Here is a 563405-nt window from a genome sequence, read left to right on the forward strand (position 1 = left end):
ACAGAGCAGGCAGGTCCGGGGACGGAGCCAAGGCGGTGCTGTACCCCAAGTTGTCAAGAAGGTTTTAGGAAAGTGGAAGGAAAGAGAATGGAACAGTTGACGGAAGCGGACTCCCGGTGGTAGTAGGGAGGAAGGGCGGTCTGCATACCCTACATCCAAGGAGGCGTCGAAAAAAATGTCATGGGCCGGATTAGCAGGCATGGAAGACAGATAACGACTCAGAAGGACTGCGCGCCGATTGGACAGCGGAGGTTCAGCAGTCTCAGCATAAAGGCTTTCCACAGGGCTGGTGTAAAAAGCTCCAGACACTATACGTAATCCACGGTGGTGGATAGAGTCAGGACGCCGAAGAATAGACGGCCGAGCAGAGGAGTAAACTATGCTTCCATAGTCCAATTTCGAGCGCACTAAGGCGCGATAGAGGCGGAGAAGGACCACTCGGTCCGCTCCCCAGGAGGTACCATTCAGGACACGGAGGGTGTTGAGGGATCGCAGACAGCGAGCCGAAAGATAGGAAACCTGGGAGGACCAGCACAGTTTTCTGTCAAACATAAGACCCAAGAATTTAGCGACGTCCGAAAACGGAAGATTGACAGGTCATAGATGCAAGGAAGGTGGAAGAAAATCCTTACGACGCCAAAAATTAACACAAACGGCCTTACCGGGAGAAAAGCGGAAGCCGGTTTCGATGCTCCAAGAGTGGAGGCGATCGAGACATCCTTGAAGACGTCGTTCAAGAAGGCTGGTCCGTTGAGAGCTGTAGTAGATAGCATAATCGTCCACAAAGAAGGAGCCTGAGACATCGGGAAGGAGACAGTTCATAATGGGATTTATGGCAATGGCAAACAGTACAACACTTGGCACGGAGCCCTGGGGTACCCCGTTTTCTTGGGAGAAAGTACGGGAGAGAGTAGTGTTCACCCGCACTCTAAATGTGCGCTCTACCATAAATTCGCGAAGAAAAAGGGGCAGCCGACCTCGAAAGCCCCAAGAGAACAGTGTGCGGAGGATGCCTGTTCACCAACAGGTATCGTATGCTCTCTCCAGATCAAAAAATATTGCGACTGTTTGGCGTTTCCGGAGAAAATTGTTCATAATATAAGTGGAGAGAGCAACAAGATGGTCAACTGCAGAACGATGCTTTCGGAAACCGCATTGGGCGGGTGTTAGAAGACTGCTGGACTCCAGCCACCAAGCTAAACGGCAATTCACCATACGCTCCAAAACCTTACATACACTACTCGTGAGAGAAATGGGGCGATAGCTAGAGGGGAGATGTTTGTCCTTTCCAGGTTTCGGAACAGGAACGACGATAGCTTCCCGCCATCGTCTGGGAAAAGTACTGTCGGTCAAAATTCGATTTTAAAGGCGAAGGAGGTAACGCAGACTATGGGTTGATAAATGCAGCAACATTTGGATGTGGATACCATCCGGTCCTGGGGCGGAGATCGAGAAGAAGAGAGTGCATGGAGTTCCCGCATGGAGAAAACAGTATTGTAGCTTTCGCGATTTTGAGAGGAGAAAGCAAGAGGTTGCACTTCCGCTGCACGTTTCTTCGGGAGAAACGCTGGCGGGTAATGTGAAGAGCTCGAAATCTCAGCAAAGTGTTGACCCAATGAGTTAGAAATTGCGACGGGGTCCACTAACGTATCAGGCGCGACAGTGAGCCCAGAGACTGGGGAGGAACTAGGCGCGCCAGATAACCGTCGAATCCGACTCCAAACTTCCGAGGAGGGAGTGAAGGTGTTAAATGAGCTAGTAAAGAAGTTCCAGCTTGCCTTCTTGCTATTGCGGATGACGCGTCGGCATCGCGCACGTAACTGCTTATAGCGGATACAGTTGGCCAAAGTAGGATGGTGGCGGAAAACGCGAAGAGCACGTCACCGGTCACGTATTGCGTCACGGCATGCCTCGTTCCACCAAGGAACTGGGGGGCGCCGGGGCAATTCGGAGGTGCGTGGTATTGAACGTTCCGCAGCTGTAAGAATAACGGCTGTAATATGTGTGACCTCATCGTCGACGCTAGGAAAGTGACGGTCATCGGATGTCGCTGGAGACGAAAAAAGTGTCCAATCGGCTTGGACAAACTTCCAGCGTCGCGGGCGCATATATGGCAGTTGAGGCTGCAGTCTAAGGACACATGGAAAGTGGTCACTCCAGTGTGTATCATCAAGGGCGAACCATTCGAAGCGCCGAGCTAGCGGAACAGTACCGACCGAAGGGTCCAAATGAGAGAAATTTGTCGTGGAGGCAGACAAAACTGTAGGGTCCCCAGTGTTGAGGCAAACAAGATCCGCTTGGTGGAAGATGTCTAGCAATAGTGAGCCTCGCGGACAAGGATGAGGAGATCCCCAAAGCGGGTGGTGGGCATTGAAGTCCCCAACCAGCAAATAGGAGGGTGGAAGCTGACCAAGAAGTTGAAGAAGATCAGATCGTGCCATTGGTGTGTACGATGGAATGTATACAGTACAAAGAGAGAAGGTGTATCCAGAAAGGGAAAGACAGACAGCGACAGCTTGGAAGGAAGTGTTTAAGGGGATTGGGTGATAATGGAGAGTATCATGGAGAATAATCATGAGTCCCCCATGTGCTGGAGTGCCTTCAACAGAGGGGAGATCAAATCGAACAGACTGAAAATGGGGTAGAACAAAGCGGTCGTGGGAACGCAGCTTTGTTTCCTGAAGCAGGAGATGACCGGCGAGTAGGATTGTAAGAGGATCGGCAATTCATCCCGATTGGCTCGAATGTCGCGGATATTCCAGTGGATAATGGACATAGGGTGAACAGAAAATGGAGGAATGTGACCAAGGTTGCCGTCAACTCAACGACTGCTCAGAGCTTGCGACCGACAGCATGGAACGGCATTCAGCCAAAGGCAGAAGATCCTGATCCATAGGTTGTTCAGGAGCAGCTCCTGCCACCAGCGATCGGCCGGTTGATCCGCCGCCAGCAGTGCGCCTCGGCGACACAGAAGACGGCCGAGGGCGGTTACCGCCAGGTGGTGCTGCAGATGAGACACGCCTTGGCGGAGAAGGAGAGGAGCTGGGTTTCTTATTAGCCTTCTTGGAAACATGATGTTTAGATGAAGGAGGAACCGATGGTAGTGAAGTTTGGGTACGTAAAAAATCTTCACGAGTATGCTCTTTTTTCGAAGTCTTGGTGTCTGACTTTTGGTGAAGGGTGAGCCATAGAGTGAGCAGGCGAAAGTTGGCAGGTTGAACGGGCGATCTTTGCGCTGGCCGATCTGACGACTGTGGCACTAAAGGTGAGATCACAAGTCTGCATGGCCGCCTCCTTTGTTGGCCGAGGAGAGGCAAGGACAGTGCTGTATTTTCCTGTCTGAGGCACAGTGGGCTTTCGACTGGCGAATAATTTTCGAGCAGCAAAGGTCGACACCTTTTCCTTCACTTTGATTTCCTGAATGAGCTTTTCGTCTTTAAAAATGGGGCAATCTCTAGAGGAAGCAGCGTGGTCACACATACAGTTGATGCAACGAGGGGATGGAGGTGAGCAAGCGCCCTCATGGGCATCCTTGCCACATGTAACACATTTGGCCGGATTGGAACAGGACTGGCTGGTGTGATTGAACCGCTGACACCGATAGCAACGCATAGGGTTTGGGATGTAAGGGCGAACGTCAATTATCTCATAGCCAGCTTTGATTTTCGATGGGAGTTGAACTTTGTCAAATGTCAAGAAGACAGTACGGGTTGGAATGATGTTCGTGTCAACCCTTTTTATGACTCTATGAACAGCCGTTACGCCCTGGTCAGACAGGTAGTGTTGAATTTCCTCGTCGGACAATCCGTCGAGGGAGCGTGTATAAACGACCCCACGTGATGAATTTAAAGTGCGGTGCGCTCCACCCGGACAGGGAAGGTGTGTAACAGTGAAGTACGCAGCAATTTTTGTGCCGGGAGGGCACTGACTGTTTCTAACAACAAGGTGCCATTTCGTAATCTGGAACAAGACTTTACAGGACCTGCAATTGCGTCTACACCTTTCTGAATAATGAAAGGGTTGACCGTGGAGAAGTCGTGACCTTCGTCAGACCGAGAAACAACAAGGAACTGTGGCAACGATGGAAGGACTGTCTGTGGCTGAGACTCAGTGAATTTACGCTTGTGAGCAGACATAGTAGAAGATGAGGAAACCATTGCGAAAGTATCCCCCATGATTACCGACGTCTCCGATGGCGCGCTCCTTCCTTGTGGGGGCCCTCTCTGAGGATGATGATGATGATGTTTGGTTTGTGGGGCGCTCAACTGCGTGGTTATCAGCGCCCGTACAATTTCCCAACCTTTGCTCAGTCCAATTTCGCCACTTTCCTGGATGATGATGAAATGATGAGGACAACACAGACACCCAGTCATCTCGAGGCAGGTGAAAATCCCTGACCCCGCCGGGAATCGAACCCGTGACCCCGTGCTCGGGAAGCGAGAACGCTACCGCGAGACCACGAGCGGCGGACCCTCTCTGAGGACACTCCCGCCTTAGGTGATTGTTCACACCTCAGGCCACACCTCCCAAGAAATGGACGGAGGGACCAATCGGCACTTTCGGGCCTGGCCGTTACCAGGGGGTATGTACGTGTCCACCTGTCTACCCGGGGTGGGAAATTACGCGTTATCCCGTCACCGGCTACGCATGGAAATGCGTGGGTCGGCCTTCAGACACGCACAGGGAGGAAAAAAGAGAAAGGGAAAAAACAAAAGGAAAGGAAAGAAGAGAGGTCTCAAACGCCGCAGCGGAGAAAAGGGCAAGGAGAAGAGGTAAGAAAAAGAGAAGGACAAAGACCTGCAAGCAGAGAAAGCAAAGAATGTGTTACATTTTCGAGCGTCCATCTCTGGACGTAGGCACAAAACATACTCCCAGAGGGGGGAAAGGGAAGGAAAGAGGTGGAGGTGAGAAGGGGAGGGCGAAGATGGGGGATGAGGAAGGATGCAGAAAGGGAAGGTATGCAGCCCGGAAAGGAAGGAAGGCCACATTAGTTCGGGGTCCCATGCTCGCTGTGCACATATCCACAAAACAGTTGTGGCCCCCCTGGGGGGAATCACGAACTTGTGGTCTAATATCTGAAAGATGTTCAGGCTCACATGTGGTTCCTCTTCATCCAAATGTCTTGGCTCAAACTCGTCTATGGGTTGAACTGCACGTGTCGCATTACACGCCCTAAATTAAACACTTGTGACCCTTTGGTTAAATTGTCTTTTTGATGGCAAATTTGCGAGAGTGAATGAACCATACACCGTTAATATAACACACATCAACAGTAATAATAATATCGGCAGCTAAATTAACGACCCATAAATTATGTAGGCCACACAGTTGCGAATTGGTTAGAGTAGTGTTTATTCAGAAAGCAAACTAATGGCGAAAGTGGTCGTATGTAGAGTTACTGTTACACCAGAGCGCATATCCGTTTGACACACTTCGATCATTCACAATCTCGTGAAACACAAATCCGATACTCCACCTCATCATTCAAGCGGAAAGTTACCAGGCGCGCGGCTGCTAACCGCTCAGAGACTAAGTCCCGCAATACCACACAACGCGAAATTTTCTAAGTCGTTTCACTTCCTAGCTGGCTAAAGGCCGGCTGTCCGCTTTCACGTCTCAATCCGAACTGTCCACTTTGTTGTCCCCAGCCGAACTGTCCCTCTCCCCTTCCCCGGCCGCCTTTCCCACGCAACGAATATCCTCGCTCAACTGACTAGGGCAGTTCCCTTTCCTGAAGCCGTCCATCTGATTGGCTACAATTTACTATGCATTATTTTACATTTTAACAAATTTAAAAAATCAAAGCTTGACCGCTTTCACTTTCTAAATAAAGTAACAATAATATCCATTGTTAAATTCTTTTGCATAAAACCAATACAATTTCTTTCTTAACTTTGAATGTCACGGCCAGTAGCCTTGCACCAATCTGTGGTCTGATAAATAAATGAAGAAGAAAAGTAAGTATTATGCACTAAACTTTACAACAAATATTCTATTACCTAATGATTCAATAACGTGTGATGCTATCATCGTTCAATGTGTTTTGTGTGGAAAAAATAATGATCTGATGCTTAACTGAAAATACAGACAATTTAAATTTACTATATCTTTTAAGCAAATAAAGTTACAGAGTTCATATTTACAACATTTGTCATTATAATGATGCGCTTCTATATGAAATGACGATGATTATGGTCGATCAAAGCTTTCAGGTTTTAGCATTCAGGTCTTTGTTACAATTTCAGAATTTCACTTTAACAGTAAATCCTAAACTATTACAGATACGATCAATATTCAAGTTTTATTCGTATCACAATGAAAATTTACGGAGGATGGCAGATTAAAATTACTGTGGCTTGATTCCCTGCCTTACTACAGAATCAAATAGTTTTCATAAATGTTTCCGTTCATGGCCGATCTTAGGTCCGCCGTATTTAACACTGCTAGGTCTCCTCGGCCACAAAAGCCTTCTACTGGGTTTCCCTATTACGTAGGTTCTCGTCTGTTTCACTCGCACATTACAGCCACAATAGACAATAGACGCCTGTGAGTTTCCCCATCCCGTGGTGACTCTGCGCCCTTTGTGGCACACGGTCCTGGACGACAGGGTTCGTTTCACAACTCATGAAGGCTGACTCTTTCGGCCATATACTTAAATAAGAGCGAAATGCTCGCTAACTCACAAACTTTACCGTAAAAGCTGCCTTCAGCAGGAATGTTGATCAGTATTAAGTCATACTGCAGTCAGCAGAATCTCTTCATAAATTCTTTGCAAGCCTTTACACCTTAGAAAGTAAGTAGTGCAGCAAATAATGAGGTGATCGTGTTCCATTGTTCACCGGGAGACCCCATCCGGGGAAGTTCGGTCGCCCAGTTCGGGTCTTATTGCAGTCAACGCCACATTGGGCGACTTGCGTGCCGGCGATGAGTATGAAATGCTGATGAGGACAAGACGACACGACAGCCAGTCCACGAGTAGAGAAAATCTCCAACGCGGCCGGAAATCGAATACGGGCCCGCTTTCATAGTAGGCGAGCACCTAACCACTCAGCTGAGCAGGCGGCCAGTAGCGCGGAATAGACTTCGAGACTACTTGTTGTTTACCAGATCACGCTGGAAGTGATTATAACAAATGGTTCAAATGGCTCTGAGCACTATGGGACTCAACTTCTGAGATCATCAGTCCCCTAGAACTTAGAACTACTTAAACGTAACTAACCTAAGGACAGCGCACAAATCCATGCCCGAGGCACGATTCAAACCTGGGAACCGTAGCGGTCGCGCGGTTCCGGACTGTAGCGCCTCGAACCGCTCGGCCGTGATTATAACATTTCGTGTTCTTGTGTGAGAGGGTGTTAGGCTGACAAATTGAAGCTCACGTCCTCATATCACTAATCTACCTTCAAGGAAGATCAATTATACGTTCATGTAATCAAGTTATGAAACTTTGTAACCTCCCCACAAAAATTTTAAATAAATAATAATATGAGTATGAGTCTAATTTAGTGTAACCTCCCCATAAAATTCTCTCTCATTTGACCTCCCACACAAAATCCTTTCTGATTTAATCTGCGCTCAAAATTCATTCACACTTAGTGTAACCTCACAACAGAAAAATTCCTAAACCTCTCAACAGTAAAAATTATAATTATGTCGTTCACATTCAGTGTAACGTCCCAATAAAAAAATAAATTGAGTAACCTAGTAAGAAAACAATGTAACTAACCTCTCAAATTGTCGCTCACTTATGACTTTTCAATAATTCACTGTGAATTTAACCTGCTAAATTTCGGACGACAGCAGTGCTGCGTCATGGGCCTGAAAGATCATTCTGAATAAAAAAAAGGAAAAATTCTTACCTCAATAAAGTCGCCGGATATATTTGCTCTTACAATAAATTTTTCCGGCACAGCTCTGTGCAATGCTGGCCGATATATCTCTCATTTATGAAAGAAAGCAACTGATTTTTCTATTGCAATAATCGGGATGATCATGGATGGGAGAAATTAGTAAATCCTTTAAATTGAAATGAATGGTCGTTAAAAGTTACTTTTTGTAAGGGAAATTATTATTACGAGAGTTTTAAAACATTTACATGCGACTTGAGATAACATTACTAGATGTGCGCGATGCTGCTTTTTTACCTTATACAATAATACTCAGGCTCCGGCATCGCTGCACCACGACCGGGCCAGCCAACACGATACACCAGACCAGACCAGAGCAGACTCCAGACTAGCAACAACTTACTGCTACGGCTACACAGTTGCTACTGCAGTCAACACTGCTCTCTGGTCAGAGATTCTCTTATACCTTGCCTACTGGAGGCAGCGCATGAGCAATACATCGAAATTACATCTGCTCGGACCTCTTACAACTTCCTGTACTAATATTGTGCTCTCAAATTCATTCAGATTGTCATACATTTCTTTCCTTGTTAAAAATCATTCAAAAGCCAAGAATGCACACAATGTTTGTTTTCTTTTTTTTTCAAGAAAACCGGTTCAACAGTCTTTGCTGTCCTCTTCAGGCCTTAAACATTTTTTGTAGTAAAACATGTTCATTTTACGCTGAACCTCATGCACAAGATGTCACGCGGATAAAACTCAGCGCATTATAAACGTTTGTCAAAGCTAATTTATTTAAAGACACACAGCACCTTCTCCAAAAGGCCATGTACATTTAAATATTACTCACAGATGCTTGTTACATAATATGAATACGGTACACAATACCACATCTACTTACATATACTGGACACGTAGTAAACAGTGCAACTCCAATATAAATTGCGTACAAGGTACAATTGAGAGGTTCTCTTGAATAAAAAATATTTTGTGCGATCTTAGCTTCTGATGGTTTTTAACAATTAAACAAATCACACTTCAATATTCTCATAATATTTCTTTCCGTTGCGCAACGTGAATGTCTTCTGCATTGTATCTTTTGCTAATCTGTGGTCTAGTAGCGTTATAAATTCCTTCTTGGGTCAAAATTTTGTATAAAAGAAGCACAAGGTCAATTTTACTGAAGTCATATGTTGTCGTATACTTAGTTCAGTTACAAAAACGAGTGGGAAGCTTACGAAAGTCACTACGCCGTGGGAACTTTATCCGTCGTCAGTACAGTACCGGTCACAATAGTTTCGCAAAGACGTGCTCACTGAGTGAAGTGGTGAAGTGTTCGCTGTAGGAGGGCTAAAAAGGAGTCGCAGGCCGACAAGGGCGGTCATTAAAGAGGCGTGCGGATGCGTAAAGTAAATCAGAAACCAAATCGGAAACGAAGATGGAGCCGTAGTTGTCTCAACCCAAAACCCGCAGTGGACAGACGTCGGACGTCGCGTTAGAGCTGTATGCTTCACCCAGGCTACTGCTGACAGGTGTTGGCGAGCCGCGCCCCAGTGTTTGTCGGCTGTTTGTGAGAGGGCGTGGCAGGCGAGCTCGGCTGCCGTGACTCGTGCGCAAGAGGTTGAAAGACGTCAACTATGATACCGTTAATGTCTCATAGATCTGATGTCAACAATTACCGTCCAATCTCCCTTTTAACAGCTTTATCCAAAATTTTTGAGAAAGTAATGTATTCAAGAGTAGCTTCACATATCAGTAACAATGAAGTACTAACAAAATGTCAGTTTGTTTTCCAGAAAGGTTTTTCAACAGAAAATGCCATATATGCTTTCACCAATCAAATTTTGAATGATCTTAATAACCGAACACCACCCATTGGGATTTTTTGTGATCTCTCAAAGGCTTTTGATTGTGTAAATCATGAAATACTGCTAGACAAGCTCAAGTATTGTGGCATGAGTGGGACAGTGCACAAATGGTTTAATTCGTACCTAACTGGAAGAGTGCATTAAGTTGAAATAAGTAGTTCTCATAATATGCAAAGATCAGCGCATTCCTCAAACTGGGGAACTATCAAGAATGGGGTTCCACAAGGGTCAGTCTTGGGTCCTTTGTTGTTCTTAATATATATTAATGACTTGCCATTCTATATTCATGAAGAGGCAAAGTTAGTTCTCTTTGCTGATGACACAAGTATAGTAATCACACCTGACAAACAAGAATTAACTGATGAAATTGTCAATACTGTCTTTCAGAAAATTACTACGTGGTTCCTTGTAAACGGACTCTCATTGAATTTTGATAAGACACAGTACATACAGTTCTGTACAGCGAATGGTATGACGCCATTAATAAATATCGACCTTAATCAGAAGCATATAGCTAAGGTAGAATATTCCAAACTTTTAGGTGTGTCCATTGATGAGAGATTAAATTGGAAGAAAACACATTGATGATCTGTTGAAACGTTTGAGTTCAGCTACTTATGCAATAAGGGTCATTGCAAATTTTGGTGATAAACATCTTAGTAAATTAGCTTACTACGCCTATTTTCACTCGTTGCTTTCATATGGCATCATATTTTGGGGTAATTCATCACTGAGGAATAAAGTACAGGGTTATTACAAATGATTGAAGCGATTTCACAGCTCTACAATAACTTTATTATTTGAGATATTTTCACAATGCTTTGCACACACATACAAAAACTCAAAAAGTTTTTTTAGGCATTCATAAATGTTCGATATGTGCCCATTTAGTGATTCGGCAGACACCAAGCCAATAATCAAGTTCCTCCCACACTCGGCGCAGCATGTCCCCTTCAATGAGTTCGAAAGCATCGTTGATGCGAGCTTGCAGTTCTGGCACGTTTCTTGGTAGAGGTGGTTTAAACACTGAATCTTTCACATAACCCCACAGAAAGAAATCGCATGGGGTTAAGTCGGGAGAGCGTGGAGGCCATGACATGAATTGCTGATCATGATCTCCACCACGACCGATTCATCGGTTTTCCAATCTCCTATTTAAGAAATGCTGAACATCATGATGGAAGTGCGGTGGAGCACCATCCTGTTGAAAGATGAAGTCGGCGCTGTCGGTCTCCAGTTGTGGCATGAGCCAATTTTCCAGCATGTCCAGATACACGTGTCCTGTAACGTTTTTTTCGCAGAAGAAAAAGGGGCCGTAAACTTTAAACGGTGAGATTGCACAAAACACGTTAACTTTTGGTGAATTTCGAATTGCTGGAGTTAGGATTTTTTGGATCTTTGTTGAACTTCTTCCTGAAGTGTCGTTGCACTATTATGACTGACTGATGTGAGTGCATTTCAAGCACGACATACGCTTTCTCGGCTTTTCTACGTATCTGTAGTGTGTCGTGACCATATTTCAATGAATGGAGCTACAGTAAATTTATGAAATCGCTTCAATCATTTGTAATAGCCCTGTATTAATTGCACAAAAGCGTGTAATCAGAATAATAGCTGGAGTCCACCCAAGATCGTCCTGCAGACATTTATTTAAGGATCTAGGGATATTCACAGTAGCTTCTCAGTATATATACTCTCTTATGAAATTTGTTATTAACAACCAAACCCAATTCAAAAGTAATAGCAGTGTGCATAACTACAATACTAGGAGAAAGGATGATCTTCACTATTCAAGATTAAATCTAACTTTGGCACAGAAAGGGGTGAATTATACTGGCACTAAAGTCTTTGGTCGCTTACCAAATAGTATCAAAAGTCTGACAGATAACCAACAAGTATTTAAGAAGAAATTAAAAGAATTTCTGAATGACAACTCCTTCTACTCCATAGAGGAATTTTTAGATATAAATTAAAATAAAAATATTTAAAAAATTAAAAATAAAAATAAAAAACACAAAAAATCAAAAAGTTGTTATATTAACTTAAGTATGTTGCTAAATTAACTTAATTATGTCATGTATTGGAAAATTTGACTCGTTCCACATCATTACGAAATATCGTATTCATGATCCATGGAACTAGTATTAATCTAATCTAATCTAATCTAATCTAATCTCTGCCTTCTCATCGGCGTCGGCTTCCGAGTCACACAGTACTAAATTTTCTCTCTCCGGCATGGCAGTCCTATCTAATTCAGTTACTCATAAGGGTATATGTACACTATTTGTTTCCAGTTAGTTACACTTCCCATCACGGTAATTTTGCCAATAAATGTACAGCAGTACAGAAGTAAATGCAGCTCGCTTACCTTACACGATCGAAAGAACATATCAAGCCAACTGGAATTGCCAGCCGGGGTGGCCGAGCGGTTCTAGGCGCTACAGTCTGGAACCTAACGACCGCTTCGGTCGCAGGTTCGAATCCTGCCTCGGGTATGGATGTGTGTGATGTCCTCAGGTTAGTTAGGTTTTAAGTAGTTCTAAATTCTAGGGTACTGATGACCTTAGAAGTAAAGTCCTATAGTGCTCAGACCCATTTTGAACCAACTGGAATTACGTGGATACCCAATTATAATTTATTAACACGCAGATTCCGCTCTTTGTAAGTCTCTGTTGTGACTGGATTGATAATTCGAGATTAATTTGTACATAGTTAATGCGGAGCAATTATTTTACAGCAAGCGTATCATCATGGACGCTAGCACTCAATATTTGCGGCTATTGAAGCTCCGCTGTTAGAACCATGCTCCATTTATCAGTCACATGTCTCGTTGAAAGTCCTTCTGCGCTGATTTTCGGTTATTTTACTCCAAGCTGTTAAACACACAAATTTCTTGCCAGAGCGTATCAGAAAATTTTGAAGAATCCACAAATTCTTTTGGTAAGTGAACAAGTCAAAGTGATTCATTTCCAATGCGTGAACCTGAAGTATATTTTTCATTTTAATGATAAAATGGCAGGGGTATTCCAGGGTATAATTGCTTCAAAGGGAAGGATAACAAATATCTAAATTTGACTTAATGTACATACTGATAACAGTGTAAGAGTTCTTGATTAAATCGGAAAGCGATGTAGTGGTTCAGAGGACGCAAACTTTAATTCGCAGAACTGTCACATTCGGCCGCAACATTGGCTCTAGTGCGGTTGGGAACCGACTCTAAATGAACGTTAATGATCGTTGCAAGTGGGTCCTTGCATGCTGCTTCAGCTACACACCGAAGTTCATGAACTGTAGTGACTGGTGAGAGGGGACGTGCCAGTCTATCACGAACCCACGACTAAATGTTTTCAATGGGTGAGATATCAGTGAAAAGTGCTGGGCACAGCTACAGTCGAAACTACTCTGCGTCGAGGTAGTTCAGGACGCTACGGTCCACAGGATAACATTAACAGCATTTGTAGATTTAGGGAAAGCTTTTGACAAAATTGATTAGAATACACACACTGAAACTCTGAAGATAGTACAGATAAATTATAGGGAGCTAGTAGTAACCTACAACTTGTAGATAAACCAGATTGCAATTGTAAGAGTAGGAGGGCATGAAATGGAATCAGTAGTTGAGACCAGAGTCATAAAGGTTATAGCTTCTCCCCAATGTTACTGACTCTATATATTAAACAAACAGTAAAAAAACTAAAACTAATATTTTGATATTAATATATATGCACTGATCTGTATATGCACTCATTTGTTGAATCTCCAATTTTATTGCGTAAAATATCGTTTATGTTCTTAATGTATGTCTCGTGACAAACTATAGACCTGTACTCTGTTTTTATATGTGTAAAATCCGCCCCCCCCCCCCCCCCCCCCGCCCATGAACCATGGACCTAGCCGTTGGTGGGGAGGCTTGCTTGCCTCAGCGATACAGATAGCCATACCGTAGGTGCAACCACAACGCAGGGGTATCTGTTGAGAGGCCAGACAAACGTGTGGTTCCTGAAGAGGGGCAGCAGCCTTTTCAGTAGTTGCAGGGGCAACAGTCTGGATGATTGATTGATCTGGCCTTGTAACACTAACCAAAACGGCGTTGCTGTGCTGGTACTGGGAACGGCTGAAAACAAACTACAGCCGTAATTTTTCCCGGCGGCATGCAGTTTTACTGTATGGTTAAATGATGATGGCGTCCTCTTGGATAAAATATTCCGGAGGTGAAATAGTCCCCCATTCGGATCTCCGGGCGGGGACTACTCAAGAGAACGTCGTTATCAGGAGAAAGAAAACTGGCGTTCTACAGATCAGCGTGGAATGTCAGATCTCTTAATCGGGCAGGTAGGTTAGAAAATTTAAAAAGGGAAATGGATAGGTTAAAGTTAGATATAGTGGGAATTAGTGAAGTTCGGTGGCAGGAGGAAGAAGACTTTTGGTCAGGTTATAAATACAAAATCAAATAGGGCAAATGCAGGAGTAGGTTTAATAATGAATGCAGGTAAGCTACTACAAACAGCATAGTGAACGCATTGTTCTGGCCAAGATAGACACGAAGCCCACGCCTACTATAGTGGTACAAGTTTATAGGCCAACTAGCTCTGCAGATGGCGAAGAAATGGAAGAAATTTATGATGAGATAAAAGAAATTATTCAGATAGTGAAGGGAGACGAAAATTTAATAGTCATGGGTGACTGGAATTCGGTAGTAGGAAAAGGGAGAAAAGGAAACGTAGTAGGTGAATATGGATTGGGGCTAAGAAATGAAAGAGGAAGCCACCTGGTAGAATTTTGCACAGAGCATAACTTAATCATAGCTAACACTTGGTTCAAGAATCATGAAAGAAGGTTATATATATGGAAGAAGCCTGGAGATACTGATAGGTTTCAGATAGACTATATAATGGCAAGACAGAGATTTAGGAACCAGGTTTTAAATTGTAAGACATTTCCAGGGGCAGATGTGGACTCTGGCCACAGTCTATTGGTTATGAACTCTAGATTAAAACTGAAGAAACTGCAAAAAGGTCGAAATTTAAAGAGATTGGACCAGGATAAACTGACTAAACTAGAGGTTGTACAGAGTTTCAGGGAGAGCATATGGGAACAATTGACAGGAACGGGGAAAAGAAATACAGTTGTAGAAGAATGGGTAACTGTGAGGGATGAAGTAGTGAAGGCATCAGAAGATCAAGTAGGTAAAAAAACGAGGGCTAGTAGAAATCCTTGGGTAACAGAAGAAATATTGAATTTAACTGATGAAAGCAGAAAATACAAAAATGCAGTAAATGAAGCAGGCAAAAAGGAATATAAACGTCTCAAAAATGAGATTGTCAGTAAGTGCAAAATGGCTAAGCAGGGATGGCTAGAGGACAGATGTAAGGATGTAGAGGATTCTCTCACTAGGGGTAAGATAGATACTGCCTACAGGAAAATTAAAGCTACCTTTGGAGAAAAGAGAACCACTTGTACGAATATCAAGAGCTCAGAGGGAAACCCAGTTCAAAGCAAAAAAGGGAAAGCAAAAAAAAAAGGTGGAAGGAGTATATAGAGTACAAGGGCGATGTACTTGAGAGCAATATTATGGAAATGGAAGAGGATGTAGATGAGGATGAAATGGGAGATATGATACTGCGTGAAGAGTTTGACAGAGCACTGAAAGACCTGAATCGAAACAAGGCCCCGGGTGTAGACAACATTCCATTAGAAGTACTGACAGCCTTGGGAGAGCCAGTCCTGAAAAAACTCTACCGTCTGGTGAGCAAGATGTATGAGACAGGCGAAATACCCTCAGAAGAATATAATAATTCCAATACCAAAGAAAGCAGGTCTTGACAAATGCGAAAATTATCTCACTATCAGTTTGATAAGTCACGACTGCAAAATACTAACGCGAATTCTTTACAGACGAATGGAAAAACTAGTAGAGACCGATCTCGGGGAAGATCAATTAGGATTCCGTAGACATATTGGAACACGTGAGGAAATACTGACCCTACGACTTATCTTACAAGCTAGATTAAGGAAAGGCAAGCCTACGTTTCTAGCATTTGTAGACTTAGAGAAAGCTTTTGACAACCTACATCTACATCCATACTCCGCAAGCCACCTGACGGTGTGTGGCGGTGTGTGTGATGACGGTGTTGACTGGAATACTCTCTTTCAAATTCTAAAGGTGGCAGGGGTAAAATACAGTTTGTACAGAAACCAGATGGCAGTTATAAGAGCCAAGGGACACGAAAGGGAAGCAGTGGTTGGGAAGGGAGTGAAGCAGGGCTGTAGCCTCTCCCCGGTGTTATTCAATGTATATTGAGCAAGCAGTAAAGGAAACAAAAGAAAAATTTGGAGTAGGAATTAAAATCCATGGAGAAGAAATAAAAACTTTGAGGTTCGCCGAGGATAATGGAATGTAGTCGAATTAAATCGAGTGACGCTGAGGGAATTAGATTAGGAAATGAGACACTTAAAGTAGTAAATGAGTTCTGCTATTTGGGGAGCAAAATAACTGATGGTGGTCGACGTAGAGAGGATATAAAATGTAGACTGGCAGTGGCAAGGAAAGCGTTTCTAAAGAAGAGAAATTTGTTAACATCGAATGTAGATTTAAGTGTCAGGAAGTCGTTTCTGAAAGTTTTTGTATGGAGTGTAGCCATGTATGGAAGTGAAACATGGACGATAAATATTTTGGACAAGAAGAGAATAGAAGCTTTTGAAATGTGATGCTACAGAAGAATGCTGAAGATTAGATGGGTAGATCACATAACTAATGAGGAGGTATTGGATAGGATTGTGGAGAAGACAAATTTGTGGCGCAACTTGACTGGAAGAAGGGATCGGTTGGTAGGACATGTTCTGACGCATCAAGGGATAACCAATTTAGTATTGGAGGGCAGCGTGGAGGGTAAAAATCGTAGAGGGAGACCAAGAGATGAATACACTAAGCAGATTCAGAAGGATGTAGGTTGCAGTAGTTACTGGGAGATGAAGAAGCTTGTACAGGATAGAGTAACATGGAGAGCTGCATCAAACCAGTCTCAAGACTGAAGACCAGAACAACATGTGTAAAATATTGTCTAGGCTGAGATTATAATATGATCTGAAAAAATTATTGTGTATGTAAGGTAACGTAATGACCCAGTTGAAGATATATTTTACCTTCGTGAAATGTTGTCAAGATCGTGGAATTTTGTTGTTGACACAAGAGAATGTGATTAGCCGTGTCACAGGAGAATGCGCGAGTGTATACAGACACCCTGTGAGGATATTGTAATTTAATTGTAAGACATTTTAGTCAAGGATTTGAGCTAGGACTGTAGGCAGATTCGGAAGTGGTTCCGGAGAGACCTTTTGTTTGTATTTGGCTAAGTGAAGGGGTTGTAGAGGCTGTACAATACCAAATTTAGTGTATAAATGGGGGTTAATGCTGTGTTAAGCCTTAATAATATTAACAGATGGTGCCCTTATATTTGAACAGCGTGGGCGGTGAAAGTTTAATTGGATGGAATTGCGGATAAGAAATGGGAACTGTGTTAATTAGATGCTGAGGTCTATAGAGTTATATGTTCCTCAGGACTATATTAAAGACGGACTAACAAGGGGAGGCCGCGACCTTTGGAACGCCGATTTACTGTAAACTTCGTACACTCGTAGTACTCCACGAGGATAACAAAATGTGTAAGCGGTAGCGCGTACTTCTCAAGCGTTACTGAGAAAATCGCAAGATAATTTCGGTCGTCAAATATATACTTATGCGTGGCCATTTTTACCATTAACCGCCGGCAGCCGAGTGGTTTGCCGGCACGGTAGCTCAGCGTGTTCGGTCAGAGCGAACGGATCAACGAACAAACTGAATGTGTGTCATCGGACGTCCGCTACGAACAAATTCAACGAACAATATAGAAGAAGATTTAAAAAAAAAAAGTAGTTGGCGTTCAAGCCTCTGGATCGCTGGATCTAGATCCGTTCGTCAGTTCCTTTTCTTTTTTTTTTTTTTTTCAACACAGACTTTTTTTTCTATTTATATTACAATTGATATAATGGGAAAAATACGTGTAATCGGATGAACTTTTATTAAATTGACAGTGTTATTTGGCAGTCTACTAATTTTTATTATCACAATATAATATTCATAACTATCGACTAGTGAACGACCAAACGCATAAAGTGATTCTGGAAATATATGCTTGTCCGCGTCTTCAAAACTGCTCCTATTTAATCGAAAGAGGACGAGAAATTGCTTCTCGGAAGACGCCATTAAAATAGACTCGATGCTGCATAATCAATTACCAGCGCCGATTTTTAAGGAAATATTGCGTTATGCATAGTTTGCTTCAAATTATCGTCTGAAAGAGAGGTTTTTGAAAATGTTAACGATGTTTGTTTTTCCACGGAAAACGTCAAAAGACTTTGCGTATGCGGAAACAGAGCATTTATTCAATGCAGCTAGTGCCGTTTAACTTTATATTTTCCATGTTTTTAGGAAAAATACCATCCTGCAATTTGCACTCGTAAGGTCGAAAGCGACGATTAATTGTACATCTTTCGAAAGCTGTCTGTGCCGGTCAAAACTTGGAGGTAACAAGTCGTTTCGGGCTCCTTTCAGGTATAAGGGATTTCTCAAATCACGGACAAGCATACATTTTCAGTATCTTTTTATGCGTTTGGTCGTTTACTAGTCAATAGTAAATTAGTAGACTGCCAAAAAACATTGTAAATTTCATAAAAGTTCATCCGATTACACGTATTTTCCCCATTATATCAACTGTAATATAAATAGTAAAGAAAAAGAGTGTGTTGAAGAAGAAAAAAACACAGAGGAACGGGACTCGATCCAGTGACTCAGTGATGACAGGGCTTGAACGCCAACCACTTTTTTTTTTAATCTCATTTTGCTCTATATTGGTTGAAGAATTTGTACGTCACTGACGTCCGATGACAGCCGTTCAGGTTTCCTGTTGATCCGTTCACTCACTTTGAGAGGTGGCATGAGCACCCTCTCATATTTCTCTCTTACAATTTTCCTCTCTAATTGCATGCGATGAAAAGTTGCTATTCCTTCCACGCGGACTTCCCACGCAGTGTCTCTCGTCACCCCGGTGGTCCGGTGACAGGCGGGCTCTGCTGATTTTGAAAGGGTAGGCCGACGGGTGTGAGGGAGTCGAGTGAATGCTTTCCAGACGCCGACATTGTACAATAGCGGCAGCCACGCTCGCGGGGGCCTGAAGTAGCGGCTGGGCTAGAGGTTCCGTTACTTCGCAGAAACTTAGCAATGGCTTACCTCGCGCTTACATTAATCTGTGATTTGGTATGTTATCTCTTAAATATGTTGCCTAGACAAATGTATCCCCAAACTGGAATAAGCTACATTGCTCATGTTTTGGTGTCGCGATTTCTTTTCGTCGGTGTAAAACATTATTGACAAAACCTAAAAGTTTTTGTTTCTTCTTTCCGAACTTTAATGGCGTTTTCATATTTCTCTTTGGTCTTAAAACTCTAATATTTCATTGCCGTCTCCAAATGTACTTGCTATACTATCTAGTTTTGTGAAGTGAAACATACTTCAGCTAACCTGTTCATAAATAAAATGAATCGTACAGGAAAGTATATTAGCAACTTTCAGAAACGTCGCCGTCCCTACACTAAGCAGATTTTCTGCTAAAATGCTGAATTCAGCTCGTGTCTGTCAGTGGCAAGCTTAGTTTGCACATACACAACACATGCACTCTCTGTCAATCGCAATACAGAATAACTTATTCAATAAACATGCCACAGTTTTAACGTAAAAGCTACCGTAACTAAAGAATAATAATGTAAGTTCAGATACAAGTCTAGAGAAAATAGCATTAGAGACGGTGCTGCAAAAAATTGACTAAATTAAGTTAGATAAGCAACTACAAATATACACCCCTGGAAATGGAAAAAAGAACACATTGACACCGGTGTGTCAGACCCACCATAGTTGCTCCGGACACTGCGAGAGGGCTGTACAAGCAATGATCACACGCACGGCACAGCGGACACACCAGGAACCGCGGTGTTGGCCGTCGAATGGCGCTAGCTGCGCAGCATTTGTGCACCGCCGCCGTCAGTGTCAGCCAGTTTGCCGTGGCATACGGAGCTCCATCGCAGTCTTTAACACTGGTAGCATGCCGCGACAGCGTGGACGTGAACCGTATGTGCAGTTGACGGACTTTGAGCGAGGGCGTATAGTGGGCATGCGGGAGGCCGGGTGGACGTACCGCCGAATTGCTCAACACGTGAGGCGTGAGGTCTCCACAGTACATCGATGTTGTCGCCAGTGGTCGGCGGAAGGTGCACGTGCCCGTCGACCTGGGACCGGACCGCAGCGACGCACGGATGCACGCCAAGACCGTAGGATCCTACGCAGTGCCGTAGGGGACCGCACCGCCACTTCCCAGCAAATTAGGGACACTGTTGCTCCTGGGGTATCGGCGAGGACCATTCGCAACCGTCTCCATGAAGCTGGGCTACGGTCCCGCACACCGTTAGGCCGTCTTCCGCTCACGCCCCAACATCGTGCAGCCCGCCTCCAGTGGTGTCGCGACAGGCGTGAATGGAGGGACGAATGGAGACGTGTCGTCTTCAGCGATGAGAGTCGCTTCTGCCTTGGTGCCAATGATGGTCGTATGCGTGTTTGGCGCCGTACAGGTGAGCGCCACAATCAGGACTGATACGACCGAGGCACACAGGGCCAACACCCGGCATCATGGTGTGGGGAGCCATCTCTTACACTGGCCGTACACCACTGGTGATCGTCGAGGGGACACTGAATAGTGCACGGTACATCCAAACCGTCATCGAACCCATCGTTCTACGATTCCTAGACCGGCAAGGGAACTTATCGCTCCAACAGGACAATGCACGTCCGCATGTATCCCGTGCCACCCAACGTGCTCTAGAAGGTGTAAGTCAACTACCCTGGCCAGCAAGATCTCCGGATCTGTCCCCCATTGAGCATGTTTGGGACTGGATGAAGCGTCGTCTCACGCGGTCTGCACGTCCAGCACGAACGCTGGTCCAACTGAGGCGCCAGGTGGAAATGGCATGGCAAGCCGTTCCACAGGACTACATCCAGCATCTCTACGATCGTCTCCAGGGGGAGAATAGCAGCCTGCATTGCTGCGAAAGGTGGATATAAACTGTACTAGTGCCGACATTGTGCACGCTCTGTTGCCTGTGTCTATGTGCCTGTGGTTCTGTCAGTGTGATCATGTGATGTATCTGACCCCAGGAATGTGTCAATAAAGTTTCCCCTTCCTGGGACAATGAATTTACGGTGTTCTTATTTCAATTTCCAGGAGTGTAGATACACGCCTACTACATCTCCTCCTTGGCGTTGTGTTTTCTTTCCTCTTCAGTGTAATTCTGTCAGTGTCTGCAAAGGACTTGGTAGAGTAGCTGAACTGAATGGATAAAGACTTGAAAAGACGAATGTGAGGAACACCAATAAAAGTAAAGCGACGGTAATGGAATGTAGACGAATTAATTAAGTTAAAAGTAAAACATGGGTTTTGTTATTTTGGCAGCAAAATAACTGACTATGGGTGAATCAGAGAGAGTATAAAATTCAAACTGACAGTAGCAGGAAAATCGTTTCGGAAAAAGATATATTTATTAATTATATGGTCCTACTCAAGACTGGATTTATCGTTAAGGAGGAGTGGGAGGGCTAGACCAAGTTCCGGGCGATCGAGCAATAAAGGCTCCGACGAGAGATAGCGAGGTACGCGCATCAGAATAGGAAACCCTCTCAACCCAAATACGCGCCCAAGGTACGGGATACAGGATCACGGTTGGGTGTTGAACATCGGAAACCAATGTCGGCCCTGCAATGATTATAAATACAGACGTTTCTTGTCTTCTCAAACCTTAAGTCGGAAGAATGTATATAAAAGGATATACCAAAATTATGGTCACTACACAATCAAAGCAACAACCGGGCCGCAATTCTCAATAATGATAGGTTAATTCTCAGACCTGTTGCGACCAAACATATATAAGGCGTGTTTTTTAGGTAAGTACCGTTTTGAAATTAAAAAAAGACGTGCTAAGATATCTCAATAGTTTTATTGAAACGTCCCCTTTGAACATTTATACAAGACTGTGCTTAAACTGACACACAATATTTTTTAGCGCAACGCAATCTGACTTTCAGAAATCCCTACAAAGGAATGGCTCTGACTAAAATTAACCTGTACCTTTCACAAATCACTTACCTCATCAAAAATCTTCGTTACTCGAACTACTGCAATACAGCGAGCGCCACTACTGCCAGCTAAATAAAAGATTCAAACTACTGAAGGCACTAACTACTGATAGTCATAGTTAGCAAGTGAAAGATTTTAATAGAGAACAAACAATGTATTTACCTTAATAATCATAATATATATGCCATCCAGTCTTACAAATTTCAAGTCTCCGGCATTTCTCTCCCCACATCCACCACTGCTGGCGGCTCACCTCCAACTGCGCAACGCTACGCGCTGTTCACATCCAGCTGCCGCTGCCCAACACTACAATGGCAGACAACAATGCAAACTAGCCACAGACTGCACACAGCACAGCCAGTGATTTTCATACCGAGCGCTATGTAACGTTGCCGATAAGAAAACATAAACAGCCTACTTACATAGCCCCCATGCTCCCCACAAAAAAAATTTACAAATTGTTTTGGGCAGTGGCCAATAATGATTTGATAAAATTTTTCATAATTACAATTACAAAGAAATCAAATGCACACACTTATTGATACAATGTTGGTCAAAAGCTAAAATTTTCTCACAGTCCATAAAGATAGTCCTGATCATTCATCATAACAGTAATTACAGTTTTTTTTCACAAAGTCTCATTAGTAAAAGAAATTGCACACAGAAGTAGTGGTTTCCATGCAGTCTTGAAGAAGTAGTGTTGTCCTTCCAACGGAAAGACAGTGCTGACTCTTGACATGCAGACAGGTAATGGGCCACAACAGAGCAAACCCACAGCAGAGTCATTCGACGTTTTGAAGAATATTGGTAGGTAGGTCATCACAGAGCAGACCCACTGTAGTCCTGGTAGAGAGTATGGTATTGGTGGGCCACCAGAGGTGCAGACCCACTGCAGTCCATGTAGAAATAATGGTATTGGTGGGCCATCAAAGATGCAGACCCACTGTAGTCCATGTAGAAATAATGGTATTGGTGGGTCATCAAAGATGCAGACCCACTGTAGTCCTTGTAGAGATGGCCAGCAGCCATCTGCTGCGACTGTGCAGGTGCACAATCATCATCGAAGAGTCTTGCAGAGAAGATAGCAAGTCCATAAACCACCACTTGTGCACGCACAAAGTTTTTGGAATTGGCCTTAGAAGTCTTGCAGACAATATAGCAAGTCCATACACCACCACTTGTACACTCACGAAGTTTTTGGAATTGTCCTTAGAACCAGCAATGCTGTTATGTTATCCAGTCCCTTGCTGAATTAGTAACACACGTGCAAACACTAACAGTCCCAACTTCTCAGATATTGTCCATATACTATGACCAACAGAAACGTGTGCAGTGAAATGTAACTTACAAGTTACTAATATGATGAACTAGTGTCAATTACGATTTTATAACATGAGAATACAATTACAAAGGTACAAAATACATCATTAAAGAACATAATAATACAGATAACATTTGTAGTACAAGCTTTACAAAAGAATCGAAATAACATAGACATCAGTGTTACAGGAATTATGACATGAGTACATACATAAAAGATCAGAATAACTTTCGAAACATCAACTTCACACATAAGCATTAAAACAAAACAGAATAAATAATGTCTAAACATCTTTACAAAGAAAATAACATATTATCAGAAAAATTCTACAACATAGCTCTCATCAGCTAAACACATAAAGACAGGAACAAGACAAATAAACAAGGGTACATAAACACATAGTGGGATAACACAAGGAAAGGACAGGTTTTGTTTTATTGCAGTATTTTGCAAACAAAACTTTCTTTGCTTCTTGGAGATCTCCCTTTATTCATCATTATTCCCAAAAAGTCCTATCTATACCTCCTTCCTGTATTCTATTCATATTTCTTTCAAAATAATTATTTCTGATTGTACAATACTCATTTTGGCCCAAATCTTTTTCATATAACTTCACAATGCATTCTTTACCTATTCTCCATAGTCAGTTTCTTATATAGTCTACCCCTCTTAAGCTAACATAAATCTACTGAGCTCAGATGCTAAACTAAGGGATGAGGCAATGCAGCAGCACAAAACAATTAATACAAACAGCAATGACAAAAAATTTAAGTAGGCAAAGCAAGCAGCATTATAGAAATTAGCAAAGCAATTGCAATATTACAACTAATATAAGGCAATGTGCAGCAAACAATAAAAATAAATCAGTAGTAAAACTGGCTTAACAAAGTAATACAAAGTCAAATTCAGTAGCACTTTGCCTGGCAAACAGCAACAGCAAATGCAATAACTTATACCAAAATATGACAAAGCTCAAGCAGAAAAAATATCACAGTAAAAATGGCCATGTTTAATACCTATGTCACATCTTAACACTAGAGTGATGCATCACAAAAACTTACTCTACCCAAAAAATAACCAAGTAGTTGAAAAGAAAATTATGTATGCAGTTCCTGTGAAGGGAAATGTCTTTACAAAATTAGTATTTGCTGGATCTGTAGACAGAAAATATTTATGTTAGTACATCTATAAAATTCTATTTTAACCAATACTGCAGTGCAGCTAGAAACTAGATATAAAAAAAAATGAAAATATGTACAAGGGAAGGCATGAAACATCATTCATTAGCCATATGGCATTTCATAAGGTAGTAAAAAATCTCTCAACTATAAAGACAGTAGTCATAATCAGGTGTATAGACATAAAATATTTCTCGTCATTTCATTAGGCATTTCAGTAAATCATAAATTAAGAGCTCCACAGTGTAATCATATGTTTTCAAGTTTGAGCGTGTCGTATTTGGCATGCTTTCTACAAAGGAATGTCAATAGCGAGGATAAGGGCCTCCCTTTTTTTTTTTCTACCTGTGCCTCTGAAAACGCACACACTAATGGATTTTCTCCAGGCATCTGATGCAGCTGGGTACCCACGACGCATTACGTGCAGGTGGTCACTTAACTTTCTTACGGAAATATTTACGACATTTTTCCGCTACAGTGACAGTCTCATATACAAAATTTCACGGGTCGAGAATTTGCGTTGAAAATGTGTAGAAACAAAATATTATGAATATAACAGTGTCCAAAAAATTTTCGCTGGCATTGTGATACATTCACGCATTTACACACATTTCATAACTCTTAAAGTACGATTCTTGGTTTCCAACATCCTTTATCACAAGTCAGAGCCCCTAACCACTACTCATTATTCCTTACCTTATTACACATATACATATTCGTCGACACTTCTTCAATATTTCATCATAATAAATACGTAGCATAATCAAATTCCTCATATAACATCGGCTTATTGATCATAAACATACCTCAACAGCATAATACACATCGTCGTCGTAATAATATCATAACATCTCAGTCAATTCTCAAAATCGTCTTAGCTTCCTCCAATAATTAAAAAAAATTCTCCGCTCATTTCAGTAGTGTCATCTACCTCAAACATACTCTAAAAATCATGATCTCATACCAAATACATCATTCAAAGCTCTCAAAATAACACAATGGTTCTGAAAAAATATGAACAGTTCACACAGTACAGACAAAATAAAATTTCATAAGTGTGAAGTTATCCAACTGTGTAATTGTGTAAACATGTGTCACTGACATAGTAAAAAGGTTTATCTCTCAATTTAATGATCAGATAGCTATGTAATTTATGTGTTAGAGGAATATGGTACCGATGTGTAAAGTTGTATAAGCAAATACCATATTAGCTAGGGCTCCTTGTGCTTGCCAAACACATGATACACAAAGTAAGCGTGTACCCCCCTGAGGATTAATGTAAGTATACCCTCAGGTGTTACAGATTACAGCAATGGAATGAAATGTATCACGGAAAACTTTCTTTGTAATTCAAAAATCTTTAAAAATAAATGTTTTAAGTACAAAATTAATCACTGAAATGTGTGTCCTGTAGCGCTAAATGTGCATCTTGTAAGATAATCTCTGTGGAAGTGTCGTAGATATTTTCCTCCGAAAGCTAAGTTCTGCAGAAGCCAATGTACTTACCTCATGATAAACAAAAGTGAAATGCTTTGCGTATAGATATCTGAGTTATTACGCTTATTGTTGTGATGATGAAAGTACTGTGCTGTAACGTATTGTTGTGCTACGGAAAAGGCTGTCTCCTTGTAGCTCTGCCACAAAAGTTACTACTAAAACATGTTTTACTTTACAGAAGAATTTAGAAAAACTGTGCAGATATAAAACAGATACACCGCAAAAGCAACATTGTAAATTGTCACTCATTAGTAACGTCGTGATATAATCGTGTAGCTGTCACATAAACTAACCACTGTGTCATCTGGTATCTCTCAGAAAGTACTTTAATTCAGAATGTATTTTCAAGTAAACCAAAATGTTGCATTAAAATCTCAATAGCAGTACTGGTAAATGTTCTAAGTATGTGAGCCTTATAGTCGTTACGTAATCGTGCAACTAACAAGCAAGAATGCACACACACTATAACACTGTGTCGTCTGTTCACAATAACAATGCATTCGTAATTTCTGTTTAAATAAGTTCCCTTGGTTCTTGACTGGATATTTAACTTCAAACATTGTTGCATGGTAACAGTTTCTAAAGCATACTAGTAACGTGAAGTGAAACGTTTTATGGCAAAGACAAACTTAAAAAGCAGATTATCTTTCAATAAACGGTTTTACATGTGAAATGCGGTGTAAACCTTTACTCTTCCTAGTACACAGAGTTTCAACTTCAACGCAATTATCATGTGGTATACGTCGGATTCTGTAAGGTCCATTGTAAACTAGAAAGAATTTGTGACTCAAGTGTTTCTTCTTATGTTACAATGAATGAGCTTTAATGAGAACTTTCTGACCAATATATAATTTCTTTGCATTTGCTTTACCGTGTAGTTTTCTCCTTTTGTCTGCTGCAGATTTTATATTTTTAAGAGCCAAGTCAATTATGTCTGTGTGTCGAAGTTTACATGTATTCGGGAAAGGTACAAGCTCTCTGATTCTGTTCGGTGGTTCTTCATTCTTCAGTACAAGAGTAGGTGGTAAAGCAGTGGAGTCATGAGGCATTTCATTCAGCACGTTTTGAAATAAGTGTAAATATCTGTCCCAATGCTGATGCTTTCTGTGAAAATAAAGTCTGCAAAGCTTATTGATTTCTTTCATAATCTTTTCAGACGGGTTACAATGTGGTGAGTACAATGAAATAAAAACAGGTTTGATTTTATGGTTCCGAAGCATGCGTGACCAAACAGCAGATCTGAATTGCGGTCCGTTACCTGAAATGACTTTAGCAATGTGGCCAACTTCACGTAAGAAATTTTTAACAAAGGCGTTGGATACTGACCGTCCAGTGGCTTTACGTAATGGAGTGAAGGAAACAAATTTTGAAGTAAGTTCAACAGTGACTAGAACGTACGAAAATCCATTCGATGTTCTGACAAGGGGTCCCAAGAGATCAACAGCAGCAAATTCTTTTAATTTAGAAGGAATAATAGGAAACAACGGAGCACGATGTGAGATAGTAGATGGTTTCGCCTTTTGACAAAGTTTACAAATAGACAAGACTCTTCCAATTCGGTTTTCCATATTGTTAAAATAACAAGTCATTCGAAGAATATGATAACATTTTCTTGGGCCAAAATGTGCATAGCTGAAATGAATGTACCAAATGAGCTTATTAACAAAATCGTCTGGAATGCAAAGTACCCATAGCTTGTCATCAACAGTGCAGCGTTTGAACAGTATGTTGTTTCTAACGAGGTAATAATGCCGAATCTGAGTGTGTGTCTTTTCATGCCATTTACTTTTGATGTCTTTCCAAATCGGATCTTTATCTTGTTCATGAGCAATGTCCTTTAAAGATGTGGTGATGAAGTTTTCAAAGGCGACTTTCTGAATGTAAAGAATACTGAAATTTTTCTCAATGTTGCCTTCTGTGTTACTTTTCTCAAGCCCAGCCGGTGCGCGTGACAGCGCGTCCGCAACAATGTTCTCCTTGCCGGGAATGTAGACTTGTGAAGCGGAATTCTTGCAGAAACAATGCCCAACGTTTTAACCTGTCATGATTTAATTTTGAAGACATAAGAAATTGTAATGCACGATGATCACTGTATACTTTTACGTGCTTGCCAGAAAGAAAGAAACGGAATTTGTTAAATGCCCAAACGATAGCTAAAGCTTCTAATTCAGTAACAGAATAATTTTTTTCAGATTTTGTTAGCACTCGGCTAGCAAAAGCAATGGTTTTCTGAATGGTAGTGTCATTTTCTATGGCTTCTTGAAATAAATGGGCATCAAGACCGACTTTAGAAGAATCCGTGCTAAGGCAGAAATCTTGTGACAGATCTGGATGAGCTAGTATTGGCGCGTTAAGTAGCGATTCTTTCAAAGAACTGAATTCCAACTGTGCTTGTTCGTCCCAGTTCCAAATAGTATTTTTTCCAGTGAGAGAACAAAGTTTTGGGGTAACAAGAATTTGCATATTCAGAAAACGACGGTAAAAATTTACGAGACCTAGAAAACTGCGGACTTGTTTTTTTGTGGATGGAACTGGAATGGCTCTGATTGCTTCTAACTTTTCAGGATGCGGCTGAATGCCTTCAGAAGAAATAATATGTCCCAAAAACCTCACCTTTGACCTACCGAATTCAGACTTTTCCAAGTTAACTGTAATTCTAGATTCTGCAAAAATACGTAACAAACAGTTGAGGATGCGGTTATGTTGTTCCCATGAAGCTTCTGCTATTAGAATATCGTCCACATATAAGGTGATGTGACGTTTTAAGAACTCAGGTAATATGGAATTTGGCCCGTGAATGAATGCTGCCGAAGAAATGTTCAAACCAAAAGGAAGTTTCCGAAACTGATAACAAACGCCGAAACAAAGGAAAGCTGTGTATTTTCTACATTCTGGATGAAGTTAGATCTGATAAAAGCTGGATCTGAGATCAATGGAAGACAACACTTTTACACCATTAAAATTTTGAAGAAGTTCTTCCATCGTCTGCGGCCTGTCTGTTTCAGGAATAATGATAGTATTGATTTGTCTCGAATCTAAGACAAGCCTGATCGATCTATTTTTCTTCTCAACAACATGTAACGGATTGTTGTATGAGCTTACTGCAGGCTCAATAATGCCCTCATCAAGCATAGATTGTATTTCTGTTCTAACATGGTCCCTATAATGTGCTGGAATTACGTATGGTCTAACACAAAATTTAGTATGCTCACGAACACGAAATTGGTATTGAAATCCCTTGATTGTTCCTGTTTTGTGAGTAAAAACTGTGGAATGTGCTTGTAAAATCTCAAAAAGGTCCTGCCTATCAGTGTCATTACAATTCTCAATTGTTTGAATTTTATTCTGAATTAACTCATTAGTTTCAATATGCTGCCGATATCATCCCTGTCAGTACTTGCAGAGTGATTGTTAGTGTCTAGTTCCGTAGAAAATTCCGAACTGTTGTCTAACAGAAGGTAAAGCCGATTAATTTCCTCATCATGGTTTGAGAGCCAGTCTTCAAATTTCAAAGCTATTGACTTACTTTCTTTCTCTAAACTTATTTCAGCATCGTGAAAGCTTAAGATTGCTTTGTATTCATTCAAAAAGTCTACTCCCAGTATAATTTCCGTCGACAATAATGGAACAATAAGAAAGTTCATAGAGAAGCTGTGGCTTTGGCAAAAGAATTCTAAATTGGTTTGTTGGCGTACATCTACACTTAGTCCAAAGATTGCACCTTGTAATTTAATCTTATGTAACGGAAGTGTGGGGCAATCATTCAATTTGTTGCATTTGCTAAAAGCTGTTTCACTAATTACTGAAATGGGACTGCCAGAGTCAAGTACTGCTGTAAGTTTTACGTCATTTACAGTAATGTGAATCACAGGATATACAATGTTGTTATGTTTTACGTCGTGTTCCTGGAGTAAGATGTCCCTAATGTCTTCCATTTTTACGTAATTACTAGCTACGGCAGCTGCGTCGTCAGTTTCATAAGTACGTTTTGTGGCTGCCAGCGGTGTGAGTCATTGCCTATTGTCTCTTTGTTGGTGCGCGTCGTTATTGGGATTTGGAGACCTAACTTCTACAAATTCACCTTGTCGAGAGGGCTCTGCTTTGTTTGAATCCCGCCAGTTCTGATGAAATTCAGGTCTGTCGTTACGATCATATCGCCTGTCGTCATTTCGGTAGATTCCATAGTTTCTTTCTTGTCGGTCACGTGGTGGAGAATTTTCCCTGAATTGTAACTGCGCGCTGGACCGTTGCATCTGAAGTTATTCTGTCTCCCTTGATAATAATTATTTTGGTTCCCATATTGTCTGTTTCTCTGATTGTCTCTGTGATAGTCATTACCGCGGAGAGGTGGTCTTTCCCTGTAATCATTACTACTCTGCCAACGGTTGTCATACGGGTGGTGTCTGTTTTGGTCACGATTTACATTATAAGAATAGCCTTGTCGTGTATTATTTCTGTCATCGCGGAATTGTGACAGATGTGACCTGTAATTGTTTTGCTCATGTTTTCGCGTTCCGCGATTGTCAGTATCAATTTCCAGTTCTTGTAACAGTCCCTGAAAAGCTTCAATGTCGTCTTTGCAACGTCCTGCTAAAATAATATGTCGTAAATGTTCAGGCAGTTTGATTAAGCAAATGCGAATGAGTTCTGAGGGGCTGTATGGGTTTGAAAGATACTGATTCTTATGCAACATGTCTTCAAAATATTTCATAAGACTGGAAAATTCAGATTGTTCGAAACGTTTCATCATTATGATGCTATGTTTTACTCGGTCTTGTGTAGCTTGAGACCAATACGCTGAGAGGAAGGCATGATAAAATTCTCCTTCATTGTGACAATAGTGAATGACCGATCGCATTCTTACAGCTGGTTCATTCTCCAAGTAGCCACACATAAATTCTAATCTGTGTTCTAATGACCAGTTGGGAGGAAAACAATGAGAGAATTGATGGAGCCACGCTTGTGGATGAATGTCGTTGGCAGAATTCTTAAATGTTTTGAATTTATGTGTAGTAATAAACAGCTTATAGTCAAAATCATCATGTTGGCAAGTCGCATATCGGTCATTGTTACTTCGTTTCGGCGGTTCCATCTCAAAATTCGGTGTACCTTGCCAATTTCTTTCATAATTTCCGAAGTGCCCTGAGTTATTATTTTGTGGCTGTTCCATATTTCTATGTCCCTCTTCCCGTATTGGAGCGCGAGTGGCCTCTGAAATACGTAATTCTTGTATTACCTGTGTCAGCTGATCTTGTACTTCCCGGATTTCTCTTTGGTGTTGCGTATCAATTTGATTCTGATTTTGTTTGAATTTTCTAATTTGTTCGCACTCTTCTGTGTCAGTGATGGCTACAGGTCTTGTGTCATTCAGGTCATCATCTACCTTTGCAGATAAGTTAGTGAACTGATCCGAAAGTTCGGCTACTTTCTCCGATAGTGTACTTATTTCCTCAGTGTGTTTTTCTGAACCAAGTTTGAGAGTGTCCGTTTGTGTTGAAATCGTATCTACTGTGTCCTTTAAGTTTTCTTGAGTTTTTGCAAGTTGCGTAACCGAATCGGCAGATGCAACTGAGTCAATTTTAGCTTGCAAGGTGTCGTGATTTTCATGAACAATAGTTTGGAGTTCTTTTATGGCTGCTTCGTGATTCTGTAATGCATTTTCATGCCGCGAAAAAATAGGTTGAAAATGCTCACAAATTTGTGTTTTTACGTCATTACAGACTTTTTGACATCTCGATTCAATGTTATGTAACTCAGTAGTTAAATCTTCATGTGTTTGTTCAAGCTTATGGTCCACTGAGTCTAACTTTTGAAGCTTATGGTCCACTGAGTCTAACTTTTGAAGCTTTTGTTCCATTGTGTCTAACTTTTGAAGATTTTGTTCCATTGTGTCTAACTTTTGAAGATTTTGTTCCATTGTGTCTAACTGTTGCTGTGTTTGTCTCTGATTTTGTTCCATTGTGTCTAACTTTTGAAGATTTTGTTCCATTGTGTCTAACTTTTGAAGCTTTTGTCCCATTTGTTGCATTAATTGTAATAACAATGCACTGGTGTCTGAAACATGTTCCTCAGTGCTTTTCGGCAGTGAATTTGCACCTGCAACATTCACATTTTGACAAGCGGAAAATGTGTCTTGACTCATTTGAGAAAACGGTGAGAACCAAAAACCTGAGTCTACAGTATTTGCAATATTGTGTTCTGTCATTCCCGATTCCTGAGGCGAGCTGTTGCCGACCGATCGATCGATAATGCTTCCCTGTTTACTACCTGTTTCACTGTCTACACCATTATTTGACGCCCGCTCCATTTCCCTATGCACAGTTACCAAATTACTACTTTGAATATTAGTTAATTCATTACATGGTGGCGTTAACACACTGCTTTCGTCTTCACTGTCATTTCTCAGTTTACTTTGGAGCCTAGTGTTACGTTTTTCACACGCCATTATTGTCACAATATTTCACACGACAACACAGAAAAACACAATTTGAAGAGCAAAAATAGGGGAACACATTAACATAGCACTGAAAATAATACCTAGTTAATTGCAAGCGCAGCTGCGAAATACTTTGTGCAAATCTACATGCGTGCCACAACTGTTTTACTGTACAACAATGAAAGACTGCAACTACAAAGGAGATTCTCTCTACAATTACGCAATAGCAATAAACAAAATCTACACTAATTACACAAACTACAAGAAAAAATCAGAAGATTCATAATTCCGTCAATATTGAGGCACTTTTCATAACGTTGTACCAGTTTTAGAACGTCCTCCACATAGAAATCTTCCGCCTGACTTGTCAACCACTGCATCACCACTGTTTTGACTTCGTCATCGCCCTGAATACGCCGACCGCCCAGGTGTTTCTTCAAGTGCAGGAACAGATGGCAGTCAATGGGCGCAAGGAAAGTGCAATCTTACCACAAGAAGCCGGGAACTCGAGTACACAAACGGCAGAACATCACGCCTCCAGCGCCTCCAGGCGCATCGCCCCACCGCCCTTCTGGATGAGTCGCAACACGAACCGCGACGAGGCGTGGCTTCCCACCTGAAAACAGCTCACCGTACCATACAATCCCGCTCGCGAGACGCCGCCATCCACATGGGCCAACTGCCCGTACGCTAGTACGTCCTCTCTCTCCGAAAGTCACCAGCAATCGCACGCTAACCACCGTGACCCCCCCTGGCGATGCGCCAGTGTAAGGAGAGCGCGGCTCAGTTATCTCTGAATATATATTAAAAGCGTCCGAAAGTCTTTTCCTAGCCTTGTACAAAAGTTAGCCAAGGACAATAAACATCATATACGAGAAGAGATTGGAAGATTTCGAAATTTATTGCTACCGAGAAATGTTGAAGATTAGATAGGTGGATGAGAAGGTACTGACCTGAATGGGGAAGAAAAGAACTGTAACGCCGCAAATGCATATCCTCCTATTTCCATCTATTGTACTATAATTTTTTTCCTTGTTTTGTTACCTCAAGATATGACATTTCTGTGTCTTCATATATTGTAATTGTTTTACTGTTTGTATATATATGCATTTATGTCGATGTATAATTGGTTTGTTTTGTAAATATTATTTGTATTTTTACGCTGGGTCTTGCCTAGGGAAAACTATGCTATCGAACGACTACATCGATAGGTCGTGTGGAGAACCAAAGTGTTTAGGATCTTTGGTAGTGTGAACTCTGCTGCGTGCAGCGCGGGCAGAGCAGAGGGAGTCTGGCTGGAGTAGTGCAGTGTGACGCTCCCGCGAGTTGCCGCGCTTTCGGGGTTTGGCAGCATGTAATTACGCTAGAATTGCTGTGATAGTTTCTGACACGGTGTCGCGGACGGGAAGCATTAGCTGGCGCACACCAAGAGCCCGTTTCGCCTGGTGACCGTGTCGAGAAGAAGGCGCGCCAACATCCAGCTTCTGCAACAGCGACGGCCGACAATGAGTGACTGTCGCCACCTCCTCGACAGACGACTGCAAACCTTCAATCAACCAACGAGGAAGACTGGAAGCACGTAAAGTTTTAGAACTGTAAGGCAGTCCTCAGCATTTCAAACTGCTGCATCAAAATTACAGCAACTTAGCATGAACCTTTGTTGCTCATTGTCCCAATTGCATTACCAAGCAGGGTCCCTTCATTTTCCGGAATGAACCCGAGTGTCGTTCAAATTCAGACGCCAGCATTAAAGTAATATAATTCCATTTCACTGCTTTAATTTCAAAGTTCAGTTAAGGTATTCATAGCTGGCTACAATATTTAGATTACACAAGCACAAGTTAAGAGTGCGAGTTTTCTTAGCATATTTTGGCTTACCTGTGACTGCAGCTCAGCTTGGTACGCACTAAATATTACTATTGTTAATTGTTCAGAATCATTTAATTCAGGTTCAAAGTTAAATCTCTTATTTCTAAATTGTGTAGATTCAAGTAGCTTTTTAAATGATTGTTGAGGTAGCCCAAGACTAACCTTATTTTATTGGATTTCGTAGTGCTTCAGAAACAAAGTTCACTATTAATTTCAGTCACTAAATTAACTTTCAATTTTCCGGTTTTATTAATTCTTTTGCTAAATTAAGTCAGAGTGTAGCGAAATTTATTACTTCTGACAAACTTTCAGTTTTCACACTACACGTGTCAACCTTCAGTTGCCACGCTTTTAGTGCTAATTATATGTGCAATAACCTTTCTTTTTCAATTATTATAGTAGTTGCCCATAGGACTGGCAGCCGGCCGCGGTGGTCTAGCGGTTCTGGCGCTGCAGTCCGGAACCGCGGGACTGCTACGGTCGCAGGTTCGAATCCTGCCTCGGGCATGGGTGTGTGTGATGTCCTTAGGTTAGTTAGGTTTAAGTAGTTCTAAGTTCTAGGGGACTTATGACCTAAGATGTTGAGTCCCATGTGCTCAGAGCCATTTTTTGAACCATACGACTGGCGACCGTAATTTTCCCCAAATCTCAAATATCTAATAACCGCTAGTTAATTGTTAACGTAACGACCGCACATTTACTTTCTTTATTAATTTTACCCTTTTCTCAAAATTAATTTCCACCAATTTCATTTGCATTTTTCCTTTCATTTAGATGTAACCCTTTCCTCCGTCTTTACCGACAGATTGACATCGGTGACGATTGCTTTTCCCAAATTCCCATTAGGTACACGCGGTTTAATTTTTCACTGTCATTAAGGTCGATAAGTGAGGGGGAGGTTACAACACCATGACCCACATGGCCAGCCATGCGGTCTAACGCCTTCCTGAGGGGGAAGGCGTGCCGGTCCCCGGCACGAATCTGCCTGGCGGATTAGTGTCAAGGTCTGGTGTGCCGGACAGCCTGTGGATGGTTTTTAAGGCGGTTTTCTATGTGCCTTGGCGAATGCGGGCTGGTTCCCCTTATCCAGCCTCAGTTACACTATGTCTGCAATTGCTGCACAAACACTGTCTCCACGTAGGCGTACACCATAACTACCACGCAAACATGGGGGTTACACTCGTCTGGAATGAGACCTTCCGGGGGGTGGGGGGGGGGGGGATTCCACTGGGGCCCAACCTCAAAATAACCCTAGGTTCGTTCAGTATGGGGCGGCGGTGGTGTGGGTGGACTGCTGTAGCCTGTTGTGGGGTTGTGTACCGCTGAGGGCTACGGTGGGACGAAGCCTCTCCATCGTATCTAGCTCCCAAGTTCAATAGATACATACATTGGTAGGACACTTGCAGAGGCACGAAAAAACTGTCGGTTCGGTAATAATAGGAAGTGTGGGGACGATAAAAATTGTAGCCATAGATCAAATTTTCACTGTGGTAAGCAGGTTAAAATGCTTGTGTTATGTATAGTTGAAGAGACTTTCACAGTAATACCTCAGTCGTGTTGTCGTGTTTGCACTTTTATTATGATGAGGACGTAGTTTCTTACTGAATTTTCCAATGTGGTATTTTCCAGCTTTGGTGCTGTTTACAAGACAAAATATATTTGTTGAAGTGCCGACCAAGATTAACCCCTTCACATTAGGAATATATTTGGAGGGATTTAAGAAATAAATAGAAAATTGTGTCCTTCACATTTGACTTCTTCAGGTTGCACAATGATTCCCAACAAATTTCCATCTATGGGGGAAGTAGTGAGGAAGTAGTAGCTGGTACAAACAGTGGAGTATTGTGGAAAGAAGCCAGCCCAGTAGATGTAAGGTCCTGGTGTGGGAGGTATCCTGCAGGGTTGCTGCATGATCATTCTCAGTAGTGGGTAAAGTGGGTTCTGCACAACTTTTGATATCTAATTGATGTTCTAACTAATTAAATTGATCAATTAAAACACCCCAACCTTCTCTCCTTCCCCTTAACCTATTGTTATGCTAACTAATTTATAACCCCTAGGGGTTGATTTAGGACCCCCTGAGGATAATTTATCCTCCTAAGAAACCACTCACCTCTCCCCCTCCCCCTCCCCCTCATCCTTCCCCACTCCTCTGGGAAAAGGGACTTCTGTTTGTTGTTCCTCTCCAGTTCACTTCTGATCCACTTTTCCCCTTCCCTCCACCGCTTCCCCCCCCCCCCCCACACACACTCCCCTCACCCATCTGGAAACTGGCAGGAAAAAGACTTAACCTGCAATGAGATGCTGGAGAGGAAGGGTCTCATGGAATTCATATCAACATCAATTGGCAAAATAATTGTTCAATCCAATTTGCATGTACTTTATTCAGTCAGCTTGTGGGAGACAGAGCTTCCCTCCCTCGACTTGGGAAGAATTCGAATCTGTATCCCTGCCCCCCACCCCCAACCACTACTTTTCATGACATAATAATTTTAAGCATCCAGAAATGGAATGAAATGCGATATATTAGCTGCCATTTTGTGTTGATCATGTGCGTATCAGCCAGCCGGGCACTGGCTGCACTGTTGTCCACATCTGCCAGTCAGACTGCAGAGCGCCACGTGCACACATCTGCACAGTGTGCATGTTGGGACACTACTGGGGCTCTAGTAGTTTCACATGCCACTGGCAAGCAGCAGCAGCATTCCAACTGGCACCCATCAGTAAATCACTCAGTCTCTGTTCAGCTGTCAGACGGGAAGGATCTCATTATGGAGCATTCATGTGATGTGATAATAAAAAAGTGAGATGTTTTAGAACAGTATGCATTTTGCTGGATTATTTAGTTTAGTTCAGAAGTTTGTTATTTCAGTGTCTCAGTAAGCAATGATCCCTGAGGAGGTACTGTCATAATGTGTTCAATTGACAAGATGCTGGGAGAGGATCTGATATTACACGTAAACATCCTTTTCAGAGACGATTGCCAACAATTCCTTCTATTCCACTACCCCAGAGGTGCTCACCTTGGTGTATAGGGCTTGACTGAGGATGCTTGGAACGGATTTTGCTCCACTTGGAACCAATAGGAATGTAACACTCCTCGCTCCCCCTTTTGAAAATTGGCAGGATACAATAAGAACGCTGTATCTGGTCACTTGATCATGATGTCGGGGGTATAAGGTAAGTGCAGCAGCTTACTGGCCTCAGTCAAAGTCAATCAGTGGAATAACCATGAAGTACCAGCAGCAACCGAGATTGTCACCCACCTCCACCTTGCAGAAGATGTGTAAAAGTAGGTTGGGTTGTTTTGGGGGAGGAGACCAGACAACGAGGTCATCAGTCCTATCAGATTAGGAAAGGAAGTCGGCCATGCCCTTTCGAAGGAACCATCCCGGCATTTGCCTGGAGCGATTTAGGGAAATCACAGGAAACCTAAATAAGGATGGCCGGACGTGGGTTTGAACCATCGTCCTTCCAAACACGAGTCCAGTGTGAAAGTAGGTCCAAGTAGTTTAGTTCCATGTCTTTTTTCAACTCTATTTGTCTTTTGGAATGCTTGCTGTTTCTTCTTCTTATTTTTTCAACGATCTCCAGCATGTCTGGGCCAGCAGCAGGCACTGTCGACTCTTTGGAGCCTGCAGTGGTCTCCAGCCCACCAGTACCAGCAGTGGCAGCAGCAACATGGGATCCTGTAGCACACCTGACCAGCATTTTGGAGCAGAACAACGAGCTGCTGTTATCCATCCCACTCATCAGTTTGCATAATGAAGACACACGGCCAGTCCCTGACTCTCAGTGCAGATCCGTATTGGTCTTTGACATATGCACCATCCCAGAACATTCTGGTGTTACTGCAAGGACAGAGTGTTGACGTGGTGGATGAGAAGCTGCCAATTCCCCCCAGTGCTCTACTTCTTTTCGCTTCAAAGTGCAATTTAACAGCTAGCAGTTCAAAGCTAGTTACTGGTATAGAAGGAATAGTGGACAGTGACTGCTGTGTTGTGTTAGAGGTTGAAAATGCATCGATAAGTGTTAAAATGTGGTTTATGAATTTGGAATAGGATGAACTGTGTTTTTCCAGAATCCTACATCAATCAACAGAAGACATCGAGAACTGTCCATCTCACCCACTCCCGGACATTTATTGTGTTAGCCTAATACTACCTACAACATCATTGTATGTGGTGTGGCACTCATGGTGAGATCTGGAGGTCGATCAATTTATCCACTGTTACCAACTTTTTTGGCCTATGGATGGTGCTATCCCTTGTGTTGGAAAGACTGAACTCTTGGCTTCTGTGTGTTCAAACTTTGTATAAAGACATTATGAATATCTCCATATGTATAGAGTGCATGCAGATGATTTATAACACTGGATTAATATGATGTCAAAACAAGAAGCTAAAGGAACACACATCAGTTTGAGAGAAATATACGCTGAATTCTACGCATACAAGAAAGTTTTATTTGCTAAATTCTGTACAGTTGTGAAGATAAAGAAAGAACCAGGTAATTTTTTTATGTAGTGCATCCAGTATATGGCTGTTGCTTAGAAATATGTATGTACCCACAAACTGTGTTTTATTTTGTTCATTCCTGTCATAATACACTACTGGCCATTAAAATTGCTACACCACAAAGATGACATGCTACAGACACGAAATTTAAAAAATTTAAAAATGTGTGAGAAATCTTAACTGACTTAACTGCTAAGGTCATCACTCCCTAAGCTTATACACTACTTAACATAAATTATCCTAAGGACAAACACACACACCCATGCCCGAGGGAGGACCTGAACCTCCGCCGGGAGCCGCGAAATTTAACCGACAGGAAGAAGATGCTGTCATATGCAAATTATAAGCTTTTCAGAGCATTCACACAAGGTTGGCGCCGGTGGCGACACCTACAACGTGCTGACATGAGGAAAGTTTCCAACCGATTTCTCATACACAAACAGCAGTTTACCGGCGTTGCCTGGTGAAACGTTGTTGTGATGCCTCGTATAGGGAGGAGGAATGTGTACCATCGCGTTCCGGACTTTGATAAAGGTCGGACTGTAGCCTATCACGATTGCAGTTTATCGTATCTTGACATTGCTGCTCGCGTTGGTCGAGATCCAATGACTGTAAGCAGAATATGGAATCGGTGGGCTCAGGAGGGTAATATGGAACGCCGTGCTGAATCCTAATGGCCTCGTATCACTAGCAGTCGAGATGACAGGCATCTTATCCACATGGCTATGACAGATTGTGCAGCCACGTCTCGATCCCTGAGCCAACAGATGGGGACGTTTGCAAGATAACAACCATCTGCACAAACAGTTTGACGACGTTTGCAGCAGCATGGGCTATCAGCTCAGAGACCGTGGCTGTGGTTACCCTTGACGCTGCATCACAGACAGGAGCGCCAGCGACTGTGTACTCAACGACGAACCTGGGTGCACGAATGGCAAGACATCATTTTTTCAGATGAATCCACGTTCTGTTTACAGCATCATGATATTCGCATCCGTGTTTGTCGTCATCACGGCGAACACACATTCGAAGCGTGTATTTGTCATCGCCATACTGGCATATCACCTGGCACGATGGTATGGGGTGCCATTGGTTACACGTCTCGGTCACCTCTTGCTCCCATTGACGACACTTTGAACAGTGGACGTTACATTTCAGATGTGTGACGACCCGTGGCTCTACCTTTCATTCGATCCCTACGAAACACTACATTTCAGCAGGATAATGCACAACCGCATGTTGCAGGTCCTGTACGGGCCTTTCTGGATACAGAAAATGTTCTTCTGCTGCCCTGGCCAGCACATTCTCCAGATCTCTCACCAGTTGAAACCGTCTGGTCAATGGTGGCCGAGCAAATGGCTCACCACAATACGCCAGTCACTACTCTTGATGAACTGTGGTATCGTGTTGAAGCTGCATGGATAGCTGTACCTGTACACCCCATCCAAGCTCTGTTTGACTCAATGCCCAGGTGTATCAAGGCAGTTATTCCGACCAGAGGTGGTTTTTCTGGTTACTGATTTCTCATGGTCTATGCACCCAAATTGTGTGAATATGTAATGACATGTCAGTTCTAGTATAATATATTTGTCCAATGAATACCCATTTATCATCTGCATTTCTTATTGGTGTAACAATTTTGATGTCCAGTAGTGTAATGTTACTGCTATCAGTATCTTCACTGGAATGTCTAGAATACTACAGTGGCACCAGTTTGCCTCAATTAACTCATCACCACAGTCAATGTCTTCAGTCATTGGTAAGCTGAATGACAGACCATATATTCATGTGCACATATACCCTGTGAGCATTGCAGCTCAGTTGGTGACATAGATATTTCTATATAAACCCATAGCACAACAAAGTCCTGATGTTTCACCCACTCAAGCATGATACCAGCTATTTCCGGTATGTGTAACTAGATCCTTAGTAGCAACCTAGCATTCACATCATGTAGATGCACTCCACGTCCCAGCCAGGAAACGTGGTTGACAGAGGACCTGCTGCCTGGCTTACTGACACGCCTGAAAACAACCCAAAATGGCGGCTAGTGTATCGCACTTCACTCCATTCCTAGGTGCTTACAATTATTACATCATGGAAAGTGATGTTGGGATGCAAATGTGGTCTCTATCCAAGTGTCAGAGGGGAGGGGAGGGGAGGAGCCCTTCTCCTAAAAATTTATTAAGTGAAGTATATCAAGTTGAATTCAACAATAATTTTGTCAATTAACATTGATATGAATTTGATGTCATGAGTTCATTCCTCTCCAGCAGTTTAGCATTGACTGAGTCTTTTCCCACCAATTTCCAGATGATGTGGTGAAGGGGGGAGTGGGGTAGAGGAGGAGGGGGCTGAGGGAGTTCCCAGCAGGGGAAAACTGGCTCGGAACTGAACTGTGGAGGAGTGACAAAAAAAGGCAACCCTTTTCCCAGAGGGCTGGGGGATGAGGAGGGGGAGGGGGAAGGTTGGAGGGTTTTTCAGAAGAATGGATTGTCCCCATGTGGTCATATATTAGTCCTAAGGGGGCCATAAATCAATTAGCGTAACAATATGTTAAGAGGGAGGGGTGGGGTGGTTTAATTGTTCAATTTAATGAATTAGCAAATCAATTTGATAACAAAAGTGGTGCAGAATCTGCTTTGCCCCACTACTGTGCTGAACTTCACGTCTGCAATGATGGTCAAAGGAGTGTTCCTAACACCCAGACATATGGTGATGAGTGGCTACAACAAAACACTCAGCTTTTCAGAGTTACTTTTCGTCTATACCTCATGATTTATAATACCCACTCACAACGAGCGGCTTTGGTGGGTGAATTTTTCAAAGATCATGCTATCTAGTTTCTAGGCAGGTCAGGGGGGGGGGGTCTGCCGTTCTGAAACAGATTATTATCTGCGACACATGGAGCAGACGAATTACTGTTCGTCAACTGATACCTCCACTCTTTCTCAGGAGTGGAATCTACTGCCAACAGAGTTCGTAAACCAACTAATAAGACCAATATCACGTTGCTGCTAACCATGAATGGCAAACAGTGGTAACGATACCGCATATTATCTGTTGTGTTGTTGCTGAAGACATGTTCCGGTCTTATTACTTTTTTTACATGGATGTTTTAGATTTCACGTATTGTAAACTCTGCTGTACTTCAAATGTCTTTCTATTAAGCTTGTGTAACTTCCCAACATACTGTATAGGAAGTATGTTCTCATCCTTTTCACCAGCGACATGCTGAAATTTTGCCCAGAAGTGTAGAGAAGAGAAGAGAAAATATTTTGTACAGTGACTGATTTTGTAGGCCCAGTAATGCGTGTCTGATGGACAGTTAGAATGGGAAAAGAAGGCCTGGAATTTTATGTAGTTCACAACTTCTCCGAGTTATTTTTAGAGTTTTTAATATACACTCATAATAAAAGGAGATCCCTTCGACTGTAAAGGAAGAGGTAATGAAAAATTATTCGTAACAATCTGTTCTGATCCAGGTGAGACTTCAACAGTCTCCTGACCCATTTTTTCAAAACATAAAAGCGTCCACTTATCCGAAGTGAAATGTCTCTAAAGTCTGATGTCTCCGTTCCAAGGTTCTAGCGCGCACGGAGAGAGATATTTAATTGTGCTTACACGCCCAGAACACTGTTACGCCAGACGTCAAAGCTCTGTACATGAGTATTGATCCGTCGGTGGCCCGTGTACGTAAATTTAGTCGTAGATTGCGCTCGGCTATTTGCGCAACAAGGGACCGCTAATGACATTAGTGGTACCCATTCGGATAAGCGATTTCGGCTCTATAGGGTTAAATTAAAATGAGTTAACTCACTGGAAATGTGGCAAAATTGCGTGCTCTGATTGTTCTCTAAATGCCACGTCACTTCATTGTGTCATTCACTTCACAGTTGTTATTAGAGGAAGAGTTCGGTACAAAAAAAAATTAGAGATTTTTTTTCGCTATTCTTTTTCCACCAATTCGGTATTCTGTACCAGTAATTCATTTAAACTCTTCTATGTTCAGCAGCATGTCATAACAGCTTCGTAAAACTTTATTGCTCGAAACATCAGCATGAAACAGTCTAATACACGTCATGTAAAGGTGAAGGTAGGAAGGAATGGAGGAAGGTAATGAAGCTTATCTTTCGTGGCTTCTATTCGCCAAGGATAGCTGATGAAAAATTCACAGTCTTATTCTGATTTCCGTAAAAAACCTAACACGCAATATAAAACATACGTGGCAGAAACTAACTTCTGATGTCGTTGTACTACGAAATGAGTCATACTTCCTGTGGCTTAAGATTTAATGAATATGCTGTGAATCAATGAGACAAGCATCATCAGTCGGACATCCTAGCCAAGACTCGTGCTTACAATTGGATTCAATTAGACACACTCTTGTTTTTGTAGGCACTTAGTGGGGAGATCCTCGAAGATGTGCAACAAATGTACGAAGCACTTATTTAAAATTATGTGAAATGCTAAAGTTTCTTTCACAAACGCTGGGCGAAAAGCTACTTAGGCATGTGTAAAGAAAAGCTAAGATATGTAAATTTAGATGTCAATTAAAAAGTTTGCCACAAACATGCATGTGTTGAAACGTTTCTGTATAATGAGAATTCCAGTTTTATTCGGAATGTTTGGCATTAAGTGCGACTTTGGATACCTTGATCCATGAGTGATATGCTTGTCTTTGACTACCACAAGTTGTGTTAAGAGCAAATGACATCAATGTCATTCTGCTGCGAGACCCTGAGTGGTCATGAGTGAGTAGCTTTGATCGCAGACATGGCGAACAGTTGATGATTTTTCTTTGACATACTCCTCTGTATAACGAAGGATAGAGGACAGTTTTTAAGATGCTTTCGTGGAGTGACTGCACATTTCGAAGAGGTAACATGAACAGAGTTTTTATTTGCATTGAGTGCGTATTGTATATTTAACTTCCGCGTAGTGTGTAATGTAAAGCTGTGATTCCAAGTCGGCCAGAGTGGCCGAGCGGTTCTAGGCGCTACAGTCTGGAACAGCGCGACCGCTACGGTCGCAGGTTCGAATCCTGCCTCGGGCATGGATGTGTGTGATGTCCTTAGGTTGGTTAGGTTTAAGTAGTGCTAAGATCTAGGGGACTGACGACCACAGATGTTAAGGGGCTCCGGAAAGGCTCAAAATCATGAAAAGTTCAAATTTTACTTTTTTGCGTTTTCTGAATCTGCAAACTATTACCTTTTAATAGATATATAATTTATTCAATTCCGAAGACTACAACTATTTTTAAATTTTTTTTTAAATGTGTTCTCCATGGGCGTGACCCACTGTGGCGCTGTTAAACTGCTGTCAAATGGTATTATTATTAACGTCCGTGTTCATCAGGTACATAATGGAGGTGATAAAACCTATTTTCAGACACTTAGCAGCACCTGAACTGTTGAAAAAGTGTATTCACGGAAAAACTCAAAACCCCAGTGAAAGTGTAAATAGTGTTACATGGTCGAGAATCCCCAAGACTGTATTTGTTGGAATAGAAACACTTCACTTTGGTGTGTATGATGCTGTTGCGACTTTCAATGATGGCAACATTGTAAGGTGCAAGGTATTTAGAAATATGGGAATGAAGATAGGTTCTAACATGGTACGAGCGATGCTTGCTTTAGACAAGGAACGCCTTCGGGCTGCAGACAGGGCTGTAAAGAGTCTAGAAATACAAGCAAGAGTAAACAGGAGGAGGAACAAGAGGAAGCTGGAGGAGGAGTTTGCAGAGGATGAAGATAATCCATCCTATGGACCTGGAATGCACTATAAAGTTAATCCAATCTTTGTCGCTCGATTCACAAAACTTTTATTTTCTCATACTAATTACATGTTTTCTAAGGATCTTCCAAACATATTTGTTTCAAACTTTCAGTAAATGTTACACAGTACCTTCTGCATAATTTAACACAGCCTTTTTCCAAAAAATTATATATTTTTGAATATATAAATAAAAAATTGCAAAAAAATGTTGTGAATTTTCATTACAATTGAAAAAAAATCATCTTTAATAACTGAACTAAAATTTTGTAAAATCCCTGTGTTAAGTTGTAGCCCATATTCCAATAAATAATCTGTAAAAAGTTCAACTTCCTACCTCAAATACTTTGTGAGGAAAGATGTAATTTATAAGCGTTATTTTAACATTGCAAGTATAGGGCGTTCCGGAGCCCCTTAAGTCCCATAGTGCTCAGAGTCATTTGAACCATTTTTGTGATTCCAATCAACAGTAACTATATTTTGGTATCTATTGCAAGTTTAGAGTTTCGATAACTACTTTTCACCCTCCTAGCAGTTTTTGGGGATATTGACCTCTTCGTAGTACGTCGCGACAATGTGGTCGTCACACAACGCATTTCCCATCATGCCTCTGATTACAGTGCCAACAGGACTGCAGTACAGGATGTGCTGTTATACTCATTGTGCAAATGCAGAATTCGCGCCTCGACATACAGACATCACCAGCCTAACCACGCCTCAAAAATGGCGGCCAACAACGAATCTGATCTTGGACATTTAGAACAATGCTAGTAAAGACAGTACTCTAAGTCAGCAAAGATACCAACATACTCGTAATAGCACATTTGCGACTTCCGCGCCCCCCACGCCGCAAAACGGATATGAGTGACTGCTTACTGCGTTGTCGCAGCCAGTGGTTGTCATAAACAAATGGCAGCCATGTTGCCTATCATACTGAGCAATGCTACATTTATTTCTTCAGCTTCACCTCTATGGTTCAGCCTCACCTCAAACCATCACGATTTGACCCTGCTCACCTCGTTTTCTGGTTCACGATGGTGGACTGCATTGTCGAAGCAACCGGCATTTTAGACACTGATTCAAAATACGTGAACCTGCTGTGTCATCTGGTGGGACAGGCTGATCTGATCGGCGACATTATTCTGTCTCAGCCGCTTGCAAACACGTGCAGCACAGCAAGTTTGTTATCTTGCAGAGACGTTCTTGAACCCCAGAACAACAGCTGCAGGAGGCTATCTACAAATAGTGATTCCATGACGATACACCCTCATAACTTTGGCTTCGTCTCCGCAAAACTATTCATCGTGCGCTCATGCTAGATACCACCTTATGGTCGCTAGGGATCGTCAAATTACCGACCGAGTTGCAACTGACGACGATTGCACGCCATTCTGAACCTCTAGAAAAATAATTCGCATTAACAGATCGCATGTCCTCAGTGATACGACATCGACGGATATTAAACAAACTAACGTCACCAGAATGAGATTTTCACTCTGCAGCGGAGTGTGCGCTGATATGAAATTTCCTGGCAGATTAAAACTGTGTGCCCGACCGAGACTCGAACTCTGGACCTTTGCCTTTCGCGGGCAAGTGCTCTACCATCTGAGCTACCGAAGCACGACTCACGCCCGGTACTCACAGCTTTACTTCTGCCAGTACCTCGTCTCCTACCTTCCAAACTTTACAGAAGCTCTCCTGCGAACCAGTCTTATCAGTTGCTACATCCGCTTGGGGCTTAGCGAGGCAGCAGCATCTCATTCGACTCGAGGCAGCCGCACGTTGCACACAGCCATGCCTTACAGGAGGAGAAAAGCATATCGTCGTTACAGAATGCCTGTTTACAAGACTGTTAGCAGTTTTGATCTAACACCTAACGACGTTCCTCAACAAGAATTACTTACTGGTCCATTTACTTTTGCAGGATGTAAGATTAATTTTTCTTGCACTACAAATGAGGTTGTAACTGGTAATTCATGGATGACCTTGACTGTGGTGAGAGGTAATGAGAAGCCACTTGCTGGTCTTGAATCATATTACGACAGAGACATTATTGCCTACAGGACATTTGCTATTGGAGTTGTTGGTAATAGGGATTACGGAACATGTGTTGTTACAACAGATAAGCCGTTTTCGTTGTACACCAGGCACAGAAGAAAAATTAACGCAAATGAGAGGTTCGCAGGAGAGCTTCTGTAAAGTTTGGAAGGTAGGAGACGAGGTACTGGCAGAAGTAAAGCTGTGAGTACCGGGCGTGAGTCGTGCTTCGGTAGCTCAGATGGTAGAGCACTTGCCCGCGAAAGGCAAAGGTCCCGAGTTCGAGTCTCGGTCGGGCACACAGTTTTAATCTGCCAGGAAGTTTCAAACTAACGTCACTCCACAAGGCACTTGGCCAACAACATCTTCTAGACTGGTCGACAATGGACGAGCTACTTCAACACAGCACGATGTTGACGTCAAGCCACTTCAACAGCCGGCGGCGCGTCATAACACCACCACCCTACCTGCACTGCGTGGCAACGATGAACCTGTCGTCACGGCTGGCCCACGGCCATTGGTCTGCTGGCTTCACAATCAATTCGGACACGCCGTTAACAAATGTCGCGCTCCCTGCAAGTACCCAAACGACGTCAGCAGAACGGATTAGGCGCTTCGGCACGCCACTATGAACAAAGTCAACCATGTATAGCGTAAACTCACGTCGCCTTGGCGATGCCTGCACAAGGATGCATCTTCGTGCCTGATCTCACTACACAACAGTACAGGGTGATTCAAAAAGAATACCACAACTTTAAAAATGTGTATTTAATGAAAGAAACGTAATATAACCTTCTGTTATACATCATTACAAAGAGTATTTAAAAAGGTTTTTTTCACTCAAAAACAAGTTCAGAGATGTTCAATATGGCCCCCTCCAGACACTCGAGCAATATCAACCCGATACTCCAACTCGTTCCACACTCTCTGTAGCATATCAGGCGTAACAGTTTGGATAGCTGCTGTTATTTCTCGTTTCAAATCATCAATGGTGGCTGGGAGAGGTGGCCGAAACACCATATCCTTAACATACCCCCATAAGAAAAAATCGCAGGGGGTAAGATCAGGGCTTCTTGGAGGCCAGTGATGAAGTGCTCTGTCACGGGCTGCCTGGCGGCCGATCCGTCGCCTCGGGTAGTTGACGTTCAGGTAGTTACGGACAGATAAGTGCCAATGTGGTGGCGCTCCATCCTGCTGAAATATGAATTGTTGTGCTTCTTGTTCGAGCTGAGGGAACAGCCAATTCTCTAACATCTCCAGATACTGTAGTCCAGTTACAGTAGCACCTTCGAAGAAAAAGGGACCAAAAACTTTATTGGCTGAAATGGCACAGAAAACGTTCACCTTAGGCGAGTCACGTTCATACTGAGTTGTTTCCCGCGGATTCTCAGTGCCCCATATACAGCCATTGTGACGGTTGACTTTCCCGTTAGTGTGGAAAGTTGCTTCATCACTAAACACAAGCTTTAAAACGAAAGATTCATCTGTTTCCATTTGAGCAAGGATAAAATCACAGAAATCGATTATTTTAATCTTATCAGCTGCAGACAGTGCTTGAACCAATTTCAGACGATAAGGTTTCATAACTAACCTTTTCCGTAGGACTCTCCATACAGTTGATTGTGGAATTTGCAGCTCTCTGCTAGCTCTGCGAGTCGATTTTCCTGGGCTGCGAACAAATGCTTGCTGAATGCGTGCTGCATTTTCATCACTCGTTCTCGGCCGTCCATAACTTTTCCCTTTGCACAAACACCCATTCTCTGTAAACTGTTTATACCAACGTTTAATACACCACCTATCAGGAGGTTTAACACCACACTTCGTTCGAAATGCACGCTGAACAACTGTCGTCGATTCACTTCTGCCGTACTCAATAACACAAAAAGCTTTCTGATGAGCGGTCGCCATCTTAGCATCAACTGACGCTGACGCCTAGTCAACGGCGCCTCAAGCGAACAAATGTACAAGTAAATGAAACTTTATTGCTCCCTTAATTCGCCGACAGATAGTGCTTAGCTCTGCCTTTTGTCGTTGCAGAGTTTTAAATTCTTAAAGTTGTGGTATTCTTTTTGAATCACCCTGTACTTCTAAGTGGACATGGGTTCTGACATCACCTCCTTACCACATAGCAGTATGTAAACCTTCAAACCAAAGCACCTGCTTCACTCAGTGAATAACTCGGAGGCACCACTACTCGTATCATTCACCTGTCGATGAAACTTCAGCGCTCCCGAACCTTCTGTGTAACAGACGTCAATGAACGCATCGTGGTATGGAGTTTTTACTGTTTTTTCATCTCCCTATGTAGTACAAGTGGCGCTAATGCACCATCCTACCGAGATTCGAATCAAGTACCTTTTCATTATGACCATGCCTACTGGCCCCTGTTCTTCTGAACGTCTGTTGTCAATGACTCCTAATCTGAAACACTTCGTGAATGCACCGTACTGACAGACGATACTTTTGCTACTCACCACTGATGCCTTGACTGCAATGCACGATCACAGTCACTAAGCTTCGAAAGCACAGACCGCCAGTGTTACATCAGGGAGACAGAGGCAGAAACCGCATCAGCACATCAACACCTACATGTCACAAGATATGGGGCACCGTCTTCGACCATGCCCGCTCTGCCCAGTTACATCTGAACCACAACAGTCACCTCGCTGCAGCGCACACAAACATTGGTTTGCAACAACTTCCAGAAGGTCAGTACACAGCAATACACAGTGCAACATTGAAACAGGCCCTCATTCGCTCAAGCAGAGGCAAGTGCATGTGCAATGCGAGATGGAACTATGTATCGAACAGTGACCAGTGACAGTTCTCCCATTCGCCACAAACCCTGCTGTTTAGATTAGATTAGATTAGATTAATACTAGTTCCATGGATCATGAATACGATATTTCGTAATGATGTGGAACGAGTCAAATTTTCCAATACATGACATAATTAAGTTAATTTAACAACATACTTAAGTTAATATAACAACTTTTTCATTTTTGTGTTGTTTTTATTTTTATTTTTATTTTTTTATTTTTTATTTTTTTTATTTTTTTTTTATTTTTTTTTATTTTTTTATTTTTTTTAAATTTATATCTAAAAATTCCTCTATGGAGTAGAAGGAGTTGTCATTCAGAAATTCTTTTAATTTCTTCTTAAATACTTGTTGGTTATCTGTCAGACTTTTGATACTATTTGGTAAGTGACCAAAGACTTTAGTGCTAGTATAATTCACCCCTTTCTGTGCCAAAGTTAGATTTAATCTTGAATAGTGAAGATCATGCTTTCTCCTAGTATTGTAGTTATGCACACTGGTATTACTTTTGAATTGGGTTTGGTTGTTAATAACAAATTTCATAAGAGAGTATATATACTGAGAAGCTACTGTGAATATCCCTAGATCCTTAAATAAATGTCTGCAGGATGATCTTGGGTGGACTCCAGCTATTATTCTGATTACACGCTTTTGTGCAATAAATACTTTATTCCTCAGTGATGAATTACCCCAAAATATGATGCCATATGAAAGCAGCGAGTAAAAATAGGCGTAGTAAGCTAATTTACTAAGATGTTTATCACCAAAATTTGCAATGACCCTTATTGCATAAGTAGCTGAACTCAAACGTTTCAGCAGATCATCAATGTGTTTCTTCCAATTTAATCTCTCATCAATGGACACACATAAAAATTTCGAATATTCTACCTTAGCTATATGCTTCTGATTAAGGTCTATATTTATTAATGGCGTCATACCATTCACTGTACAGAACTGTATGTACTGTGTCTTATCAAAATTCAGCGAGAGTCCGTTTACAAGGAACCACTTAGTAATTTTCTGAAAGACAGTATTGACAATTTCATCAGTTAATTCTTGTTTGTCAGGTGTGATTACTATACTTGTATCATCAGCAAAGAGAACTAACTTTGCCTCTTCATGAATATAGAATGGCAAGTCATTAATATATATTAAGAACAACAAAGGACCCAAGACTGACCCTTGTGGAACCCCATTCTTGATAGTTCCCCAGTTTGAGGAATGTGCTGATCTTTGCATAGTATGAGAACTACTTATTTCAACTTTCTGCACTCTTCCAGTTAGGTACCAATTAAACCATTTGTGCACTGTCCCACTCATGCCACAATACTTGAGCTTGTCTAGCAGAATTTCATGATTTACACAATCAAAAGCCTTTGAGAGATCACAAAAAAACCCAATGGGTGGTGTTCGGTTATTCAGATCATTCAAAATTTGATTGGTGAAAGCATATGTGGCATTTTCTGTTGAAAAACCTTTCTGGAAACCAAACTGACATTTTGTTAGTACTTCATTGTTACAGATATGTGAAGCGACTCCTGAATACATTACTTTCTCAAAAATTTTGCATAAAGCTGTTAGAAGGGAGATTGGACGGTAATTGTTGACATTAGATCTATCCCTCTGCTGTTTGTGTCCTGCAGACCTACAGACTGCTAAATATGTGGTCCATTAACCTTTGCAAGGAGGTATTGTCCTACCCTTGGGCAGATCATGGGCTACCCGCATTAAGCTTGTTCCTAAGAAAGACACTTTAATCAGACTTTGTGGAGACTATAGGGTCTCAACTCCAGAACCATTCATGGTAACTACCCTATACTCAACATCTAGGACTCTATGCATGTGCATTCCAGCACACTGGTATTCGGTGCAATCGATTGTAAGAGAGTGTATTCACAAATCCCAATATACATTCCATGAGGTGAAGAACTGTCTAGCACAAGCTGTTACTTTGACACTCTAATCCCAAATCACAGATCACCCTAATGGCTGATATGAACAACATTGCATGGTGGTCGTGCTCCAGCAGCTGGTGTGCCCAACTGCTTCATTTCTTCATGAAGAAACTACTCGCCCACAGTCGAAGTGGTCAGCTTTCAACTGTGGGCGCCTCACAGCATACATCTTAGTCAAGTACTTTTACGAGGATATTGAAAGCCATCTAGTGACCGTGTACACAGATCACAAACCTCTAGTGGATGTTATCAAGAACCCTTCTCAGGATGCCAGTATGTGATGATTCAGACATTTAGACCTTATAGCACACCACTGACATAGATCACGTCCATGGAATGGACAATGTCATTGCTGACTGCCTTCAAGAATCAACTCAGTTTCTCTCCAACACGACCATGAGCATGTGGCTGTCAAACAAATGAATGAAGGTCAACAACTTTTGCAGTCTCTTCCCCTGTCTCACACAACTCTGCTCTGCGACATTCTGCTGAACTGACCACAACCATTAGCGCCTCTTACAATGTGCCATGAAATATTCGAGAAGCTACACAACCTAGCGTCAAGGCTATAGTCTGCCTAGTGACAAATAGAGTCGTATGGGTGAATGTCAAACGAGACTATTACCACTGGCCACAGAGCTGTTTCAGGTGCCATTGAAGTAAGACAGGTCGTCAACCCAGCCTCAACTCAGATGCTTTCCCATCCCAAAAACTCGGTCCTGGCACATCCACTTTGACATTATTGGGCTTTTACCTGTCAGAATGATTTCGATACCTCGTACCTGTGACTGACAGGACATCACGATGGGTAGAAGCCATATTCATGCGTGACAAACGACCAAAACAACCGCGCAGACATTCGGCGGAATGTGGATCGCCTGCTTCTGCGCTCGTGGACTGGTTATCACCGATCACGGCTGCCGATTTGAATGGTCCTCTTCAATACACTCTTCTGTAGGATCACCCATATGTGAACTATCATCTATCACCCACAGAGCAATGGTCTGATAGACGGGTGGCACAGGACCGCGAAAGCAGTCCTGATGTTCCATGGCGGTTCCAAGAATGAAGCGCTTTCATGGGTGCTGCTTGTCATCTGCTCAGTGCACAAGGTCGACCCACAGGCATATCTGGCACAGTTGGTCTGTGGTGAGCCGCTTGTCCTGCCTGCAGACTTCACTCTGCCTACGGTCAATATAAAATAGGCGGACTTACCTGTATTAGTGTATCATGTTCAGTAACATATCCAGAACATGCTAGCCGCGTGGAGTGGTCGCGCGGTCTGGGGCACCATGTCACGGATTGCGCGGCCAGATGTTAGAGTCCTCCCTCGGGCATGGGTGTGTGTGTGTGTGTGTGTGTGTGTGTGTGTGTGTTGTTCTTAGCGTAAGTTAGTTTAAGTAGCGTGTAAGTCTAGGGACCGATGAACTCAGTAGTTTGGTCTCTTAGGAACTAACACACATTTGAACATTTTTAGAACATGCACATTCTTCCCTGTAGTGGACTGACCCGACAGCCAATCCACTAGGACGGGTAGCCGAAAGGCACGCGTTTAAGCTCACGCAGGCAGGCGTGAGGTCTGGAAAATGACAATGTAATTAATATAGCCAATAAGGTACGTTGCTGCTGGAATACTTAACTTTAATTCATAATTGGTGAACATCGCTCTTGTTGATACATTATATGATCTCAATATAAACTGGTCATGGCGCCTTGCTAGGTCGTAGCAAATGACGTAGCTGAAGGCTATGCTAACTATCGTCTCGGCAAATGAGAGCGTATTTGTCAGTGTAGCTTCGCTAGCAAAGTCGTCTGTACAACTGGGTCGAGTGCTAGGGCGTCTCTGTAGACCTGCCGTGTGGCGGCGCTCGGTCTGCAATCACTGACAGTGGCGACACGCGGGTCCGACGTATACTAGCGGACCGCGGCCGATTTAAAGGCTACCACCTAGCAAGTGTGGTGTCTGGCGGTGACACCACATTCCCTTCTCAACTCATTCAACTCCCAAAGCTTTTATACACACGGACACTGCTTCTTTCGACTTTGTCATGCTGCAAGACGATGCTCTATGATCAGCTCTGCAGTCCCCTTATTCAGGATGCTTAAATGCGATCCACAGACATTTGACATTCTAGTATTAAGAAAACCAATGACCATCTCATTCACTAGATCTAAACCTGCATGGATGCTCTAGGATGACTCCGTTCCAACACACCTGCATAGCAGCGAAACACTGGACACCCATGGAGACGATCAGCACGGAATGCCTTATACCCCCCCCCCCCCCCGGTAGATTCGAAGCAGAACTTCGACATGCTTCAGCTGTAACCTCTTCCATCTGTCACACCATCTGAGTCGTGATAGGGCCGTGTCAAATACCCTCTGTAACATCTGCACAGTACCACATGCATAGCATCAGCACGTCACACAGCACAGCGAGATACGGCCCAACCGTGCCTCACGTAGCAATAGCCACAACACGACCGGTCACGCACATCTGCGCCTGCCAATGTCCGCCAACCACCCAACCATCACATCCCACAGTACTCCGTACTACCAGCGGGGGGAAGGGGACCCTCTGTGTGGATGTCGACCACTATCTGAAACCAAATGTCTCTGGCCAGCGACAGTTCAAATGGTTCAAATGGCTCTGAGCACCATGGGACTTAACATCTGCCGTCATCAGTCCCCTAGAACTTAGAACTACTTAAACCTAACTAACCTAAGGACATCACACACATCCATGCCCGAGGCAGGATTGGAACCTGCGACCGTAGCGGTCACGCGGTTCCAGACTGAAGCGCCTAGAACCGCACGGCCACATCGGTCGGCCCAGCGAGAGTGAATGACCTTTGAAGAGAGGAAGAAGAACGACAATACATTCTCGAGCAGCATTCTATGTACACCTGTAGCATAGTTACTTTTCCGAATAAAGTGTGCTACATTAACCATGTTGCATATCACTCGGAGCTGTTCCTGATGCATCGCGGCCTTTGTCGCTACAAGTTAAAAGTATTTCATAAGAAAAGCAAAGAGTAAATTTCGTCATTTAAGTACTGTTTTCTGACTTAGTGTTTATTTTTTTACAATGTCAAAGGAGCAGCATAGTTTTCAAGTTGATGTGATCCAGTTCTGTGATATTAAAAAATCGTTATACAGTTGCAATTTAAAGCAACCTCTACATTCATTTACCCAAAATTTCACTAAGTTTCTCCACATAATTTGTATGCAAATCTTAACAAACTGTGCTGACATCCCTTGCACTACTGCATGATCAGCTGCCGGTATTCAGTATTGAGGAGCTCTGAACTGACTTAACTATCACTAGCAACGGCTTGATTTATTTCATGCAATTGCAGTACTCTCAAATTTTTTAGCAGAACAGAACAGAGCTTAGATGTCCATTGCGCAGGTAAGAATCAGTCGTAGTGCCAAAACGAACTTTGTGAGGTGGAGTTAGAAAACCGTATTAATTTATAACAAGATACATATTCAGTACGTGAAGTCAGTCATTGTGTTGCTTTGTTTCATGAGAAAGTCATTGTGTGTATTTATTGAAAGGCATTGCTTGTATTGAGTTTCATTTACAGATACATTCAGTTCAGAGTCATTTTTATCACACACATTGAAAGTACGAGAACTTACCAAGTGAGTGTTCGTGGTTAAAAGTAGTTTAAATATAGCCATTATCGATCATAATACATTGGCGAAAGGCCGGCCGAAGTGGCCGTGCGGTTCTAGGCGCTGCAGTCTGGAACCGCGAGACCGATACGGTCGCAGGTTCGAATCCTGCCTCGGGCGTGGATGTGTGTGATGTCCTTAGGTTAGTTAGGGGACTGATGACCTCAGAATTTGAGTCCCATAGTGCTCAGAGCCATTTGAACCATTTGAACATTGGCGAAACGCTAATCAGAATTTAAGAGTACCTGATTTCACACTGTTAATAATACGCAATAATACACACCAACGGATGTGTGAGATCAGCTGCCTTCGGAATGAATTTTATGTATTAGTTCACTGTCCCCAGAGAAAATTGTGATTCCATTCGGTTTTTCATGGCCAGCAGCTTCTCGACTGCATCAATGCGCTCTGACTTCGGCGTGATCCCTTTGCTGCTTAGCATCTGTCGTAAATACCGCTCCTAAATACTGCACAGAGAGTGCAAAAACTTCAATTTGCCCAGGTTACAACGGAGCCCATTCTCCAGCAGCCGCTGAAATGGTGTTTGTAAGATTCGCACGTGCTCTTCCCTAGTAGCACCCGTCTCCTAAATGTCAACCATATAGTTGACGCGCTTTCGTGTAAGACGAGTTAGTTGCTCTGCGTGCCTTTGCAAAATTCCTAATGCTGAGGAGACCCCACAAGGCAACTGCTTGCATTGACACATGCCAAAATGCATATTTAGTACCTGCGTCCAGAGGTAACTGCATTTATGCATTCTTCAAACCAGTCTCTGAAAGCACAGCCGTGCTGCTAATTGCTGAAAGTTCCTCAGGCCAAAGGATTGGGTCTCACTTTATGCGTTAATCGTGGCCTTGAAAACATCGCAGATTCTGATGGACTCGTTTGCTTTCTTCACGTCGACCATGAGAGTTCAAAATGGCTCTGAGCACTATGGGACTTAACATCTGAGGTCATCATTCCCCTAGAACCTAGAAGCACTTAAACCGAACTAACCTAAGGACATCAGATACATCCAAGCCCGTGGCAGGATTCGAACCTGCGACCGTAGTGGTCGCGCGGTTCCAGACTGAAGCGCCTAGAATCGCTCGGCGACAAGGCCAGCACCGTGAGAGTTCCCCACTGATGAGCTGAGATTAGACCAATGAACCCTAATTCCTGCAACCTGTCAATTTCGGCATTTACTGCAACACACATTGTGAGCGGAACTGGCCGTGCACGACAAAGCCGGCCGGTGTGGACGAGCGGTTCTAGGCGCTTCAGTCTGGAACCGCGCGAACGCTACTGTCACAGGTTCGAATCCCTGCCTCGGGCATGGATGTGTATGATGTCCTTAGGTTAGGTAGATTTAAGAACTTTTAAGTTCTAGGGGACTGATGACCTCAGATGTTAAGTCCCATAGTGCTCAGAGCCATTTGAACCATTTTTTTGCACGACAAAATGTGTGAACAGCGGACTGCTTGAATGAAACACGTGCTTTAAACTCTTTGATCCGACATAACGTTGTAACAACTGCTTGTAATACTCTAACAACGACTATAAATCCTGGAACATACTGAGATGGACAGCATATTTACCTCATCCAAGCGATCTTTTGCAGGCTATGTGAAATAACCTGCCACTGCGGCAGCTGCAGACGGGGGAGCCCAAACGGTGATAAGATTGATGGTTAATCAGAAAAAACTACAGCCCCAGTATCCAACTGGAATTGGTTCGTAATACCACTGATACCCAACTCAAACAGAAGTTTACTAGGCGCTTGGCCCGCTTCTGCCGAGAGTGGAGTTAAAGCGGACACCGACGCTCGGTCAAGTTCTGTCGCCCACAGTGTATTGACGAACGCCGGCACATCGGCCCGCAGTGCTGATTTCCTGCCCAGGCACAACAAGTTTCGAAAAATTGGGGGGACACTGACGACTCTCGTGGCACGTCCAACAGCCCGAACAAATCTTTAGCATCAGTGGGGGTGCACCAGAAGCTGAGGGGAAACTTTTCCTAGTGTGTGAAGAATGCGACCTACGTCGAGACGCTTGGCTAGGTTGCATCTGTTTTCTAAGTCCATTGAAATTTACTTGGGAGCAAGAAACGTTTCCTTGCGCAGGACTCTCAATCTGAGAGGCACCCGGGGGACTAACCTGCCAGGGTGCCACAGATAGGTTTGCTATTTGCCAAATATCTGAAAACGCATTCTGAGCTGCTGCCGAAGCCTCAGATGTTTTGCCAATCTACATCTACATCTACATCCATACTCCGCAAGCCACCTGACGGTGTGTGGCGGAGGGTACCTTCAGTACCTCTATCGCTTCTCCCTTCTATTCCAGTCTCGTATTGTTCGTGGAAAGAAGGATTGTCGGTATGCCTCTGTGTGGGCTCTAATCTCTCTGATTTTATCCTCATGGTCTCTTCGCGAGATATACGTAGGAGGGAGCAATATACTGCTTGACTTTTCGGTGAAGGTATGTTCTCGAAACTGACAAAGGCCCGTACCGAGCTACTGAGCGTCTCTCCTGCAGAGTCTTCCACTGGAGTTTATCTATCACCTCCGTAACGCTTTCGCGATTACTAAATGATCCTGTAACGAAGCGCGCTGCTCTCCGTTGGATCTTCTCTATGTCTTGTATCAACCCTATCTGGTACGGATCCCACACTGCTGAGCAGTATTCAAGCAGTGGGCGAACAAGCGTACTGTAACCAATTTTGCGATTGTGCTCAATTCAGGGTCTGACGGTTCCGAAGCTGTAGTCTGGACCTCCTTTCCCGGTGTTAACCTGACAACTATTTCCCTGATTAAAAAATCGGCGTACGAGACCCCACAATTCGCATCTCCAAACTTGCATTTATGGGCGAGGCCTTGCAAATCCACTATCCAGGATACTTAAGATTGATCACTACGCTTCCCGTATTGGTTTGATTGCAATCGCGCTGGCACAGTACTAGTTCGATGGCAGAAGTCCTCATTCAGCAGATTGCACAGTTTAGTAAATTCCAATGGTTGAAAGTCTGTCCGTGAGGGCAGGTTTTGCGTGATTTCGTGAAGGCTACCACTACCACTCAGTAACAGAGCGCTCTGAATTACGGGATCTGGTATGTTTCGTAACATGGAATACAGCACAAATCTGCGCAGCTAGTTTTCCCACCTCTCTACAATGTTATGGGGGCCTGGGCGGAGATCACAACAGAGATGATCCACCCGCATAGGCTCCAAGCCCACGCTTCGGATGACCTCCGCATTCTGTGTTCCTGCATCTGCTCCAGCTGTGCTTATTGTTGCAGCCACAACTGTTCCTTGTGTTGCTCCTGCAGCTTAATATTACTCCGCCTAAGCTCCACCGTCTATTGGTCCATCGTTGTGAGCTATTTCACACGCTAGAGACAGCCTCGACTTCGCTTTTGTAACGCTCTATGCAAACGGGGAAGTGACACTACCCGATTTCTCTGGAAAATGTTACGTGGCCGAAAAATACCGAGTGGACGACGGTTAGCCATACACAAATCTGAAAGGACACACCGAGAGGAAAAACAAATAAGCAGACAAAACAATCGTCAATAGCGTGAGAACAAAATCTAAATGATAAACCAAGAGAATGATCTAGAACAAGCTTGTCGCTGTGTGCGCAACAGTAACTAGAGGTCTGCAACTTCGGTGTTTTGCTCCCTCATACCCGCTTGGGCGCACCGAACGGGGGAAATGACGTCCGAGAATATGAACATTAGAGGAAGCTGAATGTGATTAGTAGGAAAAGGAAGAAACGGAAAAATATTAGGCGGATATAGGCTGGGGGAAAGGAACGAAAGAGTAAGTCACTTAGCTGAATTTTGCACAGAGCACAGTTTAATCATTGCTAACACTTGCTTTAAGAATCATGAAAAAAGGTTGTATGCATGGAAGGAATATGGAGACGCCGAAACGTTTCAGATTGATTATACAGGGTGATTAAAAAGAATACCACAACTTTAGGAATTTAAAACTCTGCAACGACAAAAGGCAGAGCTAAGCACTATCTGTCGGCGAATTAAGGGAGCTATAAAGTTTCATTTACTTGTACATTTGTTCGCTTGAGGCGCCGTTGACTAGACGTCAGCGTCAGTTGATGCTAAGATGGCGACCGCTCAACAGAAAGCTTTTTGTGTTATTGAGCACGGCAGAAGTGAATCGACGACAGTTGTTCAGCGTGCATTTCGAACGAAGTATGGTGTTAAACCTCCTGATAGGTGGTGTATTAAACGTTGGTATAAACAGTTTACAGAGAATGGGTGTTTGTGCAAAGGGAAAAGTTCTGGACGGCCGAGAACGAGTGATGAAAATGTAGCACGCATCCAGCAAGCATTTGTTCGCAGCCCAGGAAAATCGACTCGCAGAGCTAGCAGAGAGCTGCAAATTCCACAAACAACTGTATGGACAGTCCTACTAAAGAGGTTAGTTATGAAACCTTATCGTCTGAAATTGGTTCAAGCACTGTCTGCAGCTGATAAGATTAAAAGAATCGATTTCTGTCATTTTATCCTTGCTCAAATGGAAACAGATGAATCTTTCGTTTCAAAGATTGTGTTTAGTGATGAAGCAACTTTCCACACTAACGGGAAAGTCAACCATCACAATGTCTGTATATGGGGCACTGAGAATCCGCGGGAAACAACTCAGTATGAACGTGACTCGCCTAAGGTGAACGTTTTCTGTGCCATTTCAGCCAATAAAGTTTTTGGTCCCTTTTTCTTCGAAGGTGCTACTGTAACTGGACTACAGTATCTGGAGATGTTAGAGAATTGGCTGTTCCCTCAGCTCGAACAAGAAGCACAACAATTCATATTTCAGCAGGATGGAGCGCCACCACATTGGCACTTATCTGTCCGTAGCTACCTGAACGTCAACTACCCGAGGCGATGGATCGGGCGCCAGGCAGCCCGTGACAGAGCACTTCATCACTGGCCTCCAAGAAGCCCTGATCTTACCCCCTGCGATTTTTTCTTATGGGGGTGTGTTAAGGATATGGTATTTCAGCCACCTCTCCCAGACACCATTGATGATTTGAAACGAGAAATAACAGCAGCTATCCAAACTGTTACGCCTGATATGCTACAGAGAGTGTGGAACGAGTTGGAGTATCGGGTTGATATTGCTCGAGTGTCTGGAGGGGGCCATATTGAACATCTCTGAACTTGTTTTTGAGTGAAAAAAAAACCTTTTTAAATACAATTTGTAATGATGTATAACAGAAGGTTGTATTATCTTTCTTTCATTAAGTACACATTTTTAAAGTTGTGGTATTCTTTTTGAATCACCCTGTATAACGGTAAGGCAAAGATTTTTGAATAGATTTTAAACTTAAGTAAGTTCGAGGGTCAGATATGCACTCTGATCACACTTTATTGCTTCTGAACTGTAGATACAATTGAAGAAATTGCAAAAATGTTGGAAAAGACAGAGGATCTGGATAAGTTGAAAGATCCTGAGGTCGCTGAGAATTTCGTAGGGACCGCTAGGTAACGGTTTACTGAAAGAAGAAAGGAATATGGTGGATGACCAATGGGTAGCTTTCAGAAATGAAATAGTGATGACAGCAGAGAATCAAATAGGTAAAACGATAAAGCCTAGTAAAAATCCTCAGATATCACGGGAGATGTTGAACGTAATTGAGGAAATGAGAAGATATAAAAATGCAGCAAATGAAGCAGGTGAAAGGGAATACAAACGTGCTAAAAAATTATAATGTCAGGAAGTGTAAATTGGCTACGCAGGAATGGCTAGAGGACAAATGTAAGGGTATAGAGGGATATACAGCTAGGGGCAAATAGATACAGCGTATAGGAAAAATAAAGAGACCTTTGGAGAAAAGGGCAGAAAGTTTATGAATATCAAGAGCTCAGATGGAAAACCAGTAAGGTTTACTTAACTTAGTAGGTTAGGGACTGTAACAGTCCTGAAAAGTGATGGGAAAGGCCACAAACTGGTATACGTATTCCTCAATTTATTCTCCACCTGTAGGCAACTTACAATTAAACTGTTGTAACATACTAAAGCCAGTGTTTCACATAAACGTTAACACTGCAGAAACAGAAACAGAAATACAAAAAAAGTGTTCCTCATTTCTTACCACATAAAAATCCTCAAAAGTTCAATTATTTTATATGTATTTTGGATTCTAACATTGCCAAACACTTTCGCTATTTTAAGAAGACAAGAAGGCCATGAACGAACAATGTTTTCAAGTTATTTTCAACCTTATAAATATCAATCAGATATGGATTCGTGTGTTTGTGTAGATGAAGCGCATGTTTCACGATAAGAAATAAGTAAAACCAAGCATTTCGTGCAATGAATCAATTTCTCTCCGATTTCTCTTTTCCATATGAATACAATAAAATAATCTTTTTTAAATAGAAAATAAAATCAATTTGTAATAACAGTTCCACAATTCGTCCCCAGGACGAGAACTGGAATTGCAAGAAGAACGAATCCGAACGCACCCAGGTTATTAGAACACCCCTTACGGATACATATGCCAGTACCTTGACTACAGCGAAAGCCCGCAAGGAACTGTAACTCACGACTGAAATAAAGCCCTATCAGTGCTCACACTAGGAACAGCAGGCTATTCCTTTGACTCCTGCACTAAGTGACCTGAGGCGAATTGCCTCGTATATGGAAGCTACAAGCGCTGTGCACAACATACTCAATCAACAGGATAATGAACTGTGGTCATGTGCGAGAGGGCAGCTAAACATTTATTCCCAACTCTGGAAATCGTAAATTCGTAGGGGTACTAAATTACGAGCAGGGACGATGCTAGATGTTAGAAAAAATGTTCAAATGTGTGTGAATTCCTAAGGGACCAAACTGCCAAGGTCATCGGTCCCTAGACTTACACACTACTTAAACTAACTTAGGCTAAGAACAACACACACAGACATGCCTTCGACGGGAGGGGTTTCTCAGGCCATGGGATGGCGCCTCACAACGCGCGGAAACGATGTTAGAACCCCTTACCTGACTAATTAAGGAATGGAAAGCTGAAATGTGGAAGGAGTACGTTGAGGGCCAATAAACAGTAAATTACCTTGAAGGCAATATTATAGAAAGGTAAGAGGACGCAGATGAAGATGAGATAGAGGATATTACATTGCAAGAAGAATTTGACAGAGCACTGAAAGACCTGAGTCCGAAAAAGGCCCTTCGAACAGACGACATCCCCTCACAACTACTGTTAGCCTTGGGACAGCCAGCCATGACAAAATTATTCCATCTGGTGCGCAGGTTGTATGAGGCAGGAGAAATACCTTCAGACTTCAAGAAGAATGTAATAATTCTAGTTCCAAAGAAAGCGGGTGCTGACAGGAGTGAATATTAACAAACCATCAATGTAATAAGTCACAGCTGAAAATAGTAACACGATTTAGTTACAGAAGAGTGGAAAAACTGGTAGAAGCCGATATCGTGGAAGATGAGTTTGGATTTCGGACGAATGTAGGAAGATGTTAGGCAATACTGAATCTATGACGTATCTTTAGAAGAAGAACTTACGTTTTTAGCTTTTGTAGGTTTTGAGAAAGCTTTTGACAACGTCGACTGGAATAAACTCTTCGAAATTCTGAAGATTGCAGTGGTTAAACACAGGGAACGAAAGATTATATACAACTTTTACAGAAACCAGAAGTCAGTTATAACAGTCGAGGGGTACGAAAGGAAAGTAGTGGTTGAGAGGGTAGTGAGTCAGGGTTGTAGCCTATCCCCGATGTTATTCAATCTGCACATTGAGTAAGTAGTAAGGAAAAACAAAGAAAAATTTTGAGAAGAAATTAAAGCTCAGGGAGAAGAAATAAAAACTTTGAGATATGCTGATAACACTGTAATTCAGTGAGAGACAGCGAAGGGTTTGGAGGAGTTGAACGGAATGGAGGATATAAGATGCATATTAACAAACGCAAAACGAGGGTAGTGGAATGTTGTAGAGTGAAATCAGGTGGCGCGAGAGAGTTGCGTTAGTACACGTGAAACTTAAAGTAATAGATGATTTTGCTATAAATGAATTGATGACATCCGAAATAGAGGAAATATAAAAAGTAATAGCAAGAAAAGCGTTTCTGAAGAAGAGAAATTTGTTAACATCGAATATAGACGTGTTAGGAAATGCTTTTCTTAATATATTTGTCTGGAATATAGTCTTGTCTGGAAGTCAAGCGTGAACCACAAACAGTTCAGACAGGAAGAGAACAGAAGCTATTGAAATATGATGCTACAGAAGAATGCTGAAGATTGGATGGGTGGCTCATGTAACCAATGAGGAAGTACTGATTAGAGTTGAGGGCAAAATAAATTTGTAGCATAACTGGATTGAAGTAAAGGCTTGGTTGATGTGACACATTCTGAGACTTAAGGGTATCACCAATTTAGTATTGAAGGGAATAGTGTGAGTGTGTGTGTGTGTGTGTGTGTGTGTGTGTGTGTGTGTGTGTTTGACGGGTAGGGGGGGGGGGGGGGTGATGTAGAGGAGACCAAAAGATAATACACTAACCAGGCTCAAAAGGATGTAGGCTACCTTAATGATACGGAAATGAAGAAGCTTTTATTCAGACTGAAGCCGCAACAAAAACGGGAAAAAACTGTGTCCAAAGTATTCTCTGTTAGCCCTGTAATTAGAATGGATTTTCATGATATCATCAACACGTTTCAGATCTAGTCTGCTTCGTCTGTCCGCGATAAGGGTTCAAATTTCGCTACCCGCATTTGAGGCTGTAACACAAAACATTCCTCTCTCTGAATTAGGTAGCTCGGACAAGAGACTACTAGTACTCTTCCACCTCTCAAGAGAATAGTCGTCGACACCACTATCCGTTCAGGATTTATACAACCCATCCTCATCGGTAGATTAAGTATGCCCTGGTCCACAGTCTAGTCACTGTAAACACAGAAACTTCATTTTTTCGTTTGTTTGGCATTCTCTCGGTGACTCTAAATAAATACTTACAGTTATCACAAAATCATGTAATAATTTTCTTCTAGACTACACACACACTTTATTACAAATTTAATGCGCAGTGTTTAACCTACCATTTCTGTCGGAAACAGCCATCGTTTGTAATAATCGGAAAAGCGGCAACACAAATGTCACTGTTCTGTCCAACTTCCTAATTTAGACTTCCTCCTCTGAGACGGAGACAGCGCTCTTTCAATGCTCATATACCTTACAGTCAATGGACGATGATACGGAATTGTACCGTACTGCCAGAATACCAATGACACAGAAGCTCTGTCGTTTTGCAACTAAGTATCGTTTTCATTTGCAGGTCAGGCTATGTGTATTAAACAAGAAACCCGGTTCTACGGTAATTTAAACGAATCTCTGTACCTTCGGGCTCTGCGTTGTAATGATTTTCCGCTACACGTACCCATAACAAAAAAAATTTAATTCTAGAACGCTTCTCGCCTTGAAGCTTTTTTTTGCATTTTTATATGGCTCTAAAAATCTCACGAGTTATTTTGCAGCTTTGCTATTGTAACGAGTAAGTTCTTGCTTCAAGGTTGTCTGTACAGAATTCAAGTATGAATTTTTGTTCACGTAACGGAAGGTATCTTTAGCAGCAGTAGTCGTGGACTGCAGCCTCGTTTTACAACTAATCGTCACCGAAAATATGTTTCAAGTCTGTGTTCAAAACATGTGTAATGCTGAAAGAATACTAATGCCTTGCACATATTAACCCCTTTGAACAAATGAAATCTTATTAAAATGGTGGAGATTTACTCCTAAAAGTTAAATAATGCTTCCTCTTTGTAGTTCTTAGTAAATTCCCTAGATTTTTCTCTCCCCAGAAAAGTGTGTTGTCATCAACACCGTATTTCACAGTGCCTGAACTTGATAAACAAAGTGCGCAGTAAGACATAGGTAACATCTGTCCGATATGTATTGGTCCACATATCCGCTGCACATGCACATGTAATCATGCCTATGGTCTGGACAATGTTGGGCATCGCACTCGCCTATATTTCATCGGTTTGCCTTTCAATGTCACGTGATACTGTCGTAGCATCAGGCAAAATGTTGGAGACGTCCACATGTGCCAATTCTGAACATACTACAATATAACATAATTTGTTTATGGTTCATTAAAATTTTTATAATTTTTTTGCCTTAAAATTTTCCCATATTGGTAGTATATTTTCTGTTAATGTAAAGTAAAGTGTGCTATACTGGAGTTTGAAGTTCTTTGCACTGTATGTGAATAAGGTATGTAAAATACTATGTAAATTGTTTATTACGTTACATAATTTTCTGATGACATTTTGTATTTAAAAATATTTGTTTGTATAAATTGTTCATGTTGATGTAAATTTGACAATTTAAGAAATGGTCACGCTTAGGAATAATGAAAGAAATAGGTGTTATGTAAAAGCCAGTGTGCCTTTCTTTGAAACGTAAGTGGCTCTGGGGAGTGGAAAAGGTAGCAAGGGCGAATTGGCGCGCTACCTAGAGCAAGCGCGGGAAGTAAGTCACACACACAGTCTGTGGGCAGCGGTGACTGAGGCAACGCCTTTGTGGAGCAGGAGAAGCTCTGCCTGCAAATTTGCACAAAAATGCCTCGGATGAAGGCTACAAACGGCTTACTGCATTCCTGCGAGTCGTTGGGCTACTGTATGCAAAACTGAACGACGCCAAGAAGAGAAATTGAGCGCATACAGCAAGATACTTGCGTGCCGTACTGTGGGTAGTATAGCCGTCATGATTGTTCGTCACACCAGCCACCACATAAGATTTTTTTTGTATTTTTACTTTTGTACAGCGTGAACCATTAATTTAAACTGTGTTTTCATAATCATTCTTAAACTTTAAAGAAACTGGTTCACCCTGTCATTTCATTCTAATCCTAAACCTATATAGGGTTCCTTCCTGGTGTTTGATTAATCCGAGTATCCTGTTTTACAGACTTATGAAGTGCCAAGTTAATACACTACTGGCCATTAAAATTGCTACACCACGAAGATGACGTGCTACAGAGGCTAAATTTAACCGACAGGAAGAAGACGCTGTCATATGCAAATGATTAGCTTTTCAGAGCATTCACACAAGATTGGCGCCGTTGGCGATACCTACAACTTGCTGACATGAGGAAAGTTTCCAACCGATTTCTCATACACAAACAGCAGTTGACCGGCGTTGCCTGGTGAAACGTTGTTGTGATGCCTCGTGTAAGGAGAAGAAATGCGTACCATCACGTTTCCGAGTTTGATAAAGGTCGGATTGTAGCATATCGCGATTGCGGTTTATCGTATCGCAATATTGCTGCTCGCATTGGTCGAGATCCAATGACTGTAAGCAGAATATGGAATCGGTGGGTTCAGGAGGGTAATACGGAACGCCGTGCTGGATCCCAACGGCCTCGTATCACTAGCAGTCGAGGTGACAGGCATCTTATCCGCATGGCTGTAACGGATTGTGCAGCCACGTCTCGATCCCTGAGTCAACAGATGGGGACGTTTGCAAGACAACAACCATCTGCACGAACAGTTCGACGACGTTTTCAGCAGCATGAACTGTGGTATCGTGTTGAAGCTGCATGGGCAGCTGTACCTGTACACGCCATCCAAGCTCTGTTTGACTGAATGTACAGGCGTATCAAGGCCGTTATTACGGCCAGAGGTGGTTGTTCTGGGTACTGATTTCTCAGGATCTATGCACCCAAACTGCGTGAAAATGTAATCACATGTCAGTTCTAGTATAATAAATTGGCCAGTGAACACCCGTTTATCATCTGCATTTCTTCTTGGTGTAGCAATTTTAATGGCCAGAAGTGTATAAAGAGGCACCATTTAAATCGTTTTTGTGTTTTCTAAACCACTGCAAAGTGTTCTAGTAGAAGTTTAAAATTCATTCAGAGTGTAGCCAAGTTATTAGAATCTGTTAAATGACTATACAGAATTAATTGAAAGAGTGGAGGCTTTTGAAAGTAAATTCTAGTAAGAAAGAGGTTTTCTTAAAGTGAAATGTTCAGTGTAAAATGAGTGTGCTTGGTATCTAAGTATTTTAGTATTTAAGTTTTTTTGGTAATAGAAAGTGCTTTTCTAAAGGTCCCCCCTGGCCAAATTTTTTTAGCTGCCTTGAAGTTATCTACCGGGCTTTTTCTCTTTTAAAAACGTAGTGCATAAGGGTGTATTAGCCAAAAAGAAATTCCAGTGGAGTAATATTAATCTGAAGAACCAAATTAAACAGTAGGAAGAAAGTTGGCAAAAACAGCTTTTCCAATACTTCTGTTTCATTGCCTGGATAGACTGGCGACCATTATTACATGTTTTAAACCACTAAATGAACTTGGAACTGAGTTGTCCTAGCTTCAATATAATATTATTCATACTGCGTTTCTATCTAACCGCTGTGTAAGATCTTAGGAAAAGAAGTGAATAGTCTGATCTACTTATCCATTAGACACAACACACGGTCAAATCCTACTGATTAGCCTTTCCTATTAACAGGACTATCCTCCCATAGTGCACTTTATTTGGAAACTAAACTAAATTTTAGTAAGAGTGTTATACGTGGCTTTTCCCGTGACAGGTCTATTTGTTCTGCTGGGGTACAGTATATGTGGCGACATACAGACGGAGTTTTCTCTTATTTAGGTAAAAGCATACTAAATTACAATAGTAGTGGTAGGCTTATAATACCTTAACAAACGCCAGACATAAAATTTTTCATGTGATACTAGTGTAAATCTCTGGCACACATATCTATGCACTTTTTAGCTACATTAACTTTCACTGAAACTAGTAGTGTTTCAGAACTTGCACTTTGTCGTGTTCCGTAGACACGTGCCTTCAGATGTGTGGTGACGGATCTGTAAGACAGGAGAGGATCACCTGCCCAGTACACATAGCTGACATGATCTCTTTCTTCATCAGACCACTAGTGAAAATCTCTCCCAAACACTGCTATGAATATCAGTTCTCGAACTCAGGATATATTTTTCGAGTCCCTTTCACATGCTCCTTCATCTCACATTCATGCGTCACGATTCTGCAGCGGACGACTGAACGGCGACCGGGTAAGTAGAGCAGATGTGTGAAGTTCCTCCTGTTTCGGAAGATATTTTAGTTTCTAAATTCTATGTCTATTATAAGTCAGCAGACACCAGAAGTAATTCGCTGCCTAAAGCAGTGCTGCAGAATATGATGGCAGTATATAGGAAGCTGGTTCCCACAAAGGAAGGGGTGACTAGTGGACCATATGGTGCAGCAGTGAATCATGGGAGTTGGAGAAGCAAGCGAGCCTTTAGAGAGAGTCTTGCTGGGCAGTCAATACGTAGGGGAACCACAAGTGTTTCGCTGTGAAACTCAGAATTTTCTTTATTAAATATTAGTTATTTAAGTCTATTTTTGACACAGAAAATACTAAGATGAGTCTACGGGTCGTCTGGGCTTTAAGGGGCTCCGGAACGCCCTATACTTGCAATGTTAAAATAACGCTTATAAATTACATCTTTCCTCACAAAGTATTTGAGGTAGGAAGTTGAACTTTTTACAGATTGTTTATTGGAATATGGGCTACAACTTAACACAGGGATTTTACAAAATTTTAGTTCAGTTATTAAAGATGATTTTTTTTCAATTGTAATGAAAATTCACAACATTTTTTTTGCAATTTTTTATTTATATATTCAAAAAGATACAGTTTTTTGGAAAAAGGCTGTGTTAAATTATGCAGAAGGTACTGTGTAACATTTACTGAAAGTTTGAAACAAATATGTTTGGAAGATCCTTAGAAAACATGTAATTAGTATGAGAAAATAAAAGTTTTGGGAATCGAGCGACAAAGATTGGATTAACTTTTTAGTGCATTCCAGGTCCATAGGATGGATTATCTTCATCCTCTGCAAACTCCTCCTCCAGCTTCCTCTTGTTCCTCCTCCTGTTTACTCTTGCTTGTATTTCTAGACTCTTTACAGCCCTGTCTGCAGCCCGAAGGCGTTCCTTGTCTAAAGCAAGCATCGCTCGTACCATGTTAGAACCTATCTTCATTCCCATATTTCTAAATACCTTGCACCTTACAATGTTGCCATCATTGAAAGTCGCAACAGCATCATACACACCAAAGTGAAGTGTTTCTATTCCAACAAATACAGTCTTGGGGATTCTCGACCATATAACACTATTTACACTTTCATTGGGGTTTTGAGTTTTTCCGTGAATACACTTTTTCAACAGTTCAGGTGTTGCTAAGTCTCTGGAAATAGGTTTTATCACCTCCATTATTGCATGAGGCAGACTATGCTTACGAGTGTACACTTCACCAGTTAGCAATCCTTTGTTATATTTACACCAACTGTCTTCTTCTTTGGGACACAAGCTATGTTGGGGATTTTCATCGGTTGAAGAAGTATGAAAAAAAAGAGCCCAAACAGCCTTCTTCATTTCGCCGACACTTTGTGTATTTTGCCTAATAGCCATTCCATAATAGTTCTGTATTTTGTCAATTACACTGTCAGTTAACCTTCCCTTCCCATCCAACCCTTTACCATCACTGAGTTTTTGTTTTTTGTGCGAAGCTTTCAGTCGCGATATATATTGAACCATCACAGGTTAGCCACAACACATACTTTATCTCACATCACTGAAATGTACCTGATGAACACGGACATTAATAATAACACCATTTGACAGCAGTTTAACAGCGCCACAGTGGGTCACGCCCATGTAGAACACATTTCAAAAAAAATTAAAAATAGTTGTAGTCTTCGGAATTGAATAAATTATATATCTATTAAAAGGTAATAGTCTGCAGAGTTAGAAAACTCAAAAAAGTAAAATTTGAACTTTTCATGATTTTGAGCCTTTCCGGAGCCCCTTAATACCGTAATATCGCTGTGCAGTGAACCAGTATATTCAGTAGACAAATCATTATTGTTAAATCACCGAAGATGTAAGAAAAGCTACGAAGTTTGACGATGTAAGCAAGAGATTTCGGCTGTGTAGCAGTCTCGCCAGTTGGCAACAGAATGTACTCGGAGCACACACTCATGTGAGAGGTGGCTTCACCGTACTCTCGGAATTTATTAACTTTTCGAGATGAATCGTTTGAGACCATTAAATTGTTATTGTTTTGCTATGTTTGCTAATAAACGGATTGTAATGGCATCCTGGAACTTATTTTAAGCAAATTAGCTATCAACATGTCCACTTATAAATACAGGTATCCTGCGTGCGTCTTGCGCAGAATCCAATGCGCTACAAGAACTGCTTCGAAGAACAACATCTCAGAGATACACAGGAAACAGGAAGGAAAAAAAATCCTACGCACCGATTCATTAAGATAATCCACGAAAGGATTATATTAACTAGTGTGCTCTCGAGTGAGAAAGCATGACCAGTTATACTGCACATCATCTATACCACTGTGGGAGTGGCCAGCAGAACATCCGTAGGCGCATAGTGAAGGATAGCATTATTCTGTGGCGGCGCGCACAAGGGACAGATTGTTTATTCTTTGATTACATATAATAGTTCTGTTGTTATTGATTCATTGTTAATATGAGCTTTTCGTTGCAATAAAAAATAAAATATTAAAGCCTAACTACTTCGTGAGTTTTTCTGAAGATTGTAATAAGTAGTACGTGGCTAAAGTGGTGACCCCGCATAAAGAATTTCGTTGTAGACCAACAAATGCAGCCCAGTTCAATTTCGTCTACCAGGAGATCGGAGAGTCCGCGCGGCAGAGTGTTACGGATCGGCGCAATGTTTTGCTAAAGAACACTGAGGAATTACGAAGCGATATTGAAGAACAAGAAAACGCTGTGTTGAATTTTTCTGCGCCATCAGGTATCGACAGAGAACAGTAGCAAGATGAAATTACGCCCACCGCAGTTCATACCTGATAAACCTGAACTTTGGCTTGCAATGCTTGATCTGACTTTCCAGCATCATGGCATTGTAAGCGAGGAGACAAAATTTATGATCGCCGTTAGTGCTCTTGACAATAAAACCGTAACGATCAGCGCAGATACAATACTTCAGCCGCCCGCAACGCAAAAGTATACGCGTTTTAAGCAGTTACTCATTGAGCGACTACGTCGGCCGGTGGAACAACGTATCCAGCAAGTATTGCACGGTGAAAAGAGAGGAGATAAGTCACATTCGGAATTTTTGCGGCACCTGCGAAGTTTAGTCAACGACACCGAGTTGCCAGATACGACACTGCAACATGTATGGCGTGTGCAGTTGCCAGAGGCAGTTACGAGGTGCATTCAAGTTCTAAGGCCTCCGATTTTTTAATGATTAATTACTCACCCGAAATCGATGAAACTGGCGTTACTTCTCGACGTAATCGCCCTGCAGACGTACACATTTTTCACAACGCTGACGCCATTGTTCCATGGCAGCGGCGAAGGCTTCTTTAGGAGTCTGTTTTGACCACTGGAAAATCGCTGAGGCAATAGCAGCACGGCTGGTGAATGTGCGGCCACGGAGAGTGTCTTTCATTGTTGGAAAAAGCCAAAAGTCACTAGGAGCCAGGTCAGGTGAGTAGGGAGCATGAGGAATCACTTCAAAGTTGTTATCACGAAGAAACTGTTGCGTGACGTTAGCTCGATGTGCGGGTGCGTTGTCCTGGTGAAACAGCACACGCGCAGCCCCTCCCGGACGTTTTTGTTGCAGTGCAGGAAGGAATTTGTTCTTCAAAACATTTTCGTAGGATGCACCTGTTACCGTAGTGCCCTTTGGAACGCAATGGGTAAGGATTACGCCCTCGCTGTCCCAGAACATGGACACCATCATTTTTTCAGCACTGGCAGTTACCCGAAATTTTTTTGGTGGCTGTGAATCTGTGTACTTCCATTGAGCTGACTGGCGCTTTGTTTCTGGATTGAAAAATGGCATCCACGTCTCATCCATTGTTACAACCGACGAAAAGAAAGTCCCATTCATGCTGCCATTGCGCGTCAACATCGCTCGGCAACATGCCACACGGGCAGCCGTGTGGTCGTCCGTCAGCATTCGAGGCACCCACCTGGATGACACTTTTCTCATTTTCAGGTCATCGTGCAGGATTGTGTGCACAGAACCCACAGAAATGCCAAATCTGGAGGCGATCTGTTCACCAGTCATTCGGCGATCCCCCAAAACAATTCTGTCCACTTTCTCTATCATGTCGTCAGACTGGCTTGTGCGAGCCCGAGGTTGTTTCGGTTTGTTGTCACACGATGTTCTGCCTTCATTAAACTGTTGCACCCATCAACGCACTTTCGACACATCCATAACTCCATCACCACATGTCTCCTCCAACTGTCGATGAATTTCAATTGGTTTCACACCAAGCAAATGCGGAAAACGAATGATTGCACGCTGTTCAAGTAAGGAAAACGTCGCCATTTTAAGTATTTAAAACAGTTCTCAATCTCGCCACTGGCGGTAAAATTCCATCTGCCGTAGGGTGCTGCCATCTCTGGGACGTATTGACAATGAACGCGGCCTCATTTTTAAACAATGCGCATGTTTCTATCTCTTTCCAGTCCGGAGAAAAAAAATCGGAGGCCTTAGAACTTGAATGCACCTCATAGAACGGCTGTGGCTCTCAGATGCACAAGATATCTCGTCGTCGATCTCATTAGCCGACAAGGTCTACACCTCGTTAGACGCAGCGCATACGTCGACGGTGCTGCTCGGGCACAACAGTACAGACTCACAGGAAACGGCGGCGATACAACGACGCCAACAGCCGGGCGTTTCTCAACAACTGGATGACCTACAAAAACAAGTTGACGGATTGAAGCAGCAGATGTCTACGTTGCTCGGAGGCAAGACAGGCACAAACAAGAAGAGCAAGGAAGATGACATTGTGTCTAAGGAGCGTATCTGCTGGTACCATCGACGATTCGGAAGCGAGGCTACACGCTGCGCATCACCCTGCAACCACCCAAATGGCGACAGCTGCCGGCGTTAGGCGCCACCGGTCGCGAGTTCGAGCACCAGCGCCTACTGTTACGAGTCGAGATCGACGAGGTGCAGCTACAGGTGAGTAACCTTTCTTCTTTACCTTCACTGTTCCATCGTCTGTTTGTTACAGACGTTAAGTCCGGCCGTGCTTATCTAGTCGACTCAGGTTCGGACGTTACTGCATTGCCTGTTAGAAACTGTGATGTGAAGCTCCCTCCATCTCACTCGAAACTCACAGCAGCAAACCAGACGTCGATAGCGACTTATAGAAAACGTCAGATAGAGGTAGACATCGGGTTCCATGAAAGTTTACCATGGACTTTCGTAACAGCCGATGTGTCAGACGCAATATTGGGTGCCGATTTCTTGTTTCATTATGCACTTGAGGTATCTATTGGCTCAGTGAGCATTCGACGAGGGACACAGTGCATTAGAGTCACCCTAGGACGAAGCCCTATGTCTACGTCTGATTGCAGACAAGTAGCAAACTGTCCATTATAATTACCCGGGCTGCTATGCCGTGGTCGGTTGATGAATTCTGTGGTGATTCCCAACGTTTAGAAACAGTTCTTTTAGCGATTTCGATTGCCTCCCTGTAGAGCCTTTCGTAATATCCGCTCGTGGCCGCTAGTACTTGCGTCTCCTCGAAACGAATATTGTGGTTCCCTGGCTGGAAAGCATGCTCCGCAACAGCTGATCGTTCCGTTTCTCCTCTTCTACAATTTCCCTTGTGCTCTTCCAAACGTTTAGAAACAGTTCTTTTAGTGGTACCCACATAAACATCACCACAGCTGCATGGGATCCTATACACTCCAGCTTTTTCCAATGGTTTGCGAGCGTCCTTGGCAGGCTTAAGGTATTCCTGTTTCTTCCTGGTGGGGCTTGTAAATTACGGTATTATTCCGCTTCGCCAAGATCCTCCCTATTCTTTCCGTTACATTTTTAACAAACTGCAGGAAAACCATAGATTTTGCAGTAGCCTGTACGTCAGTATGATATCTGCGTGGCTGCCTCAACGCACGTTTTATTTCGGCGGACGAATTTCCGTTCTTCATTAGTGCATTGTAGAGATGTTCCATCTCAGCGTCGAGCAACTCAGGTTCACAAAGAAAAGCTCTGTCCGCTAACGTCTTGATAACACCCCGCTTCTGTTGTGGGTGGTGGTTCGAATAATTTCAACCGAAAGGAGGAGGGCGTGAAATTAAACGGTATATGGATGCCAATGTTAAAGAAGATGTGTACCACCCGTCCACTACTGGGTGATGGCAACGGCGATCGACGGCGACGGACAGCGGCCAATTGCACTGACGTTTTGAAAACACGTGACGTCACGCCGCGGCGCGGGAGCGCGCGGACACGGAATTTAGCGGCAATCAGTAGCGAGCCAGTGGGTGTGTGTTGGACCTTCCATCGAGCTACGGACCCCCTTGAAGATGTCTCCCGCAGTCGGAGACGAAACGTTGGGAATCACCACAGAATTCATCAACCGACCACGGCATAACAGCACGGATAATTATAATGGACATGATATTTCCAGCCGTGAAAGTCTACATTTTAATATAAGTAGCAAACTGCGAATCCATGTCTGGTGGGCAGACAATAGAGCACAGTACGGTACATCACGTCAGGACTACACCCGGTCAACCAGTGTCTCAACGCCCACGCCGGTTAGCTCCGGATCGTTTTGCTGCAGCGAAGGCAGAGTTCGAAGAATTATCACGCTCGGGAATCGTGCGTAGATCCGACAGTCCGTGGTCATCGCCACTTCACCTCGTAAAGAAGAAAGACGGGACTTTGAGACCATGCGGAGATTACAGGGCACTAAATACTCGTACCATCCCCGATCGTTATCCGATACCACATGTCAGGGATTTTACGCACCCACTTGCAGGCGCGACTATTTTTAGTGTCACTGATTGCAAAAAAGCGTATCACCAGATACTGGTCGTCCCTGCTGATATACCAAAGGCGGCTGCCACGACACCATTCGGTTTATTCGAATACCTCCGTATGCCATTCGGGTTAAAAAATGCGGCACAAACTTGGCAGCGTTTCATTGGCGAATTCCTCAAAGGTTTACCATATTGCTTCGACGACATCTTGGTTTTTTCTTTGTCTGAGGAATTGCTCGAACTACATCTAAGGACTGTTTACCAACGCATTGAGGCATATGGCATTTCGGTCAATGAATCAAAGTGTTTACTTCGACGACGTCAGGTGCCATTCTTGGGCTGCTCAGTGACAGCAGCTGGTATCAGCCCACTGCAAGACAAACTCGACCTTATCGAAGAGATGACGCGCCCCATCGACTATCGCCAACTACGCCAGTTTCTTGGAGCAGTTAACTTCTACAGACAACATCTGCCTAATGCGGTGGCCATTCAAGCACCTTTGACGTCAGCACTAGTCCGCAAGGATGCAGTAGGCAAACGACCTTTACAGTGGACATCAGAGATGCAGACGGCATTCGACAAGATCAAAACCTGTCTACGTCAGGCAACAATGTTGGCACATCCGGTTCCTCAAGCTCGACTGGCAATTGTTGTGGATGCCAGCCAGCAGTCAATAGGTGCAGCTCTACACCAGAAGGTGGGAAACAATTGGCAGGCCCTAGGTTTCTTCTCCCGCAAGCTTACACCATCACAAGTGAAATGGAGTGCCTATGATAGGGAGCTACTGGCAATTTATGAAGCCATCAGACATTTCCGACCGCAAGTAGAAGGCAAACCATTCACTGTTTTCACAGACCACAAGCGAATTACCTTCGCCTTCAGTAAGAACAAGAATGGTTGCTCACCACGACAATTTAGACAACTCGAGTTTATCGCCCAGTTTACGACAGATCTGCAGCACATAAAAGGAGCTGAGAACGTCGTGGCAGATTTCCTGTCTAGGTTGGAAACAATCTCTCAAACTATTGACTACAAGGAAATAGCTGCAGCACAGAAAACAGACCAGCAACTTGCTAAATTCTCTCGTGATTGTACGTCCAGCGTTACGATTGCAACAAATACAACCTACGGGTGAACACTTCCGAGTTTGGTGTGACGTATCGCAAGGAAAACCGAGACCGTTCGTACCTGAGAGATTGCGATGACAATTATTTGATAGCATCCATGAGCTGGCTCGTCCGGGAATAAACGCCAGCGTCAAACCAATGGCAGACAGATTCGTGTGGCCCGGTATAAATAGACACTGCCATAATTGGTCTAAAACGTGCCTGGACTGTCAGAGGGCCAACGTGGGACGATACGTGCACAAAGCGATAGGAAACTTCCCACTTACCACACAACGTTTCACACGTGTGCACCTGGACATCGTGGGACCACTTTTGCCGTCGGAAGGATACCGTTATCTCCTCACTGCGCTGGACCGCTTCACGAGATGGGCAGAGGCGATTCCGTTATCGGACATTTCAGCAGAAACGGTGGCACGCGTATTTCCTTCATCTTGGATCGCACGTTTCGGCTGCCCTTTACATGTCACCACAGACCAGGGGCGTCAGTTTGAATCGACGTTGTTCTCAGAATTGGCCAGCCTCTGCGGGTTCCAACATCCTCGCAGCACAGCGTACCACCCAGCAAGCAGTGGGATGGTGGAACGCCGGCATAGAACACTAAGAGCTGCATTAATGTGCCGTGCACAATCTCGGTCGTCAGCGTTACCACTAGTTTTGTTGGGCCTACGCACATCATTGAAAACGGATTTAGGGGCATCCACCGCAGAACTGGTTTATGGTGAACCCTTACGACTGCCTGCAGAATTCTTCACCGATAAAGAAGGGGCACGACAGACTGAATTGACGTTTACATTGCAAATGGTACGCGAGCATATGGCCAGACTTCGCCCATCTCCTGTCTCGAGACATGGAGCGGTAAATACGTTCGTGCACAAAGATGTACGCTTATGTACACATGTAATGCTACGGACGGACGCTGTCAAGTCACCGCTGCAGCCTCCATATTCTGAACCTTACAGAGTGCTCTCACAGGATGCACATACCATGCAGATAGATCTAAATGGAAAGACTCGAGTGGTGTCATTGGGACGGCTCAAACCTGCACATGTGTTACCGACTGAAGAGGACGCAGAGGTCAGGCGCCGAGCTCCACCTTCCACACCACTGGACCAGGACGACACCACCTCACCACCACAAGAGGAGGCGGTACCGTCACTACCAGCAACAGAAGCTGAAGAAGTTCAACCAACGCCTTCAGTACACACAAGAGCTGGGCGTCGGCTGAAATATAAATACCCCTACATTCCCGGAGCTCCGCTCTGTCGGAGGGGGGCTGTGTGTGAGTCCCCAGAAGAGCATCCGTAGACGCACAGTGAAGGATAGCATTATTCTGTGGCGGCACGCACAAGGGACAGATTGTTTATTCTTTGATTATATATAATAGTTATGTTGTTATTGATTCAATATCAATACGAGCTTTTCGTTGCAATACAAAAATAAAATATTATAGCGTAACTACTTCGTGAGTCTTTCTGAAGATTGTAATAAGTAGTACGTGGCTAAACCACTTTTCAGAATCTCGACTAGCCTGACTTTATATCGGGTTAGTATATCGAAGGTATTTTGCAGATGGCCGAGTCATTCATGTTTACGCAACGTACACCGCTTGATAAATAATACGATTGAAATAAACGAACGTCAGGGATGTCGAATTGAGTTGCTTCCCGCATCCAAAGCGACTGTGTTGACATCTGACGGACTTCCGTGGAACTACAGTGAAAAACCTTAATATTCGGACACTAAGAGATTTTTACTTTGCTGCATCATAACTGTATTCTGAATAAAAGAAAAATACAATATATTCACGTATTTTATGAAGTTAGATGTCTAGTAAATATTAGTTTGAACGATCTTTACAGCCGGCCGCGGTGGCCGTGCGGTTCTAGGCACTTCAGTCCGGAACCGCGTGACTGCTACGGTCGCCGGTTCGAATCCTGCCTCGGGCATGGATGTGTGTGATGTCCTTAGTTTAGTTAGGTTTAAGTAGTTCTAAGTTCTAGGGGACTGATGACCTCAGATGTTGAGTTCCATAGTGCTCAGAGCCATTTTTTTTGTTGTGGATTGGCAAGACAGCCAACCCACTATGAGAGGAAGCCGAAAGGCACGCGTTTTAGCTCACGCAGGCTGGCGTGAGATCTGGAACAGCTCAAGGAAATGAGACTAGCAAAAAAAGTACGTAGCTGTGGAATACTTAACTTTAATCCATAAATGATGAACATCGCTCTTGACGGTACATGTTTTACAGCATCAGTAGTAACTAGTAATGGCGCCTTCCTAGGTCGTAGCAAATGACGTAGCTGAAGGCTATGCTAACTATCGTCTCGGCAAATGAGAGCGTAATTTGTCAGTGAACCATCGCTAGCAAAGTCGGCTGTACAACTGGGGCGAGTGCTAGGAAGTCTCTCTAGACCTGCCGTGTGGCGGCGCTCGGTCTGCAATCACTGATAGTGGCGACACGCGGGTCCGACGTATACTAACGGACCGCGGCCGATTTAAAGCCTACCACCTAGCAAGTGTGGCGTCTGGCGGTGACACCACATTTTTGATGTTTACACATCGTACACCGCTTGATAAATAATACGATTGAAATAAAGCACTCTTCGATGCTCACGTTACTGTAACATCCGAACAGATGGCAGTGCCGCACTTGTTTTCGCCGTTCACACCGAGGTAAATACATGGAGGTAAGAATAGAGGGAGACGCCATGACGTCACAGCTGTGAAGCTATGTGAAGCCGAGGGTAGCCATCTCAATCCGACCAAAACGTTGCTGCTGTAAGCTTGTGTGCATAGGCTTGTCGCTCGCTTTTGGAAGGATTTTGCGCTATTATGGTGACTTGTGTGGTGTTCGGATGTACGAATCGTTCTGATTGTGATGCGAAATCGAAGGGAATAACATTTCATGTGTAAGTTGTCTCGTTAAGTGTCATTTTACAACTTCATTGTGAATGAACGTGTGCTACATCTGTACTTGTACTATAGCGTGTTTTTCTCCTGTATGATTTTAGATTTCCTAAAAATGAAAGTCGGAAAGCTCTGTGGGAGAATGCCGTGAGGAGGAAGAATTGGCGTGCGTCTAAATGGAGCACTGTGTGTTCTCAGCATGTGTGCTGTCCTTAGGTTAGTTAGGTTTACGTAGTGCTAAGTTCTAGGGGACTGATGATCATAGATGTTAAGTCCCATAGTACTCAGAGCCATTTGAACCATTTTTTTGTTCTCAGCATTTCCGAGAAGAGGACATAGACCGAACTTCCCTTTCAACAGTAAGGCTCCGAGAAAATGCATCAGTTTTCCTACACACCCAAAACATTTGCAAAAGGTATGTTAATTCAAAGAATTAAATTCTTAGTTTTCAAGTCCACGTTTCAGTATAATACGTACGTACCGTCGATAATCGAAGTGTTGAGTAACTCACTTTGTCTTCATCATGTACCAAATTAAAAGCTAACACTACATTAAGTGGCGTTAAGTATAGGCCTAAACAGGACACTGTGTAGATTTGCCATTCTATGTACCGTATTTCAGTAAATATTGGTGGTAATGAACAGTGTTTCCCAGTAGTGTAACGTAACTGAAATGTCCCAGTACGTATTACAAACAAGATGTATTTATGGGGCTTTGGAGGGAGGGTATAGCTAACTTAGTTTCCAGTTTCTATTATTTAGTTTGTGATACACGTTTATTACTGAATTAACAAAATTGTATCGTTTACATTGAAGGCTAGCTATTCGTAATATTACATTAAAAACTATTTTTAATCAGAAGAAATGCGGAATTTCGCCTTTACGAGATTTTATTTTAAACAAAAACTTTGAAACAACCAATCTGATGACGTTACATGCGTATATGGTGCAATTAGCGACTGTAATACACGCAGCGCTATAGCAGCTGGCAATGTTTTGGTCAGAGTGTCATGGCAGCGAGCCACGCCCCAATGGCTTCAAAACGTAGTACGGCTGGGATACGTAGCGCCATCTCCCCTTATTCTTACCTCCATGGGTAAATACGTCGAGTCAGAAGGCAAGTGTATGTTGGCAAGAGTGGTCGACTGTCCAGGCGGTACGATGCCATGCGTAACTAGTACTAATTTTGAGATACATTTTGTGATTTTTCACAACTAGAAAGGTAAATCATATAGACAAATTGTTGCCACGCTCAACATAAGTAAGAGTACTACGGCAGATATCGTCAGTCGATTCAAAAATGAGGACCGTATCGACTCTATACCGCAAAAGGGCCAGCCACCGAAGCTGGACAAACATGGCAGAAAACAAAGAAGGATCCTACACTCAGCGCACCCAGAGTGGCACGTGAGCTGCTAAACGAGAATGGCAAGCCAAGTTACACCCTCAAACGATTCGCAGAGTGTTGAATGAAAGTGGCTACAATGGAAGAGTGACCAGGAAGAAACCGTATGTGAACGAACAGAATCGAAAGAAGAAATTGTACTTTGCCAGGGAGTTTATTACGAAGGGTGAAATATGGTCGAACGACGTCATTTTTACCGACGAAAGTAAATTTAACGCTTTTGGCCGGATTGACGAAGCATGGTGAGGCGGAAGAAGAACGAAGAATTTAAAGTCACAAATATTAAACAGACTGTAAAGCATGGAGGTGGCAGCCTTCTTGTCTGGTGCCGTATATCGGTATTTGGACCTGGCTAATTGGTGTTCATCGAGAGTTTTATGGACAAATATGTCTATTTGAACATATTAAAGAACAATTTACGGAAAAGTGCTGAAACCATGGTGATGCCAAACACGTTCCAGTTTTTCCAGGACAATGACCTGAAACATAAGGCTCGCATTGTGCAGGAATATTTGTTGTACAATTTCCCCAAAGTCTTACAACCAAAACCGCAATCATCAGATCTCAACCCCATTGAGAATGTGTGGGGAGAACTGGAGCGACGTATTAGAAAAACGCCAGCATCGTCCAAGGAAACTCTGGAGCGTCGTTTAAAAGAAGAATGGGAAAGTCTACATGCGGACTATTTGATCATTTGCAGTATACCATAGCGTTTGAAAGAAGTGATAAAATATAACGGCTACCCGACAAGATATTGAAACATTTAATGTTCCACAAAATCTTGTCTTGAAATGATTAGTTCTGCAAAGTGTCCGAATATTAAAGTAACGCGAATATAGACCTGAGTTGCATTTAAATAGTATTATAAAAGAACTTACGTACATTATCTTAATAAAGTTAATGCTAATATTTACAAGACACATCACGGAATATAATACTTAGTTATATGGTTTGTTTCTTTCGTTACGAATAAAGTTATGATCCTACAAGGTTATCATAGTGTCCTAACATCAAAGTGATTCACTGTACATGCACCGAGCAATAGGAGCGATCATAAACACCAGATACAGCCTTTTTATAGTAACGTCAGCGACTGGAAAGCATCACATAAACAAACACAACTGGCTGAGGAACTCGCACTTACATTCCTCGTAGCCCACGCCAGCAGACGGTCTTTGCATCTAACATGGCATCCGCTCCTCCCACGATGCGCCCGTGAAACCAAACAACTTCGGACGGCCAGCGCTGGTGCGTTCGTCTCGGCATAGTTGCCTGAATCCGGCAACGATACTAATGTCTTTACTCCGCTTATATAGTTTTCTTACCGTTTCACGTACCCACAAAACCACCCACGGTGGACAGTGATCACAGCGTTTTGTCTCTTAAGTGTATGATCGAATTGTGGTAAGTTCAGTTCAGAACTTCACTTGTTGATTTCTGTTTCTATGCCTATAGCTGCGTATAGGCAGTGTGCTATCTGTTATAGGCAGAACTTTGCTCTCTGATTCATATCTCAGATGAATGAACAAAAGAAGCAGTTTCATAGACTCAAATGTCTTCCAGACCTCCCGTACTGGCGTTGCAGTGTAAAGCGCTCTGTCTCTAACCGCGTACCCAAAGGCTAGGGATGTGGGCTTCGTCAAGGTCATGACTAACTCCGTGTTCCACAAAAATGTTTAGTTAAAATATTTATACTTTGTTGTTGTTGTCTTCAATCCGAAAAGTGGTTTGATGCAGCTCTCCATGTAATTGTATCCTGTGTAAGCATCTTCATCTCTGAATAACTACTGCAACCTACATCTACGATTCTTACAACCACCCCCTCCCCCCCAAACACACACACACGTGCGCTCGCACGCGGACACACACAAATTGATGTCTCAGAATGTGTCCTAGGAATCTATCCCTTCTTTTAGACAAGTTGTACCACAAATTTCTTCTCTTCCCAATTCTGTTCACTACATCCTCATTAGTTACGTAATCTAACCCTCTAATCTTCAGCATTCTTCTGTAGTACCATATTTCAAAAGTTTCTATTCTCTTCTTGTCTGAAATGGTTATCGTCGATGTTTGACTTCCATACATGGTTCATTCCATGCAGACACTTTGAAAAAGACCTCCTGACACTTAAATCTAAATTATATGTTAAATTCCTCTTCTTCAAAAACGCTTTTCTTGTTATAGCCAGTCTAAATTTTATATTCACTCAACTTCGGCCATCATCAGTTATTTTTTCTTCCCAAATAGCAAAATGTATTGGGGGCGGCTGGTTGGAAATTAATTGTTATACAAATGTTGGAGAAATACTGCATTTCCCTGCCGTTTAACCATATGTGGGGCGGCGGGTATAATTAATTGTTATAAAAATGTTCCTATTAATTATGCAGTTGTTTTGCCGTTCTCAACACTGGCTCTCTAACTACAATATTGGCAACCAGAAAGTGATTAGCAAAACGTGAAGCCTGTAATTAGAATTCCTAGTGCCCACTTCATCTGAGAATACACTTATAGTTACAGCTTATAGCTCTGAGGAATTAGGAGATTGTCTGGGATTTCTAATTAAAAACGGTCGTGAGAAAATGTTCTGTATTCTGAAAGTCACAGATAAAAAAAAAAAGAATTCCACACAACCTGACTAACAAAGCAGTTCAGAGTCTAATGCGCTGATGCAACTATAACTGTCCAAATTAAATGTTTAAACGAATGCTCGCCATAATTTGATGATAATGTTCATCAAACGCCACGCTAAATAATGGTAGAATGTCTGTCCCGCGACGGCACGTGAAAATACGACATACGCAAACTGAAGATAGATAATTAAAGTCATCCCAGAATTAACACTTCACTCGAAAATGATTTCATGGTTACGCGTATCCCGAGTAACTTAATACGGTATCCGAGGCTGTTTATAGCAATGATACCGACGCGACGCGACTCCCGACACAGATGGTGTGCTATTCAGCGTCTGGAGAGAACTGGGGCCTTTCTTCCTCGCGCAGCGCTCTTATATATAAAGCCGCGGTGCGGACGGCTAAGGGAACGCCTGATCAAATCGGCTCTCCCAACTAGCCGCTGGGCTAGTAACGCACCACTTTAAGTCATTGAATAAATCATAGCATCTTTTGCTGATGGCTGATGAAGCTCTCAATTTATATGTGCATTCAGCACACAGGTAAGTAATCATAATAAAAGTCTGACGTGGCTAAGTAAAATATTTTGGGCGAGAGAATTAATTTAATTACACTACCCATAGTAGACGAGCTCTGAACTTGCCCTTTGGAGATACGCTATCGCTATAGTTATATAGTTATTCAATTAAAACTTCTCACATCTTTATGATTATAGCGGATCTCCATTCTACTTAAATATAAACATCCTAGCCTTATTTATTAGCCTACTTAATCTATCTTGCTTCCTTAATTTTTAAGACAAAAACCAGAAAATATTGAATTTCAACTAAAATCTTAATTCGTGAGATCCAGAAGACTGTTTCTATTAAATAATTATGAAAAAGGAATCTAAATATAAATTTTTAAGTCTCTAGCTCTTTTCTGTTGCGCCAATGATTTTTACAGAAAAACGTCCAAATTTCGAAAATGGTTAAAGTTATCGAACTGACATTCAACACATATTAATTTAGTATTACTCCTGACATGCTAGAGACATTTTAGTTTATTTACTTGATTTTTAAAGTTGTTGTTGTTGTTGTCTTCAGTCCTGAGACTGGTTTGATGCAGCTCTCCATGCTACTCTATCCTGTGCAAGCTCCTTCATCTCCCAGTACCTACTTCAACCTACATCCTTCTGAATCTGCTTAGTGTATTCATCTCTTGGTCTCCCCCTACGATTTTTACCCTCCACGCTGCCTTCCAATACTAAATTGGTGATCCCTTGATGCCTCAGAACATGACCTACCAACCGATCCCTTCTTCTGGTCAAGTTGTGCCACAAACTTCTCTTCTCCCCAATCCTATTCAATACTTCCTCATTAGTTATGTGATCTACCCATCTAATCTTCAGCATTCTTCTGTAGCACCACATTTCAAAAGCTTCTATTCTCTTCTTGTCCAAACTATTCACCGTCCATGTTTCACTTCCATACATGGCTACACTCCATACAAATACTTTCAGAAATGACTTCCTGACACTTAAATCTATACTCGATGTTAACAAATTTCTCTTCTCCAGAAACGCTTTCCTTGCCATTGCCAGTCTACATTTTATATCCTCTCTACTTCGACCATCATCAGCTATTTTGCTCCCCAAATAGCAAAACTCCTTTACTACTTTAAGTGTCTCATTTCCTAATCTAATACCCTCAGCATCACCCGACTTAATTCGACTACATTCCATTATCCTCGTTTTGCTTTTGTTGATGTTCATCTTATATCCTCCCTTCAAGACACCATCCATTCCGTTCAACTGCTCTTCCAAGTCCTTTGCTGTCTCTGACAGAATTACAATGTCATCGGCGAACCTCAAAGTTTTTATTTCTTCTCCATGGATTTTAATACCTACTCCAAATTTTTCTTTTGTTTCCTTTACTGCTTGCTCAATATACAGATTGAATAACATTGGGGAGAGGCTACAACCCTGTCTCACTCCCTTCCCAACCGCTGCTTCCCTCTCATGCCCCTCGACTCTTATAACTGCCATCTGGTTTCTGTACAAATTGTAAATAGCCTTTCGCTCCCTGTATTTTACCCCTGCCACCTTTAGAATTTGAAAGAGAGTATTCCAGTCAACATTGTCAAAAGCTTTCTCTAAGTCTACAAATGCTAGAAACGTAGGTTTGCCTTTCCTTAATCTTTCTTCTAAGCTAAGTCGTAAGGTCAGTATTGCCTCACGTGTTCCAGTATTTCTACGGAATCCAAACTGATCTTCCCCGAGGTCGGCTTCTACTAGTTTTTCCATTCGTCTGTAAAGAATTCGTGTTAGTATTTTGCAGCTGTGGCTTATTAAACTGATTGTTCGGTAATTTTCACATCTGTCAACACCTGCTTTCTTTGGGATTGGAATTATTACATTCTTCTTGAAGTTTGAGAGTATTTCGCCTGTTTCATACATCTTGCTCACCAGATGGTAGAGTTTTGTCAGGACTGGCTCTCCCAAGGCCGTCAGTAGTTCTACTGGAATGTTGTCTACTCCGGGGGCCTTGTTTCGACTCAGGTCTTTCAGTGCTCTGTCAAACTCTTCACGCAGTATCGTATCTCCCATTTCATCTTCATCTACATCCTCTTCCATTTCCATAATATTGTCCTCAAGTACATCGCCCTTGTATAGACCCTCTATATACTCCTTCCACCTTTCTGCTTTCCCTTCTTTGCTTAGAACTGGGTTCCCATCTGAGCTCTTGATGTTCATACAAGTGGTTCTCTTATCTCCAACGGTCTCTTTAATTTTCCTGTAGGCAGTATCTATCTTACCCCTAGTGAGATAAGCCTCTACATCCTTACATTTGTCCTCTAGCCATCCCTGCTTAGCCATTCTGCACTTCCTGTCGATCTCATTTTTGAGACGTTTGTATTCCTTTTTGCCTGCTTCATTTACTGCATTTTTATATTTTCTCCTTTCATCAATTAAATTCAATATTTCTTCTGTTACCCAAGGATTTCTACTAGCCCTCGTCTTTTTACCTACTTGATCCTCTGCTGCCTTCACTACTTCATCCCTCAAAGCTACCCATTCTTCTTCAACTGTATTTCTTTCCCCCATTCCTGCCAATTGTTCCCATATGCTCTCCCTGAAACTCTGTACAACCTCTGGTTCTTTCAGTTTATCCAGGTCCCATCTACTTAAATTCCCACCTTTTTGCAGTGTCTTCAGTTTTAATCTACAGGTCATAACCAATAGATTGTGGTCAGAGTCCACATCTGCCCCTGGAAATGTCTTACTATTTAAAACCTGGTTCCTAAATCTCTGTCTTACCATTATATAATCTATCTGATACCTTTTAGTATCTCCAGGGTTCTTCCATGTATACAACCTTCTATCATGATTCTTAAACCAAGTGTTAGCTATGATTAAGTTGTGCTCTGTGCAAAATTCTACCAGGCGGCTTCCTCTTTCATTTCTTAGCCCCAATCCATATTCACCTACTACGTTTCCTTCTCTCCCTTTTCCTACACTCGAATTCCAGTCACCCATGACTATTAAATTTTCGTCTCCCTTCACTATCTGAATAATTTCTTTTATTTCATCATACATTTCTTCAATTTCTTCGTCATCTGCAGAGCTAGTTGGCATATAAACTTGTACTACTGTAGTAGGTGTGGGCTTCGTATCTATCTTGGCCACAATAATGCGTTCACTATGCTGTTTGTAGTAGCTTACCCGCATTCCTATTTTCCTATTCATTATTAAACCTACTCCTGCATTACCCCTATTTGACTCTGTGTTTATAACCCTGTAGTCACCTGACCAGAAGTCTTGTTCCTCCTGCCACCGAACTTCACTAATTCCCACTATATCTAACTTTAACCTATCCATTTCCCTTTTTAAATTTTCTAACCTGCCTGCGCGATTAAGGGATCTGACATTCCAAGCTCCGATCCGTAGAACGCCAGTTTTCTTTCTCCTGATAACGACATCCTCTTGAGTAGTCCCCACCCGGAGATCAGAATGGGGGACTATTTTACGTCCGGAATATTTTACCCAAGAGGACGTCATCATCATTTAATCATACAGTAAAGCTGCATGCCCTCGGGAAAAATTACGGCCGTAGTTTCCCCTTGCTTTCAGCCGTTCGCAGTACCAGCACAGCGAGGCCGTTTTGGTTATTGTTACAAGGCCAGATCAGTCAATCATCCAGACTGTTGCCCCTGCAACTACTGAAAAGGCTGCTGCCCCTCTTCAGGAACCACACGTTTGTCTGGCCTCTCAACAGATACCCCTCCGTTGTGGTTGTACCTACGGTACGGCTATCTGTATCGCTGAGGCACGCAAGCCTCCCCACCAACGGCAAGGTCCATGGTTCATGGGGGGGATTTTTAAAGTATTGCGCAATACTTGCATAAATATTGCGCAATTTTTAAAGTATTGCGCAATATTTATGACGTCAGAGCTAGTTACAGCGGACTAGGCTGGCACACAATGGAAAGACTGATGTGAAATTACTACGGCGTGAGTAGGCTGCTTCCCTACAGTATCTGCTACTTTATGTGTCTCGTTTCCTGATCTAATTCCCTCTACATAACCTGCATTAATTCAACTACATTTCATTACTCTTGTTTTGCTTTTCTTGATGATCATCTTATATCATCCTTTCAAGGCGCTTGCCACTGCATTCAACTGTTTCAAGTCCTTTGCTATCTCTGACAGAATCACAGTGACATCGGTGAACGTCAAAGTTTTTATTTTTTCTCCCTGGACTTGAATTTCTACTCCAGATTTTTCTTTTCTTTCCTTCATTGCTTGCTCAATGTACACATATAACAACATTGGAGATAGGCTCCAACCATTTCTCACTCCCTTCCCAACCACTGCTTCCCTTTCATTCCCCTCGACTCTTATTACTGCCGTTTGTTTCTGTACATGTTGTAAATAGCTTTTCGCTCTCTGTATTTTACCCTTGCTACCTTCACAATTTCAAAGATTGTATTCCAGTCGACAATGTCAAAACCTTTCTCAAAATCTACAAAAGCTGAAACATAGCTCTGCATTTCCCTAACCTAGCTTTCAACGTAAGTCGTAGGATATTGCATCATGTGTTGCTGCCTTTCTCCGGAGTCCAAACTGATTTTCCCCGAGGTCGGCTTGTGTCAGTTTTTCCATTCTTCTGTAAGCAATCAGTATTTTGCAACCACGACTTATTAAACTAATAGTTCGGTGATATTCACACATTAAGTAATTGCTTTCTTTGAAATTTGAATTATTATATTCTTTTGAAGTCTGAGGCTGTTTCGCCTGTCTCGCACATCCTGCACATCAGATGAAAAAATTTTGTCATGGCTGGCTCTCCGAAAGCTATCAGTAGTTCTGACAAAATGTCTTCCTTGTATAGATCCTCTGTATCCTCCTTCCACCTTTCAGCTTTTCCTTCTTTGCGCAGGACTGGTTTTCCATATGAGCTCTTGATATGCATACAGTTGCATCTCTTTTCTCCAAAGGCCTCTTTAATTTTCCTGCAGGCAATATCTACCTTTCCCCTTGTTGTATATGCTTCTAAATCCCGTCATTTGTCGCCTAGCCATTCCTGTTTAGCCATTTTGTCCTTATTGTCAGTAACAGTTTTAGGCATTTCTCTTCCCTTCCGCCTGCTTCATTTACTGCATTTTTGTATTTTCTTTTTTCTTTAACTAAACTCAATATCTCTTGTGTTATCAAAGGATTTCTACTAGGCCTTGTCTTTTCACCTATTTGATCCTCTGCTGCCTATACTGAGCCATCTCTTAAAGCTACCCATTCGTCTTCCATCGCGTTCCTTTCCCCAGTTCTTGTCAAACGTTGCCTAATGCTCTCTCTGAAACTCTCAATAACCTTTGGTTCTTTTAACTTATCCAGATTCCAACTCCCTAATTTCATACTTAAATTTAGCAGTTTTCAAAATATGAAACTGAAGTTCTCGAATATGGAATGGTAAGCTAGAAAATACCTAGTGAGATGGTGAAATAGTTAGCCGCTGGACTAGCATTCGCAAGGAGCAGAGGTTCAAATCACCATTCTCTATTGTTTTTCTGAACCGAATAAGGCAAATACTGGGATGATTTCTTTAAAAAAAGGGCACTGCCGATTTCCTTCCCATCATTCCCCTACTGATCGTTTGCTTGGTCTCTAACGACCCACTTGTTTACAAGACGTTAAAGACACATCTTTCCTCTTCTTGATGGTTGCAAACTGTGTTAAACACAGAATAATTTTCGAAACAAAATACAGGATTTTTTGCCTTTACAGACCTATCACTTGTTGAGGAAAAACAAGAAATATTTAGTTACCTAGAGCGTATGGAAAGTTTCAATCTAATATTTTGAGTTAAGTTGTGGCGTCGTTCTACACATCGGATGTAACACAGATTAATTAATTATAAAGTAAAGAACGGGTTTTATGGGAACATTTTAATTTACTCTGGGTATGTTGAAAAATGTCACTGAGATTTCTTTCCATTGCAGCTTACTAATACTTTGTTCACAGTCTTGAAGTGTACTATTTTACAGTACCTTCACCTTACTTTAACTAAATTACTATTTTCTTACATTGATCCTTTGAGAAAAGTGGATGAACTAGAGAGTCGTGCATCTTTTAGAAGAACTGATACGTTTTTAATGAAAATGTTAAGCCTGACTCAGAAAGAAGAGAAGAATTATCTTCGGCACTGCGAAATCATATCCCCATATTTTGAGGAATATGATGAATTGATTGATTTCATGCCGCATATATTAACTCACAGCAAGGGTTACCTACCTTTGGTTATAGCAATGGAAACATGCTCCAACAACACATCTGTCTTCCAGTTTCATTAGACATCTGATGGCAACACATAAAGATGGCTTCATTAAAGTTTTTTTCCTTTTTTTTCTTTTTTTTTTTTTTTCTTTTACGGTAACAGTGGGCACCGACTTTGATTTCAAGTCCCTTAACACTGGCTGTACTGCACCGCAAAGTTCAAGAACTTCATTGCAAATGTTTCACTTGATTGTTTATTTGTAAATATTGCACGCTTTTTACCCTAAACTCTTGCACTGGCTTCGAAAGCAAGGGGAAACTACAGCCGTCATTTTTCCCGAGGGCATGCAGCTTTACTGTATGCTTAAATAATGATGGCGTCCTCTAGGGTAAAATATTTCGGAGGTAAAATAGTCCCCCATTCAGATCTCCGGGCGGGGACTACTCAAAAGGACGTCGTTATCAAGAGAAAGAAAACTGGCGTTCTACGGATCGGAGCGTGGAATGTCAGATCCCTTAATCGGGCAGGTAGGTTAGAAAATTTAGAAAGGGAAATGGATAGGTTAAAGTTAGATATAGTGGGAATTCGTGAAGTTCGGTGGCAGGAGGAACAAGACTTCTGGTCAGGTGAATACAGGGTTATAAATACAAAATCAAATAGGGGTAATGCTGGAGTAGGTTTAATAATGAATAGAAGAGTAGGAATGCGGGTAAGCTACTACAAAACAGCGTAGTGAACACATTATTGTGGCCAAGATACATGCGAAGCCCACGCCTACCGCAGAAGTACAAATTTATATGCCAACTAGCTCCGCAGATGACGAAAAGATTGATGAAATGTATGATGAGATAAAAGAAATTATTCAGATAGTGAAGGGAGACGAAAATTTAATAGTCATGGGTGACTGGAATTCGGTAGTAGGAAAAGGGAGAGAAGGAAACGTAGTAGGTGAATATGGAACGGGGGTAAGGAATGAAAGAGGAAGCCGCCTGGTAGAATTTTGCACAGAACATAACTTAATCATAGCTAACACTTGGTTCAAGAATCATGAAATAAGGCTGTATAAATGGAAGAAGCCTGGACATACTAGAAGGTATCAGATAGATTATATAATGGTAAGATAGAAATTTAGGAACCAGGTTTTAAATTGTAAGACATTTCCAGGGGCAGATGTGGACTCTGGCCACAACCTATTGGTTATGAACTGTAGATTAAAACTGAAGAAAGTGTAAAAGGTGGGAATTTAAGGAGATGGGACCTGGATAAACTGACAGAACCAGAGGTTGTAGAGAGTTTTAGGGAGAGCATTAGGGAACGATTGACAAGAATGGTGGAATGAAATGCAGTAGAAGAAGAATGGGTAGCTTTGAGAGATGAAATAGTGAAAGCAGCAGAGGGTCAAGTAGGTAAAAACACGAGGGCTAATAGAAATCCTTAGGTAACAGAAGAGATATTGAATTTAATTGATGAAAGGAGAAAATACAAAAATGTAGTAAATGAAGCAGGCAAATTGGAACACAAAGTCTCAACAATGAGATCGATAGGAAGAGCAAGATGGTTAAGCAGGGATGGCTAGAGGACAAATGTAAGGATGTAGAGGCGTATATCACTAGGGGTAAGATAGATACTCCCAACAGGAAAATTAGAGAGACCTTTGGAGAAAAGAGAACCACTTGCATGAATATCAAGAGCTCAGATGGAAACCCAATTCTAAGCAAAGAAGGGAAAGCAGGAAGGTGGAAGGAGTAAAAAATGGCTCTGAGCACTATGGGACTCAACTGCTGAGGTCATTAGTCCCCTAGAACTTAGAACTAGTTAAACCTAACTAACCTAAGGACATCACAAACATCCATGCCCGAGGCAGGATTCGAACCTGCGACCGTAGCGGTCTTGCGGTTCCAGACTGCAGCGCCTTTAACCGCACAGCCACTTCGGCCGGCCTGGAAGGAGTATATAGAGGGTCTATACAAGGGCGATGTTCTTGAGAACAATACTATGAAAATAGAAGAGGATGTAGATGAAGATGAAAAGGGAGATATGATACTGCGTGAAGAGTTTGACAGAGCACTGGAAGACCTAAGTCGAAACAAGGGCCCGGGAGTAAACAACATTCCATTAGAACTACTGATAGCCTTGGGAAAGCCAGCATGGCAAAATTCTACCATCTGGTGAGCAATATGTATGAGGCAGGCGAAATACCCTCAGACTTCAAGAAGAATATAAGAATTCCAATCCCAAAGAAAGCAGGTGTTGACAGATGTGAAAATTACTGAACTATCAGTTTAATAATATCAATTTGGATTCCGTAGAAATGTGGAAACACGTGAGGCAATACTGACCCTACGACTTACCTTAGAAAATATATTAAGGAAAGGCAAACCTACGTTTCTAGCGTTTGTAGACGTAAAGAAAGCTTTTGACAATGTTGACTGTAATACTCTTTCAAATTCTGAAGGTGGCAGGGGTAAAATACAGGGAGCGAAAGGCTATTCACAATTTGTACAGAAACAAAAAATGGTTCAAATGGCTCTGAGCACTATGGGACTTAACAGCTATGGTCATCAGTCCCCTAGAACTTAGAACTACTTAAACCTAACTAACCTAAGGACAGCACACAACACCCAACCATCACAAGACAGAGGAAATCCCTGACCCCGCCGGGAATCGAACCCGGGAACCCGGGCGTGGGAAGCGAGAACGCTACCGCACGACCACGAGATGCGGGCTGTACAGAAACCAGATGGCAGTTATAAGAGTCGAGGGGCATGAAAGGGAAGCAGTGGTTGGGAAGGGAGTGAGACAGGGTTGTAGCCTATCCTCGACGTTATTCAATCTGTATATTGAGCACGCAGTAAAGGAAACAAAAGAAAAATTCGGAGTAGGAATTAAAATCCATGGAGAAGAAATAAAAACTTTGAGGTTCGCCGATGACATTGTAATTCTGTCAGAGACAGCAAAGGACTTGGAAGAGCAGTTGAACGGAATGGACAGTGTCTTGATAGGAGGATATAAGATGACATCAACAAAAGCAAAGGGAGAATAACCGAATTTGGTCGAATTAAGTCGGGTGATGCTGAGGGAAATAGGTTAGGAAATGAGACACTTAAAGTAGTAGATGAGTTTTGCTATTTGGGGAGCAAAATAACCGATGACGGTAGAAGTAAGGAGGATATAAAATGTAGACTGGCAATGCCAAGGAAAGCGTTTCTGAAGAAGAGAAATTTGTTAACAGCGAGTATAGATCTAAGGGTCAGGAAGACGTTTCTGAAAGTATTTGTATGGAGTGTAGCCATGTATGGAAGTGAAACGTGGACGATAAATAGTTTGGACAAGAAGAGAATAGAAGCTTTTGAAATGTGGTGCTACAGAAGAATGCTGAAGATTAGATGGGTAGATCACATAACTAATGAGGAGGTATTGAATAGAAATGGGGAGAAGAGAAATTTGCGGCACCACTTGACTAGAAGAAGGGATCGGTTGGTAGGACATGTTCAGAGGCATCAAGGGATCACAAATTTAGCATTGGAGGGCAGCGTGGAGGGTAAAAATCGTAGAGGAAGACCAAGAGATGAATCCACTAAGCAGATTCAGAATGATGTAGTTTGCAGTAAGTACTGGGAGATGAAGAAGCTTGCACAGGATAGAGTAGCATGCGAAGCTGCTTCAAACCAGTCTCTGGACTGAAGACCACAACCACAACAACATCAACGCAGTTCCAGTCACTAAGGCGGAAGCATTCTGTGGAACTGCCAATGCAACAGGTTATACTTGGTCCCTAATTTTATTTTCCTCGGGAATTACTGCAGCCGAGAAATTCAGGAAACCATCGGCGGCTTAAGATGAAGGAGCAGGAAGACATTGCACCGGCTCAGACGGTATCGGAGGACACGAAGACGAAGGGGGTGGGGGCACTCCGCTCCCTCTCCACACACAGCCAGCTCAGAAGGAGCCACTTCGAGAACAGGAGGGATGCTGGAAATAACTTCTTCGCCACTTTTTATTTATTTATTTATTTATTGTTCCGTACGACCAAATTTAGAAGAAGTCTCCATAGTCATGGAAAGAGTCAATACATGAAATTATAACACGATAGTAGAAACAGATAAAATGAAATATAAGTAACATATTCAGGCGACAATTGGTAAGTTTAAATAAAGAAAATCAACAATGTAACACTGGAATTTGCTTAATTTTTCAGGTCTTCCAGGAGCTCCTCGACAGAATAGAAAGAATGAGCCATGAGGAAACTCTTCAGTTTAGACTTAAAAGAGGTTGGGCTACTGCTAAGATTTTTGAGTTCTTGTGGTAGCCTACTGAAAATGGATGCAGCAGAATACTGCACTCCTTTCTGCACAAGAGTCAAGGAAGTGCATTCCACATGCAGATTTTATTTCTGCCTAGTATTAATTGAGTGAAAGCTGCTAACTCTTGGGAATAAGCTAATATTGATAACAACAAACGACATTAAAGAAAGTATATACTGTCAGGGCAATGTCAGAATTCCCAGACTATTGAATAGGGGTCGACAAGAGGTTCTCGAACTTACACCACACATAGCTCGAACAGCCCGTTTTTCAGCAAAAAATACCTTTTTCGAATCAGAAGAATTACCCCAGAAAATAATACCATACGACATAAGCGTATGAAAATATGCGAAGTAGACTACTTTTCGTGTTGAACTGTCACTTATTTCAGATACTGTCCTAATGGTAAATAAAGCAGCATTTAGTTTCTGAACAAGATCCTGAACATGGGCTTTCCACAACAGCTTACTATCTATCCGTCTCTCTTAAAAATGGTTCAAATGGCTCTGAGCACTATGGGACTCAACATCTTAGGTCATAAGTCCCCTAGAACTTGGAACTACTTAAACCTAACTAACCTAAGGACATCACACACACCCATGCCCGAGGCAGGATTCGAACCTGCGACCGTAGCAGTCCCGCGGCTCCGGACTGCAGCGCCAGAACCGCTAGACCACCGCGGCCGGCTCCGTCTCGCTTATAATATGCCCATTCTGTCTGATCAAAATATCGGTTCTTGTTGAATTTTGAGTTATAAACTGTAAAAACTGAGTGATTTATCATCAAATTATTTTCACAAGCCACGAACTTATTTCATGAACTACATTATTTGATACTGTTTCAATATTACACACAAGATCCTTCACTACAAAGCTGGTGTCGACAGCAAACAGAAATATTTTTGAATCACCCGTAATACTAGAAGGCATATCATTTATATAAATAAGAAACAGCAGTGGCCCTAGCACCGACCCTTGGGGAACGCCCCACTTAACAGTGCCCCATTGGGACTGAACACCACTACCACTCTCAATATTGCGGAGAATTACCTTCTGCTTTCTGTTCTTAAAGTAAGAAGCGAACCAATTGTAAGCTACTCCCCTTACTCCATAATGGTCCAACTTCTGCAGTAATATTTTGTGGTTAACACAGTCAAAAGCCTTCGTTAAATTAAAGAAAACACCTAGCGTTCGCAACCTTTTAAATTAATCCGTCCAAAACCTTACAGAGAAAAGAGAATATAGCATTTTCAGCTGTCAAACCATTTCTAAAACCAAACTGTACATTTGACAGCAAATTATGTGTATTTAAATGCTCCAGTAACCTTGTATATACTACCTTCTCGGTAACTTTAGCAAACACCGATGGCGTAGAAATAGGTCTATAATTGTCAACATTATCCCTGTCTCCCTTTTTATAAAGTGGCTTCACTACCAAGTACTTTAATTGGTAAGGAAACCGGCCACTCCTAAAGGAAAAGTTACAGATATGGCTAAGTACTAGGCTAACATACATAGAACAATACGTCAGTATTCTGCTAGATACCCCGTCATATCCATGAGAGTTCTTGGTCTTTAGTGATTTAATTATTAACTCAATCTCCCTCTTGTCAGTATCATGGAGAAGCATTTCTGGTAAGAGTCTCGGGCGGGAGGTGTCGTAGCATCGAGAGGAGCAGGGGACACAATCGATGCGGAGGAGGTTGATGCAGAAGGCACAGCCAGGTCCTCACCATCACCATCCTGAGTGCGACGTCTCTTGTTTGTCACCGTTACAGGTTCCATCCTGGGGGCAAAAGGATTCTGAACACGTCACGGAAGTAAAGGCACAAAGTCATTGACACAATTATCAGAACTGACTGTATGTTCATTATGGCCCGAAGCAGTAGCAGATCCGACGGCGGGAGGAGAAGGAACAAGAGCAGCAACTGTCAATTTGCTACGCTGCACTAATGACGGCTGTAATACAAAAACCCTCTGCGGGCAATTAGACCGAACGTGTCCACTTTCATTACATAGGAAGCAGGTTCTCCCTTGACCAGTATACATGACACGAACGCGGTAACCACACACTTGTAAATGTGATGGAATATTGCGTTTGACATGCATTTCCACGCAATTAATTCCATTACAACACTATAATCTGTGTTGAGTAGATCAGCGTTCACGACGGGCGTTTTTCACATTGCCATAAGGAGTTCATATGTCCTTTAGAAAGTTATCATCAACTTCCGGCGGGAGGGTGAACACTCGAACAGTGGTATATTCGATTTCAGCATCTGCGAGTGACGCCACACTATCGAAATTATGCTTGAACGGCACTTGAGAACCATGTCACGACAGTAATCTTTCAACGCAAGGGGATCTATAAATTTCACCTAAAACACATAGTCGTCTGCATCAAAATAAGCGTTGTGGACCCGATCAGATCTCACATGATTTGTATCGACAAGCAAATCGTGGATTTCTAGAGACCCAGGCTGCAAGTGTCGTTTTGTTCTATCGAAAGTGAAGCTCACAGTACCTTCTCGTGGAACACACGTGGAAACCATGATAGCCATAGCGGAGCGGCCGACGTCGCTCAAAGCAGACGAACACAGACAGTCAGTAAGGGAGAGCTGAGGCGCTGCGACTCACCCGGCAGACAGAGCAAAACTAACGAGGAAAAGTTCACACAAGCTACGCTGCGGCAAATGAAATAAACAAGAACTTTCCCGCTCGGCGCTCGAAGAAGAACTAGTCACTAGACCACGAGCTGCGGATCGACAAATTGCCTAATCGATCCACATGGAGGGAATTGTAAATTATTCAGTGCATTAGTTATGTTCAGATATATCTGTCTCTGTATCTTCTCTCATTCGTCATTTCCGTATCATATCTTACCGTAATCAAATGCTCTTGCATTTGGTACCTCGTTCTTCCCTGTGTTCAAGCACGGTTCGCGCTGCACACGTGCAAGTAAGTACAGGGTTATTACAAATGATTGAAGCGATTTCACAGCTCTACAATAACTTTATTATTTGAGATATTTTCACAATGCTTTGCACACACATACAAAAACTCAAAAAGTTTTTTTAGGCATTCACAAATGTTCGATATGTGCCCCTTTAGTGATTCGGCAGACATCAAGCCGATAACCAAGTTCCTCCCACACTCGGCGCAGCATGTCCCCATAAATGAGTTCGAAAGCATCGTTGATGCGAGCTCGCAGTTCTGGCACGTTTCTTGGTAGAGGAGGTTTAAACACTGAATCTTTCAACATAACCCCACAGAAAGAAATCGCATGGGGTTAAGTCGGGTGAGTGTGGAGGCCATGCCATGAATTGCTGATCATGATCTCCACCACGACCGATCCATCGGTTTTCCAATCTCCTGTTTAAGAAATGCCGAACATCATGATGGAAGTGCGGTGGAGCACCATCCTGTTGAAAGATGAAGTCGGCGCTGTCGGTCTCCAATTGTGGCATGAGCCAATTTTCCAGCATGTCCAGATACACGTGTCCCGTAACGTTTTTTTCGCAGAAGCAAAATGGGCCGTAAACTTTAAACCGTGAGATTGCACAAAACACGTTAACTTTTGGTGAATTGCTAATTTGCTGCACGAATGCGTGAGGATTCTCTACCGCCCAGATTCGCACATTGTGTCTGTTCACTTCACCATTAAGAAAAAATGTTGCTTCATCACTGAAAACAAGTTTCGCACTGAACGCATCCTCTTCCATGAGCTGTTGCAACCGCGCCGAAAATTCAAAGCGTTTGACTTTGTCATCGGGTGTCAGGGCTTGTAGCAATTGTAAACGGCAAGGCTTCTGCTTTAGCCTTTTTCGTAAGATTTTCCAAACCGTCGGCTGTGGTACGTTTAGCTCCCTGCTTGCTTTATTCGTCGACTTCCGCGGACTACGCGTGAAACTTGCCCGCACGCGTTGAACCGTTTCTTTGCTCACTGCAGGCTGACCCGTTGATTTCCCCTTACAGAGGCATCCAGAAGCTTTAAACTGCGCATACCATCGCCGAATGGAGTTAGCAGTTGGTGGATCTTTTTTGAACTTCGTCCTGAAGTGTCGTTGCACTGTTATGATTGACTGATGTGAGTGCATTTCAAGCACGACATACGCTTTCTCGGCTCCTGTCGCCATTTTGTCTCACTGCGCTCTCGAGCGCTCTGACGGCAGAAACCTGAAGTGCGGCTTCAGCCGAACAAAACTTTATGAGTTTTTCTACGTATCTGTAGTGTCTCGCGACCATATGTCAATGAATGGAGCTACAGTGAATTTATGAAATCGCTTCAATCATTTGTAATAGCCCTGTACAATGCAACTTCCTGGTATATTAAAACTGTGTTCCGGACCGAGACTCGAACTCGTGACCTACGCCTTTCGTGGGCAAGTGCTCTACCAACTGAGCTACCGAAGCACGACTCGCACACGGTCCTCGCAGCTGTACTTCTGCCAGTACCTCGTCTGCTGTGAGGAAGGGGCGTGAGTCGTGCTTGGGTAGCTCAGTTGGTAGAGCACTTGCCCGCGAAAGGCATAGGTCACGAGTTCGAGTCTCGGTCCGGCACACAGTTTTAGTCTGCCAAGAAGTTTCATATCAGCGCACACTCTGCTGCAGAGTGAAAATCTCATCAAGTACAATGCAACTTGAAAGCTTTAACGGCTACCGGATAATGATGGCACGACCGGCCCACGAAGCGTCCACGTGAAGGCAAACTGCACTCCAACGGAAGCGAACCGATGGCCAACGTCACCCGGCCACCGGTCAACCACCAGACGGCTAATGGCATGAACTCGGCGCGTAATCGCTGGCGCGCGCTATTTACACGCTACAGTCAACCAAACAGAATCCCAGTATGGAAATATGACTCGGCGTGTAACCAGCCTTACTACGTTAATGCTGTTTGTTTTCTTGGTTAAATGGGATATATGATCAGCCCGTGTTAAGGACATGCCAAATACTTCACCTGTAAAATTCCGCTTTTGTCAGTAGCGGAGAGACTTCCTAATAAAACGCCAGAGCTGGTCGATCGTCACCTTCTGTGGATGAAATAAATTGCAGATTTCTCAGGTGAAACTGTTAGCCCGTTGACACCCATCCAACGGTTAATGGCTAAATGGCTTTGACTAAAGTTAGGCAAAGAGATTGAAGACTAATGTGTAGAAAAGAAAGTCATAAATCATCTTCAGTCATCTTCATACTGGACAGTTTTAATAGGTGGTGAAATGATGGTGTCCATGCCACGTTCGTGTATTAAATCTAGAACTGGGCTGAGAACTAAGCCCTGAGACAGTAATCGTGACGTGGTATGAAGACCGAGTAATTTGTTCTGCAATTTTACATGCACTACGTGATCAAAAGTATCCGGACACCCTCAAAAACATACGTTTTTCATATTAGGTGCATTGTGCTGCCACCTACTGTCAGATACTCCATATCAGAGACCACAGTAGTCATTTTTATTAAAACTGAAACTCCTTCAACTGTACTTAAGATTTTATATTTATTTGGCTACCAGTTTCGACGTTGAGTCAACGGCATCTCCAGGCCCGTATACTTCGCTGAAATCAATTGTGTCTGGTTCAGGACTAGAAGACCGCGGTGAGACCCACACGTGCTGCACATGGATTTATGTGGAGCACATGGATTCATGTGGAGCACATGTGCGTCTCACCGCGGTCTTCTAGTCCTGAACCAGACACAATTGATTTCAGCGAAGTATACGGGCCTGGAGATGCCGTTGACTCAACGTCGAAACTGGTAGCCAAATAAATATAAAATCTTAAGTACAGTTGAAGGAGTTTCATTTTTAATGAAAATTATACCAGCTGTGTCGCACCTTCATCCAGTTTAAATATGGATGTACGAAGAACAGTAACCAGTAGACACCGTGAGAGACCAGAATGGGGCGCTTCGCGGAACTCACGAACTTCGAGAGTGGTCAAGTGATTGGGTGTCATTTCTGTCATACGTCTGTAGGCGAGATTTTCACACTTCTAAGCATCCCTGGGTCAGCTGTTTCCGAAGTGATAGTGAAGTGGAAACGTGAAGGGACACGTGCAGCACGAAAGCGTACAGGCTGATCTCGTCTGTTGACTGACAGAGACCGCCGACAGTTGAAGAGAGTCGTAATACGTAATAGGCGGACATCTATCCAGACCATCGCACAGGAATTCAAAACTGCATCAGGGTCTACTGCAAGTACTATGACAGGTGGGAGGTGAGAAAACTTGGATTCCATGGTCGAGCGGCTCCTCATAAACCACACATCACGCCGGTAAATGCTAAACGACGCCTCGCTTGGTGTAAGGAACCTAAATATTGGACGACTGTGGAATGACAAATCATGGTACACAATGTAGCGATCCAATGGCAGGGTGTTAGTATGGCGAATGCCCGGTGAACGTCATCTGCCAGCGTGTGTAGTGCCAACAGTAAAATTTGGAGCTAGTGGTGTTATGCTGTGGTCGTGTTTTCCATGGAAGGGGCTTGCACCCCTTCTTGTTTTGCGTGCCACTACCACAGCACAGTCCTACAATGATGTTTTAAGCACTTTCTTGGTTCGCACTGTTGAAGAGAAATTCGGGGATGGCGATTCCATCTTTCAACACGATCGAGCAACTGTTCAGAACGCGCTACCTGTCGCGGAGTTGTTACACGACAATAACATCCCTGTAATGGACTGGCCTGCACAGAGTCCTGACCTGAACCTATAGAACATCTTGGGGATGTTCTGGAACGCCGGCTTCGTGCGGGTCCTCACCGACCGACGTCGATACCTCTTCTCAGTGCAGCGCTCCATGAAGAATGGGCTGCCGCTCTCCAAGAAACCTTCCAGCACCTGATTGAACGTATGCCTGCGAAAGGGGAAGCTTCATCAAGGCTATGGGTGGGCCAACACCATATTGAATTCCAGCGTTACCGATGGAGGGCGCCACGAACTTGTAAGTCATTTTCAGCTAGGTGTCCGGATACCTTTCATCACGTGTTGTTGTTGCGGTCTTCAGTCCTGAGACTGGTTTGATGCAGCTCTCCATGCTACCCTATCCTGTGCAAGTTTCTTCATCTCACAGTAGCTACTGCAACCTACATCCTTCTGAATCTGCTTAGTGTATTCATCTCTTGATCTCCCTCTACGATTTTTACCCTCCACGTTGTCCTCCAATGCTAAATTTGTGATCCCTTGATGCCTCAGAACATGTCCTACCAACCGGTCCCTTCTTCTCGTCAAGTTGTGCCACAAACTCCTCTTCACCCCAATTCTATTCAATACCTCCTCATCAGTTATGTGATCTACCCATCTAATCTTCATCACATAGTGTATATATTTCTGTGGCATAGGAAGGTTTGAGTGACAAACAGACAATCTTTTCGTATGCCCAGATAGCTTAATTTTTGTATTCGAATCGGAATCTGAACATTATCACACGCACTCTTGATTTCAATAATGCTGCTGTAAGACGCCGCCCATTTTTGGTGCCTAAAGAATTTTAGAATGCAAAATAGACAAATTGTATAGGGTTCCTCTACCCTTTCGAAAGCAAAACTGGTTTTCTAAAAGTAGGTTCTCGGATTCCAGCCATCACTGTAAACGACCGTAATAAGCGTCTCAAGCATTTATCTCACACAAAAGGATAACGCAAGCATATATCTGACACACAAGGATAAGGCGATAGGCCTGTATGATGTTCCACTTACAGGCGTTATTTTAGATGTGGGAACTAGAACAATTATTTGAGTTGTCCACTCAGGAACAAGAGCCTCTTCTATCCAAATGTAGTTAAAGGTTCGTAGAACTGCCCCCAAAGCAGGATCTGGGAGATTACGGAGCATAGGTTAGTGAATATAATCCATTCCAGGGGCACACATCCTCGAGTACTTCAGAACTAGCTTTAACTCTTTCAACTGAATCGGTACCTATCGGGGTAGTAGCAGGACTGCAGACGTAAGGGGGAGCCAGCTCATGAAGCATTTCTCCCTACAAACGGTGATCCATTTCACCCTGGCCGATGTTCCAGTTACGATTTCTGAGTTTCCTTACTGCACTCGACACATCAGATATCTTGGTATTTCTACACATCTTTCCACCCTAATTTATTCAGCTAAGACGTTCTCGGTAGTTTGAGTATTTATCTTCTGGTATTGCAGATAATCTTCCCAAGAGTAGAAGTCTTTTAACTCTGAAGTGCTAGTCGATATCAGGCAATCACGCGTGAACATTCCGTATTCCATCACATCAAGGAGTTTCTAACCTGCACAGAAGTAGCATGTCTGGGTATAGGGGGATGTGCCGCATCATTTTAATGTTTTGAGAAGTGCGTAGTAGGTTATATCCGCTGGACTCGTTTCTAGAACTGTTGCAATAAATTGCTGCACAATTATTGTTTTTTCTATTACTTTTCTGAAAGATTGCCAGTTCACTTTGTTGATTTGTTACAATCTGCTTCGCTGATCTTGCTTCTCTGGAAGCAATATCCCAATAACAGCGTGAATGATATAAAATGTGATTTAATTCATACTACTGCCTTTTGTAGTCTTTCGGTTGGGAAGTTGATCCGTGCTTCTGAAAACATAAATTCTCTTCGTAGCAGGATAGTGTTACCTCCTTTTTCGTCTGGTCTATTCGATCTGATAACAGAGAACCTTCTAAAGTTGATATGTCTGTCCGGTTTGACACACGTTCCACAAATGCAAGTTGCAGACATATATTTTGTGTAAAGTTCTCTTATCAGGCTCACTCTACTGACTATGGGTGACCTAACGTTCTACTGAAGGATCTTGAAAACCATGATTCGAAATAATGTTTACAATTCTGTTCCTTAAATGTCTGATATCTATCTCTGCTCTAATAGATAACTGTCCCACTATTGTTAAAATCAAACTGCAGGTATTATCTATGAGTTGATTGTAGCCATCATTCATCTCAGTGCCTAAGGGTGATCTGTAGGACGAGTTCATCTTCATAGGACACACATAGAACACACACACGCAAACACACACACACACACACACACACACACACACACACACACGTCGAAAGACGGCGCCGCTTCCTTAGAGTGGAATTACGTCTACTAAACGGTTGAATTATTTATCTCCGAATAGAATGTTGGAGTTGCTGACTCTATTAGCTGAAGCCTGTATCTACATACATAGCCCGTACGCCACCGTACGGTGCATGACGGAGGGTGTCTTGCACCACCACATGTCATTTCCTTTCCTATTCGACTCGCAAACAGAGCGAGTCTGTATGCCTCTGTGCGAACTCTTATTTCTGGTATCTTTGTAGCCATTATGCGAAATGCACATTGTTGGCAGTAGTCTCGTTCTGCACTCAGGCTCAAATGGGGGTTCTCTAATTTTTTTAAGCAGTGTTTCGTGAAAACAACGTCGTCTACCCTCCAGGGATTTGTAACGTTTGTGTCAGATAACAGGTACCTGGGCCCGCGAAAGATTGTGCAGTGCCACGTAAGTTCAAGGTGCGATACGTTGCCACGTAAGAGTTATGCGCTCATTTTATGTGATTTAAAATGTTTAAGAATGTTGCTATGAAGGGGGAATAAATATTTGGTTGTCACCGGATGTAAGGCAACTACTTTATTGATGCGGTTCGAATAAACTCAGCAACATAATATCTGGAAAAGGGGTACAAAAATCAAGAGTAGCACAGTGAGAGTTAGCTAAAAGACAAGTAAGAAAATGCAATACAGAGTACATGAAAAACACATACCAAGTCAGGCAGAAGAACTTCATACAGGCAGTATGGGTTCATGTGAATATGACACATACTGAACCCACAAGGTATGACGTAACGTCTGAAGTGTTTCAGTTTGGCTTCGGCTGCGTGATGGTTACTTACACTTCGCCTCATGCACCAAACACTTAAATAAGTTGGCACCTGAACACTGCTTTTACATACAATGAATGTTGCTTACTGAATGTTCGGTCGCCGTTGTTGTTGTTGTTGTTGTGGTCTTCAGTCCTGAGACTGGTTTGATGCAGCTCTCCATGCTACTCTATCCTGTGCAAGCTTCTTCATCTCCCAGTACCTACTGCAACCTACATCCTTCTGAATCTGCTTAGTGTATTCATCTCTTGGTCTCCCCCTACGATATTTACCCTCCACGCTGCCCTCCAATACTAAATTGGTGATCCCTTGATGCCTCAGAACATGTCCTACCAACCAATCCCTTCTTCTGGTCAAGTTGTGCCACAAACTTCTCTTCTCCCCAATCCTATTCAATACTTCCTCATTAGTTATGTGATCTACCCATCTAATCTTCAGCATTCTTCTGTAGCACCACATTTCGAAAGCTTCTATTCTCTTCTTGTCCAAACTATTTACCGTCCATGTTTCACTTCCATACATGGCTACACTCCATACAAGTACTTTCAGAAATGACTTCCTGATGCTTACATCTATACTCGATGTTAACAAATTTCTCTTCTTCAGAAACGCTTTCCTTGCCATTGCCAGTCTACATTTTATATCCTCTCTACTTCATCAGTTATTTTGCTCCCCAAATAGCAAAACTCCTTTACTACTTTAAGTGTCTCATTTCCTAATCTAATACCCTCAACATCACCCGACTTAATTCAACTACATTCCATTATCCTCGTTTTGCTTTTGTTGATGTTCATCTTATATCCTCCCTTCAATACACCATCCATTCCGTTCAACTGTTCTTCCAAGTCCTTTGCTGTCTCTGACAGAATTACAATGTCATCGGCGAAACTCAAAGTTTTTATTTCTTCTCCATGGATTTTAACACCTACTCCGAATTTTTCTTTTGTTTCCTTTACTGCTTGCTCAATATAAAGATTGAATAACATCGGGGAGAGGCTACAACCCTGTCTCACTCCCTTCCCAACCACTGCTTCCCTTTCATGTCCCTCAACTCTTATAACTGCCATCTGGTTTCTGTACAAATTGTAAATAGCCTTTCGCTCCCTGTATTTTACCCCTGCCACCTTTAGAATTTGAAAGAGAGTATTCCAGTCAACATTGTCAAAATCTTTCTCTAAGTCTACAAATGCTAGAAATGTAGGTTTGCCTTTCCTTAATCTTTCTTCTAAGATAAGTCGTAAGGTCAGTATTGCTTCACGTGTTCCAGTATTTCTACGAAATCCAAACTGATCTTCCCCGAGGTCGGCTTCTACTAGTTTTTCCATTCGTCTATAAAGAATTCGTGTTAGTATTTTGCAGCTGTGGCTTATTAAACTGATTCATCGGTAATTTTCACATCTGTCAACACCTGCTTTCTTTGGGATTGGAATTATTATATTCTTCTTGAAGTCTGAGGGTATTCGCCTGTTTCATACATCTTGCTCACTAAATGGTAGAGTTTTGTCAGGACTGGCTCTCCCATGCCGTCAGTAGTTCCGATGCAATGTTGTCTACTCCGGGGGCCTTGTTTCGACTCAGGTCTTTCAGTGCTCTGTCAAACTCTTCACGCAGTATCGTATCTCCCATTTCATCTTCATCTACATCCTCTTCCATTTCCATAATATTGTCCTCAAGTACATCGCCCTTGTATAGACCCTCTATATACTCCTTCCACCTTTCTGCTTTCCCCTCTTTGTTTAGAACTGGCTTTCCATCTGAGCTCTTGCTGTTCATGCAAGTGGCTCTCTTTTCTCCAAAGGTCTCTTTAATTTTCCTGTAGGCAGTATCTATCTTACCCCTAGTGAGATAAGCCTCTACATCCTTACATTTGTCCTCTAACCATCCCTGCTTAGCCATTTTGCACTTCCTGTCGATCTCATTTTTGAGACAATTGTATTCCTTTTTGCCTGCTTCATTTACTGCATTTTTATATTTTCTCCTTTCATCAATTAAATTCAATATCTCTTCTGTTACCCAAGGATTTCTACTAGCCCTAGTCTTTTTACCTACTTGATCCTCTGCTGCCTTCACTACTTCATCCCTCAAAGCTACCCATTCTTCTTCAACTGTATTTCTTTCCCCCATTCCTGCCAATTGTTCCCATATGCTCTCCCTGAAACTCTGTACAACCTCTGGTTCTTTCAGTTTATCCAGGTCCCATCTACTTAAATTCCCACCTTTTTGCAGTGTCTTCAGTTTTAATCTACAGGTCATAACCAATAGATTGTGGTCAGAGTCCACATCTGCCCCTGGAAATGTCTTACTATTTAAAACCTGGTTCCTAAATCTCTGTCTTACCATTATATAATCTATCTGATACCTTTTAGTATCTCCAGGGTTCTTCCATGTATACAACCTTCTATCATGATTCTTAAACCAAGTGTTAGCTATGATTAAGTTGTGCTCTGTGCAAAATTCTACCAGGCGGCTTCCTCTTTCATTTCTTAGCCCCAATCCATATTCACCTACTACATTTCCTTCTCTCCCTTTTCCTACACTCGAATTCCAGTCACCCATGACTATTAAATTTTCGTCTCCCTTCACTATCTGAATAATTTCTTTTATTTCATCATACATTTCTTCAATTTATTCGTCATCTGCAGAGCTAGTTGGAATATAAACTTGTACTACTGTAGTAGGTGTGGGCTTCGTATCTATCTTTGCCACAATAATGCGTTCACTATGCTGTTTGCAGTAGCTTACCCGCATTCCTATTTTCCTATTCATTATTAAACCTACTCCTGCATTACCCCTATTTGACTTTGTGTTTATAACCCTGTAGTCACCTGACCAGAAGTCTTGTTCCTCGTGCCACCGAACTTCACTAATTCCCACTATATCTAACTTTAACCTATCCATTTCCCTTTTTAAATTTTCTAACCTACCTGTCCGATTAAGGGATGACATTCCACGCTCCGATCCGTAGAACGCCAGTTTTCTTTCTCCTGATAAGGCCGTCCTCTTGAGTAGTCCCCGCCCGGAGATCCGAATGGGGGACTATTTTACCTCCGGAATATTTTACCCAAGAGGACGCCATCATCATTTCATCATACAGTAAAGCTGCATGCCCTCGGGAAAAATTACGGCCGTAGTTTCCCCTTGCTTTCAGCCGTTCGCAGTACCAGCACAGCAAGGCCGTTTTGGTTATTGTTACAAGGCCAGATCAGTCAATCATCCAGACTGTTGCCCTTGCAACTACTGAAAAGGCTGCTGCCCCTCTTCAGGAACCACCCGTTTGTCTGGCCTCTCAACAGATACCCCTCCGTTGTGGTTGCACTTACGGTACGGCTATCTGTATCGCTGAGGCACGCAAGCCTCCCCACCAACGGCAAGGTCCATGGTTCATGGGGGGAAGATAAGGATGCTTTACAAAACTCTATAAGGTGATTGCCGATAACTCTGGAGTCACACCTGGGCTTGTGATCCGACATACATAAATTTCTTACTGTACATTTGTTGGTCATTCACGTTAAATAATCTATTGCAGCCATCTTATCGCTGTTCATGAACACTGACTGTTTCCCTTGTTCCATGTCAACTTTTTCTCGCATACCTCTTACTGTCACATACTCGTTCCCATGTACAAGAATTTTCCTGCACCAAGCAGGCTTGTAGGTATTCTCTCATTCTCCCTCAATTTCCTCCATTTTGATGTATATTCTCTCAATTTATATGTATTTTCAGTCAATTTTCGTAATTTTACTGATTTTCTGTCACTTCTGCTCATAAGATCATGACATCACCTCTCGCCACATATTCTAAAACTGCTTGTAAATGTAGTAGGTTGTCAACACCCAGCACAATTGTGCTATTTTTCTGTATGTGTGTGCATCCACATAGTTTTCTCATGGTGAGCCCCAGACCATACCGTGAACCTGCCGCAGCACAATTGTGCTATTTTTCTGTATGTGTGTGCATCCACATAGTTTTCTCATGGTGATCCCCAGACCATACCGTGAACCTGCCGCCAATGAATCCACCTTCAGACATCTCCCAAGCTACATAGCAAGTGGATCCACCTTCAAACCCTATCCCCAGCCATAACTCATGGTGGATCCACCTCCAAACCATATCCCAGCCACGATGCATGGTGGATCCATCTTTAAACCCTATTCTGACCATAACGTGTGGTGGATCATCCCTTGACCTCTATCCCTGATGTAACACCTGGTGGATTCACCTAGGAGCTCTATCCTGTACCTGTCCTGGATGGCACAATCCTATACCAACCTGTTCATGGGCCATCTAAAGGAATCCTTCCTAAACACCCTCAATACCAAACCCTCACCTTGTTCAAATTCACTGGTGACATCTTTGAATCTGGATTGAGGGTGGGGACATCCTATCCACATTCCTCCAGCACCTCCTCCTCCCCCATTAGCTTCACCTGGTCCTATTCAACCCAACAAGCCACTTTCGTTGATGTTGACCTCCACTTCAAAGACAGCTACATCAGTACCTCTGTCCATGTCAAATCTACCAACCACCATCAATACCTCCACTTCGACAGCTGCCACCTATTCCATACTAAGAAGTCCCTTTGACACAGCTGATACATGTGTGGTGACAGGTGGTCTTCACAGACCGTAATTACCCACACAACATTGTACATAAACAGATCTCCTATGCCGTGTCTCTCCAATTACCTACCACCTCCCAAAGTCCCACCGTCCAGCCACAGTGGAGCATTCCCATCATGACTCCATGACTGGAGCAACCGAAAAACATTCTCCACTAGGGTTTCAGCTATCTCTCATCATGCCCTGCCTACCCACTAACCTTCCACCCCTCCCTCAGTTGTATTCTGCTGCCCACCAAACCTAAACAATATTGTCGTCCGTCCCCACACAACCCCTGCTTCCAACCTGTTGCCTCATGGTTCATATTGCTGTAATAGATCTGTATGCGAGACCTGTCACATACAGCCTACCACCACCACCTACTCTAGTCCAATCACAAGCATCACCTATCCCATCAAAGGCAGGGCTATCTGTGAAACCAGTCATATGATCTACAAGCTAAGCTACAACCACTGTGCAGTATTCTAAACGGGCATAACAACCAACAAGCTGTCTGTCCACATGAATGGCCAACCGACACACTGTGGCCAAGAAACAGCTGACCACCCCTCTGCTGAGCACACCACCCAATACCACATTCTTCACTTCAATGACTGCTTCACAGCATGTGCAATCTAGGACCTTCCCACCAACACCACCTTTTCTGAATTGCACAGGTGGGAACTCTTTCTGCAATATATCCTGTGTTCCCGTAACCCTCCCGGCCTCAACCTCAATTAGTCATTTTTCTTACCCATCTAGCCCCTTCCCCATCCCCATTCCAGCACCGCACATCCTTCTATTCCTCCAATGCACCCTCAGTCTTTTTACTTCTCTCCTTTTCTGCTCCTTCCCCCCGCCTGCCTTCTGTCTAACCTCCTGACTGCACCTGGCTGCCCTTCCCTCTCTCCACCCTGTTCCTGTATACTCCCACAAGCAGCACTTTACTGTCCCACACTCCTACCCTGCTATCCCTCCCCCTCCCTGCCCCAGCCTCCTTCTTACCCCCAACACCCGGTTGCTTCTCCTGTCACGTACTGCTGCTTACTGTCTGGCCTCAGCAGCTGTGGTCATGTGTGTGAGTTGTGCCTATCTGCTTCTCCACTATGCAGGGTCTTCAATGTATCTTGACCGCCCTAAATAACTGTTTGTCCAGGTGCAAATTACAAAACGTTTCAAGCAAATGTTCTTTAGCCATCAGGGGGACATCATTCAGCATGATTGCCTTCGTAGTAGCTTTGTTTTTTACAGAGATATGAACAGCGGTACGACTTTTTTAAATGGCACCCTGCATTTTTATTCAGTACTTCATTTCCTCTCCTAAAGACCTATTCAAAAATGTATCACAGTGTAGGCCTACCATTCACTGAAACACAACATTATTAATTACAGAACACAACATTGGCATTGACGCTCCCAGCGCTTAGTCCAGCTACCCAGATTAATGGAACACATCCATGTGCTGACGTTGACAGAGTACAAATATAGGCATAAGTAGAATACACACCCGTCATTCTGTCAACATCATCAGTTGAAGAGTTGTGTGTGTAGAATGTACACCAAGGAAGAGCAGGTAGAAATGCTACTCATCTATGGGGAATGTATGGGTACATTTAGTACAGTAGTTTAGATCTATTAAATACTGTTGTGTAGAGTAGGCATACAGTAAAGGCTGTCCTCCCTACAAACTGCATTGACATAACGTTTCTTTTATTGTTGTTGTTGAAGGTGGGCGAAATGCTACGTAGGCAGCGGAACTGTACAGAGAGCGATATCCTAACAAGAACCCACCTTCCCAATGGATGTTTTCTCGTCTTGTTGCAACGCTTCAGGAAACGGGAAGTTTCAAACCACGACAACGCAATCGTCCTAACACCTGTACAGATGAAGCTGCTGAAGTTATTGTTCTCACTCCTGTTGCTATGAATCTACATGTGAGCACAGGACAGCTTGAACACGAGATTGGTATTCCTAAAACCTGTGCACATTGTATTCTTACACATCACCAGTTCGATCCTTACGATGTACACCTACATCAAGAATTGCGTGGGAATGATTTCCAGAATCGTCTACTGTTCTGTCAGTGGGCACAGCAGCACATCCTCGCCAACCCGAACTACTTCTTCTATATACCGATGAATGTTGCTTCTCAAACAAAGGACACGTAAATATAAGGAACACGCATTAGTGGTCCAGCGACAATCCATGATGGCTTTGACAGGTGGAACATAAGCATCAGTGGAGAGTTAGCGTCTGGTGTGGGATGCTTGGTACTACAATGGTAGTCTAAATGGCACAGTGTATACCAACTTCCTCAGATGAATTCTTCCTCCTCTTCTGGATGAAATACCACTAAGAACCAGAATGCTTATGTGGTATCAACACGATGTATGTCCAGTACATAATGCCTTGCATGCACGTCATGTTCTGAACTGAAGGTATCCTGCCAGATGGATTGGTTGAGGAGGAGCAGTTACTTAGCCTGCTAGGTCTCCTGGTTTAAATCCTCTGGATTTTTTCCTTTGGTGATGCACCTTCTCTATCGTGATATTCCAACAACTCCAGAGGACCTGCAGGAATGTATTATGCTTGCTTGTAATTCTCTTCAGCAGGCAAATCTGGAAGCAGTTAAGTAATTCTTTCATTCAATGAGTGCACCAGTGTATAGGTGTCCAAGGGCACCACTTTGAGCACCTTTGAATGTTCTACTCGTGGGCAATGGTTCAGGAGAGTCGAAGTCAATTTTGTGCTATGAGTTTAATTGGTTTTCATTTGTTTTCTGACAATGCCAGCAAGTGGACAAGTTTGTGATCCCGGGCTCAAAGTCAATCTTGCATTATGTAATTCATAATGTTGTGTTTCAGTGAATGGTACACTGTGGTACATTTTTGAATAGGTCTTTAGGAGAGGAAATGAATTACTGAATAAAACATACAGGGTGCCATTTAGAAAAGTCATACTGCTGTTCACATCTTTGTAAAAAACAAAGCTGCAATGAAGGCAGTCATACTGATTGATGTCCCCCTGATGGCTAAAGAACATTTGCTTGAAACATTTTGTAATTTGCATCTGGACAAACAGTTATTTAGGGTGGTCAAGATAAATGGGACACCCTGTATAGTGAGTGGTAATTATCCTTTTCATAATATTATTAGAATTATTGAACAGGTTGAAAAAGCTCTGCATTCATCCTGTATAGAAGTGGGTGTTTCAGCAAAAGATAAGCTAAACAGTTATCTGATCAAATCATAATTTTTAATTTATACAGTTGACAAAAAAATGTTTTGTGGTGAAAATGCAAAAGACTTTCAACTTGATCCAACTTCAGCCACTTCACTTAAAAATGCCAAGACTTCTTCACTTAAAAATGCACTTGTCACTTCTTGTGATGTTGAAAGGTCATGTTTGCAAGATGGCAGTGAAAAAAGGTTCACTAAAATCGAGTTCCACGAAAAATGTAAAAAAGAATGAGTCTTTATGTATTCAGTGCATTAAAAGTACAGTCGTTCTACCTGGAAAATGTTACTGCAGTGAAGTTAAAGCAGAAAACGCAAACAAAATCATTACAAGATCAAAATCTAGTGAAAAAACCGTTCAAATTAACTGACATTGATATGTAACCATTGCGATTATTTTCATTTCATTTTAACTGCAGAAAAAACAGTGAAATCAGTGAACTTAAAAGGACTGTAGCCTTATTGGAGAAACAGCTGCAACATCTTGGCTGTAAAACTCAACACACACAGCATCGTCTGAACCTGGTAGAAATGTCAGCTACCAGTGATATAATCAAAGGGAGAAACACTGTGGAAACCAGCACAAAACTTGGAAATAATAAAGTTAGTGCATCAAATAGTTATAATGACAAACGTGATTCTACAAACAATGTCATTCAGAAACATATGAGTCCCGATAATAATTACAAACAACAAGAGCCGTGCACTGTAAATTTTTCACGCGTGTACATCCTAAACAAAGAAATTCTTTTCCTTTCTTTTTCTGTAGGCCTGTATCCCTCAGGAACACAGGGTCGGCCTTGTTATGACGGATTTGGCGATGTTAGTGGCTGAGGGTGGCTGGATGCCCTTCCTGCCTCCACCCCGAACCCCCCAGGATGGAATCAGTGTACCCCAGCTGTCTGTGTCTTGTGTAAGTCATGAAATTGTGCGAACGTTTTTCAAATGTCTGTGAGTCATTTAATTGAAGTGGAATGTGGGGACCAGCCCTGTATTCACCTATCCGGATGTGGAAAACTGCCTATAAACCACATCCAGGCTGGCCGGCATACCGGCCCCTCGTCGTTAATCCGCCGGGCTGATTCAAACCAGGGCCGATGCGCCTATCCAACTCCAGGAAGCAGCACATTAGTGCTCTCGGATACCCTGGCAGGTTATGCTAAACAAAGAAATGTGATTAAAAAATCAGTCGACTGGCCTCAAGTGCGCAAAAAAGAACAAAAAGTGTTAATTTTTGCCGATAATCATGGATGTCAGATAGTAGAATAGGTAGCAGATACATAAACTTACGCAAGTGTCCAAGCCTTCGACAAACCAGGAACAGGCATTGAAGAAGTGACAAAAACGGTGATAAAATCATGTGAAAACCTTAACCCAAAAGACTGTGTCGCAATATGTGCAGGTGCAAATGATGTTGCCAGAGATAAAGGTAGTGAACTCATCACTGTTTTTTAAGTGTGCTAACCAAATTTGGCAACACAAATGTAGCTGTTGTAAATCAACCTCACAGATACACGACCCACATCCTTGGTCACATGTTAATAAATTAATAGAAAGAGTAAACAAAGAGATAGGTGTTGTATGCAGAAAGTTTCCGTATGTGTACTTAATAAATTAAGCACACCAGCCATGGCCTACATTTAAATCACAGTGGGAAACAGGTTTTGGTTGAAGATATCTGTCGTCTAGCAAATTTGAGTCACAATTGGCGTAATACAGAAGCAGTCCAAAGTACTTTGGACAAATGGGTCATAAAGAAAGATCCAATGTCTTATAAAAAGGTCAAAAGACTTTTTTAGGGAAGTAGACTGTATCACAAAAAAATGTGCTGCAGAATTAAATTGCAAATACACACTGAAGACTGTACACCATAATGTACAGTCATTAACAAACAAAGTTGATGAAATAAATATACTCCTCAATGATGAATGGAAAGATGTTTCAGTGTTATGTTTTTGTGAGCATTGGTTACAAAATGATATTTTCAATACTTAAAAATATTGCATTTTAACCTTGTAAACTGCTTTTGTTGAATGGAACATGAGGGACCTTGTATATACGTAAAAGAAAATGTAGATTATAAGAGTATAGCATCTGTTTACAAACTTGGTTGTGAAAGAGACTTTGACATCTCAGCTGTTGAGTTTATGTCTGAGAAAACCATTATTATATGTGTGTATAGATCTCCTGTTAGCAACAGAGTGGTTTTTTTTCCAAAAAAATGGATCTTGCTTTAGCAAACTTAGACAACTGAGAACACAATGTTACTATGTGGTGATTTTAATACTGACTATCTGCGAGGGAAACATTTTTAAATATTGTAAAAGCCTACAATCTTTGTCTGACTGTTAGCTCTCCAACATATGTAACAAAAACTAGTGTCACTCTCCTTGATCAGGTATATGTAAACATGCACAAGTGTACATCAAAAAACTTTGATACCGGCTATAGAGACCACATTTCGCAATTACTGGCCATAACTGTAAATCACATTTCGACCAGTATACAAAATATTATCCATAAAAGGATTTATAGTAGGAAAAATATTGAATACTTCCAGTATCTAATCAATGAATAATCTTGGAGAGAAGTATATGAAACCTCTATTACCAATGAAAAGATGGAAAATTTTTTGAACACTTTCAAGCATAACTTTGACATAGTTTTTCCACAAAGGAAAATGATTTCGAAAAGCACAGATAGATTAAAAAACTAGATTACATCAGGCATTAGTCAGACCAGAATTTATTAATTATTTCAAAAAATACAAGCTAGTTTTGAAACGTATCATAAAAGGGGAAAAATTAAGGAAAATGACAAATATATTAATGAAGTCATCCAATAAAACTAAGTCCATGTGGAAAGCTGCTGAATCTTATGGGGAAGAAGACAACTCAAAAATATTGTGATATCACATGATGGCAAGAATATCACTGACTCTATGGCAGTTGCAAACAATTTCAATTCCTATTATGCAACTGTTGCTGGAAAATTAGTGAAGGAAAAATTTGGAAATCCAACTAATATAACATGGAAAGAACTTTCATCTATTGAAATAAATAATATATATCCATGTTACTTAGTCCAATAAGCCCAACAGAGCTCCTAAATACCATTAATTTGCTGAAGAGTAATTATGCAACTGGTATTGATGATATTCCAGATTATATTATAAAAATAACAGCAAGACAAATACTTTCACCTTTATTAGACATATGTAATTCATCCTTATCACACGGTGTCTTCCCTCAGCAACTGAAAATGGCAAAAGTAATACCCCTATATAAAAAAGGTGATCATCAATGTATGGGTAACTGTTGTCAGGGTTTTCGAAAATTATTGAAAAAATATTCCTTTCAAAACTAACTACATTCTTCGACAAGAATAATATTATTTCTGGATGTCATCATGGCTTCAGGCCACAGCGATCAATTGAAACAGCCACTTTCCGTCTGACAAATCTTGTCTTAAATGCAGTGGACAACCACAGAAATATCTCAGGTTTATTCTTGGACCTAAAAAAAGCTTTTGATGTGATCATTCTGTATTCCTGAGGATGATTGAATGGTATGGTGTAAGAGGTGTGCCAAATTACTACATTAAATCATATTTGGAATATTGCTCTCAGGTAACTGAAATTAAGTACATGGAAAGAAATGAGCTCCAGGTACACCTTTCAGAATCATGTGGACTAAGTCATGGTGTTCCACAGGGCTCCATTGTAGGTCCCTTTCTTTTTTTGGTCTACATTAATGATTTCCCATCACACGTTAGGGATTCCGAACCAGTACTGTTTGCAGATGACACCAGTCTATTGATTGAAGGGAATAAAGAAGAAAATCTTACTGCATCTGCAAAATATATTACAAAGGAGTGTCTGAATGGTTTACCAGAAACAGGTTAATAATTAATCTCCAAAAAATGGTACGCACGAATTTCCACACTGATCAAAATAAAAATCCGGCACAACCTGTAATATGTATAGATAACCAACACATTAGTGCTGTCAATGAAACTTAAATTTCTTGGGATTCATATCCAGGAAAATCTTAAATGGAGCACTCATATCACATCCCTAAACTCAAATCTAGCAAAAATGAGCTATGTAGTAAGACTTCTCTGCCACAATACTAGTGCAGAAACAGTTAGGGCTGTATACTTTGCTCGTGTACATTCAATACTGAAGTACGTTATCATTTTCTGGGGAAATGTACACCAGGCCATAACAGTTTTCAGGAAACGAAAGGCAGTTATAAGAATAATGAAACAAGTGAGCAGCAGAAAACCATGCAAACCTCTCTTTAAAGATCTAAAGATCCTACCCCTCCCATGCATTTATATTCTGGAAGTAGTAATGCATGTCAAAATAAGCATACTGAGAAAAGAAAACCTTTTTCCTCAAAACAAAAGTGTCCATGATTACAGTACCAGGTCAGACAGTGACATACATGTTAATCATTTTAACACCGCATTATGCCAAAAAGGTGTATATCACGCAGGAACAAAAGTTTACAACAGATTACCAGGACATATAAAATCTCATCCTGAACTACAAAGCTTTAAAAATTCTGTGACGGCTTACCTTCTGAAAAACTGCTACTATTCAATCTCACAGTATCTTATGCAATAAAACATGTAATTTGTATCTTTAATTGTGGAAATAAGTTATAAATATACAGTATTTCAGAAATTTGTAATTATTAACTGTATAGATCCAATTTGTTATTAAAATTTAAATAATGCATGTTTGACGTTTGAAAAACCAATAGCTAAAAAGGTTTTCTGTCCAATATTCTGTGTACAATATATGTACCAAAAAAGAGATTTATATGGATTAATAAATAAATAATCTATGTATGGAAATAACCTGTCAGATAAATACATGAGAACAGGGAGAAACTGGTTTTTGTGTACCACGTCTACTGTTTTATAAGAAAATAGAAATAAACGTAGAACTGAGTTGTAGTACCACATATTTGTATTGTTTGCTGCCTCACTGTACATATGTAGTGATATGATGTTTCATCTCATTGACAGTCACGGCAAGAACTTCACTTTTAGCGTGATTTAGAATTAGAACGGCAATTCTGAACTCACTATCTAAGCACAATAGCACCATGATTAAGGTTAGGTGAATTGTAATACAATATGCAAATAACTGAGAAAGTATAGTGTTTCAAATGGTTCAAATGGCTCTGAGCACTATGGGACTCAACTGCTGTGGTCATAAGTCCCCTAGAACTTAGAACTACTTAAACCTAACTAACCTAACGACATCACACACATCCATGCCCGACGCAGCATTCGAACCTGCGACCGTAGCAGTCGTGCGGTTCCAGACTGTAGCGCCTTTAACCACTCGGCCACTCCGGCCGGCTATAGTGTTTCAAAATGCTGTTTAATGCAACACTATAGCATACGGTCTGTGGCAGAAACAACTATGTATGGAAATCAACACTTAGTGGCTTTTTGATTCTTATTAAATTATTTTTTAAAAAAAAGAAGAAAATTAAAAAGGAAGTTGCAAATCTAACTTTTTCATTTATTAAAAAATTAGTTTAACATTCACATTTCAAAATATTACATTATTAATTTACATTTATACAAATAACATTAAAAATTGCTCTGATTTCAGTCAGTAAGTTCATATTTTTGGTTTTACAGTAGTTTACACATATGCCCATTATCAAACATGCATCATCATTGATATTTCACTTTAAAAAAATACATTTCATAACTCAGAATAGAGTTATTTCTTTTGTATCCAAAACTTGAGCAAATGAAGGCATTTTTAACAGGTAATTACACCATCTTTTCATCTCCTGTTCAAGAGATGAAATGCATTCATTTATCTCTTTGTACTTAAGCGTTTCTCAGCATGTTTCTCTAACATGCGCTTGAATATTGACTCTGTTTCATCAATGGGTTTTCCATCCGTTTCTGGCAAAAGGCAATAAATATGGATAAAAGCAATCAGACCCATGAAGCCATGTAGCCAAAATGTTCCTTTCACTCCAAGTGCATATATCAGATAAGGATATATCTGCTCGCTTATGAAGGAAGCAGAATATGCTATGGCAGCAGAAGCACCAAGTGCTATGCCACGTGATCTGAAACAAAAGAATCAAAAACACATGTTGAAAGTAAACATACAAGCACTGCAAACCTATCTAGAATTTAAACTTCAGTTTTATTTTGCAGAAGTACTTATTATGGCTATGTGTATAAATGACGTTATACAAATATAAATGTCTGCGCTTCAAACCTCGACTGTTCCGAAGATTTTTTCTGACACTTATCATACCTTGATCTCTATCAATGATTTGTTGATGTGAAAAATGCCATGTTGCACCATGGTTTAGTGTTAAACCCAAGATCCTCCTGTAACTGAGTGGGTAAGTCAGTTCAGAGGCAATATGAAGGCAAGGGCATGCTGTATCCAACAGGGCAATGCCTAGTAAAGTGTGGTTGATGACAGGTTTACCTTTACAGGCACTTCCTGAAAATTTTTTTAATGTAAACTGAACATCACTATTCAGCTTCGTCTAAACAGAGAACATCCAACATGCATATTTGCATAAGACAGTCCAAGATAAAATGCAATAGTAAAGATTTACAGTAACTGGTCCAATGCATAATGCGCCATTTTATTGCTGAAATTATTTCTTTCATCTTTAGTTGTTTTAGATTATGCGCTACACTTACTCCTTTGTCAATCTGCTTGCAAAATCTGTTTATGACATTGTTTGTATGGGAATTATTCACTGATATTAGTCATTCTCTTTTGCACTTTACATTCTGTTTGCTATGCACTCAAAGAAATTATCTTTATTCATAGTAGTAATGTAATGAAATCATACCAGTCATAGAGGGAATCATAGCTGTTTCCTATTCATTTGTTCATTTATGTTTATTGATTTTCATAAGGTAACAATAATAATGCATAAAAATCAAAGCAAACGTAAATTCTCACAAAACCTTATAGACTTTTCTCAGCACAAATGTGCATTGCCTTTGATTTTCTTGTACTAGAAAAATTATTTTTTTTCTTATTTTGTCACTGAGTTGCTGTTTTCGATTGGCTATGTAAACACCATGGTCAATTCTTGAGTCTCAATAAGCTGTTTCTGTAATATGTTGATAGTAAACATGGCTTTATTTAACCAAATTGAATTCACTCTTGCAGAACTTTTGTTTTGTCTTACTCATAATGGTACAGCTTATCAAGTCCTGTTTCTCACAAACAAAATTATGCTTACAAATATTGTTAGAATTCTGATCAGTCTTGTGGTTTGGCATTAATATTCCTTCAATTAGCATCTATATATTTACTGTACAGCAATAGTGTATCCTTTACTGCAATATTAGTCAGTTCATTACCAACTTAATAACAGTATTCTCTAGGAGGTACTTTCAGTCATTGTATAATCATATTTAAAAACGAAGATTCCATGACTTACCAAACGGGAAAGCGCTGGTAGATAGGCACAATAAAAAACACACAAACACACACACAAAATTTCAAGCTTTCACAACCAACGGTTGCTTCATCAGGAAAGAGGCAAGGAGAGGGAAAGATGAAAGGATGTGGGTTTTAAGGGAGAGGATAAGGAGTCATTCCAATCCCGGGAACGGAAAGACTTACCTTAGGGGGGAAAAAAGGACAGGTATACACTCGCACACACACACATATCCATCCTTGCTTTGTTTTTAATATATTTTTCCCATGTGGAATGTTTCTTTCTATTTTATTTATAATCATATTTAGTTATTGAAGCCTCGATACCTAATTTCAATGGCTACTGTTCCCAGAAGAATGGCTGCTTTTACAAAATTATTAGTATAAAAATATAGATAGTGTTGCATAGTCATCCAGCTGATAGTTGTAGACTCCTTTTATTATTAACTGTCCATTCTGTGTATGGCAGTAATCAGAAAACTTGTAAACTGTGACTTTCTCTTTGAGTTTTACATCAAGGCTTTTTTTAAATACTTGATAATTCCTCTATTTCATTCTGCTTCATTGCCAAGAGTAGCATATAGAAAATGTTATCAGTTAGAAAACCTAGAAATGTGATCTTTGAATGCAACTCAGTTGCCAATCTTCTCCACTTCTTTTCTTACTCATAATTTTTACTATGACAGTCCAGTTGCTGTTACCACTTACTCTTGGATTCAAAATTATATTGTTAAATTTCATTTTGATTCTTTTCATTGGAGGCTAAGTTTTGTGGAGCCTCCCTCCTAGAAAGATACAACCAATACACAAAGAAATTAAGAAGCCTTTATGGGATGTAACTGCTGAGATTGAAACAAACCAGAAACATCCAGCTTCTCAGGTAATGAAGTCTATGACCGGGAATCCAAATGATAAAACAGTCCACACAATATGGGTGAAATGAAATTAGGTGATCAAACATTTTATTTTTGGAAACAATCACCACCAGACTCTCCACAAATTTCTCCAGCTGCTCAACATTTCATTTTTCAATTCTCTGTTCATGAAAGTCCTTTTCCAGCTGAATGCACAACCATTTCAATATATCGGTCACACTTCCATGTGTTACAAAACTATGCCCCCTAGATAAATTCTCAGCTTCTTAGTGACCTGGAAGTCATAAAGTGCTAAGTCCATGTCCTATTGAGAATAATCAAACAGCTCCTGGTACATATATGGATTGGTGTATGGTGTACAGAGCTGTCTCTTGTTGCACACTGACTTCCAGTAAAATGACCTCTTCACTTTAATGTAAAAATCATTTGTTTCTGACAGTGCAGTAGAAATGAGTATGAGACATTTTTGTAGTTTTGAGCAGAATAGACAGATTCTTCCCCCAAAACAAAGTGGTGGGGTGTAGACTCTGTCAGTGTTAAGCATAGTTTCGCCTATGCTTAAAGGATGTAATGTTTTGTAGGAGTCACAATATATCATACCTCCACTGCACAGTGGGTTAAAAGCAGTGTGGCTCACAGTGAATTAACCACATTTATTCTTTTGACATATTTACAGTACTCTAAATGGTAATGGACTGCAGTCTATGCAGAACCATGACTGACAGTAAGAATCTGATCTCTATAACTGCCTATTAACCTCCATCCAGCCAAGTCAGGACCATCATCTACAATAAAATTTTCTTCATTGATGACAGGCAAGAGAATATAAAAGAGTCCCCCTCTGATGCTTTCCCCTGTTGGCGTTTGTCCACTTAAACATTCAAATGAAAGATGAGGTGTTGTCTAGGTCAGCCTCCTCAACATGTTTATGCATGTTCATACATGGAATTCTTTTTGATTGTGATAGGTTCCATTGCACTATACAGCAAACAACCTTCATGAATCCACCAATGTGAATACCATGTTTGTTCTGCTCCTACAAATCTCTTCTTATGCCACAAAGAAAGTTTTCAGTCATTAGTATGATTCACATTCTCTTCTCTTTTTAAAACACATCTCCATGAGAAAACAAGAGAAACAGGCAAAATACAGTATGCATGAATGTATTTTTCCAAAACATTCTCAGTTTTTTAATACTAGTTATCTAGTTGCTTGTTCCAGAAACCACAATTTTAACTTTATTTTTAAACACTATTACTTAACTGCTTGATACATAAGAAATGACTCTTGACCATGTACCACCATCTTAGCAGTGATCTGTTCTTATTTTGCAGTAGGTTAACTTTTCTGACTCTTCTTCATCGCTTTGTTTGTTCTCTTGCTTTTTTTATATATTTTTTTTATCAAGAAAAATAGAGAAAATAACACTTTATAAAGTGGAAGTTGTTATTAGCAGGTGCAAAAGTTATGATCTAAACACAAGCCTTTGGCTTCTAGAGTTTCTGCACTTGCTTTAAGATGGAAGTGGTCAATGAAAGAAGACTGTCAAGGATTTAAGTTACTCTCATATCTTTACCTACTTAGATTCTCCCTAATCCTCTTTGCCACTTGTATGTAGATGATAAGCAGTTGTCATCTTTTGAGTGATGTTGCAATGTGAAATTATCTCTGATACTGGTATCAACTGCAGAACTTTTCCATGGTTAGAGATCAAAGCATGCAGTGTTCTGTGCTTCAGAATGATATCATCTGCAAGAACCTTTGGGATTTCCAAAGCTTCAGCAGTCAGCACAACTTTGGTGACAGCATAGTAGATGAGATAGTCAGTGCAGACTATTATCTATTGATCCCCTTTTGCTGAATTTGGAAATTTCCCCAAGAGGTTGACTCCAATTTGGTGGAGTGGTGCTGTCAGATGCCCCAGAGGTAGCTGTGATAAGTGTTTCCAGCATTGGCATCCTTAAGTGAATCACATAGTGTCTGATAGATCGGCAAACACAAGGCCAGTTATATCTACACCTGACTGGGTCTAAAGTCTCCATGAATCCCAGGTGATGAGATGTTGGAGCATTGTGAAAATGCCTCAGGTTCGCTGGCCACAGATGAGCTGGGATGACAAGCAACCATTTCTGCCCTGTTGGATCAAAGGTCCTCTCAAACAGTTTTCTTTTTATTAATCGGAATCCTCCTTTGATTGGTTCCTCATTGTTCAAGGCTTCTATGGTTTTAGCAATGCTGGATATTACCTCTGTTCAACAGCAATGTCATTTAATACAGTGATGATTGAGATTTCACTCACGCTGGTGCATTCTGCCAAAGGATTCCATGAAAGGTAGTCAGTATCCTCATGTTTGCATCAGTGTTTGTATACTGTTGTGATGACATGCCCCTGAAGTGCCAGGGCCCATCTTGCCAGTTGTGATGGTACAGTCCTCAAGCAGGCACATCATAAGCTTTGGGAGCAGATGCAGCCAAGAATGCAGAGTTTGTTATGCTGTGTGTGAGAATTTTTGGCTCATGAGCTCACATTTGACAGCTAAGAGAGCATGGTAGCAAGCCATGTGGTGGCTGAGTGTGGCCATCCACAGTGGCAACAGCTTTGTGGTTTGTTCGCTAGATATTGGCACTCTTTGAGCTCTGCTACTGGAGCAGACACAATGTACAAGAAATTCCAACACTAGCAGATGACTGACTCACCCTGAAAGCATGTTGCCAGTATTTTCAGTGCTCAAAAGCCATTGTGGAGAAATATTGTGGAAAGGGCCACCATGAGAGACTAAAGGATCTTGTTAAAGACTGAAACATCAGATATGTTCTAATAAAATGTGCATTTGCCCCCAGTAAGATACTGGAAAGCCAGCACCAAGAAAGTAAAGGGAAGATTATAGTGAGTACAAGGGTATAAGTGCACCCTCGGTGCAATGAGTAGTTTTTAAGTTATTCTGTGATAAACAACTTATAAACTGTATCAACTTTAAAATTTCTAACTCAGTGACAGTTACACCAATTTTCATAAATAGAGTGTCAATGGATAGATCTCATTGAGACCTATTAGAGAATTAAACCAAAACTGTGATATACATTAACATTTTTAACTAAAGGTTGGAATGTGTATTCCTTGCTGAAAAATTGGCAAAATTAGCCACAAGATTAATTTATATTGTAAAAGTTATGGCAGCATTAAAGTATAAAAATAGTTAAGACAGTAGAAACAGGTTCACAATTAAAATTTTATATTTGTTAACAATAACATCAGTAATGTGATACCACAGATTTTCCCAGTGTCTTATATGTTTTTGCTCTTCACGGGTATGCTGCCAGATGTGATCGTCTTCACTGCACAATATTTCGGCAATCCGTCTGGCTGCCATCTTCAGGTGCGATCGCTGAGTACATAATCAGTTCCAGCATGATTGTGTACTCAGCGATCGCATCTGAAGATGGAGGCCAAATGGATCGCCGATATATCGTGCAGTGAAAACGATCATATCCGGCAGCATACCCAGGAAGAGCATAAACATCAGTAATGTTTTCCATGTTGAAAGTGTAATTTATGTGAAAACCAGTGTGTGAACTAAAACTATGTCAGCACTGATAGATAATAAAATTTGGTATTGATTTCATATATAATACTTGTGCACAGCAATAGATTTACATTTTTACATGGCCAGGAGGTAAATGTACTTGATTTGACCCATATGACCCATAACAAAGTATAAATACCTGGCCGACATCTTGGCTCAGGCAGGCTGGTTTGGGAGGTATTCGTGAACAATCTCTGTGCGAGTTTAATGGGCAGTGAGTTGGTCATCTCATGAAAGTACTGAGATTTCTCTAAGAGCTTGGAGTTGTGGAGTCTGAAAATTTTCATGTGGGTCACCTGTGAACATAATAATTTTGACCTGTAGACTTGGAGGATTTTCTCATCAGGGGAGAATTTTGAACTCTGAAATCTAGAGTATGGATTTTGACTCATGATTTTTGCTAGTTAGCATCTGAGAACTAATTTGAATCTGAAACAAGTTGGACTTAGAATTTTTTGAGGCTTTGGAATAAGCTGGGACCTAGCTGAGATATTGCAAGGTTATTTACACTCTTGCATAGGATAAACACCCTTGGAAGCTGATTAACCTTGTTGCTGCATGTCATAAGGAAAATAAATCTAATAGTTTCATGAAACTCAAATCCTTGTGAATTGTGAAACTTTATTACACAAATCCCTGCCTATGTTCTATTAAATAATTTGGGCAGTTGTGATGAGTGAATGGTTAGGCCCTAGAAGTTAATGCAGCCAGACATTAGAAAAATTAAACCTTTCACTGTGGCCCGTAATGGCATGCCACTAACTAAAACTTTAAAAATAGATCATCCATGCAGTAGTGCTGTGGGCTCAGAGTGGTTTAGTAATCCATTGGGCATTGGCTTTTTTTCAGCTAATTGTGCTTCTTCAGTTTTGTATAGAAATTTATTGTAAGTTTCTTCTGTGATAATATTGAGAGTGTTTTTTTCTGATTTTCTTTTCATGTTCATCAGTTTGTAATATCCTTTATAAAAATTCTTCCTTCCATTGTGTTTCTTGATTTAGATGTCAGGCAATGCTGCTCAACAAATTAGAATCATTATAATGCATCATGTGTACCCTAAATGAACCTTGATCTGGGTCTAAACAGTTCTAACGAAGTCATTTTGTCAAAACATGTTTTGTCTAGCCAAAATCATTTTTAACTGACATTTATTTTTGACCACCAGTAATTCTAGTTATAACAAAGGTATTCAGTATAACTTAAATTAACTAGTAAGAACATGTTTTTACTAAAAATGGGTTTTTGTTGAAAAATATGCATTAACAAAAGATAAGCAACATGTACAAACTTAATCTACACTGTAATGATGATAAACTTTCACTATACTGTAAAACACTATTTGTGCTGATCTGAACAAAAAAGGCAACCTAGTAAATCACAAAAAAGAGAGATTGCTACTCACTGTATAAAGAAGGCTTTGAGCTGCAATCAGGCACGACAAAAATACGGCTATACATTTGAGCTTTCAGCCTAAAGGCCTCATTCTAAAGTAGAAAACACGCCAACACACACACATACACACACACATTCAAACAAGCTCAACACACACACACACACACACACACACACATACGGCCAACACGACCACTGTCACTGGTGCTGTGGGCAGACTGCACACAACATTTATTGTGTGTCTTCTACTTTAGGAGAGGGCCTCCTGGCCTAAAGCCCGAATGTGTAGCAATCTTTTCACTCTCTCTCTCTCTCTCTCTCTCTCTCTCTCTCTCTATGTGTGTGTGTGTGTGTGTGTGTGTGTGTGTGTGTGTAACTTTGATTTTGGTGCAACTAGTAATAGGTCATCAGGAATTATAACATGTGATGCCCACTGGCATTTGCTTTTAAACAGCGATGTCTTTGCATGATAAGAAATAGTCCCTAGAAATAGTCCCTAGACTACAATCTGCAACCAATAACTGCAATAATTTTCTCAACTGTTCATTTTTCAGTAGTTTCTGTAACTTATAGGGTCAGTTAAAACGATTTTATGTGGCTTTCAAATTTCATATTAACAAGATACAGATATCTGAAAGCAAATGAACACATCATATGTCTTAAACCCTATGGCACAGCTCACTAGCCTAATGCTTCCGAATTTTACCTTCACATTGCTCATATTCTTATCTTCCCCTCCTCATCCTTAGCACTCAAAAGTCAACAACTCATTTTGCCTCCATTCTGTAGCTGCTTGTCTAGTGAAAGAGAACTGTATTAACTTACCAGTGTATATTTTTTATCAAATCTCGGTCACATCTGTACAGACAAACTCTTTGAACCAGATTTACAGTGCAAAGTAACATAAAAGTTGTTTCAGTTCCAAATTATGAGCCATGTATTAAACAGACTTACCTTACAGGAAATAGCTCAGCTCCATAGATCCAAGGAATTTCATAAACTCCAATGTATCTCGAGAACAGCAACAATGTAAAAGCTACTAGAGCTATTCCAGTGACAGGAAGCTGTAGAACATTATCAACTGTCACTGCTGAACTGCAAATGTCTGTTCCATTTGACTTAAATATGGTGAGTCTTGTGCCATTTTGTTTGAAATTTCCTGTTTCACCTACTTGATCAATATTAGCATCTGTAGCATTCGGCTCATCTACTATGTATGACATGCCAAGTGAACCACTTTTTGCGTCAGCAAAAGTCACTGAATTACAATCCATTTTGTGCCTAACTCCTGCATAATTATTTTCAAACACATTTACACAAGTGCCAAGTGCTATGTTACAGATACAGCAGACCACAATTGATGTGAGTGCCAGTTCTCGTTTTCCAAACTTTTTCAACAGCACTGTGAAGATGCTAATGCTAATGAAGCCTAGAAGTGAGGCATACACCTGTTGAAAAATGTGTCATACTTAGTACATGTTATATCACATTAATTAAATTAACAAGCAAATGAAACCAGTCATAATTTAAAGAGGGAAAAGGTACATCCCAATTGCAGATATTGTGAAAAAACAGTGTTCAACAAAACTTCTTTGGACAACAAGGAAGAAAGGAATGAAAATTTCGCTATTATTAGCTTTTAATTACTAACTGACAAGTTTATTACATTAAAAAAATGTAAAACAGTTCAAAGGGCAGCAAAGGGAGGGAAAGTATGTTAGGATTCAGTATTCAGTTGATGATAACAGTTACTGGAAATGTAGCCTGTGCTTGGATTTGAGAATTTTTATGAACTGGTTTTATGAAGCATACCATCATTAAAGTAACACAATTTAAGTATTTCATAAACAGCAGGAAAGTAGCTGTTATTATTCAGAGATTTTGAAAGGTTAACATTATGGCAAGGCACTACATTTTCACTGGAAGCACAGAGACCAATAACACCAACTTATACCTTCCAAAGCAACATCTGAAGACATCTTTCCTTTTAAAATTAAAAAAAAAAGCCAGATAAAAAAAAAGCCAGATTATGTCCCTACCATGACAAGGACAGACAGTGCTAGTCAAAATGCTACTGAAGAAAAGTGCATTTGCTGTACATGAACTTAATGCTCATACATTATTATTAAATTGTGTAACCGAAGAATATGGTGGTTTTGGAATTATTGTAGTGCTTTCCTCCATTTCAAATGTGCTTTCTGCTGATGCACACATATGAATTTTAGTCTTGGTCTCAAAATAAATTAAACCATTTCATAATTATAAACATGGTATTCATAATAGCATTTCCAGAAATTGTTGGTGCCTATAGCTCAGAACCAATATTTACATAAATTGTAGGATACTGGATATTGTATCATTAGTTCAGAAGATTCAAAGTCACAATCACATTCTTATACAGTTGTCAATCTTCATAAAAGTAATAAAGTGTTTAAGAAGTTGGTCATTCTGACTACTGTGGGGGGGGGGGGGGGGGGGGGTCTGTGTGTGTGTGTGTGGGTGGGTGGGTGGTTGTATTGTTGACAAAGGCCAATCGCTGAAAGCTTTAATTGTGAAAGTAATTTTGTTGTGCCTATCTGCGACTCAGCATCTCCGCTATGTGGTGAGTGGCAACTGTCCTTCACATAATATTGTTTCATTCCATCCTGGATTTTCCATTGTCTGCTTTGACCGTCATCAGTTATGTTGCTTCCCAAATAGCGAAACTCATCTAATACTTTAAGTGCCTCTTTTCCTAATCTAATTCACTCAATATCACTTGATTTAATTCGACTACATTCCATTATCTTCATTTTGCTTTTGTTGATGTTCATCTTATATCCTCTTTTCAAGACACTGTCCATTCCATTCCATTTCTCTTCCAGGTCCTTTGCTGTCTCTGACAGAATTACAATGTCATCGACAAACCTCAAAGTTTTTATTACTTCTCCATGGATTTTAATTCCTATTCTAAATTTTTCTTTTATTTCCTTTAGTGCTTGCTCAATATACAGGTGGAATAACATCAGGGGTAGGCTACAATCCTGTCTCACTTGTTTCTCTTACTACTGCTTCCCCTTCATGTCCCTCGACTCTTCTAACTGTCATCTGGTTTATGTAAATTGTAAATAGCCTTTCACTCCCTGTATTTTACCACTGCTACCTTCGGAACTTGATAGAGAGTGTTCCAATCAACATTGTCAAAAGCTTTCTCAAAGTCTACAAATGCTAGAAACATAGGTTTGCCTTTCCTTAACCTATCTTCTAAGATAAGTCATAGTGTCAGTACTGCCATGCGTGTTCCAACATTTCTACAGAATCCAAACTGATCTTCCCTGAGGTCGGCTTCTACCACTTTGGTGGGTAGGAATTACTAATTCACACCTTAAATATTTTTTCTTCTTGTAATAAAAAATTAAATAACTTACAAATGTTCAGGATGTAACCATATGTATGAAATAATTTGCCATGTGACTGTAAAATGACTTGTTCTACATCATTATAATTTGTCATTCAAAATAATCAATGGAACATCTAAGTAACTAACAAGCTAACTAACTATGAACTGAAATATTTGTGTACGTACCAGCACCCACTGTATGTTGAATTGCAGCCCAAATGCATGGATAAAACTTCTGAAATAAGTTGCAGTATTAGAAGCTCCTGACAATCGTGTAAAGAAAAAATATCCAGAAAGAACGATTTGTGGACACAAAGTTTCTCCTTTCAAGCATTTGCGTGATTTGTGACTTGTGCTGTCAGACTGAACTTGCTTCTCTTTACAATCAACAAACTTCACATGAACTGTATCAGCCTAAAAGAAATTGTAAATTATGAACAAAAGTAAGAAAACATAAAAATTGTTAATTCTACTAAGTAAATATGGCAGATAAAAGCAATTATGAAATCTAAATGGGAAAGTCATAAGTCAAAAGTACAATCAAATAATTATAAGTTTACAGTTACTGAATGGTCAATATAAAGCACCTAGGACACAGGTACCAACATTATGTGAAACACTTGAATATGAATTTTAAGTGATTCTTGAGTTTCTCCCGGCATATTTGATAATCAAAATATCCACGGGTGTACTGCCGGGCTACAGAGTCCAACGGGCCATTTTATATCCCGGCGATCATATATGTCGCCATCATCAGGTGAACTGACGGACTGAGCTCCTGTGAACGTGCCGGCACGGAGATCCGTACGCTGTGGCTACTCAGAGGGAACTGGGTTCGATTTAAATACCCTCCGCCCGCGGCGCGCTCCCTCCGCTATCTGCACCCCACGCCACGGTTGCATGGTGGAACAGATTGCGACAGCGTCTGAGATGACATTGGAGTGATGGCTCTGTCCGCCGTGGTCGTCACAACTATACGTTTGCTTGATTTACGGGTGCCCGTTGGACACTGTAGCCCGGCAGTACACCCGTGGGTATTTTGATTATGAATTTTAAATTTTTCAAATCTGAAGCCAGATCCTAAATAAAAGATGAAGAGAGAATTAAAGTGTTCTTGTCAGTGTTTTCAATATGTTCCTTTCTTAGCCAATTCTATGCAGGACCTCCTCATTCGTTTTCTTATCAGTCCACTTAATTTTCAAAAGAGTCTCTCCTTTTCTGGTTTTTCCCACAGCCCATCATTTACATCCACACAATGCTGCCCTCCTATGTACTTCCTCAAATTAAGGCATATGTGTGATACTAGCAGACTTTTTTTGGCCAGGAATGCCCCCTTTGCCAATGCTAGTCTGCTTTTTATGTCCCCCTTGGTATGTCTATCATGTGTTATTTTGCTTCCAAAGTGGCAGAATCCCTAGACTTCATCTACTTAATGATCACCAACTTTGATGTTAAGTTCCTCACTATTCTCATTTCTGTTGTTTCTCATTACTTTTGTCTTTTTTCAGTTTACTCTCAATCAATATTCTGTACACAATAAAATGTTAATTTGCTTATTTCATTCAACAGATCCTGTGATTATTCTTCACTTTAATCGAGGATGGCAATGATATTAGTGAATCTTATCACTGACATCCTATAATTTGAATTTTAATCCCACTCTTGAACCTATTTTTCATTTCCATCATTGTTTCTTCGATGTATAGATTGAACAATAGAGGAGCCCTGTCTTATACCATGTTTACTCCAAGCACTTTGTTCCTGGTCTTCTAATCTTATTGTTCCCTCTTTGTTGTTCCAAAGATTATACAGGGTGTCCCATTTATCTTAACCACCCTAAGTAACTGTTTGTCCATGTGCAAATTACAAAATGTTTCAAACAAATGTTCTTTAGCCATCAGGGGGACACCAATCAGTATGATTGCCTTCATTGCAGCTTTGTTTTTTATAAAGATATGAACAGCAGTATGACTTTTTTAAATGGCACCCTGTATTTTTTAATCAGTACTTCATTTCCTCTCCTAAAGACCTATTCAGAAATGTATCACAGTGTACCATTCACTGAAACACAATGTTATTAATTACAGAACACAACATTGACGTTGATGCTACCAGCGCTTAGGGCAGGTACTTAGGGTAATGGAACAGGAGGAGGAGGATATTAGTGTTTAACGTCCCGTCGACAACGAGGTCATTAGAGACGGAGCGCAAGCTCGGATTAGGGAAGGATGGGGAAGGAAATCGGCCGTGCCCTTTCAAAGGAACCATCCCGGCATTTGCCTGAAGCGATTTAGGGAAATCACGGAAAACCTAAATCAGGATGGCCGGAGACGGGATTGAACCGTCGTCCTCCCGAACGCGAGTCCAGTGTGCTAACCACTGCGCCACCTCGCTCGGTGGTAATGGAACACATCCATGTGCTGATGTTGACAGAGGACAAATGTAAACATAAGTAGCATGCACACCCTTCATTCTGTCAACCATCATCAGTTGAAGAGTTGTGTGAGTAGAATTGACGTCAACGAAGAGAAGGTAGAAATGCTGCTCATCTATGGGGAACGTAAGTTAGCAGAACAGTAATTGCAATACTGTTTCCTTATGTATGGGTACATTTATTACAGTAGTTAGTCCTTTTAAATACTGTTGTGTAGAGTAGGCATACAGTAAAGGCTGTCCTCCCTACAAACTGCATTGACATAACGTTTCTTTTACTGTTGTTGTTGTTGTTGTTGAATGTGGGCGAAATGCTATACAGGCAGCAGAACTGTACAGAGAGTGATATCCTGACAAGAACCCACCTTCCCAATGGATGTTTTCTCGTCTTATTGCAACGCTTCAGGAAACAGGTAATTTCAACCCACGACAACGCAATCATCCTAGCACCCGTACAGACAAAGCTGCCGAAGTTACTTTTCTCATTTCCGTTGCTATGAATCCACATGTGAGCACACGACAGCTTGAACATGAGATTGACATTCCTAAAACCAGTGTACCTCGTATTCTTACACATAAGCTGTTCCATCCTTACCATGTACACCTACATCAAGAATTGCATGGGAATGATTTCCAGAATCATGTACAGTTCTGTCAGTGGGCACAGAGGCAACTCCTTGCCAACCCGAACTTCTTCTCCAATGTTCTATTTACTGATGAATGTTCTTCTCAAACAAAGGACACGTATTTACAATGGAACATGCATTACTGGTCCAGCGATAACCAACAGTGGCTTAGACAGGTGGAACATCAGCATCAACGCAGAGTTAACGTCTGGTGTGGGATACTTGCTACTGCAATTATTGGCCCTTATTTCATCAATGGTAGTCTAAACAGCACAGCATATGCCAGCTTCCTCAGATGAATGCTTCCTCTTCTTCTGGATGAAGTGCCATTAAGAACCAGAATGCTTATGTGGTATCAACACGATGTATGTCCAGCACATAATGCCTTGCGTGCACATAGTGTTCTGAACCGAAGCTATCCTGCCAGATGGATTGGTCGAGGAGGAACAGTTACTTGGCCTGCTAGGTCTCCTGATTTAAATCCTCTGGACTTTTTTCTTTGGGGATGCATTAAAGACGTTGTCTATTGCAATATTCCAGCAACTCCAGAGGACATGCAGGAACGTATTGTGCTTGCTTGTAATTCTCTTCAGGAGGCAACACTCGAAGCAGTAAATAATTCTTTCATTCAACAAGTGCACCAGTGTATCAGTGTCCAGGGTCACCACTTTGAGCACCTTTGAATGTTCTACTCCTGGGCAATAGTTCGTGGACTAACTACTCAAAATAATTTTTGGAGAAAGCATTTAGGACAATCTCGGAAGATGTTTTCTGCCTACCACCAGTTTTGAACAAGTATTTTTGCCAACATATCGAGGGAAGGTTGAACTCCCCACCAACTATAACCGTATGAGTGGGGTATTTATTTGTTACAAGACTCAAATTTTCTTTGAACTGTGCAGCAACTATATCATCGGAGTCTGGGGTTCGGTAGAAGGAGCCAATTATTAACTTAGTTTGGCTGTTAAGTATAACCTCCACCCATACCAATTCGCACAGAGTATCTACTTTGACTTCACTACAGGATAAACCACTACTGACAGACACGAACACTCCACCACCAATTCTGCCTAATCTATCTTTCCTGAACACCATCTGAGACTTCGTAAAAATTTCTGCTGAACTTATTTCACGCTTTAGCCAGCTTTCTGCACCTATAACGATTTCAGCTTGTGTGCTTTCTATTAGCGCTTGAAGATCAGGGACTTTCCCAGCACAACTACAACAATTTACAACTACAATTCTGATTGTTACTTGATCCAAGCACGTCCTGTATTCGCCATGCACCCTTTGCAGCACACCCCGTACTTTCCCGAGGCCTTCTAACCTAAAAAACTGCCCAGTCCACGCCACAAAGCCTCCGCTACCCGTGTAGTCGCCAGCTGAGTGTAGTGAACTCCTGACCTATTCAGCGGAACCTGAAACCCCACCATCCTATGGCGCAGGTCAAGGAATCTGCAGCCAATACGGTCGCAAAACCGTCTGAGCCTCTGATTCAGACCCTCCACCCAGCTCTGCACCAAAGGTCCGCAGTCGGTTCTGTCAACGATGCTGCAGATGGTGAGCTCTGCCTTCTTCTCGTAAGCAAGACCGGCCTCCTTCACCAAATCAGATAGCCGCTGGAATCCAGAGAGAATTTCCTCAGATCCAAAGTGACACACGTCATTTGTGCCGACATGTGCCACCACCTGCAGCTGGCTGCACCCTGTGCTCTTCATGGCATCCGGAAGGACCCATTCCATATCAGGAATGACTCCACCCGGAATGCACATGGAGTGCACACTGGATTTCTTCCCCTCCTTAGCCGCCATATCCCTTAGGGGCCCCATTACGTGCCTAACATCGGAGCTCCCAACTACCAATAACTCTTCAACAGTTGACAGCATTGGTATGGGGCAGGTACTGGCTTGTTCCATAGCCTCTTTTCTACAGCTCCAGTTGGCAGGAAGCCGTAGCATTGAACAGTTGTGTTATTACAGTGTAAAGTATGTAACCCTGCGCAGACAGTCGGTCAATGCGATTTAAGCAATGTGCAGTCATTGAATTCTTGACAGCAGAAGGTGTCACCTCAAAGGAGATTCGTCAGAGAATGAAAGCAGTTTATGGTGATTGTGTTGTGAGCCCCAGAAAAAAAATTCAAGACACAGCCCTCAGCTGGAAAAACCATGGTCACAGTGTTCTGGGACACAGATGGTGTTATCCATGTTGATTTCCTTGATCATGGAACAACAATAAATTCAGAGCATTACATCACAATGCTGTAAACTCTGAAACAATGGCTAACAAGGGTCCAAAAGGAAAAGGGAAATGCTTTCCTGCAGCATGACAATGTCAAACCACACACTTCACGTGCCACCAGAGCAGAACTTCAGAGACTGAATCTCACCACCATACGGCATACGTCATACATTCCAGACTTAGCACCATCTGAGTTCCATCTCTTCACGATAATGAAAGATGATCTGCGGGAACATCATTATGCTTCTGATGAAGAAGTTGATAGAACTGTGAGCCTGTGGTTGTGGAAACAGTGTGTCGACTACTTCCGTAATGGCTTCAGAAAACTTGTTCATCATTGGCAGAAATGTATCTAATTGGCTGGTGATTATGTGGAAAAGTGTATACTGGTACTTAAAGATCACAGTCTAAGGATTATTTCTGCATTTTATTTATTAAAATATTCCCATCCAAACCCAATTAACGAAGGTGGAGGCATTACTTTTCATTCAACTCTCATTTGTGGATAATGTATGTTCAACTTCTGAGATTGCCCTTTTTAGAGATGTCAGTTACTGTTCAATTGAATTACCTATTGTGGTATTCATCATTGCAGTATCTACAGCCCTTGAGACTATCAAACACACCTCAATCCTCAGTTCTACAGTATCCCACATCTTTCCACACTGATTCTTCTGGAAAATTCTCTTAAATGCCAACATACTTTTCATCATTACTTAATTACACTCCTGGAAATGGAAAAAAGAACACATTGACACCAGTGTGTCAGACCCACCATACTTGCTCCGGACACTGCGAGAGGGCTGTACAAGCAATGATCACACGCACGGCACAGCGGACACACCAGGAACCGCGGTGTTGGCCGTCGAATGGCGCTAGCTGCGCAGCATTTGTGCACCGCCGCCGTCAGTGTCAGCTAGTTTGCCGTGGCATACGGAGCTCCATCGCAGTCTTTAACACTGGTAGCATGCCGCGACAGCGTGGGCATGAACCGTATGTGCAGTTGACGGACTTTGAGCGAGGGCGTATAGTGGGCATGCGGGAGGCCGGGTGGATGTACCGCCGAATTGCTCAACACGTGGGGTGTGAGGTCTCCACAGTACATCGATGTTGTCACCAGTGGTCGGCGGAAGGTGCACGTGCCCGTTGACCTGGGACCGGACCGCAGCGACGCACGGATGCACGCCGAGACCGTAGGATCCTACGCAGTGCCGTAGGGGACCGCACCGCCACTTCCCAGCAAATTAGGGACACTGTTGCTCCTGGGGTATCGGCGAGGACCATTCGCAACCGTCTCCATGAAGCTGGGCTACGGTCCCGCACACCGTTAGGCCGTCTTCCGCTCACGCCCCAACATCGTGCAGCCCGCCTCCAGTGGTGTCGCAACAGGCGTGAATGGAGGGACGAATGGAGACGTGTCGTCTTCAGCGATGACAGTCGCTTCTGCCTTGGTGCCAATGATGGTTGTATGCGTGTTTGGCACCGTGCAGGTGAGCGCCACAATCAGGACTGCATACGACCGAGGCACACAGGGCCAACACCCGGCATCATGGTGTGGGGAGCGATCTCCTACACTGGCCGTACACCACTGGTGATCGTCGAGGGGACACTGAATAGTGCACGGTACATCCAAACCGTCATCGAACCCATCGTTCTACCATTCCTAGACCGGCAAGGGAACTTGCTGTTCCAACAGGACAATGCACGTCCGCATGTATCCCGTGCCAACCAACGTGCTCTAGAAGGTGTAAGTCAACTACCCTGGCCAGCAAGATCTCCGGATCTGTCCCCCATTGAGCATGTTTGGGACTGGATGAAGCGTCGTCTCACGCGGTCTGCACGTCCAGCACGAACGCTGGTCCAACTGAGGCGCCAGGTGGAAATGGCATGGCAAGCCGTTCCACAGGACTACATCCAGCATCTCTACGATCGTCTCCATGGGAGAATAGCAGCCTGCATTGCTGCGAAAGGTGGATATACACTGTACTAGTGCCGACATTGTGCATGCTCTGTTGCCTGTGTCTATGTGCATGTGGTTCTGTCAGTGTGATCATGTGATGTATCTGACCCCAGGAATGTGTCAATAAAGTTTCCCCTTCCTGGGACAATGAATTCACGGTGTTCTTATTTCAATTTCCAGGAGTGTATAATCTGAGTCTATATCTGCTCCTGGGTTAGCCTTGCAAACCAATATCTGATATCAGAATCTCTTTCTGACCATGATGTTACCTAACCTTTTCCAACTATACCTCTTCCTCTTGTCATTTCTGAACAGTGTATTTGCTGTTACTAGCTAACCTGTATTGCAGAACTCTCTGTCATTCTTACTATAATCACATATTCCCCTGTAACTCTGTTTTCTGTTCCTTCCCCTGCTACAGCGTTACAGTCCCCCATGATTATTAAATTTTCTTCTCCCTTTAAAAATTGAATTATCCATTCAACAGCCTCATATACTTTCTCTATATCTTTATCTTCTGCTTGTGACATTAGCAAATATATCTCAACTGTTCAACTATTGCTGTAAATTCTGATCAGAACAGCCCTGTCTTTGAACTGTTCACAGTAACTTACACTATGCCCTATCTTCCTATTCATACTGGATATCCTACCCTCATTATACCATTTTCTTTTGATATTGATATTACCTTACATTTGTCTGACCAGAAATCCTTAACAATCTGAAATCTTTTTCCAATGGAGAGATCATCATGAAACATTTTCAATTACAGGCCACATGACCTATGGATACACATTATGTGTCTTTGATATAGTGGTTTCCATTGTCTTCTGTATCCTCAAGCCACCAATCACCTTTTAGGGGCAGTTTCCCACCCCAAGAGTAAGAGCTTGCCCTGAAACTCTGCTTCTCTTGACAAGGCCATTGTTAGAACAAGGGCGACTCCTTATACAGGAAGTGTTCGGCTAGCACTACTGATGATTTTTGTGCAGAATTTAAGCAGCGGCTGGGACTGGACTTGGTACCCAGGACACTTTGATTACTAGTCGAAGGAGCTACCGCTACATGTTGAGTACTTATACTACTAGACCATGAGTGCATATTCTTGTACAGGGCAGAAAATATGCTCCATGATCTGATCTTGAGAACAATGTGGTGCTGATAGCTGACCATTTCTTCTTTCACTGCCAAAGGTGTCACTGAATGACATGAGGTGTGGACTTATTGCTCTGACTTCAGCTTACAAACCTACAGTCACCTTTGCTATTTTATACAGGTCCTCAGTTGAGCGAGTACCCCAATCCATCTCTCTCATGAAAGAAACTTTTAAGAACTGGACCTCGGTCATTTGCTTGGTAGTCATAGACATTGGCTACTCGGATATGGAGGCAACTGAAATTTATTCTTTTTGTTATCAAAACATGTTTTGCCCTGTATTGTCACACAGTTTCAGTGATTCAGATTAGTAACCAGTACTTTTTGTCCACCATCATCTCTTTGACAGAGGCCGATTCCATTCCATTACACATCCTCAAAGTGCCAGATATAAGGCTTCCCTTTTTTATTCAGGATCAATTATTCATGTGTTAACAATTTTACACAATTTTTGCTGTTTTTAATCTTCTCTTTTACTTGAAATCTTTAGCTTTGATGCAGGCCCATTTTCTGACTCTATTGCATCCCCAGTTATTAATCATGCATTTAGTTTGCATGTGTACAAATGCCTTGATTTCTTATAATGTTTCATATTTAAGGTAATCTCACACTAAATGCATGTAAATTTATGTTATATGAAAACATCAATAAGCATTTGTTAAAACCTTCCCATCCATACAATTATTGCTGTTAAATATTTCATTTGTATTTGCAGGGCTAAACAATTAAGCTACTGAGTCTCTGACAAATAAGCAACAAGACCCATCATAAGATAAGATCAAAGAATACTCACCCCACCACATCCACGTTCACTGCTGCACCTATTCTCTGCAACACTTTTGGGTACAGATTCTCCTGGGCTCAAATCAAGACCAAGATTGTCATGCTGCACATTGAATTTCTGTGGTTCATAGAGAATGCAGACTGCACGATCATCTGACGCCACATGTTGCTGAACCTCTATCATTTCTTCATTCATTTTATGGTGAGCTAATGAGCCTCTCAGCCATTCCATCGAAGCTTCAGCTTTCTTCTCTTTCCCCTTGGCCATAAGCCAGAATGGAGATTCTGGGATCTGTCACACAGCACGAACTCTGCTCTGAATCAGAAAGGCAGCAGATATATGCCAAATACTCGGCATAATTTTATTTTGTAACAAACAAATTTCATTTCAACGAATATACAGCTTTAAAACTTAAAAACTATATCAGATAGTGAAATATGGCATAAAATCATAGCAACATGTCTTTAGAAAGTAAGTAGTTTCAGAAATTTACATATACGAGGCCTGTTCAAAAACTTCCACAGCTTTGTCCATAAAATTTTTTTTCACTTACCTTTTACTTATTGTGCATGGTCTCCTTTGAAATACTCTCCTCCACAATTGATACACCACTCCCAATGCCATTTCTACTTCAAAAGCAGTCTTGGTACACTTCTTGCTGGATCGTGCTAAGCACTGTCTGCGAATTTTCTTCTATTTCATCTATTGTTGTAAATCTTTGTCCTTTCAATGGGGTTTTCAACTTTAGAAATAAAAAATAAAAAAATCTGCCAGGGCCAGGTCTGGACAGTATGGAGGGTGAGGCAGCACAGTGATTTCATTTTTTGTGCAATAATCATGCACCAACAGGGATAAATGTGCAGGTGTGTTACCGTGATGCAAGATCCATGAATTGTTTCACCACATTTCAGGCCATTTCCTTCTCACATTTTCCAGTAGACATTGCTACATGTCCCAGTAGTACCATCAATTAACAATTTGTCTCTGTGGCATGAATTCCTGATGAACTAATCCGTCAAAGTCAAAGAAAACTATTAGCATATCTTTGACATTTGTCCTGGCCTAACAAGCTTTTTTTTGCCCTTGGAGAACCTTTCCCAATGTAATGTGAAGACTGACCCTTGGTCTCAACATCATAAGCATAGACCCACATCTCATCACCAGTTACGATTCTCTTAAGGAACACACATTGTTACACGTGTGATCCGAAAGCTCTTCCTAGACTGCGAGGCGAAAGTCTTTCTGGTCTTCACTCATGAGCTGTGGCATGAACTTAGTGGCAACATAATGGATTCCAATATCCTGTGTCAGAATTTCATGACATGATCCAACTGAAATGTTAAGTTCTTCTCCAATCTCTTTGACAGTCAGTCTTCAATTGGCAAGCATAATTTTGTTGACATTCCTGACATGAGCATCATCAGTAGATGTCAAAGGCATCCTGAACAAGGGTATCCTCAAGTTCTGTCTGGCCATTTTTAAACCATGTGAGCCATTTGTAACACTGAACATGGCTCAAGCACTCATCACCATAGGCTCCCTGCATCATCTGGTATGTCTCTGTATGGATTTTCTTGAGTTTCATGCAAAATTTAATGCAGACACATTGCTCCTTTAACTCCATCATCTCGAAATTCACAAAGTGCGCAACCCAACGTTTTACTCATTACAGTACTGAACAATAGCTAACTTTCATACAACAGTGAAACTTCCAGCAATTACACACTAAACACAATCACATGCAGGGATGCCAGCAGCACTTTGCTCCAACACACCACTGGCGCAAAATTATGAATGTTCCAAAATTTTTTGAACAAATATCGTACTGTTGAGTAATCAGAAACAAAGCAATATTTTAAATTTTGTGAGGTACTGCTAATTTTTCTTTGATTGTCGCACAAACACAAAGATAGCATTTAAAGAAATAAGTGATGGTGGAATAAAAAAGTGATTTAGTTGTGCAACATTGGGAAAGGGAGCATCTCCAGAACAGAAAGAAACACCACACATGCCGCAAGGAAGTGTTTACAATAAAGTGATAATACTGCTAAGCTGAATTCACTTACGAGCAGAACTCCATCTGTCACAAAGTAGGATAAGGGAAGAGTCATGGAGGAGTAACAGCTACTTCCGAAGTTTGGTCTCAATGAACCTGGCAGTTAGTCTGTCATAGGAGCCTCTTGCCAAAATTACTTTGGATCAAAACAAAATGTCCACTCTGGTACTGAAATACAGGATGACAGACTAAAGGCCGAATTACTAAATGTCTTTTTCCAAAGCTGTTTCACAGAGGAAGACTGCACTGTAGTTCCTTCTCTAGATTGTCGCACAGATGACAAAATGGTAGATATCAAAATAGACGACAGAGGGATAGAGAAACAATTAAAATCGCTTAAAAGAGGAAAGGCCGCTGGACCTGATGGGATACCAGTTCGATTTTACACAGAGTACACGAAGGAACTTGCCCCCCTTCTTGCAGCGGTGTACCGTAGGTCGCTAGAAGAGCGTAGCATTCCAAAGGGTTGGAAAAGGACACAGTTCATCCCCGTTTTCAAGAAGGGACGTCGAACAGATGTGCAGAACTATAGACCTATATCTCTAATGTCAATCAGTTGTAGAATTTTGGAACACGTATTATGTTCGAGTATAATGACTTTTCTGGAGACTAGAAATCTACTTTGTAGGAATCAGCATGGGTTTCGAAAAAGACGGTCGTGTGAAACTCAGCTCGCGCTATTTGTCCACAAGACTCAGAGGGCCATAGACACGGGTTCACACGTAGATGCCGTGTTTCTTGACTTCTGCAAGGCGTTCGATACAGTTCCCCACAGTCGTTTAATGAACAAAGTAAGAGCATATTGACTATCAGACCAATTGTGTGATTGGATTGAAGAGTTCCTAGATAACAGAACGCAGCATGTCATTCTCAATGGAGAGAAGTCTTCCGAAGTAAGAGTGATTTCAGGTGTGCTGCAGGGGAGTGACATAGGACCGTTGCTGTTCACAATATACATAAATGACCTTGTGGATAACATCGGAAGTTCACTGAGGCTTTTTGCGGATGATGCTGTGGTGTATCGAGAGGTTGTAACAATGGAAAATTGTACTGAAGTGCAGGAGGATCTGCAGCGAATTGACGCATGGTGTAGGGAATGGCAATTGAATCTCAATGTAGACAAGTGTAATGTGCTGCGAATACATAGAAAGATAGTTCCCTTATCATTTAGCTACAAAATAGTAGGTCAGCAACTGGAAGCAGTTAATTCCATAAATTATCTGGGAGTACGCATTAGGAGTGATTTGAAATGGAATGATCATATAAAGTTGATTGTCGGTAAAGCAGATGCCAGACTGAGATTCATTGGAAGAATCCTAAGGAAATGCAATCCGAAAAGAAAGGAAGTAGGTTACAGTACGCTTGTTCGCCCACTGCTTGAATACTGCTCACCAGTGTAGGATCTGTACCAGATAGGGTTGATAGAAGAGATAGAGAAGATCCAATGGAGAGCAGCGCGCTTCATTACAGGATCATTTAGTAATCATGAAAGCACTACGGAGATGATAGATAAACTCTAGTGGAAGACTCTGCAGGAGAGACGCTCAGTAGCTCGGTACGGGCTTTTGTTAAAGTTTCGAGAACATACCTTCACCAAAGAGTCAAGCAGTATATTGCTCCCTCCTACGTATATCTCGCGAAGAGACCATGAGGATAAAATCAGAGAGATTAGAGCTCACACAGAAGCATACCGACAATCGTTCTTTCCACGAACAATACGAGACTGGAATAGAAGGGAGAACCGATAGAGGTACTCAGGGTACCCTCCGCCACACACCGTCAGGTGGCTTGCGGAGTATGGATGTAGATGTAGATGTAGAATAGAACCAACAGATCAATACAACTCAGAGCACAAAAGCACCAGCCTTTTCTATTGGTGGTGGTATAGACAAAAGCTTCATTCTGGAGGAAGGAAGCAGCTCCTCCAGTAGTGACAATTGGTGTAAATCAGGGAATATGGTAGGATAATTTGTAATGCTACTTGTGAGTGTGCTCAGGGCGACTTAAACATTCGCATTGTTGCAATGTAGAAGTCAATGGGAAACTATCACATTATCATTAACTTTGCCTAGTACACAAAGTTATCTGCTAAAATGACATGAGAACTTACACATGAATAAAATATTCTGGAGGTAAAATAGTCTCTCATTTGGCTCTCCAAGAGGGGATACTCTGGAAGAGCTATCAGACAAAAAGAGAATTCTAATTAGGGTGTGCACATGAAACACAAAAACATTGTGAGAGATTAGAAATCTACAAGTACTAATTTAAATAAAGCAAGTGGATATTAGGGGACTGATGATTTATAAAAAAGAAATTAAAAAATCATGTGGTCCAGTAAAGAAGAGAAAGACATCACAGTTTTAAAATTCTAATTAATTTGCTCAAGAGGAATAACAACATTTCTGCAACCAATTAAATTCTTCGAAATTAGTTGAAAATGCAAAAGAGTATTGGATACTAAAAGGAAGTTACAGCAGTCAGAACATTTAATTGTGACTTCTCTTCTTTCATAAGGTGCTACAAAAATAAATCTGAATCAGGGCATTGCCAGAAGCCTTATTTCACAGACTCATGAAATTCCTGTTGGCCAGGAAAGGAGTTATCTCTACTATACACAAAGCAAAAATAGTGTATTTTGCTTTCTGTACAAAACTATTTCACCCAGATATCGATCTGGCTTTGTCAAGAAAGGTATCAACAAATAAAAAATAGGCAAGATTCATCTAAATAAAGTAGACAAAGTTCTGTGCAATGTAAATAATTTAGCCACACACACACACACACACTTGTGCCACTACACTGTGTGGCTGGACACGCAATACCGGAATTGCAATTTAGCAGCCGGACTAATGTTGGTTAGAAATTGTGTTAAGTATGGTGGGTAGAGGGAGGGAGAAGTGGGAGGCAGGAAGATGAGTTAGGGGCAGGTAGCTAGCAGCTTAGAGGGGGACAGCTGTCTAGAGATGCTAAACGGAGGGGTGACAGCTGCACAGCCAAGGCACGTGATGAGTGGAAGACAGAGCTGTGGCAAGAAGTTTGGAGTGGGAGTTGCATAGGAATGGACCAGGATGATATACCCTGCTTGTCCACAATAACTTGATTATGTTACTGGCGCTACCACAAGTGGAGAAAATCTGCACTAGTTGAAAGATATTCAATTATCTTGAAGCAATGATAACATTAAGCTGCCTCTAGATAAAGTATTACTATGCATATTGTTAAGGGCAACAGTGTCAGGTCTGTGGCATGTAGCCACCACTCCTTTCTCTTCAGCAGTCCTAATGCTGGGGAAGGCATTCCTTCTTCCATTCACAACAGTGACTAAATGAATCCTCAACTTGCAGTGGATAAATAATAGGTTGAATGGGCAACAAAATATGACTTTAGGAGGGTTGGGAAGGATCTTGAGTTGGATGTCCCCCACTTCTGGGTGTGATGATAGGTAACCATAGCACTGGCAAAGAATATGGTTCCATTTTTCTGGTCCATGGTGACAACGGATGACAAAGGGGATGCTCCATCGTAGCTGTCTCTTGGGGCTGGTGGGAGGGTGTGGTGTGAGGATATGGTATGGGATATCTGTTTTTGGACTAGGTTTAGGGGGTAGTAACAGTCTGCAAAGTCCTTCATGAAACATTCAGCATACAGAGCAAGCGAGTTCTCATCACTGCACACTAGGTTGTGGTGGACCATGTGAAGCAGAGGAGAGAGAAGGTGTTGAGATTGTGTAGGAATGAGGATAGTGTGTCTTGGCACAGAGTCCAGATCATGAAGATATCATCAATGAAACTGAACCAGACAAGGGGTCTGGGTCATCTGGAGGCTAAGAAGGCCCACAAAAAGTTGACCTAGGATGATTCCATGCAAGTGCCTGTGGATGTGCCACACATCTGCTTACATACCATCCCCTCAAATCAGGAGTTGTGTGGCAGGATATAGTTGGTAAGGTGTTTGAGGAATGAGTTAGTGGGTTTGGAGTCTCAAGGATGTTGGGATATATAGTGTTTAATAGTGGTAAGGGATTAGACATGAGTGTCTGATGGAGTATATGGAGGTGGCATCAGCAGTGACAGGTAGGGATAGGCTTCACCTGGACAACTTCCTGGACAGTGACCTCCACTTCTCAGATGGCACCATCAACACCTCTGTCCATCAGTAACTGATAGTACCTGCACTTCAACAGCTTTTATCCCTTCCACACCAAAAATTCGCTCCCATACAGCCTAGCTACCCATGGACAGCGTATTTGCAGTGAGGAGAACTCCCTTGCCAAGAATGCTGGAGGTCTCACAAAGACCTACACAGATGTGCACTGTCCCCCAAACCCAGTCTGCAAACAGATTTCCCATGTTATAACCTCACACAGCCCTAATACTCCCACCAGCCCCAAGAATCAGCTACAAAGTAGTGCCACCACTGCACCTTATCACCCTGGACGGGAAAATACTGAGCCATACCTTTCATTAGAGTTTTGATTATCTATCATCATGCCCAGAAATGAGGGACATCCAACCCAACACCCTTCCCACTCCTCCTTAACTGGTATTTTGTCACCCACACAACCTACAGAACATCCCTAAGCCACTTCCACTACCACATGATACCTGCGGAAGACCCAGGTGCAAGGCCTGCCCAATCCACGCACCCAGCTTTTATTATTACAGGCATTTCACTGCTCTATCCTACACCATCAGAGATGGGGCCATCTGTGAAAGCACCCACATCATATACCAACTGTTATGTACAGCTTTTTTTGTTGATATGACAACCAATCACTTGTCCAACAGAATGAATGGCCAGTGCTACACAGCAGCCAAGAACAAAGTTGATCAGCCAGTGGCACAACACGCAGCTGAGCACAACACGCTCAAGTTCAATGGCTGCTTCACAACACAAACCATCTGGATCCTTCCCCCCAGTACCAGCTTTTCTGAACTATTCAGATGGAAACTATCCTCGCAAAATACCCTTCATCCCCATAACCCTTATGGCCCCAGTTTCCATTAACCCAGTGTCCCCACGCCTGTCACCCAACAGTTTTCCCTTCCTCTTTCCTGCCACCCCTTCTCAATCCAAGTAACCTTCATCACATGTTGCACTGCACCAGCTCTAACAGCTGTGCATCACATGCCTAGTTCATGCAAATGCCACCCCTCCCTCCTGCATTCCTACCTAGCAAACCTGCTGCCTCCCTCCAAGCCAATATCTACCCACCCCTAACCTCTTTTCATGTCTCCCACCTCTCCCTCCCTCTACGTACCCTCACCCTGCCCAACACAACCCTACCTCACTCTAGTCCACATATCAAAATTAAATCCTGGCACTGTGCATCCAGTTGCCTGATATAGAGGTGCAGGTGTGTGTGTGTGTGTGTGTGTGTGTGTGTGTGTGTGTTTGTACTCTAGCTCAACAAAGGATTTATTCCAAAAGTTAGCAATTTTTCTTTCTCATTTGTGTGTGCCTGTTTACAACTTAATGCTTCTGCTATTTGGTGAATGGTCTCCTCTACCCTTAAGTTATTAATCTTAGTCAAATTCAATATGAACAGACTACAGAAGACAATGCAAATATGTTTGTGTTGTTAAATATGAACCTGAAGAGTGAGTGCTTTGTTTTTCAGTTTTCAAAGAGGTGGAAAGAAAAGAATAATGCTTCAGTGTAAGGTAGAAGATATTATGTTCTTGTCAAATCATGGATTTACTTAATGTGAGAGAAGTGACACTTCTGTTTCTCCATAAAATGGTGATTGATTTGGACTTCTTGAAGTACTCATCAAACCTGATACTTTCTTATCACAACTCATAAACACTTATGGAAACAAAGGAGTAGATCACACTTCAGATATTTCCAAAAGGTGTGCATGTTTGAAGATTGTATCATTTTTGCTGAGGATAATATGTGTAATGTAATAATTTGTGTAATTAAAAAGTGTAAATTCTCATTACTTTCAGTGGCAGATTTAGCAAACACAGACCAATTTGCCTCGATTGTGTAATATGTTTTACCTTCTGGACATGTTAAAAGATGGATATCAAAGGCCATCACACTGTACACCTTGCCCAAAACAGTATTCACATAAAAGAAAGTTAAAATGCTGACAGTGGCATGAGTGGTAAGTATAATGGAGTTCTGGTCCTTGTAAGAGAGTAGTGTTAATATGCTGCGAATGTAGCTGCTTTGTAAGTTTTTTGTTCTTGCTAGGAAAATGTACAGTCGAAAGTTAAAGATTCAAAGCCACCAGTGTTTCAACAGTCATCAAAGTGAGACCTGAGTTCTGTGTCTGTGTAATAAAAAAAATGCATGGATGTATTACAGCTCTTAGCAGTATTTACTAATTTTTAAGAACAAGAACAAAGACATCACTGATTGCCATTGCAATCATGACAACACTTAATGGCAAATAATAAATTCATACGAGAACACAGAAATAAGACAAAAGCAGTGTGGTCAGTTGTTCAGTCTGAATTAGGAGCCAAAGTAAAAATTCATGAGATATTGAAAATAAGACATGAAAATGAAATTATAGTAAATCTTGTTCAGATGTCAAGTTTTTTCAATGAGTACAAACATTCTATCAGGGCATCACAAATTTGGAAAACAGCCAGAACACAGCTTTTAAACAATTTGAAAAAATCACCCAAAGGGATGTGGAAAAGGAAATATTGTCTCCAAAAACCGAACCTCACATGGGTGGGATGAAATAACAACCTCTGTAATCAAGTATGTGTACGATATTATTTCTCAACCACTGTCAACTATTAGAAATCAATCTTTTGAACAGGGATGCTTCCCAGATGTATTGAAACATGCTGAGATCAAACCTCTATTCAAGAAAGGATCAACAGAAGATATGGGGAATTACCGCCCTATCTCTCTCTTGCTGGTCTTCTCTAAAGTGTTTGAAAAGATTGCAGCAAAACAAATTAATAACTTTCTTACTGTAAATGATATAATTTTTAAAAACCAGTTCGGATTCCAACAGGGTAAAAGCACTGTGAATGCTATAAATGAGTTTATCCAAAAAATATGCTCCACGTTAGATAAAGGTAGAAAGGTCACAGGAATATTCTGTGATCTAACTAAAGCTTTCGATTCAGTGAACCATGCATTACTCCTCCACAAATTACAGATGTATGGAATCAGGGACACTGCTTTAAAATGGTTTAGCTCTTACCTGTCAGGTAGGAAACAAAGAGTAATTTTAACTTCAAATGGAACCAATTATTCATCAGACTGGAAAACAGTTCCCCAAGGAGTCCCACAAGGTTCGATATTGGGTCCCTATCTGTTTCCTTTTTACGTAAATGACCAACCACTTGCTATTGATGTTCATTCAGTATTATTTGCTGATGATACATCAGTTCTAATTGAAAATGAGGTGTCTGAAAATATTCCAGAAAAAGCCAAAAATACTTTAGAAAAACTTGAATCTTGGTTCTATCAAAATGGACTAAAACTAAATGTAACTAAAACCAAAATGCAATTTGAAGCTAAATCAGTAGAAAGGAGTGAAATAAAGATAACTTGCAATGATCGAGATATCACAGAAGCAAACCACGTGAAGTTCTTAGGCCTAAATCTTGACAAAAATTTAAATTGGAAGGTACACATAGATTACTTAGCAAATAAACTGAACAACTCAGCATTTGCATTGTGTATTTTGTCAGGTGCCACAAACATGGATACCAGAAAGATAGTTTATCACTGCTACTTTGAGTCAGTTATTCATTATGGCATAATCTTCTGGGGAAATTCAGCAAATGTCACTAGGCTCCTAGTATTACAAAAGAAAGTAATTAGAAACATGTGTGTTGCAAAAAAACGGGAATCCTGTCGACCACTGTTAAAAAATTTAAAAATTCTATCTATCCCCTCACTTTACATATAGGAGATGGTGGTGTTCCTGTATAAAAATCAACATAGACTAGACACTTTCCATTTTGACCACAACTACAGCACTCGCCATAGAGATAACTTCAAACTTCCAACACATCATTTAAAACTCTATGCCCAAACGCCAAAGTATATGGGGTTAAAAATTTTCAACAAAATAAAAGGCAGTAATATATTTAAAATGGAGATTGTTTCACTGAAAAGATTGCTCTTTACCCTTCTGGTGGAAAAGTGTTATTATTCTGTCGATGAATTCATTGAGGACAGCTTCACAGTCTGAACACAGGGATTGTATTACATGTATTATTTTATGTACATGTGTAGCTGTAACTTAGAAATGTAAAATATAATGTAAACTTTTGTATTAGGCGCGTAATGGGGTCCCTTAGGAACATGGCTGCCAAGGAGGGGAAGGAAGCCAGTGTGCACTCTGTGTGCATTCCAGGGGGAGTCATTCCGGATGTGGAAAGGTGTTTCCGGATGCCATGAAGAGTACAGGGTGCAGCCAACTGCAGGTGGTGGCTCATGTCGGTACCAATGATATGTGTCACTTTGGATCGGAGCAGATTCTGTCTGGTTTCGAGCGGCTAGCAGAAATTGTAAAGACTGCCAGTCTTGCTTCTGAGATTAAGGCGGAGCTCACCATCTGCAGCATTGTCGATAGAACGGACTGTGGTCCTTTGGTGCAGAGGCGAGTGGAGGGTCTGAATCAGGGGCTCAGGTGGTTCTGTGACCGTGTAGGCTGCAGATTCCTTGACTTGCACCATCGGGTGGTGGGTTTCCGGGTTCCGCTTAATAGGTCAGGAGTCCACTACTCACAGTAGGTGGCTACACGGGTGGGGCTGTGTGGAGGGACTGGGCAGTTTTTTAGGTTAGAGGGTCTCAGTGAACCACAGAAGGGGTGTCCATCAGAAAGTGGGCAGGTAAAACACAGTAAGGTAGTTGTAGAAATGATTGGTATTGTAGTTGTAAATTGTCATAGCTGTTTTGGGAAAGAACCATAGCTCCAAGCCCTAATAGAGAGCACTGAAGCTCAAATAGTTGTAGGTACAGAGAGCTCACTAAAGCCGGAAATAAGTTCAGCTGAAATTTTTTCAAACGATCTAACAGTGTTCAGAAAGGATAGATTAAATACAGTTGGTGGTGGAGTATTTATTGCTATCAGAGGTAGTTTGCCTTGTAGCGAAATTGAAGTAGATAGTTCATGTGAAATAGTATGGGTAGAGGCTATACCTGACAATCGGACTAAACTATTAATTGGATCGTTTTACCGATCCCTGACTCAGAAGACATAGTTGCTGAACAGTTCAAAGAAAACTTGAGTCTCATTTCAAATATGTACCCCGCTCATACAATTATAGTCGGTGCTGACTTCAATCTGCCCTTGACATGCTGTAAAAATTATACGTTTCAAGCCAGCGGCAGGCATAAAACATCATACGAAATTGTACTGAATGCTTTCTCAGAAAATTATTTTGAACAATTAGTTCATAAGTCCACCTGAAGCGTAAATGGTTGCAAAAGCATACTTGACCTTTTAGCAACAAATAATCCTGGACAAATAGTGAGTGTTGTGACGAATACAGGGATTAGCGACCACAAGGCAGTTGCTGCTAGGCTGAATACCTTAACACCTACAACCATCAAAAAGAAATGCAAAGTATATCTATTTAAAAAAGCTGATAAAAATGCTCTAAATACCTTTTTAAGCGACAATCTTCACTCCTTCCGATCTGATCATGTAAGTGTAGAAAAGTCGTGTAATGTTTTCAAAGAGATAGTATCAACAGCAATTGAGAGATATATGCCACATAAATTTAATAAATGATGGTACTGATCCCCCATGGTACACAAAACAGGTCAGATCATTGTTGCAAAAGCAACGAAAAAAGCATGCCAAATTTAAAAGAACGCAAAATCCCAAGATTGGCAAAGTTATACAGAAGTTCGAAATATGGCACATACTTCAATGTGAGATGCTTTTAATAATTTCCACAACAAAATTCTGTCTCGAAATCTGGCAAAAAACCCAAAGAGATTCTGGTCATACATAAAGCACACCAATGGCAAGACACAATCAATACCTTCACTGTGCAATAACAACGGTGAAGTCACTGATGACAGTGTCACTAAAGCAGAGTTATTAAACACGGTTTTCTGAAACTCCTTCACCAAAGAAGATGAAGTAAATATAGAAGTATCGCCTCAGTTGTGCGACTGGATTTGTGATTTCCTGTCAGAAAGGCCACAGTTCATAGTAACAGACGAAAAGTCAGTGAGTAAACAGAAGTAATATCTGGCTTTCCCCAAGGAAGTGTTATAAGCCCTCTATTGTTCCTGATCTATATTAACGACATAGCAGACAATCTGAGTAGCCGTCTTAGATTGTTTGCAGATGATACTGTCATTTACCGTTTTGTAAAGTCATCAGATGATCAAAACGACTTGCAAAATGATTTAGATAAGATATCTGTATCGTGCAAAAAGTGGCAATTGACCCTGAATAAAGAAAAGTGCAAAGTTATTCACATGAGTACTAAAGGAAATCAGCTAAATTTTGATTACGCGATAAGTCACACAAATCTGAGGGCTGTAAATTCAACTAAATACTTATGGATGACAATTACAAATAACCTAAATTGGAACGATCACATAGATAATATTGTGGGTAGAGGCAGAACATTTAGAAGATGCAACAGGTCTACCAAAGAGACTGCTTACACTACACTTGTCTGCCCTATTGTGGAGTACTGCTGTGTGGTGTGGGATCCGCACCAGGTGGGACTGACGGATGACATCGAAAAAGTATAAAGAAGGGCAGCTTGTTTTGTATTATCGCGAAATGTGGGAGATAGTATCACAGACATGATACATGAATTGGAGTGGCAATTTTTAAAACAAAGGCATTTTTCGTTGTGATGGGATCTTCTCATGAAATTTCAATCGCCAGTTTTCTCCTCCGATTGTGAAAACATTCTGTTGGCACCCACCTATATAGGGAGAAATGATCATCACCATAAAATAAGAGATATCAGGGTTCGCACGGAAAAATTTAAGTGCTCGTTTTTCCCGTGTGCCATGCGAGAGTGGAGTGGTAGGGAGACAGCATGAAGCTGGTTCATTGAACCATCTGTGAATAGCAGAGTAATCATGTAGATGTAGATGTAGACAGAAATTGAGTACTGGTACATTAGTTCAGCTTTCTTTTTTAATTACCTTGTTGGAGAAAGAACAGTGACAGAACATTTACTACTTTTGTCTCTAATTCTGTACGTGAATTTTTTTAATTACATTATTGTTCAAACCTTGAAAATTGCAGTAAAATGAGAGAAAAGTGATTCAACTCAGGACTTGTTGAGGAAGATGATTCAGCTTTAGGAGTTCAGTAAACAAAATAATTTATGAGAGACATGATAACAGCTTCAAATATTTTATCTAGGAAATCACCCTCTAGGCAGGCAAATTACTGAAACAAACAATTTAATTTCTGAAACAATAAAAAAAATTCTGATGATGGTAATGCTATAAAACACAAATTAATACAAAAGAGGCTAAAAAATGAATTAAAAACTGTGAAGTGTGAAAATTGAGTTAGGAAAGAGGATTTCTGAAAATTGTGAGACTGTTGAATTGGAGCTAGGAAATCATATTCTGGCATCCCAAGGAGAACAGAGCTCTGGTAATCAGCTTATTACCATCAGAAACAAATTAAATAATCAAACTGAAACCACAAATTTGAAAAATCACAGAATTAGGTGGTGACATAGTCACAAACAGAATCCAGTGCCCAGATTTTTAATCAAGAGCAACCAATTTGGAATTTGGAAGTAAATTTGCAGTGTGAAATTTCAGAAGTAGAACATAACCTACGTAACAAAGTTGTATCTGTTAACAATACTGTGGAACAATAATTCGTTCTGCTAAATTTGTTTGATGTCAAAAACAATTACACTACATACTGTATATAAACAGATGGTTGCAAAAACATTTTTAACATAGGTCGTAATGTTTTGTCTGATACGCCAGATGGTAGTTTGCATCCTTTTGATTTCTTACAATACTGTAGAAACAATTTCATTCCCAACTTAACTGACAGTCCCAAAATTAAATTTATGAAAAGATATTTGGATGGTGAAGCACTGTCTCGGAGAAATCAAATTGTTACACAAGATTTAGCATATGAACATTTTGAAAATAATATCCTTGACACGTTTTGGTTACAGTTGGAACAGGCTGGAACTGAAAGTGAATTTCACAATGGCTCAAGTTACATATGACGCAAATGGGGTATGAAAGAAATTTGTAAAAATCAGTTAAAAAAACTTGTTCATTTGAACCACACTTTTGACAAACTGATGCACTGAAGAGAAGGGTACCCGAGGATTTTCAGTGACATTTAGTATGTGGGGATCAAGATGTTACGTACGGTAGTATCGAACCCAACATTAAGTATTCACTCGTTTATAATTAATTAACTTTATTTTGATCATGTCGGTGCAAACACATCCGCTCAAATTTTTAGAGTTCGGAACACACTGCAATCAACAGTTTTCAAAGAAATTTGTTCTCAAAGTTGAGGTGGTCGACTCTTGCAGTCGATAACCGCCACAGAGCCCCCGCCGGTAGTGCGGAGCACGGTAAGGATGATGAGAGGTGTGTGTGCACCCGGCCGGCTGATGGCACAGGTGCGCGTGACCGATCGTGTCGTGGCAGGTGATAGTGTGAGGCGCGATAGGACTGTTTCTCGATGTCTCGGTAGGCGCGACCAGCTGAGGGAAAGAGGCGCGGAAGGCGTCCACAGGTTGACCGTGCGGTGCTGCCGATGGCACGGTGGAAGCAGAAGGCAGCGGCGTGTCGGTGGGAAGAACATCGTCGTGCCGAGGCCGTGCGGCGCAGCAGGGTTTTGATCCGATCAAAGGCGCGGAGTGCGTCAAAGATGCAATGCGATGTATTGGCAAAGTATTTGCCAGCAAGTGCCGCGGAAGTGCAATTTGTCCAGTAACAGTTTGTTATAGGCCGTATGACATAAAGGAGCAAACATGCTGTGGCTTAACAGGTTGCGTAAGAGATTCCAGATGAGCAACACTCGAGGTAATAACAGAGTTATAGAGGCGCTTGATGTTGCAGCAGGGGAGAAAACAGCAAGCTGCACATGACTGAACTTGGCGGCGGATGACTTCGGCGTAGACGAAAGCATCACCTCAGAGTCCGTGGACGGTGAGTGTGTTACAGCGGTAGATGGCAGGATGTTCCGAGTGGAGTTTACAGTGTCAGTGTTTTGATGTGCGAAACAGCCGTGATTGAAGGTTGGGGGGCGTGGCCGTGAGCCCTGTGCATGAGGCATGGCGACGGAGAGAGGTGGTGGAAGGCGGATGTGGTCAGCGAAACTGCGGTCAGAGCAGGAAGGCGATGAGACGTAATGTGAATGTGAAGATGTCGAATCGGAGGATGAACTACTGGTCCGTGGTGGAGAGGCGACACAGTTCGATGGAACTGGAGCTGCGTGTGTGCTGTCACTGTCGGCACTGCAGTCGAGTCGTAAGGCTGCAAGCTGCTCATGCAAAACTGCTGCACAGTCGTGTGTCGGAGCAGAAAGATGCTCACTCACTCATCGAAGCAGAAATGGCAGATGTGTTGGTCGCACATTGCAGAGGTAGTGAAGATGGTGGCAAAGCAAGCGGCACTGGAATGTGGCTGGTTATGCCGTGGTACAGAAACAAAGTGTCTGGAATTACCATGGAAAGGTGGCAGCGGCGTAAATGAGTTGCTTGTATCACATCAGTAACACAGAATTTCCACTTGAGGCGGTGTGATGATGACAGTTGTGACAGATCCATGTAGCGTGATCGTCAGGGTATTAGTTGTAGCTGGTAGTAACGGCAAAGGATCGTCAGGAGTCGGAAGCAGAACAATGACAGGAGCATCTCGTTGCATGTCGTGCTCGGTCGGTGCCGGCTGCAGCATGTGTAACTGATCTTGTACCAACAAGTTGTATGTTGCAATTTGCTCACATAGCTGTCACAGTTGTTCAGGCGAAAATGTATGTCGTGAAGCAGTCTGCTGTGTATCACTGAGTAAGATGGGGTCAAAATCAGAATCTGTCTCTATCAAAGGGTAACCTGGCGTACAAGACAAGGTCAGCGGCACAGTATTGACGCAACAGTTCGAGTAGAAGATATGATGTGTGCGATCGCGAATGTGAAACTCATTACTCGGCGACGGCAGAGTTAGAACATGTTCACTGCTGTAAGAAGCATTGATATGGCTGAAATCGTCTTCTGGGGTGGGTGAACAAGTTGCAGGTGCAGTTGAGTAGTGAACGGCCGGGTGGTAAGCGTGCATAGTGTTGGCGAGCTGTTGACAAGATGCGGGTGCGGTAGCCGTGGCGGGATTGTATGTTGCGCAGTTGTTTGTTTTGACTGGGTCGAGGTTAGTGAACCAGGAGGCCACGGCCGTGACGTCGCTGTCGGTAGCAGTCAAACAGAGTCGGTGTGGCTCGGGTGCTGCGTAGAGGGCGGCGTGGCACGGCCAGTGTTGTACTGAGAAACAGCCGGCATTGTTGTCGGTTTAATTGGTGCATTGTCATTGATCGATAGGATGCCCTTGATGAAATTGTTCCTGTGCTGTTGGTGACAGGGGCTGAAGTAAAGCGGCTTTCGCTCTGGTGTACTTGTCACTCAAATTGTCACAGATAATGTCCGTAATTATATAATGATAGTCCTTTAGGTGCCTGAAGAGTACGATATATTTTTCACTTTCATCGGTGATGCCATAAGAGGAGAATATATACTTCGCGACCATGAATCACATTGGAAGTTGGTCTGAGAGAAATGTTGGTAGCTGAATGCTGCAAATGAGGGACAAGCGCGGAGAAGTGGCGGAAAAGTTGGCGTAAACATGCAAACTCTGGAAGACGGGGTGTGCGGAAACCGGGTCGAACGAATTTGCACATGGAGCGGAAGATGCGGTAGCCGTGACGGGAGTTTCTGAATTCGACCAGACATGCGATTTAGCCGTAGTTCAGAGTTCGTGCGAACTGAGATTTCCAACATAGTCCCGGTTTGTTGCTATCCATTGTTTGGCATGATTGTCCGATGTCGAAGCACTGCACAAAGTTAATTCCTTACACGAAAGCAAGTCAAAATTGTACAAATTAATTGGCAAAGGAGCACTGCACTGTACAGAAGTGAAATTACTGATGCGTTGAGCAGGTTTCGACGGACAACGTGAGCACCCTGGTCGCATTGTTGATGTGTGAGTAGGTCACTAAAAGTTACCAAAAAGCGCTTCACACAAGAGTTGGGAATTTACACACTAGGACATAGAAATCCGACAAAGTGTTGCTCCATTGTTTGTCCATGGCGATGTTTCAGTACACATTTCTGGTGTTGTAAACGGCGTTCGTGAGCGTCGGGGTCACCAGTGTGGGGATCGAGATGTTACGTACCGTAGTATCGAACCCAACATTAAGTATTCGTTCGTTTATAATGAATTAACTTTATTTTGATCATGTCAGTGCAAACAAATCCACTCGAATATAGAGTTCGGAACACCCTGCAATCAACAATTTTCAAAGAAGTTCATTCTCAAAGATGAGGCGGTCGACTCTTGCAGCCGATAACCGCCACAAGTATATGGGCCTGACAAATCAGTTGAACAGTTCCTCAAATATGTAGACAAGTTGGGGAGATATTTTGAAAGAAATAACAGGTACAGCTATGGTTCAAATCATTTCAGACAGGGAGGTTACAATAAAGTTGGGGAGAAAATAATTATCATGGATGAGTTAAGGTAACAGCCATAGAAATTAAGTAAGGGGTCCACCAAAAGAATTTGATAACAGAGGGACACAATGTAACAGGGAATATGAATGACATAATAGAAACTGAAATCAACATGCAGCTCAGCATTCGAGTCAGGGTGCAAAAATTGATGAACCACTAAACTAATGGTAATTCCATTGAAGGTCCACAATGTGAAAGCAAATAATACTACCTGCACCTATAATCATAACAGATAAAGGTGCAAATAGTGTTTGTAATGTAAATTATGTTAGAAATGAGGGGAGAATTAAAAGTAATCAAAATGAAAATGTGCATTATTTTGTAATTTGTAATGTAAATTATGTTATTGAAGAGGGAAGAATTAAAAGTAATGGAAATGAAAATAAAGATTTTTTTGTTGGATTAAAAGATAAATTGTTAAATGAGGAGGGAGATTATTCATTGACAGAGGTAAGTAGAAATGTAAATGAAGTTACAAATGAAATGTTTGAATCTATCATATGCCCAAATACTGTGATGCCCACAATTTAGTCACTGAAAGTGTTCAGAACAAATCTGTATGTGAATTGTGTAATTAGTTTTCAGTACTAAATCCTGAAGTTTGTAATAAAACATTTCTGTGCACGATTTGCCCAAATGTTTGGGAAGAGCTATTTAGTTACTCACTTTGGAAAAAATTACCAATCTTGTGCAAAAGAGAGTACCCTGATTTTTGGAAAGAAAATTGCAAATCAGATTTATTAATTTTGTAAAAGAAAAGTGTAGTGAGTACAGATTTAACTGTGTTTTTTGGTAACTTGTGTGTTGATCACTATAACACATGGAGCAATGATATTTCTGATTTAAATATTAATTGGACGAAGAAGGTAAGTAACTTAACTAGAAACAAGAACAAAAGTTATCAAAACAGCAAGGATGTGGAATTCAGTGATGATGAAAAGAGCTTATTAGATGAAGACTTTGATACACAGACGCACACTGAAATATGAAATCCTAACTTTCATGTGAAAACAGGAAACTGGGAAGGGAAAGCATTACTTAATTAAGGTATCAGAATTTCTGAAATATCAGTTTTAATTGACGAAATTAGACAAAACAGGTTTTATATTGAAACATCAGTAACAGAAGTTAGGACGAGAAGGGCTACTGGTAGACTCAACAAAGTAGTAAGAAATCAGACTTTACTGACATTTGAAATTGAAGGTGTAGAATTTGAAATGATTGTTTGATAATTCCAAAACTAAGTGAAGATTTACTTGGGGGAACAGACTGGTTACACAAAGTTTGTACAACTTTTGAATGGAAAGTGAAAACATTATATGTCACAAAAAAAAGGAAAACTTTTCTTTTTGTTAGCTAAAAATATTTTGTTCCTTATGAAAAATGCATTTAACTGCTGACAGACAATTTTATTGTTTATTTCTATATTGAGGAATTGTATCAACCTCAGGAGGACACACATCTGCAGTATTTTATGTGCCATGGCAAGCACAGGGCTCCAGCTATTTAGAAATGATTTTTACTTTAGTTTCTGTGCTACATCATTCTTCTCCTAGTCCATCAATGTACTGAAATTATCTTTCTCCAACAGTATTGATATTCTTAATTAATAAGGAATCCATTATCATCATTATTTATAAGAGTTACGCTGTATTATCGCTGAACATTAAACAATGCTTATAATTATTCAATTGGAGAAAAATACTTGTTACATAAGCTCATTGCAAGAAAAATGCACAACATAGTGAAATTTGAAACTTAATGTCTTGAAAGTTGTGGAGAAAGTATGGATCTACTATATTACGAACACTGATGACTGTATACACTATGAACAATGTTTGATGACACTTATTAGTCTTGAGCAACTGAATATTCAGTATATGTGTATGCTGTATGAAATGTGAGGGAACTGAATCAGACAGGCTACATGACAGAGTAAGTGTACTACGTGATTATATTATATTGACTTTATTGTGCAGAAATTCAGACATATACTACTATGGCTTTGAATACGATTGAGCAAACAAGTACTTATGAATGAATATTGAAAATATTTTCATCTTAAGTGAGTGGTTAAGGAGATTCACATTTTATATCAGTCTGTGTTTACTTGTAATTTCAATACTTCATTACGTGTGCTGATATGGTCCTTTAGTACATTCAGGTACATGATTTACATTACTTATTATTATCTTTTGTAGGATTGCTTAAAAATTTTCCAAGGTATTTCTTTTCTCATTATTTGGAGGCAGATTGTTTGTGCTCTTCAAGAAGGAACTTTTAAAATGAAAACACTGATAACAATTATTAATGTGATACATTAGAGCCATTACGTTTATAAAAAGTTTTGAGGCAGTAATTATTAACGCATGATTTTACTGTGTTAATTACTAGTTGAAAAACTTTTTGCATTAAAATTATTTTGATTTCCATGACTATTTGGTTAGATATACATTTGGGATTTAGTTACTCAGATTCATTATGGTGTGTGTGATAAAGTTATTTTGGTGTTAAAGCACTATGGAAACTGTATCAAAAGGTGTAGGAGGTAGTATTATCGGAAAAGTACATATTAAAAACTTTGCTAAGTGTAGTCCACATGGAAAAGCCACACATATGCTGTGAAATATGGTAAATGATTAGAAGTCATAGTCTTGCATGTTTTAGCCTACCATTATGACTTCCATTTATCCTTTGGTATACACTTCAGTTTTGACAACTCATGATTAAGTTTTCTGGTATGTAAAATTTATGTACACTTATAGTTATTTGATTGTTATTTGAATATGCTATTGATTACCTAACTTCATACATGAAAATAGATTCTAAGAAAATTGCTGGTGATGGTACTTGTTTTTGTTGTAGATTAAGTACTGCACTATTGAGAAATTTTACTTCAAATTCTTTAACATATTTGTCTATTAATTTTTGTTTATCACATGCCTGCTCTCTCTTGGTTAAGAGGATCTGGTTCAGTGTACTGATGCTAAGAAAGTGTTGTAAGGCAAACTGATGGTGGCTCAATGAAGTGGAAGACTGCTAACATGGTATGCAAGCAGATGGAAAAATGATGGAAGGATAACAGGAGAATGGACAACAGAGTGAGGATCATGGTTACTGGTACAGCCAAGTCAGAAGAACTGATTTTAAATCAAGACCAGAAGATAAAGCAATACATATAGAACACATTTGTAACATCTGATTTATGTAGAGGCATCAAAGGATGACCAATTTAGTATTGGAAGGCAGTGTGGAGGGTAAAAATCGTAGAGGGAGACCAAGAGATGAATACACTAAACAGATTCAGAAGGATGTAGGTTGCAGTAGGTACTGGGGGATGAAGAAGCTTGCACAGGATAGAGTAGCATGGAGAGCTGCATCAAACCAGTCTCAGGACTGAAGACCACAACAACAATTTATTTTGTACTAATGAAAAAGAAAATGTTATTAGTACTGGCTTGTTACATCACAGTACCAGCATATTATCACTCATAAATATTTGTTCGTGGAATTCTGGGGGTTATGTAATATAAGCAAGCCCAAGACACAGTGCAGATTTTACAGTACCAGCAGATACATTTGGAAAAAGAGAATTTCATAAAAAATTATGTCAACTAAAATTACTTATTTATTGTAGGGCAGTTCTGGTAGAATGTAAACTACTCACTGAAAAGCAATGTGTTGAATTGGTGACAGGTACACACAAAAAAGAAAGAAAACTTGCTAGCTTTCACACACACACACACACACACACACACACACACACAACCACATGCACCTATGTGGTTTCATCTGGACACACAATGCCAGGACTGCTGTTCAACAGATGTACTGGCATGGAATGAGGGTTGTATGGAGAGGAGTGAATAAAGGAAGAGAGAGATGGGAGGCAGGAAGTTGGTTGGGGTGCACAGCTAGCAGCTCAGAGTGGGGTGGCTGGTTTGGTGGTGGTGGTGGAGGGACCATAAACCTCCTGACCACAATCTCCATTCATCCACCATCCCACACCCTCCACCCAGCAGTTTCCCTTTCCTCTGTCCTATCATCTCTTCCCAAGTCACATCTCCATGTCACCTTCATTATGCACCATTCCCAACCGGCTCTGACACCCATGTGTCACATGCCTACTCCATACCTAGTTCATCCTAATGTCAGTCAATTTTCTCCATTCTAGTCACTCTCTAGACATTGTCATGCCTCTAAAGAGGCCAATGAAACCAACATCAAGACAATCAACTAGGTAAAAACTTTATACTTTAGTAAGAAGATATGCCCTTTAATGTGTCTCACTTCAACATAATAAACAACATCCAGACTGGGGACAAGTCATTGAATATGTAGCTCCGAAGAGGTAGTAGTAGTAGTAGTAGCTTTATTCATCCATAGATCTCTTTTTACGAGGATATCGGACATGTCAAAGTATTTACAAGTTTAGACCAATTTAAAGTAAGCTAATTCGTATACACATACACTTACTGACTTCTAGTTAGAGACACACACGCACACGCACACACACACACACACACACACACACACACACACACACACACACACACTGGTGATCTCTGGGCCATTTTCTGTATCACAACTTCCCATTTGCTGTCCTAAAAAATAGAGTCAGCATCCCTCTATAATGAGTGAGATGTTGAGCTCAGAGAGAAGAAGAGGGGTTAGTACTGTGCTATGCATAGCTTGGAGTAAGTTTTTCTACAAAAGGAAAAAAGAAGGAAAAAAAACATAGTGTGAAAGTGTTTTGTGGGATGTTGGATGCTCTATAATCATTAATATTATTTATTTGTATAACTTTTTTTAACCAAACCCTACTCTGTTTTGTCTAAGTAATCCTTCTATGTATAAAATGTATTGCATAACAGGTTCTGTGGCGTCGATAGTTCCGATGCCACAGCATAGGTGCATGCTCGTAGGTTGGCACTACGAGAGCAGACAAACTATGCTGACCACAGCGCCCTCTAGCCGACACTGTGGACTCAATAAGCTCCGCTCTGCTTTCTGCCCAGTTGATCAAGAGCACACGACCAAGCAACTTAGCTTCTACTTCATAGGGGCCTAACCATTACAGACTTTGCCTTTGGTTCTTCAATGATAATTTGTCCAACTACTAGTAACTGTTAGCTTTGATACATGGACAACGGCTTCGCACCTATGTGCTCATCTTTACCGAACATTACATATATGTCATTGAAAATATTCTCTATTAAATGTGCTTTTACTTTACATGCAGTACCAAAGTTCTTTATCCCTCCTGCTCCTACTCACTTCATTCATTCAGCCTGTTTTGCAGATCACAGGAGCAGACCCACACGCCACGTTCCAGGCGGGATACAAAAGGTACTTTTTAGGTGCCTTTTTAAATAAGTGTATTTTTGAAATTTGTTCAATTTCTTTTGGTAATTTATTGTACAGTTTTATTCCTTGGTAGAAAATGCTGTTTTGAGTTTTGTGTTTATTTTTTCTTGGTAAGAGTAATTTGAGTGTAGCTCTTGTTCCATAGGCATGGACAGAGTTGTTTGTGCAGTAATTACCGATGTTATTTTTGATGTGTACAACTGACTGGTAAATGTATTCACATGGAGCAGTTAAAATCTTCAGTGTTTCGAACAGATCTTTACAATGAGCTCGTCTATTATTTTTGGTTATTATTCTTATAGAGGGTTTCTGGAGTCTGAAAACTGTGTGTATATTTTGTGCATTTGTTCCCCAAAAAGAATGCCATAGCTAAGATATGAGTGTACATATGAATAGTATGTAAGTAAAAACTCTGCATGTTACACACTGATTATAGGATTCTAAGGGAATAACATGCTGATGACATTCTGTTTGCAAGTACCTTCGTGTGTTCATGCTACTTCAACTGGGAATCAATATTCATTCCTAGAAATTTTGCATTTGGTACACAATCTATAGAGGTACCATCTACATTTAATTTAACATTGTCATTTTCCCTCTTCAAACTGAAATTCATGGCATTAAATTTCTTTATGTTCAATGTCACTGTATTGCTTATTAACCAATCATAAACTTCCTTGAGAGTTTCATTTGCTTTCTCTGCAAGGAATTCTCTTGTTTTCTCAGTGACTATAATATTGCTGTCATCAGCTAAGAGAATTTTTTCACCATGAATAACACTACTGGGAAAGGCATTGATGTGTATCAGGAATAGTATTCGTCCTAATATGCTATCTTGTGGAACCCTTATACTAATGTATTTTGGTTCTGATAAGTGGTTTACTAAATGTTTGGATCTATTTGAAGTATGTGTTATATCTACTCTTTGTACCCTATCTGCTAGGTATGATCGAAACCAGTCATTAGCTACCCCTTTTATACCTAATGCTTCTAATTTATTTAGTAGAATCTTGTGATTGACTGTATGAAAGACCTTAGAAAGATCCAAAAATAAGCCTGTGACACACTCATCTTTGAGAAGAGGATCAAGTACAACTTTTGTAAATTCTACTATGGCGAACTCCGTATTTTTGTCACTTCGGAAACCAAACTGTGATACTACAGACAGCAGCTGTTTGAAATAGAATAATTGCTACACTTCATAAGCATCAGCTCATGTACTGGACAAATTATAGTAGAAGCATCCCACACCTCCAGCTCTTCTTTATCACACATAAAATTTAATTGCATTTAAAACTACAAACTCTACTTTTGAAGCCACAGAAATGATGCTTACCCACAGAATAGAGAGAACAGAAATGACTGGCACCACAACACTTGCAAATGCTATCCATTTCCAGTGCACATATGGCCACAAACTGTAAATAAGTAGACATCCTATGTGCGGCATTGTGCCTGCAAAACATAAGAATTTATTTTATGACTTGGCAAGAGAAAAGTTCTTCAAGGCTTACAATTATTTTACAAAAAACAAATTCCTTTATTATATTCTTTGGACACACTGGCTTTGGATTATAGTTACTTGCAACACAAATAATACAAAATGATGACGCAGTTCACAGCATATGAACTGCATACACTATTCAGTTTGCAAGGACTATAAACGTTTGATGGATATTTGCTGTTTTCTTTATATAGAGTATATCAGAATTATTTTTAAAAACTTTGGGGTTTATTTCATGCACCAAAACAAGGGGAAGAAATTATAAACATCTAACCAAAAACCTTTTGTTTTTAGTTGTTAGTGAAAGAACATATTACAAAGATCACATAAAAAACATTTGAAATGTCCTCTGCTTGATTCTATATATGCATCACTCACACATATCAGCTCCCTTTTAAGAGCATCTAATAACAATTTGACAATATGATTCTGCATAGAAAATAACAATTCAGATGTAAAGAAATAAAAGAAAATCAATGCTGACCAGTAGCTGCAATCAGCATGCTGCGAAAATGTGGTTGACTGATTTCGCCAAGATATGCAAGCACTGGTGTCATGGTAAAACCTATGCCTAGACCAGTTAGAGCACTGGACACATACAGCACTTCAGTGCTATTACACAATCCACTGGCAATCCATCCTGAAAGAGAAGCACTGTTTGCCAGTATCATTGCTATCCTCCTCCCTCCAGCATCAGCAGTTAAACCTGATATGCAACTTCCTAGTGCCAGCATAATGTAGGTTGTAATACCTGAAATGAACTGTATGTGAGAAATAGTCATAAAATAAAGTTGAAAGAAGAAAATTAGTATCATGGAATAGAAATGACATGCTGAAATTAACACAAACAGAACTGAACATTCATGCACATCTTGAACCTGTATGTTCATTCTTCTACACTATCTCTATTGACCTAAATGTCAATGGAACATTATATCCTAATCTTCCCTTCTCTTTCATTCTTCTACAGATGAAAAGAAATGGAACTGGATATCAGAGTCCTCATGACAAAAATCAAGAATTTTATTCGCCATACATCATTTTACAATGATATTGGCTTCGTCATACGGAATGTAGTAGAACATACATAATACTAATAAAATAAACTAATGTTAATACATTACGGTATCTATTTTAAGCATGGCAGTGTACCAAATTACACCAGGATAGTTTCTGAAAGTTAATGCAATAAGCTATACTATACCTTTTACATAATGTATTGTGTATTGTATAACTATGTAATTACACAGTCCTTAACCACAGCACACAATAATATGTTTAACTACAGAAAACTTCTAAATGCTAATAGCCTCCTCAGGCATCGCAAAGAATTCTTTAATATCATAAAATGGATGATCTGACAGCCAGCTGTACCGCTTAATTTTTAAAAAAAATTATATCCATAAACTGAAAATGAGCTGGCAGTTTATTGATCATTTTGAGTGGATTTACTTTGTGGGAATTTCCTGTTCTTGCTAATCTGTGGTGTGGTATGTGTAAATTACCGTTAGCTTTGGAGTTGTGTTCATGTATTCCTGTCTGGCAACAAATTCTGAAATATTATTTTTAATATAGAGTACAGACACCAGAGGCAGTGGCCCCCAATGGAGTATCATACTACACTGGACAAAATGACTTCAGGAATAAGCAAATATAGTACTTCAAGAGATCCAGAAGGAGAGCTCAAACTACGGAAGAAAAAGTGGGTTGATGAAAGTAAAAGATCTGAAACAGCAACTGAAGATTTAAAGAACTGTGACAAGTAGTTTTTCCAAATGGGGTACGTGAGACTAAGTGTATTGGCTCTTGCAAATACCCATAATGAAAGAGATATGGACATTGAAAATATCATTGACATATTCAGTAAAAAGAAACAGAGGCGAATAAACATGACAAATTGGGCTGAAGATGGAAGTATCCAGTGAATTTTGTTACAGAATTTTTTTTATATATCCATGTCAAGTTCAAGTTTTTACATTTATGTCATCTTCTGTATCCAGAAAATTAATGAACACTTACTTGTTTTATGGTTTGTGCAATTTGTAAAATCTCCCATATTAAAATAAGTTTTTTTCTACCATGAACTCTCCGAAACAGTTAACACAAAATTTCTTTAAGCAACACCAAATTTTACCAATTTGTCAGTGGAGAACTCTCCTTTTGTTAAGCGATATTCCATTCTCCCAAACCCCCCCCCCCCCATTAGCCAACTCCCCCCCCCCCCCCCTTGACCAACTTTCAGAATCGCCTCTGACAGACACATAAATGTATAAATTTATAATTCTGAGTCTGGAAAAAAAGAAGACACAGTGCTCCCTTTGACCTCTTTTAAACATTATGCATAAGACTTTTTTTGTAATTTCAAAACATTCTTGATATGAGGGGAGTGCTTAGCCCAAAGTATGCCATGCTAAGGTACTTCGAGCTCACTACCTCTTTTAGTTTCAACATAAGGTATGCCACCTGGGATATTTCTTCACATATGTGATTGACATGGTTCTCCCAATAGAGTTTTGAGTCAGTGTAAATACCTAAGAGTTTTACTGACTTATTGCCTACTTCATTTGATATTCCCATTAAAACCTGTTGAGTTTTATCAGGACTGCACGGGAGCTTATTGGGTGCAAACCAGTCCAGGGCCTTATCAATTGTTTCTTTTGTTACACTATTCAGATCTGAAATATTCTGATGTGTGGTAAGAGTGTTGTATCATCAGCATAACGTATGACAGGGTGGGCTATGTTATTAGGTAAATCATTGACAGCTACAATGAATAAGAAAGGTCCAAGGATAGGCCCTTGTGGTACACCTGTACTTTTATTTATTTATTTATTTATTATTTGTCCCATGGATCAAATCAGTACAATGGCTTGTACAACTGATATGGGATAAGACAATACAAATATACAGTTTACAGGAGTCTAAAATAGTAAACAAGAATACAGAGGAAAGATTATTTTACATTACCTACAAAATTATGTTACTTAAAGTTACAGCTTTACAGAAAATTGTTACATGATGTGACAAAACTGACTTAACAACATTCAGCTTTGATACTTTATCATGCACTAAGACAATTTTGATTCCAAATATTCCTGGATGGTATAAAAGCATTCTTTTATTAAAAGAGATTTCACTGTCTGTTTGAATTTATTTATTTCTTGGATTTCTTGTATAAAAGTTGGAAGATGATTATATAATTTTATTCCCATGCACTTGACACCATCACTGTACAGTTTTGTTGAGTGGGGAAGTATTCTTAGAGAGGTTTTTGATCTTGTGTCATAATCGTGGTAGTCCATATTTTTGCTAATTTTGTTGATACTTTTTTTTGGTAAAGAATAATAATTCTAGTATGTATTGGCATGGGAGGGGCAAAATATTTAGTTTCTTAAATAATGGTTTACTAGTGTCTCTTTGTTTTTTGAACATAATTGTTCTGACTATCTTCTTTTGCAGTTTGAATATCTTAATTGATTCAGAATTTTGGCCCCAGAAGATGATTCCGTAGTTAAGTACAGAGTGAAAGAGTGCATGGTACATTGTGGTTAGGGTACTTGTGTTTGTGACATTCCTTATTGATCTAATCATGAAGCATACTTTACTAAGTTTTGTGCTGGTAACGTCAATGTGCCTTTTCCATGTGAGCGTATCAGTAATAGTGACCCCCAAAAATTTTATTTCATTTTCAAGTTTAACATTATTTTTTTCCAGTGATATAGTTAGTAGTAATGGATTTCTGTTTTGGGCAGTGTGAAAGGTTATTCCAATTGTCTTTTTTGCATTAATCAGCAGCCTATTACTTTGAAGCCATCGGCTTATTTGATCTGTGGTTCTATCTATATTAAATTGGAGAATTTGTTGGGGCGCAGATATGAGTATAGAGGTGTCATCAGCAAATAAAAGGGTTTTTGTGTTTGGTAGGCGGTGAGGAAGGTCATTTATATAAAGTAAGAACAGCAAAGGGCCCAGGACGGAGCCTTGGGGAACGCCTTGCTTTATGGTATGTATGGAGGAATGTACAGTGCTAGCTGTACCTGAGAGCTTTTATGCAGTTGATCATTTTTGTGAAAGGGGTTAAAATTGTAAATAATTTTATAATAAATGTTCAATTAGGTCTGAAAATTATATACTGTGCATGTCTATGAAATATACTGGTATATTTTACTATTACATTTGTATTAGTGGTTTGTATTTTACTATACAACATTTGTATTTACTGTTTTGTCAAAGATAGGTAATTTCCTCATTACAAATTAATGCAAAATCAATTTATTAAAAATTACTTGCAAATATGTTCTCTTTTACCTGTCCAATATCATATGTACAACGGTACAATTCTATGATTTGTATTGACTGTTTTGAAATTACTTGTAAATATGCTCTCTTGACCTGTCCAATATCATATGTACAACTATACAATACTATGATTGCCTGGATCAATAAAATACAATACAATACAATACAAAAGCATGCATGCACATTCGATCTTAATTGCTAAAACACACACACACACACACACACACACAAACACATGCACACACACACACACACACACACACACACACACACACACACACACACAGAGAGAGAGAGAGAGAGAGAGAGAGAGAAAGAGGGGGGGGGGATGAGAATTAGGGAAAAGAAAAGCATTTCTGTCTTTGGATAAATAGACGGACTAAAAAAAAAAAAAAGTCAATACCTGCTGACTGTTAATGATTTTGTCAGTCAGTGTTAAATTGTACCGTTGCACCACAGTGCCTTGATTTCAATGACCTGTTCTTTGTACTACTACTGTGTGCTTAGTCGTTATAATTTCTGTTGTCATTTTAGGTTATGTGTTTTGATAATCCATGACTTAATTTTTCACAACTCTATATAGTCTGAGACCCTCACACAGAAATACACCTTACATTTGAAACTCTGTGCTTAACAGTTGTGCCAACAAATGTAATATTGATACAAACAAAACCTCCAAGATAAAAATTTCCATGTTACCAAAGCTTCTTCAATACTTTGTGATGAAACTGTCATTATGTTCAGTCCTAGGATTCTATATTTTATCATTCTTTGCCACACTTCCCTTTCCAAAATGCCAATCCTCATGTGGTGGTCCAGTGAACACACTCTTCCATACTCCTTTTTTTGTTTGTCTATGGTGCTAGATGATCTGTTATCATTCAGACTGGTCATAGCTGTAAGTGAGTTTTGCTTCTTTATTTGTTAGTTGGTTGATTTGGGGGAGAGGACCAAACAGCGAGGTCATCGGTACCATCAGATGAGGGAAGGATGGGGCAGGAAATCAGCCATGCTCTTTCAAAGGAACGATCCTGGCATATGCCTGAAGCAATTTAGGCGAAATCACAGAAAACCTAAATCAGGATGGACTTTACTTGCCTCTGTCTCTGAGACTAGTGATGGACACAAGGTGGATTTTCAGAGATGTTGCCATTGTGCCATTTTCTCACAGCTCCCAAGTAGCTCTGGTTAAGTAGGAAGTGAGGAAATTTCAAATACCCGATTTCCACCATATCTGGGTAGCACTGCTTCTTTGAATCCCACATATACAGTGAGGCATCTGTTTCATTTTAGGCACTTTTTGACATGATTCAACATATGCCCCAATACAGCTGATTGACTCAGACTTTGATTCCACTGTGCTTCATTCACATCTTCAATTAACTGAGTATCTTCTATCATGGTGAAACACTTTATTAACACTTGTGAGATAGGCCCATGTCTCACTCGGTCCCATATCCACGGATGTCATATTTCCTCAACTATGTATCATCTAATGATTTAATTTTGCAAATAAATTCAGTAGTATATTTGGATACTGTCTGCAAAATTTGGTGTGAATAGAGTCAGTGCTAAAGAAGTAATAAATTAAAACATTATGCCTGTGAGACACATATGTTTCACCAGAACTTTTCATGAATCTGCCGGGAGGATTCAGTCCAGTGCTGGCGAGCCTCTCCAAATACCAAAGGCTATGTGCGAACGTGCATTACTATTTGGGTGGGTTTACTTTTGGCCTTTCATCGTTATAATAATCTTTGTGGTATCATTTTAAATGACCTTGGAAATGTGACAGTGCTCCATCTGTGGTACAGGACTGACCACAAAAGCTACTTACAGCACATTTTTGGTCCTCCAGACTTTCAAAAAACTACCACTCATTTTATACATGTTTTATCTTACTGTACTTGATTAACTCAGGGACACAAAAACAACAGTGTTCTTAGCCCTCTGTTGCCAACACTGAAACTGAGTTTATTACATGGTTTCCATCCCTGAAACTCTAATAAAGACAAACAGTACCCTTAAAGAGCAGTAGGAGATCCTTTACTGCCGGGAGGATTCAGTTTCTTAGGAATTAATTACCCAAATATTCTGTCTCTTTTGACCCCCAGTGCTTCCAGATGGAAGATTAAGTGCTGTGCAGTTTCATCCCTCACATCATATAGTCTGAATTTTGGGGCATCTTCCTGTACATTATAATGACAAAAGTCATGGGATATCAATATGCACATACACAGATGGTGGTAATATTGTGTACACAATGTACAAAAGGGCAGTGCATTGGCAGAGCTGTCATTTGTATGCAGGTGATTCATGTGAAAAGCTTGCTGATGTGATTATGGCTGTCTGACAGGAATTAACAGACTTTGTACACAGAATGGTAGTTGGAGCTAGATGCATAGGATATTCCTTTTCAGAAATCATTAGATAATTAGATATTCCATGATCAACAGTGTCAAAAGTGGTCAAGAATAGCACATTTCATGCATTACCCCTCACCATGGATAATACAGTGACGGCCTCCACTCATTGACTGAGCTGCTGCGTTTGTGTAGAGTTCAGCAGTGTTTGCATACAGTTGTCAGTGCTAACAGACAAGCAACACTGCACGAAATAACTGCAGAAATCAATGTGGGACCTATGACTAATTTAGTCTTTAGAACACTGTGGCGAAATTTGGCATTAATAGGCTATGGCAGCAGACAACTGACACGAATAGCATTTCTAACAGCACAACATTACCTGCTGCACCGCTTGTGACCATATCAGTTGTCCCTAGATGACTGAAAAACTGTGGCCTGGTCAGATGAGTCTCAATTTCAGTCAGTAAGAGTTGATGGTGAGTAGTGAGTGTGGCACAGACCACACAAAGTTGTCAACAAGTCACTGTGCAAGCTGGTGGTAGTTCCATAATGGTGATAGACTGGGCCCTGTGGTCTAACTGAACTGATCGATCACTGGAAATGGTTATGTTTGGGTACTTGGGAGACCATTTACGGCCATTCATGGACTTCATGTTCCCAAACAATGATGGAATTTTTATGGATGACAGTGCTCCATGTCACTGTGATTGGTCTTAAGAATATTCTGGACAGTTCAAGTGATTGATTTGCCCTTTCATATTGCCTGATATGAATCCCACTGAACATTTATGGGACATAATTGAGAGGTCAGTTCATGCACAAAATCTTGCACCAGCAACACTCGCAGTTATGGATGGCTATAGAGGTAGCATGGCTCAGTAAATCTGAAGGGTACTTCCAACAACTTGTTGAGCCAATGTCACACTGAGCTGCTGCACTATGATGCACAAAAGGAGGTCTGACATGTCTGTTTCCTGGAGCTGCCACTGCCAGTCACTAGTTCTGTCACGAAGTCTGCCTCCTGCTTAAGGTCAAGACTGCGCAGCTTCTCTTAAAACATTGTTTCGGCATCATTAGCTTGGCCTCTTTTTGTTTTTGGTTCTTAGTCCAATAATCTGCACCCTATCTCCTGATACAATCACACAGCTTTGATTTTACCATTGCATTAATGATGGTCAAGATGCGTTATGGTCCAAAATATGGAGGTGTCACTTCTGTTCTGCACAGCCTGTCAGCTCATTCTTACCACGGATTCCTGGGTGACCGAGGACCCACAACAGGTTTATCCTGCTACATTCCTGTAGCCTTACAAGGGCTACATGACTTTCTGCAATGCATTTTCATCTCATTGCAGGGTCTGATACAAATTTCAGAGCTGCTCGATTGCCTGAATGAATATAGATGCTACGATCCTTGTAGCACCTACACAGAATCTCCTCTGCACACACTCTGATGCAAATATCTCTCCACTTGGAATGATGTGGGCAGAGTTCTTAGAGGACTGACTGTCTAGTATAGGTTGCACCCCAAGCATCTTCATCTGTTTTCAAGATGTCAGTACAACAGATTATGTCTTCTGAATGGTATTGTGCTTCATTCTTACACTGCTCCATACTTCCAGTTGCTGGATTCCAAGGTTTATTCACGAAGCATGAGAAAGTTGTATAGTCAGCCAGTATTTCCCCAACCATTGCTATTGTTACCACTTTCATTATATTAGTGTGGGATTCTGCATTGCTAAAGCAGGGGTGGCCAAGAATTTGGCTCATGAGTCATGTCCTGGTTCATGTGCCATAGAGCTCAGCCTGGCTGCACAGTTACACTACCACCACACTATACTGTCAGAAATAGGAAGAACCTGCATACATGTTATATTTATTTGGCAATGCAGTTGCACTATGTGTGACTTGGTATCATATTTCTCCACAACATGGATCACACATGAAACAAATTTTCAATATTATTTAATTTTTTTTGACAGACTTTAGACATAATGTAATTTTTATCTGGTACAAGCTGCTGGCATATACACAGATGGAGACAATTTCATAGATTTTCGCACTCAGGTTGCCATCTAATTGTTACATTTAGTTTCATAGTTGAAAAAAGGTCTTTGACACACATATGTTGATCAAAATATTGTACAACTTTTGCAACCTCATTACGAAAACATGGAAACTCTACCTGAGGAAAGCAATATAAACATCCTGGGTAATTTTAACAGATGTAAGATTGACAGTGTTCTCAAAAAGTTTGGAGAACAACCCCTGCAATTCTTTTGAGGCCACAGTGAATCCTTTAAACCTCGTGTTTTCTTTGACACCAGTGAGTTTAAGGAACTGAACTGTGTTTGTCAAAATTTGTCCCATCTACAATGCAATTTTCGTTTTAAATGCAACCACATCAAATCAGAAGTAAGTTGTTTCTCAACTCTAGTGTCTTACTGTGGTCAGTGTGCAGTCAAATCCAATTAAAATGTTAGGTCTACAATCCATTCTTGACGTTCTAATTTTCTTTTCTGCAATCCTTCTTCCTTCATAAATTCAACAATGGGCTTTAAATCAAAAAATTCATTCCAGGCATGCCCCCATATGAAACCAATGTACTTTTTGGTAATACGTAAAATCTCTGTACTCTTCCTTCATTTCCATCAAAAACTGTTGCAATTGGCAGTGGAATAATGTATGCAACTTCAGAAATTTTACTATTTGTACCACCAATTTCTTCATGTGCTCCACGCGTGCAAATATAGCACAAAGTGCTTCTTGGTGCACAGAACAACGAATTACATCTTGTGTTCGTTATAATTTTTTGGTCTTTCATTATCAGCTAAATTTTCAGATTCTTTCTGCGTGGTATTACAATGTTGTTTCATTGCAAATTTGCAGTACCCATTGATTATTTCATGTGTATTATGAGGATTTTCATCCCTCTCTTCTCTCATTTTCATTCAGTTTTAAGGGCTTGTGACAATAGATCACTAGACTGCCTTTTTTATTGCGAACAGCCACTGGACCTTTGATTGCCCTTCATATGAGGAACAAATAGTGAAGGGTAAATGGGATTGGTTCCATGAATCTGATGAACTGAAGAGTATTGTGCCAGATGAAAAGTACCACACCTTAATACTAAATGAAATGTCACTCTGTATTGGGTACTAACGAGAAGAGCAGAGCAAAGCCGAAACACTTCGAGCCTCAACCTGCATGTACAGCTCATAATAATAATAATAATAATAATAATAATAATAATAATAATTTTATTGTCATTTGGCTGATTACAGCAATAGACAAAGTCAAGAGCATATATTTCTACATAAAATACTATATCTATGTAAATTGGTTTACGTAAAATAGGTACACGTTAGAATGCAGTATTTTCATCTTCAAAAAATTCATCTATGGTGTAAAACGGATTGTTCACTAGTAGCTTGTATAATTTAGCTTTAAAAATATTTACATGCAGTTGTTTAAAGTTAGCACTTAGTCTATTAAACATCCTTAGTCCAAGAACTAGGTAGGAGTTCTGCGATTTTGATAATCTGTGATATGGCTCATCTACAGATGTTCTGTTTCTAGTATTATGGCTATGAATATCACTTCTCAACACAAAATTAGAGACATTGTTTTTATTGTACAATAAAACATTGTACATGAATAAGTTTACTACTGTAAGACACTGCAATTTAATAAACAGAGGTGTACAATGTTCTGTTTTATCAGAATCCGTTATTATTCTTGTTACTTTCTTCTGTAAAACTAAAATGTCATTTACATGTCAACTATTACCCCACAGTAAGATTCCATAAGAGATGATGCTTTGGAAGAATGCAAAATATGCTGATCTCATATAGTCATTGGGAGCATGTCTTTTTAAATTTCTAATTAGATAAATAACTCTTGAAAGCCTAGCCAATATATTTTTAATGTGTGGTTCCCATGTCAACTTATTGTCAGTAGTAACACCTAAAAATTTAACAGTTTCTAATTCTTGGTAGTTAGGAATCGCTTTGAGACTGAAGTAAAGTGTCTGGGTTTTATTTTCATTTAGTAAGAAGCCATTAGCTTTGAACCATAATGAGGACTGAGCAAGAGTATTTTCAGTCAGTGTTTTCAGTGTACCTAGATCAGAGCTTTTATGTAGAAAAGTTTTGTCATCAGCATACAATATTGTGTGAAAATTTATGAATAAGGGCAGGTCATTAATCATTAGTATAAACAGTAAAGGTCCAAGCACCGACCCTTGAGGCACTCCGTACCTAACATTAACCAAATTTGATTTCTCCCTACCAATGCACACAACTTGTTGACGGTTCTCTAGAAAAGACCTGAACATACTTATACTGTTGTCATCAAAACCATAGTAAACTAGCTTATTCGGCACAGTGTCATGCTCTACACAGTCAATGGCTCTGCTCAGGTCACAAAATGTAGCCTGGGCATAGTCCCTAGCCTCAAACACATCTAGGACTAATTTTATGAGGGAGTCCATTGCATCCGTGTGGATTTACCTTTCCTAAATCCAAACTGTTTGTCACTAATTATATTTAGTTTACCCAAGTAGACACTAACTTGCTCATACATAATTGTTTCTAAAATTTTTGGAAAAAGCTGGGGTTATGGATATAGGTCTGTAACTAGCAAAACAGTTCTTTTCCCCTTATTTATTTATTTATTTATCAACAAATTCCATAGATCCTGTTATGCGTATGATGCTAGGATGTTGAACGACTTGAGTAATATATGTTCACAGACCATGGTATCAATTAGTTTACAAGATCAGAACTGGACATAAATTACATAAGATTTGCAAAAATAATAATGAACTAAAATAAAGTCTTAGGAATAATACATTATGCAAAGTTTATCACATTGCAAAAGCCTATTTGTCACAGTAAGTATATGGTTACAAATAGGAACAAAAAGAACGTAAACAAACAACAGTGAATATAAATACATACAAAGACTACTTTTCTCTGTTGAAGTATTCATCAAGTGAGTAAAACATTTTCTCGATTAAATATGTGTTTAGATTGTTTTTGAATGATGCACTGTTACTACGTAGACTTTTTATATAGCTTGGTAATAAGTTAAATATTTTGACACTGGAGTAATGCACTCCTTTCTGTACCTGAGTTAAACTTTTTAGTTCAAAGTGGAAGTCAGCCTTCTTTCTTGTATTGTGATAATGGAAGCTTTCATTGGTTTCATAGTGGGCAGGATTGTCAACCAAGAAACTCATTAAGGAAAAAATATACTGGCAGGTTGTGGAAAGTATTCCAAGTTTTTTAAAGAGTGTACTCCACTAGGTTCTTGGGGGTACTCTGCACATTATACGGACTACTTTTTTCTGCATGAGGAGGATTTTTTTAGATGAGGGTGAATTGCCCCAGAAGATGATGCCGTAACACATAATGGAGTGGAAATATGCAAAGTATGTGCACTTTGTGACATTTATGTCTCCAAATTGTGAGATTGTCCTAATGGCAAAAATTGCTGAGGACAGCCTTTTTACAGTCTCGAGGACATGGTGGTCCCAGTTGAGCCTACTGTCATGTGGAGGCCTAAGAATTTGGTGCAGTGTACCCTTTCTATCTGATTATTGTTATTTAAAACAGTAATCTCCTGGGGGAGTTTGTGGTCCAGGCGGAAATGGATATAATTTGTTTTGCTCAGGTTTACTGTGAGCGAGTTCACTTGGAACCAGGTTAATAGTACTGTAAGTAATTTGTTGGCATCAACCTCTATATCAGTGAGCTGTTTGTTACTAATCAAAATGCTGATGTCGTCAGCAAACATGGTGAACTTGCATGTATTGCATGAAAAAGGTAGGTCACTTACATCAGAAACAGCAACGGACCAAGGACGGATCCCTGGGGTACTCCATGGAGTACAGTGCCCCAGTCTGACTCTACTACCTCTCCCTCTTTATTGCTCCCACTGACAATTACCTTCTGCTTCCTGTTTTGGAGGTAGGATTTTAGCCAGCTTCCCAGTGCCCCAGTGATCCCATAGTGGCGTGCTTTGTTGAGGAGTATTTTGTGGTCCACACAGTCGAAGGCTTTGGACAGATCACAAAATATTCCAACTGCCTTCATTTTATTATTTAGGGATTCCAGTATATCATTTGTGAAAGAAAATATGGCCTCAGTTGTGGACATACTTTTCCGGAAACCGAGCTGTCTATCACTTATGCTGCCAAAGTTTTCTAGGTGCCTTACAATTATGGAGTGCAGTAGTTTCTCAAGGACTTTAGCGAAAGTGGACAGGATGGAGATTGGACGATAGTTTGAGACTTGCGTTGTGTCTCCCTTTTTGTGGAGAGGCTTCACTATAAGCAAGTTTCATGCCCTCTGGGAAAACACCCTGGTACATAGAGGCATTAAATATATCGGCTAATACTTTGCTTAATTGGTCAGAGCAGGTTTTTAGGTTTTTAGCAGCTTACGGGAGATATTGTCTACACCAGATGATCCCTTACATTTCAATGAGGCAATGGTTTTTTTAATCTCATATCTGGTTATGGGGGATGTCCTTATATCGCTCACTGGAATGGGAAATCTGTGCTTCAGTAGATCCATGGCACTTTCTAAGGATACATTACAACCTATTTGCTCTGCAGCACTTATGAAGTAGTCATTGAATGCATTCGCAATAGTCTCTTGGTTGCTGACAGTATTGTCATCTATGTTTAGTACAATGTCTACTGGTTTACTGGCACTGTTTGTACCAGTCTTGCTCCTTATTATGTCCCAGATTGCTTTAATTTTATTACTGGATTGGTTGATTTTGGATCTAAAATATATGCTTTTTGAAAGTTTGATTACCTTACTCAAAGTTTTACAATACTTTTTATAGTGATTTATTTGACTGGGGTTTCCTGATTCTTTTGCTGTTATGTACAAAATTCTGTTTTGCTTGCAAGATGTCCTAATCCCATTTGTTATCCATGGTTTTTTGTGTTTTCTTTTGGTACATTCCTATAAACTTTTTTTGGGAAGGAGGTTTCAAATATTGATGCAATTTCTTTATTAAACAGGTTATACTTGGAATTTACATCTGTTTTGGAATATATGTGACTCCAATTTACATTATGGAGGCATGATTTGAATGTTTTGATTGTTAGTACACTTATGGGCCTGAATACCTTCCACGTTGACTCAGTTTTATTTTGACAAACATTTATATTTTTGATGGCAAGTCTTAGACCATCATGGCCAGAAAGACCATTTATTATTTTACTAACGCTGATACTGCCCAATTTCTCTTGGTCTACAAAAATGTTGTCAATTAGTGTGCTTGAATATGAAGTTACTCTGGTGGGAAAATTGACCACTGGCAGAAGGTTGTAGTTGCACATCAGATTTTCTAGGTCTGTCTTCCCACTACTATGTGTAAGAAAGTTGATGTTGAAATCTCCAAGTACATCATCTCTTTTATAGTTGAATAGGTGCAGTAAAAGCAAATTGAGCTGCTTCAAAAAGAGGTCAAGATTTCCTGAAGGTGCTCTATAAATTGCCACAATTAATAGGTTGGAATTACTTACAGAAATTTCGATGGCACATGATTCAAAATGTTGCTCTAAACAAAAATTTTGAACATACATTTCTTTGCAATTGATACTGTTCTTAACAAAAATTGCAACACTACCACCTTTTCTTTGGTTTCTGCAGTATGAAGACGTGAGGTTGTAGTCAGGTATCACCAGCCTTTCCATCCCTGAGCAGGCATGATGCTCAGTGAAGTATAGTACATGGGCGTGATCTATGCTTCCATTGTCTTGCACATTGACTGAGAGTTCGTTCAGCTTATTAAACAGGTCTCTAATATTTTGGTGGAAGATTGCAAGTTGATCTGTTACAGAGGCTATTACAGGGTTTTGCCTAAAAAATTGTTCTTAACTGTCGAGTTCACGAATGCACTCTTGTCCTGTTTTTTTGAAAACCATTTGTCTATTGTAGTTTGTTTATACGAAGTGCATCTCGTAGAGCTGAGTTGTTCTGTCATTGCTGCTTTTAGGAGAATACCTAATGCTCTCTTTCCTGCCCGGTTTAGGTGCATACCATGTTTTGTAAACAACTCTTTTCTAAAACTGCTTACATCTACAACACAACTGTTATTAAAGCGATTGCAAGTCTTTGTCAATTTATAGTTTGTTTGCGAGATAGCTTCGTTGACACATGACTGTGGTTCCAAGTCATGCCTTTTCGGGATGTTTACAACAAATAACTTGGAGCGATTTAGCGCTGAGAGATTCTTTTCCAGCATTTGTATCACACTGTGGCCTTCATTACAGGCTACATTGCTTGCACCACCGATTATTATCACATAGTCATTTTTAACATTCTCAGGATCGCAACCCGATAATACTTCCTCGATTTTTGCACCAGGTGTCACTATTCCACACACTTCAGCGTTGCTAAGATTGCTTTTTACAATATCTGCTAAGCCTCTACCATGAATGTCTGCAAAAATTTGTACTCATTTGATAGATTTATTTGGAGCAGAAAGTTTGTAGTTGTCAGAACTCAAACGTTCATTTGGTGAAGATATAGGCTTTGGCTTATCAAATGAAACTTCCTTGTGATAACTTTCACTTTTAGGGACTTTAACACATTATTTTAGTTTTGATTCTGCGCCAGTCACTGATACACTGTTACTAGGAGCAAATTTATTTACGTCCACCAAGTTTGTGTCACTTACTATTTGTGAAGTTTTAGCACCCAGTGATCTGCGTTTGTTAATGACTTTCCTCCATTCCGTCGATTTATCAATTTTATCTTGTTTGAGTAAAAGCACGTTTACCTTCGTTCTTAGTTGTACATTTTCGAGCTTCAGGCTGTGGTTTTCTCTTCTTAGACCATCAATAACGAAATGTAAACTTGAAATGCATCCACTAAATTTCGATAATTCATGGGCACAACTTGAGAAATTTTTTGTGTGTCAGGGAACTTACTTTCAACTAGGCATTTGTTAACACAAAAGGTTAAAGGATAAATCACACAATCAATAATGTCTTTCAACAAATTACATGACATATCATAGTAATCAACTGAAGGTTTGAAATTTTTCACTATTTTTAGGATATTATTTGGGCTCAGACCATACCTGGCCCTGTCCTAAGGGTTTCCAGTTTTTAACCTGTATGCCCCAGCTGCTGGCACTGTTGTAACCCAGTGATGCAATGTGGCTATGTTAAGCAAGGTCTCCATCCCAGAAATGGGTGTGCTGCTGATTCCACCTATTATAGCTAGGAGACCAGACTCTGCACCTACCCAAGGTTCATTGCAGCCACCTTCTTTTCTCATTTATTTCACCATACTGTACCCGTGTAAGTTTTCATAGGTCGTATTACATAAATGCATGACACTGGGACTTAGATCTTGGATTTTATCACAGGCCATTCTGGTTGACATTCATGTGAGGGGTCCATGTTGGCTTTGCTTTCAGGGTTATCCATAAATACTTCACTCACCCCCCCCCCCCCCCCCCCACACCCCTCCACACTCATGAAATAGAATTTCATGAAAGAGCTTAAGATGCCAATATAAGTCCTGGGTATGCTTCCTCACGAATAATATGCAACAGTTTTCCCGGGAATCAACCTTAGATCTTGCATCCTGCACCAGTTTTGCAAAGTGTTCAGATTGCATTGCACCATTGATCTAATTTGTACTTGTAACTTTGCAAGTATTACCATAACTAAATTGTTTGCACATCCTTGCCAAAAGTAACCTCTAGTATTTAACTCTTTATTGAGTTCATTCAACACTAGATTACACAGTAACCAGAAAAAAATCCCTCCTCACAGATACTCTGTGGTGGTGTTGATCACTATTGTGGCCTATAGCGCCATAAATAATGATATTTGTTCTGTGCATAAGTGTGCTATCTTTGAGGAGAGGGCTTTGGGCAGGATGTTGGACGCTAAAGGCAGTTAGCCTCCGGACTTGTATCTGTGTAGAAGCTAAGTGTGAATAAATCTGTATCTGAGAGAATTAAGTTGTTTACCTACAACTATTCCATATTCCCACACTATTTTCTCAATCATCATGGCGGCTACAACCTTTTGTCTGCTCAGCGTAGTTTTAATTCACTTCGAAATAATGGTCATAATTGCATGCTTTTCTTCAGGTCTGACTATGAATTCGAAGGTATATTGCTAAAAGCCCCTTCAATATCCAGAAAGATGCAGAGACCAGTTTCCTGAAAATATATAGCTTTTCCCATCTTACCACAAATTGATGAAAGACTATTTCGCTTGATTTCAATGGTTGGTATGCATGTTAGTTTTCATGTAGAGGAACCTCAGTTAACCTCCTTTACTTGCTGTCCACATTAACCAATTTTTCCGTTGTCTTTAAAACAAAAACTGATTTATCTTATAACCTTAGCCTCTGTATGATCACTTCTCCTTGATTTCAGAATGAAAACAACCCTTACTGTCCTCCAAGCATTATGAATGATACCTGCAGCTAGACTAATTCTGAATGGTCTGAATAGAAGTCTGATGCCTGTATGACTTTCATATGCCACCCTTTGTCCTTCCAGGATGGAAATTATGTAACCCATCTAGTTTGCATCTTGTGTTATCCATCTGAAAGTGTGTGTATGTTTTTGAAATGTTTTCAGATGATGTAAGTGAACTGGGATGTGGATACCAGCCCAGTATTCATCTATTTTGATGAGGGAAACTGCCTAGAAACCACATCCAGACAGGCTGGCACACAGGGCCTCATTGTTAATTTGGTGGGCGGATTCAGTACGTTTACACACTGCTCACCAAATCCCAAAAGCGACATGGTCACGTGCATTGTTTTTTGGGTGGGTCTATTTTGGCCCTACATCATTATAATAATGTTTGTGGTATCTCACTAGGGGTAAGATAGATACTGCCTACAGGAAAATTAAAGAGACCTTTGGAGAAAGGAGAACCACTTGCATGAATATCAAGAGCTTTGATGGAAACCCAGTTCTAAGCAAAGGAGGGAAAGCAGAAATGTGGAAGGAGTATATAGAGGGTCTATACAAGGGCGATGTACTTGAGGACAATTTTATGGAAATGGAAGAGGATGTAGATGAAGATGAAATGGGAGATACGATACTGCGTGAAGAGTTTGACAGAGCACTGAAAGACCTGAGTTGAAACAAGGCCCCTGGAGTAGACAACATTCCATTAGAACTACTGACAGCCTTGGGAGAGCCAGTCCTGACAAAACTCTACCATCTGGTGAGCAAGATGTATGAGACAGGCAAAATACCCTCAGACTTCAAGAAGAATATAATAATTCCTATCCCAAAGAAAGCAGGTGTTGACAGATGTGAAAATTACCGAACAATCAGTTTAATAAGCCACAGCTGCAAAATACTAACACGAATTCTTTACAGACGAATGGAAAAACTAGTAGAAGCCGACCTCGGGGAAGATCAGTTTGGATTCCGTAGAAATACTGGAACACGTGAAGCAATACTGACCTTACGACTTATCTTAGAAGAAAGATTAAGGAAAGGCAAACCTACATTTCTAGCATTTGTAGACTTAGAGAAAGCTTTTGACAATGTTGATTGGAATACTCTCTTTCAAATTCTGAAGGTGGCAGGGGTAAAATACAGGGAGCGAAAGGCTATTTACAATTTGTACAGAAAGCAGATGGCAGTTATAAGAGTCGAGGGGTATGAAAGGGAAGCAGTGGTTGGGAAGGGAGTGAGACAGGGTTGTAGCCTCTCCCCAATGTTATTCAATCTGTATATTGAGCAAGCTATAAAGGAAACAAAAGAAAAGTTCCGAGTAGGTATTAAAATCCATGGAGAAGAAATAAAGACGTTGATGTTCACCGATGACATTGTAATTCTGTCAGAGACAGCAAAGGACTTGGAAGAGCAGTTGAATGGAATGGGCAGTGTCTTGAAAGGAGGGTATAAGATGTTAAGTTGGGTGATGTTGGGGGGAATTAGATTAGGAAATGAGACACTTAAATTAGTAAAGGAGTTTCGCTATTTGGGGAGTAAAATAACTGATGATGGTCGAAGTAGAGAGGATATAAAGTGTAGACTGGTAATGGCAAGGAAAGCATTTCTGAAGAAGAAAAATTTGTTAACATTGAGTATAGATTTAAATGTCAGGAAGTCGTTTCTGAAAGTATTTGTATGGAGTGTAGCCATGTATTGAAGTGTAACGTGGACGATAAATAGTTTAGACAAGAAGAGAATAGAAGCTTTCGAAATGTGGTGCTACAGAAGAATGCTGAAGATTAGATGGGTAGATCACATAACTAATGAGGAGGTATTGAATAGGATTGGGGAGAAGTTTGTGGCACAACTTGACTAGAAGAAGGGATCAGTTGGTACGACATGTCCTGAGGCATCGAGGGATCACCAAGTTAGTATTGGAGGGCAGTGTGGAGGGTAAAAATCGTAGAGGGAGACCAAGAGATGAATACACTTAACAGATTCAGAAGAATGTAGGCTGCAGTAGGTACTAGGAGATGAAGAAGCTTGCACAGGATAGAGTAGCATGGAGAGCTGCATCAAACCAGTCTCAGGACTGAAGATCACATTGGTATCATTTTAAATGATTTTAGAGATTAGATGTTCCTCCACTTGTGAAATACGAGGGCAGTTCAATAAGTAATGCAACACTTTTTTTTCTCGGCCAATTTTGGTTGAAAAAACCGGAAATTTCTTGTGGAATATTTTCAAACATTCCCGCTTCGTCTCGTATAGTTTCATTGACTTCCGACAGGTGGCAGCACTGTACGGAGCTGTTAAAATGGCGTCTGTAACGGATGTGCGTTGCAAACAACGGGCAGTGATCGAGTTTCTTTTGGCGGAAAACCAGGGCATCTCAGATATTCATAGGCGCCTGCAGAATGTCTATGGTGATCTGGCAGTGGACAAAAGCACGGTGAGTCGTTGGGCAAAGCGTGTGTCATCATCGCCGCAAGGTCAAGCGAGACTGTCTGATCTCCCGGCCGTGCACAGCTGTGACTCCTGCAATGGCGGAGCGTGCGAACACACTCGTTCGAGATGATCGACGGATCACCATCAAACAACGCAGTGCTCAACTTGACATCTCTGTTGGTAGTGCTGTCACAATTGTTCACCAGTTGGGATATTCAAAGGTTCGTTCCCGCTGGGTCCCTCGTTGTCTAACCGAACACCATAAAGAGCAAAGGAGAACCATCTGTGCGGAATTGCTTGCTCGTCATGTGGCTGAGGGTGACAATTTCTTGTCAAAGATTGTTACAGGCGATGAAACATGGGTTCATCACTTCGAACCTGAAGCAAAACGGCAATCAATGGAGTGGCGCCACACCCACTCCCCTACCAAGAAAAAGTTTAAAGCCATACCCTCAGCCGGTAAAGTCATGGTTACAGTCTTCTGGGACGCTGAAGGGGTTATTCTGTTCGATGTCCTTCCCCAAGGTCAAACGATCAACTCTGAAGTGTATTGTGCTACTCTTCAGAAATTGAAGAAACGACTTCAGCGTGTTCGTAGGCACAAAAATCTGAACGAACTTCTCCTTCTTCATGACAATGCAAGACCTCACACAAGTCTTCGCACCCGAGAGGAGCTCACAAAACCCTACAGCCCCGATCTCGCACCGTCGGATTTCCATACGTTTGGCCCAATGAAGGACGCAATCCATGGGAGGCACTACGCGGATGATGAAGAAGTTATTGATGCAGTACGACGTTGGCTCCGACATCGACCAGTGGAATGGTACCGTGCAGGCTTACAGGCCCTCATTTCAAGGTGGCGTAAGGCCGTAGCATTGAATGGAGATTACGTTGAAAAATAGTGTTGTGTAGCTAAAAGATTCGGGAATAACCTGGTGTATTTCAATGCTGAATAAAACAACCCCTGTTTCAGAAAAAAAATGTGTTGCATTACTTATTGAACTGCCCTCGTATGACTGCCCACAGAAAGCGACTTACAGGTCCTTTTTGGTTCAGCACTCTCGGAAACCTACCACACATTTTTATCTCTATTTCATACCATACTTACAGGGTAATCAAGGATGGAATGTAACAATATTAGAGAAGGAAAGTTGCTACTCACCATATAGCACAGATGTTGAGTTGCGATTGACACAACAAATAATATTGTTACATACTTACAGGATATTTATATTACAATTAATCTGTGATAATATTCTAAGAAGAAGTATTTTCTCAAAAAGAACCAAATTCATAAGTCAGAAACTCCCATTTATTCACTGACTAGCTGAATCTGCTGACTAGCTAAACCAGTCAAATGACTGACCCCCACTTGATATGACCAGGCTTTGATCATTTGTTGGCTCTTACAGTAGCATAGGAAATAATCAGAGAGCAAGCACTGCTCAAAACTCTGACCTACTGATTAACTGCCTAAGCTGACTAATGCTAACTTGGACTGGACTTCAATAAACTTTGTAACTGATTTATGTCATCTAATTAAAGTTGTACCAAAATTTTAAAAAATAGTATTAGAAAGAGTTATTATGCTAGTTTGTGGTTCTAATATCAATGTGAGTAGCAGCAGGCTTAATGAATCGCAGAACACATCAAAACTTTGTGTAGAGGGAAGGTATAATATGAGTACATTATTGCTGTTATTTTCACCAGCAAGTGAGAGTGTGAAAGTCTCTAATTTCCGCAGTCTTTGAGATAAATGAGATGAAGATAACTATTAATTTTGCTTTTCTGTTACTGTCTTCTCCTGTGTAAACTATGACAATCTAAAAGTTATGTTACTTAACAAGTGTACCTCTCAGCCATGTGCAATGTGCAGGTAGATATGATATGCAAGATATGTGTGAGAAGTGATCTATTTGCAACAGTGGTGATACTATTCTTTATAAGTCTGTACCTAACCATTCCCAGTAAAAGAAAAAGCTAAACCAATGCTATTTTCATTTCTGTATACTTTAAATAATGTCTTTTACCATGCTACTTTATTAGTTTCAGAAAAACAGCATGTTTGATTTTATCTACATCTACATCTACATTTATACTCCGCAAGCCACCCAATGGTGTGTGGCGGAGGGCACTTTATGTGCCACTGTCATTACCTCCCCTTCTGTTCCAGCTGCGTATGGTTTGCGGGAAGAACGACTGCTGGAAAGCCTCCATGCAAGCTCGAATCTCTCTAATTTTACATTCGTGATCTCCTCGGGAGGTATAAGTAGGGGGAAGCAATATATTCGATACCTCATCCAGAAACTCACCCTCTCAAAACCTGGACAGCAAGCTACACCGCGATGAAGAGCACCTTTCTTGTAGAGTCTACCACTTGAGTTTGCTAAACCTCTCCGTAACGCTATCACGCTTACCAAATAACCCTGTAACGAAACGTGCCGCTCTTCTTTGGATAGGGACCGATGACCATCGCAGTCTGGTCCCTTTAACCCCCACAAACCAACCAACCATCTTTGGATATTCTCTATCTCCTCTGTCAACCCAAGCTGGTACGGATCCCACACTGATGAGCAATACTCAAGTATAGGTCAAACGAGTGTTTTGTAAGCCACCTCCTTTGTTGATGGACTACATTTTCTAAGGACTCTCCCAATGAGTCTCAACCTGGCACCCGCCTTACCAACAATTAATTTTATATGATCATTCCACTTCAAATCGTTCCACACACATACTCTCAGATATTTTACTATGTAACTGCTACCAGTGTTTGTTCCGCTATCATATAATCATACAATAAAGGATCCTTCTTTCTGTGTTTTCGCAATATATTACATTTGTCTATGCACCAAGTGCCTATACGCTGCAGATCTTCCTGCATTTCACTGCAATTTTCTAATGCTGCAACTTCTCTGTATACTACAGCATCATCCGCAAAAAGCCACATGGAACTTCCGACACTATCTACTAGGTCATGTTCTGATATTTATTTATGGCAAAGTACTGAATTGGCAAGAAAGCAAAAAATAACATGGTAATACACTCATCTACCGCAAAAATTTATATTGCATGATAGCATGTGAAATATAATAGAAATGTGTGTATTGGTATCAGCATATGACAGTGCTGAAGCTTGTATCCACTCATTCTTTGATTCACTCATATAAACTTATATGAAACTGCTGTATTCTATCACTTGTGTCTTACGTGAACTTAACAAATACTAAACAAAGATATGCATTAGTATGAAATAGACTCAAAATTATTTTATTGCATTTCATTGAACTGGCCTAAAGAGAAAATAATATTATTTACCTTAACTAACATTTCAAAATATTGTCTAGATACACTATGTGATCAAAAGTATCCGGACACCACCAAAAACAAATGTTTTTCATATTAGGTGGATTGTGCTGTCACTTACTGCCAGGTACTCCATACCAGCAACCTCAGTAGTCATTAGACATCGTGAGAAAGCAGAATGGGCTGCTCCGCGGAACTCACAGAATGGGCTGCTCCACGAAACTCACGGACTTTGAATGTGGTCAGGTGACTGGGCGTCGCTTGTGTCATACGTCTGTATGTGGAATTTCCACACTCCTAATCATCCCTATGTCCACTGTTTCCGACGTCATTATGAAGTGGAAACATGAATGGACATGTACAGCAATAAAGCGTACAGGCCGACCTCGTCTGCTGACTGACAAAGACTGCTGAAAGTTGAAGAGGATTGTAATGTGTAATAGACAGACATCCATCCAGACCATCACACAGGAATTCCAAACTGCATCAGGATCCAGTGGAAGTACTATGCCAGTTAGGTGGGAGGTGAGAACACTTGGATTTCATGGTCTAGCGGCTGCTCATAAGCCACGCATCACGCCGGTAAATGCCAAATGATGCCTTATTTGGTTAAGGAACGTAAACATTGGACGACTGAACAGTGGAAAAATGTTGTGTGGAGTGACAAATCATGGTACACAATGTAGCGATTTAATGGCAGGGTGTGGGTACGGCGAATGCCTGGTGAACGTCATCTGCCAGTGTGTGTAGTAGTGCCAATAGTAAAATGTGGAGGCGGTGGTGTTATGGTGTGGTCATGTTTTTCATGGAGGGGGCTTGCATCCCTTGTTGTTTTGCATGCCACTATCACAGCACAGGCCTACATTGATGTTTTAAGCACCTTCTTGCTTTTCACTGTTGAAGAGCAATTCGAGGATGTAGACTTCACCTTCCAATATAATTGAGCACCTGTTCATAATGCATGGCCTGTGGGGGAGTAGTTACATGACAATAACATCCCTGTAATGTACTGGCCTGCACGTAGTACTGACCTGAATCCTATAGAACACCTTTGGGATGTTTTGGAACGCTGACTTCATGCCAGGCCTCATCAACCAACATCAATACCTCTCCTCAGTGCAGCACTCCATGAAGATTGTGCTGCTATTGCACAAGAAACCTTCCAGCACATAGTGTACTTGTTTGGATCTGTAGATGAGCTTTTAACTGCTGCAAAAACGCATATTGTGTTTTGTACTGTTATTTTCCATATTCATTCTACTTTGAGCAAGGTCTGTGCTTATATAAATGTGTGGTACAATGATATTCATCAAAATAATTAGCATCAGTCATATTCTTCCTATTAAAGACTATTTGTATAATACAGTGTTTACAAAAGGACAGATATTTTTATGTTTGCCCAAAGTTTAGTAACGGGCTTTTAAAGTTAAGAATGTGCATCTGGAACTATCATGTCGTGAATAACGTTCTAGCCCTGAAACTCCTGAAATTTTGGTGACATCAATAAAATAAAGAAAGGGGTCTCTCATATTACAAATCTTGCCAATGTATTAAAAGTTGTTCACAGATATAGAAACAAGCAATATTTACCTCAAAATAGCTATTTAAATAGTCAAATAATAATATTATGACAAAGCTGTCTACATCTAACTATGCTCATTTATGATGTACAAATAATTTTAAAACTCGACTGTCTGGCACAAGAACCATTACTGTATCATAGAAAATTGAAATCTAGTTATCCATTACAAATGAGCGTTGCTGTCTGAAATTTCCTTTTCAAGGTATCTACATCAGCATCCACACTCTGCCAACCACTGTGAAGTGCATGACACGCAGTATGTCCCATTGTGCTAGTCACTAGGCCTTCCCATTCCATTCACACATGAAACATTGAAAAAATGTTTAAACACCTCTGGGCTTGCTATAGGTAGTCTAGCCTTGTCCTCATGATCCCCACAGCAGTAATATATGGGGCATAGCAGTATGTTTCTAGACTTATAATTAAAATGTCGTTCTTGAACCTTTGTAGGATAGTTTGTGTCTGTCTTGAAGCAGCTGCCAGTTCAGTATCCTCAGCATCCATGGCACACTTCCATTAGTCATACATGTCTGTGAACAGTTTTAATCGCCTTCCCTGTATACATTCAATATCCACTGTTAATCCTGTTCAATACAGGTCCCTCACACTAGAGCAATATACTAGGATAGATTGCAGGAGTATTTAGTACTTACCTGGATAACCAAGCATCTGAGATGGGGAGGTGTGCCAGTCCTGGGTCAAATCCACCCAAGGGATTAACAATGAGAATCAGTGTGCTGCCCAGCCTGAATGTTGTCATTTTAGGTGGTTTCCCGTATTCCACTTGGCGAACACCCAAGTCCCACCCCAGTAACATGATTTGTGAACACTGAGAAAACTTCCAATCTCTTTCAAATGAACAACACTACACACAGACAGTTCTGTTACATACATTCTGTCACAGGGGTAATGGGATGGTGACAGGAAGGGCATCTGGCCAATGCTTAAAGTAACCATGCATGCCCAGTCCATCAATAACCATGCTGACCTAGTGCTGACAGGGGTCAAAGGCAGAAGAAAAATAAGATGAAGAAGCTGCAGGAGTATTCTGTAAGCAATCTCCTTTATACACTGGTTGCATTTCCCTAGTTTTCATTTATATGAAATGAGGATGAGGAAAGAAAGGGAAGGATTGGGTGGGAATTCGTGATTTCAAGCTACACAGGGCAATGTGGGAAATTTGAAAAGTTGAAAATTTGTGCCAGCCCGGGACTCGAACCTGCATTTACCATTTTGCATGATTGTTTGCCGTAACTGTTTTGGCCATCTGGACACAGTCCCCAACCATCTCGAATTTTCAAATTGTCACATGTGCCATTGTGAGTAGGAAGTTAATTGATGATGCTGCGTTACAGCATACAATAAGTTAGAAATTTGTGTTGGTTGTGGGCTGTGGCTGGACGGCCAAAACGGTTAAGGCAACCACTCATGAGAAGTGGTATACCCAGGTTTGAGTCCTGATTTGGCATAAGTTTTCATCTTTTGTCATCAGATTACCACAATTCTCTGTGTGGCTGGAAGTCATGAATCCCTACCCAACCCTTCCCTTTCTTTCCTCATTCTCTATTTCATATAAATGTATGCACCAACTGTGTCATCATAAGTGGTGTCTGTTCTGTTGGACACATCTGACAGAACAGACACCACTCAAATATATACATCCCTAATATTCTTCCAATGAAGAAAAATCTGTCATCTGTTTTATCTATGATTGAGATGATTGTTTTGTTTCATACCACTACAAATTAATACCCTCAGGTATTTGTATGAGTTGGCTGATTCCAATTATGACTTGCTGATCTGATGTCATAGGATACTGCATTTCTCATTTTGTGAAGTGCACAATTTGACATTTCTGAACATTTAAAGGAAGCTGATAATCTTTGCACCATTTTGACATCTTACCGAGATCTGACTGAATATTTGTGCAGCTTTTTTAAAGACAGTACTTCATTAGAGATAACTATATCACTTACAGAAAGTGTGAGGTCACTATTAATTTTGTCTGCAAGTTCATTAATATATACAACATGAACAGAAAGTGTACCAACACAATTCCCTGGGGTAGCTGTTGATGCCTGTGCATCGAAAATAACATGCTCACAATTCTCTGGGGTATCTGTTGATGCCTGTGCATCAAAGATAACAGGCTCATCCTTGCTACCAAGAAATCCTCAATCCATCCACAAATTTCACTTGATGTTCTGTACGAGCATACTTTCGGTAATAAATGTAGACATGGTACTGAATGAAATGCTTTTCAGAAAAAAGAAATAGTGCTTCTTTCTGACTGCCTTTGTCCAAGGCTTTCAGTATGTTATGGGAGAAAAGTGCAAGTTGGGTTTCACAAGATCAATGTTTTTAGAATCTGTGCAGGTTGACACAGCATGGTCAGTTGTTGTTCTCTTTGAGAAACTGCTCAAAACATTTTGAATAACCACTCTACTTGCATCAGTTGTACTTTTTTTAAATTTGAAAACCCCTTTCTCCCTGCTGGGTGATAACAGGAAATCACGAGAAACAGCCACCTGAGTAATGGGGGAAAAATAAACCTGCATTCTTAGTGCAGTTCAGTAGAGCACGTCTCCAATCATGAACAAGATAATGCAGCTTGTGCACACTGTTCTATCTGCCAGTTTTACTCAGAGGATCATTTTGAGCTTAGGACGTGCGTGCATTGTCCTTTATGAGAAGAAGGGTTGTCAGCACGAGACTGCACCAACCAAATGAGTGTGCACCACTGTGACATAATCTGAACACTGAGTTGCTATTGTGAGAAACAAAAGATTGAAGAGCTCCCTTAAATGAATGCCTGCTGTCAATAACACCTGCTAATGACTGCTACCTGTAAATTATGGCTCATTAGTACCCCAACAAAATGCAAGAGAACTGTGTGCTACCTTTTTGTTGTGCTATGTACACCTGCTTAGTACAAACCTATCTTCATATGATTAGTTTGATTCCTAGGTAATCTTTATGAACAAAAATACAGAACAGCCCCCTTCCCAAGCCCCATGGTGCACTGACAATGTGCTAAGGGAATCACAATGAATTTCCTTCCCTATCTTTTTCCAGTTAATGCTATTCTTGTACCGTTAGTACGCTGTACAGTAGTGAGACATTTAATTCTAATATTTCTTTTATTTTTGGAGTATACTTATAGGATAGGAAATGTCAGTCAGTCCAGCATTTGCTCTTATGGCAGGAAAAACTAATGTGCTCCATATCAAAGCTGACATTCACAAATAAATCATAATAATAACAATAATCATAAACTTAGCTGTCCTGGAAGTAAGTTAAGTGCTGAGCTGACAGTTATTCCTTGGATGAAATTAATATTTAAGTATCATACAACTTTTTGCTATTGGTGATGCATTATGTGTTTTATGTTGCTTATGAAACATTAACCCCTTTGACAATCAAGAAATCAGAAGAAGATTGTATTAATCATAAATACTCCACCCAAATGCTAGCGAACTGTATTAGTGGTGAAACAAAATAAGAGGCATTGTAATTACAGAACACTGGAAACATAACTGTTGATGTATATTAGTAAATTGGGGCATTCACAAGGGAACCAGTACACACAGGAATAGTGATATGTGAAATTTCAGTTGTTATTATTCCCAAACCATTAGCTTTTATTTTTAATAAATGTGTGGAATTTGGAGTTTTTTCAGATGCACTTAAGGTGTCAAAAGTTGTCCCAGTTTTTTTTAAAAAAAGGGGACAAACATCTTCCTCAAAGTTACAGACCACTGTCCATTGTTCCAATATTCTTATAAATATGTGAGGCACTGATACACGCACAAATAAGCAGCTTCTTTGAAAAACACAGTATCCTGTGTAACAATAAGTTTGGTTTTAACAAAGGAAGAAATACAACAGGGACCATCTTGGAAATCATTGACCAAACCTTAATAGCTTTTGAAAACAATAACATGGTGTCACTGGTATTGTGACCTAATCAAAGCTTTTGATTGCATTCCTGTTGACGTACTACTGACGAAACTAGAGTTTTATGTGGTGAGAGGGAGCACTTTAGCTGTGATAAGTTCTTATTTAAGTAACAGAAAACAATTTTTCAGTCAGAAATGTAAATTCTTCTGCAATGGAAATCAAATAAATAAAAAATAAATAAATTGGTCCAAGAGATATTTTTTTCACTTATGTGTGAGGGCTCTTGAGTTCTTTGTTGCATTTATTTAATTTAATAAATTATTATACATGTTTATCTCAACCATTGATGTATTAATAAGATATTGAAAAACTGCCACAATCTTTTTTTTTAATTAAGGTCTTTAAATTAAATTTTTGTTCACCTCAGCTATGTATTTAAAAGAAAAATGTGCATAAGGACTTACCAAGCCAAGAAGCGTCTATTACATCAACTGACAACTTCTCATACAAAGTTGGAGTCATCCTTGTGAAGGAGATCATCATTCCAAGATCAAATAACAATAGGCAACAGAGGCCTGTAATAATTATCTGCCAAACAAAACAGGTGAAAATGTTAATTCACAGTGTCAAAGAAATTAATTTTCAGTTCATTTTTCCCAATTTGCAATTTAAATACTGTTATTTTTTTAACTAAAGGAAGAAGGTCTATGACATACCTGTAAAGCTTTACAAATATGAAAACGTAGTAGAATTACAGGAAGTACCTAATTTGTTAAGTGGATGCCTACATGGAGAACTATTGCCATCAGAATGGAAACCTGGTGACATAGCTCTATCTACAAAAAAATATAGAGACAGAAGATAGTTATAAATTATAGAAGATTGAGTGTAAATGCTTTATCAGCTAGATTCCATAAAAGAATCTTGAGGGTAGGGATTGAAGCAAAATGAGAGTACTTGAAGCCTACAGGGGTTTAAAGATTGGAGATCATATCAGGGTAATACGATTATTCTTCAGCAACTAACAGAAAAACCAACACTGAATATGTTAATGAGCTATACATATTTATTAATTAACCAACAAAAAAGTGTATTATAGCACACCAATCGATAAACTGAACATAGCAAAGAAACTACATGACATGTTCAAAATACATTAATGCTGTGAATAGTTTATACACTGTGCAACACAGTTAAATGGTCACTTTTTCAAACACCCATAATTGTCACTCACTGTAATGCAGAAGTTTTAAATTGCACTCAAAGGTGTCTGCAACCTGCCCCTGTAATGGTGTAAAAGCATGGTACTTTCCAACATCACGAGCTTGGTGCTTCAAACAGCAAAGCTTTGACACATACTGATAAAGGCCAGAGATGAGAAGTTCATTTGGGATGTAAGATGGGTTAATAATGTCACATTGACACTAATTTCACCACAGTTCTACCAAACACCACAACGGATATTTACCATGATGGATAGGTTCTCAAACTACCTCTTATCCACATTTCACTCCCTCTTTTGACATCTCTGCAATGGATGTCAGAACCATGATGCCCAGTTGAAACCATACAGTTTTCTTATGATTGTCAAGACATACCGCCGCTCATAATCAATACGAAGAAACCTGAAGGGATCACATAAAGAACATCAATGAAAACACTCCTTCACTTGAGGTGCTGATTCCCACACATTTCATAGTCAAAAACAATGGTTCGCAGTGTGGTGAGCAACAGGATGATGATATTGACAACCTTGGAAACTACTGACACCCCTTGGATGACTGAAGCCTCCTCTAATGACACTGTGGGATTTCAACCCCAATGAATGCGATCATACGCCTTTGGAGTGTAACACAACCACAACTTTTGCTCTGGTGTACAGGATGGAACCATTAGGGACCATGAACTTTTTGATGAAATTTGGCACTCTTCAGCAGAGTGCTGCTATGCTGGTGCTCTAGCGCATGCTTATGGAGATGTGGAACCTGAGGGATGTCTAAGGGGTTGCGTGCCAGCAAGCATCTAAGAATCCATCATGGGTTGCCCCTATACAGGTACATTTTAAAGTACTCAACAAAGGTGCGCAGGTGCTGCTGAGGGTGTTGCAGAACTGGGTTGGTCTTAGAGGGACTCTTCACCATTTTATTTACGCATGTGTTGCTGTCGCACCCCGTGTTATCAGGACACAGGAGGGCACTAAATAGGAGGCTGAAAAAGCAGAAATGGTCTTTGCTGCTTCAGATCACATTCAAATTTCGTTGAATGGTTTTGAACGGTCCCTAGTGGTTCTACTGTGTACAGAAGAGCAAAAATTAAAGTCACGCTACACTCCAAAGGGGTGCGATTTTGTTCAATGCAGTCACAGGCCAACCATGTTCTTAGAGAATGTAAAATTGTCTATGGGGAGTTGGAAGTCTCAAAGATTGTCAAGGACATCATTCTGGTGCTCACTGATTGTGTCATTTTTGAAGACGAAAATTGTGTGAACAAATGCCCCATGCAAAGAGGTGGTCTCACTGACACAATTATTCCACCCATGAGGCCCTTTAGTATTGATTCTAACTGATGATAATTCTAAAATGTTTTCTTCTGCCATCCATAATAAAACCACATGATTTCAAAGCTGGGCATCACAATTTGACCTCCACTGCAGAGGCGTCTAAAGAGGGAGTGAAATGTGGGTAAGAGGGGATGTGACCAACCTTCTCATCATGCGACACATCCAGGGTGGTATTGGACAGAATTGTGTTGAAATTGGTGCCAGTATGATATCATTAACATACCTTACTTATACTTCACATGAATTGCTGAGCTCTGCCCCCACCATTACAGTGGGAAGTTGTAGGCACTTTTGAGCCACATTTCAAACTTCTCTTTAGCAATGGAAGACAGTAATGGGATTTCAAAAAGTGACTCTTTAATTCTGTTGCACAGTGCACACAGATAACCTAAGTAAAACAGGGTATGGAAAGTTTGGCAGAAAGTACATTCTAAGGGGAAAAAAAACCTACCACAAAGGAATTATCCAAATGGATTGGAAATCATTAGAAGTGATGCAGACAAGCAAATGATTACAATTTCAGAGAAATTGAATGATTTATTCAAAAGCAGGAGCCTCACAAATTAAACAACCAGTAACGCATTGGGCCACCTCTGTCTCTTACGAGGGTGCGTTTCTGGAGGAGGTATCGAATATATTGCTTCCCCCTACTTATACATCCCGAGGCGATCACAAATGTATAATTAGAGAGATTCGAGCAGACGCTTTCCGGCAGTCGTTCTTCCCGCAAACTATACGCGACTGGAACAGGAAAGGGAGGTAATGACAGCGGCACGTAAAATGCCCTCCGCCACACACCATTGGGTGGCTTGCGGAGTATAAATGTAGATGTAAATGTAGCTGTATATGCAAGCAGTTATATGGCTTGGCACTGGTTGACAGAGTTGTTGGATGTCCTTCTGAGGGATATCGTGCCAAATTCTGTCCAACTGACGCTTTACATTGTCAAAATCCCTTGCTGCAAGGAGAGCCCTGCACATAATGTTGCAAACTTTCTGAATTGGGGGAGAGATCCGGTGATGGCCAAGGTAGTATTTGGCAAGCACAAAGACAAGCAGTAGAAATTCTGACTGTCTGCAAGGGGGTGTTAACTTTCTTTAATGTAAACCCAGGATGGCTTCCACGACGGGCAACAAAACGGAGCATAGAACATTGTCAATGTACTAAGGTGCTGTAAGGATGCTGCAGGTGATACCCGAAAGAGTCCTGCTACAAAAATAATGCCCCCCCCCCCCACCACCACCACCACCACCACCATCACTTGTGGTTGTCAGCCCTTCCAGTGGGTGACAGGCTGGTATCCCACTGCTGTCCGGGACTTCTCCTGACATGTCTGCTGGCCATCAGAGCTCTGTTTGAAGCAGGTCTCACCACTGAAGACAATACTATTCTAGTCAATGAGATTCCAGTCTGAAGACACGTTTGGAGAGGAACAGGATACCAGCGTGATGCCTAGGTGACTGTCACTCATCATATGGCCTGACAACCAGGAGTGATGGTCTGGGGTGCCATTTCTTTTCATAGCAGGAACCCTTTAGTTGCCAGTGTTGATGGCAACACTGCGCCAACGCGGACTCTTTGAGTATTTGCTGCATTAAATAATTATAAAAAACATTGTTATTAAGCTGTTTTTAAAGGTACAGTTGTTATAATCTAAATGTTGTTAAATTAGTAGGAGTGTTAGTGAAGTATAAAATAAGATTAAACAGGGTAAGAAGAGTATTTTTCTTCTCGCACCTATTAGCACGAATCCTAGGCCTAATTTCACATGTGCGAATCATAAGTAAGCAGTGAATTAAACTTATAGGTAAACGTTTCCTGAGGGTATAAATATAAGTGTTGTTACATTAGTGGAAGTGTTAGTGAAGTGTTAAAGAAGATTAAACAAGGTAAGAAATTGATTTTCCTTCTCGCGCCTATAGCACGGATTTTAGGTTTAATTTCAAGCACACGTATCGTAAGTAAACAGTGACTCAAACTTATATGTAATCACCAGTTTTTTTATTCAGTAATCTTTCAATTTATTTATATCTGCTTGAATAGTTTCTAGGGTCCTTTGTTTACGTTTTATTCAGTACTTAAATCATTTTTTACGATTTCTGTTTTTACCATGAGTGAGAAGTGTGTGACATGCCATAGGAGCGTTAGTTCCGGGGTGTGGTGTGATGGGTGCTGTAGTTTCTTTCATTGGGGCGAATGTAGTGGCGTGGGAAATGGGGACATAAATGAGGCTCACCAGTGGTATTGTAGGATCTGCAGTAGAGACAGGAAAATACTGGAACAGGAAGCGAAAATTGCAGCTCTTCAAGCTGACTTAGACAAGGCAAGGGAGGAACTGGACAGGTTAAAGAGGGATAAGGGTGAACAGAGGTTGGAAGTGGCAACAGGTAATAGGGGGAACAGGCAAAGGAGAGCATCAGACAACTTTGTCATAAATCTTGAAAATAGATTTGACTTGTTGCCTCAGTCAGAATCGGATGAGCCTCATGTAGCTGAAGCTGTAGAAAGGGCACAACCAGCTTTCAAGGACTTGAAAAAGGTAGGGAAATTTGTAAAGAAAAAGAAAGTTCTGTTGTTAGGTAGCTCCCATGGTAGAGGTGTTGGCCAACTACTGCAGGAAAATCTAGGTCCAGAGTACCAGGTCACAAACTTTTTCAAGCCTAGTGCAGATCTGGGTCAGGTAACAGAGGATGTAGGTTCTTTATGCAAAGATTTCACGAAGGAGGATGCCGTGGTTATAGTGGGTGGTCCGGGAAATAGCACTGACAGAGACTATGAATATTCCATAGAGAGTGACCTGGTGAAGATAGCATCAGCAACGAAGCATACGAGTGTGAAATTTGTGTCTGTGTTGAGACGCCATGGTCGGCCTCATTTGAACTCTTCCATCAGGAGGGTGAACTAGGAGTTGGAGTGGCTACTTAGGACGGATATAGGGTCCCATATTGGTTTGATTCCTGTAGATGCTGTCAATAGGTGGGACTACACTAGGCATATGGCCTTCACCTCAATAGGAAAGGGAAAACTGTCTGGGTTGATTGCAGAAAACTTAAGGGGGGGACACTGTCACAAGTGGTAAAATACCAGTGGTCACAGGTAACAGAGGGATGCCTTTTTTAGGATAGGGAAGGGGGAAAGAAAACGAGTTTTAAGAGAGATTGGCAGACACACTCAGTTTGAGAAAACAGATGAACAGGAGTCAGAGTTTAGCATACAGATTCCATATAAACAATGTTTAACAGAAAGTAATCAGAAACTGCCAGTTCATCTTTGCCAAAGCAATTATAATCCCATTAGTATGCATTATCAGTTATCTTTATTACACCAGAACATTTTGGGACTCAGAAATAAAATTGATGAACTACTCATTTGTATTGATGAAATGAATTCATCTAACCAAATTGACATGATCTGCCTCTCTGAACATCAAGTGACCACTGGCATAGGTATGTTAGACATTTCAGGATTTAAGCTAGCTTCCTACTTCTGCAGAGTAGATATGGATGGAGGAGGAGTTGCCACATTTATTAAAAACTGCCATAAATTCAAGAACATTGACATTAATAAATTCTGTTTAGACCAGCATCTAGAAGCATGTGCAACAGAAGTAGAGTTCCATAACAGATCCTATATAATAGTAACTATTTACCGAGCACCTGCAGGAAATTATAATCTATTCATAAATCATCTAGAAGCTCTTTTGGGTTATTTAACAGGAAGAAACAAAGAAAATTTGATTGATGGCGACTTTAATACAGATTTTCTAATGCAATCTTCCAGTAAACATTTACTGCAGTTAGTAATGTTGTCTCTCAATCTAACTCACACTGTAAACTTTCCAACTAGGGTCACTAAATCCTCAAGGACAGCCATTGATAACATTTTTATAGACAAATCAAAGGAACAAAATCATATCATAAAACCTGTAATAAATGGACTATCAGATCACGACATGCAGCTCCTTGTTGTAGATGTAAATTCTGAGCAGATTATCAAGACTGCTAAGTCTGAGTACAGGAGAGTAGTCAGTCAACCAAAAATTGAGTGTTTTAGAAAACTGCTCAAAGATATGAACTGGAAAGATGTTTATAGTGCCCATGACATGAATGAAAAATATAATACATTCATAAACAATGTCAGTACCACGTTTGAAAACTGTTTTCCTCTAAAAGTTACTCAAATTAAACAGAAGTCTATAATAAAACCGTGGATTACACAAGGAATAAAGATTTCCTGTAAGACAAAAAGGAAAATGTATCTGTCGACCAAGAATAGCTCCAATACTGATGATTTAGCTAAATACAAGGAATACTGTAAAATATTAAAAAAAGTAATTCAGACATCTAAACAAATGCACTACGGGAAGAAGCTAGCAATGACAGGGAACAAAATAAAAACAATATGGGATATAGTGAAAGAGGAGACTGGTAGAACCAGAAAGGAACAGGACCAAATAGCGTTAAGGGTAGATAACACATTAGTAACCAATGGGCATAGTGTGGCAAATCTATTTAACAAGTACTTTATATCCATCAAACTACAGACAGATTTCACTTTTGCCAGCATTCTCAAAAATTTTAGAAAAAGTAATGTACAGGCAGCTTCTCAACCATCTGACCACAAATAACATTATCAAGAACACAGTTTGGATTTCTGAAGAGTTCTGATATCGAGAAGGCTATTTACACCTACAGTGAAAATGTACTTAATTCATTAAATAACAAATTACAAGCAGCAGGTATTTGTCAAAGGCATTTGATTGTGTGAACCACAACATCCTTTTAAATAAATAGAATTCTATGGTGTCACGGGCAGTGCTGCAAAATGGTTCAAGTCATACCTAGCTAACAGGAAACAAAGGGTGTCAGTACAAGGGACTAGTGAATTAAGTCATCAGTCATCATCAGAATGGGAAGAAATTACATGTGGTGTCCCACAAGGATCCATCTTAGGGCCATTGCTTTTTCTTGTGTACATTAATGATCTCTCATCAGTTACACTGCCAGAAGCAGAGTTCGTTTTGTTTGCAGATGACCCAAGTATTGCAATAAATAGTATGTCGAGTGTAGTTCTAGAAAGATCTGCTAATGATATTTTCATGGATTTTAATAAATGGTTTAAAGCCAACTCATTGACATTAAACTTTGAAAAGACTCACTACATGCAATTCAGAACCTGTAAGAGGTTTCCACTCAGCATATCCATAAAGTATAAAGAAGAGCAGATAGAAGAGGTTGACAGTCTTAAATTCCTGGGATTACAACTTGATAATAAATTTAGTTGGGAGGAGCACACCACAGAACTGTAGAAACGCCTTAACAAATCTGTATTTGCAATTCGAGTGTTAGCAGACATATGTTGTTGTCGTGGTCTTCAGTCCTGAGACTGGTTTGATGCAGCTCTCCATGCTACTCTATCCTGTGAAAGCTTCTTCATCTCCCAGTACCTACTGCAACCTACATCCTTCTGAATCTGCTTAGTGTATTCATCTCTTGGTCTTCCCCTACGATTTTTACCCTCCACGCTGCCCTCCAATACTAAATTGGTGATCCCTTGATGCCTCAGAACATGTCCTACTAACCGATCCCTTCTTCTGGTCAAGTTGTGCCACAAACTTCTCTTCTCCCCAATCCTATTCAATACTTCCTCATTAGTTATGTGATCTACCCATCTAATCTTCAGCATTCTTCTGTAGCACCACATTTCGAAAGCTTCTATTCTCTTCTTGTCCAAACTATTTACCGTCCATGTTTCACTTCCATACATGGATACACTCCATACAAATACTTTCAGAAATGACTTCCTGACACTTAAATCTATACTCGATGTTAACAAATTTCTCTTCTTCAGAAACGCTTTCCTTGCCATTGCCAGTCTACATTTTATATCCTCTCTACTTCGACCATCATCAGTTATTTTGCTCCCCAAATAGCAAAACTCCTTTACTACTTTAAGTGTCTCATTTCCTAATCTAATTCCCTCAGGATCACCCGACTTAATTCGACTACATTCCATTATCCTCGTTTTGCTTTTGTTGATGTTCATCTTATATCCTCCTTTCAAGACACTGTCCATTCCGTTCAACTGCACTTCCAGGTCCTTTGCTGTCTCTGACAGAATTACAATGTCATCGGCAAACCTCAAGGTTTTCATTTCTTCTCCATGGATTTTAATACCTACTCCGAATTTTTCTTTTGTTTCCTTTACTGCTTGCTCGATATACCGATTGAATAACATCGGGGAGAGGCTACAACCCTGTCTTACTCCCTTCCCAACCACTGCTTCCCTTTCATGTCCCTCGACTCTTATAACTGCCATCTGGTTTCTGTACAAATTGTAAATAGCCTTTCGCTCCCTGTATTTTACCCCTGGCACCTTTAGAATTTGAAAGAGAGTATTCCAGTCAACATTGTCAAAAGCTTTCTCTAAGTCTACAAATGCTAGAAATGTAGGTTTGCCTTTCCTTAATCTTTCTTCTAAGATAAGTCGTAAGGTCAGTATTGCCTCACGTGTTCCAGTATTTCTACGGGATCCAAACTGATCTTCCCCGAGGTCAGCTTCTACTAGCTTTTCCATTCATCTGTAAAGAATTCGTGTTAGTATTTTGCAGCTGTGACTTATTAAACTGATTGTTCGGTAATTTTCACATCTCTCAACACCTGCTTTCTTTCGGATTGGAATTATTATATTCTTCTTGAAGTCTGAGGGTATTTCGCCTGTTTCATACATCTTGCTCACCAGATGGTAGAGTTTTGTCAGGACTGGCTCTCCCAAGGCCGTCAGTAGTTCCAATGGAATGTTGTCTACTCCGGGGGCCTTGTTTCGACTCAGGTCTTTCAGTGCTCTGTCAAACTCTTCACGCAGTATCGTATCTCCCATTTCATCTTCATCTACATCCTCTTCCATTTCCATAATATTGTCCTCAAGTACATCGCCCTTGTATAGACCCTCTATATACTCCTTCCACCTTTCTGCTTTCCCTTCTTTGCTTAGAACTGGGTTTCCATCTGAGCTCTTGATGTTCATACAAGTGGTTCTCTTATCTCCAAAGGTCTCTTTAATTTTCCTGTAGGCAGTATCTATCTTACCCCTAGTGAAATAAGCCTCTACATCCTTACATTTGTCCTCTTCCATCCCTGCTTAGCCATTTTGCACTTCCTGTCGATCTCATTTTTGAGACGTTTGTATTCCTTTTTGCCTGCTTCATTAACTGCATTTTTATATTTTCTCCTTTCATCAATTAAATTCAATATTTCTTCTGTTACCCAAGGATTTCTAAGAGCCCTGGTCTTTTTACCTACTTGATCCTCTGCTGCCTTCACTATTTCATCCCTCAAAGCTACCCATTCTTCTTCTACTGTATTTCTTTCCCCCATTCCTGTCAATTGTTCCCTTATGCTCTCCCTAAAACTCTGTACAACCTCTGGTTCTTTCAGTTTATCCAGGTCCCATCTCCTTAAATTCCCACCTTTTTGCAGTTTCTTCAGTTTTAATCTACAGCTCATAACCAATAGATTGTGGTCAGAGTCCACATCTGCCCCTGGAAATGTCTTACAATTTAAAACCTGGTTCCTAAATCTCTGTCTAACCATTATATAATCTATCTGATACCTTTTAGTATCTCCAGGGTTCTTCCATGTATACAACCTTCTATCATGATTCTTAAACCAAGTGTTAGCTATAATTAAGTTGTGCTCTGTGCAAAATTCTACCAGGCGGCTTCCTCTTTCATTTCTTAGCCCCAATCCATATTCACCTACTACGTTTCCTTCTCTCCCTTTTCCTACACTCGAATTCCAGTCACCCATGACTATTAAATTTTTGTCTCCCTTCACTATCTGAATAATTTCTTTTATATCATCATATATTTCTTCAATTTCTTCTTCATCTGCAGAGCTAGTTGGCATATAAACTTGTACTACTGTAGTAGGCATGGGCTTCGTGTCTATCTTGGCCCTACTTTCATTCCATAATGTCATATGGTATAATATTTTGGGGTAACTCTTCAAGTCAAACAAAAGTTTTCAGAGTCCAAAAGCGTGTAATACGTATTATTTGTGGAGTAAATTCACGGACGCCATGTAGAAACCCCTTCAAAGAACTGGGTATACTAACCACTGCCTCTCAGTATATTTACTCCTTAATGAAATTTGTCCTAAATAATATATCTCTTTTTCCAACAAACAGCTCAGTTCATACATACGATACCAGGAACAAAAATGATCTGCACAAAGACTTAAAAGCACTTACTTTAGTTCAAAAAGGGGTCCACTACTCAGGAACACTCATCTTCAATAACTTGCCAGCAAACATAAAAAATTTAGTTACAAATAAAGATCAATTTAAAAGGAGCCTGAAAGACTTACTAGTGGCCAACTCCTTCTACTCCATTGACGAATTTTTTAATAGAAACAAATAATGTATTGTATATATTCATACTATTAGTATTGTTATTTCAGTTAAAAAAAAAAAAATTACATGTTCCACATCCGCGAGGATCTTCTCAGCATGGATCTATGGAACGAAAAACTAATCTAATCAGCCATGTGCAGCAACCTTACAGCACATTAGTATGCCGACAACAATCTAAACCCTATTTTGTTGCTCTTCATGGCAAGTCATCCTGGGCTTACATTTCAGTAAGATAATGCCACCTGCACATGGCAAGAGTTTCTGCCACTTGTATCAAAGCTTGCCAAACACTACCTTGGCCTGCACAGCTGCTGGATCTCTTTGCAGCTGAAACATTTGGAACATTATGGACAGGGCCATCCAACCATATCATGATTTTGACAATCTGAGACACTAAGTGGATAGAATTTGGCACAAAATGCTTCAGGAGGACATCCAACAACTCTGTCAATCAATAGCAAGTCAAATAACTGCTGGCATAAGGACCAGAGGTGGACCGACATATTAGTGACTTGCTCAATTTGTGAACCTCCTTCTCTTGAATAAATCATACATTTTTTTCTGAAATTGTAATCATTTGTTTGTCTGTACATGTACATCACATCTACCAATTTCCATCGCATTTGGATAATTCCTTTGTGGTACATGACTTTTTATTTTGTTCTTTTTTTAGTCCTAGAATGAATATAATATAGGGGTAGGTACCAATCACTGAAAGATGGGAAGCAGATGGAGAGCTTACAGTGGTGTAGTTGGCGGCCCAGAGGGAGGCAGCAGGTTTATTATATTGGAGTGTAGATGGGAGAAGCAGCTGGTGCAGGGCATAGTAATGCAATCCTGAGCACCAGAGCCGGTAAGTTCCCTTGGCACAGGATTGCAATAATGTAGTGGAGGAGCGGATTTAGAGCAGGGGACAGGACAGAGGAAGGGAATACTACAGGGTTATTACAAATGATTGAAGCGATTTCACAGCTCTACAATAACTTTATTATTTGAGATATTTTCACAATGCTTTGCACACACATACAAGAACTCAAAAAGTTTTTTTAGGCATTCACAAATGTTCGATATGTGCCCCTTTAGTGATTCGGCAGACATCAAGCCGATAATCAAGTTCCTCCCACACTCGGCGCAGCATATCCCCATCAATGAGTTCGAAAGCACTGTTGATGCGAGCTCGCAGTTCTGGCACGTTTCTTGGTAGAGGAGCTTTAAACACTGAATCTTTCACATAACCCCACAGAAAGAAATCGCATGGGGTTAAGTCGGGAGAGTGTGGAGGCCATGACATGAATTGCTGATCATGATCTCCACCATGACCGATCCATCGGTTTTCCAATCTCCTGTTCAAGAAATGCCGAACATCATGATGGAAGTGTAGCAATTGTAAACGGTAAGGCTTCTGCTTCAGCCTTTTCCGTAAGATTTTCCAAACTGTCGGCTGTGGTACGTTTAGCTCCCTGCTTGCTTTATTCGTCGACTTCCGCGGGCTACGCGTGAAACTTGCCCGCACCCGTTCAACCGTTTCTTCCCTCACTGCAGGCCGACCCGTTGATTTCCCCTTACAGAGGCATCCGGAAGCTTTAAACTTCGCATACCGTCGCCGAATGGAGTTAGCAGTTGGTGGATCTTTGTTGAACTTCGTCCTGAAGTGTCGTTGCACTGTTATGACTGACTGATGTAAGTGCATTTCAAGCACGACATACGCTTTCTCGGCTCCTGTCGCCATTTTGTCTCACTGCGCTCTCGAGTGCTCTGGCGGCAGAAACCTGAAGTGCGGCTTCAGCCGAACAAAACTTTATGAGTTTTTCTACGTATCTGTAGTGTGTCGTGACCATATGTCAATATGAATGGAGCTGCAGTGAATTTATGAAATCACTTCAATCATTTGTAATAGCCCTGTATTGAAGGAGTGAGTGCAGTGAATTAGTGAACGCTGTGGCCGGGAGGATTAGTGGAGGAAAAGAGGTGTTACTAGGGTAACTCCCATTCACAGAGATCAGTAAAGCTGGTACTGGCAGGAAGATACCAGATGGCACTGGCTGCAAAACTGCCATGAACTTGAGTACTTTGTGATTGGCAATTTGTTCCGTCAATGGGTGGTCAAGTCTGCTCTTGGCCACTGTTTGGCAGTGGCCCTCCATTCTGGTGGGCAGCTCATTAATGATCGTGTCCACGTAAAATGCTGCACAGCAATTGTAGCAGAACCTGTATACAATGTAGTTGCATTCATAGGTAGACTGCCTCTGGTGGGAGATGATAATCCTCTGACAGGACTGGCATAGCATGTTATGGGAGGATTAATTTGGCAGGTCTTGCACCTGGGTCTTGACCTCTACGGAAAGGGGTTGGGAGTGGAATGTACCAGGGTGTTGTTTAGGTTGGGTGGGAGGTGGAATACCACTTTAGGAAGGTTGAGCAGAGTCATGGGTAGGATGTCATTTCCAAGAATGATAGTAGATAGTCAACACCCAGGTGAAGGAAGCTCAGTTGCTACCGTCTGGGATGATACTGGGTTATAATTGGGGGGGGGGGGGGGGGGGGGTCTCCTTTGGAGCTGTTTCATAGATGTTCAGTCGGTACAATGTAGCTGCATAGGTTTGTATCTCAGGGTGCATATGTATGTGTACTCGAGCTCACAAAAGGAGTTCTCCGAAAGTCAGCAAAGTTTTCATTCTTTTATGGATGCCTGTTAACATTTCAAATGCTTCTACTATTCAGTGAGTGGTCTCCTTTACTCTCGTATTATTTGTATTAATATAAATAAAATTATGACTTGCACAAAGTTTTCAGATCACTTCTACTGCATTGCTCAAGCAAAAAATCGGGTTAAGAAGAACTTTACATTTTTCCCTGTAAATAAGGAGTTCAGGCAAAGTTGTTGTCTTTTACTAACATTATTCGAAAAATGCATATCAGTGATTCTTTGGCACTGAACTAGAAACAGCAGTCAAATGGCTGTCTTTCTTAGAAGCACTGTAGAAGAATATACAAGGTAGGAACTGGAGATTATATTATCAATGTTCAGGAATTTGGAGCAGGGAGGGAGAGGGGAAGGGGGAACAGATGAAAATGATATGTCATAGAAATTGAGGCAAGGAAAGTCTACAATAAGGCAACTAAAATTCATCTTATGAAATGACGACATCAGAAAAAAGTGAAATATCAATATGTTTCAGTAATTTGTGGAGAACACAACTGCCTATGGATCAGGAGTACAAAATTGAAATCAACACTAAGCAGTATAGAAAATGGATTTTGGAAACAAATGTATGATGACTGTGGGATAAAACTGGGATGACAGAAATTAAAAGAAGAATGGGGATTCTTTTTAAAAAAAGCTGTATGCTGCTATAATACAGGAGTACTTATGTGAAGGAAAGAAAATGAAGTGGACTAAGGAAAAAAACAGATTGAGGGAATAAAAGATGATATGCAGCAAGAAGTTAAAAGGGTCCTGAGAAGAAAAATTAGAACTGTGGTAATTATGATGTGACAAATGGCCTTTGATGCTGTAAAAATACAGCTGCCTCTTAAATAAAACTACTACTTAAAAAAGTGCATAAATTTGCATGAGAAGGAGATCTCTTTTCTCTATATGCTTATGCAATGGAGACAATCAAGAGGTAAGCATGAAAATAGTGCCAATTTATTAATACTTTCAGAAGACTATTAAAATATTATATATTTTTACCATGTTATGGTGGCAAAGCTGGCACCAAACACACAAGACAGCAAAGGTATTGAAGTTACAAGATCTGAATGAAGCATCATATGGAACATATTATTACAGAACATGGAAAAAGGAGGCCTGTTCACACATTGACGTGCGTAATGCATTGCCCGTCACTCGCCTAGTTATAGAAAGACATACAGTTTAACAAGCACAGCTAAACCAGGTCAGCTTACCATTCTTCACATAACATAATCATTGCCAGAGGCAAAGGAGGTAATTACTAAAGTGATAGAAATCTTCTTAGGTTTGACTGAGGCCTGACAAACGGACCTTTAAATTTGTATTCTGGCACCAATCAAATAGATATTGAGCCACACACACAGTATATATAAAACTGAATTGGTTTATTACCCTATTTCTAGGAATAAATGTCTGGATGACAACAATGTGTCCTGATTGGCCAGCTGTTAACTTTTTTATTTTGTAAAGAAGGATATTCCAAGGGCTGGTACTAGAGCTGTAAGAGGAGTTTCTCAGATACATTTCAACCAATCACACTTCACTGTGTAAAATGTTTTCATTTGTGTGCGGGCATGATTTGAGTATCATACATCATTTGCTCTACATTACTAGGACTTGGATCTGTCTGTAAGTGGCCCACACATTGCTCCCACATCAGAGTTGAATTAGCAGTGGGTGCCTTGTTTTACACAAAAGACTGAATTTACATTTTACTTCTGAGCAATTCCAATATTTAGACAAAGGTTTTCCACCGACTATAGTCAACAAGTTTATCTTTCATTTCACGCAAGGGAAATAAATGTGAAATAAAATTACGGTAAGTAGTATATATTTTTAATGTAGCGTTGCACATTACCTGTGGCAGTAACGGTTTCACATCCTTTAGTTCTGTACTCTTCTTTGCCTTTTGTACATTAAAAGACCCTTCTATTTTCGTTATATCCAAGGTTAACATTCTGAAATAGAAAAATGTAGTCGTTAGCAGATGTTTAAAATAATAGTAACATTAGCAGGGAGGGGCAACTATATTGTCGCCAAATGAATTTCTTAAAATTATCCTAATGCCTTTGATTTGTATTTTTCTCTCATTGTACTGTGGTGTTATTTATCGCTCAGTTACTAACCGTTCATGAGGATTGAAGCACTATGAAATAACGGAAGATTATGGAATAGTTAATCAGAAGTTTAGTTTTCGTGCATCTGAAACTGTAGAAGTGTCAGCTTACGTGTGGTCACAGTAATTAATTGTCAACCATTGATAATAATCAGAGTTTCGGGGACAACAAAACTAAGTATCGTGCGGTACAAGTCCACAGGACGGTTGTTTAAGTACCGGTAACGGACCAAAGGGCTGTTTATATAGGGCAGTTTGTTAGCTTTTATCAATTTAGATGATAAAAATAACAAATTGCTTTACTATAATTTACTAAAAATATCTTTGAATTTAGGGCCTTTGTGTATAGCAAACGTAACTTAACCTGGTGTCAATCTCTGTTGAAGTGGCAGTCCAGTTACCTACAGGAAACATCATCATTCGCTAAAAATTGTTTCGTAATCTAACAACAGCAAATTCTGTAAGGTTTATGTGTTACGTGCAAATGTTTCTCATGGAAATTAGGTATGGAACCGATATCATAAGGCTTTCTTTCTTCAAAGGAAATAAAAAAAGGTCACGTACTACTGCTGTGCTCCTGTAGGGGTCGCGAAGACAAAATTTAAGTGCGCGAGACATAGCTAAAACTTCATTTATCACTGGGATGCAGGTAGGCCCATCAACTTTATTTTCTTAAATGGAACTATGCTATTTTTGCACCATAATAGCGGATCTGTATGAGGCAAATATAATTATATAACATTTTGTAGATCTAACTGAGAATTTCCTTTTAGGGAGGGCTCTGCGTGTTACCTTGAACGGGAGTCGGCATCTCAGGCGGGCCTGAGGGAAGTGTGTTGTGACCCTTGCTGTTCATGTTTTGTATTAATGACCTGGCAGACTTAGTAATAACCTCAAACTTGTTGCAGACGATGCAGTTATCTATAATGAAATACTGTCCGATAAAAGTGGGCATAGATTCCGCCCAATCTTGCTGTGAATTATAAGTGGCGCAGGGAAACTTCCTCTAGGTATTCAGAAATGTGACATTTTTCACTCCACATACGCAAAACTGTAGCATGCCCTGACTGTGAAATCAATCGACTCATCTAAATACCCGTCTACATCTACATCTACATGATTACTCTGCAATTCACACTTAAGTGTCTGGCAGAGGGTTCATCGAACCATTTTCATACTACTTCTCTACCATTCCGTTCTCGATTGGCGCGTGGGAAAAAGGAACACCTAAATCTTTCCGTTCGAGCTCTGATTTCTCTGATTCTATTATGATGATCATTTCTCCCTACGTAGGTGGATGTCAACAAAATATTTTCGCATTCGGAAGACAAAGTTGGTGATTGAAATTTCGTAAATAAATCTCGCCGCAAAGGAAACCGCCTTTGTTTCCGTGACTGCCACCCCAAGTCGCGTAATCATGTAAGTGACACTCTCACCCCTATTACACGATAACAGGAAACGAGCTGCCCTTCCCTGCACTCCTTCGATGTCCTCCGCCAATCTTACCTGGTAAGGATCTCACACCGCGCAGCTATGTTCCAGCAGAGGACGGACAAGTGTAATGTAGGCTGTCTCTTTAGTGGGTTTGTCGCATTTTCTAAGTGTTCTGCCAACAAAGCGCAGTCTTTGTTTCGCCTTTCCCACAATATTATCTATGTGGTATTTCCAATTTAAGTTGCTCATAATTGTAATTCCTAGGTGTTTAGTCGAATTGACAGCCCTTAGATTTGTGCTATTTATCGTATACCAAAAATTTATCGAATTTCTTTTAGTACCCATGTGGATGACCTCGCACTTTTCTTTGTTTAGTACCAATTGCCACTTTTCGCGCCATACAGAAATTCTCTCTAGATCATTTTGTAATTGCAATTGATCATCTGACGAGTTTACTAGACAGTAAATTACAGCGTCATCTGCAAACAATCTAAGGGGGCTGCTCAGATTATCACCTAGATCATTTATGTAAATCAGGAACAGCAGAGGGCCTATGACACTACCTTGCCCAGATATCACTTCTGTTCTACTCGATGATTTACCATCCATCACTACGAGCTGTGACCTCTCTGAGAGGAAATCACGAATCCAGTCACACAACTGAGACGGTACTCCATATGCACGCAATTTGATTAATAGTCGCTTGTGCGGAACGGTATCAAAAGCCTTCTGGAAATCTAGGAATATGGAATCGATCTTAGATCCCTTGTCGACAGCACTCATTTCTTCATGGGAATAAAGAGCTAGCTGTGTTGCAAAATCAAATGGCTTTGAGCACTATGGGACTTTACATCTGAGGTCATCAGTCCCCTAGACTTAGAACTACTTAACCTAACTAACCTAAGGACATCACACACATCCATGCCCGAGGCAGGATTCGAACCTGCGACCGTAGCAGTGGCGCGGTTCCGGACTGAAGCGCCTAGAAGAACTCGGCTACAGCGGCCGGCCAGTTGTGTTGCAGAAGAACGATATTTTCTGAATCCGTGTTGGTTATGTATCAATAAGTCATTTTCTTCAAGGTGATCCATAATGTTCGAGTACAGTATATGCTCCAAAATCCTACTGCAAATTGAGGTCAGTGATATGGGTCTGTAATTCAATGGGTTACTCCTATTTCCTTTCTTGAATATTGGTGTGACCTGTGCTACTTTCCAGTCTTTAAGAACAGACCTTTCGTCCAGTGAGCGGTTGTACATGGTTGCTAAGAAAGGCGCTATTGTGTCTGCATACTCTGAGAGGAACCTGATTGGTATACCATCTGAACCGGAAGAATTGCCTGTCTTAAGTGATTTGAGTTGTTTCGCAACACCTAAGATATCTACTTTTATGTCACTCATTCTAACAGCTGTTCTGGTTTCGAATTCTGGAATATTTACTTCGTCTTCTTTCGCGAAGGAATTACGGAAAACTGTATTTAGTAACTCCGCCTTATTGGCATCATCATTGGTAACATGAGTAATAATTTGTAGGGATATGAAATGATATTATCACAAAGGCTGCAACGTATGTGGAGGAGGTGACACTTCATTTCATTGGTAGGATGCAGGGAAAATGCAATCAGTTTAGAAAGAAAGTTGCTTGCAAAGCAACCCATTTTAGAGTAGTGCTCAAGTGTGTGGAACTCATGGCGAATGAGACCAACAGGGGATGCTGAACAAATACAAAGACGCGAAGCACGAATGATCACGGGTTTGTGTGGCCCACTGAGATGCAAAGAAACCTGATGTGGCACTCGTTCCAAGATAGAGGCCAGGTATTCTGTGAAAGCCAACTTATTAAGTTTCAAGAAACAGTACTAACTCAGGAATATAAGAATATATTACTATCTCTAAGTATCGCTACCGTAAGTGCCGCGAAGGAAATGGTAGACTAACTGCGGCGCCCGCAGACATTGAAGCAGTCGTTCTTCGCACACCACATGCAAATCGAACAGGAAGAATCCTTGATAAGTGGTACAGTAGGAAGTACCCTATGCCATACACTTTACAGTGAATTATATATGTTGTTGTTGTGGTCTTCAGTCCAGAGACTGGTCTGATGCTGCTCTCCAAGCTACTCTATCCTGTGCAAGCTTCTTCATCTCCCAGTACCTACTGCAACCTATATCCTTCTGAATCTGCGTAGTGTATTCATATCTTGGTCTCCCTCTACGATTTTTACCCTCCACGCTGCCCTCCAATACTAAATTGGTGATCTCTTGATGCCTCAGAACATGTCCTACCAACCGATCCCTTCTTCTAGTCAAGTTGTGCCACAAACTTCTCCTCAATCCTATTCAACACTTCCTCATTAGTTATATGATCTACCCATCTAATCTTAAGCATTCTTCTGTAGCACCACATTTCGAAATTTTCTATTCTCTTCTTGTCCAAACTATTTATCGTCCATGTTTCACTTCCATATATGGCTACACTCCATACAAATACTTTCAGAAACGACTTCCTGGCACTTAAATCTATACTCGATGTTAACAAATTTCTCTTCTTCAGAAATGCTTTCCTTGCTATTGCCAGTCTACATTTTATATCCTCTCTACTTCGACCATCATCAGTTGTTTTGCTCCCCAAATAGAAAAACTCCTTTACTACTTTAAGTGTCTCATTTCCTAATCTAATTCCTTCAGCATCACCCGACTTAATTCGACTTCATTCCATTATCCTTGTTTTTCTTTTGTTGATGTTCCTCTTATACCCTCCTTTCAAGACACTGTCCAGTCAGTTCAACTGCTCTTCCAAGTCCTTTGCTGTCTCTGACAGAATTACAATGTCATCGGCGAACCTCAAAGTTTTTATTTCTTCTCCATGGATTTTAATACCTACTCCGAATTTTTCTTTTGTTTCCTTCACTACTTGCTCAATATACAGATTGAATAACATCGGGGAGAGGCTACAACCCTGTCTCACTCCGTTCCCAACCACTGCTTGCCTTTCATGTCCCTCGACTCTTATAACTGCCATCTGGTTTCTGTAAAAATTGTAAATAGCCTTTCGCTCCCTGTATTTTACCCCTGCCACCTTCAGGATTTGAAAGAGAGTATTCCAGTCAACATTGTCAAAAGCTTTCTCTAAGTCTACAAATGCTAGAAACGTAGGTTTGCCTGTCCTTAATCTAGCTTCTAAGATAAATCGTAGGGTCAGTATTGCCTCACGTGTTCCAACATTTCTACGGAATCCAAACTGATCTTCCCCGAGGTCGGCTTCTACTAGTTTTTCCATTCGCCTGTAAAGAATTCGCGTTAGTATTTTGCAGCCGTGACTTATTAAATTGATAGTTCGGTAATTTTCACATCTGTCAACACCTGCTTTCTTTGGGATTGGAATTACTATATTCTTCTTGAAGTCTGAGGGTATTTCGCCTGTCTCATAGATCTTGCTCACCAGGTGGTAGAGTTTTGTCAGGACTGGCTCTCTCAAGGTTGTCAGTAGCTCTAATGGAATGTTGTCTACTCCCGGGGCCTTGTTTCGACTTAGGTCTTTCAGTGCTCTGTCAAACTCTTGACGCAGTATCGTATCTCCCAATTCATCTTCATCTAAATCCTCTTCCATTTCCATAATATTGTCCTCAAGTACATCGCCCCTGTATAGACCCTGTGTATACTCCTTCCCCCTTTTGTGCTTTCCCTTCTTTGCTTAGAACTGGGTTTCCATCTGAGCTCTTGATATTCATACAAGTGGTTCTCTTTTCTCCAAAGGTCTCTTTAATTTTCCTGTAGGCAGTATCTATCTTACCCCTAGTGAGATAAGCCTCTACATCCTTACATTTGTCCTCTAGCCATACCTGCTTAGACATTTTGCACTTCCTGTTGATCTCATTTTTGAGACGTTTGTATTCGTTTTTGCCTGCTTCATTTACTGCATTTTTATATTTTCTCCTTTCATCAATTAAATTCAATATTTCTTCTGTTACCCAAGGATTTCTACTAGCCCTCGTATTTTTACCTACTTGATCCTCTGCTGCCTTCACTACTTCATCCCTCAAAGCTACCCATTCTTCTTCTACTGTATTTCTTTCCCGCCTTCCTGCCATTTGTTCCCTTACGCTCTCCCTGAAATTCCGTACAACCTCTGCTTCAGTCAGTTTATCGAGGTCCCATCTCCTTAAATTACCACCTTTTTGTGTGTTATGAACATATCCAATGCTTGATTTGTAAAAAAAAAAGAGGTTCTGGTACTGTGATGTTCCAGGGGGTGTTTTTGAAATTCAGATACCTTTAAGCGTTATTTCAACGCTTTTCTGAGCAATTTAAAAGTGTGGATACAACATTTGATTTACACAGCTTGAACCGCAGCAAAAGTTCTATCGCACCACATCTCAGAATCTGCGGTTCTGATTTTGTTTTCGTCAGAGGCACCGGTACCGCGTTCCGTTGTGTACCGCCATAAATCAAGCACTGAACAAACAAACAAACACCGTCTAAGCAGGCCTTGAAGGCCAAACTTTACCGACCGGCCACCGTGTCATCCTCAGCCCTCAGGCGTCACCGGGCGTGGGTATGGAGGGCCACGTGGTCAGCACACCGCTGTCCAGGGCGTTGTCAGTTTTCGTGACCGGTGCCGCTACTCCTCAGTCAGGCAGATCCTCAATGGGCCTCACAAGGGCTGGGTGCAGCCCGCCTGCCCGGACGGTGACCCACCGAAGTCCAAGCCAAGCCCGACAGCGCTTAACTTCGGTCATCTGATGTGTTACCATTGCGGCAAGCACTGAGAATATCTTTAATTCTCGTTATGGCGCGAATTTCACTCACACTGGAGTGTGGCTTGTGTCCACCAATTTGTTGACGCCATGGGTCAAAAGAGACAGGTTGTAATACAAAATTCAGTACTCCCAGAAATACTGAAAAATCTCATTTGAAAGGCAGTCGGAAAGATACCATTAAAATGTCACCAAAAAATGATTTTTTTCTAGGGATTGATCTGAGCGGAATCTCTGAATACTCTTCAATCTCAGTTACAGTGGAGACAAAATACACAAATATAATAAAAATGGATGTGTGTGTGTGTGTGTTCTACATCTCCTCCTAAACCACTAGAGCGATTTCAACAAAACTTGGTACACACACAGCTAGGGTGTCCATTTAATTATCATTTCATTTCTGGCAAAAGCTGCATGGTCATCCACGGTAACTGTTCTTTCGGGAACAGATACTACCGTCATATATAGTTAAAATATGGCTTCCCGGCCATTGATCTTCTTGTGCGAACGCACACGCTATGCCCGAACTTGTACGGGACTTGGTAGATTAATCTGCCACGAGTAATGAGTATGATGGGCAAACATCTATTAGGCGCACTACGAATGTAGTGGTGTGGACATGTTGGGAATGTGGATCTCACGGGGAGCGTGCAAGGGATAAGTCCCTGCAGACGCACTATTCTCTGTGCCCACAGTGGCTCAGATGGATAGAACGTCTGCCATGTAAGCAGGAGATCCCGGGTTCGAGTCCCGGTCAGGGCACACATCTTCAACATGTCCCCAATGAAGTACGTCAACGCCTGTTTGCAGCTAGGGTGTCCATTTAATTAACATTTTATTGGTACACAAGTCTTTTACTGTCAGGCAACAATCGCTGTGTGGCTAAGAACCGCCTCCTAGCATATTTCAGGAGATACAATGAGATGCGTGAAAAACTGCCGCATCATGCATGACGTTTATACGTATCACTTCTGTGCTAGTAAACGTATTCGCAAAAAAATTCTCAGACAGTATCCACATATGTCGCTAAACGCACCTACGCAATTACACCATGGTACCATACATAGTTCAAGAGATATGACGTCATAAACACTGAGATACATGAAAAACTGGCGCATTGCCCATGACGTTTCATTTTTTTCTTATTTTATACTAACTCTGTTCTCAACACATTTTGCAAACAGGATCCATTTATGCCGCTGAATGTATCTACAAAATTATATCACTGTATGACACACAGGTCAGGAGATATATCATAAACACAGAGATGCATCAAAAACTGCCACATCATGCTTGACATTAAAATTTATTAGTTCTTTGTTACTGGCTCTATTCGCAACATATCACAGACAGTATCCACGTATGCCGCTGAATGTACCTACAAAAGTACGTCAATGTACGACACATAGTTCAAGAGATATGACATCATAAACCCTGAGAAGCGTAAAAGTTTTTTAATGCATTTATTCTTTCGTACAAATACACTCGAGTCAAATTAAGAAAATACCTGCATCCGTCAACGCTTTTGACAGCCTTCAACTGCAAAGCGCAAGAGCTATCAAAGGCGTTGTCACAGTGGCGTTTACAAAATCGTGTTGAACGCGAAGCAGCTGCGTCCAGCGAACAGTAATTGTCTCTGATCATGTCTCTTAACTTGGATACTGTACCTACACATTTGTACGTATTTCTTTGTACGACTGTTTCATAATTTCAAAGGCGTTTTCAGAAAAACACGGAAATGAATTTTTTTCGATACTTCTCTGCAAACACATATTTTTGTTTTGTTTTCATTGCTAATAGAAAATTGGCAAAATGAATATTCGGACAGTGCCGTGTTTGTCACCAATTATGCTAATAAAGGAAATCAGAGACACAAATAAACAAAGTACAGGGTGATTCAAAAAGAATAGCACAACTTTAAAAATGTGTATTTAATGAAAGAAACATAATATAACCTTCTGTTAAACATCATTACAAAGAGTATTTAAAAAGGTTTTTTTTCACTCAAAAACAAGTTCAGAGATGTTCAATATGGCCCCCTCCAGACACTCGAGCAATATCAACCCGATACTCCAACTCGTTCCACACTCTCTGTAGCATATCAGGCGTAACAGTTTGGATAGCTGCTGTTATTTCTCGTTTCAAATCATCAATGGTGCCTCGGAGAGGTGGCCGAAACACCATCTTTGAAACGAAAGATTCATCTGTTTCCATTTGAGCAAGGATAAAATCACAGAAATCGATTCCTTTAATCTTATCAGCTGCAGACAGTGCTTGAACCAATTTCAGACGATAAGGTTTCATAACTAACCTTTTTCGTAGGACTCTCCATACAGTTGATTGTGGAATTTGCAGCTCTCTGCTAGCTCTGCGAGTCGATTTTCCTGGGCTGCGAACAAATGCTTGCTGGATGCGTGCTACATTTTCATCACTCGTTCTCGGCCGTCCAGAACTTTTCCCTTTGCACAAACACCCATTCTCTGTAAACTGTTTATACTAACGTTTAATACACCACCTATCAGGAGGTTTAACACCATACTTCGTTCGAAATGCACGCTGAACAACTGTCGTCGATTCACTTCTGCCGTACTCAATAACACAAAAAGCTTTCTGTTGAGCTGGTCGCCATCTTAGCATCAACTGACGCTGACGCCTAGTCAACAGCGCCTCAAGCGAACAAATGTACAACAAAATGAAACTTTATAGCTCCCTTAATTCGCCGACAGATAGTGCTTAGCTCTGCCTTTTGTCGTTGCAGAGTTTTAAATTCCTAAAGTTGTGGTATTCTTTTTGAATCACCCTGTACCATCAGCTACATATTCTGCTGTGATTCGTTGGGCACGGAACTGGGGGTAATGAGTACACTTGTAACCTCACAGCGACGTGTAGTGTGTGGCCATGCCATGACATCTGAAGAACAGAACAGATGCTGATCTCATAAGAATACCGGTAACCGATACGTCCGTGGTAACCCAAAGGCAGAATATACCTCTTAAGGCTCCAATACTATGTCGTTAAACGTAAGAGTGTCGTAAATCGCGTGCGAGGTCTTAAAACTGAGGCATTGGAAGCAAAGTGCTGAAGAAACGCCCACTGCGATAAGCTTTATGGACAGATTGTCTTAGCCGACTTCCTTGCGGTGCTTCGTGGAAGCCACTCGCAGCAAAGCCCGGAGGCAAGGCCGGTAGTTTACAGTACCAGCAGTTCAGCTGCTGCTGACAATGAGCGCCGCAAATCATTCGCTTCGACGCGCCGTGTTCGCCGGCCGCTAGCCTGCAGGCGGGACGACGGTGTCCGCCGCGTCAACAGGCTTCACTTAAAGAGGTCGCTGACGCCCGACTGGCGGGTGTCGAGGGCCCGTCACAGGAACGGAATGCGTGCGGGGCGGGGGAGCCGAGCGCCACACACTTTGAAGAGTGGCCCGCATCTCCGTCAGGGTTCCACGTCCCTTTGCGCTGCGTGGGTTACCACCTTGCGCATTTACCAAGAACTGCGTCGCTTCCCTTTGTCTAGGAACTTCCGTTTCTCCTTCAACCTCATCCCCCCCGCTCCCCCACATTGTCAGCACTCGTGCAGCGGCGTGCAGCGGTGTCGCACTTGAAGGAGTAACAGAAAGATGCGGCGGTATTTTCAGGAGACATCGCTCAACGAACAGAAGAAACTGTGTGGACGTGGGTCCGAAATACCTTTATTTCCATTACAGAACTCGTTTCCTACAACATTAAGCACGGGGAAAAACACAGCAACAGAACGTACCAGCATGCTACATGGAACTGTTTCTTACATGCAACATCCAAAATCCACTCATTTAGCTAGCTTTGACACATGCACCAACTCACCACAATACTGAATTTTTTTAGCTTATGGCAAATAATGGAGAAGTGTTATGAGTGGAACAGGGAATTGTATCTATGCTTCATAGATCTAGAAAAGGCATATGACCGGGTTCCTAGGAGGAAGTTATTGTCTGTTCTACAAGATTATGGAATAGGAGGCAAACTTTTGCAAGCAATGAAAGGTCTTTACATGGATAGTCAGGCAGCAGTTAGAGTTGACGGTAAATTGAGTTCATGGTTCAGAGTAGTTTCAGGGGTAAGACAAGGCTGCAACCTGTCTCCACTGTTGTTCATATTATTTATGGATCATATGTTGAAAACAATAGACTGGCTGGGTGAGATTAAGATATGTGAACACAAAATAAGCAGTCTTGCATATGCGGATGACTTAGTTGTGATGGCAGATTCGATTGAAAGTTTGCAAAGTAATATTTCAGAGCTAGATCAGAAATGTAAGGACTATGGTATGAAGATTAGCATCTCCAAAACGAAAGTAATGTCAGTGGGAAAGAAATATAAACGGATTGAGTGCCAAATAGGAGGAACAAAGTTAGAACAGGTGGACGGTTTCAAGTACTTAGGATGCATATTCTCACAGGATGGCAACATAGTGAAAGAACTGGAAGCGAGGTGTAGCAAAGCTAATGCAGTGAGCGCTCAGCTACGATGTACTCTCTTCTGCAAGAAGGAAGTCAGTACCGAGACTAAGTTATCTGTGCACCGTTCGATCTTTCGACCAACTTTGTTGTATGGGAGCGAAAGCTGGGTGGATTCAGGTTACCTTATCAACAAGGTTGAGGTTACGGATATGAAAGTAGCTAGGATGATTGCAGGTACTAGTAGATGGGAACAATGGCAGGAGGGTGTCCACAATGAGGAAATCAAAGAAAAACTGGGAATGAACTCTATAGATGTAGCAGTCAGGGCGAACAGGCTTAGATGGTGGGGTCATGTTACACGCATGGGAGAAGCAAGGTTACCCAAGAGACTCATGGATTCAGGAGTAGAGGGTAGGAGGAGTCGGGGCAGACCGAGGAGAAGGTACCTGGATTCGGTTAAGAATGATTTTGAAGTAATAGGTTTAACATCAGAAGAGGCACCAATGTTAGCACTGAATAGGGGATCATGGAGGAACTGTATAAGGGGGGCTATGCTCCAGACTGAACGCTGAAAGGCATAATCAGTCTTAAATGATGATGATGATGATGATGATGATGATGATGATGATGATGTACCTCTGGAGTTATTTATTTTATTTATATATTGCTGTCCAATTTCTTGACCATAACAATGGATACAAAATTAAATTTACTTGAATGTTTATGGTAATCTATTCATTTTTCTTTCTTTTCTTTATTCTGAATATTAACTTCTGAGTGAGGTGGAAAACTCCGGTGCAAACCGTTGACAAGAAATTTGACAATTTTTCTTGTGTTTATTTGTTTCTACTTAGAACTATTACAATAGCATATACTACTACAATAACAAACAACACGGATATATTCATGAATGAAAAGACCTTATAGTTACTGCCACCGTTCTGATTTTTCTACAGCGGCTACAACTAGAAATTTATGATACTAACACTAACACTAAAGCTTCAGCTACTATTACTTACGTACTATATGGGTCACTGACCCTTAGAGAAGACTTGGGAAGCATACTTTTATAGATGTGGATGCCAGGGCAATCTTCGTAGCCATCATCACAGAAAAGTAGGTCTACATGTTTCATCGCACTGAAATGAGTCGCATGTCAACAAAGGCAATATGCGAGTCGCATGTCAATTACAAAAAAACTCCTAAAAGGAATAAAAAGTCCACTAAGCATAACACATGGATTGAAAGTGTACCAAAGAAAGGGAAAGGTATAGAGAAGCATCAGCAACGAGATTAGTCTAGCCGACCGGTCTCAGGCGCTGCAGTCATGGACTGTGCGGCTGATCCCGGCGGAGGTTCGAGTCCTCCCTCGGGCATGGGTGTGTGTGTTTGTCCTTTAGATAATTTAGGTTAAGTAATGTGTAAGCTTAGGGACTGATGACCTTAGCAGTTAAGTCGCATAAAATTTCACACACCTTTGAACATTGTGAGATTAGGAACAGCCGGCCATGGTGACGGAGCGGTTCTAGGCGCTACAGTCTGGAATCGCGCGACCGCTACGGCCGCAGGTTCGAATCCTGCCTCGGGCATGGATGTGTGTGATGTCCTTAGGTTAGTTAGGTTTAAGTAGTTCTAAGTTCTAGGGGACTGATGACCTCAGAATTTAAGTCCCATAGTGCTCAGAGCCATTTGAACCATTTGATTAGGAACAAACAAACATCAAAACTGCGAACCGGGTGGTACATCCACATCTATGTACACACATTAACAAAAGTTTTGCGTCACTCCTTTACTTCGAAATTCATGGTACAGAAAACAAAAATTGACGCCGAGGCATGTATTGCATTTACATTGTGTCTAGATCACCAAATCAAAAAAACAAAGATCTGTGTAGCGACAAAATCGTCTTTCTCCCATGTGGAAGTTTTCCACAGCACTCCTGAGCAACGTCAATACTTGCTCGGATGCAGGTTTGAATTCGTTATGGCGTATCAACGGTGAGATCATCAAGTCAACTCTGGTCCAAAAATTTCGTGTGGCACCATGGCCTGTTGCAGATCTTTCAATTTCCCCAGACGGTCACCCATCCAAGTACTAGCCGGGCCCAAAGTTGCTTACCTGCGGTGATGGTTTTTTTTTATATTTAAAAAGCCTTCGCGGATCCCGAAGGGAAGCGGGGGTGGGGGGGGGGGCTGGCAAATTGGGCAAGAGTCCCAGCCAGAGGCCTGGCCACCATGCCTCATTTCCTCCCCCAGAAACCAACGAAAGCACAAGGAACGAGCAGTAGTAGAGGTACAAAACCAAAACATGTCAATGTGGCAAGGGTGTTCCTATTAAAAAAAAATTTTTTTTTTTAAATTTACACCAACACGCACAGCAGGAAACCGACATCGCAAGGAGGAGGGAGCGTCAGTCCACACAATTTCCTTCGCTAAATTTTCGGATGCAACAGGGAAGAAAATGACTAGCAATGATTCATAGTACCTCAGCCACACATATGTTTCTGGAAGCGGTACCACCTGCAACGAGTCTACCTTAGACTGCAAAGGGCTTAATTTCTTCCGGGGTTATTTGATATCCCATAAAATCCACTGCTTGTTGGCGAAGGACACATTTGTCTTTGCTTATCTGCGATCCATGTTCAGCAAGTCTTCCAAATTCGTCTGAAAACGGTTTGCACCACGCCATCTAGTACAAGTGAAGTTTGCGAGTCCAGTCCGCCCACGGTGATGATTAACTGCAAGGTATCGTCTGCGATTCCACAGGCTTCGAAAGGGAGTTCGAGAAGTCAGAGCCAAAGCTCTGGCTGCAGCAGCCTACACGGCAGCGCAACGGATTTACTATGCGACGCGGAAGACGCGATGCAGCCCGTTGCCGGAACGTCCGTGACTTGCTCGAACGTTAACTTCAGTTGTGGAACAGCCTGACGTTGCTCCCCCGCTCCTAATATGCGTTCCGGCAGTACAGAGACCGACTATACAGCACGCCCCGTTAGGTAAACTGACTTCTCTCTCAACTGACGTACCCAGGGCCGGCCTTAGCCATCCAGGTGCCACGGGCGAGTCGTCCAGTTGGCGCCCTTTATTGTACAAATAGCGAACCTGGCAGTGCTTTGCAACACGGTATTTGACTGTTTTCTAGAAATCGTCTTAAGTGGTTAATGGCGTCATCTTATGATCATAACATGGTTTTTTCCATCGTAAATTTGAGTATTTTATTTTTTTAAATGGAAATGAAATCCAAATAATCTGAAAGCCCGCTAAGACGCTCCATGTGAGTCTTGTGTAGCCTGTGACGTCAGTCCAGCATGCTGCTGTCGCTGCCGTAACAGTCAGTATAGTAGTGATATATTGTTTGGGCATTCACGTTTTGGGAAATTGTCTAAAAATATTGCGTAGTACTGCACTGTACATCTACAAAAACTCCAGAAAATTGTTTTTGCGTGTTCCAAACAAAGAAAAGATGCGTAAAATGTGGTTGAAACAGGCTCGTATATCCCAAATATTTCTTTTCTTTTCTGAAGCACCCCTGTACTAAAGCGAACAAAACAAAACAAAAATTATTCAAATTGGTCAAGCCATTTTTTTGTTTTGGTGAGACTAACACACAACAATTGATTTTTATATATAGGAGGTAATATGTATAACGAAATAACACTAATTTTGAATTGGGTACCATATTTTTATTGAATTTAATATAACTGTAAGCCATAAACCTATATTTTCTGTCAGTCATCTGAACACAAAACATATTACGCCTAATGAAAAACAATTATAAACGACTAAAATTTTACTTTTCTCGCTTTTCTGTCGGCAAAGTCTCTGATCAGATTAGCAAAGTCCAGGTTTTCTGCAACTTCATTTTCAATGGACAGTGAGGCCAAACTGGTTAGTCTTGTTTGAGACATTGTAGACCGCAAGTACGTTTTTATCAACTTCAGTTTGGAAAAACTGCGTTCGCCGCTTGCGACAGTCACTGGTATTGTTAGCAAAATACGTAACGTTATCCAAATGTTGGGATATAACTCTTGAAGATTATGCTTTTTTATGAAGTTTAAGGCTTCAATAGGCGTTGCCTGGCTGTCTTCGAGATAGTGTTGCAGGCCTAAAATTTCGTCGCACAGCAAATTTCCATCAATATCTGACTTCATGTTGACAGTTAACTTTCCTTGTAATTTAGAACAGCATTGTATTAGTTCTTCTTTATTTTGATTTTTTTTAATGTCAAACAAGAAACTCCACGTCGCAGAAAATTCTTGCATCTGTTCAAATCTTTCTTTCGTGGATATGTGCACGGTGGCCAACAGTGCATTGAAAAACTCTACTTTAAACTTCTTTTTTGGGTCAATTATTTGATCATCAACAGCCTCTTCACCCGGCCTGCGTTTAATACGTTTTAATCGCATTTGTGGTTTAAATAATGGCTGCGTATCAAGATCCGAAGCCAGTTCAGTTGCTGTTACAATAGCTTGTTCGAAACCTGTTTGTCTATATGTTTCCAAATAAGAGCAACATTTGTCAAGGATTCCCATAAACTCGACAAAGTTGATTGTGGGTGACTGACTTGCTTTACTCATAACGTTAATTTGAAACAGAACATCATACCATGTCACGAGAGAAACAATGAAGCTGAAGTCTTTTAATTGTCCTCCTAGTGTTGTCGCTTCGTGTGACACCGCATCATCGCTTTGTTCAGTAGCATCGGCCAAGGAAACCAATGCGGCATGCATTTCGCATAATTGATAACGAACCGCTTTGACGCTATCAATTCGAGCTTCCCAGCGTGTGTCACTTACATTTTTCAGGGTGTATATCTTCAAATGGTCGGTCAAAATTTTCCATCTATTTACCGATCCAGCAAAAAGATTAAACATTTTTTGTAACATTCCGAACAGTGTCACGGATTCATCGCGCGTTCGTGACATTAGCGACGTATGTTGAATGAGACTGAATAATATTTTAGTTTCGCGAAATGGGTGATTGTAAATTGTAATTATTATTATTATTATTATTTACATGCGTTTAGTATGTGGCGCCGCTTGGGCCCCGGCGCCCTGGGCGACCGCCCGGGTCGCCCCACCCTAAAGCCGGCGCTGGACGTACCTTCTGCAATAGTCGGGGCCGCCACTTGTGGATACTACACTGCACAATCGATTAAAAGATTCCATAACCTTATTTCCTTTGTTTTTATTACTTCAAAAATCTCGATGACTCCGAGAAACGGACACACGTTAAAACTTTAAGGAATTTACATAAAATTACTAGGTTACAAAACAACAATAAATATTCTCATTTTCGTCTGTCATATAGGTCCAGAGTCATTCTACTGCACTAGTTGCTCTCCTGTTTACGACGCCACAGATTCTTTCATCACTATAGTTGGAGTCACGAATGACGGCGGCTGAGTTTAGGCTTGTTCTGTGCACTTGCGACACGCATTCTCCGAAAGCCAACGAGCGTTCAGTAGTATTGCGAGCGCTCTGCTGCTAATGCCGTAGCTAATGCGAGCATTAAACGTAATCGTAGCGAGCTGTTTAGTGATTTCTGTTCCATTTGTTGCGAATTGTCACCGCTGATGGTGAGGTAAGTGATAAATTCTGCAGAGGTAAGAGAGAGATAAATTTGCAAGGTATACGCTTTCTTCAAGCGGAAAGAACGCGCATGCGCGTACCGCAGCTGTCGTTTGGGGTCGCCAGCAATACAATCCCCATCTGTGCCTCGATATGGGCGAACTGCCATCGTCCTTGGATTGAACTGTGGCATTACTCAAATTACTCAATGATCGGTTGGGTTCAGTTCATTAAGGGGCTCCAGAAAGGCTCAAAATCAAGAAATGTCCAATTATTACTTTTTTGCATTTTAAAAATCTACAGACTTTCCCCTTTCAATTGAATTATAATTTATTCAGTTGAGAAGACTACAACTATTTTTAAAATACTTTTTAAATGTGTTCTGCATGGGCATGACCCACTGTGGCGCTGTTTAACAGCTGTCAAATACTGTACTCATGAATCTACATGTTCATCATATACATTTTAGTGATGTGAGAGAAAGTAAGTGTTACAAAATAAATGTTGAGGCTAACCTGTGATAGTGCGATATATATCGCGCGGTCGATTGCCGTGCGTTTCATGTTTATTTACTCTAACGTAATCATGAAAATATTCGTAGGGAATTCTGTTCATTGAACTCTCTGTTTAATTGAAGGGTAATCAAGCGTAAACGTAAAGTTACTAGAAATCCACTGAAGGCTTTTAAGAAAAGGAGCAATGTTGGAAAGCCAAAGGTAAGTGTTATTACCGTAAACAATAAAGACGATAACGAAGTGTGTGAACCTAACCTCGCTGGTACACCTGCCATTGTAATGCAAATGAGAAAGGAAGTACTTCGCGGAGGAAGCTTGGTTCAGTTAGTGAAAAGTATGAATGTCTTATGGGCGAACTCGATATGAATGAGCACTTGACATGTCAGTTCTCAACGGAATTTTTGCAAACTGTGTAAGATTTATTCAGTGTAGTGAGGTCCATCTGGAACTCTCTATAAAAAAATCACGTAGGACTTGCCAGTGAAAGTTTTTTCGCTTTCCCTGAAATGCGGTAAGTGTTCGTACATCACGATCTTTTGGAACAGTGTTGCAGTAACTCCAAATGAAGAAAGTGGTAGCAAAATCTATTAACACAACATTAGATATGTTTATCCCTTGCGTAAAATTGGTAAGGTGGTGCTGCTGGTGAAGTTTTCTGTGACATGATGAATCTTCGAAATCCGCCAACCAAGTTTACGAACTACACTGAAGCGCCAAAGAAACTGGTGTAGACGTGCGTATTCAAATACAGAGATATGTAAAAAGGCAGATATGGCGCTGCGGTGGGCAACGCCCACATAAGGCAACAAGTGTCTGGCGCAGTTATTAGATCGGTTACTGCTGCTACAATGCCAGGTTATCAAGATTTAAGTGAGTTTGAACGCGGTGTTACAGTCGGCGCACGAGCGATGGGACACAGAATCTCCGAGGTAGCGATGAAGTGGGGACTTTCCGAGTACGACCATTTCACGAGTGTACCGTGAATGTTAGGAATCCGGTAAAACATCAAATCTCCGACATCGCTGAGGCCGGAAAAAGATCCTGCAAGGACGGAACCAACGATGACTGATGAGAAACGTTCAACGTGACAGAAGGGCAACACTTTCACAAATTGCTGTAGATTTCAATGGTGGGCCATCAACAAGTGTCAGCGTGCGAAACGTTCAACGAAACATCATTTAGGAGCCAAAGACCCACTTGCATACCCTTGATGAATGCATGACACAAAGCTATACGCCTCGCCTGGCTCCGTCAACACCGACTTTGCACTGTTGATGACTGGAAACATGTTGCCTGGTCGGGCGAGCCTCGTTTCAAATTGTATCGAGCGGACGGACGTGTTCGGGTACGGAGACAACCTCATGAATCCACGAACCCTTCATGTCAACAGGGGACTGTTCAAGCTGGTGGAGGCCCTGTAATGATGCGCAGTTGGAGTGATATAAGACCCCTGATACGTCTAGATACGATTCTGACAGGTGACACATACATAAGCACCCTGTCTGATTACTTGCACCCATTCATGTCCATTGTGCATTCCGACGGACTTGTGCAATTCCTGCAGGACAATGCGATAACTCACACGTCCAGAATTGCTACAGAGTGGCTCCAGGAACACTCTTCTGAGTTTAAACACTTCCGCTGGCCACCAAACTCCCCAGACATTAACATTATTGAGCATATCTGGGATGCCTTGCAACGTGCTGTTCAGAAGAGATCTCCACCTCCTCGTGCTCTTACGGATTTATGGACATCCCTGCAGGATTTATGGTGTCAGTTCCCTCCAGCACTACTTCAGACATTATTTGAGTTCATGCCACGTCGTGTTGCGGCGCTTCTGCGTGCTCGCGGGGGTTCTACGCGATATTAGGCAGGTACCAGTTTCTTTGGCTCTTCAGTGTATAACAGCTTTATAGGGTGTAAAGTAGAAGGTGCCTATATAGAATCTATGAAGAGAACTGTGGAAGACGCAATAGTTGGAAGTAATGGTAACAGACATTTGTCTAGAGCATTCGATGGTACCTGGCATAAACGGGGAGCACATGTCTTTATGGTGTAGTATCTGCCACCAGCATGTATACAGTGGAAGTTTTAGATGTAGTAGTAATATCTAAACATTGTAGGTGTCCACAAAAAAATAAAGAGACACGTGAAAGACAGCTAACTATAGTGGAAATAGTGGAGGAATAAAAGTGGCTGGTGTTGCTAGTATATTTCAACGTTTTGTTGCATGTAATAAAGTGCGATATGTGAATTATGGTGGTGACGGTTATACGGTGATTCTAAAAGTTTCAAACATATTTAAGAACTGAAGCTCTATGATGATGATGATGCTGTAGAACAGAAACCTGAGTGTATTGGACACGTTCAGAAACGAATGGGATCAAGACTCCGGCGACTAAAAGCTTCGTTAAAAAAAAAAAAAAAAAAAAAAAAAAAAAAAAAAAAAAAAAAAAAAAAAGCACTCCTCTGTGATAGTCAAGGCTTGGACGGGAAGGGAAGGTTAACTGCCAGTGTAATTGACAATCTGCAGAACTATTATGGAATGTGGAATGTCCACTAGGCAAAACACTCACAGATTCGATTAAATGAAGAAGGCTGTTTGAGCCATTTTTTTTTCATACTTTTTCAACCGATGGAAGTCCCCATCATTACTTGTGTGCCAAAGGAGAAAACAGTTGGTGTAAATACAACTATGGATTGCTAACTGGTGAAGTGTACACTCATAAGCATAGTCTGTCTGATGCGGTAATGGAGATGATAAAAAACCTATTTTCAGATACTTAGCAGCACTTGAACTGTTGGAAAAGTGTGTTCGTGGAAAAATTCAAAACCCCAATGAAAGTGTAAATAGTGTTATATGGCCAAGAATCTCCAAGACTGTGTTTGCTGGTATAGAAACACTTCACTTTGTTGTGTGTGATGCTGTTGCTTCTCTCAATGATGGCAATGTTGTAAGGTGTAAAGTATTTCGGAATATGTGAATGGAGATAGGTTTCAACATGGTATGAACGTTGCTTGCTTTAGACAAGGAACGTCTTCGGACTGCTGACAGGCTGTAAATAGCCTAGAAACGCAAGCCGGAGTAAACAGGTGGAGGACAAAGAGGAATCTGGAGGAAAAGTTTCCTGAAGATGAGGATAATCCTATGGACCTGGAATGCACTAGAAAGGTAATCCAAACTTCGTCACTCGATTCCCAAAAGCTTTATTTTTTCATGCAAATTACATGTTTTCTCAGGATCTATCTAAGCAATTTGCCTCAGATTTTCAGGAAACGTTACACAGTTCCTTCTCCGCAACTTAATGCAGCCTTTTTCCAAAACATGTAGTTTTTGAATTTATAAACAAAAAGGCACAAAAGTAGTGAATTTTCATTACAATAGAAAAAATTAATCTATAACACTTGAATTCAAATTTTTAAAACTCCCTGTATTAAGTTGTAGACAGTATTCCAATGAATAATCCGCAAAAATTTCAACTTCCTAGTTGAAACGCTTTCTGGGAAAACATGTAATTTATAAGCGCTATCTTAACAATGGAAAGATAGAGCTTTCCTGAGCCCCGTAAGCATAATGGATTGAGATACCGCTATTCGTTTATTATGTCCTTTGTCGAAAGGTATTATTGAATTATAGTAATAAAACAATGCCATGGGAAGTCGATTAAAACTTAAATTTTCATGAACGATTCCGTCTTGGAGAAATTTCTTACGTGCGAATTACTGTTCAGTATTCTTTCGAACGCGATCGTGAAAGTCAGTCCACTACTTGGCTTTCTCCGACCGGCAGTTCGCGACCGACCCGCCCTGAAGACTCAGTCTTTAACGACTTCCCAGCTAGACGCCTTCGAAAACAGGCAACCGTAAAACTCATTGCTGAGTCCAGAGATGCTTAAGGGTAACGTTACCGTACTGACGTCACCTAAGAAGATACGGGCGTATGAGTAACGTTACCAGGGCGTGTCACCAACGCTACACGAAACTTAACCGCGCTTTGTCGCACTTTGCAGGCTCGTGTCAATTGAGATGCAGCAACACTGACTTCGCACACTGTCTCATCCATAGTTTTCGCACTGTCGCGAGGATCGCAAGGTATAGTGGTACGGAAGACAGTCTACGATTGATGGGTTTTGTGTATATCTCATTCTTCATTGGAAATTTAGAAGATTAATACCTAACAGTTTAGAGCGCTTTTATTTGCTCCTCAGACGATTAGCAGCCGACAGCAAAGTATTTATCGTCGTTGTTTACACTAAGGTGACAAAAGTCACGTGATAGCGACATGAACATACACAGATGGCGGTTGTTGTTGTTGTGGTCTTCAGTCCTGAGACTGGTTTGATGCAGGTCTCCATGCTACTCTATCCTGTGCAAGCTTCTTCATCTCCCAGTACTTACTGCAGCCTACGTCCTTCTGAATCTGCTTAGTGTATTCATCTCTTGGTCTCCCTCTACGATTTTTACCCTCCACGCTGCCCTCCAATGCTAAATTTGTGATCCTTCTTCTTGTCAAGCTGTGCCACAAACTCCTCTTCTCCCCTATTCTATTCAATACCTCCTCATTAGTTACGAGATCTACCCATCTAAACTTCAGCATTCTTCTGTAGCACCACATCTCGAAAGCTTCTATTCTCTTCTTGTCTAACTATTTATCGTCCATGTTTCACTTCCATACATGGCTACACTCCATACAAATAGTTTCAGAAACGACTTCCTGACACTTAAATCTATACTCGATGTTAACAAATTTCTCTTCTTCAGAAACGCTTTCCTTGCCATTGCCATTCTACATTTTATATCCTCTCTACTTCGACTATCATCAGTTATTTTGCTCCCCAAGTAGCAAAACTCCTTCACTACTTTATGTGTCTCATTTCCTAATCTAATTCCCTCAGCATCACCAGACTTAATTCGACTACATTCCATTATCCTCGTTTTGCTTTTGTTGATGTCCATCTTATATCCTCCTTTCAAGACACTGTCCATTCCGTTCAACTGCTCTGCCAAGTCCTTTGCTGTCTCTGACAGAAATACAATGTCATCAATTTCTTCTCCATGGATTTTAATTCCTACTCCGAGTTTTTCTTTTGTTTCCTTTACTGCTTGCTCAATATACAGATTGAATAACATCAGGGATAGGCTACAACCCTAGTATCGCGTATACAAGCTGTAAAAAGGGAACTGCATTGGCGGAGCTGTCATTTTGTACTCAGCTGATTCACGTGAAAAGGTTTCCGTGATTATGGCAATACGGGAATTAACGCTCAGTGGTAGTTATAGCTAGAAGCATGGGCCATTGCATTTCGTAAATCGTTAGGGAATTCAATATTTCGAATTCCAGAGTGTCAAGAGAGTCCTGAGACTACCACATTTCAGGCGTTACCTCTCACCACGGACAACGCAGTAGCCGATGGCTTTCACTTAACGACAGAGAGCAGCGGCGTTTGCGTGGAGTTGTCAGTGCTAACAGACACGGCTACACTGCGTGAACTAACCGCAGAAATCAATGCGTGACGTACGACGAACGCATCCGTTCGGACAGCGCGGCGAAGTCTGGCGTTAACGGCCTTGGCAGCAGCAAAGACCTTGTAAAAAATAACTGGACTCACTGAAGGCGCTGCAGTCGCGGGATAATTTGAACCTTCGGCTGGACGCCATTATAGTGGTTGTAATCTGATGTGTTGTGTAGTACTGTTGTTTATGAAGACCCTGATTCAACGTTGTATATTTGTTGGGACGTACATACAGTATTTGTTACTCGTAATTCTACTGTCTGTACGTTCCAATCAAAAGAAGTACAATGGTGAAGAGTTGTGCAGCGATTAATTGTACAAATAAATTCGAGAAAGGAACGAATTTTACATTTCACACGTAAGTGTATATTTTAAGTTGTTTTGTATGTCAGTGCACTTGCTTAATAAATGTTTTTGTAACACGGTATTAGTATAATGTCTGTGCATCTATTTCCAGGTTTCCTTTCTCAAAACCATAGCTGTTACAAAAATGGTTACACGCTGTCAGGAGGCAACATTTCCGACCGACAGAATACCGTTTTATATGTTCTGATCATTTTGAAGAAAGTTGCCTGATCTGTAGTGTTTTCATGGTCTAGGTTCGGTTGAAACTTGATAATTTGGTCGTGAGTTGCCAAAGCACTATGCCATTTATAACGCACTTCTCGTCATAAAATCTAAAGCAAGGTAGAGTCAGAAAATATCTATTAATATAGTGGGCAAATCTTCGAGTATTTTGATGCACTTTGCGTACATCTATCGTAAATGAACTACGAAAAATGCTAGGGGTCCAATACGTAACTTTTAGCTACGGCAGATTCCATGTAGTACGTAAGATAAATTCATAAACAGTGACTAGTTGTTGTTTGTTCATAAATTAAAAAGTATATTGTAGTAACGTGTTTAAATATGGCATTATGTTTGTGACCTAACTCAAGGGAAGGCATTTTATAACCAAAAGCGACGTATAAACATTCGAACTCGGCGCGTCAGTTTACCACTCTAATGGCCGCCGCCCAGCTATTCAATTTGTCCGCTCTTCACAGTCGACCACTCGTGCGGTTGTGGGGGCCTGGGCAGTAGACTGCCGACGCGAGTGCCTTAGCTAGCAGCACGACATCGCCTGCAGCGCCTCTGCTGGGCTCCTTGGACACTAGACGATCTGGAAAACCGTGGCCTGCTCAGACGAGTCCCGATTTCAGTTGATAAGAACTGATGGTAGAGTCCGAGTGTGGCGCAGAACCATCGAAGCCAAAGACACAAGTTATCAGCAAAGAACTGTGCAAGCCGGTGGTGGTTCCACAATGGTGTGCGCTGTGGTTACATGAAATGGTCTGGTCCCTCTGCCCCAACTGAGCCGATGACTGACTGTGAATGATTCTGTTCCGCTACTTGGAGACCATCTGCAACCATTCAAGGGCTTCGTGTTCCCAAACAACGATGGAATTTTTATGGAAGACAAAGCACTGTGCCACTTGACCGCAATTGGTCACGACTGGTTTGAAGAACATTCTGGACAGTTTAAGTGAATGATTTGGCCACCTAGACTGCTGTACACGAATCCTATCGAACATTTATGGGACATAATCGAGAAGTCCCCCCCCCCCCCCAAGAACCATGGACCTTGCCGTTGGTGGGGAGGCTTGCGTGCCTCAGCGATACAGATAGCCGTACCGTAGGTGCAACCACAACGGAGGGGTATCTGTTGAGAGGCCAGACAAACGTGTGGTTCCTGAAGAGGGGCAGCAGTCTTTTCAGTAGTTGCAGGGGCAACAGTCTGGATGATTGACTGATCTGGCCTTGTAATACTAACCAAAACGGCCTTGCTGTGCTGGTACTGCGAAAGGCTGAAAGCAAGGGGAAACTACAGCCGTAATTTTTCCCGAGGGCATGCAGCTTCACTGTATGGTTAAATGATGATGGCGTCCTCTTGGGTAAAATATTCCGGAGGTAAAATAGTCCCCCATTCGGATCTCCGGGCGGGGACTACTCAGGAGGACGTCGTTATCAGGAGAAAGAAAACTGGCGTTCTGCGGATCGGAGCGTGGAATGTCAGATCCCTTAATCGAGCAGGTAGGTTAGAAAATTTAAAAAGGGAAATGGATAGGTTAAAGTTAGATATAGTAGGAATTAGTGAAGTTCGGTGGCAGGAGGAACAAGACTTTTGGTCAGGCGAATACAGGGTTATAAATACAAAATCAAATAGGGGGAATGCAGGAGTCGGTTTAATAATGAATAGGAAAATAGGAATGCGGGTAAGCTACTACAAGCAGCCTAGTGAACGCATTATTGTTTCCAAGATAGACACGAAGCCCACGCCTACTACAGTAGTACAAGTTTATATGCCAACTAGCTCTGCAGATGACAAAGAAATTGAAGAAATTTATGATGAAATAAAAGAAACTATTCAGATAGTGAAGGGAGACGAAAATTTAATAGTCATGGGTGACTGGAATTCCGTAGTAGGAAAAGGGAGAGAAGGAAACGTAATAGGTGAATTTGTATTCGGGCTAAGAAATGAAAGAGGAAGCCGCCTGGTAGAATTTTGCACAGAGCACAACTTAATCATAGCTAACACTTGGTTCAAGAATCATAAAAGAAGGTAGTATACGTGTAAGAAGCATGGAGATACTGACAGGTTTCAGATAGATTATATAATGGTAAGACAGAGATTTAGGAACCAGGTATAAAATTGTAAGACATTTCCAGGGGCAGATGTGGACTCTGACCACAATCTATTGGTTATGAACTGTAGATTAAAACTGAAGAAACTGCAAAAAGGTGGAAATTTAAGGAGATGGGACCTCGATAAACTTAAAGAACCAGAGGTTGTACACAGTTTCAGGGAGAGCATAAGGGAACAATTGACAGGAATGGGGGAAAGAAATACAGTAGAAGAAGAATGGGTAGCTTTGAGGGATGAAGTAGTGAAGGCAGCAGAGGATCAAGTAGGTAAAAAGACGAGGGCTAGTAGAAATCCTTGGGTAACAGAAGAAATATTGAATTTAATTGATGAAAGGAGAAAATATAAAAATGCAGTAAATGAAGCAGGCAAAAACGAATACAAACGTCTCAAAAATGAGATCGACAGGAAGTGCAAAGTGGCTAAGCAGGGATGGCTAGAGGACAAATGTAAGGATGTAGAGGTTTATCTCACTAGGGGTAAGATAGATACTGCCTACAGGAAAATTAAAGATACCTTTGGAGAAAAGAGAACCACTTTATGGAGACCCAGTTCTGAGCAAAGAAGGGAAAGCAGAAAGGTGGAAGGAGTATATAGAGGTTCTATACAAGGGCGACGTACTTGAGGACAATATTATGGAAATGGAAGAGGATGTAGATGAAGATGAAATGGGAGATACGATACTGCGTGAAGAGTTTGACAGAGCACTGAAAGACCTGAGTCGAAACAAGGCCCCGGGAGTAGACAACATTCCATTAGAATTACTGACGGCCTTGAGAGAGCCAGTCCTGACAAAATTCTACCATCTGGTGAGCAAGATGTATGAGACAGGCGAAATACCCTCAGATTTCAAGAAGAATATAATAATTCCAATCCGAAAGAAAGCAGGTGCTAACAGATGTGAAAATTACCGAACTATCAGTTTAATAAGTCGCCGACCTCGGGGAAGATCAGTTTGGATTCCGTAGAAATATTGGACCACGTGAGGCAATACTGACCCTATGACTTATCTTAGAAGCTACATTAAGAAAAGGCAAACCTACGTTTCTAGCATTTGTAGACTTAGAGAAAGCTTCTGACAATGTTGACTGGAATACTCTCTTTCAAATTCTGAAGGTGGCAGGGGTAAAATACAGGGAGCGAAAGGCTATTTACAATTTGTACAGAAATCAGATGGCAGTTACAAGAGTCGAGGGACATGAAACGGAATCACTGGTTGGGAAGGGTGTGAGACAGGGTTGTAGCCTCTCCCCGATGTTATTCAATTCAATCTGTATATTGAGCAAGCAGTGAAGGAAGCAAAAGAAAAAGGTTCGCCGATGACATTGTAATTCTTTCAGTACGGCAAAGGACTTGGAAGAGCAGTTGAACGGAATGGATAGTGTCTTGAAAGGAGGATATAAGATGAACATCAACAAAAGCAAAACGAGGATAATGGAATGTAGTCGAATTAAGTGGGGTGATACTGAGGGAATTAGATTAGGAAATGAGACACTTAAAGTAGTAAAGGAGTTTCGCTATTTGGGGAGCAAAAGAACTGATGATGGTCGAAGTAGAGAGGATATAAAATGTAGACTGGCAATGGCAAGGAAAGCATTTCTGAAGAAGAAAAGTTTGTTAACATCGAGTGTAGGTTTAAGTGTCAGGAAGTTATTTCTGAAAGTATTTGTACGGAGCGTAGCCATGTATGGAAGTGAAACATGGACGATAAATAGTTTGGACAAGAAGAGAATAGAAGCTTTCGAAATGTGGTACTACAGAAGAATGCTAAAGATTAGGTGGGTAGATCATATAACTAATGAGGAGGTATTGAATAGGATTGGGGAGAAGGGAAGTTTGTGGCACAACATGACTAGAAAAAGGGATTGGTTGGTAGGACATGTTCTGAGGCATCAAAGGATCACCAATTTAGTATTGGAGGGCAGCGTGGAGGGTAAAAATCTTAGAGGGAGACCAAGAGATGAATACACTAAGCAGATTCAGAAGGATGTAGGTTGCAGTAGGTACTGGGAGATGAAGAAGCTTGCACAGGATAGAGTAGCATGGAGAGCTGCATCAAACCAGTCTCTGCACTGAAGACCACAACAACAACAATCGAGAAGTCAGTTCGTGCACAAAAATCTTGCACTGGCAACACTTTTGCCAATTATGGACACCTATGGAGGCAGAATGGGTCAGTGTTTCTGCACGGACTCCCACCTTGTTGCGCCCCTGCCACTTTGAGTAGCTGCACTACACTGAGCAAAAGGAGATCCGACACGATACTGGGAGGTATACTACCGTTTTTGTCACCTCGTTGTACTTGTAAAATATCCAAATTTTTCACGTGATTTACGATCAAGTGTTGTACTATTGAAACAGCTTCTTTAATAATTTTAGGACGTAAATCTTGGTTTCTACGCTTATCGAATTACATGGTTTGTATTCGACCTCTTTTCGAGTAATACTGAGATTTACGACTAATTTATGATTGCGTAATAAATGTATCCCCACAATTCCGAAGACTGACAAGTGTGAGAATTATCGCACAATCAGCTTAACAGCTCATGCATCGAAATTGCTTACAAGATTAATGTACAGAAGAATGGAAAAGAAAATTGAGGACGTATGAGATGACAATTAGTTTGGCTCTAGGAAAGGTAAAGGCACCAGAGAGGCAATTCTGATGTTGCACTTGATAATGGAAGCAAGGCTAAAGAAAAATCAAGACATCTTCATAGGATTTGTCGACCTGGAAAAAGTGTTCGACAATGTAAAAATGTGCAGGATCTTCGAAATTCTGAGAAAAGTAGGGGTAACCTATAGGGAGAGACGGGTAGGATACAGTATGTAAAAAAAAGTTCCAAGAGGGAATAATAAGAGTGGACGACCAAGAACGAAGTGCTCAGATTCAAAAAAGGTGTGAGTCAGGCATGCTGTCTTTCGCCCTTGCTGTTCAGTCTGTACATCGAAGAAGCAATGATGGAAATAAAAGAAAGGTTTAGGAGCGGCATTAAAATTCAAGGTAAAGGGCATCAATGATACAATTCGCTGGCGATATTGCTATCCTGAGTGAAAGTGAAGAAGAATTGCATGATCTACTGAATGGAATGAACAGTCTAATGAGTACAGAATATGGACTGATTTGATTGATTGGTTTGATTAATACTAGTTCCATGGATCATGAATACGATATTTCGTAATGATGTGGAACGAGTCAAATTTTCCAATACATGACATAATTAATTTAACAACATACTTAAGTTAATACAGCAACTTTTTCATTTTTTGTGTTTTTTTTTATTTTTTTTATTTTTTAAATATTTTTTTAAAATTTATATCTAAAAATTCCTCTATGGAGTAGAAGGAGTTGTCATTCAGAAATTCTTTTAATTTCTTCTTAAATACTTGTTGGTTATCTGTCAGACTTTTGATGCTATTTGGTAAGTGACCAAAGACTTTAGTGCCAGTATAATTCACCCCTTTCTGTGCCAAAGTTAGATTTAATCTTGAATAGTGAAGATCATCCTTTCTCCTAGTATTGTAGTTATGCACACTGCTATTACTTTTGAATTGGGTTTGGTTGTTAATAACAAATTTCATAAGAGAGTATATATACTGAGAAGCTACTGTGAATATCCCTAGATCCTTAAATAAATGTCTGCAGGATGATCTTGGGTGGACTCCAGCTATTATTCTGATTACACGCTTTTGTGCAATAAATACTTTATTCCTGAGTGATGAATTACCCCAAAATATGATGCCATATGAAATCAACGAGTGAAAATAGGCGTAGTAAGCTAATTTACTAAGATGTTTATCACCAAAATTTGCAATGACCCTTATTGCATAAGTAGCTGAACTCAAACGTTTCAGCAGATCATCAATGTGTTTCTTCCAATTTAATCTCTCATCAATGGACACACCTAAAAATTTGGAATATTCTACCTTAGGTATATGCTTCTGATTAAGGTCTATATTTATGAATGGCGTCATACCATTCACTGTACGGAACTGTATGTACTGTGTCTTATCAAAATTCAGTGAGAGTCCGTTTACAAGGAACCACTTAGTAATTTTCTGAAAGACAGTATTGACAATTTCATCAGTTAATTCTTGTTTGTCAGGTGTGATTACTATACTTGTATCATCAGCAAAGAGAACTAACTTTGCCTCTTCATGAATATAGAATGGCAAGTCATTAATATACATTAAGAACAACAAAGGACCCAAGACTGACCCTTGTGAAACCCCATTCTTGATAGTTCCCCAGTTTGAGGAATGTGCTGATCTTTGCATATTATGAGAACTACTTATTTCAACTTTCTGCACTCTTCCAGTTAGGTACGAATTAAACCATTTGTGCACTGTCCCACTCATGCCACAATACTTGAGCTTGTCTAGCAGAATTTCATGATTTACACAATCAAAAGCCTTTGAGAGATCACAAAAAATACCAATGGGTGGTGTTCAGTTATTCAGATCATTCAAAATTTGATTGGTGAAAGCATATATGGCACTTTCTGTTGAAAAACCTTTCTGGAAACCAAACTGACATTTTGTTAGTACTTCATTGTTACAGATATGTGAAGCTACTCTTGAATACATTACTTTCTCAAAAATTTTGGATAAAGCTGTTAGAAGGGAGATTGGACGGTAATTGTTGACATCAGATCTATCCCCCTTTTTATGCAAAAGTATAACAATAGCATATTTCAGTCTATCAGGGAAAATGCCCTGTTCCAGAGAGCTATTACACAGGTGGCTGAGAATCTTACTTATCTGTTGAGAACAAGCTTTTAGTATTTTGCTGGAAATGCCATCAATTCCATGTGAGTTTTTGCTTTTAAGCAAGTTTATTATTTTCCTGATTTCAGAGGGAGAAGTGGGTGAGATTTCAATTGTATCAAATTGCATAGGTATGGCCTCTTCCATTAACAGCCTAGCATCTTCTAATGAACACCTGGATCCTACTATATCCACAACATTTAGAAAATGATTATTAAAAATATTTTCAACTTCTGACTTTTTGTTCGTAAAGTTTTCATTCAATTTGATGGTAATACTGTCTTCCCGTGCTCTTTGTTGACCTGTTTCTCTTTTAATAATATTCCAAATTGTTTTAATTTTATTATCAGAGTTGCTGATTTCAGACATGATACACATATTTCTGGATTTTTTAATAACTTTTCTTAATATAACACAGTAGTTTTTATAATGTTTGATAGTTTCTGGGTCACTACTCTTTCTTGCTGTCAGATACATTTCCCTTTTCTGGTTACAAGATATTTTTATACCCTTAGTAAGCCATGGTTTGTTACAAGGTTTCTTACGAGTATATTTAACTATTTTCTTGGGGAAGCAGTTTTCAAATGCATTTACAAAAATGTCATGAAATAAATTATATTTTAAATTGGCATCAGGTTCACAGTACACCACATCCCAGTCTAACTGCTGTAGGCTTTCCCTGAAATTTGCAATTGTTAAATCGTTGACTGAACGTACTACTTTGGAGGACTGTTTAGTATTGTTGAATGGAGCTATGTCATATATTGTAACTAGCTGTGCACCATGATCAGAAAGACCATTCTCAATAGGCTGAGCATTTATCTGGTTAAACTTATCTTGGTCTATAAAGAAGTTATCTATCAGTGAGCTGCTATCCTTTACCACCCGAGTAGGAAAATCAATAACGGGTGTCAAATTGAAAGAACCGAGTAATACTTCAAGGTCATTTTTCCTATTACCCTCTTTCAGAGAATCTACATTGAAGTCCCCACAAATAATAATTTGCTTCCCCCTGTCTGACAGATAGCACAACAAGGAGTCCAAATTTTTCAGAAATAGATGAAAATTTCCTGATGGGGACCTATATACAGTTACAATTATAAATGTGCCTTTATTTAATTTAAGCTCACAGGCACATGTTTCTATATGTTTCTCTACACAAAACTTTTTTGTTTCTATACTTTTTGCACAGTGATAACTTTTGACATATATGGCAACTCCTCCTTTCTCCATATTTTCTCTCATTACATGTGCAGAGAGTATATACCCACTTACATTTACCTTATCCATGTCAGTAACAATGTGATGCTCAGACAGGCATAGTATATCTATTTCATCCTCAGATTCTAAATCTTCTAAACAAACCAGAAGCTCATCTATTTTATTCTTTAAACTCCCAATATTTTGATGAAATATACTTACATTATTTTTAATTATACTTTTATGAGAACCTTTCCTTATTCTAACATTTGCAGTACTCTCCTGTCTGAGTTTCTCATTGTGCTTAGGCCTAGTTGCTATACCAGTGGTCACATGGTGTTCAGAGAGGCAGATTATGTCAACTGGGTTGGGTGACTTTAATTCATCAATGCAATTACCTAGGACTGAGATTCAACTTGGTGGAGATAAAATTTCTGGTGACTGGTGAAAATTTATAATTGACAGCTGTGATTGGTGATCCAATGTGATGTAATTGTGCTGTTTAATTTCTTTCCTAAACTGAAGATTTGTTTCAATCCTGACCTCTCGTGGAACTTGACATCTTTCTGTCTTACCTATCCTAAAAAAGGTGCTGCTCCAACACCTGTAACCACTGGTATTTTACCATTCATGGCAGTGCCTCCACCCCTTAAATTTCCTGCTATTACCCCAGCCAGTTTACCCTTCCCTTTCCTGTTGAGATGTAGGACTGAGAGTAAATCGAAGAAAGATGAAAGTAATGAGAAGTAGCAGAAATAAGAACAGCGAGAAACTTAACATCAGGACTGATGGCCACGATTCTACTACCAAGGCAGCAAAATAACTAATGACGGGCAGAACAAAGAGGGCATCAACAGTAGACTAGCACTAGCAAAAAGGCCATTCCTGGTCAAGAGAAGTCTATTAGCCTCAAACATAGGCCCTAGTTGGAGGAAGAATGTCTGAGAATGTATGTTTGGACCACTGTACGAAAACCGGAACAGAAGAGAATCGAATCATTTGATATGTGGTGTTACAGACGAAAGTTGAAAATTAGGTGGACTCATAAGGTAAGGAATGAGGGGGTTCTGCACAGAATCGGAGAGAGAAGGAATACGTTGAAAACACTGACAACAAGAAGGGACAGAATGACAGGACATCTGTCAAGACATCAGGGAATGACTTCCATAATACTAGAGGGAGATGTAGAAATCAAAAAATGTATACGAAGACAGTGATTAGTACAAATCCAGCAAATAATTGATGACGTGGGACTTAACATCTATGGTCATCAGTCCCCTAGAACTTAGAACTACTTAAACCTAACTAACGTAAGGACAGCACACGACACCCACTCATCACGAGGCAGAGAAAATCCCCGACGCCGCCGGGAATCGAACCCGGGCGCGTGAAGCTAGAACGCTACCGCATGACCACGAGCTGCGGACTCGTGGCTGGCTGCTTCAAACCAGTCAGAAGACTGATGACTCAAAAAAAAATTAATTAATAAATGTACAGCAGCGTTTCTACAAGACTTACGTACTAGTATCACGTGTGGTTGTACCTCAGAATACATGAAACTAATTTATATCGTCAATTCTTTTAGGGCAGAATTTTGATAAGCTATTAATTTGTAAGCTTTTCGTGCCAAATGTAATGGCTGCTAACTTAATACTTCGAACTTCTTTAAAAGCAGCATTTCTTTTTCCCCTGAAACAAATCTTCTTTTTACAGTAGACTCTTATTGTTGATGTTTTCACTTTGTAAAGTACTTTTTGTTTCTCATTCTTGACAGTAATTTCGAAGCATTGTGTAGTGAAGGAAGGTAACAGCTCTGATTTTGAAAGCTACATGAACAACGGCTCACGGGAGATTTTAGTATGGGTGTATTTTTACCGTTATCGATGTGACTTTTTTTAAGAACGTGCTCATCGAGCTGCCTTAAAAACTATGAAAACTGAAAATGCGTACGAATTTTCTGGTACGTTCGTTTGGAAGCGGCTAGCGTGCATCTGCTTCAAACTATCGTGATAATCTCATATAATTCATAAACAACGGAGTTCGCGTGACTTCTGTTTTCATTGGGGCAGTAGCGTGCAGTAGTCAGTATCACATAAAAACAAATCACGTCTCTCACAACCACAGATATCCGAAGGTTTTACGAACTGACAAAATCCCGCTATTCAGATATGAGAGGTAAAGATGAGTACTTCGAACTTCCGCGATAAATTCTGTTACAGCAATATTAATTCAAGATTATTCCCGGCGGCTTACAAATTGGCTTCGATGGTAGCTACTATTCTGCTGACGGCGCGGACACCTTGATTTAATATTCCCGTCATCTTGTTACATAACTTTGTAAAAACGTCGGGACAGGTACATAGCAAATAGTGCACTCGGTTCGCTGCTCCCTTCCATCTGAAGTAAAACAGCTTTGCCTTTCAATAAAGAGAGCAACTTATGAGGACCAGAGAAACGAAATGGTGATAGCACGAGTTGGTTAAAAGTATGTTACTGTAAAAGTAAGATGATCGGTAAATATTAGAATTAACTGGTGAAACCTAAGACTTACCATCACGACGGAGTGGTAAAAGTCCGAAATTTCTTATTATAAGCATAGACTTCGAACTTTTGCCAAGAGACGTTGGTAAATCTTAGGATGTGCCCATACCAACTGGTAAAACAGTATTTATTTTTAAAAAAATAGCTTAGCAATTTACTGAAACAGTTTGTGTTTATTGTAAATTTATGTATTTTAAACATTCTTGCTTTCCTATGTGATTATAATTAGCAATATTCCCTATTAGTGAAAAATGTTGTAAAGAATGTTACATTGTGAACGTTAATTTTTGTTACAACAAGGCTGACTATTGTCGCATTACATAATATGTAAGACGCTTTACACAAGCATTGTTCAGCTGAACCCTTTTTTAAGCAATTGCACTTTTTTAAACCCTTGTCCTCCAACAAAAGATTGTTTGGCAACTACTTCCTGTAGACTAATTTCTTCTCTTGCTACTTCTTCGACGTTGATAAAATTTTCCTTGCACAATGTAAATTGGTTCCTAGTGTACAGTGACTTTAGTTTACCAGCTTTAGTAACAAGGTGATAAAATTCGTCACCCTGAATATTTATCACTACTGCTAATATAGATTTTGCATCAATTTTTACCCTGTCTACATCCGGTACTTTAATTCTCACATTCTGTCTAACTGAAGGTTTTGGAATTTTGTTACATGAGGTTGCTTTCATTTCCTTTGCCTGCAACTGAAGATCATCTTTGGCAGCTTCTTGGATCCGTTTCACTTTATTGACACTGTTGGAGGTTGTCAGCTGGTGCCGGCATCTCTTTGTTAACTGTGTTTCTGGAGCTTCCTCACCTACTGTTCCATTTGTTCCAGTACGTGATTCACTGGCATCAATTCCTTGGCCGTCATTTTCAGTTCCCTGTGAGTCAGTGGAAGTGGTGTTTAACATTGTTTCCAAGTCTTCTTCAGTGTTTATATTTTTTATTAAATCACATGCAGCAACTGAGGTATCAATGCCCATTTTCATTGGAACCCCAGAAATGGCTTCATATAGTGAACATCTGATCCCTTCATAATAAACCCTATTTTTCATTGCTTGCACAAACCTCGGCCCTTCAGACCATTTTTAAGTTTCTTTTGTTTCCGTGCAAGTTGATAACATATTTTAGATATCTTGATTTGCTCTTTCGACTGATCCCTGAGATTGACTGTGCCTCGGCTTCCTGTGGATTATCTTTATATCTCTCCAAACCCACATAAACTTTGAATGACTTGATTACAAAACTCTCTACCATTATCAGAATGAAAGATACTTGGGGCACCAAAGGTGGTAAAAATACCCAAAAGATGATATGCTACTTCATCATCCCTTTTCGAAGCTAGTGCATAGAGGATAACAAATTTTGTCAAATGATCTTGGCATACAAGTATGAACTTCGACTTATTGTCTGTGTTTGCCTGCTTGTCGATTAAGTCAGTTTGGCATGAATTCATTTCACTGTGTATGATGGGTTTCACTACAACATCCCTTTTCATTGTTTTTTGGTTTTTCAGACATGGTTCACATAATCTCAAATAGGTAACGGGTGAGTCAACAGTCTCGTTCTTGTACTTACGATGCAGTTCCACTATCACCCACGTTCGGACGCCATGGCCTATAGCAATGTGGGTCTCATGTAGTACGTTAAACAGTTCACCGAAACGAACGTAATAACGAATTTCTTCTTTTCCAGCAGACACCGGTGCTATGAGCTTCTCTTCATCTCCGATGTTGAGAACATCACATCGCTTCAAACGTTTGTAGTGAACACATTTTTTGTTGGAAACGATTTTTGCATTTTTCACTTAACAGAATATTGCTCAGTAGTTACATAAAAATTGTTGTCCTCCTTATTCACTGATTTACCTAAAAGTTCGTAAAATCTGTTACGCATAACATCACTCATTCTGATGCACAGCTGCACAAGAAATACCACTAAAACGAGTCGCAAATATGACCGTATGCACGATGCTCGACGCTGTCTGAAATAACGGAGCGGCGAGCGGACTGAGAATTCGTAATTGCCGACAAAGAAACTTCTCTGAACACAAAATTGGCAACAATGAAACTTGTCTGAACCTGCACGATGGAGGCAGAAGTCTTCGATCCAGCTTCTACCAGTTTGCATTGGCAAATCCTAAGATTTACCAATTTCTCTTGGTAACAGTTCGAAATCTATGCACTTAATGAGAAATTTCGGACTTTTACCGCACCACAATGGTAAATCTTAAGTTTCATAGGTTAATTCTAGGAGTTACCAATTATCTTACCTTTACAGTTTGAAAGTGGCGACTCCAGAATGTAAACAGTGGAGCAGGTAGGTATGTAAGTATATAAGTAAGTTCTTAAGTACAGCAGATACAGTATCGTATCTCGGAAGAATACTATTTACAAAAGATCTCCCGTATCATGATACCAATTTTCACAAAGAGGCAAATGCTACACTGAAGACGGTCCTGTTTGCCTATTAAATAAAATCATCTCTTGACGACTCCACATCGTCTCCAACAGTTAATTTTTACTTTGCTTATGCACTGCTGCACATTTCATTTTTAGTTAGTTAGTTAGTTAGTAAACAGTGACTAAAGAGAGCATAAATTATACTATATTCAGTAACTTACAATTTAGATTCATAGGCTGTTGGGCAATTAAAATTATGAAATTACAAATATTGTCACTATTACCTCATACTGTTGCCATGGACAGAACGGTTCCTAAATAATTTTTTTATATAAAACTTTTTAAAAATTCTTTAAAAACTTTTAACTGTCTAGATCGCAATTAGATGACGAAACTTACTTCATGTAACAGTGCACGGACTTTCACCTTATACAGGGCTATTACAAATGATTGAAGCGATTTCGTAAATTCACTGTAGCTCCATTCATTGACATATGGTCACGACACACTACAGATACGTAGAAAAACTCATAAAGTTTTGTTCGGCTGAAGCCGCACTTCAGGTTTCTGCCGTCAGAGCGCTCGACAGCGCAGTGAGACAAAATGGTGACAGGAGCCGAGAAAGCGTATGTCGTGCTTGAAATGCACTCACATCAGTCAGTCATAACAGTGCAACGACACTTCAGGACGAAGTTCAACAAAGATCCACCAACTGCTAACTCCATTCGGCGATGGTATACGCAGTTTAAAGCTTCTGGATGCCTCTGTAAGGGGAAATCAACGGGTCGGGCTGCAGTGAGCGAAGAAACGGTTGAACGCGTGCGGGCAAGTTTCACGCGTAGCCCGCGGAAAATTGGCTCATGGCACAACTGGAGACCGACAGCGCCGAATTCATCTTTCAACAGGATGGTGCTCCACCGCACTTCCATCATGATGTTCGGCATTTCTTAAACAGGAGATTGGAAAACCGATGGATTGGTCGTGATGGAGATCATGATCAGCAATTCATGTCATGACCTACACGCTCTCCCGACTTAACCCCATGCGATTTCTTTCTGTGGGGTTATGTGAAAGATTCAGTGTTTAAAACTCCTCTACCAAGAAACGTGCCAGAACTGCGAGCTCGCATCAACGAGGCTTTCGAACTCATTGATGGGGACATGCTGCGCCGAGTGCGGGAGGAACTTGATTATCGGCTTGATGTCTGCCGAATCACTAGAGGGGCACATATCGAACATTTGTGAATGCCTAAAAAAACTTTTTGAGTTTTTGTATGTGTGTGCAAAGCATTTTGAAAATATCTCAAATAATAAAGTTATTGTAGAGCTGTGAAAACGCTTCAATCATTTGTAATAACCCTGTATTTCTGTGCATCCGGCTTGGTTTAGAAACATTTCATTGCTGTCATGTTTGTATGGTCTATTTTTAATGAACGTATCTCGCTCATGATGTGCCACTGTTATACACAAATGTTCATTTCACATATTTTTGATGGGAATGCCGCCAGATATTCAGATGCTGTGTGTTATACATTTCGCATACGGTGTCACTGATTTTTCACCAAGTTGTATCCGAAGATGGTTGACTTTTTCATGAAACTATGTATCTTATTACTGTTATATAATTACGATCTAGACAGTTAAAAGGTTTTTTAACAATTTTAAAAATTATATATAAAAATATTGTCATTATGGTCTGTTTAGTCGCTGCTTTTAACCTTTATTAAAAACGATGTACCGAAGATCTAATATTGTTTTGTGTAACAGAAAACTGTTAACAGTGTACTTTAAAATGGCCTAGGGCCGAAACAGTGCAATAGTGCACAAACAAAATATAAATTAAGAATTGCAGGCTGCATGAAGTCATTGAAAAAACCCGTGAAACCTGTGATGGACCCGATTCCAAAGAAAATCTTTCAAATAAAAATCATGTTATTCAGCTGAACATTCCTTGCGCTTTAACCAGACACGGTTAACAATTTCCATACGCTTAGTCAGCAGGGTTTTTTTACCACTACTAATTAATTTTGTCTATCTCTAACAAAAATATAGTGAAACAACTGCTGAAGTAACGTTTTAGTTTAGCATGCCGCATACAACGGCGAGGTCATTAAACACGGTGCAAAAACTCGCATTGGATAAATCCAGTTGGGTAGGAAATCGACTGTTTCCTTTGCAAAGGTAAACAGCCTGGAAATCGACTTAATGGTTTTAGAGAATCCAAGGAAAAGCTCAATCTGAATGACCAGGTAAAGGTAAACAGCCTGGAAATCGACTTAATGGTTTTAGAGAATCCAAGGAAAAGCTCAATCTGAATGACCAGAGGAGAATTTGTATACCGCTCATTCCCAAAGTGTGTAAAGTGCCGTAACTGCAGTTTTCGTGCTATGTTTGTTAACGTAGCACGAGAATCGTTAGTTCCTTTCTTTTCAAATCATTATCTATACTGTTCCCTGTACACGTCCTATGAATTTGAAGAGGAGGCTAGAGACTTCCTGTAAATGAAGAGCAGATTGTCACAGGAAAATAATTCTTTAAATAAATTACGCCTGTCATTGTCAACCTATGACGAAAACTGTGGCAAACTGAAATAATTTTTGATGCTGTACAGTTGGAGTACACGAGTGCATGAAAATAAAACGAATTCCATCGGGAAACTGGTAACGGTGAAAATGGAAATAATTGGAAATACAATGCTACAGAGAAATGCTGACAATGAATTCAAGAGAAAAAAAGGAATAATGACATAATTAACAGTTTGAGTGAGGAAAGACAAATACAATAACATTTCATTAACGTCGATAGTGTTTGTGTTCATGCAGCAACTGCATTTATTTCAGTACGATGTCCTTCATACATGCGCGCATGTCTGAAGAAACATGCATTGTCTTTGAAGATTTACAGCTGTGGAAATGATGTAACGAATTCAGAATTTGTGAATGTCTATTAGCGTCAGCTACGTGAGGCAAATGAAAGTTTGTGCCAGACCTGGACTCAAACCCGGATTTCTCACTTGTCATGAGCGATTGCCTTGACCAGTGGAGGGCACTATATCGTAATAAATGGAGATGCTGCATAAACATAGGCACTGTCGCCATTAATGAAATAATCACGAATAGAGGGACTCAAAAGACGATACAAAAATAATGTTTGTCTTCCTACGCTTAGTTTCACGAAAGTTGCGAGCATTTAAATTGTGACTGAGTGACATGTGGAGGTTTTAACGACACTGGGGGTGTGTTCGGATAGCCTAAATTGTTAAGGCGGACGCTCATTACAAGAGAGGAATCCGAGTTCGAATCCCAGTCTGTCACAAATTTTCATTTGTCATAAGCAGCTCACGCTAGTACATACACTGGTGTCCAACTTTAAAGCAACAAACATTAATTTTGGAAGGTTGCTTTTATTTTGCCACAAAACAGTACAAACATGTGATAGCAAACAGCAAAGCGGAAACAATGTAAACAATACAGAACGTAAACAACTGCAACATGCAGAACAATAGACGAAAAAGTCCTTCGTTTTTTTCCAACTTAACAGATTTGCACACATTCCGACAGTTGATTAATGTGCTCACTATGAGGTGTGACCAGCTGTGGCAGCAACAGAGGCCTGACAATGATGGAGCATTATAATACCGTCATCAGCGTAATACCGGCATCAGTGTCACGTTGAGGCAACAACGCCCATTCTTCCTGTGGAGCTGCTCGAAAGCCTTAGAGAGTGGTTGCTGGATGTTGACGTGATACAGCCCGTCTCCCTAGTGCATTCCAGACATGTTCTTTCTATCATTATTATTATTATTATTATTTACACGTCAAGTTCCATAGGACTAAATTGAGGAGCAAATCTCCAAGGTCATAGAACGTGAAAGTACATGAAATTACAACATAAAAGTAATAACAGATAAAAATATAATGTTTATGAACACCAAAAAGTTTAAGTAAACTCAATCAACAATACAACAAGAATCAGCTTACTTTTTCAAGGAACTCCTCGACAGAATAGAATGAGTACCCATTAGGAAACTTTTTACTTTCGATTTGAAAGCGCATGGATTAGTGCTAAGATTTTTGAATTCGAGTGATAGCTCATCGAAATTGGATGCAGCAGTATACTGCACACATTCCTGCACAATAGTTAACGAAGTCCGATCTAAACGCAGGTTTGATTTTCGCCAAGTATTAACTGAGTGAAATCTGTTTATTCTTGGGAAAAAGCTAATATTGATAACAAGAAATGACACAAAGGAATATAGATATTGAGAGACCAATGTCAAAATACCCAGACTCGTCAACAGGAGTCGACACGAGGTTCGTGGACTTACATCACTTATTGCCATAACCGCCCATTTCTGAGCCAAAAATATCCTTCTAGAATGGGAAGAGTTACCCCAAAACATAATACCATACGACATAAGCGAATGAAAATAAGTAAAGTAGCCTAATTTTCGTGTCGGACGATCACTCACTTCAGATACCGTTTAAATAGTAAAAATGGCAGCATTAAGTCTTTGAACAAGATCCTGAATGTGAGCTTCCCACGACAATTTACTATCTATCTGAACACCTAGAAATTTGAGCTATTAATTTTCCGAAATTAAAACGTCAGGTTTTTTTAATTGTGTGTTAGAAACTGTAAAAACTGATTCTTACTGTTATTTAGCATTATTTTATTTTCTACAAACCATAAACGTAGGTCATAAACTGCACTATTTGAAACCGAGCCAGTGTTGTACGCAACATCCTTTACTAACAAGCTAGTATCATCAGTAATATTTTAGAGTTGCCTGTAATACTAGAGGGCATATCATTTATATAAATAAGGAACAGGAGTGGCCCCAACACTGATCCCTGGGGCACCCCCCCCCCCCCCCCGCACCCACCCAGTTGACCGTACCCCACTCAGATCCCAAATCATAGCCATGCCATTCTCAACATGGTGAATAATGACCTTCTGCTGTCTGTTGCTAAAGCAAGAGGTGAACCAATTGTGAGCTACTCCCCGTATTCCACGATGGTCCAACTCCTGGAGCAATATTTTGTGATCAACAAAAACGAACGCCTTAGTTAAATAAAAAAATATGCCTAGCGCTCGAAACCTTTTTTAACACATCCAGTACCTCACATGGAAAAGACAATATAGCATTTTCAGTTGTTAAGCGACTTCCAAAGCCGAACAGTATATTTGATAGCAAATCATGTGACATAAATAGATCAATTATCCTTACATACACAGCCTTTTCAATAACTTTAGCAAACAGTGATGGCATAGAGAAAGGTCTAAAATAGTCTACATTATCCCTTCCTCCCTTTTTATGAAGCGGCTTTACTACAGAGTACTTTAATCATCCAGGAAACTGACCATTCCTAAAGAAAAAATTAAAAATAAGGCTAAATACAGGGCTAACATGTGCAGCACAGTCCTTTAATATTCTACTAGGCACCCCATCATAACCACGAGAGTCCTTAGTCTTCAGTGATTTAATTATTGACTCAATCTCCGCCTTGTCTGTATCACAGAGGAGTATTTCAGACATCAATCTCAGAAAGGCGTGTGCCAAGAGAGTTATATGATTCCTTGTAGAAGCTAAATTTTTACTTATTTACCAGCGATGCTCAGAAAATGATTGTTAAATACTGTGCATATATCTGATTTATCAGTAGTAGAAATATTTTTACTGCAAACTGACTTTATATTGTCGACCTTGCGCTGGTGACCAGACACTTCCTTCAGAACTGACCATATGGTTTTAATTTTATCCTGTGAATTAGCTACTCTGTTTGCATACCAGATACTCTTTGCCTTCCTAATCACATTTTAAGCACCTTACAATACTATTTGTAATGGGCTACTGAAGCTCCTGGTTGCCTATTACTGCTAGTACCCCGTTTAGAACGTTCTAATGAAAAGGAACTCTCAAAGAGCATGAGAAATATGTTAAGGGAAGCACTATATTTATCGTCTGTGTTATCGGCACTATAAACATACAGCCACACTTGTTCTTTGACAAGGTTTAAAAAACTCCCTGTTGCTGTTGGATTAACTTTCCTACATAGTTTATAATTACATGTGACATTTGAGTACAAAAGCCTTTAAGTGTTAATATTTGTGAACCATGGTCTGAGAGGCCATTCAGGCTTTCACAAACAGAATGAAGAATGAATAAAAATATTGTCTATGGTTATGATACTGTTCCCCTGCATCCTAGTTGGAAAAAACACAATCTGCACTAGATCATATGAATTTAGGAGATTTATCGACATCTTTTTCCTTGCACCATCATACACAAAATTTATATTGAAGTCACCACGTATAACTAATTTTGATACATGGCACAAGGTGTATCAAGAACCCTCTCTAGCATGAGCAGAAATGCTCTGAAGTCAGAGTTAGGGGACCTATAAACAACAACAATTAGAAGTTTAGTTTCACTAAATTCAACTGCCCCTGCACAACATTCAAATATCTGTTCAGTGCAGTGCCGTGATAGGTCTATGGACTCAAGTGGAATCCTGTTTTTTTAAGTGTAGAGCCACTCCCCCACCCCGCAAGGAACTCCTTGAAAAACAGCTAGCTAATCTGTATCCTGGTAAATGAAGCCTCTGAATTTTCAAATTATTTAAGTGGTGCTCCGAGATACCAGTAATTTCAGGATCAACATCTCTAAGCACTTCACTAACTTTATCTGTAATAACTCTTATATTTTGATGAAATATGCTAATTCCTCCTCTACTTGGGAACATGACATCCTCTGAAGGTGTGCCCTTAGTTAGAGGGACTTCCTTAAAAACAGGTATACCTATCAGCTGACTACAATCTAAAAAAGGTGCACCTATAACACCAACTACCACAAGAATTTTTCCATGAGTGATCCCATCATCACCAACTACACTGTCACCTATAAGATTTGCCGGATGCTGTGGCCGAGCGGTTCTAGGCGCTTTAGTCCGGAACCGCGCTGCTGCTACGGTCGCAGGTTAGAATTCTGCCTCGGGCATGGCTGTGTGTGATGTGCTTAGGTTAGTTAGGTTTAAGTAGTTCCAAGTCTAGGGGACTGATGACCTCAGATGTTAAGTCCCATAGTGCTCAGAGCCCTTTGAATCATTTTTTGAATCATTTGAACCACAAGCTTTGCCAGCCTCCCCTTCTCATACCTATTGAGGTGCAGGCCATGCCTAGTAAAGCCTGATCTGCTGATAGACCCAACTGGTACCACTGAAATGTGACCCATGCCCTCTGCCATCAGCGCCCTCTCCAGTCCCATGTTAACGCTCCTAACAGCCGCATTAAGATGAGGCCGATCACGACGCTGAAGCAGTTGCACGAAATGCACATCAGTGCCACCAGTTTCAGTAGTTTTCTACAGGATTCAAATCGGGAGGCCGAGCAGGCCACGCCATGTTCCGCTTCGAAGAAAACATCTATCACTCGTGCTCTACGAGATCGAGCATTGTCGTCTATCAGCAAGAAGTCTGGGTGTACAGCACCTCGAAACAACCGTACATGAGGTCCAAAGACCTCGTGACGGTACCTGACAATGATTAAACCGTTCCGATTCAGCCGTACAGTTTCGAGGCGTTGGAGTGGTCAGCGTAAACCCTGGCCATACCATTAGCGATCCTCCTCGATATCGGTCCCTTTCCGCAATGTTCGGGTCTCGAAATCGTGTTCCACATTCCCTTCAGATGCTAATCTGTCGAGAATCACTCTCCAGATCAAACCGTGACTTATCCCTGAGAAGAACATTGGCCCACTCTTCGGCTGTCCAGGCGGCATGTTGACGACTCCACTCTAGACGCTCCCTTCAGTGAAGACGAGTCAGAGGTACACAAACAGCAGGTCTCCGACAGTAAAGGCCACTCCGTCGAAGCCTTCTCCACACCGCTTCTCTCTGTACGAGGTGCATTCAAGTTCTAAGGCCTCCGATTTTTTTTCTAATTAACTACTCACCCGAAATCGATGAAACTGGCGTTACTTCTCGACGTAATCGCCCTGCAGACGTACACATTTTTCACAACGCTGACGCCATGATTCCATGGCAGCGGCGAAGGCTTCTTTAGGAGTCTGTTTTGACCACTGGAAAATCGCTGAGGCAATAGCAGCACGGCTGGTGAATGTGCGGCCACGGAAAGTGTCTTTCATTGTTGGAAAAAGCCAAAAGTCACTAGGAGCCAGGTCAGGTGAGTAGGGAGCATGAGGAATCACTTCAAAGTTGTTATCACGAAGAAACTGTTGCGTAACGTTAGCTCGATGTGCGGGTGCGTTGTCTTGGTGAAACAGCACACGCGCAGCCCTTTCCGGACGTTTTTGTTGCAGTGCAGGAAGGAACTTGTTCTTCAAAACATTTTCGTAGGATGCACATGTTACCGTAGTGCCCTTTGGAACGCAATGGGTAAGGATTACGCCCTCGCTGTCCCAGAACATGGACACTATCATTTTTTCAGCACTGGCGGTTACCCGAAACTTTTTGGTGGCGGTGAATCTGTGTGCTTCCATTGAGCTGACTGGCGCTTTGTTTCTGGATTGAAAAATGGCATCCACGTCTCATCCATTGTCACAACCGACGAAAAGAAAGTCCCATTCATGCTGTGGTTGCGCGTCAACATTGCTTGGCAACATGCCACACGGGCAGCCATGTGGTCGTCCGTCAGCATTTGTGGCACCCACCTGGATGACACTTTTCGCATTTTCAGGTCGTCATGCAGGATCGTGTGCACAGAACACACAGAAATGCCAACTCTGGAGACGATCTGTTCAACAGTCATTCGGCGATCCCCCAAAACAATTCTCTCCACTTTCTCGATCATGTCGTCAGACCGGCTTGTGCGAGCCCGAGGTTGTTTCGGTTTGTTATCACACGATGTTCTGCCTTCATTAGACTGTCGCACCCACGAACGCACTTTCGACACATCCATAACTCCATCGCCACATGTCTCCTTCAACTGTCGATGAATTTCAATTGGTTTCACACCACGCAAATTCAGAAAACGAATGATTGCACGCTGTTCAAGTAAGGAAAACGTCGCCATTTTAAGTATTTAAAACAGTTCTCATTCTCGCCGCTGGCGGTAAAATTCCATCTGCCGTACGGTGCTGCCATCTCTGGGATGTATTGACAATGAACGCGGCCTCATTTTAAAACAATGCGCATGTTTCTATCTCTTTCCAGTCCGGAGAAAAAAAATCGGAGGCCTTAGAACTTTAATGCACCTCGTACAACACGTCCAGTGGATGCTGCGAGGTCAGATGCCAGTTGCTGCGCAGTCCTAAGGCGGTACCGTCGTGCCCTTACAGCCACATAACGGTCCCCTCTCGCTGATGTCACACGTGGTCAGGCCATGCCCTGGTCTTCGTGGTACGGTTTCGGTCTCTATACACTGTCACCACATCCGCGAAACAACAGAACGGTTCACGTTAAGCCATCGGCCCACATGATTTTGCGACTTTCCCCTCTTCCATTCTTCCTATCGTCCACCGTCGCAGAGAGTACGGTAAGCGTCTTGTCTTTGCCGTACTGCGCTGTGTACGCAGCAGCTGTGGCCGTGGGACTACCCGGAAAACACTACTCCGTTTGATAGTCGTCCTGACGTCACCGTTGGCGTGATCTTCCGTTGACCGAAATGCCATTTTCCGTTCAGGACACGATCGCACGGACACCTGTTGACAGTTTGTATAGTTATATTGCGGATGAGACACAGGACTAGGAAATAGCGGTTTGTTGCTGTAATTCTGAATAACAGTGTATGTGAATCCGTTTCACACTATCATTCAGCAAAAGTGGAGAAGTAGGTGAGTATATGTTGTAAGGTGTCCAGAAATAATTTTGTGCTGGGAGAAGTTGCGCAGAGGGGGAATGTGCAAGAAATTTATTTATTGCTGCTAATAAACTAAACTTGCAGACTCATCACCTAATGCAGGTTGTACGTCACTAATTGTGATTGTACAACATATTAAAGCATGCATTCATACAATCATTATTCGGTGTTGAATAAATTTGTTACACCTAGAAGAATGTATCCTCAGAAACCACCACCTCATTCCATAAAACTAAATATCAAAATTAAGTCACTTTGAGTAGACATTGCATGGGGGCTTAATTAAATAGAATGTAAATAATTTTCAAGTTTTGTAGCTGACTGTCCGGTTACGCAGTCTCGTAACCGGTTGGCCCTGACTAGTATTACTCCGCAATCTGACTGCATAGCATAACAACAAAGAATGAAAGAAAACTTCCGTTAACACAATTAATTAATTGAGTCCCCAGCAACTATAAAACCTACGAAACAACAAAGCACAAATGTAACACTCCTGTGTGTGGAAGTGTGATTCGACGTACACGTCTGGCACGGTTCTTCCGCAATACGACAAGATGCTTTAAATGCCATTTACAATGGAGTAATTAAAAAAAACCAAAAATACTATAATTGCACATAAAAACCAGAATTACACTCTAATACATGAACACAAGCCAGATGCTTTGTTGACTGAACCTGTGACCAAGAGACATTGTTAGTTAGGAGATTTGAAATAAAAAAATTTTCTCTACCTTCATATATATTGACGAAACATACACTCTGATCATTACAACATCCGCAATCGAACAGCATCGGCTGTCTAGCCCATCAGAACAACTGCATACAACATGCTCACTACTAGTCACGGCTACATCAGAACTCCTACTGCCCACTTCTCAATAAGCACTGCCAGTGGAGGCGGCTGAATAATACTCTTTGGCGCAATCTCTGGCGCTGTGAATCAGTCTAGCCACCTTTCAACATGCAATTTTAGGTAGCAATTATGACCTGGTATTGCTGGAGCAACTGGTCCTTCGCCACTCAGACTCTGTAATCAACCGTTCAAGAAAGCGAAGTATGAGCCACGCTGGCTCTTATCGATGTTGCACCTGATTACTCTCTCTGACTACTACCCAGCATCGGTTCGCCCGTGGAGGCTTACAGGGCGTGTGAATCGACACCCGGGCCTTTGACAGGCGCACTGGGCTCACGAAGACGAGTCTCTGTTTGGCGGCCAAGGAACAAGCTTCCGGCTGTCAACAGGAGCCCGGAGTCCGTTCCGAGCGGACAGGCTAAGCGGGCGCTTGCACAGCACCGCTGGCCAAGTGGCCGAGTGGTGGCTATGCGGGCGTGCAGGCGGGACGCAAAGTGGGTGGCTGTATATCGGAGGATCAAACCGTGGGGTCATGGGGCGTGGCAAAAGGAAGGTTGATGTACCAGTTGCCACTTGTTGTGGCCCCTGTTCAACCAAAAGATTCAAATGGTTCAAATGGCTCTGAGCACTATGGGACTTCACATCTGTGGTCAACAGTCCCCTAGAACTTAGAACTACTTAAACCTAACTAACCTAAGGACATCACACAACACCCAGTCATCACGAGGCAGAGAAAATCCCTGACCCCGCCGGGAATCGAACCCGGGAACCCGGGCGCGGGAAGCGGGAACGCTACCGCACGACCACGAGATGCGGACTCAACCAAAAGAACTGAACTTGGTGAGGACGTTACGGAACATTCCTGTTGCTGTGAGCTTGCGCTGGACAGCCGACATTTACACGCACCGGAGTGACAAAAGTCACGGGAGACCTCTTAATATCGTGTCGGACCTCCTTTTCCCCGGTTTAGCGCAGCAGCTGTGCGTGGGATAGACTCAACAAGTCGTTGGAAGTCCCCCGTACAAATATTCAGCCATGCTGCCTCTATAGCCAACCACAATTGTGAACGTGTCGCCGGTGCTGGATTTTGTGCATAAACTGACCTCTCCATTATGTCCCACAAATATTCGATAGGGTTTATGTCGGACGATCTGGGTGGCCAAATCACTCGCTCGCATTGCACAGAATGCTCTTCAAACCAATCACAAACCATTGTGGCCCGGCGACATGGCGCATTGTGATCCATAAAAATTCCATTGTTGTTTGGGAACATGAAGTCCATGAATGGCCGCAAATGGTCTTCAAGTAGCCGAAAATCCAGAGGATGCCACATTATGGAGCCACACCAGCTTACACAGTGCCTTGTTGACAATTTGGATCCATGGCTTCGTGGGGTCTATGCCACACTTGAACCCTAACATCAATTCTTTTCGGCTGAAATAAGGACTCATCAGAGCAAGTCTTGGTTCTCCAGTCATCCGGTGTCCAACCGATATGATCAAGAGTCCAGGAGAGGCGTTGCAGGCGATGTCGTGCTGCTAGCAAAGGCACTCGAGCCGGTAGTCTGCTGCCGTAGACCATTAACGCCAAATTTCGCCACACAGTCCTAACTGAAACACTCGTCGTACGTCCCGCATTGATTTCTGCGGTTATTTCACGCAGTGGTGCTTGTCTGTTAGCACTGACAACTCTACGCAAATTCCGGTGCTCTCGGTCGTTAAGTGAAGGTCGTCGGCCATTGCGTTGTCTGAGGTGAGCGGTAATGCCTGAAATCTGGAATTTTCGGCACACTCTTATTTATTTATTTATTGTTCCGTGGGACCAAATTAAGGAGAAGTCTCCATGGTTATGGAACGAGTCAATACATGAAATTATAACACGATAGTAGAAACAGATAAAATGAAATATAAAAAAAAAAACATATTCAGGTGACAAGTCGTAAGTTTAAATGAAGAAAATCAACAATCTAACACTGGAATTTGCTTAATTTTTTAGCTCTTCCAGGAGCTCCTCGACAGAATAGAAGGAGTGAGCCATGAGGAAACTCTTCAGTTTAGACTTAAAAGAGTTTGGGCTACTGCTAAGATTTTTGAGTTATTGTGGTAGCTTATTGAAAATGGATGCAGCAGAATACTGCACTCCTTCCTGCACAAGTGTCAAGGAAGTGCATTCTACATGCAGATTTGATTTCTGCCTAGCATTAACTGAGTGAAAGCTGCTAACTCTTGGGAATAGGCTAATATTGCTAACAACAAACGACATTAAAGAAAATATATACTGTGAGGGCAATGTCAGAATTCCCTGATTTTTGAATAGGGGTCGACAAGAGGTTCTCGAACTTAAACCACATATAGCTCGAACAGCCCGTTTTTGAGCCAAAAATACCCTTTTTGAATCAGAAGAATTACCCCAAAAAATAATACCATACGACATAAGCGTATGAAAATATGTGAAGTAGACTACTAGACTACTAGACTAAACACTATGGATAGCGGAATATTGAAGTCTCTAACGATTTCCGAAATCGGATGTCCCCTGCGTCTAGCTCAAACTACTGTTCGGCTTTCAAAGCCTGTCAGTTCCCGTCGTGCGGCCAAATCACGTCGGTAGTCTTTTCACACGAATCATCTGAGTGCAAATGACAACTTCGCGAATGCGCTGCCCTTTTATATCTTGTATACGCGATACTACCGCCGTCTGTATACAGGGTGTTTGGGGAGGAAAGGTCAATATTTTAAACATAGTGTAAGTAATTCTGAACAAAAAATGTTGTATGAACATAGGTCCGCAAATGCTTCGTTAGGGAGGTATAGGTATCGAAAGGAACTTTAAATCTGCAAAATTGATGCGCAATACAACTGGACCGTAACGTGATTTTCTTGAAAACAATGCACGGGTACATGCCATGTTTACGCTACGGAACCTACCATGTTTTATGGTCATGTGACGTAGGTAGTACGTAGTACAATCGCCCGTTGTTTGCGCAGTTGTGCCGTGTAAGCAGCATCGTGTAGTGTACCGGCGACGGATCGACTAGCTGTGTACTGTGTGATGTTAACTGTGTTTGTACAAGCACTGCTAACAATGCCGCACGTCTACAGTAATGAGGAATACGCAGGTATGGTGCATGTTTATGACTTGTGCGACGGTAGTGATACCGCTGCGAGAGAGGAATACCACAGGCGCTTTTCGACTCGACGATTACCTGATTGCAGGATGTTTACCGAAGTGTTTATCACTTTGCGTACAACAGGCTCTCTTGCAAGTAGACATTTTTCGTCCGAGCGTGCACGTCAACAAACTTTGCAAGAACAGAAAGAAATTATCGCAAGTGTTGAGCCAAGTCCCAATACGAGCATATGAAGAATGTACCTGAGTATGAATGTACCACAGACACGCGTATGGGAAAATTTACATGCGGAAAACCGGTATCCATTTCACATACAGCGAGTCCAAAATCTCCACGTTGGCGACAATGCCCAACGACTTCAATTCTGTCACTGGGTAATTGAGAATAGTCATTTGCTTCCATACATACTATTCACTGACGAAGCCCAGTTTTCACGACATGGAATAAACAACACACGCAATAATCATCGATGGTCATGGGAAAATACACACGCTTCAGTGGATAGCAATTTCCAAGTTCGTTTTGCCATAAATGTTTGGTGCGTCATGATCGGTAACCTTTTGATAGGTCCATTTATTATCAATCAGCGATTGACGGGAGAGAGGTACCTGCATTTTTTGGAAAATTCATTTGTGGCACTACTGGAAGACGTTCCTTTAGCCAAGTGAATTGGAATGTACTTTCAAGATGACGGTACCCCTCCGTATGTTACCTTACGTGTGAGGGACCACCTCAACCTCACCTACCCTAATCGCTGGATTGGCCGCGGCGGTGCTATTAACTGGCCTCCACGATCACCTGATCTTACACCTTTAGTTTTCTGTTTGTGGGGTTAGATTAAATCAGAGGTGCACAAAGTGAAGGTAAATAGACGAGATGAACTGCTTCGTCGCATCATGGACGCTGCTGAATTGATTAGGAACCAACCACAGACAATTGAAGAAGCAACACAACATGTTAGCGCTAGAGCGCAAAAGTGCATTGACATTCATGTTGGGATATTCCAACTTGTACTGCGAACTGTACAACATCTGCACGATAAGTGTTAAAGCCGTTTGTAAAAGATGTGGTAGGCCTTTTTCAACTGAACACATGTAACATGCTTGTTATAATGTAATGTGTAACATAACTGTATTTCTCTGCAACATTGTTTTCAAGAAAATCACGTTACGGTCCAGTTGTATTGCGTATACGCTCACGTTGTGCACATGAGTTTTGCAGAATTAAAGTTCCTTTCAATACCAATACCTCCCTAACGAAGCATTTGCGTACCTATGTTCATATAACATTTTTTTGTTCATAATTACTTATAATAATAATGAGCGTATGGCATTGGTGGCCGGGAGACCCCTCCTTGGGCGGTTCGGCCGCCGCTCCACAAGTTCTTTAACGCCACTACGGCGACTTGCGAGTGAGTGAGGATGAAATGATGATGAAAGACACACAACACCCAATCATCTCGAGGCAGAGAAAATCCCTGACCCCACCGGGAATCGAACACGGGACCCCGTGCGCGGGAAGCGAGAACGCTACCGGAAGACCACCAGCCGCGGGCATAACTACTTATACTATCACTGTGTAAAATATTGACCTTTCCTCCCCAAACACCCTGTATGTGCATATCGCTATGCCATGACTTGTATCACTTCAGTGTATAGTCCAGTCTGTTTAGTGCCACTTACCGGAACATCCCTTCCTATTGGCTGCAGTCGCTTTCTTGCACGCTGTTTGTTATTGGCGCTGACAGACTACAAAACAGTTGATTATTCAGTGTTCTGTGTTAAATTGCTCCCATTAGTTAACTTGTTCCTGGTTTCCTGGATCGAACTTCAATATTGATTGCCCTAGGTTTAAATTGACCATTTATTCATTTGAGTACCAAGGTGTATGGGGAGAAGAGCTTTGAATGATACAGCTGGTATGAACTTGCTTGGTGAGTGCGTGCAGTTTTAAGATTTTTAATATCTGAGTATTTTAACTCGTTCTAATCGATGTTGTACCCTTCGCTTGAGTCTGTTTGGTTTGGCTTCCACCATCAGCACTGTTTCTTGCGAGTTTCAGCCTAGCTATGTTTACAGACTTTGTTGTTGGTTTATTATGCAAGAGTCAATAGTTATTGGCATTAAGTACAGGTACTATTGTTTTAATTATTCTTATTTGTAGGCTTTAAATTTTTAATGGCATTGTGAGAGGTTATTTTAAATATATTTCATTAGGTGAGAAATGCAATGCGTAATCCTGTGAAACTTTGCAGAGTCGCCCGCTTTTGTGCATTGGTTGTTGTACCTTTGTTAAATGTGTTCTGTTTATATGTTTTAGAAGAACCAGTCAGTGCGCTATTCGGCCAGCGTCCTATAGAACGGCGCATGCAATATTGTGATCTGGAATTGAGTTTCAGTCCCGGCTTAATTTGGTTGATTGTAAAAGAAAGCTAACTGTATTTCATAATTGTGCTATAAACCTTTGGGCAACCATTTGTATTTCGTTATTTAATGAGTGCAGTGGTAGCTTATCTCAATAACGTTGTTATTGTCCTAATGACGTTTATTTACGGCCTAGCCCTTCCACTCCCCAAGCACCTAGTTCACTGGCCGCTTCAAAGTATAGTTACTCGCTATAACTATATTCTACATTACTACAATCAGAGTACTGTGTCCAGTGGGCCTTCACCGAGTCCACTTGTAACGCCGGAAACGCATATCCTCCTATTTCCATCTATTGTACTATAAATTTGTTTTCCTTATTTTTGTTACCTGAATATATGACATTTCTGTGTCTTTACATATTGTAATTGTTTTACTATTTGTATATATATATTTATGCATTTATGTCGATGTATAATTGGTTTGTTTCGTAAATATTATTTGTATTTTTACGCTGGGTCTTGCCTAGGGATAACTGCTATCGAACGATTACATCGATAGGTCGTGTGAAGAATCAAAGTGTGTAGGATCTTTGGTAGTGTTAACTCTGCCGCGTGGAGCGCGGGCAGAAAGGGGTCTGGCTGGAGTAGCGAGTCGAGCAGGTGTGTTGTGTGAAGCTCCCGCGAGTTGCCGCGCTTTCGGGGTTTGGCAGCATGTAATTGCGCTCGCCTTGCGATGATAGTTTCTGACATGGTGTCCCGGACGGGAAGCATTAGCTGGCGCACATCAAGAGCCCGTTTCGCCTGGTGACCGTGTCGAGAAGAAGGCGCGCCTACATCCAGCTTCTGCAACAGCGACGGCCGACAATGAGTGACTGTCGCCACCTCCTCGATCGACGGCTTCAAACCTTCAATCAACCAACAAGGAAGACTAGAAGCACGTAAAGTTTTAGAGCTGTATGGCAGACCTCAGCTTTTCAAACTGTACCATTTTCGTAACTATAATTACAGCAACTTAGCATGAACCTTTGTTGCTCATTATCCCAATTGCATTGCCAAATAGGGTCCCTTCCTTTTCCGAAATGAACCCGAGTGTCGTTGAAATTTAAACGCCAGCATTAAAGTAATAATATAGCATTTCACTGCTTTAATTTCAAAGTTCAGTTAAGGTATTCATAGCTGGCTACGATATTTAGATTACACAAGCACAAATTAAGAGTGCGAGTTTTGTTACCATATTTTAGCTTACCTGTGACTGCAGCTCAGCTTGGTACGTACTAAATTTTACTATTGTTAATTGTTCAGAATCATTTAATTCAAGTTCAAAGTTAAATCTCTTATTTCTAAATTGCGTAGGTTCAAGTAGCTTTTGAAATGATTGTTGAGGTAGTCCAAGACTAACCGTATTTTACTGAATTTCGATGTGCTTCAGAAAGAAAGCTCACTATTAACTTCAGTCACTAAATTAACTTTCGATTTTCCGGTTTTATTAATTCTTTTGCTAAATTAAGTCAGAGTATAGCGAAATTTGTTACTTCTGACAAACTTTCAGTTTTCACACTACACGTGTCAACCTTCAGTTGCCACGCTTCTAGTGCTAATTATATGTGTAATAACCTTTCTTTTTCAGTTACTATAGTAATTGTCCTTAGGACTGGCGACCGTAATTTCCCCCAAATCTCAAATATCTAATTACCGCTAGTTAATGGTTGACGTAACGGCCGCACATTTACTTTATTTATTAACTTTACCCCTTTTCAAAATTAATTTCCACCAGTTTCATTAGCATTTTTGCTTTCATTTAGATGTAACCCTTTCCTCCCTCTTTACCGGCAGATTAACTTCGGTGACGATTGCTTTTCCCAAATTTCCATTAGGTACACGTGGTCTAATTTTTCACGGTCATTAAGGTCGATAAGTGAGGGGGAGGTTACACACTGGAAGTGTTTCTGGAACGAAATTATTTTCCTTCTCTGAGCATGATGTGACTACCGTGTCAGCAGGAAAATCATCCAAGTTTCACACCGCTGGCTCTACAGTCTACACCCTCAGAGCAGCGCTGTGCCAGCATTCAACACGGCATCGCCGCCAGATTCCTCCGAACCCATTTTTCGTGGAATGTGCCGGGAGCCCACGGCACCGCATGTCCACGCCCGCCCCTCCAAGTTATACTCAGAAAAATCGTGCTGCAAAGAGACTGTCTTGTACAAGGGACGCAAGGCCCCGACATTCGCTGAAGAAAAACTGGAGAGATAGTCCTGACAGGGAACAGAAAGCTTCATCATACGTCAACCAACTCACGGTAAGCTACCGTAACATTTCTCTGTGGCTGTTGCAACAGTATACACTGTTCCCTTTGTCTTCTGTGTTTAAACGAGGCTCATTCTGACCTTACATAAGGAGGCAAAGTCAGCGCCTGTATGAACTTTTAGGTTTTATGAGATTAATGACGTGCAAGTAATGTCATATATCTGAGTGCGTTAGCTTAAGCAAGGCTGCCTTGTAAGGACTGGAGCAGCTCTTCTGAACAATAGTGTTCAGCTTCCCTGAGAACAGGTGTAGGTGAGTGCTTCACACTCACGGAAACAAGAAAAATGTATTCCTCAACACCTTCACAAACTCATAACCGAAGATGATTGAAAGAAAGCTCTCTTCAAGTTGCCTGAAGCCTTTAAGTGGCGTTGCACAACATACGGTCGTGACCGAGATCGGTACATAGCAGTATTGTGCAGATGCCTGAACGAGGATTAACCGGTTCAGGGGCTGCAGAGGAAAAATTCTTATCTTCAGTATGTGCTCATCAAGGAAAAGAAAGGTGGTGACGTGCATCCTAACACCAATGAACTACTTGATCTCTTACAGACTTCCTTGTGAGAACTGGGAAGGCTAATCTAAATGGAAAAAATATTACAGATTCTGCATCAGTTGTAACACATTTATTTTCATTACGCTTTTCCACGGTAACATCAATACCGCCAGCCGAAAAGCACGTAGCACAATTATGTTCTTAATGGAAAGCACTTGAGTTTTCTTGTAGTAGCCTATGATGTGGCCAGGAGGTTATGTCTTGCTTGTAGGAAGCTTGCGTACTTGGTATTCGTAGTTTATCTTTTACTCCTTGTAAAGAAAACTATGGATGAAAACCAGAAAATACTCATTATAGCCCTTCCGGCATATGAAATCGACTTCATTTTATTTGGTGAAGTGTTGCAACAACCTCTCTTTCTTAGCAACGAATCGGTGCACAGAAGCAGTTTGACTATTGGTAAAACTGCAAAACATTGGTGGGAAACCAGTTTTCCAATTTTTATTTTTGTCTTTTACATTTATTCCCGCGCAGCGTTCAACAAATCGACACTCATGTTGCACGGCGTAAGTTACATATATTTGATATATCGTATATATTTTGCAGACGATGGTCCAATACTTTATTGTACACTTATTCGTTGTCTTCATCAGTGAATTGAGTTTTAGATATTCCTTTATACGTGTCATCTACAGGACAACTACGACCCTGTTTGAATTCATTTGCCCATTCCTTAACCGTTGAAAATCAACGAGCAGATTCCTGAACCTCCACTTTCTACAGGTGAGAGTACTTTTACGATTACAGGTCCGAAACACAGAGTTTTCTAACGGCATGGCATAGCAGTTAACCATTAAACCAGAGACACAAAACATGACTGCTTCGAAGTTCAGCATGGACAAAACATGCTGCAAATCAAGTTGGAATTTGACTTATTTATTACTCATTATTCAACTGTGTGGTGTCACAGCCAGACACCACACTTGCTAGGTGGTAGCCTTTAAATCGGCCGCGGTCCGTTAGTATACGTCGGACCCGCGTGTCGCCACTGTCAGTGATTGCAGACCGAGCGCCGCCACACGGCAAGTCTAGAGAGACTTCCTAGCACTCGCCACAGTTGGACAACCGACTTTGCTAGCGATGGTTCACTGACAAAATACGCTCTCATTTGCCGAGACGATAGTTAGCATAGCCTTCAGCTACGTCATTTGCTACGACCTAGCAAGGCGCCATTACCAGTTACTATTGATACTGTAAAACATGTACCGTCAAGAGCGACGCTCATCATTAATGGATTAAAGTTAAGTATTCCACCAGCAACGTTAGTTTTTTCTAAAGTCTAATTTCCTTGTCCTGTTCCAGACCTCACGCCAGCCTGCGTGAGCTAAAACGCGTGCCTTTCGGCTTCCTCTAGTATATCGGTGTTGGCTCTCCTGCCAACCCACAACAAACTCTTCCATCGCAAAAGTTAAATGCAGGAAAAATGAGACACCTTCAGGATTTTCAGCGTGTACAGGATTAGTTAGATGTAATACACTGAAGAGCCAAAGAACCTGGTACACCTGCCGCAGCACGACGTTGCATGGACTCGACTGATGATGTCTGAAGTAATGCTGGAGGGAATTGACACCATGAGTCCTGCAAGGCTGTCCACAAATCCGTAAGAGTAATGCTCAGTAATGTTCATGTCTGGGGAGTCCTGTGCCCAGTGGAAGTGTTTAAACTCAGAAGAGCGATCCTGGAGCCACTCTGTAGCAATTCTGGACGTGTGAGGTGTGGCATTGCCGTGCTGCAATTGCGCAAGTCCGTCGGGATGCACAAAGGACATGAATGGATGCAGGTGATCAGACAGGAGGCGTACGTACGTGTCACCTGCCAGAGTCGTATCAGGGGTCCCATATCACTCCAATCCTTCATGCCCCACACCATTACAGAGCCTCCACGAGCTTGAACAGTACCCTGCTGACATGCAGGGTCCATGGATTCATGAGGTGGTATCCACACCTGTACACGTCCATCCGCTCGATACAGTTTGAAATGAGACTCGTCCGACCAGGCAACATGTTTCCAGTCATCAACAGTCGATGTCGGTACTGACAGAACCAGGCGAGGCGTAAAGCTTTGTATCGTGCAGTCAGCAAGTGTACGCGAGTCGGCCTTCGGCTCCGAAAGCACATGTCGATGATTGTTCGTTGAATGGTTCGCACGCTGACCCTAATTGAAGGTCGAGCATTGAAATCAGCAGCAATCTGCGGAAAGGCTGCATTTCCGTCACGGTGAGTGATTCTCTTCAGTCGTCGTTGGTCCCTTTTCTGCAGGAATGTTTTCCGGCCGTAGCGATGTCGGAGATTTGATGTTTTACCAGATTCCTGATATTCATGGTACACTTGTGAAATGTTCGTGCGGGAAAATCGCCACTTTATCGCTATCTCGGAGATGCCGTGTCCCATCGCTCTTACGCCGACTTCAAACTCACTTAAATCTTGATAACCTGCCATTGTAGCAGCAGTGACCGATCTAAGAACTACACCAGACACTTGTTGTCTTATAGGCGTTGCCGATCGCAGCGCCGTATTCTGCCTGTTTACATATCTCTGTATTCGAATAGGCACGCTAATACCAGTTGCTTTTGTGTTTCAGTGAATACCGAAGAGTGATAGCGTGCGGGATGCAGAGAGGAATACTCTATCTGATCGAAGTATACGGGCTCCTATTAGTAGACGTTAATACGGTGTTTGCACACCCTTCGCCCCCGTGGTGGTCTGGACTTCGCCACTGGACTTGCATTCGGGAGGATGACGGTTTAAAATCCGTGTCCAGCCATCTAGATTAAGGTTTTTCCTGACTTCAGTAAACCATTCCAGGCAAATGCCGAGATGGTTCCCCTGAAAGGGCTCGACAGCCCTCCTTTCCCATCCTTGGAACATTCTGAGCGTGTACTCCACCTCTAAAGACTCGATGTCGACGGGACGTTAAACCCTGATCTCCCTTCCTTCCTTCGAACTCTGCTGGGGATACTTTCAATTTGGTGTTGGATTGTCTGTGGGAGAATGGCAGCACATGCTACAAGTATACTTTGACGACACACGTCTCAGCCACAACAAGGAGCCAAGGTACCTAGGGGTCACGTCAAACAGAACCTTGTCATTTAAATCACACCTTACATAAACTGCTGCCAAGGTGAGAACAAGAAACAACCTCATCCATAAACTCTGCGGAACCACCGGGGGATCAAGGGCTACAACTTTGAGGACGTCTGCACTGAACCTGGTACTGGTACTGCACTGAACCTGGTACTGTGAACCAGCATGGCTAAACAGTAGCCATATGAACAAAATCGATGTTGAACTTAACGACACCATGCGAATTATTTCGGGAACTGTTAGGGCTACACCTAACATATGGCTACCTGTCCTGAGTCATATACCACCCCCAAAAATGCGACGAGAAGCAGCCTTGGTGAGGGAATACAACAAGATCGAAGCAAACCGCGAACTACCGGTACACATCGACATACCTGATCTGCGTTTCAAGAGGCTTCGTTCAAGACATCCTCCTCTTGCTCTCGACAGCCTCACTGGGGCTGACGTCAACTCTTGGAGAAGAGAATGGCTCCAAAATGCCCCAAGAACTTGCCACCTAATGCCTTCTATTACTGAGGCAGTTCTTGGGTTTGATCAGCCCTGCAAGATCCGACTAAGAACTGGGCATGGAAGATGTGCTGACTCACTCTTCAAATGTGGACTGCTGTCTTCGCCTCTGCGACGCGCCTAAGCAGACCATCCAACACATCAGAGAAGAATTCAGTGCCAGAACGTTCAGTGGGGACTTTAAAGAATTCCTCATGCCATCCAAAAACTTCACTGAATATATACAAGGACTAGATGTTATTCTGTGAATATATGTAACGTTATGTAATGTAGAATAACGTGATACAATACTGAAATGTACTTAAATGCCATACGATAAATAAATAATAAAACCCCTCTACTTTCGGCTTTGCAGTGTGGTGTGCAGTGTCCAGTCACGGAATAATCGGTGCGGTATTCCTTGAAGGCACGGTGACTACCGAACAGCACATGGTGGTTTCCGAAGATGATTTTGTCCCTGTTATCGAAAGTGCCCCTGATTTAGGCAAGATGTGGTTCATGCAAGACGGAGCTCGACCCCATCGAAGCAGGAAAGTGTTTGATGTCCTGGAGGAGTACTTTGGGGACCGCGTTCTGATTCTGGGGTACCCATAGGCCTCTAGCATGGACGTCGATTAACCGCCATATTCTCCGGATCTGAACTCAGCGACTCCTTTTTTTTGGGCTATGTTAAAGGCAAGGTGAACAGCAATATCCCCAAAACCATTGCTGAGCTGAAAACAGCCATTCAGGAGGTAATCGACAGCATCGATATTCCGACACTTCAGCGAATCATGCACAATTTCACTACTCGTCTGCGCCACGTCATCGCCTATCATGGCAAGCAAATCGAACATGTCATAACCTAAATCTGAAGATCTGTAGTGACATTTACACGTCAAGTAAAGTGTGTGCACGCCGCAGTCTGTAACTAATTTTCTTTTTTTTATATAGTTCAATAATTGTCTCTCTGTATATCCCCCACATAAAGAACCTTTAATAGCGCGGTCTCGAGGCATTCAAATTAAAATCCCGACATTTTCATTCCTGCCAACTTACCAGCAAACACGATTAATATGTTTAAATTAATTAAATAGCTAAAACTACACGCTTTATGCTATCCACGTTTTTGTTACGTGATCGTAAGTGTCTAACTGCATAATTTCATGTCCGTTAGGCAAGAAAAACCCACAATTTTTAAAATAAAAGAACCTGTAAGCCGCTCTTACTATTTTATTGCTGTTCTTAGTGATTCTAGTTAATTCGTACTTACTGTATTCTGAATGGTTGAATCAAACATTAATCAGACATTAATAAAGACACAGACTCCCAAGATATATGTGCCAATAATTAAAAGTTCTGACCGTGAACCTGTGTCGCACGCCCTATCTATTCCCTCCCATTGTTTTACGGTTCGGTCCCTCGGAAAATTCTCTACTAATAATAAGGATGTTGTAATACGTGAACACTTTTGTAAGATACAGTTAATTTTATTTCGTATGACATGTCCCTAATGTTTCGGACTGCTCTCCTTCTACAAATGGAGTCACTCATTTATCACGATCCTGTGTGAGTTTCCCTTTGCTGGTTCATGAGTGTACGATCGTCTCTCATTACGTACCAATTCCTTCGATACGAAATTTAAATCTGACTTCAAAATCATCGCTTTTATACACTCCAAATCCAAAGAGATTCTGATCGTATGTAGAGTATGCTAGCGGGAAGATACGATCAATGACTTCTCTCCGCGATAGAAATGGAAATACTGTCGAAGATTGTGTTACCAAAGCAGAGTTACTAAACACAGACTTGCGAAATTTCTTCTCCAAAGAAGACGAAGTAAATATTCCAGAATTCGAATCAAGAACTGCTGCCAGTGTGAGTAACTTAGGAATAGTTAATAACTGTGAAGCAACTTAAATCACCAGTCTGTATAGCATTTAGATTCCTTTCAGAGTATGATGATGCAATAGCTCCATACTTAAACAATCACGTACAACTGCCTGCTCAACGAAAGATCTGTACCCAAAGACTGGAAAGTTGCACAAGTCACACCAATATTCAAGAAAGGTAGTAGAAGTAATCCACTAAATTACAGCGCCATATCATTAACGTCGATATGCAACAGGATTCTGGAGCATGCATGTTCAAATGTGTGTGAAATCTTATGGGACTTACCTGCTAAGATCATCAGTCGCTAAGCTTACACATTACTTTACCTAAATTATCCGAAGGACAAACACACACACCCACGCCCGAGGGAGGACTCGAACCTCCGCCGGGACCAGCCGCATAGTCCATGACTGCAGCGCCTATGACCGCTCGGCTAATCCCGCGCGGCTTTGGAGCATTTATTGTGTTCGAACATCATGAATTACCTCGAAGAGAACGGTCTATTGACACAAACTCAACATGAATTTAGAAAAACATCGTTCTTGTAAAGCACGACTGCAGTCCGATCCAGGAACGATGGCAGTTCGCGCTTGTCGAGGCACAGACGTGGATTGCATTGTTGACGATTCCAAACGACAGTTGTGGTACTTTCATGCGCGTGCTTTCCGCTTGAAGAAAGCGTATGTCCCGCAAATTATGTCTCTCGCTTGCTTGTGCATAATTTATCACTTACCACTACCGTCAGCGATGCCAATCGCAACAAATGGAATAGAAATTCCCTAAACAACTTGCTACTACCACGTTTAATGTTCGGAGCCGCTACGGCATTAACAGCAGAGCGCTCACAATACTACCGATCGTTCATTGGCTTTCGGAGAATGGGCGACCTAAGTGCGCAGAACAAGCGTAAACTCGACCGCTATCGTCCGTGACTCCATCTATAACTGTTTACACACACAATGTGTTGAATGCTATAGGCAAGAGATTTCAAATTTATTCCGTGTTTCTAGGTTTCCAGAAGGCTTTTGACACTGTACCACAGAAGCAGCTTGTAGTGAAACTGTGTGCTTATGGAATATCATCTCAATTATTTGACTGGATTTGTGATTTCCTGTAGAGAAGTCACAGTTCGTAGTAACTGACAGGATGTCATCGAGTAAAACGGAAGTGATTTCTGGCGTTCCCCAAAGTAGTGTTATAGGCTCCCTGCTGTTTCTTATCTATATAAACGATTTGGGAGGCAATCTGAGCAGCCGTCTTAGGTTTTTTGCAGAGGATGCTGTCGTTTATCGTGTAGTAAAGTCAACAGCAGACAAAAGAATTTACGAAACAGTGGTGCTGGTGGTAAGCTCCTATGGGGCCAAAATGATGAGGTCATCGGTCCCTAGGTTTACACGCTACTTAATCTAACTTAAACTAACTTCTGCTAAGGACAACACACACACCCATGCCTGAGGGAGGGCTCGAACCTCCGACACCGGGGCCCCCGCCTCAGACCGTGCGGCTACCCCACGCGGCTTTGCAAAACGATTTAGATAAGATATCTATATGGTACAAAAATATGGCAATTGACGCTAAATAACGGAAAGTGTGAGGTCACCCACATGAGTGCTAAAAGGAATCCGTTAAACTTAGGTTACACAATAAATCAGTAAATTGAACTAAACACCTAGGAATTACAATTACGAACAACTGAAATTGAAATGAAGACATAGAAAATGTTGTGGGGAAGCCAAACCAAAGACTGCGTTTAACGAGCAGGACACTTGTAACAGATCTAATAAAGAGACTACCTACAGTACGCTTGTTTGTCCTCCTTTGGACTACTGCTGCGAAGTGTGGTATCCTTACTAGATAGGATTAACGGATTACATGGAGAACGTTCAGAGAAGGACAGAACGTTTGGTATTATCGTGAAGTAGGGGAGACAGTGTCACTAGCATGATACAGAATTTGGAGTTGACATCTTTAAAAGAAAGGCGTTTTTCGTTGCGGCAGATCTTCTCACGAAATTTCAATCACCAACTTTCTCCTCCGAATGCGAAAATATTTTGTTGATGCCGACCTACATATGCATAAAAGATCTTCGTAATAAAATAGGGCAAATCAGAGCTCGCACGGAAAGTTTCCTCTCGCTGTTTGAGATTGGAGAATTATTGTGAGGGTGATTCGATGAACGCCCTGCCAGGCACTTGAAGTGTGATCTGCAGATTACCCACGTAGATACAGAGGTAGATGGATCTGCTCTGCAGTAGTAATCCGGCTCTACCGGCAATATTCTGCAATATCACTTAGCTAATTCACTGTTTTTACTCGCTATGCGCGGGGCACGAAGTCTCTGGATCTGCCGTGCAGGCTTGCTCAGGCTCCACTCCCTCGCACCAAAAGACCTCCAGGCGGCAATCTCTCGCTTCTAGAAGTATGGGGCATCTCCGTCAGCGATGCCCCCGTGCTGTAGCGAAAGCGCGTGAGGGTAGATTCGATCCTTCGAGGATAGAGTCAACATCTTTAGCCTTACAAATTTACGCTTTGAACATGTCTGGGTTTGTTGCTGAAACTGATTTGACGGATGACAGTATCCCAGTGGTGCACTAATTAAGTATAAATATTTGGAGGCTTAGGCCAAGGAACTCATGTGAATGCTCCGTTCCGCTCTTCTGGCCACATGCGAGCCAATAGTACTGGACGGATCAATCAACCAATGACATTACTTGGATGCGGTATGGAGGGGCGCGTGGCCTGTTCGCCGCTTTGCCGGCCGTTGTCGGGTTAGCAGACCTGGATCCACAGGGCATAGAAGTAAGGCTGCGGAGGCGGTGGCTCCGATATCGGTGGATTCCGCCGACGACCGACATCGGCCGAAGGAGGCTGATCTGTTCAAACTACTACGTGCGGAGTTATAATATAGCCGATCTTATCTCCCGAACGTACAGATTTTGGACGACAATCGGTGAAATTCAAATCAGTTTGTTTTCTTCGGTCAAATCGACCGACATTCTCGCACACGAAATATGGAGCGTGACAAACTGATAAGTTTAGTCCAAGAAAGAGTGAGTTTGTGGCATCCTGAGGATGAAAATATCATAATCGGGATATAGTTCGGAATCTATGGACTGAAATCGCACGTTTATTCGAAACCTCAAATAGGCAAAATGTTTGTTGGGAATTTTAGGCATAGATTGTAATCTCAGAAGTGAATTTCTTCAAGTGAGAAGGATGGCTTGTCTTATACGTTTATAGCTACTTACTGGATCTTTTTTGTGGTCGGCTGTCATTAGCTGTCTACAAATTATCATTACTGCCTACTGGCGTTTTGTGTCAGTAAAGTAGTGATTCTGGTAATATGAAGTGGTTTGCAAATTTGGTGTACGGTATGTATTCCCACTTTTAAGTGCTTTAGGTTACCAGGGCATCTTGTGCTACACTTTATGCTTATCTTCCACTCGTTTACTAAATGACAGTCACTGAAGGTGACTTTTCAAAGTCACCACGAATTATCTCGAGTATGTAACAGAACGTTTCTCCCGTCATCTCATATATTCGTAAAACTTGTCTGCTTATTCCTATAACTGAGGGCAGACTGTATACTACGCGCCACGTTCTTTAAGAGACAGGAAAGCTCATTCATATGCATTCGGCGTCTCTTTAATAGCAGAAGCCGCCATGCAGCACTCGTATGCGGAAAAATAATATTTTCTTACCGAATAGTTTCCTCAAAATCGAATGGGAAAGACTGCATAGTGGAGACCATACAGGAATGCCAAAACACTGGTTTTTGTTTTTTTACGCGAAGAGTAAAACTTTTACTGAAAAACGCACTACAGAAATTGATGTAGCTTTATTTCATCTAAGCAAAACAATTTTTTAAGGCAAATCGGATGACTCGAAATTTCACTCCCCGTGTGTCGTGCGATCTGTGTCTCTTGGAGCGACGAGCACTTCAGTGGGTGTGGGTACTCACAAGGGAACCTCCCCATCCCACCCCCCTCAGATTTAGTTGTAAGTTGGCACAGTGGATAGGCCTTGAAAAACTGAACACAGATCAATCGAAAAAACAGGAAGAAGTTGTGTGGAACTACGAAAAAAATAAGCAAAATATACGAACTGAGTAGTCCATGAGCAAGATAGGCAACATTAAGGATGGTGCGGGCTGAGGAGCGCCGTGGTCCCGTGGTTAGCGTGAGCAGCTGCGGAACAAGAGGTCCTTGGTTCAAGTCTTCCCTCGAGTGAAAAGTTTAATCTTTTATTTTGAGACAATTATCAAAGTTCAGGCACTTACACATAATCAACTTCGCTCTCCAACATTCTTGGACATGTTCAGATTTGCTTGGACATATGCGGGATTTGACGCTCTACACACGGAAAAATTTGAAAACATTAAAATCATATGTTTTGACAGAGCACAGGGAAAACTGTGCGACTTTGAAATTGTTGCATTCATTTGTTGCAGTTCATGTGACAAACTCTTATGTTTTCATCACTTTTTGGGAGTGGTTATCACATCCACAAGAAAACCTAAATCGGGCAAGGTAGAAGAATCTTTATACCCATTCGCCAAGTGTACAAGTTAGGTGGGTCGACAACATATTCCTGTAATGTGGCGCACATGCCGCCACCAGTGACGTATAGAATATATCACACGTGTTTTCCTGTGGAGAAATCAGTTGACCTATGACCTTGCGGTCAAATGTTTTCGGTTCCCATTGGAGAGGCATGTCCTTTCGTCTACTAATCGCACGGTTTTGCGGTGCGGTCGCAAAACACAGACACTAAACTTATCACAGTGAACAGAGACGTCAGTGAACGAACGGACAGATCACAACTTTGCGAGAATAAAGAAAGTAAAATTTCCACTCGAGGGAAGACTTGAGCCAAGGACCTCTCGTTCCGCAGCTGTTCACGCTAACCACGGGACCACGGCGCTCCTGAGCCCACACTGTCCTTAATGTTGCCTATCTTGCTCATGGACTACTCAGTTTGCATATTTTGCTTATTTTTTTCATAGTTCCACACAACTTCTTCCTGTTTTTTCGATTGATCTGTGTTCAGTTTTTCAAGGCCTATCCACTGTGCCAACTTACAACTAAATCTGAGGGGGGTGCGATGGGGAGGTTCCCTTGTCAGAGGGAGGGGCAAGGTTGTGACACCGTGCGCCGCCTGAAGGCCACTCTTGTTTACTTCTACGCTCAATGCCTGGGCCACTGCTACTGCATTGGCTGCACAATGCAGGGTGGACACCATCCCAGTCCTTCCACTAAGGAAAAATTCCTGGCAGTACTGGGAATCAGACCCAAGACCTCTGCATGATAGCCATCCACATCGGTCACTCGGCTACGGAGGCGGACAATGTAATACATGTATGCACTACTTTATATTATGTAGGGCAAACACAGCCGAAATATTCCATGATTTGAATAGGCAAGACCGCTGCAACTGTTAGAATTCTTTGTTGAAGAACACGACCGGTTTCGCAAGTTAAATTTGCGCCGGCAACAGCAACCCCTCCTCCCCATGCTATCTATTATGGAGGTGAAGTGTGACACTATTGACAAATGTTTCTCTTTTAATGTTACAAACGCGGCATTTTTGTTAAGTATTTTCTTACTTTTTATAATAGGTACTACTACTACTACTAGCTATTATTTCTTACTTTTACATTTTTACTACATTTAATCATAGATTCTCGCATATTCGTGAGTCAGAAATTTTAGATACCTGGATATAAAAGTTGGGAATAGTTTTTATCCGGTTTGAATAAAACCTTTAATCTTTTTACTGTAAATGGACACAGACCTTATCGATTTTATTTGTCCGTTTCTTGGCATGGCTAAGTTTCTGATAAGTTCTTCTACCCCTTTGTACACGGTGATGCACCTGAAGATGCAAATTTAATTTGTGATACCGGTCGTGTTTTCGAGTATATAAATGATCTAGCAGATGGTGTCGAAAGTTCCATGCGGCTTTTCGCGGATGATTCTGTAGTATACAGAGAAGTTGCAGCATTAGAAAATTGCAGCGAAATGCATGAAGATCTGCGGCGGATAGGCACTTGGTGCAGACAGTGGCAACTGACCCTTAACATAGACAAATGTAATGTATTGTGAATACATAGAAAGAAGGATCCTTTCTTTTATAATTATATGATAGCGGAACAAACACTGGTAGCAGTCACTTCTGTAAAATATCTGGGAGTATGCGTGCGGAACGATTTGAAGTGGAATGATCATATAAAATTAATTGTTGGTAAGGCGGGTACCAGGTTGAGATTCATTGGGAGAGTCCTTAGAAAATGTAGTCAATCAACAAAGGAGGTGGCTTACAAAACACTCGTTCGACCTATACTTGAGTATTGCTCATCAGTGTGGGATCCGTACCAGGTCGGGTTGACGGAGGAGATAGAGAAGATCCAAAGAAGAGCGGCGCGTTTCGTCACAGGGTTATTTCGTAACCGTGATAGCGTTACGGAGATGGTTAGCAAACTCAAGTGGCAGACTCTGCAAGAAAGACGCTCTGCATCGCAGTGTAGCTTGCTGTCCAGGTTTCTAGAGGTTTCTGGATGAGGTATCGAATATATTGCTTCCCCCTACTTATAACTCCCGAGGAGATCACGAGTGTAAAATTAGAGAGATTCGATCGCGCACGGAGGCTTTCCGGCAGTCGTTCTTCCCGCGAACCTTACGCGACTGGAACAGGAAACGGAGGTAATGACAGTGACACGTAAAGTGCCCTCCGCCACACACCGTTGGGTGGCTTGCGGAGTATAAATGTAGATGTAGATGTAGATGTAAAGGATTCTAACAGTCGCAGCAGTCTTGTTTTTCCAAATCACACATTGGTGCGTTTTAGATGTATTGTTACAATAAAGAATATTTTATACGTTGGTTATTTCTTATAAAATCACCAAAAGTAGATTTCTGATAATTTTTGAACATACATGGAAAATAAGTCACACTCTTTATGAAAGAAATGAGGTTTAATGTTCATGCAACAACCAATTCTGAAATATGTAACACTTCACATTCATCCTTTGTTGGCGGTGAAAAGTAGAAATCCGGTCTGACAGAATGTAATCAATGGTGAGTTTCCTGTTGTTCAGCCGAACTGCTGTAGTACAAAATATTGAAAAAACTCGGCTGAACACTCGGAAGCTCACCATTAAAAGCGAAAATGTAGTGACCTGAATCTGAATACATAAGTTAAAGTTGATATGTGAAATGAACGTGGGGGGTGGAATTCGATTACTATCAGTTTTCTGGCGCAGGCGGCCGAGGATAACAACCAAAAATAACCTACGCTACTCGCAGTTCTGAACCGTGACCTTCTCTGTTGAGACAAGCGTATGGTACCGATATTCGATCTACAATTTCCAGGTTATGTCAGTTAGTGGATAATCATCAAAGTACTTTTGACACGGAAACACGCTACACTCACGCGACCAGCAAACTTTGAAATGTATTAATCAGTAAAACTGTCTGCGTCAACGTGATTCAAGGAAATTCGTGACACGGGAAGTAGTATTGCTTTTGTGCCAAGCAAATCCCGATTATTTACCTTTAATCAGGCCGAAGAGAGGCAAAGACAGTCACAGAAGTTGTGCCACGTAAGTTGTTCTCTAACGGTAGAATGGCTCGAGACACGCTCTAACGGCAAGAGATATTCGTCGGACGTTTCAGTTGCTTCACGCAAGAGATAGGATCCGCCCATGGAGTGCAGAATTAATAACACGCAACGGTGCAAGCGCCCGCCTGTTGCCGACCTCGGCAACGCGATACCGGAAGGTATTTCTGGCAACGGAAAGTACTCGCTGGCGCTCATCGATCTGCCTTGTTGAAATAGACGGCGAAGCTTGACAGCGGACTCGGTCGTTCTTCATTCTTAGATTAGAAATGGAAACCGAATTTCTCCTGCCAACAAGTTTTATGTATTAAAAATGAGTGTGTCACGCTAGTGATACCACGCAAATATGATTTATAAAGCGAGGCTTGGAGGCAGCGAGGCTAGCTGACAGGTTGGAAGTGCCAATGTACAGTAGTCGATTCCAATGGTTGTTGTTGTCATTTTGTGACTAGGCTTTTTGCATCCCAGTGTCCTGGATTAAATTCCAAATCTCTTCTCAGTGTCTCAAAAATTGAGGGAATGCGATATTGTTGGCGATGATCCCTTCGTCGTGTGGGGACAAGCTCGACGTCCGCCTTGGTGCTATTCGAGAAGAGCAGGCTCTATGCAGGTATTTACCCTCTCCCATTTCATATTAAATAACATGTTCACATAAGACTGTCTGGGTGACGAAGTGTTTCTGACGTAAGAGGAAGACGAATGTTCAAATGTGTGTGAAATCTTATGGGACTTAACTGCTAAGGTCATCAGTCCCTAAGCTTACACACTACTTAGCCTAAATTATAGGATAGAGGAAGACGATGGCGTACCACTACTATTATAGCACTTGAAACCTTTGGGTATTACATCATACCAAAACTTTTGAGTTGTTGCGGTACTCTGTAACTCACAAATATTTGCGATTCAGTATTGCACGCCACCCCGTAGACCTAGACAGCGTCATTAGCTGCAAACAGCCAAAACATGAAAACTACCAATCCTGCTGGAGGAACATACGCAACTGAGCATTATAGCAGAGATTGAAGATACCACTCCTGTTGTGGCGTCCTTTTAATTTTTCAGTACTTAAACACGACCAGTTTCAGGCTCTTACATGCGCATCATCAGGTATTACAGCTTTGTGACATGACCCCGCCGCGCAAAATTATAATACCTGATGATGGGCATGTAAGAGCTCGAAACTGGTCGTGTTTAAGTACTGAAAAATAAAAAGAACCTTACAATTGTAGCGGTATTTTCAACCTCTGCCAAAATATGAAAATGTTTTGGGTTCTTTCGGATAGATTTTCTTAAATAGAAAGGCGATGCAGTAACATACTATAACCACAGCAAAGTACAATAATGAAGACAACAAAGAGTTGGATTTAATGTCCCATCAACGTGGTTATTACAGAGCAAGCTTGCGCTCGCACTGCGAAGAGACCAGGATTGAAATCGGCCATATCGTTTTAGATGGGACCATACTAACATTTGCTCTAAATTTACCGAGCGAGGTGGCGCAGTGGTTAGCACACCGGACTCGCATTCGGGAGGACGACGGTTCAATCTCGCGTCTGGCCATCCTGACTTAGGTTCTCCATGATTTCCCTAAAACACTCCAGGCAAATGCCGCGATGGTTCCTTTCAAAGGGTACGGCCGACTTCCTTCCCCGTCCTTCCCGAATCCGATGAGAGCGATGACCTCGCAGTTTGGTCTCCTCCCCCAAATCAACCCAACCCAATCCCACAGTCCTCTACATTTGGATGGCGACCGGAGCTTCGAACTGCCGACCGCCCAAATGTGATCCAAGTGTGTTTGGTTAGTGCGCCACCCGCTTTGTACAACCTTCGTGTGCTTAAATACTTCTGCAGCCAAAGTCGCACACTCACGCCTCTGCAGTGGCTAGCGACTCTGAGGTAAATCGGTTCGAATCACGGTGGTGGATGAAATTTTCGCTGCCAGTGTTTGGTCGGCAAGAGGAGGCGACGTGGTGGCGTACAGTTCGTGGACATCAGGCTTCCCACCAATGTCTGAGCTCGGCGGCTCCCTTGGTGTGGTAGGGTATGTGCTGGCACAGGGTTTCGTCTTCTCCCTTCCCTCATTATCATCGTCACAGAACACAAAGTTAACACTGTACTATACGCGCATCCATTACACTCACCTTCGTGCCAATATAAATACGACACAACGCTCACATATCCGCAAGGAAAGGAGTCAGTGTGCGCAGAGGAAGAACACCCTTTCCGACAAGTAGTTGGACTCCCAAGTTGGGACGTGCCAACCAACAATGCCACATTATTTTACCTTCATGAACAGTTGTTGTTAGATCAGATAACCATTGAAAGGTACTGAATCGAATCGGGGGGGAGAAAATAACTTCATGCCACAGATCGACTAAAAGAAGAGGAAGGCTGATTGGGCGTGTTCTGAGTCGTCAAAGAATATTTAAGTTGATAACGGTGAAAGCTGTGAGATAAAAAAATTATAGAACGAGGCCAGTGCTTGAATACAGTGAACAGGTGTAGGTCCCAGTAGTTTTGCAGAGATGAAGAAACTTGTACAGGATAGACTAGTATGCAGAGTAGCATAAAAACCAGTATCCAACCGAAAATTACGACAACAACGCAGAAGCTTGCAACATTCCGTTTTATAATAGAGGGAACGTGTCATACCATGAACTCCACTATATACCAGGGCGTTGGTCGAAGTTAGGTCCCAGTCGCACGCTACTCACTTGTTGGTGTTCTCAACAGGATTGATCTGGCATCCTCATGCCATAAGGTGTTTCTCAAACTATGTCGACCAGTTCGGGAGAGACGGATGGAGTACTCTCTTGCTAAAAGTACGGGGAGTTTTTGGGATGCTGTAAACCAATGAAAGGGTCCACATGATCAAATAGTAGACTCGAACTGGAGAGCGACTTACTCCACTATGACCTGCCTACCTCCTTTTACAGTGGGCGATGGCTAACGACGACCCTCGTCGTCAGGGTATCTTATTCACGGTAGATGAATGGGAGCAGTGGCTTTCCCTGAATCGAAATACACAGGGTACACTTGTAAGGTGCCAGGCAAATCCAACACCTTCCATGAAAATCCTGACATGATAAGCAAATCTTGTAGTATGTCACATAGCTCCGAATAAATCGTGACATTAAATTAACCAAAGTAATACGAGTAACGAGTGAGCAAATGGAATACCACAGACTAACACAAGAATGCCTAAATGCATGTCATACCTTCCCACCGTGAGACAGACGCAGTTCTGAGGGGGGAAACGACAACAGAAGCCGAGAGCAGAATCGTGTTAAGCTGGAAGGCCCTACGATAAGGGACGGACGGACACCCACGTCGCCAGCTAACCGCTAGGACCGCACCACCCGCAAGTTTTAGCGTGAGACTTTTTCGCGTCTCTGTTACGTTAGGACCACCCCCCAGCCCATGTTAAAAGATAGAGCCCTCCAGAACAACAGTATAGATCTTACGATGACACAAAAAGGGCTATACCACCCGCAAGTTTTAGCGTGAGACTTTTTCGCGTCTCTGTTACGTTAGGACCACCCCCCAGCCCATGTTAAAAGATAGAGCCCTCCGGAAGAACAGTATAGATCTTACGATAACGCTAAAAGGACCACACCAGCTGCAAGTTGTAGTGTGAAACTTTTTCGCTTCTCTGTTGCGTTGCAAACTTTAAAAACATTGCCCCACCACAAAAAGTATAACGTTTCTCACTGGATAGACAGAATTTTTGTAGGCGGAGCTTAAGGTTAACATTCAGACCCTGATTGGTCAGATGAAAACACAGCCAGTTAGTTTTTTTTTAAACCAACTTCGGTAAATTGTAGTAAGGAGAAGTTAAGAGAGAGTTGCTTCGGAGACGGCGAGGTGGATGGAGCTGCGCCGGCCGCCGCCCCCTGACGAACACCGACAAGGTAATGAACGCACGCGATGCCGCATTTTTGAGCGCATAACGCTTCACTCAGAACAGCAGAAGTCTCATCTCTTACAACCCCTTTTTGCGTAATACTAGTGTCGATCGTCAATTAAAGCTCATGGTGTTCACATTTGCCACTTGAAGTAAAAATCTGAAACGCGATGATTTTTCTGGTATATAATTATTGAGAAGCCACATCAGCCACTGTAATTGAAGACAAGTTAGATAAGTAATTAAAGATAATTGAGGGTCACTGTAGACCATTTTGATAGTTTTCTCTTTTGTGAAACTTAATTTAAACCTAGATTATAGATGTGATATGGCGTAGGTCATCCTTCGATCCATTGCAGAACTTGGAAACCCATTCAGGGAATATTCGTTCACATTTTTGTTGAACGCAGTTGGTTTTTACCATCCTGTATTAAAACATTTCCTTTTATCAATAGTGCAATTTATAAACGATGTTTTGTGAGTAGAATAAAATTTCCGATGGTAAACTTAACTGCTTTTTCGACGTTATTTTACCAGCTAACTAAAAATAGGAAAGCCTTGAACCCCTTCCACTAAATTTAGTTAGTATTAAGATTCTTTTACAGGGAGTGCAGTGGAGCTGACGCTGAAATCATTAAGTATTTGGTTATATCATCGCTAGCCTCACTGAACTCTTCTGAATTCTACGTGTCATGTGTGGTCTGGCGTCTCCTTACCAGCAACAGGTCCCAGGTTCAAACTATTCAATTCGCTAAAAAACACCCTCAGAGCGTCGTTGCGCGAAAGCGGTAGGGCGACACGATATAGAACAAACAGACACCACGCAGAATATTTCGACACTTTTGACCCAAGTACACATCATAATATTGGGTACGAGGTCTACGTCTACGTCATTACTCTGCTATTCACAATAAAGTACATGGCAGAGGGTTCAATGAACCACTTTCAAGCTGTCTCTCTACCGTTCCACTCTCGAACGGCACGCGGGAAAAACGAGCACTTAAATTTTTGCTGTGCGAGCCCTGATTTATCTTATTTTATCGTATTGATCATTTCTCCCTATGTAGGTGGGTGCCAACAGAATGTTTTCGCAATCGGAGGAGAAAATTGGCGTTTGAAATTTCATGAGAAGATCCCGTCGCAACGAAAAACGCCTTTGTTTTAATGATAGCCACTCCAATTTACGTATCATATCTATAGCACTATCTCCCCAACTTCGCGATAATACAAAACGAGGTGCCCTTCTTTGTACGTTTTCGATGTCATCCTCAGTCCCACCTGATGAGGATCCCACACAGCGCAGCAGTATTCCAGAATAGGGCGGACAAGCGTGGTCTAAGCAGTCTCTTCAGTAGACCTGTTGCATCTTCTAAGTGTTCTGCCGATGAATCGCAATCTTTGTTTGGCTCTACCCACAACATTATCTATGTGATCGTTCCAATTTAGGGTATTTGTAATTGTAATCCCTAAGTATTTAGTTGAATTTACAGCCTTCAGATTTGTGTGACTTACCGCCTAATCGAAATTTAGCTGATTTCTTTTAGTACCCATGTGAATAACTTAACACTTTTCTCTGTTCAGGGCCAATTGCCACTTTTCGGACCATAAAGATACCTTATCTAAATCATTTTGCAATTCGTTTTGGTCATCTGATGACTTTGGAAGACGGTAAATGACAGCATCATCTGCAAACAATCTAAGACGGCTACTGAGATTGTCTCCTATGTCGTTAACATAGATCAGGAACAATAGAATGCCTATAACACTTCCTTGCGGAACGCCGAATATTGTTTCTGTTTTGGTCGATGACTTTCGGTCTATTATTACAAAGTGTGACCTTTCTGATAGGAAATCACGAATCCAGTCTCACAACTGAGGCGATATTCCATAGGCACGCAGTTTGGTTAGAAGACGCTTGTGAGGAACGGCGTCGAAAGCATTCTGGAAATCTAAAAATATGGAATCAATTTGTCATCCCCTGTCGATAGCACTCATTACTTCATGAGTATAAAGGGCTAGTTGTGTTTCGCAAGAACAATATTTTCTGAATCCGTCCTGACTACGTCTGAATAAATCGTATTTTCGAGGTACTTCATGATGTCCGAATACAGTATATGTTCCAAAACCCTACTGCAAATCGACGTTAGTGATATTTGCCTGTAATTCAAAGGATTGCTCCTATTTCCTTTTTTGGGTATTGGCGTGACTTGAGCAATTTTCCAGCCTTCAGGAACGGATTTTTCTGTGAGCGAGTGGTTGTATATAATTGCTAAATATGGAGCTATTGTATCAGCATACTCTGAGAGGAACCTGACTGGTGTATAATCTGGACCGGTAGCCTTGCTTTTATTAAGTGATGTAAGCTGCTGTGCCACACCGACGATATCTATGTTTCTCATCTTGGCAGTTGTTGTTGATTGGAATTCAGGAATATTTACTTCGTCATCTTTGGCGAAGGAGTTTCGGAAAATCGTGTTTAATAACTCCGCTTTAGTGGCACTGCCATCAGTGACTTCACCGTTGTTATCGCACAGTGAAGGCACTGATTGCCCCGTCTTGTCAACTGCTCACGAGAAGACAGCGATCATTTCGTCTTTCTGCGCTCGGCTGTCACATCAATGACAAATGCAACCTGTGACGACATCCCAGTCTCGTGACACGTCCAACTAGTTCATTCGCCGTGTCGACAGAAGTGCTCTCGCTCTCTCCACCACCGTATCTAACTCCAGTTCGATTTCTTGTGATTGAAAAAAATGACTCATGGGGTTACTAAACCCTTAAAGGAACAATCTATATATTTTGTACAACATATTTGTCGGGTTCCAGCAAAAACAAACACATTCCTCGTGACAATGGTTTAGAGGCATTAGGTCGTGATCTAAGACACGTTTCTCTGCCATTTGTTTCGACCCCTCCTGTCTGGAAATCCTCAGAGGTTATAAAGATGTACTTAGTTTGCTGTCAAATGTAAACTTGCTTGTTGTTGTTGTTGTGGTTTTCAGTCCTGAGACTGGTTTGATGCAGCTCTCCATGCTACTCTATCCTGTGCAAGCTTCTTCATCTCCTAGTACCTACTGCAACCTACATCCTTCTGAATCTGCTTAGTGTATTCATCTCTTGGTCTCCCCCTACGATTTTTACCCTCCACGATGCCCTCCAATACTAAATTGGTGATCCCTTGATGCCTCAGAACATGTCCTACCAACCGATCCCTTCTTCCGGTCAAGTCGTGCCACAAACTTCTCTTCTCCCCAACCTATTCAATACTTCCTCATTAGTTATGTCATCTACCAATCTAATCTTCAGCATTCTTCTGTAGCACCACATTTCGAAAGCTTCTATTCTCTTCTTGTCCAAAATTATTTACCGTCCATGTTTCACTTTCATACATGGCTACACTCCATACAAATACTTTCAGAAATGACTTCCTGACACTTAAAGCTATACTCGATGTTGACAAATTTCTCTTCTTCAGAAACGCTTTCCTTGCCATTGCCAGTCTACATTTTATATCCTCTCTACCTCGACCATCATCAGTTATTTTGCTCCCCTAATAGCAAAACTCCTTTACTACTTTAAGTGTCTCATTTCCTAATCTAATACCCTCAACATTACCTGACTTAATTCGACTACATTCCATTATCCTCGTTTTGCTTTTGTTGATGTTCATCTTATACCCTCCTTTCATGACACTGTCCATTCCGTTCAACTGCTCTTCCAAGTCCTTTGCTGTCTCTGACAGAATTACACTGTCATCGGCGAACCTCAAAGTTTTTATTTCTTCTCCATGGATTTTAATACCTACTCCGAATTTTTCTTTTGTTTCCTTTACTGCTTGCTCAATATACAGATTGAATAACATCGGGGAGAGGCTACAACCCTGTCTTACTCCCTTCCCAACCGCTGCTTCCCTTTCATGTCCCTCGACTCTTATAACTGCCATCTGGTTTCTGTGCAAATTGTAAATAGCCTTTCGCTCCCTGTATTTTACCTCTGCCACCTTTAGAATTTGAAAAAAGTATTCCAGTCAACATTGTCAAAAGCTTTCTCTAAGTCTACAAATGCTAGAAACGTGAGTTTGCCTTTCCTTACTCTTTCTTCTAAGATAAGTCGTAAGGTCAGTATTGCCTCACGTGTTCCAGTATTTCTACGGAATCGAAACTGATGTTCCCTGAGGCCGGCTTCTACTAGTTTTTCCAAACTCGCTTAGCTAACCGAAAGTGGCCTACTGTTAAATGGCAACTGCGTAACCGTCAAGTTGTGGCGTTATCCACCGCTGCCAAAGACCGTGAGTTTTGGAGCTTCAACAGCAGAACAGTTGGTGTTGTTTGCTTTCTTTAACACTAAGGTGCATAAGTTGTATGATGTAAGTCCTTTTCTGTCAACGTTGTTTTTGTCCCTGAAATTCTGCGGTCTCCCTGTCCATCCTAGCTTAATAGAGTTCAAAATGGAAATGAGCGTTTGCCGTCATTGGCCGGGAGGTCCCTTACGGGGCAGGTCCGGCCGCCTTGGTGCAGCTCTTATTACATTCGACACTGCACTGGGCGACCTGCGCGCCGGATGGGGATGACATGATGATGAAGACAGCACAACACCCGGTCCCTGAGCGGAGAAAATCTCCGACCCAGACGGGAATCGGACGGCAATCCGTCACGCCGGCCACTCAGCTATCGGGGCGGACTTTATACAGTTAGAACCTTGATTAAACTTCGGTGTCCGAGAATCGAATTTCGTGTTACCCTTGCCCCAAAGCACGAGCTGCTATTGCAGATTTATTCATCTTGCTCAGGAAGCAAATGCTAAATGAAGAAAACAGAGCCATCTTTTCTGGTTAATCTAGCTTCGTATCACACATTAGCGCGACTCCGCTGTTTTGGCAGCGATCGGAAGATATCACAGCTCGTCCGTTGCACTGTTACCAATAAACAGTTGGGCAGTTTCAGCTAGCTAAAGAAGTTTGCGTTTCAAAATCAACCAACTACGTCCTTATAGCTTCTGATGATGTCCCGTCAGGACGGAACGAACGTTAGGCGTACAAATACGCCTTAGACTGCGCCTGACGACTGTAAGACCAGTTTCACGAAGGATATAAACTACATATCGGCCATGAAAATCTACGTTTTATGGGAAAACAAAATATGCCTGTACATAAAGGCAGAAGATATTGAAACGTGGCAGCTCATTTTTCATACGATTTCAAAGCTAATTTGAATTGCTTGTTAACTGTTATGCAGTTAGGTAGGGACCAATGAGTAATTTCGCCTTTCGAGCTTTATAATGTAATTTTCAACAACTTCATGTTAAAGTACTCACTAATATTACTTCCATCCTTTAGTAAGAACATGTACAGTCTTTTTGTTTAGTTGCAATTACCGCTTTTCATTTACGAACAATACAATAACAAAAGAGGTGTCAAATATTCTGTAATTATAATGTTTGAAACCTGTAAAAACTCTTTCTATCATACTATCAGCTTGCTATGCTATTGGCTAACATAACAACATCTAATTACTTCGTATTTATTGTAATCCACACAGCAAAACCAGATTAACAATATAAACAAAGTGTTCTTTTGGGCTGCTGTATTATATAACATTTTCTGTGACTATCAAAAACTTCTGTAATTGTAATTAGCGAATTTACTATACGTAGCAATACATAAATTGTTAGGAAGAGTTTATAAGGCCCGCGCGCAATCGTGTAGTAGGGGGCAGTAAGATGCAAGATTTTCAGCAGCACTATATGACATAATAACTTGTAGACCTGAAACTATAATTTTCTGACTGACTTTTCACGCCTTTTGAGGACCATGGTTTTCTCTGGCCCGTCTTCACTTGAGAAACTTACAGGAGTCACCTGCAGCGAAGAATCGAAATGAGATAAGTTTTGGTCAACATTTATTATTTTGAACAAACTGAGTTACACCGAAGAATTTCAGGAACATTTGTATCAGCTACTATTGATGAAATTAATACTTCGTAAAAATCTTTATTTTGAATGATTTTCTTTGACAACATTGATTCCCAGCAAGGTAGTTGCACTGCAGTATACTGGACAATATTTTGTGTGTGTCAGATTTCTTTATATTACACGTTTGTTCTACACGTAAAAGCTCACGTAATGTGCGTAATATCAAGAACATTATCCAACACGCTTGTTTCGTTCACATTACCAGTGCGTCTAAGGACGATGAGGTACCGTGTTCTCGTGCAACGATGTTTGCTGTAAAATACATCCCCCACTAAGTCAAACGATTCCTGCCTCATTCTGCAAGTGTTATTTCCAGAGTTATTACCAAATTCCCCAGCTCTTCGTAATCACATTGCATCTGCGACACCTGGGTAAGAGCTGCGGTCTAATATTAGGGTGTGTGAAATCAAGGACGTGCGGTGTTCTGCGCGTGGGAGTGGTCACTGCCTACCGCTGTCAAAGATCTAGGTGCGTTACAAAAATAACTTTGGCCGGAGAAGTAACGAAGCCCGTGTCCCGAAATACGACTCCGCCGGATATGAATATGATGGCTTTAAGGAAGATCGCGCAGTGACTCCACTGGACTATAGGAAATTACGCACTGAAGAGACACATTTTGTTTTTGCACCAGCAGAATACTCCAGAAACAAGAGAAGGAACTGCCATTTCAGCATCCAAGCGTGGTGTAATGCTTCTCATTGTCCATTTAGTTCACGCTTTCATGGTGTCAGGTAGTGTGGACAACATGGGAAAACAGAGAAATAAAATTTGGTTAATAGTGTGAACATAATAAAATAGCACATGAAAAGAATAATTTGCAAACTAGAACAGAAACTTATCTGTCATCACATCTCCGTTATTATCTGGAAGATTGCCTTCTAGATCTTTAACAAGATCCATTAAAAGGATGAAATCTTATCATTGGTACTGGCTATACAACACTGCAAGAAACTGAATTTAAATACTTGTAACGCCCGCCCCCGGTTGCTGAGTGGCCAGCGCGACAGAATGTCAATCCCAAGCAAACGGGTTCGATTCCCGGCTGGGTCGGAGACTTTCTCCGCTCAGGGACTGGGTGTTGTATTGTGTTAATCATCGTCATTTCATCCCCATGGACGCGCAAGTCGCCGAAGTGGCGTCAGATCGAAAGACTTGCACCCGGTGAACGTTTTACCCGACGGGAGGCCTTAGTCACGCGACATTTATTTAATACTTGTAATGTATAGAAATCCGTCAGTTTCTGGAAGACTGTTTTCAAAAGCAGTTTATGCTTCTTGTTAAAAACTAAACAGAGTAAACAGAAAACTTCTCTCAAAACTGGAAGTCTGTAGACAAAAAGTTGTGGGATATTTAATGTTAATTATTGTAATTATTGATGTACATATTGATTAATGAACATGAGGTAAGATGTATTTTGAGTTGCTTTTTACGGCGTGTTATAAATTCGTATATAGCATCGATATTTTTGGATCGATTATTATCGGCAGTCGATGCGTAGACGTCGACGACGAAATCGAAATCAGCATCGTTGATTTACCAAAATCGCTCATTCATAATCATGGCAGGTTCGGCATACAGCGTGTCCGTAATTAAAGTTCCAGTCTAAAAACGCTGTAGGGAAAAAACAAAAAAAAAAACAAAAAAATGCTGCTCAGAGTGACGACAAATTTGAACAGCATGTTATTGATGCAGAAGAAATCATTATATAACAAAAGAAAAAAAATAGATGGCTCTGTAAACGTATTAACGTAAACGGCGTCGGCTACGAATAACAGATGACTCACAATACGATGGCTATGGTTTGAGTTGCCCTTTACACCATCCATACTGTTCAATGTGCGTGACTGCACAAGCTCGGCAATAAACAGGAGTGGCACCGTTAGTTAGGTGAACCCACACACTATGGCAAAGCCGGACCACATCGGATGGAGAAAATCGGTTTTTACTTGTTCTGCCGAAAAAACCGAATAAAAAAAAAATTATATTGGTTTTTAATAGTCGTGGAGCCAAAAATCGCATAAAAATAACAAAAGGACATCGGTTTCGAATGGTCGTGAGAATGGCGCAAGGAATGTTCACTATGCTGTCCACCGTTTTCTGCCACAAGTTGTAACTATGGAACAGCATACCCCACAACAGATCGGAAAGTATCGGCGATCATGTTCAGAATGCGTTGTGCAGTGCGTAACTCCAATTCAGCTATGTTCTTAATTGGGGCACTGAATACAACTTCTTTCAGATAACCCCACAGCTGGAAGTCAAACAAATCAGGTGATCTGGACGGCCAGGCTGTAGAGAAATGACGGCTGATAATTGTGGCAATTCTGAAATGCCTCTGCAGCAGCCACTTCACTGGTTGTGCAATGTACGGAGGAAGAAAAAAAAAAAAAAAAAACGGTCTTACGGTAAACGATGCTGTCAATCCGCACCACACGGTCACCCTTGCAGAATGAAGTGGTAACAGTTGATGTGCGTGCGAATTTTCCGTTGCCCATGTTCTGCTAGTAACATTTCCTTGGAGATGGAAATGCGCTTTGTCTGTCGACAGAATTTTCCATGGTCATTCATATTCTACTTTCATGCGACCAGGAAATTACAAAGCAACTCCTGAACATGGGTGATTTTGCGTGGCTAGCATTGCAGGGTGTTTCGTAAGACTTTACGCGCCGTTCTCTGCAGGCGTGTCCAACCTTCGGGCATTGTATGTTTTCACACCACCGCTCGATCCCTCCTGCACTGCTGTGGCCGCATCTTTGAAAGACGTCGTAGCAACAGTTGTCCTCCATCTGCCACATTGCACTTCAAAAGAACCTGTTTTTTTGAATCTTGCAATCATTTTCTGCAGACTCTTAGCAGACATAGGACCAATGCCTTTTTTCGTACCCCTGACTGTCGTGAACTTCTGTAGGGCTACAGGAGAACAGACACCGTTCTTGTAAAAGAGCTTTACCAATAGCGCGCTCCCCTCCTGCAGACAGCCGTGTTGGGCTTCTCGGACACAGACTGAGGAGCAGCCGTGTGTCGCGAATCTGTGGTGTGCACGTTCTGACGCTTACAGTTACATCTATTGCTCAAATTCTTGTGCTGTTCAAATTTGACGTCATTCTGTGCAGTGGTTCTCTTTCTACAGCTTTTTGTAACTGGAACTTTGATTATGGACACTCTATATAGGGTGGTCCATTGATAGTGACCGGGCCAAATATCTGACGAAATAAGCATCAAACGAAAAAACTACAAAGCACGAAACTCGTCTAGCTTGAAGGGGGAAACCAGATGGCGCTATAGTTGGCCCGCTAGATATCGCTGCTATAGATTAAATGCATATCATCTGCATTTTAAAAAAATAGCAACCCCCATTTTTTTAAATATTCGTCTAGTACGCAAAGAAATATGAATGTTTTAGTTGGACCACTTTTTCCGCTTTGTGGTAGATAGAGCTGTAATAGTCACAAACGCGTAAGTACGTGTTATCATGTAACATTCCGTCAGAGCGGACGGTATTTGCTTCGTGATACATTACTCGTGTTAAAATGGACCGTTTACCAATTGCGGAAAAGGTCAACATGGTGTTGATGTATGGCTATTGCGATCAAAATGCCCAACGGGCATGTGCTATGTATGCTGCTCGGTATCCTGGACATCATCCAAGTGTCCGGCCCGTTCGCCGGATAGTTACGTTGTTTAAGGAAACAGGAAGTATTCAGCCACATGTGAAACGTCAACCACTACCTGCAGCAAATGATGATGCCCAAGTAGGTGTTTTAGCCGCTGTCGCGGCTAATCCGCACATCAGTAGCAGACAAATTGCGCGAGAATCGGGAACTCAAAAACGTCGGTGATGAGAATGCTACATCAACATCGATTGCACCCGTACCATATTTCTATGCACCACGAATTGCATGGCGACGACTTTGAACGTCGTGTACAGTTCTGCCACCGGGCACAAGATAAATCACGGGACGATTACAGATTTTTTGCACGCGTTCTATTTAGCGACGAAGCGTTATTCACCAACAGCGGTAACATAAACCGGCATAATATGCACTATTGGGCAACGGAAAATCCACGATGGCTGCGACAAGTGGAACATCAGCGACCATGGCGGGTTAATGTATGGTGCGGCATTATGGGAGGAAGGATAATTGGCCCCCATTTTATCGATGGCAATCTAAATGGTGCAATGTATGCTGATATCCAACGTAATGTTCTACCGATGTTACTACAAGACTGTCACTGCATGAGAGAATGGCGATGTACTTCCAATATGATGGATGTCCGGCACATATCTCGCGTGCGGTTGAAGCGGTATTGAATAGCATATTTCATGACAGGTGGATTGGCCGTCGGAGCACCATACCATGGCCCGCACGTTCAGCGGATCTGACGTCCCCGGATATTTTTATGTGGGGAAAGTTGAAGGATATTTGCTATCGTGATCCACCGGCAACGCCTGACAACATGCGTCAGCGCATTGTCAATGCATGTGCAAACATTACGGAAGGCGAACTACTCGCTGTTGAGAGGAATGTCGTTACACGTATTGCCGAATGCATTGAGGTTGACGGACGTCATTTTGAGCGTTTATTGCATTGATGTGGTATTTACAGGTAATCACGCTGTAACAGCATGCGTTCTCAGAAATGATAAGTTCACAAAGGTACATGTATCAGATTGGAACAACCGAAATAATATGTTCAAATGTACCTACGTCCTGTACTATAATTTAAGAAAACCTACCTGTTACCAACTGTTCGTTCAAAATTGTGAGCCATATGATTGTGACTATTGCAGCGCCACGTATCGCAAAGCGAAAAAAGTGGTCCTACTAAAACATTCATATTTCTTTACGTACTACACGAATATGTAATAAAAAATGGGATTCCTATTTTAAAAAACGCAGTTGATATCCGTTTGACCTATGGCAGCGCCATCTAGCGGGCCATTCATAGCGCCATCTAGTTTCCCCCTTCAAGCTAGACAAGTTTAGTTCTTTGTAGTTTTTTCGTTTGGCGCTTATTTCGTCAGATATTTGGCCCGGTCACGATCAATGGACCACCCTGTATATTCACTGATGGCAAAAAACCCTAACACCAAATATTTAACGTCGAGCAATGAAATTTCGGGAATATGTTTGTCTGGGTAACATATGTGATTAACTTTGCAAGGTCACAGGTTAATGTAAGCATGAGATAAGTCATTGCAAATGTGGAATGTTGGTACATTAACGAGCGGAGTAACCGCGAGAACGTTAAACGCAAGCAGGCAAAAATGCATACATTGTGTTGTACAGGTGCAGGATGTCAGTTTTTGCCATGGAGTTGCATGCTTGTTGCATTTGGTGTTCACTTTACGGACGGTTAATGGTGTTCGTGGGTGACGCTGGAGTTGTCGTCTGATGTCCCACAGTGATCGACTGGAGACAGGTGTGGTGATCAAGCAGGCTGAGGCAACATGTCGACACTCTGTAGAACACGTTGGTTTACAGCGGAGGTGTGTGAGCGAACGTTATCCTGTTGAAAAATACCCCTTGGAATGCTGTTCGTGAATGGTAGCACAAGTCGAATCGTCAGACTGACTTGCAAATTTGCAATCAGGATGCTGAGCGCTCCTGCTGTCATAGGAAATAGCACTCCAGACCGTGACTCCAGCTGTAGCTCCAGTGTGTCCAGCACGCCGACAGGTTGGCTACAGACACTCAACTGGCCTTCTAACTAATGCACGGCCATCACTGGCACCTAAGCCAGAAAACACAGCACACCTCCGCCCTGCCCTCCAATGAGTTCCTGCTTGACGCCACTGAAGTCATAACAGTTTGGGATCAGTGGAGTGCACGCTACAGCGCACTTGGCTCGGAGCTGTACTTGAAGTAACCGACATGTAACAGTCTGTTGTGTCACTGTGGTGCCAACTGCTGCTGCAGTTGCAGTACGATGTGGCAGAGTCATACGCCGAACAAGACGGTCCTTCCTCTCAGCAGTGCCACATGACCGTCCGGAGTCTGGTGTTCTCGAGACAGAACATTTCCGTGAACACCGCTGCCAAGCAGTCACGTACAGTGGCTACACCCCTACCGAGTCCTTCTGCACTATCGCAGAAAGAAAATCCTGCTTCTCGTAACCATGTTACACGACCTCGTTCAAACTCAGAGATGTTTGGATAACGTCACTTTTGTCGCCGTAAAGGCATTCTTGACTAACATCAACTCACCACGATCAGTCTCAAAGGTAACCGACGTCCACGACCGTTACAGGGAGTTAGAACGGAATATTTTTTTTCACGTTTTCGGATTTTTATCTAATTATAAAATTTCCAATTTCTGAATGATAATAAACTCACATGGCAAGTTTTTTTAAAACATAATCTACACCGGTTGAAAATGTTAAAATTTTTACATGCATTTTTTCAAGATCTAATAAAATTGGTAATTTTTTATATAGAAGGCTGTGGATGTGAGATTTAAAACTTTCCCGGAGTAACATTTACAAATGTACCTCTCGTGGACTCACTACACCTCATTGGCAATAGATTTGGAGCTGACATTACAGTGTTGTTTGAGCACACCCTCTCCTCTACGTATTTTTTATTGAACGAGTTTTATGACCAATCAGTCTCCCCTGGTGGCCAATCTTTTTATGGAAGACTTTGAGGAGCGAGCACTCGCCTCAGTCACTTTTAAACCAACAGTATTTTGGCGATATGTTGACGATACTTTTATAGTTTGGCCTCATGGTCTGGATCGTCTGCGAGAGTTCCTACAACATCTGAACTCCGTACACGAAAACGTATAATTTACTGTGGAGTTGGAGAAGGAGGGTTGCCTACCGTTCTTAGACGTATTGCTGCGACGTAAGAGCGATGGCACACTTGGTCAGCCGGCCGGTGTGGCCGAGTGGTTCTAGGCGCTTCACTCTGGAACCGCGCGACTGCTACTGTCGCAGGTTCGAATCCTGCCTCGGGCATGGATGTGTGTGATGTCCTTAGGTTAGTTAGGTTTAAGTAGTTCTAAGTTCTAGGGGACTGATGACCTCAGATGTTAAGTCCCATAGTGCTCAGAGCCATTTGAACCATTTGAACACTTAGTCATTTGGTATATAGAAAGCTCATTCACACAGACCTTTACTCGCAAGCCGCTAGTTGCCACCATCCGGCACAAACTATGGATGTTTTGAAGAAATTGATTCACCGAGCCCACGTCATCTCTGAGACCAATAGTTTGCAAAGGGAACTGAAGCACTTGCAGACTGTATTTCTGAAGAATGGGTATGCATCCCAGCAAGCGGAGAGAGCGCTGCAAACCTGTAAACGACGGAGCAAAGAAGAGGAAGGGACCTTAAAAACGACTGCCTATTTACCATATATTGGTAATATTTTAGCGCAAATGGCCAGAATACTAAGAAAATATGAAGTGATAGCAATCTTTCGCCTTCCTGCAAAAATTTCGTCGCTGTTGGGATCAGTCAAAGACGACCTAGAGCTGCGCAAGTCATGTGTTTATAGGATTCCGTGTGAATGCGGCAAATCTTATATAGGGCAAACGACGCATACTGTGCAGGATCGCATTGTAAAACATCAGCGGCATACTCGCCTTCTTCAGCCTTGTAAGTCTGCCATCGCCGAACATTGTATTTTCACTGGTCACGCCGTCAATTACAATGAAACAAAAATTGTGGCACATGTGTCTAACTTTTGGAGTTCTATTATTAATGAATCCGTGGAAATACGGCTGTCTGACAATGAGGCTCTTATTAAGGGGCTCCGGAAAGGCTCAAAATCATGAAAAGTCCAATTTTTACTTTTTTGCGTTTTCTGAATCTGCAGACTATTACCTTTTAATAGATATATAATTTATTCTATTCCGAAGACTACAACTATTTTAAATTTTTTTGAAATGTGTTTTACATGGGCGTGACCCACTGTGGCGCTGTTAAACTGCTGTCAAATGGTGTTATTATTAACGTCCGTGTTCATCAGGTACATTTTAGTGATGTGAGATAAAGTATGTGTTGTGGCTAACCTATTTTCAGAGACTTAGCAGTACCTGAACTGTTGAAAAAGTGTATTCACGGAAGAACTCAAAACCCCAATGAAAGTGTAAATAGTGTTATATGGTCGAGAATCCCCAAGACTGTATTTGTTGGAATAGAAACACTTCACTTTGGTGTGTATGATGCTGTTACGACTTTCAATGATGGCAACATTGTAAGGTGCAAGGTATTTAGAAATATGGGAATGAAGATAGGTTCTAACATGGTACGAGCGAAGCTTGCTTTAGACGAGGAACGCCTTCGGGCTGCAGACAGGGCTGTAAAGAGTCTAGAAATACACTCCTGGAAATTGAAATAAGAACACCGTGAATTCATTGTCCCAGGAAGGGGAAACTTTATTGACACATTCCTTGGGTCAGATACATCACATGATCACACTGACAGAACCACAGGCACATAGACACAGGCAACAGAGCATGCACAATGTCGGCACTAGTACAGTGTATATCCACCTTTCGCAGCAATGCAGGCTGCTATTCTCCCATGGAGACGATCGTAGAGATGCTGGATGTAGTCCTGTGGAACGGCTTGCCATGCCATTTCCACCTGGCGCCTCAGTTGGACCAGCGTTCGTGCTGGACGTGCAGACCGCGTGAGACGACGCTTCATCCAGTCCCAAACATGCTCAATGGGGGACAGATCCGGAGATCTTGCTGGCCAGAGTAGTTGACTTACACCTTCTAGAGCACGTTGGGTGGCACGGGATACATGCGGACGTGCATTGTCCTGTTGGAACAGCAAGTTCCCTTGCCGGTCTAGGAATGGTAGAACGATGGGTTCGATGACGGTTTGGATGTACCGTGCACTATTCAGTGTCCCCTCGACGATCACCAGTGGTGTACGGCCAGTGTAGGAGATCGCTCCCCACACCATGATGCCGGGTGTTGGCCCTGTGTGCCTCGGTCGTATGCAGTCCTGATTGTGGCGCTCACCTGCACGGCGCCAAACACGCATACGACCATCATTGGCACCAAGGCAGAAGCGACTCTCATCGCTGAAGACGACACGTCTCCATTCGTCCCTCCATTCACGCCTGTCGCGACATCACTGGAGGCGGGCTGCACGATGTTGGGGCGTGAGGGGAAGACGGCCTAACTGTGTGCGGGACCGTAGCCCAGCTTCATGGAGACGGTTGCGAATGGTCCTCGCCGATACCCCAGGAGCAACAGTGTCCCTAATTTGCTGGGAAGTGGCGGTGCGGTCCCCTACGGCACTGCGTAGAATCCTACGGTCTTGGCGTGCATCCGTGCGTCGCTGCGGTCCGGTCCCAGGTCGACGGGCACGTGCACCTTCCGCCGACCACTGGCGACAACATCGATGTACTGTGGAGACCTCACGCCCCACGTGTTGAGCAATTCGGCGGTACGTCCACCCGGCCTCCCGCATGCCCACTACACGCCCTCGCTCAAAGTCCGTCAACTGCACATACGGTTCACGTCCACGCTGTCGCGGCATGCTACCAGTGTTAAAGACTGCGATGGAGCTCCGTATGCCACGGCAAACTGGCTGACACTGACGGCGGCGGTGCACAAATGCTGCGCAGCTAGCGCCATTCGACGGCCAACACCGCGGTTCCTGGTGTGTCCGCTGTGCCGTGCGTGTGATCATTGCTTGTACAGCCCTCTCGCAGTGTCCGGAGCAAGTATGGTAGGTCTGACACACCGGTGTCAATGTGTTCTTTTTTCCATTTCCAGGAGTGTACAAGGAAGAGTAAACAGGAGGAGGAGCAAGAGGAAGCTGGAGGAGGAGTTTGCAGAGGATGAAGATAATCCATCCTATGGACCTGGAATGCACTAAGAAGTTAATCCAATCTTTGTCGCTCGATTCCCAAAACTTTTATTTTCTCATACTAATTACATGTTTTCTAAGGATCTTCCAAACATATTTGTTTCAAACTTTCAGTAAATGTTACACAGTACCTTCTGCATAATTTAACACAGCCATTTTCCAAAAAACTGTATATTTTTGAATATATAAATAAAAAATTGCAAAAAAATGTTGTGAATTTTCATTACAATTGAAAAAAATCATCTTTAATAACTGAACTAAAATTTTTTAAAATCCCTGTGTTAAGTTGTAGCCCATATTCCAATAAATAATCTGTAAAATGTTCAACTTCCTACCTCAAATACTTTGTGAGGAAAGATGTAATTTATAAGCGTTATTTTAACATTGCAAGTATAGGGCGTTCCGGAGCCCCTTAATCGTGACGGCGGTTACCAATTGAATTCGGCATGGAATCCAGTCGTCGAAAACTTCGTGTCCTCCTTAGGCGGCGTAGTTCTGTGATGGAACGGCGAGAAGACGATCGAATTGATATCGATGCCACGAGTTTTCACCACGGAAGGCGCGCGGCGCAGCAGAAGCGAACGCGCTCAAGTAGCGCACGTGCAACGTCAAGTAAATCCACCACGCATGCCCCGGAGGGACCTTAAATACCAGAGCTCAGGGAGCTTCCGCCAGTATCACCTGAAGACGGCCAGAAGACTCTGCGCCGAAATATTGTGGCACGAAGTTGCAAACATCCGGCAGTTCGCCCGAAATTTTGTGGAACAAGGCTGTGGATTGCTGCGTTATAAAGGTCATGTCCAGAAGAGGAAGGGCACCAGGTACAGAAAGTTGAAACGAAGTTTGAGAGACAAGAAACTTTCCGTTGGTAAAACCGTAAGAGGCAGGCTGACAGACAAAATTATTGATGAGCTACAGCAGTATTATTGTATGGCCATTAGAAACAATACTGAGGATTTGTTGAAAATGAAGCAGGCGATATGGGCTACCTTCTTCCACAGACTGTCAACTGATGAAAAACCAGTACACCACCTTTGCCCTCCTGGACCTGATTCATGATGCAATTACCGCAATGCCCAGCGCTCACACAGTTCATACAACCATAAAAATTTCCATCCCAGCAGCAGTCATGGATATCATAAATCCTATCTGCAGAGACCTGTCAAATCCTGAATTACTGAAGAAGTGTCTGCATGGTCAGACTCAAAATCCCAATGAGTCGTTTAGTAACCTTTTATGGACTCGCTTACCAAAAAATGTTTTTGTTGGAATGAAGACACTAAAGTGGGGGGTCAGTGGTGCTGTTATTGCTTTTAATGATGGCAATATTGGTAGGGTGAAAGTGCTACAGCATATGGGAATTAATCCTGGAGCTAACTGCATCAGAGAACTTGAACGGATGGATAAGGTTCTATGGCTTACGAGCATAAAGGCATAGCGATTACGTTACTCTTTTTTTCCTTTAGGTGCAGGAAAGAAAGGACGGACGCAATCAGTTTCAGGCTGGGTGGAGACAAGGTGGCCACGATCCTCCCCCCTCCCCCAGCCTGTCACTGGCTTGTCCTACAAAGGATACTGTCCTTCTTAATTTCTTTTTTAGTTTCATTTTCTTTTATGTTGAAACCTTGGAAGAAACAAAATAGGACTGATTCACTTCGTTTCAGCCTCTGAAACAAAAAAATACGTTTCCTGTCGTAGCCTGCAACAATTTTTGTTATTTTTTATTAATTAAAAAGCCAAGACAAACAGAGCCACAAAAAAGAATTAACTCTCTAACAATACACCTCAAAAGGGACCATGACTAAAATACCAAGAGGACCAGTTAACTCAACATTTTTTTGTCAAATTTACCTGAAGCAAGGTAACAAGAATGAAATCGACGAACAGAAAATATACTCCAAACTGCATCCAACTCCATGACGATTGAAAATAAGGTACAGCATATTCGCGAAAAGGTCCAATGCACCGTAACTATATATTGGTAAAAGGCAAAAGCGTCCGGCCCATATCAGCTCCCAAACACGCAATTAACATAATTAACGACGAGCCATACAACCGTATTGTTTCTCGTTCAGGAAAAGAAGGTTGAATCGCGACGCAGGAGAATCTCACTGGAGGTTACCGCTTCCGTCGCCCTCACAAGAAAGGCCAATTGTTGACGGAGCCAACTCCAATGTCTGAGTCCGCAGGCGACCAACCGATGACATAAAGTATACGTTTCATGGCAACGAGTGCGTCGATCTATGTCACAAAGGCTAATGCTAAAAAGTCGAACGGTTGGTGAGGACATGGTTTCCATCTGAAAAAAAATGTAGGCTGACGTTGGACAAAACAACCTCCTAGTCTGTCTCTGGCGACAGGGATTCCACAGAGAAGCGCGATTTGGAAACATGTAGAGACGTAACAGCATTCTGGCAGAGAGATATGACTGAGAAATAATATCAGCCCCCAAGTAACTGACATCAATAAGAATTTCACAAATGTGCCTTAATTTATTATTTACCCTACCAACATCTATTGGAAGGGTTCAACTCACAGGTCAAAGACAGTCGAAAAGGGATCTGTAGATCAATTTTGGTAAACATTTTTGGAAAGCAGTGATCAATTAATTGTTATATTTTGACTAAAGTTCAGTCTTGATCACTCATGTATGTTTTAATGATATAGGTAACCGGTTTCGGTTCTTTCTACAGAACCATCATCAGACCTGTGGATAAATTTTAAGAAATACTAGATACCAATCTTTAAATAAAATGAAAGTGTCTAATGATGTCAAAATTTAACAAGATAAGATAAAATTAATTATACTCATGGCTCCCTTAGGATGGTAGGCGGAGCTCTCCTCGCTGCTACGCAGTCAACTGATAGTTATGAGTGCTGAGCACGAGCTTAAATATGCAGAGGCTCCGCCTACTTCCTGTCACACTACTTCACAACTGCCAATCAGCGTTCATAATATGACGCCATCGTCAAAGTAGCTGTAGGTGGTTGGGGGTCGCAAAGACACGTTAAAACAGTGCGCCGAAAAAATGAAGCAGAAGACTTGACCCAAACATCAGGGAAGCCCAAACCTCCCATCAGCCGGGATCTCACCATCAGCCGGGATTGAGTTAACTGGTCCTCTTGGTATTTTCGTCATGGTCCCTTTTTAGGTGTATTGTTAGAGAGTTAATTCTTTTTTGTGGTTCTGTTTGTCTTGGCTTTTTAATTAATAACCACATAGCGCACCCGAAAAATAAGGTTTCGGCAGATAAACTTGCCCGATAGTGGTTGCAGCGTTCAGGACATCATCGCAGGAAGGGGAAAAATTTGGGCAACAAAATAGGCTTTGCTTAACATATGTTTCCACTGTCTGCACCTTATGAAGTAACTTAGAGAGCGACGCTCGTGTTCAAGGATCGCTCCTAGAATACTGTCACTTCCAGTGCAACATAGTCATCTTCATTGGTTAACGATAAGATATAGCGGCAAATGATCGATGGCGGGCGACAGCTACAGCCCAAATAATCTCAGCCGCGCCACAGCCCCACTGAGTAACCGACACTTCCGGTCGTTAATCTGCGGTCCTGTAAGACGACAAAATGCATCCAAAACGTCCTTGAGCACTGGTATGTCGTCATGAGTACGGAGAAGACCATGACGTCATCGGGATATGCGCGAGCATCTATGGACCGCAGTAAGATTTCCAGAAGTAGCACGAATAATGACATAGAAATGGGGCTACCCTCCAGGACACCTCTACAGACTTCTATGGGACAAGTAAGACAATCATTCACGTCAACAGACTGCACACCAGTAAACAGAGAGGTGAAGATCCGTCGTGCTGCATCATTAGAACCAACAGTCGAGCTAATGGGACAGCTCCGGCATAGCACAGATCTTACGCTGTTTTTGGTCTCCCTGCATGCAGTTACAGCGCTGCTAAGGCCTCGTTTTTTGTAAAATCGTATTTCTATTAAACCTGTGGCGGGACTGGTTTTACTATATACACTTCTGTCTTGGAGTGAGATGAGGAATCGCATGCCGACCGCGAAGTGCGGCATTTTTTCTTCACCTTGTGCAAAAGCGAAACTATAAAATACCATTTTGAAACACTGACTGCTAAAGTATAGGGTTTCACTTCTTCCAGGAAGCGAAAATCCCCTCTCCATCTATGGAGAGGAGAAGGCATTTAAAGCCATAGTCAAATACTTGTGATTTGAGATACCAGCGGAGGATGTGGGAAACGATTTCCATCGGGCATCAGCCCAAATCACGTGACGAAATGACCGCCAAATTATTTCTGCAGCCAGTTTATTGCGTGACGCTGCCAGCTGGGCAAATCAGTGAGTCGATTTAGGATGTGATACACTTGATGGGCACTAAGGTCCGAATTGAAACTTTTTGTTCCAAAGGAAGGTCTATAACAATGGAAATGCTGTCAGCGTTAATTTCATACAGCGAATTACTGCAACTTGCGAGCGAGATGTGTGAAATGAACAGGACACCTCGCATCGAAGAACTGTCAGAAGACAGAGACCCAGAAACCCAAATGTGTGAATAGTGAAGGCGAACATCGTGCAACATGGAAAGGCTGCCCCACTTTCCAGCAAGCACCACGGATATACATGGCTCAAGGCCAGTCACGTCGGCTCCGAAATCAACAACCAGCCACTATTACTGCTCAACAAAGCGCAACAACGCCAGAGAATTCCCCACGTTGACAACGAGGGCGACATCCACAGCATGCCCAACAGCTGCAATGAGATCCAACAACCGACGATCGCCCCTACATCTAGTCAGGTCATCTCCGACTTCTCAGACCGCAAAGAGATATTCTCAAGTATCATGGTTTAATATTTTTTTTTTTGTGGGATCTAAAATTTAAAAACCTCTCTCACATCGGACTGATTTAGCTTCACTGATCAGGATAGTAAAAAACATGCGTATATTAATTCACAAAGCAGGCTTATGACATTCACATAGTTCAAAACTGTTCTATCCTGATTAAATTGAGCTTAACTTAAATTCCATAAGGTAGTGGAGCAATTTCGCAGTCTCGGTGCGACGAAAATTGTCAGTCGATCTCCTAAAAACATTTGTAATAATTATTGACTTTCGGTGATCACATGGGGAAGACCGGAGATCTGCTGGTAAGACCGTGTTAGCCTATTTATTGGAAGTAATAAACTGGATATCTTGAGCATACAAAACGGCAGGTTCGTCCAGTGTAAATCAGACGTTCCCCACTGATCCCGTGCAACACTGCGTAGTAAGCAGACACTGTCAATAATAATCAGTTAAATAATACGCGAACACACTTACTTTAGTTCATGTATTAAATTCCCTCTCGTACATAATCTCATCAAGATGGCGACTAGCTCAACAATACATACATATATATCCTCGTTCTTCCACGGCTAATCGGCAAGATCCCCTTCATTCCTTTTCCTAACAGAAAACATAGATAGCAGAGAAGCTATTCCATAGAGTAAATGGACGCTCCAAGGAGTAATAGGGGTTGAAAGTACTTTGCATTGATAATCATCGTATATTAAAGTTTAGGAATCGGTAAGATAAGAAGAGATATTTCGAGATATGTACTGAGTTATATAATTTATAAAATTTCTGAAAATATCGCGGAGAGACCGCTGCAAGAGACATTACAATGGGTTTCCTGGCCAACATTCTGACACTAGAACATCCTCGCAATTATTCAAAAACGTTTCAACAGTTCAAAACTGCACCAGACATTATTCCCAAAATACTCACCCACTTAAAAAATGCCATGAAACTGTCTGCCGCCCGCAGATAGCATGTAGGCAATCACGGAGAGATGACCTTACATTTCATATCTATAATGCCGATGTGTGTTTCTTGGGAAGCCAGACCTGAAGGATGTTATCACGAGATTAAAGGTTGATGCACTTTTTCTGACGAAAACGCACGTCCAACCTACCCAACAATTCAAGCTGAAGAACATGACTGGATATTGGATGGACCGTGCTAATGATCGTGGGGATGGCGTTCGATCATACACACAGCTACAGTCGTACCTCAACTAAAACCACTGTAGGCGACGGCAGTAACATCGTCCTGGTTGCAGCACATCTTTGTCCCCAGCGAACATTCGGACAAGGGACCAGCTTGGCATTTTCGATCTCTACTATAAGATCCTATTATGAGGAGATTTAAGCGTGAAGTGTTTCGCGTGGAACTCTGATAAACAGTTCTGGAGGGGGAGGAGGGGGGGGGGGCAACATACAACGTGTGCTGAACGAACTCCTGGATGCCATAGCATTTGGTCCAGAGAAATCCACATGTATCCCTCAAATCCACACCAGTCGTCCGATGTCCGAGATATCGCTGTTCTCAGGAATCTTCGCCTCGACCTCCAGCCGAAGATGGTAATGAATTGACTTCTAACCATCACACGGTGACTGGCTAACTAACCAAAGCATTGGTTCATGTATGGCCATGAGCAAGAACGACAACCAATGGGGACCACTGCAAGGCATGTCCTAACAACAATGTCGGCCCTGGACATAGCTGCCACTGACCTTCTTGAAGAGTCCATTGGTACACTCACTGAAAAGATAAAGCGACACTTTCGCCAAGCATCCGTAACCACTGAAAATCATGCTCGCCACCGCGACGAATTCTCGCCTTTACTACAGGACTTGAAGGCTCTTAAAAACGGTGGTCACATTTCCGGAATCCGGAGGGCAGACGAGAACTGAAACGCCTTTCAAATGAACTGCACAATCACGCAGTGGAACACAGATTAGAAGACCGAGAATACAAAATGGCTACGCTGGCACTTCAGTCTATGAATATTGGAAACTTGTATTAGCACTCAACAGCCAACTTAGGCATTCAGAGCCCAACAGGGTCATGTTTACGGACTCCTAGGACAGGCAGAACTGTTCACCTCTATTTACACGGCACAAAACGCACCAGACGTCATGGAAGAAGACGAAGATATTAACAGCGTTACCCAACAGGCGGAGGACATTCAACAAACTGTATGAAGGGATGACCCTCTTCTAACAACAACGGAGGAAGTCAGGGGTGTTATTCGCAACCTCCGATTGTAGTCAGCTCCACTACCTGATGAGATCATAAACGAACAACAGGAGCAGCTGCCGTGGAAACCATTGGTGCTCATCACATTGATCTCCAACAGTTGTCTCCAACTGAGCTACGTCCCGGTACCTTGCACCAAGAGAGGACGTGAGCCTATCGACAAACTATCCGCTTATCAGTTTATAGCCCACTCTGCCAAAGGTCTTCAAAAGGATAATCTTAAAACGACTTCGACAGCCCATCGGCATGCAGGACATAGTTAGACCAGACTAATTCGCATTTCAACCCGGGCTGTCGCCAGAACTTCACCTGATGCGAATTACAGAATATGTAGCACACAATATAAATCGCTCGAACTACACTGCAGCTGCGTTCCTGGATGTCGAGAAAGCCTGTGACCCTGTGTGGAAGGACACAGTGGTCACCAAACTTCACGCCTTAGGATCGACTACTATATCAAGACTGTTGACACTTTTCTCCAAGGACCAAGGGCTTATACCAAGATAAGCGGACGACGCTCCAGTTGGAATTACAAAAAGGCTTACTATAAGGGTCCGCCTGTAACGCCGGAAATGCATATCCTCCTACTTCCATCTATTGCACTGCAAGTTTTTTTCCTTATTTTGTTACCTGAAGATATAACATTTCTGTGTCTTTGTATATTGTAATTGTTTTACTATTTGTATATATATGCATTTATGTCGATGTATAATTGGTTTGTTTTGTGAACATTATTTGTATTTATACACTGGGTCTGGCCTAGGGAAAACTATACTATCGAACGAATACATCGATAGGTCGTGTGGAAAACGAAAGTGTTTAGGATCTTTGGTAGTGTTAACTCTGCCGCGTGGAGCGCGGGCTGAACAGAGGGAGTCTGGCTGGGGTGGTGCAGTGGAACAGGTGTGTTGTGTGAAGCTCCCGCAAGTTGCCGCGCTTTCGGGGTTTGGCAGAATGTAATTGTGCTCGACTTGCGATGATAGTTTCTGACATGGTGTCGCGGACGGAAAGCATTAGCTGACGCACATCAAGAGCCCGTTTCGCCTGGTGACCGTGTCAAGAAGAAGGCGCGCCAACATCCAGCTTCTGCAACAGCGACGGCCGACAATGAGTGACTGTCGCCACCTCCTCGATCGACGGCTTCAAACCTTCAATCAACCAACAAGGAAGACTGGAAGCACGTAAAGTTTTAGAACTGTATGGCAGACCTCAGCATTTCAAACTGTTGCATCAAAATTACAGCAACTTAGCATGAACAATTGTCCCAATTGTATTACTAAGCAGGGTCCGTTCCTTTTCCGAAATGAACCCGAGTGTCGCTGATATTCAAACGCCAGCATTAAATTAATATAATTCGATTTCACTGCTTTAATTTCAGAGTTCAGTTAAGGTATTCATAGCTGGCTACAATATTTAGATTACACAAGCACAAAGTAAGAGTGTGAGTTTGTTAGCATATTTTAACTTACCTGTGACTGCAGCTCAGCTTGGTACGTACTAAATTTTACTGTTGTTAGTTGTTCAGAATCATTTAATTCAAGTTCAAAGTTAAATCTCTTATTTCTAAATTGCGTAGATTCAAGTAGCTTTTGAAATGATTGTTGAGGTAGCCCAAGACTAACCGTATTTTACTGAATTTCGATATGCTTCAGAAACAATGCTCACTATTAATTTCAGTCACTAAATTAACTTTAAATTTTCCGGTTTTATTAATTCTTGTGCTAAATTAAGTCGAGTGTAGCGAAATTTATTACTTCTGACAAACTTGCAGTTTTCACACTACACGTGTCAACCTTCAGTTGCCACGCTTCTAATTATATGTGCAATAACCTTTCTTTTTCAGTTACTATAGTATTTGTCCTTAGGACTGGCGACCGTAATTTCCCCCAAATCTCAAATATCTAATTACCGCTAGTTAATTGTTAACGTAACGGCCGCACATTTACTTTCTTTATTTATTCAAAATTAATTTCCACCTGTTTCATTAGCATTTTTCCTTTCATTTAGATGTAGCCCTTTCCTCCCTCTTTACCGACAGATTAACTTCGGTGACGATTGCTTTTCCCAAATTTCCATTAGGTACACGTGGTTTAATTTTTCACTGTCATTAAGGTCGATAAGTGAGGGGGAGGTTACAAGCCCTCTCTCCAATGCTTTTAATATTGTACGTAAATGACATGCAAGTGCTCCCACCGGTTGTCCTCGCGCAACTCGCGGACGACACCGCGTTATCAACAAGCAATCAGAACATCACCGCGGCTATGTGGCGCCTACAGCGGCAGCTGAACGTCACAGAACAATGGGCAATGGCACATCAACACGGGTGGAAGACGAGGACAATTCTCTTCACCAGACGATGAAGTGACTTTCGTGACAGGCTGGTAATAAACAATGTCCGTTATTTGGGAGTCATTCCATGAGGAACATGCCAACGCTAAAAAGGCTGAAACGTTGCACCCGATACACTACTTGAGCGCGCAACGCGAGCAACGGTCCTACCCTCCATATTATATGGCTTCTCCTCCTGGAGCACCACAATCAACACAAACATTAAACAACTACAGGCGTTGCAAAACCGCTGTCTTCGGCTCATTCTGTAAGCCCCTCAGTGGGCCCACACGGGGGACCTCCTTCAAGAGCTTGACGTTGACCCCACACAGGACACCATCAGGAAGACAACTTGTAAGCCTGTGGGCACCGTCGAAGACCCCGTCCCATCACCCTACGACTGGACCACGTCGGATTTGCCCCACGACGTTGGCACCAGATTCGGGTGTCGTGGGCCATCATCGAAGCTCCTCAGTAACCAACAAAAAAGTGTCGAAACCATCACTGCAGAGGGACTCGTGGACCCAGAGCCCACAGTCCTTTTCACCTATAAATAAAGAGAAGAGTAGCCGTTTGCTTTTACATTCTGGGAGTCCAGCCACACACACAAACACACACACACACACACACACACACACACTAAGAAAAAGTTGCGCGAGGTTTTCATATTCGCTACGTCTCTTAGTCCCAGAGCAAAAAGAATAAGACCACTTTTATAGGAAGTTTGATGTTATTTAATTTTTTGCTGGGATAAGTTTACGCTAGACTCTAAGGTTTTCGAGTTATTCGAATTAGCGACTACACAAATTATTTCCCATATTCGAACTTTTTTGGTCCTCATTGACTCGGTTTATTACGCCAGTGGCTTAGTCACGTACTTAAAAACTGTAAAACTGATCTCTGTAAACTTTCCCTAACAGTTTTGAAAACTTTAACAGCATAAAATCATTAAGTTTGGATTGAATTGTCAACTTTACTGGTTTTTCTGTAACGTTTACGAAAGTGGTTTCCTTTATTACCCCGACTGTGCTAGTTGGGTAATGGCCTTGTCAATGAAGATCAAAAGATGTCGAATATGGGAAATAATTCGTACACCAGCGTAAAATTAAAATACATTAACTTTGCTACACAAAAGTTCATATTCTTTTGTGTCAATGAGTAATAGTTTGCGCTTAGAGAGCGAGAGAATATGAAAACCTCGCGGACGCGCGTGCGTTATAGCTTAGGCGGTCTTTGTAGATCAACTTAAGGTACTTTCCCGGCTTGATAGACCACAAGTATCCTGTATAAAATTGCTCGCCTCGACTTCCTCTGCACCACTGTGTACGTTGTAAACAATTATCTTGTTCAGCTGTATATTCCAAACATCTATCGAATTAACAAAAATGTAGTAGAATGTACTCATACATTCTTTTTACAGTTGAAACGTCCCCTTTGAACATTTATACAAGACTGTGCTTAAACTGACACACAATATTTTTAGCGCAACGCAATCTGACTTTCAGAAATCCCTAAAAAGGAATGGCCCTGACTAACATTAACCTGCACCTTTCACAAATCACTTACCTCACCAAAAATCTTCGTTACTCGAACTACTGCAATACAGCGAGCGCCACTACTGCCAGCTAAATAAAAGATTCAAACTACTGAAGGCACTAACTACTGATAGGCATAGTTAGCAAATGAAAGATTTTAATAGAGAACAAACAATGTATTTACCTTAATAATCATAATATATATGCCATCCAGTCTTACAAATTTCAAATCTCCGCCATTTCTCTCCCCACATCCACCACTGCTGGCGGCTCACCTCCAACTGCGCAACGCTACGCGCTGTTCACATCCAGCTGCCGCTGCCCAACACTACAATGGCAGACAACAATGCAAACTAGCCACAGACTGCACACAGCACAGCCAGTGATTTTCATACCGAGCGCTACGTAACGTTGCCAAAAAGAAAATATAAACAGCCTACTTACACAGTCGTTACAGGAAACCTTTTCTGCCACGTGCTATACTCAGACCTGATGGTATTGAGAACGTGGTGGAAAGACAAGACAGTTTCCCACGCACAACTGCGGAATGTGAGTGTAATTTCGGTGGCTACATCGCATGTAGGTACTCTTAGTGACCTTGTCGCACGAAATGACATGTCTGCGAAGCAGAAATGATTCCCTACGCAGCTGAAAGGAAGTCGTCGTCGCTACAGCATAACAAGAGGCTTTGGAGAGTCTTTACGTAACGATAACAAACCGCACCAGGGAGACGTATTACCTCGTCGAGAGACGGGAGCGAGAGGTGGGAGGGGGTTTGTCATTGTTTACGCTGCATCACACGACTCAGTTTCCAAGGAATTTGTATTACGGGCAGCAAGTTTACAAGCAATGCACGCTCTGTGACGTTCTATTGTGTTATGTATCCTATACTAGGAAAATTTTCCCAAGGCAGTTCACCTCAGCAGGATGTCAGTCACGTATGAAACCGACTAACGCTCCGGAACTGAGTTGATTAAATCGCTGTAGGAACAAATGGAATCTGTTAAACTGCGACCAAAGTGTTTGCCACACGTTAAACAACAGTGCGAGATTATCTTCGTGCAACAATCCTATGTGGAATATGGCCACAGCTGCAGATTAAATATTCTCTTGGACATAGAAGGTGCTATAGCGCATAAAAATTAATCAAGTCGTTTCAAAGTCGTTAAGTTGACAGATGTTTCCTGCCGCGCGGGATTAGCCGAGCGGTCTGTTGCGCTACAGTCATGGACTGTGCTGCTGGTCCCGGCGGAGGTTCGAGTCCTCCCTCGGGCATGGGTGTGTGTGTTTGTCCTCAGGATAATTTAGGTTAAGTAGTGTGTAAGCTTAGGGATTGATGACCTTAGCAGTTAAGTCCCATAATATTTCACACATATTTGAACATTTTTGAACAGACGTTTCCAAAGCTCCAACACAACTAGGGGGGCGGGAACCAGGTGAGGTACTGCAGTATTTTGGCACTGCATTCGGGAGAAACTAACCTAAAATCATCCCCCAGCCACCACACGTTTAGGTTCTGGGGTATTTGACGGATCACATCCGGCTGAACCGGGAACGGCTCATTCAATGAGATCATGTCTGGTTTCTTCCTCCTTCCCTCGCAAAAAAAGATTCCAGATTCCCATTTCCAGTCACCCCGCTGTAGATGGGACGTACATCTCTAACCTTCCAACTCGACTTGCGGTGCATGTTGAGCCTGTAGTGGAGTAGCTCTTTGAGGGACTGTAAAAGAGCAGCATGCAGCGCGAATCTGACACTGCATACCACGGCTGCAGCTCTGGAAGGAGAGTACTCTTTGGAAAAAGATTCCCTTATGATGAAAGTGGGTTGATGGGTTCGAGAACAACCTACGTAACTCCTCCTGGTGCCAAAAAGTGTGCTTAATCGATAATGGGTAAAGATCCTTTCGTTTAATACTGAAATTTTTAAACAAAAATGAAATTAAATTTGATTTTAGCATCAACGTTTATTAAAGATGTCTAGTAGCCATCGTGAATCGTTGTGTTGCAGAGTCAGAATTTACAAATATTAGAAATATTATTTTGTCGTTGTTCGTAATTTTAAAAAATTGTTTTTTTTTCCTATTAAATATGCCATCTTCACACTTGTCACACATCGTTGAAATCCGTTATTAAACCATATTAGCCAATGACCAGTTTCTTCACTTGTGCTTCGTACCTACAATATCATCTCCAACTTCTGTTTCAAAAAGCGTTTATGCAATATATTTGGCGCATAACTTCCGTCATTGCATGCCGATTTTGTAACATCGCTTATGTTTCAAGAGTGACTTAATTTGAAATGAACAAAATAAGTTCATTGGAAGAACAACGCCAGTATACTCCGTCAATTGTGCGTTTTTACCCTACCACGTATCAATTTCAGGCTGTCCGGAAACGACAACAGATCCTGTAACTGGTCTAAGAAAACAAATGATAAAACACAAATTACAAGCCGTGCAGGGTAGCCGCGCGGTCGGGGGCGCCTTGCCACGGTTCGCGTCGGAGGTTCGATCCTCCCTCGGACATAGGTGTGTGTGTTGTCCATAGCGTAAGTTAAAGTTAGGTTAAGTAGCGTGTGAGCCTAGGGACTGATGACCTCAGCAGTTTGGTCCCATAGGAACTTTTTCAATTTACAAATTAAAGTTTTCTGGTGTTGTCCCCATGAACTGATTCTGACAGAGGTTCAAATGGCTCTGAGCAAAAAAATGGTTCAAATGGCTCTGAGCAAAAAAATGGTTCAAATGGCTCTGAGCACTATGGAACTTAACTTCTGAGGTCATCAATCCCCTAGAACTTAGAACTACTTAAACCTAACTAACCTAAGGACTTCACACACATCCATGCCCGAAGCAGGATTCGAACCTGCGACTGTAGCGGTCACACGGTTCCAGACTGTAGCGCCTAGAACCGCTCGGCCACCTCGACCGGCTCTGACAGAGGAAATGTTTCCACTCTATGTATTCTCTCGCTTAAGAATTATAGAGAGCTTTTCAAGGGAAAATGCAGGGCTATTACAAATGATTGAAGCGATTTCATAAATTCACTGTAGCTCCATTCATTGACATATGATCACGACACACTACAGATACATAGAAAAATTCATAAAGTTTTGTTCGGCTGTAGCCGCACTTCAGGTTTCTGCCGCCAGAGCGCTCGAGAGCGCAGTGAGACAAAATGGTGACAGGAGCCGAGAAAGGGTATGTCGTGCTTGAAATGCACTCACATCAGTCAGTCATAAGAGTGCAACGACACTTCAGGACGAAGTTCAACAAAGATTCACCAACTGCTAACTCCATTCGGCGATGGTATGTGCAGTTTAAAGCTTCTGGATGCCTCTGTAAGGGGAAATCAACGGGTCGGCCTGCAGTGAGCGAAGAAACGGTCGAACGCGTGCGGGCAAGTTTCACGCGTAGCCCACGGAAGTTAACGAATAAAGCAAGCAGGGAGCTAAAAGTACCACAGCCGACAGTTTGGAAAATCTTACGGAAAAGGCTAAAGCAGAAGCCTTACCGTTTACAATTGCTACAAGCCCTGACACCCGATGACAAAGTCAAACGCTTTGAATTTTCGGCGCGGTTGCAACAGCTCATGGAAGAGGATGCGTTCAGTGCGAAACTTGTTTTCAGTGATGAAGCAACATTTTTTCTTGATTGTGAACAGACACAATGTGCGAATCTGGGCGGTAGAGAATCCTCACGCATCCGTGCAGCAAATTCGCAATTCACCAAAAGTTAACGTGTTTTGTGCAATCTCACGGTTTAAAGTTTACGGCCCCTTTTTCTTCTGCGAAAAAAACGTTACAGGACACGTGTATCTGGACATGCTGGAAAATTGGCTCATGCCACAACTGGAGACCGACAGCGCCGACTTCATCTTTCAACAGGATGGTGCTCCACCGCACTTCCATCATGATGTTCGGCATTTCTTAAACAGGAGATTGGATAACCGATGGATCGGTCGTGGTGGAGATCATGATCAGCAATTCATGTCATGGCCTCCACGCTCTCCCGACTTAACCCCATGTAATTTCTTTCTGTGGGGTTATGTGAAAGATTCAGTGTTTAAACCTCCTCTACCAAGAAACGTGCCAGAACTTCGAGCTCGCATCAACGATGCTTTCGAACTCATTGATGGGGACATGCTGCGCCGAGTGTGGGAGGAACTTGATTATCGGCTTGATGTCTGCCGAATCACTAAAGGGGCACATATCGAACATTTGTGAATGCCTAAAAAAACTTTGAGTTTTTGTATGTGTGTGCAAAGCATTGTGAAAATATCTCAAATAATAAAGTTATTGTAGAGCTGTGAAATCGCTTCAATCATTTGTAATAACCCTGTACATTAGATGCTGCATAACTACAGCAGAGTGATACGAAGTATTAACCCAGTAACTTCTTTCGTCACAAATGTCTCGTACATGTGTAACATACAATTCTTAAACTCTGTCCACAGGTCCCAGCGGACCTAGCGGTACCTACCGACCGCCGTGTCATCCTCCGACAACGGCGTCATTGGATGCGGTACGGAGTGGCGTGGGTCAGCACCCCACTCTCTCGATCGTTGTCAGCTTTCGTGACCTGAAGCCGCTACTGCTCGATAGAGTAGATCCTCAGTCGGCGTTACAAGTCTGCGTACACCCCCTTCCAGTCCTCCCACTAAGGAAGAATCCCTGGCAATTCCGGGAATCGTATACGCGTCCTCTCCATGACAGTCATCCGCACTGACCACTCGGCTGCAGACAGGGACTTTGTACAAGAGTGACGCCTTGTGTTGTGATTGAAGAAGTGGGTGAGGGAAGTCACGCGCCTTCGAAGGGAAGGATACGGACACTCAAACACGAGGTACGTGAGGTTTTTCCGATGACTTTGAGTAAGTCGCCCATCTCGTTTCCAAACTTCCAGGTAATAATGAAAAGCACAATTAAATTCAAAAATGGCTCTGAGCACTACGGTACTTAACTGCTGTGGTCATCAGTCCCCTAGAACTTAGAACTACTTAAACCTAACTAACCTAAGGACATCACACACATCCATGCCCGAGGCAGGATTCGAACCTGCAGCCGTAGCGGTCGCGCGGTTCCTGACTGAAGCGCCTAGAACCGCTCGGTCACAGCGGCCGGTCGCAATTAAGTCTCCCGCCTTCAGCTGACATGTTGCCAATTGTCTCCACGTCGCCTTTTACAGCATATGCCTCAAGCCCTTAACAGACTATGAGCGAACAAGTAAACGGTCGACTTGACTGCTATTGAGAGCGACATCTGGCATGTGAACTGGGAAGCAGCCCTCGTTAGTGTAAACGACACTGCGTAAGTACTCAACACATCGTTCAGAGGGTAACGTGTAATGGGCTTCAATGTGAGAGGCTTGTACTGATACAACGATATTTTTTGTGTACTGATCCTCGTCCACTACGTGTTTCGTCATAATGTTAGTTTCTAGATGTTTTATATCACTAGTCTTATTAATGTTTTTCCACAGTCGAGCCATCATCGTGATGTGAATTGTTACTTCTTTTACTTGTTTCAGTATTTCAGGGTTAACTCACAAAAATACAACAGCTTAACACCTACCTGTCAAATGTGCCCAAACACGTGAGACAGCATGTGTGGCGAACTGTTTTGCCGCAGCCATTGCGTTGACTTTCTGAGTTACAGTTGCTTTCACGAGACTACATCTATTTTGCAGTCTTCTTTCTACTCCTAAGCGCAAAAAAGGAAAAACTGGTACACCTGCCTAATATCGTTTAGGGCTCTCCCGAGCATCCAGAGGCGCCGCAACACGACGTGGCACGGATTCGACTAATGTCTGAAGTAGTGCTGGAGGGGACTGAGACCGTGAGTCCTGCAGGGCTGTTCATGAATCCCTGAGAGTACGAGGGGTTGGAGATCTCTTCTGAACAGCACGTTGCAAGACATCCCAAATATGCTCAATACAGTTCATGTCTGGGCAGTTTGTTGGCCAGCGGTAGTGTTTAAATGCAGAAGAGTGTTCCTGGAGCCACTCTGTAGCAATTCTGGAAGTGTGAGGTGTCGCATTTTCCTGCTGGAATTGCCCCGTCGGAATGCACAATGGACATCAGTCGATGCAGATGATCAGACAGGATGCTTACGTATGCGTCACCTGTCAGAGCCGTAGCTAGACGTATAAGGGGTCGCACACCACTCCACCTCCACACGCCCGACACCATTACACAGCCTCCACCAGCTTGAACAGTACCCTGCTGACACGCAGGGTCCATGGATTCGTGAGGTTGTCTCCATACCCGTTCACATCCACGCGCTCGATACAATTTGACACGAGACTCGTCCGACCGGGCAACATGTTTCCATCAACAACAGTCAAATGTCAGTGTTGACGGGCCCAGGCGAGGCGTAAACGTTTGTGTCAAGCAGTCAAAAGTACAGCAGTGGGCCTTCGGCTCCGAAATCTCATATCGATGATGTTTCGCTGAATGGTTCGCATTCAAATATGCAGCAATTTGCGGAAGGGTTGCACTTCTGTCACGTTGAAAGATTCTCTTCAGTCGCCTTTGGTCTCGTTCTTTCAGGATCTTTCTCTGGGCGGAACGATGTCGAAGATTTGATGTTTTACCAGATTCCTGATATTCACGGTACACTCGTACGGGAAAATCCCGACTTCATCGCTACCTCGGAGATGCTGTGTCTCATGATCGTGCACCGACTGTAACATCACATTCAAATTCACTTATAACTTGATAACCTGCCATTGTAGCAGGAGTAACCGATCTAACAACTGCGCCAACACTTGTCGTCTTAAATAGGCGTTGCAGACCGAAGCGCCGTATTCTTCCTGCTTACATATCTCTGTATTTGAATACGTATGCCTAGACCAGTGTCTTTGACGCTCCAGTGTAGCACAAACAATCGTTGCGCGCAATAGTTGAAAAACTGTACTTTCAGAAGATCGTAACTGTGTACTGTCAGTATTATGGCCCAAACTGTCGCCCGATTGCACTAGCTTATTTCTTGCAAGTGTGCTTTTTTCTCCTTAAAATATGAGAGCAAGTTGGTAATGTTTCCTTGTTAGTTCGGTACAGCACAAGTGGCGTCATCATTTCTCCGAGCAGCAGTGGAGCACACACAGTAAAGCGCGATGCTGTTAATGATGTCTCAACGAGTCTGACAGGACCTAAATCCATTGTTATGGCTGAGCAGCTCTCAGAATAAAAATCTGGATGAGACGAATTCGAGCAGCAGGACACCTCACCAGAATATTCCAGACGTGTTTAAAAAATGGTTCAAATGGCTCTGAGCACTATGGGACTTAACTTACTAAGGACATCAGTCCCCTAGAACATAAAACTACTTAAACCTAACTAACCTAAGGACATCACACACTTCCATGCCCGAGGCAGGATTCGAACCTGAGACCGTAGCAGTCGCGCGGTTCTGGACTGAAGCGCCTAGAACCGCTCGGCCACTCCCGCCGGCAGACGTGTTTAGTGAGGTATCATAGTGCAGGCATTAGCCACTCAACGCGCTGCACTGTTTGTTTCGTCGGCGAGACGTGCAGGAGTGGTCGACAGCTGTCGTCTCGTGTAATGGCACACCACCATTCACTGCAGTGGCCTAAGGCAGCGTACGAAGAAGTCATCTGCGAACATCTGCTCAGTGCCATTTCCGCGCTGAAAGACGTAGAGATGTGCACATTCACCTAAAAATACGTCCCGCGGCTCACAAACACTATACTATCCAGAGATATCCGTTTCAAGATTGATTGATGAGTGACAACTGGTATTTGTTAGTCTCCAATTCAAAACACATCCCCTATCACGTCGCTAGCTGTCAGTACTCTCACATGAAGTCGACATTCCTTCACTACTGATCCGCTTTTCACTGCAGGTGTTCGGTTACCCGTTGCAGACCTTTTTGTAGCGAACATTGAGCGATTCATAAGTGATTTATTACCTTGTGCTCTTCCTACCTAGGCGGAATGGATGGCACTTGATTATACGAAAATTGTGGTAACTACAGTAAAGGCAGCCTTCAATTGGTGTAAGGTCGAGCAAAATTCCGTCGAGCACATAACAGAAAGGGACCCCGCAGCCGTTGGGAATCATAGACTAGCTTCTGAATATCGAACCTGTGATTATTAATTCTTTCGAGAATATGCTAACAAGCATTCATCTACCAACTCCCTCCGAGTTCAACGTTCTCTATGCAATCGACTTTCATCGCATTTCGTCCTGTGAACGATGCTTAGGCTTTTTCCGAACAATTGTGAGGCGTGGCCAGGCCCCCACAACCGCACGAGTGGTCGACTGTGAAGAGCGGACAAATTGAATAGCCGGCCGGCGGCCATTAGAATGGTAAACTGACGCGCGGATTTCGAATGTTTATACATCGCTTTTGGTTACAAAATGCCTTCCCTAGAGTTAGGTCACAAACATAATGCCTCATTTAAATACGTTACTACAATGTAGTTTTTAATTTATGAACAAACAGCAACTAGTCACTGTTTATGAATTTATGTTACGTAGTACATGGAATCTGCCGTAGCTAAAAGTTATGCACTGGACCCCTAGCATTTTTCGTAGTTCATTTACGATAGATGTACGCAAAATGCATCAAAATACTCCAAGATTTGCCCACTATGTTAATAGATATTTTCTGACTCTACCTTGCTTTAGATTTTATGACGAAAAGTGCGTTATATATGGCGTAGTGCTTTGGCAACTCACGACCAAATTATCAAGTTTCAACCTAACCTAGACCATGAAAACACTACCGATCAGCCAGTTACAACAAAAAAGACTTCAGGCAGGCATCCAGTATCGCATTAGTCACAATATTTACTTTCGAAGATGTACACTTCAGTTTATAAGTGTGGTTTTTTCATTTAATAAATAAAACTTAACAACTGTTCCATCGAGAGAAGTTGTGAAATCAGATTACAATTACACTCATTCAGTTGCATTTTATAACGATAAAAAGCCTGCTAACTCAAATTTCGTGTTGCTTGCAACTCAACTTTTATAGTTAAAATAAAATGTGGTTCACAAAGAAAAATTTATCTTCTGCTGTATATGGTCTGGAAAACGAAAGATGGATGGAACAGCATCATCTTTCAGCTTTGTGCGATTTACGTAATTTTCAAGGAAACAACTTTCTTCAAAATGATCGGAACATATAAAATGGTATTCTGTCGGTCGGAAATCTTGCCTCCTGACATCGTGTAACCATTTTTGTAACAGCTGTGGTTTTGAGAAAGGAAACCTGCAAATATATGCACAGACATTATGCTAATACCGTGTTACAAAAACATTTACTAAGCAAGTGCACTGACATACAAAACAACTCAAAATATCCACATACCTGTGAAATGTAATATTCGTTCCTTTCTCGAATTTATTTGTACAATTAATCGCTGCACAACTCTTCACCATTGTACTTCTTTTGATTGGAACGTACAGACAGTAGAATTACGAGTAACAAATACTGTATGTACGCCCCAACAAATATACAACGTTGAATCAGGGTCTTCGTAAACAACAGTACTACACAACACATCAGACTACAACCACTATAATGGCGTCCAGCCGAAGGTTCAAATTATCCCGCGACTGCAGCGCCATCAGTGAGTCTAGTTATTTTTTACAAGGTCTTTCGGCGTGGCAGTGATTTGCTATCTCACTGACCACGCTTGTTTCTCACTACTTAATATACGTAGACAGGTCAACAGATTATGTGAAGGAATGATAGTGGAACATACTCTTAATGTGTGCTCTCTTCAATTGGAGACTGATTGGTGCAAATCGTATAGTAATCCACTCCGTAGTTACTTAAACCTGAAGGCTATCGTTATAATTCGCCGGAGCGCGCGAGCAGTCGTGTGCGACCATTTAGCGATGTGGGCCGCTGAGAGTCCATTAAAATGCAAGTCAGCTATCGGGTGCGGGAGGTCAGAGTGTCTGAAGGATTCTTGGAGTCTTTACGCACGGATACGAAGGGAAAGAACTAAGAGTAATACAAAATTGTTAAGGCTTTCATGGCCACTTGTTGACAAACTGCCTATTGGCTTCTGTCTCGGGTTCTTCGGCCGACGTTCATCATACAGACAGAACTTCCGTATCGGCGAATTTTATTGCGTGGTCGGTCTCATTCAGTGCGTGTTCTGCCACGGCCGATTTCTCCACCTGCTCCATCCTGCAATGTCGCTTATGCTCTTTGATCCTGGTGTTAATGGATCGTCCACGTAATAAAATTCGCCGACGCGGAAGTTCTGTCTGTAGAGAAGCACTATCACACGCGCTTGTTCAGAGAAGCTGTAGAAATCCAAAAACACGCGAACAGTTTCAACAAGAAAGAGGAAAGCCTTAAGGTAAACGGATCCTGGCTTCCCGTACTGCAGCGAAAGACCGTCGCAGGTAGCAAGAGGAGAACCGCACCGGAAATGACCGCGGAGAAGCCCTCGGACGTTGGCGCGCCAGGTACATATAGCCTGCGGCCGCGAGCTCGCCTCCAGTTCACCACCGGCAATGGAGGGTGAAGCTTTGACAATGCCAGCCACTCGTGCTGGCGAAACGTCAGAAAAATCATTAGATGAACGTCGGCCGAAGAACCCGAGACAGAAGCCAATAGGCAGTTTGTCAACTAAGAGTAAGGTGCAGTTTGTACGGGCATACGTCCCAAGCCGTCCTCTCATGGGACGCGAAAACGCAATTGGACGAGGAGCTGGTGACGTCGTCACGGCGTGGTATTCCAGGTCCCATTATATTGCAGAGCGTGAAATGAAGAATCTGGCATATTAGATTTTTAGTCTCGTGGAGAGGAACGCGGCCAATGAGATGCGACATTGTTTTACGTGACAGGTGGGACATTGCAGTCGCCACATTTTGTGGTGGTCTTATTTGGTGGGTTTTCTCTCTAATGAAGTTCGATTGCAGAGTGTGGACGGGCGTTATTGTGCAACAGGACGCTACCTCCGCTCGTCGAGGTCCTCGAGCGTGGAACAACAATCAATGCGCAGTGCTGCGAAGACACTTTGCAGAAACCACAACGCGCCGTTAATTAAAAATCCCACGAATACTGCGTGACACAATCATCCCTTTGGGCGATAACGCTCAGCCGCGCACTGCCATTGGGACGAGGGCTTCAGCAGTTTGGTTGGAAAACACTACAACATCCTCTGTAGAGCCCGTATTTTTCACCGCGTGATTTCCACATCTTTGGCGATCCGATGAAAGACATGGCGTAGACGTCAGTCTCTGTCGAACGAGGAAGTGCAAGAGTGGGTGTGGGTGTGGATTCGTCAGCGGCCGACCGAGTTCTATGAGACAGGAATTCATCGTCTTGTGTTTCAGTGGGATAAATGTTTTAACGCCAATGTGGGGGATTTTCGGTTTTCATTTGCTTGCCCCTCATATGTTTGAAATATCTGAAGCTCCTAAAATGTAAAACGCGTCAGCAGTAAAAACTTAATATATGTAACAAAAAAGCGAGTTGTATAGACTTCGTGATTTGCGAGACCAAGCATTGTGTAAGTTGTGGATTATATGCAGGAAATGACTCCCGAGTGAGATGTGTCAGCTGTTAAACTAAAAATTAGTTATTCGAAATGTCTATATCAACGGATACAATAGGATTCTAAAATCTTGGAAGAATGACGTGTCTGCAGATGATATTTACATGGCAGCTATTGGTTAATTTGCCATTGCAGACAATGTTACTTCGTTTATAAACGTGTTTATGGCTCCTCATTTACCCCTGAACGAAATTCGTTTTCGGATCCAACATTTTGGTTTCATCTTCCTTGTATTTAACTCTTGTTACAGTTCTAACGCCATAACCTGCATTACAACATTCATACCCGCCAATGTGATTTCAATTCACGCCATACTGAAAACTGTGCAACTAAGTGGAATATGTGGCGACCTGTGTGAACGGTAGCTCACGAAGCCACTACAGAAAGTCCCAAGTTGTGGCACCATGTTACTTGCGTGTGTGAACCTGCCTTAAGTGATTTTTCGTAATAAAAAAATACGTTCTTACTTTCTGCTTACGTTCTAAAATCGATGTGATAAACACATGTTCCTTCTTCCGAAAATCGTGTTGTTCATATGAATGTAATGGTATTTTCAGTCTTGATGGTGTAGCTGATAAGAGCTTTTAAAAAATCATAGTTCAAATTGCAGGAGTTCCGTTTCATAGTTAACCACGAATAAATCCAATCATCTGTAACAGAAACCAGTGATTGTAATCGATCATAGTTTTCTTGTGGCATGATATCTTTGCTTCCCTCCTAAACCGCTGACGAAAAACGTTATGTGATGAACATACACAGCATCAGACTGAACACACTTTAAGCATTTAGTACAGTTGTAATGTAAATATTGCACGTTTGGTTCGTAGGTGTCGAATTTTTGCAGACAATTTAGAATACTGTGGCATGAGGCGAGCATTAAGAAAATGGTAAATAATTGTATTAATCTGAAATACCAGGGACGTCAATATGGCTTGTACATCTTTTCATTGATCACTGATTTTGTTTGACGTGCTGATGTACCTGTTATCTTTTACTGAAAAACGACGCAACATTACTATGTAACTTGCAAGTTAGTAAAGATCATGAACTTCTGTTAATGTGTTACAAGGTAAGTTCTAATGCTTCAGTAATGTATACCGTGTTTAAATAAGATCGTATATGTACTAGCCACATTGAATTGGCATGTTTGTTTACTAAATTTTGAGGTACGATGATGACAGCACAAATCTGTTGAAACTGGTAATCAATAAAAACATTTACAAATGGTCTTGGCGTACCTGATATTTCTGAATAATATAACAATTCAGATCACCTCCAGCAGTTGGCATAATGTCAAAAATATAAGGTAAATCATTAATTTGAGACTTCAACTAAACCGAATCATTTGCAGTAATTGCTATCGATTACATATTTTAGTGATAAATTCTCTTCGCTTCCCTCCTTAACTAGCGATGATACACGTCAGGTGATGACAGTACACATCATCATATTGAACACACTTTAAATTCAGTCAGACAGCAGCAGCCGGCCAAGGCACAAGCAGCAACATGGAAGTAACCGGTATTGTGACTTTTACGAGTTTTATAATATCATCTGTGTGCTGTAATAGTTTAGTTGAGTTTCTGCGTGTTAATTTAATATCTAATGGCCATAGTTCTCGCGTTTTCGTTTGCGTCGGAAAGTAAACCGATTTTGTGACATACTACAAGTTCATAATCAGGGGCGAATTATTTAGTTTTACTTGAGTGCTACGGTAGTTAGGTTGTTGAATATCTGCGTATTACTAGACACAGTTCGTGCGTTTTCGTCAGGGTCTGCAGTGGAGTTGCGCAGTACGTGCCAATAGTCCGTTTATCTGCATAGTTTAGTTTTCCGCGGTCTTTAGTATGGACAGGGACTGCGATTGTTGTGTGTGTATGCGAGCCGAGGTCGTGACACTTCGCTCTCAGCTTCAGGCTGTGATGGCTTCGGTTACGCAGATTGAGGTTGCAGTGGATGGGCACCACTATTACGGGCCGGCCGTGGGGATGTCCAGTACGTCCGAGTCCTCCGATGGTCAGCCCAGTTATTGGTCGCACTGAGGCTGACCCCTCACCTGTGGTCGAGTGGGAGGTAGACCTGCGCGCAGCAGGCGGCGAAAGACTTCCCAGGCGGCTGTACGTAAGGCTTCCCCAGTTTGTCTGACAAACAGCTTTCAGGTGCTGTCTGTGGCTGCCATCGTCACTGAGCCAGATGCTGTCGCCTGTCCTGTTTCAGAGGAAACCTCTCAGCCTGTAAGATCTGGACAATCACAGAGAGTGGGATTATTGATATATTCAACGTTAGGCGTATTATGGCTGCCAAGAAGGGAATGAAAACCAATGTGCACTCCGTGTGCATACCAGGTGGAGTCATTCCAGATGTGGAACGGGTCCTTCCAGATGCCATGAAGAGCATAGGGTGCAGCCTATTGCAGGTTGTTGCTCAAGTCGGTACCAATGATGTGTGTCATTTGGGATCAGAAGAGATTCTCTCTAGTTTCGAGCGGCTAACAGAAGTGATAAAGGCTGCCAGTCTCGCTTGCAACATGAAAGCAGAGCTGACCATGTACAGCATAGTCGGCAGGACTGATTCCGGACCTCTGGTACAGAGCCAAGTGGAGGGTCTGAATCAGAGGCTCAGACGGTTCTGCGACCGTTGTAGGCTGCAGATTTCTCGACTTGTGCCAAAGGATGGTTGGGTTTCGGGTTCCGCTGGAGAGGTCAGGTGTCCCACTATACGCAGGAGTCGGCTACACGGGTAGCAGGGGCTGTGTGGGCTGTGTGGTAGAGATGGGGGATCTGCTCCTGAACTGATTCATAGAGTTGAATCTTTCAAAGGAGTGAACAATCAGTGATTCAGAAAAAAAGAACGGTAGCTCCAAACGTTTCCCACGGCAGAAAGAGAGAGAGAGAGAGAGAGAGAGAGAGAGAGACGGAGCATATCAGCGGCACCTCTGTTGGTCAGAGCACAGTGCACACCACACAACACAGCCGGCGCCGGCCTCTGCCCTGCTTCTGCCTTGGCTGCCTGCATTGCGCAGTGCCCCATTGGATTTTGTGTTTCACATATGCCGTGCCGTCTCTGTGCGTCCTCTGCCACGTGCAGTGTCTGGCGCAGCTTAACTTAGCATCGCACTCTGTCGGCGATCGTTTCAGTCACATGTCCTGCCCTCTGGGCAGTTGATGCGAGCAACAGGACAGAGAGCCACCTAGCGGATAACATAGGAACTACTTGCAACAACCTGCTCGCAAGAGAACGGACGATTTGTCTTGGAGCGGGTGACTCGTGGCCGTTCACCTCTCCCCCCACCCTCGGAACTCGCCCGCTCAACGCTCACCCCAGCGTTCTCGACTCTAGCCAGAGCGTTGAGCAAAGCAACTCAGGTGTCACTCTGGTCTCTGCGGTCTTAGCTCACACAGTAATACAGCTCACGGCTCGACCTGCTCGACTCAGTGCTTCTGCATCGGAGTTCGTCTCTACTGGATATTGTTCTTCGTAGTAATACCGCTATGTATATTACATTATTATGTTATGTATACATCATTTGTTTTTATTTTATTTTTATTTGTTTAAACTGATCGGATTAGGTTCCTGACGACTCCTCTTACTATAGGATTTTTTTTATGGACACTCGAATTTACGCTTTAATTACGATCGAACCGATAAACGTATCGCAAAATGTGATACACCAATATTTTTCTTGTTTTATTCTGCGTAAGGCTATATGCAGCACTTTAGTCTTACAGTCAAATTTATATTTTTTTTTTCTTATTCTGGTACGGATTTTGCGATTTTAGGCGTCTTCGGAAGGAAACATTCACTTTAAAAATTCATGGCTTGCGATGTATTTGTACGAGGTTAATGAAATTTTAATACATTATAGCCAAATATATTGTTAACGTAAATCTCAAGTTCAACATTTTCCGATCACCCAAAAAACCACGATAGCGCAAAATAAATCAATAATCAAAAACTTTGTCATATCATGGAAACTTCAATGAACAATACAAAATTCTTACTCATTATCTGTGTTACTTCAAAATAGGATCAAATAAGATCAAAATACAGGTATAGTACTGGAATAAACCAAGTTTAAAGGGCACTGTGCCTTCCATTTATTTTCTATTGTGAATGAGTGGTGAGTCATGAAAAAGAGCTAATTCATTTCAGGGAGTGAACAGTTCTGATCCGATTTCTGAAAAGAACAGTTTTGCCCATCTCTACTGTGTGGCGTGGACTGGGCTGTTTTTAGGTTACAGGGTCTCGGGAAAACACAAGAAGGGCTTCTGTCACAAAGGGTACAGGCCGAACACAGGAAGAAAGTAGATACAGGAACCATCGGTATAACAGTTGTAAATTGTCGTAGTTGTGTTAGGAAAGTACCAGAGCTCCAAGCGCTGATAGAAAGCACTGATGCTCAAATCGTTATAGGCACTGAAAGCTGGCTAAAGCCAGATATAAACTCCGCCGAAATTTTTGCGAAGAATCTAACGGTGTTCCGAAAGGATAGGCTAACAAGGTTGGCGTTGGCATGTTTCTTGCTGTTAGAGGTAGTTTACCTTGTCGCGAAATTGAAGTAGATACTTCGCCCGCATCTCGTGGTCGTGCGGTAGTGTTGTCGCTTCCCACGCCCGGGTTCCCGGGTTCGATTCCCGGTGGGGTCAGGGATTTTCTCTGCCTCGTGATGGCTGGGTGTTGTGTGCTGTCCTTGGGTTAGTTAGGTTTAAGTAGTTTTAAGTTCTAGGGGACTTATGACCACAGCAGTTGAGTCCCATAGTGCTCAGAGCCATTTGAACCATTTTTTTTTTTAAGTAGATGCTTCCTGTCAATTAGTATGGGCTGAGGTCATTGTTGACAATCGAAATAAAATAATTAGATCCTTTTACCGACCTCCCAGTTCAGATGACACAGCTGGTGAAAGGCTCAAAGAAAACTTGAGTTTGATTTCGAACACGTACCCGACTAATACGATTATAGTTGGTGGTGACTTTAATTTACCCTCGATATGTTGGCGAAAATGCATGTTTAATTCCGGAGGTACGCATAAAACATCATCCGAAATTGTGCTAAACGCATTCTCTGAAAATTATTTCAAGCAGTTAGTTCATGAGCCAACGCGAGTAGTAAACGGTTGTGAAAACGCACTTGACTTCTTAACAACAAATAATCCTGAGTTAAAACGAGCATCAAAACCGATACAAGGATTAGTGAACACAGGATTGTCGTAGCGAGACTGAATATTGTAACCCACAAATCCTCCAAAATTAAACGAAAAATATACCTATTCAAAACAGCAGATAAAAATTCACTTGACGCCTTCCTGGGAGACAATCTCCATACCTTCCAAATTAATAATATAAGTGTAGACCAGATGAGGCTTGAATTCAAAGAAATATTATCGGCAGCAATTGAGAGATTTATACCAAATGAATTAACAAACGACGGAGCTGATCCTCCTTGGTACACAAAATGGGTCAGACCACTGTTGCAGAAACAACGAAACAAACATGCCAAATTTAAACACACGCAAAATCTCCAAGATTGGCAATCTTTAACGGAAGCTCGAAATTTAGCGTGGGATTCAATGCGAGATGCTTATAATACTTTCCACAACGAAACTTTGTCTCGAAACCTGGCAGAAAATCCAAAGAGATTCTTGTCGTATGTGAAGTGTGTTAGCGGCAGGAAACAATCAATGCCTTCTCTGCGCGATAACAATGGAGATACTATCAAAACAGTGCTGCCAAAGCACAGTTACTAAACACAGCCCTCCGAAATGCCTTAACAAAAGAAGACGAAGTAAATATTCCAGAATTCGAATCAAGAACAGCTGCCAACATGAGCAACGTAGAAGTAAATATCCTCGGAGTAGTGAAGCAATTTAAATCACTTAATAAAAGCAAGTCTTCTGATCCACACTGTATACCAATTAGGTTTCGTTCAGAGTAAGCTGATACATTAGCTCCATACTTAACAATCGTACACAACCGTTCGCTTGACGAAAGATCCATGCCCAAAGACTGGAAAGTTGCACAGGTCACACCAATATTCAAGAAAGTTAGTAGGTCGTAATCCACTTAATTACAGACCCATATCGTTAACGTCGATTTGCAGCAGTATTTTGGAACGTATATTGTGTTCGAACATTATGAATTACCGCGAAGAAAACGGTCTATTGACACAAACTCAACATGGGTTTAGAAAACGTTCTTGTGAAACACATCTAGCTCTTTATTCACATGAAGTGTTGAGTGCTTTTAACAAGAAATTTCAGATCTATTCTGTATTTCTGGATTTCCGGAAGGCTTTTGACACTGTACCACTCAAGCAACTTGTAGTGAAATTGCGTGCTTATGGAATATCGTCTCAGCTATATGACTGGATTTATGATTTCCTGCTGGCCGCTGTGACAGAGCGGTTCTAGATGCTTGAGTCCGGAACCGAGCTGCTGCCACGGTCGCAGGTTCGAATCCTGCCTCGGGCATAGATGCGTGTGATGTCCTTAGGTTAGTTAGGTTAAAGTAGTTCTAAGTCTAGGGGACTGATGACCTCAGATGTTAAGTCCCATAGTGTTTGGAGCCATTTGAACCTTTTTTTTGTGATTTCCTGTCAGAGAGGCCACAGTTCGTAGTAATTGGCGGAAAGTCATCTAGTAAACAGAAGCGATTTCTGGCGTTCCCCAACGTAGTATTACAGGCCCTTTGCTGTTCCTTATCTATATAAACGATTTGGGAAACAATCTGAGCAGCCGTCTTAGGTTTTTTGTAGATGATGCTGTCGTTTATCGACTAATAAAGTCATCAGAAGATCAAAACAAATTGCAAAACGATTTAGAAAAGATATCCGCATGGTGCGAAAATAGGCAGTTGACTCTCAATAATGAAATGTGTGAGGTCATCCACATGAGTGCTAAAAGGAATTCGTTAAACTTCGGCTACATGATAAATCAGTCTAATCTAAAGGCCGTAAATTCAATTAAATATCTAGGAATTACAATTACGAGCAACATAAATTGGAAGGAACACATAGAAAATGTTGTGGGGGAAGGCTAACCAAAAACTGCGTTTTATTGGCAGGACACTTAGAAAATGTAACAGACCTACTAAGGAGACTGCCTACACTATGCTTGTCCGTCATCTTTTAGAATACTGCTGCGTGGTGTGGGATCCTTACCAGATAGGACTGACGGTGTACATCAAAAAAGTTCAAAGAAGGGCAGCACGTTTTGTATTATCGCGAAATAGGGGAGAGAGTGTTACTGAAATGATACAGGATTTGCGATGGACATCTTTAACACAAAGGCGTTTTTCGTTGCGACGGAATCTTCTCACGAAATTCCAATCGCCAACTTCCTCCTCCGAATGCAAAACTATTTTGTTGACACCAACTTACATAGGGAGAAACGATCACCATGATAAAATAATGGAAATCAGCGTACGGAAAGATATAGGTGTTCGTTCTTTCCGCTATACAAGACTGGAAAAATTGAGAATTGGGAAGGTGGTTCGATGAACCCTCTGCCAGGCACTTAAATGTGATTTGCAGAGTGTCCATGTAGATGTGGATGTAGATGTAAATACTTCCATACTGTTGTAATGCAAATATTGCACTTTATGCATACTCGATGCCTTTTTGCAGACATTTTAGAATATTGTGACATTTGAGACGCATCATAAAAGTGGGAAATAATTAATTTGAGGCTCAGCTGTTTCTTAAACCAAACATGGTACTCAGATTGAGCTTTGAATGCTACCATCTGTTGGCAAAGACAAGAAACAGGATGCATAAATGAACAGTTCAGCCGGCCAGTGTGGCCGAGCGGTTCTAGGCGCTTTAGTCCGGAATCGCGCTGCTGCTACGGTCGCAGGTTCGAATCCTGCCTCGGGTATGGATGTGTGTCATGTCCTTAGGTTAGTTAGGTTTAAGTAGTTCTAAGTTCTAGGGGACTGATGACCTCAGAAATTAAGTCCCATAGTGCTCAGAGCCATTAGAACCATTTTTTTTGAACAGTTGATTTTATTTTGTGTTTTTTGAAGTTGTAGCAATACTGAACGTGATACTTATCTTTAGTAACTATCTAACACTACTTTCTTACTTACATTGTGGAGTACGTATTAATGTTTTATACTTGCTCTATTATTCCACAGCGAATGATATAAAGCTTCCAACGAATTTCACAGCGAGAGCCAGACCATAAACGATTTTTGTAACATGTTGTTGTTGTGGTCTTCAGTCCAGAGACTGGTTTGATGCAGCTCTCCATTCTATATCCTGTGCAAGCTTCTTCATCTCCCAGTACCTACTGCAACCTACATCCTTGTGAATCTATTTAGTGTATTCATCTCTTGGTCTCCCTCTACTATTTTTATCCTTCGCGCTGCCCTCCAATACTAAATTGGTGATCCCTTGATGCCTCAGAATATGTCCTACCAATCGATCCCTTCTTCTAGTCAAGTAATGCCACAAATTTCTCTTCTCACCAATTCTATTCAATACCTCCTCATTAGTTATGTGATCTACCCATCTAATCTTCAGCATCCTTCTGTAGCATCACATTTCGAAAGCTTCTATTCTCTTCTTGTCCAAACTATTTATCGTCCATGTTTCACTTCCATACATGGCTACGCTCCATACAAATATTTTCAGAAACGACTTCCTGACACTTAAATCTATACTCGATGTTAACAAATTTCTCTTCTTCAGAAACGCTTTCCTTGCCATCGCCAGTCTACATTTTATATCCTCTCTACTTCGACCGTCATTAGTTATTTTGATCCCCAAATAGCAAAACTCATTTACTACTTTAAGCGTCTCTTTTCCTAATCTAATACCCTCAGCATCACCCGATTTGATGACAATAATATTGATGTCTTTTTACGTAACTGTGGTATTTTTGAATGTGTGTGACGTATTTTAGATGTGGAAGTTCTAGAAATGTAATATTTTTGATAAATATATCAGGTCGTTCAGAAACTTTCTAGCAGAGCGAGATGGGCTGTATTGTGTTACACTGATTCATTCTAATTGCTGCTAAAATACTACATTCTGATTAGAGGTGGTACATCACGGACTGTGTGTGTGTGTGTGTGTGTGTGTGTGTGTGTGTGTGTGTGTGTGTGTGTGTGTATACTCCATTTTACGTAAATATCACGGAAATAATGCAACTTGCTGTCATTTTTACTCATCATTTTAATACTAAACTGTGACTGGCTAGAGATTTTTGGAAACTCCCTAGCGGCAGAAATTTACACAATGCAACAGACAGTATCTTGATAGACAACTGAAGGATGGTGTTCGAATATCCTTCCGACCAACCATATTTACGTTCTTCGTGGTGTTACTACGCAACTTAAGGCAAATGCTGGAATCTTCCTTTGAAAAGGACTCAGCTAATTTATTTCCTCTTCCTTGTACAGTTAGATTTTGTGCTCCATCGCCAGTCACCTCGTCTTCGACGTAAAGTTATAGTACTCTTCATTTCTTCACAGCAGTGCATTTGGAGCGTAAAGTGGGCAGTACACGAGTGGAATTTTCTGCGCCTGTGTGCTTCTGGCCAGCTCTAAGAACGGCTACATAGTTTAGATGCCCGTGCATGCCTTCGTTCAGCGTCCACTCTAACTTACCTCGTTTAAACATGTCTTTGACCAGACTGGTGATAACGGCGACCCCTTTAGGGATAAACTGATGATTGCCTTGTACGAGAGAGAAACTAGACTAAAAGTCATAATGAAATTTTTGCATAGAATTCCAGTCGAGTTAATCCTCTATGCAAGTCATTGAAAATGTAAAAAGATGGTACGTAAGTAACCGGTGTAAATGCCACAATGTTGAGTCTAAGTGTGAAATCGTGCATTCGTTGTGTTGTCCTGGTCCCGGATGTCAGTTTGTGGGATGGAATTGCATGGCTGTCCGCTGGAGACAGACCTGGTTATCGAGCAGGCCAAGGCAGCATGTCGACACTGTAGAGTACGTTCGGTTACACCAGCGGTATGTGAGCGAGCGTTATCCTGTTGGAATACACCACCTGCAATACTATTCGGGAATGGAACGCAGCAGGTCGTATCACCAGATTGACGTACAGATCTGCTGTCAGGGTGCGTGGGATGAGCGCGGAGTGTTCCTGCTGTCATACGAAATCGAACCCCAGACTATAACTCCAGGTGTAGGTCCAGTGTGTCTAGCAGACCTCTACTGGCCTTCTTCTAATCAACACACGGCCATCCTGGTACCGAAGCAGATCCAGCTTTCGTCAGAAAACACAACGCACCTCCACCCTGCCCTCCGATGAGCCATTGCTTGACACCACTGGAGTCGCAAATGGCGGGGGTTTGTGGTCAGTGGAACGCACGCTACAGGCCACCTGGCTCGGAGCTGTCACGTGTGTCACTCTGTTCTGTCACTGCGGTGCCAGCTGGGGCTCAGGCTGCTGCTGCTGCAGATGCAGTACGGTGCACCACAGCCGTACGCCGAACACGGTGGTCTTCTCTCTGCTCTGTTTTAGTCCTCCACCGTTAGAGGTGGTGTTGGTGGAGGTTGTTGTCGCCTTCGGACATTTCCTCCTCTTTTCTTTTGTGTGGTTTTTGTTACTGTGCTTTTGTTGGTTGCTGTTTGTTGAGAGTTTTCTTTAGTTGTTCTTTTTGTGCTACTGCAGGAGTAGCGACTTGGGTCTGTTATATCTCTCCCTATGGGGTTCGTATTGCCCAAGGGTGTTGATTAGGTCGTTTTGATTAGGTCGTTTTCTGAATTCCGCGCCGTGGCGTAAAACACTTCTGCCAGGGCGCGGAATCGTGTGGTGATTGGCTCTATGTCTGCGGCTTCATGCAGGTCTGCCGCGGGGAAGCGCGTGGGGACGTGTAAGGCTCGTCGTAACGCTCTATTTTGAGTCTTTTGTAAGCGATCTATAGTCGATCTGGCTGCGTAGCCCCATACAGGGCACGCATATTCCAGTATCGGTCGAATTAGACTTCGATAGATCGGTACTCCTGTTGCGGGGTCGAGGGAACTGGTGCTGTTCAAGACAGGGTACAGAATCTGCATCCTGGCGTGAGCCTTTCTGCGAAGCTCCTCTATGTGGCACTTCCATGTCAGGCGTCTGTCAAGTGTGACACCGAGGTACTTCGCAGAATTTCTCCATGGCAGATTCTGCCCCTGCAATCGCAGCAGTTGGTATGGTCTTCTTCGGGGTCGGCGTTTCCCATAGCGTCTGGTGAGCAGCATGGCTTGTGTCTTCTCAGAGTTTATTGAGATGCGCCACTGCTTAGCCCAGTTTTCCGTCCTGTTTAGGGCGGTTTGCAGACGCCTTGTAACCAGGTTCCTGTTTGTCGAGCAGGAGAAGAATGCAGTGTCGTCTGCGTATTGTGCAGTGTGTACATGCTGAGTCGTAGGGATGTCAGCAGTGTAGACACTGTAGAGGACGGGTCCCAGGACTGAGCCCTGGGGCACGCCTGCACTGATTCTTCTCCTGGTCGACAGGGATCCATCGATCTTGACTGAGAAAGTCCTACCGGAGAGATAGTTTTTAACGATTTTGACGGTCTTTCCGGGGAAGCCTAGGGTGTACATCTTGTGTAGTATCCCGGTGTGCCAGACTGAGTCAAAGGCTTTTGCTACGTCTAATAAGACAAGCCCGCAGTAGCCCTTTCGGTTGAAGCTGTCCGTGGCTGCTTCAACCACCCTCATGATTTGCTGGGGGGCGGAGTGTCTTTGCCTAAATCCGAACTCCCCCTCGGAACTGTCACGTGACCGTCCGCCGCCCGGTCTTCTTGCGATCGTACATTCTCGCGACCATAGCTGCCAGCAGTTCCGTACAGTGACTGCATCCCTGCCAAGTCTTTCTGCGACATCGCAGAAGGTACATCCACCTCCTTGTAGCCCTGTTACCCGACCTCGTTCAAACTCAGCGAGGTGTTGACACTGGCGTCTTTGTCGCCTTAAAGGCATTCTTGGCTAACATCAACTCAACAGGTCGTATCTCAGAGGTAACTAGCGCTCACGACCGTTACACCATGTACGAGGTGCATTCAAGTTCTAAGGCCTCCGATTTTTTTTTCTAATTAACTACTCACCCGAAACCGATGAAACTGGCGTTACTTCTCGACGTAATCGCCCTGCAGACGTACACATTTTTCACAACGCTGACGCCATGATTCCATGGCAGCGGCGAAGGCTTCTTTAGGAGTCTGTTTTGACCACTGGAAAATCGTTGAGGCAATAGCAGCACGGCTGGTGAATGTGCGGCCATGGAGAGTGTCTTTCATTGTTGGAAAAAGCCAAAAGTCACTAGGAGCCAGGTCAGGTGAGTAGGGAGCATGAGGGGTCACTTCAGAGTTGTTATCACGAAGAAACTGTTGCGTAACGTTAGCTCGATGTGCGGGTGCGTTGTCTTGGTGAAACTGCACACGCGCAGCCCTTCCCGGACGTTTTTGTTGCAGTGCAGGAAGGAATTTGTTCTTCAAAACATTTTCGTAGGATGCACCTGTTACCGTAGTGCCCTCTGGAACGCAATGGGTAAGGATTACGCCCTCGCTGTCCCAGAACATGGACACCATCATTTTTTCAGCACTGGCGGTTACCCGAAATTTTTTTGGTGGCGGTGAATCTGTGTGCTACCATTGAGCTGACTGGCGCTTTGTTTCTGGATTGAAAAATGGCATCCACGTCTCATCCATAGTCACAACCGACGAAAAGAAAGTCCCATTCGTGCTGTTGTTACACGTCAACATTGCTTGGCAACATGCCACACGCGCAGCCGTGTGGTCGTCCGTCAGCATTCGTGGCACCCACCTGGATGACACTTTTCGCATTTTCAGGTCGTCATGCAGGATTGTGTGCACAGAACTCACAGAAATGCCAACTCTAGAGGCGATCTGTTCAACAGTCATTCGGCGATCCCCCAAAACAATTCTCTCCACTCTCTCGATCATGTCGTCAGACCAGCTTGTGCGAGCCCAAGGTTGTTTTGGTTTGTTGTCACACGATGTTCTGCCTTCATTAAACTGTAGCACCCACGAACGCACTTTCGAGACATCCATTATTCCATCACCACATGTCTCCTTCAACTGTTGACGAATTTCAGTTGGTTTCACACCACGCAAATTCAGAAAACGAATGATTGCACGCTGTTGAAGTAAGGAAAACGTCGCCATTTTAAGTATTTAAAACAGTTCTCATTCTGGCCGCTGGCGGTAAAATTCCATCTGCCGTACGGTGCTGCCATCTCTGGGACGTATTGACAATGCACGCGGCCTCATTTTAAAACAATGTGCATGTTTCTATCTCTTTCCAGCCCGGAGAAAAAAAATTGGCGGCCTTAGAACTTGAATGCACCTCGTATTTAGAGCAAACCCGATTTGCATCCTCATAAAGGCGCTACTAGCGCACTCTCACGCGACTGGTGCGAAATCTGAATAGATGTCATCTTTCACAACCAGAAACATACGTACCAACATTCGTTTCTGTCGCAGAACAACTTCTTGGTTATGCAATTCTTTTTCCATGACTGTATTGAACATATTAACACATTCGTAAAGTAATTGGAAGTTTAAAGTTGTTTTACACACGACACTTCGATTACTTAACTGGGGTTAACTGGTGCTCAAGTATCAAACAAGTGTTTTGTAAGTCATTTCTTCTGTGGACGAATTAAATTTGCATGAGATACTACTAGTGAATCTCAGCCTGATACATGCTTTTCCTACAATTTGTTTTACATGGGCCGGCTGCGGTGGCCGAGCGGTTCTATGCTCTTCAGTCCGGAACCGCGCGCCTGCTACGGTCGCAGGTTGGAATCCTGCCTCAGGCATGGATGTGTGTCATGTCCTTAGGTTAGTTAGGTTCAAGTAGTTTCTAAGTCTAGGGGACTGACGACCTCAGATGTTAAGTCGCATAGTGCTTAGAGCCATTTGAACCATTTTGTTTTACTGGTCATTCCACATCATATCACTCCGGGAGGCTGTTCTTAGATGTCTTGCAGTAGCTACTGTTTCCAGTGATTTGTCACCAATAGTGCAGTCCTTCGGTCCTAGGATTATCTGTCACGTGTAAACTTCTTTCATCTCTTGCAATGTTGTTGATATGAAAAAATGCAGAAGTGAACCGTGATTCTGAATCCACGTTACACTGTTATGTTGCCTCTATAAAACGGCTTGGTAAATCAGTTCGAAATTCGGAGGAGGCAACCAAACTTCGCATAACGATATTGCAGTGTCTTGTTGTTGAGAAGTACGACGCAGTTTTCCTTCGGACATGAGAGAGTGTCTGAAGGAACAGGCACTGCGGCGACTACAGCCGTTATAAAATACATGAAATGTATTCGCAGTTGCGAATATAGGTAACCATCAGCTGTATAACGGAATGATGACAGTGAAAATTTGTGCCGGATCGGGAGTCGAACACGTATTTCTTAGGATTGATGACATGTCTTCGGCTATTTACGTGCAATACGTTTCATTTATTTAGGGCCAAGGCCAGCAGCAAATCTAGCACCAGTCGTAGGTCTTTATAACATCGCGATGTTCGCCGGTACGCACTGCGCAACTACATTACAGTAGGTGACGCTCAACGACATCCACTGCTATTTCTGCTTCGTTTCGAGAAGCTGCTGGAATTTGTGCGATCTGGACATCTAACTAGAGCGCTGCCTGTTCGCGCTAGATGTAACCAGTACATTCGGGATTTTGCCGCGCCCGGGCGAAGGCGAAACTTGACGCGCGGTTTCACACGCTTTCCATCTACCCGTCAGGCTTAATAAATTTTCAGACGAGCTTCAGGAACGCAGGCGCCTGAAGACCGCCAAGTTGTGAGTGCTTCACTGACTACTCTCAAAGGTTGGAAAGTACGAAAATCAGCTTGGTGCGAACTGCGATTGCGTTAGTTCTCCGTTCTCAGCAGTCGTATTTCATTTTTAAACAAATTCTAATTTTTCAAACAGCGCGGTAATTTCGAAGAGAACCGTATAACATCCTGGAGCACCTTACCAAAACCACCGAAAACATGAACTGTGTAACCTGAAAAGGAAATTGAAAAAAAGATTGCTCAAGTTACGCTTCTAACGCTGTGAAACAGCGTCACCTCTATCAGAAAAGGGAACACTTTTTGTGTTACGCAAGGTAGCCTACCGAAGAAAGCGGCGACGGCTTCTGCCGTGGCAGCGATGAGGAGATAATTTATTTTTTCGTGGGGGAACATTTACATTTGACGTTTATCTTATTGATGTTCCATCATCCAACTACCTAAATGGACAGTTTCTTGCTTCATATTTTTACAAGTTGTACAAAAGACATTTTTATCGTATCCTTGTACGTTCTTATGAGTTAACAATTAAATAAAAACATAAAAAGTAACGTTAGATTGAGAAATTAGAAGAATTTAACTCAAGATTATTTGATGTTGAAGGAAAAAAAGAAGATATGACCTGCGCCATTCCAAATGCAAGGACCTCTGTAGTACACTTCCAACCACTCACCTCTGAGTGGCATAGTTATTTCTAGTCCTACTGATTGATTAACTGTAGCGAAGTGTCTCCGAATGAACATGGAGTGGCTGTCTTTAGTCTGCCTTCTACACAATCACATTCTAATAACTATTCCATTCTAATATAATCTAGGTCCTTGTGTCGCTCTGTGTGTGTGGTTAGTGTCATTTATATACAGTATGGTGGCCTAGAGGTACTACTTCTATAGTATAGCTGTTACAGGTTTAACATGCCTATTTAGGCCACACCCTGGCACGGTTAGAGCTAGTTATAGTTTCTAGACGTTTCCTCTACATCTACAGCTACATGAGTGCTCTGCAGTTCACACTTAATGCCTGGCAGAGGGTTCTTCGAACCACTTCAAACTATTTCTCTACCGTTCCACACTTTAACAGCACGTGGGAAAAATGAACTCTGAACTGTTTCTGTAAGAGCTCTGATTTCTCTTACTTTATTATGATGGTCATTTATCCCTACGTAGGACGATAAAATATTTTCACATTCAGAGGAGATAGTTGGTGACTGAAATTTCAGAAAAGATCTCGCCTTGATGAAAAACGTCTTTGTTTTAATGACTGCCTTCCCAATTCGCTTATCATATCCCCTATTTCGCGATAACATAAAACGCACTGTCCTTCTTTGAACTTTTTCGATATCCTCCGTCAATCCCGTCTCGTAAGGACCCCGTGGAGCACAGGAATACTCAAGCAGAGGACGAACAAGCTTAGTGCAGGCGGTCTCTTTAGTAGATCAGTTACTTCTTGTAAGTGTTCTGCCAATAAAACGTACTATTTTGATTGCATTCCCCACAACATTATCTATCGGATCGTTCCAACTTAAATTGTTCGTAACTGTGATTCCTAGGAAAGAGACATGTATCAAGCTATCAGGCATCATCCAACTGGGAACTAATTACATGTGGGGTCCCACAAGGTTCCATTTTGGGCCCCTTATTTTTCCTTGTGTATATCAATGACCTTTCGGCAGTAACATTACCAGATGCCAAGTTTGTTTTGTTTGCTGATGATACAAACATTGCAATAAATAGCAAATCAAGTGTAGTCTTAGAAAGATCAGCCAATAAAATATTTGTGGACATTAATCACTGGTTCCTAGCCAATTCTTTGTCACTAAACTTTGAAAAAACACACTACATGCAGTTCAGAACTTGTAAGGGGTGTCCCAAGAGTATATGTTTAACATACGATGACAGGAAGATAGAAGAAGTGGACAGTGTTAAATTCTTGGGATTACAGCTTGATAATAAATTCAACTGGGAGGAGCACACCACAGAACTGCTGAAGCGTCTTAACAAATCTCTGTTTGCAATGCGAATTTTGTCAGACATAGGGGATATAAAAATGAAAAAGCTGGCATACTACGCTTACTTTCATTCCATAATGTCATATGGGATTATTTTTTGGGGTAATTCATCAAGCCAAGCTAAAGTTTTCCGGGCACAAAAACGTGCAGTAAGAATTATATGTGGTGTGAACTCAAGAAGATCCTGCAGAAGCCTGTTTAGGGAACTAGGGATACTAACTACTGCATCCCAATATATTTATTCCTTAATGAAATTTGTCATTAAAAATATATCACTTTTTCAAACCAACAGCTCAATTCATGGAATCAATACTAGAAATAAGAATAATCTTCACAAGGATTTAAAGTCACTTAGTCTTGTACAAAAAGGTGTGCATTATTCAGGAACACACATATTCAATAACTTGCCAGCAGCCATAAAAAGCCTAAAGGATTTATTGGTGGCCAACTCCTTCTACTCCATTGATGAATTTCTTAGTAAAAACAACTGATTTGTATATAAGTACAACATAACTTCTGCACAATTTCAGTGCAGTAATGTGTTCACTGAAAATTTGTTTGTCTGTGTCTGTGTGTGATAATCTAACTTCTGCACCATTTCAGTGCAGTAATGTGTTCATTGTAAATAAGTATTACAGTAGTTGTATTACATGTTTATTACCTTATAAATAAATAAAAAACTTTTTTATTTTAAATTCAGTGCATTAGTATTTGTAAAATGACTCTTAGTGTTCATTAAAAAATGACGATCATTCCGCTTGGGACCTGTGGAATGGTACATTAGCTTAGCTTATTTGTTTTAGTTGTAAATATTTGTCATGTATTGTTGTTTTTCTGACATGTTCCACATCCTGGAGGACCTCCTCACTACGGATCAATTGGAATGAAAGTAAATCTAATCTAATCTAAGTCGAACTGATAGCCTTTAATTTCTACGATTTATCGTGTAACAAAATTTTCGTATTCCTTTTTATACTCATATGGATGATCTCACAATTCTCCTTATTGCGAGACAGTTGCCACTTTTCACCACACTCAGGTATCGTGTCTAAGTCATTTTGCAATTGTTTTTGATCTTCTGATGACTTTGCTGGACGCTAAATGACAGCATCACCTGCGAACAATCTGAGAGGGCTGCTGACAGTTTCTCCTAAATCGTTTATGTAGGTTAGGAATAGCAGAGGGCCTATAAGACTTCCTTGGAGAACGCCGGATTTTCCGTCGATTACTAAGTACTGTGAGCTTTCTGAGAAGAAATCTCGGAACCAGTCGCACAGCTGGCAGTTTGATTAGAAGTCTCTTGCGAGGAACGGTGTCAAAAGCCCTCTGGAAATCTAGAAATATGGAATCAATTTAAGATCCCCTTACCATAGCACTCATTACTTCGTGCGAATAAAGAGCTTTTTTGTGTTTCACAAGAAATATATTTTCTGAATCCTTGCTGATTGTGCGTCAATAGACCGTTACTTCGAGGGAATTCATAGCGCTCGAACACAGTCTACGTTCCAAAATCCTATTATAAATCGACGTTAGTGCTGTGCGTCCATAATTCAGCGGATTACTCCTGTTTGCTTTCGTGAGTATTGCTGTGACCTGTGTAACTTTCCAGTCTTTTGGTACGGATCATTCGTTAAGTGAACGGTTCCATATAAATGCGGAGTGTGAGGCTATTGCATCAGCATACTCTGGTGTAGCCTGGTTCTACCAGTGTCGTGTATTCCAATTTGCTTCCAGCGCATCGCTCAATGATCACAAAATGTAATTGTCTCAGTCAGTGGTTTCGTTCTGTACTGTGTCAGATACTTCGCAAGGGACAGGTTACTCTCCGGCAACTGCCTGCCTCCTTCGTCTGTACGGTCTGTTTCGTTGTTTTCGGCATATAATTTAACTGATGTAGTGTCAGCGGCTCTGTTCAGTTCCTAACATTTGCCTGGCTCTCTTACGGATTCGTGGATGTCTTCATGTGCGAAATTTGCTTGTCAGGCCGGCAGATGTAGTGTGTAAGGTAGAACTGGATGCTCACGTGTTCCTGGTTCCCAGCAGGAACACATTGTTCGCTGACCGAGGCGCATTCGCTGAAGGTGTATTGCCGGTCGAAGTGGCCGCGCGGTTCTAGGCGGTACAGTCTGGAACCGCGCGACCGCTACGGTCGCACGTTCGAATCCTGCCTCGGGCATGGATGTGTGTGATGTCCTTAGGTTAGTTAGGTTTAATTAGTTCTAAGTTCTAGGCGACTGATGACCTAAGCAGTTGAGTCGCATAGTGCACAGAGCCATTTGAACCATTTTTGTTAAAAAGTGCACAATGCCTCGAGTGGGGTCCGCATACCGCATTTTCAGCCGCTCCCGGATGTCTGGGAAAATGGGGTAAACTTTATGGCCCTCAACACTGGCTGGTCACTCACTGCCACTCATTCACCCGCACTTGTCCCTTAAATCATCCCGCGTAATTTCTATTACTTTGTCTACTCTGCCCCTCTTCAACCAATATGTCGCGGCTCGCTCGCGGACTGTTATGAAATGATTATTAAATCAAGACCCTACGCTGTCGACGGGCGTTGATATACATCAACGGGCACAGTTGAAAATGCGTGCTCCGACCTGAACTCGAACCTGGGATCTCCTGCTCACATGGCAGACGCTCTATGCATCTGAGCCACCGAGGACACAGAGGATAGTGAGATAGCAGGGATTTATCCCTTGCACGCTCCCCATGAGACCCACATTCCCAACTTAATGTCCACACACTACATTCGTAGTGCCCCTGCTGCCCACTACACTCATTACTCGCGGCAGACAATCTTACCGAGTCCTGTAAGAGTTCGGGCAATATGCGTGCATCCGTACAGAGGAAGGTCAACGGCCGGTTAGCCTTAAATACACTCCTGGAAATGGAAAAAAGAACACATTGACACCGGTGTGTCAGACCCACCATACTTGCTCCGGACACTGCGAGAGGGCTGTACAAGCAATGATCACACGCACGGCACAGCGGACACACCAGGAACCGCGGTGTTGGCCGTCGAATGGCGCTAGCTGCGCAGCATTTGTGCACCGCCGCCGTCAGTGTCAGCCAGTTTGCCGTGGCATACGGAGCTCCATCGCAGTCTTTAACACTGGTAGCATGCCGCGACAGCGTGGACGTGAACCGTATGTGCAGTTGACGGACTTTGAGCGAGGGCGTATAGTGGGCATGCGGGAGGCCGGGTGGACGTACCGCCGAATTGCTCAACACGTGGGGCGTGAGGTCTCCACAGTACATCGATGTTGTCGCCAATGGTCGGCGGAAGGTGCACGTGCCCGTCGACCTGGGACCGGACCGCAGCGACGCACGGATGCACGCCAAGACCGTAGGATCCTACGCAGTGCCGTAGGGGACCGCACCGCCACTTCCCAGCAAATTAGGGACACTGTTGCTCCTGGGGTATCGGCGAGGACCATTCGCAACCGTCTCCATGAAGCTGGGCTACGGTCCCGCACACCGTTAGGCCGTCTTCCGCTCACGCCCCAACATCGTGCAGCCCGCCTCCAGTGGTGTCGCGACAGGCGTGAATGGAGGGACGAATGGAGACGTGTCGTCTTCAGCGATGAGAGTCGCTTCTGCCTTGGTGCCAATGATGGTCGTATGCGTGTTTGGCGGCGTGCAGGTGAGCGCCACAATCAGGACTGCATACGACCGAGGCACACAGGGCCAACACCCGGCATCATGGTGTGGGGAGCGATCTCCTACACTGGCCGTACACCACTGGTGATCGTCGAGGGGACACTGAATAGTGCACGGTACATCCAAACCCTCATCGAACTCATCGTTCTACCATTCCTAGACCGGCAAGGGAACTTGCTGTTCCAACAGGACAATGCACGTCCGCATGTATCCCGTGCCACCCAACGTGCTCTAGAAGGTGTAAGTCAACTACCCTGGCCAGCAAGGTCTCCGGATCTGTCCCCCATTGAGCATGTTTGGGACTGGATGAAGCGTCGTCTCACGCGGTCTGCACGTCCAGCACGAACGCTGGTCCAACTGAGGCGCCAGGTGGAAATGGCATGGCAAGCCGTTCCACAGGACTACATCCAGCATCTCTACGATCGTCTCCATGGGAGAATAGCAGCCTTCATTGCTGCGAAAGGTGGATATACACTGTACTAGTGCCGACATTGTGCATGCTCTGTTGCCTGTGTCTATGTGCCTGTGGTTCTGTCAGTGTGATCATGTGATGTATCTGACCCCAGGAATGTGTCAATAAAGTTTCCCCTTCCTGGGACAATGAATTCACGGTGTTCTTATTTCAATTTCCAGGAGTGTATAACCACCCTGCAATACTGAGTTAAAAAAAAGCACACTCATGCGTTCCCACAGCTTATAGCTCAAGTCAGTAAATGATTGTGTTGATGCATGCGAGATTGTGTACACGTTTTTCTCCTTTACCAATTGCCTCTTTCATGTGTTGGCCGAACGTCAGTCGATCGTTAGTCTGTAGCGGTAAGTATTTCGTTGCGTGTTTTCTGTGAATATCTCCAACGTGCAGTTTTATAATGTGGTGCCTCAATCGAAATGAACATTCAGACCTACTGTCACGGCGTAATGCTCAGCGCACTAGCTCTTGAGTGAGGGAGGCCAGCTAGACCTGGATCGAATTCGAGGATTAACGAGGATGGACTGGTGGTACTTGGGCCAGACTGAATGTGTGTTCTAGGCAGTTTCTCACGCTCGTTTAGACAAACGCTATGCTGGTCTCCAAATTCCATCTCAGAATACAGTACACATACAGGTAATGTAATTATGATAACAGACAGAAGGAAATTTACGCGAGTCACAGACAGATAAAATGGTTCAAATGGCTCTGAGCACTATGGGACTCAACTGCTGTGGTCATAAGTCCCCCAGAACTTAGAACTACTTAAACCTAACTAACCTAAGGACATCACACACATCCATGCCCGAGGCAGGATTCGAACCTGCGACCGTAGCGGTCGTGCGGTTCCAGACTGTAGCGCCTTTAACCGCTCGGCCACTCCGGCCGGCAACAGACAGATAGCACACGTTATCCTGATGACTGTGGCTTTATGAAAAGCACCTGGCCGCAAAGTTAAATAATGAACAAAACTAGACAAATCCTGAAAAAGCAGGCCTCGTAGAAGAAAGAAGACGAAGGAGTATTTAGGCATCTGAAGGCAGTGGTGTTCAGACTAAAGCCAAGAGTTACTTGTAGTTAGCTGACATATACGAATCTCGGTTCGAGTATGCATTTACGAAAAGATCGGAGTCAGTCCTAGCCTCCCCACATTCAGCTGAATTTTAGCTCTCTTTTTAAACGTGCTTTTCGCAAATAGCGATTCAACTATTCTACTGACGTATGCATACATTTTAATTTGCCTTCAACAGCATTTTCATGTTTCAAATCTGATGCAAGATGCGCCCCAAATTAATGTATCCGGACAATTTAAATTCTGTTAAGTTGTGATCGTTTTCTCTTCATGCACTTGGAAAGAAAGCGGGGATGCGGCCAGTTGAGCCCTTGGAAGAGAACTGTTTTAGATTCGTTTAGTTACTTGACATACGCTTAAAAATGTGTATAGTTAAATGCAATTCATAGCACGGCTGCTGTGACCAGTTATATATATATCAGTGTCTTGTAGAATGAAAAATTAGTAGGGGAAACCAAAGAAAAATTTGGAGTAGGAAGTAGGAATTAAAGTCCACGAAGAAGAAATAAAAACTTTGAGATTTGCCAATGACATTGCAATTCTTTCAAAGACAGCGAAAGACTTGGAAGAGCAGTTGAGCGGGATGGACAGAGCATCGAAAGGAGGATATAAGATAAACATCAACAAAAGCAAAATAAGGATAATGGAACGTAGTCGAATTAAAACAGGTGATGCTGAAGGAGCTAGATTACGAAGCGAGATGTTTAAAATACTTGATGAGTTTTGTTATTTGGGCAACAAAATAACGGATGATCGCTGAGGTAGAGAGAATGTTGTTGTTGTTGTTGTGGTCTTCAGTCCTGAGACTGGTTTGATGCAGCTCTCGATGCTACTCTATCCTGTGCAAGCTTCTTCATCTCCCAGTATCTACTGCAACCTACATCCTTCTGAATCTGCTTAGTGTATTCATCTCTCGGTCTCCCTCTACGATTTTTACCCTCCACACTGCCCTCCAATGCTAAATTTGTGATCCCTTGATGCCTCAAAACATGTCCTACCAACCGTTCCCTTCTTCTAGTCAAGTTGTGCCACAAACTTCTCTTCTCCCCAATCCTATTCAATACCTCCTCATTAGTTACGTGATCTACCCACCTTATCTTCAGCATTCTCCTGTAGCACCACATTTCGAAAGCTTCTATTCTCTTCTTGTCCAAACTAGTTATCGTCCATGTTTCACTTCCATACATGGCTACACTCCATACAAATACTTTCAGAAACGACTTCCTGACCCTTAAATCTATACTCGATGTTAACAAATTCCTCTTCTTGAGAAACGCTTTCCTAGCCATTGCCAGTCTGCATTTTATATCCTCTCTACTTCGACCATCATCGGTTATTTTACTCCCTAAATTGCAAAACTCCTTTACTACTTTAAGTGTCTCATTTCCTAATCTAATTCCCTCAGCATCACCCGACTTAATTTGACTACATTCCATTATCCTCGTTTTCCTTTTGTTGATGTTCATCTTATACCCTCCTTTCAAGACACTGTCCATTCCGTTCAACTGCTCTTCCATGTCCTTTGCTGTCTCTGACAGAATTACAGTGTCATCGGCGAACCTCAAAGTTTTTACTTCTTCTCCATGAATTTTAATACCTACTCCGAATTTTTCTTTTGTTTCCTTTACTGCTTGCTCAATATACAGATTGAATAACGTCGGGGAGAGGCTACAACCCTGTCTTACTCCTTTCCCAACCACTGCTTCCCTTTCATGCCTCTCGACTCTTATAACTGCCATCTGGTTTCTGTACAAACTGTAAATAGCCTTTCGTTCCCTGTATTTTACCCCTACCACCTTCAGAATTTGAAAGAGATTATTCCAGTTAACATTGTCAAAAGCTTTCTCTAAGTCTACAAATGCTAGAAACGTAGGTTTGCCTTTTCTTAATCTTTCTTCTAAGATACGTCGTAAGGTCAGTATTGCCTCACGTGTTCCAACATTTCTACGGAATCCAAACTGATCTTCCCCGAGGTCGGCTTCTACCAGTTTTTCCATTCGTCTGTAAAGAATTCGCGTTAGTATTTTGTAGCTGTGACTTATTAAACTGGTAGCTCGGTAATTTTCACATCTGTCAACACCTGCTTTCTTTGGGATTGGAATTATTATATTCTTCTTGGAGTCTGAGGGTATTTCGCCTGTCTCATACATCGTGCTCACCAGATGGTAGAGTTTTGTCATGACTGGCTCTCCCGAGGCCATCAGTAGTTCACATAGAATGTTGTCTACTCCTGGGGCCTTGTTTCGACTCAGGTCTTTCAGTGCTCTGTCAAACTCTTCACGCAGTATCTTATCTCCCATTTCGTCTTCATCTACATCCTCTTCCATTTCCATAATATTGTCCTCAAGTACATCGCCCTTGTATAAACCCTCTATATACTCCTTCCACCTTTCTGCCTTCCCTTCTTTGCTTAGAACTGGGTTGCCATCTGAGCTCTTGATATTCATACAAGTGGTTCTCTTCTCTCCAAAGGTCTCTTTAATTTTCCTGTAGGCAGTATCTATCTTACCCCTAGTGAGACAAGCCTCTACATCCTCACATTTGTCCTCTAGCCATCCCTGCTTAGCCATTTTGCACTTCCTGTCGATCTCGTTTTTGAGACGTTTGTATTCCTTTTTGCCTGCTTCATTTACTGCATTTTTATATTTTCTCCTTTCATCAATTAAATTCAATATTTCTTCTGTTACCCAAGGATTTCTATTAGCCCTCGTCTTTTTACCTACTTGATCCTCTGCTGCCTTCACTACTTCATCCCTCAGAGCTACCCACTCTTCTTCTACTGTATTTCTTTCCCCCATTCCTGTCAATTGTTCCCTTATGCTCTCCCTGAAACTCTGTACAACCTCTGGTTTAGTCAGTTTATCCAGGTCCCATCTCCTTAAATTCCCACCTTTCTGCAGTTTCTTCAATTTCAATCTGCAGTTCATAACCAATAGATTGTGGTCAGAATCCACATCTGCCCCAGGAAATGTCTTACAATTTAAAACCTGGTTCCTAAATCTCTGTCTTACCATTATATAATCTATCTGATACCTTTTAGTATCTCCAGGATTCTTCCAGGTATACAACCTTCTTTTATGATTCTTGAACCAAGTGTTGGCTATGATTAAGTTATGCTCTGTGCAAAATTCTACAAGGCGGCTGCCTCTTTTATTCCTTCCCCCCAATCCATATTCACCTACTATGTTTCCTTCTCTCCCTTTTCCTACTGACGAATTCCAGTCACCCATGACTATTAAATTTTCGTCTCCCTTCACTACCTGAATCATTTCTTTTATCTCGTCATACATTTCATCTATTTCTTCATCATCTGCAGAGGTAGTTGGCATATAAACTTGTACTACTGTAGTAGGCATGGGCTTTGTGTCTATCTTGGCCACAATAATGCGTTCACTATGCTGTTTGTAGTAGCTAACCCGCACTCCTATTTTTTTATTCATTATTAAACCTACTCCTGCATTACCCCTATTTGATTTTGTATTTATAACCCTGTATTCACCTGACCAAAAGTCTTGTTCCTCCTGCCACCGAACTTCACTAATTCCCACTATATCTAACTTTAACCTATCCATTTCCCTTTTTAAATTTTCTAACCTACCTGCCCGATTAAGGGATCTGACATTCCACGCTCCGATCCGTAGAACGCCAGTTTTCTTTCTCCTGATAACGACGTCCTCCTGAGTAGTCCCCGCCCGGAGATCCGAATGGTGGACTATTTTACCTCCGGAATATTTTACCCAAGAGGACGCCATCATCATTTAATCATACAGTAGAGCTGCATGTCCTCGGGAAAAATTACGGCTGTAGTTTCCCCTTGCTTTCAGCCGTTCGCAGTACCAGCACAGCAAGGCCGTTTTGGTTAATGTTACAAGGCCAGATCAGTCAATCATCCAGACTGATGCCCCTGCAACTACTGAAAAGGCTGCTGCCCCTCTTCAGGAACCACATGTTTGTCTGGCCTCTCAACAGATACCCCTCCGTTGTGGTTGCACCTAAGGTATGGCCATCTGTATCGCTGAGGCACGCAAGCCTCCCCACCAACGGCAAGATCCATGGTTCATGGAGGGGAGAGAGAATATAAAATGTAAACTGGCAACGGTAAAAAAAGCTCTTTCGAAGAAGAGAAATTTGTTAACATCGAATATAAATTTAGGTGTTAGGAAGTCTTTTCTGAAAGGTCGACCTCCTGATAACAAGACGATCCCGGCTCAGGTCGTAACATAGTTTTTGATTTCCCCCTTTATTTGTAACGCGGGGTCTACTGAGACAGCGCCTTTAACGTTTTTCAAGTTTAAATAAAAATATTGTAAGTGAATTCTCCCAATTTTTAGTGTTGCAACACATAATTCGGCGTTAAACCAGTCCATCCCGCCTCGCATCACAGCATGCTGTCTTCCCTTTCAAAAACGGCCTATCGCAGTCCAATGTCAGGTGCAGCCGCCAACCTCTGGAAGTTATGGTCTGCTGATGTCACGACCGATCGTTTCGAGACGTCTGGTAGTTTCAAGTCGAAGACTGTTAACCAGCAGAACGCTGACGAAATCGCCCCAAGGCAGTTTGTGTAGAACTTTATGCCCCTTTCTTATGACCTGATTTCAGATCTGTAGATTATACTTCACGTAAGGACTGCGACACGCCAATGACGTTCTTGCTATCGTTCAAACCGTAAGTTACACGGCTGTTTCGCAGACCTGTATTGGCCATGTTTATTTGTAGCTTGTTCTTCTATTGTGTCTGCCACCGTTCAGCTTTTATGTCAGCATGTGAAACTAGCCACAAGTCGGCTGCAAAACTTTCACATAAACGGGCATATTTCTTCGGCTCAATATCAGTGTTAAATTGCACAAGCGCGCCATTTGCTGAAACATACAGAAAGACGAAATTCCGAACACGTTACATTCCCTCTGGTAAGACAAATTTCATTATACCTTTATACCTGCTTCCTACGAAAGCATGCAATTCTTACGCAGTACTAAATATGTTACCACATAATGTAGTTCTGTTTGTCGTCTTTTCCATCGACGGAAAGTAGATCAGCATTTAATGGCCTGTCTGTGAATAGGTCATTAACCCATTAGTGCCCAGCTTTTCAATAATATTGCAAGTGAGAGGTCCGACTTTTACCATTTTTTGGGACAATAATCTTGTTACGCTTGTTTAAGGTTTGTTGAACAACTGTTCTTTCATTTCTGTGTTGTTACTTGCGAGAAGTAGCACATTAATAAGAACAATTAGCGACTGAATTCAAACATTATTACTGTAGCCTGAACCTCATCATGACATGAACTTAAAGTAAGTATAACAATGAAATAATTTTTCATTCACATTCAAAAACCATAAACAGTTCCTTAATGAGTGAAGAATCACTTGTAATTAATTTAAATTTATGCAGCAAGGTTTGAATCACAGGGACACATGCTAATTCCCATAAATTTAAAGCTAAGCACAAATGAGAGCATTTAATAATTTTTATGAATTCTTTTATTATACTTATTGTTCTTGTATTTATTCTTACTGAACAAAATTTTGGGTCACTAGGATTTAGAGCAAATTTTATCCCCCAAAATTGTCCTCTTCCAAAGCATAAGTAAATAGAGGAAGATGAAAGAGGTACTACTGATTCTGCCACTCAAAAAAACTTCTGTTTCTGCAGAATCAAATACAACTGGCATCAACCCAGTAACTAATGCTAAAAGATATCCTCAGTGGTTAAGGAAACACTTGAAGTTCCTCCATCCTACATCCTTACAGGATACTTCAAACACAAGGGTGGAACTGATTGAGCAGCTTTAAATGTAAATCAGTACAGGGCAAATATCTGTAACAGGAAAACGTACAGGGTTTATTTCAGTTGGTTACTGGATGTAGCTGTACACAATGCCTGCTGCGCTAAAGCAAAAATGATAAATTTTTGATGAACTAATTCTTGCATACTCGAGGAGGTATGCGACGCCACTGAAGGGACTTGAGCGAACCCCGCCGTCCAGTATTGTAGCTAATGAGCTTGAGTTTAAGGGAATGAAGCACACGATTTTGAAAATACAGGAACTCAAAAGAAGAGGATGTGCTGGACTAAACAGCAGGACATAAGGACCGTACTCAATAGTGAAATGTAGCGTGATATTGCGTGCTGAATGTTTTGCTGCTTTATCATACCAAGTAATTTGTTATGTTTGTTTCCTATTTGTAATTTGTAGTCACGTTTAAAAATCTGTTTCTTTCAACATAGAAATATGTAACCATTTTATATAAGTGTATGTTTTGCTCTCAATAGTGCTTAACATTACATATATGGTACTGTATATAATATTAAAACTAGAAAGGTAAAAATTGCTCTTTCACTTTAAACGCTTCTTTTTTCATTGTAAAAATAATAAATGTAAAAAAACTGACAAAAATAATTCGGGCATTAATGGGTTGGCTATGGAGTACAAGCTTGAACTGGGGAGTGATAAGGGGAGTAAACCGTCTGTGTATTCTTGAGCCGAATCATCTCAACATTTATCTTAAGCGATTTAGGCAAATCCTGGAAAATCTAGCCCAAGATGGCCAGATGCTGAATTGAACTGGCGTTCCCTCGAATACAAGGCCCGTGCTTTAACTACTCTGCCACCGCACTCACTCTCTACTTCCACTAATCGTTTTCCTAGTTATTCCGAAAAGTTTTTCATTTCGTGTATAACTTGTTCATTTAATTTTTAAGACCTACTTGTAACTCTTCACACAAACGCATGCATTATTCCCTTAAGAAAAGTTTCGATGCCTTCAAAAGAAAGATGTTCCCCAATTACTTATGAAGATATCTCGCCGGTAAAATTTCATCAAGTAACAATCAATTTTCAGATGCGTACTCTGTTACTTTAGCTCCTGGATCTACTGCATTTCCTCAGATCGTCGTCCCAACAGCTGCCTAGCGATAGCAAATACTGTTGCTCACCCCAGAGGGTTACAGTAATAGCCAGCTGAATTAAAAACCTGTCTTGCTCAGGCTACTCTTTTAACAAAATTCGCACCAGCATGGCCGATGTATTCGGAAGATCCCTTCGGCTGTGAGACCAGTTGCTGAACTGTCCCGTTAAATTCCTCTATATAAGTAACACGATTTGGTAAAGTACAAAAATGCTATTCCCCACAATGCAAGTAAAGTTTCTATACAGAAACATGTGAGTATAGTCTAAGCCCAACAGATATAGCGCACTGTAGTGGACTACATTCTCTCTCTTAAGCAGAGGAAATAAAACGGAAATACGAAATAGTGACTAGCGTCAGAGGACATCTTAAGCGTTAGAAAGCTGTTCCACATCGACGTCTAGTCAACACCCACCTGTCGTGGACAGACTGTTAGATATATTCAGAGAGTTGATTAGAGGCATATTGCTTCAGAATGGTAGGACCACAATGTATAATATTGAGGAAAATTTGATACGTTTTTATTTTGTCCATCTCAGTTCCATGAATATACAATTTATTGCTACACTGATGACTCGCCCATTCTCAAACACAAACCTTGTTATTACCTGTAACTAATTACACAAAATGGTGCCAAATGGCATCAACTACTTCATACAAGAATGCCAAAACTGTGAGCAACGAGTACACTTATTGACATGACGGCATATGTGTCTATTGTTTCACCTGAACACCACTTTCATACTGACTGGCAACACTAAATGCCAAAACTAGCGCTCAACCACACACATGCACATTCATGGATCGCTGTGGGGATAGAATGTTGAAGTTATTCTGTTGTAAAGACACATATCACAGTTACACTATTTTGTGTGTTGGCTTCCAGTGGGAGTCCCCATTCCCTCGCTCCACTAACACCAGAGGCATGGTTGGGGTGGTAGCGGTAATGGCGGAAATGGCGGCAGTATGTGTGAGAGCTACAGAGTTGGTGGTGGAGGGGGTGGCAGTGACGTCAGACCTAATGTAGGAGGAGGCACCGTTTGGATCCTACTCTAGATCATATGTGGATGGATCCATACTGAACATAACCCTAGAATGTTTCTGTGTAGCTGGATCTATCCCAAGCATTACTCGGGGGTTTGCATAGGTGGATCTGCCATGAATAATATTTCTGAATATAACATTGGCGCATCCGCCTTTAAGGCGATACCTTGGATTATACATGAGTGAATCCATACAGAACATTATTCTTTATTGTGTATATGAACCCATCCAACTGTTATTCCAGCTTTTGCACAGGTGGATCCTCCCTGAACAATATTCCCAGACATAGCACATGCTGGAGACACACCTAATAACAATAATAATGATCCTGGACATATTGTGTTGTGAATCGACCATTAGTAATATTCCGCATCCAATGCAAGCGGATCCACCTTTCAGAAGCAACATTCCAGGACGCTGCTGCTGCCGCCCCCGCCGCCGCCCCCACCGCCACCACTGGCGATACCTCTGGCATTTGTGGAGGGAGGGAGTGTGGACCCTTGTCGAAAGTCAACCCACGAAATAATGTTACTGTGTTATGTATGTTTGCAACATAATAACGTCATCACTATACACCCACAGCAATCCATATACGTGCATGCCTATGTTTTAGCATCTGTTTTGGCACTTAGCGTTGACATTTGGAGGAGTAACTCGATAACCTGTCTAGGTTGGAACTCTGTATCAAAGTTGGATGGTATAAAAAATAGCAAAGTCACACCTGATTATGAAAGCAATAACAGCATGCATACAACTGTACATTTGCATGTGGAATAAGGAAAAAATGTATAAATATGAAAATAAACATGGAAAAATTCGGTACAAAATCCGGATATGATATGGTCACATAGGGTATCTGCTTTTATACTTAGAGTGTAGTCGACAGGTGACATAATCGGTAACCAAAGTGTGTGGAGAGATCTCTTGGATACTTTACCAGAAAGCTAAAAGGATGTGTCATCTATGCGAATCAGAGCGCCATCTGCCTCCAGGTGGCTGAGATCTGCTCTAAAGGTTGAGAGAGAGAGAGAGAGAGAGAGAGAGAGAGAGAGAGAGCTCGTCGTAAATCCAGAGGAAAACATACACAGATTTTGTTATTGATTTGTGGGAGGGATAGATATAGTGTCGCAGATATACTTATAAAAAACAAAACCATTATACAGCAAAGTCATTCCTTGCCTGATGTTTTGACGTTTACTATTGCGACTCAATCAGCTTGAGTTGCTGATTATTAGGCAAGGCAAGGAATGACTTTGCTGCTCATTGCTCATTGACTAGTCTGCGAATGTTTCTCTTATATAAACTTGAAACGCCATATCTACATGCAGTAATCCCTCCTGGATATCCGATGATGGATAAATTCCGAAACGAGTCATACGTGCAATAAAGTCGTTCCTTGGCTGACGCTTGACCTTTACCACCGCGACCCACTCAGCCTGAATGCAGAACTACTGATCTTTTTTTTTTCATTTGAAGTTTGAAATCGGATAACAAATAGTAAAAGAAATATTTTTTCCTGTGATATAATGACAGCTTTACAGTTTTCGGATTTTTTCCTTTGGTTGTACTGTGAAACCCTTCTTTTTGTCAAATTCTGTGATTGTAGGCAAACGGGAAGTACCATGTAGGTTTTGATGAGTGAGTTTGCGAGTGTTAAAAGATGTGACATAAATGGTCCTATCTGTTGACTGCATTGACTCAGAAGCTTCGATGTTTTACACCGCCAAGGGACCATAGACCTCAGTATGTGACATAAATTTCAACTTGAACCGTTTATCTCTTTCGGAGAAGAAGGGGTTTTAACACTCGGGCAACAAAGCGATCCTATAAGGATTTCGTTATTACCGACTGAGACAGGGAACCCCAAAAAACCTCTAGGAGGATACTCATTGTATCCCATAGTGGTTACATACGACGAATGGACATTCATCCAACCTACAAATAGTCCACAGCAGAACTGTCTGCATCGCTGTTTCGCTAGTTCATGTAGTCCATTTCCAGATTAATTATTAAAACTGTACACGTACTGCTTAGCTTTATAATCAGTTATCGGACATGATTACACGAAATGCTTGCACAGCCACACAAGTCGAAAGCACGTGATTCTCCGGAAGAAGCTGGTTTAGACGTCACATCGGTCTGTATTAGTATTCATAAAGAGAAGGGGCAAACACAGGGCCGCATCATAGCATGGCGATATAACCATCAACGACAAATGCTTTTTACCAGCGATGATTATTCACAGTAGTAGCAAACAACTATCGGGTAAAGACCATGACGGCAGCACTTCCAGTCACGTGATCTTCTAATTGTGATTGGCACGAAGATGTCCCAGGACCAGTGGGGCCGGACGTGGGTCCAGCAATGACAAGTAACGCTGATAGTGCTAGTCTGCACACTAAAAACGCATATTAAGCAGTTGTAAGAGGTCCATGGTTAAGGAATTTGTTGTTAGCGCACTCGAGCAGATGTAATTTCGATGGATTGCTCACGCGCTGCCTGCGATATGTAAGCTACACTCCTGGAAATGGAAAAAAGAACACATTGACACCGGTGTGTCAGACCCACAATACTTGCTCCGGACACTGCGAGAGGGCTGTACAAGCAATGATCACACGCACGGCACAGCGGACACACCAGGAACCGCGGTGTTGGCCGTCGAATGGCGCTAGCTGCGCAGCATTTGTGCACCGCCGCCGTCAGTGTCAGCCAGTTTGCCGTGGCATACGGGGCTCCATCGCAGTCTTTATCACTGGTAGCATGCCGCGACAGCGTGGACGTGAACCGTATGTGCAGTTGACGGACTTTGAGCGAGGGCGTATAGTGGGCATGCGGGAGGCCGGGTGGACGTACCGCCGAATTGCTCAACACGTAGGGCGTGAGGTCTCCACAGTACATCGATGTTGTCGCCAGTGGTCGGCGGAAGGTGCACGTGCCCGTCGACCTGGGACCGGACCGCAGCGACGCACGGATGCACGCCAAGACCGTAGGATCCTACGCAGTGCCGTAGGGGACCGCACCGCCACTTCCCAGCAATTTAGGGACACTGTTGCTCCTGGGGTATCGCCGAGGACCATTCGCAACCGTCTCCATGAAGCTGGGCTACGGTCCCGCACACCGTTAGGCCGTCTTCCGCTCACGCCCCAACATCGTGCAGCCCGCCTCCAATGGTGTCGCGACAGGCGTGAATGGAGGGACGAATGGAGACGTGTCGTCTTCAGCGATGAGAGTCGCTTCTGCCTTGGTGCCAATGATGGTCGTATGCGTGTTTGGCGCCGTGCAGGTGAGCGCCACAATCAGGACTGCATACGACCGAGGCACACAGGGCCAACACCCGGCATCATGGTGTGGGGAGCGATCTCCTACACTGGCCGTACACCACTAGTGATCGTCGAGGGGACACTGAATAGTGCACGGTACATCCAAACCGTCATCGAACCCATCGTTCTATCATTCCTAGACCGGCAAGGGAACTTGCTGTTCCAACAGGACAATGCACGTCCGCATGTATCCCGTGCCACCCAACGTGCTCTAGAAGGTGTAAGTCAACTACCCTGGCCAGCAAGATCTCCGGATCTGTCCCCCATTGAGCATGTTTGGGACTGGATGAAGCGTCGTCTCACGCGGTCTGCACGTCCAGCACGAACGCTGGTCCAATTGAGGCGCCAGGTGGAAATGGCATGGCAAGCCGTTCCACAGGACTACATCCAGCATCTCTACGATCGTCTCCATGGGAGAATAGCAGCCTGCATTGCTGCGAAAGGTGGATATACACTGTACTAGTGCCGACATTGTGCATGCTCTGTTGCCTGTGTCTATGTGCCTGTGGTTCTGTCAGTGTGATCATGTGATGTATCTGACCCCAGGAATGTGTCAATAAAGTTTCCCCTTCCTGGGACAATGAATTCACGGTGTTCTTATTTCAATTTCCAGGAGCGTATAAGAGAATCTGAGACCAAAGAGCAGTGTTGACTGCAGTAGGAACTGTGTAGCAGTGGGAGTAAGTTACTTGCTAGCAGTCGCGTGTGTGGAGTTGGCTGGCCCGGTCGTAGGAGCGATGGCGGTGCCTGAGCGATGTAGTATAAGGTAAAACCAGCCTCGCGCATATGTAGTATTGTTATATCAAGTCCCATGTAAATGTTTTTAAAAAAATCTCTTAATAATAATATTTCTTATAAAAATTAACTTTCGACACTCATTCGACTCAATTTAAAGATTTTACTAATTTCTCCAATCATTAGTCATCCTGATTATTGTAAAGAAAAAGCAGTTCTTTCTTTTTATACATGACAAATCTATCGGCCAGCATTGCACTGAGCTGTGCAAGAAAATTTCTTATAGGAGCAGATATATACGCGTTATCCGGCGACCTTATTGAGGTAAGAATTTTCAATTTATTCAGAATGATCTTTCAGGGCCATGATGCAGCGCTGCTGACGTCCAAAATTCACCAGTTTAAATTCACAGTCAATTATTGAAAGGTTATCTATGAGTCACATTTTTTTTTATTAGGAGATTAGTCACATTTTATTGTTCCAAGATTACAGAATTTATCTGAGGGAGGTTACGCTGAATGTGAATGAAATAAATAATTATATTGTTTTTACTGTTGGGAGGTTATGGAATTTATTTTGTTGGCAGGTTACACAGTATATATTTATTTAAATATAAGCTTAGATGTCTATAAAAATATTTGAGATGCAGCTCCCAAACCTGTGAATTTTGGAAGGTAAGAGACGAGGTACTGGCGGAAGTGAAGCTGTGAGGACGGAGCGTGAGTCGTGCTTGGGTAGCTCAGTTGGTAGAGTACTTGCCCGCGACAGGCAAAGGTGCTGAGTTCGAGTCTCGGCCTGGCACACGGTTTTAATCTGGTAGGAAGTTTTATAAAATCATTGTTCTTAGATCTCTCTGGGTCTTCTATTGTCTCTGCATATACTTCCTGCCGTAGCACGGTGGCAAAATGAAATTATCTTGTGTTATAGAATTTGGTGTTCTACTAAAAAGATTAAAAAAAGAAGATTAGAAGATGATGCAGGGAGCGATCACAACGAATAACCATACGGCCCTGATGCACAGCAGAACAATATTTATTACAGGTAAGAGAATACATACATAGGCATCCGAACACATTCAAGTTATTAGGCCAATGTTGTTCAAAGAGTCTTTTGCATATCAGCCACATCGATTGTCAGGGATGTTACCCCGCTGAACAGTGTTCCCACAAAATGATTGTTGCATTTTTATACGAGGTATGTCCACAAGTAAGTTCTGTTTGGTTATACAAAAAAAAAATGTTCAAATGGCTCTGAGCACTATGGGACTTAACATCTGAGGTCATCAGTCTCCTAGAACTTAGAACTACTTAAACCTAACTAACCTAAGGACCTCACACACATCCACGCCCGAGGCAGGATTCGAACCTGCGAACATAGCAGTCGCGCGGTTCCAGATTGAAGCGCCTAGAAGCATTCGGCCACAGCGGCCGGCGGTTATATAAAAGAAACGTGTACAGATACAGAAAATATATTTATTGTACAAAAATCTACAACTTTTAAACTACTTTTCTACATAGCTTCCGAAATTTTGTAGGCACTTGTCATAACGTGCCACAAGTTTTTGTATGCCTTTTTCACAGAAGGTTTGCGCCTGTGTATTCTACCACGTGGTAACATGTTCTTTCAGCTCGTCATCATCTTGAAGTGTTGACCACCAAGGACAGATCTTAGGTGTAAGAAGAGATGAAAGTCGCTAGGGCCAAGGTCCGGGCTGTACGAAGGATGATCAAATGCGTCCCAGTGAAATTCCCGTAAGACTTGTTTGGTCACATTCGCCGTGTGAGGTCGGACATAATGGTGGAAAAAAACAACACCTTTTGAACAGTAATCCTCGGCGCTTGTTCTGTTCTGCACAGCGCAATTTCTTAATGGTCTCGCAGTAACCATGTGCATTGATTGTTTGGCCTCGTGATAAGAAATCAATCAGCAAAATGCATTTTCTGTCCCAAAAAAAGGTGCACATGACTTTTCGAGGTGTCAAGATTTACTTAGGCTTAACCTTCGTTGGGGATGAGGTGTGCCTCCATTCCATTGATCACCGTTTTGTTTCAGGGGTGTCGTACGATACCCACGTTTCATCCCCCGTGACTACCCGAGAAAGAAAACCACCGCCTTCTTCATCGTAGCGTGTCAAAAACTGAAGTGCACTGCCCATCCGTTGTTTTTTGTGTTGTTCAATAAGAATTTTGGGTACCCAAAGTGAACAAAGTTTTCGAAATTTCAGTTTTTCATTAACAATTTCATGAATTAGTGATCGTGAGATTTGCGTAACTTCCATAGCAAGGGTACTAAGTGTAAAACTTACGGTGGTTCTTAATCTTCTCTTCAGTTGTGTGAACCAGTTCATCAGTAACCACAGACTAGCGTCCACTTCGTTCCTCATCGTGCACTTGATCACGTCTTTCATTGCACAGTCTGACCCATCTTCTAACCACTGAACCACTCTACCATTTTGTCCGTAAACCTCGCAGATTTGCTGATTAATTTCCTTTGGTTTAACTTTCTTTGCATTTAGAAAACGAATCACAGATCTGATTTCACAAGCGGCGGCATTTTCAATTACGGCTGGCATTATAAAGAAGCACTAAAAAGTACAAGTCGGCAGGAGCGATCTGAAAATGGTGTACACATCTTCTCCTTGAGTCAGAGTAACTGTCGCACCTGCTCGGAACTGCGATCGTAGCGCTGCCGCGAATAGAAATAGAAATGTAACTTACTTTGTGGACCACCGTCGTATTACATAGTGGAATTTTTAATCTTGTAATTTTGTGTATTTTTGATTTCGTTGTGAATTTTCAGAGATTTCAAACTTCTTGATGTACGTCTTGCGTTAGCTATAACAGAGCCGCAACGAACGCTCTACGTTGACAGTGTCTGCTTTAAGGGGTTCCGGAAAGGCTCAAAATCATGAAAAGTTCAATTTTTACTTTTTTGCGTTTTCTGAATCTGCAGACTACTACCTTTTAATAGATATATAATTTAATCAATTCCCAAGACTACAACTATTTTTAAATTTTTTTTGAAATGTGTTCTACATGGGCGTGACCCACTGTGGTGCTGTTAAACTGCTGTCAAATGGTGTTATTATTAACGTCCGTGATCATCAGGTACATTTTAGTGATGTGAGATAAAAGTATGTGTTGTGGCTAACCTGTGATGGTTCAATATATATCGCTGGTGTGATTGTCGATTGTTTCATGTTTATTTACTCTGTCGTTATCTCGAAAATATTCGTAATTAATTCTGTTTCTTGAGTCTCTGTTTTGTTGAAGTATAATAATGAGTAAAAGTAAAGTTGCTGTTGCGACTTTCAATGATGGCAACATTGTAAGGTGCAAGGTATTTAGAAATATGGGAATGAAGATAGGTTCTAACATGGTACGAGCGATGCTTGCTTTAGACAAAGAACGGCTTCGGGCTCCAGACAGGGCTGTAAAGAGTCTAGAAATACAAGCAAGAGTAAACAGAAGGAGGAACAAGAGGAAGCTGGAGGAGGAGTTTGCAGAGGATGAAGATAATCCATCCTATGGACCTGGAATGCACTAAAAAGTTAATCCAATCTTTGTCGCTCGATTCCCAAAACTTTTATTTTCTCATACTAATTACATGTTTTCTAAGGATCTTCCAAACATATTGGTTTCAAACTTTCAGTAACTGTTACACAGTACCTTCTGTATAATTTAACATAGCCTTTTTCCAAAAAACTGTATATTTTTGAATATATAAATAAAAAATTGCAAAAAAATGTTGTGAATTTTCATTACAATTGAAAAAAAATCATCTTTAATAACTGAACTAAAATTTTGTAAAATCCCTGTGTTAAGTTGTAGCCCATATTCCAATAAATAATCTGTAAAAAGTTCAACTTCCTACCTCAAATACTTTGTGAGGAAAGATGTAATTTATAAGCGTTATTTTAACATTGCAAGTATAGGGCGTTCCGGAGCCCCTTAAACTGAGCGATAGTGCTTTACTTTTTGACGATATAACGAATAATATAGACACCTACATCACCATCAGATTGTACGTCCTAGGTATTATTTAGTGTTCGACTTAATGACTATAGCGAAAATAATCAATGAATATTTTCGGTAACCCAACTACGTGAAGTACTCACGTTTCTCCTGGCTTTCGTTCTAATCTTCCTCAGTTATTCCGATGCTCCCGCGTACGCGCTGTCAGTTATAGTGTCGCGATAAAATCCCTGGTGCCTAGCCGTCGCTCCCTTTTGCTTTCGAGTCATGCAACGAAGTTCTGCGTTTATATAAACCAACACTCTAGTGAGATATCAATTTACCTTCACATAATAAAAATTTGTTATCACACTTGTTGCACAAGGATCACTTCCTGCAAAGCGCTTCTAAATACCGTAATACGTCACGTTATCTGCCATTCTTCGACATGCGGATTAAATGTGAATAACGCGTCTTATGTCAGCAGAGATCATACAGAAAAGGTACGCAACTGATTTTCTAGAGTTCATGGTCTTATTACACTCTCAAAGAAGAAATCTTGTAGTGTAGACGCACATGAATGTTATATTTAACAGGATGTGTTCTCGTCGAACGTGGAATGTAGGCCGATCGGAGCTGGTGTGTGATTGGACATAGGCGTAGAGAAAGTGTTGCTGTTTAAGGGGCTTCACACGGCAAACTGGATCTCCTATTCTCCTCCTACATCGGTTCGCAGATTTCATGAAACATTTCGCGATAGAGGACACATCCACCATGAAAGAAAACATGGCGATGGGAGTCTTAGGGTAAGTGTCCTTGGAGTCAGTAAAAATCGATTATCTCTGTACTGGTTTAAAGGCTAGATTTGCAATTTTGTTTTTTACATGAGATCCATCCCTTGACGAACTAGAAAGGACACATTTATTGAAAGTCGACGGCATGGTATCGGCGAAATAACAGCGCCCGAGTTATTAAGAAGTACTATGCTGGGTTCCTACGGCCATGCGTGTAAGCATGCCATCGTACTTCTCAGTAACGCAGGCACTGCTGTTTCGTATTAGTGTTTTTAAATATTCAGAAGGTGGCGCGAACCTTGCATTAAAAAAATTATAGTAGAATATCACACCAGACTTGCCCGAACGAGCTCCACGAATTGGGACTGTCACCTGAATATGTTTTGTATTACACATTGGGCTCACGTCTAAGTCGGCGGAAAGTCTCCTTTCGGAATAAATGGTAAGCTGTCCATGCAGCTTATGCGATAGATTGATTACGTTCTTTTATTTTCCGTTTGTGCTAGGAAACATTCACATGAGCATTGCACAATTCCGTAACTGGTTTCAGCCACCCTGTGGTCATTTTTTGGCTGTCAACAGAGAGAAAGAGAATTATTATTGAATCTGTAAAATCTCCCAATTAACTAATAAGTCTCTGTCTCTTCCTTTTATACACCAGCAAGCTGAAGACAACCACTGTCTGATCGAAACCAATAATACTTCGTATTTATTTATGGTAGCGGCGCAGTTCCATCCCAGAACCATATCTACATGGAGCTCAATAAATTCCAGGCAGCATTTCGTGGAGCTGGGGAAGAATCTGCTGTGGTCTCTTTGAAGAATCAATCCAAAATCAGTAGAATAGTTTAGTGAAAGCACGCAAAAGTTAGATTAGTATGGTCTGACGGGAATTTGAACGCCACTTCTCCAAAATATGAGTCCACTGTGTTAGGCTGTTCTAACTCCCTCGATCTTAATGCACTGCTTTGCTCCAAGATGAAGTAAGATGCGTATATCTCTGTGTCGAGAAGGAAAATAAGCTCAGAAGACAAAAGAGCACAGATGTCACTTCGGAACGCTTAGATGGTGCGCGGCTGGTACCAAATGGTCATACGGTACTCCACGAATGACGCCAGTTGTAGCAGCGAAGTGGACTGGATCTGCCAGTAGGTTAAACGGAATTAACCACTAACGTTGGTCAGCGCTGAGATGTACCAGACTGGCACAGAGGAACTATCGTCTTTGGAAATTGGAAATTTGTGGTAAGGACTATGGGACCAAACTGCTGAGGTCATCGGTCCCTAGGCTTACGCACTACTTAATCTAACTTAAACTAACTTACGCTAAGGGCAACACACATACACCCACGACCGAGGGAGGACTCGAACCACCGACGGGGAGAGCGGCGCGAACCGTGACAAGACGCCTCAGCCCGAACGGCTACCCCGCGCGGCCTATCGCCTTCGGCGTGCACATGACCACGGCATGAATGGAGTTGTCCGACGTGTTCGTGTATCAACGTGGACTGTTTGTAGTTCACTGTTGCTGTTTGAGTTTACACATCATCGTTTTGACATTTGGAAATAGTGGAGTTGTGGACGCCAGAAAGCGGAGTACCAAGAGGAGAAACTGGAACATTTACGACATATTCTTCTGTTTGAGTTCAATAGAGGGATTACACCAGCGGAAACTGCGAGAAACGTTTTCGCCGTTTATGAGGATAATGCCGTTGGACGGAGCACGGCAAGAAAATGGTTTTCTCACATTATGGACTATCGTTCTGACATTAGTGACTCTCAAGGTTCAGGACGACCTTCGGGCATTGATGAAGATCGTTTAAACACGTAAATCCACAATGATCCACGTCAGTGTACTCGAGAACTGACAAATGTGATGAACTGTGATCATGGGGTGCGATTAGCGACAGGAGCTTTCAGGACGAGTCCGGTGACCAGCGTACTGGTGGAGGCTGGTGTCCATCCACTACAGATCAGTTACGCAGCACACATTCATAGTTCCCCTGGACATCCGAACTACCGTCTCCTTTTCCCGCCCGCGGCAGTCCATCTCCCGCATCGGCGGCCCAGATCGGGGCTAACGATTGCGGTTCGCGTGCGGTCCCTTCTCTCCGAACTGGACTCCTTCCCTTTACCACCTCTACTTGTGGTCCGTTTACGTACGCCTCCATGGTGTACGCCTCGGCCGCAGCTTCGTTTTGACGTGTTTTGCATGGCCCTACGGACTCCGTTAACCCCTGTCACTTCCTCTCGATTCTTGACGCGTTCCGGGGCTCTGAAGCGGTTTACACCGACGGCTGAATGGCTGATGGTCACGTAGGCTCCGCATATGTTCATGGAGGACATGTTGAGCAGCACTGCTTGCCAGTTGGCAGCAGTGTTTTCACCGCAGAGCTGGCAGCCATATCTCGTGCTCTTGAGCACATCCGCTCATGCCCTGGCGAGTCATTTCTCCTGTGTACTGACTCCTTGAACCACTTACAAACTATCGACCAGTGCTACCCTCGCCACCCTCTGGCAGCGTCCATTCAGGAGTCCACCTATGCCCTGCAACAGTCCCGCTTCTCCGTAGTGTTTGCGTGGACCCCAGGACACGTCGGAATCCACGGCAACGAACTTGCCGGCAAGCTGCTGAAACCGTTTCTGGAGATGCGCATCTCCGAAGTTGACGTGTGTTCTACACCGCAGGGTTTTCCAGCTTTGGGAGACGGAATGGCATAACAGCATGCATAATGAACTGCGTGTCATTAAGGAGACTATGAATGTGTGGACGTCTTCCACGCGGGCCTCTCGCAGGGAATCAGTTGTCCTCTGCCGGCTCCGCGCTGGCCATACGTGGCTAACGCATGGTCACCTACTCCGTCGCGAGGACCCACCTCTGTGTCGCTTTGGCTCCCAAACGACAGTCGTCCACCTCTTGCTGGACTGTCCACTTTTAGCCGCTCTGCGGCAGACTTTTAACTTTCGGTGTTGGGCGACAATACCTCTGCAGCACCATTAGTTTCATGCTTTATCCGTGAGAGTGGGTTTTATACTTCAATGTAGGTTTTAGCGCAAGTCCTTTGTCCCTCTGTGTCCTCCACCCTAGTGCTTTTAGGGTGGAGGTTTTAATGTGTTGCAGAGGGGCTGGCTTTCCCTTTTTATTCTCGTGGTTGGCCAGCCACTGTAATCTGCTTTCACGTTTTACTCTCTTCTGTTTATAGCGTCTCTCTGTTGTTTTCTTGTCCTCTTTTGTTCCTTTTAGAGATCATTGCCTTCCCTTCGTTCTTGTGGCTTTTCCTTTCTTTCCGTTTTGTGTTATATGTTTCGTCCGTTTTATTCTCTAACTTGTGGCATTGTTTTATTAGGAACAAGGGACCGATTACCTCGTAGTTTGGTTCCTTCTCCCGCCTTTAAACCAACAAACCAACCATTCCACCACCGTACGAAATTCGCTTGCAATGTAAAATGTTGAAAAATAGCATGTTTGGGCACCACATGGTCTAAGCCAAAAATCAGAGAACTCAGTGGGTGGTCGGATGTGCATCTCCATCTGCTCCTCATCAATTGGCTCGTGAACAACAACGACCATTCCTATCCTGTGCACAGCTGGTGACGAGAAATAGTGTTTTTATGCTAACACAAGGAAAAGAAAGGAACGGTTGAGCGCAAACGAAGATGCAATTCCACGTACGAAGACCTGCACGCATCCACAAAACACAATATTACGTATATGGTGGAACAGCGACGGTGTGGTGTGGTACTAATTGCTTCCCCGAGGTGTAACCCTAACTGCCGACAAGTCAACAACTGGGACGTCTCGCAGGCGCAGTTCAAGAACAACGACCAGGAATACTGCGTGAAGTAATGCTACCCAGCGATAACGCCCACCCGAAACATGTCAGACTGACAAAAAACACTATACAAGAGGTTGGGATCGAAAGCCATTCCGCACCCACTTCATTCACCTGACCTTGCGCCGTCAGATTTTCACCTTTTCCGCTGTCTCTCGAACAACTTTCAAAGAACTTATTTTCCCGACGAAAATGCGCTCCAGATACGGCTCGACGAGTTCTTCGCTTCAAAACCACGTGATTTCTGCAGTCGTGCAATCGAAAAGTTACCCCCAACGTTGGCAGATTGTTGTAAACACGGAAGGAGAATGTATTATTGATGACTAAAGTCTCTTTTGTATGTACCTGTTGTGATTATTAAACTTACTGAAAAACGCTGTGAACTTACACACCAGCCCAGTAGATCCAGAGACGAGATCCGTGCTTGTCAATGACTGTCGGTTTCAAACCCAACAGGCATTGGTGCTGTCAGTGGATGCAGCGTCACTAGAGTTGGAGTCGAGTACCTCGCAAAAGGCCATTTCCCACAGCGCCATATGAAACTGCAGTTGTGCAATTGGCCATACAAATAGAGCAGTGTACAGTGGTCCGACGAGTCTCAATTTTGCGTCTTTTCTTGTGGTGCGAGGCGTCGAGGTCACCAACCGCCCAAACAGGCGTTTAACTCGCAGTGTGTGGAAGGTGTGCTTCAATCTGGAGGGGTTCTGTGATGTTTCGGCGCTGTTTTTCGTACAGTGAGTTCGGCTCACTCATTCAGCCACGATGTTTATTTCAACAACAGTGAGCAAGTGCTGCCCTTTCTCCTACATCTTCAGGATACGTATCCTGTGGATACTCTCTTTATCCAAGACGTCAACAGCCGTGATCACAGGGCTTCAGACATACGAGGTGCATTCAAGTTCTAAGGCCTCCGATTTTTTTCCTAATTAACTACTCACCTGAAATCAATGAAACTGGCGTTTCTTCTCGACATAATCGCCCTGCACACGTACACATTTTTCACAACGCTGACGCCATGATTCCATGGCAGCGGCGAAGGCTTCTTTAGGAGTCTGTTTTGACCACTGGAAAATCGCTGAGGCAATAGCAGCACGGCTGCTGAATGTGCGGCCACGGAGAGTGTCTTTCATTGTTGGAAAAAGCCAAAAGTCACTAGGAGCCAGGTCAGGTGAGTAGGGAGCATGAGGGATCACTTCAAAGTTGTTATCACGAAGAAACTGTTGCGTAACGTTAGCTCGATGTGCGTGTGCGTTGTCTTGGTGAAACAGCACACACGCAGCCCTTCCCGGACGTTTTTGTTGCAGTGCAGGAAGGAATTTGTTCTTCAAAATATTTTTGTAGGATGCACCTGTTACCGTAGTGCCCTCTGGAACGCAATGGGTAAGGATTACGCCCTCGCTGTCCCAGAATATGGACACCATCATTTTTTCAGCACTGGCGGTTATCCGAAATTTTTTTGGTGGCGGTGAATCTGTGTGCTTCCACTGAGCTGACTGGCGCTTTGTTTCTGGATTGAAAAATGGCATCCACGTCTCATCCATTGTCACAACTGATGAAAAGAAAGTCCCATTCGTGCTGTCGTTGCGCATCAACATTGCCTGGCAACATGCCACACAGGCAGCCATGTGGTCATACGTCAGCATTCGTGGTACCCACCTCGATGACACTTTTCGCATTTTCAGGTCGTCATGCAGGACTGTGTGCACAGAACCCACAGAAATGCCAACTCTGGAGGCGATCTGTTCAACAGTCATTCGGCGATCCCCCAAAACAATTCTCTCCACTTTCTCGGTCATGTCGTCAGACCGGCTTGTGCAAGCCCGAGGTTGTTTCGGTTTGTTGTCACACGATGTTCTGCCTTCGTTAAACTGTCGCACCCACGAACGCACTTTCGACACATCCATAACTCCATCACCACATTTCTCCTTCAACTGTCTATGAATTTCAATTGGTTTCACACCACGCAAATTCAGAAAACGAATGATTGCACGCTGTTCAAGTAAGGAAAACGTCGCCATTTTAAGTATTTAAAACAGTTCTCATTCTCGCCGCTGGCGGTAAAATTCCATCTGCCGTACGGTGCTGCCATCTCTGAGACTTATTGACAATGAACGCGGCCTCATTTTAAAACAATGCGCAGGTTTCTATCTCTTTCCAGTCCGGAGAAAAAAAAATCGGAGGCCTTAGAACTTGAATGCACCTCGTACAGTACTAATTTGGCGTGCACTAAGACACCCAGTCGCACCTTGAATGAATCGCTATATCACCAGAAAATGTATGACTCTGCAAACAGCGAGTGAAACGTATCAACGAAAATTCCCCGAAATTGTGTAACTCTAGGAAATCTAGCCGTCAATGAGCGGCTTCAGCTGGATCTGGACACGTGAAGAAATTTGTGGGTCCTCTCCCTCGCCGAACTGAGTCGCCATCATTGCCAAAGCCGATCTTGCACGGTCTTGGCGTGACGGTTCCCGGTTCTAAATACACTCCTGAAATTGAAATAAGAACACCGTGAATTCATCGTCCCAGGAAGGGGAAACTTTATTGACACATTCCTGGGGTCAGATACATCACATGATCACACTGACAGAACCACAGGCACATAGACACAGGCAACAGAGCATGCACAATGTCGGCACTAGTACAGTGTATATCCACCTTTCGCAGCAATGCAGGCTGCTATTCTCCCATGGAGACGATCGTAGAGATGCTGGATGTAGTCCTGTGGAACGGCTTGCCATGCCATTTCCACCTGGCGCCTCAGCTGGACCAGCGTTCGTGCTGGACGTGCAGACCGCGTGAGACGACACTTCATCCAGTCCCAAACATGCTCAATGGGGGACAGATCCGGAGATCTTGCTGGCCAGGGTAGTTGACTTACACCTTCTAGAGCACGTTGGGTGGCACGGGATACATGCGGACGTGCATTGTCCTGTTGGAACAGCAAGTTCCCTTGCCGGTCTAGGAATGGTAGAACGATGGGTTCGATGACGGTTTGGATGTACCGTGCACTATTCAGTGTCCCCTCGACGATTACCAGTGGTGTACGGCCAGTGTAGGAGATCGCTCCCCACACCATGATGCCGGGTGTTGGCCCTGTGTGCCTCGGTCGTATGCAGTCCTGATTGTGGCGCTCACCTGCACGGCGCCAAACACGCATACGACCATCATTGGCACCAAGGCAGAAGCGACTCTCATCGCTGAAGACGACACGTCTCCATTCGTCCCTCCATTCACGCCTGTCGCGACACCACTGGAGGCGGGCTGCACGATGTTGGGGCGTGAGCGGAAGACGGCCTAACGGTGTGCGGGACCGTAGCCCAGCTTCATGGAGACGGTTGCGAATGGTCCTCGCCGATACCCCAGGAGCAACAGTGTCCCTAATTTGCTGGGAAGTGGCGGTGCGGTCCCTACGGCACTGCGTAGGATCCTACGGTCTTGGCGTGCATCCGTGCGTCGCTGCGGTCCGGTCCCAGGTCGACGGGCACGTGCACCTTCCGCCGACCACTGGCGACAACATCGATGTACTGTGGAGACCTCACGCCCCACGTGTTGAGCAATTCGGCGGTACGTCCACCCGGCCTCCCGCATGCCCACTATACGCCCTCGCTCAAAGTCCGTCAACTGCACATACGGTTCACTTCCACGCTGTCGCGGCATGCTACCAGTGTTAAAGACTGCGATGGAGCTCCGTATGCCACGGCAAACTGGCTGACACTGACGGCGGCGGTGCACAAATGCTGCGCAGTTAGCGCCATTCGACGGCCAACACCGCGGTTCCTGGTGTGTCCGCTGTGCCGTGCGTGTGATCATTGCTTGTACAGCCCTCTCGCAGTGTCCGGAGCAAGTATGGTGGGTCTGACACACCGGTGTCAATGTGTTCTTTTTTCCATTTCCAGGAGTGTAGTTTTTAGCCGATTTGTCTACGTAATCAAATGCCAAAACTGATTCTCAATTCTGAGGGACATTCAACAATTAAAGAGACAAACTGAAGTAGAAAAAACTGTATTTTTCAAATGAGACTTCATTTCTTCTCAACAAAACCCTCACTATATTAATATATCGTCCCAACGGTAAACTGTTTTTTATTATACCAATATTAATACATCGTCCCAACAATGAACTGCTCTTTTGTACCTGATCTTTGTATTGTCGTCTGAGACACTTTCCCACCGTTTCAATGACTCTATCACTGTCAGTGAAAATTTTCCACCTAATGCCTCCATCAGTGGACCAAACAAATAAAAGGGAGCCAAATGTGGACTGTAGAGAAGGTGAGGTAGTATCTCCAAACCAGTTTTTCCAATAGTTTTCTGGGTCATCTGAGTGGTGTGAGGAGAGCATTTTTGTGTAGCAATATCATCTCTTTTCTTTGAGAGCCATGATGCTTTTTCTCATTGCTGGCTTTACTTTGTTCATCAACACGTCTGACTAGTAGGCAGTGTTTATTGTTTGCTGATCTTCCAAATAATCACAAACTACAATACCTTAGGAATCCCTGTTGACTTCCCCCACGAACACCTTTTTTGAGCTTGTGTGCTTTCATTCCATACCGTGTTTTAAACTCTGTAATGTTACGTGACTGAAGACGAGTTATTCGGCCGCCTAGAATTGGTAGGAGATGAATTCTTTTGCGCAGCTGAAACACTAGTAAGCAGTCAGAGGGCTGACGGCGCTCTGCGTCCGGTCCAGCAAGGTGGCCGGTACGGCCTTACCAGGTGCAATGGCTGACAGCGTGGCCTGGCCAGACACGGGTAAACAGGGAATATTTTTGTGGTACGGCTCGCTTAGCCGAAGGGCAGATGACGCACCACAAAAGATGGAGTATAAGAGAGTCTGGAATATGTCTACTTGCAGCTCTTAGAAGTTCTGTAATAAATCAGAGTCACGTAACAGAACAAACCTGAACACATCTACGATATTTGAAAAATGAGGCACGTGCAATCAAACAGTAATTTTCAATAACTTAAAAACTGCAGAAGTTAGTTTTTTCCAGTGATTAAATATTTTGACAATGAACTTTAGAATTAACAACTTTTAAACACCTCATGTAATTTCGACAAATAATTTCGCAGGTGATACCATTACACTAGAGCTATCATCCCTGAAAGTCACTAATCTTTATCAGATTTATTAATTGATTTATTATGTATTTACATCTTTCCCATTTTGCAAATGTTTGTTAAAACATACTATCATCCACAATAATACAGCAACTGAAAGCAGCACGAATACCTCATATCTTGTCATAGTTGTGTAGTTATTTAAGGAATATGTTAATATTTTGCCAACAGCGTTATTTAAATATCGTTACAGTCGATATAAAAGACCAGTGTAATTTGAAAGCGGTCTGTTGCATGCGTTAGCTGACGCCACCGTTGGAAAGACTGCCAAAACACTCTGCTATAAGGCAGACATAAAAAATTGTTTAGAAATATTTTATGACGCTTCAACATGAGCGCTCTATCCCAAGTAGGCTAGCTTATTTATTTATGAACAAACCTGTATCCATAAATTTATTGTGGATGTTGTGAGTGTCTTGGGATGTTTATAACATTTCTTTAATTAAATATTGTTTAATAGTTTAGCTCAAGGCAGTGGTCAAGTTGAGTCAAAGTCATGTCTGTAGAACATAAGAACGAAGTATTTTGGTGGGGACGGCCTTCAGGCAGTGGAAATGTAGGCAGTGGAAGAACGCTACTGGATCAAGTAGAGACAGAGGCTTTTCGAATGGAGCACTCAGGAGAGCGATTCTGGACACTTCTACATTGATTCTGGAAGAAGACCGACGTATCTGAGGGATCAAGTTATAAAGCAATCTAGACCTTTCGCTGCTTACAGGCTGTAACGCCGGAAATGCATATCCTCCTATTTCCATCTATTGCACTGCAAATTTTTTTCCTTATTTTGTCGCCTGAAGATATGACATTTCTGTCTCTTTATATATTGTAATTGTTTTACTGTTTGTATATATATATATATATATATATATTTATGCATTTATGTTGGTTTGTTTTGTAAATATTATTTGTATTTTTACGCTGGGTCTTGCGAAGGGAAAACTGTGCTATCGAACGATTACATCGATAGATCGTGTGGAGAACCAAAGTGTTTAGGATCTTTGGGTAGTGTTAACTCTGTCGCGTGGAGCGCGGGCAGAGGGGGAGTCTGGCTGGGGTGGTGCAGTGGAGCAGGTGTGTTGTGTGAAGCTCCCGCGAGTTGCCGCGCTTTCGGGGTTGGGCAGCATGTAATTGCGCTCGACTTGCGATGATAGATTCTGACATGGTGTGGCGGATGGGAAGCATTAGCTGGCGCACATCAAGAGCCCGTTTCGTCTGGTGACTGTGTCGAGAAGAAGGCGCGCCAACATCCAGCTTCTGCAACAGCGACGGCCGACAATGAGTGACTGTCGCCACCTCCTCGATCGACGGCTTCAAACCTTCAATCAACCAACAAGGAAGACTGGAAGCACGTAAAGTTTTAGAACTGTGTGGCAGACCTCAGCTTTTAAAATTGTTGCATCACAAAATTACAGCAACTTAGCATGAACCTTTGTTCCTCATTGTCCCAATTGCATTACCAAGCAGGGTCCATTCCTTTTCCAGAATGAACCCGAGTGTCGTTGAAATTCAAACGCCAGCATCATTCGATTTCACTGCTTTAATTTCAAAGTTCAGTTAAGGTATTCATAGCTGGGTACAATATTTAGATTACACAAGCACAAATTAAGAGTGCGAGTTTTGGTACCGTATTTTAGTTACCTGTGACTGCAGCTCAGGTTGGTACGTACTAAATTTTACTACTGTTAATTGTTCAGAATCATTTAATTCAAGTTCAAAGTTAAATCTCTTATTTCTAAATTGCGTAAATTCAAGTACCTTTGAAATGATTGTTGAGGTAGCCCAAGACTAACCGTATTTTACTGAATTTCGATGTGCTTCAGAAGGAAAGCTCACTATTAACTTCAGTCACTAAATTAACTTTCGATTTTCCGGTTTTATTAATTCTTTTTCTAAATTAAGTCAGAGTGTAGCGAAATTTATTACTTCTGACAAACTTTCAGTTTTCACACTACACGTGTCAACCTTCAGTTGCCAAGCTTCTAGTGCTAATTATATGTGTAATAATCTTTCTTTTTCAGTTACTATAGTGACTGTCCATAGGACTGGCGACCGTAATTTTCCCCAAATCTCAGATATCTAATTACCGCTAGTTAATTGTTAACGTAATGGCGGCACATTTACTTTATTAACTTTACCCCTTTTCAAAATTAATTTCCACCAGTTTCATTTGCATTTTTCCTTTCATTTAGATGTAACCCTTTTCTCCCTCTTTACCGACAGATTAACATCGGTGACGATTGCTTTTCCCAAATTTCCATTAGGTACACGCGGTTTAATTTTTCAGTCATTAAGGTCGATAAGTGAGGGGCAGGTTACAAGGCGTTAATAAATATCAACAGGGGCAGTTGAATAATTTGTGTCCCGACCGGGACTCGAACCCAGGACCTCCTCCTTACATGGCAGACGCTGATTTTTTATCTCATTTTGTTCTATATTGTTCGTTGAATTTGTTCGGGGCGGACGTCCGATGACACCCGTTTAGGTTCTTCGTTGATCCGTTCACTCAGTTTTTTTTTATTACAGAGAGTAGCTACCCCTCTGACCGAATACGCTGAGTTACCGTCCCGGCTCCCAGGTTCGAGTCCCGGTCGGGGCACACATTTTTCAACTGTCCCAGTTGATATTTGTCAGCGCCTGTCAGCAGCGAAAGATCTACATTTCATTATAAGTTGATTCTTCGAGAGCTGCAAGATCACTAATGATATCTGTACAGATACCAGCTTCATATCGTATCTGAGGGAAGTGTAAGATGCGTTCATGTGGGTGATTGATTCTGGGCAGTGATCCTTCGTTCGCTACAATACTTTATCATTTGAAGGGACTCTCTTTCGTGTGGTTTGGATGTGCTCCAGTGCAGAACTTTGATTCGAGCTGCGTTACACAATTCAGAACAGAGAGAATACGAGTTTCTGCTCGTTATCTCTCGTGTGCTATTGTCTAAGTTACCACACTAAATTATGAATTATTTTGAGCTGGCGAATATTTCGCGTATTGTCATCACGAAATGGATTTAGTTTTCCATGCAACTCGGGTGATTATTTAGCTTTTGGATTCTGCTACCATTCTCGTAAAGCTCTCAAGGCAACCTTACTGCATTTAACGAGGCTATTTTCTGTCAGCATTATAAAGGAATATTGTAGGACCATTTTCTGTATACTTGATATTTACCTTCGTAACCAAGCGTTATTCAACATAATTCTCTGGTGTCGTCTGCATAAATTACAGATATTGGAGTAGAAGCCTTTTTATCAATTATTCATTTGTCTTATATTTAATATTTCTGTTCATTTTATTAATTGGCAAATCTAGCCAACGCATAGACTATTTTACTGAAGAATCACAGCTACAGGTTTCTACCTGCAGCAAGTTAGCTGCTGGCTATGAAAGCAAACTTGCGGGCCTCAACCCTACGACTTTATAAGCCATCTTTTTATTTTTTTTTATCAGTGCCGTGCATAACCCATTTGTCTAAGGTGCGAGCAACATCAGGTAAAGTCGGAATTGCTTTGCTCGTATGAGATACCGATTAGAGAAGCAACTACTCAGTCGAATATCCATTAAATAGGGACCGTCGCAAATCTGGATCAAAATGGTGAACACAAGTTTCATCACACGCTAAAATCTTATTTAACAAAAGGTCATCTTGCTTTTCACAGCTTTGTTTCAAGTCTGCACGCACTTGGAGTCTCGTTTCCTTGCGTTGTCGCGTCAACTCTTTTCAGGGCCCACCTTGCATGTGGTTTGCTGTACTTGAGCTTGTTACTGTTGACGGTATGAACTGTGCCAACACTTAGTGTAACTGTTTTTGCTGTCGGTTCAACAATAACACGTCGGCCTTCACGAATGATGCCGTCAATGATGGTTTCGAGTGAAGGAGTTGAGACTTCAACTGACCGGCTAGGACGTCGCTCGTCAATCACTGAGGTTCGACCGTTTTTGAACTGGGTCAAATTTTACTTACGGCAGCGGCGGCGTAGTGTGCTAATGTTGGCAACGACCGGCCGTGAAGTAAATAATTAATGCTGTTCCTGCTCTATAGTTGGCAAGTTCTCGTTTGTACCCTTGCCCGTTCAGTAAATTAATTATCCTCGTAAAGTCACCATTTCATAACAAAACGTCACATAATTCCCAGCATTCAGAGTTCGTTGCCAGCATCAGCACACTACGTCACTGCTGCCGTAGTAAAATGCAATCTTCAACTTTTCTAGCCACTTATAAAAATTTCACCGCACTGTAAAATCGTGCAAGAAAAGATTTTAGACGCTTTTTCACCTCCAGAAATAAAGAAAAAACGGATCACTGAAAGTTGTCCAACTAACGTGGAAACTTCAAGCGGACGCGGCATCGTTAAATGCAATACCTAGGCTACAAACAAAACAATTTGTATCCGTCAGCTGTTCTCATCTCATCCCAGTGATACCAACCTAAAGTCGTGAAAGTAAATAACTCCTCCTACAAACTGTTTCATATCTAAATCATTCTTTCTCTTTAATTATTGAATGTCTCTCGTAAACAAAACTATGAACACGCTGTGAAACAGCTTCTGAGTGGATGAGGAGGAGTACCTCGCAAAGAGCCCAGTGTGTAAAGGGAACAAACTCCAACAGAAGCCAGCAAACACTTTTCGCTCGTCGCCGGCCTCCGTCAGCGCGTAGTGGGGCAGCGCGTGTGTGTGAACGGATTGGGGCCCCCACGTCGGACGTAGGCAAATTTTTGCGGAGAGTTGCGTGGAGCCACGGAATGAGCGTGCGAACTATTTTTGCTCGTCTCGTCGGCGGGCAGCGGCCTCCGAGCCCTGGAGAACTGCCACTGGGCGCGTGGACGTAGCTTCCTGAACGGAACGGGAACGAGAAGAAACTGCCACCTACCGCCATCAGACAGCTCCGCAACCCGACTGTCTAAAAGACTTTTAAGTGCTGGTCTATAGGCTTCTCTCCGTTTTTTTACTTTTAGCATCTTTAGTGGCAGGTAAAAATTCGATAAATACGTGCCACAAGTCTGACTGTAGCTTTCAGGCTAAGATTAGTGCCAAGACCTTCATGCAAGAATTATTTTAACTTATGTTTGCGATGTCTGGTGCTTCATAGGCCATGTATACCTAGTCATACATTACAGTTCCGTGAGGTTCTTTCAAAAATAAGATGATGCAAAAAGCTAAAGGCAAGTGAATTTTAGTTAGTCGGGGAGGTTGATCTCGTATAAAAAATTGAAAGACTAGCCTCTGATTTTTGTTGAAAGCCCACAGTATGATCAGAATATATGGTCTGCGCTAATCGTCTGGTAACGGATCAAAAGAAGAGAAATAGATACATAAACAAATATCACAAGCTGCGACATTGACGCGAATAAAACAGTGACCCGAATATAGAATAAATTTCCTTTACTTTACGTCTAAGGTCACAAACTTTTTGCTTATCTTTTGACAAAAAGTTTGTGACCGTAGACACAAAGTAAAGGAAATTTATAAACAAATAAATGAAATACATATGTTGGCTGCCTCTGAGAGCGTATTTAGCGGTTTCTGAAGAAAATTTCTACACAGCCATGTTTTCTTTGGTGACAGATGAGTCCTGTATTGCGAAATATTATATGCCATCTCCAAACTGGTGCTGCAGAAGGAACGGGAGATCACGTTTGCCATTAAAATTCTCTAGAATTCACAATACCTTCTCTTCGCGCGTATCAAGACACACACACACACACCTTCTGCGAAAGTTTTCGCGACGACTCGTTGGCAAATAAAAAAGTATTTCTTCTTTTCTTGTCCAGCCACGTAGCCGATCGTGCTTCATGTCATGAACAATACATTAGATTAACGTTTCTTACGATTTTGTGCGGTTATCGGACACGTATGTTGGCCTCGTTCCTTCAGTAAGCTCATTATTTCTTGTACTTCTTAGTTTCTTTTTTTTTTTCACCAACTGGATCAGTTTTACATTTCTAATGAAGCTGCTGTTAACGAGACGATGGGCGGTAATCTGTCAAGACTGATTAATAAGTCCGTTGAGCTGTCGAAGAAAGACCACTCGTATGATTTTAAATGATTAACATGATAGATGATCTTTTGATAATAACGATTAATACAGTAAGCCACATTAAGCCTATGTTTACTTAAACATTTTTTTAAATCCGTTTTATGTAGCCTAGAAATGGGATTTGTATTTGATCAGCAGAAGACGCCAAAGTGGTATAATGCGTACTGTTTGTCAGAAATAAGATACGTGCGATTAATTGCTTCAGAGATTAGAGTAAACGTAATCATCATTTATTAATTGCTAATAACTTCCACTGCTCCATACTTCTCTTAAAAGTAACTTATATCTCGTTCCCTTTAATTAACATATATAATTGAACGATCTGATTATGTGAATTGTTAGATTAACTATTTGGAAATACTATAGCAAAAATATAAAACTGTCACAAATGGTGGAATACTTCCGTTCGGGAAGTGGGGTACGCATGTTACCTCTTTGTACATCAGTGTAGTTGCGTTTTGACCTTACGCATCTTGGTTAGCCATGTTTCTTCACAGAAGTACATTTGTGGCATAGATCAGCCAATTGCTCTTCAGCATTTGGCAAAAGTTCATGGGTATTTGCAATCTTGATAATAATGTATGGGAAGCATTGACTGGGATGCGCGAGCCATTTATACACAACCAGTAAACCACCGAGTGCCTTAAGAATCGAACAGCTTGGAAAGTCTGATATTTTCCAGATGAGTTAATGTGTTAAATATTTGAGTTTAAGCATGTAAGCGAGAAAAAACTTAGAAAAGATCGAAATTATATTTAAAGTCTCTCGGAAGTCGGTAAGTGCTCTCATTATGAAATACTGTATTAGTATATAATGTGGGCAATTTGTGCTCCGTTTTAAGAAAAATCTAGTTTTTCACGCAGTCCAATGCTTATGACATCAAGTTTCCCGAATTATGTGTCGCACAATGAAATAATTTTGAAAGTTCGTTCAGTGGTAGACGTGCGTACCGACTAAAAATTCCGTTGAGAACAGACGTAATAGGAAGAAGTAAAAAACTTAAATATCATGCCGGATGCTAAGGTTTTACTGCAAGTACAGTGAAAATGGAGGAAGCTATAAACTTTCTACTTTCGTCACTTTGTGGAGGTGCAACCGAGAAAAAGTTTCGTGTAGGTTTAAAATTACACTCTATGACAAAAAAAAGTCGCATCAAGAAGGAATTATCCGAATGGGATGGAAATCAGTAGATGGGATGTGTATTTACAGACAGACAAATGATTACATTTTCAGAAAAATTGGATGGTTCAATTAAGAGAAAAAACTTCATAAACTGGACCGCAGTGGTCCACCTCTGGCACTTATGCTACCAGTTATTCGACTTGACATTCATTGATAGAGCTATTGGATGTCCTCCTTGGAGATATCGTGCCAAATTCCGTCTAGTTGGGGCATTAGGTCGTCAAAATCCCGAGCTGGTTGGAGTGTCCAGTTCATAATGCTCCAAACATTCTCTATGAGACTCCCGTCGGGCATGGGTGTGTGTGTTGTTCAAAAAATGGCTCTGAGCACTATGGGACTGTGGGTAGAGCAAACCAAAGACTGCGATTCATTGGCAGAACACTTAGACGGTGCAACAGCTCTGCCGGCGGGAGTAGCCGAGCGGTTCTAGGCGCTACAGTCTGGAGCCGCTACGGTCGCAGGTTCGAGTCCTGCCTCGGGCATGGATGTGTGTGATGTCCTTAGGTTAGTTAGGTTCAAGTAGTTCTAAGTTCGAGGGGACTGATGACCTCAGATGTTAAGTCCCATAGTGTTCAGAGCCATTTTTTTGCAGAGGTCAATGGTAATCGGCACAAGGGGCGCTGTGCGCTCCACCCCCCTTTCTGTGAGCCGCCTGTTAATGGTCCTTGTGGTCACTGCAGTACCAGTTGCACGTCGGATTGGTGATAATGATGAATCCGGGGGTTCTGAGTGCCTCTCTGACGATTGCTCAGTCTTCACGTTCTGTCGTCATTCTGGGCCGACCGATTCCTTCTTGACCCTGTGTTCAGCCATGGTTCACTCTTTCCTGCTGACATCGTCGAATAATTGCGTCGCTCCCATTCAAATGTCGAGCGATTCATTGATTGCTCCAACCAGCTTCTTTGAGCAACACCACACGTCCTCTGTCAAATGCTGACATCTGCCTATGAGTCTACTCTACGCGCGCCTGTTTGCGAGGCATAATTACTGTCCAGTTGAGTACACGGAATGAAATTTGCAAAGACTTTATCCTACGGCCCTTGTTTACTATCCTTGCCAGCTGCACGGTGAAACTGCGGTGCAACGTCACACATTCATCTACATCTACATTCTCCGCAAGCCACCTAATGGTGTGTGGCGGAGGGCACTTATAATACGTGCCACTGTCATTACCTCCCTTTCCTGTTCCAGTCGCGTATGGTTCGCGGGGAGAACGACTGCCGGAAAGCCTCCGTGCGCGCTCGAATCTCTCTAATCCATCGGCCTCCCGGATACCCGTATGTCGACCAACTTGTGACCAATTTGCATAACTCTTCCTTGGTGCACCGTTCTTTTTTTTCATTTTCCATGTTCTTTGTTATGACAAAACGTAGAACGAGTTCCTTTTGTAGCTTAGGAAAAAAGATTCAAGGTCCATTATCACGAAAAATAAAATGAGCGTACATGGTAACGCTACAGCAGCAAATGAGGCACATTCGTGATATCGACCCTCTATTAAGAGGCGTCAGTGCCTTGTGCAAACTTGAATGTGCGGCATACATTGATCAGATACCCATACAAGTTTTCTAACATACGATTACACTCAGTTATTTCTTCATTATTTGCGTCTCTTTACGCGTAGCAATGTGACTGGAAATATTCTGCTGTTCATTTAAGAGTTTACTTTATTATACACTGAATTTTTGCTGGACAAAAATATATTTCAACAGTTTATCCGGGAATAAGACTGTGCATTATTTGCTACTCTTTTTGCGTGTTTTACAAAATACCGGAAAATAACCCACCGGCTGGTTCCGGCTGAGGTTCGAGTCCTACCTCGGGCATGGGTGTGTGTGTTCGTCCTTAGGATAATTTAGGTTAAGTATTGTGTAAGCTTAGGGACTGATGATCTTAGCAGTTAAGTGCCGTAAGATTTCACACACATTTGAACATTTGAAAATAATCCACAAGTACAGTTTAGGATTCTTTAGACCAGAGAAAGAATTGAAAATGTTCCGCATGTCATTTACTAACCGAGAACGAGATGCTTTGGAAGTAATCAGATCATGAGAAACATATGCGGAGAAAATACCTGACTCGAAAGAAGCGCAACGAAAACAAATTACTATCATAAAGTGACCCAAGTAGTGTGCCTAAGAATTTTGACCCGCGCTGATCATTCTAAAAGGGACCATGTTGCCAAATATTCTACATGAGAAAACTTGCAGTGTATAATTTTACCAAATACAGCTTGCGAAATCAAGACAACAATTTTTATTTGTGGAATGAGGCCGACGGTAAAAGAGGTTCGATTGAAATCGCTACACGTGTCTGTGATTACATCATGGCGCTACCAGAAATTACACAAAGGAGAATGTTGTCAGATGCATGTGGGGTCGCTGTGTGCAAGATCCACCCAAACGTACAGTCAACTGATCACGAGTTTTCCTGAAACAAGTGACAAGCAAATGAGGTGTCACTCTGTTCATACCAAGATACTGAAGAAAAGTAAGTATCCGCCAGTGCACTACTGTCAAGGATGGGTTCAAATGGCTCTGAGCACGATGGGACTTAACTTCTGAGGTCATCAGTCCCCTAGAACTTAGAACTACTTAAACCTAACTAACCTAAGGACATCACACACATCCATGCCCGAGGCAGGATTCGAACCTGCGACCGTAGCGGTCGTGCAGTTCCAGACTGTAGCGCCTAGAACCGCTCGGCCACTCCGGCCGGCCTCAAGGATGGGCACAAGCTTCTTAAGCCCCTGTTGATTGATGTGTTTGTAAAACATTCACTAACGCAGTCAAATTTCTCTCGTTTTGCACAGGCAAAGAGGATGTGATTGACGTCACCTTCAGTATTGTTAGTGCAGTCACATAACGGAATTGGATTATTTCCAATGCAACGGAGGGGCTTCGGAAAATTTCTGTGATTGAGTCTTATTCGGCAAATAGTGCATATCAGCCACTTGAATAGACGATATCTAATGGTTACTATTCAAGTGTAGCTGCCTTTCGAAACAGGTGGTAATGTCTTCCCCTTGCTAACTGAATATGTTCTACTCCAGTGATGGTTTTGGAAGGATTTCTGTGTGGCCAGACAATACAATTCTAAAGGCCCAATTTAAGTCGACTGAACTTTAGAATTCAGTGGCTTCTTTACCAAGAATATTGACTTCTTCGTTATGGATGATGGCGCAGAGTGCGGCGGTACCTAATGGTCACTGCTAAGCGGGGCTGCCTGTCCAAACAGCGTCCCATACGAGCAAACCTCCTGCGTCTTTGCCTGTGGTTACTCACACTTTAGGTACTTGGGCTATGGATGGTTCTGTTTACAAATAATAGCTAGATATAGCCATGGGGTCGAGCGGCGCACGTCCCCTTTCACGCCCCGCAGCTAATTCGCTGCAAATACACTCCTGGAAATGGAAAAAAGAACACATTGACACCGGTGTGTCAGACCCACCATACTTGCTCCGGACACTGCGAGAGGGCTGTACAAGCAATGATCACACGCACGGCACAGCGGACACACCAGGAACCGCGGTGTTGGCCGTCGAATGGCGCTAACTGCGCAGCATTTGTGCACCGCCGCCGTCAGTGTCAGCCAGTTTGCCGTGGCATACGGAGCTCCATCGCAGTCTTTAACACTGGTAGCATGCCGCGACAGCGTGGACGTGAACCGTATGTGCAGTTGACGGACTTTGAGCGAGGGCGTATAGTGGGCATGCGAAAGGCCGGGTGGACGTACCGCCGAATTGCTCAACACGTGGGGCGTGAGGTCTCCACAGTACATCGATGTTGTCGCCAGTGGTCGACGGAAGGTGCACGTGCCCGTCGACCTGGGACCGGACCGCAGCGACGCACGGATGCACGCCAAGACCGTAGGATCCTACGCAGTGCCGTAGGGGACCGCACCGCCACTTCCCAGCAAATTAGGGACACTGTTGCTCCTGGGGTATCGGCGAGGACCATTCGCAACCGTCTCCATGAAGCTGGGCTACGGTCCCGCACACCGTTAGGCCGTCTTCCGCTCACGCCCCAACATCGTGCAGCCCGCCTCCAGTGGTGTCGCGACAGGCGTGAATGGAGGGACGAATGGAGACGTGTCGTCGTCAGCGATGAGAGTCGCTTCTGCCTTGGTGCCAATGATGGTCGTATGCGTGTTTGGCGCCGTGCAGGTGAGCGCCACAATCAGGACTGCATACGACCGAGGCACACAGGGCCAACACCCGGCATCATAGTGTGGGGAGCGATCTCCTACACAGGCCGTACACCACTGGTGATCGTCGAGGGGACACTGAATAGTGCACGGTACATCCAAACCGTCATCGAACCCATCGTTCTACCATTCCTAGACCGGCAAGGCAACTTGCTGTTCCAACAGGACAGTGCACGTCCGCATGTATCCCGTGCCACCCAACGTGCTCTAGAAGGTGTAAGTCAACTACCCTGGCCAGCAAGATCTCCGGATCTGTCCCCCATTGAGCATGTTTGGGACTGGATGAAGCGTCGTCTCACGCGGTCTGCACGTCCAGCACGAACGCTGGTCCAACTGAGGCGCCAGGTGGAAATGGCATGGCAAGCCGTTCCACAGGACTACATCCAGCATCTCTACGATCGTCTCCATGGGAGAATAGCAGCCTGCATTGCTGCGAAAGGTGGATATACACTGTACTAGTGCCAACATTGTGCATGCTCTGTTGCCTGTGTCTATGTGCCTGTGGTTCTGTCAGTGTGATCATGTGATGTATCTGACCCCAGGAATGTGTCAATAAAGTTTCCCCTTCCTGGGACAATGAATTCACGGTGTTCTTATTTCAATTTCCAGGAGTGTAGTAACCTAAAGCTGTGATACCTGCACTCAAATAGTCTATGCACTGCCTAGAATTTTGAAATAAAAAATACTCAGAAATACAAAATAAAAGCTAAATCAATAATTTGATAACCAGTGTTCTAGTCTAACGTCTGTAATTGATCTAGACGACAGATAATTATGTTGAATAATGTTCAGTCAAGAAAGGACACCTCAAATAAACGGGAAGTGGTCGTAAGATATTCTGTTAAAATACAGATAGAAAATACCCTTATTAAATGCTGTAAAGTTATGTCGAGAGCGTTACGCTAATGGTAGAAATTTCCCCAGCCTAAGTAGTTATCAAAGACAGGCGAAAACAAAGTCCGCTTCGCAATTACGATGTATGAAATATACTAGAGCTCGAAACAGTTCAGACTTCAACACGATGATTCACAAATTGACACACGCGATACAAAGACTAATAACTCATACTCTGTCTGTCCTCAGTTCCGTAATACAAACAAGAAAAATTATATAGAGTTCTGCTCTGGAGTGCATTCGTCCCTCTCGAAATATAAAGTCCCTTCAAAAGACAGAGTACTGCAGCGGCCGTTCACAGCCGTCACATATACGACCGAAGCACGCACGTTGCCATAGGCAGGTCTGCGTGACTTCAGCACTCGACATAAAATTGCCCAGAATCGCTTCCTTGCGCTCTTCACTCGAGAGGTTCCAGTCTCCACTTTACTTTCTGCTTTTCCAGTGGCAGAAAGCCATCTCCACCAAAAATACATCGTCCTTAAGCTCTACAGACTAAACTAATACATTACAACAATATGTAAATGAAGAAATGTCTTTAACATTCACTCAGATCATTTACTACAAATATCAGCTACAGTTGGTTCATAGATAAATAAGCCAACATTCTTGCGTAATTGTGCTCCCGACAAACGATAGTACTGCCCTTAAGTATTGTTTAAACAGTTATTTATGCCTGCTTGACAGAAGCGTCTTTTGGTTCGCTTTTCAATTGTTGTATCCGCTAACACTGAGATTGACCACTTATAAATTAGCAGAGCTTTTAATAGCACTTGCGATCAACACTTCAATAAATTTACTGGAAAAAATAGTTAACTGTTCATTAAATAACTAAACAAGTATCATAAAATGCGTTACTGAAGCTGTACTCTTTTACTATGTAATTATGGCGGATACGATGTTCTGACAAACATCTGCCTAATAAAAAAGATATAAAAGACAAAATAAATCAATTAAAAAAATAGATTCACATTTATAGCTTTCAAGGACGACAGCTATAATGCAATGCTATCATCTGAAACGTAGTTTGTTGAAATCACATGAAGCGATTAAAAGTTGTCAATTCAGATGTTCACTGTGTAAATATTTATTCACTGTGAAATATTAATTTCTATTGTTCTAAAGATATTGAAATATTGTTGTGTCGTTGGATGTGCCTCATTTTTCTGAGATCGCATACGTATTCAGATTTGCTTTAGTATGTAACTGTGACTTATTGTCGAAGTTCAGAGAGGTTAACTTAGCCAACTTTAAGATTATCTGACACTCCGCCACTTCTTGGAGCATTGTCTGTCCTCATAAGCGACCGTCCGTCGCCAAAATTCCCTGTACTGGGATTTATACACATCCGGTCCTTTGCTACTAGTCTTTTTACCTGGACTCGCTCTTATCGGTCACCTAGCCGGAATCCGGAACTGCCGCCGCGCCCCCGGGAACCTTGGCCCGCTAGCGTTCAGCTGTACAACTATTTCACCCCACTTTGTACCAATACTGGGCGGGCGATTAGCTCGCCTAAATACGCATAACGGTACAACTGAGATATAACCTATGGGAATTCTGCCTCTGCTCTAATCTGCGATCCTCTTCCTTGTGCGTCGACACTGCAGAACAAAAAAGTGCAAACACACAAAAAAAATCATTCAGAATTGAGGGCCTGTACATTATACAACTCACAAAATTTTTGATTTTATTTCTCAGCTTCATGTCACACAAAGTGTATCACAACTTGCTTCGACTTATCATAACGTGAGAGCCTTTCCTGCCCTGTTCGGTTATACTTCGAGGAGTTTCTATGTAACGAATTCAAATAGTTTGACGATGTCTTACTAAAAAGTAAAATCTCTTATGTTAACTTTCTGTGACCTGACGTTGAAAAATACAATAAAAGAATTTCGTTTACAAGATTTTCTCTGTGTTCCGTAAGGCAGTATTGTCTATCCTGCGTAAATTTGTACTTGACGTGGCCTGGGTGCTATACAATAGATGTTGATCTGAGCAATAAAACAAGATGAGAACAACAAAAAGTCTAGGTTTGTGACCTGTTTGTAAGTGTTGTCTGATGTCCTTAGGTTAGGTAGGTTTAAGTAGTTCTAAGTTCTAGGGGACTGATGACCATAGATGTTAAGTCCCATAGTGCTCAGAGCCATTTGAACCATTTTTTTGTTTCTAAGTTTTATGCAAAGTGACATTTGTACATAGATGGCTCAAATGGCTCTAAGCACTATGGACTTAACATCCGAAGTCATCAGTCTCCTAGACTTAGAACTACTTAAACCTAACTAACCTAAGGACATCACACACATCCATGCCCGAGGCAGGATTCGAACCTGCGACCGTAGCCGGCGGGCGGTTCCGGACTGAAGCACCTAGAACCGCTCGTCCACAGCAGCCGGCTGTCCACAGATGGAATATATTGACATTTCGAGGGAGTGCACGACACTTTGGGTAGGTTGACTCTGCCTAACAACCAGACTGTCACATTCCAACCTAACACAGACCTCGAGTGAAGCTACAGTTAAGTCTGTCACCACAATCAGGTCCTCTGTTTTCACACTCGTTGACTTCCCCATATCACAAACAGACTCCCTGCCAAGTGCTACTTATTCCAGTAAGAACAGTACGCTCCACAGAAATGTCCCTCCGCACAACTGTCACGCTGCACAAAGTGTACCAACCCCATTTCTGACACTACTATGGACAGAAGTAGGTGCTTCGCCAACTCGCAGCAAAACGAACCATTAGATTTGTTACGCGTTTCTACAGTATTTTTTGAGAGGATGTACCGTTGGAAGTGTACATTTTCTTACGTATAGAGTACTAGAAAGTATAGACAGACAAATTTGCGACTGACCGCTCTGAATATATAAACAGAACATCAAAGTAGGTCGTGCGTTGCTCTTATGGCTCGGAGACGAAGACGATATCCCATGACGTGTACGAGCCAGAAAACAGTACTATTTGCATAACAAACGCTGATAGAACCAGCATATCTCAGAAACGCTTCTAGTAACTATCTGATTTGTTGCCACGGGAAGAATATCTCACAATAACGTTGGGCAGTGTCACAGAATATCCGACTTTTTATGCGTGCACTTGTATGATCCTAAATTTTAACCATTTATTTTCATCACATTCCGTGACGTCCATGGACGTTATTCCTTTTCCTTGAATTTTTCATTGTGAAGCACCTTTCCTGTTGTACTAAAGATAGCTACAGAAACACGGAAACTCACGAAGGCGTAGCAAGAGGCATATATGTAAAAAAGTTCTGTTTCTGACATAGACCCATCTCTGGCGCACACTCTCCTTCAAGCTCAGGAATATGATTGGTTACTGTACTGATCGTGCCAGAGACCATGGGCACGGTCATGTTCATCACCAAGGCTGTCACGCATACACCTATCATCCTTCCTCAACTTACCACCTTGGAGGTGATGGCTATCACAATCAACACGGCCCATGGTGCTGTTATAATGATAGCAGCCTACCAGAGTACGCAGAGACAATTCGACGAACGAGGCTTCACAACAATTTTTGACCATTTTCATCAGATCCTCCTATGTTAAGATCTAAATGCGAAGACCTACAGATGGAACTCTCGCTGAAACCACCCAAAGGTAGAGCAACTCCACTCCCTTGGGGAGCACCTGGGAGCAATTACTTTCGGCCCTGATGATCCAGCACATGTTCTACACAACAGGAATCATCGCACTGATGTTCTCGATGTGGCGATGCTAAAGAACCTCCATCTCGATCTCCAGCTCAACACCATTGTGGACCTCACTTCAGACCACCACCTGTTCACTGGTACAATCAGGAATGCTCTGGACCACATGCAACTCCCCAGCAGGGAGATGAAGAGACTGCAAAAGGAGCATCACATCCGAGCAACTGAATTCTGGGTTGGAGAATGGAAGAGTAAGATAGACGCTTCTCACCCTGTAATCTAGGAACCAATGGAGCGTGCTACGAACGATACAGCACATATTACTTCCAGAACTGGCCATCTAGGGCCCAGCAGGCCAGAGTTACGATCCTCTAAGAAAAGCCAAAATTTTCACAACAACATTTGAGGTCCAAAATACAATATCTCGTAGTGGTGACGATGAAGACGTGGCATGGACGCGACAACTGGCACAGGAGATCAGTATGTGTGTGTGTGTGTGTGTGTGTGTGTGTGTGTGTGTGTGTGTGTGTTCATTTTAATTGGTCTCATTGTCTTTTTAATTTGCCTACCTTGAATATGGGGGACACTATCCTACATTTTAGAGACACAGTGCGGTTTCTGGGTCTCCTTTTTGACTCCAGATTGTCAGGGTTGCCATACCTGCGAGACTCGAAAGCCAGAACCCTGCAGGCACTGAACATCCTCAAGTGCCTGAGCCACAGGTCTTGGGGAGTGGACAGGACGCGTCTCCTCCAGTTTCATCAGGCTTTTGTGCATTCGCAGCTGGACTGCAGGTGCACAGTGTATGGGTCAGCGAGGCCCTCTTATTTGCGGATCCTTGATGCTGTCCGCCATGCGGGGATTTGACTGGCCATGTGTGCTTATCGGACCAGTCCCATACCCAGCCTCTGTGCTGAGGCCGGGGAACTGCCACTTACCATCTGGCGGCAGCTCCTTCTGGTGCGCCAGGTGTGTAAGTTTCTTACAGCTCCAACTTCACTCGCGACATTGTTGCACATCCACCCCTGGACCGCCTTTTTTCCCACCGTCCCCGAGCCACGATGTCGTTTGGGATCCGCCTGCAACATGTGCTGGAGCCCTCGGTGTGGAGGCCGTCTGGTCCCAAATCCAGGGTTTTAACAACTTGCCACCCTGGTTACTAGAGAAGCCCAGAGTGATTTTAGATTTTGCGTGGTACAAGAGAGACTGCACTCCTGCTTCCGTTTTTAATGCAACATTTTCTGCCATTTTACCAGAGCACCACGACTATGTAGCTGTTTTTACGGATGGATCAAAACAGAGGGATTCTGTTGGTTGCTTTGTTGTTTTTCCGGATCATGTCCTCAAGGTCCGACTGCCTCAAGCGTTTACTGTCTTTGACGCATGGTTGTCTGCGATCTTGTGGGCACAGGAGCACTCTTCCCGTCCTAAATTTCTTGTCTGTTTCAATTCACTCAGTGCCCTTCACTTGTAGCAACATTTGTATCCAGCAGATAAAATAGTCCAGACCATCCAGAGTGCCCTCCTCCTACTACAACGAATGGGGAAGGTGGTGGCTTTCTGCTGGGTTCCAGAGCACGTCGGCATTTCTGGGAGTGATAGGGCAGACCTCTCAGCCAAGGAGGCTTGCCTCGATCCGCAAGTATTCCAGTGTGCCATCCCCCAGCACACACTCACCTCGCTGTTGAGCTCTAGAGTCTTACGTCTGTGGGAGGAAGAGTAGCTGGAAATGGCTGACAACAAGCTCCGTTTAGTCAAGCCCACAACGCGTGTGTGGTGTACTTCCTTCCAGTCACATAGACGGGACGAGGTCCTCCTCACTCGTCTTCCCATAGGCCACAGTCCTATGACGCATGGCTTTTTGCTCCGGGGAGAGGACCCTCCAATACGTGGTGCTTGTTTCGTCCAGATCACTGTGCGCCACGTTTTATTGGATTGCGTTTTATTTCCTGACCAGCGGGCCGCGGCTGACTTGCCGCAGGATCTGCCATCCCCTTTACGAAATACTCAAACGAATGTGGTTAAAGTTTTAAAGTTCTGTGACTTGTCCAATGTTTTTGCCACTATTTTAGGGAGAGGATCTTAATTTGTTCACATGGAGACTGGCGCACCCATATTTTACATAAGTGGAGAGCCAGCAACAATTTACTGTGGCGGACTTGACGCTCCTTTCACGTTTTGCTTACATTTGATTTCCTTATGCAGTATTTTTCGTCTTTGCCCGCTGTGTTTGCGTGTATGATCTCATTTTTGCTAATTTTGTCCACATTCGTTTCTTTTAATGTGTGTCAGGGCGCTGATAACCTCGGCGTTGGGCGCTCGTAAGCCGCAACACACACATTCACACTTTATCAGACCCAATCAATTTGCATTCAAGCGGAAACTGTCCACCAAACCCCATCTTCTACATCATATACAACCTTAATGTATCAAACTACATATTTGATTTCTTTTTTTTTTTTTTTTTTTTGGCGTGGAGAAGGATTACTATCATGTAAAAATTACTGGTCAAAATTCATAACTTGGGCACAAAAAAGGGCGTCATTCCAGCTTGAAACACCTCGTGGATGGCTTCCCCCAGGGATCGGTATTGTCACCATTACTATTCGTCATCTGTGTGAAAGATTTCTAACTCTGCCGTGGCTAGTGCCCAGTACGCTGATGATAGCAGCCTGCTGACGGGCAGTCATCGAGTGACTGCAGTTATTTGGCGTCTTCATCAACAGCACATTACCACTGAACGGTGGGCTGCAGACAATGACATCACCCTTCACGCTGCCAAGACCCGCGCTTTAATGTTTACACGACAGCGTCCTGACCTGCGAGACAGGCTCACTCTTCACTCTAGAGAACTGGAATGGGCTGACCATGTCAAATGCTTCAGGTCATCCTGGACAGCAGACTCATCTCTCAACAACATGTCCAAGAGAAATGGGTTCAGATCCTTCGCCTCATCATATAACTGTACCCTCTGCTTGCCGGCACTGATATGCAAGTCCACACGAAACTTCGCCTCTTCCGAGCAACAGACCTCCCAATGATCTTGTATGGTTGTTCTCCATGAGGAACAGCGTGTCCTTCCAGTCTCTAATTCATTCAACGACTTCAGAACCGGTGCTTGCGTCTCATCCTGGAGGTACCGAGGTGGGCACGATTCACAGATCTACATCCTGAGCTATACCAAGAGTCGATCATATGCACCATCGAGTTGCTGTATAAGGCCGAACCCATGCTTCCGAACTCGAGACGCCTGGAATCCACGGGCTATGTCACGCGTCAGCGCTAGCACCGCATTATGGTGCCTCTTGCTCTCATTGAAGTTCCTTAATAACGTCAACACCAGTAACTTACCTGTAATAAGGGCTTAAGGATAATCAGCCCGCAGTCCTTATGACATAAATAAAAATATTGTTGCCCTTCTACCTACCACATAGAAATCCAGCTACAAAGTTAGTTGCACTTCAGTTTCACCAGACAGACCCAAACAAAAAATAGTGTTAGTCACTGGAAAAAAACTTTCTTTGCTAATGACAGCAAGATTCCAGTCACTGAAAAAACCAAAGAACTCCTTCAAGAGAATGCAAGGAAGTTTACAGTTGGCTACTATCCAAACTGAATGTACAGAAAACAAATGAATGATTTCAGTTTTAAGTGGGAAAATGACACTGTTAAATTAAATGGTTGCCGAAACATGCACGGCGTATTTCATTCCCGAGGCTACAAATGATCAGTATTCAATTTATCTAAATCCCGAAGTAAGAACACTATACATATATTTCAAATTCCGGATAAATTGATTGTGTAGATGAAATGAGTGTTTCCTCGCATTTCCTGGAAATCAGTCTCACGCAGAAGAAAGTTCGGGTGCTCCTAGATAAAGAGATCCGTACATGCCGTACATGAAAAATAATATTTCATATAAGAGTTTTGGGCGTGAAATGTCTAGCCTAACTATGACGCTCACATACAGGATTTTCTCAGTTAACCAGTCTCACATATCCAGGTCCAACTCAATTCTTTGTGACGTTCGGCGGTAACAGTCGCCAGCAATTTGAAATCAGCGACGAACATATAATAAGCGTCATTCATAAATAAATGAGATAGAAGTAAAACATTAACATTATGAAGGCTTTCGGAACATGGCCATATACATGAAATGTTCCATTAACATCGAGATCATTAGAGGCGGAGCCCTCCATCTGGGCAGTACGTGGGGCAGAGCGGCAGTAGTATGTTTCACAGAGGCCTCTGTAGATTCCGCTGAAGCCATCTCGCATAACAGCGACTTGAGCTCCCGCACTCCTTGATGTGAGTACATTCTCTTAGCCACTGCTCTTGTTTTAAAAAGGCATTGCGCGCCGAGTTTGTCTCTATTCCCAGCGGCGTGATTTTACTGCACGAAGGCCCTAAACGTGGCGACAGTGATTGAGAGGCGGTGTTGCCTCAAGTGATGTATGCAACGTCGCCACAAGACGGTGGCAAGACGTTTCTTGGCGTGATGGATGGGCTGACGAATCATGGGTTTCCTTGGCGGAACCATCTGAAGTCTGCAGGTTTGGAGGAAGACAAGTGCACACCACCGAACCAGCTTGCGTAACGGCCTGTTGTGAAATTTGCGGGTGGGGTTGTTACAGTGTGACCGGCTCCACTGCTTTTCAGCATGTATATAGCCGATATGCCTAGGACGAGATCCAAAATGTTCGGATATGCGGACGACTGGGCCTTGGCCACACAACATCGAGTGATGGAGGAAACTGAGATCACACTATCCAGCGATTTGACCACTCTAGGAAAATACTTCCGTGACTGGAGGCTCCAACCCAGCCCATCCAAAACAGAGGCCACTTGTTTCCACCCGAATAACAAATTAGCAAACAAAGAGCTCAAGATCCGCTTTGATGGCGGCATTCTTCCATATAATAGAACACCAAAGTATCTGGGCGTGACACTCGATAGAACATTGAGCTATAAACAACACCTTGTAAACACTGCTGAAAAAGTCAGAACTAGAAACAACATTGTCCAAAAGCTTTGTGGCACTAGTTGGGGGTCCACTGCCTCCGTTCTGCGTAGCTCTGCGCTAGGACTTGTCTATTCTGCAGCAGAGTACTGATCCCCAATATGGTTAAATAGTGCTCACATCAAGAAGGTAGATGCAGTCTTGAACAAAACGATGAGGATTATCTCTGGAACGATCAGGTCAACTCCTGTCCAATGGCTGCCTGTATTGAGCCATATCCCGCCGCCACATTTGCGCAGAGAACACGGACTTGTCAGGGAGTGTCGAAAAATCCAAAATAGCCCAGATCTTCCTATCCACACCCTGAGTTAATGGAATTGAGCAAAATAGATTGAAATCCAGACACCCCCCTCTCGCAAGTGCCAAAGATCTGGTAAAGAACGCTTTTATTCTTGAGGACCGCTGGAGAGAAGAATGGGAGGAAAAGACACCGCCTCAGGTTAACACCTTATTGGGAACATCTAACAGACCTCGGGGCTTTGACTTGCCCCGCAAAATCTGGTCTACCCTTAACAGGATCAGGACGAGCCACGGCCGTTGTGCGGACTCCTTGTACAAATGGAGCATAGTGCCATCACCACAGTGCGACTGCGGCGCCGACAGGCAGACAATTCACCATATCGTGGTAGAATGCCCTCTGAGGGCCTACCCTGGGCCAACAAGGGACTTCATGGATGCGACTAACAGTGCAATCGATTATATTTCTAACCTAGATGTTTGTTTGTGATATTGTAACTGTTTTGTGTGTTATGTACTTTTAGATTTTTCATACGTGATTTGTATTTGCCATACGCTAAATAAATAAAAAAATAAGTGTGACCGTATTTCTCGGAACGATTGTGTGGCCTGTTAGTTACGTACAGGCTTTAATGTTGTATGGTTCGCCTTCGCGATAATGTGTAAAATCATTTATAAAAACTGAAGCAATTTCTCAGCGAACATATAATCGTCGTTTTTACGAGGGTTATCAGGAAACTAAGGGAGTTTAGTAGGGAATGTCCCTAGGAGAAGTTGGTATCACTGCCGTGTAGCGAAAAGCCTGTGGAAGATACGAGCATTCGCAACAATCAGTAGCTGGTCGATTAGTGTTGTGGTGACTTAGAAACGAGCGTTCTCATTCCGGCTGCCACCAAGTAATAAATGCGCGCCATAATTCGCTACCTAAATGTTAAGGCCATCAACGCCGCTGCGATTCATCGCGAAATTGTTTCAGTTAATGGAGAGGGAGTAATTTCAAGGCAGCACGTGACGAAATGGGTGCGGAATTTCAATTTTGGAAGGACGGAAATTCACGATGAAGTCAGAAGCGGAAGACCGTCTGTTGTGACTGATGATGTAATGCAGAAAAGTGAAGAACGTCTTCTCTCTGACCGCCGTTCGATAACCGACGATCTGCATGCAGTTTATCCAAACATTTCACGAACTGTTGTTCGTAAAATCGTAACTGATGGACGAAATTATCGCAAGTTGCGTGCACAATGGGTGCCCAAGATGCTTACCGAAGCACACAAAATGAACAGTCAGTGCCGCTCGCGATTTTCTTTACCGTTTTGAGACTCAGAGCGAGGCTTTTCTCAACTACATAGAGACAGGAGATGTAACTTGGGTTTATCACCATACTCCAGAGAGTGTACGACAATCAATGCAGTGGCGCCATTCTCATTCTCCTTCAGCCAAAAAAATTCAAAACTCGACAAACAGCGAAGAAACTCATAGTGTCAGTGTTTTGCGACAGAAAATGGATTCTACTGGTTGATTTTTTTGGAAAGAAGTGAAACAATAAACGCTGCAATGTATGTGAGACCATGAAGAAACTTCGCAGAGCCATACAACCGTAGGGGATGCAGACAACGGGAGTCTATCTCCTTTATGACAACGCACGCCCGCACACAATGAGTTGTTGACTTCGTTTGGCTGGGATGTTTTAAGCCACCTCTCTCAAAGCCCCAGTCTCGCACCTAGTGACTATCATCTGTTCACTAAATTGAAGGAACACCTTCCTGGAAAACGAGATGTAAATCGAAGTAAAAAAGTGGCCGAAGAAGGCGGCGGGAGACGTCTATGACACAGGAATCAAAAATCTCGTCTCACCGATGACAAAATGTATTGGGGCAAATGGCGATTGTGTGGAAAAATAATGCATGGCCTGTACTACAATGCATGTAAATTTTATCGAAATAAATTCATTTTTTGTACTTCAAAAAATTCGTGTAACCTAACTTCCCGGATTAGCCTCGTACACACTCACTGCAAAACAGTACTGCAGTCACGGCAAACGATTATTCAAATCTTCAGTCCTTTCGTTGGTGAGGAACTGGACGGAAGATTGCCGATTTGTCGGAACGAACTTACAAACGCTACTCTGTCTTCAGACATGAAACAATACACTGAGTTAACAAAATTCATGAGGCAGCGATATGCCCGTATATAGATGGTGATAGTATCGCGGGCAGTGCAGTAGCGGAGCTGTTATTTGTACTCAAAGTGACTCCTGTGAAAAGTTTTGGCTCTGAGCACTATGGGACTTAACATCTGTGGCCATCAGTCGTTAAAAGTTTTCCAACATGATTAAGGCTGCACGACGGGAATTAAGACACTTCGCGGAATGGCAGTTGGAGCAAGACGCATGGGATATTCCATCTCAAAAATCGTCAGAGAATTCAATATTCCGAGATACACAGTGTCAAGAGTGTGCTGGGAACGTCAAATTTCAGCCATTAGTTCTCACTAAGGACAACGCAGTGGCCGAGAGCCTACACTTAACGACCGAGAGCAGCATCGTTTTCGTGAAGTTGTCAGAACTAACAGACAAGCAACGCCGCGTGAAATAGGCGCAGAACTCAATATGGGACGTACGATGAACATATCCGTTGCGACATTGCGGCGAAATTAGGCGTTAATCGGCTATGACAGCAGACGACTGACGCGAGTGCCTCTGCTAAAAGCATGACATCGCCTGCAGCGCCTCACCTGGTCTCATGACCATGTCAGTTGCTCCCTAGACGACTGGAAAATTGTGGACTGATCTGAGTCTTGATTTCAGTTGGTAAAAGCTGATGGTAGGGTCCGAATGTGGCGCAAGCCCCACGAAGCCATGGATCCAAGTTGTCAACAACTGACTGTGCGAGCTGGTGGTGGTGGTGGTGCCACAATGGTGTGAGCCTCGTTTACATGGGAAGGACCGGGTCCTCTGGTCGAATTGGGCCGCGCGGGATTAGCCGAGCGGTCTGAGGCGCTGCAGTCCTGGACCGTGCAGCTGATCCCGGCGGAGGTTCGGGTCCACCCTCGGGCATGGGTGTATGTGTTTGTCCTTAGGATAATTCAGGTTAAGTAGTGTGTAAGCTTAGGGACTGGTGACCTTACCAGTTACGTCCCATAAGATTTCTCGCACATTTGAACATTTGGTCGAATTGAACCTATCATTGACTGGAAATGGCTAAGTCCGGCTACCTGGAGACCATTTGCAGCCATTCGTGACTTCATTTTTACGGATGACAATGCGCCATGTCACCAGGCCACAAATGTTCGCGATTAGTTTGAAGTGTATTCTGGATAGTTCAAGCGAATGATTTGGCTACTCTGATCGTCCGAATGGAATCCCATCGGACATTTTATGGGACAAAATAGAGAGGTCAGTTCGTTCACGGAATCGTGCTCCGGCAACACTTTCGCAGTTATGGACGGCTGTAGTGGAAGCATAACTCAATATTTCTGCAGCGGACTTCCGTCGAGTTGTTGCATTACGATGGGCGAAAGAAGGTCCGACATGATATCAGGAGGTATCCAATGGCTATTGTTACCTCAGTGTATGTTTTTATCACTTGAGAGTTGTAAACTTTTTTTAAAAAAAATCTCATTTTGTTCGTTGCATCTGCTCGGGGCGGACGTCGTAAGACATCCGTTTAAGTTCGTTGTTGATCGATTAACTTCAGTTTTTTTTATTACAGAGGGAGCTAACCCTCTGACCGAACACGCTGAGCTACCGTGCCGGCTAAAGAAGAACCTTATATGAATTAGGTCTTTGTATTGCATTTAATTATTAGAAGGATGCTGTTGGTTCCGTTGGACGAAATCTTTTGTCTGTGGTTATTTGCTAGTCACTCAGTTGTGCAGCACTGGGGAATTCTTATTTGAGGCTCAGTAGCGAGCAGTTGAGTTTTTCAGAGAATGAGATTTGTTTTTCTGTGAAACAGGGAGAAGCTATCTGGAATATTTTATTACGGAGATAAAAACTCATTTATAATTATATCTCGTTCTTTATTCGGACGGAGAAAATTTTGTAGGAATTTCAAGGTAACCACCGAATGCGCAAGATTGATTTGTCTGTTTGCCAGAACTATTAATTGAAGAAAATCTTTGTCCCTTATATAACTAATAACACCCAAGTTTAGTGTTAATTTTATCTCTTTATTTACATTATCTCACAAATAACGCAACTGGTTGAAATATTTGTAATTTTTGTAATGAGAGAATTCTGTAATTGTTAGATGGAGGGAAGTCTTTTTGGTAATAATTAGAGTTTCATTTTTCAAGAATGATTTTCTTTCGAGTAAAGCCCACCTCCGTGATTATACAGGGTTTACATAAAGTCCGGGAACGCATGACCGGATGTCAACGAAATACAACGTAGTGGTCACCGACAAAGCGACCAGCTCCGTGCAGTTGTCGTGCCACTGTGGAGCATGGGATTGCGTGCCTTGTAGTCCTGTTAAATGTGGTTGGAACGGCACCTGCTGTTTGACGTTGGTCCCTTTTTGCCGGCTGCAACAGTGTCGCGGCCGTCTGCTGCTGTCGTTGACCACAGCCGCCCACCTCCGCTCCTGCCGACACCAGTGCATGTGCTTCCGAACGCTCCCTACGCTCGTAAGCAATGCTGTGGACGATACCAAACTCCTGGGCTGCTTTTGTCGCACTTCGTCCTCTTTCCAGTTTCCCGATGGTTCTTTCCCGTAGGAAATCATCCAAATGTTACCTCTGGGCCACGTTTTAATGAAGGACACCAGCACAGTGCACAAAAACTGCTCACTGATTGATAAACATTGACTTTTCCCGTTCCTTCAACTGTCTCGTATTGCGGGGAGAGTCCCATTTGACACTACAGTCACGCTAACCTCAAGCATTTGATGTCCAGTTTTCTGTGCACGACGGGAAGACCTCCGTTAACACGCTCCCGCACTGCCATTCATTTCCACCGAGTTATTAACGTGTTGCGTTACTTTATCTACCACGTCCTCAAGTTTTTCAGAGCAGTGTACTTTCAGGAGCGCGTCACGTGTCTGCAACGCTTCCAGGCGGCATTCAGTCTCGTGGTAGGCTGTAGTCATGAAGCTTATAGTAATGAAGACTGCTGAAGGAAAAGTTATCGTATTTATCTATTAGTATTCTTGTTCCAGGATATAGTGCACGGACAGCACCACCACGCTATGTGTTGTGACGTCAGAAGAATTTGACACAAGTCTGTGTTTGAGGTGTTAGGCGCTCGAGAGAACAGGCTCTTGTACGAGGTGCATTCAAGTTCTAAGGCCTCCGATTTTTTTTCTCCGGACTGGAAAGAGATAGAAACATGCTCATTGTTTTAAAATGAGGCCGCGTTCATTGTCAATACGTCCCAGAGATGGCAGCACCGTACGGCAGATGGAATTTTACCGCCAGCGGCCAGAATGAGAACTGTTTTAAATACTTAAAATGGCGACGTTTTCCTCACTTGAACAGCGTGCAATCATTCGTTTTCTGAATTTTCGTGGTGTGAAACCAATTGAAATTCATCGACAGTTGAAGGAGACATGTGGTGATGGAGTTATGGATGTGTCGAAAGTACGTTCGTGGGTGTGACAGTTTAATGAAGGCAGAACATCGTGTGACAACAAACTGAAACAACCTCGGGCTCGCACAAGCCAGTCTGACGACATGATCGAAAAAGTGGAGAGAATTGTTTTGGGGGATCACCGGATGACTGTTGAACAGATCGCCTCCAGAGTTGGCATTTCTGTGGGTTCTGTGCACACAATCCTGCATGACGACCTGAAAATGCGAAAAGTGTCATCCAGGTGGGTGCCACGAATGCTGACGGACGACCACACGGCTGCCCGTGTGGCATGTTGCCGAGCAATGTTGACGCGCAACGACAGCACGAATGGGACTTTCTTTTCGTCGGTTGTGACAATGGATGAGACGTGGATGCCATTTTTCAATCCAGAAACAAAGCGCCAGTCAGCTCAATGGAAGCACACAGATTCACCGCCACCAAAAAAACTTCGGGTAACCGCCAGTGCTGAAAAAATGATGGTGTCCATGTTCTGGGACAGCGAGGGCGTAATCCTTACCCATTGCGTTCCAAAGGGCACTACGGTAACAGGTGCATCCTACGAAAATGTTTTGAAGAACAAATTACTTCCTGCACTGCAACAAAAACGTCCGGGAAGGGCTGCGCGTGTGCTGTTTCACCAAGACAACGCCCCCGCACATCGAGCTAACGTTACGCAACAGTTTCTTCGTGATAACAACTTTGAAGTGATTCCTCATGCTCCCTACTCACCTGACCAGGCTCCTAGTGACTTTTGGCTTTTCCAACAATGAAAGACACTCTCCGTGGCCGCACATTCACCAGCCGTGCTGCTATTGCCTCAGCGACTTTCCAGTGGTCAAAACAGACTCCTAAAGAAGCCTTCGCCGCTGCCATGGAATCATGGCGTCAGCGTTGTGAAAAATGTGTACGTCTGCAGGGCGATTACGTCGAGAAGTAACGCCAGTTTCATCGATTTCGGGTGAGTAGTTAATTAGAAAAAAAATCGGAGGCCTTAGAACTTGAATGCACCTCGTACACAGGGAGCTAGATGGAACTGACACGGCACTGCTAAGAAAGGCTTTTACCATCTTCCGTGCATTCTTAGATGAAATCCAACAGGCCATTTGATACTTGGTTTGATAGCTGGCAATCTGCTGCCATCACTGTGGTGCGAGGGAGGGGATGGGGGGAGGGGTTGCAGGGAAGAGGTAGAGACTACAAAGAGTCTTTCTATGTATGGGCTTCATGGGGTTGGAGGCATAAGTTTAAGTAATAAGTTAGAACGTCAAGCCTAATGCTCAACTTTTGCTGCATGAAAAACCGAAATGTAGTACCGGTAAGCGATAGACTTTTTACCTTTCATCATTTTCTGAGTAGTGTCAGCCTAAAGGTTTAAAATTATCTGTAATGTTTGCTGCAAGTCGCTAAGTGCTCTCTTTCTCAAATACTGGACGAACAGAGCGTAATTTGAGCGCTGTGAGGTACATTGTCTCACGACGTATTCGTATACATAGTTCCTAACTGCAGTACTTGTCTTACTTCGGTAAGCCTTTAATATAACATTATGCCTCTTAATGAGTAGATTATGACAGCATTTTGAATTTTTAAATTTGGCGAAAAAACACTTTAGCCATTTTAAATCAAATTTTCCTTACCCCTCGAAGCCGTTAGATAGGCAACCTGCAGCTGGCTTGTGCACAATGAACCATACTGGACTCGCATTCGAGATGACAGTGGTTCAAATCCTATCGGCCCATTCTCACTTATTTTTCAGGTGCTTTCTCTAAAACGCTTAAGGCCATTGCCGGGGCTGTTCCTTTGAAAAGAACACACCGAATTCCTTCCCCTTACTCAATTTGAGTTCGTGCTACATCTCTAACGACCTTGTCGTCGAAGGGACGTTAAACCCTAATCTCTCTTCCTTCCTTGGATTAGCGCCAGTGTAGTAGTGAGTGTTATGGATGAGTTTGGAAACGAAATGAAGGGATAAGATGTAATTCGATGAAAGAAAATCTCTGAAATCGGACGAAAAAGCCCTCATAGTCAACCGTCATCATCCGACGGGCGAATCATTAACTACGCCACATCTCTTTACTCGATGGGACGTGGAGGAAGTGTTTCGCACTGAACACAAGACACTGACGCGAAGTTTGCACCTGCTCGCTATCCATAACACACTGACTTCAAAGACATGAAGGTGACAGGTTCCGATTTGCGATCATTAATATGGTACACAATAGCATTCTTTCCCACATTCGCGTAGGCAAATGTCGGGCTGTTTTCCCATATCCACCTGTGATATTCAATATACGGTCAGCTAAAATAAGAAAACAGACGATTCAGAGGCGGATGGCGAGAAAAACTTTCCTTACTTAGAACCTTTGAGAAGACACGTCAAATCTGCATCCATAAGATTACTCTTGCAGTTCACGCTTAATTGTTTGGCACGAGGTTCATATAAACACTTTTAAGACTACTTGTCAACCTCCCACTTTCGAACAGCACGTGGAAAACTGAACACGTAAAGCTTACGATTTCTCTTGCGTCATTATGATGGGTGTTTCTCCCTAAGTAGATGGGAGGCAACAAAATATTTTGGCACTCGGAGGAGAAAGTTAGTGACTTCAGTACAAAACGAGCCGATCTTCTTCGAACTTTTTCGATGTCCTTCGCCAATACTATCTCGAAAGGATCCTATACTGCTCAGCATTACTCCGGAAAAGGACAAACAAACGTAGTGCAAGGAGTCTCTCTGGTAGAACTGTTGCATTTTCCAAGTGTTCTGCCAATAAAACGAAATTTTTTGTTCGCTTCTCACAATATTTTGTACGTAATGATTTCAATTTAAGTTATAGGCAATATTGTAATCCCTATATCCTCAGCTGAATCGTCAACCGTTAAATTTGCGCGATTTACCGTGAAACCGAGGTTTTCTACAGTTGGAGTCCCGTACGATGGCGGTCGAGTTTAGTCTTGCTCTGCGCACGCGCAAACAAAGTTGACACTCGGCGCAGTGGCTGATGGGAGCGACCGTACAGGCATTTCCCATTTACAGTCGCTGCCGTCAATCACCGTGCCGAATGTCAACTTTGTTTGCGCGAATGTCCCGCATTCTTCGTAAGCCAGTGAGCGTTTAGTAGTAGTGTGAGCGTTCTGCCGTTAGTACCGTAGCTAATGCGTGCAGCAAGTGTGATCGTAGCGAGTTGCTTAACGAATTACTGTTCCATCTGTTGTGAGTTGTCATCGCTGGTGGTGGCGGTAAGTGGTAAATTCTGCAGAAACATGCGAGAGATATAACTTGCGCATTCGCGTACCGCAACTTTCGTTTCGAATCGTGAAACCCCGTCCGTCGTTTGGAATCGTCAATAACGCAACGTATGTGCCTCGACATGCGCGAAACGCCATCGTTCGTGGATCGGATTATAGTACTCATGTACAGGACATCACAAATATCATTATTTGCGGTCAAATGCAGTTCGTTTCGATCTCCTAATGACTTTACCAGACGATAAACGACACAGTCATCTTCAAACACTCCAAGAGGGCTGCTCGGATTGTCTCCTTTATCGTTTAAATAGATTAAGAACAGAAGAGGGGCTATAACTCTTCCCGTGGAAAGCCCCAGACATGACTTCGGTTACACTAGTTGACTTCCCACCTGTGACCTTTCAGGCGGGAAATGAACCCAATCGCACAGCTGAAAAACTCAACATTGCGGCAGCAGGAGGGACATGCGAATACAGAATTAAAATAATAAAACAACAGCTAAACCGTAGATGGGCAACTGTTCATCAGACGTCGGCACCGCCACAGTGAGACAAACACTGAACGAACATAAGAAGACAGGCGTCCATTTTGGTAATCAGGAGTTGTTCACCACCGTTTCTCTTCACCTTGTGGGCCAAGACCTATTGAACAATTATTCCACTTTCATGATTCTTCTAATCGACTAGCTTGAATGTCACCGAATGTACGCGATTCAACAGTTTAGATTATGAACACGGATTGTACATGATCATCGCTGTAGTAGAGTAATAAAAGCGAATACATTTCGGTGGAAATTTGGAGATAATAAATGTTTATTCCCAGAATCCATGGAAATAACAGTCAGAAAGAAAGACTGCAGTTTAACGTCTCTTCTAAGAAGAGATCATTAGTGTTTGGAGAAGATTGGGAAACGAATTACGCAATGGTCTATTGACAGTAACCATTTCAGAATACGCCTTCGTGGAGCAGTACAATGATAGATGAATAAAAGAATACGATGATTTCTGCAACATAAATATGGATGTCGTAAGAGTCGTTTAGTAACAAATTTATTCGTTATAGTCGATGGCTGAATATTTCTAGCTCGAATGGACAGGGAAAATATGTATCTAGTAGTAGTTTTATTGAGCCGTGGATCACTTTTACATAGTGTGGGATATTTCACAGTATTACAATTTCAGATAAAAGCACGTAATTCACATAAAGAAGCAATTACATACATACACGTCTAGTACAACCAGGATTGGACAGGTAGTCAACCGTGGCATTACAGTAACAAAGTTCCGGCATTTGCAAGAATTAAATGGATGAATGTTTTTTTGGGGGGGAGGTGGGGGGGAGGGGACCAAACAGCGAGATCATCGGTCCCATCGGATTAAGGAAGGACGGGGAAGGAAGTCGACCGTGCCCTTTCAAAGGAACCATCCCAGCATTTGCCTGAAGCGATTTACGGAAATCACGGAAAAGCTAAATCAGGACGGCTGGACGCAGGTTTGAACTATCATCCTTCCGAATGAGAGTCCAGTGTGCTAACCACTGCGCCACTTCTCTCCGTCCCGGCATTCGCCTGAAGAAATTTAGAGGAATTTCGTGAAACGTAAACCAGGATGACAAGTTGGGTATTTGACCCTCCATACACCGAAAACAAGATCACTAAGCTTAAAACAGCGTAACCTCATTCGGTTTATCGCTAGTGTAAAATACTGCCTTATTTATACATTCCTGGAACGAAGTTATTTCATAATGTAAATAGCTGATGTTACACTATTCATTAATTTCTGAACTCGAATCACTGCACACACTACGCAAAAAAAAAAAAAAAAAAAAAAACGGTGTGGTCGCACAAAGAAAAAACACTTTTCTCACATGGCATACTGAACGCCATGGATCGAGGCAGTGAGGTTGATGCAGTGTTTATCGATTTACGAAAACATGTGACGCAGTACCACACCTAGGCTTGTTATCAAATTACGCCTGCATGGGGTATCAACTGTCAAGCAAAATTTACGACTGGATTGAGGATTCTTTGATAGGGAGGGCACACCAAGTTATCTTGGATGGAGAGTAATCGACACACGTAGAAGTAACTTTGGGTGTGCCGCAGGTAAGTGTGTTGGATCTGTTGCTGTTCATGTTGAATAGTAATAACCTCGTGGGATAACATTAATAGTAACCTCAGACTTTTTGCAGATGCTGCAGTTACCTGTGGTGAAGTACAGTCTGCAAGTAGCTGCACAAACATTCAGTCAGATCTTAGTTAGTTTTCAAAGCCTTGCAAAGACTGGCAACCTGCTTTAAATGTAAAACTGTGCATATCTCAAAACGAAAGCACTTTTTATCCTGTGATTATAGCGGCTGGAACTGGTCAGCTCTTACAAATACTGGGGTATAAGACATTGTAGCATGGAACGACCACAAAGTCCCAGTCGTGGATAAGGCAGGAAGCAGACTTCGGTTTATTGATAGAATATCAGGCAAATGCAATCACTCTACAAAGAAGACTGCTTCGTGCGACGCAGTCTACAGTATAGCTCAAGTGTGTGGCGCCGTACCAAATACGATTAACAGGGGAGGAGGACAGCACGAAAGGTGACGGGTTTATCTGACCCGCGAGAGAGTGTTACAGAGACGTTGAAAGAACTGAAGTAGCACGCTCTTGGTGTTCCCGAAGGATCGCAGGGGCAAGATCAGATTGATTACAGCGCGCACAGAGGCATTTAAGCAGTCATTCTTCCCACGCTCTATAGGTGAATGGAAGGAGAAAAAAAGCCTTAATTACTGGAACAGTGGAACGTACGCTTTGCCACACACTTCACAGTGGTCTATAGGAGAGTGGATGTAGATGCCATGCAACCAGGAAACGAAGCTAAGATGTACGAGTTCTAGCGCAGCAGCGGGCAAGGAGGTGTAGTGCCACAGAGTAACATATAGTGCGCTGCGTGTGAGTGGATTACCTGAGCGGCTCAGAGCAGGTCGTAAAAAGGCCCGCAGGAGCGAAGAGCGCGCGCGTGGTGTGTGCGCCGACCACTTGTGGACTGTGGCGAGCGACCGAGCCGCGCCGGCTCTGCCGTGCCCGTGTGGAGGGGATGGGGTCTGCGGGGGTGGGGGGGTGAGCGGGGGGGGGGGGGGAGCGCTAGCGCTAGCGCTACCACGACGCGTTCTCCGCTGACGACATGCGGTGCGTAGCACGCGGCGCCGAAGGTTTCGTTCTCCGGCCTGTCTCTAGGGCCGGTATTACACTATCAAATTTCTTTGTCCAATATCTTTGTCAAAGATATTTGATAGTGTAATAGGGACTTTGTCAAATGTCGTCCAATATTTGATCAAATCTAGGGCCTCGCTGTATATTTGATCAAAGAAACCGCTTGTCTTCTGTTCACTGTAATGTGACATGTTACCATATGGAGCATTAGCATCGCTGCAGCGTTCTGTCGTCTGTAGTGTTTTTATAACCATTGCCGGTAAATACAATTGGTGTGTGCCGACAACTACAAAATTAATAAAGATGTCTGAAGCTGATGAGGCGCTTTACAACGTGAGGCACCCTGAATACAAAAATAGATTAAGAAGATTGGAGACCTGACCAGAACTGACCTGACTTAACCTAACCTAACATAACATAACATAACATAACCCTCTCCTATAGCAAGGAATCGGAGTGTTACAACGAGCCTGTCTTCTGAAGATGTAGCAGTTCTTAAGTGAATATTGTGCTTTGTGATATGAGGATACACTTCATTGAGCACATACAGAAATGTATGCTCATCCATACTTAAGTAATTGATGTGCGACTTGACGTCTTCCACTGTAAGCTCACGTAACAAGTTTTATTGAATGCTTCTATCATGTCGTCGTAAAACCCACGGCTTCACCCAGATTAGATTAGTTTTTCGTTCCATAGATCCGTGCTGAGGAGATCCTCGTGGATGTGGAACATGTCGATTTTTTTAAAGCTGAAATAACAATACTAATAGTATGAATAAATACAATACACCATTTGTTTCTATTAAAAATTTCGCCAATGGAGTAGAAGGAGTTGGTTAGTAGTAAGTTTTTCAGGCTCCTTTTAAACTGATCTTCATTTCTAACTAAATTTTTTATGTTTCCTGGCAAATTATTGAAGATGAGTGTTCCTGAGTAGTGGACCCCTTTTTGAACTATAGTAAGTGCTTTTAAGTCCTTGTGCAGATCATGTTTGAACTGAGTTGTTTGTTGGAAAAAGAGATATATTATTTACGACAAATTTCATTAAGAAGTAAACATACTGAGAGGCAGTAGTTAGTATATCCAGTTCTTTGAAGAGGTTTCTGTAGGACGTCCGTGAATCTACTCCACAAATAATACGTATTACACGCTTTTGGACTCTGAAAACTTTTGTTTGACTTCAAGATTTACCCCAAAATAATATCCCATATGACATTATGGAATGAAAGTAGGCAAAGTATGCAAGCTGTTTCATTTTTATGTTGCCTATGTCTGCTAACACTCGAATTGAAAATACAGATTTGTTAAGGCCTTTCTGCAGTTCTGTGGTGTGCTCCTCCCAACTGAATTTATTATCAAGTTGTAATCCCAGGACTTTGAGACTGTCAACCTCGTATGTATGGTTCCATTTTTCCCCCACTTCTTTTCCGCATGTGCATACAATGCAATTGGGGTACGTACAACTGCTGCGGTTAATAACAAGTTGTTGTCAGCCATCTTGAACTTTGACGAAAAATTTGATGACAGCGCTACGTCAAAGATCTTTGTCAAATATATTGGACGGAATATTGGATCACATCTTTGATGAAATGTTTGACAAAGAAATTTGATAGTGTAATACCGGCCTAGTCGACAGTTCATCTACTGTGCGCTAACGGGCTCACAAGGGGGCGTTTCGGAATGGCCCTCTACGACAAGCCGAGTACAGAATGTCTGCGGAGAGCCGGCCAGTGTGGCCGAGCGGTTCTAGGCGCTTCAGTCTGGAACCGCGCGACCGCTACGGTCGCAGGTTAGAATCCTGCCGCGGGCATGGATGTGTGTGATGTCCTTAGGTTAGTTAGGTTTAAGTAGTTCTAAGTTCTATGGGACTGATGACCTCAGATGTTAAGTCCCATAGCGCTCAGGGCCATTTGAACCATTTGTCTGCGGAGAACTTTCCAGCTAGGTTCAAAAACGGTTCAAATGCCTCTGAGCACTATGGGACTGAAAGCGCCTAGAACCGCTCGGTCACAGCGGCCGGCTCCAGCAAGGTAAAGTGGCCCATTCACACGCTCATTTCACCTGCCACAGACGCGGTTCGGATGCTCACGAGTATTTGTTAGCAAACCACAGAACGTTTGGCAAGGAGACTCAGAAAGGGAATTACCCCCCACCCCTCCCCCTCCAAGAAACAACAACAACAAAGAGCCTCAGTTCCTGTACTAGGTGCAGACAACTAAAAGAAGTACTATTCTCCTCATTTACATATTTTGCCTCGCCACGGTGGACGGTCCTGTCATTGAAATACTTACACCAATGAACGCACACTTTTGTGAAATCTAGTATCGTTGTGAGAGCTTGTTCTTATTATACACTAGAGCCAAAAGAAAAGAACGACGCACCTCGATGCAATTATCTGAATGGAACGGAAATCGGTAGATGTCATTTACACTACTGGCCATTAAAATTGCTACACCAAGAAGAAATGCAGATGATAAACGGGTATTCATTGCACAAATATATTATACTAGAACTGACATGTGATCACATTTTCACGCAATTAGTGTGCATAGATCCTGAGAAATCAGTACCCAGAACAACCACCTCTGGCCGTAATAACGGCCTTGATACGCCTGGGCAATGAGTCAAACAGAGCTTGGATGGCGTGTACAGATACAGCTGCCAATGTTGCTTCAACACGATACCACAGTTCATCAAGAGTAGTGGCTGGCGTATTGTGACGAGCCAGTTGCTCGGCCACCATTGACCAGACGTTTTCAGTTGCTGAGAGGTCTGGAGAATGTGCTGGCCAGGGCAGCAGTCGAACATTTTCTGTATCCAGAAAGGCCCGTACAGGACCTGCAACATACTCGTGCATTATCCTGCTGAAATGTAGGGTTTCGCAGGGATCGAATGAAGGGTAGAGCCACGGGTCGTAACACATCTGAAATGTAACGTCCACTGTTCAAAGCGCCGTTAATGCGAACAAGAGGTGACCGAGACGTGTAACCAATGGCACCCCACGCCATCACGCCGGGTGATACGCCAGTATTACGATGACGAATACGCGCTTCCAATGTGCGTTCACCGCGATGTCACTAAACACGCATGCGACCATCATGATGCTGTGAACAGAACCTGGATTCATCCGAAAAAAATGACGTTTTGCCATTCGTGCACCCAGGTTCGTCGTCGAGTACACCGTCGCAGGCGCTCCTGTCCGTGATGCAGCGTCAAGGGTAACCGCAGCCGTGGTCTTCGAGCTGATATTCCATGCTGCTGCAAACGTCGTCGAACTGTTCGTGCAGATGGTTGTCGTCTCGCAAACGTCCCCATCTGTTGACTCAGGGATCGAGACGTGGCTGCACGATCTGTTACAGCCATGCGGATAAGATGCCTGTCATCTCGACTGCTAGTGATACCAAGCCGTTGGCACCCGGAACGGCGTTCCGTATTACCCTCCTGAGCCCACCGATTCCATATTCTGCTAACAGTCATTGGATCTCGACCAACGCTTGCAACAATGTCGCGATACGATAAACGGCAGTCGCGATAGGCTACAATTCGACCTTTATCAAAGTCGGAAACGTGATGGTACGCATTTCTCCTCCTTACACGAGGCATCACAACAACGTTTCACCAGGCAATGCCGGTCAACTGCTGTTTGTGTATGAGAAATCGGTTGGAAACTTTCCTGATGTCAACACGTTGTAGATGTAGCCACCGTCTCCAACCTTGAGTGAATACCCTGAAAAGCTGATCATTTGCATGTCACAGCATCTTCTTCCTGTCAGCTAAATTTCGCGTCTGTAGCACGTCATCTTTGTGGTGTAGCAATGTTAATGGCCAGTAGTGTATATCTACATACAAACAAATTATTACAGTTTCAGAAAAATTTGATGAGTTATTCAAGCGAAAGAGCCTCACAGACTGAGCAAGTCATTAGCGTGATGGTCCGCCTCGGGCCTTCATGCAAGCAGTTATTCGACTTGACAATGATTAATAGAGATTTTCAGGTTAGAGAAACTCTCTCTTGAGATCAAAGACGATTTACCTGATAAATTAGCCAAGATGTCCTCGGAGAACGTTCGTCTTCGCAGATCATAAACAGAAAAGGTTCATATAACTTTAGTATACTGCAATGGCGTCCAAGGAAAGGTCCCAGCATTAGTATCGCTTACTGAAGGCTATATTGCACAGATAGTATTAGGAATAGAAAATTGGTTGAAACCAGTCGTTAATGACAACGAAATCCTAAGTTCAGATAGGACTATTTATCGTATGGATGAGTTAGTCACCAATGGTGGCGGCGTATTTATTGCAGTAAAGAATACAATAAAGTCTAGCAAGGTTATCACAGATCCCGATTGTGAATTAAATGGTTCAAATGGCTCTGAGCACTATGGGACTTAACTTCTGAGGTCATCAGTCCACTAGAACTTAGAACTACTTAAACCTAACTAACTTAAGGACATCACACACATCCATGCCCGAGGCAGGATTCGAACCTGCGACCGTAGCGGTCGCGCGGTTCCAAACTGTAGCGCCTAGAACCGCTCGGCCACCCCGGCCGGCGATTGTGAATTTATCTCGGTGAAGTTCAGTATCAACCATCGGTCAGAAATGGATGCTTTTTTAGACCGGGTGGGTCAGGAGCTTCAGACAGAACTTGCAGAATACCTTCACCGAGGAGTCAAGCAGTATATTGCTCCCTGCAACGTATATTTCGCGAAGAGACCATGAGGATAAAATCAGAGAGATTAGAGCCCACACAGAGGCATACCGACAATCTTTCTTTCCACGAACAATACGAGATTGGAATAGAAGGGAGAAGCGCTAGAGGTACTCAAGGTACCGTCCGCCACATACCATCAGGTGGCTTGCGGAGTATAGATGTAGATGTAGAACATAATTAGTAATTTTCCGTATCACGCCGTTGTAATAGGGGGTGACTTCAACTTGCCAGGTATCGACTGGGAGTGTTACACTATGAAAACTGGCGCCAGTGACAGGAATTCGTATGGCACTGCTCTGGATGTCTTGTCTGAAAATTACTTTGAGCAGATGGTTAGAGAACCATTTCGTGAGGGCAACGTCTTAGACCTCCTGGCAACAAACGGACCTGGACTTATCGAATCATTTAACGTAGAGGAGCCGGCCGGAGTGGGCGAGCGTTTCTAGGCGCTTCAGTCTGGAACCGCGCGACCGCTACGGTCGCAGGTTCGAATCCTGCCTCGGGTGTGGATGGGTGTGATGTCCTTAGGTTTGTTAGGTTTAAGTAGTTCTAAGTTCTAGGGGACATATGACCTCAGATGTTAAGTCCCATAGTGCTCAGAGCCATTTGAACCATTTAATTCACAATCGGGATCTGTGATAACCTTGCCAAACTTTATTGTATTCTTTACTGCAATAAATACGCCGCCACCATTTTGAACGTAGAGAAAGGTATCAGTGAACATAAGGTTGTGACAGCATCTGTAACGACGGGTCTTACAAGGAATGTTAAGAAAGGTAGGAAGATATTTGCTCAGCAAAGTTGACAGGATACAAATTTCAGAATCTCAGCAGTCAGCATCAAATATTCGATGATGAGGACGAATCGTTCAGTATTCCCTAGACAAGTATGTTCCGAGTAAGGTTTTAAGGGATGGTTTAATAGCCGAGTTACAAAAGCGCTACGTAAACAAGGAGCACTTCATGTCAGATTCAAGAGTAAAAATCTAGCTGACAAACAAAAGCTGAACAAGGCGAAAATGAGCATAAGGAGAGAAATGATAGAAGCGTTCGATGATTTTGAAAGTAAGACGTTGTCAACCGGCCTGACTAAAAACCCTAAGAGATTTTGGTCGCATGTAAAATCAGTAAGTGAGTCAAAATCATCTATTCATTCTCTCAGCAACAACACAGCACCGAAACGGAAGATAACAGAGAGAAGGCCGAAATGCTGAATTTGGTCTTCCGAAGTTGTTTCACCGCGGAAGATCGTAATACTGTCCCTCCTTTCTATCATCGTACGAACGTCGGAATGCAGATATTGACATAACCGATCGCGGAACTGAAAAGCAGCCACAGTCGCTTTAGTAGTGGAACGGCGTCAGTACCAGATGAGATACCTATAAGATTCTGCGAAAGAACTTGCTCTCCTTCTAGCAGTAATTTATCGTAGATCGCTTGTGAAAAGAAGGGTATCTAGCTACTGGAAGAAAGTGCAGGTCATTCCTGTTTTTAAGAAGGGCCGCAGAACAGACGCACACAATTATAGACCTATATCGTTGACGTCAATCTGTTGTAAAATTATGGAATATGTTTTACGCTCAAGAATTATGACGTTCATGGAGAACGAAAAATCTCCTCTACAAAAATGAACATGGATTCCGCAAATAGATATCCTGAGAAACACAGCTCGCTCTGTTCCTCCATGAGATCCACAGCGCCGTAGAGAATGGCGTTCAGGTTGATGCAGTGTTCCTTGACTTCAGCAAGGCACATGACACCGTCCCGCACTGCCGTTTAGTGAAAAAAAAGCGAGCTTATCGAGTATCGGAGCAGATTTGCCACTGGATTCAAGACTCCGTTGCAGACAGAACTCAACACGTCGCTCTTAACGGAACAAAATCGACAGACGCAAAGGTGACTTCCGGAGAACCCCAAGGAAGTGTGATAGGACTGTTACAATATATGTAAATGATCTAGTACAAAACGTCGGATGCTCTCTAAGGCTGTTCGCAGATTATACGGTTGTCTATAACGAAGTAGCAACACCAGAAGATAGTAAAGGTTTGCCGAATGACCTTCAGAGAATTGATGAATGGTGCAGGCTCTTGCAGTTGGCCCTGAACGTAAATAAATGTAACATACTGCGCGTACATAGGAAAAGAAATCCACTGCTGTGTAGCAACACTGTTGATGACAAACCGCTGGAAGGAACGACCACATAACACAAATAGTTGGGAAAGCGAATGCCAGACTCAGATTCATAAGAAGAATCTTAAGGAAATTTAACTTCTCCACAAAGGAAACGGTATATATGGCGCTTGTTCGACCGAGTCTCGAATATGTCCATCTATCTGGGATCCCTACCAGGTAGGACTGATAGAAGAGGTAGAGAAGATCCAACGAAGAGCAGCACGTTTCGTCACGGGATCGTTTAGTCGGCACGAGAGCGTTACGGAGATGCTCGACAAACTCCACTGGCAGACGTTGTAAGTAGGCTGTTTATGTTTTCTTTATGTAAGTAGGCTGTTTAGGTTCTTACATTGGTAACGCCGCCGCCACGTAGCAATCTCTGTACGAAAATCACTGGCTGTGCTGTGTGCAGTATGTGGCTAGTTTGCATTGTTGTCTGCCATTGTAGTGTTGGGCAGCGGCAGCTGGATGTGAACAGCGCGTAGCGTTGCGCAGTTGGAGGTGAGCCGCCAGCAGTGGTGGATGTGGGGAGAGAGATGGCGGAGTTTTGATAATTTGTAATACTGGATGTCAATTATGAATATTAAGGTAAATACATTGTTTGTTCTCTATTAATACCTTTCATTTGCTAACTATCCCTATCAGTAGTTAGTGCCTTCTGTAGTTTGAATCTTTTATTTAGCTGGCAGTATGGCGCTCGCTGTATTGCAGTAGTTCGAGTAACGAAGATTTTTGTGAGGTAAGTGATTTCTGAAAGGTATAGTTTAATGTTACTCAGGGCCATTCTTTTGCAGGGATCTTTGATAGTCAGATTGCGTTGCGCTAAAAACATTGTGTGTCAGTTTAAGCACAGCCGTGTATAATTGTTCTAAGGGTACGTTTCATATGTCGACCCTTAGCCTAGGATACCTCACTGGAATCTTCTGATTTTTTCTTGTAGTTTGTGTATTTAGTGTAGCTTTTGTTTATTGCTAGCGCGTAATTATAGAGAGAATTTCCTTCGTTGTTGTGGTTTTTCATTGTTGTACTGTAAAACAGTTGTGGCATGCATGTAGGTTTGCACCAAGTATTTCGCAGCTGCGCTTGTAATTAACTACATATTATTTTCAGTGCTATGTTAATGTGTTCTCTTATTTTTGCTATTCAAATTGTGCTTTTCTGTGTTATCGTGTGAAATATTGTGACAATAATGGCGTGTGAAAAACGTAACACTCGGCTCCAAAGTAAACTGAGAAATAATAGTGACGACGAGCGTAGCTTATCAGCACCACTGGGTAGTGAATTAACAGACATTCGAAGTAGTAATTTGGTAACTGTGCATAGGGATATGGAGCGGGCGGCAAATAATGGTGTAGACAGTCAAACAGGTAGTGAACAGGGAAGCATTATCGATCGATCGGTCGGCAACAGCTCGCCTCAGGAATCCGAAATGACAGAACACAATATTGCAAATACTGTAGACTTAGGTTTTGGGTCCTCACCGGTTTCTCAAATGAGTCAAGACACATTTTCTGCTTGTCAAAATGTGAATGCTGCCGGTGAAAACGCACTGCCAAAAAGCATAGAGAAACAGATTCCAGACACTAATACATTATTATTGCAATTAATGCAAAAAATGGAACAAAATCAGAAACAAACACAGCAACAGTTAGACACAATGGGACAAAATCTTCAAAAGTTAGACACAATGGAACAACACCAGAGACAAACACAGCAACAGTTGGACACAGTGGAACAAAATCTTAAAAAGTTAGACACCACACTTGAACAAACACGTGAAGATTTAACTACTGAGTTGCATAACATTGAATCGAAATGTCAAAAAGTCTGTAATGACGTAAAAACACACATTTGTGAGCATTTTCAGCCTATTTTTTCGCGCATGAAAATGCATTACAGAATCACGAAGCAGCCATAAAAGAGTTGCAAACCATTGTTCATGAAAATCATGAGACCTTGTGGGCTAAAATTGACTCAGTTGCATCTACCGATTCGGTTACGCAACTGGCAAAATCTCAGGAAAACTTAAAGGACACAGCAGAAAGACACATGGAGGAAATAAGTACACTATCGGAGAAAGTAGCCGAACTTTCGGATCAGGTCACTAACTTATCTACAAAGGTAGATGATGATCTGAATGACACAAGACCTGTAGCCATCACTGACACAGAAGAGTGCGAACAAATTAGGAAATTCAAACAAAATCAGAATCAAATTAATACGCAACACCAAAGAGAAATCCGGGAAGTACAAGATCAGCTGACACAGGTAATACAAGAATTACGTATTTCAGAGGCCACTCGCGCTCCAATACGGGAAGAGGGACATAGAAATACGGAACAGCCACAAAATAATAACACAGGGCATTTCGGTAATTATGAAAGGAATTGGCAAGGTGGACCGAATTTTGAGATGGAACCGCCGACACGACGTAACAATGACCGATATGCTACTCGCCGACACGATGATTTTGACTATAAGCTGTTCATTACTACACGTAAATTCAAAACGTTTAAGAATTCTGCCAACGACATTCATCCACAAGCGTGGCTCCACCAATTCTCTCATTGTTTTCCTCCCAACTGGTCATTGGAGCACAGGTTAGAATTTATGTGTGGCTACTTGGAGAATGAACCAGCTGTAAGAATGCAATCGGTCATTCACGATTGCCACAGTGAAGGAGAATTTTATCATGCCTTCCTCTCAGCGTATTGGTCTCAAGCTACACAAGACCGAGTAAAACATAGCATCATAATGATGAAACACTTCGAACAATCTGAATTTTCCAGTCTTGTGAAATATTTTGAAGACATGTTGCACAAGAATCAATACCTGTCAAACCCATACAGCCCCTCAGAACTCATCCGCATTTGCTTAATCAAACTGCCTGAACATTTACGACATATTATTTTAGCAGGACGTTGCAAAGACGACATTGAAGCTTTTCAGGGACTCTTACAAGAATTAGAAATTGACACAGACAGTCGCGGGATGCGAAAATGGGAAAACAATCACTACAGGTCACATCCGTCACAATTCCGTGATGACAGAAATAATAACTGGACACGACAAGGCTATTCTTACAACACAAATCGTGACCAAAACAGACATCACCCGTATGACAACCACTGGCAGAGTAATAGTTGCAGAGAAAGATCGCATTTCCGTAGTAATGAATATGGCAGAGACAATCATAGAAACAGACAATATGGCAACCAGAACTATTATTATCACGGGAGACAGAATAATTTCAGACGCAACGGTCCACCGTGCAGTGATAATTCAGGGAGAAATTCTCCACCACTTAACAGACAAGAAAGAAACTACAGGAACTACCGACATGACGACAGACGATGTGATCATAACGACAGACCTGAATTGCATCAGAACTGGCGGGATTTAAACAGAGCAGAGCACTTTCGACAACGTGAATTTGAAGAAGCTAGGTCTCCTATTCCCAATAACGACACGCGCCAACAAAGAAACAGACAATGACTCACACAGCAGGCAGCCGCGTGCGCCCGCTGGCTCAGGGAAAAATAACATAGACGCTAACATTGAGAAAAATTTCAGTATTCTTTATGGACGAATACCGCATGATAATTGCATTCAAGTTGAAACTCTGCGTACTGAGAAGAGCAAAGGTTTACACCACATTTCACATGTAAAACCATTTATTGACAGATAATCTGCTTCTTAACTTAGTCTTTGCAATTTTCACTTCACGCTACTTGTACAATTTGTCACACTGAGAAACTGTTAACATGCAACAATGTTTGAAGTTAAATATCCAGTCAAGAACCAAGAGAACTTATTTAAACAGAAATTACGACTGCATTGTTATTGCGAACAGATGACACAGTGGTTAGTTAATGTGACAGCTACACGATTATATCACGACGTTACTAATGTGTGACACAATTTACATTGTTGCTTTTGCGGGGTATCTGTTTTATATCTGCACAGTTTTTCTGTATTATTCTGGAAAGTAAAACATGTTTTAGTAGTAACTTTTGTGGTATAGCTACAAGGAGACAGCCTTTTCTGTAGCACAACAATACGTTACAGCACAGTACTTTCTTCATCACGGCAATAAGCGTAATAAGTATGATATCTATACGCAAAGCATTTCACTTTGTTTATCATGAGGTCAGTACATTGACTTCTGCAGAACTTAGCTTTTGGAGGACGATAACTACGACACTTCCACAGAGATTATCTTACAGCAAGACGCATATTTAGCGCTACAGGACACGTATTTGAGTGATTAATTTTGTACTAAAAACATTTATTTTTAAAGATTTTTGAATTACAAAGAAAGTTTTTCGTGATACATTTCATTCCATTGCTGTAATCTGTAACACCTGAGGGTATAATTACAATAAACCTCAGGGGGGTACACGCCTACTTTGTGTACCATGTGTTTGGCAAGCACAAGGAACCCTAGCTAATATGGTATTTGCTTATACAATTTAACACATCGGTATCATATTTCTCTAACACATAAATTACACAGCTATCTGATCATTTAACAGAGAAACAAACATCTTTTTACTACGTCAGTGACACATGTTTACGCAATTACAGAGTTGGATTACTTCACACTTAAGAAATTGTATTTTGTCTGTACTTTTTGCACTGTTCATATTTTTTGGAACCATTGTGATACTATGAGAGCTTTGAATGATGTATTTGGTATGAGATCATGATTTTTAAAGTACGTTTGAGGCAGATGACACTATTGAAATGAGCAGAGAATATTTTTTATGGTTTGAAATTATTGCAGAAAGCTACGACTTTTTTGAGATGTGACTGAGGTGTTATGATGTTATTATTATGACGACAATATGTATTATGCTGTTGAGGTATGTTTATGTCAATAAGATGATGCTACCATATATGAGGAATGTGATTACGTGTTTATATGTATATGAATAATGAATAGAAGTTAGGGACTCTTGACTTGTGAAAAAGGATGTTGGAAACCAAGAATCGTACTTTAAGAGCTATGAAATGTGTGTGTAGATGCGTGAATGTATCACAATGCCGGCGAAATTTTTTTGGACACTGTTATATTCATAGGATTTGGTTTCTACACATTTGCAACGCAAATTCTCGACCCGTGAAATTTTGTATATGAGACTGTCTCTGTAGCGGAAAAATGTCGTAAATATTTCCATAAGAATGTTAAGTGACCACCTGCACGTGCGTCATCGGCACACAGCTGTGTCAGACACCTGGAGAACAAGCCATTGGGGTGTGGCTTTCCGGAAGCACAGGCAGAAAAAAAGGAGGCCTAAACCCCGCTAATGACATTCGTTTCTAGAAAGCATCACAAAAACGACTTGGTCGAAATTAAAAACATATGATAACACTGTGGAGCTCTTAATTTATGATATTTACTGAAATGCCTAATAAAATGACAAGAAATATTTTACATCTGCATACCTGATTATGACAAGTGTCTTTCTACGAGAGTTGAGAGCTACTGACTTACGAAATGCCACATGACTATTGAATGATATTTTTATGCTTTGGTTTGCGTAATTGCTTATTTCATTTGATATCTGGTTTCCAGCTGTATTGCAGCATTGCTTTTATAAAATAAAATGCATTTGCTAATGTGAACACTTTCTGTCAACAGATCTATTAAATAATTATTTTATGATCCACATTCTTTAAAAAAGGAGCACTCGGAAAGGAAAGAACAATAAGAAGGAACTAGTAACAGTAACAAATAATTTTCTTTTCAAGTACATGGTAATATTTCTTTTTACAATAAGTTGATGTGGTGCACCACTTTAATTACATAGACATTAAGATGTGAATAGACATTTCCCTTGTCTGCATTGTTGTTTTTACTGTAATATTTTTTCTGCTTGAGCTATGTCATGTTTAGGTATAAGTTGCTGCTGTTTGCCAGGCATAGTGTTATTGAATTTAACTTTGTATTACTCTGTTAAGCTTTTCTTGTTGCTGCACATTGGCTCATATTAGTTGTAATTTTGCATTTTTTCTGTTAATTTAGATTTACTGCTGCTTGCTTTGCAAATTGGCATTTTTTTGTCATTGCTGTTTGTGTTAATTTGTTATGTGCTGCTGCATTGTCTCGTCCCTTAGTTTAGCATCTGAGCTCAGTAGATTTAAGTTAGCTTAAGAGGGGTAGACTATATAAGAAACTAACTATGATGACTTGGAAGAAATGTATTGAGAAGTTATATGAAAATGGTTTGGGCATAAAAAAAAGGATACTGTACAGTGGAGAAAAACTATTTTTGACAGAGGATGTGAACAGAATACAGAAAGCAGGCTTAGATAGGACTTTTGGGAATAATGATGAATGAAGGGAGATCTCCATGCAAAATACTGCAGTAAAACAAACCCTGTCCTTTCCATTTGTGTTATCCCACTATGTGTTTGTGTATCCTTGTGTATTTGTTTTCTTCCTGTCTCTGTGTAGTTTCATAGAATTTTTTCTTCTTTTAATATTAAGCTACATTCACTATGATGAGGAATACTGTTATCCTCAAATATAATTGGCATTAATAATATGTTATTTACCTTGTAAATATGCTTAGACATTATTTATTCTGTTTTGTTGTAATGCTCATGTGTGAAGTGGATGTTTCAATCATTATTCTGATCTTTTATGTATTTACTTATGTCATAATTCCTGTAACACTGATGTATATGTTTATTTCTATTCTGTTGTACAGCCTGTACTACAAATGTTCTCTGTATTGTTATGTTCTTTAATGATGTATTTTGTACCTTTGTAATTGTATTCTCATGTTATAATATTGTAATTGACACCAGTTCATCTAATTAAGTAACTTGTACGTTACATTTCACTGCACACATTCTGTTGGTCATAGTATATGGACAATATGTGGGAAGTTGGGACTGTTAGTGTTTGCACATGTGTTACTAATTCAGCAAGGGACTGGATAACAGCATTGCTGGTTCTTAGGACACTTCCAAAAAACTTTGTGAGTGCACAAGTGGTGGTTATGGACTTGCTATATTCTCTGCAAGGCTCTTCGATGGTGATTGTGCACCTGCACAGTCGCAGCAGATGGCTGCTGGCCATCTCTATAAGGACTACAGTGGGTCTACACCTTTGCTGACTCACCAATATCATTATTTCTACAATGACTGCAGTGGGTCTGCACCTCTGGTGGCCCACCAATACTCTCTACCAGGACTGCAGTGTGTCTGCTCTGTGATGACCTACCTACCAATATTCGTCAGAACTTCGAATGACTCTGCTGTGGGTTTGCTCCATTGTGACCCATTACCTGTGAGCATGTCAAGAGTCAGCACTGTCTTTCCATTGGAAGGACACCACTACTTCTTCAAGACTGCATGGAAATCCACTACTTCTGTGTGCAATTTCTTTTACTAATGAGACTTTGTGAAAAAAAAACTGTAATTACTATTATGATGAATGATCAGGACTGTCTTTATGGACTGTGAGAAAATTTTAGCTTTTGACCAACATTGTATCAATAAGTGTGTGCATTTTATATCATTGTTACTGTAATTGTAAAAAAATTTTTCAAATATGTATTGGCCAGTGCCCAATACCATTTGTAAAATTTTTTGTGGGGAGCATGGGGGCTATGTAAGTAGGCTGTTTATGTTTTCTTTATGTAAGTAGGCTGTTTAGGTTCTTATATTGGTAACGCCGCCGCCACGTAGCAATCTCTGTACGAAAATCACTGGCTGTGCTGTGTGCAGTATGTGGCTAGTTTGCATTGTTGTCTGCCATTGTAGCGTTGGGCAGCGGCAGCTGGATGTGAACAGCGCGTAGCGTTGCACAATTGGAGGTGAGCCGCCAGCAGTGGTGGATGTGGGGAGAGAGATGGCGGAGTTTTGATAATTTGTAATACTGGATGTCAATTATGAATATTAAGGTAAATACATTGTTTGTTCTCTATTAATATCTTTCATTTGCTAACTATCCCTATCAGTAGTTAGTGCCTTCTGTAGTTTGAATCTTTTATTTAGCTGGCAGTAGTGGCGCTCGCTGTATTGCAGTAGTTCGAGTAACGAAGATTTTTGTGAGGTAAGTGATTTCTGAAAGGTATAGTTTAATGTTACTCAGGGCCATTCTTTTGCAGGGATCTTTGATAGTCAGATTGCGTTGCGCTAAAAACATTGTGTGTCAGTTTAAGCACAGCCGTGTATAATTGTTCTAAGGGGACGTTTCAGCGTTACAAGAGAGGCGTTGTCCATCACGGAGAGATTTACTGTTGAAATTTGGAGAGAGTGCTTTGCGGGAAGAGTCGGACAACATATTACTTCCCCCGCACACACGTCTCGCGTAATGTCCATGAGAAAATTCGAGAATTTAGAGCGAATGTAGAGGCTTACCGACAATCATTCTTCCCACGCGCTGTTCGCGAATGGAACAGGGTTGGAGGGCTCAGTTAGTGGTACAAAAAGTATCCTCCGCCACGCACCATTCGGCGGTTTGCGGAGTATGATGTAGAGTTAGATGTAGATGGATGTCCTCGTGCGGGATATCGTTCCAAATTCCGTCCAACTGGCGCGTTAGATCGTCAGAATCCCGAGATGGTCGGAGGGTCCTGCCCATAATGCTCCACAAGTTCTCAACTGGGGAGAGATCCGACGATTTTGCTTGCCAAGGTAGGATTTGGCGAGCACAAAGACGAGCAGTAGAACTCGCACCGCGTGCGGGCGGGCATTACCTTGCTGAAATGTAAGCCCAGGATGGCTTGCCATGAAGGGAAACAAAACGAGATGTAGAATACCGTCGACGTATCACTGTGTACGAAGGCAGCCGCAGATGGTAACCAAATGGGTCCTGCTATGAGGTGAACCATTTCTCCTTGTTGTCGGACGACTGTCAAGTTGGTATCCCACATCTCCATAAATGTCTTCATTGGTCTCATTTCGAAGCGGGACACATCACTGAAGACAGTTCTACTCCAGTCAGTGAGATTCCAGGCCGAAGACGTGTCTGGAGACGCCTGGAATAGCCGTCGGATACCAGCCTGAATGTCACCCAACGTACAGCCCGACAACCAGAAGTGATGGTCTGGGGTACCATTTCTTTTCATAGTAGGATCCCTTGGTTGTCATACGCGGCATCCTTAAAGCACTGCGGTTTGTCAACAATATTCTAAGCCCCGTTTTGTTGCCCTTCGTGGTAAGCCATCCTGGACTTACAATTCAGTAAGACTATGTCTGTCCGCATGAGGCGAGAGTTTCTACCGCTAGTCTTCATGGTCGTCAAACCCTACCTTGGCCAGCAACGTCTCCAGATTTCTCCCTACTTTGGAACGTTTGGTGCATTATGGGTAGGACCCCCTAACCATTTTTTTTTTCTTGAGTGTACTTCTTCAACCAGTTGCATGACACAAGTGAATTTTTGAAGAAAGTGTTTTAGTTTTCTATATTTCTGAGAGTTTAATTTTCTTGGATGTCATCCTAAAGGGATGTACTAAAACACTGATTTAAACAAACCATTATCGTTTCTAATTCTTATCTGAAGCTGAGCTCGCATGTCAGTAGTGAGTGATTGCTTGTAAGTAGGCTATTGCGCATGCAATAACGTCAGATGCTCTCACATGTCTGCCTGTTTCGAAAGCGCAGATGTGCGACCCCTCCCATCTTCCATAACGCATGACTATTCAGCATGTACATTATCGCTGTTGAGCGATGGATCCAGAGGGGTGTGACCGGCAGTGCACATCTATACATCGCACTACTAAAGTAGCTACACATAATACAACGTGCACATTATGTAACAAATTTAGTAATTTTTTAACGTGGTTTATATTCACTGGTGTAAAAAAAACGTTCCATTGCTCATTCTTAGGAATCGATTCTTTTTTTACTTTCTAAAGTATCCTATGTTCTTCAGAGTTCAAACTATCTCCATAACAAAATTCATCGAAATCGGTTCAGCGGTTTACTCATGAAAAGGTAACAGACAAACATACTTTCGCATTCATAGTATTAGTTGTGATTATTATTATTGTACTGAAACTGACGGGAAAAATCCCTACGCCAAGAAATAATTTAGAGTAATGAAAATTCGGGAAAATATTTGCCTAGAAAACATTTTTAAGTTTCAATGTATGCACCGTCGATAACGAACTGCGACTGTAATTTAAACTGGCGTTTATCTGGTAACAAATATGCAACCAGTCGCCATTTTACGATTAATTCAACCACGAAGTGATTAACGTTCCAGGGTCACCGGTTAATGTAGGTGCGAGAAAATCCATTGCAGATGTAAAATGCTGGTACGTTAGTAACCGGTGTAACCGCCAGAGTGTTGAATGTAGGCATGCAAACATGCATGTACTGTGTCGTACTGGTGCCGGATGTCAGTTTGTGGTACGGAATTCCGTGCCCGTTGCAGTTGGTCAGTCAATACACGGATAGTTAATGCCGGCTGTGGATCATGCTGGAGACGTCGCCCGGTAATGTGCCATATGTGTTCGATTGGAGACAGATATGGTGAGCGAGCAGGCCAATGCAACACGTCGACACTCTGTACAGCGCTTTGCGATACAACAGCAGTATGTATGCGTGCGTTATCCTGCTGGAAAACGCCCCCGCCCCCTGGAACGCTGTTCATGAATAGCAGCACAGGTCGAATCACCAGACTGACGTACAAATTTGCAGTCAGGGTGCTTGGGTTAACCACAGGAGTGGTCCTGCTGTCATACGAAGTCCCACGTCAGACCATGACTCCAGGTGTACGTCCAGTGTGCCTAGGCCGCAGACAGGTTGGCTCCAGGCGCTCACCTGGCCCCCTCCTAACCAAGACACGATCATTACTTGTACCGAGACAGAATGGGCTTTCATCGAAAAACTCAACAGGCCTCCAGTCCGCCCTCGAGGCGGTTGTTTGGGGTCAGTGGAATGCACGCTACAGGGCATCTGGCTCGGAGCTGTCCTCGAAGTAACCGATTTGTCGCAGTTCGTTCTGTCACTGTGGTGCCAACCGCTGCTCAAATTGCTGCTACAGATGCATTACGAAGTACTGCCAGACACAATGGTCTTCTCTCTCGGTACTGGCACGTGACCGTCCGATGCACGGTTTTCTTGCGACAGTGACCGCCGCTGCCATCAATCTTGTACGGTGGCTACATTCCTGCCACGTCGATGCATTTCTGCCGATACGTCCTTAGTATGGGTGTGCTACAGAGAGGCTTGCCTGCACCGGCTAGGAAACTGGCCGTTGTGGTAACTAGGACTCTTGATATTTTTTTAAAATTTCGGGAACCCGATATATAGATGTTTAAAAAATGTCAGCATCGGCCTTCGATATTTCGAAAAAGTATATCGATATATCAATGCAAGATATACTGACGTACGGGCCTATAAAACTATCGGCTGCACATAGTAAATATACTGCCTTATAGTTAAGTATTGATTTATTATTCGATGTGCTGTACATCAACAAGTTAGCAGCCTGCCTACCACCCTCAGAGTGAGATTTGAAAGAAAACGATGCGAGTTTACACTTGGCGGTAACTACTTTGCAAACAATGGTAACTGCACGCAAGTGGCACAACAATAGGCTCCGGTGAGTCCGTCGTTCGGTTTCGCCACATATGCAATTCTTACGGAATGCTTCATGTTGACTTCCCTGGGTTTTTTTTTTTTTCGTATTTGCCAATGCCAGCGACTTAGCAGTTGTAGTGTCAGAACTGTGCGATGAAGCTAAACGTTGCAGTTTCTGTTGGTAGCACCAGTTATGTCAGCACTTGCTCTCACCCGTCTCCGACCAACGCAAAGACCAATCTTATCATTTTGATTTTTGTTCAACATTTGCAGCACTTGTTTTTGAAGTATACCGATGTGGACAAATAGCACACTAGTTGCATTGTAAATTGTTTTTTAACGTTGAGAGGTGGCATGAGCCCCCTCTCATATTTCTATCTTACGATTTTCCTCTCTAATTGCATGCGGTGGAAAGTTGCTATTCCTTCACAGGCGGACTTCCCACGCAGCGTCTCTCGTCACCCGGGTGGTCCGGTGACAGGCGGGCTCTGCTGATCTGGAAAGCTTTAAGCCGACGGGTGTGAGGAAGTCGAGTGAATGCTTTGCAGACGCCGACATTGTCAAGAGGCACGCCCGCAGGGCCTGAAGTAGCGGCTGGGCTAGAGGTTCCGTTACTTCGCAGAAACTTAGCGAAAACACTTTCTGGTGGGCTACCAGCGAGGCGTGGGAATGACTTGTGTACCCAGGCAGCTGTGGCGGGAAAATTCCCGCGCTTTCTGCAAAATTGTAACTGTGATTGGCTTGCTCAGGGCATAGCTCCGTGACGTAGCAAGATCGGCGCAGAAATTGGCGCCAAGAATCTCCATTGGTGGAATGGTAGCGTTCCGGCAATGGAGTGGAATTTTCCGCCGGTTTTCGAGTTGCTGATTGGAACGTTTAACCACGGCCACTGTCGTGGGGACGGGAATGTTCTGTGTTCGGTTTTGTACGGGTGCTCTTGTGGGCAGTCGGCTCTCGCCTTTCGGTCGAGGACGTCGAAGCAACCAGCCATCGCCTCCGGTACGCCAGATCGTGTTCTGGCAGTTAAGAAGACAGTTTGGTAATGTACGTCGGCAGCACCGGCAGATAGGGATTTTCCTAGGTGATAATCAGAGCTCAGCAGAGCGCACCTGTTCGTCTTTTTTCTAACTTTGTTCTGTCTTGGGTAGCAGCAATTAATGTTGGGTTGGCTATGTGTTTTCTCTAAGATTTGAGTTGCAAGGAATTGGCTGCACATACCACTTCGTCATAATCCTCACAATCTAGTTTAGGGACAACTTCACATTCACAGCGTTTGTTTGAGTATCCAATTTGAGCCAATTTGATGTATTGTAAATGTTTCATTTGTTTTTGTTTATTATTTTGTGTTTAGTCTTAATAAATCATATTGTTATTTTGGACAGAACTTTCATTCTGTTAATCGGTAGAGCAACCCCATCATTCCTCACTATGTTAATGAAACCTTCGTTTATTTAACTTATTTATCAAATTAAATTATTGCAGGTGCCAAACTCTCTTCTACTCCACTGGCAGGGTTGATTAGAGTCAGTTCGCGCATTTTTTTTATCCTTGTGCACCAGCAAAAGTTGGAGTTAGAATAGGGGGTGGGGGCTTAGAGCATCATGTACATATGTAGATTCTAAAAGAATTGAGTGTTAAATACACTGCTAGCCCCAGCACCTCGCATAAAAATGGCGACCCTTAGCCTCGGATCTTTCCTGGAATCTTCTGATAAGCGAGTATTATTAGTAGTAGGGACACTCAGAATTTTTTTTGCTTAATTTTTTTTATTGATTAATACCCAAGTTTTTTTTCTGGTAGTTCCGCATTTAGTTTTAAGTAGCGGCGCATGATTACAGTTTTTGTTTTCAGTGTATGTATTTTTTTGTTCATTGTTTTTGTGCTCCTTTGATGGTGTGTCCGTATCACATCACACTTTGTTGGGTTTGTGTGCGGTTTCTGTACCACAACAAATCGTGCGTATAATTACAGCGTTGGAGCGGCGTTGTTGAAATTTTATGTCCATGTGTAAAAATATATGGAATAGGTTAATTTTATTGTGCATTTTAGATAAATTTGCTTTTCATGAATGATAACGAGAAGTAAGGCACGACTATTATCGAGCGAAGCTAAAACAAAAGAGGATAGCATAATGGATAAGGGGCAGTTTACTGACAGGAATAGGTTCGGAGATGAGATGGGCACATTTTTAGCAGGACAGGACGCCAGGGTCTTTGATGAGGAAGGCGATTTGGACGCGATCTCAGAGCAGCGTTGCGGCCGTGATTATGATAGTGAAGTAGAGGATGAAACAGAGACAGGCACACAGGCCAAGACGGTAGCAGAAGTTTATAATCAAACGAACGAGAGCAGACAGGGGCTAGCTCGGCCACGTCAGAGCTCTAGCGCCCAGGTGTCCAGAGTTACATCTCCCACGTTTGAAGAGGATCAAAAAGATGACGTAAACCCAATACTGAGCTTCCTACGATCAATGAAAGAAGAAGCTGACGAACAACGCAAGAAGGAGAAGGAAGAAGAGGAGAAACAACGCAAGAAGGAGAAGGAAGAAGAGGAGAAACAACGCAAGAAGGAGAAGGAAGAAGATGAGAAACAACGTAAGAGGGAGAAGGAAGAAGCTGACGAACAACGTAAGAAGGAGAAGGAAGAAGAGGAGAAACAACGTAAGAAGGAGAAGGAAGAAGATGAGAAACAACGAAAGAGGGAGAAGGAAGAAGCTGACGAACAGCGTAAGAAGGACACTGAGGCAATAATTTCGCGTATAGGGGAAATTCGTGGGGAATTACTAACAATAAAGAAAGAATGTGGAGAAGCAAAACGAATGTCAATGGTAACACAAAAAGTAGCAGGCCTAGCCAAAACGGCAGCAACAGGGGCAATGAAAATCGCAAAAGTAACTTCTCAACTCGCAGGGCGCTTGCGACGTGCGACACAAGCACACTCAAAATCCCTAGCGGTCTTAAAGACTCAAGGTAATATTGTGGTTACGAACATCACGAAACGAATGAAAGAAGTAGAGAGTCGGATAGCAAAACTAGAGCGAAACGGGCACACGAGCACTGCGCGTTCGGATACCAATGATGGAGTTCACGGAATTGTGTCTCCGAGGAAAAGCCCGCCGTGCTCTAGCCCAGTGACAGAGTGCGGAACTAACAATGCACACGCAGAAACAGAGAGTAATAGCTCCAATAATTGCAGCCCACTTAGAAGAGTGAATGCTGAATGCCACGTCCACTGTGATACAGAGGTAGCAAATCACAGTTATCAGCAAGATAGATCAGGACACTCAGCAGACGTGCAAGTATCGGAAACGAGTGACAACAGAAGTGCGAGGATCGGACAGGATTTTGATCACAATCACTTCCTGTCGATACTAAAATTCCAGAAGTTCAAAGATAATGGAGGGTCGATGCAAAGCTGGGTGATGCAGTTTACAAATTCATTACCGTCGTCATGGCCAACTCAGGCAAAATTAGAATTCATGTGTGGACACATCGAAGGCCAAGCCGCGGAAAAGATGCGGGGCGTGGCAGCGACGTGTCGGACTTATCAGGAATTTGTTGGTGCATTCCTGCGGACCTACTGGTCAAAGGAAACGCAAGATAGGATTAAAGAGGAAATAATATTTTGTCCTGAACTGGAAGTGTCCGGGCATAGGAGCGCAACCAAATTTTTTGATGATTTACTCAAGAAGAATCAGTTTTTAGATAGTCCATATAGCAACGGAGAAATCATTAAATTTTGCTTTTCCAAATTGCCAGTTAGGTATCAACAGACACTTGTCGGGAAGTGTGGATCTGACATAGATGCATTCAAGAGTCTAATGCGCGAACTCGAAGTAGTCTTCGATAAACAAGACGCAAAGGACAGGAAGAAGGCGCAAAATAACAAATACCACGGGCCAGCAAGGGAAGACAACAGATCGCATAATCGTACTGGTCAGTTAGGAAACCAGGGTTACGGAAATCAAGGTTACGCTATTCAAGGTTATGGAAACCAGAGACACGGAAACCAGAACGTCAGGGAACAGGGTCAATCTAGACAAGCAATCTGGGACAGGAGGAATGACGAACGGCAAAGCGACCGTAATTGGAGAGAGCGAAATCAAGGACAACAGGAGAACCAGGAGATTGAAATTAGACCTGCAAATCCTAATGCACGTCAGAGGAGGGGGAGTCTAACAAGGGATTGGCGCTAGTCCATAGGATTCCACCACATCTCTCACACAAAGAAGTTCGTGGAATAATAGTAGTTTAAGTGGTGTACATAGTAGAATAGGCAAATATATGAACCTTTCTTCGGGGAACAATAATCGTTGCATTAATAGATTAAGATTGTTAAATTATTAGCACGCTGCGTTTTCTCGCATAAGAATTTACTGCTGTTAACTTTTTTTGTCTATGTTCGCGATCTCCTCTGTCGTTGCGATAAGAGGCACTACCTTTCCATGAGCAATGTTTGTGTCCTTTCCTATCTGGTGTCCATCTTAAGGGGTAAAGATGAGTGACGAGATGTCGCACAAACGGGCGCATACAAGAACGTGCTCTTAGAAGCGTTCTGAGAAGTCGTGATACGCTCCATAGCGGCCGCAAACAGTTCGTGAGACGTTCATATGAATGCTTGCAGACACGCGTCAGTGCACTGCAAGATTGTGGTATATTGCGTGATTTCGAGGATGAATATGGGCAGTATAGTTTCTGCAGAGCTGCGCCAGCATCATTGTCTTGCAAGTCGGGGTGAACCTGTGAGCGTTTGACTCCAATGGTGCCCTAGACGAGAGAAATGCGGGCATAAAGCCTACCATGCCAATGTGCTGGTTGGGGATTTAGCGTGCTGCTTGTGACTGTCACAGATGAATAACCAAGGAATTATACTTGGAAATTCGTGACATACTGTGTAGCTGATGGGTGGTGGGCGACGGAATCCTCAACAGGAACCAGTCCTGGCTTGGTCATATTACATTGCCTCTGGAAAGGTGTGCTTTGATCGCGAATACTGCATAACATAAAAAAAAGAAGTTGCAACTATAAATTTATTGTCTTATATAGGCATGGCTAACCCAGTCTCTGGAGTTTCAGTGAGGCGTAGTGAGAACTCGGAGGCCATGTCATACGGCGCGCACATCACTGTCGTCAATAGCAGCGTGCAGCGAGACATCTCAGCAGAACAGGAATTATGTAAGAGTGTTGTATAAGGTAAAAAGAAAAAAAATAATAATGATAATAGAGAGAGTACCATATACTAGGATAAATTAAACTTTAGGATTTTACAATAACTAGATCCTTAATAGTGTGGCGGTTTTCTACCACTGGTGTTCAGCAGAGCGCGCCTGTTGAGATGCTATTTTTCAGATCACCAAACCACAGACCCGAGATGGAGGGAAGACTGGCGAGCGAAAGTAGCATAGTTGCATGTTCTTTATAGCACAGTAAAACTTAGACCTGCATAACAACATAATTTAATTAAAAGACATAGAATGTAGATCGTTGGCAAATGGTAGTTAATTCTTGAGCATGTCTACTGTCGATCTATATAATTAATAGTAATATTAGTGCAGGCCCACACATTTAGCTGTTCATCCAGTGTAGCGTCACACACCATGTACAGTAGTGAGACCGGTCTCTATTTTGTTATAATGATAGCCATAGATTAATAGCTATAAAAGTAAAATAAGAGTGTCTGAAATGACAGACCATCAATGTGTCATTGTGTAAATTTATTATAACATAGAAGGTCATGGGGAAAAGTTAGGCATAAGATTTTTGTCAGAACTGTGCAGATGACAGGTATCGTGGCAATGCAGAGGCCAGCCAGCACAAAAACAAGAGGTCTTCGGCTACCTGCCTGAAGGCGACCGTCCAGTCCTGCAAGCTGACAGTCACCGGGCCGTATACCTGAGGGATTAGGCGGGATCCTCGCCGGGCCACAAGCGAAAGTGAGGCTGGCCGTTGACACTGACACGCGACCCACACGCGACAGCCTGCTAGCTCTCCGGTCGCGGCGGCCGTTTGGAGGGATTCCCTGCGGCAGACCACGTTGTCGTGAGTACACGAAGAAGATCACGTATCGTGTCAGAACCTGCGCCTCATGTGCCTCAGGACAGAAAGGGACGCTATATACTCACCTGTTTGGGTTTTTACAACTCACTAGCATTGGCCGATCTGCATACACAAAGCAGTATCGTGCCACACTAACAAATGTATGGTCTCATTTCTAACTTCTCCTCTCTATTAGAGAGCAGTTTTAGCAATCGTCGCTCCTAGTTCGATCCTGTATGGATGACCTCACACACTTGTGGAGTCACTCCACGTGCCATCATCCCTCGTCGAACTGCAATATTGGGAAATGTAAAGTACTGTCCAGCGAGAGAAGAGACCTAGACTAGTGATGTATCCCAACAAGTAGACCTCAGAGACAATTAATCGACGTGAGGAGGGCCTATCACTGTGTCTTCCTACCGTACTGCCGTGATCATATGCGTGGGTCTGACTACAATCTCAACAGCATACTGCAGATGCTCCAGCACTCCCTATTGCTGTTGCAACAACATAGCAACAACACCCGACGTTTAGCCCTATGTGATGTCAGAACTGTGGCCCCATCCCAAAAGCCCCCCTCCAATGCTCAAGACATGGAACCACGTGCATCAATGCATATGACTCAACATACCAACCCCCTCAGAGAAACTAATGAATTTGTGAAGTGCTTCAAACATTTCTAACAATGTGATTTAGTGCCTCATTCTCAGCACAGTCGTGAACAGTGTGCAATGTGCACTCACAACTTAATGTCCCCTGAGCCTTGTTTTTTTTCTTAAGTTTCTTTCTCTAGTGTTGTTTTTGTAATGTATGTGATACCTTGTATGTGTTTGTTTTACACTGTAATTCTTGAATGAGATTTTCACTCTGCAGCGGAAGGCAAAGGTCCCGAGTTCGAGTCTCGGTCGGGCACACAGTTTTAATCTGCCAGGAAGTTTCACTGTAATTCTTATTACAAATTACTGTATTGTTCTCCACACCATGTTTTTTTGTATCTTGTATTTATTGTTGTGTGTATGCAAACAGTGTGCCTGAAGTCCCCATAAACTGAAGCAGATACCACCACTGTCATTGTGAATGGACCATCAGTTCAGGGAACATTTTGTAAAGGTTATTCTTGCTGCAGGGAGACAGAATGAATCGGAGGTTGTAATTAGATTCTGAAAGCTCACAAAGAGATTGTTAACTTAAATAGTATCATGTGTGAGTGAGTTCAGGTTAGTTTAATGATTAAAATTGTTGTAACATCTTGGGCATTTAATTGCGGAGCACTCCAACTCTGATTGTAAAGAATAAATTGCTCCTTATTTGGCTCACATGCCCGGGCCATATTTAGAGAGTGAATGTCTGTGTGAATCGGTGTTTGGAAGGGGCTCCCTGGGTATGGATGTGTGATGTGAGTGTTAGTGTTCCATATTAAGAAGGTGAAGTTGGCTACATCATAAATAATCCTCCCTCTATGAGCTGCATTTTTTCAGTTGCAGTGATTTTCTTTATAGAGTGCGGCATCTGCAGCCAGTTTGCGAGATTGTTCTTGGGCGATTGACTCACTACCTTGCTCCTAAGTGAGCCAACCGCTCACCAATTACAATCTAAAATGGCGTAGGGCTATGAGAGGTGGCATGAGCCACCTCTCATATTTCTATCTTACGATTCTCCTCTCTAATTGCATGCGGTGGAAAGTTGCTATTCCTTCTCTCGCGGACTTCCCACGCAGCGTCTCTCGTCACCCGGGTGGTCCGGTGACAGGTGGGCTCTGCTGATCTGGAAAGCTTTAAGCCGACGGGTGTGAGGAAGTCGAGTGAATGCTTTGCAGACGCCGACATTGTCAAGAGGCATGCCCGCAGGGCCTGAAGTAGCGGCTGGGCTAGAGGTTCCGTTACTTCGCAGAAACTTAGCGAAAACACTTTCTGGCGGGCTACCAGCGAGGCGTGGGAATGACTTGTGTACTCAGGCAGCTGTGGCGGGAAAATTCCCGCGCTTTCTGCAAAATAGTAACTGTGATTGGCTTGCTCAGGGCATAGCTCCGTGACGTAGCAAGATCGGCGCAGAAATTGGCGCCAAGAATCTCCATTGGTGGAATGGTAGCGTTCCGGCAATGGAGTGGAATTTTCCGCCGGTTTTCGAGTTGCTGATTGGAACGTTTAACCACGGCCACTGTCTTGGGGGCGGGAATGTTCTGTGTTCGGTTTTGTACGGGTGCTCTTGTGGTTAGTCGGCTCTCGCCTTTCGGTCGAGGACGTCGAAGCAACCAGCTATCGCCTCCGGTACGCCAGATCGTGTCCTGGCAGTCAAGAAGACAGTTTGGTAATGTATGTCGGCAGCACCGGCAGATAGGGATTTTCCTAGGTGATAATCAGAGCTCAGCAGAGCGCGCCTGTTCGTCTTTTTTCTAACTTTGTTCTGTCTTGGGTAGCAGCAATTAATGTTGGGTTGGCTATGTGTTTTCTCTAAGATTTGAGTTGCAAGGAATTGGCTGCACATACCACTTCGTCATAATCCTCACAATCTAGTTTAGGGACAACTTCACATTCACAGCGTTTGTTTGAGTATCCAATTTGAGCCAATTTGATGTATTGTAAATGTTTCATTTGTTTTTGTTTATTATTTTGTGTTTAGTCTTAATAAATCATATTGTTATTTTGGACAGAACTTTCATTCTGTTAATCGGTAGAGCAACCCCATCATTCCTCACTATGTTCATGAACCTTCGTTTATTTAACTTATTTATCAAATTAAATTATTGCAGGTGCCAAACTCTCTTCTACTCCACTGGCAGGGTTGATTAGAGTCAGTTCGCGCATTTTTTTTATCCTTGTGCACCCAGTGAGAGTAAAATTTTGTTTTACTACAATTTCAAAGAAATAATTTCAAATACTTACCGAGAATTGCGAAAAAAAATAATACAAAATAAAAATATCGGCACTCGGCATTGCCATTTTGATATCGATATGTCGGTGGAAATAATATCGCTTGTACATATATTTATATCTTTTTTGGAAAAATATCGATCTGCTGATATATCGATATTTTATCAACAGCCCTCTTGATAACATCCGTGAGTGGAGCGAGCAGTAATTGGTTGGCGAAGGGCAGAGGAAGCACTCGTGTGTGAAGGACCCGCCGATTTGGAGTACAACAGTCTGCAGATTGGGGTCTGGCGTGTGAAGCGATAGAGAGGAAGAGGCTGTGATCTTCATAGCCGCGAAGCGCAATTTGGTTGATTTTGCAGGACCTTGGCACAATCTGCTACGAGCCGAGAACAGCGGGTGATATACTCCTGTCTGGTTGAAAGATAGGTGCAAGGTTCGGAACCTTCCCATGGTTCTTCGTTGGTTTGTCTCCTTGAGAATAGGTGTAATAGTGTGTTAATGGCTGAAAATTTCATTTGAATAGCCAGTATAGGGCTGTATCTGTTCTGAGAGTAACTGCCACAGTCTGTTGGCGCACGTCAATGCATTTGAACATTTGTTTCGAGTTGAAGTATAAATGTCAGTGTGTTAATGGCGGAAAATTTCATTGGAACGGGTAGCACAGACCGTTTCTATTGGGCAGTCGTCATAACCGGGTGTTAGCACTCGAAAATGCATTTGAATTCGTGTCTCTAGCTGTAGAATATGTGCTGTTGCCTGTTAACAGTGATTAACTCATTTGATAAGCACTATATATAGCTGTTGCTAGTTTGTTAGTAACTGCCCCAGGATGTAGCATTCGTAAATGCAGTTGAATCTTGCTTCCTGTTAAAATATGTCATGCTGTTAATGGTCTAACAGTTTGAACGGAGTGTATACATCAATTCGTTCTTTGAAGATAAGTGTCCCACCGAGCTGCTGTCTGTAAGATAGTTGAAAGTTCAATACAGTTTTTTCAAGAAAGAGTAATTGCTTCTGTGGCCTAGTGCCTGTACATTGCATCATGAGGAACACTTGATATTTTAAAGTGTTCAGTATCCAGCGTATGCTGTTTAACAAAGAGTAATTGTTGCTGTTGGATAGGCCCTGTAGTTCTTTGATGGTGTTTAAAAAAAATACTTTGTGGGCTTGTGCCCGTGAACTTATTTATTACTCTGCATATGTTAATTCTAACGAAAGTAGTTTGCTGCTGTGAGGTAGTCCCCAGAAATTTTACATAGGGGAAAGTTTTTAAAATAAATGTTGCTTAATGACAAACAATTTGTAACTTCGTCCGCTAATAGATTTTGTTCTAAAACTCCAGTGGCTTTCTCTCCAAGACCCTGTGTCTCAGCTTACAAGCTCTGTGGTACTTCCTTCTTTTCAACCTGCGTGCAAATGTAGTATCCTGCAGTGTCACAGAAGGAATATCCAACTTCTCATATCCCTATTACACTGTATCGTTCAAACTCAGTGAGCTGTTCATAATGGCGTCTTCGTCGTTTTTTTTTTTTTTTTTTTTTTAAGGCATTCTTGTCTAAAATCAAATCACTATGTCCAGTCTCAAAGGTTACTAACGATCACGGCCGTTACTTCCCGTATTTACAGCAAACCTGATTTGCATCCTCATAGTGGCGCTACTAGTGCGAAATTAGAATAGACATCTGTCATATGTTGTAATACGCCTACCGACTTCCAATTATCTCGCACACTCCTTCTTGGTGTTCAGTTCTGTCAATGTATTTTGTTATTGTCAAAATCGTTGGCACTGGTGGCGTGTTCAATGCGGAAGTGATAGCATGTTACATTTGGGAGGTGTGGAACGGGGGGTGGGGGTGGGGGTGGGGGGAACCTGTACACCATAGGAGTCACTGTCCATCTTCACCTGCGTTCAACCGTACAATAAGAAAAGCCAGCCCAGTTATCCACTACTTACTACCCTGCTGCTGCAGGCTCTTGCTAACGCCAAGTAGTACCCTACAATCGTCTTACGTAACAGACGCACTTACAATGAACGCACGCAGATACAGAATTACTAAACACGGCTCAACACTACAACATGTGATCAAAAGTATTCGGAAACTCTCAAAAACATAAGTTTTTCATATTAGGTGCACTGTGCTGCCAGGTACTCCGTACCAGCGACCTCAGTAGTCATTAGACATCGTGAGAGGGCAGAATGGGGCGCTCCGCGGAACTCAGGGACTTCGAACGTGGTCAGGTGATTGGGTGTCACTTATGTCATACGTCTGTACGCGAGATTTCCACACTCCTAAACATCCCTAGGTCCACTGTTTCCGATGTGATAGTGAAGTGGAAACGTGAAGGGACACATACAGCACAAAAGCGAAAAGGCCGGCCTCGTCTGTTGACTGACAGAGACCACCGACAGTTGAGGGGGGTCGTAATGTGTAATAGGCAGACATCTGTCCAGACCATCACACAGGAATTGCAAACTGCACCAGGATCCACTGCAAGTACAATGACAGTTAGGCGGGAGGCGAGAACCTGGATTTCATGGTCGAGCGGCTGCTCATAAGCCACACAACTGAACTACGTGTTCAATCCGCCACTTAGTACCCTGCTGCTGCAAGCGTCGCTTGGTGTAATGAACGACTGAACAGTGGAAAAAAGTTGTGTGAAGTGACGAATCACGGTACACAATGTGGCGATCTGATGGCAGGGTGTGGGTATGGAGAATGCCCGGTGAACGTCATCTGCCAGCGTGTCTTGCCAACAGTATAATTCAGAGGCGGTGGTGTTAGGATGTGGTCGTGTTTTTGATGGAGGGGGCTTGCACCCCTTGTTGTTTTGCGTGTCACTATCACAGCACAGGCCTACATTGATGTTTTAAGCACCTTCTTGCTTCCCACTGTTGAAGAGCAATTCAGGGATGGCGATTGAATATTTCAACACGATCGAGCTCCTGTTCATAAGCACGGCTTGTGGCGGAGTGGTTACAAGACAATAACATCCCTGTAATAGACAGGCCTGCACAGAGTCCTGACCTGAATCCCATAGAACGCCTTTGGGATGTTTTGTAACGCCGACTTCGTGCCAGGTCTCACCGACCGACATCGATACCTGTCCTCAGTGCAGCACTCCGTGAATAATGGGCTGCCATTCTCCAATAAACCTTCCAGCACCTGAATGAACGTATTCATGTGAGAGTGGAAGCTGTCATCAAGGCTAAGGGCGGACCAAATTGAATTCCAGCATTACCGATGGAGGGCGCCACGAACTTGTAAGTCATTTTCAGCCAGGTGTCCGGATACTTTTGATCACATAGTGTACAAACAGTTACTGTTGACCTTCATAGAAATACGAATGAATGCTCTTGCGGCCATGTCCACTTACAGAGACATGTAAGGAAACGGCTAAACTAAACGCCGTGTACAAATCAGGTATGACTGCTGCTGGTAGCTGCTCGCTATTCTGCTGCAAAGAACACTCGACATATTCCTATCATTGTGTGAATGTTCTTTTTTTAAACTAGTGGTTGACAAAAACTACAGTTGCAGTATGACAATTTTGCAAATGTCTGAGTTTGGCAACAATACCAGATGATTCAACAATAAGGTGCACATGTCAGTGGCTTATCACAATGACAATAAAAGATAGAAACATATTGCGCATGTCACTGTATAGAGGAAAGGTCAAAGTTTTGAGACAGCTGCGCTTTGTTTGTAGCAACATTGCGACTACACCACAAAAGACATAATTTTGGTTCAAATGGCTCTGAGCACTAAGGCACTCAACTTCTAAGGTCATCAGTCCCCTAGAACTTGAAACTACTTAAACCTAACAAACCTAAGGACATGACACACACCCATGCCCGAGGCAGGATTCGAACCTGCGACCGTAGCGGTCGCGCGGTTCCAGACTGTAGCGCCTAGAACCGCTCGGCCACCGCAGCCGGCGACATAATTTTGTTTGTTGGAATTTGCGCGAAGTGAAGCCACTGTTAAAGTGCAGTTTGCATTCCGCAGTCGATTCAGCAAGATCCGCCTCTGCACAAGCAGATTTGGCTGGCACACAAAGTTCTTGGAAGTTGGCTGCATATGCGAAGGGAGGAGCAGCGGTTGGGCATGATGAAAATGTCGAGCGTATCCGAGATGCGTACACACGGAGCCCTCTGAAGTTCACGACATGGGCTGGCCAGGAACTCTGTGTGCGATTTGTGCTTTTACCAGTAGGGGGGGGGGGGATGTCTTAGGGGGTTAGTATAATTATATATGTTACTAGCTTGGACCGTGGCGTTACCCATGGTTAAACAGTTATTTATAAATAGATGTTAATGCCGAAACTCACTATTCACGCGTATGCACTATCAGAAACGCCATCCCTTGTTATATCTTAAGAAGTACATTATAGGCAAAGCTTATTTACAAAATCATCTACATACAGGTATACGAGGGGAATTCAAAAAGTAAAGACACATTTGTGAAAAGCTGTACTTATTCTAATGATAGAAAACTGAAACATGCGTCATTTTTCTACGTAACCTCCCTGGACTTCAATGCAGTTTTCCCGACGTTTTAAGAGTGTTTTTTTTTTATTTCATCAGAAAATACATTTTTCGGTTGCATCTGTAACGAATTTTGCACCGCAGCAATGACGTCTTCACCACTTTCAAATCTTCTTCCCTGTAGTGCTTCCGTTAAGTGTCCAAACATGTGAAAATCACTTGGAGCCAGGTCTGTACTGTTATGGTGGATGTTCCAGCACCTCGAATCTCAACTCCTTTATTGCGTCGGCTGTCCGTTTGGCAGAATGTGGGCGAGCGTTATCTTGCTGCAGGATGACACCTCTTCACTGTCTTCCACGACGTTTGGATCTGATTGCAGGTTTTAGTTTCGTACGCAGCACATCACATCCACCATACAATACAGACCTGGCTCTAAAGCCTCGTTTACGCTGGGGCGACGTCTTGCAATATTGTGGCATGCTACGGAAATGTGGCGTGCGTCGCCTTGTGGCATGCCACAACAGGCAACATCTTGCCGCGTATGTTGCATGCGGCAGGTTAATTTATATCAAAGCAACAGAATTTGTGCCACACGTGTGTCGGTCTTTCAGTATAATGGATGATAAAGTGATCGCAACGGCGGCCTACTTGGTACTTGCACATGCAGCTAACAACGGAAATGAAAACCAAAGGAAAAGAAAACGATGGTGGAAGAGAAGCGTATTTAAAGAAGGTCCACGGAATAGTATCCTAGGAACTAGAAGCAGACGATGGTGCGTTATTTAGTAATTTTACGAGAATGTCGACTGAAGACTTTAATTACTTACTGCAGTTAACTACACCTCTTATTGTAAAGAAAGATAACAACTGCCAAGACAGTATTTCACCAAGAATTCGATGGGCCATCACATTACGATTTTTAGCCACTGGCGATTCATACAAGTCACTAATGTACTTATTTACAGTATCATATTCTGCTATTTCCCTCATAGTGCCAGAAGTATGTGAAGCTATTTCATTGGTGTTCAAGAATTACATAAGGTAAGCACGCAACATTCAATACTGATTTCATTTAAGTAATGTTTTATTGGCATTTTTAAGCAAATTAAAATGGATATTAAAGAACTGTTAAAAAATACTTATTTCTAAAATCGAATTAATTCGAGCTCTTCTGTTTCTGTTTGAACAAATTCGTCACAATTATTATTGTCCACACATACAATTTCACGGCTAGGTTTTGCAACCAATGTTTAGAGCTCGGAGTTAGCTGTTCATACTCCCCCAAGGCCGCTTTAAAAGGAACATTTGAAAATATGTGCTTGACATATGTGAGAGGTACATGTTCTTCAAGAGCTACATCGCCGTCATCTTTTGATACTGTGTCCTCTGTGTCATCACTCTGAAAAAATAGGGAAAGTAATGAGTATATTTTACTTTTCAGATTCCAAAGGATACTGAAGAATGGCAGAAGGTAGCAAGAAATTTCGAAGTGAAGTGGATTGGTTCAAATGGCTCTGAGCACTATGGGACTTAACTTCTGAGGTCATCAGTCCCCTAGAACTTAGAACTACTGAAACCTAACTAACCTAAGGACATCACACACACCCATGCCCGAGGAAGGATTCGAACCTGCGACCGTAGCGGTCGCGCGGTTCCAGACTGTAGCGCTTAGAGCCACCCCGGCCGGCGAAGTGAAGTGGAATTTCCCTCACTGCATAGGAGCCATATATGGCAAACATGTGCAAATTATGTATCCTCCGGGAAGTGAATACATCAACTACAAAAAAACATTCAGCATTGTCCTTATGACAATTGTAGACGCAAATTACTGCTTTCAATATGTAAATGTTGGATGTCACAGGGACGGAAAGAGAGGGGAGGAGGAGATTGACTTAGAGGGGGAGAGAAATTGACCTTAGCGAAGGGGAGAGTGACGGAGGGGGTAGGAGGTGATAGAGGAGAGAAGCAGATGGACCGAGAGAAGGGCAGGACAAGATGGGGAGTGGGAAAAGAAGGAGATGGACATAAGGGGAAGGTAGAGACATTCGGGCAATGCCGAGTTTATTTACCTCATTTATAAAATTAATAAAACTTCACATGTTGTTAATTAACAACTTTGTAAATGATTCGTGTAATATACGATACTCAAACTATACTAAAATATGAGATGAATACAATGTAAAATTAAATTTTTTGTGTTGTCTTGTGCTTACTTTTAACACTCTGAAATTATAAGTGAATGTTAATTTGTTATATCATCGTATTATGACAAAGCCACAACCAAGTGTGGTCGGTTCAGCTAGTTCTACGGTATATAACTGTCATTTTAACTTACAGAGTTTAGTAGAAGAGACGAGATGAATGAGACTGCTCCTGAAGATTCGAGGGTTTGCATGTTGATTTGTCAAGGGCGCTATGGTGCTGAGACTTGATCCACCTTGCAAATTTTTCTGCATCGAAGCAATGCAGTGGAGGTCCATTTATTGAAATGAAAAGTAGATTTGAAAGTGTTGGAATTTGTGATTTCTCTGATCAGTCAGTGTTAAATTCATGGCACTAAATCCGCGTTCACATTCAGCCGTAGATACAGGTATAACTTCGACTGCTTTCACAAGTTCCTTCACAGAATTGCGCATGTGTTGAGGATTTTCTTTATAGATTCGAAAATCTTTAACTAGTGACGCACACGTGCTTTCACGTAATTTAAAATCCACCTTATTACACAAGCGAGAAATTGACATGTCACCATAAAACACACATTCATAATCATCTGAAGGCCATGTATCTGAATTTAATACGGCTACACCCGAGAAGAAATCCATGTCCTCAAAGCGGTTTTTTATATTGTCTATCAAAGACTGAAAAAATTTCTTCCGAAATGTATGAAATCTGTTATATTCATCACAAGATGGTTCTTTAATTAATACCTCTTTGAATGTGCGCTTTTCCTCCAACTCTTGTACTATCGTCCGAATTCGTGGCGAGTCATTTGTTTTCAGTATTTCAAGAGTTCTTATAGCCACGTGAATTTCTTGTTTTGCTTTAAGGACTGAAGAATTTCTGTTCTGCATAAAGAATGATAGTACTTGCAGAACTTCTAGGGCCTCATAAAGCATAACTAATTTCATTACAAGCAACCACTTTGTGAGATGTTTTAGTAAACCAAATTTAGATTTCTCCTGAGTTGATCGGGAACCATAATGTCTCAGTTTTTCAAAAAGATGGACAAGAGAACTATGACTTTCAAGAAGAGCTCGAACAGCATTAAATGAGGAAGCAACCCAACGTACGCGAAAAATACAGCCTAGTTTTAATAGCTGCGAGGATAATTCTTGTGAAACATTTTGTAGTAGTCTCTGATTTTTGGGACTTCCAGAAAACACAGAATATAAGGAATCTAAAAAAACCTGTATATGGTATATCTCTGCTACATCATTCATAACATCGTGGACAGCTAATTCCATTTTGTGGTTCATACAATGAATGACAGTTAAATCCTTATGTAAATGACTACGCAGTAGAGGGGCTACGCCTTTGTAAGGTGCAAGCATTGTTGCGATACCTACAAGGTGGTTTTTTTAGTACATCATTTGTAATGCCATACTTTTCAAGAGCTGCTAACAGTGTGCTGAAAATGCATTCTCCTGTTCCACTTTCTAATTCAACAATGTCAAAAAAATAATTGCAAGCAACTCCCTCACAGGACAGACGTAAATATATTATTAAAGAAGTTATATTGGAAACCGTTGTACTTTCGTCCATTATGATACTTAAGTTTGTACCCGATTCTACAAGGAAGTGAGCAAGATTCTTTTTCATTTCTTCTCCTACAAACATAATGATATTGCATGCATGGTCAGAACGAAGCAAATTACCGACTGATAAACCGTTAGGGGAGAGTGGGGGAAATACACGCACCTAAGGAAAAATCGATGTGAACCATTCGTTACGTCATTAAAACCTACGAAAATAAGTACATACCATAAAATGGACATTTCTCCAAATATTCCAATCGTCTATAAATTGTTATATACAGTACCTAAATTTTGAACATTAAAATGAAAAAAAATGCAAATGCGTGGTAGTCCCCACACCTGAGGGTAATGACACGCAAAGTACTGGTAATAACACGTAAAACAAACAAACCATAAAAATGTACAATAATTGCTATTTTTATTTGCTTATTAGTTACTACAAATAGTGAACAGTATATTTAAGAACGAAATAATGTAATTCTACAAACACGTCTTATAATTTTCGTTTTTTACATTTTTATTGATGTGAAAAGAGTTCATTTTCTCATACAGCAAAGATCGCACTTGCAACCTTTTGGAGTGTTCCAGCCACTACATTCTTCATGACTCCATCCGCTACAATAAATACATCGGTACCATAGTTCTCCGTCTTTCCCAAACTCTCCACAAACTAAACAGACATCTTCTGAAATCGCTACTGGATCAATATCATCCATTTCATCGTCATCACGAATGTTCTGCAAGTCCAGATTTAGGTCATCCTCGCTGCTACTTTCACTTTCTTGGTGATGTTTCCTCTTATATAATGTCTGTTTCTTCTTTGAGACTTTTTTAAGTTGCAGATTTCTGCACTTATCTGCTTTATCCTTAAGATTTATTTTTTTGTTTCCTTCAGCTTTTTTTTTCATGGCTTCTTTTCGTTTCTTTATTGATAACTCCGTTAGCAGTTTGTTCTTCTCTGGAGTTGCTGTAAGGATCACTGACTTTCCCTTCGGCTTTCCCTTGGCTTCTTTCGTCTTAGGAAGAACTTGTTTTTGTTTTGGAACAGGAGATATGTCAAATACACTAGCGTGCTTGACACATGCACTTTTAGTTGATGTTGTTGAGACCTCTTCTAGGCCTACTAGAAGTGGAACATCTTCTGCTGAAGATCCAGGAATCTGTTCTTGACTCCTTTTGGGGATATGTGGCTTGTTTGTAGATGCAACCACTTCATTTCCATTTGTTGCATTCGGAACCTCTTCATCTTCAAGGACAACATCTCTGAAGATCTCACATTGTTGTAAGTCGTCATGCTGAAATTTGTTTGGATTGAAAGGGCAAATCCCACATGCCTTAAACCTTGACTGCCCTTTGTCCATGGTAGCGACCTTAATATATGCCTTATTAAAAAGTTCTGCTAACTCATATGGTGTAATTTTTTGATAAACCTGTGACTTCATTACATGTCACATTCACGATTGAAGGCTGATTTCAAAGAGGAAAAGAATGTAACATCTAGTGGTTGAAGCTTGTGAGAAGTGTGTGGAGGTATGGTTACCATGACAATAGAATGTTTTTTACAAAATTCAAAAATATCAAGTGAAATGTGGCTGCTGTGATTATCTAAAATCAGCAGCACAGGGTCATCAATAGTTGATTTTACATTGTTCTGAAAATGTTGGATCCATTCGAAAAATAATGACTCGTTGGACCAGCCATTGACAGAACAACCATATATTGCTCCAACTGGTCCAACTTTACTTAAGAGATTTGACATCCTCTTCCTGGGGAAGATAAACATAGGGGGGATGTAGGTACCAGCAGCACTGAAACAACATATCACAGTCACGTTTTTCCCCCTTTCCCAAGATGTGGCCCCACCTATTTGTTTAACACCTTTAGGAGCTAAAATTCTGTCAGGCTTTTGTACAGTATTTACACCCGTTTCATCGACATTGAACACTCGCCCCTCTTTAAATTTATATTTTTCAAAGACACGTTCTAAATTTTTAAAATATGCATTAACCTCTTCTTCATTAAATGCCTGTATTCTGTTAATGCTAGTTGCTTCAGGTTTTCTCATGCTAATACTTGGGTTTCTTTTTAAAAATAGAGCTATCCAATCCTTTCCAGCTAACCTAGATGACTTATCAAAATTGTTTGCAATGTTGTTAGCCTCTGCATACTCAAATGCAATCTTTCGCAGCTGGATGCATGTAATGCCATAGAACAGCTTGGCCATTGTAATAATATGATCCCTAATCTCAATTTCCTGTTCAGTCGAAAATGTTGGGTTTCTTGCAAGTTTTGGACCCTCAGTATTTTTAACCTTCATTCTCATTCGCAGTGTAGCTTCATGAATCCCGAAAGTTCTTGATACTTCTCTTATTCTTCTTCCAGATTTGATGGCGTCAAGAGCCTTACAAAGTTCCTCTTGCATCCATTTTGCTTTCTGGGTTTTTCTTTTATAATATCTACCCATCTGAAATTAAAATAAAAACCCTCATTAGTATTGAAAATATAGCCTGCAAGGGGGAATACCACGCACTTCAACAGCTGCGTGACATTACCCCACCGTAAGTTCGATGACTAACCTAAGCATAACTCAGCACCTAATTCAAATAGCGGGACAAATCTAAGATAAAATTAAAGGTTTCATCTAGGGTTAGTAGTTGATACGCAAGAATTACATTAAAGCAACTTATAGTAGCACTTACCTTGCAAAATACAGCTGACCAAAATTACATCAGACACGCCGAAAATAAACAATACTTCACTGCTCCAACAATGCCACTGGAAAATGGCTGGTGTAAGCTGCATAGTAGTTGTTACTCCTGCTGGCAGGGTGTAGCACCAACTGGGAACAGCTTGCGCCATTCAAACTGCATAAATCAGCCTGCGTGGGATTACCCACATGCGTGTAATTCCCCCACCTTCTCCTAATCTTTTACTGCAGGATACGACTTGAATGATAATTTCTGTTTAGCCATTACATATGCAGATCTGAACAATGAAGCAGTTGCTATTATTTTTTCTTGATCTGCTTTCCCCACAACCTTTCACTTTCACTCACGCATTTTTCTAAACTTTTCTTTTCTTTTATACTCATGATTTCTACACACTTCATGTGTGATTTGCACTTTGCATGATCCCCGATTTTATCATTTAGTTTTTTGGTGTTATTAGCAGAAACACCAGCTAAAAATGCGTTATCGATACGCACACGTTCACTGCTTTCCACCTTATGGTTCACGAACTTGTGAACACACTGAGCATGTTACTACGTTTTTGTCATTTACGGACAGTCTTTTGCCAGTTTTGAAAACGTGATAAGGCAACACAATTTCCTACTATAATCTCAAGAGTACTGTTACTCTCATTCCTACCTTGAGATGTGTCACAGTTTTCAGTCACCGGAGATTCAGTCTCTTCCCCTGTATTAGCACCATCATTACCATTTTCTTATTTACGTTCACTGTCTATTTTAACTCTTTTAGCACCACTATTAGTATCCTGACTGTCAGAGTTTGTACACGTATCAGGTAATGCACTGCTCTTAAGGAAATCAGAAATTTTGCTTTGTTTGAATGACGTCCTGAAATTCCGTAGTTCTTGCAGGCCCGGATGCACTCAACTCACTAATGAAGCAAGCTACTGAAGTGGGAAGTGTGAAGATCGCCGTGTGTTTGGCGGACGCGAGGCAACGAATGAACGGCACCAATTAATTTGGAGTACGCTATGCTGGGGAGCTTGTGTTCAGCTCCACCCACGTGGTTCATGGCTAGGGAAGTCAGACTGTCCGATCCCGTCTGGTGGGTACCGTTGCTCACTTCGCACTACTTTGTGCTTTCGTCCCAGGCGCATTAGTCCGCGCCATACCGTTGCCAAAAGGTGGCCTAACAGTAAATGTTCGCACAGATACCCAGCCGGTCATCACCCTGTGTCAGGGACCGGGGTGGGAATTTCAGCCCCCAGCTCACCCAACTCTGCGGTACGACTGCTGCGATATGACTGCCACACTACTTCCCTCGCAAATAAATGGATGACGCACCTTAGACGAAAGCAACAATGACAACTTGAGAATGAAGATTTAGTTCTAAATGTTTTGAAATGCTTAACTACTACATAACACTTTCTCAAAATTAATAAGCAAACATATTAATAGTATTAATAGTAAAACTGTATTAAAAACTTTCAGTGTTCAGCTCCACAAATTTAAATTATATGTAAAGTTTTACTCCAGTGCGTGGGAAATAAACATCCCAGGTTGGGATGCATAAACTAAAACCAGAGGAGGGGATGGTCTAATTCAGAGGGGCGGGGGGTGGGGGGGGGGGAATGTCCCCCTTCCCCCCCCCCCTCCCTGCAAATCGCACACTGCAGAAAGAAAGGTAGGGTGTGATCTGAAACGACTGCTGGATATGAAGTCTTGCAAATTGCAGTTACTACAGCAATTTCGTCACGGCGACCATTAAAGAAGGTACAAATTTTACATTTCAGTTCTCCAGGATATGGCAGAGGACATATTTACTGAACGACTCATGTTTTTGGGCGAATCGATGTTTCATCTGTCAGGTAAAGCAAACCGCCATAATGTAAGAATTTGGGGGTTGCACAACCCTGGTGTCGTTATCGAACATGAAAGAGGGTCACAGAAACAGAAAGCGTTTTGTGCCGCTTCTGTTCACAAAGTTTGTAGCTTTTCTTTTTTTCTTTTCTTTTTTTGTTTATTTTTTTATTTTTTTGCCTAGACATGTTGCAAAATTTCTTGTTACCTGAACGTCTCTAAGATTACAATGATTTCCTTTTTATGTGTGACGGTGTCTCACCTCACTTTCCCCTTCAGGTGCGGCGGTATCTTAACACCACCATCCCACAAAGCTCGATTGGAACAGGGGGACAACAATTGCTTTTAGCTTCCCAGGTCACTAGGCCTCACACCTTGCAATGTTTTCCGGTGGGGGTAATAAAAAACAGAATCTTTGTCCCATCTATGGCAGCTACACTTAAAGAGCTGAGAAATCGAATTGTTGAAGCTATCGATTCAAAAACAGGAACCTGTTGATCCGTGTGTGGAATGAAATGGACTACCGTTTCTATGTTTCTCGAATAAGGTATGGTGCTCAAGTTGAATGTGTGGTATAGTGTCTGTGCGAACGTAAAACTTTGAACCTTCGTCGATCCAATAACATTCACAGTGTATTTCTATCTTTCATAATTTATCTTTGATAGACTGCTGAAATTGTTGTTTTTTAATCACTTTTGCATTAGTCAGGTTTTGAAAACTTCAAATAATGTTGTGCTATATTTTCACAAAGATAAGAATCTTTTAGAAGCAGTTTTTTATTACAAAACATGCTGCAAAACATGACACTGACCCTATCTCCACAAAAGGTAAGCATTACACCATCAAGTACCAATCCGGTAACTATCAAATTTTGCAGAGATGTTCATTACATAACGTGTATCATGTGATTAAACTTTCATTCCCTTCGCAAGTTATGTCCACGCTCAATGTCAGTATGATGTATCACATCCATGATTATGAATAAATTCATGCACTCAGTATGGCATGGAAGCAAATGGCCTTCGAATGTGATCCTGAGCAACTCCTTCCCACACTTGAAACACATGCTGTGTTAGTTCAAGACTGCTAGCCAGAGGCTAGTATTAAAGTATACATCTCTTGATCATGTCCCAAACATGCTCTATGGGCGACAACTGAAGATACCAGGAAGGACAGTGGATGTTCTGTACATTCCTCAAGCTGTCTGTGGTGTGAACTGCACAATGGATTGCCCGTTTTACTACTGGAGTATGCCATTTGGTACACTGTTCATGAAGGGTGTGATAACATGGTTCGTGCCACATACTGACAGGCATTTGACATTTCAACAGCTACCAAATAAAACATTTTGTCATATCCAGTAGCTCCCTACACCACGATTCCAGGAGCTGGAGAGGTACAGGTCTCGAGTATCGCTGCCTCCTGTGACATTTCACCGAATCATCTTCGTTTACCTTGGTGTTGATCTGACTGCTGCAAATAGAAAAGTGACTCATGCTGAACACCACAGTCTGCCACTCAGTGTCCCAGTTGACTTATTCTACACTCTGCAAGTCTCTTGTCATCTGGCAAATGGTATCAGTGGTAAACAACACATGGACTCTGGAGATCTCACATCAGTTTCCAGTAATCTGTTCTTAATAGTTCGTTGTGATGCTTGTGAGATGTGAACCACAGTGTGGATCTTACATTATCCTGCTGGAGTATGTCATTTTGGTGGTGATGAAGGGTGCTGTAACAGTGCTCTTGCCACTTGCTGGCAGGCATTCAGCCTCCCAACAGTTACCAAGTCAGCCCTCTCATCACATCCAATGTCTCCCTACACCATGATTCTGGGAGTTGGAGAGTATGGGTCTTGAGAATCACTCCCTCCTGTGACATTTCACCAGACCGTCTATGGATACCTTGCCATCGATCTGACTGTCACAAGTAGAAACGTGACTTGTCACTGCAATACAATGCCACTCAATGCCTCAGCTGACTCTGACCGTACATTCTCACGTCTGTGCTGCCTGTCAAATTCTGTAGACAGTGTGTGATCTTTGGAGCAAATGGTGTCTGCTGTAAACGGTGCATGATCATGGAGTATGCAACATGGTACACTGGTGATGAACGGTGTAACAACAGGGTTCTTGCCACATACTGGCAGGCACTGCAGGTTGCCCAAATCTCAGCTGATTTCACCTGTCTATTCAGATTCGATTAGATTAGATTTACTTTCATTCCAATTGATCCGTAGTGAGGAGGTCCTCCAGGATGTGGAACATGTCAGAAAAACAACAATACATGACAAATATTTACAACTAAAACAAATAAGCTAATGTACCATTCCACAGGTCCCAAGTGGAATGATTGTCATTTTTTAATGAACACTAAGAGTCATTTTACAAATACTAATGCACTGAATTTAAAGTAAAAAAGTTTTTTATTTATTTATAAGGTAATAAACATGTAATACAACTACTGTAATACTTATTTACAATGAACACATTACTGTACTGAAATGGTGCAGAAGTTAGATTATACTTACACACAACCACACAAACACACACACACACACACACACACACACACACACACACACACACACACAGACACACAAATTTTCAGTGAACACATTACTGCACTGAAATTGTGCAGAAGTTATGTTGTACTTATATACAAATCAGTTGGTTTTACTACGAAATTCCTCAATGGAGTAGAAGGAGTTGGCCACCAATAAATCCTTTAGGCTTCTCTTAAACTGAATTTCATTGGTTGTTAAGCTTTTTATGGCTGCTGGCAAGTTATTGAAAATGTGTGTTCCTGAATAATGCACACCTTTTTGTACAAGACTAAGTGACTTTAAATCCTTGTGAAGATTATTCTTATTTCTAGTATTGATTCCATGAATTGAGCTGTTGGTTTGAAAAAGTGATATATTTTTAATGACAAATTTCATTAAGGAATAAATATATTGGGAAGCTGTAGTTAGTATCCCTAGTTCCCTAAACAGGCTTCTGCAGGATGTTCTTGAGTTCACACCACATATAATTCTTACTGCACGTTTTTGTGCCTGGAAAACTTTAGCTTGGCTTGATGAATTACCCCAAAAAATAATCCCATATGACATTATGGAATGAAAGTAAGCATAGTATGCCAGCTTTTTCATTTTTATATCCCCTGTGTCTGACAAAATTCGCATTGCAAACAGAGATTTGTTAAGACGCTTCAGCAGTTCTGTGGTGTGCTCCTCCTAGTTGAATTTATTATCAAGCTGTAATCCCAAGAATTTAACGCTGTCCACTTCTTCTATCTTCTTGTCATCGTATGTTAGACATATACTCTTGGGACACCCCTTACAAGTTCTGAACTGCATGTAGTGTGTTTTTTCAAAGTTCAGTGACAAAGAATTGGCTAGGAACCAGTGATTAATGTCCACAAATATTTTATTGGCTGATCTTTCTAAGACTACACTTGATTTGCTATTTATTGCAATGTTTGTATCATCGGCAAACAAAACAAACTTGGCATCTGGTAATGTTACTGATGAAAGGTCATTGATATACACAAGGAAAAGTAAGGGCCCCAAAATGGAACCTTGTGGGACCCCACATGTAATTAGTTCCCAGTTGGATGATGCCTGATAGCTTGATACATGTCTCTTTCCTAATAACACTCTGTGTTTCCTGCCAGAGATATAAGATTTGAACCATTTTGCAGCATTTCCTGTTACACTATAATATTCTAGTTTACTTAAAAGGATATTGTGATTTACACAGTCAAATGCCTTTGACAGATCACAAAATATACCAGTTGCCTGCAATTTTTTGTCTAATGAATTAAGCACATTTTCACTGTAAGTGAAGATAGCCTTCTCAATATCAGAACCTTTTAGAAATCCAAACTGTGACTTTGACAGTATGTTATTTGAGATAAGATGGTTATAAAGACGACTGTACATTACTTTTTCGAAAATTTTTGAGAATGCTGGCAACAGTGAAATTGGACGGAAATTTGATGCTATTTCTTTATCTCCCTTCTTAAACAGTGGCTTAACTTCAGCCATTCAGGAAATATTCCACTGATAAACGACTGGTTACACAGATAGCTTAATATGTTACTTAGCTCAGAATCACATTCTTTAATTAACTTTGTTTATATTTCATCATACCCACTAGATGTTTTTGATTTTAAAGATTTTATGATGGACATTATTTCTGTTGGGGTAGTGAGGGTCAAATTCATATTATGGAAGTTACTTGAAATGTCTGGTCTAAGGTAATCCATAGCAGCATCTACCGAACCTGACAACCCCCTCTTTTCAGTAACAGTTATAAAATGTTTGTTAAAAAGTTCTGCAACACTATACACATCTGTCACCAATGTATCATTTACTCTTAATGCTATTTTTTCCTCTTCATGTCTGGTTCTACCGGTCTCCTCCTTCACTATATCCCATATTGTCTTTATTTTGTTATCTGATATGACTATCTTTTCCTTGTAATATACACTCCTGGAAATTGAAATAAGAACACCGTGAATTCATTGTCCCAGGAAGGGGAAACTTTATTGACACATTCCTGGGGTCAGATACATCACATGATCACACTGACAGAACCACAGGCACATAGACACAGGCAACAGAGCATGCACAATGTCGGCACTAGTACAGTGTATATCCACCCTTCGCAGCAATGCAGGCTGCTATTCTCCCATGGAGACGATCGTAGAGATGCTGGATGTAGTCCTGTGGAACGGCTTGCCATGCCATTCCCACCTGGCGCCTCAATTGGACCAGCGTTCGTGCTGGACGTGCAGACCGCGTGAGACGACGCTTCATCCAGTCCCAAACATGCTCAATGGGGGACAGATCCGGAGATCTTGCTGGCCAGGGTAGTTGACTTACACCTTCTAGAGCACGTTGGGTGGCACGGGATACATGCGGACGTGCATTGTCCTGTTGGAACAGCAAGTTCCCTTGCCGGTCTAGGAATGGTAGAACGATGGGTTCGATGACGGTTTGGATGTACCGTGCACTATTCAGTGTCCCCTCGACGATCACCAGTGGTGTACGGCCAGTGTAGGAGATCGCTCCCCACACCATGATGCCGGGTGTTGGCCCTGTGTGCCTCGGTCGTATGCAGTCCTGATTGTGGCGCTCACCTGCACGGCGCCAAACACGCATACGACCATCATGGGCACCAAGGCAGAAGCGACTCTCATCGCTGAAGACGACACGTCTCCATTCGTCCCTCCATTCACGCCTGTCGCGACACCACTGGAGGCGGGCTGCACGATGTTGGGGCATGAGCGGAAGACGGCCTAACGGTGTGCGGGACTGTAGCCCAGCTTCATGGAGACGGTTGCGAATGGTCCTCGCTGATACCCCAGGAGCAACAGTGTCCCTAATTTGCTGGGAAGTGGCGGTGCGGTCCCCTACGGCACTGCGTAGGATCCTACGGTCTTGGTGTGCATCCGTGCATCGCTGCGGTCCGGTCCCAGGTCGATGGGCACGTGCACCTTCCGCCGACCACTGGCGACAACATCGATGTACTGTGGAGACCTCACACCCCACGTGTTGAGCAATTCGGCGGTATGTCCACCCGGCCTCCCTCATGCCCACTATACGCCCTCGCTCAAAGTCTGTCAACTGCACATACGGTTCACGTCCACGCTGTCGCGGCATGCTACCAGTGTTAAAGACTCCGATGGAGCTCCGTATGCCACGGCAAACTGGCTGACACTGACGGCGGCGGTGCACAAATGCTGCGCAGCTAGCGCCATTCGACGGCCAACACCGTGGTTCCTGGTGTGTCCGCTGTGCCGTGCGTGTGATCATTGCTTGTACAGCCCTCTCCCAGTGTCCGGAGCAAGTATGGTGGGTCTGACACACCGGTGTCAATGTGTTCTTTTTTCCATTTCCAGGAGTGTATTTGCTTTGACATCCGTATTACAGTCTTTAATATTTTGCAGTATTTCTTATAATGTGCTATAGCATCAACATTGGAAATGTTTCGGATTGACAGATACAGTTTTCTTTTTGTTTTACAAGATACCCCTATTCCTCGAGTAATCCATGGCTTCTTTGTAGACTTTGCTCTAACCTTGGTAAGTTTTGGGGGAAAGCAGTGTTCAAATAAGGTAAGCACTTTATTAGCAAAAATGTTATATTTTTCATTCATGCCATGAGCACTGTAAACATCAGTCCAGTGAATGTCTCTGAGGAGTGTCCTAAAATAATCAATTTTTGGCTTACTGATTACCCTCTTGAGCTCAGATTTAACAGATTTTATATCCTGTTCAGTATTAACATTTAACAGAAGGAACTGCATGTCATGGTCTGAGAGGCCATTGACTATTGGTTTTGTAATATAATTTTGTTCATTTGACTTTTCTATAAAGATATTATCAATGGCTGTTTGTGAGCAAGTGGCTATCCTAGTGGGGAACTTTACTGTGGGAATTAAGTTGAATGATAGTGTTACTAACTCAAATAAGTTCTTATTGGGAGAATCTTTAAAGAAATCTACATTGAAATCACAAGCAACCACTATTTCTTTGTTTTTGGTTGTTAAATGGGCCAGTACAGCTTCAAGGTGGTTTACAAACAGATTAAAGTTACCTGCAGGTGCTCGATATACACTTAATATTATGAAGGATTTTTTGTGAAAAGCTAATTCTGTTGCACATGCTTCCATATGCTGTTCTAGGCAAAATTTATGAATGTCTATGTTCTTAAATTTATGACAGTTCCTGATGAATGTGGCAACTCCTCCTCTCTCCGTTTCTGATCTACAATAGTGAGATGCTAACCTAAACCCTGTAACACTTAAAAGTTCTATACCAGTGGTCACATGATGTTCAGAGAGGCAGATTATGTCAGCTGGGTTTGAAGACTCTAATTCATCTATGCAGATAGTTAATTCATTAATTTTATTTCTCAGTCCTCGAATATTTTGATGCAATAAAGACAGCTGAAATTTCACATTGACTGAGTTAAAATTGGGTGGAGTTAAAATATCTGCTGACTGTTGAAAATTCTTAACCAATGGCTGTTTATGCTGATGTAATAAGCTGGAATTATGTTTTTTGATTTCTTTCTCAAACTGAAGGTTTGTCTCAGTTCTAACCTCTCTTAAAATTTGCTTTCTTTCTGTCCTCCCTACCCTAAAAAAGGGTCTTTTCTGAATCCTATAACCACTGGTATTTTACCACTCATGGCAGTGCCTCCCCCCTTTAACTTTCCTGCTATTTCCCCAGCCAGTTTACCCTTCCCCTTCCTGTTGAGGTGCAGGCCATGCCTAGTATAATCCCACCTACTGAGAGAATCAACATGAACCACACCAATGTGTGACCCCGCACCCGACATGAGCAGCCGTTCCAGCTCCAAATTAACTCTCTCGACAGAAGAGTTCAAATGAGGTCGGTCATGGCGCCCAAGAACAGATACAAACTCAACACTAGTATGCTTCGATGCTGATGCAATCTTCGCCAGGTCACACTCTACACTGTACCCAGGATCTCTGTCAATACTGTTACCTGCCCCACCCACCATAACCACGGTGTCTTCCTTAGTGAAATCTTTGCAAAGTGATCCTAAATCCTCTGTCACCTGCTCCAAACCAGCACTAGGTTTAAAAAAATTTGTGACCTGGTATTCTGATCCTAGTTCATCCTGCAAAAGTTGGCCAACACCTCTTCCATGGGAACTACCTAACAACAACACTTTCTTTCTCTTTACTGATTTCCCTACATTCTTTCTTTTCAATTTGCTGCTGAAAGTTTGTTGTGCCCTGTCTACACCTGCAACTGCTTGAGGCTCACCAGCTTCTAACTGAAGCAACAGGTCAAATCTATTTTCCACATTCACCATAAAGCTGTCAGACAAAGTTCTAGGCCTGTTCCTCCTGTTGCCTGTTGCCACTTCCCACCTCTCTTTACCCTTCTCCCTCCTTAACCTGTCAAGATCTCTCCTGGCCTTGTCTAACTCAGCCTGAAGGGCAGCAAATTTTCCCCTCCTGTTCTAGTATCTTCCTATCTCTACTACAAATCCTACAAAACCACTGATGAGTCTCATTTACTTCCCCTATTCCCACGCCACTACAGTCACCCACATGGAAAAAACTACAGCACCCATCACACCAAAGCCCCGACCTAACAATTCTACGGCAAGTCAAGGACTTTTCACTCATTGTGAAAGAGGCCAGGAATCACTTAGCGTAAAGATGTCAGCCCGAAGGTTGGTTTGAATGCCAGTAATTCACTAGGTATAGATAGCTGTGGTATACTGTCACCTTCCTCTGATCCGACCAAGAGATCTACAATTGTCTGACAAAGTTCTAGGCCTGTTCCTCCTGTTGCCTGTTGCCACTTCCCACCTCTCTTTACCCTTCTCCCTCCTTAACCTGTCAAGATCTCTCCTGGCCTTGTCTAACTCAGCCTGAAGGGCAGCAAATTTTCCCCTCCTGTTCTAGTATCTTCCTATCTCTACTACAAATCCTACAAAACCACTGATGAGTCTCATTTACTTCCCCTATTCCCACGCCACTACAGTCACCCACATGGAAAAAACTACAGCACCCATCACACCAAAGCCCCGACCTAACAATTCTACGGCAAGTCAAGCACTTTTCACTCATTGTGAAAGAGGCCAGGAATCGCTTAGCGTAAAGATGTCAGCCCGAAGGTTGGTTTGAATGCCAGTACTTCACTAGGTATAGATAGCTGTGGTATACTGTCACCTTCCTCTGATCCAACCAAGAGATCTACAATTTCACGTGAATTCCAAACCATGGAGTAGCTCAGTATTTTTCACATTAACAAACATCAGAGCCAGTCAAACAATCCTCCAACCTTCTCGTGTGTTGGCCGTTTGGAAGAACACATGACCACACTTGTTGCCACATTGTTGTTTTGAGTCCGTCTTGGCAGCACTTGTTCTGCAGTCATTGAACTACAGCCATATGGCTGTTTCTGTCAATATGAACCTCTGATGTCAGTCTTGCCAATGATTTGACCTTTCTCAAAGTCCAAAAAATTGTCGATAAGCTGGACATGAATGTCCTCTAGTCACGCTGTTTTTTGTGATCTCTACAAGAAATGTTTCTGTAACTTTAGAAACATGTGATACCCATCATGGATGTAGAGGCAGGCTAAGGCTCCAATACAGTAAAAAGCTATGCAGAGATAAAGAGACACACCAGTGTTTGGACTGAAGACTGCACAACAATATTTTTATTTATTTAGAAATATATTTAATAGGATCTCTTATTTACTCTTTTTTGGGTCCAATAATTTTTACTGCACCAGTGACCCCGACCAATGTAAATTCGCTACTGACTCTCGATGAGTCATCCACGATGTTGAATGCAATAGATGGAAACCTGCTGCACATGTGAAAAACTACAAAATTACATTCTGGCCAGTTGTGTAAAATGACAATACTGGGAACATGAACTGCATGTCACGTATTTCATTCTCTCACAGATGACACACAGTTGTCTCTGATGCGGTGCATTCCTGTGGGTCCCTGGTGGTAACTTCCACACAAACACCCATTTACAGTATATACTTGGTGGAATTTCTGCTGTGGTAGAATGCCATTACATTATACATTCACATATTCCTTTCTCAAAATACCATACAAGCACCTCAGTTATTAATGCTGAAACGTGTCTTAATTGCACTATGTTGTCAAAATATCTGCAAAATATCATTGTGAAAGAGGCCAGGAATCACTTAGCGTAAAGATGTCAGCCCGAAGGTTGGTTTGAATGCCAGTACTTCACTAGGTATAGATAGCTGTGGTATACTGTCACCTTCCTCTGATCCAACCAAGAGATCTACAATTTCACGTGAATTCCAAACCATGGAGTAGCTCAGTATTTTTCACATTAACAAACATTTCCAGAGATGAAAGAAGTGAAAAGTGACAGAAAAAAGTCATAGAACTGACCAGGGATCCAAGCCAACATAATCAGTTTTGTACCTTGGCACCTTACCAGCGAGCCACAAGAATGGCTATTTCTACCATAGACGGAAAACCACTAATTACATCAAAAGTGGAAACAGTCTGTAAAATTTATACAGTCGTCAAAACTATGCTTTTTAAAACACACTGTTATAAATTAATTTTGTACCTTAATGTCTTCTAATGTGGTAATATCTAGAAGAATGTGGTAACAGCAATTTTATAGACAAAAGCTTCACTGAAGATCTGTGTCCCACTGGACAATAATGTAGAAACATCATTTCAGCATTCAGACTCGTGATCATTACATTCTGTAGAAAGAGCTACTCGCTTGCTGGACGGGAATGAGTTTGTCAACGGCCCTTCATCCTCAACACTGTATCTCCTTCCTATTGTCAGGAAATCAAAGTAACAGTTCTGGATTTAATGAATTTCCTTTCAGCATTCATGGTCCTAGCTTCGTAAACTACATAGAGACAGCAAGTGCTGCAACCGAGGCAGTGTGCACACAACAGCTTGAGGCAGGTGTAAACTTGTTTCTTGGTGTGTTCTGATAATCATGGGCAAAAGACAATAAAATTTCTTCTAAGCGAAATGTGTTGTTCTTCGACGTAATTGTACCAAGCTTCTTTCGGTTGATTATGGCATGCCAAAGACTATATGACAATTGCTTTGTGTTGTAATTTATGACACAGTCATGAGGATGATTTGCACTTCTTTAAACTGCTTCCCCTGAGTGATCAGGAAACTAATTAATTTGAGCTTAATTTGGCACTACCACTAGATTCTCATAAGTTGGAATATTCCAGCAGTTATGCCCAAATGGCAAAAATGAACATGCATATTTAGTACATCACTCTTGAGGACACCTAATTTAATGATTATAAGATAAAGTTACCTCTAAATGTTACTCATGTGAAACAATGAGTGTGCAGTGAGTGTCTTTTGACGAATGGTCTGCCATCTCACCAGCTAGGCCCAATTTAAAACTAGGATTCCATGCAAACAGAGAGATGAAATGCACCATCATGACACAAATAAGCAGATTAATGTATGTTTGTACCAAACATTTGATTTAAAGTAGTTAGATATTTTGTTTGCTGAATTAATACTACAGTTCCTTCTGATTGGGTTCAGATTATTATCCACATATCAGATAAAATAATACTTTCCAATAATATGTGAACTACCACCACAGATAGATCTGATGGACTTTTTCTGGGTTATGAATATCCATTCAAAGTAGGCAGAGTTGGCCAAACTATATTACTATAGCTAAAGAACACAATAGTGAAAGTAAGGAAAATAAACAAGCTGCAGATCAATCTTTGCTCACACAAGATCCTGAATGTGAAATTTTCATCAATCTCTACTCTAATTTATTTAAAATGTTACATTTAATTGATACTTAACGATAATTTAATGTTATTCTTAAAAGAATATGTGTCAGAATCTGCAAACTCTTTGCACTTCAGTGACAATCTGTTTCCTAAATGTAAGCACTTAACAGCAAACTATATAGGTAAAGCCTACGGCAGTACTTGAATATAATACTCATCCAACATTAGAAATACCTACATCATACATAAGAAAATACAGTGTAGTTTTGAACTTTTGGGATATAGCTTCATAATTAATTACTTCCACAAGCAACTATGCCTTCACTAAATGTCTTAAACAATAAAAGACCAAAAAATGACTGAAAGAAAAGGCTTTCTACACAGTTAAGTTGCAAAAGACGGTCCCATGTTAATGTTATAAATATGGTGACGTACAAATACACATGCAAATGGTCTCATTTTGGCGTTAAAAGGTTGTAAACTGAAAAAGAGATGTGTAAATGGGTAAATTTTAATAAAGCCTAACTGAGTGCCAGGTCTCATCATTGACTCTAAAGGGGACATGTGTTGAACATCATAATAGCTGAGAGTTGAACAAAAATGTTGTAATGGTCACACTATCAGTCATACAACGAATGTGTTTGGGTTCCAACAACTACACCAGTGTAAGAATTCTGTAACTGTTAGTCAAGATAAATCAATCCATGCACTGTAACAATTATTTATTGTTACTCACAAACACCTTATCATCCAATTCTGGTTACAAACTTAATCTGCACAGACTGAGAATAAAGTTCCGTAACTGATTATCACTTCCAGTAGTAAACACCTGCCCAGAGACTAGTTCCATACCCACATTGCTGCACTATGTGCTGTGCAGTTCCAGTCCTTGCAGGCTGTTTACGGTATAGAATATTCCTGTATGGTGGTTGCTAACTCCAGACGAACTCTGCTGAAGGTCTACATTGAAGACAACTGACTGTCTGCTGGAGACTGAACCCTCTGAAGACTGGACACTGGAGTCTGTTCCACTAAGACTGCTTTGCAGAATGGTGGCCCACAGGTTATATTTCCATGCACATAGCTACACAGAATCTATGCAATTAGCTGCCACTGCTGGAGATCATGTGCTCCTTGTCCATTGTCATCGCTTCATCTGGTGGGTGACATGACTTCAGTCCGGATGTTGTCACCAAGAAATCAAAAAGTCTGAATGGTGTGATGATGGCTGTTTATTGATACCATCTGGGCACGTAGTAATCTGATAACAGGCTTTTCGACAGTTCCTTACATTAAAGATTGTTTCCCATGAGTGACTGTGAAATCTTAAATATTTAACATGGGTTAGCTATTGTGAATCATGTAAAAATTCATCTTGGGTTTTAATAACTGTTTCATCTGTATTTGGTCCTTTATTACTGTATCACTACCGGTTTTATGGTGCTAAAAGCAACATCTTCAGGTGAACGTATGATTAAAACATTAGAGCAGAAAAGATGGGAATCTTTTCCCAATATTTGTTGTCAATAAAAACAAAACACCGCTAAAAGATGGTATGTCATGGTTTAAAACTTCCAGATTCCAGTACAGTGGCTGGGTCCAAAACAAGTAGTACCATAGTGATTGCTTCTCTGATCTATAGGGAACTGTGTACATGGGATGTGGACACATGTTTTAATCTCATGTTCATCTGAAGATGTTGCTTTTAGTGCCACAAAACCAGTAGTGATACAGTAAAAAAGGACGAAATCCAGCTGAAATCCAGCTGAATCCAGGTGAAGACACATAGCTGCGGCTGCCCCACCTACAAGGTTATCTTCATGTAAGAATTATTCATCCTGTAGTCCCCACAGCTTCACAGAACCATCATTTTCAAGTACCAGTTTATTGGCAATGCTCAGGCACTGTATGAAGGACAGATGATGTCCACGTGCAACGTAACACCTGTCACTCTCTTGGCTGCCTGAAGAAGAGCTGGTGTGAGGCACTGTGCCTTTTGGTGAACAGATCGACTAATGGTTGTGTTTTTATGGTGCATAATACCCTTTCTAATTGTGCACTGATAGTCTAACCCTTAGCATATTGCATGAGGCACTGGCTGGACCCATTGCAGAGGAGTAATCTAGTGAGATAACTGTACTAACCTGTACTGTCTGGCAGTGGACCACATTGTGTGTTGCAGTATTGGCGGGTTTCAGCAGTGAGGTATGTCCACCCAGGCGGGAAGTGCCCACATGCGCTGTTGCTAAGTTGTTGTGCGGCAGATGTAGGATTGATTGCACACGTGTCAGTGTGAGGGACATTTCATGTATGTGATGTCATAGGTCATCTTTGGCAGATTGGAATCATATCCAGTAGACATGATCCCCATACAGTTGATCCTGAACTGTGTTGATTTCAATGCAATTGAGCAGGAGGGGGGCCGCTTCGGCGAAGGCCACGACATGTGCCATCGGAAGGAGATAACTGTGGTTCACAGCTTATGATGAAGTTGGGGCAGGAATGCCCAAAATGCACTGTTGTGAGTCATGGTGGTATAAGGCACCACAGTAAAGATCAGGCAAAATGTTTAACTTGTGGAGGAAGTCTGCTCTTATATCCAGTTCAGTGATATTGTTGATGTAGAAGGTCCGTACACAATGTAACTCACCAGAAAGATGCACTACCAGATCCCATGTGCCCTGTATATGGATGACTGTGATGTTTGCCACATGCAGTTGCACTCCCAAGTTTCCAGTGTTTGGTTCAAATAGACAGCGAGGCACCATGCACATATCTGACCCTGTGTTGATGAGGAAGCAGAGTTTGTGTGGCAGTCTCAAATGTATAGGCACCCTTGTGCAAAGTTGCTGTGGTAGAAGAGAGGTGACTTGGTGTTGTGGTGCAGTTGTTGCAGGGCTGGTGAAAATTGCATGCGGATGCACTGTAGTGTATATGAAACCAGCAGTGTTGCAGGTGAGAGGAGGTGCGGTCAGCTGGTGCAGTATTCATTCCTTAAAGGCTCGGAGGGTAACTCATGATGTCTGCTGCACATGAGGTCAGCAGCATAGCAATTGTTCAGAGCATGTGCCAGCCAACTGAGAGGAGGAGGCGAGGGTGCCCAAATTGACATTCTGCCTGTGTTGTGCCACTGAATTGATCTGTCCACTAGATCCAACTTCCTAATTAGTGGTTCTGCCTCATGCACAGGCATTGCAAGCTGTAGTTGAGATAGAAGTTTCATAATCTATAATGTACAGTGGTTAGGGTCATCATTAGTGTGGAGTCAACTAATGAATGTAGAAAATGCCACAATTGTAGAGGGGTGCCCTGGGTGAGTTGCTCTTCGTACATGTCTTCCCACACCTGTTGTTCAGGAGGGTGAGCACCTCATTGCTGTAATGCTGTTTTTGGTGCATCATGCTTGTTGAGTGGCAGAAAGGAAAGGATAATGTCGCTTATCATTTTTGAGTGTTCCATGAGATGACAAATTAACATCACAAATTTTTAATTGTGACTGACAACAACTATTGAAGTGAACATTCACTCAGCCATAGTAAAAGACAATGACACTTGGTTGGATCAGGAGGGTGGGAGTTTCTGTTGTGGTATTGCTCTAAACTATTTGTGAATCTTGATAACAGTTGTACAGCTTGAGCTGAATGGAAAGACTCAGTGTTGGATCTATAAAATTTGGTGCAGTCGGAGCTATGAACACCGTGCTGATGTTGCACAAAGGTTGCACATATGAGGCAATAGCACCAAGTATTGACAATTGTGGTGAAATGCATGTAGAAGACACTATCGATTTCATGTCCAGTCACGCAAAAACTGAATACGAATCGTCCTTTAAGCAGGTTGGCATACATGTTCACTAATAAAGGCACTAATAGCAACCACTGTTGAGCCACAGTCATTGTATTTTGTGAGGCAAAGTTTGAGCACACTTGTTGTCCCATATTCCACACAGCTTGTTGACAAAGGTAATGGTTGCACTGCACTGTGACTTGTGTTCATAAATTTGTGGCCATAGACCTGCAACGAACTATGAATGAGTAAGCTTTGCATCCACTGTTAAATGTGCAACAGCATGGCACACAACCATATTTCACAAATAACTTGGTGTCCACTGTAGTTGGTGTCTCCAATGTGGAAGTACACACTGATGAGCCAAAACATTGTGACCACTTGCTTAATAGTTTGTCTGTCCATCTGTGGAACTAAATACATCACTGATTCTGCATATCATAAATCCGATAGTTTGTTGGTTGGTTTGTGGAGGTATGTGGCATTAGATGTCTATGCACAGGTCACGTAATTTGTGTACATAATGGCTGCTGATTTGTGTACACAGTGATGGCACCTAATAGCAACCCAGATGGATTCCATAGTGTTTACATCAGGCAAACTTGGTCGCCGAGACATTTATGTGAGTTCACTATAATGTTCCTAAAACCCCTGTAGCACAGTTCCGGCTCTGAGACATGGACAATTATATGGCTGAAAGATGACATCACCGTCAGGGGAGATATCAAGCATGAAGGGATCAAGGTGGTTTGCAGCTGTTAGTGTGTCATTGATTACCACCACAGGTCCCATGCAAGTGCAAGAGAATGTCTCCCATAGCATAATGCTGCTCCCACCAGCTTGCATCCATGAGATGCTCCAAGCTCACCTCGATGACATCATTTTTGGAGACAACCAATGACCTAATGTAGTAAAAATGTGATTCACCCAAGGAGCCGACATGTTTCCATTGATAGATGGTTGAATTCTGATGGTCATATACCCACTGCAGCCATAACTGACGATGTTGTTGGGTTAACATGTGATGGTCTGCTGCGGAGCTCCATGTTCAACTACGTACGATGAATGGTGTGCTCTGTTGCATGCACCAGCATTATGCTCTTTTGGCAGAGATGTCACATGTCACCATCTATCCTACTTCACAAAGAAGACAAGCCTCCGAACCTCACATACTGTGAAGAGTTTGGACATCCAACCATTTAGTGTCTAGTGGTAGTTTCACTGTCATTTAACCTCTTTTCATAGATTCTCACAACAGTAGCATGCGAACAATCTAACAGATTTACCATTTTCAAGATAGCTCTGCATAATAATAATAATCTGAACTTTGTCAAAGTTGCTTACTTCAGTGGATTTTTCCCATTTGTAGCCCGTATCTTTGCTAGGGTGATCTGTGTCTGCTCCATGTACATACTTTTGTTAGCACATCACTTGCCTGGAATGCCATCGGGCAGCATCCAGTGTCATGGTGGTCAGTGATCATAATGATTTGGTTGATCAGTGTACCTCCACAGGTGACACATAAGTAACACACACACACACACAGATATGTCTAAATAAACGTTTATTAACTTTGGACAGTACAGGAGGCATCCACCATCTAACATCACTCGACACAAACTGGCGTCCAGCATACAGACGTTCCACACCCTCACTCCGCAGTGCTAGTCTGCAACTCTCTTTTTCTCTGTGTCTCGATGTCCCCACAGAGTTATCGTACTGACAGAGGTGACAAAACTTGCAACCAAAATAGCAAAGTGAGCAAGAGGATGGTTTACAAATTATGGAACAAGCGGCATAAAGTCGAACAGAGTGGAATTTAAATTTCTATGCCAAAGAAAGAGAAGCAAGATGCTCTCAGTAAGTATTCAGTTGACAATATGGTTAAACATACAGGGTGTTTATAAATGAATACTGGGGTTTTAACGCTGTATAATATTTATTACATTAAACTTACACTTATAAATGATATGTCAAATGGAAGAGCAACTCAAACGGCCGTGTTTGGTACCAGTGTGCATGTGCAGTGCACAATGTTTCCACCGCAATCCACTAGACAGCAGTAGTAGCGAAGATGGCGACTAGTGAACGGAAAGCGTTTTGTGTTTTGCAGTTTGCAAAGACTAAATCTGTGGTTACTGTGCAACGTGCTTTCTGGCTGAAGTTCGGTTGTGATCGTCCAAGTGATAATAACATTCATAGATAGTATCATCAATTTGAAGATACTGACTGCCTTTGTAAAGGGAAGAGCACAGGCTGACCAAGAGTTAGTGAAGAGACTGTTGAGCGAGTGAGAGAGTCGTTCACTCATAGCCCAAAGAAATCAGTGTGGAAGGCTAGTCGTGAATTACAAGTTCCCGTGTCAAATGTTTGGAAAGTTTTAAGAAAACGTGTACAACTACGTCCCTACTGTTTACAGTTATTACAGGCTCTAAAGCTGGCAGACCATGGATTAAGTGTCAACTTCTGAAACGAATTGTTGTTTCATGACGATGAAAATTTTCTGGATGATGTTGTCTTCAGTGATGAATTGACCTTTCACCTTAGTGGACATGTTAACACTCACAATGTGTGCATCTAGGGCTCAGAAAATCCTCACGAGGTAGTACAAATGCAACTAGATTCCCCTAAAGTGACTGTTTTTTGTGCCGTATCTCGACGGAAAGTTTACGGGCCTTTCTTTTTTGGTGAACCTATTGTAACTGGCACTTCTTACCGTGATACACTAGAGCAATGGCTCTTCCCTCAGTTGGAAGATGAGCCAGAGAACTTCGTTTTCCAGCAAGATGGTGCGCCATCTCACTGGCATAGTGAGCTACGCGATTGGTTGAACTTCACTGTACCCAAGTGCTGGATAGGCCGCAAGGGGCCCAATGACAGGGTTTGCTTTGCATGGCCTCCACGTTCACCCGACCTAACGCCATGCAATTTTTTCCTTTGGGGCTTCATCAAGGATTGTGTGTATGTGCCTCTGCTACCAGCAGACCTCCCTGAATTATGAAACTGGATTGAAGCAGCTGTTGCTACAATCACTGAAGACACACACATCAACGTTTGGGAAGAACTCAGCTAAAGACTTGATGTGTGCCATGTGACAAATGGTGCACACACTGAACATTTATATGGTTCTTGGTGAAGCTGTTTGAGTTACTCTTTCAGTTGACATATCATTTACAACTGTAAGTTTAATATAATAAATATTATAAAGTGTTAAAATCCCGATATTCATTTATAAACACCCTGTATTATCTGGCACTAGTTTCTACTCTATTATGAACAATATAAAGAAATACCAACTTTGTGGAAACTATGCAGCTTTTGTCACACAAAACTGGACTTCAAGGCTAGCAAGGAAATTCGTAGAAAAATTGTTCTGTCTATGGGTTAAGTTTCAAAATGTGCCAAAATAAATGTGTTGTGTGCAAATGAGAAGACATTGTTGCAGAACGGTATACTACATCAGGTATTTATGGAAGAATGAGACTCAACAATCGAAGAGGCCAGTGGTTTACTTACATGAAACTTGGACTCACAAACATAAATAAATGTTGGCAAAGTGACAGTGTGTGAGGAATATTGTCGAACAAAAGTGCCAGTCAGCATTTAATTTTTGTACATGCAGGCAGTGATATTGGTTTAATTAAGGCTTCGCTTCTCATGTATGACTCAAAAATCAAAGTGTTGGAATATTTCTCAGAAATGGACCATGAAGTCCAATCTTCATTTATTTGAGGAAAATCACATTTTATCTTTCTTTGATGAAACAAGATACACAAATGCTGAAATACTGCCTAACTTAAGAAAAGAATTTGGGAGGGGGGGGGGACTTATGAAGAAAACAATTGTAGCTATTTTAATACCCCTCATAGCAAGGTAGATTCTAAGTTGTTATACCGAATTTCTCTTACTGGCAAACACTCTTGTCCACAATTATTTCCTGATGACAAAGCAGTCAGTAACTCACAATGGGAATGGTGGGATCAACCATCTGTAAAATAGTGGGCAAATAAAAAAGTTAATAAAAGCATTATAATCATGTGGCAAAGGATTAGATATAAAATATGCAGTTAACTGAATAAAAATAATGAAGTTATTTAGGTAAAGAATTTAAAATGAAAATTTCAAGGTACTTGTAGGGATTCAAAATGACAACCTCTAGATTCTAATTTGTGTTGGACTGGGATTTGAACCTGGGTCTTCTGCATACTCTGCAGATAGTCTGACCACTTGGCCATCTGGTCAGAGTGGTCATTGCAACAGCACAGACTACCTTAGCACACCTCCCATCAGACCCAAATTCTCAGCTTATCCACACACTACTAATGTACTGCCCCTTGCCTATTACCCTAATTACTAGCAGTATTTCACCTGTTCCCACAAGAGATCAAGCCTGGTGTATGCATTGAAGAGCTCATTGGTTGTCCTGCCATATATATGTATAATTCGAGCGAAGACAACCAATGATCTCTTCAGAGCAAGTGCACATCAGGCTCGAACCCTTACGGGAAACGGCGAAATGCCATGAGTAATGAGGATAAAGGTGCAGGGCTTACTGCATTAGTAGTGTGTGGATAAATTGAGAATATGGGTCTGACAGGAGGTGTGCTTGGGTAGTCTGTACAGTTGCAATGATCACCGTGTCCAGATGGCTTAGTGGTCAGAGCATTTGCCTAGCAAGCAGGAGATCTGGGTTTGAATCCCAGTCCTGCACAAATTTTTAACTTTCCCCATTGATTCCAGTCAATGTCCACTTGCAGCCAATGTCTGTAATTTATGTCTCTCTCATTGTACTTCGCAATGTCCTTCAGCCATGCATGTGTGAAACAGCGACATACGGAAATTGTGGTTGCTCCAGGGACATCCTCAAGGTGACCACTCACATTAAGCAGAAGATCCAGGTTTGAGTCCCAGCACATGCACAAATTTTCGTTGTCACCAATGCATAGTACAGCCAAAGTTTGGGAATGTTCGCAAATGCAAATATGATTCTTGTATAGCCTCTGGATTGTCATGAATTTGTGGTAACCCCTTATGCTTCTCTACTGTTTAGGAATACAGTACTAATTTGAATACTCTGGACCAATGGTCAGCAACTGGTGGACTGTGGTCCAAGGTCCAGACAATGGAAGGTCAAGAACTGGACAGGAAATATTTTTGGAAAGTATAAATTACTCAAGTAAATTATTTAAAAAATATTATACTGTAGATAACAATGTTTGAGCAACACTTTTTATCATTTTTGTAGTTATTTACAAGTGAATGAGTGGTGTATTTGAGATTTTAATGACCAGTAGGTAGATTAAATACATAGCTGTTTAGTGCAAACTTCATCACACAAACTATCCCCATCTACACTGTTTACTTCAGGTGAGTGCACTGGAGATGAGTGGCAAAAGGTGTGACATTTATTTTGTTGTTGATTGTCCTCGGTGTTGACATACTGCATTGTTATACTGGCTGAAAAATGGGGGGTGGAAGTTCAACACTGACTACTTTAAATGATGTAACCAACAGGTGCACATTTTCGTTTCACAGTTCTTTACTTTCACTGTTCACCCCCCCGCCCCCCAATAAACACAGTTATATGGCCAGTCCACTATTGGTTAACTTTGATAAGCTTCGTTAATAGCTTGCAAGCAAACATCAGCATACTGCTACAACAGTTTACTGTTGAATACCTATGAGCAGTAAAAACCGAACCACACAGTTCACAGTTCACAGCTCATGCAGACACTGTCATTGTTTTTACACACAGCCTATTCATCTTACACTTATTTCATGGTTAAGATGGTTAAGTTGATGCATTGTTGTTGATCTAACCAATATGGGTTCCTCATCTGAAACTCGGCCGTGGACTGACTTCCCGAGCCCAAAAATTGGGCCTTTATATATCATCACAATAATAGGTACTGAACCTATATATTGTTTGATGTTTAATTTACATAAATTACAATTAAAATGTTACTCATTAAATTAACTGAAGACTTTGAAAAATTGGTTCTTTTTAACAGTTCCTTCTACCATGAGGGTTAACAATATTTTTGACAAATCAGTTATTACTTTGAATTAATTAAAGGCTGGCTTTGCTAACATGTTTTCGAATATCACCAAATAAGTCCTTTAAGAATCATTATTACAGAATTTATGTTTGTTTGTAAGTCAACAACGGAATTTAAGTTATGAAACAATTACTGATTTCACCCTATAATTAAAGATATTGACTAAGAATAGTCAAAATAAATCAGGAAATTAATTACATACACAAAATTAGATCTGGTCCTATATTCTTTAAAACTCGGGGCCAACCTTTTTCTTTTATGAAAATGCAGATTATACTTACGTTAATGGTAATTAGTCAGACATGAAAAAATTAATTTTAAGGAGGCAGATGGCAAAACAAGAGGGGAAGTAAAATTCTCCCAGCTTGCTTCGTCATAAGGGTACAGCCATACAGCAATGTGGAGAGTGGTACCACTGACATCTTTCAGCTTCCTCCTCGGACTTCTCATCACACCCTCCAACAGATTGATAATTTCCTGTCTAGCATTCACATCAAATCCTGAAACCTTGTTTTGTGTACTAAATATGCTGTTAAATACCTCCTTCACATCACACGAGTTATGTTCTCCTCAGTAACTTTACAAAGTCAATTATATAGGATTTATGTCAGGTGAAATTAAAATGTTCACATTTGAATATTAATAAACAGAGTTAAATGCAATAAAAATGGACTATTAAGGTATTACACACAGATATGTTCAGATACTATTCCTAATTTTTGCAGTACAAATTATGATTATTGTCCCATTTCAAAACTGCAAAAGGATCTACTCATTTAGTCTCTTGGCATGTATGTATTAAATTCTAAATCACAAATCCATTACAGAACACAACTATATAGTATATCATAGATTTTAACTCAGTCAATAGATGACAAATCTTTAAAAATCAAATCATATACATACTAAATTCCAGAAAACAGAACACAGTTATCCAATTTTATGCATATACAGATAGATTTAATCTCAGTCAATGGATAAAATAGAACGTTAGAAACTACATGATCTTACATACTACATTCATGGCAAACAAAACTCAATTACATAATCTTAAAACTATACAGACATAGTGAGTATATTCTTCTAGACTAAGGATCATTGTGTATTCATGTTCACAGGTCTTGTCCTCTATACTAAATGTTAATGGTACTTAACATTTCACATACTTGCTTTGTTTACCAGTGGCTCCTCCTATCTTTACAAGTGCAATGGACATTTCCACAAAATTCTTACTATACTGTATCTCGTCTCTAAATTCTTTAGATATGTCACCATTTGGGCTACCAGTATCACTCACACAGTTCCCTTCCCACTGATCAATCTTAATGTAAGGACATCCAAAATCTGAGTTATCATCTCTGTTATTTGACATTTCATGTAAGAGATCACTTTGTTTCATCAAATGCTACATCCACACTGTTTTTGCAGAGTTTTATCAACTTTAGTGGTATCATAGCATCACTTTGGTTAACATGTTGTCAGGTAAAGATTGAACACACCGAATGGATTCCATAGCACAACTTACATTACTTATTACAGAAGGAACGCAAAATATATTACTGTCAAAATTACATTTCCTACTTAGATCTTCTTTCACTTCATTCCACCAATTTGGATACAAATTTTGACTAACCACAGTTAACTTACTTCAGAATGTGCATATATCTATGTTATCATCCATTAGGTCCCAAACAAATTTCAAAAACTTTTTACCTTTATTCTCTAGGCTTATAGCTAACTCACCTTTACTGTTTGGAACATCACCCTGCATGTCATTAATGAAAAACTGCATTGACTGGACTGGCTCTCAATTACATCATCACAAACATCTCTTACCTTACCTGTATTCACAAACAACTCTGAAACTTCATTATTCTTAAACTCCATAAAAACTTCATCATCATCATCATCATCATCATCATCATCATAATCATATTCTTCCAAAATTACTTCATCAGCAACATCATTATCAACACAAGTCTCATCTCCCTCAAAGTCACACACTTCACCTACATTCATTTGCAATAAGCTACCAGTCTCAGACTTACCAACCTCAGTAATTTCACAGCTCTCATTCACATTTACATCAAACATACCACCTAATTCAGATCCAATACAGTCATTTGTTTTACATGTATCAATAACTGTTTTCTGACCAAGAGAGGAAATCAGTAGTAAACACCACACAAAAATTCTCATTACTCTCACATTCTGGTTTGTGATTAGTGTCTACATTATTATAATTAAACATAGTATTCCAAAACTTTTGATCAAAACATAAATGAGAAATCTGATGTTCCTTCTGCCCAACTTCTTATACCTGTGCCACACTACTAACTCTTATTATTGACTAAATGTAAGTGTAAATTGGGGGTCCTGTACTTGTTGTTTCCTCACCCCAAAACTGTGGACCTTCCTTGAGGGGGACCGCCGTTACCCAAATAGTCACCTGTATGATTGTTTTTCCTATTATATTGCCCATAGTTATCCCCATTGTTCCTATTCTGCTGATGTTCAAAATTTCTGTCACTATTACTATTTTGGCCATGATAGAAATGACCATTATCTCTGTTCCTGTAATTGTTACCACTGTGATCTTTATCATTACAATTGTTATGGTACTTGCTTCTTTCTACTGCCCTATCCAGCCTGTCAACATATCGTAAAAATTGTTCAAGGCAATCGTCACATCTGTGTATTAAATCCCAGTGCAACCTCTCTGGTAATCTCCTTTTTGGAGAATCAATCCAAGTCATTACGTCAAATGGCCTATCAAGGTGTGCTAATTTCTTAAGTTGATTCTTACAAAATTATTTCAGTGTACCATCCCTATTCCTATAATTTGGACCATTCAGAAATTCACTTTTAATTCTCCCTTGTTCATCTTCTGACCAAAATTTATTTAAAAAAAATTTTTGAAGCTTTGGTATGTTTCCCACTGACTTAAATTTAGATTTATGCAAGATGGAGTTTCATCTTCAAGACATCTTTTAACAAATTTAATTTTTTGATCATCACTCATGCCTGACATGAAACTCTGTCTACAGTGGTGTAGAAAATCCACTGGATGTAAATTGTCTGATGGAAAACTTTTGATTGGAATGTTGGACCACGCAGTACCATTCTTTGAATACAGATTGTTGTGAACACAGTTTTCCTGAACTACTGAAATTTTTTGGTCGAAAACATTTACATTGGTTAGCATACTGTTTTCAACATTTAAAATTTTTTGTTCTAAACTACTAAAGTTCTGTTCCATTTTTTCTGCAACAGTTTTCTGTTCAACTCTGATGTCATCAACATTCTTAGTTTGTTGTGCAGATTTGGCCATGAAATCATTTTCCAACAAAATAAATTTATTTTCTAATACATGGACTTTTTCATTCACACTTTTTAAGCCCTCTGACAACCCATCTTTTAGTTCCAAAACCTGATTACCAAGTTGGTGTATTTGGTATTGTACCCTGTACATTTTATTATTGTTTTCCTTTCGTATTTTCATTAACTGATCAGTAACTGCACCCAGTTTTACCAGAATCAACTGTATAATGTCAGTTTTAAGTGTTTAAACATGTCTTGGCTTGGTTCTAGAGCTTTCACATCTACATCACTACGCTCATCTCTATTCATTTTCCTAGCAATCAAGAGTCCACCAAAAAAAATTAATTTCGCAAATTATTTGTACTTACCTTTTCTGATGTCCTTTGTCATAGTTGTCAAGTCCTCTTTCAACCGATCCAATCCGTCATTGTTGATATCTCGTCACTGTTGATCCAGCTTTGTTGGGCAACTCTCAGGTCCACTTTCATCGAGTGATTGAAGTTCATGTACATTTTTATGTAAAAATACACTAATAATTGTCCTTTCTTCTTCTGCAACAGACAAAACTTCATTATCAGTTGACAGATCATGGCTGACATCCACACTTGTAATCTTACCCTCCCACCCATCATCATTAAATTCCTCTTAGTCTTCATTATTTTGAAAAGCTTCAAGAGGATATACAAAAGACAAACTTTTTACTTATCTTCAACAATACCAGAGAAGGAAAGTTGCTACTCACCGTATAGTAGAGGTGCTAAGTCGCGATAGGCACAACAAAAAGATTCACACAATTATAGCTTTCGATCGTGTTGTTGTTGTCGTTGGCTCCAAGTCTTGTGCCTAGAGTAGAGGCTTAAGTTTTATAATGTTGTGGGTTCTTGTTGAACTGAATAACTGATGATTTGCCTGTATTATTCTTGAATTTTATTCTTTGTCACATCCGTCAACATCATGCCGTCTTTACATTTTCCACATACAAAAAACCAATAATTACATTGTTGTTGACAAGATTAGTAAAATACTTGCATTTCCATCTGAGGCATGCCCATCACTACTAAAATTCTGCGTTATTCACAACATTCCAAAGAGTTTACAAAATAAGAGTTTACCAACTTTCTTGATAAAAGAAGAATGTTGAAGTTATATCATTATTTTGTAAATAAATCCAGAAATGAATTTAATAATTAGCATTAGATTGTGCAATTAATAATATGAATTTTAAATGTGGCAGAAACTTCATAATTTCAAGTACTTTTAAAATAAGAGTAATTTTAACTGTACGTACAGAGTACTAACAAAATAATTTCTTTTTACATATTTTAGCCCAAAATATACAATGTGTCATACCCAGAATCACATCAAATTCATTTAGTTAGATAGCTTGATATAATGTTCACCTGTACAAGAATCGATAGTATACATGGTTTTGGTTATTTCTGGAAAAAAAAAGGGGGTAGTGTTAGAGAAGGGTGACCCATTACAAGGTCAAGTGACAGGACATTTTTGGCAAATAAAAGAAGTAACCTCCTTCGTAGATGACAGATGACTTGGATATGCAAGAAGCAAGAAAACACGTAGAGTTCATAGAAACTAATGCAATATGCTAGCTCTGGCTTTCCTGAAAGACTGTGAAAAAGTTAAATGTGCCCAACATTGAGCTACAAAAAGTGGAATGATATGATACAAAGTATATCTGCTCTCTGTGGCAAGCTGGGTATCTTTGAAAACAACATTGCAAGTCAAGAGGTTATTCACTTTTCAACAGTTCTGGAACATAACAAAAATTCTGAAATAGACATTACAGTATGTTCAAATTTTATGTCAGGTCTTAGAAAGGAATTTACTGCAAGATTCCAAGACTTCCTAGAGATAGAAAAGTTATTGTGATTCATAAAACTGCCTTTTGAAGTTTCTCCAGCAGTAGCATTGACTGACGTAGGTGCAAAGTTGTTCTCCCTTTCAAAGCCTTTCTCCAAATGGAGATAACGGATATGCAGGAAGAAACTTCTTTGCTAACGTATAATGCTGCATCCACTGATGAATTTTGGTGTAATTATGTCCCAGAAAAATATGGAAATTGTAAATAATTAGCCATTACACTGGCTATTGTGTTTGGCTCCACACGTTTGTGAAACTTCATCAACAAAAATAAATTTTAAAAAGAACCAGTGTCACTAAAAGTTAATGGCCACCCAACTCAATGACACTCATCACATTTTGTGGAACCTACTACCCGCATGAACTTGACTTAAGAAAACTGGCTAAATACCGCAAATTTAATTTCTCCCATTGTGTTTTGAGTACAGTTATGTCTCTCTATTGTACATCATATTATTTTATGAGTGGAAAAAAAATTAGTACTGCCCTAGAACATCACACAAAATACTTTATGTTTACTCACAATGCCATAATGTCTTGGAATATTTATAGTTGTTGTAAGCATCCAAAAATTTTTATTACAATGATGTTTAACTAGTAACCACACCACAGTTATTTTCCATAATGCACATGATGGTGCAGGAGTGATAAAAAGTCTTATATGAATGAGCTTTTTAAACATTTGTTTCTGAACAACCTCCTCTCTACTAAGTAGAAAATGCAAAGGTGCTGATAATCTCACTTTAGAATCGACTAAACCAGGACAGCAGATTTATGTAATCTGTTTGTTATACAGCTGTGGTAATTCCAGTCCTGTTGATAATGGCAGAGGATTGAAATCACACTACTGATTCATTACCAAAACTTTAACAAAATGTAGAAACACAATACAACTGGACTACTTTTAATGGTGTGTAGACATAAAGACAAAGAGAGAAAAGTCAAAGATGATAAAGTGGAAGATGAGCAATAGTGCTCTAGTGGTTGATGGTCACCTCAGAGCCCCCCTACTCCTCCCCCCACCCTGCCCCCCCTCCCCCCAGGAAGTGTGGAGCAAGGTGGAGGTGCAGAGCAGGCAGTGCCATCGACAAAATCTTGCATCCACTCAGGTGGACGAAATGGACATCCCATGCAGGAGCAGGCGAGAGCATTGCCCGGAGCGATGTCCATAATCAGAGGTCAAATGGCGACGAAGATGGAGAGTCATCTGTCAGAGGAAATTTGTGCCAAAATAAGGTCCTGATCGGCATTGGGAGGAAGCTTGAAAAAGTTCAGGAGCCAGATGTGCAAGGTGGAGACATTGTCTTGAGGAGTGGTGAGATGACAAAGATGAAGGCTATGCCATTCCTGACCTCAGTCGAGAGATAATCAATGTTGACATCCATGATGTTGGATGTTGACACTGAACACGGTGGGGGTCGGGTGTGCAGAGGTGGAACTGGGATGATACACATCACTTTACTATTGTTGCACACGTCACTTGAAGAAAGGGGGGGGGGGGCAATTGGGAACCTTGAAGGGGGATGACTCACTGTCAGCACACACATCATATGGTTGGTCACTGAAAGACAAAACTGAGGCTGTGGAATGTGTGTGTGTGTAGTAACAGAGTAAGATCATTGGAGAGTGACCAGGTGCATTTCAATCAATTCACTGAGACTGTCTGACAGTTGCCGATAAGTATGTTGAAGGTATTCTGTCCGTGAGTGAGAACAGGAGTGCTGAGCAAACAGAGTTGTCACAGAGCATCACATAAACACAAGTAGCCAGTTCTTTGTTTAGACATAAACATGTGGTAGAGAATGTGGCTGTGGAGACTGCATACAGATGTGCACAATGTGTGCACTTAGGCAATCAACTAGTGCCGGAAGCTCATCATCCTGTGGGGGTGTAAGAGGGGCAACGAATTCAGCAGATAGAACAAGGAGCTCATCATGCAAGACGTCTGTGAGTGGTACCTAGAGATCTCCCTTGAAAGACATGCATGTCCCTAAAAGGGAGAAGGGTCCAAAGTAGTGCTTTCAACCAGGAACTGCCATGGCACTTGAATGCAGCATTAAGTGTGCAGTGCCAACCAACCACGAGACTGTTGCTCTGTACATGGTAAATGGTGGTGTGAAATCTGTCAACACTGCACAGCTTCCAAAGTGTTGAGAAAAGTGAGGACTCAAATTGGTGGCCCTGGTCATTTGTAATTGACAACAGGGAGCTGAAGTGGGCAGTCCAGAAGTTGAGAGCATGGGCTTCTGTTTTGGCTGGAATGTCAGAGAGGAGAACAGCTTCAACTTGCCTTGTAACTCAGTCAATAGTAGACAGAGCACAGTGAAAACCATCTGAGGGCATTAGTGGTTCCACAACATCAATATGGAAGTGGAATAGGTGACCCTTGGGGATGCCGTCCAAGAGGGGACATGGCATATCTTGCCATCTTACACCTCTGACATGGGATACTTGTATGTGTCCAAGTTTAACAACAATTTTTTATTCCTGGCCCAACAAAACGTTCATTGGTTAGTTTTGCAGTAGCTTTGATACCCAGGTGGGTCAGCCCATCCAGGGATGTGAAGATCGTCTGACGTAGAGGGGCAGGCACCATCAGGTGGAGTGTGCCTGTCAAGGCGTCATTCATAATGTGTGTGGGGGAACGCGGGAAGAGGGAACACTTGAGCGTAAAAGAGCATTTTGTGTGCATCCCCAATTCAGCTAGCTTGGGATCATCTGCCTGTAATAGTGCTAACTCATTCATGTCCAGGGGACTGGAAATAATGTTCACGCAGGAGAAACAGTCCATGATAATATTAATGGGCCTGTGTGAATACCATATGTTCATGAAATACTGGCAGATGAGGTGCATGTGTGAGAGTTGTTGAGGAGGAATGTCCTTTCCAGGGTTACAGAAGACAGCCAGAGGGTGGTGATCCATAAAGATAGGAAATTCATATCCCTTGATAACATCACAGAAGGTTTGATTGCCTCATAGACTGTGTGAAGTTCACAGTTGAACATTGACCATTTGTCCTGAGAGGGCGAAAGTTCCTTAGAAAAGAACCAAAGAGGCTCACTGCTTGTGTTGTTGACATGCTGCTGCAATAATCTATAAATCAATGTGCCACACCTGTCTGCAGTAACAGAGATGTGAGCATCAGGCACTGGGTGAGCCAGAGTGACAGCGTGGGTGAGGGCAGTCTTGTGTGACATGTCTGCAGAATCTTCCTGGCACCTGAGATAGAGGTTGGTGTGGATAGAGGCAGCATGTGGGAGGTAGTGCCAATAGAAATTTATGATACGTAGTTCATGGTAGTCCATAGGTAATGACAGGTTTTGAATGAACTTAATGTGGTCAAACATTAGTCATATGCCATCAGGTGGAATAGTATAACCCAGGAAGGTGACACTGTCATGGCTCAGTGATAACTTTTCATGACTGATTTCAACACCATTGTGGTACAGTGTTGCCAGTACCTACGAGAGGTGCTGTTCATCATCATCATCATCAGTGTTCTGCCTAAAGGCAGGTTTTCACATGGTAGTTCTCCAGGCTGTCTGGTCTTCTGCCATCCTCTTCAGGTCTGCATAATTTCCTCTTCCCTTTATGTCGTCTATCACCTTGTATCTCCTTCTTCCTCTCAGTCTTCTCCCACAACCCAATCCTTCCAAAGCATCTACTAGCAAGCACTCCCTTCTCAATGAATGTCCCAACCAGTTCTTTTTCCTTTCTCTTACAACCTTCAGCAGACATCTTCTCTCACCAACCCTTTCCAGTACTCTTTCATTACTCACTCTTTCCATCCAGCTTATTCTCTCCATTCCCCTCCACATCCACATCTCAAATGCTTCTAACCTTTTTTCATCCTCTCGTCTCAGAGTCCATGTTTCTGCCCCATACAGTGCCACACTCCAGACAAAACATTTGGCAAGCCTTTTCCTTAGTCCTTTATCTAATTTGCCACATAAGAGTCTCCTCTTTCTGTTGAATGCCTCCTTCGCTATGGCAATTCGAGTTTTCACCTCCTGGTGATATCTCAAGTCTTCAGTTATTGTGCTTCCGAGATATTTAAATTCACTTACTTGGCTAATAGTAGATTGTCCTATTTTAATATTGGGCAGTCTGCGTCTTGTACTGATGACCATTCTCTTTGTTTTTTCTGTGTTTATTTGCATCCCATATTCCACACAAGCTTCATTCAGATCTTTGAGAATGTTATTCACTGTCCACTCACTTTCTGCTCACTAATACCATGTCATCAGCAAATCTTATACATTATATTCTCTTTCCACCAATACACATTCCTCTTTTCCCATCTAAACTTTTCACAATAATCTCTTCAAGGTATACATTAAACAACAGTGGGGAAAGGCAACAACCTTGTCTAACACCTCATCCAATGCTGCTTCCTTCTGACATTTCATTTCCAATCCTTATCCTTACTTTCTGGTGTAAATATAGATTCTGTATCAGTCTTCTCTCTTTCCAATCTACTCCCTTCCTCTTCAAGATATCCATCAGCTTGTTCCACTGAACTCTGTCAAAAGCCTTTTCTAAATCTATAAAAACAGCAAAGATTTCTCTTCCCTTTTCCATATATCTTTCCCCTATAGTTCTTAGCAGGCCAATAGCATCTCTTGTTCCTTTTCCTCTTCTAATTCCGAACTGCTCCTCTGCAAGCCCTCTACCCAGCTTGCCATATAACCTTCTATTCAACACTCTCAGCAAGACTTTAGCTGCATGAGAAATTAGACTGATGGTCCGGTGCTCTTCACATTTTTTAGTATTTCTCTTTTTCTCTATTGGTATCATAACTGTTGCAGCGAAGTCCTCAGGCCATTCCCCTTTGTCATATATCTCATTACAGAGGTAGACTATTTCTTTTCTTGCCTTGTTTCCCAGACTCTTCAACAGTTCTGCTGGCAAATCATCTACTCCACGTGCCTTCCTATTCTTCATCTCCTTCAGTGCCTTTTCTACTTCTGCTTCCAAGATGGTAAATCCCTTTCCATCTTCCGGCACATATTGCTCCTCTTCAACCTTAATTTCGCTTTGCATTTCATCCCCCTTATACAGACATTCAATATATTCTTGCCATCTGTTCAAAACCTCCTGTGGTTCTTCTGCTAGAGTACCATCCGCTCTTTCTATTTCCATGTTATTCCTCTTTCTTTTACGTTCAAAAACTACCTCACTAGCCAGTCTTCCCTCTCTCTCCATTTTCTTTATTTCATCGCATTTCTGTTTCATCAATTTTTCTCTTGCTTCTTCAGTTTCTCTTCTTAATTCGTTATTCAGTTTCCTGTACCTCTTTTTGCCTTCTTCAGTTCCTACACTTGTCCACTTTCTGTGCTCTTCCATCTTTTTCAACATGTTTTCTGTTATCCATTCTTTCATGGTGCTTTGGGGTACTCTAATTCCTAGTACCTCTTTTGCAGAGTCCATGAGTCCTTCCCTCATTTTTATCCACTTGTCATTAACACTTTCATCAACACTACCTCTTTGCCATTTTCCCATAAATCTGTTCTCCAAATCTTATGCCTTTCCTACCTCTTTGAATCTTTCTATGTTTAGTCTTTCCTTTGCTTTACCTCTCCAGCCTTTTTTCAACTTCACTTGTATTTCTCCCATCACTAGGTTGTGGTCTGAATTTATATCCGCTCCTGGATAAGCTTTAGCATTCTTCAAACAGTTCCTAAACCTTTTTTGTATCATGATGTAGTCCAGCTGATATCTTTTCCTATCCAAATTTGATATCCATGTGTAACATCTCCTTTTGTGGTGTTCAAATAATGTGTTACCCACTGCTAATGAATTTTCTTTACAGAAACTAATTAGTCATTCACATCTCTCATTTCATATTCCTAATCCAAATTTTCCTACTGTATCTTCATCTCTTCCTTCACCCACCACTGCATTCCAGTCCCCCATGATGATAATGCAGGCATTTCTATTTTCTTTCTCGATGAGTTCTTGTATTTTCTCATAATATTCTTCCACTTCCTCATCTCTGTGCTGGCTGGTTGGCATATATACCTGTATTAATCCCAAATCCTTTGAACTACCCTTCAGTCGTATCATCATCAGTCTTCCATCAATATATTGTACCTTCATTACCTTATTTTTCAACTTTTGCCCTATCAATATTCCTACTCCGTTTTCACCACTCTTGATTTCCCCCGAGTAAAAGAGTTTATAATCTCCACTTTCTATCTCCCCATTCTCTCCCCATCTCATTTCACACAAACCAAGTGTCCTCATATTCCATGTTCCAATCCGTATCTTTCCTCCCTTCACTGTCCCTTTCTTCCTTTCAAATATATCTACTCTCAATGTGTTCCCCTCCCCGAGATCCGAATGAGGGGAAGTTTTAACTCTGGAATCTTTCACATGGAGAGACATACCATGTACTGCTTGGGAATGTAATGTGGTAGTTTCCTGTTACTTTCCACATAGGCAGTAGGATGCCCAGCCTAAAGTCAGCCACTCACCATGAGTCAGATGCTGTCTGTAACTGCCCCTCTGGGGCTCAGTCGCTACTTGTACTCTTTTTGTACCCAAAGAGAAAAGGTGCCTCTTCCGCCAGCTCCGCCGTACCGAAGCCCATCTTCTCTGCCTTCGCTGCCGTTGAGGTCTTCACCGTATCCCTGGCAAGGGGCCCTCACGAGGTACTATCACCCAGGCCAAGTAAACCAAGGGTTTTTTTTTTTAACAAGGTGTTACTCCTCCCCCCTCCTCCTTTCTCAACTGGGCTTGGGACCAGCTATGGCGGAGTTGTGGTACAGTGTTGCCAGAACCTATGAGAGGTGCTGTTTGTGCTCTTCAATGATAAATAAAATAATCAATATGTTATCAAGGTAAGATGTGAATGGCATGTTGAACAAGTGTCAATAAATCTCTGCCATGTTTGGGTTGCATTTCTTAGGCCATAAAGAATGAAGCAGTACTTGTAAAGCTGAAGTGAGTAATTGGTGTGGTTTTTGGAATATTGTGAGTGAAAAAAAAGTGTTTGGTAGTAAGCCTTGTGGCAGCCCAGGACACTAAACACCCATGTGTCATTAAGCAACTGGGTGAAATCTTGGATGTGAGGGATTGGGTACTTATCTATCAAAGTTTGAGAGTTCAGGGCCCAATAATTCCTGTATACATTAAAAAAGCCAGCTTTCTTCTGGACAAGGTATATGGGGGAAGAACAACTGCTGTCCAAAGGGTGAAAGATTCTGCCATTGAGTTCTTTGCTAATGACTAGCTTGGCATGCCATAACTTTTGAGGGTTAAGGCAATGCACCGTATGAGGCATGTGTGGACCTTCCTTTGTATTAATTCAGTGGTGTGTATTATTAGAGATTGCTGCCAAGAGTCCATTGTTGCAACTTGCCTGAGGAGCATCATCATCAGAGTGCAAGAGGGGAGTACATTGGGGTGAGACACTGGAGAGACAAATGGCACTGATCTTGGAGTCCGGAACTATCAGTGGTGGTGAAGGTAGAGCAGACTTGGTAGGAGCCACTTTGTCCAGTAATGAAAACATCATGACATAGTATGCTTGAAGAAAGTCAATGGTGGAGTGCTAGAGTGAAAGACAGACTAGTGAAAGGGTGGGGGGGGGGGGGGGGGGGGTGGGGGGGGAGATTAGTGTTTAACGTCCCGTCGACAACGAGGTCATTAGAGACGGAGCGCAAGCTCGGGTGAGGGAAGGATGGGGAAGGAAATCGGCCGTGCCCTTTCAAAGGAACCATCCCGGCATTTGCCTGAAGCGATTTAGGGAAATCACGGAAAACCTAAATCAGGATGGCCGGAGACGGGATTGAACCGTCGTCCTCCCGAATGCGAGTCCAGTGTGCTAACCACTGCGCCACCTCGCTCGGTGTGAAAGGGTGAATTGGGCCAATAACATAGAGCACTTGTAGAGGAGGTGCAGGAGGGAGTCTTGTACAGGCAGCATGGAAGGGGCAATACCAAACAAACCCAGGTTTAGTGCACCACATGCATGGTATAGCAGTGAAACTGACTTTACATTTGGTGGAAGTCTGAAATGTATGTGGAAGTTGATGCTGAGCACCAGCTCATTGACATCAGTGATGTGAAATGTCCATGGGAAACAAGGTTCAGACATAAGGTGGACCATCTGCAGTGCCAAGGACATTGATGCGGGAGTTGTTCACTGTGCACAATGTCAGTGTGATAATAATTGTAATTGCTATTCATATGAGAGTTTGATGAGCCACAGTGTCCAGAACACAATCTCTGGCATGTATTTGACATCCACTAACACACACAGGTGCTGCCAAAGTTGCAGTGGGGCCCTAGAACCTAAGTTCTCATTGTGTATGAACTTGGAAGAGTGATGCGACAAACGTACAATAATAGTAGTTGTAGCCATAGAGTATTTGTGATGGGCAGGTGTGGAAAGGACCAAGTCACTGATAAGGTCTGTGTACTCATGTAGATGACTAACCAGGTAAATATAATGGAAATCTTCATCCATAATATCATGAAGGTTGAAGATGCTGTCTGTCAATGCAAACTACATATGTGAATTGTCCTTCTGTAGCAGAGGCAGTTTAGAAAATCTGGTGGAATAAACTGGTTGCATACATGTTGGTGTGGGAGGTAGACCTGTGTTCCAGTGAGGTGCCACCTGAGGTGGTTGTAGGGAATCGATGTGATGACCGCGTGCAGCACACAACTTGGCAGGCAAAAGAGCACAGTAGGACAACCGAAGTCATTGAAGGTAGTGTTGTGTGAATATGTGAAAGATGGACGTGATGAGATGTGTCGCTGAAGCTCCGTAGAGGGTGGCTGAGGATGCCTGACACAGAGGGGTGGAAGCATGGTTTTCATTGAGGGGGTTACAGCCACTGCTGTGGAATGTGAAAAAGGAGAAGTCAGAGCATGCAGAGCTGGAAAGTAGACAGTATCTGTAGAAGACAAGCAGTGCACAGGTCTCAGGCTGCCAAGTGGCAGTGGAAAAGTATGTAGTACAATAGCTGCACATTGCAGGGTAACATCAGGTCCAGAGCATACATTCTCAACAGGTTATGTGACCTGCAAAGTGCAAAAATTGATGTTACAGTATGGAAACACTTAAGTTGGTATATTGTTTTTGCACCATTTTGCAGTCATATTAGAGTATCTATTAGAGTCACATAACAGCAAAATTGTTCCTCCTCCAATTTAATGGTAGAATGTATTCAGCTGGTGCAATGTAATGGGGTAGTACAGAGTTCAGAATGTTGTATGTTGCAGGATTCATATTTAGTAAAGTGCACATGTGGAAGTAAACAAACACCAGAATAAAGTTTGACAGAATGTGAGTGCGGAGCTGTACACACTCAGGTCAAGAAAATACATACCATACAAGCTTCCAGTACACTGCATTTAGTTGCAGTAAGCTATAAAGTTCAATAAAAGGTAGCTGCATTGTCAGTCGATGACAAAGTGTAAATCCACATTACGGGTGTTGAAGATGATGCTTCTGAGCATCTTTGGGGTCACCAATGTGGTAATTACAGTCCTAACGATGATATGATAGAAGATGAAAATCACCAACAAGCAATTCATTATCAAAAGGTTTAATGAAATGTAGAAGCATAACACAATTAAACAACTCATAATGGCATGCAGACACAGAGACAGGGGGAAGAGAGAAAGTTTGTCACATCAAAGATGAATGATAGTGTTCTAGTGGTCAACTGTTGCCACACAAGTGATACTTGAAAACAGATATTTGATCAGCTTAGCAAAACAGATGCAGGCATAACATGTGAACTCAACATAACATCACACTTGGATTTTGAGATTAGATTTTCATATTCCACAAACTGTGTGACTTGTGAACATGATTACAGATGAGCATTGTGTAACACTGGCCACTTGTAAGAATACAGAAGTGTACACCATACTGCTTCCCCCCTCCATGTTTTTCCAGCATAAACATGATGCTGCTGTCACTGTGGTATGATTACCACTTCACTTCAATGAGTAACACACACAAAGTAATAGAACATCCAGCTCTGACATCACAAGTTATAATTTCAATTTGCAAGTTTCAGTGTCTGATCAAACATTATCAAGGAATAATTCCTAGGTACACTGTAACATAGCTAATACTGTAACTACAGTATTTTACATAAACACTTGCTTGGATGTGACAGAAATTATTGTGGGTTTACTGGAAATACCTGTTAATTATTATTTAGCAAGTTTTGAGAAAACTGAGTTCTTAGTTTCATTATCAAGCCACAAATAATTGTGCCATCATGTCAGTAGTCACACTTAATGATGATGTCTAGAAAATGTTAATGCATAGCTGGCTAGTTAAAGGATTATTATATATTAGTATGTAACATAAAATATGAACTTTATTGCACTTACGTGGTTTTGGTAGACATCAATGGAATTATTTATCAACTTGAGCAAAGTTATATATTATAAAAAACACTTCAGTAAATAATTTGACCATTATAACCAGTCATTTTATTATATCACTAAATAATTACAAAGCAATGAAGAAGTTATTTTTTTCCTCTGCATTTTATATATCTGCATCGCTGCTGTCACTGTTTTCTCTATCAGGTTCAGGAACTGTCAGTGGCTGCAGAATGCAGATGAAGTAGGAAGAGACTTATACCAATAGCTGTATCAGGCACTTTTTCCACTTATTGGTACAATCTTAGGATGAAGATACTGTAAGTCAATGTTTGGCATGTTTAAAAGATGTCCTTCATCAAATGTAAGTATTTCATTACAATCTGATAAGTGATTGTAACTGTATTCAGCCACTCCTGGCCTTCATTTAAGGTAGCAAAAAAATTTTCATTTTTATCCTGTTAACTTTATTTCCCAGACTGTCAGTAATTCTGTTTTTAATGGAAAATACAGAAAGTTTTAATCAATCCTTTAATTCTGCATGTTTGAATTTATGTACTGCACAAGGCGAACTTTCCTTGTTCTGAGTACTCTTTGATCTTGCAAGGCTTAATATGTTGAGCCAGTCTTCAATAGTATAAACAGATATATGTTTCTTCACATATTCAATTGCACTGTGAATGCCACTCACTTCCATGAAGGTATGGCCAGTTTGAGAAACTTCGGTTCAGTGATGTCTACATTTGTTGTTTGAACCAAATACAGGAACAAGGCAGCTATGTTTTGATTCCAATTCTGACTCCTGCAGAGTCAGAGAAGAACAAAATGTTTTTTTTATATCTGTTCATGTGTGTTTAATATATTTCATGATGCAGATACCCGTTTCTGAGCTACCCCTCTTTCTGTTTAGCTTAGACCAAGAGAGCAGAATACATCATTTGGCTCAGGAAGTTCACAAATAATGAAACTGTATGTGCACGTTTTCAGACTGTAGTATATATGACTGACTTCACTTGAAGGTATTTGCAAGACAGATTTCAAATCAAATGTGGAACATACAAATGTCTTGCCTGCTTTACATTTTTCTTTATTAATAGCTTTTGCTTGATTGCACCCACTTTTCCTTGCAGTGTGCTCATTATGCACTGTTTTCCATACTGCCTTTTCTTCGTTACTTTTTGCTGCCTCTTAACTCACACATCATGACACTTATTGTGTGGTAATTCCAGTTCTAATGGTGATATGGTACAGGATCCAAATCACCAAGAAGTGATTAATTATCAAAAACTTAAATGAAACATTGGAGCACAGTACAACTAACAGCACACAGACACAAACACAAAGAGAGCAGAGTCAAGGATCATAACATCAAATACGAAAGATAGTGTTTTACTTATCACTGGTTGCCACTATGCTTTTTAGGTTTGTGGAAGACAAGATTGTAGTTCTGACAAAATATTTTTCTATAAGTTACTTCACTTATAGGCTTGAAATCTTTACACTCATCATTGTTTAGATTAGATTAGATTAGATTAGTACTTGTTCCATAGATCATGAATACGACACTTCGTAATGATAACGTGTCAGGTTAATAAAAGGTGTCTATACAAGATATTACATTCCTCGACGAGCGGTTCTAGGCACTATAGTCTGGAACCACGAGACTGCTACAGTCGCAGGTTCGATCCTGCCTCGGGTATGGATGTGTGTGATGTCCTTAGGTTAGTTAGGTTTAAGTAGTTCTAAGTTCTAGGGGACTGATGACCTCAGATGTTAAGTCCCATAGTGCTCAGAGTCATTTGAACATTCCTTGACTTGCGCCATAGGGTGGTGGGGATTCGGGTTCCGCTGAATAGGTCAAGAGTTCACTACACTCAGCTGGCGGCTATACGGGTAGCAGAGGCTGTGTGGCGTGGACTGGGCAGTTTTTTAGGTTAGAAGGCCTTGGGAAAGTACGGGGTGGGCTGCAATCTCAAAGGGTGCATGGCAAATACAGAACGTGCTTGGATCAAGGAACACTCGGAATTGTAGTTGTAAATTGTTGTAGTTGTGCTGGGAAAGTCCCTGAGCTTCAAGCACTAATAGAAAGCACAGAAGCTGAAATCGTTATAGGTACAGAAAGCTGGCTAAAGCCTGAAATAAGTTTGGCGGAAATTTTTACAAAGTCTCAGATGGTGTTTAGGAAAGATAGATTAGGCAGAATTGGTGGTGGAGTGTTTGTGTCTGTCAGTAGTGGTTTATCTTGTAGTGAAGTCGAAGTAGATACTCCGTGCGAATTGCTATGGGGGGAGGTTATACTTAACACCCGAACAAAGTTAATAATTGGCTCCTTCTACTGACCCCTAGACTTTGATTATTTAGTTGCTGAACAGTTCAGAGAAAATTCGAGTCTCGTAACAAGTAAATACCCCACTCATACGGTTATAGTTGGTGGGGACTTGAACCTTCCCTCGATATGTTGGCAAAAATACTTGTTCAAAACTGGTGGTAGGCAGAAAACATCTCCCGAGATTGTCCTAAATGCTTTCTCTGAAAATTATTTCGAGCAGTTAGTCCACGAACCCACGCGAATTGTAAATGGTTGCGAAAACACACTTGACCTCTTAGCCACAAACAATCCAGAGCTAATAGAGAGCATCTTGACTGATACAGGGAGTAGTGATCACAAGGTCGTTGTAGCTAGGCTCAATACCGTTTCTTCCAAATCCACCAGAAACAAACGCAAAATAATTTTATTTAAAAAAGCGGATAAAGTGTCACTAGAAGCCTTCCTAAGAGACAATCTCCATTCCTTCCGAACTGACTATGCAAATGTAGATGAGATGTGGCTCAAATTCAAAGATGTAGTAGCAACAGCAATTGAGAGATTCATACCTCATAAATTGGTAAGAGATGCAACTGATCCCCCATGGTAATCAAAACAGGTCTGAACGCTGTTGCAGAGGCAACGGAAAAAGCATGCAAAGTTCAGAAGAACGTGAAATCCCGAAGATTGGCTAAAATTTACAGATGTGCGAAATTTGGCACGGACTTCAATGCGAGATGCCTTTAATAGGTTCCACAATGAAACATTGTCTCGAAATTTGGTAGAAAATCCGAAGAAATTCTGGTCATATGTAAAGTACACAAGTGGCAAGACGCAGTCAATACCTTCGCTGCGCAGTGCCAATGGTCTGTTACCGACGACTGTGCCACTAAAGCCGAGTTATTGGACGCAGTTTTCCAAAATTCCTTCACCGGAGAAGACGAATGCAATATTCCAGAATTTGAAACATGAACGTCTGCTAGCATGAGTTTCTTAGAAGTAGATACCTTAGGGGTTGCGAAGCAACTCAAATCGTTTGATACGGGCAAGTCTTCAGGTCCAGATTGTATACTGATTAGGTTCCTTTCAGATTATGCTGATACAATAGCTCCCTACTTAGCAATCATATACAACCGCTCGCTCACCGACAGATCTGTACCTGCAGATTGGAAAATTGCGCAGGTCGCACCAGTGTTTAAGAAGGGTAGTAGGAGAAATCCATCTAACTACAAACCTATAACATTGACGTCGGTTTGCAGTAGGGTTTTGGAGCATATACTGAATTCAAACATTATGAATCACCTCGATCTACTGATACATAATCAGCATGGTTTCAGAACACATCGTTCTTGTGCAACGCAGCTAGCTCTTTATTTGCATGAAGTAATGGCCGCTATCGACAGGGGATCTCAAGTTGATTCCGTATTTCTAGATTTCCGGAAAGCTTTTGACACCGTTCCTCACAAGCGACCTCTCATCAAGCTGCAGGCCTATGGGGTATCGTCTCAGTTATGCAACTGGATTTGTGATTTCCTGTCAGGAAGGTCACAGTTTGTAGTAATAGACGGCAAATCATTGAGTAAAACTGAAGTGATATCAGGTGTTCCCCAGGGAAGTGTCCTGGGACCTCTGCTGTTCCTGATCTATATAAATGTCCTGGGTGACAATCTGAGCAGTTCTCTTAGGTTGTTCGCAGATGATGCTGTAATTTACCATCTAGTAAGGTCATCTGAAGACCAGTATCAGTTATAAAGCGATTTAGAAAAGATTGCTGTATGGTGTGGCAGGTGGCAGTTGACGCTAAATAATGAAAAGTGTGAGGTAATCCACATGAGTTCCAAAAGAAATCCATTGGAATTCGATTACTCGATAAATAGTACAATTCACAAGGCTGTCATTTCAACTAAGTACCTGGGTGTTACAATTACGAACAACTTCAGTTGGAAAGACCACATAGATAATATCGTGGGGAAGGCAAGCCAAAGGTTGCGTTTCATTGGCAGGACACTTAGAAGATGCAACAAGTCCACTAAAGAGACAGCTTACACTACACTCGTTCGTGCACTGTTAGAATATTGCTGCATGGTATGGGATCCTTACCAGGTGGGATTGACAGAGGACATCGAAAGGGTGCAAGAAAGGGCAGCTCGTTTTGTATTATCACGTAATAGGGAGAGAGTGTGGCAGATATGATACGTGAGTTGGGATGGAAGTCATTAAACCAAAGACGTTTTCGTCGCGGCGAGATCTATTTACGAAATTTCAGTCACCAACTTTCTCTTCCAAATGCGAAAATATTTTGTTGAGCCCAACCTACATAGGTAGGAATGATCATCAAAATAAAATAAGAGAAATCGGAGCTCGAACAGAAAGGTTTAGGTGTTCGTTTTTTCCACGCGCTGTTCGGGAGTGGAATGGTAGGGAGATAGTATGATTGTGGTTTGATGAACCCTCTGCCAAGCACTTAAATATGTGAATTGCAGAGTAATCTCATATATATATATATATATATATATGAATATAATAGAGGGAAACGTTCCACGTGGGAAAAATATATTTAAAAAGAAAGATGATGAGACTTACCCAACAAAAGCGCTGGCAGGTCGATAGACACACAAACAAACACAAACATACACACAAAGTCTAGCTTTCGCAACCAATGGTTGCCTCATCAGGAAAGAGGGAAGGAGAGGGAAAGACAAAAGGATTTGGGTTTTAAGGGAGAGGGTAAGGAGTCATTCCAATCCCGGGAGCGGAAAGACTTACCTTAGGGGGAAAAAAGGACAGGTATACACTCGCACACACACACATATCCATCCTCATATACACAGACACAAGCAGACATTTCTCACTTGTGTCTGTGTATATGAGGATGGATATGTGTGTGTGTGCGAGTGTATACCTGTCCTTTTTTCCCCCTAAGGTAAGTCTTTCCGCTCCCGGGATTGGAATGACTCCTTACCCTCTCCCTTAAAACCCAAATCCTTTTGTCTTTCCCTCTCCTTCCCTCTTTCCTGATGAGGCAACCATTGGTTGCGAAAGCTAGATTTTGTGTGTATGTTTGTGTTTGTTTGTGTGTCTATCGACCTGCCAGCGCTTTTGTTGGGTAAGTCTCATCATCTTTCTTTTTATATATATATATATATATATATATATATATATATGAATATAATAGAGGGAAACATTCCACGTGGGAAAAATATATTTAAAAAGAAAGATGATGAGACTTACCCAACAAAAGCGCTGGCAGGTCGATAGACACACAAATAAACACAAACATACACACAAAACTCAAGCTTTCGCAACAAACTGTTGCCTCATCAGGAAAGAGGGAAGGAGAGGGAAAGACGAAAGGATATGGGTTTTAAGGGAGAGGGTAAGGAGTCATTCCAATCCCGGGAGCGGAAAGACTTACCTTAGGGGGAAAAAGGGACAGGTATACACTCGCACACACACACATATCCATCCATACATACAAGACACAAGCAGACATATAATGTCTGCTTGTGTCTTGTATGTATGGATGGATATGTGTGTGTGTGCGAGTGTATACCTGTCCCTTTTTCCCCCTAAGGTAAGTCTTTCCGCTCCCGGGATTGGAATGACTCCTTACCCTCTCCCTTAAAACCCATATCCTTTCGTCTTTCCCTCTCCTTCCCTCTTTCCTGATGAGGCAACAGTTTGTTGCGAAAGCTTGAGTTTTGTGTGTATGTTTGTGTTTATTTGTGTGTCTATCGACCTGCCAGCGCTTTTGTTGGGTAAGTCTCATCATCTTTCTTTTTAAATATATATATATATATATATATATATATATATATAAAAGAAGGCTTTGCCTTTGAATATGTCTGCTTGTGTCTGTATATGTGTGGATGGATATGTGTGTGTGTGCGAGTGTATACCCGTCCTTTCTTCCCCCTAAGGTAAATCTTTCCGCTCCCGGGACTGGAATGACTCCTTACCCTCTCCCTTAAAACCCACATCCTTTCGTCTTTCCCTCTCCTTCCCTCTTTCCTGATGAGGCAACAGTTTGTTGCGAAAGCTTGAATTTTGTGTGTATGTTTGTGTTCGTTTGTGTGTCTGTCGACCTGCCAGCACTTTCATTTGGTAAGTCACATCATCTTTGTTTTTTAGGTGTGTATATATATATATATATATATATATATATATATATATATATATATATATATATATATATATATATATATATATATATATATATAAAGAAAGATGATGAGACTTACCAAACAAAAGCGCTGGCAGGTCGATAGACACACAAACAAACACAAACATACACACAAAATTCAAGCTTTCGCAACCAACGGTTGCCTCATCAGGAAAGAGGGAAGGAGAGGGAAAGACGAAAGGATTTGGGTTTTAAGGGAGAGGGTAAGGAGTCATTCCAATCCTGGGAGCGGAAAGACTTACCTTAGGGGGAAAAAAGGGCAGGTATACACTCGCACACACACACCCATATCCAACCGCACATACACAGACACAAGCAGACAATTGTAAAGGCAAAGAGTTTCGGCAGAGATGCCAGTCGAGGCAGAAGTACAGAGGCAAAGATGTTGTTGAAAGACAGGTGAGGTATGAGTGGCAGCAACTTGAAATTAGCGGAGGTTGAGGCCTGGCGGATCATTTTTCTTCGTGGCAAAGTGATATTTCCAGCAGAGAGTACGAGCGTAGGACAGTAAATCTTTGACAAGGGCTGTTTGGTTAAATCTGGGAGTGGGGCTGAAGGTGAGGCCTTTGGATAGGACAGAGGTTTCGGATTGGGAGAGAGGTTTGGAGGAAAGGTTAACTACTGAATTAGGGTGTTGTGGTTCCAGATTGTGTTGATTGGGATTTTGAGGTTTTGGAGGTTTTGGAGCTGGAAGTGGGAGATTGAGTAAATGGGAGAGACTGGGTTTGTGTGCAATGAGAGGAGGTTGAGGTTTGTTGGAAAGGTTGTGAAGGGTGAGTGAGTTGCGTTTCCAGAGGTGGGAAACCAGGAGATTTGATAGTTTTTTGAGGTGGAGGGTGGCATGCTGTTATAATTTGCGGTTGGCCTGTAGGAGCATGCTCTGAACAGCCGGTGTGGATGTGGGAGAGGAACGACTGAGGACTTTTATTAAGGATAGGAGTTGACGGGTGTGTTTGTTGGCTGAGATGATGTGTAGGTGAAGGATTAGGTGGGTGAGGGCAATCGATTGTTCAGTTTGGAATTGGTATAGGGACTAATGGAAAGAAGGGTTGCAGCCAGAGATGGGAACTTTAAGTGTGAGGCCTTTGGGGGTAATGCCAAATGTCAGACAAGCCTGAGAAAATAAAATATGGGAGCGTAACCTGGCTAGGGCGAAGGCATGTTTGCAGAGCGAATGTAAATAAAACTTAATGGGGTCGTTGTGGGGGGTGTTGTGAGGGTGACATGGTATTAGAAGGTGGAAAGTGTAACATGAGGCTGAAATGAAAATGAAAATAAAAATATATGGGGAGAGATAAAGGTGAACTAGAAAGCAACAGCAGATCTGGTGTGAAAAAAGGCGAAAAAGTGTTGGTTAAAGCTGGGCTATGTTGATCCTGTGGTGAACTTGGGTTGGTAGACAACGATGTGCACAAAGGTTAGGTGGTTGTGTTACCGCCAAAACACGTTAAAGGGTGTAGAAATTCGGGGAAATTTCGAAAAAACTGCGTGTAAATGTATTAAAAGGAGTGGTTTTGTGGTGGCAGAGTATGAAAATGAGGCTAACAATTGTCTGACGAAGAAATAATGACGTTAAAACCTGTGGGAAGCGGCTAAAAATGATCAGTGATGTGGTAAAAACGGAAATGGAAATAAAGCGAAAGTTATTGGAACTAGCCGAAATGGTGGTTTAATAGGTGAAAGGAACTGTTTGTGAACTAGAAAAGGTGGATTTTATAGCGGCAGTAGTGTCGAACGCGGAAAAAATTTTTTTTTGGTTATGGTTTGGAAGTGGGTTACGTATTATTGAGTATATATAGGCGGGATAAAATTGTATAGTAGATTACGGTAAAAAGGAGAAGGTGATACAAAGTGAAACTAGTGGCAAAAACAGAGAGAGAAAATAAGACGACAGAAAAGATTTCGAAATGCAACAGTGACAATAACAAACGTAATTGTTGGGTTCAAATTAATGATATGGATATAATAGAGGGAAACATTCCACATGGCAAAAATATATCTAAAAACAAAGATGATGTGACTTACCAAACGAAAGTGCTGGCACGTTGATAGACACACAAACAAACTCAAACATACACACAAAATTCAAGCTTTCGCAACCAATGGTTGCTTCATCTGGAAAGAGGGAAGGAGAGGGAAAGACGAAAGGATGTGGGTTTTAAGGGAGAGGGTAAGGACTCATTCCAATACCAGGAGCGGAAAGACTTACCTTAAGGGGAAAAAAGGACAGGTATACACTCGCACACACACACACACCCATATCCAACTGCACATACACAGACACAAGCAGAAATTTGTAAAGGCGAAGAGTTTCGGCACAGATGTCAGTCGAGGCAGAAGTACAGAGGCAAAGATGTTAATGAAAGACAGGTGAGGTATGAGCGACGGCAACTTGAAATTAGCGGAGGTTGAGGCTCCATCGCAGTCTTTAACACTGGTAGCATGCCGCGACAGTGTGGACGTGAACCGTATGTGCAGTTGACGGACTTTGAGCGAGGGCGTATAGTGGGCATGCGGGAGGCCGGGTGGACGTACCGCCGAATTGCTCAACACGTGGGGCGTGAGGTCTCCACAGTACATTGATGTTGTCGCCAGTGGTCGGCGGAAGGTGCACGTGCCCGTCGACCTGGGACCGGACCGCAGCGACGCACGGATGCACGCCAAGACCGTAGGATCCTATGCAGTGCCGTAGGGGACCGCACCGCCACTTCCCAGCAAATTAGGGACACTGTTGCTCCTGGGGTATCGGCGAGGACCATTTGCAACCGTCTCCATGAAGCTGGGCTACGGTCCCGCACACCGTTAGGCCGTCTTCCGCTCACGCCCCAACATCGTGCAGCCCGCCTCCAGTGGTGTCGCGACAGGCGTGAATGGAGGGACGATTGGAGACGTGTCGTCTTCTGCGATGAGAGTCGCTTCTGCCTTGGTGCCAATGATGGTCGTATGCGTGTTTGGCGCCGTGCAGGTGAGCGCCACAATCAGGACTGCATACGACCGAGGCACACAGGGCCAACACCCGGCATCATGGTGAGGGGAGCGATCTCCTACACTGGCCGTACACCACTGGTGATCATCGAGGGGACACTGAATAGTGCACGGTACATCCAAACCGTCATCGAACCCATCGTTCTATCATTCCTAGACCGGCAAGGGAACTTGCTGTTCCAACAGGACAATGCACGTCCGCATGTATCCCGTGCCACCCAACGTGCTCTAGAAGGTGTAAGTCAACTACCCTGGCCAGCAAGATCTCCGGATCTGTCCCCCATTGAGCATGTTTGGGACTGGATGAAGCGTTGTCTCACGCGGTCTGCACGTCCAGCATGAACGCTGGTCCAACTGAGGCGCCAGGTGGAAATGGCATGGCAAGCCGTTCCACAGGACTACATCCAGCATCTCTACGATCGTCTCCATGGGAGAATAGCAGCCTGCATTGCTGCGAAAGGTGGATATACACTGTACTAGTGCCGACATTGTGCATGCTCTGTTGCCTGTGTCTATGTGCCTGTGGTTCTGTCAGTGTGATCATATGATGTATCTGACCCCAGGAATGTGTCAATAAAGTTTCCCCTTCCTGGGACAATGAATTCACGGTGTTCTTATTTCAATTTCCAGGAGTGTGTGTGTATATATATATATATACAAACGAACACAAACATACACAGAAAATGGACACAGGCAGACAGTGTTTGTTGGTAATGAGGATCACCCTGTGGCTAAACATGCCTTGGTGCACAGCCAGCACATCTTGGCGCAGTGTTACACTGTCCGGGTTATCTGGATACTTCCCACTAACACCAACCTATCCGAACTCCGGAGATGGGAACTTGCTCTTCAATATACCCTCTCTTCCCGTTATCCACCAGGCCTCAATCTCTGCTAATTTCAAGTTGCCGCCACTCATACCTCACCTGTCATTCAACAACATCTTTGCCTCTGCACTTCTGCCTCGACTGACATCTCTGCCCAAACTCTTTGTCTTTAAATATGTCTGCTTGTGTCTGTATATGTGTGGATGGATATGCGTGTGTGTGCGAGTGTATACCCGTCCTTTTTTCCCCCTAAGGTAAGTCTTTCCGCTCCCGGGACTGGAATGACTCCTTACCCTCTCCCTTAAAACCCACATGCTTTCGTCTTTCCCTCTCCTTCCCTCTTTCCTGATGAGGCAACAGTTTGTTGCGAAAGCTTGAATTTTGTGTGTATGTTTGTGTTCGTTTGTGTGTCTGTCGACCTGCCAGCACTTTCATTTGGTAAGTCACATCATCTTTGTTTTTAGGTATTTTTTTCCTACGTGGAATGTTTCCTTCTATTATAACTATATATATATATATAATGTCTGCTTGTGTCTTGTATGTATGGATGGATATGTGTGTGTGTGCGAGTGTATACCTGTCCTTTTTTCCCCCTAAGGTAAGTCTTTCCGCTCCCGGGATTGGAATGACTCCTTACCCTCTCCCTTAAAACCCATATCCTTTTGTCTTTCCTTCTCCTTCCCTCTTTCCTGACGAGGCAACCGTTGGTTGCGAAAGCTAGAGTTTTGTGTGTATGTTTGTGTTTATTTGTGTGTCTATCGACCTGCCAGCGCTTTTGTTGGGTAAGTCTCATCATCTTTATTTTTAAATATATATATATATATATATATATATGAATATAATAGAGGGAAACATTCCACGTGGGAAAAATATATTTAAAAAGAAAGATGATGAGACTTACCCAACAAAAGCGCTGGCAGGTCGATAGACACACAAATAAACACAAACATACACACAAAACTCAAGCTTTCGCAACAAACTGTTGCCTCATCAGGAAAGAGGGAAGGAGAGGGAAAGACGAAAGGATATGGGTTTTAAGGGAGAGGGTAAGGAGTCATTCCAATCCCGGGAGCGGAAAGACTTACCTTAGGGGGAAAAAAGGACAGGTATACACTCGCACACACACACATATCCATCCATACATACAAGACACAAGCAGACATGTCTGCTTGTGTCTTGTATGTATGGATGGATATGTGTGTGTGTGCGAGTGTATACCTGTCCTTTTTTCCCCCTAAGGTAAGTCTTTCCGCTCCCGGGATTGGAATGACTCCTTACCCTCTCCCTTAAAACCCATATCCTTTCGTCTTTCCCTCTCCTTCCCTCTTTCCTGATGAGGCAACAGTTTGTTGCGAAAGCTTGAGTTTTGTGTGTATGTTTGTGTTTATTTGTGTGTCTATCGACCTGCCAGCGCTTTTGTTGGGTAAGTCTCATCATCTATATATATATATATATTTATATATATATATATAATTCATGGCACTTTTTTCTGTCTCTTTCTTTTCTCTTCCCAAAAAGCTCTCATAAATTCACTGTGTTTCTTCTTCTTCTCTTCTGTCCACTTCTTTCCTGATTTCTTCTCTTTTGGTGTTTCTTTGAATTTCTGTTTGTTGATTTTTTCTCTGTATTTTCCTCTGTTTGATATTTCTTCTGTGGAGATGTTTAGATTTTTGAGGTCTTCCATGGTTTCCTTTACCCAGTTAGTTTTCACCTTATTCGTCACCACTATGTTAAAAACTTCTTGGTCAGCCTATTTTCATTCATCCTATGAATGTGCCCATAGAATTTTGCCCTTCTTTTTCTGATATTGTCTGTAATTGTCTCTGCCTGTTTGTACAATTCCTTTGTTGGTCTCTTTATCCAGATCCCCTGTCTCTGAACTGGCCCATAGATCTTTCTAAGAATTTTCCTCTCTTGCTTTTCCATTCTTTGATTTTAGTTCTTCCTCTGATTACTGTTGTTTCTGAGGCATACAAGGCCTCAGGTAAGACTACTGTTTTGTAATGTCTTAATTTGGCATTCACAGAAATATTTCTTTTATTGTAATGGTTCCATGTAATACTATATGCTTTTTGTAGTTTTGTAACCCTTTCTTCATTGGCTGTTGAATTCAGTCCTGTTTTCTGTATAATCTCTCCCAGGTATTTGAAAATTTCTACTTGTGTTATCTTTCTGTACTTTGTTGTCAATGGGCTTCTGTCTGTAGATTTTGTGTCCACGTGTTGGGTTTTTTCATATGATATTTGTAGTCCTGTTCTGGCTGCGATTTCATGCAATATCTCTAGGGCTTCTCTGGCTTCTTTCCTGTCATTTGTAATGATGGCTATATTGTCGGCAAAGGCCAGACATTTTATGTTGACGGTTCTATTTTTCTCTCTCCCCATCTTTACCCCATTGACTCCTTTGTCCCACATCCTGATTATTTTCTCTAAAACAGCGTTAAATAAAATGGGTGACAGGCCATCTCCCTGTCTCACTCCTGTCTTGATTTCGAAAGATTCTGAGCTCTCGCCCATGAACTTCACTTTTGACTTTGTATTTGTTAATGTTTCCTGAATTAGTTTTCTGGTCTTATTGACTACCTTCATTTCTTCTAGTGTATTAAAAAGTGTTTCTCTGTCTATGGAATCGTAAGCCTTCTTGAAATCGACAAATGTTACTGTGGTGTTTCTGGACTTTCTTGTTGTTAATAATATTCTCAGACACCAGATCTGCTCTCTGCATGATCTTCCCTTCCTGAACCCTCCTTGGTATTCTCCGATCTGTGGATCTATCTGAGGTTCTAGGCGATTTAACAGAGCTTTTGATAGAATTTTGTATGCCATTGGCAGTAACGAAATTCCTCTATAGTTATTAGGGTTTGTTTTGCCTCCTTTCTTGTGGAGGGGGTGTATTAGGGCTGACTTCCATTCTTCTGGTGTCTTTTCTGTTTCCCAGATGTTTTTGATTATACTATGAATTTTGCGTGTAATGTTTTCATCGTCTAATTTCCAGATTTCTGCAATCAGTCCATCTTCACCTGGTGCTCTGTTATTTTTCAATGATTTTATTATTTTCACGATTTCTTCATATGTTGGGGGTTCGGAGTCCCGGTTGGGTTCTGGCTTTGTAAACTATAATCTCTGCTTTGGTTTATCACAGTTAAGTAAAATGTCAAAGTATCTGGCTAATATTTCGCAGTTTTTCTTCGGACTTGTCTCCAGTGTTCCATCTTGTCTTTTGAAGCATAAGCTTGGTGGCTGATATCCTCTCATATTTTATTGGAATACTCTAAAAATTTCGTGTGTTGTTTCTGGTGAAGCCTTCTTCTATCTCCTTCAACCTGCTGTTTTCGTAACCTCTTTTTTCTCTTCGGATTATTTTTGAAGTGTTTTTCTGTATCCTGTTGAAGTACTCCCATTTTTCTTGTGTTTTATGGCTGTTAAATTTTTTCCAGGCTTGTATTCTGTCTTCTATGGCCCTGTCGCATGTCATGTTCCACCATTGGTGTTTCCTTTTTCTCAGTGGCTGCCCCAATTTTATCAGTTCTTTTATTTTTTCTGACAGTTCTGTCCAGTTGTTGCTATTGATTTTCGTAATTTCTTCTATTATTTCTTTCTTGTTTATTTGTAGGTACTCTGGATCTGTTCTGAAAGGTCTGTTGGTTCTCTTGATTTGTCTATTGGGTATAAATTTTACTTTAATTTGGAGAAGGTGATGATCAGATTCGAAAACTCCTTTCCTTGTTCTTACGTTCATTATTTCTCTGGTGTTTTTTGTGGATATTGCTACGTGGTCTATCTGAAATTCTCCTAGAGCATGGTTGGGGGATTTCCAAGTTACAAGTTTTCTGTGCAGTTTCTGGAATTGCGTTGACATGATTTTCAGATCAAAATTTCTGCAGACGTTTATCAAGTTCTCTCCATTTTTGTTTGTTCTCATGTGGGCCGTGTGTTTCCCTGTTGTGTCTCGGAATTTTCTTTCCTTACCTAACTGGGCATTGAAGTCTCCTAGTAACACTTTTATGTGATTCTTGGGGATTTTGCTGGTAGTTTCTTCCAGATCTTCCCAGAATTCCTCTATCATCTCTGGGTTCTTCTTGTTATAATTGTTTGTGGGGTATGTCTATTGATTAATGTATAGGCTTTGTTTCCAAATCTTATCATGAGTGTCGACATTTTTTCTGATTTTGAGGTGAAATCTATTACGGAGTGCAGTATCAATTTATGTACTACAAAACCAGTTCCAAAGAGTTTGAGATTTCTTCCTGGGATGGTTATGGCTGGTTTCCCCTTATATATTCTGTAATTTTCAGAATCAAAGTGGTTCTCATCTGCAAATCGTGTTTCCTGCATTGCCATAACTTTGATTTTGTATTTATCCATGGCATTTATTAATTGTTTCAGTTTACCTGGCCTCAGGAGTGTGTTGGTGTTGAGTGTTCCCATGTAAAATACTTTCTTCATCTTGAGGGTTTTTGAGAGGCTCCGATTCTTCTCTTCATGACATGCCTGATCCCCTGGAATCCGATGATCAGGTCTATTACCCAGTCTTACTGACTGGGGCCCAGGGTAGTGGATTCTTTCCTGTTGTTCTGTCATGATTATTGGTTTGTGTTGAGGTATTGGTGGTGAAATCATGAAGGATCTCACATAATTTCGACTGGAGTTTTGAGTTCAAGAAGATTAACTTACAGCTGAGCTCACAGAGCCAACAGACGCTGACCAGAGTACCGGTGGCTGCCACGCAGACGTGCCTGGATTTTGGGGCTTCGGATGTAACCCTATGCAGGGGCCCTCACAGGATGCTACCATCCGGAGCCAGATGGACCCAGGTTTTTTTTTATGAGGTGTTACTCCTCCCCCTCCTCCATCCTCATCACTTGCGAGATGAGGCCCTGGGCTTGGGACTGGCAGTGGCAGAGTTATATGATATAACTTACCAAACGAAAGCGTTGGTATGTTGACAGACACGCAAACAAACACAAAAACACACACAAAATTCAAGCTTTTGCAACCAATGGTTGCTTCATCAGGAAAGAGGGAAGGAGAGGGAAAGACGAAAGGATGTGGGTTTTAAGGGAGAAGGTAGGGAGTCATTCCAATCCTGGGAGCGGAAAGACTTACCTTAGGGGGAAAAAAGGACAGGTATACACTCGTGCACACATACACATCCATCCGCACATATACAGACACAAGCAGACATATGTAAAGGCAAGAAATTCTTTGCCTTTACATATGTCTGCTTGTGTCTGTATATAAGAAATTCTTTGCCTTTACATATGTCTGTATATGTGCGGATGGATATGTGTGTGTGTGTGTGTGTGTGTGTGTGTGTGTGTGCGTGCGAGTGTATACCTGTCCTTTTTTCCCCCTAAGGTAAGTCTTTCCACTCCCGGGATTGGAATAACTCCTTACCCTCTCCCTTAAAACCCACATCCTTTCGTCTTTCCCTCTCCTTCCCTCTTTCCTGATGAAGCACCAGTGTTTGCAAAAGCTTGAATTTTGTGTGTGTGTTTGTATTTGTTTGTGTGTCTATCAACATACCATCGTTTTCGTTTGGTAAGTTATATCATCTTTGTTTTTAGATATATTTTTCCCACGTGGAATGTTTCCCTCTATTATATATTACCCACTTACTACATCCAAAAATTCATCTAATGAGTAGAAGGAGATGCCATTAAGAAATTCTTTTAATTTCCTTTTAAATGCTATATGGCTATCTGTCAGACTTTTGATGCTATTAGGTAAGTGACCAAAGACTTTTGTGGCAGCATAATTTACCCCCTTCTGCACCAAAGTTAGATTTAACCTTGAGTAGTGAAGATCATCCTTTCTGCTATTGTTGTAGCCATGTACACTGCTATTACTTTTGAATTCGTTCGGATTAATATATTTTGTGAGGCTACAGTGAAGATTTCTAGCTCTTTAAATAAGTGTCTGCAGGATGATCTTGGATGAGCTCCAGCAATTATTCTCATTACACGCTTTTGTGCAATGAACACTCTTTTACTCAATGATGAGTTACCCCAGAATATGATGCCATATCAAAGCAGAGAATGAAAATAGGCGTGGTAAGCTAATTTACTCAGATGTATATCGCCAAAATTTGCAATGACCCTAATAGCATAAGTAGCTGAACTCAAACATTTCAGCAGACCCTCAGTGTGTTTTTTCCAGTTCAACCCCTCATCAATGCATACACCTAGAAATTTCGAATATTGTACCTTAGCTACCGATTTCTGATCGAAATCTATATTTATTAATGGGGTCATTCCATTTACTGTGTGGAACTGCATATACTGTGTTTTGTCAAAGTTTAATGAGAGCCCATTTGCAGAGAACCACTTAATTATTTTTCTGAAAAACATTGTTTACAATTTCACCAGTTAATTCTTGTCTGTCGGGTGTGATAGCTATACTTGTATCATTGGCAAAAAGTACCAGCTATGCATCTTCGTGAATATAGAATGGCAAGTCATTAATATATATTAAGAACAGCAGAGGACCCAAGACCGAACCTTGCGGCACCCTATTCTTGATTGTTCCCCAGTTTGAGAAATCACCAGTTTTTTGCATATTATGTGAACTGTTTATTTCAACTTTCTGCACTCTTCCAGTTAGGTGTGATTTAAACCATCTGAGCATTGTCCCATTCATACCACAATACTTGAGCTTATCTAGAACTATTCCATGATTTACACAATCAAAAGCCTTTGATAGATCACAAAAAATCCTAATGGGTGACTTCCGGTTACTCAGAGCATTTAATATTTCATTAGTGAAAGTATATATAGCATTTTTCGTTGAAAAACCCTTCTGGAAACCAAACTGACATTTTGTTATAACTTTATTTTTACAAAGGTGTGGATAAGGCAGTCAGAAGAGAGATTGGGTGGTAGTTGTTGACATCAGACGTATCCCCTTTTTTATGCTGTGGTATAACAATGGCATACTTCAGTCTATCTGGGAAAATACCCTGCTTCAGAGAGCTATTACATATGTGGCTAAGAATACCACTTATTTCTTGGGAACAAGCTTTTATTATCCTGCTGGAAATGCCATCAATCCCATGTGAGCTTTTATTCTTGAGAGAGTTTATTATCTTCCTAATTTCAGATGGAGAGGAGGGTGGAATTTCAATTGTATCAAATGGTGTGGGTAAAGCCTCTTCCATTAACTGCCTTGCTTCTTCTAATGAACATTTAGATCCTATTTTCTCTACAACATTTAAAAAATGATTATTCGAAATGTTTTCGACTTCCGGCTTGTTGTTTATCAAGTTTCCAATTGCTTTGATGGTGATGCTGTCATCCTGTACTCTTGGTTGTCCTGTCTCCCTTGTAATAATATTCCAAATTGTTTTGATTTTGTTATCAGAGGTATTAATCTCAGACATGATGCACACGCTTCTGGACTTTTTAATAACCTTTCTTAGTGTAGCACAGTAGTTTTTATAATATTTGGCTGTTTCTGGGTCATTACTCTTTCTTGTTGTTAGATACAGTTCCCTTTTGTGGTTACTAGATACTTTTATTCCTTTAGTAAGCCAAGGTTTTTGCATAGTTTCTTATAATTAGATTTAACTACTTTCTTAGGGAAACAGTTTTCAAATTCTCTTACAAGTGTATCATGAAATAAGTTATATTTTAAATTAGCATTGGATTCCTTGTACACCTCATCCCAGTCTAACCGCTGAAGATTTTCTCTGAAGTTTCTAATTGTTGAGTCATTAATTGAACATACAACTTTGGTGGGTAGTTTTGAATTACTGAATGGAGCTATGTCATATACTGTAACTAGCTGAGCATCATGATCAGAAAGCCCATGCTCAACAGGACAAGAATTTATGTTTTTAAACCTATCTTGGTCTATAAAAGTGTTAATCAATGGGCTGCTGTCCTTTACTACCCGAGTAGGAAAATTAATGACAGATGTCAAATTGAAAGAACCGAGCAAGTCTTCCAGGTCATTCTTTCTATTACACTCTTTCAATGAATCAACACTGAAGTCCCCACAAATAATAATTTACTTTCCCCTATCTGACAGATAGCACAACAAGGCATCCCAGTTTTCCTGGAATAAACGAAAGTTTCCTGAAGGGGACCTATACACTGTTACAGTTATTACAATTATAAAAGAGCCCTCCTTCAGTTTAAGTTGACAGGCACATGCTTCTATATGTTGCTCAAGACAAAACATTTTTGTATCTAAGCTTTCTACACAGTGATAACTTTTGACGTATGTGGCAACTCCTCCTCCCACCTTATTCTCTCTACTCATATGTGCAGCTAGTTTATAACCACTGATATTTACCTTTTCCATATCAGACACAATGTGATGCTCAGACAGGCATAGTATATCTATTACATTATTAGATTCAATGTCATCTAAACAAACCAGGAGCTCATCTACTTTATTCTTCAATCCCGGAATATTTTGGTGAAAAATGGTAACATTATTTTTTACTTTCCTTTTCTGAGAATCTACCTTTTTCTTTAATCCACCAATATTTTGGTTAAATATGGTAACATTATTATTTACTTTCCTGTTGTGAGACTTCTGTGAGTTTTGGACCTCTTTAGCACCTGCCTGCCTGAACTTCTCATTGGACACTGATATTAGCCTAAAACAGAGGTACATCCATGAGCACTAGTGTCCCCCCTTATACATTTCGCTAACAACCCTGCCAGTTTACCATTCCCTTTCCTATTGAGATGTAGGCCATGCCTTGTGAAATCCCTCCTATCAATGGCCTCGACAGGAACCAATCCAATGTCCGACAGAGTGGCCGCCCTACGCAACTGATCCAACTCCATACCGTATTTACCCTCCTGACAGAGCGGTTCAACTGGGGCTGATCATGCTGCACAAAAGCAGGCACCAGCCCAACATTGGTATGTACAGACAATACATTTCAGACATACTTAGTTTGGGGTCCAAGTACAGGCATTTGGTGGATTTCCTTGAGTAGTGAGATTCCACTGCATGAAACTTTTCTGTATGTTCTTTATCTCTCTGCCCATCGTGTGGTTTAGTACTGTTATGTGGAATTCTTTCACTTCTCTTATCACTTCCTACAAAAAGTCCACTCTCACCTTTCCCTTTGTATGCAGTGTCAATGACATCAGCTGGAGTACATAAAGTTTTAATCTACAACTACATGGATACTCTGCAAATCACACTAAATTTCCTGGCAGAGGGTTCATCAAACGGCCTTCACAATAATTATCTGTTATTCCAACTTTGTGCAGCATGTGGAAAAATGAGCACCAATATCTTACTGTGTGAGCTCTGAATTCTCTTATTTTATTATGATCATCATTTCTCCCAATGTAGGTTTGTGTCAACAAAATACTTTTGCATTTGGAGAAATAATTTTGTGGCTGAAATTTTGTGAGAAGATTCTGCCACATGAAAAACAGCTTTATTTTAGTGAGGTCTACATTGGTTACATTGCCTTCTGTGGGCTGTTCACAGAGTATTGTCTTTGTTTTTTGACCTAACTGTGAATGAGTTGCCTTTAAAGGCAAATACTGTGGCACTTAAATGTGATGAAACAGTTAGTTCATGCGCAGCAGTTGATGAGGTTATGGACCCTGGACCTGACCCATGCATACCCGCATGCCAAATTACGTTCAGTGTGTTGGGCAATTGGCTCAGTAACTGCCAGAGCCATATATGGAGTGAATCCACAGTGAACTGGCAAGACTTATCAAGACTTAACATGACTTAACATCAATCTGGCAGATGGCAGCCCAAGGAGCATACAGCACACAAACAAATGGCTGCCATATGAATTCAAATGGTGTTGGCTCAATAGATGCTTTGGGTGCAATGCTAGATGATGATCACAATTCTGTTCAGGCTCCCAAATGACAACAAAGGAGATGTACAGGCACAATGCCACAGTTTCTACTAAATGTGAATCTTTATGGTTGTTCATCTTGGATAAGATGTCTGGTATGGAATTTTTGGTTGACACAAGTTCAGAGATAAGTGCTGTTCCACAGGATGTGAAGGATATGCCTTCGTTTTTCTGCATCCCTATACTAACAGATGCAAATGATTCTTGTATAGCTGAACATTATATCAGCTATCTAACTAAATTAACTTCATATGATTTTGTATGCAATGTGTTATGTGTAAGGCTAAAATATCTAAAAAGAAATTAATTTGTTAGTACTGTATACATACTATTAAAATTACTCTTCTTTTAAAAATATCTGAAATTACGAAATTGCTGGCGTACTTAAAATTCATATTATTAATTGCACAATTTAATGCTAATTATCAAATTTATTTTTGGACTCATTTACAAAATAATGTTATATCTTGGTGGTGATTCTTTTTTGTCAAGAAAGTTTGTAAGCTCTTTTGTTTTGTAAACCCTTTGGAGTTGTGTGAGTACTGCAGAATGGGTAGTGGTGGGTGGTATAGATATGTTAAACCTTACAGAATTTAAGTTAGCGTCTTACTTCTGTAGACAAGTTATGGAGAAAGGAGGAGTTGCCACATTTGTTAAAAACAGTTTTAAATTTAAGAATATTGACATTAAGAAATTTTGCTTAGAGCAGGACTTAGAAGCATGTGCAACAGAGATAGAATTACTTACTTCACCCAAAGAAATAGAATCCATCATAAAGTCCTTGAAATCAAAGCATTCTAGTAGTTATGATAACATATCAACAAAGTTAATAAGAAGTGTTCATGTGAGCTTAGTCATATCTTAAGTTATTTGTCTAATCAGTCACTCGTCACAGGAACATTCCCGGTCTGGCTTAAATATGCTGAAGTTATACATCTCCACATGAAAGAGAACAAAGAAATACCGTCAAATACCCAAACGGTCTCACTTTTGCCAGGTTATTAAAAAATCTTTGAAAAGGTTGTGTTCAAGCATCTACTTAAGCACCTTAGTGAAAATAACATACTGTCAAAGTCACAGTTTGGGTTTCTTAAGGGTTCTGACATTGAGAAGGCTATTTACACTTACAGTGAGAATGTCCTTTATTCATTAGACAACAAATCAGAGGCAACTGGCATATTCTGTGATCTGTTAAAGGCTTTTGACTGTGTGAATCACAGCATTCTTTTAAGTAAATTAAAATATTATGGCATCACTGGATGTGCTGCAAAGTGGTTTCAGTCATATCTTACTAAAAGAAAACAAAGAGCGTCATTACGTAACATTTCAGCAGTAGGCAATCAGACATCATCTGACTGGGAAGAAATTACATGTGGTGTCCCCCAAGGTACCATACTAGGTCCACTACTTTTTCTTGTGTATAATAATGACCTGTCATCTGTTACATTACCAGATGCCAAGTTTGTCTTATTTGCAGATGATACAAATGTTCAATAAATAGTAAATCAAATATAAATTTTGTAAGGGCAGCTAATCAAATTTTTACCGACATTAGTAAGTGGTTCATAGCCGATTCACTGTCATTAAATTTTGAAAGGACCCACTATATGCAGTTCAGAACTTCCAAGAGATTTCCTTCTAGTGTGTGTATAAACTATGACGACATGGAAATAGGAGAAGTTACAATTTGATAATAAATTCAGTTGGGAGCGACATACTAACAAACTGCTAAAGTGCCTAAACAAGTCTGTGTTTGCAATGCGAATGATGTCAGACATAGGAGATATAAATATAAAAAAAACTGACAAATTTTGCATATTTTCACTCCATTATGTCATATGGTATCATATTTTGGGGTAACTCCACAAACTGAGAAAAAATTTTAAGAGTACAGAAGCATATAATAAGAGTAATGTGTAGTGTAAATCCAATAACAGCATGTCAAAACCTACCGTATTTACTCGAATCTAAGCTGCACTTTTTTTCCGGTTTGTGTATCCAAAAAACAACCTGCGGCTTAGAATCGAGGGCAAACTAAGTGGAAGTTCTGAAAAATGTTGGTAGGTGCCGCCAAAACAAACTTCTGCCGTCGAATATATGTAGCGCTACACAGGCATGCTTTGCAGGCACAAAGATAAATACTGGCGCCAAAACCTCTGCGTCAGTAAATAAATTAAATTATCCATCGAAGTAAATACAAATTCCGTATTGTTCTTCTTCGAATGTTGCAGCGTTTCAATGTACTACGAAAATCCGACTGGCAAGACTGTTAGACATGTTTGTCAATATGGCCAACTCTAAGTTCTGAATTTTTTCCTACCTGTGAGAAGAGATGGTTGCTAATAAGAACTTTTATGAATTGTGAATCACATACAGTATTCTCTTCACCATAAGAATAATACGAATATAAACATTTTTCCACGTATTCTTTCGTGTTTGCTAGTATCTCATTTAAATCCTGTCTGCCTGATAAACTACGAAACTAGAGTGAGACAACAGCAAACGTGGAAAAATATACATATCATGTCATGTTTATATTCTCTCTATTTTTTTTAAAAAAAAAAAAAAAAAAAGGAAGAAGAAGAAGCTGCGGTTGCGCGCACATTCGCACAAAAGCAAGCCATGCCGCGAGCGGTGACAGGCCATAAACACTCATTACCAGAATGCGACAAACAATGCATGACACAGTACAGTAATGCATCTTCAGCTTAGAGTGACGTAAATACCTATAACAAAGAGAACGGCACTTAACAGATCAAAGAAAAATAAGCAATCAATTCAAACCAGACGAAGCACGTGAAAAAGGAAGGGTACCCGTATAAATACGGACGGAGCGCCTGACACATAGCAATGGCTACCTGGTAAAGCTTAACTGCTAAGCTTACGACTTGAACCAAACTACTGTAGCTGTATCGTCATTCATTCAACCTAAACTGTGTTCATATTACAATGGACCAACTTTTGTTTGGATTTGGAGGTGCGGCCTAAAACTTTTCTCTCCCCTTGAATTTCGAGTCTCAAATTTCAGGTGCGGCTTAGATTCAGGACTTTTTTTCCCTTGATTTCGAGTCTCATTTTTCAGGTGCGGCTTAGATTCGAGTGCGGCTTAGATTCGAGTAAATATGGTATTCAAAGAATTGGGCATACTAACTGCAGCTTCTGAGTATATTTGTTCCTTAATGAAGTTTTTTGTAAATAATACATCTCTTTTTCCAACTAACTGCTTAGTACACAGTATCACTACTAGGAATAAGAACAATATACATAATGATTTATAATCACTTACTCTTGCCCAGAAAGGAGTCCAGTATTCAGCAACACATATTTTCAATGTTACCAGCAACCATTAAGAGTTTAGTTTCAGATAAGGCACAATTTAAACATAATTCAAAAGAATTTTTGGTGGCGAACTCCTTCTATTCCATCCATGAATCTCTCAACAAGTGCAGTAGACCATTTTAATGAAAATTTATTATACTTTAATTTTTGACAATACTTGGTTGTAACAGCAAAATGACTACCTACTGTGTGAATGATGGATGTATGGAAATCAGATGTAAGTCTTAAATCTGTAGATAGTGGAAGTTTAATTTTAAATCTTGTACATAATTTGACTGTTCCTAACTGAGGATCACTGAAATGAATAATTTACTTTAATTCTTGACAATACTTGGTTGTAATAGCCAAGTAACTAGCTACTGTGTGAATGATGGATCTAATGAAAGCAGAGGTAAGTATTATACCTGTAAATATTAGAACTTTAAATTTTAATTCATGTACATAATTTTACTGTTCATTGGCTGAGGATCATTAAAATTAATGAAATCCAAGTTCTTACAATTTCATTTTTGTAATGTGTTTATCAGACATGTTCCACACCCAGGAGAATCCCCTCTTTTGTGGGTCTAGGGAATGAATAATTAATCTAATCTAATGCCTCTGATGGAAGTAGATGAATTTCTAATCTTGTTAACAACAATATGAATTCGTGTTCTGAAGTGGAACTATAAAGTCAGTGTGATATAAAAGAATGGGATAAAATAAGAAGATATTCATAGCAACAGGCAAACCTTTATCATTTATTCATTTCAACAAGAACCCGCAATGCTATAAAAATTACAGCCTCAAGAAGGTACCCTATAGCAAGACTTGGAGCCAACAACAATGAGATAATGAAGATAAGTAAAAAAATTTTCTTTTTTATATCTTATGCCTCTCAAGGCTTTTGAAAATAATGAACAGAATAAGAGCAATTTAATGGTGATGTGTGGGAGGGTAAGATTACACCCTCCAATTAAGACATATGGCTGAAGGCATATGGCATTGGATCTGCAGGATGGTTTCTCTGCTTTGTGATGCTTTTGAGTGGCAGACATCTCCGGCCCCACATCGGGTGCCGATTTTCTTAAATTTTTTTCATTATCTTTGGACCTCCATAATCATCTTCTTGTGCAGTCTTCGAATGCAGCCACACTCCCTTCTGCATTCCGCTGGACTGGAAGGCATGAAGATTTCTGCATCCTTCACGTCGCGACAACTCCTGCCCATTCTGTACATTCCTCACTATGGTGCATATGCATGCATCAGGCAAGAAGACTGTGGTATGTTTGACTATGTGTTTGACTATGTGTAGTGGGCTTCAGTTCGACAGTAATGCACTTCACTACAGCAGGAGATTATTCATCTCAATGAACTTTTCCTCAAAGAAGAAGACTCTGTAAGATGCCTAACTAACAGCAATGATATACTTAAGCAGCAGATCAGCTACATGGAGAAGGCTCTATATGAGGCTCAGGCAGAATTATGAGGTTTAACGATGGTGGCAAGTGTGATAGTCAGTGGCCAAGAATTCAAACATTATATTGTGTGTCATATCTTTTGTTTGATTATCTTTCTCTCTTCTTTGTACTACCATCTAGCTGTGAAAATGTGCCTGAGCTGTGCTCTTTCATTGGGAAGTAAAGTGTGGTAAATAGAGCAGGATTCATTAAAGTGCTTACTGTGTACACCTGTTACCTATAAGAGGAATATGTAAATAATTCAACTAAATAATTCAACAAAATTGTGGATGCGAGTGATGTGGAGAATTTGAATGAGGAACTTGTAAATACAGTAGATGATCTTGCCATGGAGATAAATTGGTTTCCTGATATGAGAGGCAAATCCTCAGCTGAACTGACTACATTTCAAACTTGTCACTTGTAAACGGTTTGTGTGGAAAGAAATGTTGGGACCTAACTATCAATAATGCAGGTGTGAGTAAATAAGACTCTTTTGGCAACTGAGTGTGTTCCTGTGTGGTGAGGGTCTTTGGTGCTTTTAGCTCACTGTGAACAATTGTATAGTATACGGTACATATATTCGAGTTACATCTCATTGTGATTATAAACAGGACAAATCTGCTCTCTGTATTTCATTACAATCAATTACTCAAAGAAATTCCACAGTGGTGACCCACAATGAACAACAGCAGCTAGTACAATTTAATCAGTGTACTTCACATGATTGCCTTTGTATGGCAATGGAGTTGTCCCACAATTGCTCCTTGTGTGAACAACAAGAACATGAATGTGACTCTCGACACTGTTGATGTAAATGTACCACATTCTAGCACACCTCCTTACATTTATATGGCAATCAAATTACATTCAACATTTCATAAAATTCTCCAGTACTACCCTTGCTCAAATTATTGGTATAAATGTCTGCTACATTGTTTTCTGACTCTACTTTCCAAATGTTTATAATTACATTCATATAACATTTATTGACAAAATGGTAGTGTGTACTTTGAATTTGTAGCAAAATTACCATATCTACCAATATTGTCTTCATATACTTTAATGGGCTCATTAGACTCTGCATCAAAAGTATTCAAAATATATAGATTTAACTTAATGTCAGTGACAGCTTCTGACTATGCTATATGTTCAGCAGAAGCAGAAGATTTTGTAACTCTTTCTTGTGTCTAAGATTTTCAAAATGTTATATTCTGAAATAATCAAATTATGTAGCTGATGTATACTTATGATCTATACAATCACCTGTGTCTACAAAAGGATCTAAGATATCAATGTTTTCAGCCCTTACATATATAAACTTCAAACACTTTGTTTCATACAAATATTTTTGTACTCACTAAGTGCAATTGAACTGAGTATCATTGTAACAATTTTGAAATATACTCAAATAGTTCACACCATAACTTACATCTAACTGTGTTCCAGAGCTCATATGCAGGAGATTAAATATAAAATTCCCATACTTAATCTCATGAATTTCCTCTTGCGCTAGCTCTAATTTCAAATTAACTTTTATTGGTGCACTGTACAACTGCGAATGTTCAGTCTGGTTTTTCTTAGTCGTAGATTCAATATAGCTTTTCTAACTAAGAGTTATTACATTTTTTGCATAATTATAGTCAATATTTATCCCAGGGTCATTCTTTACTTTAATTTAAAATTGCTTGGATGACAGATTCTTGATTTCTCATATTTTCAGTTTACTTTCACCACAAACTACCATATCATCAACAAACACAGTTATGTAGATAATAGAATTAGCAGTTACCAGCACATAGGGAATAATCATTTTTGGGATGTTAGTGTAAAAGCAGGTGGCATCAATAGTGATGAGCAGTGCACCATATGATAAAGGAATAGGAACTGTGGAGAGTCCTCCACCAAATCTCCACAGTTCGCATTCCTTCACCACAGGGTGGGCTGCTCATCGCAAATAATGATACATACTCCTTTAGAAACCTTGGCATTTTAAAAACCAATCTACACAATCATATCATGCTTTATGCCTTTCTCTTAAGCCACATAATTCCTTAAATAACTTACAGACTACGCCTGTTTCATCCTCATATCTTGAGGGTTGCTTTAGATGAAGTTCTGAGAAAACCTACCCATTTAGCACTGCAGTCTGTGAAGCCATTTGTTCTGCAGTTAAGCCCTTTTGACAACAGTATGACAACACAAATTTCAATGGTTGCATCATAGCACTGGTGAATAAATATCATCCATAATTTCTTTTTGTAGAAAGCCCCTTACAGATAATCTGGCTTTACAAGTTTTATCTGATGTTCTTGTAAAAACTCACCTTAACCAAGAAAATTTACATTCATTGGTTTAATTAGTAGTTCCCAAGTTTTATTTTTCTTTAAGCATTCAATACCTTATCCATTACTTGTTTCTAAACTTTTGACTCATTGCTCTTCTTTTGTGGACTATTGGCACTACATAAATTAAGTTACTCATCACATAATCATTAAATCTATCAGGCATTTGACATGCTATAGCTGACATTCTCAACTTGCATTTTTGTCCTTTTTTATGAGTGCCTGAACTTCCTTTGAAACCCTTTTCTTGCATTTGCTTACATGTAGATTCATTGTCTATGCTTTTGCACTCAGAATCACAGAAATGTTCGCTCCTTGAATCAGAGTCCTTTGTATTTGTGGATTTTTATGGTTATAGTGACGGCCCACACACCAAAAATACCAACTTATTACGTTAAGGCACTTTTATTACGGTTGGTTTATTTACAGAAACACAAGAAAAACAATGCACAATTTCACTACACATGTAACACTACTCGAGACGCAGACGGGACTGCCAAAGAAGCTCGAGTCCCCAAAGACCTTTTACTCTGCGCTTCGCTGGTGAAGTTACTGGCAGTCGACTATCGCCACAGAGCCCCCCCCCCCCCCCCCCCCCAGGGGTGCAGAGCACTGGTGAACGGACGTGGGTATCTTCCTGTGTAGTGGCGTTGTGGGATGCTCGCTGGTTGATAGCAGCGTGTGCTAAGTGTCCATACTGTCTGTGCAGGGTGGACTATAGCGCTCGTATAGTCCGCCCGCCGTCCAGTGGGGGGGTCGGACTGGTCGACCTGCGCGCGTGAACTGGACGGGCACAGGAGATGTTGTTGCAGTACCGGCGGAGAGGGGGATGCGAATCTTGAGCATCCCGTCGGTGCTGAACGTTACGGTTATGGCAGCCGTATCCACCCCATTTGGGATAGGGACTGTGCGCAGGATGGTGATGTGTGACGTGGGTGTGGACCCACGTGAAGTGTCCCCTATGCGGAGGACGAAGATGGATCCCTCATGGAGCTGCAAGGAAAGCTCGTCGCATTGGCACTCAGAGGCGTTGATTGCGATGCAAATTTCGTCGACAGTGGATGTAGGGTGCACTAGGGGGGGTGGGGGCGAAAAGTAACGTAGTTCAGGAGAAACCTTGGAACACTCTGTGGAGGTATTGGGTACCAACACTTGGGACGGTGTAATGTCACACGCAACATGAGGTTGAGCCTGAGGTTGTGGATTGTCACACGCATTGCCTGTTTGGAACGAGGGTAGCATATCATCGTACGCAACTGCTGAGTTGCCCTCGGGTGTAGGCTCGGTGCACATACGATCGTGGTGTGACGCAGAAGGGTGGGTGGTCTGTGTGGGGTCGGGGTCGTCACCATCTGATGGAAGAACACTAGACTCGGGGGGGGTGGGTTACAGATTCTTCGATCGTCCAGGCTGGTTTCACGCGTTGGAGGGAAACTGTCTGCCGGCGACCACTGATGAGAATGTCCATAGTATTGTCCTTGCGAGACACTACTCGTTGTGGGCCAGAGTAGGGTGGTTATAATGCTGGTTTGACTGTATCATCCCGTAACATAACGAACTCACAAGAGTCCAGTGCCGCATGCCTGAACACGCGAGGGCGGGTATGTGGCTGTGGAGGAGGCGTGCGGATCGCGGCTATGTGTGTCCGGACCCGTTCAACTAGCATGGGGAGGTCGGACAGGTCGGCGATTGCTTCGTCGTTGACGAACTCTGCGGGGAGGACTAGGGTCTCGCCATACAGTAGCTCTGCAAGTGAAGCCTGGAGGTCTGTCTTGTAAGCCATGCGTATTCCTAGCATAACCCAGGGAAGGGCATTGCACCACTCACCACCGTGGCACATGAGTGCCGATTTCAGCGTTCTGTGCCACCGCTCGAATCTATCCACACCACAGAGGACGCAGAGTTTGTTAAACAGCAGGGATTCAAACTGTCTTCCCTGGTCGGTGGTGATGGATGTAGGACAGCCAAATCGAGCTATCCAGGAGGATACAAATGCGTGTGCTATGGAATCTGCTGTGATGTCCTGCAGGGGGATTGCCTCCACCCAACGTGTAACGCGATCAATGCCAGACAGGATGTACCTGAAACCATCCAACACGGGTAATGGTCCTACGAGATCCACATGTACATGACGAAGCGGCCTTTCGGGGTGTCGAATTTACCTAGACTGGGTTGTGTGTGCCTGCCAACTTTGCTGCGCTGGCACTGTAAACAAGCACGAGCCCAAGTACGACAATCCCTCTTCACACCTGGCCACACAAAGCGTTCTGTAACCAGGTGCGTAGTAGCCTTAGCACCAGGGTGTGCCAGGTTATGTAAAGTACTGAACACTTGGCGACACAGCGCAGGGGGAACAATAGGCCGAGCGGTGCATGTGGAAGTATCACACCACAGTGGCTTGGCCGAGCCCGGTAGGTTGCACGAAACGATCTGAAGGGAAGTATCTGGGTCCTGTCGGAGGTCGTGCAATTCGGTGTCACTGTCCTGTAAGTGGGCCAATTCATCGAAATTAATGGGGGATGAAATTGCAGTGATACGTGATAGGTAGTCAGCCACCACATTTTCTGACCCTCGAATGTAACGGATGTCTGTTGTGTATTGGCAAATTAAGTCCATTTGCCGGAACCTACATGGGGGAAGATCAGTAGCGGGGTTACGGATAGCCTCTGCGAGGGGGCGGTGGTCCGTGAAGATTGTTATATTCCTTCCTTCAATGTCTGTGCAGAAATATTTTACAGCTTCATAAACTGCGAGCAATTCTCCGTCGAATGCTGACCATTTACGTTGAGCTGTAGATAATTTTTTGGAAAAAAAACGGAGCGGTTGAGTCGTGTCATTGACATGCTGTTGTAGGACTGCACCGATTGCAAAATCACTTGCATCCGCTGTAATCGAGATGCAGGCATCTGGCAAAGGATGGGCGAGAGTGACACCACGTGCTAACGCTGATTTAAGGTCTTCAAAAGCTCTCACCATGCTGTCAGACCACGGTACTCGGCGACTGCCTGAGGTTTGTTTTCCGGCCAATGCATCAGTCAAAGGGGCTTGAATTGCTGCCGCCATCGGCAGGTTACGACGGTAGAAATTGACAGTTCCTAAAAACCGGCGTAATTCGCGAAATGACACTGGGATGGATAGCTTACAAATGCAGTCAACCCACTCCTGCGGGGGGCATATACCATCCGCAGAGACTGTGTACCCCAGAAAAGTGACAGCGGTGCAGCGAAGTTGTGACTTGTCATTATTGATCTAGACTCCGTTACGTGTCAATAAGTCCTGTATCGTGGCCAGGTGGAGTTCATGTTCCCTGTCAGAGGGGGAGAAAATTAGTATGTCATCGAGGTATGCGTAGCAATACGTGCAGTTAAAAAGAAGTGAGTCTATAAAACGCTGCCAAGTTTGGGCCACGTTTTTGAGACCATAAGGCATGTAACAAAATTCGTACAGGGCAAAAGGTGTGATTACTGCTGTCTTTAGGATGTCACTCTGTTCCATTGGTATCTGTAAATATGCCTTGCGGCAGTCTAAGACACTGAAGATGCGTGCTCCGCTAAGTACTTGCGCAAAGTCTTGTATGTGAGGTATCGGGTAATTGTCTAATACCGTCCGTGCGTTGAGGCGACGATAGTCGCCGCACATTCGCACAGTGCCGTCCTTTTTGGGAACTAAATGTATGGGGGAGGACCAGTTACTGTCCGATGGGCGAACAATGCCTGTCCTTAGAAGTTCCTCCACTGCGGATTTAGCAAGGCGTAGTTTATGTGGCGGCAGTCGGCGCGCTTTATGGCGCACTGGAGGCCCATCTGTCGTGACAATTTTGTGTGTTGTGCCATTCGTAATAGCGTTCAGCTTGGCTGGCGGACTCATTTGGGGCCCGTCGTGAACGGGGATCGGTAGCACACGAGAGTCACTAACCTGATGTGCCAGGGAAGCAGTCTGCTTCGGTGTCGACGAGGTTCCACGAGGTGCATCTCCGGTGTCAGGTGGTGGCGGCGTTGGCAGGCGTTGTATGAGGCGTCGTGCCTCGGTGAGGGCTTGCGTAGCCGATGATCTGACACGGTTCCGTTCGACGTTGTGAGGACGGAGATCATCGACTGCAGGGCGTTCAGGCTGGAGATGGGCGGTAGAAATCGTGAGGCTGTTTGCCGATGAAGAGCACTTGATGGGAGCTGTGCCCAGGTCGTCGGGCAGCCGAGGGGGAGGGGGGGCCGAAGAGGCGACTGAACATGCAATTTGCGTGGACAAGGCGTGGTGCAATAATGCGGCTGACTGAAGATCTGGAGACAGTCCGAAGTGGAAAAGGAAGCCGATGCCTAATACTGGATCTTCGACATCAGCCACGTAGAAGGACCAAGTGAACTGTTTACCAGGTATGACTTCAATAGGTAACTTGGCCAGACCCTCGACATGAAGTGTCGACTTATTTGCTGCTTGAAGGGACAGTTTGGTTGATGTCATGTCCTTTACGGAAAATGTGGGAGGTATGACACTAACGTCTGCTCCGGTATCGATGAGAAAATACCGGCGTGAACCTACATCCAAGGCGTACAGACGTCCTCGTGGGGTGGGGGATCTGACAGAATGCAATGTCTGTGGGCGCCCCTGCCTGTATCCACGGGCCGTGGCGCCTACAGCGGCCTGCGTGCGGCGTTTGGGAACATGCAGGGCGGATGGCAGTTGCGAGCGGCGTCCCTGAAAGTGATGTGAAACCAGCATATGCGTGAATCAGCTATACTCGTCCCGCCAGCCGAAGCGTCAGGTGGGGGGAAGGCAGGGAGGGCAGGCGCTAGCCCGGTTGGGGTGGGGAGCGGCTGTTGCCGACCCGCTGGCGGTTCCCGGTCTTGGCCGCTAGGTGGCTGCTGTTCCGTGTGCTGTCCGCGATACGCACGCGCCCGGCCTCTACCGCCCGACGGTGGAAGTATACACACAGGGTTACCAACCTCGGCGGTGTTAGACACTGTGCTGTGTTGAATAATGGCATATGCCTGATCCGCCAGCCGTAGTTTATCCTCGAGTGATGCTGCGGTATGTGGGAGCAAATGTAACTGTAGTTCTTTTGGCAGCTTCACCAACCACAATGCCCAGAGCGCTAAGTTCGGCAGGATCTCGGTACCGACCTGTGCATGCAAGCGTCGCCACAGCTGTGAGGGTGTTCTGTCACCTAAAGTCTCATCGTAAATTATGTTGTGAATAGTATTGGCTGGTGGACGAGAGAGGCATTCGATAAGTAATGCGCAAGCAGAGGCATATTTGTTGCTCTTAGGAGGATTTAGCAATAAGTCACTGATGAGACCGGGGTGGTCGTGCAGGTGGTTCACTAAACACACGAAACGGGTGCTGTCATCTGCAATACAGTGTATATCCAACATGTTGTCCACCAAGGTAAACCACGTCACTGGGTTGTCTGGTCGTAACGGTGGCAGCTTCGGAAAACGGCCGGGGGTCAGTGTTTGCGGGGCTGTAGGAGGGGCACGAAACGCATGGGGATTCTGCACGGTGTTCACTGTGTTGCGTTGAACGTCCGTTAACTGTGTAGGCAAGACGTGGTATCCAGTCCATGTAGGCACGGAATCTGTGCGGCCACACGACAAGCACGGCACGGCAGGCGCGGGCGGAATCTCGAGCAGAGGCGCGAGATCGCGATTGAGCGCTGAGTGACGGGGCGGAACCACGGCAGGTGCGTCGCCCGAGGTGTGCGCGGGGCGGCAGGATGGGTAGGCGTATAAATGGTCCGGCGCGGTTGGCGCGAGTGTCCCTTCGACCGGCGCGAAGGGGGGCACGTTAAACGGCAGCCGTGCATGTGGACCCAGAAACTGGCCAGCCGCGTGGTCCATGCTGTGTGTATCGCCGGAAATGCATATCCTCCTATTTCCATCTATTGTACTATAAATTTGTTTTCCTTAGTTTTGTTACCTGAATATATGACATTTCTGTGTCTTTACATATTGTAATTGTTTTACTATTTGTATATATATATATTTATGCATTTATGTCGATGTATAATTGGTTTGTTTCGTAAATATTATTTGTATATTTACGCTGGGTCTTGCCTAGGGAAAACTGCTATCGAACGATTACATCGATAGGTCGTGTCAAGAATCAAAGTGTGTAGGATCTTTGGTAGTGTTAACTCTGTCGCGTGGAGCGCGGGCTGAGCAGAGAGAGAGTCTGGCTGGAGTAGCGAGTGGAGCAAGTGTGTTGTGTGACGCTCCCGCGAGTTGCCGTGCTTTCGGGGTTTGGCAGCATGTAATTGCGCTCGACTTGCGATGATAGTTTCTGACATGGTGCCGCTGACGGGAAGCATTAGCTGGCGCACGTCAAGAGCCCGTTTCGCCTGGTGACCATGTCGAGAGGAAGGCGCGCCAACATCCAGCTTCTGCAACAGCGACGGCCGACAATGAGTGACTGTCACCACCTCCTCGATCGACAGCTTCAAACCTTCAATCAACCAACATGGAAGACTGGGAGCACGTAAAGTTTTAGAACTGTATGACAGACCTCAGCTTTTCAAACTGTACCATTTTCGTAACTATAATTACAGCAACTTAGCATGAACATTTGTTGCTCATTGTCCCAATTGCATTACCAAGCAGGGTCCCTTCCTTTTCCGGAATGAACCCGAGTGTCGTTGAAATTCAAACGCCAGCATTAAAATAATAATATATCATTTCACTGTTTTAATTTCAAAGTTCAGTTAAAGTTTTCATAGCTGGCTACAATATTTAGATTACACAAGCACGAATTAAGAGTGCGAGTTTTGTTACCGTATTTTAGCTTACCTGTGACTGCAGCTCAGCTTGGTACGTACTAAATTTTACTATTGTTAATTGTTAGGAATCATTTAATTCAAGTTCAAAGTTAAATCTCTTCTTTCTAAATTGCGTAGATTCAAGTAGCTTTTGAAATGATTGTTGAGGTAGTCCAAGACTAACCGTATTTTACTGAATTTCGATGTGCTTCAGAAAGAAAGCTCACTATTAACTTCAGTCACTAAATTAACTTTCAATTTTCCGGTTTTATTAATTCTTTTGCTAAATTAAGTCAGGGTGTAGCGAAATTTATTACTTCTGACAAACTTTCAGTTTTCACACTACACGTGTCAACCTCCAGTTGCCATGCTTCTAGTGCTAATTATATGTGTAATAACCTTTCTTTTTCAGTTACTATAGTAATTGTCCTTAGGACTGGTGACCATAATTTCCCCCAAATCTCAAATATCTAATTACCGCTAGTTAATTGTTAATGTAACGGCCGCACATTTACTTTCTTTATTAACTTTACCCCTTTTCAAAATTAATTTCCACCAGTTTCATTAACATTTTTCCTTTCATTTAGATGTAACCCTTTCCTCCCTCTTTACCGACAAATTAACCTCGGTGACGATTGCTTTTGCCAAATTTCCATTAGGTACACGCGGTTTAAACATTCACTGTCATTAAGGTCGATAAGTGAGGGGGAGGTTACATGTGCGGTAGAAATTCGGGCTTTCCGGGGTCCTGTGCTGGAGGGGCATTCTGTTGAGTGTAGAATGCCGCAGAAGGTGTCTGCGACGATGTGTACAGCGCCCGGTGTGGTATGCCGGCCGAGGTTAGAGTCGTCCGGCCAGGCGAGGCAAACACGGGAGATACGAACATTCCCGGTGTATTAGTGGCACACGGGGTGAAGCGTTGCGCTTCACAGTTGAATGTCCATTCTGCGGTCGCAGCGTCGTGCACTGCCGTAAAGACTGGAGGCTGCGACATTGTCTATTGGCGCGAAACCGGTGATACATAGCGAGCAACTGCAACGTATTTTCACGACTCGGGGTCACCAATGTGGGTTTTTATGGCTATAGTGACGGTCCACGCACCAAAAATACCAACTTATTACGTTAAGGCACTTTTATTACGGTTCGTTTATTTACAGAAACACAAGAAAAACAATGCACAATTTCACTACACATGTAACACTACTCGAGACGCAGACGGGACTGCCAAAGAAGCTCGAGTCCCCAAAGACCTTTTACTCTGCGCTTCGCCGGTGAAGTTACTGGCAGTCGACTGTCACCACATATTAATACAGCTGACATCTACTCCCACAATGTCAATGTCGGGAAGTATGGCATTTATTGGCCGGGTTATCCCCTTCGGGGTTTTGCCGCCGTATTGCAAGTCTTTTTAATTGATGCCACTTTGGTGACTTGTATATCAGTGATAATGAAAATGATGATGAAGGACACACAACACCCATTTCCCTGCTGGGAATCGAACCCGGTCCCCCTTGCGTGGTAGGTGGTAACACTACCATTGCGCTGTGGAGGCGGACAATGTCTGGCAGTGATAATCTTGTTTTATCGGCACTCTGTATCTAACTTCACTGTACCCTACTTTAACTCCCAAGTTTGCTTTATAATCCCACTTTGACTTTCTCCGTTGTTCTGATTGAAAAGTTTCCATAACAAAAAACAAACAATAATGTTCATGTTGTCTTTAAAGTAAATGAAACTGGCTGGGATCAAATACATGGAAGTCAGTTAATGCACTGAATTTTATAAAGTTACTGACTTACACTGATGTAATGCTGTAATAAAAATTCTTGATGTTATCCAGTTAAATATCAGTATCTGCAGAAATGAAGTGGTGGGTGCACTTGTTGAACATATACCTAACTTGAGTAATCTGTGTCGAAAAGCTGGTTCATTGCTGTTGCTGTAGAAAAGAAAAGTCCATATCCTGATATAACAACAACCAACCATAGTGAGCAATTTGCTCACATTAATTAGTGCCAAATGTTTTTGAATTTTGAAGTAATTTATTTCCATCTTGAAGACATGTAGATAATAAACAGGTAATAGAACAACTGAGCTAAGTTGGCACAGTGCGTGCCTTTAAGAATCATTACATATTTATAAATCGGACCAGCGCAGTGGCCACCTTGAAAGTTCATGCAAAACTGGCGTACAGCACTGAGCCCACATGGTCCATATATGCATTTAGCTATAATGCCAGTGATAGTTAAACCTGAAAATTAATGAAATATAATGAAATTTGACATATATCTGAACAGAAAATGACATAGTATGAATTGTAAAATAAAATGTCATTAAGCAGAGAATGAATCTCATTACAGAACAGTCTTATTCACAATAAAAATAGTCAGTTATATAAATATGACAATACATATTGCATTTTAGTGGATTATGGTACCAAAAAGTGCTGAATATAATTTCACAATGCAAGCGTTACTTAAAGTAGTTTGTTTACATGTTGTAATTAACTTTTTGTTCATAACACAATAATTACATCTCACATAGACAGGAAAACACTCTGCAGTTATGTAGTAAGACTCATATTTTAATGTAATATGTTTTTTTAGTTGCAAATAACATCAGATTTAAAATGTATGTCACAGACAATGACTGTAACCATATTTTAGTGATTTTAAGCAAATAGCATGATTCTGAATATTTCTACCAATTACAGTGTCTACTTGAGGCATAAAAAATACATTGCATAGGTGTATTTCTTCATAACACCTCCCAGAGTGTAGTATTACCTATGTTGCACATATTTGTCTATGCTTAGGGTTACTGTTGAAATGTTATTAGGCTTTCACTTAATCATATATGAGCAATAATCTTTAAAGAACTGGAAAATATCCTAGGTATTATGTTTCAAATCCCTTTCCCTCCCCAAAAGGACTACACATGCTGGACAAAACTTTTGAAGCCATTCAAGAAACAGCACATAGGTACAGTTTTACATTTTGTGAAATATTAAAGTGTTTTATTCATCTTATAATGTAGAGAATTTCAGAAAATTCGTCTGATGTACAAGAGACATGTCAAGGTTCCAATTCACTGCTGTTTTGCCACACTTACGATATTAATTGGTGAAGAATTTACTTATTTAAAATTTGTCAAACTATATCACTTATTGAGAAATTTGTACAAAGTTCTTTCTAAAACTATTTCATAATTTACATCCACTATAACTAGCATAATTTTTTTTTTCCATTTTAGGGATCCAGCTCAAAGTATCACTTTGAGTTTTTTGTAAATTACAAGTGAAAATGACAATATAAACTTCTGTTGTGTATGTTTGATACAAATTTACATAAACAGTGGCATAAACATCTCTGTGAAAATTTACTGTTTGAGCAAAAGATGAATTGCAAGCTTCTAACTTGCACAAAGTTGCAAGACACATGATTGTACAAAACTCCAGTGTATTATATGACTTGTATTATATTGTCTTAACTAATTCTGGTGAACTGGCACAGCTTTTAGTTCCTCAAGACAAAATTAAATAAATTTTTAATTTTTCAGTCTACCAACATGATACAAAATTGAATGAAGTAATGACAACATTTAAGACAAAGTAAATACTTATGTACGATTACTGGTACTGTTCTGTATATGGATTACAAGTAATAATGCAATACATTTACAGAGAGTAAGTAATGGATTTCACAAAATAATATTACATATACAGTTCCTGGATTGCTTATTAGATTTCATGTAACATGTGCCACTGTAGTTCAGGTGACAAGACATTTCAATATGCTAACAACTATAAATTTTAAGTGTAAAATAAATTATTCATAGCAATGCAGCTTACACAACTTGACACAGGTAATAAATATTGACTTACAAATGACAGTGTCAGTTCTGTTGCTGTAGCTAAAAGTACAAACTATTTTGCTACAAAATTAATGTGTGCAGCTCAACACTGCAAAGTTAATGCTTTCAGTTAATGCATTCTATTCATTTCTAGTTAAGCAATTAACCTTTTAGATACTAATTACAAATTCCTTTCCCTACTTATGTCTTTTATTTTTCAATACTCTCATTCTTATTCTTACATGTTCAAGAAGCAGGTGCAGTAATCCTACATTTTCCCAAGATTCACAACACAGTGCACAGTAATAATAATAATAATAATAATAATAATAATAATAAGGCATCAGGATCAAGTTGACATTATACCAATTATACTATCAACTACAGGAGTGATACCACACAATATCCACCAGTACATCAACATAATACAGCTACATCTAAACGTATATATACAACTACAGAAATCTGTAATTATTGATACATGTTCAACTACCCAAAAGTTCCTAAATGCAATGTAACATATACCATACAGTTAAAAGGAAGTCACGCTTGATCAAGGTCCACGTCACTTTCCATTTTTAACCAGACATAACGTCTGAGAAAGGAAAGAAATAATAATAATCTAATTACAATAACAGGAGAGCTTCTGTGAAATTTGGAAAGTAGGAGACAAGGCACTGGAAAAAGTAAGGTAGTGAGGAGCCAGAAAGTTTCAAAATCTGGTCACTTTTGGATGCTGTTGCTTTTAACTTCAGTATTATCAAAGTATTGAAGCTGCAAAAAATAAGAAAACCTGTACATCATCTCATTTCATATTTTGACTACTGTTTAGATGTCAGTTACTAACAGTGTGTGATGCATAGTAATTCACTGCGTAGGCTGGTGTAATAAGATGAGAAACTGGCTCAACTCTATATGTAATAACATATTAAGATCTCCCAAAATTGTAAATATATATGAGTGTATGAGGATTTACTGTAAATGATGAAGTATTGTTTAGACTAGTTATGTAATGAATGATACAAAAGTTCATTCATATAGATAATCAACATTCCATATAAGTGCAACTTTATATAATTCAAGTAATATTGAAGCATAGTGACAAATGTAGGTTTATGCAACCAAGTATGTAATTAACAGGGTGATGTTAAACAAAGCAACAAGTGAAGGTGCACATAAACAATCAAAGTGACAAATGTAGGTCTGGCCAGCCAAGTATGTAAACTAAGCAACAAGAGTAAATTCTCATAACTGTGTGAATAATAAGTAAATTGTTACTGAATTCATACAGCTATGTTTGTAATAAATTGAGTGACAATCAGCATAATGTCAAGTGTAAATTTATATGAGCATGTGAGCGATAGACATTCCAAACACTTTGCCAGACTTGGCGTATAGATGATTTATCATAAGTTTTCTTGTGCCTAAAGAGATGGACATCAGAAATTGTTTCATCCTCGACACCTGCAGCATACCATAAGTTTACAGGTGGAAAGGAATAAATAGTTTGATAAAATAATCAGATTGATAGTGTATGTGTAAAATAAATGTTAGTAGTTTCAAATAGGCATGTGTACGATGAATTTGTAAGTGTATGCAAATCATATATCGTAAGTTTTGTATGACATTATGTACTGTTTCTTCTTCTTCTTTGTGTGTGTGTGTGTGTGTGTGTGTGTGTGTGTGTGTGTGTGTGTGTGTGTGCGTGCGCGTGTGCGCGTAGAGGCTATAAAGAATAAAGAAATGTGACATCCGAAACTGTGTTTATGTTTATGAAAATGTCACATGGCTGTGGCACTGGAATTGACACATGCACAACACGTAAAGAGTATACATCCCCTTGTTGGTATTTTTTTCTCACCCTACAGGGTATATGAATAATCAAATATGCTTGAAATAAATTTCAAATTGTTATAAAAATTTCTGAATAAACAAATTGGTGTGTAAAAGGTATCAACTCAATCTGAAGTCCTGTATGGTTTCAGTTGTGTTACATTTCTAAGTCCATAAAGCTTATTGGATTTTGGATAAATTAGCCTGTAAGCATTGTGGTGTGGGTTTTCATAAATTTCAAAATGTCCTATGTAAATATCAAAAAATTATTAATTTCATTATTTACTGCTTTAGATATAGGATAATTCTTTGCTAGAACTAAATCTCCGATTTTAAATTTTGTGGGTGTTACTTTCCTGTCACATCTCCGCTTTCTCTTGTTGTAATACTGTCTACTAGTTTCTCTTACAATATCCTCTCTCTCACTGGCAGATATGCTTTTACATGCTGGGAATTCAATCAGTTCACCAATGAGATACACGAGTCTCTTGTTATAAAAAATTTCATATGGTGAGAATCCTGTCATCGTATTTTGTAAGCTATTTAATACCTCTTCAAAACTACTGATATATTCAAACCAGTTTGAATGATCCTTACTGAAATAGATCCTTTTATTTGTGTGTGTGTGTGTGTGCGTGTGTGTGTGTGTGTGTGTGTGTGTGTGTGTGTGTGTGTGTGTGTGTGTTTGTGTGTTTGTAAATGAAATGTGATGTTTCTCTCATGTATCATTTAGTCAGGTTAAACAATATTATGAGAAGGAAAGTTGTTACTCACCATATAGCAGAGATGCTGAGTCACAGATAAACACAACAAAAAGACTCTCACAATCAAAGCTTTTGGCCATTAAGGCCTTCATCAACAATACACACACATACGCACTCACAGAGATTCACGCAAATGCAACTCACACACACGACTGCAGTCTCAGGCAATTGAAACCACACTGCGAGCAGCAGCAACAGTGCATGATGGGAGTGGCGACTGGATGGGAGTAAGGAGGAGGCAGGGGTGGGGAGGGGGAGGGTTCGTATGGTGGACATGGCGGACAGTGAAGTTCTGCCCTCCGTGTAACCTCCTGGCCTCAACCTACGTTAGTCACTGTCCTCACCCATCCAGCCTCTCTCCTGTTCCCATTCCAGCACTACACAGCCATCATTCCATCACCACACCCGGTCTTCCTATTTTTCTCCTTTTCTGCTACTCCCCCCCCCCCCCTCCCCTGCCCTGTGTCTAACCTGCAGCACTTCACTGTCTGCCACCCCCACCACACTTTCCCTCCCCCTCCCCACCCCAGCCTCCTCCATAGCCCCACCCAGTTACCACTCAGATCATGCACTGGTGCTGCTGCTCACATTGTGGTTTCAGTTGCCTGAGACTGCAGTTGTGTGTGTGTGCTGGGGGGGGGGGGGGGCATGCACGCGTGAGTGCGCACATATGTTTGTCTACTGTTGACGAAGGCCTTAATGGCCAAAAGCTTTAATGTGACACTCTTTTTGTTGTGTCTAAGTGCGACTCAGCATCTCCACTATATGGTGAGCAGCAACTTTCTTATCATAATATTGTTACATTCCATCCTGGATTTTCCATTGTTTGATTTAGTCAGGTTAAAACTTGATGAGTGAGTGTAAATAAGTATATATTTCATATTGTAGACTTTGATAAATTATTTCCACATTTTTTATGTGAACTTACTTCCATTATCAGATAAAATTACTTTTGGTTTGCCTAATGTATGAAAACAGTCATTTGTGATTTCAGTAACTATTTTTTTGCTGTTTGCTTTCTTCAAAGAGTATAGTTTTATATATTTTGAGAACAAATCTACCTTGACAAATATGTATTGAATGTCACATTTAGCTCTTAGCAATTTGCAAAACAAGTCAATGCCTACTAAATTCATTTGTTAATTTAATATAGCACTTTGAATATAGCCTCTGTTCATTTTGTTGCACTATCACAGTCAGCAAGTAACTTTCTGACTCTTCTGGCAATATTGTGAAAATATATGTTTTCTCAATTTTTTAAAATTCACATCAGTGAACCACAGTGCCACCGTGTTGATTGTTTCTTACAAAAATTAAGGACACACAAATTATGGTCTTTTGAACTTGAAGAAAAACAAATGTTTTCACTTCAGTTCATGCAGATTTTTCTTTTACAAAAGTATTAGTTTTAACGAAAACACAGTGCACACATTCAAACCTGACTTGACTTCATTTTCACTTTGTCCTTTCCGTGCTCTAGAAAGTACATTTATCATTATCTGAAATGTATTGCTCCTTTTCACACCTTGGCATGGTAGAATGTCCTTTGAGTGTAATATCAGCTACAAAAAACATCACTAATTAGTTTCTGGTGGCAGAACCAGTCATACATATATAAATGGGTATCAGTTTTAAATATATAGTGTGGCAACCATTGACTGCCAATGACTCTGGAATGAGGAGTTAGTGAGCTTAGGGAAACATTTTGCCTTTTGCTGTTTTCACATGCTGTGCTATATTTTCATTTTATTGTGCATCAGTGAGGAGAGTTTGACTGTAAATGTTGGTTATTTCTATCAGGTGACTCATCAGCATAAATAGAAAACCCACATCGGTGACCCCAAGTCACATGAATACACTTAAATTTGTGCATTACTTATTACCAGTTTCGCATCAGCTCAAACAATGACTCAGCCTCCAACCTTCCTGACACTGCAGCATGTCACTACTGCAGAACTGACTTTAGATTATGAAACACAATGTTTTTCCACAGGCACTACCAACACAATGAGAATACTCCATGTCTCCAGTGTTTACTCTGCCAGAACAGATGACTCTAACTTCCTTTGTCACACTTAACCAGGTGCTGCACACATCTGCACTGATGCCTGTTTCTGTATTTTATGTTCACCAGGAAGTTTTTTCAGCATGAGATTCTAGTTTCCCCTTCACAAAATTTCTCTCTCACCTCACTATGGACCACTCAGCTGTACAGTTTTGGGGCCCACATGCACGGCTCCCTCCCCCCCCCCCCCCCCCCCCGACTCCCCTCGCCCACAGTTTATCATTACCCATGTTGAACAGCTTTGACACTGATTTTTTGCTGAACACACTCTGCTGTTTAAGGTGCCAACTTTCACACCGGCTAATGGGACACTCGAGTCAAATGCACTTGGATATCCTTGCATCTACCCAACCTACCTCACTGTGCAGACCTTGGATGATGTACCAGCCATGATTCTGCCCACCACTCAGCACTCAAAATGAGATTTTGTGCCTTCCTTTGGGAATCCGTCTGCACCCTCTGTCGATGATTCCGTGTCGGGTTTCACTCGTGGTCATGTGCTGCCCCCTCGTACACTGACTGCGGATGACAGATCTTTGGCAGCACACCTTGGCACTACTGCTTTCATTTCACCTGCCTTGCTTCACCATTCTTCCACACTGGCCAAGCTGTGTTCGTCTTGTGTCCGTATGGGCACATTCTCCACATGACCTGTGAGTATTTGGCACCAAGACAACTGGCAGATGTATCATCAGAATATCACCCCTCTCACTGTTGCACAGTTGACAACAGTGGATGCCATTTCTTTGAAGCCTCATGCAGTCCACACCTTACTGTCTCTGCTGCAAGCTCTTCCTCCAGGTCATTGGCTGAAGTTGCTGCCAATACAAATGGACAACCTCATGACATTGCTTACCTTGGTAGACAACTTGTTGAACATGATAGTATCATAGATGACACTTGTTTTGTTTACTTGGTGAACCACTTGCATGAATATCCTGATCTTATTAGCAACTTGTTGCTAAACCCACCTGAGCATAACAAATACTCTTTTTGCTCATCAGTCATCTTTCTCCAATGGCAACATTCTGCTAAAGAAAAAATATTTAAATGTAGCGATGAAAAGTAGAGAGTTTTGCATTTAGCTTCTAACTGATTTTCGAAGACTGTTACAAAATATTGAAGTTATATTTAGTAGAGTGCAACTTAACATACATCTTCTCCATTGCTATAGTGGTGATTGTCATCTATCTTGTCTCAATTCATAAAAGTCTTACTGGATTCATTTTGATTGTCTGAATAAATTTTGTATCACCCTAATTAATAAAAATGATGTACACTTGATTCTGGTTTTGTCTTCATTGTATTAATGAATTTCATTAAGAACATTTATTTTGACAGATATATTGCAAAGCAAACTGACCTGAAGACTCTACACTGAAATCAACATTGTGCTGTTAGAAGACTGAACTGAAACTTCCCCTGATAAAAATTGCTGTGGCAGGCTCCACCCTGTATTATTCATAAAATCTGACACTGAAAATGAATGTGTAATTAAATTAATAATTCCAAATTTTTCCCTTACCTAGATCCAGGTACAGAAATATGTTCTAAAAACTAAACTGATTTCTTGTTAAATGTGCTCTTTAACATGAAATTCTATCAGGAGTGTGGAGTTAAAAAAACATTAATTTGCTTTTCAGTTATAAAATATCCTTCATTGCTAATATTTGCTCTGAATCTTGACTTACTAATGAGAGTTATTCATCTGAATTTCCAAAATAAACACTATGGGAATTTGCAGATTTGAGAATCTCATGGAACATGAATCAGTAAATCAAGGTGTCTTCTCTCGTGGCAAACCCACAGAAGGACCCGCACAACACACGAACCCTACCACCTCGGCTGTGTGGATTACCAGAGACCCACAAGAATAATGTTCCATTAAGGCTGACTGTTAGTGCTCCTGGTTCACTAGTATATAAACTGGCAAAACACTTGGCCCTTCTGCTCCAACTGCACATGGGAAGGACTGACACATACATAAAGGACTAAGGACATTGCATAGAGAAGCTGAAGAAACTAAAACTTGGACCAAATGACATCCTAGTCAGCTTTAAACTTGTTTCTTTGTTTACCAAAGTGCCACTTAGTGATTCTCTGGAGTATATTGGTTCCATTTTTCAAGAAATCACCAAGCTCTTTCATGTGGAATGATAACTTCTACAAACAGCTGGAAGACATTGCCAAGGGTAGTACGCCTATTCCAGTGGTGGCCATTTTTTGTGGAATATTTCAAAGCAAAGGTGTTGGCACCTTTTAAACCTAAGGTAGGTGGAGATATGTTGATACCTTCATTGTGTAGAGCAATGGTGAGGACCAGCTTGGTGACTTCCTAAGACACCTGCACAGTCTCCATGTGAACATAAAATTTACTAAGGAGGTAGAAGATGTAACACCCAGAATGGGATCTTATGAGCAATGGGTACTACACCAATTATGTAAAAAGTGCTGCAGAATCAAACACTTGATGAAGTGACACATTGGAGAAAGAAATATAGGGAACAGCACTTCTGCCATACAGACCCAGACTGATGAGCAGAATCAGCTGTATATTGAGTAAATACAATGTAAAGACTACTTATAAACCAACAAAGAATATCAAAGTGTGTCTCATATTGGCAAAGGAGAAAAGTGACCCACTTGGAATGTTGGGAATATACCAGGTACCATGTTGTTGCTGTTGTGGTCTTCAGTCCTGAGACTGGTTTGATGCAGCTCTCCACGCTACTCTATTTTGTGTAAGCTGCTTCATCTCCCAGTACGTACTGCAGCCTACATCCTTCTGAATCTGTTTAGTGTATTCATCTCTTGGGCTCCCTCTATGATTTTTACCCTCCACACTGCCCTCCAATACTAAATTGGTGATCTCTTGATGCCTCAAAACATGTCCTACCAACCGATCCCTTCTTCTAGTCAAGTTACTCCTCTTCTCCCCAATTCTATTCAATACCTCCTCATTAGTTATGTGATCTACCCATCCAATCTTCAGCATTCTTCTGTAGCACCACGTTTCGAAAGCTTCTATTCTCTTCTTGTCCAAACTATTTATCATCCATGTTTCACTTCCATACATGGCTACACTCCATACAAATACTTTCAGAAACGAATTCCTGACACTTAAATCTATACTCGATGTTAACAAATTTCTCTTCTTCAGAATCGCTTTCCTTGCCATTGCCAGTCTACATTTTATATCCTCTCTACTTCGACCATCATCAGTTATTTTGCTCCCCAAATAGCAAACCTCCTTTACTACTTTAAGTGTCTCGTTTCCAAATCTAATTCCCTCAGCATCACCCGATTTAATTCGACTACATTCCATTATCCTCGTTTTGTTTTTGTTGATGTTCATCTTATATCCTCCTTTCAAGACACTGTCCATTCTGTTCAGCTGCTCTTCCAAGTCCCTTACTGTCTCTGACAGAATTACAATGTCATCGGCAAACCTCAAAAGTTTTTATTTCTTCTCCATGGATTTTAATACCTACTCTCAATTTTTATTTTGTTTCCTTTACTGCTTACTGAATATACAGATTGAATAACATCGGGGAGAGGCTGCAACCCCGTCTCACTCCCTTCCCAACCACTGCTTCCCTTTCATGTCCCTCTACTCTTTATAACAGCCATCTGGTTTCTGTACAAATTGTAAATAGCCTTTTGCTCCCTGTATTTTACCTCTGCCACCTTCAGAATTTGAAAGAGAGTATTCCAATCAACATTGTCAAAAGCTTTCTCTAAGTCTACAAATGCTAGAAACGTAGGTTTGCCTTTTCTTAATCTAGCTTCTAAGATAAGCCTCGAGGGTCAGTATTGCCTCAAGTGTTCCAACATTTCTATGGAATCCAAACTGATCTTCCCTGAGGTCAGCTTCTACCAGTTTTTCCATTCATCTGTAAAGAATTTGCGTTAGTATTTTGCAGCTGTGACTTATTAAACTGATAGTTTGGTAATTTTCACATCTGTCAACACCTGCTTTCTTTGGGATTGGAATTATTATATTATTCTTGAAGTCTGAGGGTATTTCGCCTGTCTCATACATTTTGCTCAACAGATGGTAGAGTTTTGTCAGGACTGGCTCTCCCAAGGCTGTCAGTAGTTCTAATGGAATGTTGTCTACTCCTGGGGCCTTGTTTCAACTCAGGTCTCTCAGTGCTCTGTCAAACTCTTTACGCAGTATCATATCTCGTATTTCATCTTCATCTACATCCTCTTCCATTTCCATAATATTGCCCTCAACTACATCACCCTTGTATAGACCCTCTATATACTCCTTCCACCTTTCTGCCTTCCCTTCTTTGCTTAGAACTGAGTTTCCATCTGAGCTCTTGATATTCATACAAGTGGTTCTCTTTTCTCCAAATGTCTCTTTAATTTTCCTGTAGGCAGTATCTATCCTACCCCTAGTGAGATAAGCCTCTACATCCTTACCTTTGTCCTCTAGCCATCCCTGCTTAGCCATTTTGCACTTCCTGACTATCTCATTTTTGAGATGTTTGTATTCCTTTTTGCCTGCTTCATTTACTGCATTTTTATATTTTCTCCTTTCATCAATTAAATTCAATATTTCTTCTGTTACCCAAAGATTTCTACTAGCCCTCGTCTTTTTACCTACATGATCCTCTGCTGCCTTCACTACTTCATCCCTCAAAGCTACCCATTCTTCTTCTACTGTATTTCTTTCCCCCATTCTTGTCAATTGTTCCCTTATGCTCTTCCTGAAACTCTGTACAATCTCTGGTTTAGTCAGATTATCCAGGTCCCATCTCCTTAAATTGCCACCTTTTTGCAGTTTAATCTACAGTTCATTACCAATAGATTGTGGTCAGAGTCCACATCTGCCCCTGTAAATGTCTTACAATTTAAAACCTGGTTCCTATATCTCTGTCTTACCATTATATAATCTATCTGAAACCTGTCAGTATCTCCAGGCCTCTTCCATGTATACAACCTTCTTTTATTATTCTTGAACCAAGTGTTAGCTATGATTAAGTTATGCTCTGTGCAGAATTCTACCAGGCGGCTTCCTCTTTCATTTCTTCCCCACAATCCATATTCACCTTCTACGTTTCCTTCTCTTCCTTTTCCTACTATCGAATTCCAGTCACCCATGACTATTAAATTTTCGTCTCCCTTCACTATCTGAATAATTTCTTTTATTTCATCATACATTTCTTAAATTTCTTCATCATCTGCAGAGCTAGTTGGCATATAAACTTGTACTACTGTAGTAGGCATGGGCTTCATATCTATCTTGGCCACAATAAGGCACTGAGTATGCTGTTTATAGTAGCTTTTTATTCATTATTAAACCTACTCCTGCATTACCCCTATTTGATTTTGTATTTATAACCCTGTATTCACCTGACCAAAAGTCTTGTTCCTCCTGCCACCGATTTTTGCTAATTCCCACTATATCTAACTTTAACCTATCAATTTCTCTTTTTAAATTTTCTAACCTACCTGCCCAGTTAAGGGATCTGACATTCCACGCTCCGATCCGTAGAACGCCAGTTTTCTTTCTCCTGATAACGATGTCCTCTTGAGTAGTCCCCACGTGGTGATCCAAATGGGGGACTGTTTTACCTCCGAAATATTTTACCCGAGAGGACGCCGTCATCATTTAACCATACAGTAAAGCTGCATGCCCTTGGGAAAAATTACAGCTGTAGTTTCTCCTTGCTTTCAGCCGTTCACAGTACCAGCATAGCAAGGCTGTTTTGGTTAGTGTTACAAGGCCAGATCAGAAATCATCCAGACTGTTGCCCCTGCAACTACTGAAAAGGTTGCTGCCCCTCTTCAGGAACCACACGTTTGTCTGGCCTCTCAATGGATACCACTCCTTTGTGGTTGCACCTATGGTAGGGCTATCTGTATCGCTGAGGCATGTATGCCTGCCCACCAACAGCAAGGTCTATAGTTCATGGACTGACTGGACACTCAATCAACACCAGGATCACTGAACATAAGTGGCATTGCAGATTGGGGCAGGTAGAGAAATCAGCTGTGACGGAGCATGCACTGCATGAGACGGCCCACATGATAAAATTCATTGATGCGGATGTTACAGTTGCACATAAGAGCTATCACACCCACTTGTTCAGAGGAGCTACAGAAATACACAAACATGAAAATATTAAGGTGAACAGATCCTGTATTCCAGTGAATGACCATTGCAGGTAGCAAGAGAAGATCTGCAGTGATAATGAGCATGAAGAAGCCCTTGGATATTGGCAAACCAGGTACCTATAATCTGCAGGTATGAGGTCAACTGCAGTCCATCAGCAATGGAGGGTGAAGCTTTTACAGTGCCACCCACTTGTGCTGGTAAAATGCCAGAAAAATCATCAAACAACATTGAAATGTCAGTGGACACCCCAGGATAAAGAAACAACAAAATGGGCTCGGAAAGGTGGAAGCCATTTATCACAAGTCATTTGTTACTTCACAGGAGTCCAACAACATTTTATTGCACAGACAAATTTAATAATTTAACTGCCTAGCAAAAACAAATTTCTTTTGAATTCTATTACTCCACCTCACCACCATATTTATGTAGAACATATTTCAAACACATCAAAAATGGAGACTCTTCAATCCAGATTCACAGGTAAACAGAACACTGGTAGGCTCAATATAAATAAATGAAAAAAATAATTTCTTATAAACTGGCCAAAGTGAATCACATAATCCTGAAAACATATTTGCACAGTCAGGAAGATTCTAAGGCATATTCAAGGTACTGTCATGGAAAATAATAAAATACCATTTAACAACTGAGCATTACATCAATGTTAAAACTATTATGTTAAAACCCAAACTTCAGCCAGGGAAACCATGGAATGGCAGGTACAACAGGCCAGGTCTGAATAAGATGGTTTGGAATGACGGGCACTACTCGGTAAATTATGCCCAATTGCTAAAAGATAGAAACTCAACTTATGAGGGATGCCGTAGCAAGCCAGAAGGCTGTAAAGTCTCAGAGGCTACAGTGAGATGGGAAGTGGTGACCCCACATACACAGCCGATGCGGACAGGCTGTTCCCGATGGACCAGTGGATAACGAATAACTCCCCGGAGTAGTGTCTCCAAACATTATGAACAGCTTGGAAGCCCAAGAGAAAACAAGCAAACAGATAATCATGCATAACAATCATGGAACATATGAAATCGCTCAGACAAAGACTAGAAGCTCAATGTGAGTGTGGCCCTAAGCCCCAACCAAACCTTAGCGTAGCAACAACAATTTAACAATGAGGATTACTAGAAGGATTAATCGTTTACTCTTACAATAAAATATAACAAGTTAATGTAATAATCACACAGCCCTGAGATACTGTCACTTAAATGGTTTAGAAGGTAATAGGCAAATATTGAGGGCTAACACTCAAACAACTAAAATTGTAATCATATTTGAAACAATAAATATTAATTTTCCTTAAAGGCCAAAATCCTAAAGAGCCAAGAGTCACTTGGCCACTAGTGTTTGCTTACCATAGTCATAGGCAATTTTATAGTCACTACATCAGTCAGGGAAGCAACAACTTCCACTACATATCACACTCAATTTTGACCTCAGTGGTCACTAACACAGTTGGTGGCCTTGAACGTATGACTGTTATTTTCAGGTGCAACTGACAAATAAGCAGACACTGGACAAATTGCAGTTAAAAGAAATTCTAAAACACACAAACGTGGCACTCAAATAATTTCAAACAAAGCATCAAAGGGTAAATTCAATTCTTCAGACAGAGTGATGGAGAACCACAGGCAATCCAGCATAGTGGGAGCAACTTCAATATTGGAGCACATGCTTCAATGAAGTAATGGGAACCTTACCCCCAAGGGCAGAAAAGACAGCATCGGAAAATGAACAGCACTCCGACACCCACATCAGTAACTGCGCCTCCCTAACGCAGGAAAATCAGCTGCGTTGACATTAGACCCAAGTATTGGTGACCAACACTACTCTAGTGATGACTGGCTGTTAAGAAATCGTGCACCCAAAAGCTCCCTGAACAGCCTGCTGTATGTCACATGTACCTCTTATCTCTCTCACCCCGACTGTGACTGACTGACCGCCAATGTCGTCAACAAGCTGTCCAAGGAACTACAGCCAAGGACTTAACTAACCAGTGACTGAAGCACCACCTGGCAGCTAGACAGAGATTGATCACGCCAGTGGGCAAAGATGTAAAAACATAGAATAAGCCAACATGACTCAAACATTGGCCAAAGAACCCAAGACAGATGCACACAGGCAATTTGCCGACAATGGACCACAAAAAACTTTAAGATTTTGTAAAGTTCTAGAACTCGAAAGCACAGTTCAGGCTCTTGAAGCATGTATGGCAGGGTGACAAATTTTGCACACAGGGTGAGAGATGCAGTGCAGCTTGTTACTGAATTGTCTGCGAGATGCGTATGGTGCAAATTGTCCAGCACTAGGCCAAAATTTAACACTGACTGTGGAAGAGCACTAATTTGTTCTGATAGTCACAATGACTGTTTTGAAGTAATGGTGCGTACAGTATCCAAAGTAACCCCACTTTAATGTTTTTATCATCTGCCATGGTGTTCAATGGGATCACAATTTATGGGTACAGAAACCTGGTGTAAGCACAATACACATGATTAATTTAACCATGACACATATGTAACGACAATGTATACATTAAGCAAGTGAAACACACACAATGACGAAAGGTGAGATGAACAATAGAATCAAACCAAAGTCAGTTAATAACAGACCAGAAGATATTCCACACTTTTGTTCTTGTTGGTCAACTGTTAGTATCACTACATGTTGTTCATTTTCAATATTTATCCTTTCTTTACTCAACAAATTTCCTTTGTCATCATAAGAAAATTCAAATACTTTCGTTCTTCACCATCATCTGCACTACTCAAAACTTTACTATCCTCATTACTCCATTGGTACTATTACTAATGTCATTTGCGAAGAATTCAACAGGTATTTCATAAATTCTAACAAAATTGACAATCTCCCTCCTCCACATGTAAGTCCCAATATAATGCAGCACAGTTCAGTGGAATTAAAATTCACTCATGTATCCTGCTATGAAGTAGCTAACATTATAAAATCCCTAAAAAATCTCAAATCTATGGGCTGGGATGAAGTTCCAACAAAAATAATAAAGGCAGGATGTGATAATATTGCACCTCAACTCTGTAAAATAATAAATCAATTGTTTGATGAGGGCTGCTTTCCGAACAGGCTGAAGTATGTGGAAGTTTGACCTACCCACAAAAATGGCAGACAAGAGGAGATAGGAAATTTTTGCCCATTATCAATACTACCAATTATTTCTAAAAATCTGGGCAAGTAGTGTGTAACCAACTAAAAAAATATAACAAAAAACATAAAATTATTATTATTATTATTATTATTATTATTATTATTATTATTATTAATAGTCAGTATGAATTTCGGAAGGGCCTAAGCACTGTGCATGCTATTAATGAACTAATCACTAAAATAAGCAAATGCCTCAATAACAAGGAGAGTGTATCTGGTATCTTCTGTGACCTCAGTAAGGCATTTGATATGGTAAACCATAAGCCTCTGCTCCCCAGATTAGCTTCTTATGGCTTCTATGAAAAATCTTTAAATTGGTTAAGTCGTATCTCAAAAATAGGAAACAGAGGGTAATTATACAACATAAGGGCAAGAAGGATTGCTATAGTTGGAAAGAAATACAAGCAGGTGTACCCTATATTATATAAATGACATGCCAGGTAATGTAACTTCAGATACGATTCTGTATGCAAATGACTCAACAGCAGTAGTCTGCTGTAAAAACACTGAAGAATTAGCACAGAAAACAAAACAGACTCTTCAAGAACTAGAAAATTGGATAAATAATAATGCTTTGAAACTAAACCTAACAAAAACACAAATTGTACACTTTAGGACCAAACAAACTGCTGAATTTATAACAGTTCAGTTATGACAGCAGAGAACTGATAACTGCAGAATCTGTTAAATTTATGCGAGTGACCATAAACGAAAACTTGTCATGGGCTGATCATGTGGATTGCTTACTGAAGCGTAAATAGTTTTGTTTAGGCAATGAGGGTTCTAAAGAAAGTAACTGACTTAACTGTTAGAAAAATTGTATATCATGCATATTTTGTATCAGTTGTAAGATATGGCATAATTTTTTGAGGAGTTGAAAAAGGAAGCCTCCTCAGAGTGTTCAAGCTATAGAGAAAAATTATTTGAGCTATGACTGGAACAAACAATAGACAATCACACAAATGTTTATTTGCAAGCCTTGACTTACTGACAATTCCTTCCATGTTTATATATGAAACACTTCTTTTTGAGTTAAAAAACCCACATCTTTTTGAGGGAAATTTATTTACGCATGCTTATGAAACAAGGCACAGATAAGATTACATGTTACCTTGCCACACACTAACATTATTTGAAAATACTCCATATTATGTGGCTTTGAAGCTTAGCAATGAAATGCATTCAGAGTTGAGCTGCACAATTAGGAGATATTGTTTTGTTTTCCTGTTTTTCCTACATTGCTTTCTATGTGTATGCTTATGTTCCCTTTTAATGGAAGTTATGTTCTCTTTACATGTGTCCATACTTATAAACTATGTATCTAAATATCTAGATGTATACATACATACTACTTTTATGAAAGTATGTGCTCTTTGAAATATGTCCATATTTATAAAATAGAGAAACAAACATGAAAAATGCTTAAAAATAATGATTTTAAACCACTGTGGAAATTTTAATAAAAAGGAAGAAATCTAACATGTAATTATCTTTTTATGTTGTAATGTGCTTCTAAGAGCATCCATATGCTTTATTTTAATGTATCTTGTTTTAAGGTATACTTAGGTGGGTGGAGAATTATTCATTGATAAGTCACCAATGTTTCAATCAAATACTTGTACATAACATATCATGTGACAATAAAGATTCTATTTTATTCTATTCTATAATGTCATCAATACCTTCAAATTCTTGGATGATCAACTGTTCTTTATTTTCCTCACTTGTTTACAAAGCAAGACACATAATCAACTTTTGTAGTCCTGTCTTCCCCTGTTGCATGTTGCATGTAATATCACAAACCAAAACATTGCATCAAAATAAGTGTTCAGTTCATAGTGCTGTGAAATGTGGGGGAAAAAAATGCAAATTGGCATTTAGAAGAAGAACAACAACAAAAATGCAGCAAGGGGGTAATACATAGGAAATTGTCCATGCAACCTGCCACTGAAGATGCCTTGCAGAAAATAAAGGCGAAACACGTATGGCACTAAAATTGTGTTTTATTCAGTTGCTGTCAGACAGTCTATCTGACAGCAAATAGAAATATCAATATACCGTAACAAGACATATAAGCTGTTTTCTTTTCTGTAACTGTTTATAATTCTCCACGGCATCCTAGAAACCCTTTTTATAATACTTTTCACACTCAACAGTTGTTAATTTTCTATTTCATCAATTTCTTTGTTAATTACTTCTCCCAATTCAGAAGATTTCTCCCCATTGGAAACAATTTTGTTTGGCACTAAACATGATTTAGAATTTCATCTTCTCTACTGTATCTGACTAACCTCGGCATGTTTAATGTTTTCTAGATTTCACGCAAGTGCAAGCCCTAAATGGAGCAAACTTAAGTTTCTCTGTTATTTCTACTAGTGCTGCTCCCTGTAACTCTATCTTTAGGTTTCCTCCTCCTTCCATTTGGACCATACCACAGCCAATTATTTCTAATATTTCTGTTATTTCTCCCAGAACCTGCCCTATTCACCCATTTTTCCTGGAAATCTCTTCTGGATTAATTACCTGCCTCAAAATTTCTCGCATTGTCTTCTGCTGTTCATTTTACCCTTTCTACTTTTCCTACACAATTCAGGAAAACAGTAATGTTACTCCTGCGGGATGGGAAAAGCAACTCTCTTATCCTCTGAGGAAGTTTCTTTTTAGATGCCATTATCATTGATTCACCACCCATTTCCTTATCCAAGTACTTAATATTGTTAATCTCATAATGACAAAAAAAACGGTCCGAGGGGAGTTTCCACATCACTGGGCCACATAGGTGTTGATCTGCACCCGCCTGAAAGTGACATATCTGCACAACAAAGCCATTAACCACTATAAATACCCTTTGATTCTAGCACAGTTATAGCAGTCTGGCAACACCAGGGGCACACAATTCTCCACCATGTTATGGGCCAGTGGGCAGCTCATGCCAGTCTGACCAGCCACATCCACCAGACCAGCTCATAAGCTTAAGTTCATACCCATGGACTTGGAGCAGAATGGTTGATGACCCATCTCCAGGTTCTACGGCAGCAGTTGAACTTCTGCCCTGGAAGTAGTGACTTCCAGTCCCTCTACTCCCTTCAGATGCATTAAAAGTACCAAAGTATAACTACAATGGTTTAAATTATTCTAACATGTGCAATAATTACATGTGTACTGGAGATCAGAAACCTTTAGCTATTTATAGCATGAAGTAGAGAGTGAGAGATTCAGTAAAAAGTATTTTGTATGTAACTTATTTCTCATCATTTATTGCTGATTCTTCACTTTCATCACACAGCAGTCTTACTTTGATGATTCCTTCATGCTAAAACTGCAAAGAGGTGTCCAGGCATCATTTATACATGCATCAAATCAGTAATACGATGAAGCAGGGATGTAATTTCTCTTCAGAATTAATTTATTTCATATTTTGCCATTTCAACAATTTAACACACTCCTTTTTACTTGCCATTACTGCATGCAACTAACTTTTTACATCTCACAATAAGAACTACTTTACAACAGTCTTGCACCAGAAACACAAAACACATTGTGCCCTTGTGGGCAAGAGCAGTGATATAACAACCGCAGAACAAAGACATCTACATCTACATTCATACTCCGCAAGCCACCTGACGGTGCATGGCGGAGGGTACCTTGAGTACCTCTACTAGTTCTCCCTTCTATTCCAGTCTCGTATTGTTCGTGGAAAGAAGGATTGTTGGTATGCTTCTGTGTGGGCTCTAATCTCTCTGATTTTATCCTCATGGTCTCTTCGCGAGATATACGTAGGAGGGAGCAATATACTGATTGACTCTTCGGTGAAGGTATGTTCTCGAAACTTTAACAAAAGCCCGTACCGAGCTACTGAGCGTCTCTCCTGCAGAGTCTTCCACTGGAGTTTATCTATCATCTCCGTAACGCTTTTGCGATTACTAAATGATCCTGTAACGAACCGCGCTGCTCTCCGTTGGATCTTCTCTATCTCTTCTATCAACCCTATCTGGTACGGATCCCACACTGCTGAGCAGTATTCAAGCAGTGGGCGAACAAGCATACTGTAACCTACTTCCTTTGTTTTCAGATTGCATTTCCTTAGGATTCTTTCAATGAATCTCAGTCTGACATCTGCTTTACCGACGATCAACTCTATATGATCATTCCATTTTAAATCACTCCTAATGCGTACTCCCAGATAATTTACGGAATTAACTGCTTCCAGTTGCTGACCTGCTATTTTGTAGCTAAATGATAAGGGATCTATCTTTCTATGTATTCACAGCACATTACACTTGTCTACATTGAGATTCAATTGCCATTCCCTGCACCATGCGTCAATTCGCTGCAGATCCTCCTGCATTTCAGTACAATTTTCCATTGTTACAACCTCTCGATACACCACAGCATCATCTGCAAAAAGCCTCAGTGAACTTCCGATGTCATCCACAACGTCATTTATGTATATTGTGAATAGCAACGGTCCTATGACACTCCCCTGCGGCACACCTGAAATCACTCTTACTTCGGAAGACTTCTCTCCATTGAGAATGACATGCTGTGTTCTGTTATCTAGGAACTCTTCAATCCAATCACACAATTGGTCTGATAGTCCATATGCCCTTACTTTGTTCATTAGACGACTGTGGGGAACTGTATCGAATGCCTTGTGGAAGTCAAGAAACACGGCATCTACCTGTGAACCCATGTCTATGGCCCTCTGAGTCTCGTGGACGAATAGCGCGAGCTGGGTTTCACACGACTGTCTTTTTCGAAACCCAGCTGATTCCTACAGAGTAGATTTGTAGTATCCAGAAAAGTCATTATACTCGAACATAACACGTATTCCAAAATTCTACAACTGATCGACGTTAGAGATATAGGTCTATAGTTCTGCACATCTGTTCGACGTCCTTTCTTGACATGTTTACATGATCAATATATAATCAACATCTTTAACCAAAGAATTACAACTAATTAATATAATAATATAAAAACACAGTCTTCTATTGATTTCATCTTTTTGAACAATTACGGAAAACAATAAATATGGTTATAATACTAAATCTAAACATTCTTCACTTTACAAATGAATAAAACAGTGAAGTACATTAGAAATACAAAATAATTTACGTTTCTCTTAAAATAGTTAATCTTATATCAACTTTTGGGAAACATTTTGAATTTTGATGTTTCCACATTTTGTGCTACATCTTCATTTGATTGTGCATCAATAAGAAGTGTTTGACTGTAAATGTTAGTTATTTCTATCTTGGGACTCTTCAGCATAAATAGAAAACCCACGTTGGTGACCCCAAGTCAGGTGACTGCACTTAAATCTGTGCATTACTTATTACCTTTTTTACATCAGCTCAAACAATGACTCAGCCTCTAACCTTCCTTGTTTGTCAAACCCAATGTTTTTCCACAGGCACTACCAACACAATGAGAATGTTCATGTCTCTAGTGTTTACTCTGCTGGAACAGAGGTCTCTAACCTCCTTTGTCACATTGCACCGGACGCAGCACACATCTGCACTGACACTTGCTACTGGATTTTATGTTCACCAGGAAGTTTATTCTGCATGATGCTCTAGTTTCCTCTCTCCAGAGTTTCTGTCTCCTCACTCCCCTATGGATCACTCAGCTGTACAGTTTCGCAGTCCACATGCACGGCTCCATCCCCTCATCCCAACCAAATCATGCGAGGATAAATTACGCTTGGCTGAGCAGTCATATGCCATTATTCAACACCACCACTTTCTTCCCTCATGCGGTGCAGTGTCTGCCATTGAGGTCGGTGTGCTACTGTCTATACTTCCTCTGATGGCTCGCAGAGATCAGGCGTGAGCTCACCTTGAGCAGTTCAATGAACCACAGTCATTTAGCAGGCAACAGTGGGAATCACCAGCCATTTCTCACCTAACTTCACCACCTACACTTGAGCTAGGGCATACCCTCCCTCTGTTCCCACGTCCCATTGCCGCGGGATGCGTAGCAATCCCTACCGACCCGTGACCAGTTGCCCACCCAGTATATCCCGTATGCTGGTTCCACACAACTTCTGTGCATGCTGCCTGCTACTGCTCACCACCCTGCGTGTTCCGAAATGAGCCACAGTATGCGCAACAGCTCACGGGAATGATGAAGTGCAGCTACAGACATTGCATTGTGTTTGATTCTCTGCTCCGTGAGGCTATCTGTACACCTTGGATTTATGTTCATGTTGTAAGTTTTCCTTGTCAACACTGGAGGTGACGTTAGTGTTGTCCCACTCTTATTCACTGTATTACTTGTGATACCAACTAAACTTTTGCTTCGAGTGGCAAATAAATCGACACTTCACACTGAAGGCAAGGTCTTGTTATCTTTCAAACTCATCGCCTGTGAACTCTTCGTGTGACCGATGTTGAAGACTAAGTACTTGGAATTGATTTCCTGATTCACTTCTGCCTTTGGCTCACCTTCTGTTATCTGCTTAATTGCACCAAGCTGTGGGTATACGTATTGCATGTTCAGTTTTCCCTCAGCTCCTCCTCTCCCTCAGCCTCATGATGATACTGACGCAGCTTCCATCGAGTCTTTTTTCTGGGAAACTGCTTTACTGCTACTATTTCTTGGCTCCAATCAGAGTGTTCTGCAGTGGATGTCCTTCGTGCTCGCAATGCAGAACTGAACCACACCAACTCATCACCTAAGCAGGCCCTCACTGATGTGCAGCACCTCATGTGCTGACTGCCTGTGCCGCACTATGTCGACACCAGCAATGCACCTCTTACGACTCCGTTGCACTTGCCGTCGCCTGCACAGACAGCATCTCAGGTTAGTGACACTTCTGTGCTACTAACTCCTGCTTAAGATATCCCCTTGTCATGTTTGCAGTTCAACTGAATGCTATTACAAACGCAACAACACGTGAGATTATCACGTTAGATGCCGCCCCCCACTGCCCCTCAGTGCATCGTGAAGAAAATTCACACCCTTCCATACAAACTACACCTTGCTAAGACTGCAGTGAATGAACTTCTGCAGGCGGGCATTGTTTGACCTTTGACAGTAATTTCTCTTCCCCCAATCACTTAGTACCTAAGAAGGATGCAGTGGTTATCATCATCTCAATTATGCTATTCCACTCATTCAGCACTTCACCCAGCTACTTAGCAGAGCACGCATTTTCAGTGTTTTGAACTGCCACAAGTCATATTTATAAATACCTATTGAACAGAGTGACATACCAAAAACAGGCTTGATCACCCCCTTTCGCTTTTATGAATTTTGTTATATGTGTTACGGCCTCAGAAACATAGCTCAAACTTGGCAACATTTCATAGACTCACTTCTCTTTGACTGCTCTTGATGCTATACATACCTACACGAGATTCTCATTTTGTCCTCTGCTGACAAAGAACATGAGCCACACACGACCGTGGTACAGGACTTGCTGGCATGTAACAGAGTCCAAATTAATCACGCTAAATCACATCTTCAACACACCTCTGTTATCTGTCTCTGGTACTCTGTCCTCTGTGAGGATATATGTCCTCCACAAGATCGTGTCAAATGCATTTGCAATCTACTGCTCCCAGTAACTTTTCTTGACTGCACCAGTTTTTGGAGACCCTCAATTTGTACAGATGCAACCTGCCAGTGGTGACAGCTATTCAAGTCCCTCTTACTGATGCATTAGCTGGCAAACAAACTTCCAGTAATCACCAGGTACAGTGGTCTGATGACATGATGAAAGCTTTTGAGGATCTCAAAACAGTTTCACAATGCACCATTAGTGTCACCCACAACTTTCCAGACACTCGCATCTCATTTATGAAGATAGGTGCAGTTCTTCACAGCACATTGCTGATAAAACTCAGCCACTCCATTTTTCCCCCTAAAAGCTACCTATTGCTCAACATAAGAGATCAGCTTTTGACAGGTAACTTCTTGCAGTGTATGAAGCTGTCAAATATTTCCACACAGACATCGAAGGAAGGGACATAACAATTTTTACCAATCATCATGCCCTCGTGGACTCTATTTGCAAATCCTGCCATTGACCTTCCTGCACACAAGTTTCGGCAGATGGATCTCATCTTTCAGTACACAACAGACGTCTGATATATCTGTGGCTCAGAAAAAGTGGTGGCTGATTATCTGTCACTTGTCAATGCTTTTCGTCTACTATTAACTTTGACAAACTGGCCCACTTACAGGACAATGATATCAAACTTCAGAACCTACATCAGGCCTATTCCACTTCTGTACAGATAGTTTCTTGGGTGTCACTTGGCCTATTGTCCTGGCTGCTTTACATTGCCAAGTGTTTGCTGCTTTGTATAATGTTTCAAACCCTGGCACGAAGGCTACTACTTGGCTCATCACAGAATGCTTTGTGTGTCCGGGCATGAAGAGAGATTGTGGTGTGTGGGCTCGCACCTGTGTGCCATATCAGCGCAGCAAAGTCAGTAGGCATATGCAGCCCCATCTAAGCAAATTTGACATCCCAAGAGACCATTTCCAACATGTGTGCGTAGCCCTCATTGGGCCATTACTTGTCTGATGGTTTCAGATATATCTTGTCAGCACTGACCATGTTACACGGTGAGTGGAGGTGATCCTTCTCGTGGACATAACAGAGGATTCTGTAGCATGAGCATTTTTATCTTTCTGGATAGCTAAATTTGGTTGCTTTACATCCATCACCACCGATCAGGGTAGTCAGTCTGAATCACTGTTGTTTAACCAACTCTGCAAGCTCTTAAGTGTGGGTAAATTTCTTACCTACAATGTACCACCCTCAGGGCAATGGGCCCATCCAGCACTGGCACAGGACTCTGAAAGCAGCCCTTATGTTCAATGGTGGTGAGTGGTTTGATACACTTCCCTGAGTCATGTTAGGAATCTGCATGGCTTATAGGGCAGACCACCAGGCTGAGGTCCTGTCTGGTGAGACATGTCCTCCCATTTGAATTCATTGACAATGCTGCAACTGTCAACCCATCTGACCTCCTTGTTCTTGTCAAGCATGTCCAGTTGCACATAGTTGCTATTCAAAATGCTCCTCCATTACCACATACCTGTCCCCCAGTTTTCTCGCATTTGGCCCTGGACTCATGCAAGTTTTTTACGTTACAGCAAGACACACTAAAACTGGCACTACAGCTGCTTTACTCTGACCCACATCAGATATTGGCATGCACGACTAATGCTATGGCCATCCTCATCAATGGCTGGCATTAGACTGTTTCTGTTCAGTGGGTCAAACCAGCTTGGGCAATCAACGAATCCATCCCACAACCTTCTGAGTCGAGGTCCTCCGCCACTGCCACCTTCCATGCCAGTTCAGTTCACACATTCATTTTGACCAATCCATCCTCCTTACCTTCTCTATTCCACCCTAAATGGGCCCCCCATGCCTTCCATTCAGACCAGCCATGGCATGGGTGGTCATGTGACTTTACACAGTCAACCAACACCCGTCGAGCTGCCTACAATGTCCCTGTATTCGACAGTGCCCATTTTCTCTCCCCAGTGCTCTACACTCCTGGGATGGGGGCCTTTGGTGATCATTGATTACTGATAGCTCTGGAAAGAGGAGTGCTCTATCTTTGGATTCTGTGAGCTTTGGGAAACGTCATTTTTGTTGTTTTTGCATACTTACTGTATTTTTGTGTGATTGAACAAGGAGTTTTTGGCTGTAACTGTTGGTTATTTCTGTCCGGGGACTTATCGTCAATAGAAAATCCGCACCTGAGACTAGACTAACATGAACTTTTTCTGAGTAAGTAATTCTGGCAGAAATAATAGGTCAAAGTCAAAATTGCAACCAAGACAAATATTTACACAAATCTTTAGTCTATCAACATAGGCCTAGGATTCGTAAGACAGTTGGAGTAGTAATACCACTATTTAAAGATGTACAAGACATATCATTGTATTAAAATTTTAAATGTAATCATTCTTTATGTTACTAAATTATCAATTGTTACTTGTTTTTAAAAAAGTACCAACTAATTCACTTTCAGGTTTGGTCAGACTTGTTTCAGCTTTTTGGTGTTTTCAAATGGTTAGCAGTGTTCTGACATTATGAATATTTTTTCACATTCAAGTCTTCTAATCCTTCTCTATTATCCAAAGTTAACTTTAATTACAATACTTACTTAATATTTTCATGTCTTTATTTCAGTTACCAGAACTGCAGTAATCATATAATGAGCTTTTGTCCGCAGCTCGTGGTCTAGTGGCTAGCATTGCTACCTCTGGATCAAAGGGTCCCGGGTTCGATTCCCAGCCAGGTTGAGGATTTTCTCTGCCTGGGGACTGGGTGTTTGTGTTGTCCTTATCATTTCATAATCATCCTCATTATTCATGACAGTGGTTAGATTGGACTGTGAGGAAAATTGGACTGTGAAAAAATTGGGACTTTGTATGGGCACTGATGACTGCGCAGTTTAGCACCCCATAAACTGATCATCATCATATAATGGGCTTTTAACATATCCTTTACGCCATAGTCAAATATTACAATATACTGCAGAATAAAGTTCCCTAACTATAACTTCAGCCTCTTCATCAACATCAACATCAACCGCATCAACATCAACAGCATCTTTAAAAACATCATCATTGTCATATCTCCACTCCAAACAACATTTCCTCGATGTCTCATAAAGATCATAGTTCAGCATATTATCATCACAACGTATTCTTCAAAAGCAGCCTCGTAATCTTATTGTAAATTATTCTGTACATAGTGCATGTATGGTCAAACTACAATCAATTCCTGCACGTGCATATCACTCACTTATTCCATCAAAAGATATTATTTATTGAAGTAACCAGCAACCAACTGAACAAAAGAAATTTTATTTCTTTAACCAGTTTCAGGTGTCTGGTGCCCTTTTCAGAAGCCTGTACAGAAAAAATATATCACAAATAAGTAGAAGACAGATAAGAATATTAAAACTTGCAATCAAAAAACCGAGTGAGGTGGCGCATTGGTTAGCACACTAGACTCACATTTGGAAGGACGACAGTTCAATCCTGCATCCAGCCATCCTGATTTAGGTTTTCCGTGATTTCCCTAAATCACTCCAGGCAAATGCTGGGATGGTTCCTTTGAAAGGGCACAGCCAACTTGCTTCCCATCCTTCCCTAATCCAATGAGACTGATGACCTTGCTGTTTGGTCTCTTCCTTCAAAAACCCAACCCCAACAATCAAAAAGTTTTAAAAAATTAAAATTTATGATAAAAATATGTTGACTTAAAATTGCCACATTATTTGTGAGTAAGACCATGCAGCATATTACAGTGGTCTTAAAAAGATACAAGAACAATGTGTAACATCATAATGAATCCTCTGATACAAAAAGAACTTGTAAATCATTACATGTCATTGATAGTGCCTGTACTAAAGTCATGTAAGGAAGCCAATTAACAAGTGCAGATATCGTGACAGAACTGGACCTAATCACCTAATGACATCCATTTCTTGAGTTTGGTCTGTGGGGGGAGTGCACAATATAGGTTACATCAATAAATGAAGAAAGTCAATAAATCCATGTTATCATAACTAAACTATTTCTGCAATTTAAAAACTAAATTATTGTTTATCTGTTATACATAAATGTCTGTATGTATCTTCTTGAAGGTTGCAGTGGTCCAGGGGATGTTACACTTTTTCCAAAACTTGAAATCTGTTAGTCTTGGTCTTCAACTCGTAATGACTGAAAAAACTAATTCCATTCTAAAATCACCTTTTGTTGTGCACTCTTTGCACTTGATAGGAAAAAAAACAATACATGTTTCTTAAATACTGGATCTTGATCTTACAGTTTTATGACAATAAGCTCCTAACAGTTTCAGTCCAGTGCTGAAATCATCTCAGGTGATCAGCCGAGTGTTGGCATCATCTTGCATAACATTTTGATGAGTTTTGTACTCATCATCTTCAAGTGAAGTGCAGGGATGCTGTGTTCTGCCTATCTGTACAGTCACTCAACCACTGTCCAGTTCTGCAGGCAGGCCTGTCATGTGCCTGTGGAAGGGCTACTGCATTGGAGGTGGGGGGGAATGCAATCTGACCAGTGAAGGGGGATCACAGCATGGCTCTGGCATGTGTGTCAAGTTCCAGTTGCTGTCCAATCTTTCTGCAGATGCCGTCACCTTCAGAATGGAGTGTTCCTGACGTACTTTGTCAATTGTGGAATGCAGTACTGCACTAAACTGAAATCTACTATCATGGTTTACTAGATTAATGTGCAGTCATATTTCCACTGCCTCTTTGACAAACGAGACCTAGAAACTATTGGCACTACATAGATCCTTTGTTTTTTTCAAATTTGAAGGTGTGTGTGTGTGTGTGTGTGTGTCTCTCGTTTGTGCTACACTCTGCTACTGAAGACTTGTTTGTCTGTCCTAGTCCTACATTTCTGGAGTGCTCCATATGGCACTGCAGATACCTTTGGTTTACGGTGGGTGGTGTTCAGTGCTATATCTTCAAAGTGCTCCACAAAAAAGTTGGCAATTTCAGTTGATGTGCAACCAGCCCTCTACTTTTGAAACAAACTTCCAACCAATTACTTGCAGTGTAGACATAAATAACAACTCCAAAGAATCTACAAGGCAGAGATATGTATTTGTGTATTTTCAGTAAAAGAAGTCTTCTGGTTGGTTGGTTTAAGGATTAAAGGGACAAAACTATGAGGTCACCTGTCCCTCCTATCTGCAACAAGCAAGGCAACAGAACTACACACCAAAGAAGGGCCTAGCGCACAAGACCCAAGGAAAGAAAGTCCCGAAGGTATATTGGAGGTCAACCAAATCTAGACAAAGGAACAACGAATAAGAAGGGGAAAGAAAGAAAGGCAGGTGAGGTGCTCCATCCATGGAGCAGCCGGAGGCTCTCAAAGGCAGAAACTGCAATGGGGATAAACACCTCCCCCACCACCACTTACCAGAGGCACCCCACCCAACAATATGCAGTAAAGACTAGCAAGATGGACAGCGTGAGAAAGCGAAAGAAAACATAAGAAGAACACCAAGTCAGACAGAACATGTGAGAAAGGGGAGAAGAGCAAAAGAACAGACAGGGGGCAGATACAAAGCCCACATAATCATTGCCCTGTTGGGGCAAAGGAGGCAATAGGGCACCTTGCAAAGACCTAATTGGACTGACAAGACTGAGGGGCCCTCCCTTAGAGAGGGTGATAAAAATCCCCTTCACCAACAAGCCATAAAACCAGGTGAACTGTGGAATATTGTCTGTTAACACAAGGGGTAGTGTCAGGAAGATTAAGACTCCACTGCAGGGTGGCTAAGTTAGGGCAGTCCAGCAAAATAAGGACCACTGTCAAATGGATACCACAATGACGGTGGGCAGGTCCTCATGATAGAGTAGATGATTATCAGTCAGCCAAGTATGGCTGATGCCGAGCCAGCAGAGGACAATGGAGTCCTTGTGAGAAGCCCATGTGGTGGATCTCCACTAATATGTGGTCTCCTTTATCAAAATCAGAGTATGCCATTCCATATTCCAGATCCTTAGAACTTGACAGCATAATACCAATCAAAGGTCTGGTGACAGAATACCGATATCAAGAGGTAGCTTGCCAGTAGCTAATTTGGCCAGCCTATCGGTGAGTTCATGTCCTACTATCCCAACATTACCGGGGGTCCAGACAAAGACTACCAAGCCTACACATTGTTTGAGAGCCAAAAGGGAATCCTAGATAGGAATGGCAATGGTAACATTAGTCAAGTGCTTTTAATCTGCTGAAGGGCTCACTACAGATGAGGAAGGACTTATTGGTGTAGGAATGGATATGCTCAACAGGACAAGACATGGCTACCAACTCCGCAGTAAGAATACTCTAGGCATATGGTAAGGAGGGGAGTTCATTACATTTCGCATGAACGTAAGCATAGCCGGTGTGACCTGTAACTACCAAGCTATCAATATAGATTACTTCTGAACCACAACATGCATTGAGAGTGGAGAAGAACTGGCACTGGAGGGCCTCAGGTGGGACAAAGTCTTTCAGACCTTGTGATAGATCAAGCCAGAGCTGTGGACGGGAGATGCACCACAGAGATATACATGAGCAGGACCAGAGAAGAGGTGGTAGAGATGAAAGCTGGAGTTCTGAAGAAGGGGACTGTATATGGATGCCAATTGTAGCCTCAGACCTGAGCTGGCATTACAGGAGGTGGATCTCTGTACCTGGAAAGAGGAAATGGTAGCTTGGGTGCTCGTGGGAGCAGCACATGCGTAACACATAAGTGATCAACTGTTGGCACAGAACCCGCAACAGTGGAGCCCCTACCTCCAGTAGGAGGCTGCTCACAGGACTAGTCCAAAAGACATCAGCTGCCAACTGTTCCCCACAATGGTGTATCAGATCCAGTATCTGTAGCATCGAAGGTGATTCTGAGCCGTATGCGAGACTGCTGTAATCTAGGCAGGATTGGACCAGTGCTTTGTAGAGCTACACGGTACAGCTGTCCATGCCTCAGCTTGAGTGCGACCAACATGTCTGCTTTAGTTGAAAAAGATGGGGAAGTCATGTCAACCGGACATCAAAGACTGGTCCAAAAAAACCAATGACAGTCCACCACATCGAGAGTCTGGCTATCGAGGTACAGATCCGATTGGGGATGTACTGTATGGCAATGTCAGAAATGCATAATGCAGGTCTTGGCAGCTGAAAACTGAAAGCCATGAGTAAGAGCCCAAGATTGCATTGTGTGTATTGCTCCCTGCAGTCTGCCTCCAGCAACATCCATCACAGATGAACATAAATAAATGCAATAGTCATCAGCATACAAAAAGGTGGTCACCATAGGTCAAACAGCCACCACTCGAACATTGATAGCGGCTAGAAAGAGGGGGACACTCGAAACAGAAGCCTGCGGTGTGCCATTCTCCTGGGTATGAGAGGTGCTACTGGAGGCCTGAAAGATGTGACATCAAAGAAAGTTTTGGGTAAAAATCAGGAGAGGGCCACCCATTTAAGGTGGCAAGGATGTGGTGGCACCTTATGGCATCAAATCTTTATACAGATCAAAGAAGACTATAACAGGGTGTTGAAGCCGGCCAAAAGCCTTTTGGATAGCAGGCACCAGGTGGACTTAATTATCTGCAGTAGAGCAGCCATGGCAAAACCCACACTGGGTTGAAGCCAAAAGGTCCCGGGATTCGAGGAATTAATATGGCCTTCAACTCACTATACATTCAAGTAACTTGTAGAGGACACTGGTTAAACTGATCAGTCCATAGCTGTCCATCTGAAAGGGCAGGTTTCAAAACAGTAATAATGACACTTTCCCCCTCATTCCTGAGAAGGTTGAAAAGGGGCTACTACATCACACCTAGCCACCGATAGGTGTTGAAGAATATGGTTGTGCACGCAGTCTGCTCCAGGAGCTGTGTTGGGGCAGAGAGTGAGTGTGCTGCCGAACTCCCTCTCACTAAATGGGCCATTACAAGGAGCCAGGTGATGGGGAACGAAATATAAAGAGAGTCATTCTAGGTCATTTTTGAGAGGATGGAACACAGGTGAATAGAGGACTAATGCTGAGGCCGGGTGAAATGCGAAGCAAAAAGCTCAGCAATAGAGTATGGTCTGGTCAGGATAACACCATTAAGGGAAATTTCCACAACACCTGTAAGAGGATGGCAGCCAGAAATGCACCTGATCTTTGCCCTTACCTTTGCAAAGGGAGTATGGCAGTGACATATCATTCTGAACAAATCTGTTTCTGGTGTTTAATTAGACAACGGGCCCAAGCACAAAGCTGCTTAAAGGCCAGGACTTGGTCGAGAGATGGATGCCATTTGTAGCATTGGAGGGAACAATGGCAGTCTTTAACAGTTGCATACCAATATATGAGGGCTATCCACAAAGTACATTACGTTTTGGAATTAAAAATAAATAAGTATTGGAAATTTTTTTTATTATATACAGATGAAAGCCACACTTCAATACTACTTTTCTACATAGTTGCCATTTAAATTAAGGCACTTATCGTAGCGATGGACGAGCTTGGAAATTCCTTCGTCGTAAAATTCGGCCGCCTGCGCCTTCAACCATCTGGTTAGCTCTTCTTGAAGCTGTGCGTCGTCATCAAAATGCTGCATAGCCAACCACTTCTTCATTGCTGGGAATAAGTGGAAGTCGCTTGGTGCCAGGTCAGGACTGTAGGGAGGATGAGGAAATAACTCCCACTTAAAAGATTCGAGAACTTTCGAGTGGCATTTGCTGTGTGGGCCCGGGCGTTGTCATGAATCAGCAAGATCTTTGAGCCCAACTTTCCCCTGCGCTTGTTTTGTATTGCTCTTCTGAGGTTGTGCAGAGTTTGGCAATACCTTTGAGAGTTTATTGTAGTGCCTCTTTCCAGGAAATCCACAAAAATCGTATTTCTACCGGGTTACTGATTAACAAACGTAATGTACTTTATGGATAGCCCTCGTACCAATTTGGGGGTGGGGGGAGGGTGGGGGGGCGGGGGGGTGGGATCAGTAACTGACCCCAATGAAGTTTTTAGGCTAATACTCCTGTCGTGTTCAGTAGTTTATTTAATAAATATATGACATTTATCATAATTATAATTGCTGTAATTGACAATAAGAACAGCTTTTGGTTTACACTCATTGTTGAGTTATAGCGATTGTTATAACTGAAGGTGCAGCAGGTCAACAATCACCACTCGCAGTCAACCGGTAAACAGTGTGGTGAGTGGAAGGTAATATCTTTGTGGCATTTGACAGAATGTGCAAGAAAATGAAATTGACAGATGACAAAATTGGAAATTTGCTTGTGAGTTCAGACAATGAATTTAGTGGTGAACTATCCGAAAGCTCGAGCAGTGAAACTGAAGATGTAGTCAAGGAAATTCCAGATCAAGTAGTTTCTGACAGCAGCGAGTTGGATGAAAGTGAACAGGGTAAGTATTGATTTTTATTGCTTTTTGCAGATATTTTGGACTATATTAGGATGTGTGTCTTGGTAGAGTGCTTAGTTTGCTAGTGTTCGGTTCTGTTTTCATATTTTTATAGATATTCAACCAACAAGAAGACGACCCAGGTCGAAAGCACAAATTGATCAACTTGAAAAAGACATGGTGCCCCGTAGAGTACGATATGGAAGAGAAGCCCTTACGTAAATCAAAGGAGGTGGTCTGTTGCTAACATAATGAGAACCCCGAAAGGAACTAAGCCAGGGATAAAACCTGATACACCAGGTAAAAAGCTTTTCTCATGTACTTTGATGATAACATCCTGGATAACATTTTGATGTGTACCAATCAAAAGCTTGGAAATCTTAGGGAATCATCTGAAGATATTTTCATAAAAAATTCGAAAGCATTTGAAAGGGAAGAAATTGTCAGCAATTGGAATCCTATTGAACTGTGGAGTCCATAGACAGAACAAGGACAGTTCACGTGATATATTTAGTAAAGAAAACTTTCCTATGTACCGAGCTTCATTTTCGGGGCGTAGACTGAGGCTCTTACTGAAGTGCTTGCGTTTTGATGATGCTCCAACTCGAGCAGCTAGAAGACAGACCGACAAATTTGCTCCTATCAGGGATATATGGAACATATTAGTTAGTAAATTTCCTGAGTTTTATAATCCTAGTGAGTCAGTCACAGTGGATTGATTTGATTTGATTTGATTTGATTTATTTCGTGTTCCATAGGTCCAACTGTGTTGGATACACAAGGACGTGGAACGAGTCAGGTTTTTACAAATACAATCTGATAATCTTATGGCATATACAGAAATTTGAGTACATAATTATATAAAAATTTATACAGTAAATTCTTTGGGCAGCAATACAGAAAAAGAAAATACATATTTCCTTAGAATCATTAAAACACTACAGAAAACTGGTATGGAGCACACACAGTTACAGAGCTCAGGTTAAATAAAATTCATAGTGGCATTATGTCAACTTGTATTATATAGTATTAAAATATTACAATTTATTTAGCTAAAAATTCATCTAGACTGTAAAAAGCTTTTTCTAGCAAAAATATTTTTAGAGCTTTCTTAAACTCACTATTGTTATGAATCTTTGTCTTTATTTCGGGAGGAAGAGCATTGAAGAGTTTTTCTCCAGTGTAGTGGACACCCTTTTGTGCCAAGCTCAAATTTCTGAGTTCACTGTGTATGTCATTCTTCCTCCGTGTGTTATGCTCATGATAATTACTGTTTGGCTGAAATATCTCTATATTTTTACAAACAAAACACAACACACAAAACACAACACACAACAAGACCTGCCACGGGTGATGCCCATTCAGGCTACATATTCCAACAAAACCAGGAAAATATGGAATAGAGGTGAACCTGTTATGTGATTCATATATGAAATACTGCTTCGCTGCGGCTCCCTACATTGGAAAGCCCGCTAATGAGAAGAACCGTAACAGTGGCCCTGAAATAGAAGATTGAAATGTCTAACTTGAAACAATCTGGAAGAAATGTTACCACGGACAAAAAGTTCACTACCATTCCACTCGCATCTGATCTTTTGAAAGAGAAAATAACTACAGTTGGCACTATTCGAAGTGACAAACACGATGTTCCTACAGAACTCTGTCCTGTTTCTCTAAAACAAGCTACACCGGGAACAATCTGATTTGCCTTTAGTGATGATGCCACTTTAGTCAGTTACGTGCCTAAGAAAGGAAAGGTTGTTACAGTATTGTCAACCCAACATCATGATACGAATGTGACAGAAGAGTAGCCAGACATCATCCTATTCTACAATTGTACAAAGTCAGGAGTGGACACGTTCGATAAGTGTGTAAGAACGTACAGCTGCCATCGAGCAACGTGTCGATGGCCAATGGCGGTGTTTTTCAACTTGATTCACATTGCAGCATACAATTCACATGTTGTATTTCAAGATACACACAAGGAATGGACAAAGAATTACCCGACAAAGAGTTCTGGAAGAAAGAAGTACCTGAAAGATCTTGCTCGTGAACTTTGTGACCTCAACATGAAAAGATCCGCTCATAATGCTGTAGGCCTACACTCAAAATACACTACAGCGTTATCAACTTTTGGGTACGAGTGTAATCAAAATCAGGGTGCTGTGAGCAGAGGAAACAACGTTACAGAGCCGCGACAGAAAGTAACACCTGCAGCTGTGCGTAATCTGCCAAAGAAAGGACGCTGTTACTTATGCGCCAGAAGCAAAGACCGTAAGTACACGAAGGCTTGCACTTCTTGCACGAAGTATATCTGCCCTGCACACACCAAGAAAGAAGAAATAGTTCGTATTGTAAAGTGTTCTGAATGTGAATCTGAGTAATCCTTGTAATTGTGAAATTAATACAAATAAATGTAAAAAAAATACTATTTTTTACTAAAAGTGTCCCAGAAACCCCTTCCCAGTAATAATGATCAACATTTCAATCTTCTAATCTGCCAAAATTATGGAAATACTTATGTAATGTGATTTATCCTAGAGAGAGAATGTGTGACGGTTGTGGGGTCAGTCGCCGACCCCTCCCATTGTCGTTGGCCAGTGCAACATACAGCATTGGTATGCAACTGTTAATAGCTGCAGCAATTTCAAGAGTCCAGGGGATAGTCTTCTGTCAGGGAAATGCTGAGGAAGAGGGAACTGCTGAAGCAGCTGCCAAAAGGATGACATCAGTCAAACTCTGTGCAGATTCATCAGTGTCACCGTGTGGTGGAGTGGTTGGGATGGCAACCGAGGAAAAGCATCGCAATTTGCAATATTAAAGGCCCACCTGGAAGCACAGCCAGCTAAATGAATCGAGAGGAGGAATCAATGGCCAAGAAAGGGGCAAGGTTTGTAACGACGACGACGTTGTACTATTGTACATATAAGTAATTTTTTCCTTCTGATTTTTTGATAAACTTGGGTAATTGGTGTTCTGCTTTCATTTCCTTTTTGTTTCATGCCATTGTGTTAAGAAAACTGTAACCAAGTTTCAATGTGAATATTAATGTTTATGTCAAATGTCAAGCAATATTGTAATAGAATTGAAATGTAACAAATGTTGAAACTGTTGTAAGATGTTTAAAATTTTAACTATGCATCTGGTCCATACGTAGGCAATGTGTTAGGATATGTAGAATGCAAAACCTCGGGTGAATACCCTGTCTGTAAGGGAGCGGTAAAAGGTGGATGGCAGGCGAGCGCGGGAAAATGCGCACGGGCACTGCACGGCACAACGGGCTCGGCAGTAGTAGTTGCAGTTTGGCATTGGTCTGAGCAACACCTTCTGGAGTGAAGAGGCTCTCCTGGAAGACGTAGTTTCACTGAGCCTCGGGTATGCTGTTCCAACGCCCACACAGCATGGCAATATTCCATAGGCACTAAATGGAAAAGTATTGCGGCGCTAAGAAGAATTAAAGTGCCGATACATCAAGAGCCATAGCTGTGGTTGTATGTGTGATCTGTGCCTTGCCATTTCGCCGCCCGCCAACCGTTGCATCGATACAAGCAGGTTGAAACTTTTAGTACTGTATGCGTATGGACCATAGAGTGAACTGTTCAATAATAACCTAAATTTTACCAGAACTTTCCCCTCATTTAATTATCCTCACAACTAACCTAGGCAGGGTCCTTTCCAAATGTTGTGCAATCCAAGTGTCCCGAAATGAAAAATTAAATTTTGTGTTAATAATAATTACTTGCAGACCTAGTTATGTTAGAATGGTGTTTAAAGAACTGTTTTGTTAATGAACCAGTAAATGAATAACGAAGGTCTAACGAAGTTGAAAGATAACTTTAACATTGATATAGTAATGAAGTTTAATTATTCGAGACGGATATAAAGGTATTTAAATGAGAAGTAACTAAGATAAAAAGAGTAGTAACTCATATACTGGAAATCTTGAACGCATGATAATTTCAGTAATCAATTTTTTTAATATAGTGATCATAACAGTTTCAGAGTCCCCCCCCCCCCCCCCTTTTATTCATTTGAATTCTGAAGTGTTCTAAATTGATTTGATCTGCAAAAGTTAAAGTCAATATAAAAGTCAAAATTTATCAGTGTTTTATCTTTATCAAAATTGACATTTTCTGTGTGGCTCGAAAGTGCTATTTCTAGGATTTTAATCAGATCAATAGACAGTATGAAGTTTTGTAGTATACATTATAGTGTAGTGTTATGTATTCATGGTTTTTCCATATCAGCACAGAACGTGAAACTATCAGTTCAATAGATTTTCTGGTTCTAAAATTTTAGTATATTATGCAGTGTTACTATGTGTTGTTTTGCATGAATATACATCAACTTGTACAGGGAAGAAACTCAGTTAATGCCTAATTAGGCAGGCGACCGTATTATTATCAAATTGGTAGCATCTTCAGTGTTGCTTTTGGTACATATTGACGTGTAATTACATTTTGAACTTACTTGATGGATCATTGTTATTACAGAGTGGGTGTAAGTCTGATTTGCCACCATTCAGGTACACGCGGTCAACATCTATACGAAAATCCTGTCTCGTTAGGTGAACACCGCTCACTTACCATAGTACAGGCTTTAATGAGTACTGTGTGCCCCATGCGCACGTTACAGGTTCCCACACTAAAGTGTGTAGGAGCTACAGTGTTGACCAGGCAGACATCAAGACCTGCAAGTTTGTCTTCAACAATCTTCCCCCAGACAGTGGTCACAGTACCACTCCACACAAGATTATAGGCATTAAAATCCCCAGGGAGAAGGAAAGGAGGAGGATAAGAACAGGAGGAAGCACTGTAGGTCAGTCTTGGAGGAAAGATTGCAGATTGTTACCACAGAGTCTAAATGCAACAGCCACCACTTGCACTGCAGTTTGAAGAGGAACCTAGGAACTTAGGAACTAAGAATGACTGTGTGGACCAACATACAGACACCACTGGAGATTTGCAAAGGACCAAACTGGTTCTGTTAGAAGGCTTGGAAATCAAAAGAGTCAGTGAATGAGTATCCATGAAATGAGTTTCCTGCATTGTAACACAAGCTACAGAATAGAGAGAAAGAAGAGACTGCAATTCTAGAAGGTGATGGTAGTAGCCATTACAGTTGCATTGGGGGAGAGTAGTACAAGAGCAAGGATGGATGGTGAATGGGCCAGAATTTATCATTGTGCCAAGCCAGTGTCTGTCACCAGTAAAGAGGAAGTGACATCCATGAATGTAAGATCAGATCCTGATTGAGAAGGAGAGGGCAACACCCCCTGGGATGTTGTGGCAGGGCCTCATCCTGACACTTACGCATCTTGTTAATCTTCTTCTCCTTTGGAAGATGAGGAGGAGGTGTGATCGGGCAGAGAGCAAGTCACAGCAATATCAGGATCAAAAAGAGATTGAGTGGTTTGGAGGGCCAAAGAGGCTGGGTCCCATTGCCCAACTATAAGTAACAGGCTGCTTCTCCTGCAGACGCTGGGGAGGGAGGTCTTCTAGAGGGAGCACCTTCCCCAGCAGGTGCCGTAGAAGAGGTTTCTTCTCCAGCGAGGAGAACGAGCAGTTCTTTGAAGGTAGAGAATGGGAATCACCTGGGAGCAGGTAGGGGAAGGGGGACAGGATGGACATAAGGAGGAAGGAGGAAAGGATGCAACAGAAGCAAAGGTAAATGTTAAAGGTAGGGTAACGGGTGGAGATGGTCGAGTATCTGTTGGGCCTAAGGGAAGGATAGATGGTCAATAGATTTGAATTCCTGAATTTTCCTTTTGTTTTTATAGATCAGGCAATCTGGCAAGCAAGGAGAATGTAGGCTGGAACAATTCACACACTTGGGCAGCGGGGTGAAGGACTCACTACATGGAGAATGTGGCTGCAGTCTCCACAAATTGAAATTGCTTCACACCATGAAGACATGTGATTGAACTGATGATACCAGAAACAGTGCATGCGAGGTGGTATATAGGGCCTCACATTGCAATGGTAAACCATAACTTTCACTTTTTCTGGAAGGGTATCCCCTCAAAAGCCAGGGTGCAAGCATTGGTATATGAACAATCACTCCTAGCATGCACGAGCCAGTGACAGCTCAGGCACCTGAAGCGAGATCCCTGTATTGTCAGGGAGTTCAGCCAAGAGAGTACTTAACAGCCTCACCACAAGTACTAGCTAGCGTCCTGGTGACCTAGTCAGGGGGAAGGGGGGGGGGGGAGGCTGGAGGCTATACTGGGGAAGGATGAGAGGAAGGAGGGGGTTGAGAAGAAGACATACCAGAGATGCTAGGGAGGGAGTTCTTCCCCAAATGACTCACACTACAAAACAATTTAGAAAGGGAGGTCAAACCCCAAGGGGGGACTAGAAAAACAAAAAAAGGGGGGGGGGGGGGCAGAGTGGAAATGTGAGACAAGACCATAAAGGAATAGCATAACTGAGGGAATAGCCAGGTCATCATGAAGGGAAACACTGAAGGAGAAAGAGGGGAGGGGCAGGGCTAAGGTGGGAAGTAGTAGATAAGGGGAAGGAATTGCAGCCTGGGAGGGAAGAGAGGATGCAGTAGCTCGGAGCCCCATGTGTGCCACACACATACCCAGAAAAGAGCTGTGGGCTTTCTGGGAGGGAAATACACTGAACAGCCAAAACATTATGACCACTGCTCACCATGACATTGGATGTGGCCTGGTGGCGATGCAGGTACACGACGCTGTAACAAAACTGTGTGAGTGGAGCACACATGGACAGGGGATCAACCTAGCAAAGATATGGGCTTCAAATGTGGAAATTCATTGAGATAAGCGGTTTTGACAAAGGGCAGATTATTAGGAGCCTGTGAATGAGTGTCTCAGAAATGGTGAAACTGGTCAAATGTTCACATGGTACTGTCGTGAGCATCTACAGAAAGAGATAGAAGGACAGTGAAAGTACCACTAGGCGCTAAAGATTGGATGTCCATGACTCTTCACAGAACAATGGGTTCAGAGGTTTGTCTGGTCTGTAAAGTAGGATAGATGATGATCTGAGGCATCTCTGCTGAAAGAGCACAATACTGGTGTACACCCAAGTCTTTCAGAGCACACCATTCATCGTACATTGTTGAACAGGGAGCCCTGCAGCAGACTACCCCCACGTGTTCTCATGTTGATCCAATGATCATCAATTATGATTGCAGTGGACATGGGACTATCGAGATTCAATTGATGATCAATGGAAATAAGTCAACTCTTCAGGTGAATTGCATTTTTGCTACACTAGGTCAATGGTTGTCTCCATAAATGCTGTCATTGAGATGAACGGCACCTCAAAACATGAGCATGTCACAGATGCTGTCTGGTGGGAGCTGTATTATGCTATGGGAGACGTTCTCCTGCACTTCCATGGTATCTGTGTGGCAATTGAAGACATGCTGACAGCTGCAAACCATCTGCATCCCTTCATTCTTGACTTCTTCCGCAATGGTGATGTTATCTTGCAGCAGTACAATTGTCCATGTCTTGGAGCCAGAACCATGCTACAGTGGTTTGAGGAGCATTATAGTGAACTCACATTGATGTCTCGGTGACCATATTTGCTGATGTAAGTCCTACGGAACCCTTCTGAATCACTACTGGGCACCATCACCATGTTCGCAAATCAGTGGCCCATTATTTACACAATTTACTTGGCCTGTGTGTAGATATCTAATGTCACATATCTCCACAAACCTACTAATAAACTGTTGGACCCCTGATACACATCATCAATAACGTACTTCGTTCTAAAGATAGACAAAGAAGTTATTAAGCAGGTGGCCATATTTTCACACATAAATGTAGATATTCTCTGTATTTTTGACATCATCTATAAAATTCTGACTTCATACAATAATATGTTAGATTAACACATTTTTGTTTATACAATATTATTCCGTTTATATTTATTGAAATTTATCGTGGATTAATATCAGGCTGATTACCTTTTTGAGATCAAATTACTTTTTTTATGTAAATCACACTAAAATGTCTTCATATGTTATAAATCAGGTACTAAAATAGCAGGCCAGTAATGAAAAAGAGAGTTTCTGAGCCAAGACTGAAAATCGTGAGAATTTGATTAAAAGTTGTGTCGAATGCTCATTTACTAAAAATCCAGTATTGGACAATTTAATTTCTAAGAATGAGATAGCCTTGGGTTGTTATAATTGTATACTGAAATTAAAACTGGTTTCATTCCAGATCTTTTCATAAATGACTTCCAATACTTTAACAAGAATTGTCACCCATTGCCTGATAAGGTAACTTCTAGTTAAAAATAGTCTTTTTCTGTTTTTGAAATAATTTCTCTGCTTGCACCTTTTCTGACAGGGGAAAAACTATGAATCTGGAGAAAACATCTACATTGACAAAAATATAACAAAGTCCACCTTCACTTTTTCGTAAATCTCCATAAAAATCCACAGGCACAAAATCCAATGGGTTTTTTTCTGAAATAATATCTTGCATTTCAGCGTGGCATATTCTATTACTTACCTTGACTGACTGACACATATCACAGGTTGATAATTCTTTACCTACCTTTTTAACCATACTATAAAAATAAACATTTTCCTGTAGTTTAGAATTAACCAAAATTTGATACATAGACCAGACTTTAGTTTACCATTTTGTTTACATACTGATGGTGGTGATATGGTCGAGTGCAGAATTATTTCAGGACAAAGAAGTTGATGGCGAATTTTTGGATAGCACAATAGCCATAACATTCATGGATGTATTTAATTAATCTATCTGCTTTCCCCTCTGGGTAATATAACTGGAAATTATCAGAATCTGCATCTGTTCTCCTAAACAGTGTCACTTGGAATACTTTGCAATACTTGTCTAATGGTTTTTTACCTAAACAGCTTTATACGTCTCCAGCTGGTATCATGATTCTTACTTTTTAACAATCTTTCACATAACTCCTTCTGAACGGGTTACGAAGGCCCAATGGTACCAACCGGCCACCGTGTCATCCTCAGCCCATAGGCATCACTGGATGCGGATATGGAGAGGCATGTGGTCAGCACACTGCTCTCCTCGCCATATGTCAGTTTCTGAGGTCAGAGCCGCTACTTCGCAATCAAGTAGCTCCTCAGTTTGCCTCACAAGGGCTGAGTGCACTCCTCTTACCAACAGCGCTCCGAGATTCAGCAAAAAGCAGCGAGTAATGAGTATAATGGGCAGGGGCACTATGAATATAGTGCAGGACAATAAGCTGAGAGTGTGGGTCTCACAGGAGGCGTGCCAGAGATAAGTCCCAGCAGTCGCACTATCCTCTGTGTCCTCGGTGGCTCAGATGGATAGAGCGTCTGCCATGTAAGCAGGAGATCCCGGGTTTGAGTCCTGGTCGGGGCCACACATTTTCAACTGTCCCTGTTGATGCATATCACCACCTGTATGCAGCTAGGGGTATTCACTTCATTGTAATGGCTGTGTTCTGTATTGTTACTATTGGTCTATTTATTAATTGGTTCATTGTCTTCTACCTTGTAAACTGAATACTTACATTATCTTGTCACCTTTGGTCTCACCATAACTGCATGCAACCATTTGTTAAATCTCATAACAAGAACTGCTTTACAACTGCCTTACGTCAAAAATGTAACAGACGCTGTGCGCAAGTGGACAAGTACAGCAATATACCAATTTCAGTACAAAGACATGTTTACACAATCAATATGATAGATGTTCTCTAAGACCGTTGTTTTTCTTTTATGTCTGATAAAACAGGGTTCCAAATCTTTCTTACAGGGTGACCCTTGTCTCTTAATAAAATTGTGATAGTCAAATTTCAATGGATTCTTTTAAAACATAGTTCCAATAGCGAGACCTAGGGGGCAACCATTTGTGTCTCTTCATATGTTTTATGTCCCTCAGTGAGGAGCATGTAGTTTTCACATTAAACCACTTAGGATTGTACAGCTGTTACTAGCCAGCAAGGGGGGGACCAGCAACATCTCTTCGCCAGGAACATAATTAAGACTGCTACAATGTAGCTGTACATGTGTCTACGTTTTTATTAACATATATGAAGTTATTTAGAAGTAATTCCCAAAATTACCTGAGCTGCCACAGTTGGCCATCATGTGTACGCAAAGGGTGCTTCATTGTGTGTATGAATGGTATGTTTTCCTCTTTTGCTAATGAAGGCAGCGGCTGAAAGCTTAGTGCCTTTTAACTGTGACAGTCTGCAACTTAATGTCTCACCTTTATGGTAGGCAGCAACCTGTATTTTCCTACATTGTTGTTAGTAATTAGGATTAGATAATATGTTGTTAATATTCTTTGCAGAAGTAGCCTGCAGTAACTGCTTCGACCTATATATAACTTGACCTGCTCCATGTCCCTTTGGGCTCTCCTTCACAATGTGATTTATGAAGTGTGACTGGATATACCGATAGAATCTGTTGAGGAGAATATGTCTGCCCTCTATGCATTCACCCATGGAGTGACAAAAAATGGATTTTGCAATGACCACACAGAAGTAAAAATGCATCTGACTACATTTTAACAAGCCATAAAGAGAGAAAGGTAGTGTTCAACATCCCATCAATGAGTTGGAGTCAATGACTAAATGCAAACTAAGACCGAAGAAGAATGGGGAGGGATATTGGCTGTGGCATTTCGATTTAGGAATATCATGGGAAACTCAAATATCAAATAATGGAAAGCAGCCGGAGTGGCCGAGCAGTTCTAGGCACTACAGTGTGGAACCGCGCGACTGCTTCGGTTGCAGGTTCGAATCCTGCCTCAGGCATGGATGTGTGTGATGTCCTTAGGTTAGTTAGGTTTAAGTAGTTCTAAGTTCTAGGGGACTGGTGACCTCAGATGTCAAGTCCCATAGTGCTCAGAGCCATTTGAGCCAAACAATGGAAATTCCAGATAGGGATATCAACAATGTGGGAAAGGACAGATTTTTTTTGCAGTTGTGTGCAGATACGGTACATCAGGTGACAACTCCAGTTCACCAACAGCCAGCATTAACTGACTAAGTGCAACAGGCATGGAACTCCGTCCCATAAAAACTGACATCTGGCATATTTAAATACACTTGAAACTTTCATTAAGAAAGTTTTGGTGTGGCAATTTTTTTTCTGTCAGTGTACTTACAGGTTGTCATGGTACTAAATAACTCTCACACTGAAAGTGATCATACTCATAATACACAATTCAGTAATAGATACAAAGCTACAAAGAAATAGACTAGAAGGCAGAAATCAGAAAAGTGGATTATGAGAATTTATCTGACAATGATCTATACCCAGTATAAATTGAACAACAATTTCAGCACCTTAGAAAATTGAGATTATATAGATACAGACAAAAATGGAGATGATACGTAGCAAAAATACTAGGCATAAGGCTGGTACAAGGACAGCAAAAGACAAATTTCAAAATCAACAAAGCGGCTATTAAAGAAAAGGTGAGAGTTTTGAGCTAAAGAAAATAGGAACATGGCAATATGTTGCATAAAACAAATCTAGTTGTAAAACTCTTCAAGAGGATGTGAGAAGTTACACTTAGACCTTTTAGGATTAACAACTGAAGGCATAAATATGAACAAAACAAAACAGAAAGTAAGTTCTGTTAGGTAAACAACACATTTCATCAGGTGAGGCAAGAAGTGGCAGAGCAACAACACAGAGAAAATTACGCACACATTCAAGGAGTTCTTTAAATGTCTGCACAGTCAACAATATGAATTAAAGACATAGTTAATAATGGTAGTTTGGAAGTAATGCTGGATGAGATTAATAACACTGCCAGATGTATGAAAAAGGGTAAGTGCCTGGAGATTATGGTGACCCAGTAGAAATGGTTAAAGCTGGAGAAACAGTAATCAAACAGAATGTCTGTGGAAAAAGACAAAAAAATTAAAGTGTAACTTTTTTAGTTCAGAAGAAGGATGACTGACAAACAATATCTGAGCCTTTAGTGTCCTTTCATTTATTTAGAGGAGGAGGTTAAATGGCTGCTGCTGATATACCTTTATTTATTCACAAGTACAGCAATATTTGATAAATTTAAAATTTTGAACAATCTTCCTTTTGTTTTCAAAGGTTTATCTATCCTACAGTTACTCCCCCTGCTATTCCTTCCACACCTTGGTAATTCTTTGTGGATGATTAACAAATGTTGCATAAACTTGTCCATCCTTTTGGTTAGAGGGTCTCAGGAAACCACAGAAAGTGCGTCCGTCTAAAAGCAGACACGTAAAACACAGTAAGATAGCTGTAGAAACAATCGGTATTGTAGTTGTACATTGTTGTAGCTGTGTTGGAAAACAACCAGAGCCCTAATAGAAAGTACTGAAGCTCAAATAGTTATAGGTAGAGGTCTGCATGGATACGAAAAGTGCAATCCGCATCTGCACCGCATCCGCAAGGTCTTAATCCGCAACCGCATCCGCAGCAATTAATCCGCATCCACAAGTTCCTTATCTACATATATTTAAGTTTTAAAAACAAAGATTCCATGACTTACCAGACTGGTAGATAGGCACAATAAAAAACACACAATCACACACAAAATTTCGAGCTTTCGCAACCCCCAGTTGCTTCGTCAGGAAAGAGGGATGGAGAGGGAAAGATGAAAGGATGTGGGTTTGAAGGGAGAGGGTAAGGAGTCATTCCAATCCCGGGAGTGGAAAGACTTACCTTAGGGGGAAAAAAGGACAGGTATACACTCGCACACACACACACACATCCATCCACACATATTCAGACACAAGCAGACATATTTAAAGACAAAGAGTTTGGGCAGTGATGTCAGTCGAGGTGGAAGTGCAGAGGAAAAGATGTTGTTGAATGACAGGTGAGGTATGAGTGGCGACAACTTGAAATTAGCGGAGATTGAGGCCTGGTGGATAACGGGAAGAGAGGATATATTGAAGGGCAAGTTCCCATCTCCGGAGTTCGGATAGGTTGGTGTTAGTGGGAAGTATCCAGATAACCCGGACGGTGTAACACTGTGCCAGGATGTGTTGGCCGTGCACCAAGGCATGTTTAGCCACAGGGTGATCCTCATTACCAACAAACACTGTCTGCCTGTGTCCATTCATGCGAATGGACAGTTTGTTGCCCGTCATTCCCACATAGAAAGCGTCACAGTGTAGGCAGGTCAGTTGGTAAATCACGTGGGTGCTTTCACACGTGGCTCTGCCTTTGATCGTGTACACCTTCCGGGTTACAGGACTGGAGTAGGTGGTGGTGGGAGGGTGCATGGGACAGGTTTTACACCAGGGGCGGATACAAGGGTGGTTTGGGGATTTCATAGGGATGAACCAAGAGGTTACGAAGGTTAGGTGGACGGCAGAAAGACACTCTTGGTGGAGTGGGGAGGATTTCATGAAGGATGGACCTCATTTCGGGGCAGGATTTGAGGAAGTCGTATCTCTGCTAGAGAGTCACATTCAGAGTCTGATCCAGTTCCGGGAAGTATCCTGTCACAAGTGGGGCACTTTTGGGGTTCTTCTGTGAGAGGTTCTAGGTTTGAGGGGATGAGGAAGTGGCTCTGGTTATTTGCTTCTGTACCAGGTTGGGAGAGTAGTTGCGGGATGCGAAAGCTGTTTTCAGGTTGTTGGTGTAATGGTTCAGGAATTCAGGACTGGAGCAGATTCATTTGCCACGAAGGCCTAGGATGTAGGGAAGGGATCGTTTGATATGGAATGGGTGGCAGCTGTCATAATGGAGGTACTGTTGCTTGTTGGTGGGTTTGATGTGGACGGATGTGTGAAGCTGGCCATTGGACAGATGGAGGTCAACGTCAAGGAAAGTGGCACGGGATTTAGAGTAGGACCAGGTGAATCTGATGGAACCAAAGTAGTTGAGGTTGGAGAATAAATTCTGGAGTTGTTCTTCACTGTGAGTCCAGATCATGAAGATGTCATCAATAAATCTGTACCAAACTTTGGGTTGGCAGGCTTGGGTAACCAAGAAGGCTTCCTCTAAGTGACCCATAAATAGGTTGGCGTACGAGGGGGCCATCCTGGTACCAATGGCTGTTCCCTTTAATTGTTGGTATGTCTGGCCCTCAAAAGTGAAGAAGTTGTGAGTCTGGATGAAGCTGGCTAAGGTGATGAGGAAAGAGGTTTTAGGTAGGGTGGCAGGTGATTGGCGTGAAAGGAAGTGCTCCATTGCAGCGAGGCCCTGGACGTGCGGGATATTTGTGTATAGGGAAGTGGCATCGGGGGTAACAGACTGGGTAAGGATTCCAGGCGTTCGAGAAAGTGGTTGGTGTCTTTGGTGAAGGATGGGAGACTGCATGTAATGGGTTGAAGGTGTTGATCTACGTAGGCAGAGATACGTTCTGTGGGGGCTTGGTAACCAGCTACAATGGGGCGGCTGGGATGTTTGGGTTTGTGAATTTTAGGAAGTAAGTAGAAGGTAGAAGGTAGGAGTGTGAGTTGTCTGTGGGGTCAGGAGGTTGATGGAGTCAGGTGAAAAATTTTGTAGGGGGCCTAAGGTTCTGAGGATTCCTTGAAGCTCCGCCTGGACATCAGGAATGGGATTACCTTGGCAAACTTTGTATGTAGTGTTGTCTGAAAGCTGACGCAGTCCCTCAGCCACACACTCCCGACAATCAAGTACCACGGTCGTGGAACTCTTGTCAGCCGGAAGAATGATGATGGATCGGTCAGCTTTCAGATCACGGAAGGCTGGGCTTCGGCTGTGGTGATGTTGGGAGTAGGATTAAGGTTTTTCAAGAAAGATTGAGAAGCAAGGCTGGAAGTGAGGAATTCCTGGAAGGTTTGGAGAGGGCGATTTTGAGGAAGAGGAGGTGGGTCCCGCTGTGATGGAGGACGGAACTGTTCCAGGCAGGGTTCAATTTGGATAGTGTCTTGGGGAGTTGGATCATTAGGAGTGGGATCAGGATTATTTTTCTTCGTGGCAAAGTGATATTTCCAGCAGAGACTACGAGTGTAGGACAGTAAATCTTTGACAAGGGCAGTTTGGTTGAATCTGGGAGTGGGGCTGAAGGGTAATCCCATTCCTGATGTCCAGGCGGAGCTTCAAGGAATCCTCAGAACCTTAGGCCCCCTACAAAACCTTTCACCTGACCCCATCAACCTCCTGACCCCACAGACACCTCGCGCTCCTACCTTCTACCTACTTCCTAAAATTCACAAACCCAAACATCCCGGCCGCCCCATTGTAGCTGGTTACCAAGCCCCCACAGAACGTATCTCTGCCTACGTAGATCAACACCTTCAACCCATTACATGCAGTCTCCCATCCTTCATCAAAGACACCAACCACTTTCTCGAACACCTGGAATCCTTACCCAGTCTGTTAACCCCGGAAGCCATCCTTGTAACCATTGATGCCACTTCCCTATACACAAATATCCCGCACGTCCAGGGCCTCGGTGCAATGGAGCACTTCCTTTCACGCCAATCACCTGCCACCCTACCTAAAACCTCTTTCCTCAATACCTTAGCCAGCTTCATCCTGACTCACAACTTCTTCACTTTTGAGGGCCAGACATACCAACAATTAAAGGGAACAGCCATGCGTACCAGTATGGCCCCCTCGTATGCCAACCTATTTATGGGTCGCTTAGAGGAAGCCTTCTTGGTTACCCAAGCCTGCCAACCCAAAGTTTGGTACAGATTTATTGATGACATCTTCATGATCTGGACTCACAGTGAAGAACAACTCCAGAATTTATTCTCCAACCTCAACTACTTTGGTTCCATCAGATTCACCTGGTCCTACTCTAAATCCTGTGCCACTTTCCTTGACGTTGACCTCCATCTGTCCAATGGCCAGCTTCACACATCCGTCCACATCAAACCCACCAACAAGCAACAGTACCTCCATTATGACAGCTGCCACCCATTCCATATCAAACGATCCCTTCCCTACATCCTAGGCCTTCGTGGCAAATGAATCTGCTCCAGTCCTGAATCCCTGAACCATTACACCAACCACCTGAAAACAGCTTTCGCATCCCGCAACTACCCTCCCAACCTGTTACAGAAGCAAATAACCAGAGCCACTTCCTCATCCCCACAAACCCAGAACCTCTCACAGAAGAACCCCAAAAGTGCCCCACTTGTGACAGGATACTTCCCGGAACTGGATCAGACTCTGAATGTGACTCTCTAGCAGAGATACGACTTCCTCAAATCCTGCCCCGAAATGAGATCCATCCTTCATGAAATCCTCCCCACTCCACCAAGAGTGTCTTTCCGCCTTCCACCTAACCTTCGTAACCTCTTGGTTCATCCCTATGAAATCCCCAAACCACCTTCTCTACCCTCTGGCTCCTACCCTTGTAACCGCCCCTGGTGTAAAACCTGTCCCATGCACCCTCCCACCACCACCTACTCCAGTCCTGTAACCCGGAAGGTGTACACGATCAAAGGCAGAGCCACGTGTGAAAGCACCCACGTGATTTACCAACTGACCTACCTACACTGTGACGCTTCCTATGTGGTAATGACCAGCAACAAACTGTCCATTCGCATGAATGGACACAGGCAGACAGTGTTTGTTGGTAATGAGGATCACCCTGTGGCTAAACATGCCTTGGTGCACGGCCAACACATCCTGGCACAGTGTTACACCGTCCGGGTTATCTGGATACTTCCCACTAACACCAACCTATCCGAACTCCGGAGATGGGAACTTGCCCTTCAATATATCCTCTCTTCCCGTTATCCACCAAGCCTCAATGCCTCAATCTCTGCTAATTTCAAGTTGCCGCCACTCATACCTCACCTGTCATTCAACAACATCTTTGCCTCTGCACTTCCTCGACTGCCCAAACTCCGTCTTTAAGAGAGAGAGAGAGAGAGAGAGAGAGAGAGAGAGAGAGAGAGTGTGTGTGTGTGTGTGTGTGTGTGTGTGTGTGTGTATATATATATATATATATATATATATATATATATATATATATATATATATTTTGTGCCTATCTACGAGTGCTTTCCCGTTTGGTAATTCATGGAATCTTTGTTTTTAATATATTTTTCCCTTGTGGAATGTTTCTTTCTATTTTATTTAAGTTTTGAATGAGTAATTAATAGGAATAGACAATAGTACTTACAATTATGGTATGTAATGACATAGTTATTGTTAGGGTGCCATTTCTGTGACAACTTAAGTACTTTTGACTTCTTAAATCATAGGAAATGCTCTATACCTACTCTGAAGCAGATCATTCCAAACAGAAAAGCATTGGCGCTCCAGAGCACACACAGTAGTGGCTCGGATCTCGTGAGATTGGAAACTCTATTTAAAAAAATAAAATTCAATGTAATAGTATTAAATGATGAAAATGCGTGTATAGAAACAATTATATTTCGCTGCTCTTGTGCCAAGGCAGGTGAAAATGACGTTGGTTTTAAACCGTTACTAGCACATTGCATCATTTACCGACAGTGTTTTTGTACTCACTGCTTGGATGTGTCAAATTTTGAAGCCATTCATGTCAGCTGATGATTATATTATAGCTTACGCGTTCAGTCCTCGTCATTTCCAGGTGAAAATATTTACAGTATTAGGCCTACACTGCAAAACGCTGGCGCAGCTGTCAAAAAGTTAAACTGCCAGCAATAATTGGCGTTGTCTGGAAGAAATAACTCGTCTCCCGAAGAGTGACAACGAAATCAGTGGTTATAGAAATTAGGAGTCCATTTAGCTTTAGCTAAAAATACGATTGAAATCTCGAACCTCACCTTTGGCTGATTTATCGAATTAAGACCTAGTGATAAATGAAATGTCTGTTTCATTCTCAACTAAACAAAGTTTTTCACACTTTAAAACATCCTCAACATTGGTCTAAATTACTAAGACGACATTTGCAGCAGATTTCGCAGATAATACTTTCAATGTAAAAAAATAATTTTTTTTCAGAGTTTAATGGAACTGCAAACGATTTCGAGATGTCTATATAAAAACCACTGTCCCATAACTTCAAATGTTAGGCACCGTTCCCTGTTAAGCAATACCGAGTTACAGTTAAAATGTTCAATTTTGTTACGAATTTCAGCCCTTATCTTTACTAATTGGCTGGTAAATTAAAAGAAACATTATTATTTTGGATGATTTGAATATTTTATAAGTTTTCAATGTGATAGGATAATCTTTCACGCGCTGTCCCAGTCACAGCTTGTTGGTGGTCGTGAGCCGTAGTTTGAAGTCCCACTTGTAATTAATTACATGGCCCACCATGCCACCGCTCCGACCGGGCTGTTTCACTGTTCACAAAGAGCGACAATGCTCGGCGGCTGCAAATGTTACTGTAGTGCACGCTAAAATTTAGGTAGGCACTTATGAGATCATCGTTACCTAGTTTAATAATATTGACGTGTTAGCTGTTGAATGTTCTTGTTGCGAAGAGCTCTTTAATATGAAAATTACAACAAAACAAATTGCTTGTTAAATATTTCCTTCTTGTACCTAATGCTACTTAAATCTTCTTGTCGGGAATAGTAAAAATACTAACAATATGTCGAGGAAATTCTTTACTATAAATATTACAATAAAAACACACAGGCTTCAGATTAAATATTTTCATCTTCTGCTTGCTTCTGATTCAAATTCTGTAAAAGAAAGAATCTGATGAAAAAAAAAATTGTAAGTAATTCAGATAAGCCCAAAAAATACAGTGAAGTAAGAGAAGCTGTACAAGTACCTTTTTACTTTGGAAGATTACTATGCAGGAACATCGTCTGTGGCTTCAAAGACGTGCGTCGGTCCTGCATTATTTGTCCCGCAGTAGAGAAGCTTTTCTCAGATGACGCGCTTGATGCTGGAATGCAGTGCATGAAGTATGCGAGTTTGGAAAGACACGGATAGACATTTTCACGGCCGTGCCACCAAGCTATCAGGTCGATGCCTTCCGAAAATTGGACTTTATCATCCTTATATCTGAGAATTTCATCTGACGCAAAGTCAAGATCTCTCGTCGATTCATCTTCTGAGGAATCTTCAAATTCATTAAAAAGTACATCAGACTTCTGCTTTTTTGCAGGAATTCCAGATGTTTCCTCCTTATCTTTTAACTGTGGACAATTTCTCGGAACATAATTTTTCGCTTCCTTTACAACTTCATCTTTTTCGGCACTGCTAAGAAATTTTAGGTTTTTATATTTTGGATTCAAAAACATTTTGGATTCGAAAACGTTGCAAGTTTATGGGTTACTGTTACGTCCCATTTGCTGATTAAAATAGATTTGGCTGTACTCTTTAAATATATCAGAAATGGGCTGTCGCCATCATTTTTTTCAAGGAAGGAGAGACGTTTTAACTTCTACAACACACATAAATAAAGCGTAGGGGTTTTGGAGGCTTCGAGATCACAAGAAGTTATTTAAAATGGTGCCAGAAAGCTTATCATCTCTTCCAACATCCTCTTGTCTATAGAATCAATCAAATTATCTTGATTTTTCTCTGACAAAATTAACAGAACTTCAAACCATTGTGAATTAATAGACTCAAACATACCCGATTTACTTTTCCATCGTGTGTTATATCTTCTTTCAATGACTTTTGAAGGCGATTCTGAAGACCAGATCTTTTAAAGAAAGTTGTGATAGCTCGACAGGAATTTATTAGTCACTGCACGTCACTCTTCTAATCGTTCACGTCTCCTCGAGTCGTGTGCTCTAGCACAGTATTAAGAATGTGTGCTGAGCATGAGAGCCTCTTGTATTGGCGAAATGCTGCCACAATATTTGGATCTCTATCCGTAACGAACACGATGTTATTCACAGCACTGAATAAATCGAAGGACCGTAGTATCTTAATTAATTCAAGTTCACTCTCAAAATTTCTGGTGTACAACACTCGATCCTCATGTTTCACTTCATAATTAACATAACGTGCAGTCACTCCCATATAGTTTATTTTATGGTACGAATCAGTCCATAAATCGACAGTTAGTGCTCCACCTATATCTCTGAATATATTCTTCACTTCTGCAGAGACAGTTTCACGCAGACGATCGGCCATTTCCTTCAAATTTCTGGATATGTTGGTTGGATGAGGTAGCAGTTCCTTAGCACTCACTGCACCGTACTTGGCCCCCACATCAATAAGAAACTTTGCCGTCTCGAGAAACCCTGATCCACATGCAACTTCGAATGCTAAAATGTCTTTGTTGACAAAATTGATAAGTTTTTCTGTCGCGGCTGTCTTCAAATTTGGCGGAACTTCTGGAACTTTCACGTCTCTCTTGGTATTTAAATAAGTAATTATGCTACTTTGTCCAGCCTCACAAGAATGTTTTAGCAAATTTGAAGTTTCACTTTTGTGTCCAGTGTAGGAATATACTTGTTTACATGCAAAACAAGCCACTATATCTTTTCGTTGCCATAAAATACATATCTGAATTTTTTCCAAATTGGCGATTTCAATCTGTTTTCCTTCACTAATGTAAAATCACCTTGTTTCACCTTACATGAAATTGTATCCATCGATATGGTGTTCATTTGAAGAAAGAACTCTCACTGGTATTTGCTACGATGCACATTGTCACTCGGTCACTACAAAGCGC

At 41.8% G+C, this 563405-nt stretch overlaps 1 protein-coding gene and 1 non-coding gene across 2 annotated transcripts; one reads left to right on the forward strand and one right to left on the reverse strand.

Annotated features, from left to right (window-relative positions):
• Window positions 1-117184: 117184 nt before the first annotated feature.
• On the reverse strand, window positions 117185-397110 carry LOC126191568 (facilitated trehalose transporter Tret1-like). Its single transcript, XM_049932489.1, has 9 exons — window positions 397041-397110; window positions 205979-206078; window positions 190918-191041; window positions 162589-162855; window positions 161937-162055; window positions 137507-137788; window positions 128488-128715; window positions 125877-126370; window positions 117185-117722 (listed from the first exon to the last, which is right to left on the reverse strand). The coding sequence occupies exons 2-9, from the start codon at window positions 206075-206077 to the stop codon at window positions 117461-117463; spliced, it is 1875 nt and encodes a 624-aa protein (XP_049788446.1). The 5' UTR covers window position 206078; window positions 397041-397110; the 3' UTR covers window positions 117185-117460.
• Window positions 397111-457137: 60027 nt separating this feature from the next.
• Window positions 457138-457210, forward strand: Trnaa-agc (transfer RNA alanine (anticodon AGC)). Its single transcript has one exon. It is a non-coding gene; the product is annotated as a tRNA-Ala (tRNA).
• Window positions 457211-563405: the final 106195 nt, after the last annotated feature.

The sequence above is a fragment of the Schistocerca cancellata genome, chromosome 6, assembly GCF_023864275.1.
Source record: "Schistocerca cancellata isolate TAMUIC-IGC-003103 chromosome 6, iqSchCanc2.1, whole genome shotgun sequence".
NCBI classification, from domain to species: Eukaryota; Metazoa; Arthropoda; class Insecta; order Orthoptera; family Acrididae; genus Schistocerca; species Schistocerca cancellata.

Coding starts and splice junctions, on each gene's coding strand:
- LOC126191568 (XM_049932489.1), bottom strand. CDS start 206,077: ATGTTAACCTTGGATATAACGAAAATAGAAGGGTCTTTTAATGTACAA. Junction 162,056..162,588: donor CATGCTGATTGCAGCTACTG/GTCAGCATTGAT, acceptor TATGTTTTGCAG/GCACAATGCCGCACATAGGA. Junction 117,723..125,876: donor GCTGAGCTATTTCCTGTAAG/GTAAGTCTGTTT, acceptor CTTTTGTTTCAG/ATCACGTGGCATAGCACTTG.